This window comes from Pinus tabuliformis, chromosome 9 (genome assembly GCF_031772625.1).
Source record: "Pinus tabuliformis cultivar Carrire ecotype Pingquan chromosome 9, CPIR1, whole genome shotgun sequence".
NCBI lineage: Eukaryota > Viridiplantae > Streptophyta > Pinopsida > Pinales > Pinaceae > Pinus > Pinus tabuliformis.
The window spans coordinates 1,337,343,195-1,337,858,788 of record NC_142307.1 but is presented as its reverse complement, the minus strand read 5'-3'; the positions used below and the strand labels follow the sequence as shown (position 1 = coordinate 1,337,858,788).

Below are 515,594 nucleotides of genomic sequence, written 5' to 3'. Positions count from 1 at the left end.
AAAAACAGAGATCAAGTCAAAAAAAATCTGAGCCTTGTAAGGGAGTTTAATCTAGGTATTGGTTATCCAAAGGGAAGATATAAGAAGGGGGCTTGTGGGTCATTTGGAAAACACACCATGCAAATACTCAGTTGCCCAAGTAAATTGATTTTCTCACTGGTTCGAAGTTCGGCAACAGAAAATCGATTCAAAGGGAGAGTTGCAGGTGGAGGAGAGACAGAGAGGGTCCAGCATCAGTGAGAGAGAGGGACAAAGATGCAGAGACTAAAAGGACAGAGCTGGCAGATTGACTCTGATAAAGGTAGCACTGGCTTGGGTGAAGCAGGCACTGTGCAGGCCAGTCCAAGGGGCCAGAGAGAGTGATGTTGGCAAGCTAGAGAGATGTAGAGGGTGGAGGAACTTCTCTCTCGAGTTAAATACTTGTTTAGGAATGTCTGTAAATTTTTCTCAGAAAGCCTTGTTATAAACTGCTGGGTGTAATTTGTACATGAAGATTTTTGCTGAAGAATAATAAAAACCCTCATCTGCTACACGATTTTCCCACATTGGGTTTTTTTGGGTACAATTGTCAAAAAATAATTGTGTCATTGTGATTGTATTTGTGCCAGCATTTTACTTACATTTACTTTCTGCAATGTTTTAATTGTGAAGGTGGCAATAGAATATATTTCGATATTTGTTATAAGAATACAGTAGATAAATTATTTATGAGGTAATAAGTAGAAGAAATAATATTAATCACTGCAGTAGGATTTATATTTAGAAATTCTCACATGGTATCAAAGCTACAAGGAAACAGTAGAGAGAAGCTGGAGGATCCAACGTTGAGAAGAGAAGGGAATTCGAAATACCTGCAGGGGCAGAAATTCGAATCTCCCAGAGGATTGCGTAGTTCAAACCAAGGAGATTGGATTTCGTGGGAAAACTCTCTCTGAGAGAGTCGACAAAGAGGTAAGTCATTTCCAATCGAAATTTGTCAGTGGTAGAAGGAGAAACGCAGCAAAAGATTCAACAAGAAGGATTATCTTAGGTGGGAGGCAGTTTTTCCTATAGTAGTTGTTGGGATACGTTAGCGTCAGAAATTGACACAATATGGATACTCAAAGTGTCTCAGATTTATCTACCAGATTAGATGAAGAATTTGCATGCCTAGCTAATTCAGCATCAGCGGATGTTTGGTACATTGATAGTGGGGCTTCAACTCATATGACTGGAGTATGAGAACATTTCTCGAGCTATCAAGAAGAACAAATGGACTTCCAAATAACTATGGGAAACAGAACGAAATGTACTCCAGTAAGGAGAGGCACCATAGCTTTTCAAACGGAAGCAGGGACCAACATCCGAGCCACCAATGTTCTGCATGTGCTAGGATTAGGAATGAATTTAATTTCAGTGTCCTAGTTACAAGACAAGGGATATGATGTGGTGAGGGCGTTGGTGCAGTATTGCCTCAAGATGGGCACCCCATCGCTTTTGAGAGTTGAAGCTCCTTCCGCATGAGAGGTTGTATTCTATTTACAACAAGGAGATGTTGGCCATCATGCATGCATTGGCCAAATTCTGGCAGTATCTGGTGGGCAACAAATTTCGGGTGAAAACTGATCACAATAGTCTTCGCCATTTTATGGGGCAGCAAGGCCTCAGTGACAAGCAGCAAAGGTGGGTCAACAAGGTGTAGGCCTACAAACTTTGATATTGAGTATGTCAAGGGCAAGCACAATGTGGTAGCAGATGCATTATCCAGGAGGCCTGCAACACTTTCACTCATGAGCATTTGCCATGATTGGAAGGCGTAGTTGTTGGTGGAGTACTCCAAGGATCGGCGGGCATGTGAGATTTTGGAGGGTATTCACACTGATGAGCGTTATAGGGTGATGGCTGACGTCATATACTACAAGGGGCGCATATTTTTGGTGTCGGGTTCACAATTGAGGGAGAGGATTCTCCATGCAGCTCATGACTCTCCACTATCAGGGCACTAGGGGTTTCGGAAGACATATATGATAGTTAGAGAGTGATTCACATGGAAGGCCTCAAGGGGGACGTACTGAGATATGTGCAGGAGTGTGAGGCTTGCCAGAGGAATAAGGGGAATTTTATCACGGGGTTCCCTACGGTATAGGTTAGAGATTGTATTTATGTGGTGGTGAATCAGTTGACCAAATATGCTCACTTCTTTGCCATTCCGACACGGTCAGAATCAGAAGTAGTCAAGTTGTTCTTCAGGAGGTCTTTCGCTTGCATGGACTCCCTAAGACCATAGTCAGTGACAAAGACAACCGTTCATGGGGGCATTCTGGCAGGAGCTTTTCAGATTAGTGGGCACTGAACTTACCCCCAACACTAGTTACCACCTGCAGACCGATGGTCAAACTGAGAGGGTCAACAAATGGTTGGAGGGCTATCTTCAGAACTAAGTGACCGGGCAACAGAGAGCATGGATTTGGTGGTTACATTTGGGCGAGTACTGCTACAACACCACCCATCACATGTCCATTGGTATGTCACCTTTCCGTGCCTTGTATGGTTATGATGCTTTGTCTTTTGCTGACATTGTTTTTGGAGACAGTCGAGCCCCAAAGGCCAAAGATTGGATCCAAGAGAGCCAAGATATCCTCAAGGCTCTCAAGGATAACTATTGACAACAGAATCAATAGAAGATATAAATATGGAACAAGAGATTGAGAGGCAGTTTGAGGAGGGGGACTTGGTTTTTCTACGGCTACAGCCATATCGCCAGTCTACATTGAAGCAGAAGGGGGTCGAGAAGCTACAACCACGTTTCTATGGGTCGTACAAGGTGACTAAGAGAGTTGGGGGGTGGCCTATGAGTTAGAGCTTCCACCAGGGAGCAAGATTCACAATGTATTTCATGTCTCATGCCTCAAGAAGGTGTTGGGGCAACAGGTGACAACAGCTATGGAGTTGCCTCCACTTGATGATGAGGGGCATCTATTCTGGAACCAGAAGCCATTTTGGAGACTAGGGAGAGGAAGTTGAGGAGCAGAACTATCAGGGAGTACTTAGTATGCTGGAGGAGCTTGTCGGATGAGGATGCCACTTGGGAAGGTGAACACATACTTGAGCATCCAGCGCTGAAGTTGCTTGGGGACAAGCAACATTTGGGAGGGGAGGATTGTAATGTCCCTTCCTAAATTAATTTGTCTCAAGTTTATTTCCACAATTTTGGCATTTTTGGTGACCATGGGACCCACGAATTTTTGGAGAAAGACTTAGGAGAAAAGGGAGGCCGAAATATTTTGCTAGTGGAGCGTGGGGCCACACACAGGGGAAAATGCACTTGCCAAGGAAGGAATTTGAATAGCCAAGGAAAGGGAGTCGAAGAGCTTGTTGGAGGGGCCCACGTGGGAAAAAGGAACTCACAAATTATAAATAGGAGGAGCTCAGCCTCATTTGGCAGTCTTTTATCAATCGAACTTTCTATCATTGCTCGAGCTGCTTAGCCGGGTCACATTGTTGTTCAGCATCAAGTTTTCCAAGTGGAGAGCTCACCCTTGCTTCGGGGAACTTCAAGTGCCACCCTAGGGAGATCAAATCGTATTACTTTGGAGAGGAGTTTGGAGGGATTCAGAACTAAAAACTCAACCACTCACTCAGCTAGTGCGTAATCGAGGAGGATGTAGGAGGGGATAACGCTTGGTGCATTTTAGCTGTCTTCCGGTAGTGTTTTCCGGGAGAAATTCGTTATAGGAACTTCAAGGAGACATCAGCCTAATTGAGGAGTTTTGGAGCAAGAGATTGTTGATTGAAGGCAACATGAATTGGTGCATCCAGGGCCAACGTAGAAGTTTTTTGGGCACACGTGGGAGTTTGTGGGAAGAGTTTTGGAGTTGGGTTTTGCCAGGAGAAAGGAGGAGAACTTTGGGGCAATGAGACTCAGCATTTTGAGCGTGATTTCAGGGCCTTCTCTGGGAGTTTGCAGGCAGGCCGTATTTCCCAGTTGTTGGAGGAGGACGTGGTAATTGGAGCTGAATCTCGAGGGTCAGAACCAGACCAAATCCTTTCTAGGTTTTGGTGGGTTATTTGCAAGGAGCTTGGAGCTAATTTTATAGAATTTTATGAGCATGGGAAGTGGGGTTTTCAGCAAACAGTGTAGTTTTCTGGGGCAGTGCAGAGCATCATTGGAGCAGCTTTTTCTTTCATCTAGGCTTGCTATTTTATAACCTAGGTCTTGTCAAGCTTGCCATTGAGGCAAGCCCGAGTGCACTCCTTCCATACCATTGTACTATTGCTCCAATCACTTAATAAAAGGGCTCACCTAGTTGATATTTCTGGACTTTTAATGGGTGTTCACTGAATGTTTTGAAATTTTTTGTTGCATGTATTGTTTTTATTTGCATATCACTATTTTTCCAAATTAGGATCATTACATCTTCCCACGATTTTTCTATCCCTTAAACTTCTTATTTCCTCCTTTCTTCTTGACATGAGCAGAGTAGGCATTTGCAACATTTTCTTCATTTTATTGTTTACCTTCTACCAAGGAAAGACAAGCTTCTTCTTGTATACATGCAAACCACATTTCTTCGAAGGATGGAGAATTCTTCCAACTGCTAATTCCAGCTGCAAAGGCATTCCAAGGCTTTGATAGTCTTAGGAGAGAAACAATCACAAGTTCTTTTCCAAGGTCTATCTCATCAATTGCTTGTAACTCATCTTTTATACGGGAAATTCTTACAAAATAGGAAGACACTGTATCATCCTTTGTCATTTTGACTATTCGAAGTTCATTCTTTAGACTTGCTACTTGTCCAATATTCTTGATTGTAAATAACTTGGAGAGAGCCTCATACATTTTTATTGAAGAATCTAGCATGGATATGTAGGGAATCAAGTTATCTTTAACTCCATCCACAATTAAGTTCATGGCAATAATGTCAGTTTCTTTGTACTTCTCCTTTCCAACATCATCTGTAGGTTCCTTGACTTTTCCTTGTACAAATTCCAATACCTTATTCTTTGCAAGATGAGGTCCATCCTTGTTTTCCATGCTCTAAAATTAGAGGCTCCTTGAAGTTTGTTCTCAGACTTCATTGATGAGACCATAGATAAACTTGTCAATGTTACCCTTGATATAGGTTTTTGTAATGTTCCAAATGCAGAAAATTTGGAACAGGCCTTTCACATAAAACTAATCATGCATTTAACAGAAGATTGCCATGTAAAATTAAGCAAAGAAAGCACTGCAATCCATAACACCATGAATAGAAAAATACTCAGCTTTATTATATTAGATAAACCAGTGTTTTACATGCACATACAACCCACATAGCTGAGATGAAAAGCTGGCCTCGGATAAATCTACAATAATGCCGCAAATCGATCTCCAAACCATAACTTAAAAACAATACACTGCAACCTGTGAACCCTAGATGGATTCACCAAGGGAAGAGATGGGTGCTCGCCCACTCTCACTGAATCACCCGAGGGTTTCTGTCCTGGGGCTACTATTGGAGTAGAGAACTGGGTTCTCAACCTCACATACAAGAAATAATATTGAAACCAAGTTGTCCTCCAATGATCTCCTCCTCCTCTTTTATAGATTTGATGGACGACTCTAGAACCTTTTGTTTTATTATTATTTTAATCATGGAGCACTTTTCCCTCTTTTATTTCAATTAAAATATTCTTTTTAATGCGGGAAAAGGGTAAATTGGCCACCATGTCTCCTCAGGTCACTGAAACTCACATCTAACCATCCCATCCTGTAGATCTTCCTATTCCGGTTCCAACGAGCTATTACACTAAGGTGTCCACCAATTAATCTCCTCGGAATGCCACCTCGAGCATAATTAATTAAGTTATGCCCAATAATAATGTTGATTTCTGAAAGTTGTCAGAATGCGACGGAACAAAAGGCAAATTGTGCGGATGATGGAATATGCCAAGCGAATGCCATCAAATCCCATAAAAACTCCTCAAAACTCCATCAGAACCCCTGATGACATAAACCTGCTCCACTGACCTAGCCATCTCCTGCCCTGGAAATCCACCCTGGCTGCACTATGAAGAAGAATAAAAATGGGGACATGACAGTCCTCCCGCCCCAAGATTGCTTGCCCTCAAGCAATCCAAATATGTGGACCAATCTGGTGGTCCAACGCAACTGAGACCCAATGCCAAGATCCCATACGAACCATTGGGTGATGCTCTGCTCCTGTGTCAACCCACCATGAATGGACTCCTCGATGCCTGGATCCCAGATCAATCTCTGACCCTGTCACCAACAAATCCTCCTGGATCCCAATGCCACCAAGAAGGAGCATCAAGGCTCCACGGCTCCTGCTGAGCTATAACTCCGGCTGTGAATGTTGCTCTACCCGCCGCGTACCAACTCATCACCTCTCTCCAATCCAACCCTTGGCATAGACCAAGGTCAATCTCATCATGTTGAAGCCGTGCTGAAATACTGATGAGTGGCCAGCCTACATCCTGCTGCCAACTGAAGCATGTGATATCCCTCACCTTGGAGGGCTCCTGCAATACAATGCTCCTGACTAAAAATGACACTCCATCAAAAGGATACCAGCTCATGATCTCTCGCCAATCCAATGCATGGACACCTGTGCAAGGGATATGTCTGCTATGCTGAAACTGGTCCATGCTCAGTTGCTGATGCTCTACCTGGACAATCCAAGCATGTCCAAGAAATCCTGCCTCTCTCCCTCTAATGGGAAAAAGTGGGCAAACCGTGCTGCAAGCCCCATCTATGTACTCCTGGAGAGGGTTGTTGCCTGAAAATGTTGCAGCTCGTCTAGCTGCCACTACATCTGTTTGCACCTCATCAATGGGTAGTCCCAAAGATGGATGCATTGCCATCCCCCTCGCCTGGTAGGAAACTCCACGCTCCTCCAGTCCACCAATCTCCTGCCAAACTGTCCTATCATACTCCAGCATCTCCTGAGGACAAGAGTCAGCAAATAATGTCACCTTGCTAGCTGTCTATACATTTGTCCGCTCGTCATCAGCAGCTAACCCCAAGGGTGGTTGCTCATCCTCCACCATCACAAGTTCAATATGAACCTCCAACTGGCTCTCCCAAGAAGGCTCACCATGCATACTGTGCACCTCATCCTCCTCAGCCGACTCACACTCCCTCATATGCTGCCCATGCTGACTCATCACTGGTAACACGCTATCCTAAATGTCTCTCCTAGGAGCCACGGATTGCTCATCATATGAATCTGACCTGGTGTCAATGACTCAACATGACTCAAGCTCCTCTATGTGCTCTCTATGCTGAGTCATCCGCCGCTCATTTGCTCTTTGATCTCTTTCCCACATGGGAACCATCAGCTGCTCCACATACCCCTCTACTATACATCGAGGCATATCTCCAAGGCTACTGTCATCAACTCCACATGACTGCTCGTGCTCCTCTAAGGTATCATCGTATGAACCCATGGACTCATCCAGCGAAGAGTCCTCATACTAACAGACATAACGAATATCTCCCTGCTCTACCGTTGTCATCTCCTCAGTGTCATTCAAGCATGAGTGGTCAGGTTCTTTGTAGATAAAGCAAAGTCCCTTCCTCCTCATTTCATTCTTGTTGCATGAGCCCTCAAACCTGAGCTACTCCTCCCTGTTAAAATTGGCAACTAGGGCCAAACTCCATGTGGGTGATCTTATTGATGGTAGCTAATATTTTTCCTTGATTCCTCTCGTCGGGAGGTGTAGGATTGATCTAACGATCATCCAATTCCAACAAGTATTTATGGAGATATGAATTTATTTGTAATTACTTAACAAATTGTCAAGGTCAGCCAGCAGCTAAGTGTGTGGCACACATGCCCAGCATTTCATATAAATATAAGTGAGGTTGAGTCATTATCTCATCTCATCTCATCTTGTCTTCTTCTCTCTCACTCTCCTTACTTGATTGGGTTAACAAGGAGCAGCTAACGTGGGAGAAGAAGGATGCAGCAAGGAGGCAAGGAAGACGCAGCAACAAGGAGGACGCAGGTCTGTTCTGCGTTGACTTTTGTTGACCTGGGTGCAGCAAGCAAGAGAGGACTGCGTTGACCAGCGAGGGAGCCATTTTGACTGCGGCCTAGTGTGGGGAGTCTCCCTCAAGCAAGCCGCAATCCTGATCTGTTGTCCATGCACCTGATTTGACTCACAAAGTGACCAACGCTGACTGGTTAGGGCTGACCGCAGGGCTGCCTAGACGTTGACCAGTTTTGACCATTTCTTTTGGGCTGTTTCGGGTTGTCCTTCATTGTTGTTGAAGGCTGAGTTGACTAAGGTTGACTCTAGGCTATTTGTGAACCATTTGATCCACTTTGCAAGTGTTGGTTAGGGCTTCTACTACTGTTGTCATAAAAATTACAGATTTGTACTATTGTACTATTTCTCTCTCTACTGAACTATTGAAGATTAAAGAAGAATTGATCAAAGGGTTTCCCCGCATTGGGGTTTGTCCCTGGCTAGCCACCACATCTGGTGTCTCTTGTCTTGGCTTGTTTTTTGTCGATCTATTAATGTTCTATCTGCACTTTACTTTATGTTTATGTGATTGCTAAACAGTGGCTAATAAGAAGAATTGAAGTAAATTGCTCTAAGCATAGAACATACCATAAATTAACATGGTATCAGAGCTGACGTGAAGACAAAACCCAAGCAAGAGCAAGAGAGCAAGAGCAATCACCGAAGGCTATTGAAGCAATCTCAAAGACTTCATGGGTTCCTCATCACACTTCCCCGTTGAAGACAAGCTCCATGAGAAGTCTGACTATCACGGATGGAAGATGTCTCTCGATCTGACATTAGAAGAGTAGGAAGTGTTGGACCATGTGAGAGGCAGAATCGTTGAGCCTCCATCAAATGCATTTGTTGCTGCTAGGAACAAGTGGACCAAGGGAGAAGTCAAAGCAAAGAAGATCATCTGAGACTCTATCGACAAGCGCCTGGTGGCCTATGTTTCCGAGCTGACCACCTCCAAGGAAATCTACGATAGACTGGTAAGCTTATTTAAAGTTAATGATGCAAATCAAGTTTTGTTCCTTAAGAATAAGCTGAAGGAAATTAAGAAGGGCAAAGATGAGAGTATGCAAGCATACTTCTTAAGGATCACCGAGATCAAGAATGATCTCCTATCAATTGGGGAAGTCATTCCTGACAGGGAACTGACCATCACAACTCTCGGAGGGCTCCCATCTGAATGGTATATATTCAGAACCACTCTTCTCAACAATAATGTAATTCCTGGATTTGAGGAATTGATGGCAAGATGCATTCAAGAAGAGACAAGGATGGAAGAGCAGGAAATGCCTGCACTTAGAGGCAATCCCACTGCTTTCTCCTCTCATGCTAAAAGGAGAAACAATTCCGGGTCTAAATCTAAAGGAAAGGTCGGACCGAAGGGTGGAAGAAAAGGAAGATGTTACATTTGCAACAAAATTGGCCACTATGCGAGGGAGTGCCCTGATAGAAAGGACACACATCATGACGACGATCAAAATCACTCCCAAGGCAATCAAAGGAATGGCAGGTTCAATGGCAAAGGAAAGAGGAATGCCAAAATCAAGGAAGTGGTCAACCCTCCAATAAGGCAAGAAACTCCAGGTATGAATCTAACGTTGTTAACAATAAGAAAGATGAATATTATCTACCAGCGGCCTTCTCTATCCCCGGACTTGCTAGGAAATTGGCTTATTGATAGTGGTGCCTCAAGGCTCTTCACTGGTTACAAAGAAGCTCTCTCTAATCTGATAGAGAAGGAGACCAACCTGGAAATTGTTCTTGGGGACAACTCCAAATATCCAGTGAAAGGCGTAGGAAATGTTACTCTACAATTGAATCAGGGCAACACAATTCATTTGCAAGAAGTCGTATCTGTACCTGATATAAAAAAGAACCTGGTATCCATTTTAGCAATGGAAGACAAAGGCTACAAGGTGGCCTTCATCGATGGAAAGTTACGTGTATGGATAAAAAAAAATTAAAGATGCTTTCACTCTTGGGTTTCGAGTTGATTCACTATATCAGGTCGAAGGAAATCCGCTGGGTGTCATGTCTTGTGACACATCTCTTCAGTACGAACTATGGCATGTCTTGTGACCTTCATTACAAAGCTCTACCCGATGTGAGACAAATGGTACACAGGGATGCCCGAGTTCAAGTAGAGCAAGAAGGTGCAATGTTCGGGATGTGCCGAAGGAAAGCTCAAAAAAAAACCATCCATCAAGCATATATCCAAGACTTCGCAAATATCCAGTTGGTTCACTCGACATATCTGTATTGAGTCTGTGAATTTGGGGAGGATTTATATTATATTATTTTACATAGATACTTTCACAAGACTTGGATAAACTTCTTGAAAAAAGAAGATGAAGTGTTCTCCTTTCGTCACTTCAAAAATCAAGAATCAAAAAAAAAAAATCAAGATTAAGATCTTAAGGATTGAAAAGGAACAATGATGAATCCAAAGTTTGACTTTTGCAAAAAGAGGTTAGCAAAGAGAGAGACTACAACACCAATATACTAAGCAGAATGGTGTGGCGGAAAGGAAGAATCGTACGATTGTGGAAGTTGTCCGTGCTATGCTCCATGATCAAAGGCTTCCGAAGTTTCTATGGGTCGAAGCTGCGAATACCGCCATATATGTTCAAAACTGATGCCCTCATCAAGCATTGGGTTCCAAAACTCCCAAAGAGATGTTCACTGGTAAGAAACCTGACGTATCTCATTTTAGAATTTTTGGAAGTCCTATATATTTTCATGTGCCGAAAGAGAAAATGAATAAATTGGGTGCATCTGGAAAGAAAGGAATCTTTGTGGGCTATAGCGAAAATACTAAGGGCTATAGAATCTATGTGGCTGGTCAAAGGGAAGTCGAGATTAGCCATGATGTCACCTTTGATGAAGATATGGCTCTTAGCAAAGTTGACAATCTTCCTATACTAATGAAATCTGGAGAAGCTGACACTAGGAAACTAGAGGAAAAGGAAGATGAGACAATGCTCGATGTAGAAGAACCTATGGATCCTATTGATCCCCCTTCCGCAAGAGCCTTCCTCTTCTAGGAAGAGGCCTTCATGGCTTAGGGGGACACTTGATGATGCTGAAGGACACATTGCACCCAGAGGGACTTTCCGAGAAAGCAAGAAGCCGACCAGGTATCAGGGATACTTGACCCTCATGAGCACGATCATTCAAAATGAGCCTTCATCATTCGCCAAAGCTGTCAAGCATCAAGTATGGAAGGATGTTGTGACTGAGGAATACGAGTCCATCATGAAGAACGATGTCTGGGATGTGGTTCCCATACCCCAAGACAGAGCAGTTGTAACTTTGAAATGGCTTTACAAGATACAACATGGAGCTGATGGAAGTGTTGAAAAGTATAAAGCTCGTTCTGTCGCTCGTGGCTTCTCTCAGAAGGAAGGAATAGACTATGACGAGATATTTGCACCTGTTGCCCGATATACCACCATCTGCTCGATCATAGCCCTTGCTGCTTCACAAGGATGGAACCTACATCAGATGGATGTCAAGACCGCGTTCTTGCATGGTTCGATCAAAGAGGAAGTCTATGTGGAACAACTCGAAGGATTTGAGATTCATGATCGAGAATCTCACGTGTGCAAGTTGAAGAAAGCCCTCTATGGGCTAAAGCAAGCACCTCGAGCATGGTATGAAAGGATCGATAACTACTTGATGAAGTTGGGATTCACTAAGAGTGAAGTCGACCCTAACCTTTACTTTAAGGTTGAAGATGACAAACCTCTCATACTGGTGTTGTACGTTGACGACCTCTTTCTGACATGTGCAGACCCTCTCATTCACAAATGCAAGAGGGAGTTGGCTTCTGAGTTTGAGATGAAGGACCTAGGACTGATGCACTATTTCCTAGGACTAGAAATCTGGCAGAAGCCAAGGGAGATTTTCCTATCTCAAGGAAAATATGTGATGAAGATATTGGAGAGATTCAGTATGGTGGACTGCAAGCCCGTGTCTACCCTGATGGAGCTTGACTTCAACAAGTTAAGAGGTAGTGTTGCCGAACCTGTTTTACAAAATGCTACCGAGTATCGTCAACTCATCGGAGCATTAATGTTCTTGGTGAACTCCCGTTCAGATATATGTTTTGCAGTCAACACGTTGAGTCAAGATATGGTTGAGCCTCACCACACACATTGGATTGGTGCCAAGAATCTGTTGAGATATCTTCGTGGCACAATCACTCATGGGTTGAGATACACTGCTGAAGATGTGTGACTACATAGATATATCGATGTTGATTAGGCAGGCAGTGTGGTGGATCGAAAGAGCACTTCCAGTTGTTGTTTCTCTTTGGGATCTGCCTCGATATCCTGGATGAGCAGGAAGCAGAAGTCGGTGGTTTTGAGCACTATTGAGGCAGAGTACATTGCTGCGAGTATGGCCTCTTGTGAGGCGGTTTGGTTGCGGAAGCTCTTCAGTTAGATGTTTGGATTTACATTGGATACTACCGTGATCCTATGTGACAACCAGAGCAGGATTCGTTTATCAGAGAATCTCGTATTTCATGATTGCTCCAAGCATATCAATATCAGGTACCACTATATCTAGGATATGGTGAAGCGGGGAGCAATTAGGCTCCAACATATGGTACAGATGATCAGGTCACCGACATCTTGACGAAGCCCCTGGGAAAGGTCAAATTCTTGACTTTCTGAGAACGACTTGGTGTCGTTGAGAGACCCTCTTATGAGGGTCGTGTCTGATGCATACACTGAGCTCTGGGAGCTCCGGGGGGCTTGGGGTACTTCTTGGAGCGACATGTGACCATAGGGCGACTCACCCTCCCCTAGTGGTGCACTATGTACAGGGTGAAAGGTTCAACCTTCCCCTGTGATACCCCGTGGCGACTTTGGGACAGGATGATTAGTTCTCCTGTCGAGGCATCCTGCCCATGCAGTCTGGGACTCATGGGAAGTACCTCTCATATGATCAATGAGCAGGGAAATGGGGTTAGGGACCATAGTAGTATTATTGATGGATGCATCATTATATCTACCATACTCCCTATGCTAGGATGACCTCCATTGATCTGGGATCAATGAAACTGATGTGGGATCAATGAGACTGATCTGGGATCAGTGAGAGTGGTATGACACACTCTCTAAGACTGATTTTGAGTAAGTGGAGGATGGTATGATACATCCTCGATCATTTCTTCTTCTTCATAGTTGAGCAGAGCAGAGCTGAGCAGTGCAGGGCAGTGCATCTGATGGCAAAGATAGTACCGATAGTCAGACGGATTAGCAGATGGAGTTCTCCCTAGTTGAGAGGGAGTGTTAAAATTGGAAACTAGGGCCAAACTCCATGTGGGTCATCTTATTTATGGCAGCTGATATTTTTCCTTGATTCCTCTTGTCGAGAGGTGTAGGATTGATCTAACGATCATCCAATTCCGACAAGTATTTATGGAGATATGAATTTATTTGTAATTACTTGACAAATTGTCAAGGTCGGCCAGCAGCTAAGTGTGTGGCACACATGCCCAGCGTTTCATATAAATATAAGAGAGGTTGAGTCATTATCTCATCTCATCTCATCTTGTCTTCTCTCTCACTCTCCTTACTTGATTGGGTTAACAAGGAGCAGCTAACGTGGGAGAAGAAGGACGCAGCAAGAAGGAGGACGCGGGTCTATTCTGCATTGAATTTTGTTGACCTGCGTGCAGCAAGCAAGAGAGGACTGCGTTGACCAACAAGGGAGCCATTTTGACTGCGGCCTAGTGTGGGGAGTCTCCCTCAAGCAAGCCGCAATCCTAATTTGTTGTCCATGCACCTGATTTGACTCACAAAGTGACTAGCACTGACTGGTTAGGGCTGACCGCAGGGCTGCCTAGACGTTGACTAGTTTTGACCATTTCTTTTGGTCGATTTTGGGCTGTCCTTCATTGTTGTTGAAGGTTGAGTTGACTAAGGTTGACTCTAGGCTATTTGTGATTCATTTGATCCACTTTGCAAGTGTTGGTTAGGGCTTCTACTACTGCTGTCATAAAAATTACAGATCTGTACTATTGTACTATTTCTCTCTCTGCTGAACTATTGAAGATTAAAGAAGAATTGATCAAAGGGTTTCCCCACATTGGGGTTTGTCCCTGGCTAGCCGCCACATCTGGTGTCTCTTGTCTTGGCTTGTTTTCTGTTGATCTATTAATATTCTATCTGCACTTTACTTTATGTTTATGTGATTGCTAAACAGTGGCTAATAAGAAGAATTGAAGTAAACTGCTCTAAGCATAGAACATACCATAAATTAACACTCCCTATTCAACTGTCTCCTGAACAGCCCAATGTTCTGCTCAACCACCCTCTAAGCTAGATCATAAGCAGCAGGTGAGACCAACTGCTCTCTCCTCCAAACAGACAGCAATTGGGACTGCAACTCCCGATAAATGGCATCATGGCCTCTCATACATGAGGACAAGATGGACTGCATGTGTACTATGACTTTGTCGGGATGATGTTTCCTAATGCAGAAAAAGCATTGGAACATCTGTAAGATCAAATTGTTACACTCCAAATCAAACAGGATCTCATAAGTCCTCGTCATGGCCATGCCTCCTAGAATATCAAGCTTCTTCCCAAAGGTAGAGCCTGCACTGTTGTCCAAGTCTCGGAAAGTTTCTATCATTAGTCTGAAAACTCTCCTCATAACATCATCATTGTAAGGAGCTATAGGGGTGGTTAGTCTCATGATGTCACTGAAACAAGATGCAACTGGAAGCCTAACCCCTTCACAAGGTTCCTCCAAGAACTTGGGATGTATTAAAGCTAGCATGGCTGGTTTCAAAGCCCACATCAACTTCTTCCCCTCTAATTAACTGACTTTGGAGAGGAGGGCATCTAGTTCATCAAGCTTGGAAAGAACTTTCCATGTGACCTTCATGTGCCTCAAATCCGTTCCGAGTGCAAATATTTTGTGCCCAATCTCCGGCTTCTTTTGAGAATCATTTGGTTGTTTTTTCTAAAGGATGGCATGAATCCCTCTTGAAAAAGGTCTGTTGTTCAATTTTGTTTTCTGGTCTATACGGCAGTCCATGGATGTATTGTTGTGTGGATTTAAGAGGTGTTTTAAAAACTCCATTATTCAGTGGCAAAAACACAACTATGGTGTAAATACAATAGTGTTGTCATATGCAGCAGTTATGGATCCAACGACAATTTTTCTCACATAGCAATAACATATATATACATCGCTCATTCAACTAAATCTAGTTTTCAAGGGACAACTAATACTCTTCAACTTTCAAAGCTTAGCAACAACAATATAATTAATTCCTTCAACAATAGCACTGCAAACAACCTCCAAACAAAGAACTTGACAGCAAAATAGTGAATCGATGCACAATTTTAATTGCAATTGTAATCTCAATTTTGTTTAAGAGGAACCTGATTTATGCCGAATGTGTGGTCTCCAGCCAGTACTCCATATGATACCTCCATCCGCTAAGGACTCATTCCTTCCTTTTGCCGTGATATCTCCATCTCTATGCACAATGGATTGGAATGATATATCGGGCCCAAAACTTGTACTCACATTGACTATTCAGATGATCAGCTCCTAGGAAGGAAGCCCAGCACTTTCGTACAAACTTGAAGTGACCTTCACGTACTTTGATCTTGCTCCTCTGTAATTATAAGGAAACTTTGCCTTCTTTAGAAGTACTTCAACAATGTATGATATAGGCTTACTGGATCTGCTTGGTTTTCCTCACTAGATCCCTTGTGTTTGTAAGAGATTTGTGTCACCATGTATTATGCCAAGCGTTGTAGATGATGTTCATCAAATACAGTGCTCAAGAAGCAATGCACAACAGTAATGAGTGGTCCAGAATGAGAGAAATGACCATGCCTTTCCAGCGATCGAATCAGGCCTCCCACGAAGAGAAAATGTTGATATGTCTGAGGCTCAACCACATGAAGGAAGCAACAGTAGATTTACCCAGTCTCACTATTTGGTTGAACCCAGCAACACATTTGCCTCATTCGAATTTCTTGGCAACCCACAATACCAGTTCATTGCTTCACCCATCATAATGCTACAGAAGTCCACTCAGCACAAGGAAAAATTTGTGGTCTGCCTGAAGGCTAAACAAGCCCAGCGAAGATTTGTTCTTCTGCCCCTTTTTCTGCTATTGTTCACTCTTTATACGTCCAACTAGAAAAAGGAACTAGTCACAACCCGGATCGGGCTCACAACCGCAGGTTTGGTTGTTTCACGCAATCACAATGGTGATACGTGTATGCACAATGCCTGCAAATGTATGGATTGTTTGCATGTAGTTAGCGCGACTGTGAATAGCGTATGGTCTTCATTTCCCTTACGTTGATCATTTGCACAACACTATTCCATCACAGTTCCACGTGCAGACTTGACAGCTTGACGCCAAGTTTAGCGCAGTCTCCGTGTTTTCTTTGAGTTGCCCATTCAGATCAGGTCAAAGTCAACAATTTTTTATCCATCATGCATCAATTGATTGTATTATTGCGCATAGGTTGAAGATCGTCGCCCTATGCTCATCGCATTCCCTGCACAAGCATCATACAGGATGACTTCCATTATTGTTGTTCTGCAGTTCCAGCGCCCTTTTTCTCCAAGTCCACAACACTACTTTAACTAATAATCCGCTCTCGGTCCCAACACAATTTGATAACTAAATATGGGCTCCAACTCAGTTACTCTACGTGGCCTGCATTCTGACCAAGCACTAAAGTGGGATGCTCAGCCTCCTTTTAAGAATCTTCTCGTCCCCTGCCTGGGCTTTGAAATTTACTCCATGACCTTTCCAAATGAGTCGGTCAGAGAAATGCAGCTTCACTTAGCGTGTGATGGCAAACCAATTCCGCATTTCTCTAATTTGGGTGCCCACGTCAATTTCACAAAATGAGTCGGTCAGAGAAATGCGGCTTCATTTAGCGTGCGCTGGCAAAACCAACTTCGGCTTTCTCTAAATATGGGTGCCCACGTCAATTTCACAGGATGCGTTTGGCTCCTTTGATAATCATATTCATATAGATGCTTGCTTTGAATCAAACAAAATTGTTTTCATCAATGCAATCACCCTACAAAAGATAACCCTCATTCAACTTTGCAGAATAAACATTGCCCATAAAAAATGCTACGGCCCACAAAAGTTTGATATAACTTGACCAACGAATTCTACAATAATCGGCCTTTCAATCCTTCGCCAAATAAAAATAAAAAATTGTTGAATACTTAAGGGATAGTTTCAAGAAAATATCTTCAGAAATTCGACCTCGAATTTCCTTCTAAATTGATCTGTAATAACCCTCAGGCTGAACCAAGAACAAGGCTCTGATACCACTGTAATGTCCCAGATGCAGAAAATTTGGAACAGGACTTTCACATAAAACTAATCATGCATTTAACAGAAGATTGCCATGTAAAATTAAACATAGAAAGCACTACAATCCCATAACACCATGAACAGAAAAATACTCAGCTTTATTATATTAGATAAACTAGGGTTTTACGTGCACATACAACCCACACAGCTGGATGAAACGCTGGCCTCAGATAAATCTACAATAATGCCGCAAATTGGCCTTGAAAACATAACTGAAAAACAATACACTGCAACCTGTGAACCTTGGATGGATTCACCAAGGGAAGAGATGGGTGCTCGCCCACTCTCACTGAATCACCTAAGGGTTTCCATCCTGGGGCTACTACTAGAGTAGAGAACCGGGTTCTCAACCTCACATACAATGTAATATTCCTAACCCAAAATATTCCCCAAACCCCAGCAAAAACTCCAACCCAATATGTGCAAATGATATAATAACCCAGAAATGATAAAATAACAGTGGGACAGCATATAATAATGTAAACCAAAAATATAACCAGATACACAAGAAATGCAAAGCCATTTTATTATACTGAGCAATAAAATGAGTATAAGAGGTGATTAGACAGATGGCACCTCGACTTGCACAAGGCAAGTGAAGAAATACTCTCATAATGATAAGAATGGCCTCTCTGCGTGGATGTTGCTGCTGTGTTGTTGCTGCTGCTAGAAAACAAATGATGATTTGGGGTTGCTCCCCTCCTCAGAAAAAGCTGAAACTTTGGATTTGGGCTCTACTCAAGAAACCCAGAAAAACCCAGAAAGCTCTCCTGAAATAGCCAACCCCCGAAATCACCCCCTTGGGGTTCTACACAGTTCCTCACTGCTCTGCGCTGCCACTAGAGGAAACCCCTCTAAACTCGGCATGAAACTCTGCCTGAAACTCTGCCAAAAATCCTCCAATAGGCAAGGGCTAGTCCCCTGCTCAATCACCCAGCACAAATCCTCCTGCAAAACCCCAATCCAACACTACTGCCAGAAAGAACTGCGTCCCTCTCAGTGCTGCGCAGTCCTCCAGAAAGCTGATGAAACTGCTGCTGAAAATGCTGATAAACTACTGTTGAAATGCCAATGGAAATACCTTGCCCGAGCAGGCACTCGAAGTCCCCCAGGGCTAAGGGTGAGATCTCCGAACGGAGACACTCAATGCACTAAACAGTGTTGCAGACTAGCTAAACAGCCAGCATGCTCAAAGTTGAAACGACTAACTCAAAATGCACATAACTGAATGATCCAAAACGAGGGGCTCCTCTCTATTTTATAGCCTCTGCCTCTCACAATCCCTAGGCTCACCTCCTCTGCGTGCTTCCCCTCTTGCCATGTGTTCTTCCCTCCTGCACAGTCTCTCCATGTGTCTGCGTGGGCTCCATTTCTGCGTCCCCCTTTGGCCCCCTTGGCTCCCCTTTAAGTCACAACGTTGTGCTACCTAGGAAGTGACTTTTTATTCTAAAGTGAGTTATGTCCCCCTTCCTCACTTTTTATTTACAAATAACTATAGAAGGCAAAAATTGAACAAAATCGAATATTCCAATTAGCCATGGCTAATTAGGAATATTACAGTCTCCCCCGGCAAAATGTTGCTTGTCCTCAAGCAACTGAAGTGATGGATGCTGCAAGATCTTCTCACTCTCCCAAGTGGCATCCTCATCCAACAAATTCTTCCACCTCACCAAGAATTCCCGGACCGTCATGCTCCACAGCTGCCTCTCCTTGGTATCAATGATAGCCTCCGGCTGCAATACCAAATGCCCCTCGTCATCCATGGGTGGTAGCTCATCTATCACTGTCACCTGCTGCCCCAATGCCTTCTTTCGGCATGATACATGAAAAATGTTATGAATTTTGCTGCCTTGGGGCAGTTCCAACTCATATGCAACCTATCCAATCCTGCGTATCACCTTGTATGGCCTATAAAAGCAGGGCTTGAGATTCTCAGCCCCCTTCTGCTTCAGTGACGACTGTCTGTATGGCTGTAATTGTAGGTAGACCATGTCCCCTACCTCAAACTACCTCTCCACCCGACCCCTGTCGGCATACAGCTTTTGCTGGTTCTGTGCTGTAGCCATGTTATCCTTGAGAGCTCGGAGGATATCCTGACTCTCTTGGATCCAAATCTTGGCTCTAGGAGCCCTGCTATCACCAAACATCATGTCAACAAAAGATAACGGATGATACCCATGTAAGGCATAAAATGGTGACATACCAATGGACATGTGATGTGAAGTATTGTAGCAATACTCCCCCAGATGCAACCACCTCAACCATGCTCGCTGCTGTCCACTGACATAGTTACGCAAGTAGCCCTCTAGCCACTTGTTAACTATCTCTGTCTGTCCATCCGTCTGTGGGTGATAACTGGTACTCGGTGTCAACTCCGTCCCCACCAACCGGAAAAGCTCTGCCAAAACCCGCCCATGAAACGACTGTCCCTATCATTGACGATGGTCTTAGGAAGACCATGTAGCCTGAAGATCTCTCTAAAGAACAACTCGGCCACTTGTGTTGTTATATAGTGTACGGATATGGCAAAAAAATGTGCGTACTTTGTCAGTTGATCAACGACGACAAAGATACAATCCTTGCCCTGTACCATGGGCAACCATGTGATGAAGTCCATCGAAATACTCTCTCATTTCCCTTCCAGAATGGGAAGAGGCTGCAATAATCCCGCGGGATGGCTCATCTCTCCCTTGTTTCTCTAGCAAACATCGCACTCCCGGATGTGCTGGAGTACATCCTCCTTGAGGCCCTTCCATGAGAACCTCTCCCTAATGGCCTTGTAGGTTTTGGTAAACCCCTGATGTCCTGCCAATGGTGAATCATGAGATGCCTAGAGTATCTTCTTTTTGAGCTGAGACCCCTCAGTCAAGAAGATCCGGTCCCTGTAATAGATGATCTCATCGACCACCTTGTACCTGTCATCTGCCACCTGCCCATCCAGAACCTCACATGCAAACCTGTCCTTGGAGTACTCTACTAAGAGTCAAGCCCTCCAGTTTGTATCCAAGCTCATAAGAGACAACGTGGCTGGTCTACGTGAAAGGGCATCTGCTACCACGTTGTTCTTACCCTTGACATACTCAATGTCAAAGTCATATGCTTGGATCTTGCTGATCCACTTTTGTTGCCTCTCCTGTAGCTGCTTCTACTCCAAAAAGAACTTGAGGCTGTTGTGATCAGTCCTCCCCCTGAACCTGTTACCCACCAAATACTGTCGGTACTTAGCCAATGCATGCATGATGGCCAGCATCTCCTTGTCGTATATGGAATACAACCTCTCACGCAAAAGGAGCTTCTGGCTCTCAAAGGCTATATGGTGACCTCCCTGCATCAATACTGCGTCGATCCCCTCTCCCGACGCATCACACTCCAAAACAAATGGTTGCGCTAAATCTGGCAACGCAAGCACTGGGCAGCGGCTCATAACCTCCTTGAGCCTATCAAAGGCTCGCTGCGTTGTATCTAACCAACTGAATGCCCCCTTCCTCGTCAAATCTGTCAGGGGTGAAGCAAGTTGTGAGAAACCCTTGACGAACTTCCAGTAGTAAGTACAAATGCCAATGAATCCTCGAAGTTCCGTCACGTTTCTTGGCTCCGGCCATTCTCTGATGGCCCTGATCTTCTCCTCGTGGACCCTCACTCCGTCCACTCCTATGATGTGTCCCAGATACAACATCTCCGTCAACCCAAACTCACACTTGGAGAGTTTGGCATAAAACTGCTGCTCCTATAAGATACGCAATACCGTCTCAATGTACTGGAGATGCTCCTCCCAAGTCTTGTTGTAAATGAGAATGTCATTGAAGAATACCAACACAAACTTCCTCAACTGACTACGAAAGATGTGATTCATGCAGGACTGAAATGTAGCGGGGGTGTTGGTTAGCCCAAAAGGCATCACCAAGAACTCAAAGTGCCCATAGTGACACGGTGACACCTGAAGGCGGTCTTGGGAATGTCCTGCTCCCTCACGCGAATCTGATGGTACCCAAATCTCAAATCAATCTTTGAGAAGAATCGTGCTCCCCTCAACTCGTCCATCAACTCATTGATCCTCGGTATGGGGTACCTGTTCTTCAGGGTCTTCTTGTTCAGGGCCCTATAGTCAATGCACATCCTCAATGTACCATCCTTCTTCTTCACCAACACTACAGAAGAAGCAAAAGGACTCATGCTCGGTCGAATGTGCCCAAGAGCCAGCAACTCCTGGATAGCCCGCTCAATCTCATCCCGATAGGCTTTAGTGTGCCTATAGGGGGTGGTGATCACTGCCTGTATGCCCTGCTCAAGCTCGATGGTGTGATCAAACCCCCGATCCGGTCGCTGTCCTAATGGAATCTCCCCAAACACTATGGCATACCGATCAAGGATGGACTATATCTCTGGATGTACCGTCGGTCCTGTAGTCCCTGCCTCTAATGCCCGCAGCTCCACTGCCCAATCTATGTCTCCCTTCCAGAAGACTACCTTCATCCGATGAGCCGAAATAGTCTGAGGGGGATATGTGTGCTGTCCCCGTATCTTCTCATCATCCCACTCCATCTCTAGGGTCTTCCAATCCGTCGTGACCTTCCTTAGAGTAATAAGCCACTGAACACCCAATATCATGTTGGTGTCCAGAATATCAACCACGAAAAAGTGGTCAGTCAATGTGTAGGTGCCCATTGTCACTGAAAGCTCTGGAACATAGCGAGCACACGTCATGGTCTGATCTCCTGGAACCAATACTGGAAACCCATCAAAGCTCTCTGTCTGAATACCTCTCCGCTCAACCATCTGGGCATCAATGAAGTTGTGGGTCGCCCCACTGTCCACCAAAACTGATACTCGCTGGCCACGTACTGTCCTCTGTACGCGTAGCGTCAGATACTTGGGAACTCCTCTCAATGTTGCAAGGGCCCCTCCGGTAGGTGCAAAAGATGTACCACCTACTGCTGGCGGTGGAGGTGGCAAAGGTCCCTGTATGGCATGGCTATCTCCTGCCTCCACATCATCCTCGTCATCCTCTTCTCCACTGCTCTCGGAGAAGACCTCAATAAAATGTGCTTTTCCAGCAGCACATCTATGTCCCGGTGCACAACCGCTTCTTCTTCAGCTCCCTCCTGGCATCGTCATCAAGTTGTACTCGTCTTGGATTCCCCTTTGGGGGAGGAATCCTCACATCCTTCCCCTTAGACTGAAAAGTCTGTCTCTAGGGGTAAGGTGTCTGGGTCCTGGGTAAAACATCCTATAAGTCCCGGGTCCTGCTGATAGCGTCCTGGAGTGTGGCCGGTTTAGTGGATCGGACTAAACCCCAAAGTGGCTCTGCTAACCCCTCAACATACATATAGACCCTCCATGCCGTGGATAGGTCTGGCACCATCACGGAGACCCTCAAGAAATCTACAATGTAGGTCTCTGGGCTCCCTGTCTGTTTGAGCCTCGTCAGCTCCACAAAATGCTGCTCTGGATCCCTCCGATCAAATCGCTCCATCAATCTCCTGGTAAACTCGGCATATGTCGTCACTGTGGAGTGCCCCAGTGTAACCATCCCATGAAACCACCAATCCTGAGCCTCGCCATCCAAATGCAATGTTGCCACCTTGATGGCCTCTGCCTCCGACATCTGGTTAAGCTAGAAATAAATGTCCAGCTTCTCCACCCAAGACTTTGTCGAACTGTTTGATGAACCATCAAACGTAGGCAAGTGGAATCTACTTGTTGCACGGTGGGTGTCACCATCATGGTAATGCCGGTACACTCTGTGATGGTCGCGGGGTCTACTATCCCGCTGGAGCTGAAAAAAATCTCTAAATGAGAGGGCTTCCCTGAACTCCTGCCCATAGGCCTAGTACTCTACAAAATAATCGCCCATATGTCCGGGCTCTGCCTCCTGCTGGACTACGGCCCCTGTGTCGGCTCCTAAGAAAGTGGGCATGGTAGAGCGTGTAGGAGCATGTGAGGCCACCTACTATGCAGTATCACGCTGCTCTGGCAAATGGTGGGACGCACCTGATCCCTCACCAACCTGGAAAACCTGTGGGCTCTCACGCTGTCTAGCCTCTACTGCCGTGAATCTCTGCCCCATCACCTCAATCTGTCTCGATAGATCCTGCACTGATTTGAGGAGCATATCTGCAAATCTCTGCCCGTCCTCGTCTGCCATCTGATCCTTCTGCTCTGCATCCACCACAAGCTCCTCCTGTTCTGCGTCCACCACCGGAACACAGTCTCCCTCTCCGTAGGTATTCTCCAACCTACGCTCATTGTCTCTGTATTTCCTACCTCTGTAACAGATGGAGGGTTTTTCCCCTGGTGTCATAGATTGCTAGCTCCACAGGCTGAGCCAGATCTATGCTCTGATACCACTGTAATATTCCTAACCCAGAATATTCCCCAAACCCCAGCAAAAACTCCAACCCAATATGTGCAAATGATATAATAACCCAGAAATGATAAAATAACAGTGGGACAGCATATAATAATGTAAACCAGAAATATAAGCAGATACACAAGAAATGCAACGAGAAATGCTAAGCCATTTTATTATACTGAGCAATAAAATGAGTACAAAAGGTGATTAGATAGATGGCACCTCGACTTGCTAAAGGCAAGTGAAGAAATACTCTCAGAATGACAAGAATGGCCTCTCTGCGTGGATGTTGCTGCTGTGTTGCTGTTGCTGCTAGAAAACAAATGATGATTTGGGGCTGCTCCTCCCCTCGGAGAAAGCTGAAACTCTGGATTTGGGCTCTACTCAAGAAACCCAGAATAACCCAGAAAGCTCTCCTGAAATAGCCGACCCCCGAAAATCACCCCCTTAGGGTTCTGCGCAGTTCCTCACTACTCTGCACAGTTCCTCACTGCTCTGCGCTGCCACTAAAGGAAACCCCTCTAAACTCTGCCTGAAACTCTGCCAAAAATCCTCCAATAGGCAAGGGCTGGTCCCCTACTCAATCACCCAGCATAAATCCTCCTGCAAAACCCCAATCCAACACTATTTCCAGAAAGAACTGCGTCCCTCTCCTAGTGCTGCGCAGTCCTCCAGAAAGCTGATGAAACTGCTGCTGAAAATGCTGATAAACTACTGTTGAAACGCCAATGGAAATACCTTGCCCGAGCAGGCACTCGAAGTCCCCCGGGGCTAAGGGTGAGATCTCCGAATGGAGACACTCAATGCACTAAACAGTGCTGCAGACTAGCTAAAGAGCCAGCGTGCTCAGAAGTCGAAACGACTAACTCAAAATGCACATAACTGAATGATCCAAAATGAGGGGCTCCTCTCTATTTTATAGCCTCTGCCTCTCACAATCCCTAGCCTCACCTCCTCCTGCGTGCTTCCCCTCTTGCCACGTGTTCTTCCCTCCTGCGCAGCCTCTCCATGTGTCTGCGTGGGCTCCATTTCTGCGTCCCCCTTTGGCCCCCTTAGCTCCCCTTTAAGTCACAACGTTGTGCTACCTAAGAAGTGACTTTTTATTCTAAAGTGAGTTATGTCCCCCTTTCTCACTTTTTATTTACAAATAACTATAGAAGGCAAAAATTGAAAAAAATCAAATATTCCAATTAGCCATGGCTAATTAAGAATATTACATACAAGAAATAGCATCAAAACCAAGTTTTCCTCCAATGGTCTCCTCCTCCTCTTTTGTAGATTTGATGGACTCCTCTAGAACCTTTTGTTTTATTATTATTTTAATTATGGAGTACTTTTCCCTCTTTTATTTCAATTAAAATATTCTTTTTAATATGGGAAAAGTGTAAATTGGCCACTATGTCCCCTCAGGTCACTGAAACTCACATCTAACCATCCCATCCTGTAGATCTTCCCGTTCTGGTTCCAATGAGTTATTACACTGAGGTGTTCCACCAATTAATCTCCTCAGAATGCCACCTCGAGAATAATTAATTAAGTTATACCCAATAATAATGTTGATTTCTGAAAGTTTTCAAAATGCAACTGAATGAAAGGCAAACTGTGCAGATGATGGAATATGCCAAGTGAATGCCATCAAATCCCATAAATACTCCTCAAAACTCCATCAGAACCCTTGATGACATAAACCTGCTCCACTAACTTGGTCATCTCCTGCCCTAGAAATCCATTTGGCTACACTATGAAGAAGAATAAAAGTGGGGACATGATAGTTTTCTCTTTCCGGGTAGCTTATGACTTCCTTCCTTCTAGTAATGAAATCGTTCAATATATCTTCAAAAGTTAAATAATGAGAGTCCTCTTCTTTTTATGACCTACCTTGAAAACTTTTCTTGAATCCTTTCTTAAGATGATGGGAGCTATTGATCTTCAAGTTGCCTTTTCCTTCTTCTTCACCTTAACTTTGATACCATTTTAGAAAATCATAAAGGCAAAAAGATTTCCTTATCTTGAAATTACTTGTGATCTTATTTTCTTTTTCTATGTCTTCTTTTATCTTCTTATCATCAAGCAACTATCAAAACAAATGCAAGAAGATCAAAACAATAATTGACACAGTATGTAGGCTCTCAGCCAGGGATAAAACCCCTCTTCTAGGGGGAAAACAAAAGCTTATCTTATCTACTTTTAGAATAAATTCAAATGAGGCAACCAAGACCTTTTGACCAAAACAAAGGCCTCCTCCAATCCACCAAATCAACCTCCCAAGATGATTAGCCAAACTCCAAGAGTCAACTCAAGTCAAGCTGCTTCAATCATGCATCAAACTTAGATTTCGGCCCTACTGCAGACCTACAACTTCAGTCCTCATTCCTGCAACCAAGAAACTCGCATGTGTGGCAGAAAAGTGAGATTTTCGGCTTCTTATTGCTTGACAAGTGTCTCCTTCCTCTTCGTTATGATTTTTCTTCTCCTTCCAGGTATTTCTCACTTTTTTTTCTCCTCAAATTGTAGATCGAACTTCTCGGATGAGTGAGTGATCAAATGTGGTCGAGTAGCACATCTATATATAGCCTTTTGTGTGGTCGAATTCCCTTAATGAGACTAACTTGACTGGAGGGAAGACCGACTGGTGGAGGGTTTACATGACAAATTACATAAAAATAAATTTTCTTTCTAGACACAAGTAACCCAAGAAGGGCCTATTACTGGATGACAAGGACTAAGACTCATGACACAAACCCTAGAAGCACAAAATGGGCACTTTGACCTAGAAACAAAACAAATAAAGCATGAAACCCATGCTTATAAATAATTTTTCTTTTACAATAAAAATTATTTTCTTTCTTTTGACAAATACATTACACCATAACTCATACAATTATGAAGATTGTAGTTACATTTCTCGACAGCCATAAAGGGCCAAAAATGTGAGAAAAGAGATATATTTTTGAAAAAGTTTTTCTATGGTGTGATCACCTACATGGAAGGTCAGTGCTTAATCCTTGGGTGATGGAGTCTAAAAGGAGACCTACTAATGGAAGAATCAAACCCTAGTATGGAGTAAGGGCAAGAAAAACCCTAGTTTTCAAAACCCTAGCTATCATTTTATGAGGGGATAAAGTCATTGAAGAGAGCTTAACATGAAGATTCATTCAAGGGATTGTCACACATTCTTTTAGGGTAATGCATACAATACTTTGCCAAGATTTCATAGAAAAATATTCAACAAAACTAGCACATAGAAACCCTAACAATAACCATTCCATGCAATAGCCATAAAAAGATATTCAACAATATAGAATACTTACAAGAAATGCATGAACCAATCCTTTATTATCCCAAAATGATGTCTCCACAACAAGAGAATGTCTCCAAAATCAAAATATCCACAAAAGATCACATTTCCACAAGTATACAAGACCATTTCAACTAGGCTGAAATCCTCTAAGGACGACAATTTCTCCACCAATGATGATTAAAATACAAATGAGGTGACCTCTATTTATATGAGGTCTACCTCAATTAATTTTTGACTAATGAAGCCCCTACGCCAAGTTTGGCATAAGATAAGCTTGGGTTACAAGCCCACCCACTAGCTAAATGACAAAATAAGCCATAGATACCCACGTGTGAGTTGTAGCCTCTAAATTTGTTGACGTCATGCCCTTTTAGGGATTCAAATGCCATGACATGGTGAAGTGAGGTCTGAAAACATGTCATAATGCCAATATCATCCAAAATTTGAGTGTCGCTCAAATCCACGTCAAATCATCCTCCGCAGTCCAAATCCAACGGGGGTGTCACCACGTCATCTCTATGGGTCCCCAACTGTCAAAATAGGGCCTCCTCTCTCCATTGTTATGGCTTCTCGAGGTGCACCAAGCCCTCCCTAATCTCTCAATGGAAGACCATCCTCATTTGGGCTCTGAATCAAGTCTTGCCCATTAGGTTTTGTTAAGGCCAACATGGGGAGCATACTAGGTCCACTAGTGCAATCATCAAAAATCCTCTAAGTTGGGTCAAAGTAGACCATCGTCCTCAGTCCTGAGGATCTTATTGGACATGTAACATCTCCTCAAGCCATCAGGAGGGCCAACTCTCTCAATGTTGCATCTATAAATCCATCTCTCTCTCTCTAAGAAGGCTTAGGTTCCTGTGGAGTGGGTTCCCTCAAGGCCTAGGTTGTTGTGTGTTGAAAGAGATGTAACTAGGTTTGGTCTTCATAAATGTACTTTTGATATTTGTATTTATTCAAGAAAAGAAATATTATTTTTATAATATATGTCAACGAGTTTCTTGCTCATTGAAATAGGTCTAGCACATGTTAAAGTGCTATAGGTGAGTCAAATAGTCAAAAGAAAATGTTTGAAGACCTTACGGGCATGTTGCACCATGTATATGTTTGTATAAAAGTCAAAGAATACTCTTCCAAGCAAAGGCACCATCAAAGAGTATCCTCCAAGCATGTGACACCACCAAAGAAGCCATCCAAAGCAAACATAACAAGTTGGCCTGCAAACAGTCTTCAAGTCAGCCTTCTAGTTGGCCTAAAAGGAGGGACAATCCTCTATATATAGAGGTTGTCCACTCCATTACAACGTCAAGCCATGACCTCTGAAATCAGCAAGCAAGGAAGACCAAAAAAGGGTAAGGAAAGTCGAAGAAGAAGGAGCCTCTAGTGCAACGTAGAAGGAGAGACCTAAATCGAAGTTGAAGGGACTGTTTTCAGGGTGAAAACCAGTCACACGTGCAAGAAATAGACGACAAACTGTGGTCATTACAGCAACAAGATAACAGCCATATATATCTCATTGTTTGGGCTAGTAACCTAGGCCTATAAGGCCTCCTACTCGAGCAAAGAAGAGAGTTTCTCAAGCGACGAAGAAAGGAACCAAAGTATAGGGGAAACCTCCCACACGTGCGAGAAATTAGGGCTGCAGTGCAACCCTATCAAGTCTGCAACTACACCTCAAGAAGAAGCTACTTTGGATCAAGGGAAGGAAGGTATCCTCATTGGTGAAGGATCTCACCAAGGACCAAAGATTGAAGTCTCTTCTAGAGCTCACATAAACAAGGTCCATCACCAATTGTCGAGAGTAGGAGGACAAAGTGTTGGGGAACGAAGTGCCAAAAGAAGGAAGACTAAGTGTCGGGGAACAAAGTGCAGAAAGGAGAAAGGACTTGACTTGTGCTTGGAGGATATTCTAGTCAAGGGTCTAGGGTTTGGCATTGATCAAGAAAGAAGCTTCAATAAGAGAAAACTTACTGAAGGGTTTTCCTCTCAAGAGAAGAGAGGTTTTGGCCCTGGCAGAGAGCCAATATCTTGTGTTCTTGTTTTATGTTTTGATAGAAGTTTGATGAAGTACACACACATGCATTATTAAGAGAAGAAGAAGATTAAGCTAACAAAGACAAATTGTAAAAAGACTTCACAAATTGTTATCTAGTCCTGAAGAATCTCTCTATATCTCATTGCCCTAGATTCTTCAACATGGTATCAGAGCTTAGGTGACACATCAAGGAAAGAGCATCAAGGACACTCATAAGGTGACTCATCAAGGAAGGACATCCACAAAGTTGAAGCATCAAGCCAGAAGTCTCATCACTTCAACCTAAGAAGGCCTATTCATAATCATAGCACTAATAGCAAGAAAAGCCTAACAAAGGCACCAGGCACCTACAAAGAACCTAACCAACCAAAAAGGACCTACATCATCTCAATCTCCCAGCAAATCCTTCTCACAACATCTCCCCATCAAGCAAGGCAAACTTGAATACAACATCAACAACATAAAAATCATCCCTCAATTAAACATTTACACAAAAATCACTATCATCAAAAATCTTCATCAATAAACTACAACCCTTCAAAAAACAACAACAAAAAATCAATACCACCAATAACTAATCCCCAATAACCATCAATACACAAGAGGATCAATGAAACTTCAACTAAAGAATATCAACATATCAAAAATACAATATCCTAACTAACACTAACCCAAGCCTTAGACAACAACAATAATATAGACAGAGCTCAAAAGAAACCAAATAGAATCACATCAAGGAATCTCCATTCTTTATCACTCCAAAATGAAATCATCAAAAGAATATCAATATTAAAAATAACTCCACCTCTATTCTTACAGTATACAACTAAGAAATGAATTGTACAAGATGAATTTACCAGAGAAAATCATAAGGAATAACTCTGAAGATCTTCATGAAATCTACCAATGAGATCAACTCCAGAGACAAGAAATCAAATCCACAGAGAAATACAATTGTATCTACACCAATGCACACCTGAGGATATGGGACAAGGAACACACATCACATCTGCCAAGAAGAAAACTACCACACTAATGAAATCCCTCTCAAGCAAAAACAGAAATACTACACTCAAGAAGAATGTTATCCAAGGCCAAGAATTTCTACCTGGCCAAGAGAAAAAGGAAATTGCCAAGATAGAAAATAAAGAAAATTTGCTTAAAAATTATCCAAAATCAAAGAATCTATAGGATACCAAGAAATGGAACACTACAAAAGGAATTGTCCTCAAGTTGCTTAAGACTCACAACAACAGAAAAGAAAGAGAAGAGAGAACATCACATTAGATTGAGAGAAAAAAGAAACAAAAGAAGAAAATCTCCATGACTCAAGAGGTAAAAAGAAGAAGAAACACAAAAGAAGAAGATCCTTCGATTATCTACTAAATGCTAAGTCAAAAACTCTTTCTATAAAGTCTTCTTTAAATCTTAGTAGTCTAAGGAATAGAATAATGTAAAAATGCATTTTAGAATATCTAGAATATAGGACATGAACATAGCTCATGTCTCTTAAGAGACATTCAAAAATTCCTCATCATCCACAATTGATCAAAAATGAATTCTTCAAATCATTGATCAGACTCTATCATCAAAAGGAAAGAAACATCTAGTAAGAAGGGTCTTTAGATCCAAATGAAGGTTAAAAACAAAGGTTCATATCTAAGCAAGTAACTCATAGGGAATCTCAAATATACCATTCAGATAAGGATCTAGTACACAGGTCACTCTCAGCTGAAGAAGCCAAGCAAGGACATCAAATGAAGTAGATGATCAAAGAAATCTATTATGTCATCATTATAAATATCAGATTTCATAGTTCATAAAATGATCAAGTAGGAAAGAACTCTTTCACCAATGATATGCTCGAAGGCATGGACTACAATACAATGAAGGTCAACAAAAAGAAATATTATAAGAAGTATAAGATTGTTGACTAAGAAGCAAGGAAGAAATGCTAACTAGTCCTAGAAGAAGCAAATGAAGAAAGAGATGAAGCATGTGAAGGGTGTTGTCGCGCGGATTGGCACGACAACGCTCGGACCGGGGGCTGTCACTCTGATCCCCGATCCCTCCGTTTGAGCCTGTCTCCCGCGGCTAAGGGGGGTAGACCCTGTGAGATGATGTGACCAACTGTCGACCAGTTGGTTGGGAGACACGAGACACGATGTAAAAAAGCACGCGATGATTTGGTTAATTTAGCAGACCAGTGCCTTGTGGAGTTAATGTTTAAATGATTACTTTTTAAATGACTACAATGAAATGCGAACCCATATCATGCATCATATGACCATAAACGATCAGCTGACCAACCCGAAACTGTTGAAAAGATGAATGCTTTTAATCACCACGAGAATCATAAACCATTAACCAGATATCAATTTCGCATCTCGGCTTGAAAACTTTAGATCTCAGCAATAAAGATAACGTGAAAGTAACTGAAATCTGGCAAAAAAAAAATTTTAAATCTTTTTTTTTTTTTTCAAAATTTTTTTATTTTTTTTTATATTTTTCAGAATTAAAAAAAATCCTAAAAATTAAAACTTTAAAACTAAATTATAAAACCAAATTAAGAAAGGGAAAAAAATCTAAAAAAACTAATTCATTAAAAATAAAACTAAAAAATATATTTTCATTTTTTTTTTTTATATTGTCATGAAAATCTATAAAACATAAATTAAAATCTACCAAAGGCTAAATCTAAACATTAATCAAAATATAAAAATCAACTTAACAAAGCCTAAGTCTTTTTATAAATGAATCCTTTTTTAATTTTTAATTTTTCATGTTATAAAAATTTAAAAGAGAAACGAATTAAAAAATGAAACGCTACCAAAATTTTAATCCTAACTTAAGACTAAAATCGAAACTCTAAAATAATTAAAATCTAATTATATCATAACGAAAACCTAAATCTAAAAAAATACCTACGCATACGCTTCAACTAAACCAAACACATCGAATTTAAAAGGGAAAACGCATAAAACCTAAATCGAAAGTTTGCAGGCATATGTATATCCAAATGAAAGAATGCTGAATGAATGAAGACGTAACCCCTGCGTAACCAGAACGCAATCAAGTGATCATAAACGTGCTATAGCTCACTAAGGCAGAAGACTGAAAACGAACGCATGCCCAGGACAACCTGCAACTATACACAGTCGAAAAGCGGCTTGAGGGTTACCTGACTGATCCTGGCGAGGAATGCGGTGATGGATCGATTCCTTGACTCAACGAAAGCTACCGAAATCTCGTCAGGGACAGTATGCCGCAGACAGAGAATCGGTTTGGAAACTTACCTGGCCCGAAAAGACTGTGCATACGCAGAGAAACGTATTGATGAAGAATGGCAGAAATAAACAATGAGAATCGATTTTACCTGAAGAAATCGAAACATTCTCTCGCTCGCTGAGCCTGGCCTTTGCCACCTTGCGGATGCGTGTGGTAGTTCTTTGAAACTTCTCACCCTGATCGTTGAACCGATACGTGATTATTCTCTTCAAGCCGTTCTCATCAGCGTTGATTACCTTGGGAAGCTGAAACTGTAAAGTGCACGGAGGACGGTACGATATCACATGGGCGACTGGCCTCAGATTTTGAGAGTTTGGATGGCGGCATAAAAGATTTCGACATGCATATCAGCGTGTTTCCGAAAAATAAGAAATTTGCGTTTTTTCTTTGCCTCTATTTGCAGACACGATGATTTTTTGACAGTCACGCGGAGCCGGCAGAGCGTTACAGGAGCAATGTAATAGATAAGAGGCCAGCGCTGCTGGATGATCTGCGGTTTGACAAAAATAGATGAACGCTGGCTGTTAGATTTGCAGGCTTGCTGCTCCAAACTTTAATGATAAGACCCCAAAAATTCTTCAAATACCAGCACCTGCAAAAGAAAAACAAAACCCTAATGAAGTATGCCAGAAAACAAAAAATATGAAACCCTAGAAAAAAATAAATTTGAAACCCTGAAACAGCTGATTAATTTACAGATGTGGCCCCTTAACAGCCAGATTCATCAATAGGCACAGTAATATTTTCGAAATATCAGAAAACTTTGAACTTCACTGTGAACAGAAAGAAAAAATCTCTCTATGTAAAACACGAAATAAAACTTAAAAATTAACCCAGGGCACAATCAGCTGGGCTCTGCACAGAACAGCCTGTGGGAGTCGGCTGGTTCAGCCCAGAACTTCCCCAAACGCCCACAAATACCCTTCACCTCAATGTTTTCCTGCACACCTCAAGCAAACATCAGCAAAAAGGGCAAGAAATGCTGCTAGATTTCAAGAGAAAATGGAGATACCTGCCATTTTCCAGAAACCCTACAACATTCAGACCCTAGCACGTGAGCAAGATACCTGTACTCACAATGCTCTGAAAACCAGCAATTATTTACTGCTGAAAACTGAAATATGCAGAAAAAATGAAAACCTCACAGCAATTCCGGAGAGTAACACCAGCCAGTTTGAACCCCAAGTCTTTTTATTAATCAGAAATCAGTTTACAAGAGAGCTTTCAGTACAGACTCACAGATCAGATGATCTCAAATGACTCCCTAAGACCCTATATAAAGGAAATGATCCTAACGGCTAGTTCAAGTAATCCATGTAGAAATGATCTCGACCGTTGATGAGGATCAAGACATCTCTTGATCTCATCCGTCGATTTATTAACTTAAAATATTATTATTTTATTAGTTAGGGTTTTTGCTTGATTTTTTTTAATTTTTTATTATTTTTCATTATTTTATTATTTTTATTCATTTTTTAATTTTTTAATTCATTTTAAAATGGATCACTGAACTAAACCTTCGGAAACATCACCTAGGACCTAGGACTTAGGACTCATGAGGAGATTTAAAACATTTCTCGACCCTCAGGACACATTACATCATGACTTTTACAAAATTACATCTTAAGGGACAAACCCATTTAATACAAAACACCCAGCTCTGCGACACAACGATAATCTAGCAGATCAACACACTAGGATTCTCCTAAAGTTCTAATGACAAAATCAATCCCGGCTTTGGGGTCAGGTTTGAAGGAAAACTCTGCCGATCCATGGATCGGTGAGACAAAAAACCTTCCGGGACGTAGATTATCATCAGAAAGTTAGGTCCACCTAGGCAAATTACATACATGACTTCATGTCTGCTAAGATTATTTACAGTTAATACATGCAGACTGGGTTTACAATCAAAAAGATCAAACTACTGATGATGGGAGGATGGCACGGACATGCTGATCAGGTGCTGCTTCTTTCTGTCAAGAAAATGAGGTGCACTGCATGGGTAGTTGACCAGTAGGGGTCAACAAGGGTACCAAAATGCAATGATGGAAGTGCAAAGACAATATAACTTGAGAAACAAGAAGGCTACAATGAATCCTCCAAAGAAAGGCCAAGTTGATGTACCTGCTCCTAGCTAGAAGAAAGTTGATCCTGCAAAGGAGACTTCAGAAAAGAAAGACACATCCATTAAAGAGGTAGATAAAACTCAATCTTCTTTCAGTTTAGAAAATGAAATATCCAAGATCAAAATATCTATTCCATTTAATGAATTGATCAAGAATGAGAAGTACAAAAGTCAGATTTTCAAAGCATTAAAGATAGGGGATACTTCAGATTCTGTTAATTTGAATGATGACCATCCTGCAATCCTATTTGGTCTGAAAGTTGAAGAAGATGTTCCAGATGGAGATGTCCCACCTTTCTATGTTAGCTTGAATGTACATGATCTGATTTTACATAATGCAATGTTAGACTCAAGTGCATCACATAACCTAATGTGAAAGGTTATCATGGAGAAACTTGGTTTGGACATAACTAGGCCATATAAAGACCTATTTTCCTTAGATTCAAGTAAAGTGAAGTGTTTGGGTTTAATTAAGGATTTGGTTGTCTCTCTCACTCAAATTCTAGCAAAGAGTGTAGTGATGGATATAGTTGTTGCTGATATTCCTCTGAAGTTTGGTATGCTTTTATCAAGGTCGTGAGCTGCAAAATTGAAAGGCACTTTCCAGAATCCAGATGGATATGTCATATGCCACCATTCCTGTTTTTGGGTAGCCAAGGAGATTGTACAGAGAAACCTTGATGACATACATGGCAAGTAGCAAGGAAAGGCCTACTAATCATCCTATTTACTCAGTTCATTCTGATATGGATTCTTTCATATTGTATAATGACTTGTGTTTGGAGGAAGAAAGTCAAAACAGGGTCAACCTATTAGAGGAGAAAGAAGGTGAATTGTAGGAAAATAAATCAGAGCACAAAGATGAAGACGATGGCCTTTCGAACATGGATTTTGATGGAGAAGTGAGCAAAGAAGAGGTTGGAGCTGGTGTGATGATAGTCAGCCCAAATATGGACAAGTCAAAACTATGTTCTTTCAAGCTAGCCTTTGATTGTACAAAGAATGTGGCCGAGTATGAAGCACTGATTTTGGGATTGCATGTTTTGAAAGATTTGGAGGCAAAAAGGATTTCAGTGCATGGGGATTCGAGCTGATTATCAATCAAATCAAAGGTGTGTATCAGACTAAACACCCAAGGATGAGGTCCTATAGGAATGTTGTCCTAGAATTGCTGCAACTTTTCTCAAAATATAATTTATCTTTAATTCCTAGAGGATAGAATATGATAGTTGATGCATTGGCCACTTCAGCTAGTGTGTTTAAGATTCCTATCTATCCTAATAGGATGTATGAAATAGAAGTCAAACATAGACCAGCAATCCCTGACAATGTAAAATATTAGTAAGTGTTTGAAGATGACAAGCAGCTTAATAGTTTTTTGCAAATGTCTGAGGAATTTTCCAACTTGCACACAATGAAGAAAATTGCTTTGATGAGGATGAACAGCGGGTGCTTGGTTCATATTCAAATGGTTTTGAAAATCAAGTAGAAGTTCTTGAGGTCATACAATTGAAGAATAATGTAATACCAAAAGGTTTGGTCCCTCTTGAGAAGTTATTTGATCAAAATGATGTAGCTAATAACCCCAAAGTAATTCCCACTCAATGTTGAATTTTCTAAGTCTATCCGTTAGAAAATTAATCTGTATTCTGTTGGTTTATTTCTTCTACTTGTTAAATTCGAACAAGTTATTTAATACATTTAAATACTGAAATAAACACAATACAGTCACAACATTTACAGATCATCAACTAAAAGAAAACAAGCACACAAGTGACACCGTTATTTTTAATATAAATGTCCCTGAAAAAACCCAATGCGGGAAAATCGGTGCAGCTATTCAGAGGGTTATATTATTATGCAGTCTATCTGAGTACAACTGGGTGCCTAACCGGCTCACCCGACAAGAAAAATACATGGCAACAATACCTCTATATTCGGAAACAGGTATTCAAAAAACCTGTCCCACAAAACCCTCTCCGGCATAATTAAAGCTCAGTGCTAGCCCTTCTGGCCACTGCGTCAGCCTCTTGCTGACCTGCGTCACCCCCAGGACCCTCTACGTTAGCCCTCTGAGGCACTGCGTAGCCTCTGGTACCCTTTGCGTCCCTCTACCCTCTGTGTGGATGACGTAGTCCCACTGGGCTCTACGCTACCTCTATTAGGCTCTGTGTAGCCTGGACTGACTGTTGCTCTCGCTCTCTCACTTCTGCGCTGGTCTCCTAGTATTGTCTCTTCCTCTCTGCCTTGTACTCACTGCCCCTCATTGCTGATCACTGATTCAACTTTTCTTAGCAACCTCGCTCTAGAAAAATGAATGACTGATCACTCTAGTGTATTCTCCAACTGACCCTCAAGCCTCTTCTTATACTTTTCGCGTTGGTCCTTCAACGGCCGAGATTAAATCCCTAATCAACAGCTAAGATTAGATTTGGCTTGATCCATGACTTTTGGAACCTTCTAACCCAATTTTATATCAATACCCATTAATATTTTACTTTTCCTAAGTTCAGACTTAGAAACTCTATTAAAAATATTAATTATTTTAATATCTCCCAAACTGGGTACAATCTGTCCAAACCATTTATGGGTCTTGGAGATCTCATGTGCTTTAACTTCTCCACCAATTTTCATGGCTAGAGCACATCCGATGCTACCCTAAATCAACACTCCCTCTTAGCGAGGACTGTGCTCTAGTAATACTCCTCACTGAGCATCACTCTAATTATCTGGTACCGGTACCTGTGCTAATGCTAGGCCTCCCTGCCCAACATCCTCTGCACTGCTGCATCTTGTACTGTTGCCCATGCCTCTCCCACTACCACTACTGCATCTGTACGGCAGCTCCCTCTGCATCTGTGTTGTTGCTGGTCCATCCTCCCAACACTGCATCCCCCTCTCATCATGCGACAGCACTACAACTCAGTTATTGAGAAATAGTAAGTAACTAATCCACCCAACTTCTGACATCCTTGTCAGGCTAGAAACACTCCTAATGCTGAAGCTCCCTCTGCCACTCACAAGTGCTCCCTCTACTGACCTCTATGCTACTGCAACAACTCCCTGTATCTCACACTGTTGCATACCTCTCTGTGTCATCCTGCACTAGTACAACACTCCCGTGCCTCTCGCACTATTTGCAGCCTGCTAGCCTCGCACTGCCCGGGGACTCCTGCACTGTAGCACTCTCTGCCACTTCATCTGCATCCGTCTCTACCGACATCCGCCAGTCTTGCTACTCCTCTTCGGGGCTCCCGTAGCAAGGTATAATCCAAGAGGTTGGGTACCTCAAGGATCCTACCCCTCATCACCTATAGTCCTCTTGACTACAGCTCGATGTCTCCCCACTTCTTCTCAAGTGGCACATGAGCACTCATGCCACAATCGTCATCCTCCTCGACTTATTTCTCCGCCCTCGCTGGCGCTACCTTCGAGTCAAAAGCCTCTCCCTTACTCTTCTTCCTCGGACACTAGTTCGCATAGTGACCCAATTCCCGACAATGGAAGCACTTGATCTTGGAGAGGTCCTTCTTCTTCCTCTTCCATTGCTTTCTCGCAGATCCTAGAGCCGCATCCTCTTCCTCTTCCTTCTTGGTCCTGACCCCTTTGCCGCTACTCCCCACCTTGGTCGGCCGTTTGATCTCTTCTTGGCAAAGAGCCACCCACAATTCTTTCCAATTTGGAAGACTCGTCCTACCAAGTATGCTTTGGACAAATATCTCCCAATCCTCGAAGACTGCATTAAGTGCGGTCCTCACCATCAATTCCTCATCCAGCGTGGCCCCTATGGAAGTTAGTTGGTCACGGATCTCCTTCAACCGAGTGAGGAAGACATCTATCTGCTCTCCCTTCTGCATCTGATATGACCTTAGCTGACTCTCCAGGAGCATCTTCCTCTACACGAAAGTATGCTGGTACAATGTCTTCAAAGCGTCCCACATCTCCTTTGTCGTTTCCTTCTCGGCAATATGTGGTACCACATGATCCTTGACCCCATCAAGGATGATGCGCTTTGCCTTAGCCATTGCCTCATACCTATCATTTGCTACTGGGTCAATTGGGATAGCCATAGTTCTCAAGGCAAAGCCCTTGATGCGATGTCTGTCTAGAATGGACAAGATCTTGGCCTTCCAGACCACAAAGTTGGACACTCCATCTAGCCTATCCTGATCTCTCAGACCATTCATGGCCATCTCTCTGCTCTTTTCTATTGAATCCTCCCTACTTCCCGCTCGGAAGTTCTCGCTTCGACTCCTGCTAAGTCTCTCTACTTCCCGTCTGGAAGTTCTCGGTTCGACTCCTCCGAGTCCCTCTACTTCCCGTCCGGAAGTTCTCTTTTGGACTCCCTCTGCATCCCGATTTCCCTCCTCGAAATCCTTCTGCCAACGTCAAGTTGCCCCTCTCCGATCATCTTTGCAACTGCAACACTGATCCGGATTCCATGGCTAGAAATCTGCCTTGGCAGCAACTTCCTCTACCTTGGTCTTGCCCTGTTAGGTATTGTTCTAACCACAGTACCCGACCAGCTTCGCTCCGCAAACTACCCACAGCCTCCTATGCCCCAACAACTAAAGGATTGAGCCTCTTGGCTCTACGCAATCCCGACACCAGCAAAACAACTCCCTCAGCCAATTGCGTCAGCCCACATGGCCTCTGCGTGGCTCTGCGTGACCCTGTTTCTACCCTCCTCAGCCTCTGCACTGCCTCTCTCTGGCCCAGATTGATGACACAGTCCCTCTGCGTCACTCCTTCCTCTGTCGCTTTCTGCAAGGATCAGCTCTGTCACTCGGGACAGTTGAATCTGCTGCAAATGCTCTACTAAGCTGATGCCTTCAGTTTTCCTGTGATTTGCAACCACCCTCTGATACCATGTTGAATTTTCTAAGTCTATCCGTTAGAAAATTAATCTGTATTTTGTTGGTTTATTTCTTCTACTTGTTTAAATTCGAACAAGTTATTTAATACATTTAAATACCGAAATAAACACAATACAGTCACAACATCTACAGATCATCAATTGAAAGAAAACAAGCACACAAGTGACACCATTATTTTTGGACAAATGTCCCCGGAAAAACCCAATGCAAGAAAACCGGTGCAACTATTCAAAGGGTTATATTATTATGCAATCTATCTGAGTACAACTGGGTGCCTAACTGGCTCACCTGACAGAGAAAAATACAGGACAACAATACCTCTATATTTGGAAACAGGTATTCAGAAACCCTGTCCCACGAAACCCTCTCTAGCACAACTGAAGCTCAGCGCTGGCCCTTCTGGCCACTGCGTCAGCGTCCTGCTAACCTGCGTCAACCCCAAGATCCTCTGCATCAGCCCTCTGAGGCACTACGCAGCCTCTGGGACCCTTTGCGTCACTCCCTCTACCCTCTGCATGGATGACGCAATCCCACTGGGCTCTATGCTACCTCTGTTGGGCTCTGCATAGCCTAGACTGACTGTTTCTCTCCTTCTCTCGGCTCCTGAGCTGGTCTCCCAGTATTTTCTCTTCCTCTCTGCCTCGTACTCACTGCCCCTCGCTGTTGATCATTGATTCATTTTTGCTTAGAATCCCCGCTCTAGCAAAATGAATGATTGATCACTCTGGTGTATTCGCCAATTAACCCTCAAGCCTCTTCTTATACTTTTCTTGTTGGTCCTTCAACGACCGAGATTAAATCTCTAATCAACGACTAAGATTAAATTTGGCTTGATCCATGACTTTTGGAACCTTTTAACCCAGTTTTATATTAATACCCATTAATATTTTATTTTTCCTAAGTTTAGAATTAGGAACTCCATTAAAAATATTAATTATTTTACCATCTCCCAAACTAGGTACAATTTTTCCAAACCATTTATGGGTCTTGGAGATCTCATGTGCTTTAGCCTCTCCACCAATTTTCATGGCTAGAGCACATTCGATGCTACCCTAAATCAACACTGAAGCTGAAGTAGAGGACTGCCATTTAGGAACAGAACATAAGCCTAAAATTGTCAAGCCTTCCAAATCTTTGACCTATGAAGATAAATAGAAGTACCTTGATCTTATGAAGCAATATTCAGATAGTTTTGCTTGGGGATATGAAGACATCAAAGTGTATGATAAGAGCATTATCCAACATACAATTCCAATTAAGCAGGATCAGAAGCCTTTTAAGAAAAAACTAAGAAGAATCAATCCCTTGTTGCTTCCTCTTATTGAAAAAGAAGTGAGAAAATTGTTTAATGCCAAAATTATTGTTCCTTTAAGATTTTCAAAATGGCTTGCTAATTTGGTCCTTGTGAGAAAAAATACTAGCAAATTAAGACTTCATGTTGAATTCAAAAACCTCAACAAAGTATCTCTTAAAGATAACTATCCTTTACCCAAGATGGACCATATACTGCAAAAGGTGGTTGGATCTCAGAGGATGTTTACGCTTGATGGTTTCTCGAGTTACAATCAGATCTTGGTGCACCCTGATGACCAGGAAAAAACAACTTTTATTACACCATGGGGAACTTTTATGTATGCAAAAATGCCCTTTGGGTTGATGAATGCAGGGGCTACCTTTCAAAGGGCCATGGATATTGCATTTGCTGATGAAAAGGATAAGTTCATTGTAGTTTACCTTGATGATATCACTGTATTTTCAAAATCTGATTCTGATCATTTGCAACATCTAAAACAGGTTTTTGACAAGTGCAGAAAATTTGGTATATCTTTAAATCCAAAGAAGTCAAATTTTGCAATGGAGGAAGGCAAATTACTGGGGCATATAATCTCAAAGGATGGAATTAAAATTGATCCTAACAAGGTTGCTGCAATCCAGAAAATTGACATTCCAAGGAATAAGAAAGAAGTTCAGTCATTTTTGGGAAGAGTTAATTTTTTGAGAAGGTTCATTCCAAACCTAGCAAAAATTATAAGGTTCTTGACCAATATGTTGAAAAAGGAAAGTGAAATCAGGTGGACAATTGAAACAAAGAAGTCTTTTGATGAGGTAAAACTAGCCTTGGCTAATGCTCCTATCTTAACTAGTCCAAATTATACTAAAGACTTTATCATATTCTCTTTTGCATCAGAACATACAATTGCAGCAGTCTTAATGCAGAAAAATCAGCAAGGTAATGAACAACCAATAGCTTTCTTTAGCAGGGTTTGAGAGATTCTTCTCTTAAGTACAATATTATGGAAAAGCAAGCTTATGCATTGGTTAAAGCCTTGAAATATTTTAGAGTCTATGTACTTCATTCACATGTGATTGCTTATGTCCCAAATGTTGTTGTGAAAGATATTCTAACCCAACCTGATCCTGAAGGTAGAAGAGGCAGATGGATAGCAACTATTCTTGAGTATGATGTGGAGATCAAGCCTACCAAGTTGGTAAAGGGTCAAGGATTGGCAAAATTGATGGCTGATTCAAATATGAATGTATTAGACATTAATCTCATGGCTGGTTTGTTAGATGACAATAATTCAGAAGCTTCTCAACAGGTATCTGAAAATTTTCTTTCCTCTCCATGGTATGTTGATATAGTTTATGTCTTACAACACTTACAAGCTCCTCTAGAAATGACAAAAACAAAGGCAAGATTTCTGAAACTAAAGGCTGTGAAATTTTGCATTTTAAATCAATTCTTGTATTGGAAAGACTCAGGAGGTGTCTTGTTGAATTGCTTATTGGAGGATGAAGCACAAAAGGTCATGGAAGAATTTCACAAGGGGGATTGTGGAGGCCATCATTTTTGGAAAGCTACAGCTAACAAAATTTTGAGGGCTGGTTTTTATTGGCCAACCTTGTTTGTTGATGTTTATAAAAAAGTCTCAAGTTGTCATGAATGTCAAATTTTTGAAGGTAAAAAAAAGCTTTTGCCCCTACCCCTGAAACCAATTACAGTTGAAGCACCATTCCAGCAGTGGGGTCTGGATTTCATTGGGGAAATCCATCCATCATCTTCAGCTCAGCATAAATGGATTCTGACAGCCATGAACTACTTTACAAAGTGGATAGAAGAAATACCAACCAACCAAGCAACAGATTAGATCATCATTCAGTTTCTGGAAGGTAATATTCTCTCAAGATTTGGTTGTCCTTGTAGAATAATAACTGACAATGTTGTTGCTTTCAAGTCCAAAAAGATGATTGAATTTTGTCATAAATATCATATTGTACTCAATCACTCCACTGCATATTACCCATAGGGTAATGGTTTAGTTCAGTCTTCAAATAAGAGTTTCATGAACATTATAAAGAAGTTGATCTATGCACTATGGGTTGATAGCAATGTTTTTAAAACCAGAACCGGTGACCGGACCGGTCCACCTAATGAACTGGTTTACCAACCGGAACTGGTCTAACCGGGACTGGTTAGGTCTAAACGAACCGGTTTTAGAAAAATACATTAAATAATTAATTTTTAATGAAACAAAACTATTTTTAAGATTTAAAACCGTGATTCCGAGCCAATAGAGACAAAATATGCAAAGTTTGCTCATTTATATACCACGTAAAGGTGAATATATCAAAATGGCACTGAGTGCAATACATATCATCGACAAAATAGTAAAATACATAAGCAATGAGGCTCTAAATGGCCTATAAAGTCCAAAAACAATGCTGCAAGCTATGAGGCCATTGGCCTACTACAAGTCTACAGTGTACACATGATCAATCATCAAGTTCATCACCACTACTAGACACAGGATCATCATTAGGAGCTACATAGACATCATCTGGTTCAGAGTCTGAGGATGCCTCAACCTGATCTGCAACTTGTGATGTGGCGCATCGCTATTGATCCGTCTTATGTGTGTTGTTGTGTGAGTTGAATCTTTCAGTCGTTCTTATGTGTCTTGTTGCGTGAGTTGAATCTTTCAGTCATTATGATGTTTGCGACATGTCACTTTCATTTACAACTTATCATGATAAGCCCTTTTCCTTGTTGCAATTTACTTGATATTGAAGTTTTACTTTCTTGTGAGGTTGAGATTTTTTGAAAGTTTAAGTAGCTTGCAAAATGCAACATTTGCAAATTCTTTTCCTTTTGCTCCCTATCATAAGGATTGGAGTTTTCAATCTTTCATTTACATGTGATCTAATGCACATTATTGAAAGTTCCAAACTTGTTTCTTTTGCTTTGTGGCTCTTATGGTCTTATTGCACCTTTATTGATACCCAAAGGTACATCATTGTGCAACGTGTTGTGGTAACTTTGAACTTCAAAACTTGCAAACTTTGTGCCATAGGTTGATACAAAAAATCAAAAGATAGAGGCAGTTGATCAAATGACACAGGCTTAAAAGGTTCAAAGTCTAGGAGATTTTCACCTTGTCATAAGTATTAAAAGGTTAAAAGCTTTGATGATGCATGCCATATTACAAAGATGGAAGCTTGCCAAAAATTAGTGAATGTTGTTGCGACTAGAAAGTTCTAAGTTTAAGTGACATGAAAAGTGTCACAATGAGAGTAACTTTCGAGGAGGTGTGTCAAAACTTGAAAACTTCAACAAAAGACTTGAGGTGAAGATAAAAGAGGGACTAGTAGATGGAAAATTAAGGCTTAGCAACACTCCACAAATTTCACAAGTCATAAACTCAATGCCAAAAAGGCTTTAAACAACACAAGCTAAAGATCTAATGTGAAACAAGGAGCTTGTAGGTAAAATGTAGTTATTTCAAGATGTAGGTGGACTTTAAGTGGCAATGGATGTTGATTCCAACTCAAGCTTGTTTCATTTGAGTCACAACCTCTACTAGCTGCACATCTAGAAAGTTTGATGTTAGTTGAACAAACCTAGCTCATTCCCATAAACATTATATAGTAACCGGTTGCTTTAGGACTGGTTAGGGCCAAAAGTCTACCACATTGCCTTCCTAACCGGGTTTTTCAGCCGGTTCCAACTGGTGGCCTTGCTGACCGGCCGGTTTGTAGTTCCGTCCTAAACCGAGTGGTTAGGACCGGTTAGGGCCAAAAATCTACCACATTGCCTTCCTAACTAGGTTTTTCAGTCGGTTCCAACTGGTGGCCTTGTTGACCGACCGGTTTGACCGGTTATCGGTTAGGAAGGCCGATCTAAAATACACTGGTTGATAGAGTAAACACTAAGAAGTCAATCAGTATGTCACCATTTCAATTGGTATATGGGACAGATGTTATTTTTCCTACTTCCTTGGGAATTCCAGTGATGAAGTTGTTGCAGGAAGTAGATGTAGAGCCAAATGACTTGCAAAGAAGAATAAATCAGATGATTCAATTGCAGCAAACAAGAGAGGAAGTATATAACAATACCCAAGCAATCCAGGATAAAATTAAGAAGATTTTTTATCGAAGAACAAAGGCTAAAGATTTTCAGGTTGGTGACTTGGTTCTGAAGTGGGATGCTCGGAATGAAGACAAAGGAAAACATGGGAAATTTGAAAATCTTTGGAAGGGACCATTCAAGATTGCAGCTTTCCATGGGAATAATGCATATTTGTTGCAGGATTTGACAGGAGAATTTCTTGCTGGAGGGCCTGTAAATGGAAGGTTTCTCAAACATTATTTTGCCTAAAATCAGTTGGTTTTGATCACTCCATTGTATATAGCCATTCAAATTTCTAGTATTGCAGGTGTGGGTAGCTGTCACCCGAATTTGAAGCCCGAGGAGAAAGCCCTAAGATTTTGATGAACTACTACCAATTTTCAGAATGTAAAAACTCATGGTCAGTTCTAGTTAATCATGAGTCAAGTATAGAGTCAATAAAGCCCAATGGATTAAGCTACTAGTCTATGGTGTTCTTTGGCACCTCACAGGGAGGATGTCATCCCTATTGGAGCCAATGTTAGTGTCTTATTTTATAGTAATCAGAGTCAAGTTTTGTCTTTTTATTATTCTGGTCAATTTGTAAAGTGTTGCTATGATCTCATAGAGATCAAGTCTTGGTGTCAGTTTAGGATAGGATATACTAAAGTTTTGAGTGGTGAAAGAAATCAAGTTATTAATTTCTTAAAAGGTCTAGGTTTAGTAAGTCTAGGGTTAATGTGTCATCTAATCATGGATAAAGGTAAATAATGGATTTGGTTTCTCATCATTGGGACAAGTTAGTGGTGTCTTTTCAATTAGTTGCATGGTTAAATCAGATAGTATGTCATATCCTTGTAATCATGAGTGGTTGTTGCACTTCTCTTTTGTGTTGCGCTTGAATAATTTGATTTGAAAAGTCAACATTGAAGTTAAAGGGAGTAGTGCACCGCATGGAGGATTATAAAGACATGTTCTAGCCTTCAAAAATCCATCGAGCATGATACTTATCCTCCTCAGTTGCCCTGGAGATCAAACGAGAGTTGTTGCGTTTTCATTGTAAGGGATCCGCTGCGCTGCTGCAAATCGAGGGTTTTCTTGCTATCACAACCGCATTCAGGTTTCAAGTCTCTCTTTTCTGCAATAATTCATGTTGTATGTGGTCTAATTCACCTTTAACAGTCGGGGAGAGCACCTAAGTGGCCTTTCAACCCTCAGAATCTTCCACTTGTTGTGCTTTCCTCATTGTGCTTGTGTTTTTGTAATTTGTTGCGCACAAAAACAAATTGTTGTTGCGTTTTTGCTTATGACTTAAATTTGTGTAGTTTGAGCTTTTAAACACAAGAGTTTACCATTCAAAATCTTGCCAAAAACCATCACCTAAACCCTAATTCTACTGTTGTTGCATTCTTGTTGCGCTAAGATGTTGAGCATTGTCATTGCATTTTGAAACCCTAGAAGTTTTTCATTGTGAGTCATGACAACACCAGACAAGAAGAAGAGGTACAGAGGGGGTGACATAGTCTAATTTGAGCCTCAAGACCTTACCATGGTGAATTCAAATCCAACTATTAGGGTTTCATTTGAGCAGACTGGTTGCATCAAGTTTTGTGAAAAGATACAAGGTTACAATGTTCAGGTTACCAAAGAATTTGCCTTAAACTTCACTGGTGTGGAAGCCAAGGTTGGAGAATTGAGTTTCCCAGTTTTAGAGGTTACTATCTCAGCTGCTACAGAGATCCCTTTGCATGGAGAACAATGGTTCAAGGGCATGCCTTTAGATATGGTCAATTACAAATATTTTCTGAAGCCAAAGTATAAAAACAAAGAATATGGGGCTATTGTGCCAAGAGAATATCTTCTTGAACCTTACAGCAAATTACTCAAGGTGATTCAAAGATACTTCACTTGTGAAGGCAGATTTGGGAGGGTTTATCAGTACCAATTCAGAATGTTGATGCATTTTACAGGTAAAAGCCCTTTAAATCTATCTTTTTACTTGTTTAAGAGCATTGGTAAAATGGCAGATAAGGTTCAAGGTAAGAAGAGTCAACTGGAGCCCAGTCTCTTTCATTTTTCCTTCATCAAATTGTTATTGATGGAAGAACTGAGAAAGAGAAAATAGTCATGGCAAGCATTTTTGGATTCATCCAAGTTGACAGCTGAACTTTCAGATAGTCCTTGGAGCAAAAATGATACACCCTCATCAGTGGCAAAGGATGTTCAACCAGTAGTAGAAAGCTCAATCAAAAGGCCATAGACCTCAGTTGACCAATCTGGCAGGAAAACAGGCAAAAAAGCTTCATTTTTCCCTTGAGGTGGTGGAAGTTTCCAAGAAACCACACACAAGAGCTACTGCAAAAAGGTTATCCATGGAGCAAATACCTAAACAACCTACTGAATTTCAAGGCACCATATCAGAAAACATTGATGACAGGGATAAAGAGATTATGGAACTACAAGAACAGTTAAAAAGGGCTCATTTAGTCATTGCTCAGCTCAACATGATAATAGGGAGTTGAAGAAGAATATTTTGGAAAAGGCATCTAAAGTTAATGAAGCAGAACCAGTGACTAAAACCACTTCACTTGCCACCAGATCCAAAGGTAAAGGAAAAGCATAAACAAAGGACATCCAAGAGCTAGAGACCTCACAATCAAGAATCCCTGTAACTAGATCTTCAGCTAGGAAATTGGAGCTACAGAAAGAAAGTCTGATGAAAGGAAAGTCAATGCAAGAGAAGAAGAAGACTGAGTTGGATGAAGGACAACACACTTTCCATAGGCTAAGGAAGTAGCTAAGGAAAGCTCAAGATGAAATCATCAGGCTTAGAGAACAAGATGAAAGGGCTAAACAGAAGATACATGATCACCTGAATAGTTGTGGGCCAGCATTGTATAAAGCTAAATATATGTTGAAGAGAACTTTGCCCTTACATAGACAGCTCAAGAACATGTATAGGCAACATCTCACCTTGAAAAAGGAGGTGAAGGCTGCAAAACATAAATTATAGGAGGCATTGCAAGGAAAGCAGGAGGAAAGAAGAGGGACACTAGATCTATGTGTGAGTGCTTTTCTTCTATTGTTCCTTTATGTTCCGCTGCATTGATGATGATGATATTGTTCTTTCTACATAGTTTCATATGATGATGAATAATGATGTAAATCAGAATAATGTTATGATGTTTTGGGGTGAACTTAATGTGTTAATCAGAAATGCAATTATCAAAGAAAAGAACAATATAGACCTATGAAAAATTAACATGGTTTCAGAGTTAGCCTGCAGAAAAGTCATGGAGATCACCCCCATGGAGACACATTTAATGCAAGCAAAAGAAGATGGAGGAGACCTAAAGAATTCTAGGGTTTGAAGATAACTTTAGGAAATTTGTGTATTAGGGTTTGATAGAAACCCTAGTTTATGGAAAGGATATGAGATATGAAATCTAGCATGGTCAATGTGAAGATGCTCAAGCACTTGTGATAGATTTGATGAAGCCCTAGATGGGATAGTCTTTAGTAGGCCTAGTTGATAAAGTTGGTTGAAATATTGAAGGCAACATTGTTATATGGACAATGGACAATGATGGCTCTTGAAGGTTGGTTCAAGAGGGAGAGGATCACCTCTCATTGAAGATAAGTATCTCTTGACTTATGATGCTCCTTTATGTCTTTACTTTTGTTTAGACTTATAGATTTGATTATTGTTTTGATCATTACTTATACTTCCTGCATGTATATTTGAGTATTTGGATGTTTCTAACCTCCTTGATGAGATGTAATAAGAGGATCCTTCTTGAGGATCATTTGAGATGCAAGAAAGAAAAGCTAGAGCTGGAAAAGGTAAGGAGGCACTTGATGAAAAGATGACTAAGTGCTACATGTTGCCTATGTCAAATAAAAGGATGCACAGGTATTTGAATACTACAAGGTATGCATGGTATATTGTTTCAATGTTATGTTTCAGCTATAATGGCAAGGTAAGCCCTAAGGTATGATGAGAATGTCTCCTTCTCAAATGGTTCATGCATGCATATGAAAGTGATTTGAATTCATGATTCTTATGATGAAATGGTGCACTTGATGTTGAACAAGTATCTTACATAATGAACTTCTTGATTCTATGAGGCTACTTAATATTGATCTTTGATATATTGGTATACTTTATCATCTATCATTTTTGGATATCTTGATTCCATAAAAGGCTAGCACCTTGATTCTAGTAGATGGTAACTTGGTACTATTGATATTGTTTGTGAAATGCATGGTAACCATGATGATAGAAGTGTAACAATGAGATTGATATTCAAGATCTTTTTGTTGACCATGGTTATGCTTTGATGTGCTTAGTAATTATGGCATATGGTAAAATTGAATGCCCTGACTTGATGGATTGAGTTACGTGACAAAGAAGTAATGTTGTGATCATGACTCTTGAAGTATGCTCCTATTAGCTATTTGACACTAACCCTTGATGAAAGATTGATGTCATGATGTAATGGTGAAGTAGCTAATGCTAACATATATGACCATGATGAATGTGTCTGAATTTATGATCTAACAGATCTGCTGATGTATGACAGTATTATAGACAGGTTGATGGCATGAATGAAGATGACTGAAGTGGATTCCCATTTAGAGGGAGAATCTCTCCATAAGATCTCTTCTCCTATTGTCATTTACATTATATGTATATTCTTTATTGTTGAAGTATGATTTATGGGCATGAATAGACAAATATCTGACATTGTTGATCTGCAGCAAAGTTTTGATCTGAGAAGAAAGAGTTTTCCCTTACCCTAAACCTCAGTTGCATGGAATCAGGTTCATAGGTGCGACTGTAGCCTTTCAACCGCATGAAAGTAAGGTCAAGGGTGCGACTGTAGTCTCCCAACCGCTTGCAGGGGAGACATATGGGTGTGACTATGCCTGTTGGACACAAAAATGAAGTTTTGTGCATGAAATCAGATGTTCACCTAAAGGATGTCAATCCTACAAATGTGGAGCAGACATCAAGAAGATCTGTGAGCTGGAAATTTTGAATGTTTGCTATAATAAGAATATATATATTGAAATTGTGTTTGGAAGTGACCAGGACATGCATACAAATATGTCATTATGTTTAAAGTTTGTGCTACAAGAGTTTGACATGATTTTCCCGATTGATATAGATGAGCAGTGTTTGGAGTTTTGACATGATGCTTGATAATGACTTAGAACTTTGACTTGATGTTGAGATATGTTCTGGACTATAGATCTCTCTATGATAGCAAATTTGGGATTTGACCTGATGACTAATGATTTGATTTGACGACTGATGATTTGCCTTGATGAGAATGATATATGAACTTCCAATGACTAATATTGGTATTCGATAATGGTTTTGTATTGGCCTCCTTGTTCTTAGCACATTGGTTGAAGTATTGACAGTTGTGATTCAACATGAAGCTATCTCCATGAATGGTTGGAACCTGCATGACTTATCCTTGGTGTATGCATTTGCATCTAGTGACTTATATTATGATCATGAGGATGACTTGATGAAATTTGGATTGATATTTCTTATGACAACTTGTTGGCATGATAATAGATGAAGTCATGACTTGATGAGAGCTCTATCTGTCACCTGGTCTAAATAATTTGATACAGTGATATCATGATGATCTTGATATTGGTTCTGATCTTGCATCTAAACTTCCATAAGCTGACTTAGTTGATTGTACAATATTGTGAGTCTGAGCATATTAGTTTATGAAGCGAGCTCCTCGATCCAAATACGTCCGCATTGACAGTTATCTCGTGAAGCCAAGATGATGTGTTGATCCAAACCTCTACTTCAGAAGTGTTCCAAGGTACGACTTTGATTTTGGTTTTATATACTGATGGTCTACTCTTGACAGGAAATAAACCTCTGATGATCTAAGTAAGAGGGAGATGGCTTCTGAAGCTCGAAATACTAAATCATGGCATGATGAATCGATTTCTGAAGTTTGGAAAAGAAAATCTATATTGCGAAGCTATTGAAGAAGTATTGGAAAGTGGAAATGCAAATCCTTGGACACTCTGATTGAATTTCAAGAAGTTGTGAAGAGATATTGTTGAACTTGACTTGGCAACTGACAATTGATTGAAGCATTGATGTTCCATTTTGAACATCCATCTGTATATATACATGATGTGCATAGAACCTAAGTCGATTCATGATTGAGCCGCTTCATTCACATTGAGTTGTTTCCTAGCATCCTTAAAAATTACTTGCATGGGACGATCCTCCTGTGATATGTGACTACTTGAGTGTATTGATGATGATTAGGATTGTTATTGATGAGATGAGCACATTTGGATGTTGCCTTAGTATGAGATCTGTCATGATATCTTGGATGAGAGGTCCATAGCACGATCGAGGTTGAGTACGATGTTACTAGCATGACTAGCCATGTGACAGGATGAAGAAGCTCCTTGGAGAGTCATCTGAGCAAGATCTGGATATGACATGGATACATTATGATGACAAAAAGTGGGAATCGATTGGCAAAGAATCCCACATATAGCTAGGAATGAGATACCTTCATATATTGAGACAGTGTTGTTGTATGAGACAATCTCAGGCTTGTGATTAGCACCTCCTTGAGAGGGAGGACGAATATGGTATCCTTTTTGTGATATATATAATTATTTATGTTCTAATATGATATTTGATTTGATGTCCTGTATGAACAGGAGACAGTTGCTATTGAGATATGATGATTACCAGATATGAGCACAATGATATGTTTCTGATCTATAGAGAGCAGGACTGATCGAGAACACTAAGCCAGCTCTTCCTCCCCTGTTTGAGCTCCCAGGGTGTGGAATTGAGATAGAGGGCTCCTGGGGTTGAGGGAACTCTGGACAATAGGGTATCACCCCTATCTGTTACCCATAGGGTTGGAGTAGTAGCTCACCCTATCTTGGTCTTTGCAGAGTATACCCCAGTTGGCATCATACCCACAAGCAGGGCTTATTGGGATTGTCCCTCCCCATCTGGCCAACAGGTTGAGGAGGCTTGGAGGCATGTGATCCTTACCTCTTGGTAAGTCAGGTATCTTATCCAAGCTCGTATTATGATGCAGGTGTTCTACCACATGACTATTGAGGGTCATTGTTGGGAAGATCAGTAGGCAATAGGATGGGTTGAGTAGTAGCTCCCCTATATCACCTATTGCTCGATATGGGGTCGTAGTAGTAGCTCCCCCATGAGATTTTGGGTTGAGATTGAGCTCCCCGATGTGGTTCCAGGTTGAGATGTGCTCCCTGATGATATGCTCTTTAATGATGATGCGGGTCGTAGATCTGACTTCCCGTCAATATTTTTGGGTAGTAGCGCGCTGACAGAGATTTCGGGTAGTAGCCTGATGAATAGAGGGTGGTAGCTTAGGCTCCCCTCCAATGACAAATTCTTCTTCTAGATTCGAGAATATTCAGCATATGAGCAGGGACAATCAAGAGATAAGAAGGAATGAGCAAGAGATGAATTGAGATGAACATTGATGATTCGAGATTATGGGATACTTGAGATAGGACATATGATGTCAGGATGAGATATTGAGCTATGTACAGATATTGATAGGAGGAATTCTCCATAGTTGAGAGGGAGTGTTAAAAATATGCAACTGCAGTCAAATTCCACTTTGGATAGCTCATATGATGGAGATAATAATTGCATTAAATTCCTCTTTTCGAAAGGACCAAAATCAACCTAAAGATCACTCAAATCAGATAAGGAAAAGTGTATTTATGAATAAAAACCCAAATGTTCATATTTGATAAGGTCGGCCCTAAAGCAAAGTGGACCCTCTTGGAAGGCTATATAAATACAAGTGACCTCTACCTCATTTGGACACAATCATGAAACACTCTTCTATCTTCGTTTTTGGCTTGGCTAAGGCTCGTCCATGAATTGCAAGGTCCGAAGCTCACATCTCTGATTTAGGGTTTTGGGCCCCAGTCGCAGGCATAGAACAAGAAGGATTCGACTGTAGTCACACACACAGAAGCTCATCCGTGTGACTGGAGCCTTCCAGACACACGGAAAAACTCTTCATCCATGTGACTAGGGGTTTAGGGTTTCCACAGTCCAGATCTAATCCCAGTTGCTCGCATGCCAGGCTTAAGGGAGCGACTAGGAAAGTTATAGTCGCTCGCATGACACCTCCTTTGTGCGACCAGGATCTAAAAGATGAAATCTCAGTCTTCCGAAGATTTCGCTCAGTGATCGCAGGGTTTAGTAGTTGACTGCAGACAGTGACAGTTCATTACAGTCTTCAGAATTAGAGTTTTGAGCATATACATTGTTGGGTTCATTTCATGGATGTTGTAGTTGTTTTGTTGGTTAGTTGCATAGATGAAGATATGGATCATTGTACTCTCTTTTGCTGAATTATTTGATGACAATCTAAGAAGAAGAATTTGCAAGGGTTTCCCCATAGTGGGTTTTTCCCTGGTCTCTGACCAATCCTGGTGTCTCTATGTGTGAATGCTTTTCTTCTATTGTTCCTTTATGTTCCATTGCATCGATGATGATGATATTGTTCTTTCTACATAGTCGCATATGATAATGAATAATGATGTAAATCTGAATAATGTTATGATGTTTTAGGGTGAACTTAATGTGTTAATGAAGAAATACAATTATCAAAGAAAAGAACAATATAGCCCTATGAAAAATTAACATTTCTTTCTTGTACTCATACTTTCTCTCATCACATATCTACAAAAGTTTCTTCAGGTCTTTGTTTTCATTCTTCAATCTATCTATTTCAATCGGGATTGAGTCAAGAATAACTTGATGTTCAGTTAACTTTTCATTTGTGTTTTCCGAATGGAAATCAAATACACTAACACTAGCAGAAGTCTCATCAGACTGGATGCTTTCCTTTGGAGAACCCTTTTTCTTCTTCTTCTTTTTCTTCTCCTTTTCTGTACTGTTGCTACTTGTACTTCCTTCATGCATAAGTTGCAACCTATCCCAAATTTATTTTGCAGATATTAAGTCTATAACAATATCAAGATATTGATTGTGAAGATTGTTATACATTACACATTTTTCCTTAGCATTCCACTGTTGTTCTTGCACAAAGGAAGAGTCTTTATAGTAACCATCACATACTAGCTTCCATATACCAAGACCACAAGCTATCAGTTCAAATTTTACCTTATCTTTCCATTCATGAAAGTTTGTTGCACTTAGCATAAATACACTTTGATAGTCCATGACTCAATTAGGTCTACCTTCAAGCTATTAGGCTTACACCAAAGAACCGGCTCTAATACCAATTGATGAAAACTTGACTAAACTAAGAGGGGGGGTGAATCAGTTTAGTACATTCATTGACATTAATTTGATTTTCTTTAAACTCATTAACTAAACCATTAAATGAGCAGATTGACATATAATGACTAGCAGATTTAATATGCAAACAAAAAGTAATAAGTAAACCAAAAACATCACATCAACACATAATAGCTACACACATGGACACCAAATATAAGTGGAAACCCATAAAGGGAGAAAACCACAATTTTGTTATTGTTGTGATGCAAAGGCAAGCTCCTGCTCCCTTCTTAGATCTGATTTTTTGTAGGCTCCAACCTACAGGAGGCTACTACCTCAATTTTTTTGCAAGCTACAACATGCAAGTAAGCTCCAACTCCTATTTGTTTTCTGTAGGCTACAATCCATAGGAGGATCCTACCTCAATCAGCTCCAACTGGATATTTATCGAGCCACAACTTGAAAGGAGACCACAATTCCCTCATACAAAATGAAAACAACATGTTGGTTCACCTGGTCATCAATTTTGCATACCTCCATCTTTATCTGTGCCTCTTCTTCCCTTCAAATCTGGTTCACATCAGCTTTATGTGTGCCAGGTAATTCACAAACAATCAGCCCTCACATGCTCTCTAACTCTCTAACACACAAAACTGCCCTCCAAAATCACATCTTTTATAAAGATAGATTGTTGGTTGTTTGTATTCCACATAAGAATATGAAGTCAACAAGCTTGACTCTTTTCCTTCCACTCATTCGTTTCAACCTCTTCATATTGTGAATATTAGAACATAGATAAGTACTCCACCACATATTATTTCATCCATCTATAATGATTAGGTTCACCAATATCAACCTAATTCCAAAAGCAACATTATCACATCACAACATATGCACATAGTGCAAACACTCTCCAATGTAAACAATATGCACACAACATATGAAAGCAATGCAAGCATATGTATGCACCATTCACTCTCCAAAGCCATCTATATGATCAAAGCCATATTTTCTTCATGCCATTGCCTCAACATCCTTGACTCTTGTCCTTTTTTTGCTTTCATGGAGTTTTTCCTTTGCTATCATGGAGTCTTTCCTTTGCCTTGCATCACAACATCTCACTTCATTAGTTCATCAACATCACCTTGTTGCTTCTTTGTTGCTCCTTTTCCATCTGCTCTTTTGCCATCACACCATTACTGCTTCTTTGCATTGATCACAAACATACATGCTTGTTGCTGCTCCTTTGTTGTTCCTTGCTTCTTCTCCTTTGTCGTTGCTGGTCTTTTGCCTTCCTTGCCTTACTACTGCTCTTTTGCCATCAATGGCAATAATGCCAACAACCTCTACCTGATTTAGACATCATCATGGATCATTCTTCTATTATTTTTCTTGTTTTGGCTCGCACAGGTTTGAGGCATGTTCACGGAGAAATGGGTGTGAAAATTCCTAAACCCGGAATCCCTACTACAGCAACTGATGATATTTCTCCTATTTGTTAAACTCCTTTAAACAAATTACTTGCAGTTTCCTATGGAAAATATCGAAATACATGTTGAGTCTTGAAACTGTCATTCATTTCCATTACACTTTCACTATTATGTCCATTATATCACCTCCATTTCACTACTATGTCACCACATTCATCCCACTTTCATCATCATTGGGCCACCTTTATGTTTTTCCAATCTTTATTATTTCTAAGCCTTTTAAGTGAATTTGTGGTTAAACATTAGAAAATAATGTGCATATGCTTATACCTAACAAATGGGTTGAGATTGTTGACATGTGTAGGTTGAAAGGAGGCTTCTAGAAGACCCTTATGTGGCACCCCAAGGCCAAATTCGAATTTGAGTGGAAAGAATCACGGGTTCATGAGGATATGTGTCACATCTCCTAATTGTATTGTAACTCTAAGAAGACGTGTCTTATCAGTTCCTATTTTGATTAGGACTCTAGAGGTAGAGGGAGAGATTTATGGATTCTCATTAATGAGATGGCTCTCATCTTTTTGTATAAATAGGAGATCTATCTCCTTCATTTGTTAGTCCTCTTTAGCTTAGAGTTTGGAGTTCTTAAGTCTTTTTAGCTTGTGAGTTTGTAGTTCTTCCTTGATGGCTTTTGAAAGCTTTGGAGAGCTTTGTTGTACTTTGTAATTTTGAAGAATTTGAATAAAGCTTTGATGTTCTCAACATGGAAGGAGATGTGAAGTAGATGTCATGGAGCATATTAGAATGTAAGGTAGAGTAGATTTCATTTTGTAAATATTGCTTTGATTTCATTATGTTATTTGATTGCTTTCAAGTTTGATAGATTAGATTTTTCATTCATGCAATTTTAATTCATGCAAGTGTGTTCAATTTTGCTTTGATTTCATTATGTTATTTGATTGCTTTCAAGTTTGATAGATTAGATTTTTCATTCATGCAATTTTAATTCATGCAAGTGTGTTCAACCGGTTGATTGTAGATTAGTGATGCACATAGCCTTTTAATGACTAATGACATGATAGAATCATCTTGTCCTTCTGCTGAAGCAGCAAGGATACTGGGTCTCATAGTCACTAGCTCATTGTTTGGTTGTTGCATTCTATTTTGATTGTAGATTAGTGATGCACATAGCCTTTTAATGACTAATGACATGATAGAATCATCTTGTCTTTCTGCTGAAGCAACAAGGATACTGGGTCTCATAGTCACTAGCTCATTGTTTGGTTGTTGCATTCTATTTTGATTGTATATTAGTGATGCACATAGCCTTTTAATGACTAATGACATGATAGAATCATCTTGTCCTTCTGCTGAAGCAGCAAGGACACTGGGTCTCATAGTCACTAGCTCATTGTTTGGTTATTGCATTTTATTTTGATTGAACTAGCTGTATATTTACACTTTTGTTTAAATACTAATTCCATCAATAACATGTTTTAAGTTCTTTTGAAGTGCTAAGTTTTGGAAGTTACCATTAGGGACATAGGCCTTGTCTTGAAATCTTTATCCATACTTGTTCTTTAAAAGTATTCTTAAGACCTTAGAATAGGATTTCCATTTGCATTAAACACTTTAGAAAACCAACAAGAACAAAACCCCAAAAACAACATAAACTATAAAACAACGAAGTAAGAGAAAGGTTAACTAAGCACATATGGTGCACCACACTTCATCAGTTTACGATACCCGGATTGATAATTTATGTAGAGCAATTTAAGACATTAAATTGACTAGACATTTTGGCGCCGTTGCCGGGGAAGTGTAATTAGGAGACCTTATTTCTTACATCTGAAAAAAAAATTAACAATTCTTGAGTATGCTCTCCTCCTGCACTTTGTGTGATCTGGAGGATCAGAAAAATGATTGTTATGTAAAAAAAAAAAAGTTAATAATTCTTGAGTATGCTCTCCTCTTGCACTTTGTGTGATCTGGAGGATCAGAAAAAGAATTATTATGTAAAAAAAGAAAAAAAAGGAGACAAAATAAACTTCAACATTTCAATTGATTCAATAAAAAAAAAATGATGAAAAAATGAAACTCAACTGCTTTGATAGGTTCAAATTGTCCAAAATTGTCTGGTTATGCTTTGTAGTGGTCTTCAAAACACTGTATCCTGTTTTAATAAGGTTTTGCAACTTAGCTGCGGAAACTGCCCTGATTCCGCAGCTAGCTGAGAATTCCGCAGCTGTTTCATGGTTTAGCAGGTTACAAGCATTCAATGAAAAAACCGACCACATGGGCATCTTCAAAATTGTCCCGACATGGATCCTATCCTAGTCACCCAGCTCAGATCGATGAAAAACCAGCCTAGGACCTCAGTCAAAGTCCTGTTTTTAGCATGTTTTTCTTGAAGTATTTGCTGCTTGAAATTGAAAATCATTAATCCTTTTTATAAAATTTTACAATTTCAGAGAAGAAAAAAAAGAGAAAAGCAATCTATGGCTATCTCCATTCCTAGTTTTCACTGTGGCTTCAATAAAAATCCGCCTCCCTGACCAAGCATTGGCCCTGAAACAAACCTGCAAGAACATTTGTTAAAAAAAAATAAAAAAATAGAAGCAGCAGTTGGAATTTAAAACAGAGGATGGGGAAATTATTGAAAGGACCGAAATACTTGGAGGGTTATCCTCAAACTAAGGAATTGCTGAAGAAAGCCAGGTGGCTACGATTTATCCAAAAGTTTAAAGGCCATAACAAGGAAGTGACTAAAGCCTTTGCACGGTCTTTTGATGGACAAACAGTAGAGATTGGAGACTTGAAGTTTACAGTGACTGAGGCCACAATAGCAGCTGCCACAAGCCTACCTCAACAAGGTGAAAGGTGGTTTAAAAATAGAAGTGTGGACGATCAAATATGGAGAATCATGCTACAAAACCAAGGTATGGATACCACCGTATTTACAAGAGGCATCCCTGTTCATGCAACAAAAGCTCGATCACTGAATAAGCGTCATGCTTCAAAGGGGTATTAAGTGCCTCTGCCGTGTCTTCCAAAGAATGCGATGTGGTGTATGAGAATGCATCCGACCACTAAATTGAAAAATTTGCAGGCCGAATGCAGAACAGTGAACATAATAACTCAGAAAAACGTAAACACAGAAAAACGTCATATTTTAAACGTTCGATTTGCCCAAATGGAGACGAATTTTAAAAAACTAAAACATGGGTTTTTTTGCTAGGTGGGTTAGTTAGATAACCCAGAAACCGTTTGAAGAAATTTGTGGCGGTCTGGGAGAAATCCTCGGTTCTTTGGAGCCTCTTTTTTGCCGCCGCGTGAAGAAAAACGGAATTTGAGTTAATTAACTGATAGTTTGATGTGTGGTTGAATTCAGCGTGCCTGAGGAAGGGAATTCTAATTGGGAATCAATTGTATGCTGGCATCTAAAACCTGATTACACACCTTCCATCTTAGTAAACTCACACCTGTTTAGAGACGTATTCCAATTGAACACGACTCTCTGTCATTAAACCCCATGAAGTCACTGCCACCCATCTGTACCTGTTCCATTACATCCGGTTAAATGTTGGGAGAAAATGGAATAGGGAAGCCAATGTTTATACGCGTGCTGAAACCAGTTCTTGTAGACAATGCAGATGTGGAGAATCTTGAAACCAATGTGTCATACAAACCGTAGAAAATCAATGGAAGTTCTAGTCAACTGTTAGGCATTTATTGCACAAAAAAAAAAAAAAAACCGTGATTCATATACGCACACTCAATTCACATCTGATGTCATGAAACCACTTCAAATTGAAAAATTAATATAGTAAATCTTTTCTGGTGGAAAATTACAGCGAGTTACAATTGCATACTTTGGTTCAAAACAACGTATTGTTACAGCATAAAGCTGCACAAATAGTCCAGTCCCTGCTCAGGCCAAACAATTATGTTATTATTGAGCACGACCTTAGTATCATTGACTATTTATCAGATTTTATCTGTTGTCTGTATGGGAAGCCTGGGGCTTATTGTGTAGTAACACTGGCATTTTCAATTAGAGAAGGGATCAATATCTTTTTGATTGGTTTTGTTTCAACTAAAAACCTCTGTTTTAAAGATGAATCACTCGCTTTTAAGGTTACAGAAACTCCACAGGAAAGTGCGGAAGAGAAAAAAAAAGCTATGCTTGAAAAAAAATCCAAAATATGCGTAAAACTGATGGTTGACTGTTTCAGTTAGCTTAACTTTCCGCAGCTGGCTCAACTTTCTGCAGCTAGCTCAACTTTCCGCAGCTGGCCCAACTTTCCGCAGCTGTTTTGTTAAACTCTAGGTTGCAGGTGTCATCAAGCAAAACAAGTCACATGGGTAGCTGGGGGAATGTTGGTACATGGATGGTGTCCTATTCATTCGATCAAATTTGATGAAAAAGACCCCGGTCAAAGGGAAGTCAAATTGTGTGTTATCACTAAGTCGCCACACTGAGTCGCCACACGCTGAGTCACTGCATGTCAAGAAAAAATAATAATTTTGAATCAATGAAATGAATAAGCTATTTTGCTCACTTTTCTGAAGGTATTGATTAATTTTGGATTGATAATGAAAAATGAATGGCTAACTTTGTATCCAAGATTGTAGCTACAGAACCGTGCACATTCCGCAGCTAAAGTCTAATTCCGTAGCCAGAAAAACCTCATTGTTCAAATCAGCCTATCTTTCTCATGCAAAATCAGATTTTGATGATTTAAGTAGCGTTGGAAAGATCTCAACAAGATCTACACAATGAGAAATCCATCATTAGAGTTTGAAATGGCAAATAATGAAATAAATTGCTGAAAAGAAGCAACATTCAACTTGGGCACCAATTTCAAAGCAGGTATAAATTCTTTTGATTTTTCCTTTGAGAACTTGTTTCATTAATACAAATTCTTAGTTTTGTGTGTAAATATCATAACTAGAGAGATTGATCACCTCTCTCCTTTGATAATCTTACATTCTATTGCAGAAGAAGTATTAGTTTTTTTTGCAGGTTTCAGGAGGAAGGACAAATGACTACAAGAGAATGGTGTCTCTCTAACAGACCAATTTGTTTCATAAGAGGATGATCAACAACAAAGAGGAAATATGCTGATGCAAAATCAGATCCAAACACTTGAAAAACTTTCAGATACTATTGTCTCCATCACATCCATCCATCACATCCATACTTCATAATAAACCATTCACCTCATTCCACTCCATACTTTCCACTTACATTCACATACACTTTCCATCTCTTTTTGTCCATTCATAACCCACAAATAAAAGCAAGAGGCTCATTCATATGCTTATTGCCCATTACCATTTCTACTCTCCATTGCCATCTTCCATTTTCATCTTCCATTTCTTGTCATTTTCATTCCGCAAATAAGCCCTGCTTCAATGCAAATTATTGAGTCCATAGTCCTTTGAGTCTAAGTTCTTTGTAAAAACACCTTGAGGCTTGCATGCCTTAATGGCAAGTCCTCATGCTGACAAACAATGGGAATACATTAATGTCCCTTGTTCGTTAGATCTTCTAGGTGACTCGACATCAGCAAATTCATTCGTACCTAGCAAGATGTGTTTGGGCATCTTGACTCTCATTGTAATCAATGGTGAGAGTTCTCGTGTTGACTAGTGGCATCCATTAATGGCCACTAAGCCAACAATTTCCTACTATGTTCGACATCAGAACATCTTTTCACATAGTAGGAATTGTGCCAATGAGTTTTGAAGACATGAAGACTATTATTTTCAGCATTTTGGAGCAGATTCAGCAAGTTTTAGTAGAAGCAATAAAAAGTCATCTTATCTCTCTATCCATGACTCCTCTTGTTCAGCCACTTGAAGAAGAATATGATCAGAAATTTTCAGCCACTACACATACAACTCATCCATTCCAAAGGATAAGTGAAGGTACGGCATTTTCTAACTTTTGACCATAGAATTCCATAAAAAGCTAGAATGATAATTGTTGGAAAAACATTTCTCTTCCTCATTTCATAAAATTACCAATACCATCAGTTGGGGGGGGGGGGGAATACATTCATATTCATATCTTGCCATGTCCATATCATATTCAGGAGCTCACATACTTCCAACATATATTAATTATTACATTGCTATTATGAGCATACAATGGCTTTTGAAAAAGTGCTTAAAGGATAAATTGGATACAAACAAAATCATGGTTGTCACACAAGAACCAACCATCATGCAATCCAATAAAGATATACTTTGCAACAATATTCAAAATATCATTATGCAAAGTTCAAAGATCAAAATAGAAGGCAAAAAAAAAAAAAAATGGTTGTAACACAAGAACCAACCATGTTGCAATTCAAGTGAAACACTTTGCAGAAATATGAAGTTATCAAATGATATCATGCAAAGTTAAGCCAAAGCTCAAGGATCAAAAGAGTTAATGTAATATATATTGCATGAGGACATGCAATAGCTTCAGTTGGGGGGTATGTTGAGTCTTGAAAATGTCATTCATTTCCATTACACTTTCACTATTATGTCCATTATATCACCTCCATTTCACCTCCATTTCACTACTATGTCACCACATTCATCCCACTTTCATCATCATTGGGCCACCTTGATGTTTTTCCAATCTTTATTATTTCTAAGCCTTTTAAGTGAATTTGTGGTTAAACATTAGAAAATAATGTGCATATGCTTATACCTAACAAATGGGTTGAGATTGTTGACATGTGTAGGTTGAAAGGAGGCTTCTAGAAGACCCTTATGTGGCACCCCAAGGCCAAATTCGAATTTGAGTGGAAAGAATCATGGGTTCATGAGGATATGTGTCACATCTCCTAATTGTATTGTAACTCTAAGAAGACATGTGTCTTGTCAGTTCCTATTTTGATTAGGACTCTAGAGGTAGAGAGAGAGATTCATGGATTCTCATTAATGAGATGGCTCTCATCTTTTTGTATAAATAGGAGATCTATCTCCTTCATTTGTTAGTCCTCTTTAGCGTAGAGTTTGGAGTTCTTAAGTCTTTTTAGCTTGTGAGTTTGTAGTTCTTCCTTGATGGCTTTTGAAAGCTTTGGAGAGCTTTGTTGTACTTTGTAATTTTGAAGAATTTGAATAAAGCTTTGATGTTCTCAACATGGAAGGAGATGTGAAGTAGACGTCATGGAGCATATTAGAATGTAAGGTAGAGTAGATTTCATTTTGTAAATATTGCTTTGTAGAATGTAAGGTAGAGTAGATTTCATTTTGTAAATATTGCTTTGATTTCATTATGTTATTTGATTGCTTTCAAGTTTGATAGATTAGATTTTTCATTCATGCAATTTTAATTCATGCAAGTGTGTTCAATTTTGCTTTGATTTCATTATGTTATTTGATTGCTTTCAATTTTGATAGATTAGATTTTTCATTCATGCAATTTTAATTCATGCAAGTGTGTTCAACCAGTTGATTGTAGATTAGTGATGCACATAGCCTTTTAATGACTAATGACATGATAGAATCATCTTGTCCTTCTGCTGAAGCAGCAAGGATACTGGGTCTCATAGTCACTAGCTCATTGTTTGGTTGTTGCATTCTATTTTGATTGTAGATTAGTGTGCACATAGCCTTTTAATGACTAATGACATGATAGAATCATCTTGTCCTTCTGCTGAAGCAGCAAGGATACTGGGTCTCATAGTCACTAGCTCATTGTTTGGTTGTTGCATTCTATTTTGATTGTATATTAGTGATGCACATAGCCTTTTAACGACTAATGACATGATAGAATCATCTTGTCCTTCTGCTGAAGCAGCGAGGACACTGGGTCTCATAGTCACTAGCTCATTGTTTGGTTATTGCATTTTATTTTGATTGAACTAGCTGTATATTTACACTTTTGTTTAAATACTAATTCCATCAATAACATGTTTTAAGTTCTTTTGAAGTGCTAAGTTTTGGAAGTTACCATTAGGGACATAGGCCTTGTCTTGAAATCTTTATCCATACTTGTCCTTTAAAAGTATTCTTAAGACCTTAGAATAGGATTTCCATTTGCATTAAACACTTTAGAAAACCAACAAGAACAAAACCCCAAAAACAACATAAACTATAAAACAACGAAGTAAGAGAAAGGTTAACTAAACACATATGGTGCACCACACTTCATCAGTTTACGATACCCGGATTGATAATTTATGTAGAGCAATTTAAGACATTAAATTGACTAGACAATACACACACTGCAACCTTCACTTAATTAAATATATGCGAAAACAAGAAACTGAGCAAGAAAGAAAATACAACACAATAACACCGTTAATTTTGGACAAATGTCCCCAGAAAAAACTAATGCGGGAAAACCGGTGCAGCAACTCTGAGGGTTTTATTATTATGCAATAGTAAATCTGAATACAACTTCTGGTTGCCTTCCTAGCAATCCAGTTACAGAGAATATCACTGACAGAGAGACCTGTGAGATTACCTCACACTATCACTAGAAATCTTGGCTGATCCAGCTCCTGAATGACTACCCCTGGCTACTTCTGGCTGCTCTCCATAGTGTCTGTGTTAACCCAGCGTCAACCCTTCTAGGAACAACGCCACTCCTCCAGTTGATCAATCTATTGCCCAGGAACTTCGATTTCTGCTTCCCGGTCTCACACCCCAGCTTCCAGTTCAAAAATCGATCTCCCAACCAAATTTGCAAACTTCCTTTCAGCTTTTGCGTTGCCTCTGCGTTAGCCTACGCTACCTCTGCATGAGCCTTGGTCAGCCCCTCTAGCTCTGCGCTGCCATTGTTGGATCTCCCTCTGCCTTCTCTACTGAGTATTTGCCGACCGGGAAATATTTCCCTTCAGATACTATCCCTGCCCTTCACTGCAAAAGCTCATTTTGAATTTCGCTACGGCAATTACTCTGCTTCAGAAATTCGATCTTCTGAACTCCCTCGGTGTGTTTTCCAAATGACCCTTAAGCCTCCTTAAATAATCTTCTCGTTGACATTCAACGGCCCAGATTAGAAGCTAATCAATGGCTAAAATCATTTATGCTTGATCCTCGTATTCTTCTAGAAGTTACACCCACAATTAGATTAATACCCATTAATTATTTTAATTTCCTAAGTTTAGACTTAGGGTCCCATTAAAAATAATTGACTATTTTAATAAAACTGTCTCCGGGTGGAATTTCCCAAAACGTTTTTTGGGTTCTCTGGAATACATGTGCCCAAGCCTCCCTGCAAAATTTGAAACTTAGAGCACATCCAATGCTACCAGAAATCAACACTCCCTCTTAGCGAGGAATGTGCTCTAGCAGTGCCTCCCACTGAAGCATTACCCTGACTTCATAACATCGTCCTCTGCATTGCTGATGTCTGACATGCTGTCCACCAACTACTGCATTGTCGCTGCAACTGTACTGCTGCTAACACTGCATCCGTACTATAGCTCCCTCTGAATTTCTGCATCCGTGCTGCTACTGGCACTACCACTGCCAACTGCCCCTGCACAGCAAATTGTTGCTGTTACTGCCTTAGCAACGGAAAAACATCCCAAATTACTGAATAAGTGTTCAGCATAGATGCATCTCGATTTTGAAGATCTGACTACTGTTAGTCCCACGCTATCCCTCTGAAGCCACTACGCTACTACTGCTACTACATTGTGCCTCCCTGTACTGCTGCAACTCTGCACTACGTTGCTCAAACTTGGCATTCTAGCCACTGCATCTGTCACTCCAACACTCCTCTACACTACCTGACACTTGGTCCATCCTGCTATTACTGATCTGGGCTCCCGTAGAAAGGTATTGATCTGAGAGGTGGACTCCTCAAGGATCCTGCCCATTTGCAGCTCTTTCGAACTACAGCTCCAAATCAGCCCACCTCCCTCCTGGAGGTATCTCGGCTTTCATGGCAAACTCCTCCTCGATCTTCGCAAGTGCAGCCTTCGAATTGTACTTCTCATCTTTGTCCTTCTTCCTGAGAGGACACTGTGTTGCGTAGTGACCCATTTCACCACACCTAAAGCATTTGATCTTTAAGACATCCTTCTTCCACCTTCATTGCTCCTGCTGCCCCTTGGATGCAAGGGCTGCATTATCTTCCTCCTCCTTGGGCTTCATGCCACTACTGTTGCTTCGGTCAAGTTTACACTTGACTAGATCTCTCCTCAGCTCTTCCTGCTTGAGAGCTACCCACATACTATCCCAGTCTGGAAAAGCTGCCTTGCCCAAGATGCTTTGGACAAAGACTTGCCACTCTTTTGACACTGAGTTTAGGGTGAGTCTCACCATCTTAGAACCTTGAGGCGTACACCCCACAGCTGCTAACTAGTCTCAGGTCTCCTGAAGCTTCGTGAGGAACGGACCAATGCGCTCCACCTTCTACATCTGTGCAGATTTCAATTTCTGCTCTAAGTACATCTTCCGCTGCTCGGAAGATCCTTGATACAACGTTGCCAAGGCATCCCACATCTCCTTAGCAATCCCTCTGCTAGCAATGTGACATAACACATGATCCTTTACTCCATCAACGATCATCCTCTTGGCCTTCGCTATTTCACCCTTGTACTTCTTCAACTGATCTGGATCCGCAGGCTTAGCCGCCACGCTGTCGACATAGACCTTGAGAAAATGTTCATCTAGAAGGCACGACATCCTTGCCTTCCAGATCACATAGTTGGATGCCCCATCCAACCTATCCTGATCTCTCAGTCCACTCGCTGCCATCTCTGCCACAAAAATGTCGAACTGCTCCTCTCTGTTTGTTATTGTTGCTGCTCAAGCAATAAGAAAACGAACTTCTTGGCGGGAAGTCTACTGAGGAAAAATTCCCTCACTGTGGTTCTCCTCTCTCTTCTGACGTCTTTCAGTCCAACAATTTGTTTGCTGAAAATTGCGTCCCACCAACTCTTTCCTCACGCTAAGGCTTTGCATTGCTCCCTCTGTCACGGAAGAATTTCGATCTGGAAGCCCTTCCTCTCTGTCGACTCACTTACTGAGAGACTTTCCTCGAAAATTCATCCCTCCTGGCTTGGACTGTGCAATCCCTCTAGGGATTCGAATTACTATCTCCTGTAGCTATTCAACCTCCTTCGATGCTCAGCGCTGGGTTCTTTGGCACTGCTCTCCTTGCTTCACCTACAGCTCTAATACCATGTGAAAATTCCTAGACCCAGAATCCCTACTACAGCAACTGATGATATTTCTCCTATTTGTTAAATTCCTTTAAACAAATTACTTGCAGTTTCCTACGGTAAATATCGAAATACATACACTGCAGCCTTCACTTAATTAAATATATGTGGAAACAAGAAATTGAGCAAGAAAGAAAATACAACACAATAACACCGTTATTTTTGGACAAATGTCGCCGAAAAAACCAATGCGGGAAAACCGGTGCAGCAGCTCTAAGGGTTTTATTATTATGCAGTAGTAAATCTGAATACAACTTCGGATGCCTTCACGACAATCTAGTTACAGAGAATAACAGTAACAAAGAGATCTGTGAGATCACCTCACACTATCACTGGAAATCTTGGTTGATCTAGCTCCTAAATGATTGCCCCTAGCTACTTCTGGTTGCCTCTGCGCAGTGTTTGCGTCAGCCCAGCGTCAACCCTTCTGGGAACAGCGTCACTGCTCCAGTTGATCAATATGTTGCCCAAGAACTTCGATTTCTGCCTCCCAGTCTCACATCCCGGCTTCCAACTTAGAAATCGATCTCCCCAGCAAATTTTCAGACTTCCTTTCAACTTCTGCTTCAGCCTATGCTGCCTCTGCGTGGGGCTGCGTAGCTCTGCGTCAGTGCCTCTGGCTCTGCGCTGCCATTGCTGGATCTCCCTCTGCCTTCTTTGTTGAATATTCTCCGACTGGGAAAGATTTCCCTTCAGATACTATCCCTGCCCCTCACTACAAAAGCTCACTTCGAATTTCTCTCCGGCAGCTGCTCTGCTTCAGAAATTCAATCTTCTGAACTCTCTCAGTGTGTTTTCCAAATGACCCTCAAGCCTCCATAAATAATATTCTCGTTGACATTCAACGGCTCAAATTAGAAGCTAATCAATGGCTAAGATAATTTCTACTTGTTCTTCATCTTCTTCTAGAAGTTACACCCACAGTTAGATTAATACCCATTAATTATTTTAATTTCCTAAGTTTAGACTTAGGTTCCCATTAAAAATAATTAATTATTTTAATAAAACTATCTCCGAGTGGAATTTCCCAAAACGTTTTTTGGGTTCTTTGAAATACATGTGTCCAAGCCTCCCTGCAAAATTTGAGACTTAGAGCACATTTGATGCTACCAAAAATCAACAATAGGTTCGCTCGAAGGTGAAATTACAGGGTCCGAAGATCACACGTATTTTTCTAGGGTTTTGTTTCTCAGTCGTGAACTTACCAAAGGACAAATTTCGACTAGTCATTGGCTTGCAAGCTCAAGGGAGTGACTGAAAGTTCCCAGTCGCTTGCATGCCCACTTCCTCCCTGCAATTGGGACCTAGAGTTGCATGTTTTTGTTGATCGAAGTTTTCACTCGTTGACTATAGTGTTCGGCAGTTGACTACAAACAGTGGCAGTTGATTACAAGCTTCTGAATCAAGGTTTTTGAGTATGAGCATGGTTGGGTTCATCTCATGGACACTGTTTAGTTGATTTTTGTTGGATAGTTGTATGGATGAATATATGGATAATTGTACTCTCTTTTGTTGAATCATTCAATGACAATCTAATAAGAAGAAGAATTTGAAAGGGTTTTCCCCATAGTGGATTTTTCCCTTGTCTCCAACCAATCTTGGTGTCTCTATGTGTGAATGTTTTTCTTCTATTGTTCCTTTATGTTTCGCTGCATTGATGATGATGATATTGTTCTCTCTACATAGTTGCATGTGTTGCTGAATAATGATGTAAATCCGAATAATGTTATGATGTTATGGGGTGAATTTAATGTGTAAATGAAGAAATGCAATTATGAAAGCAAAGAACAATATAGCCCTAAGAAAAATTAACATGGTATCAGAGTTGGGTTGAAGAAAAGTCATTGAAGATCACCCCTATCATGACACCATTGACAGAAGCAAGAGAGGATGGAGGAGACCTAAAAGAATTCTAGGGTTTGAAGGAAACCCTAGGCAACTTGGTTATTAGGGTTTGATGGATGGTATGAGGTTAAGGTTTGAGAGAAACCCTGGATTATAGCAAAGATAGATATGAAATTTAGAAACCCTAGCATGGTTAATGTGAAGATGACAGATTTGATGAAGCCCTAGATGGGATAGTCTCTATTAGGCCTAGTTGCTGATGAAGTTGGTAAATATATTGAAGCCAACAATGTTATATGTTCAATGGACAATCATGGCTCTTGAAGGTTGGTTCAAGAGGGAGATGATCACCTCTCATGAAAGATGAGTTTTTTTTAATTTATGGTGCTCCTTCATTTCTTTACTTTTATTTAGACTTATTGATTTGATTATTGTTTTGATTATTACTTATACTTCCTGCATGTATATGTGAGTATTTGGATACCTCTAACTTCTTGATGAGATGTGATAAGTGGATCCTTCTTGAGGATCATCTAAGATGCAGGAAAAGATGTCTAGTGTAGGAAGAGAAGAGCTACAGTTGTCCATGACAAAGAAGTTGACAAAGTGCTCTCGCTGCCAATGTCAAATAAGAAGGTGCACAGGTATTTGAATACTTCAAGGTATGTATGGTGTATTGTTTCAATGTTATGTCTCGACTCTCAACTGCAATATTGGATGATAAGGTAAGCCCTAAGATATGATGAGTATATCACCTTCACAAATGGTTCATACATACATATGAAAGTGATTTGGATTCATGGTTCTTATGATGAAATGGTGCACTTGGTATTGAACAAGTATCTTACTTCTTAGACATGATGAATTTCTTGATTCTATGAAGCTACTTAGAAATATTGATTTTTGATATATTGATATACTTGATGTTTGGCTAACATCTATTATTTTGGATATCTTGATCTCATAAAGAAGGCTTGCACATTGATCCTTATATATGGTAGCTTGACACTATTGATATTCAAGATATTTTGTTGACCATGGTTAAGTTTTGATGAGCTTAGTAATTATGACATATCGTAAAATTGAATGCCATGACTTGATGGATTCAGTTATGTGATAAAGAAGTAATGTTGTGATCATGATTCCTGAAGTATACTCCTATTAGTTATTTGACACTGACCCTTCATGAAATATTGATGTAATGATGTAATGATGAAGTCGCTGATGCTAACGTGTTATGACCATAATGAATGTATGTGTTAGAACCAGATATAGTTTGATTTTATGATCTAACAATTTTGTTGATTCTCCTTGAATATTAATGGCTGAAGGGGTTGCTCATTAAGAGGGAGAAACTCTCCATAAGATCCTATTATCATTTTCATTATATGTATAGAAGATTCTTTATTGTTGAAGTAAGATTTATGGACATGAATAGACAAATATCTAATATTGTTGGTCTGCAACAAAGTTCTGGTCTAAGAAAAAAGAGTTTTCCTTACTCTAACCTCAACCACACAAAAGGAACCCTAAGGTTGCAACTATAACCTCTCAACTGCACGGAAGAAGGCAAATGGGTGCGGTTATGCCTATAGGACACAAAAGTGAAGCTTTGTGCATGAAATCAGAAGTTCACCTGAAAGATGACAGTCCTACAGACATGGAGCTGTCAACTGAAAGTTCTATGAGCAGGGAAGTTTGAATATTTGACTTACTATAGAGAATGTGAATGTGTTAACTAAACTTGTGTTTGCAGGGGACCAGAATATGTGTATCAATATTTTATTATTGAGGCTTGTGTATGACAGTATTTGATAACAGTTGCAAGGGTTTGACTAGATTTGGCTTATTGATATAGATGAGCAATGTTTAGAGTTTTTACATCTTGCTTGATAATGATTTAGAATTTTGACTTGATGTTGAGATATGTTTTGGGCTATAGATCTCACTGTGATAGCAAATTTGGGTTTTGACCTAATGACTAATGATTTGATTTGATGACTGATGATTTGCCTTGATAACAATGCAATATGGGCATAGTGACTTTTAGTGACTTATATTGATAGATATTTTGTGTTGACATCATTAGCTTTGACACATTGATTGAAGTATAAACAATCATGATTCAGTATGGAACAATCTCACTATGAATAGATGAAACTTGTCCTCGATGTATCTATTCATATTTAGTAGCAGAAATAATTCATGTTATGATCATGAGTATGGCTTGATAAAGTTTGATTGGATAGTGCTTGGTAAATAAAAAGGTGTTGTAACTTGACATTTGGATATGAGCTCTATCGATCCCCTGGTCCAAAGAATTTGTTAAAGTGATATTGATGAGTTTGATATTAGTTTTGATCTGGCATCTAAACTTTGATAAGTTGACTTAGTTGATTTGATTGCACAGTATTGATTTATGTAAGGCTAAACATATTGTTTTGGTCAAGTGTTATGTTTGCAGAAAGCATTATATGAAGCAAGCTCCCTGATCCTTATATGTCCACATTGACAGTTATTTGGTGAAGCCAGCACGATCAGTGGATCCAAACCTCTACTTCAAAAGTGGTCCAAGGTATGGCTTTGATTTTGGTTTTAAATACTGATGGTCTATTCTTGACAAGAAATGAGCCTCCGATAATCAAAGTAAGAGGGAGATGGCCTCAAAGTTCGAAATGAAGAATCATGGCATGATGTATTACGTTTTGAAGTTGGTAAAATAAAATTTAAACAGTGAAGCTTGTTATCACCCCAAGAAACTCTCCTAGGTTGCATCTCAGAGATGCTCAAGAACAATACAAACTCAACAAAAATGTTCGAAATTGGTGGATGAATGGAAGGAATGATGCATATTCAAGCCAGATAACCACTTCTACTATGCTTAATCCCAGACATGGGTGAACACCCCCAGACTACAAGGCTTTAGACCACCAATTACTCACAGTTTGAGGATTAAGTGGAAATGGAGAATATTGACCACACCAGCAGATGCACAAGACCATGTGATGGCGGGCTGCAACCAGTAAAGAGGTCTGCAAATCTATTTCCTAATGTACAGACAGGATGACAGCTCTCTGGCATTAAAATAACAGAACCCTGCATAACACATTCAATGATACATACTAGATTCTAACACAGAGGTGGGATGACAGCCCCTCAAATGCTAAAAATCAAGAGCACATGAATAAATGCATAACAGGCACAGTCTAGAACAGAGAGAAGTGGAAAGTGAGCAATTAACAGCAAAAGAAGCTTGTATTAGCTGAAAATGAAGACCAGACGCTGTAGGTATCACAGTAGTTACAGTCTCCAGAAGTTGAACCTTACATCAAAACTACAACCATCAACCCTTATTACATCTGTGGTCTGGCTATTTATAGAGTTTGTTTACAAAGATATGTTGTTGTGCTATGCGTGGAGGGGTCATAATGGACCACCAACCACCTTAACTCTTTGATGGAGTCTCTACTACAATCTGCTGGCTTTAATGAACATAATGACCTTTTCTGTTGTTCAGCGGTCCTTCTCTGAGCAGGTGGAGTGTTAACTGAAAGAAGCTCCATAACTAATAAATGTGTTTATCTGCTCGAGATCTGTACTGTCCTTCCTCGACCATTCTTCCTGTTAAATGCATTCGTTGGGGAGTAACTGCGCCAGGTACATAAATGCAGGCCACCTTCTTCCTTTGGAAGCACAGAACAATCAAGGGACACGGACAGTAAGGCGGGAGGCGTGAATATGATGGGAACAATTATTGGCCGTCGGATTGCGCGAATGAACGGCTGAGATTGAATCGGAGGGAGCTATCGGGAGGAAAACGGGAACAACAAATGTGAGCAGTCGGCTCGCGATCAGGTAGATCCAACGGTGATCGGTGGTTGAAAGTACGCGGAAGATAACGAGCGGGGGAAGGTACGAATGGCGGTAAGCGGTATTCCCTGCACCGCTATCGGGGGATGGTGGTATTCGTACAAAGGGGTCGCGTGCAGGTTTCGGCGGCGGGGGAAGCGAATAACATCGGATCACCCAACAGGGATGATTGGATGGTGGAAAGAGATAACGGGTTAACGAGAGGGAAAAGCAACGGAGACCGTTAGATCAAGTGATGTGCGATCGACGGTGGGGATTAAGGCGAAGGGTTATATGGGCGATTTGCGATAGCGATTGAGGGAAAAGGGCTTATAGCGCTTTTTTGCGAAGGCGCGCGGTTATGTGGGTTTAAACTTTGCACCCAGGGACCCGAGGGGAATATAGGTTTACAAAGGACTTTGAAGGAAAACAGGGACAGCGGGAGTCAAGAGAGCATAAGGAAAATGAAAGAGGAAGGACGAAAAGACTGCTGCAAGCTTTCTTTAAGCACAAACAACACGTCCAAGCTGTCTTTGACCCAACAAATACCGAATTATGTAGTAGAGTTAACAAAGCTATTAAAGAAAGTGGAAATTCAAATCCTTAGACACTCCAATCACATTTCAAGAAGTTATGAAAAGATATTGTTGATCCTAACTTGGCAACCAATAGTTGATTGAAACGTTGATGTTCCATGTGAACACCCGTCCATATATTCTGATTCAATGCATGATTGAGCCGCTTCATACACATTGAGTTACCGCCAAGCTCACTTCGAGATATTTGCATGGGATGATCTATTTTTGGTCTGAGACATTCTTCCTGTGATATGTGACTACATGGATGTATTGATGTTGTTTGGGATCTTTGTTGATGAGATAAGCACATTTGGGTGTTGCCTTAGTATGAGATTTTCCATGATGTTTTGGATGAAAAGTTTGTAGCTTTAAGCACAATCGAGGTTGAGTACAATGTTTCTAGCATGGCTAGTTGTGAGGCAAGATGAAGAAGCTCTTTGGAGAGATGTTTGAGCAGGTTCTGGATATGACATGGATATATTGCAATGACAAATAATGGGAACTGATTGGCAAAGATTCTCATATATAGCTGGGACTAAGATGCCTTCATATATTGAGACATTGTTGCTCTATGAGACAAGCTTAGGCTTATGGTTGTTGCCTCCATGAGAGGGATGATGAATATGATATGAGCGCGATGATATATTTTTTATCTATAGAGAGCATCGTTCATCAAGGACACTGAGCCAACTCTTCCCCCCTGTTTGAGCTCCCAAGGTATGGAATTGAGATGGAGGGATCCTAGGGTTGAGGGATTGTTACCCACCACTTCGTGGGTGATATCCCCGGGAGAATTTTTTCTCCATGATGAGCCTTAGCCAACAGCCAGCAGCCCCTTGATGCCTCCTACTAGCTCGTTGTGCCATTTCTCTTCCACCTGAACCAGCCATGTGGTCCCTCACCCACATGTATTGATCGTATGTTTGAAGGTGGGCATCCTGAATTTAAAGGTATGTCTTGTCATTTGGTAATTGAGTATTCGGTTTACTTATCATGGATACTTCTGGGTATTGATTGATGGGGGGATTTGGGCGAAAGAGTGGGCTTAGTCTGTGCTACTGTCCCCTTGATCTCTTTTGGTTGTTACCCTTGGATCTTAGTCTCATGGGATCTCCTTTATTGACCATTTGGTTCTAGGGCAGTACTACTTGGGAAACCCTGATTTTGGGTGCGTGGTCCGGCTCCTTTATTTGCACATATCACTCCCTTTCCACTCACTATACCCCCCCATTCATCATTTCTCCCACTTGGATCCACATTCCCATTCTGGATCCACATAGGGCTAACCCCCCTATCCCCTTTGCCCCCACCTTGGGTCAGGCCTAGAATGATGCCTCGGAGATTGAAGCAGCTAAAAAGAAGAAGAAAAAGCATAATTGGCCACATTTAACAGGGAATTGTGCCACAAAATGCAAAAACTGGTTGGGACAAAATTAATTAGCACGTGGGCAAAAGCCATTACATGAGCTCTACCCCAATCATTGGCCATCACCCTGGTTCTATAGGCCTTAAATGAACCTCCTCTATCATTCAAGAACCCATGATTGTCCCAATCCCTGGAGGGCAATATACCGCCCTACCTAAAAGGGGGTAATCACTGTTATGTCTTGCACATTATGCTCTTGTCCTTTGAGCCCCGAGCAGTTAATTAAACAAAATTCATAAAAGGCAAAAGGTATATGAAAAAGAGTGGAAAAATCAAGGTCGGGGCACCTCATGTACCACAACTGCTCCCTTGTATACATTACATACCCAGGTGTGGGCTTCCCCTTATCTAAATACCCCTATGCCCCATTGTGTGGCCCTGGACTGCCCCTCTCATTCCCTATTCCATCTCACTTATTTGTCACTTGCCACCCCCATTACAGAGATGTACCTTGGACATACTATCCCCTCCAAGGGTTGAAACCACCTAATAAGGTACTTGGCTAAGCCCCTTTAGCGCTTGGAGACACTGGCACATGCCAAAGCCCACTATGGAAGGGCATGCCATTATGAAATGCCCACGTTGTAAGCTTTTTACCTGATTATTTTAATGATTGGTTGTACTTGAAACCTAGGGGACACATTGGATCTTATGCAGGATTACAGGTGGTTTCCATTTGGGTTTGGTTTCCCTATATGGGATCCTAACCCCAGAGATCTACATTGGCACATGTAGGGTGTGCATAGAGAGCCATTGGCCTCCAGAGCAGCAGACATCACCCCACAGATCTTCATGGATGCTCAAAGATTACTAGCGATCCACTTTTGGGATGATGGTGATATGCTTGGTACATTATGCCCAGTCGGCCCCCACAGGAGCCCCACACTCTTGACAGGTGTCCTAGGACTTGCACGATGCCATGGAAGCATTCTTTCGACCACTTGGACCCTTGCAAAGGATCTACAGGCATCTTTGATTCATATGGAGACCCATGAGGTTATTTATGTGCCCTCATACCCACTAGGAGCACCACAGGTCTACTACTTGGAGAACAAGGGAACACCCCTTTGTCCATCATATTCCGAGCAATTTATTCCTCAATATGGCACTTCAAAATATTATTGAGCCTTTGGAGGGCCCTACGACATGCACATATTATTATTTGGCCCCTTGTGAGGCTCATTTTTACATTTGTGAGCTAGTTTGGTGGGCTTGTCACCAATAGGGGTTTTATTTGCACATTATTTTATCATTAGGGGCCAATGTAGGCCCATAAGCTAATTCGAACTCCTTAGGAGGCTATATATTGATGTTAGATACACTCATTTGTATCATCACTTGACTTGGGATCTCTCTAGTCTTAGATAATTTTCGCACCTTTTCCTTGGAGGATATTTTTGGAGATGGATGAATTTTGATGTATGGGTTTGAGCTGTTTCTCTTCTCTTGGAGCTTTGTTATGCAAATGAATTGCTAGTTGGATATACTCTATAATGTTGTAAGTGATTTTTATCATGGTTATTCTTGTTGCTGCATACTACTAAAATTAGGGCTAGTTGTTGCATTATTGTAATGTGGAATTGAGCAATGTTTTAGTTATTAAATGTATGGGCCAATGTTATATGAATGAAATGTCCTAGAGATTATTTATCTTGAGAAGCTTGCATCATTTGCTTTAAAGTATAAATGCTTGAAAGTCGCTTTTCTTTTCTTACTATCTACATTGGATGAAGTTGACTTTCTAGGCCTCCTTGATCAAGAATCCAAGTTCTTACTCATTACCATCCTTGACTCCATATCCCCAAGTGAATTAGGCACTGGTTCCATAAAAGGGTGATCATATTAACCTTCTTTTTTACCATTTTTCCCCTTTTTCCCAAGTCTAGCCCCATTGGGTCACCTAGGGCATCAATTTCCCGACAATTGGCCCAAGGAAAAAATTCGATCTCCTCTAGGCTACTGCGCTGGTGGGTCCCCTCCCTCTCCTCCAAATTTTAGGCCATTCTGATAGTGGAATCTTTGGGAATCCCAAGCCCTATCTCTAGGACCGAATCTTACATAGGCATCCCCAAGGCTAGACCCTAAAAGGATCAATTCAACCCTTTAAAGTAAATATTTTTGTTTGGTCCTTTCCCTTCACCCTGTCCAAGATAGGAACATCATTGGTTGTTACATTCCATCCCCGAACCTGAGTTGGGTCCACTTGGCCCCGTGTGGTCCCACTTCTCAATAAAGACTATTTATCAAAGACCATTTGGGAGTCCAAGTTTCCAAGGATTATAGGGATTGAGAAACTCCTTTATAATCCTATTCTTTCTCCCTCAACCCTCCAATCCTCACCCCTTACCCTCAGTGGATTAAGTCCCTTGCTTAAAGAGCAAGCAAGTTCCATTCGTCACTCCATCCTCGAGAAAGGGTTTTCATGGTCACTCCTCACTTCTCCATTGACATCTAACTTATCAAAGTGATCCCTACACTACCAAGACTCCTCCCATCGATGAAAGTCCATAAAGAGCAGGGAGACTTAGCTGTGGCGACAATGGGCTAAGCCTCCACTGTTGCCCTTGACCTAGCAGTTACCCTCTTAGGAACCCCTTTTAGGTCCGCTGCTGGTTTAAGTGGTAACATGGATATTTGGACAATAAGGTATCACTCTTATCTGTTACCCATAGGGTTGGAGACTAGGTTGCACGAAACAAGGAAATGGGTACGAGTTTCCGAAACGGGAAGCGATACGAAACACGACCTCCCCAAATTTTGGAAACGGGGAAACACGAATATATATATATATATATTGAAAATATTTAAATATATATATATATATGTGCAATCATAAAGCATAAATGATACATTATAATTTATTACACTTAAACATTAAGATTTAATTTACATCACATTTACTCATGAATGATCACATAATGAAAATAAAAATTTCAGAATATCCAAAAGCAACCTTTATTATATATCCAAATCTCAAAATCGGCCTTTATTTATATTAATATATGAGGCTGCAAGTACAATAAAGACTATAAGGCTGCAAGAGAGAGATCCAAATCAGGATTTTCCGCATCCACATCCCATTCTTTAGAAGGACCACTGTTGTATTGGGAGTCTCCTCCTACATAGTCGAACGACTTTAGTGCTCTTGATTAAATACAAGTTTCATACCCTAGTACCCTACATGATCTTGATTATTGGGAGTTTCCCCTACATAGAGGGCTTGGTTCTCTTGATTAAATACAAGTTCCATACCCTAGTACATGACAAAATACAATGGAAACATTGCAATCCCCCAATCCTGAAATCCTGAAAAATAGATAAGTCTGCTGGATTTTGAGTGAGATCTAAAATTCTACTTTCTCCATATGAAATCCAATGAGGGCGAAACCACTCTCAAACATCCTGAATCATTTCATGGTAATGTTAAAAATTTAAGTAAAATGATGAAAATGAAAAATAAAGGAGAATATCACTTTTACTTTAAGAATTTAGCATTACCATGAATTGCATATGCCTCAAACTTCCTGATGAATTGCATATCAACACTAGGGAAAAAATTCACTTTTATAACTTTAGACACGCATCTACAAGCAACTAGAAGTCACTAACATACCCTAACAATAAATTAAAAAACAAATTAAAAAAAAAAACACAAGTTAATGAGGAAACGTGGGTCGTACGACCGTGAAACGCGTTTCTGGCCGTACTGGCTACGTTTCTGTTTAGGGAAACGTGGCAGTACGGCCGGAAATGCGTTTCACGGCCGTACGACCCACGTTTCCACATTTCGTACTAGTTTCCGTACAGAAACGGACCTCTGTACCACGTTTCCTACAACATAGGTTGGAGATGTTTCTCCCCTATCTTGGTCTTTACAGAGAATACCTCAGTTGGCATCATACCCACAAGTCAGGGTTTTAGGATTGTCCCTCACCGTCTGGCCAACGGGTTGAGGAGGCTTGGGGCATGTGATCCTTACTTTTTGATAAGTCAAGTATCTAGCCCAAGCTCGGATTATGATGCAGGTGTTCTACCACATGACTCTTGAGGGTCATTATTGGGAAGATCGGTAGGCAATAGGATGGATTGAGTTGTGCTCCCCTATATCACCTATTGCTCAATATGGGATTGTAGATGTTTAGCTCCCCCATGAGATTCTGGGTAGAGATTAAGCTCCCCAATGTTGTTCCAGATTGAGTTAATCTCTCCAATGTTGATGTGAGTCGTAGATTTGGCTCCCTGCTGATGTTTCCCGGGTGGTAGCATTAAACTCCCCGCTGGCAGAGATTTTGGGTGGTAGCAGTGGCTCCCCGATGGATAGAGGGTGGTATTTTGAGCTCCCCTCAATGTCAAATTCTTCTTTTAGATTCAAGAATGTTCAACATATGAGTAGGGACAATCAAGAGATAAGCAGGAATAAGCAAGAGGTGAATTGAGATGAACAGTGACAACAAGTGATGATGAAATACTTGAGATCGGATATGATTTGAAGATAGGATACACATGACATGATCCAGGTTGAATTCTCCCTAGTTGAGAGAGAGTGTTAAAATTGGCAACTAGAGCCAAATTCCAGCATGGACAACTCATTTGATGGAGATGATGATTGCAATGAATTCCTCTTTTCGAGAGGACCAAAATTGACCTAAAGACAATCTAATTTAGACAAGGGAAAGTATATTTTTGAATTATGAACCCACATGTGCATATTTGATCAGGTCGACCCTAAAGTAAATTGGACACCCTTGGAAGGCTATAAATACAAGTGACCTCTACCTCATATGGAAATCATCATGGATAATTCTTAGATTCTCTTTCTTGTTTTTGCCTCGCACAGGTCTGAGGCAAGTTCGCGGAAAAATTGGTTCGCTCGAAGGTGAAATTGTGGGTCTGAAGCTCGCGCGTATTTTTCTAGGGTTTTGTTTCTCAGTCACAAGTTTACCAAAGGACAGATTCGACTGGTCGCTGGCTTGTAGGCTTGTTGCACACATTTTTTCAAAGTTCCAAGGAAGCAGAACTGCCAAATTTTTTCAACAAGATCGAGTCATCTATCAGCAGTCTACATGTCATTACAAACCCATTCTGCAAGTTATGTAATGTAAATGATCCTAGTAAGACCTTGAGTATATGTAACAACCTAGGTAAATCTATGATTTTAAGGACGAATTTCATCCTAGGAGGTTTTTTTAATGTCGCTGATTACCTGCGATTTTAGACACAGCTAATCAGAGGAGATTTTTCCCTCCAGCCTAAACCCCAAAGCTAGGGTGAAATTTATTGTTGGAATCTTAGGTGAGTCCTACTGTTTTTAGTCGAGACTAAATAAAAGTGATTTGGGAATAATTTAAGCTAGTTTTCTAAATTATTTTATTACAAATCACTTGGTCTACTAGATCGTATTGTGTTGCAAATGGGTTGTCTCTTGAGGGTCTAAGCCAAATGTGTATTCCCACTTTGAAAGTTGTAAATGTAAAATCTTATGTATTAGAGGGTGGAAAAATAATTGAATCCTTTCATGTGTAAATTAATTAATTTTTCTACCAAAATAAAATTAAATCCTAAGCCATAAAATTAATTAATAGAGTCAAAATTAAATTGTCTTAGGGAAAATAATTCTCCAAGTTGAAAAATTCGTGGGTCCTAAAAGAATCAATTTTTAAAGGTTCTTCACCAAGGGAATATTGTATATTTCAAGAAAATTTGGACCCTTGGACCTTGGTGGTTAAGTCAAAATCAAATTTTTGAGGAAATTAGCTCAAAATAATTAATTTTGAAGTAATAAAAATGGGATTAAATGATAAAATTGAAAATTCCTCAAAAAAAGATAAGGGCCAAGATTAAAATATCTTGAAGTGTTTATCAATGGCCAAGATTATTTTGACAAGGATCAAAGAAACTAGCCGTTATTTTTCCACTTGGAGGATAAATCTATAAATTAGAGAGTCATTTGAGTCTCTAGCATCTTGATCTCTAGCTAGAAAATTGTTGCTGAAGCAACTTTGTAACTATTGTCCCGCTGGGAACTATTTTTCAATCATAATAAAGACTTTGGGGTGCAATTCAAAGTGTTATTGCTTATTGATTTGTGGTATGTGCTCACTACAGGCATCTCTATGTTGTGTTGAATATTAGTAAGATTTGATTTTTCATTAGATGGAGATAAAACCATACTATTGATAGTTTTGGGCTAATCTTAGGTGGTTCAATTTCCCATGTGATCTAACAAATTATTTTTGAGATAAATTCATAGTGTTTGCAAGTACTTCAGTCCTTGGCCTCCAAGCTCACAAACTTGGGCAAGAATCATTGTTGCTTGGATTTCAATTATTTATATGGTGGATTAATTCTTCGCTAAGGCCATTGGGGTTTCTAAGTATAAATATTTCAAATATAGTATACATTGAGGTTTCTAAAGTATATTTAGCCATTCTTAAAAGGAAAAAACTCCATAAAAATATTTTTCTCAAAATTTAAAAAATTTCAAAACCCTAGTATATTTGTAAATCTTGTAAATAATTTTGTAGATATAATTTGTAAATTATTTTTTCTAACTTGGGTTTCGGGGATTTTTAACTTTTTTGTATAGATTTGGGGTTTGGGTGTTTTATTTTCATTTTTGCAGGTTGGAACAAGGGATCAAGTGGAAGAAGAGCTAGATCTAGGCCCTTGAGGGTAAGATATAGTCTCTAGACAATTTTGTAGGGCTATTCACTAAAGATTTTGCGGCAAAATTCAGATCTGAAGAAGAAAAAAATTGAGACAAGGGTTTCAGTTTTTTGGCCTCCCTGGGACCAAATCCAGCCCCTCCAAACCTAGCGTCAGCCTTATCTTAGTCTACGTCACCCCTAGAGCCCCCGACGTCATAATTTTAGGCCCTTTTAGGGCTGGTCGTAGCCTTTAGGGGCCTCAACCTTCCCTATTTGGCCCTGCGTCAAGGGTATTAGGCCTTTTTAGGCCTAGTCATGGGCCTAAGAGGCCTTGACCTGCCTCCTTCACCCTAGACGACAGCCTTCTAGGCTTGTGGTGGGCTTTTTGGCCCTTAAACCCTAGCTTTTCAGCCCTTTTTGGCCTGCATCCAGCCTTGAGGCCTTTTCCTCCTCTAGTGTTAGCCCTTTTGAGCCTCTACTTGTCATTTCAACCCCGATCTGCCTTCCTGGCCTCTTTATCCCCCAACACTAGCCTTCCTTGGCCTAGCGTTGCCCTTCCTTGGTCATTTTCTATGCTAATCTACCCTAAACCCTCATCTAAATTTTTAAAGACTGATTCCTTGGTGGTTTTGTAGGTTTAAGGTCTCCAAAATTCTAATTTTCAAGTGGCATCTTCATCCAAAATTTTTGGGCCACTTGGGCAAGTGCTTCTACAAGGCTTGAGGCCTAGGGTTTGACCTCTAAACCCTAGTTTTATCTCTATTTTTATTACAGAAGTTAGATCAGTGATAATTAAGCCCTAAAATCACATGCTACATGGTCAAAATTGTTTAAAATTGCAAAATATTGATTTCCCTAAATTTTGGCCACTTGGGCACCCTAGATCTAGCCTAGATCTAACTTTTATGCTTGCTGGAATTTACTGCATAACTGAAAATTTCAGGTCTGAAAATTTCTGAAGCATACACCTAAATTGGATCAAAAAACTAAAAAAATTCAGTTTCAGTAAATTCTTGCTATTTTTGGGCATTTTGGGCACTGATTATAGTTTCATTAGCTTGTTGATCTGTCAATTATTCATTGTTGTAGTAAATAGATTAGATCTGAAATTTTCTAAATAACACCCTATAAAAACCCTAAAAATTGATTTTTTTTCAAGCTGGGTGAATTTTACTATTTTTGGCTCTATTGGGCATTGTTAATGACATCATTAGCTTGTTGTTTTGTGGGTCAATCTATCGCTGCAATAGCTTATTACAGATCTGATATATTATTGAATACATCATCATCGATTAAGTTACACACATAAATTTACTTCTGCTGGTCATTGGAAAGTTTTGTACTTCATATGTTGGGCAAATTTCATAATTTAGAGTGATTTTTCTACGGCTGTCAAACATTAATAAGCACTGAAATTTTCTGAAGTACTATTGTTGATTCGATTGTTGAGATCTAACACTTGTGTGGCTTACTCTAAGTTTGTAAAATTTCCGGAATTTGGCACCTAAAGCACTCCTACTCTAGATCTAATCTTGTGAAAATTGAAATCTAGTTGGCACCTTTGTATTTGGTAATCACTCTAAGTCTTGGCATCTAAGTTTCCATTTGGCTATCTTGAATTGGCATTTTACATCTTGTGGGAATTTGGAGTTTTGCACTTGTATCTCTAAAGCAATTTATCTTGTTCAAGATTGTCGTCTCATCATTGTTAAGTACTCTCGCTATAAGCTAATTCACACCAAGTACTTAAGTAACAAAAACTAATCTTAACTCAAGATAATATCACTCATAATCTTTTGCATAAGCATCCTAGATCTAGCTTGCATTAAAACTTACCACCTAGCATAAGCTAGGTTGATAGAAATCTAGGGAAACCCTTCTCACCTAGTTTGAGGGGCTTGGCAACTCTTCTGTGGTTAACACAGTGACCTTGCAATCGTTAGAGCCACAGTCTCTGCAGCACTGGAGGCATCAGGTGATAGGAGGACAACAGAAGGTATCGTTAATCAGGCCTTAGCCTGCTTCTTGTTGGCCTCCTTCCCACAACCTACCTTGGAGCCCACCTTCAAAATAGTTAAGTGAAGGTCATACTTAGACTGGGCATATAATTAAAATCAACCAAGATCACTGCACCTCACATAGGTCTTCGAACTTGCATATCATATAGGTTAGTTATTGATTCGAGCAGCAGGTGTCCATCCGGTCACTTGGTCTTAAATTTATCATAAGCAAGAATTATGACTCCATTAAGGCACTGGTCTCATACTCAAAATTTAATCTAATCACTAATCTTGCTAAAATTAACCAAGTAACTAGGCCACTCATCCGTGTCTCCCAAATAAGTTGGTTTCCAACTTGTTTTCCTTCACCTCATTCCATAGGGACTATCCCCCATAGCATGTTGTTGGGAGACAACTAGAATGAAGTGGGCAGAGATCAGAGTGACAGCCCCTGCCCTGAGCGGTTGTCGCGATGCTTCTACTATCTAGGCAACAACATTTATGGAGTCGTTGTCGGGGACCATTTATTGGACCATGGCGTTGACGACATTCTCAATATAATCTTCATAATCTTCTAATCCATTTTCATCTTCTTAATCTGTCAAGCACCACATTTGTTGGCACTTTGATATCTCACTAATCTTCTTACCACCTTGTTCACTTCTCTATTTGCACCTTAGCACCTGGACATTTGGGTTAGTTTCATGTTTGGGTGGCACTCCACTTATTCATCCATTATTTTTCAAACAAGAAGCCCTCTCTGATATCCATTTGCTTCTCCCTGACTAACTTTTTGGTTTTTGCCTTTTAGATCTTGGATTTAGATTCATGTTCAGTTGGCAACTCCACTTCTTTCATTACTTGCAAGAATTTATGCTAGAATCTCGCTTCTTGTGGATCTCTTGTTTTTCTTGAACAAGGATCTCTCTCTTTGGCACCCATTAGTTCCTTTCCACTTAAGCAAATCATCATGGATGACTTGTTCGCCCCTTTGCATTTTACTAACATTCCTCATGATATTCCAGAAATGGCTATTAATAAATTACCTTCTTTCATGGGTAATGATGCAATCACTACTACAAATCACATCCAAAGGTTCAGATCTTGTTTGGAAAGATATGCTCATTCGACTGCATACAATCATGAAGATGTCAAGATGCAGCTCTTTGTCCTTTCCTTGGAAGGTGATGCTAGAAATTGGTTTTGTGATTTTCTTGACGATTCTTTTGACTCCTTACAAGCCATCATCAATGCTTTTAAAAATAGATATGAAAATCAAGGGGGCTCACCTTGTGCCTCTAATACTATGAAGAAGGATGAAAGTGATCCTGCAAAAGACCCAAATATCATAGAAAGGTGTCATGAGAATGTGTTGTTGATTTCTGTAGCATCGGATGTGCTCTAACCTCGAGATTTTGCGGACAAGCTAAGACACATGCATTCTCGAATACCAAGAAATCGTTTGAGAAAATTCCACCTAGAGATGGTTTAGTTAAAATAATTAATCATTTTTAATGTATTCCTAAGTCTAAACATAGGAAATGTGATTAATTAAAGGGTATTAATTAAATCTGGTGTGAATCTTCTAGAAGATGACGAGGATCAACTCCCAGTTAATCTCAACATTTGATTATGTTTTAATCTTGCCCGTTGGTGCTCCAACGAAAGATTATAAGAAGGAGCTTAATGGGCACTTAGAGAACACACTTGGAGCCACCAGGAATTCGATATCGCTGGGAAATCGAACTCTAGAGTAGCAGTTGTGAGTTGCTGGAGGTGATTCAGTAATTTCGAAGCAGTGAGAGATGGGCAGGGATAGTAAGGTCGGAAGGAAGGTTTTCCAGTCCGGTGAGTGAATCGTAGAGAGACAACGTACTCCATAGAGAGGCTGACGCAGTGCAGAGAGGCAACGCAGAGCTTCAGACGGAGATTTGTATTCGTTGAGGAGAAGTCGAGTTTCAAAGGCAGGAGCCAGAGTGGGAGACCGGAGAGCCAGAAAATTGAGTTTCCAGAGCAGCAGTTGATCAACAGAGAGAGAGGTAATCTCACTTAGGTTTCTGCCAGTATATTTTATCTCTATAACTGGATTGCTGAGAGGGCATCCAGAGTTGTATTCAGAACTAATGCTTAATAATAGAAAACCCTCAAAGCTGCTGCACCAGTTTTCTCGCATTGGGTTTTTCCGAGGACGTATTGTCCAAAAATAATGGTGTCCCTTGTGTCTTTGTCTCGTATCTATTTTAGTTTATGATCTGTATGTCAGTGTAGTCTGCAGTAGTGTTTTTCATCATTGTTTAAATAATTAAATAACTTGTTGAATGTAAAAACAAGTAGGAGATGATAAACCAGTGTTTGCAGTAGGATTTATGATGTGTAGATTAAAAAAATTTCACATTTATTTCTTCTGCAATATTTATTTTGTGAAGGCTGCAATGTATGTATTTCGATATTTGTTGTAGAAAACTGCAAGTCTTTTGTTTAAAGTAAATTAACACATAGAAGAAATATCATCATCTTGCTGCAGTAGGATTCGGGTCGCCGATTTTTCACATGGTATCAGAGCACAGATCGTAAGTCGGAGAGCTCAGAGCAGAAGAGGAGAAGGAGGTTCGAATTTCTGCGTAGGTAGCAATTCGAAACCCTAGGGGCAGCGTATTTCCTTGGCCAGAAGGGTCAGTTTTTTGTGGAAATTTTACTTCTCTAAGTGAGTCGACAGAGAATAAAATTTTCCAAATCGAAGAGTACCAGAGGCAGAGGGAGTAGCAGCAGTTTCCTTGCAGAGTAGATCTTCAGCTGGGACGCAGATTTTGCAGCAGTTTGCTAGTGCAAATAGCGTCAGGAGGAAGGAAGAGCACACACTGAGGGAATTCTTTCCTCAGGGGCTTCTAGCCAAGAAGTTCGAATTTTCCTAGTAGAGCAGCAATAGTTGTGTGTGGGATTTCTCACTCCAGAAGGGAGTGCAAATAGTTGGGCAGTAGTTGCACAGAGGAGAACAGGAGGAATTCGACATTTGCAGAGATGACCACGGACGGGCAGGATCCATGGAAAAGCAGCAAATTAGATCTAGTTGTTGCATATTTCTCACATGGATCAGTATCCTTGCTACAGGAGCACAACAAAATCAGTAGCAAGAGGATGAGAGTGTCAACAGACGCAACTAGTCATTCAAATGACAGTTGCATAGCTAGTTGCAGTCAGTTTCCGAAAGACAGTTGTAGAACTAGTTGCAGTGACACACGGAGTGTGAATTGCCTAGTTGCAGTATGCAGATGCAGCTCCAGCCAGGAGATTCCCAGCACAAAGCTTCGCAGTCCAATTTCCAATGTAGGAGGACTATGTGAGATGTCAGGAGGGAGTAGAGAGATTTCACATAGGGTGATTGAGGTTCAAAGGCAATCTAGTTTCAAAGGAAGAAGCCCTATGGAAGCTAGTACTTCAGGATTTGGGGAGACCAGATTCATTATTGTTGTAGTTGCAACAACACTGCAGAAGCATCCGAGGAGCGGTAACAACAGCAGTATGAGTAGATCAAATTTCGCAATGATGAACCCCATACCTCCAAGAGTGAGGTCGGGTGGTTTGGTTTTGTAGCCCTAGAGAGCAACAAGATGGGCAGGATTCTTGAAGAGATCCACCTCATGAATCAAAACCTTGCTACGGAAGCCCAAGACATGCAGTAACAAGATGGACCAATGGCATTTGGTGCAGTCAAGTGCCAGAGTGAAAGATGCAGAAGCTAGTAGCAGGTCAAAGAATGAGCAACGCAAAGCAGAGTTAGCAGTAGTGCAATTGGCATAGAGTAGAGTTAGCAGCAGCGCAGAGGCTTTAGTGGCAGCGTAGAGGCTTCAGTTGCAGTGCAGAGTCTAGCAGCAATCACGACTCAGGTGACAGATGCATCATATTGACCACAGTTAGTTCAGTATTTTGGATATTTTTTTCTATTACAGTTGCTAAAGTTGCAGCAGCATCACATGGAGAGGGAGTTGTAGTGCAGATGCAGTGTTGGCAATGTTGAAGAAAGGGTAACTAGGTTCGGTCTTCATAAAGACATTGTAATTATGATTTTTTGAAAACAAGAAAATGAATTTATTATTATGCTTGCTTCATGGGTTTCATCAACAAGAATTTTTATGTATAGATGGCTCCTATTATTATCTTTAAATGTCAAAAAGTCAATGTCATGAAGAACCCTTCTTGGGCATGTATCAAATGTATTTGAGTCATAAACAATGTCAAGAAGCCCTTCAAATGACAAGCACAATCCTCTTCATCATGTCGGCTTGCAAAATCGAATTAAAAGCAGTCATAAGGAGACACATTGGTTCACTTTGTCATGTCGGCTAAAATGTAGACGCAGACCGCTATGTATATGCAGCTAGGGTCACCACAGAAAGGACAGTAACTCGAATTCCTCTGATTTTCGATGGGTACAGGATCTCGGATACCTCTGAAATCTCGGTGGTGATTACAGTAAGTAATTACAGTGTAACCTTCTCGGTTGTAACAGTCTTGGCATAGTTGTGACAATGAAGCTCTCGGTGCAAGGAGAACAGAGTCACAGTCTCGGTGAAGATCTCAGTGTAGGAAGAAAACACAATCATAGTCTCGGTGATGAAGATGATCTCAGGGATACCACAATAGCACACACAGTCACATTATTGGCATAATTATGATTATGAGGATCTCAGTGATACACTCTCGGCATGCTCTCTTGACAATCACAGTCTAAGCATTGTTATGGTGAGAAGGATCTTGGTGATCCTATAGTAACTCACTCTGTCTTGGCATACTTCTAGATGTTGTTATAAGTCTCGATATATTTGTGATGAGGATATCTCTGTCTTGGCATACTTTTAGATATAGTCATGATCTTGATGGAAGGTTATGATCTCGGTGAAGGTACAACTATGATGAGACAATCATGATCTCGGTGGATCTAAGTGCAGCTCTCATATACATATCTCAATATGGAGATCTCGTTGATGAAGACCTCGGTGAAGGTGCAGCAATGATGTTGTAGCAGTAATGAAGATCTCAGTGATGCAGTAGTGATGGCCTCAGTGGTGCAGCAATGATGATGATCTCAGTAGTGACAAAGAAGAGGATTGGTGTCTTGGTCTTGGAGTGGCATAATAGGTCAAGGGTCATGGTCTTGGTATTCATCAATTGGAATCTCTATAAGAAGAATTTTGTGCAGGTTTTTCTCTCAAAGAGTGAGAGGTTTTGGCCCTGGCAGAAAGCCAACATCTTGTGTTCTTGTCTCTTTTGTTTTGGTAGCTATTTGATGAACTAACAAGACACACTTTAATAATAACAAGTGAAGATTGTGCTAAGAAGAAAAAGTTAAAATACTTCACAAATAGTTATCATGGCAAGAAGAATCTCATTAACTTAATTTTCCCTAGATTCTTCAACATGGTATCAAAGCTAAGGTGTTGAAGTCAAAGGAGGGGCAGCAGAAAGAGACATTCAAGGATCAAATTTCAAGAAGGGCATCAAAACAAGTTCAATGATATCAAAGAAAAGTATCAAACCCTAGATCAAAGAAGCAGCCTTGATCTACACTACAAAAGAAGGCAAAGCATATTGAAGGCGACAAGGCATTGTCATCTTCAAGGTTATAAAAACAAGCAAGGATCATCTCCTTGCCCTAGAAGAAGATCATCCGAAGAAGCAGCAAATCATCCTCATCAAAAGGAGCAACCTTTTCTATTGAGGAAAGGCTCTCTTATTTGAAAGAAGATCATCCAAGAAGAAGCCCTAATACATCTCCTTCAACCATCATCAAAGTGATCAAGTGGAAGAGTTCATCTTCACTTGTCAAGTAAGTATCTTTCATTTTATAATCAAGTTTGGTTAAATGACTTCGTGTTTGCAAGGAGATCTATAAATCGGTTGGGTCATCGAAATTCCTTGCATAAGAAAGGAGGATAGATATAGTCCCCGGAAGAGAAGTCATTGGTATCTATGGAAAAGTCTCTGAACGTCAAGCATTGTTTGAATGCATCAAAAGGCTCATAGGATTCTTATGAAATTAGCCAAAGGTCCTCTCATCCCTATGTAGCAAAAGAGAAGACATAAAAGAGATTTATGAAATACTAGAAGATATACTCTCTAAAATGTAGTGAAGAAAGCTCATATCACTTAGACCTGATTGAAGGTATCAAAGAATGAAGGAATATCTTCATAAGATCTCAATTGGGAGATCTAGGAGAGATGATAAGAAGATGATCATCATTGTTCTGAAATACACTAACTGATAAGAAAGGTAACAAATGACAAGAAAGTTACCTCATTCAACAACTTGTGGTCTCTATGTTGGATAGAAAAGACAAGTTGAGGGCAAAAGTGTTGAAGGTTAAAGGACTCAAATATGTGCAGAAAGAAAAGGAAAGTTTAGTCCTCAAACAAGACAGAATAATATAGCTAAGATTCAATGATATGGAGAGATTATAGAAAGAAGTTCATATCACCGAAAAGATGGAGGAAGCTGAAGAAAAGGGCCAAGGAAAGAGGGAGTAACAGATCTATACTATGATCGAGATGGTATCCCTCACAAAAGGGTCCTATCATAAGCTCCTAAATCTTGTGTCATAGATATGACCATGATAATAAGATGCATCGTGGCATCATGGAAGCATTAGAAACAAGAGCTCGTGGCATCACCATGGGAATCATGAAGGGCATAATCTATGGCAGTCAAACATGAAGGATATAGCTCTTGGGAACCTCATTGGACATTGCAGGAAAGGAAGAAGTCATCCAGGACAAGGCTCATCATAGGGAAAACATCTGCCAGATGGGGATATGCAAGATCCTCAAGATTCTCTGATGGAATCCTCATCGGAGGGTTCACTAATCTAGAGAGGAAGCAAGTGTTTCATCAGGAACTCCAACTTATGGAATTCATGGGATAATGGTATGATGAAGCAGATCAAGGATTGAAGATATTTTCAATCAAGGAAGCTGTTGGAAGAAGCCTAGACGCCCTAAAGGTAAAATGAGGTATGTCTGCTTGTGTTTAATATTATAATGTCATGTTGTATGGTTGCAAGTAACATGGATCATTACTTCTATCTTAAGAAGCATGATCAAGAGAAAAAGGATCTCCTCCTCTGAAAGGATACAGGAAGGCATAAAAGTCACGCTAGATGAAATCAACATAATATGTCCTCATATGAAGTATGAGGAGGTTGACTACAATTAAGAAACTTTGATTGAAAGCTCTTGGGAATGGAATGTGTGAGGAAGGAAGAGATCGTGAGATATGCAACCATGATGAAGGCAATCAACATCCAAAAGACCAAGAAGATTTGACTAGGAAATCTCCCAGAATGATATGAAGACTCTGATGAAAGTCTGAAAAATATGAAGACCCTTGACAATGGATATCCTCGAGAAATGTGTCAACATGTATGCAGGATGTTGATACCTACAAGAAGATGTCATGATGAAGAGCCATCTCAAAAGGTACTATTTGATGTAATGTTATGATTTCTTGAATAATATCTGGATAAGTTCATGCAGGGCTATTGGAACAAGAGTTGTAAGTACAAGTACAACTAACATTCGTGTGGTAGATGGAAATTCCTGAAAGAAACATGATGAGAAAGAAGTAGCCATATGACGAAGGTTCCAGATATGTATCAAGAAGGCCACTTTCCATGAAGAAAGGAATGACATGACGAACTAAGAAGGAAAGTGATCAATGGTTGTTGCCCTACAAGAAAGAAGCTCAACTGAATTTCATGACATCAAGGAAAGAAGTTGATCAAGCAACTGAACAACCCACAAAGAAGAAGTTGATCATGAAAAGGAGAGTCCCTAGTTAAGAGGGAGCTCCAACAAGTCCCTAATTGAGAGGGAGAGATAGACACAACATTCTTGTCTTCACTAGGGAAGAAAGAATGAAGGAATAATCATCTGGCATCTAATGCTCTTTGAGGATGTGTAGGGCATCCAAGATAAGAGTAGGCAAGAGGACCGATATTCTTTGAGGGTTGGGAACCCAAGATAAGAATAGTCCTAGAAGTTCATACTCAGTGAACACCCGGGTGAGTATGTACCTTGAGAGACAATAATGAAGGTGTCTATAAAAATTGGTCTTGCAAACATTGTGCTCTACTCTGATGAGAGATAGTGTTGTCAGTCAAGGCCTTGTTATGAAAACAATGTTGGTTACTATGATGCTATACAGATGGGATTACCAATCTGATTCTTCTTATAAGAAATTCTTCAGATTGACAATGACCAAGTACCATTATGAATACCTCCATAGTTAAGAGGGAGTGTTGAAGAAAGGGTAACTAGGTTCAGTCTTCATAAAGACATTGTAATTATGATTTTTTGTAAACAAGAAAATGAATTTATTTTATGTTTGCTTCATGGGTTTCATGAGCAAGATTTTTTATGTATAGATGGCTCCTATTGAGAGCCTTAGGATTTATCTTTAAAGGTCAAAAAGTCAATGTCATGAAGAACCCTTCTTGGGCATGTATCAAATGTATTTGAGTCATAAACAATGTCAAGAAGCCCTCCAAATGACAAGCACAATCCTCTTCGTCATGTCGGCCTACAAAATCGAATTAAAAGCAGTCATAAGGAGACACATCAGTTCACTCTATCATGTCAGCTCAAATGTAGAGGCAAACCACTATATATATGCGGCTAGGGTCACCACAGAAAGGACAGTAACTCGGATTCCTCTGTAATTTTCGATGGGTACAATGGAGTACAAGATCTCAAATACCTATGAAATCTCGGTGGTGATTACAGTAAGTAATTACAGTGTAACCTTCTCGGTGGTAATAGTCTCGGCATCGCTGTGACAATGAAGCTCTCGATGCAAGCAGAATAGAGTCACAGTCTCGATGAAGATCTCAGTGTAGGAAGAAAACACAATCATAGTCTCAGTGATGAAGATGATCTCAGGGATCCCATAGTAGCACACACAGTCACGTTCTTGGCATAATTATGATGATGAGGATCTCAGTGATACACTCTCGACATGCTCTCTAGACAATCACAGTCTAAGCATCGTTGTGGTGAGAAGGATCTTGGTGATCCTATAGTAACTCACTCTGTCTCGGCATACTTCTAGATGTTGTCATAAGTCTCAGGTATATTTGTGATGAGGATATCTTTGTCTCAGCATACTTCAAGATATAGTCATGATCTTGATGGAAGGTTATGATCTCAGTGAAGGTACAGCTATGATGAGACAGTCATGATCTCGATGGATCTAAGTGGAGCTCTCATATACATATCTCAATATGGAGATCTCATTGATGAAGACCTCAGTGAAGGTGTAGCAATGATGTTGCAGCAGTAATGAAGATTTCGGTGATATAGTAGTGATGACCTCAGTGGTTTAGCAATGATGATGATCTCAGCAGTGACAAAGAAGAGGATTGGTGTCTTGGTCTTGGAGTGGCATAATAGGTCAAGGGTCATGGTCTTGGTATTTGTCAAATGGAATCTCTATAAGAAGAATTTTGTGTGGGTTTTCCTCTAAAATAGTGAGAGGTTTTGGCCCTGATAGAAAGCCAACATCTTGTGTTCTTGTCTCTTTTTTTTTGGTAGCTATCTGATGAACTAAGAAGACACACTTTAATAATAACAAGTGAAGATTGTGCTAAGAAGAAAAAGTTAAAATACTTCACAAATAGTTATCATGGCAAGAAGAATCTCATTAACTTAATTTACCCTAGATTCTTCAACAGGCAGCAGTGCTAGTGGCAGCAGCAAGGATGCAGCATTTATCAGAGTTGCGCAGTAGTTGGTGGGCAGCGGCAACAAGACATCAGTAGCATAACAGGAGATGGTGCAGATATAGAGTGATGCTTCAGTGGATTGCAGTATTATAGCACATTCCTCGCTAAGAGGGAGTGTTGATTTTTGTAGCATCGGATGTGCTCTAGCCTCGAGATTTTGCAGAGAGGCTAAGACACATGCATTCTCCAATACCCAGAAATCATTTGAGAAAATTTCACCTAGAGATGGTTTAATTAAAATAAATAATCATTTTTAATGTATTCCTAAGTCTAAACTTAGGAAATGTGATTAATTAAAGGGTATTAATTAAATCTGGTGTGAATCTTCTAGAAGAAGACGAAGGTCAACCAGATGTTTGTCAGTTATTTTCTCTGTATGAAAAGCTAGACGTTTGTCAGTTATTTTCTCTTTATCGAAAGCTGGATTTGAGCTTCCACAGATTTGTACTCATATTTTCTACTGCATAATAATCAAACCCTCAATTGTTGCACTAGTTTTCCCAATTTGGGTTTTCTCGGGGACTTTTGTCCAAAAATAACTGTGTATATGTGTGTGTGCATCTATTCTTCTAGCATTTTTATTTCTTCCACAGCATTTATTTTGTGAAGGTTGTAGTGTATATATTTCGATATTTGTCGTAGAAAACTACAAGTAATTTGTTTAAAGTAATTTAACAAATAGGAGAAATATCATCAGTTGTTGCAGTAGGAAATGGGCCACCGATTTTTCACATGTGCTACATCAATATTTGCCATATTGCAGGCCTTGTTACCGTTCTCGTGATGAATCCACTTGTGTCATTGCAAGAAGAATCCTTGATAGTGGAAAGGTAGGGACGAAGGATCAAATTAATATTGATGATGAAAAAGAAAATGATAAGCATCTTATCAATGAGTTAACTCAAATGATGGAAACCATGAGACTTAATCAAGAGAAATTGATAGCTGATCACTCTAGCAAAATGAGATCCATGCACATCAGGTGGATGGCTATTGAAGAAAAGCATGTTGAAGAGCTAAGCTCCATAAAGGAAAATCATAAAGAAGAAATGAGCTCTATTCAGAACAGGTTATTAGCCATAGAAGAACAGCATGTTGAGGAACTAAAAACCATGGAGATTAATCATTCTAATCAGATGGCCACCATGCAAAATTGTTTGATCACCATGAAAGCAAATCATAAGGAAGAAATAAGTTTATTCAAGTAAATCATGATAAAGTAATTAAGGATATGGAAGCTGGTCATATATGCCTTCAGAATAAGTTGTTGACCATGGAAAATAACCATGCCAAAGAAATCAATGCTATAAAGGATGAACATTCTAAGCAGATGAATGCCACAAGAATTAAAAACATCACTCTTCGGAATAAGCTGCAAATAATGGAAAAGATACTGTAATATCCCTTACCAGGAATATTCCTCAAACACAAGCAAAACTCCAACCAGAGATGGACTGGGAGGGCATTTACCAGATATGTCGCCTCTAAAAAGAGGACAAGATCCGGAGGCTATCTGACCCTTTCCAGACTCTGTCTAAGAGTATATGAGAAACACACAAGTGGTGGAATAGCCGAGAATGCTCAAAGAGATACAAATAACAATGATGCAATATATAACAATATAACCATAAGCAGATACTCAAGAAATGCAGAGAGAATGCTGAGCCATTTTATTATACTGAGTAATAGAATGAGTACAGGAGGTGATCAGGAAGATGGCACCTCGACTTGCACCAGGCAAGTGAAGAAATACACTCAGAATAGCAAAGGAATGGCCCCTCTCTGAACTGCGTCCAAGCTGCTAGAGAACTGCCGTGCTGCTGCTGCTGCTAGAAATCAAATGAGGATTTGGGGCTGCTCCCCTCCTCAAGAAAGGCTGAAACTCTGGAATCAGACTCTACTCAAGAAACCTAGAAAATCCCAGAAAGCTTTTCTAAAATGGTCGACCCCCGAAAATCACCCCCTTGGGGTTCTGCGCAGCCCCTCAATGCTCTGCGCTACCACTGAATGAAACCCTCCAAAAAACTGCCTAAAACCCCTGCCAAAACTCTCCAATATGCAAGCGCTGATCCCCTGCTCTACCTCTTAGTACAAATCCTCCTGCAAACCCTCAACCTAGACTCCTGCTAGAAAGAACTGCGTCCTCCTCTCAGTGTTGCGCTGTCCTCGAAAACGCTGATGAAACTACTGCCGAAATGCTAATGAAACTACTGTTGGAATGCCAATGGAAATACCTTGCCCAAGTAGGCACTCGAAGTCCCTCGGGGCTAAGGGCGAGATCTCCGAACGGAGACACTCAATGCACTAAACAGTGTTGTAGACTAGCTAAACAGTAAGCGTGCTCTAAGTCAAAATGACTATCACAAATGCTCATAACCGGAATGATCAAAATGAGGGGGTTCCTCTCTCTTAAATAGCCTTTGCCTCTCTCAATCCCAAGGCTCACCTCCTCCTGCGTGATTCCCCTCTTGCCACATGTTTCTTCCCTCCTGCGCAGTTCCTCCGTGTGTCTGCGTGGGCTCCATTTCTGCGTTCCCCTTTGGCCCCCTTGGCTCCCCTTTAAGTCACAACGTTGTGCTACTAGGAAGTGACTTTTATTCTAAAAGTGAGTTATGTCCCCCTTCCTCACTTTTTTATTTACAAATAACTATAGAAGGCAAAAATTGAACAAAATCGAATATTTCAATTAGCCATGGCTAATTAGGAATATTACAGTCTCCCCCGGCAAAATGTTGCTTGTCCTCAAGTAACTGAAGTGATGGATGCTGTAAGATCTTCTCACTCTCCCAAGTGGCATCCTCATCCAGCAAATTCTTCCACCTCACCAAGAATTCCCGAACCGTCCTGCTCCGTAGCTGCCTCTCCCTGGTATCAATGATAGCCTCCGGCTGCAATACCAAATGCCATTCATCATCCATGGGTGGTAGCTCATCTGTCACTGTCACCTGCTGCCCCAATGCCTTCTTCAGGCATGATACATGAAAAATGTTATGAATCTTGCTGCCTTGGAGCAGCTCCAACTCATATGCAACCTGTCCAATCCTGCGTATCACCCTGTATGGCCTATAAAAGCGGGGCTTGAGCTTCTCAGCCCCCTTCTGCTTCAATGATGACTGTCGGTATGGTTGTAATCGTAGGTAGACCATGTCCCCTACCTCGAACTGTCTCTCCACCCGACCCCTGTCGGCATATAGCTTCTGCTGGTTATGCGGTGTAGCCATGTTATACTTGAGAGCTCAGAGGATATCCTGACTCTCTTGGATCCAAATCTTGGCTCTAGGAGCTCTACTATCACCAAACATCACATCAACAAAAGATAAAGGATGATACCCATATAAGGCATAGAATGGTGACATACCAATGGACATGTGATGTGAAGTATTGTAGCAGTACTCCCCCAGATGCAACCACTTCAGCCATGCTCGCTGCTGCCCACTGACATAGTTACGCAAGTAGCCCTCTAGCCACTTGTTAACTATCTCTGTCTGCCCATCTGTCTATGGGTGATAACTAGTACTCGGTGTCAACCTCGTCCCCACCAACCGGAAAAGCTCCTGCCAAAACCCACCCATGAAACGGCTATCCCTATCACTGATGATGGTCTTAGGAAGACCATGTAGCCTGAAGATCTCCCTGAAGAACAGCTCGGCCACCTGTGCTGCTGTATAGTGTGCGGATATGGCAAAAAAATGTGCGTACTTCGTCAGTCGATCAACGACGACAAAGATACAATCCTTGCCCTATACCATGGGCAACCCTATGATGAAGTCCATCGAAATACTCTCCCATTTCCCCTCCGGAATGGGAAGAGGTTGCAATAAACCTGCGGGATGGCTCATCTCTCCCTTGTTCCTCTGGCAAACATCGCACTCCCAGATGTGCTGGAGCACGTCCTCCTTGAGGCCCTTCCATGAGAACCTCTCTCTAATGGCCCTGTAGGTTTTGGTAAACCCCTAATGTCCTACCAAAGGTGAATCATGTGATGCCTGGAGTATCTTCTTCTTGAGTTGAGACCCCTCAGTCAAGAAGATCCGGTCCCTATAATAGATGATCTCATCGACCACCCTGTACCTGTCATCTGCCACCTGCTCATCCAGAACCTCACATGCAAACCTGTCCTTGGAGTACTCTACTAAGAGTCGAGCCCTCTAGTTTGTATCCAAGCTCATAAGAGACAACGTGGCTGGTCTACGTGAAAGGGCATCTGCTACCATGTTGTTCTTACCCTTGACATACTCAATGTCAAAGTCATATGCTTGGATCTTACTAATCCACTTCTGCTGCCTCTCCTATAGCTACTTCTGCGCCAAAAAGAACTTGAGGCTGTAGTGATCAGTCCTCACCCTGAACCTGTTACCCACCAAATATTGTCGATACTTAGCCAATGCATGCATGATGGCCAGCATCTCCTTGTCGTATATAGAATACAACCTCTCGTGCGGAAGGAGCTTCTGGCTCTCAAAGGCTATAGGGTGACCTCCCTACATCAATACTGTGCCGATCCCCTCTCCTGACGCATCACACTCCAAAACAAATGGCTGCGTAAAATCTGGCAACGCAAGCACTGGGCAGCTGCTCATAACCTCCTTGAGCCTGTCAAAGGCTTGCTGCGCTGTATCCGACCAACTGAATGACCCCTTCCTCGTCAAATCTGTCAGGGATGTAGCAAGCTGCGAGAAAACTTTGACGAACTTCCGGTAGTAAGTACAAATACCAATGAATCCTCAAAGTTCCGTCACGTTTCTCGGCTCCGGCCATTCTGTGATGGCCCTGATCTTCTCCTCATGGACCCTCACTCCGTCCACCCCTATGATGTGTCCCAGATACAGCATCTCCGTCAACCCAAACTCACACTTGGAGAGTTTGGCATAGAACTGTTGTTCCTGTAAGATACACAATACTGTCTCAATGTGCTGGAGATGCTCCTCCCAAGTCTTGTTGTAAATGAGAAAATCATCGAAGAATACCAACATAAACTTCCTCAAGTGACTACGGAAGATGTCATTCATGCAGGACTGAAATGTAGCTGGGGCGTTGGTTAGCCCAAAAGGCATCACCAAGAACTCAAAGTGCCCATAGTGACACCTGAAGGTGGTCTTGGGAATGTCCTGCTCCCTCACGTGAATCTGATGGTACCTAGATCTCAAATCAATCTTTGAGAAGAAACGTGCCCCTCTCAACTCGTCCATCAACTCATCGATCTTGGGTATGGGGTACCTGTTCTTCATGGTCTTCTTGTTCAGGGCCCTGTAGTCAATGCATATCCTCAATGTACCGTCCTTCTTCTTCACCAACACCATAGAAGAAGCAAAAGGACTTGTGCTTGGTCGAATGTGCCCAAGAGCCAGCAACTCCTGGATAGCCCGCTCAATCTCATCCAGATAGGCCTTGGGGTGCCTATAGGGGGTGGTTATCACGGCCTGTATGCCCTGCTCAAGCTCGATGGTGTGCTCAAATCCCCAATTCGGTGGTTGTCCTGGTGGAATCTCCCCAAACACTATGGCATACTGGTCAAGGATAGACTGTATCTCTGGATGTACCATTTGCCCTATAATCCCTGCCTCTGATGCACGCAGCTCCACATCCCACTCTATGTCTCCCTTTCAGAACACTGCCTCCATCTGATGAGCCGAAACAGTCTGAGGCGGATATGTGTGTTGTCCCCGTATCTTCTCATGCCTCCTTGTCTTCTCATCATCCCACTCCATCTCTAGGGTCTTCCAATCTGTTGGGACCTTCCCTAGAGTGATAAGCCACTGAACACCCAGTATCATGTTGGTGTCCGGAATATCGACCACGAAAAAGTGGTCAGTCAGTGTGTAAGTGCCCATCATCACTGAAAGCTCTGGAACATAACAAGCAAACGTCATGGTCTGATCTCCTAGGACCAAAACTGAAAACCCATCGAAGCTCTCTGTCTATATACCTCTCCGCTCAACCATCTGTGCATCGATGAAGTTGTGGGTCGCCCCACTGTCAACCACAACTGATACTCGCTAGCCACGTACTGACCCTCGTACGCGTAGCGTCAGATACTTGGGAACTCCTCGCAATGCTACAAGGGCCCCTCCGGTGGGTGCAAAAGATGCACCACCTTCTGCTGGCGATGGAGGTGGCAAAGGTCTCTGTATGGCATGGCTATCTCCTGCCTCCACATCATCCTCGTCATCCTCTTCTCCGCTGCTCTCGGAGAAGACCTCAATAAAATGTGCTTTGCCAGCAACACATCTATGTTCCGGTGCCCACGGCTCCTAACATGTGAAGCACAACCGCTTCTTCTTCAGCTCCCCCTGACATCGTGATCAATCTATACTCGTCCTGGATTCCCCTTTGGAGGTGGAATCCTCACATCCTTCCCCTTAGACTGGAAAGTCTGTCTCTAGGGGTAAGGTGTCCGGGTCCTGGGTAAGACATCTTGTAAGTCCCGGGTCCTGCTAATAGCGTCCTGGAGTGTCGCTGGTCTAGTGGATCAGACTAGACCCCGAAGTGGCTCTGCTAATCCCTCAACATACATATAGACCCTCCGTGTCGTGGATAGGTCTGCCACCATCACGGAGACCCTCAAGAAATCTGCAATGTAGGTCTCTAGGCTCCTTGTCTGTTTGAGCCTCGTCAACTCAACAAAATGCTGCTCTAGATCCCTCCGATCAAATCGCTCCATCAATCTCCTGGTAAACTCAGCATATGTCGTCACTGTGGAGTGCCCGAGTGTAACCATCCCATGAAACCACCAATCCTAGGCCTCACCATCCAAGTGCAATGTTGCCACCTTGATGGCCTCTGTCTCCGACATCTGGTTAAGCTGAAAATAAATGTCCAGCTTCTCCACCCAAGACTTTGTCGAATTGTTTGATGACCCATCAAACGTAGGCAAGTGGAATCTACTCGCTGCACGATGGGTGTCACCATCATGGTAATGCCGGTACCCTCTGTGATGGTCGCGGGGTCTACTATCTCGCTGGAGCTGAACAAAATCTCTAAATGAGAGGGCTTCCCTAAACTCCTGCCCATAGGCCTGGTACTCTACAAAATAATCGCCCATATGTCCGGGCTCTGCCTCCTGCTAGGCTACGGCCCCACATGTCTGCTCCTAAGAAAGTGGGCATGGTAGAGTGCGTAGGGGCATGTGAGGCTACCTACTGCGCAGTATCACGTTGCTCTGGCAAATGGTGGGATGCACCCGATCCCTCACCAACTGGAAAACCCATGGGCTCTCACGCTGTCTAGCCTCTACTGCCGTGAATCTCTGCCCCATCACCTCAATCTGCCTCGACAGATCCTGTACTGATTTGAGGAGCATATCCACAAATCTCTTCCCGTCATCATCTGCCATCGGAGCCTCCCGCTCTGCGTCCACCACAGGCTCCTTATGTTCTGCCTCTACCACATGCTGCTCCTATTCTACATCCACCACCGGAACACAGTCTCCCTCTCCGTAAGTATTCTCCAACCTATGCCTAGTGTCTCTGTACCTCTAACCTCTGTAACAGATATAGGGTATTTCCCCCGGTGTCATAGATTGCTAGCTCCACAGGCTAAGCCAGATCTATGCTCTGATACCATTGCAATATCCCTTACCAGGAATATTCCTCAAATACAAGCAAAACTCCAACCAGAGATGGACTGGGAGGGCATTTACCAGAGATGTCGCCTCTAAAAAGAGGACGAGATCCGGAGGCTACCTGGCCCTTTCCAGACTCTGTCTAAGAGTATACGAGAAACACACAAGTGGTATAATAGTCGAGAATGCTCAAAGAGATACAAATAACAATGATGCAATATATAACAATATAACCATAAGCAGATACTCAAGAAATGCAAAGAGAACGCTGAGCCATTTTATTATACTGAGTAATAGAATGAGTACAGGAGGTGATCAGGTAGATGGCACCTCGACTTGCAACAAGCAAGTGAAGAAATACACTCAGAATAGCAAAGGAATGGCCCCTCTCTGAACTACGTCCAAACTGCTGGAGAATTGTCGTGCTATTGTTGCTGCTAGAAATCAAATGAGGATTTGGGGTTGCTCCCCTCAGGAAAGGGTGAAACTCTAGAATCGGACTCTACTCAAAAAAACCCAGAAAAGCCCAAAAATCTTTTCTAAAATGGCCGACCCCCGAAAATCACCCCCTTGGGGTTCTGCGCAGTCCCTCAATGCTCTGCGCTGCCACTAAATGAAACCCTCCAGAAAACTGCCTAAAACCCCTGCCAAAACTCTCCAATATGCAAGAGCTGATCCCCCTACTCTACCTCTCAGCACAAATCCTCCTGCAAATCCTCAACCCAGACTCCTGCCAGAAAGAACTACGTCCTCCTCTCAGTGCTGCGCAGTCCTCCAAAACGCTGATGAAACTGTTGCTGAAATGCTGATGAAACTACTGCTGGAATGCCAATGGAAATACCTTGCCCGAGTAGGCACTGAAGTCCCCCGGGGCTAAGGGCGAGATCTCTGAACGGAGACACTCAATGCACTAAACAGTGTTGCAGACTAGCTAAATAGCTAGCGTGCTCTAAGTCAAAATGACTATCACAAATGCTCATAACCGGAATGATCAAAATGAGGGGGTTCCTCTCTCTTTTATAGCCTTTGCCTCTCTCAATCCCAAGGCTCACCTCCTCCTGCGTGATTCCCCTCTTGCCACGTGTTTCTTCCCTCTTGCGCAATTCCTCCATGTGTCTGCGTGGGCTCCATTTCTGCATCCCCTTTTGGCCCCCTTGGCTCCCCTTTAAGTCACAACGTTGTGCTACTAGGAAGTGACTTTTAATTCTAAAAGTGAGTTATGTCCCCCTTCCTCACTTTTTTATTTACAAATAACAATAAAAGACAAAAACTGAACAAAATCGAATATTCCAATTAGCCATGGCTAATTAAGAATATTAAAGATACAGGTATAGGAATTTCAGCATAAATCAAAGGATGAAAGAAACAAGGAGCTTTCGACAAATCACAAGCCTCCCAGTCTACCAGAACGATTCTCATCCCATTGTGAGAAGATCACTTGTCCCATTAAAGATAGGTTAACTAGAAGTGATCAAGCTTATGTCTCTCCTTTAACAGAGTATATTCAGAATAAGGTTGAGCATACTCCAGGTTCTTCAGATCTTTCGACCGAGCATCTTCAAGATCAAGACAAGAAATCTACAGTGGTCTCATTAATGACGTCGCAGCCCACCGAGAAGAAAAGCAAAAAGCTGAAAAGAAGAAAGAAGAGGTTTGGTGAATCTGATGGCAAAGAACAGCTCGATATTCGGATGAGTCAAAGTCCTAGCATTGTCAGAATTCAGCATGGCACATCCGAGAAGCAGCCCACACACTTGTCGGAGAGTCGACAAATGCTCAATATGCACTATGTTGAAGACATCTGATGCCATAGGGCATCTTTGTATAGTATCTCTAACCCTACTCCCTTTTATTTCATGACATTAGATAGTTTTATTTCACGCATTTATGTAATGTCTTTCATATTTCAGTTTGTTAGAGTAGACTTTTCTATTCCAGCAGGATTGATTATGTATACATGATGATTTTGATGTTGAATGGATATCTATTTGATGGACATTTTTTTTCTTGGATGCAGGATTCTGGAGTTCTCACATTACTTCACAAAAGCAACATGTCCCCATATGAAGCCAAATGTTGCACACATTTTGTCAAAAATCCAAGGAAGCGCAAGTGCCAAATTTTTTGAACAAGATCGAGTCATCTATCAGCAATCTACATGTCATTATAAGCCCATTCTGCAAGTTATGTAATGTAAATGATCCTAGTAAGACCTTGAGCATGTGTAACAACCTAGGTAAATCTATGATTTTGATGACGAATTTCATCCTAGGAGGTTTTTTTAACCTCACTGATTACCTGCGTTTCTAGACACGGCTAATCAGAGGAGTTTTTTCCCTCCAGCTTAAACCCCAAAGCTAGGGTGCAATTCACTGTTGGAATCTTAGGTGAGTCCTAGTGTTTTTAGTTAAGTCTAATGTAAAAGTGATTTCGGAATAATTTAAGCTAGTTGGCTTAATTATTTTATCACAAATCACTTGGTTTGCTAGATCATATTGTGTTGCGGATGGGTAATGTGTCTTGAGGGTCTAAGCCAAATGTGTATTCCCCTTTGAAGGTTGTAAATGTAAAATTTTATGTATTAGAGGGGGACAAATAATTAGATACCCTCATGTGTAAATTAATTAATTTTTTGGCCAAATAAAATTAAATCCTAAGCCAGAAAATTAATTATTAGAGTCAAAATAAATTGTCTTAGGAAAAATAACTCTCCAAGCGGAAACATTCATAGGTCCTAAAGAAATCAATTTTAAAGATCCTCCACCAAGGGAATATTGTATATTTCAATAAAATTTGGACACTTGGACCTTGGTGGTTAAGTCAAAGTCAAATTTTTTAGGAAATTAGCTCAAAATAATTAATTTTGAGCTAATAAAAATGGAACTAAATGATAAATTCGAAAATTCCTCAAAAATAAAAAATCAAGGGCCAAGAATAAAAGATCTTGAAGTGTTTATCAACAGCTAAGCTTATTTTGACAAGGATCAAAGAAACTAGCCATTATTTTTCCACTTGGAGGATAAATCTATAAATTAGAGTCATTCGAGACTATAGCATCTTGACCTCTGGCTAGAAAATTGTTATTCAAGCAATTTTGTAACTATTGTCCCGCTGGGAACTATTTTTTCACTCATAATAAAGACTTTGGGGTGCAATTCAAAGTGTTCTTGCTTATTGATTTGTGGTTTGTGCTAACTACGGGCATCTCTATGTTGTGTTGAATATTGATAAGATTTGTTTTTTCATAAGATGGAGATCAAAGCATACTATTGATAGTTTTGGAATAATCTTAGGTGGTTTGATTTCCCATGTGATCTAACAAATTAATTTTGAAATAAATTCATAGTGCTTGCAGGTAATTTAGTCCTTGGCCTCCAAGTTCACAAAGTTGGGCAAGAAACATTGTTGCTTGGATTTCAAATATTTATATGGTGGATTACATCTTCACTAAGGCTATAGTATACACTGAGGTTTCTAAAGTATTTTAAACCATTCTTCAAAAGAAAACTCCATAAAAATATTTTTCTCAAAATTTAAAAATTTTCAAAACTCTCGTATATTTGTAAATCTTGTAAATAATTTTGTAGATATAGTTTGTAAATTATTTTTTCCAACTTGGGTTTCAGGGATTTCTAGTTTTTTTGTATATATTTGTCGTTTGGGTGTTTTATTTTCATTCTTGCAGGTTGGATCAAGGGATCAAGTGGAAGAAGAGTTAGATATAGGCCCTTGAGGGTAAGATCTAGTCTCTAGACAATTTGCAGGGCTATACATTAAAGATTTTCCAGCAAAATTCAGGTTCAAAGAAGCAAAAAAAATTGAGACAAGGGTTTCAGTTTTTTTCCCTCCCTGGGACCAGATCTAGCCCCTCCAAACCCAGCGTTAGCCTTCTCTTGGCCTGCATCACCCCTAGAGCCCCTAGCATCATATTTTTAGGCCCTCTTAGCGCTGGACATAGCCTTTAAGGGCCTCAGACTTCCGTATTTGGCCCTGCATCAAGGGTACTAAGCCTTTTTACACCTAGTCGTGGGCCTAAGAGCCGTCGATCTGCCTCCTTCACCCTATATGACAACCTTTTAGGCTTGTCGTGGGATTTTTGGCCCTTAAACCCTAGCTTTTCAGCCCTTTTTGGCCAACGTCCAACCTTAGACGCCTTTTCCTCCTCCAGTGTTAGCCCTTTTGAGCCTCCTCTTGCCATTTCAGCCCCCGATCTGCCTTCCTAGCCTCTTTATCCCCCAATGTTGGTCTTCCTTGGCTTGGCGTTGCCCTTCCTTGGTCAGTTTCTACCCTAATCTGCACTAAACCCTCATCTGAATTTTTAAAGAGTGATTCCTTGGTGGTTTTGGTGGTCCAAAATTCTAATTTTCAAGTGGCATCTTCATCCAAAATTTTTGGGTCACTTGAGCAAGTGCTTCTACAAGGCTTAAGGCCTAGGGTTTGACCTCTAAACCCTAGTTTTATCTCTATTTTATGACAGCAGTTAGATCAGTAATAATTAAGCCCTAAAATCACATGCCACAGTCAAAATTGTTTAAAATTGCAAAATATTGATTTCCCTAAATTTTGGCCACTTGGACACCCTAGATCTAGCCTAGATCTAACTTTTATGCTTGCTGGAGTTTACTCCATAACTAATTTCAGGTCTAAAAATTTTTTAAGCATACACCTAAATTGAATCAAAAAACTAAAAAAATTCAGTTTCAGTAAATCCTTGCTATTTTTGGGCAGTTTGGGAACTGATTAGTGATTATAGTTTTATTACCTTGTTGATCTGTCAATTATTCACTGTTGTATTAAATAGATCAGATCTGAAATTTTCTTAATCACACCCTCTAAAAACCCTAAAAAATGATTTTTTTTCAAATTGGGTGAATTTTACAATTTTTTGCTATATTCGGCATTGTTTCTAACATCATTAGCTTGTTGATCTGTGGATCAATTTACTGCTGCAATAACTTATTACAGATCTGAAATACTATTGAATACATCATCATAAAGTAAGCCAAACACATAAATTTACTTCCGCTGGTCATTGGAAAGTTTTGCACTTCACATGTTGGGCAAATCTCATAATTTAGAGTGATTTTTCTACTGTTGTCATAACATTAATAAGTGTTGAAATTTTCTAAAGTACCACTGTTGATTAGACTGTTGAGATCTAACACTTGTGTGGTTTACTCTAAGTTTGTAAAATTTCCAGAATTTGGCACCTAAAGCACTCCTACTCTAGATCTGACCTTGTGAAAATTGGAATCTAATTGGCACCATTGTATTTGGTAATCACTCTATGCCTTGGCATCTAAGTTTTCATTTGGCTGTCTTCAATGGTGATTGGTTTATCTTGAAGTGGTATACAACACTATTGAAAAATTGGCATTTTACATCTTGTGAGAATTTGTTGGAGTTTTGCACTTGTGTCTCTAAAGCAATTTATCTTGTTCAAGATTGTCGTCTCATCATTGTTAAGTACTCTCACTATAAGATAATTTACACCAAGTACTTAAGAAACAAAAAACAATCTTAAATCAAGATAATGTCACTCATAATCTCTTCCATACGCATACTATATCTAGCTTGCATTAAAACTTACCTCCTAGCTTAAGCTAGGTTTATAGAAATTTAGGGCAACCCTTCTCACCTAGCTTGAGGGGCTTGGCAACTCTTCGGTGGTTAACACAGTGACCTTGCAATCATCAAAGCCATAGTCTCTACAACCCCAGAGGCATCGGGTGATAGGAGCACAACATAAGGTATCGTTAATCAGGACCTAGCCTGCTTCCTGTTGGCCTCCTTCCCACAACCTATTTTGGCGCCCAACTTCAAAATAGTTAAGGGAAGGTCATACTTAGACTAGGCATATAATTAAAATCAACCAAGATCACTGCACCTCACATAGGTCCTAGGACTTGCATATCATATAGGTTAGTTAATCATTCAAGCAGCGGTGTCCATCCGGTCACTTGGTCTTAAATTTATCATAAAAAAGAATTGTGACTCCATTAAGGCACTGGTCTCATACTCAAAATCTAATCTAATCATTAATCTTGCTAAAATTAACCAAGAAACTAGGTCACTCATCTGTGTCTCCCAAATAAGTTGATTTCCAACTTGTTTTCCTTCACCTCATTCCATAGGGACTACCCCCCATAGCCTATTGTTGGAAGATAGCTAGAACGGAGTGGGCAGGGATTAGAGTGACAGCCCTCGCCCTGAGCGGTTGTCGCAGTGCTTGTACAATCCAGGCGACAACAAGGATCAAGTAAGCGACTGAAAGCTCCCCGTCGCTCGCATGCCCACTTACTCCCTGCCACTGGACCTAAAGTTGCATTTTTATGTTGACCGAAGTTTTCGCTCATTGACCACAGTGTTCGGCAGTTGACAGCAAAAAGTGACAATTCATTACAGGCTAAGTCACCTGACACGGGGACACGACGGACACGAGGATTCGAGTGTCGCAAACGGACACGTTGACCCACCGGAGCAGGTCGTGTTTGGATACGTTATATATTATTTTATTATATATATATATATATATTAAAAATTAGATATTTCTTACACAAATTCTCATTCATGATACAAATTCATTGATTCAAACATAGATCTTCATCTAGATGTAAGTTTTACAAAGTAACATTATGCATACAAATACAATTGTGACATAAATGATAAATCATAATACATATTCAATTCATCAATGATCCAATAGGAGAAAGACAAGATAGTAGATACTGTAGTTTTCTCATTAAGTCATCAAAATCAAAATGTGTTACATAGGTAGTGCAATGCCAATGGCAAATAGAAATAGAAAATACAAAACAACTACAAGTATACAAGCCTCAAGGCAGTAGGTAGCTCATGAGTCATCAATCCTCATCATCAAAATCAACATCATTGTACTCATCATCATGGTCACCACTGCTCTCCTCTGTTGCATCCTCCTCCCCTGTATCCAAAGTCATCTCTACATCTGTTGGTGTGGAGGATGACCCCTCTACAGTATCACCATCATCAAATGTGACAGGCTCTAGCACTGGATCATTGAGATCCAAGTTGGCCAATGCCAACTCAACACTGTTGTCCAAACCCATATCATCAGGAAAGACATCCCACATCTTTGTCTTTCCCTTCAACCACTCATCCCTCTGCATGTAAATAAGACGAAGGTTGGTGTGCACATACAGCACTGTCTCTGCCCTGGACTGTTCAAGCCTGCTCTTCATGACACTATACAAATTCCCATATGTGCTCCAATTCCTCTCGCAACAAGAGGATGAAAATTTGGTTACCCGAATTCTACTGCAGCAACTGATAATGCTTCTTCTATTTTTGAGTTCAAGTTTTTGTGATCCATAACTTGTTAATTCATGAGAATTTTCGGAAAAAATCACATAGAGAGTATTTAGTTGGTTTTCATTAATATTTTCCCTCCCCAGTCCAATATAGCCGTTTTTTCTTATGACCGTTAGGTTGACCTAGCTCCTTATTTAACCTTCCTCTGAGATCTGTCTCTTCATCTTGTCCTGAAGATGAACCACAATGGCTGGTTCGAAATGCGTCGACCAAATACTCTCGATGTGATTTTTTCCGAAGTTTCTTCTATTTGTTAAATTAATCAAGCAAATTATTTGCAATTTCCTATGGAAAATATTGAAACATATACACTTCAACCTTCACAAAATAAATACTACAAAATAAATATATACTACACAAGTGAGAAATAAACACACACAAGTGCACCGTTGTTTTTGGACCAATATCCCCGGAAAATCCCAACTTGGGAAAACCGGTGCAGTAGTTGAGGATTTTATTATTATGCAGTAGTAATCTGAGTACAAATCATTAGATGCCCAAACTGGCAATCTGATACAAATAATAAATTGGCAAAGAGGTAGTGAGAAAAATCTCACATTGTCACTAGCGATCCAAATCTGATCCAGGCTCTGGATGGCTAGCCCCACACTGCCTTTGTGCAATCTATGCGTCAGCCTACACAAATCTGTGTCACATCCTCGAACTGCGTCACCTCCTCCTCTGATCTTCTGTTGACTGGAACTTCGACCCTCTAGCCCTCCAGCCTCACACCCTAACTTCTGGCTCTAGATCTTGATTGCTCCCAACAAAAATACGGACTCCCTCTGAAGCTCTGTGCTACCTCTCTGAACCTCTCGTTGCCTTCTCTGCCTTGCACTCTCCGAAACTGGAAAATGCTCCTCTGGTCTACTATCCCTGCCCCTCACTGTAAGAAGTTCACTCGATCTCTCTCTGACAACTCAGCGCTGCTACTCTTGAGAAATTCGATCTCTAGATCTCACTATCTCAGTGTGTTCTCCAAGTGCCCATTAAACTCCTTATAATCTCTCATTGGAGCACCAACAGCCAAGATTAAAACATAATCAAAGGCTAAGATTAACTAGGAGTTGATCCTCGTCTTCTTCTAGAAGATTCACACCAAATTTAATCAATGCCCTTTAATTAATCACATTTCCTAAGTTTCGACTTAGGAATACATTAAAAATGATTAATTATTTTAATTAAGCCATCTCTAGGTGGAATTTTCCCAAACGATTTATGGGTTATGGAGAATGCATGTGTCTTAGCCTCTCATCAAAATTTCGAGGCTAGAGCACATCCGATGCTACAGAAATCAACAGAAGTCACCTGAGAGAAGAGCCTCATGGCTAACTATCATAGAGAGGGTTTGTTGCCCCATGATATGCCCACCAAGAATAGGGCTTCTTAGCCCCCTGTCTCTAATCAAACCATATCCTACAAATCGACCAATACCAGTGGAAAACTCTACAAAGGCATCCTCCACCTCATCAAGGGATGCTCTTTCCTGAAAAACCCACCTGAATGCATCTTTCCTCCCTGTGAGATTTCACCATCCATGTGAGGAGGGAATCTGCGGGAAGGTCCACCATTCAACCACTCATGGTTGTAGTATTTTGGGTTCAATGAGTGAGCCAAACAATGTAAAGGTGTGCAATTCTTGTCCCATCTGCTGACAAGAATATCTTGTATGGTTGTGAAGGCCTATGATGATGTCTCATACTCGGGGCACTCACTCTGTAAAATAATGCTCCTCACAGACTCAATCATGGAATCCCATCCCTCATAAACCTCTCCTAGGATGGGTTGGTCTATATCTGCAAATTGAAGCAAAGAAATGATAGGGTCCATGATATGAATAAGTAGATCTACCCTCTCCCACCAAGCATCATCTAACACTATGTCCTTCACTCTTTTAGAGGCTGCTCGATCTTTCTCCAAAAAGACCAAATCTCTTAAATAACCATGGCCCCAAGAACAGTCTTGAGCTCCCTCAACCTCTTCAACATGATGAATGAAGAGGAAAACCATGTATCCGCAATCTTCAACAATGATAGATTCATTGTTATGAAACCAGCTCACAAAAAGATAGAAAAGAGAGATCCACGCCTTAGAATTCAGCCTCTTCGAGGGGGCAACCTCCTTTACATTACATAAATGAACAATTCTTGGATGATACAAATGACAAAACCTCCTTTCTATATATAGGAGTCTAAGGAGTCACAATATAATCCAGCCGACCTAACAATAATAATATAAAGCCACAAAAATAACAATAGAGGGATTCTATGGGGCACAGAAATAACAATATGGGGGTAATAGGGGCACAACAATATAAATAGGGGGTATAACTACAATAGTAATGGGGTAATCACTAGTATTATAGGGACCCAACATGCCCCTCTCCTTCAAAAAAGTGTTGTCCTCAACGCTTGAGTAGTTCTGGATACTTCTGCATAAAATTCTCATCCTCCCATGTGGAATCTTCAGCGGATAAGTTCTTCCACTTGATAAGATACTCTGAAATTGATCGATTTCGTAGCTGTCGAGTTCTTGTTTCTGTGACTGCTTCCGGTTCCAATATAATTTTTCCTTCCTCGTCAAGTTCTGGCAATATTGTTTGAATTGGGAGCTTGTCACCTATAACCTTCTTTAAACATGAAACATGGAAAACTGGGTGCAATCGAGAAGCTGCAGGAAGCTCCAATTTGTATGCCATAGTACCAATCTTTTGCAACACCTTGTACGGACCATAATACTTTGGTGATAATTTATTATCCTTCTTAGCTTGCTTTAGGGACATTTGCTTATATGGTTGTAGCCGTAGGAATACCCAATCACCTACATCAAAACTTCTTTCACTGCGATGTTGATCTGCCTGTTGTTTCATTCTATTTTGTGCCAACACGAGGTTATCCTTTAAGAGTTGGAGGACTTGTTGTTGATGTTCGATGTGATGTTCCACTGCCTGAACCTTAGAATTTTCTCTTAAATATGATGTGATGGATGGTGGTTGATACCCATAAAGTGCCATAAATGGGGTCATTTTTGTTGCTGTATGGAAGGAAGTGTTATACCACCATTCAGCCAGAGGCAACCATTTGACCCATTGTGTCTGTTTATCAGATACAAAGCAACGAAGATATCCTTCCAAACATTTGTTTACTATCTCAGTTTGCCCATCAGATTGAGGATGATAAGATGAGCTATGAGCTAACTGAGTACCAAGACAAGAAAATAATTCTGTCCAAAAATTTCCAGTGAAAATGGGATCTCTGTCACTTACAATAATCTTTGGGTTTCCATGTAGCTTTTGAACTGTTTCCATAAATGCAGTAGAAACTGTACTGGCTTTAAATGGATGTGATAATGCACAAAAGTGTGCATACTTGGTAAGTCTGTCAACTACCACCATGATGACACTCTTTCCCTCAGACTTGGGTAAACCTGTGATAAAATCCATTGAAACCTCCTCCCAACGTTGGCTTGGAATGGATAAAGGTTGTAATAGACCTGGTGTCTTAATTGTTTCAACTTTATTTTGTTGGCAAACCAAACATTCCGCCACAAACTTTTGAATATCTGATTTAAGGCCATCCCAAAAAAATTCCTTCTTAACCCTGTGGTAAGTTTTTAAAAATCCTGAGTGCCCTCCTAAGGGAGAAGTGTGCAATTCCATAAGAATCTTTTGTTTTAGCTGGGAATTCTTACAGAGGTATAAGCGATCTTTGTACCATAACGAATCATTTTGCCAGCTAAATGTATCAGAAGTACTGGAATCTTGTTGTAGCTTTCGAATAAGTGCCCACACTTCTTCGTCATTCTTCCATTCCTCCCTTGCTTCGTTTATCCAATCTGGTTGGATAATAGAAATGGCACACAACAATGCTTCCACATCCTCATCCTTTCTTGAGAGTGCATCTGCCACCACATTTTGCTTCCCTTTTTTGTAGATGATTTCAAAGTCATAACCCAACATCTTTGTGACCCACTTTTGTTGCTCTTCAGAGGATAATCTTTGTTCTAAAAAGTATTTAAGGCTATCATGATCCGTTTTTACCTTGAAGTGTCTTCCCATTAGGTAGGGTCGCCATTTCTTAAGTGCATGGAGTATTGCCAACATTTCCTTCTCATAAATAGCTTTGCTTAAAAACTTTCCCTTGATTGGACGACTTTCAAAAGCAATGGGTCTTTCATCTTGCATTAGAACAGCACCAATTCCATTTCCTGAAGCATCACATTCCACAATAAAGGTTTTTGTGAAGTCCGGTGTAGCTAAGACCGGTGCTTGGCACATTGCCTCTTTAAGATGTTCAAAGGCCTTTGTTGCTTCCGAAGTCCATGAAAATGAATCTTTCTTCAATAATGTTGTTAGAGGTGCTGCTATTCTCCCATAATTCTTAACAAACTTGCGATAATACCCTGTCAACCCAAGAAATCCTCGCAGATGCTTTATGGATGTGGGGATTTTCCATTCCTTAATGGCTTTAATTTTGCTAGGGTCTACCTTAACTCCTTCATGAGATACAATATGACCCAAATATTCCACCTCCTGGACTCCAAAGAAACATTTGGATCTTTTTGCATATAATTGTTTCTCCTCCAATAGTTGTAGCACCCTGTCAACATGTTCAACATGATCCTTCCAAGACTTGCTGTAGATTAGTATATCATCAAAAAATACTAACACAAATTTTCTAAGGAATGGTTTGAAAATTGAATTCATCAAACCTTGAAATGTTGAAGGTGCATTGGTAAGGCCAAAAGGCATGACCAAAAATTCATAATGACCCTCATGAGTTCTAAATGCCGTTTTCGGAATGTCTTCAATCTTCATTCTGATTTGATGATATCCCGAACGAAGATCCAACTTGGTGAAGTAAATTGATCCATGCAATTCATCCAGTAATTCATCAATAACAGGAATGGGGAACTTATCTTTAATAGTGAGCTTGTTGAGCTCCCTATAATCTGGACACATGCGCCATGATCCATCCTTCTTGTGCACCAATACTACTGGAGCTGAGAAAGAACTTTGACTCGGTTGAATTATACCAGCCTCTAGCATTTCTGCAACCATACGTTCAATTTCACTTTTTTGGACATAGGGATATCTGTACGGCCTGATGTTTGGAGGAACACTTCCTGGAATCAGATGAATAGCATGATCATGATCACGCATAGGTGGGAGACCTTTGGGAGTCTCAAATACCTTGGAATGATTGTCCAGGACTTTTTGGAGATCTGGAGAAATAGATGATTCCAATGTGGAAACATCTAGCGAACATAATTGTGCAATTACACCTCTTTGCTCCTTTTTTAGAAGCTTTGTCATGCCATTAGAGCTGATTATCTTTCCTGGTTTCCCTGCAATACCCCTTAATTCAACTTCCTTTCCTTCCACAGAAAATTTCATGAAAAGTTCTTGAAAATTAAAAGCTATTGTACCCAAGGATTGTAGCCATTGGACTCCTAGTACAACATCAGCACCTCCCATTGGAATGGAAAGCATTGGGCTAGTCAATACATATTCTCCCATGGATAGCTTGATATTATGGCACTTTCCAGAACAATTTATTGTTCCTCCATTTGCAATCATCACTTGACACTCTGGTGCTGGATATAGGAAGCAATTCAATTCTTTTGCTACCCTACAATGAATAAAATTGTGGGTGCTTCCTGAATCAATCAACACTATTACCTTTTTCTTCTTGATTTGTCCTTCTATCTTGATGGTTTGAGGAGTGGTAATTCCCGCCAATGCATTACAAGATATGGTCGGATTTATTTGTTCTTCATCTAGGCTTTGTTCCTGGAATATATCCTCTTCTTTTGACCTTTCTTGCTCCTTTTCTTCTTCCTCTTCACAATCTATGTAGAATAATTTCTTCTCAGCACACTTATGACCTTTTGTGTATTTGCTATCACAATTGTAACAAAGCCCTTTTGCTCTTTTTTCTTCCAATTGTTGTGGTGTCAACCTTATAGGTTGTGGAAGACTATGGGCAACAACACTTCCGTCTTTATAGTTGTGAATGGTATGCTTCCTAGTTGCCATAATTTTGCTTTCCATTTTTCTTGCTAACCTGAATGCCTTCTCTAATGAATCAGGTTCCCAAAGGCGCACATCATGTTGGATATTATCCTTTAAAGACCCTATGAACACATCAATCCTATGCTCCTCTGGAATATCTTTTACCCTTATGTTCAATTTTTGGAACTCCTCAATGTGCTCCATTATTGAACCCTTTTGTTTGAGACTTAATTGGCTAAAAAAAGTGTTGCTTTTTGTATCCTCATAATGTGCTATCAATTCTTCCGTAAAAATTGCCCAAGTGATAAATTGTTTACGAGAACAAAGCCATTGATACCATACAAACTGATTTGGTTCCAAATATAAAGTTGCCATACGTACCTTTTGTGTGTTTTGCACATTATTGAGATCGAAGAATTGCTCCATCTGTAATATCCATGTGGCGGGATCCTTGCCATCAAACTTCCTCATATCGATTTTTGGAACATGGTGAGTCTTCGATCCAACATTAGAGTCTATGGAATCATGATTAACATTTCTTTTGTTCTCATCATGAGTTTCCTTTACTACCTTTTCACCATTAGTGACCCTTTCTTGTAGCAACTTCTTCAATTCATCCATGTCTGTCTTCAAATCTATCTTCAAATTTGCCATCGAATCCTCCATCTTAGCTTCCATGCCCTTTATCTTAGATTCCACGCCATTTATCTTAGCTTCTGTTAGCTTTTGTGAGCGTGACATTTGTTGCACTTGTTCTTGTAATTTTGATATATCATGTAGCATTTCTTCCTCTTCTTCATGAGTCATGCTAGAGCTTTCAGGTTCCTTACTAGGTGTTTGCATTTTCTTTCCTCGGGGCATCAGTTACCGATAATAATGCTTTACTATGCCCTTTGAATTCCGTTAAACCAAGCTTACACAAAAATAAAAAAAAAAACTACACACCTTTTTTCACTTTATAGAAGCCTGATATTGAATCTGATGTATCTCTGTAATTTCGGATCATCCAATTCTGAAATTGCTACTTGTAGTAGCCTTCTGCGTCCTCTTTCCAATGCCACAAGTCTGAGCCAAATTGGATTCTCCAAGGAAGAGTTATGTGAAATCTCCCACAGTGACTTGCTTTTAGACTGGTTCAGTAGAGCGAACTTGTACGACGTGCCACGAGTCACTGTTTCAACCTTTGAATCTGAAACACACATACAAGAAACTACAGTCCGTCCTCTTTCTGTACCTTCTTACGAAATTTCAATCCGATCCCCAGAGAGAAAGTTATGACGATTTTCCCCAGGTCACCTGTTTTGAATGTAATTCAGGAGTCTGCAAAAAGACCAACTTCCTCAGATCATATCTCCGCAAATATCGCGCGAAAAGCTCTGAAATTCGGACCCAAGGTTCAGCGCGATTTCTTCTCAAATGGGTTTTTTTTGCGACTTCTGAAACGTCACAGAAAAAAAGTTATAGCGAAAATGCCACGATGACCTGTTTGGAGCAGCGAAACCCTAGAATCCAAAGCTCTGATACCAAATGTTATGAAACCAGCTCACAAAAAGATAGAAAAGACAGATCCACGCCTTAGAATTCAGCCTCTTCGAGGGGGCAACCTCCTTTACATTACATAAATGAACAATTCTTGGATGATACAAATGACAAAACCTCCTTTCTATATATAGGAGTCTAAGGAGTCACAATATAATCCAGCCGACCTAACAATAATAATATAAAGCCACAAAAATAACAATAGAGGGATTCTATGGGGCACAGAAATAACAATATGGGGGTAATAGGGGCACAACAATATAAATAGGGGGTATAACTACAATAGTAATGGGGTAATCACTAGCATTATAGGGACCCAACATTCATGTACTCCTTGTAGATAGTGAGGGCATTTGTATGATTTTGTACAAAGTTGTGGATATGACGTGCATCCTCAATAATGTTTCCAATCCAAAGCACATCATAAGCAATAGATTTAAGTGCTAAGTTCAATGAATGGAGAATGCAAGGTGTCGAAAACAATTGTGGATATTTAGCTTCCACAATCATGCCAGTAGCCTTGCAAACAGGTGCATTATCTGTAATGATTTGCACACAAGAATCAACACCTACATCTTCAATAACTTTAATAAAAACTCACCCATATATTGTGCTCCTTGTATTGTCCAAGTGCATCTGCTGATTTCAAGAAAACTGGACCATTCAAGGAAGACACCAGAAGTTGATGAGTGGGTATCATGTTGGATCTGTCCATCCATCAGAAACAATGCTAACCTCAGATGTTGGCCATGCTAATTTAATAGGCTCAAGCATTTTTTCCATCTCTTTTTTTGCCTTTGTCAACTATGTGGTTCTAAGCTTCTCTGACCTAAGAGGCACATACCCTAACGGAGCCCCTTGAGTTAGAGCTCGGCACATCTCAATAAATAGAGGTGAGTGTACAACATTAAAGGATATGAAGTTTTGATAGAAAAAAATGCAATGGTGAGATCAAGCTCTTCCCGTTTCTCTTTCTGAAAAATATTGTCCATTGGACCAAGTGAAATTGCCTTTATTTTTGCTGCTTGTCCCCCACCAGAATTCTCAAATGGGAATTTGTTGTTACTTTTCCTAAAGAATGGAAGGGGGTCATCATTCTTGTTTTTTTTAGATTTTGCAGCCACATTTGCCATACCAACATTGGACTCTGTTAAATTTGGACAACTAGGTCCAAACTCCATGTTCTGATGCTCAGATTAAGAGGCTAATATTTTTGTTGGATTCCTCTTTCTGAGAGGTGTAAAATCCATATAAAAATAGTCTTAATCCGATGAGCAGAACTTATATTGTGAATTTATTATTCTTAATAAATTATATGTGCAAGGTCAGCCAGTTTTGTAATGTAGGCTCACATGCCCAACAGATGTGTCACACACCCTCATTGATGGATATATATACAGGAAAAGTTGGAGAGAATTTTAACACAACTCAACTCACATCTTCCTCTCTCATCTTAGAGGGTACGCTACCTGGAGAACGAATTTCAGCCTCACGTGGGAAGGACGAAGAGGACAGACCGTACGGATTTTCTGCTGCTAGGGTTTCGCAGAAAGTTTGACCAGCGTTGACTTTGGTCAACGCTTGGTCCAATCAAGCTGAAAATTGGTGGAAAGTTCGATTTTTGAAGACCGTACTATCTGGCACAAAAATCGAGGTCAAAGGATTGACCGTTTTGCTGCTGCGTTGAATTTTAGCTTGCTGCCCCTGCGTTGACTTTTCAGGACAGCATTGACTTTTTGTAGTATTGACTTGGGTTGACTCATCTACTAGTTGGAGGGATCTTGTGACACATCTGGGCTCGCTGACCAAAGGAGACTTTGCTGGTTGAAGCATCCTGTTGACCGCCGAAACGAACACACACATTTTTCTTGTTTCTGATTTGTCTTCTGTAAGATCTGCTTATATGTTCTATCTGCATTTTGCTTAACTACTTGTATGATTGCTGTGAGAAAAGTGAAATTGCTCTTAGCATAGAACATCTACAAAACTTTACATGGTATCAGAGCTGAGGTGAAGACAAACTCTATCTATAGCAATCATCATCGAAATAATCATGCCCTAATCGAAGTCAATGGATGCCTTTGTGTCGCTGTACATAGAGGATTATATACGCTATCAATGATATACGTTGTAACGGAAAGATATACAGCGCAGCTGTAGAGGATATGTTTAGGCAGTAAAGGAAGCCGCAGTCATAAGGACATGAGGCTGCAGTCATGAAGAGTCAAGTCGTAGTGATGAAGAGGTATCTGCAGGCTTAAGGCTCTGGCCAAAGTGCGAAGAGGAGTATTTCTGTGTCTTTTGTTTATGATCTGATTGGCCAAGTAAGGAAGGAGGCTAGCTGAGCTTGTAAAGAGGAGTTCTGAGCATGAATGCAAGGGTTATTCTCTATGCACAGGCCGTTGAGTGATTTTGAGTTTTACAATGGGACAAAAGTCTGTTTTGAGAGGGCCGAGAGGCCCAGCAAGGAGCAGGAAGAAGGCCGCAGTACCCTTGACCATCAACGTAGGAATTAAAGAGGTTTGAAGGCTGTATAGTGGGCTGTCGTAGAAGCCACAGAAAGCCCTAACCAAGGCCGAAATTTCAGGGTCCTGTGCATTGGTCAAAATGTAGTTGTGGACAGAAATATGACGTCTATCACAGGTATGTGCTTGTCTTTTATAATGATGAATTTGCCAGATACTATGGTCCAGATTAGACAGTTTGCAATTCTGGTATAATGGGCTGTAAGAAGATGCTTGGTAAAGCTCCAAGTATAGTCCCTTGAGAAGGACAACAAGGGCTGTTAGAAGGTAGATGATTCGGAGTCTTAAAAATGGATATATGGAAGAGCTTAAGGGTAGTCAAGTGGGCTTATTATCAGACCCCATCTTCTGTACGTATGACAGTGAAATATGACAATATGACAGAGTTTTTGACAGTGATCTTCTGCACTCATTGTAGTGTCACTTACTCTTACAACAGTTATGCATAGCAGTGATATTGTTCTCTTGACAAATGGAGATGATGTATGGAAGTGATTCTTGTATGACAGTGATTTATATGGCTGTGATGTGACAATGATATATAGGACAGCATGATGATGATGCATAGGCAGCATTATAAGATCATGAACATGAAGGGCTGCCTGATTTTGAAAATAATCATAAAGTGTATGTAAGGGCTGAAGGAAAACATACAAGGGGACCTTTCCCCTCAAGTGTCACAAAGACATCTGAGATATTGCAACTGGTCCATTCTGATCTTTCTGGTATGTTGCCTGTAACATCCCTGGGGGGATGTTCTTACTATATGACATTTACTGATGACTTCTCTCGCAAAACCTGGATATACTTCTTGAAAAAGAAGGATGAGGCTTTCATGTGGTTCCGTACCTTCAAAGCCTTGGTGGAAAATATGACCGGAAAGAAGATCAAGATTTTGAGGACTGACAATGGCACTGAATATGAGTCAAATGAGTTCAAAGACTTCTGCAGAGAAGCTGGCATTAAGAGGGAGACTACCACTGCACTCTCTCCACGTGTTTGGGTTTTGTGGACAGAAAGATCTAGAGGAGAATCCGCAGTTCTAAAGAGCCCTCATACGCTGTCCCAAGAGGCCCTTACACGCTAAGAATAGGAGCCCTAAATCTGCAGTATATTGGGCCCTAGATCTCTGTTTTATTGGGTGCAGGTAAGGGCATTTCCAGTGAAGGAAGAGGGGACGTTTAGGTCACTCCTATGACTGTTTTGGAGTGAAAATTAACCAGCAGAAAGGCCTCAATAAAGGAGACAAAATTCTGGGTTGATTTGAATATTATGTGCGGGCTGGAAACTCTGTTTCAGCAGGCCGTGGGTACAGGAGCCACCTGTGGTAGGCCGCAGGCCCTTACCCCACTGAAAAGGCATTGCGTGGGACTGTTTTGGGGCTAGATTGAGCCCTAATCAACAGCGTGGATGCAGAGGACTTATACAAGGGTAGCACGTAGTTTTTGAAGACTGTTTGGTGACTTGGTTAAGCGCTGTTACAGCATATGGATGCCCTAACCAGTCACAATTAGGAGCAGCAGCGAAAACAGATTGGAACAACAATTTATGCCTTGTGTTGGGTCAAGGAATTTGATCAGTTTTGGATCAGATGGTTGGGCAACCTGTGGGAGCTAATTTGGAGGCTTGATTGGGTGATCGTAAGCCTCAATTAGTGCAGATCTGACTGTGTTGTAGTGTTACAGCGTGATGATGCATAGACAGCAAAGAAGATATGAATCTCCACTAGGAGTATATTACAATGAAAAGACCAGATCTGTCATTCTTGTTGATTTGGGGTAGCAATGTGATGCTGTATAATGAGAGCAACATTACAGTCATTAAGGTGCAGATCCATGATGATTGAGAATTGACTATGACGATATATTTGCACCTGTGGCTCAATATACCACCATCCGATCCATCATAACCCTTGCTGTTACGCAAGGATGGAGTCTTCATCAGATGGATGTCAAGACCGCTTTTCTGCTTGGTGCTATAAAGGAAGAGGTGTATGTAGAACAACCTCTGGGATTTGAAGTTCAAGATCGAGACACTTATGTCTGCAGGTTAAAGAAAGCCCTCTATGGGTTAAAGCAAGCACCCAGAGCTTGGTATGAGAGGATGGATAGTTACTTGATGAAGCTGGGCTTCACTCGAAGCAATGCTGATCCAAACCTTTACTTTAAGGTTGTGGAAGGAAAGCCTCTCATTCTAGTGCTGTATGTGGACGACCTCTTCCTGACAGGTGGTGACCCTCTCATTCATCAATGTAAGAGGGAGCTTGCTGCTGAGTTCGAGATGAAAGACCTAGGACTGATGCACTATTTCCTAGGCCTAGAGGTCTGGCAGAGACCTGGAGAGATTTTCCTTTCTCAAGGAAAGTATATTGTGAAGCTTCTAGAAAGATTTGGGATGGTGGACTGTAAGTCCGTGTCGACACCAATGGAACTCAACTTTAAGAAGTTGAGTGGCAGTACTGCAGGGCCTATCTTGGCCAATCCTACTGAGTATCGTCAACTCATAGGAGCTTTGATGTTCTTAGTGAACACCCGTCCGGACATATGTTTTGCAGTGAATACTTTGAGCCAACAGATGGTTGAGCCTCATCATTTTCACTGGGTTGGTGCCAAGAATCTTTTGAGATATCTTCAGGGCACGATAAACCATGGGCTGAGATACACTGCCGGGAGTGTGATACTCCGGGATATACTGATGCCGATTGGGCTGGCAGTGTGGTGGATCGTAAGAGCACATCTGGATGCTGTTTCAATCTTGGTTCTGCTTCGATCTCATGGATGAGCAGGAAGCAGAAGTCGGTGGCTTTGAGCACCGCGGAGGCCGAATACATTGCTGCTAGTATGGCCTGTTGTGAAGCAGTTTGGTTGAGGAAGCTCTTTAGTGAGCTGTTCCAACATGTGCTAGATACCTCTGTAATACTCTGTGATAATCAGAGTGGGATTCGTATGACTGAGAATCCTGTGTTCCACGACCGATCCAAGCATATTGATATCAGGTACCACTTTATCCGGGATATGGTACAGCGAGGCGCCGTAAGGCTCGATCATATAGGAACTGATGAGCAGGTCGCGGATATTCTCACTAAGCCCCTGGGGAAGGTCAAGTTCCTAACCTTCCGTGAGAGTCTTGGTGTCGTGGAAAGACCCTATGATGTGGGTCCTGTTGGACGATGAGCTCTGGGAGCTCTGGGGGGCTTTGGGGATAGCTTCTCGAAGCTATAAGCACTCATAATGCTTCGACCCCACCCTTGTGATTATTGAGTTGGTTCGCCACTCATTTAATCTGTGCCCCGTATGCATCCTACCCATTGAGTTCAGGGCTCATGGGAAGTACCTCTCATTTGGCCAATGAGGTGTGGAAAAGCTAGAGACTATTAGCAAAGACTGATGGACGCATCGGAGATTGCCGTACTCTCTATCTAGGATGGCATGGTCCAACCTCTTGATCTGGGATCAAGATTTGTGAGGTCTGGGACCTCTGGACTGATTATGTCAGTCGGGGAATGATGTCTTTGTGACTGACCCACTTCTGTTCTGAAATAAAGAAGCCAGCAAAGCAAGTTTCGGCGGGATGACTCACGATGTTGATTGCACTAATAAATGGAGTTCTCCCTAGTTGAGAGGGAGTGTTAAATTTGGACAACTAGGTCCAAACTCCATGTTCTGATGCTCAGATTAAGAGGCTAATATTTTTATTGGATTCCTCTTTCTGAGAGGTGTAAAATCCATATAAAAATAGTCTTAATCCGATGAGCAGAACTTATATTGTGAATTTATTATTCTTAATAAATTATATGTGCAAGGTCAGCCAGTTTTGTAATGTAGGCTCACATGCCCAACAGATGTGTCACACACCCTCATTGATGGATATATATATACAGGAAAAGTTGGAGAGAATTTTAACACAACTCAACTCACATCTTCCTCTCTCATCTTAGAGGGTACGCTACCTGGAGAACGAATTTCAGCCTCACGTGGGAAGGACGAAGAGGACAGACCGTACGGATTTTCTGCTGCTAGGGTTTCGCAGAAAGTTTGACCAGCGTTGACTTTGGTCAACGCTTGGTCCAATCAAGCTGAAAATTGGTGGAAAGTTCGATTTTTGAAGACCGTACTATCTGGCACAAAAATCGAGGTCAAAGGGTTGACCGTTTTGCTGCTGCGTTGACTTTTAGCTTGCTGCCCCTGCGTTGACTTTTCAGGACAGCGTTGACTTTTTGTAGTATTGACTTGGGTTGACTCATCTACTAGTTGGAGGGATCTTGTGACACATCTGGGCTGGCTGACCAAAGGAGACTTTGCTGGTTGAAGCATCCTGTTGACCGCCGAAACGAACACATACATTTTTCTTGTTTCTGATTTGTCTTCTGTAAGATCTGCTTATATGTTCTATCTGCATTTTGCTTAACTACTTGTATGATTGCTATGAGAAAAGTGAAATTGCTCTTAGCATAGAACATCTACAAAACTTTACAGACTCTCTTTCCATTTCTTTCCTCTTTGGTAAAGGCACCTTTATACAAGTTGCCAACAAATGAGCTTTCACACAGTAATATGTGCTCGTGAAATTAGTGTTGCAATAGCTACATTTCCAACTCATGTTGCCTCCTCCCTTCATCTTGTTGCTTGGCCCTTGCTCCCTTGTGACATATTTCCACAAAGGATATTGGTTATCTTGAGGAGGATGTCTTCCCTCAACATTTGAAGTTGTTGTTGCAACCCCACTTGCAGCAGGCCCTGATGAAATTGGGAGAGGAGGGGCATCTCCAATGGGAACATTTTTCCCCTTCCTTTGCCTCTTACCTGCTGCCCTTGATTGAGCCATGAATGATGTAAAAAAAAAACAAAAAATGCACAAATTTGTAAAATAAATGCACATGCAAACTGTTGTAATAAAAATGCAAAAAATAGAGAGAAAATGCACTTACATGTTGCTTGAATCTCCTTGAAAATTCTCCCACACCCTTTGCTCTTTGCTCCCAAACACCCACAACAAACAAAAGAAGTGAATGTGAAAAAAGAATGGGCAAAACGACCTTTTAACGCCCCACGGAGAGCCCAAATTTGGAATTCGTGTACCAGAATTGGGACACGATCATGTCCGATCGAGACACGATCCGGACATGATCGTGTCCCGATCAGACACGAATCTAATCAAATTGTGTCTGATTCGCCTGAATCAGAACATGATCGTGTCCCAATCGGACACGAATCCGACCGAATCGTGTCTAATTCACCTTATTCAGGACACAACAGGCAAGGGGGGCGAATCTGGTTTCATAGATTACAGGCTTTTGAATCAGGGTTTTTGGGTATGAGCATGGTTGGGTTCATCTCATGGATATTGTTTAGCTAATTTTTGTTGGATAGTTGTACAGATGAAGATATGGATCATTGTACTCTCTTTTGCTTAATCATTCAATGACAATCTAATAAGAAGAAGAATTTGAAAGGGTTTTCCCCATAGTGGGTTTTGCCCTGGTCTCCGACCAATCTTGGTGTCTTTATGTGTGAATGTTTTTCTTCTATTGTTCCTTTATGTTTCACTGCATTGATAATGATGATATTGTTCTTTCTACATAGTTGCATATGTTGTTGAATAATGATGTAAATCTGAATAATGTTATGATGTTATGGGGTGAATTTAATGTGTAAATGAAGAAATGCAATTATCAAAGCAAAGAACAATATAGCCCTAAGAAAAACTAACAATCACTCAATAATCTGTGCCTAATATGACCAAGGGAAAACAAGCATAAGCACCTGATTCCAGAATGAAAAACATACCTTTAGTATTGGATTACCCAGCTTCAAAGATATGCTCTCGATAGATGGGCGAGGGGACATATGACTGGTTCAAGGAGCAGATATAAAATGGCACAATATATCGGCTACACTAGTGGTTGTCAGGGGTTGTTGGCTACCAGCTGAAGACAACTCTAGGAGAAAAGTTCTCCTATGGGGTCACCCACTTTTGGTGGGTAACATCTGGCTCCAACTAGGACTCACTGTAGAGAGCACGAACCATGTACTCAAACAGGAAGTCATGAGAACACCAACAATCCTCTGGGACTACAAACCTGTATCCTGCACATCATGACAATGTTAGAAGCATCTATCCTGAGCGTACTTTTATCATTCATGTTTTCATCAAATAATAAAACCATACAGAAAAGTAAATCTATTCTAAGATGCAAGTCTAATCTAAATGCACCTACTCTAACATGAAAACATGAGATGATGATAGTAGCTTTGCAAAATCAATATGCAATTTATCCTACTCTAACATGCATAATATACAATGCAAGTGCTAAGTATAGTCATATAGCCAATGTTACAACATATCACTAAATCCAGGTCATGTTTTCTACCTCTATGATCATTTATGATATACATTTGAAAACAAACATGATAATCATGACACTCATATGCTAGTTCACAAGGGAGGGAGGTGGGAGAATAAGACAACCATCAATCATGCAAAAGGGCCATGGGAAAAGGGGAAGAACACGAGTCATGTCGGACCCATCGGGTCATTCCCTCAACCCTAAATATGGAAAAGTCAATAATCAAACTCAACAATCTTATCTTAAAATATTCCTTGGGTATGGAGCCCTTCTTGATGTCCCTAGGCTTATGTTGAAAAGGATGGGGGAAAGAAGAATCGCAGCAACAAGGTGCATTCCTGCTAGAATCATACTGAAAAAGGGCTAATATGCCTTTCATCCTCTTTCCCATTAGCAGCTACATCATATCTTGGGAAAAACCACAATTCCCCTCCTTTGAGTGGAGGAACCAACTCTTCCTTCAAACTAGGGAAACGAGCCTCAGGGCATGCATCCATTTCTCGGCTATCATCATCAATGACATAATGAGGGCTATGTTGTTCAAACATGAAGAAAAACCCCTTTTCAATGACATTATGGGGAGAAGGATCTTCCTCAATCCTCTCCAGACTAGGGCTATTGAACTCTTCTTCAACAATGGCATCATCCTTTTTGGCAAGATTGGCATTATTTTGAAACATAAAGAAGAAACCTTTCCATTCATCAGGATGGGCTTCATAACTTGGTGTCTCTGGAGATGCCTCATATTGATCCACATTATTTGCCAAAAGGGGCACAACATTCTCTTTTTCTTGATCATCATGTTCAACCCCCAACCTGCAGCCCAAAATTCATCCATATATTCCTCATCAGCTTCACTATCATGATCCTTTGCATTCATGGTTTCCTCAAAATCATTCCACTCCTTCTATGCTGTCTTTTATGTGTGATGATTTTCTAGGCATAATCTCACCCCTTCAACATTGCACACCTTGTTTCTTTGGGCATGAATTTCCACTTCAAATCCATTTACTCCTTTCAATTTTGTGAAGCTCTGTTTTCTTTGGCTTTCCATCATTTTGCATAAATTATTTTAAACATTTCCAAAACCTTCAAAAAATTTATAACATTTCATAATGTTATAGACTCCAATTTGAAATAGACTTTCTTTTACTTGTATCTTCTTTCTCCTTCGTTACACCATATGAATTCTTTCTTTCTTGATAGCTGATGCTAACTCTTCACAGATAATCGACTCCATTCACAGGCTTCCGATCTTAAAGCTCTACCATATTAAATTTCAGGGGATGCACACACAGAGGAAATGGAATATGATAATAAAAAGACGTTATTATTTGGAAGGCACACTCATCCCCACAGGGGTACATATTCTTTTGAAGGTGGAAATGATCAGACATTTTAACTAACTTGACCTTTCTACTTCCTAGCTCGACTTCCCAACTTCCTAGCTTGATGCTTCATATGCCTACCCATCAAGCCACTACTACATTACATTTATTTATATATTATAAAACATATCCTATATTTTACCATTATATCCAAGCAACTTTAATGATGAAACAATATCAGAACACAGAAAAAGGACGACTCTTTCATTATTGAAATCAATCACCACGTAATGGTAGTGATCAATTACTCTATGCCGTTAAATTATTGACTGGTGCCAAAAGGTCACAGCTTCTTGAAAAGTACAGCCATTTTATATGGCAGTCCAAATTATCATCCAATAAAAGTGAAATTGGTTAACCTCTACACTGCAACCGTTATCATTGTAGTTCGTGCAAATTTAAAAACCATATCGATTAGAAATGTAGCATTGAATATTAACATAGCCACCATCATTGAAAACAGTAAAAACAAATTTATCAATGACATAATAGTATAACTAACAGTGAAAGTTGACATCTTTCCGAACTAAATTCATGACCATCCAACACTCAAAATTGCAGCCTTTGGAAAGTGAACATTACCATGAATCCTGCATGGTGCTCTAAATATACCATCCTCTTTTAATGAAATCAATGACCATTGGTGAACTGATCGTCATGCAACATGATATCATCTAATTCTTCAAGCAACTTAGGGAAATAATGCAAACAGCCAACATTGAAAAGCAATCACACCTCAATAATGCAACATAAATTATTTGAAATCAGATCGCTTTTCAAGATTGGAACTCCGCTACCCTTCGTAACGAAATTATTTCATCAATTAGAGGCGCAGATTGTAAGGGCCATTAAAGCAGATTAATGAACCTGTAACTAATTTCTTGAATTTGTTTTTTTACAGAATTAACTAACAGAATTAATGAAGGTACTTACCTGTGCACTTGCGGTTGCTGATGTCTCCAGCTGCTCTGCTACGGTTACCAAAAGACCGAATCCACCTAGCCAAACTGAGCAGAACCTGGCTACTCAGTCCAGTAAGCTTCCGAGTCGAAGCAGACTGTTCCCCTGTGCCCAGAACCTCAAAACAATCCGCGCTCTTCCTTCCTGTGGATAATTTCAGTTTATGATCCTCCTCCTCCTTTAGTTCTTCCGTTCTTTACCTTCCTCCCCGGCCCCCTTCTAAACTTCTGTTTGGTGGTTTTATCTAATTTCCTGGCGGTGGCCGCTCTTCCACTAGCAGACCACCGCTCAACCTTCTCGTGACACCTCCCATGTCACGTATCACATATCTCTGTTATGGTCATGTAAATGTTTATTTCATTTATAGTTTGATTAATTATTTTTCTTTATGATTAAAGTACTTTTAATATTAAGATTATAACATTATACTAAGTACCCCTTTAATTAATTTCTTTTATATATATATATATATATATATATATATATATATATATATATATTTAATCATTTTATTAATTTATTAATATAATTTTTATTAATAATCTAAAATATATAATTTATATAGCCCTCTTTTAGTTTTTACCCATTAATCATGATACATTAAGCAATATGGGTGTTGATGGATAAGTAGAACCTCTATTCGAAGAAGTGTCATGATATTTGCTACTTATAGTTAATTTAGTATATAAATACTAGTGCGGGGTATGCGACACATGCATATGTAGCTATCATATGCATGCATCGTATGCCTGCTATTATTCTTGCGTTTTTTATATTTATAAATAGGTCGTTACACAGATTCGTTTCCCTCTAGAATGGAAATTTGGTGCTGTTGAAGAAGTGGAAATCAATGATCCTCTTCAATTATCTCCTTCTATGAAAGAAGTATATTTGCTATCAATAGTAAATTGCAATCTTACAAAAAGGACATATCAGTCCTAACATAAGGCAGATTGTCCATCCACCACTAATTTCATATAACTGGAAGATTTCCAGTACTTGCTATCATTGACTTTAGCAAGCTATACAAAGAGTGCTACAACATTGTCATAAAAAAATCTGTCCTTAGACCTCAAAACTCCAACTATTCTGGTCAACGATAAAAAGAAAACAATTCTGAACAAGGATTTTAAGCACGGCAATCAGATGGAAAAAGGCTTGATATCTCCAATAAAACTGGTCAAATTTGGCTCATGCAAGATAACTAAAGTCATAACAAGCCTTCAAACACTTCTGACTTAGTATCCTATTAAATTCTTTTCTTGAATATACAAGTAGTCCTATATAGCAGCTTCTCAAGCATTTTCCGTTTTCAAACTCAACTTCAGCACATTTTCAGTTAACAGCTAATCTTTAATAGCGATGCATTCAATGAGTAGAAGGTCCAATAATCAATCGTTTTCCAAGTACTCACATTTATGGACGTAGATTTGACAAGCCACTGCTGAAATCATGAGGCATGAATATTTGACCTTTATAGAAACAACTCCGAAAATAAATCTATATGTTATTCACAAACTGTGCAATACAAGAGTACACTTAATGAAATTTGCAATACAAGAGTACTCTTGACCAAAAAAAGGTCACACTTTAAAAATCAATGTTGCATGCTACAAGACGTAGCCAGGCAGATAATTTCAAAATATCTTAGATATTTACCTTCATTGCTCGAATAGACACTCCCAGCAAGGAAAGAGGGTAGCTGACAATTTTAAATCCAATCTCCTCAAGCTCCATTGGACTCAATATAGGTGTTTTACCACCACCTTCAAGCATATTTGCCTACAAAGAAAAGTTCATTTTTCAAGTGCAAAGTAAACAGGAACAAGCATCAAGCATCCAAAAGCCATCTCACAATAAAATCAAATAAACTTAAATGAACATCCATCCTATTGAAGCTCTTTTACTAATTGCTTTGAAAAGGAGATGTTCTTCAAAAATTTTAGTTTTTGTACTCGAGGAACAAGAAAATACATATGCACAAAAAATATCATGTCAGTCAATATTTTTAGTCATATAAATTCAGCTTAAATGTTTGCACATTTGTTGGAGCAAACATTGACCTCTGATTTACATTAGTGAACATTTCATACTGGCATAGATTGATCATAACTTTGAATCTATTTAAGTGTTGGTTAATGTAGCTCGAACAGGTTTTCTAGCATCAAGTGGTGTCAATGAGGGCTAGGAACACAAGAGCAGAAAATATCTCCAAGCGTAGTTTATTTTATAAAGTGAAAATGTCTTAATTAAATTAATTAATTAGTTTTTAATTATCTTCCTAAGTTTAAGTTAGGGAAACAGATTAATTAATCAGTAATAATCGGGACATGGTCGATTTTCCTCTAGAGACTTTCAGTAAAGTTTCTAAGTGATCTTAACCATCGTTTAGATTATTTCAGATCTAGATCTCGGTCGTTGATTTCTCAACAATAGATTATAAAGGAAATCGATAGGCGGTCTTGGAGATCAATTCATCGCAGTGAAGAGGGGGCAATAATAGTGTGAGGATTGACATCAGTGACAGTAGTTGAAGTAGTAAATATTTCCAGAGTTTCTTTCATCAATATTCTTCCAATTTCTGAGATCCAGAGGAATTATCCAGAGTTATTCTACAGACATAGAAAGGTCGAAATTGCCAGGAGAGGTCATACAAGATTGCCAGAGAGAGGTTGTATGATTTTCCAGTGTAGCAGATCAAGATTTCTAGTTGCAAAGCGAATTCCAGGAAATCAGTTCAATAGCAGAAAAGGTGGATTGAAGGAATTTTGTAGGAATAGCAATGCAAAATGCAAGAAAGGTCGTTTCGGGGCTTTTCCAGGGACGTTTTATCCAAAAATATTGTGTCCATTTTGTGATTGGCTTTCTTATCATAGTTTCCGCAGTTTATTTAACTGTTGAAATTTGCAATTGTGTTTTATTCGTTATTTGCAGTAAATAATTTGTTGGGGCAAATACTCTGTGTAAAGATAGGTGAATAATAACCAAATTAACAACAAATAGAATTTTCACATGGTATCAGAGCAGATCTAAAGTGCAAGGGTTTACCAGAGTAGACCAACTCAAGGGTTTGGAAGAGGAAGCCTAGGGTTTAATACCCAGATCGATTTCCAGAATCACTTGGAGGAATTTTACCAATGTTATTTTCTGCAAGAAGGCAGGCCGAGTTCAGCAGTGCAAATTGCCAGAGTGCATTTTTAGCAGTGTTGTTAAAATCGCGATTTTATTGTTTTATCGCGAGTTTTTCATCAGAACGAGAATATCGCGAGTAGTACTCTCATTTTTTTATACGCAATTTTTTCGAAAAAATCGCGATTTTTTTGGTAATTATCGTGGAGGGTCAAGGCAGCGCGGTTTTATAAGGAAAAAGTTAAAAATGAAAAAAAAATGAATATTTTTGTACCAAACGATTTTTTCCCGATTATTTCCGATTTTTTCCCGATAATTACGATTTTTTCCTTACGCCGATATTATCCCGATAACTATTAATGCAACATTGATTTTTAGAGGCGGTACGAATAGTCAAGATCGAGTTTCCAGTTGCAAGTGCGAATTGCGAGAAATTCGTGTGATTATGGAAAGTGTGAATTCATGTAGGTGGATTACAAGAAAAGCGAATTGCAGGGAAAGGTCAAATTCCTGTAATTATAGGAAGTGCGAATTGTAGGGAAAGCAATTTGCAGGATAGCCAAGCGAATTGCAGGAAAAGCAATTTGCAGGATAGCCAAGCGAATTGCAGGAAAGCGCAGAGACCACTTGCAGAGGGAAACTATGAGGTTTTCCAAGTACTTTTGTTAGTTGGTAGAAGAGATTATTTTTATTTTCTCTAGAGGGCTTAAGCAATGGCTTCAGCGAGATTGAGGGATCAAGATAGGTTGGATGGTGCATCTAACTTTGGTCCTGGAGAATCTGATGCCTTCTTATTTTAGAAGAGCATTGACTGAAGGAGTTCGCTACAACACATATTGTTGTACCAACAAATCCTATCATGATGCATGAGTACCAGAAAGATGATACCAAGGCCAAGCATATTATTCTAGATGGGGTCAAGGACCACATGTGAAAATTCCTAGATCTAACAATCTCAAGAATCTTACTGCAACCAGCTAAATCTACTTCACCTAGATTGTAAATTATCTTACAAATTTATTTCAGATTTCTTCTTGAAATATTGAAGTAAATTACTGAAGCAGCCTACACCAAATTAAATATGACTCTGAAACATAGAAACTAAGCAAGGAAAACAGAAACATATAGGACACCATTATTTTTTGACAATAGTCCCTAGAAAAACCCAATGCAGGGAAATCGGGCCAGCAGCTCTGAGGGTTTTATTATTATGCAGGAGAAAATTCGAGTACAATTCTAGTATGCTCAATTAGCAATTTGATATAGAGAGAATATTGAACAAAACACTGGTGAAATGATCTCACCCTATCACTGGGAGAATCAATCACTGATCCTACTGAACTGGAGGCTCTGCGTCACCCTCTGTGTGGTTTCTACGCAGAACTACGTCACTCCTAACAGCTTTTGCGTCACCCCTATTGGGTATTACGCTGCCCCTCTTCCAGATCCTCTATTGGCTAAGAAAATCAATCTTCTACCTCCTAGACTCACACCCTGGCTTCTGGCAACTGAAACTCGACTTCCCATAGCAAGAAACTCGACTTCCCCTCAAGGAGTGTGCTGCCTCTGTGTCAACACTGCATGGGCCAGCATCAGCCTTCCTCTGGACGTCTTTCTGTCCTCCCTCTGCCTTGTACTCTCCGGAAATTACTTCTTCCGGATTCTCACTGCCCCTCTGCTGTAAGAAATCTCCTCAATCAATTTTTCTTCCTGAGAACATCTCACTTCAGAAAATCGATTCCCTTGATCTCTCGGTGTGTTTTCCAAATGACCCTCAAGCCCCTTCTTATATCTTCTTGTTGGACAAACAATGACCTAGATTAAATCTTAATCAAAGACTCACATTGTTTTGGCTTGATCTGTGTCTTTTTCTCGGAGTTTCACCCCTGATTAGATTAATACCCATTAATATTTTAATTTTTTTAAGTTTAGACTTAGGAACCCCATGAAAAATATTAATTATTTTAATAAAATCACTTCTGAGTGGAATTTCCCAAAACGCTTTCTGGGTTCTTTGGAATACATGTGCCCAAGCCTCCCTACAAAATTTGAGGCTTAGAGCACATCCGATGCTACCCCAAATAAACACTCCCTCTTAGCGAGGAATGTGCTCTAGCAATACATTGCTACTACATACTACTCTGACTCTGAAGCATCGTCCTTTGCACTGCTGATGTTTGACATGTTGTCCACCAACTATTGCGCTATTGTTGCTGCTATACTGCTGCCTTTGACACTGCCACTGCCAACACTACATTTGTATTATAGCTCCCTCTCAAATGTTGCATCTGCTATGTTGCTAGCACTGCCATTGCTAACACTGCATCCGTACTGCAACTCAGTTGCTGAGAGAAGCAACTGAAAACACCCAAAACTAGTTAAGTATCCAGTGGATACACCTCGGTGTAGAAATCCTAATTGTTGCCAGTCCTACGTTGTCCTCTGAAGCCACTGCACTGTTGAAGCTCTGCACTATGACTTCATGCATTGTTGCCTCTCTGCTCTGCGCTGCTCACATTTTGGTGCTACTAACTACTGCTTTTATCGAATCAACATTTCATGGCACCAACTGAAAACTCCTCCATCCCACTACTACTGATCATGGGCTCCCGTAGCAAGGTGATGATCCAAGAGGTGGGCTCCTCAAGGATCCTACCCATCTGTAGCTCTATCGAACTACAGTTCTATATCAGCCCACCTCCCTCTTGGAGGTATCTTGGCGTCATGGCAAACTCCTCCTCTTATTCAATCTTTGTGACTGCAACCTTAGGATCATGCTTCTCATCCCTATCCTTTTTCTTCAAAGGACACTGGAATATAATGGCCCATCTCGCCACATCTGAAACATTTCACCTTGGAGACGTTCTTCTTTTGTCTCTTTTGCCCTTGTTGTCCCTTCGACGCAAGGGCTGCATTATCCTCCTCCTCTACTTTGGGCTTCGACCTACTGTTGTTTCTTCCATCAAGTTTGACCTTGAGCAGGTCTCTCCTCAACTCTTCTTATTTCAGAGTTGCCCACATCTCATCCTAATTTGGCAATGTTGCTCTGCCCAGGATACTCTAGACAAAGACTTGCCATTCATCCGAGATGAAATTTGGAGCCAGTCTCACTAAAACTCTAAATCCTGAGGTGTGTGCCCTGCAACCGACAACTCATCACGGGTCTCCTTCAGTTTCGTGAGGAATGGATCCACACATTCTCCCTTCAAAATCTAAGCAGATCTCAGCTTCTGCTCTAAGTACATCCTTCGCTACTCGGAAGATCCCTGATACAATGTGACCAAGGCATCCCACATCTCCTTAGTAGTCCCTTTGCTAGCAACGTAGCACACCACATAATCCTTGACTCCATCCAGGATCATCATCTTTGCCTTTGCCATCTCAGCTCTGTACTTCTTCAGCGGATTTGCATTCGTAGGGACAGCTACCACACTATCAACATACGTCTTAAGGGCATGCTCATCTAGAAGGAAAGACATTCTAGCCTTCCAGATGACGTAGTTGGAAGCTCCGTCCAACCTGTCCTGATCCCTCAAACCATTGGTTGCCATATCCTCCGAAAACTATCGAACATCTCCCTCTTTCTCCCTACTGCGTAGCTTCTAGGCTGGCTTACGCACTCCCTGATGGAGCTGGTAAGTCTGTTGCTCCTCTACTGCTCAGCAAATGAGAAATACTAATTTCCTTGGCAAGAAATCACTGAGGAAGTATTCCCTCACTATGCGATCTACTTCCTCCTTCTTAAGGCTTTTCTGCCCAACACTCAGCTTGCAAAAAACTGCGTGCCTCTAGCTTTGCGCTGAAGCTCTACATGGTTCCCTTTGCCTCGGCAAATTTTCGATCCGACAGTCTTATTTCTCTATCGGCTCACTCAGAGAGAGACACCTGTTGACCCTGCCACCTACACCTACCTACAAGTCAGTGAGAAAAGCCTTCAACCCCACAAGGTGTGGTTGGTGGCAGGGAACTCAGAGAAGGGGCTGTCACACTAAATCCCAACTCTCTCCGTTTGAGCTATCCCCTAGGTTAGCTAAGGGGGGTGGTCCCTAATGAAAAGTTAAGTTAAAAAAAGATGTGAGATTCTAGGAGAATTGTTAGAGTTAAATAGATTATTTATTTAAGATTTATAAGCAAACCTGATATGAGCAATAACCATAAACACATAAGATAAGCATGAAATACATAAACAACCAGTGCCTTCAAAGTATTGCTCTTTAAGAAATGAAATTGTTTTTTTTGCTTAGAATGAAGTGAAATGCTTTCAAATGAAAGCCCAAATAACCTTGGACTTGGGTTTCCAAATGGAAAAGGGTTACTTAGCTTATGCTTTAGCTTTCTTTCTTCAAACTTGAATTGCCTCCAAGAACACTCTTAAATAAATCTCTTGATGTCTTATGAGATTGTTGGCTTGAACAACTTGTGGGATCTTTGATATCCTTGGAGGTGACTATTCCAACCGAAGAAGTCCTCACACTCCAATAGAGTTGGCAACCTATCCTTTGAACACAAAAATGCCTGCAAACCAATTGTTAGTGCAAAAGAGACTTGGCATATAGAGACCAAGTTGAGCTTGTCATTCAACCGAAAATAACAAGCTACAACAAGAGCACAAAATATACCAAGCCCAAAGGAGATTTGAGATAGTTGCAAATCTCTCCTCCCTAGACAATAATGCCTTCAGGCAAATGCACAAAAAAAACAACTAGATAGCAATGTAAAATCAAATGAATAATAACATCAAATGACACAGGTATACCTCATCAACCAAAGAATGCACCACAAGAGAAGCTAGTAACCCCAAAGACTTTCATTTATTTATATGAAAGATGAATACAAAATCCAGTAGAGTCTCCGCAAGCCCAACAGCTCGTTCTATCCTCTAAAGATGACAGCCAAAGATCATTTAAATAGGCAAATGGGAGCCAATCCCAATGTGAGTGCAAGTGACAAGTGGAAGGGTGAAGATCCCAAAGCAAAAACGAATTTGCAAGTGGTTGCAAGAATTGTCCAAGTGCTGGAGATCACTGTTGTAAACTGCTCCCTAACTGGCTGTGTATATCTCCCTTGAGAATCAGCGTTCATCCAACTGTTGGTGCACATTCTTTATGGCTGCCAAGTGCATATATAATTGAAGTAGATGGGAGACAAACTCCCACCCAAATCTCCAACTAAAACCTGTGATTTGACACATCTGCAACCAAATACCAATGCTGCCAATCAAATCTGTGTATAGCAACCAACGTAGAGGTTGATCTGCTGTGCGTGTTTCTCTTGAAGATTAATGTGCCATATTTTTGCTGCCAGGTGTGAGTATGAGTGGAGATAAAGAGGAGTTTAACTCCCATCAATTTGCTGTCGTATACTGCCACCAAACCAAAGTTTTGATTGTTGTGATAAATCCTCATTTAAATGACCATTGCATATTTTCTCTTGCTGGTCTGCGTTAACTGCTATAGGTACCTTTTAGCTCGCAGCGTGGAGGATAAGTGGAGTTTAATGCGTAGACAGTTCTCACAAAAACTTGCGTTAACCGTACTTAACATTCCATCAAAGTCTATGCTGATTTTCTTTTGCTGCGTGGAGATATCTTTGACTAACGTGGATATTCCTTTGCTGTAGCTGTACGTGGAAGCTTCTTTTATCGTGTGCCTTTTATCAAACTAATGCGTAGGCTATAGTTATGTAGGGTCCCTCCAACTTCTTTTAACTTTTTCACCTTAGACTTTAATTAACATTTGATTTAAATTAAATCAAAGTCACTTCATACATTTGCTTGTACGTACTTCTCATGAGCTCATTGTGGGCCCCTTTGACTTTGACTTGAAACTTTTGACTTGAGCCTGTTGTACCTTATGAGGTGGGTCCCACATGCTTGCCACATCACCCTTGACTCTCCACATAATTTCCATGTCAAAATTTGACTTATTTTGACTTTGGAAAAATTTATAAATTTTTTCAATTATTCAATTTTTTGAATTTTTTCTTCATTTTTGCTACTATCACTTGAAAAATCGGCTTTTGAGGGACTCAAGTCATTTTTTGACCCCCAAAGTGGGTCCTAGGATAATGTTGGGCCTCTGAGGATGAATTTCGAGCAGTCATATGCCCCAGAAATTTCCTAAGGCCACTTATTTACACCATTACATAGAAAATAATTAAAAAATCCTATTTTGCGGGAAATTTTTAATTATTAAAAAATCATACTTAAACCTAGCCAAATTCCACGAAACTTTTTGTGTGATCTAGTATGGTAATATACATTGACTCTAGACACTAAGATGTGTCAAGGGCTCAATCTTCAAACCGTCACCCTGGTTTTGGGGTAAAACGTGAGTGAAAAAACCCAGAAAATTATCCGCCTCTGAAAAAGAAGGGATAATTAACCGGATTAAAAAAAACTCTAAGGTGTACTCATTTGCTGATTGAGTCCCAACATCCTAGGCCTGTTACAGACTCAAAAACTCATCATTACTAGTATCACTTATTACAATTCCCCGCAGGGTGTGGAATCTGGGTATAAGAAAGATGATAAGAAGATACAAGTAAAGTTAAAAAACTCTATTGACTGATGATATCTAATGGTACAAATGTCCTCTGGATCATCTTTAGGCATGGAGTCTTCATATAATCATCATGTGCCACTCTAGTGGTCAACATTTGGCTCCATATGGGGATGCATGCTAGATATGAAGTGATAGTGTGCAAGAACTTGGAATCTGCATCCACCGACAAAAGACATATATCAGCAGTATCCATTCAAAATATCATCAAATGAAATAAAGTACAAAAGCGAAGAAATGGAAATTTATTCTAAGAGCATAAATGACAATTTATTCATTAAATAAAACTACTTAAACAAAAATGACACGAGATAAGGTTAGAAATATGATACAAAAAGATGCCCCATGGCATTAGATGTCTTCGATAAAATCCATCTTGAGAACCTGCCTACTCACAGGCAAGTCCATAGGTTCTTTCTTTGATGTGCCTTGCCCAATTCTGACTATCTTGGGATTATGAATTGCCCCAATTTTAACATGTTTGTGGCCATCAGATATACCAAACCTCTTCCTTTTCCTTTTCCGACTATTGATGCGTTGAGGCTTGATCCTGCTCAAAACTGGTGGTTCATTTTTTATATCTTTTTCCTTTTTTCGCTTTTTTCTTTTCTTCTTGGTTAGTTGCAATGGTGATGATGATGCATTTATTGCCAATCCTACTGCTTTGTCTTGAAAATGCTCTGATGGAAAATTTGAAGTACCCAATCTTTTTGAGCTATGCCTAATCTCTTCGTTTTGAATCTATTCTGTTAAGGGGGGAAGGAAATTTGTCAACACTACATCACTCCCTGTCTGGCATGATCTATAGATAATCTCATTGTTGGGTTTCCTTGGATCTTCAACATGATATCTTTTCTCTAACTCTCGATCAAGTTTGACAAAGGTATTATCAGGCATGGGGATGGTGGCATATGATAAGTCCATTTGAAGGTTGCCACCTAGATCTAATGCCCATTTTCTTGATAGGAGCATTCCCCATGAATCTGGAACATCTATCACAACAATATCTATAGTCATTATTCTATCTGTGTATGCAGCTAGGAAAACCTGTAAATCTTTAATTATCCCACACACTTCAATTCTTTTAGAATCCATTGAACATATGTTGTGATAGGGCCTAGAAACCCTTAAATTCAGTTGCTCCATGACTTTCTTGGTCATGACATTTGATGAAGCCCCTGAATCAAGCATGCAGTTGTGTAAAAGACGATCATTCACTATCAAAGAAACATAAAATGGTAGATGATCTTCATTCCCCACATAACAGTTCATACTTTTCAATACAATTTCTTCATCTTCTAGTTCGTCACTAGGCTTTTCTTCCCTTTGAGTAACTTCAATGGCACTTAGTAACTTGGCCCTTTGAGATGGTATCTTTAAAAGTTCTGTCACTGGAATAGAAACCTTTGCATTATTCAACCAATTGCCTAAGTCAAAATTCAATTCTGAAGTAGGAGGAGAAAAATTTCTGTGATTATTCTGGTCTTGGATATCCCTTCTCTGATAAGTCATCCCTTTGTGTTTTGCCATAGCAAGAATCTGTCCAGATGTAGGTTTTTCCCCAAAAATCTTAGTGACCTCGTCAAAATTTGCAATCATACTGTAAACCCCAAGATTATTAGGCCTATGGTCAATCTCTTGATTTCTCTCAAAGGTGTATATCTGATCTTCCATGGAGAACATATTGATTTGACCACTTGTCCCTCCTAACATGCCATTTTCTATGATTCTCTTCACATATGGGCATGTGGCTTCTTCATGCAACTCATTACATGGCCTACAAAAAGGGGAATCTGATCTACCATTTTGGTGGATTCCAATGGATTGGAGGCCTATGCTCCTGTTGAGGGCCTTTATTATTTTGCCATCTATCATTTGGCCTAGTTTGGAATCTTTGCACTTGTGATCTCTCCATGGCCACCAACCTATTTTGCATGTTTTGCATTTCTTTGATGTGATTTGCTTCCATGCTCTTGATGAGTTGAGTTAATTCTTTAATAGGATCATGTGTAGTCTCTTCCTTGGCATTGCCTTTGTAATCATTTGATTTTGATGGCCCTCTATTGAAACCAGGAATTTTAGATTTTCCTAATTGCTTTCTAGCCCTTTCTATCTTCAAGGCTTCAGATTGAGCTACACTTAGATTCGTAGGCTCCTTCCTCCTCAACTCATAGGCAGTGTCAACCCCAAAAGCATCTAGATATGAGCATAAAAGAAATTCATCAGGAGGTTTAACAGTAGCAGGCATGCTTTTTACTAATTCATTGAATCTCTTGTTAAACTCCTCCATGGTCTCATTCTCATTTTTCTTCATGTTGCTAATGGCATTGATCAAATGCCTATTTTCCTTCTTCTCTCCAAACTTATCTAAAAATGCAGTCAGAATGGCTTGTAAAGAGTTATATGAGTTAGCAGGTTTCTCAGTGAGCCAATCAAGAGCATCCTCTTCTAAAGATAAAACAAAAAGCCTCATCTTCACATCCTCATAATTAGTAGTGTTACACCATTTAAAGATATAGGCATGAAAGTTTTTCACATGTGATGTAGCACTAATGGCATTGTTACCTTGAAAGGAAGGCAACTTTTCAATAGCCTTGTCAGGGATATTGTGAGGATAGCCATTTATGTTAGTGAAGTCACAAGGAGCAAAAAGATCATTCATGATGCTAGGCTCTACTTGTTCTTGAAAAAGCAAATGACTATCAGAAATAGCCTCTTGCTCAAGACTAACAAGAGCTCTACTACGAGAAAGTCTATTCAACCTCTCTCTAAAAACCCTTTCAGGATCAGAAGAGAGGATAACTAGACCACTTGAATTTCTCCTAGCAGAAACTCTTGCAAAATTTGGATTGAGTGGACTCGCCACTTGAGCAAGAATCTAAATCTAAAGTTCAAAAAATGATAAAACCGAAAGGTTAGTTGATTTCCCAGGTACAAGAAAGCTTGTCCCCGGCAACGGCGCCAAAGATGTTGACCCTGCCGCCTACACCTACCTACAAGTCAGTGAGAAAAGCCTTCAACCCCACAAGGTGTGGTTGGTGGCAGGGAACTCAGAAAAGGGGTTGTCACACTATTCCCAATTCTCTCCATTTGAGCTATCTCCTAGGTTAGCTAAGGGGGGTGGTCCCTAATGAAAAGTTAAGTTAAAAAAGGATGTGAGATTCTAGGAGAATTGTTAGAGTTAAATAGATGATTTATTTAAGATTTATAAGCGAACCTGATATGAGCAATAACCATAAACACATAAGATAAACATGAAATACATAAACAACCAGTGCCTTCAAAGTATTGCTCTTTAAGAAATGAAATTGTTTTTTTTGCTTAGAATGAAGTGAAATGCTTTCAAATGAAAGCCCAAATAACCTTAGACTTGGGTTTCCAAATGGAAAAGGGTTACTTAGCTTATGCTTTAGCTTTCTTTCTTCAAACTTGAATTGCCTCCAAGAACACTCTTAAATAAATCTCTTGACGTCTTATGAGATTGTTGGCTTGAACAACTTGTGGGATCTTTCATATCCTTGGAGGTGACTATTCCAACCGAAGAAGTCTTCACACTCCAATAGAGTTGGCAACCTATCCTTTGAACACAAAAATGCCTGCAAACCAATTGTTAGTGCAAAAGAGACTTGGCATATAGAGACCAAGTTGAGCTTGTCATTCAACCGAAAATAACACGCTACAATAAGAGCTCAAAATATACCAAGCCCAAAGGATATTTGAGATAGCTGCAAATCTCTCCTCCCTAGACAATAATGCCTTCAGGCAAATGCACAAAAAAAACAACTAGATAGCAATGTAAAATCAAATGAATAATAACATCAAATGACACAGGTATACCTCATCAACCAAAAAATGCACCACAAGAGAAACTAGTAATCCCAAAGACTTTTATTTATTTATATGAAAGATGAATACAAAATCCAGTAGAGTCTCCGCAAGCCCAACAGCTCGTTTTATCCTCTAAAGACGAGAGCCAAAGCTCATTTAAATAGGCAAATGGGAGCCAATCCCAATGTGAGTGCAAGTGACAAGTGGAAGGGTGAAGATCCCAAAGCAAAAACGAATTTGCAAGTGGTTGCAAGAACTGTTCAAGTGCTGGAAATCACTGTTGTAAACTACTCCCTAACTGGCTGTGTATATCTCCCTTGAGAATCAGCGTTCATCCAACTGTTGGTGCACATTCTTTATGGCTGCCAAGTGCATATATAACTGAAGTAGATGGCAGACAAACTCCCACCCAAATCTCCAACTAAAACCTGTGATTTGACACATCTGCAACCAAATACCAATGCTGCCGATCAAATCTGTGTATAGCAGACAGCGTAGAGGTTGATCTGTTGTGCGTGTTTCTCTTGAAGATTAACGTGCCATATTTTTGCTGCCAGGTGTGAGTATGAGTGGAGATAAAGAGGAGTTTAACTCCCATCAATTTGCTGTCGTAAACTGCCACCAAACCAAAGTTTTGATTGCTGTGATAAATCCTCATTTAAATGACCACTGCGTATTGTCTCTTGCTGGTCTGCGTTGACTGCTGTAGGTACCTTTTAGCTGGCAGCGTGGAGGATAAGTGGAGTTTAATGCATAGACAGTTCTCACAAAAACTTGCATTAACCGTACTTAACATTCCATCAAAGTCTATGCTGATTTTCTTTTGTTGCGTGGAGATATCTTTGACTAACGTGGATATTCCTTTGTTGTAGCTGTACGTGGAAGCTTCTTTTATCATGTGCCTTTTATCAAACTAATGCGTAGGCTATAGTTATGTAGGGTCCCTCCAACTTCTTTTAACTTTTTCACCTTAGACTTTAATTAACATTTGATTTAAATTAAATCAAAGTCACTTCATACATTTCCTTGTACGTTCTTCTCATAAGGTCATTGTGGGCCCCTCTGACTTTGACTTGAAACTTTTGACTTGAGCCTGTTGTACCTTATGAGGTGGGTCCCACATGATTGCCACATCACCCTTGACTCTCCACATAATTTCCATGTCAAAATTTGACTTATTTTGACATTGGAAAAATTTATAAATTTTTTCAATTATTCATTTTTTTGAATATTTTCTTCATTTTTGCTACTATCACTTGAAAAATCAGCTTTTGAGGGACTCTAAGTCATTTTTTGACCCCCAAAGTGGGTCCTAAGATAATGCTGAGCCTCTGAGGATGAATTTCGAGTAGTCATACGCCCCAGACATTTCCTAAGGCCACTTATTTACACCATTACATAGAAAATAATTAAAAAATCCCGTTTTGTGGGTAATTTTTAATTATTAAAAAATCATACTTAGACCTAGCCAAATTCCACGAAACTTTTTGTGTGATCTAGTATGGTAATATACATCGAATCTAGACACTAAAATGTGTCAGGGGCTCAATCTTCAAACCGTCACCCCGGCTTTGGGGTAAAACGTGAGTGAAAAAACCCATAAAATTATTTGCCTCTGAAAAAGAAGGGATAATTAACCGGATAAAAAAAAACTCCAAGGTGTACGCGTTTGCTGATTGAGTTCCAACATCCAAGGCCTGTTACAGACTCAAAAACTCATCATTACTAGTATCACTTATTACAATTCCCCGCAGGGTGTGGAATCTGGGTATAAGAAAGATGATGAGAAGATAGAAGTAAAGTTAAAAAACTCTATTGACTGATGATATCTAATGGTACAAATGTCCTCTGAATCATCTTTGGGCATGGAGTCTTCATATAATTCATATAATCATCATGTGCCACTCCAGTGGTCAACAACACCCACGACAATATAGCCCTCATGGCTAGAACTGCGCAATCCCTCAGGGGATTCGAACCGCTGCTTGCTGCAACAAGTTGGCCCTTGCTTTAGTGCTAGATTTGCTCTTCCTGTTTCACATCAACAACTCTGATACCATGTGAAAATTCATAGATCTAACAATCTCAAGAATCCTACTGCAACTAGTTGAATCTACTTCACCTAAATTGTAAATTATGTTACAAACTTCTTTCAGATTTCTTCTTGAAATATTGAAGTAAATTACTGAAGCAACATGCACCAAATTAAATATGATTCTGAAACATAGAAACTAGGCAAGGAAAATAGAAACACATAGGACAACGATATTTTTGGACAATAGTCCCTAGAAAAACCCAATGTTGGAAAACCAGTGCAGCAGCTCTGAGGGTTTTATTATTATGCAAGAGAAAATATGAGTGCAATTCTAAAATGCTCAACTAACAATCCGACACAGAGAGAATACTGAATAAAAGACAGGTGAAATGATCTCACCTTGTCACGGGAGAATCAGTGACTGATCCTGCTGAACTGGAGGCTCTGCGTCACCCTCTGCGTTGTTTCTGCGCAAAACTGCGTCGCTCCTGGCAGTTTCTGTGTCACCCCTGCTGGGTATTACGCTGCCTCTCTTCCGGATCCTCTGTTGACTAAGAAAATCGATCTTCTGCCTCCCGAACTCACACCCCAGCTTCTAGCAATTAAAACTTGACTTCCGTTAGAAGGAAACTCGACATCCCCTCAAGGAGTGTGCTGCCTCTGTGTCAACACTACGTGGGCCAGCGTCAGCCTTCCTCTAGACGCTTTTCTGTCCTCACTCTGCCTTGTACTGCCCGGAAGTTCCTTCTTTCGGATTCTCACTGCCCCTCTGTTGCAAGAAATCTCCTCAATCGATTTTTCTTCCTGAGAACTTCTCACTTCAAAAAATTGATTTTCTTGATCTCTCAGTGTGTTTTCCAAATGACCCTCAAGCCCCTTCTTATATCTTCCTGTTGGACAACCAACGACCTAGATTAAATCTTAATCAAAAGCTCAAATCGTTTTGGCTTGATCCGTGTCTTTTTCTAGAAGTTTCACCCCTGATTAGATTAATACCTATTAATATTTTAATTTTCCTAAGTTTAGACTTAGGAACCCCATTAAAAATATTAATTATTTTAATAAAATCACTTCTAGGTGGAATTTCCTAAAACACTTTTTGGGTTCTTTGGAATACATGTGCCCAAACCTCCCTGCAAAATTTAAGGCTTAGAGCACATCTGATGCTACCCCAAATCAACACCACATATTTGACATTTAGCAGAAGATGTGGGATGCAATCAACAAACTTTTCCATGATAAAAATATGAATCGGAAAATGATCCTAAAAGAGAAGCTCAAAAGCACCAGACAAAATAAGGGAGAAAACATTATCATTTATCTCACCTGCATAAGGACAGTCAAAGATGAGCTAGCAGCCATTAAAGAGAAGGTCAAGGACAAAGAGCTTGTGAGAATAACCCTAAATGGGTTTCAGAAGCAGTGGAATTTTTTTGTGCAAGTGGTTAGTGGAAGATTTGATTTTCCTAGATGGGAACACTTGTGGAACGACTTCACACAAGAGGAGCTTTGACTGAGCATTATGAAAGGAAACAATCACACTAGCAGTAGTTCCTGTTGATTTTTGCTAGCATCGAATGTGCTCTAGCCTTGAAATCTGGAGGAGAGGCTAAGGCACATGAGATCTCCAGGACCCAGAAATCGTTTTGAGAAATTCCACTTGGATAAGGAGATATTAGTATAATTAATATTTTTAATGGGTTCCTAAGTCTAAACTTACGAAAATAAAAATATTAATGGGTATTAATAAAGATAAGGGTGAGAAGCTTCTAAGAGACAAGGATCAAGTCTGTTTTAATCTTAGCCGTTGATTAGGGACTTAATCTCGGTCGTTGATTCGTCAACAGAAAAAGTATAAGAGAAGGCTTGAGGATCATTTGGAGGCACACTAGCAAATACTCAGTATCTCAAGGAAAATCGATTCTCAAGTGGAGGAGATCAATTTTAGAGGGAGAGTTGCAGGGTGGAGGAAGAGGAGGGCATCAGCAGCAGACAGTGACTGAGGAGGAAGTGATGCAGGGATAGTGGAAGACAGCACACACATAGAGACGCAGTGCAGAGGAGAGACGCAGAGCTTACGCAGGCTGATGTAGAGGGACACGGAGCCACTAACATCCACATTGGGTCTATCAAAGTGACGCAAGGGTGATGCAGAAGTGGGAGCAGGGTCTCCAAAGTGTCAGAAGGTCTCAGAGGGAAAGTCTCATGTCTTTTCTTTCAGTTTCTCTGTAAAATCATTCCTTGTAAAAGCAATTGTTGTTGAAGATTAATAAAGCCCTCATCTGCTGCACTAGTTTTCCCACATTGGATTTTTCCGGGGACAATTGTCTAAAAATAACTGTGTTGATGTGATTGGTTCTCGCGCATGTATTTTTCTCTAGGTAATTGTGTGATAACTGCAGTAGAATTTATTTTAATATTTGTTGAAGGGATTTTCCTAAATAATTTATTGTGAAAAATAAGTAGGTGAAATAAATCAGTTGTTGCAGTATTAGAATTTCAGTTTAGAAATTTTCACATGGTATCAGAGGAGAGATCAGACAACAGGGAAGGAAAATCGATTATGGGTCAAGAGCATGATGCAGAGGCATCCACTCAAGGGGACTCGTGCAGATTTCCAGAAGAATGCATAAGGGACATAAATTACGATTATTCTATGTTAGCTTCCAGATTGGAAGAAGAAGTCATTTGCTTAGAAAGCTTTGCCTCTTCGGAGGTTTGGTATATAGACAGTGGAGCTTCCTAGCATATGACAGGAATCCGAGAATGTTTTTCAGATTATCAGGAAGAAAGAATGAATTTTCAGATCACCATGGGGAATAAGGCAAAGTGTACTCCAATAGGAAGAGGTAGTATAGTTTTTCAAACCAAAGCAGGAGAGCGACTTTGGGCAACCAATGTGCTGCATGTGCCAGGATTGGGGATGAACTTACTTTCTGTATCTCAACTTCAAAACAAGGGCTATGACATTTTCTTCATTAAGGAGAAAGTATATGTCAAACACCTGAGTTGGAAAAAGAAGGCTCAGATTGGAATCAGAAGTAACAGGTTGTACAGGTTGTAGCTAGAATCACCAATGGCACTGATAGGCAATAATGGAGACAAAGATTTGAATGAGCTATGGCACAGGAGGATGGGACACTTACACCATGGGGCTCTGAGAATTCTCAGGAAAACAGTATCAGGAGTTCCAGAAATAAGTACTGAATGGGATGATGTATGCAGAGGTTGCGCTCTGGGCAAGTATGCCAAAGCAGCGTTTTCCAGAGGTAACAATAGGGCTAAGAGTGTGCTAGGATTGATACACTCAGACATCTGCGGACCAATGTCCACAAAATCTCTTAGTGGTGCCAAATATTTTGTCACCTTCATCGATGACCATTCCAGGAAGACTTCGATCTACTTTCTGAAAACCAAGGATGAGGTTTCAGTCAATTAAAAGAGTTCAAGGCTCTAGCGGAGAATCTGACAGGAAAGAAGATAAAAGTGTTGCTCTCATACAATGGTGGAGAATATGTTGACAAGGACTTCACTGATTTTTGCGCTAAAGAAGGCATCAGAAGAGAGTGGACAGCTCCCTACAATCCGAAGCATAATGTAGTAGAAAGGAAAAACAGGACTATTGTGGAAGCAGCTAGGGCAATGTTGTATGATCAGGATATGCCTAAATTCATATGGGCAAAAGCATGCAGCACGACAGTTTATGTCCAGAACAAGACTCCTCACAGGGCATTGGGAAAAATCACTCTGGTGAAGGTCTTCACTGGGAAGACACCTAAAGTCAGTCATTTCAAGATATTTGGTAGTTTAGCGTATTGTCGTATACCCGAAGAGAAGAGAAAGAAATTAGATCAAACTGCTAAGAAAGGATATCTTGTGGGATATAGCAAGAATGCTAAGGTATATAGAGTCTATCTTCCAGGGAGTAGGAAGGTAATAGTTCGGTGGGATGTAAAGTTCATGAAGGATAAAGCTTTCAGGAAATCCCGAGAAATGCCTTCTGAGGAGCAGTCGAAAGACGAGCTGTTGGTCAAACCACTTCAACCAGTACCAAAAATTCTCCTGAAAACAAAGCTTCAAAACAGGAGGAATCTCAAGAAGAGGAAGAGTTGATAGATGTGCCTACTACCAATGGAAGAATGAGTCGGGAATTCCGACAGATTCTACGGGATGCAGAAGACTTCATTGGTGCACCCAGGAATAGTAAAAGGGAACAAAGACAACTAGACAGATACCAGGCCTTAGTAGCTCATGTTGGGGAACCTTCTATTTTTCAAGAGGTCGTTCAGCATCAAGTATGGGTGGATGCTATGGTGGAGGAATACAGCTCTACAACGGTCAATGATGTCTGGGAAGTAGTACCTAAGCCTCAGGACAGATCAATGGTAGGTTCGAGATGGATCTACAAGGTCAAATACGCTGCAGACGGCAATGTGGAGAAATACAAAGTCAGGTTTGTGGTTAAGGGGTATGCTCAGAAGGAAGGGATAGACTACGAAGAAACCTTCGCCCCAGTAGCCAGGTATACTTCTATTAGAACCATGATATCTCTTACAGTGCAGAGGGGGTGGGAGATTCATCAGATGGATGTCAAGGCGACATTCTTGAATGGAGTAATAGAAGAGGAAGTATACATTGAATAGCCAGAAGCTTTTGAGACACATGAGAAGAAATCTCATGTATGCAGATTAAAGAAAGCCTTGTATGGGCTTAAACAGGCACCTAGGGCATGGTACAGTCGAATTGATGGCTACTTGCAAAAGATGGGGTTCGTCAAGAGTGACGTTGACCCTAATCTCTACTATCTGGTCATAGAAAATGAGCCTCTAATCCTAGAGTTATATGTGGATGATCTCTTCTTGATAGGATCATCCAGGCTCATCAAATACTGCAAGAAGAACCTAGCCACAAAATTCGACATGAAGTATTTGGGACAGATGCATTATTTCCTGGGGTTGGAAGTTTGGTAGCAGAAGGGTGAGATCTTCCTGGGACAAGGGAGATATGCTACAGAAATCTTGAAGAGATTTAGGATGTAGGACTGTAGACCTATGGCTACTCCAATGATCATCAACTGGAAGAACATTGATGCATCAGAAGATAAAGACGTTGATCCCACCTTATACAAGTAGCTTATAGGGTCCCTGATGTATTTGGTCAATACCAGGCCAGACATTTGTTACACTATCAACACCCTCAGTCAGTTCATGGTGGAACCTATGAGGGCGCACTGGGTAGCAGCGAAACATGTTCTCAGGTATATACAAGGAACAGTCGAGCATGGACTATTGTACACCAAAGGCAATGACATCAGGCTGAATGGGTTCACTGACACAGATTGGGCTGGAAGTTCAGTAGATCGAAAAAGTACAACTGGGTACTGTTTCAACATTGGATCAGGAATGACCTCCTGGTGCAGTGGGAAACAGAAATCGATGGCTCTGAGCTCAGCTAAAGCAGAATATATGGCAGCTAGCACAGCTTCATGCGAAGCCATATGGCTTAGGAAATTGCTTATGAATCTATTCAGGAAAAGGATGGAAGCGACCAGGATCATGTGTGATAATCAGAGTTGTATCAAGCTCTCTGAGAATCCAATATTTCATGATTGGTCGAAGAACATTGATATCAGGTGTCACTTTGTTAGACACTCTGTCCAACGAGGGGCAATACAGTTGAGGTACACTCCTACAAGAGAACAGGGGGCAGACATCCTCACCAAGGCTCTAGGAAGAACAAAGTTTGTTTATTTCAGGGAGAAGATGGGGATGGTAAAGAATCCATTTTAGTAGAAGAAATGGATAAGTGTCAGAAGTTGCAGTGCAGCAGTTAGAAGTAGCAATGTTATGGGCAGCATGATGCGGCATGTTGAGAGGGAGATGCAATACAGGTGCAGCAGTGGCAGTGGTAGTGTCATGGGCAGCAGTACAAGAAGCAACAGTGCAGGGGATGTGAGGCAATAGGCCAAGCATGAGCACAGGTACCGATGCGGAAGATCAGTGTGATGTTTCTATAGTGAAACATTGCTAGAGCACATTCCTCGGTAAGAGGGAGTGTTGATTTTTGGTAGCATCAGATGTGCTCTAGCCTTGAAATCTGTAGGAGAGGCTAAGGCACATGAGATCTCCAAGACCCAGTTTTCGTTTTGAGAAATTCCACCCGAATGAGGAGTTATTAAAATAATTAATATTTTTAATGGGTTCCTAAGTCTAAACTTAGAAAAATAAAAATATTGATGGGTATTAATAAAGATAAGGGTGAGAAGCTTCTAAGAGACGAGGATTAAGTCTGTTTTAATCTTAGCCGTTTATTAGAGACTTAATCTCGGTCGTTGTTTCATCAACAAGAAAAGTATAAGAGAAGACTTGAGGATCATTTGGAGACACACTGGCAGATACTCTGTATCTCAAGGAAAATCGATGCTCAAGTGGAGGATATCGATTTCAGAGGGAGAGTTGCAGGGTGGAGGAAGAGGAGGGCATCAGCAGTAGGCAGTGACTGAGGAGGAGGTGACGCAGGGACAGTGGAAGACAGCGCAGAGAGAGAGACGCAGTCCAGAGGAGAGATGCAAAGCTTACGCAAGCTGACGCAGAGGGACGTAGAGCCACACTAGGTCTATCAGAGTGACGCAGGGGTGATGCAGAAGTGGGAGCAAGGTCTCCAAAGTGTCAGAAGGTCTCAAAGGGAAAGTCTCAGGAGTTTTCTTTCAGTTTCTCTATAAAATCATTCCTTGTAAAAGCAATTGGTGTTGATGATTAATAAAGCCCTCATCTGCTGAACCGATTTTCCCACATTGGGTTTTTCCAGGGACAATTGTCCAAAAGTAATTGTCTTGATGTGATTGGTTCTTGTGCATGTATTTTTCTCTGGGTAATTGTGTGATAACTGTAGTAGAATTTATTTTAATATTTGCGGAAGGGATTTTCGTAAATAACTTATTGTGAGTAATAAGTAGATGAAATAAATCAGTTGCTGCAGTAGTAGAATTGCAGTTTAGAAATTTTCACAGTTCCGAGCAGAAGGGAGATGACAACGAGAGTGATGCTCTTGTGAATAAGGGAAAAGCAAAGAAGGGATCCAGTAAAGGGTCCAACTCCAAAGAGAAAAGGAGGAGGACATTTTGAAGATCAAGTGCTATGGCTGTCATGAGTTTGGCCATTACCACAACAATTTCCCGCACAGGAAGAAAGGTGACAAGTAGGGCAAGAGGTAGACAGCAGCAGCCGTAGATGAGCTTTATAGTCGATTGGAGGATGAGTTTGCACTCATTCCTTGCCGTAGCAGTCTGGGAGAGTTGTGGCATAGTGAAATGGGCCATGAAGTGACAGGTGTTCTAGTTGCAAGCATGGAGCACAGTGGTGTCAAGTGTAGAACACCTTCCTCGCTTAGAGGGAGTGTTGGTTGATGTAGCTCGGACAAGTGTTCTAACCTCAGGCGGTGTCAATGAGGCTAGGAACACAAGAGCGGAAAATATCTCCAAGCCTAGTTTATTTTATAAAGTTAAAATGTCTTAATTAAATTAATTAATCAATTCTTAATTATTTTCCTAAGTTTAACTTAGGGAAATAGATTAATTAATTAGTAATAATTGAAACATAGTTGATTTACCTCTAGAGACTTCTAGTAAAGTTTCTAAGTGATTTTATTGTAGGAATTTATAGGATAAATTCCTTAGATAGAACACCAAAGGACACCGCTCACAAACAGATCACAGATCAGTACACCAATATTCTTGACGTGATTAAATCCCTCAAAGAGGGAAACAGTCCACGGACTGAGCCAACGCGATCACTTCAGGCAATTTATTAATGTAAAAGAAAGAAAATTTACATAAGCTTCTCTCATGAATGGTCACCTAACAAATGACCCTCCAATAGAGATGATGGACCAATCGGGTGTTAAGCCACGAATCAAGTGTCAGTAATACTGAGGAAAGAATGCACCGTCGAATCACTTCATGTCTAGAACATATTGTGACTGTCGGGTTGTAAGTTACAAAAAGTACATACTAAAGAAACACACTTTACCTAACTATACACTAGACCAAGTTATACTTTATTATTTCCTATGTGTCGGAATATCCTAACATCCCCCCTTAAGAACAACTTGGGATAGGATTGAAGGATGTACAAAGATGACAAAATAGGAGAAGGAAGGAGGCATTACAGCCTATCCCCCCTTAGTGACAACTTCCTGAACTCCAACCATATATCGAAGTTTAGTAAACTTCGCCTCTGTGAGAGCCTTTGTAAAGATGTCTGCAACTTGATCAGCGGTTGAACAATATTGCACTTCAAGAACATGGTCATGAATGAGCTTTCTGATGAAGTGCATGTGTAGTTCAATGTGTTTGCTCCGTTGATGTTGGATTGGATCCTTGCATAGTTGAATGGCACTTTGATTATCACACCAAAGTGTAGTCGGATGCTGCTGCTGAAAACCAAACTCTGACAAGATCTAACAAAGCAACAGGGCTTCCTTACTAGATTCAACGGTGCCACGATACTCTGCTTCTGCTGAAGAAAGAGAAATGAAACTTTGTTTCTTGCAAGCCCATGTAATAGGTCAATAACCAAGAGTGAAGACATAACCTGCAGTAGACTTCCGATCATCAGGGTCTCCAACCCAATCAGAATCAGTGAAACCAACCAATAGAAGAGATGCTTCTTCACTGTAATGAATCCCAAACTGAACTGTACGTCAAACATAACGAAGTATTCTTTTAGCTTCTTTCCAATGACTTTCATGTGCGTTTTGCATAAACCGTGCAACAAGGCCAACAACAAAGGAAAGGTCAGGATGGGTATGGGTCAAATACAAAAGTTTTCCAACAAGTTGACTGTATAAGGTAGCATCAACTTCAAGTGAAGTACAAGTGACTGAAATTTTGGCTCCAAACTGAAAGGGAGAAGGGGTTGGCTTACAGTCTTCCATGTGAAAGTGGCGTAGAAGATCACAGGCATACTTGGACTGGGAAAGGGAAATACCTTCTTTGGATTGCAAGACTTGAAGACCAAGAAAATAATGCAAGTGTCCTAAGTTTGTCATTTTAAATTGCTTTTTAAGGTTGGACTTCACATGGTTTATAAGGTTGGGATCACTACTATTAAGGATAAGACCATCAACATAAAGAACAAGAATGATATGAGACTTACCCACTTTCTTGGTATAGACAGTATTGTCAGAATGACACCTAGAAAAGCCAGTATCTAAAATAAAGTTATCCATTTTGGCATACCAAGCCCAAGGGGCTTGCTTGAGACCATAAAGGATTTCTTAAACCGACATAGAAGGCTGGACTCTATTTGTATAAAGCTAGGAGGTTGTTCCATATAAATTTCTTCATGCAAGTCCCCATGCAAGAAGGCGGATTTAACATCCATCTGATGGACTTCCCATTTGAAAGAGGCAACAAGGAAAGAACAAGGCAGACAGAGTTCATTTTGGCAACAAGGGAGAAGGTTTCAGTATAGTCAATGCCTTCAACTTGTGAAAAAACCTTAGCAACAAGACGAGGTTTATGTTTATCAACTTGTCCATCTGGTCCAAATTTGGTTCTATAAACTCATTTGCATCTACCAAGTTTTCGTCCCTTTGGAAGAGGAACAAGGTCCCATGTATCATTTGCCAATAATGAACGATATTCTTCATTCATAGCTGCATCCCAATATGGATGGCTTGAAGCTTCTGCAAAGGTGTCAAGATCATAATTCACTGAAGCTTGAGCCAGTAAAGAAGAGGCTCTATCAAACTGAGAACGCATACGACGTTGATCTATAAGATCACCTACAAGAGCACCTGCTGCATCCCGAGTAGCACGGACCCATTTTGGAAGCTGAAGAGCTGAAGGAGGATCCCGAGAAGGTGGGGGAGGATTGTCATCCTTGTTGTCATCATCTGAAGAAGGAATATTTTCAGAAGTAGAAGGGATAGAGAGAGGTAGCACATCTGTCGAACTAAGCTCGTAGGCCGATATATTTTCAGCAAACTTTACATCTCTTCTAATGATAACATTTTTGGATTTATGTTGAAGAAATCTACATCCTTTGACATCTTTAGAATATCCAACAAAAATACATTTTTCACTCTTAGGTTCTAAGGATTTATGTTTCTAATCTGGAATATGGGTCCATGCTTCACTTCCAAAAACACGAAAGCGACTTACATCTGGTTTAATTAAGCTCCATGCTTCTTCTGGAGTGATATTCTTTAAAACCTTAGTAGGAGTGTAATTTACTATGTAATTCGCACAGTTAATTGCTTCTACCCAAAAATTAAGACTAAGTCCTTTAGATTGAAGCATAAAATTAGCCATTTCCTTTAAGGTGCAATTCTTCCTTTCAGCTACACCATTTTGCTATGGAGTATATGGAACAGTTTGTTGCAATTGAATTCTATTCTTAGTGCAAAAGTTGATGAATTTGTTGTTAACATATTCTCCGCCATTATCAGATCTTAGCTTAAGAATTTGATGTCCAGATTGTTTCTCAACAAAGGCCTTAAAGGCCAAGAACATGTTAAAGACTTCACTCTTGAGTTTTAAGAAGTATACCCAAGTGCGTCTAGAGAAATCATCAATGAAAGTTAAGAAATACTTGTAGCTAAAGAATGAAACAACTGGAATTGGACTACATAAACCACTATGCACAAGCTGTAAAGGGGTTGAGGCATGCCAAGAGGCACATTTTTCAAAACTATCCGGATGATGTTTTATGAGTACACATCCGAAACAAGCACCATCTCTGCAAGATACCATAGGAAGACCTGTCACCATATTTTCTTTACATAGATTTTGAAGGGAGCGATAGTTTAAGTGACCAAATCACTCATGCCAAAGTTTGCTCACTTCATCATTATGAGCAACAAATACCGAGGGAAGAGTTGATGACCCAAAGTTGTTAAACTTATACAACCTTGTAGAATCATCAGCAATGCCAGTAGCTAAAATCTGTCTAGGATCTCTTAGGTCCTTAATTACAACACCATGAGGTGAAAATTCAACAGTTTTACCTTCACCTGAATGAGTTATCTGATATACAGATAGAAGGTTGCAGGATAAGGTAGGAACACATAATACATCATTAAATTTACCATTGTCTAGATGAATAGTTCCAGTCCCTACAATGATAAGCGATCTATCATCACCAACATATATATTTTTGGTGTTACAATCATTTAAAGAAGAAAACATGGCTTTGTTTTTGGCCATGTGATAAGAAGCTCCAGAATCAATGAGCCACTCATGAGAATGAGAAGAAGAAGATACATTTAGTGCATAACTAGACCGAGATGCTTGACAACCACATGCAGAAAGTGTTATTCCTGAAGATGAAGTTGAAGTTGAAGAGTGCTCCAAATGGATGTTATGCTTCTTCATTGTTGCTTCCAAGGCTTCCATCTTCTTAAAGCATTTGGATTCTAAGTGGCCATCACAATTACAAAAGTTGCAATGTCTATTAGTCTTCTTCCCTTTGTTTTTAGTTGCCTTATCATTTTGTTGAGTTGATTTTTCATTGTGAGATTGAAATTTCTTAGGACCCTTGTTTGGTTTAGGACCATTCTTTTTAAGATGTTGCTTCTTAGGATTCTTTGAACTTGGTTGTTGTTGGGTTGCTAAGGCTTTCTTAGAAGAGTTTTCAATATTAAGAAGACCAAGATGTAAGAGTTTTTCTTGCTCTCTTATTAAAGAATCACAAAAGGCATCAAAAGAGGGGGGCTCGTAGTCTTGTCCTTGAGAAATAAAGGCTTCTCTAGTAGAATGGAAGGTGGAAACAAACACAAAGTAGGCTGGTCCTAACTTAGTAATGATGGAATAGATCAGGCTATCATCTTCTTTCTTAACCTTAACACCTTCCAAGAGAAGTCTAAGGGTCTTGAACTTTGACAAAAAATCTTCAATGGAAGAAAAAATATTGGGGTCCAACGTAAACAACTCATTTTCAAGTTGATGGGCTCTAATTTCATTTTTAATTCAAAAAAATTTATTGAGCTTTTTCATTGCTTCATCGGGTGTATCAATTTTTGCGATATGGAATCTAAGATCTTGAGAAATAGACATCCCTATCAACCTACGTGCTTGATCTTGTTTATTTTCCCATTTGGCTTACTTATTTTCATCTTGAGGTTTAGACTCTTGGCCTAAAGCTATTTTATAAAGACCTTTATTTCTAAGTAAATCCACAATGTAGGATAGTCATTGCAAGTAGTTGGTGTTGTCAAGAATAACTAGGCATGGACTTTCCATTTTAAATGAAATTGACGCTGTATATGCTGAAACTAAGTGTTCAAATGGAAAGATCTCGAAAAATTAGGCCGATTCAAAAAAGACGGCTCTGAAAACAGCTTCCGGATGAAGAAGTTATGGTTTTTGAAGAAAAGTTGTTGAAGATGCCAACAAACCACGTGAATGTTTGGAAGTGGATGATAATGTTATATTTAAAAAAAAAAATCTCCCCATTTCCAAACTTAATCTAATTAGCTCACTTTTAAAAAAAGATTACTTTATGTGACCCACTTTTATAAATAAGTAAAAGTCACTTTTACAATGATATTTTATGAACTATCCACTAAATTGTAACTTAACTAAAAAATAAAGTGACTTTAAAATTATAAGTGACTCACTTTTTATAATGGGTGAGAACACTTTTACATAAAGTAACTTTAAAACATAAGTTACATGTGCTTTTTGAAAAAGTAATTCAACAAAAAAAAAGACTTGAACCCAAGACCTCTATTCTCATAAAGTAACTTTAGACCAAGTGAGCTAGTTTAAAAGGTTAATAATTTTTGAAAAGGGGTAAGGGTTTTTTTTTTTTTTTTTGCTCACTGAAGCTTTGGGGTGCGTGCTTACTTGAAAACCCCCTTTTTGCTTGCAAAACAAAAAAACAACCACACAAACCAAACGAACAAGCAAAAGTATCCAAGCCTTACGACTTAAAATTAGATTTGGCCGGAAACTAGATATTTTCCTCAATGTTTCTGATTTTCCAAGATCACACTAAGGCGCAGCAGAAAAGAGCATATGCATGGAAAAATCATTTCATTATGTTTCTGGTTTGCTCAGATCACATAGAGTCACGGGGCAAAGAGCATACGCAAAAATGAAAGGTATAAATCTGGTAATCAAAAAACAATTATAAAGGACTATAAACTGAAATAAACAGAGAGATAAATAACTATAACTGCAAATGAAGATTGTATACCTCCGATCTTAAAAATGACATAGCTAGGGCTACCAGAAACCTTTTCGCGTGAAACGAAAGGGGTTCCTCACTAAAACAGATGCTCCTAAAACAATAGAGAAGTCCTCTTGGCCCGAAAATGGTCAGAAACAGTAGATCTAGGAAATGACAGTCGAATGCAGTTGTACCAGCTTCAGATTTGGATCACCAACGGATGCGGCCCTCGAATAGCTCTAATACCATGTAGGAATTTACAGGGTAAGTTCCTTAGATAGAACACCAAAGGACACCGCTCACAAACAGATCACAGATCAGTACACCAGTATTCTTGACATGGTTAAAACCCTTAAAGAGGGAAACAGTCCATGACCTGAGCCAACGCAGCCACTTCAGGCAAGTTATTATATAAAAGAAAGAAAATTTACATAAGCTTCTCTCATGAACGGTCGCCTAACAAATGACCCTCCATGCTCTTTAAATAGAGATCATGGACCAATCGGATGTTAAGCCACGGATCAAGTGTCGGTAATACCGAGGAGAGAATGAACCGTCGGATCACTTCATGTCTAGAACATATTGTGACCGTCGGATTGTAAGTTACAAAAAGTACATACTAAAGAAACACACTTTACCTAACTATACACTAGACCAAGTTATATTTAATTATTTCCTATGCATCGTAATATCCTAACACTTATCCATAGATTAGATCATTCCAAATCTAGATCTTGGTCGTTGATTTCTCAACGAGAGATTATAAAGGAAATCGATGGGCAGTCTTTGAGATCAATTTATTGCAGTGAAGAGGGTACAGTGATAACGTGAGGGTTGACACCAATGAGGGTTTCAGCAACAGTTGAAGTAGTAAATATTTCTGAAGTTTCTTTCATTAGTAGTCTTCCAATTTCTGAGATTTGGAGGAGGAATTCTTCTCGAGTTATTCTGCAGACATAGGGAGGCCTAGATTACCAAGAGAGGCCATATGAGATTGCCAGAGAGAGGTCATACGAATTGCCAGTTTAGCAGATCGATATTTCTAGTTTCAAAGCCAATTGCAGGAAATCAATTCGATAGCAGAAAATGTGGATTGCGGGAATTTTGCAAGAATATCAGTGTGAATTGCAGGAAAGGTCATGTGAGGGTGTAGAGGGAGGTCATGAGCCTTCTAGTAGTCCGATCGACCTGTGGAGGTGAAGAAATATTTTCATGGTTTGGCACGCAGTTCTAATATTTATCAATTGCAGAATTCGTTGAAGATAATATTAAAACCCTCAAGTCTAAAGAATTGGTTTTCCCTTCGGAGTTTTTCCAGGGACATTTTGTCCAAAAATATTGTGTCTATTTTGTGATTGACTTTCTTATTAGAGTTTCCGCAGTTTATTTAATTGGTAAAATTTGCAATAGCGTTTTATTCGTTATTTGCAGTAAATAATTTGCTGGGACAATTAATATGTTTAAAGATAGGAGAATAATAACTAGACTAACTGCAAATAGAATTTTCACATTAAGAGGGTTAAAAAAACACCCATATGCAAACTACTAAAAATATTTTTCACATTAAAGGTAAACTAATAAAAAGAAACACATGGTTGACTTTTTCTTTTCTTTTTCTATTTTGACATTAAAGGCTACCTCATGCTCTTGTATATGTAATCACTACAACATGTCATTAACGTATGTGACATTTATTATTCTTCACAATATATCTTTGTATCATTGTATTATGTGTGCATCTAAATAAATTCCTACATGGTATCGAAGTAGATACCTATTTTGGTGAGGACTTAAGAGTAGTTAAAACCTAAGTCACATGGTTCATGTTCACTTTTGTATTTGACAACAACAAAATTGAAAAAAAAAATGCTCAACAGGGAATTAGCCAAATGCTCAATAAAATTAGGAACGATCAATTGAATTAATCCCTTGAACTACATAAAATAAATAGCATTGTTCCAGTTTTTAAAACTATGGTATGTACACCTCTGTAAACTTTGGCAGTCAAATCAACTCAGGAAGGCATGAAGCCATTACAATAAAGTTCATCATATCACTTGCTAGAATTGAACTTGGGTGGGAAGGATAACAATCATTCCTCCCAACCACTCAAGATAAACCCAATTGACAAAATCTAATATGTGTGGGTGTATGTGTGAAGGATAACAATCATTCTTCCCAACCAACCAAGATAAACACAAATGGAAAAATCTCTTTATATATATATATATATATATATATATATGATTTTAAATTTTATAATATAAGAAATATACCAATTTGTGAGCCACAACCATTGATAGTAGACCACCATGACTTGTCAAACAAGGGCATGGGTTCTCCATCAAATGCCCTTCTAGCATCAATCCTTCACACAAATGCTCATTGGCATCTACCCATATATAGATAGATATAGGAAGGATAACAATCATTTCTCCTAACCACTCAAGATAAATCCAATTGACAATATATATATATATATATATATAAATATATTATAAAACGCACGTGATGAAGAAAGACAAGCAGAGCTCTCTGCAACACAACAGGAAGAGAAGACGACAACATGCCCACGTAGAGGACTTACCAACCGACGAAGTCAAAAAATCTGACTCACACCAAAGAGAACTGAACATGAAGGAAAACGTACGTTTTATAGAGAAAGAAAAGCGGATCTCTGGCCCAAACCATGACAAATGTGGCACGCCCATGAGAAGAAATAACCAACCTAATGTAGGCATGACAAAAGAGAAGATACATATAAAATGGAAAGCAAAGTCGCATGAGGATCACCCTTCACTGTAGTACAGTCTCTATGTTGGCAATACATGCGTAGGGTAGTTAATGAAGCTCCCAAGGGTAACAAGCGGCCAAACTTTGAGAAATTGCATTTCCCTTCTACAAAAAGAAGGTTTCAATGTGGACAGTGTTGGAACCCATTCATGATATTTGGAATCATAATGTTATCTCCTCCCATTTTTTATCATTGGAGTGAGACAACTCCACAATTGTATAAACATCAAAAGATCTTCAATGTAAGACAAAACCAACGAAACTATTCTTCTTTATTCCATCCACAACCATTACCAATGTTGCACGACTCGTACTCATATAAGACTCGTCTCGCTATTAACTCGTCGACTCGTATAAGACTCGGAACGACCCGTATAAGACTCGTCAAAATACAAAAAAACGTTAAAATATGGAAAATTTTAAGCACAAAAAAGAAACTAATGACAATTCCAATCGTTACAAGTTATAAAAACAACAATATATGCAATAATTCATAACATCATCTCATATCTATAAAAGTACAACATAACATATTTGATTTTTGTAAGCAAAACATTTAGATACTGAACAAGAAAAGGACTCTGATTCCATAATTAAAATAAAAAATGTCAGCAAATTCAAAATTCAAATACATATGTCATAAATGATAAATGATTGTCTCATAACAATCTTGAGTCTCATCACTCGTGGACAACTACGCCTACAATAAGCGCTCATGGAGCTAGTGCTAACATCGGAAGGTTGAAGCAACTATGAGGCAGGTGTATTTGGGGTCTCCATTCGAGATGGCAAACTAGAGAGATCCTCAGTCTCTTCATCAAGCCAACTCAAATTAGGGGACTCCTCCTCCACAAGCCAAAAAAAAATTGAAAACAAAATAAAAAAAATTGAATACAAAAAATTTAAATGGAAAACATTCAAACAAGGTTCATGAAGCCTACCTAAAGTTGTATCTGATCTGATGAAGCCTCCTTTAGCCTCCTTTAGCCTCCTCCAAGAGCTCCTTCATTGTGCAATGGAGTCACTCAACACTCATAGAAATTAGCCAAACACTCAAATGACAATTGGATGACAAATGGAAGGGAGAGAGGTGCTTATAAAGCATTTTCTTGCCTCCAATTTCCCTTTCCCTCCGCCTCATTTCCAAAAAAGAAAAGAAACATAAAATCAAAAACAAAAACAAAAAAAATGCCTTTTGAGGGTCGACGGGTCTTATAAGGGTCCGATGCGGGTCTTTTGGCAAACTCGCGAGTCTTATACGAGTAGTCAGGTTTAATAAAATACCCATCGAGTCAGAGTCTTAAGCGCGGGTTCTATGCGAGTGACCCGGCTCGCTATAGAACCCGCCAAGACCCGCAGGTACTTGCAAGTCTTATTTGGATGGTGCTTCACTGACCATTACAATAGGACAAGCTCATCTTATATAAATAGAGAGCTCAAAACCTACTCCACTAAAATAATAACATCCAATGCTAGATCCAAGATCTATCCCAAAGAGGAGTAAACAAACAATATCTCCAACTAATAACTGACAAGGCTAAAATCCTAACAATAAAGTAACCAAGTAAGAAGGACTAGATAGTGGGGTTGCCACATGTCCTCCCTAGTGCAAAATACCACTTGTCCTTGGTGGGTCATCCCATGTAATCCTTCAACAACCTCCTCCAATAGAATATTAATACTTGCCCAGTCAAGGGGATGAGGGTGCTTTTCAAGAAGGGCTTTCAACTACCAAAATAATATATATATAATAATCAAAGGGAGAGGTGGCCTTGTAAAATGTGCAAAATACCACATTTCCCAAGCAAGATAACAATAAAATAATCCTTGAAGAGGTGCGCACTAGGAATATGTTCAAGGTGGTTATGCCTCCTCATCAATGTGTACCAAACTCGTGTCACAAATAACAAGGTTCATAGGTAGGACTTGATGAAGTTTCTAAGTTTACTTAGTTTAGAAACCCTTCATGCACTTCTTCTGATTTATTCCTAGCTACTTGTTATTTTTCTTTAACAAGTTATTTACAAAGTAAATACTTAAAATAAACACCAGTACATGCTCAACACATTACAGATCAGCAACTAAAAGAAACAAGAACAAACACACCACATGACACCATTATTTTTGGACCAATGTCCCCGGAAAAACCCAATGTGGGAAAACCAATGCAGCTATCTGAGGGTTTTCTTATTAAGCAATATCAGAGTACAATCTGGGTGTTGAAACTGGCCTACCCAACAGAGAATTTCCTTAGTAGCTATACCTCACAGTTTGAGAGAAATCTCCTTGTTGAAACCCCGGAAAACCCTTCTGACAGCTCCTCAACACAAAACTGCTCCTACAACCCCAGCGTCTGCCCAATCTGGACTACATTAGCCCCTCTCTAGCTCATGCTGGCCTTGCGTCAGCCCCAGGAGGCCCTGCGTCAGCTCTAGGAGCCTTTGTGTCAGCTACGCTGGCCCCTTTGGTGCTCTGTGCAACACTTGGCTGCCTCTGCGTGGCCCTGCGTCAGCCCTTGCTGGCTCTGTGTCACCCTCCTTAGCTGCTGCGCTACTCTCCCGGCACAATCTCTGCCTACTCTGTTTCTATATACTCAATGCCCCTCAGTTGCTCTCCCGATCATTGATTCTATCTCTCTTAGCAAACCCCGCTCTAGAGAATAGAATGACTGATCATCTGGTGAACTTCTCCAAGTGACCCTCAAGCCTCCTCTTATACTTTTCCTGTTGACATCTCAACGGCCGAGATTAAGTCCCTAATCAACGGCTAATATTAGATCTAGCTTGATCCATGTCTTTTGGACCACTCTAACACAGATTCATATTAATACACATTAATATTTTATTTTCCCTAAGTTTAGACTTAGGGACTCCATTAAAAATATTAATTATTTTAATATCTCCTGATCTGTTTAGAATCTACCCAAACCCTTTCTGGGTATTGGAGATCTCATGTGCCCCAACCTCTCCACCAAATTTCGTGGCTAGAGAACATCCGATGCTACCCCAAATCAACACTCCCTCTTAGCAGGGACTGTGTTCTAGTAATACTCCTCACTGAGTATTACTCTGATCATCCGGCATCAGTACCTGTGCTGATGCTAGGCCTTCCTGCCCAACATCCTCTGCACTGTTGCATCCTATACTGCTGCCCATGGTTCTGCCACTACCACTACTGCATCTGTATGACAGCTCCCTCTACAACTGTGTTGCTGCTGGTCCTTCCTCCCAACACTGCATCTACACTGCACCTCCTCTCATCATGTTGCATCATGTTGCCCACTGCTGCACTGCAACTCAGTTACTGAGAAGTAAGTAACTAATCTCCCAACTAACCTCCTTATTGGGCTAGAAACACCCACTGATGCTGAAGCTCCCTCTACCACTGACAAGTGCTCCCTCTCTCTAACCTCTGCGCTGCTACAACAACTCCTTGCATCTCGCACCGTTGCACACCTCGCTATGCTTCCTGCACTGGTGCAACACTCCTGTGCCTTTCGCACTGTTGCAACCTGCTAGCTCTGCGTTGTCTCGTGACTTCTGCACTGTAGCTCTCTCTATGCTCCATCTGCATCCGTCTCTACCCACTCAGCCAGTCCTGCTACTCCTCGTCGGGGCTCCCGTAGAAAGGTCTAATCCAAGAGGCTAGGTACCTTGAGGATCTTGCCCCTCACCGCCTGTAGTCCTCCTAACTACAGCTCGATGTCTCCCCACTTCCGCTCAAGTGGTGCGTGTGCACTCATGGCACAATCATCGTCTGTCAAAACTTCCTTCTCTGCCCATGCTGGCACTACCTTAGTCTCGGAAGACTCTCCCTTACTCTTCTTCCTTGGGCACTGGGTCGCACAATGACCCATCTCCCCACAGTGGAAGCACTTGATCTTGGACAGATCTTTCTTCTTCCGCTTCTCCTGCTTTGCCTCAGATGCTAGGGCCACATCTTCCTCCTCCTGCTAAACTTTGATCCCTTTGTTGCTGCTACCTGTCTTTGACTGTCGTCTGATCTCTTCCTGGCAAAGCACTGCCCACATCTCATCCCAAGGTAGGAGAGTCCCTCTGCCCAGGATACTCTGGACAAACACTTCCCAATCTTCTGAGATAGCATTCAGGGTTGTTTTCACCATAAGCTCCTGACCCAGTGTCGCTCCTATAGTAGTCAACTAGTCTCAGATCTCATTCAGTCCTCCGAGGAAGGTGTTAATCGATTAACCCTTCTTCATCTGATACGACCTCATATGGTTCTCGAGCAGCATTCTTCTCTGCACAGAAGTATGCTGGTACAGGTTCTTGAGAGCCTCCCACATCTCAACTGTCGTTTTCTTCTCGGCTATATGTGGTACCACATGATCCTTGACCCCGTCAAGGATAATGCACTTGGCCCTCGCCATCGCCTCTTCGTACTTGTCATTATCATTTGGGTCGACTGGGATAGCTATCATCTTCAAGACAAATTTCTTGACACGATTCCTGTCTAGCACTGATAAGATTTTGGCCTTCCAAACTGCGAAGTTCGATGCTCCATCTAGTCTATCCTGGTCTCTCACCCCGTGAAGTGCCATGACGCTCCTCAACTTCCCTCCTGGAAGTTCTCTGTTCGACTCCTCTGAGTCTCTACTTCTCGTCTGGAAGTTCTCTTCTGGACTCCCTCTGAGTCCTGATTTCCCTCCTGGAAATCCTTCTGCCGCTTATCGAGATGTCGCCAACCCTGATCATCTTATGCAACTGCACTGCTGATCCAGGTTCCTCGACTAGAAACCCTCGGTAACAACTCCTTTGGCCATGCTCTATCAGGTACCGTTCTGACTACAGTGCCTCACCAGCTCCACTCTGCAATATTATTGCATCCTTCTAGACCCCAGCAACTGCCTCTTTGTGAACTGCATCAGCCCCTCTCTGCCTCACGTTGGCTCTGCGTCAGCCCTGGGATGACCTATGTCAGCCCTCTAGCCCTATGTGTTAGCAACGCTGGCCTCTCAAAGGCTCTGCGCAGCTCCTGGCTTCTTCTGCGTGGCTCTAGCTGGCTCTGTGTCACACTTCTTGGCTTCTGCGCTGCTAGAAACAGCTTTTGTCACCTTAGGACAGTTGTTTTCTGTTGCTATTGCTCCGCTCGGCTGATGTCTTTTAGTCCTCATGTGATCTGCAATCACGCTTTGATACCATGTTGAAGTTTCTAAGTTTACTTAGTTTAGAAACCCTTCATCCACTTTTCTGATTTATTCCTACCTACTTGTTATTTTTCTTTAACAAGTTATTTACAAAGTAAATACTGAAAATAAACACCAGTCCATGCTCAACATATTACAAGTCAACAACTAAAAGAAACAAGAACAAACAAACCACATGACACCATTATTTTTTTACCAATGTCCCCGGAAAAACCCAATGTGGGAAAACTGGTGCAGCTATCTGAGGGTTTTCTTATTACGCAATATCAGAGTACAATCTGGGTGTCGAAACTGGCCTACCCAACAAGGAATTTCCTTAGCAGCTATACCTCACAATTTGAGAGAAATCTCTTGGTTGAAACCCCGGAAAACCCTTCCAGCAGCTCCTCAACACAAAACTGCTCCTACAACCCCAGCGTCTGCCCAATATGTATTGCGTCAGCCCCTCTCTGTCTCACGCTAGCCATGAATTAGCCTTTCTATGCCTGCGTCAGCCCCAAGAGGCTCGCATCAACTCTGGGAGCCTCTGTGTCAGCTACGCTGGCCCCTCTGGTGCTCTGTGCAGCACTTGGCTGCCTCTGCGTGGCCTTGCATGAGCCCTTGTTGGCTCTGCGTCACCCTCCTTAGCTGTTGCGCTACTCTCCCAGCACAATCTCTGCCTTCTCTGTTTCTTTGTACTCAATGCCCCTCAGCTGCTCTACCGATCACTGATTCTATCTCTCTTAGCAAACTCTGCTCTAGAGAATAGAATGACTGATCATCTGGTGTACTTTTCCAAGTGACCCTCAAGCCTCCTTTTATACTTTTCCTGTTGACATCTAAACGGCCGAGATTAAGTCCCTAATCAACAACTAATATTAGATCTGGCTTGATCCATGTCTTTTGGACCACTCTAACACAGATTCATATTAATACACATTAATATTTTATTTTCCATTAAAATATTAATTATTTTAATATCTCCTGACCTGTTTAGAATCTGCCCAAACACTTTCTGGGTATTGGAGATCTCATGTGCCCAAACCTCTCCACCAAATTTCGTGGCTAAATCACATCCGATGCTACCCCAAATCAACAGGACTGCCTTTCCAATATATCAACCAACTCCTCCATAAATGACATAAATAGTGTGCCCTTGAAGAATGTGCCAAGATAACAACCCTTGCCTCATCTAATGTGCCAAAACAAGAAAATAATGGAACACTATATTAGGATAATTGGTCAACACCCTAGATAAACCCAAAGATGCCCAGAATAGTATGAAAAGGTGCCATATCTCCAAGACTCAACACTGAAGCATAATTTAAACTAAGTCAATAAGTGATCCAGGTGGATGGTGGTAGCCACCCACCTATCCCACTTGGACCCCCACAACTGTCTCGTTCCGTTTTTCAGTTTCTGTAATTGTAGCACAGTTTACTATTTTTAGCAGTTTTTCGAATCCTGGACTTCCGAAGCCATTTTGAGGCCCTAAATGATGTTTTTTGGGAAATCTAGGAACAACATGGGCCATGGACTAGTGTTTCTCTTCCCAAAGTTGTAGTGCTTAGATAGATCTTTCTAACGAGCTATTGTACGCGTCAAACGAAGATCGAGTTCCAAAGTTACGACCCCGGGAAGTTGATGTACCATCTTACCCAAAATGGGGCCCACAATTTGGCGTTTCATCTTCTAGGGTTAGATTTTGGGATGTTAAGGGTTTTCCATTGTTTCTCAACAATAAATAGGCCTTTGAGCCTCATTGTAACACAGTTCAGAGGCATGTAGCTACCACATCTCTTCTCAGCGATAAGCTACCATCGCCCTAGCTGGTTTATTTCCATTTCTATTTGTAAGCATATTTCAGTATTTTACATTAATGAAATGAAGCATTATTTCCACTGCATCATGTGTTTATGGTTATCTCTGTAATTTGTTGCATTCCTGCATAAATCTGGATCAGTGGTATCAAAGCGGTCTGCTTTTTCTCTGTTTTTCTTTGCATGTCCCCAACGAGGTTGGAATATAGGAGTTAGGGCTTGATCTGGTCGAACTTTTGTAAGACTAGCCTCGCAAATCCCGACGGTCTCCCATGGCGGATGAAAAGAAAGACGAGGGGGCAGGAGATCCTATCAAAATCTTGCTCGAAGAAGCCCTCAAGCGACAAAGGAACGCGATGATGGACAGCTTTGCGCAGATCCTTTAGCAGCTACCCAGGGGCGACGAATCGGCTTCCAACAGCTATTATGGAAATGCCACACCGTTTAAGGTACAAGTTAATTTTGAAATCCCCATATTCAAGGGTCAGATAGACGCAGAAGTCACAGATAAATGGTTAAATCTGCTAGAGGGTTATTTTTCTGTTCATGATTTTTCCAGTCGAGAAAAGATTATTTTCGCTCTTCTCAAAGCATCCCCCCACATCAAGGACTAGTGGGAAACCTACTGCGAGCAAAAGGATGATAGTACGGGCTCACTATTTTCAGCCGCACACACTTGGAATTCATTCCGAGATGCCATCAAGAAGCAATACTACCCTGTCAAAAGCTACGAGGACAAATACATAAAGTGGACCACGTTGTGGCAGGGAAGGGACCAAGATGTGCCAGAGTTCACAAACATTTTTCATACCCTTCGCACACAGTTGGGTATCAAGGATTCTGAGTTGCATTTGGTACTCAAATACCGCGACTGCCTACACAGATACATCCAGGAAGAGATGGAGTTCCTGAACATCTCCTCACTCGGCACGGCATACTGATACGTTGTCAAAATCGACCAGAAGTTTAAATAGAAAAAGGACTTTGGATATGCGAATCCGAAGACCAAAGGACAAAGCCAAGGTGAGGTGACCCAAGACAACCCGTCGAAGCTGTAAGAAAAGAACAACACCACGAAGTCGAAGAAGGACACAAGAAAGTGGTGTGAGTTCCACAAGAGCCCCACTCACAACACAAGTGAGTGTCAGACCAAACAGTCGCCGGTGGCCGAGTCAGATGCATGTTCCGACCCCGAGTCAAAACCCGACAAGGGGAATGGCAAAGGGAAGCAGATCATTGATGCGGAGCCCAGCATCACTGTTGCCACCGCCAAGATCCAGAAGAATGAGCTCGAAGACCTAGAGGAGGGCGAGCGTCTTTTCCACTCACAAATGTGGGTGAAGGGTTCACTACTGCAAGTCATTGTTGACAATGGGAGCCAGAAGAACCTCATTTCAGCAGAGGTCGTGAAGCAGTTGGGCCTACCGACTACACCACACCCACAGCCGTACAGTATCGGGTGGCTTCACCAAGGACGAGATCTTCGAGTTCGCCAGTAGTGTCGCCTTCCCTATAGCATCAAGCGCTTCACCGACGAGTTATTGTGTGATGTTGCACCTCTGGATGTTTGTGATGTACTATTTGGCCAGCCATACTTGTGGAGGCGACATGTTGTGTATGAATCAAGGCCTCGCACTGTTATTATTACTTTGGGTAATTCATTATACGGGATATCGGAGGTAGCCCCACCTACCACCACTTCTTTGATCTCTGCTAAGAAATGCAGCAAGATTGTCTCCCAGACTAGGAAATTCATTTTCTGTCTGGTTCGCTCCCAAAGTAAGGGGAAGATCGTAGCCACATCGATGACCCCCGCGAAGGGTTCTTCCATGCAGCAGCAGCAGCAAAGGGATACGGTCATGACAGAACACAAGAACAACTTCTCCTCACCCACAGGGGTACCACACAAGTTTCGGGTGGGCAACAAAGTCTGGTTTCATCTGCAGAAAGAACGCTTGACAAGAGCTCATCAGAAGCTCAGACCACTCCAACATGGTCCTTACAGCATTACCAAGGTTGTGGGAAACAATGCTTTGGAGCACAGCATTCCTCCATTCCTTCGCTTGCACCAAGTGTTCAGTGTGGAACGCCCTCGACCATGCTTCCCACCATTACTGGACACATCAAAGATTGCAGAACACCGCACCAAGGACCAAGCTCAGCAGATGGAGGAACTCAACGCAATGGGGACCATTGCTTCCTAAGGGGGGAGAAATGATCCAAGTGGATGTTGGTGGCCACCCACCTATCCCACTTGGACCCCCACAACTGTCTCTTTCCATTTTTTAGTTTCTGTAATTGTAGCACAGTTTACTATTTTTAGCAGTTTTTCGGGTCCTGAACTTCCAGGGCCGTTTTGAGGCCCTAAACGACGTTTTTTGGAAAATTTGGGAGCAACATGGGTCCATGGATTGGCGTTGCTCTTCCCAAAGTTGTAGTGCTTGGATATATCTTTCTAACGAGCTATTGTACGTGTCAAACGAAGATCGGGTGCCAAAGTTACGACCCCGGGAAGTTGATGTACCAACTTACTCAAAATGAGACCCACAATTTGGCGTTTTGTCTTCTAGGGTTAGGTTTTGGGATGTTAGGGGTTTTCCGCTGTTTCTCAACAATAAATAGGCCTTCGAGCTTCATTGTAACACAGTTCAGAGGCATGTAGCCACCACATCTCTTCTCAGAGATGAGCTACCATTGCCCTAGCCGGTTTATTTCCATTTTTGTTTGTAAGCATATTTTAGTATTTTACATTAATGAAATAAAGCATTATTTCCACTGCATCTCTGTGTTTATAGTTATCTCTGTAATTTGTTGTGTTCCTGCATAAATCCAGATCAATAAGTGACTTTAATACTATGCATAAGTCTATAGTCTAGACGACCATCACTATATAAGCTCTGTTTTTTGTTATTTTTCAATTTATCATTCACATTTTCACTTATTAGTGTATGGGCTCCATTAATGAATCTGCTATAAATCTAAGATGCTTTTTTTAATTTTGACATATCTAATTTTGTTGATACTTCACAAATTTTCTGAAGTGAAAAATCTAACATCTGAAATTTTGCTTATGCAAGTATCTAAAACTTTGTTTACAGTTTAATAGTCTGTTGTTTATGAAATAGACAATAGAAACTCGAATCTCAAATTCAGAATTTTGTTTATATAAGAATGTTATATATAAATCCCAAATATGAATCTATATATAAACTTTGTGTAGTACTAGTATGAATGATGAATATGATTTTGGAGTTATTAACTCATACTTGTTTTATTACTTAATGTGGGACTTTGTGATGTTCCCATTTTGTGCATGCAACAACCACTTGGGAATTTTGCAAAAAATTTGGCTAATATTAAAAAGCGGAAAATATTATTTTGTGATAGAAGGGAGAAATTATTATTTTAGTGAGATGGCCGCAAAATAATATTTTATTGAAGGAGAAAGGCAAATCATTATTTTAATGGAATGGCGGCAAAATAATATTTTATTGGATAAGGGAGGCAATTATTATTTTATTGGAATGGTGGCAAATTATTATTTTATTCAAATGGCAGCGAAAGTGGAAAATGGCCCCACCAATAAAATAATAAGGAAAATGGGAGAATCTAGAAGCTAAGGGGAGGCTCCATGAATAATTATAAAAGGAGGAAGAGCTCAATGGCAATTCCATTCTATTCCTATCTATCTCTTGACATAGGAAAGAAGCTCAAGTGAATTTCAAGAGTTTCAAGCGAAACTCAAAGCTAATTAAGGTGGACTTCGTGTGTGTAAGGCTCATTTTAATTAATTTAGCCAGAAGAGCTGGAACTATTCCTTAAATTGTGCTAATCCAAACGGTAAAAAATTGATACTGAATTTAAATAGACTGCAAAAGAATACCTAGAACCAGTTGAAAGGGTTTTGGACTGTGGTTGTTCCCATTGTTGCAGTTACCAAACGCCTTTTACCTTCCAACCTATCTAGGGTTTACCTATACGGTCCCTAGATCCAGAAAACAAATCTTCTAGCCTCCTTGCCCAAAATTCCAAGAACAATCAAGCTCAATCTCTATAATTCTGTTAGAAATTCCCGTCTCTTCCCCAAAATCTCCTCTGGTTTCACAGAATTCTCTCTAACTCCCAAAATGAACTCTCTGTATTTCCTCCTCCTTGCACTACACTCCAAAGACAAAGACCCCCTTCTAAGTCGCATCCCTTCTCCTTATATTTTCAGAACCACCGTCTTTCTTCCCTTTCACCGTCTCAGTGTCTCTGTGTCCTGTTACGTGGAACTCAGCATGCTTTTCTATCCACTTTAACCTTATTTGATTTGGTAAGATTTGATTGAGTAGGTTATTCACCTTTAGATAATATGCTTAGTCGATAGGTTTAATTCGTAGGTTTTAGTTAAAAGGTCATAGTTTATTTAAACTTTTATGTTCTATGTCCCTTGATTATATTTATTTGGTTAAATTTTTGATATTATAATTAACACAAAAATATATAATTTCATTTTTATACTTAGTAATTAACAATTATTAATATAATATTATGTTATAGTTCTTATTTAGTTAATATAATTATAATATATATTCCCTTTTATTTTGTGCAATACATTGTCTTTCCCTTTTATCTTGTATAGTTATATATTATAGTGGTGGTGCATACATTAAGTACCTCACTCAATATATTTAATATTTATGTGAGTTGGTATTCACTTAGAACTTGCAATAATTAATTCGTTTATCTTTTCTTAACAATTTTCATAATAGGTTAATATGTATACTAGCGCAATGCATGCATATGTAGCGATCATATGCGTGCCTCGTATACATGCTAATATTCCTATGCTGCCTATAATTTGAGATGGCCATTACAGTGTGCCACCCTAGTTAGCTCATTGGGAAGATTATTTCGAATCTTCCATTGTGCCTATTGTAGAGATCCAATTACTATTGTTTTGCAGGAGGCCCTAGTATTGTGTGGTTTGCAGGATTGTATAAATCTCCAAGAAGGTCGAGTGTCCAATATCAAGAAAGAGTCTGAATTATTCTCTATAGTGGGCTAATCCTAGAGGCCAAGCCAATATCCCATTTGCATCAGATTTAAGGGACGGATCTTACACTGCCATTTCTAGATCAAGTTTCCCCTATGATTTTGGTTAAGGGGAGAGCTCTGCGCAGTTTATAGGAGGTCTGAATTAAGAATCAAATTCTGGGGATAGCTCTTATTCCAAGCACCAAGGTCGAGATCTACCTTGAGGAGGGTCGAAGTCATCACCAACAAAGGGACAAGTGCAAGTGTAATTGGGAGGGCGTGAGCTTTTCTTGGACCCAAAGGAGAAATAAGTACAAGTGGCCAAATAACCATTCTTCCCTCAGCCCTGAAGGCCGAATTATTGCACCATTGAGGAAGGGGTCAGATACCTTGTATGATTGGTAAATTTGCTCCAGAATTAGGCCGCTTAATTTCTGCTCTAGCAGACCAATTATTCTTAGGATATATTGAGCTGTCCATTGTTCTCTGTTGCTGTCCATAAGGAGAACTGAAAATTCAGAATTCTGGGCATTACTTTTGAAGGAGCAGCATGGTATTTGCTGGGGAAAACAATGGTGTAAATCTCCTCTAAAGAAGAGATCGAATTGCTGAAGCTGAGGTCACTGATTGCTTGTTCTAGATCTGAAGTTTCTCATGGTATCACATCACATATGCCTGTAGCAGCTTAACTAGAGAGGATCTTCACATTAAATTCAGTTAACTGAGGTATGTTCCAGGTGTGGACACTACAGTGGCATTGTAATCTTATCCTCTGCTTCCATTTCAGACTCGGAAAACTCCATTGGGCTGAAGTTATTCCTATAGTAGCTGAACATTTTAAAGGGCTGAGTTCTTCAATATAAATGCTCATATTCAGCTTCAGATTTGAAGGCACTTTCAGGTGTTTCTCTCCAATTGTACCCTCTGGAAATTGCTTCAATAAATATCAGAATTTGACCCATCAGCTTTCTGTGCCAAATTGTTTGATAAATTCGTGTGAGTTTTTTTGAAGTGCATTTTCCAGATTTTGCTTACTAACTGTTTGTAAAAAAAAAGAGTCAAAGAAATTTACTGATATTTTTGGAAACATTTGCTTAAAGGGGTTATTAGTGTGCCCTAAATTCCCTGGAAGAATTGCTTGGTTGAAAATATGATCACTGTAGCCTAGTACATGTTTCGCATTCACTGTAAATTTTCTAGTTGGAATATTACAGACTCTTCATAAGATTGTAATTTGTTAATGTATTGATTCATGAGATGTAGAAACAATCTCTACACGAGTTATTTTTAAGATTTAGGTCTTCTTAGATCTAGTTAGGTATGAGAGATTCTCTCCAATGAGTTAGCTCCTATTTTGGTCTTGTTGACGCTCAGATTGTACGGTACCAAGACAACTGCTCAGGGTGGGGGTTGTCACTCTGATCCCCGCCCACCTTGATCTAGCTGTCTCCCAACAGCAGGCTATGGGGAGTAGTCCCGATAGAAATGAGGTGGAGGAAAACAAGTTGAGAACCAACTTGTTTGGGAAACACAGTTGAGTGGCCTAGCTACTCGGTAGAATTTAGCAAGATTAAGGATTTGATTAGATTTAATATTGAGACCAGTTCCTGATGGAGTCAAAACTTCTTGCTTATTAAAAATTATAGCCAAGTAACCGGATGAACAATTGTCCTTAAATGATGAACTAACCTATATGAAGATGCAACTACTAAGAACTAGGTGTGATGAAAGGATCTTGGTTAATTTGTAATATTCCTAATGGAAATATACAATGTTTAACAAAGCAAGCATAGCAGAAACAAATGCAAAAATTTACAGCACATTTAACAACTGGAAATCTCCATGAACTACGTTGATCTAAGCCATTTTATTAATAAATAAGAGGCTACAATGTGGTGCTGGAAAGAGTGCACCTGGGCATGCTCAAAGCAAGCTAGCTAAGCCCAAATGAACAATAAGAAATCCTTCTCAAATCTGTTGTAGTTCTCTCCTCGCTCTGCGCTGAAACTACGCAAAAAATATGTTGTTGGCTGCAAAGAACTGCTGCTAGGGCCTCCTCAGATGCTCAAAAAAGTCCGCGAAATTAACCTTGGGCTCTCCACCAATAACCCACGAAGGAATTAGCCAAATGTTGACATTGGAATTTCAACCCAATTTTCCCCTAGCTCCTCTAGCTGCAGGCTGAGTTGGGGCCACAGTTTGGCCCCTCAAATCTGCCTAGAAAATTTTGCCCAAGTAGCCTTGGTCTCTCTTCACTAAACCTAGAAAAACACATAAACGTTTTGTCCTAGTTTTGATGTTCCAAAATTGACCCCCAAATGTTTGGCCCTCCTCCACAAGCAGAAGATGTAACCTGTAGCAAATGTTGTGTTTTTTGCTCTGCCAAAATGCTGGAAAAGCCCCCACAACACTTTCCCGGACTCTGCCTCAAGTTTCAGCACCTAACTCCCTTAACTCCACAACCTCCAAGCATGCCTCCTCCAAGAGTTGCATAGTCCCTGTACTGTTGCTGCTAATCCTCTCCACAAACTCACACTCCCTGTTGCTGGTACGAACTGGTATAGGTAGGACTCCCTCCTAGGGTTGGCACTCGAAGTCCACCATGTTGATTTGGGGTAGCATCGGATGTGCTCTAGGCCTCAAATTTTGTAGGGAGGCTTGGGCACATGTATTCCAAAGAACCCAGAAAGCGCTTTGGGAAATTCCACCCAGAAACGATTTTATTAAAATAATTAATATTTTTTAATGGGACCCTAACTCTAAACTTACGAAATTAAAAATATTAATGGGTATTAATCTAATTGTGGGTGTAACTTCTAGAAGAAGACGGAGATCAAGCCAAAATGATCTGCGTCTTTGATTAAGAGTTAATCTAGGCCGTTGGTTGACCAACAGAAAGATATATGGGGTTTGAGGGTCATTTGGAAAACACACCGAAAGATCAAGAGATCGAATTTTTGAAGTGAGAAGTTCTCAGGAGGGAATTCGATTAAGGAGATTTCTTGCAGTTGAGGGGCAGGGATAGCATCCGGAGAGAGATTTTTTCAGTTGAAGAATCATCAGCAGAGAGAGGCAGAGAGTAATCCAGTAGCCTAAATGCAGAGGCTAACACAGGGCCATGAAGGGCCACGCAGAGGCAACGCAGAGGATGAGAGAGAGTCTGAGATTTTGCTAGGGAGAGTCAGTTTCAGAAGCCGGGAGTTGAGGTGTGAGACAAGGACGCTAAGAGCAGAGACTCTGGGCAGCAGAGCAATCAGCAGACTGAGTGATGCAAAGCCTAGAGAGGTTGACGCAGAGACTGCGTGAGGGTGACGCAAAGTAGCGTAGGGCCTGCCAGAGGCACTTCATTTAGTGTCCATATCAGCTGGGATTTTCTCAGTGATTGTGTGAGGTAATCTCACAAATATTTCTGCCATTATTTCTCTCTGTAAATGAATAACCTGAGAGGTATTCAGAGATGTATTCAGAATTTGCCACTACTTAATAATAATAAACCCTCAAAATTGTTACACCGATTTTCCCACATTGAGCTTTTCAGGGGACATTTGTCCAAAAATAACTGTGTCTATTGTGTTGTATTTTTTTCTTACTCAATCTATTGTTTCCGCATAATATTTAATCAAGTGAAGGCAGCAGTGTATGTATTACGATATTTGCCATAGGAAACTACATGTAATTTGTTTAAAGGAATTTAACAAATAGTAATATCATCAGCTGTTGCAGTAGGGATTCCTGTTGTGGAATTTTCACATGGTATTAGAGCTGCAGGTGAAGCAAGAAGAGTAGAGTTGGTAGATCCAGTGTTGAGCAAAAGCGGGAGTTCGAAAAAGTTGCAGGAGGTAGCAGTTCGAAAACCCTAGAGGGTTGACGCAGTTCCAAGCCAGGAGGGCAGATTTTCGAGGCAGTCTCTCTCTGAGTGAGTCGACAGAGAGAAGGTCTTCCAGTTCAAATTTTTGTCGGGGCAGAGGGAGCAGCACTAAAGCCTCAGCATGAGAGAGCTAGTGGGACGCAGATCTTCAGCAGGCAGATTGTTGGGCTGAAAAAAAATTAGAAGAGAGAAGAGAAGCACTCCGAGGGAAATTTTCCTCAGCAGACTTCCTGCCGAGAAGTTCATTTTTCTCATTGACTGAGAACCAGCAGTGAGAAGCAAAGGAGATTTTTTACATTTTTGGCAAATATGGCAACTAGTGGCTTGAGGGATCAGGACAAGTTCGACGAAGCATCCAACTATGTCATCTGAAAGGCTAGAATGTCATTCCTTCCAGATGAGCATGCCCTCAAGACATACGTCAACAGCGTGGTGGTTGTCCCTGCAGATGCAAATCTGTTGAAGAAGTACAGATCTGAGATGGTGAAGGCTAAGAGGATGATCCTAGATGGAATTAAGGATCACGTGGTGTGTCACGCTGCTAGCAGAGGGATTGCTAAGGAGATGTGGGATGCCTTGGCCACGTTATGTCAGGGATCTTCTGAGCAGCGGAAGATATACTTGGAGCAGAAGTTGAGATCTGCTCAAATGCAAAAGGGAGAGCCTGTGGATCCATTCCTCACGAAGTTGAAAGAAACCCATGATGAGTTGTCTGTTGCGAGGCATACACCTCAAGATTCCGAGTTGGTTAGACTGGCCCTCAATTCTATCTCAGATGAGTGGCAAGTCTTTGTCCAGAGTATCCTGGGCAGAGCAACATTGCCTAATTGGGATGAGATGTGGGTAGCTCTAAAACAAGAAGAGTTGAGGAGAGACTTAGTCAAGGTCAAACCTGATGGAAGCAGCAGCAGCAAAGGATCAAAGCTGGAGGAAGAGGAGGATAATGCAGCCCTTGCATCGAAGGGACAACAGGAGCAATGGAGACGTAAGAAGGACGTCTCGAAGGTCAAGTGTTTCAGGTGTGGTGATATGGGTCACTACGCTACTCAGTGTCCTCTCAAGAAGGACAAGGATGAGAAACACGATCCGAGGGCTACGCCTACAAAGATCGAAGAGGAGGAGTTCGCCATGACAACGAAGATACCTCCACGAGGGAGGTGGGTTGATTTGGAGTTGTAGTTCGAAAGAGCTACAGATGGGTAGGATCCTTGAGGAGTCCACCTCTTACTTCAATACCTTGCTACGGGAGCCCAGATCAGTAGTAGCAGGATGGACTAGTGTCAGATGATGCCGAGGAGTGTCAAAGAGATAGTTCCAGTGGCTAGGAGCAGTAAAGTCTGAGCAGCGCAGAGAAAAGTTGGCAGCAATGCAAATAGCACAGAGAAGAGGTCAGCAGCAGCGCAGTAGATTCAAAGGGTCAGCGCAAAGACTAGCAGCAGTCAGGCTCCAGCATTCACGTGGTATCATACTGAACACAGTTAGTTCAATAATGTTGGATGTTTTTCCGTTGCTAGCAGTGGCAGTTGGCAGTGGCAGTGCTAGCAGCAGCACAGATGCAGCACTTGAGAGGGAGCTGTAGTACGGATGCAATGTTGACAGTGGTAGTGTCAGCAACAGTGCAGTTACAACAACAACATAGTAGTTGGTGGACAACATGTCAGACATCAGCAGCGCAGAGGACGATGCTTCAGAGTCAGAGCAGTATGCAATAGCGCATATTGTTGAGCACATTCCTCGCTAAGAGAGAGTGTTGATTTGGGATAGCATCGAATGTGCTCTAGGCCTCAATTTTTGCAGGGAGGCTTGGGCACATGTATTCCAAAGAACCCAGAAAGCGTTTTGGGAAATTCCACCCAGAAACGATTTTATTAAAATAATTAATATATTTTAATGGGACCCTAAGTCTAAACTTAGGAAATTAAAATTATTAATGGGTATTAATCTAATTGTGGGTGTAACTTCTAGAAGAAGACAGAGATCAAGCAAAAATGATCTGAGCCTTTGATTAGGAGCTAATATAGGCCATTGGTTGTCCAACAAAAAGATATAAGAAGGGGCTTGAGGGTGATTTGGAAAACACACTGAGAGATCAAGAGATCGACTTTCTGAAGTGAGAAGTTCTCAAGAGGAAATTCAACTCAGGAGATTTCTTGCAGTTGTGGGGCAAAGATAGCATCCGGAGAGAGAGAGATTTTCTCAGCAGGAGAATCATCAACAAAGAGAGGTAGAGAGTGATCTAGTAGCCTTGATGCAGAGGCTAACGCAGGGCCACGAAGGGCCACGCAGAGGCAACATAGAGGGTGAAAGAGAGTTTGAGATTTTGCTGGGGAGAGTCAGTTTCAAAAGCCGGGAGCCAAGGTGTCATACCGGGAGGTTGAGAGCAGAGATTCTGGGCAGCAGATCGATCAGTAGACTGGGTGACACAGAGCCTAGAGAGGTTGACGCAGAGACTGCATGAGGGTGACGCAGAGCAGTGTAGGGCCTGTCGAGGAACTTCATTCAATATCCGGATCAGCCGGGATTTTCTCAGTGATTGTGTGAGGTAATCTCACAAATCTTTCTGCCAGTATTTCTCTCTATAACTGAATAACCTGAGAGGTATTCAGAGATGTATTCAGAATTTGCTACTGCTTAATAATAATAAACCCTCAGAACTGTTGCACCGGTTTTCCGCATTGGGTTTTTTCGAGGACATTTGTCCAAAAATAATGGTGTCTATTGTGTTGTATTTTCTTTCTTGCTCAGTCTCTTGTTTCCGCATAATATTTAATTAAGTGAAGGTTGCAGTGTATGTATTACGATATTTGTCGTAGGAAACTGCAAGTAATTTGTTTAAAGGAATTTAACAAATAGGAGTAATATCATCAGTTGTTGCAGTAGGGGTTCCTGTTGTGGAATTTTCACACACAGAAACAAGGGTTGAGATCTCCGCTCGGAGACACTCGTGTGCTAAATAACACTTCAGACTTGGATTCATCTCAAACATGCTATGTCAAAGACACAATTTCTGAATGGATGAATGAATGACCAAAATGAGTGCCTCTTGTTCTATTTATCAAAGAGCCTCCAAAATCCCATGTAGGCCTAGCTTGACTTTCCCCCACGAACTTCGCTCCAATGAGAGTATCTTCCACATGTGGGTCGTAATTCTCCATGGGGTGGCCCCCATGCTCCACTAGAGTCGCAATATTTCCCTTCCTTCCTAATGTTTGGGCCCCCACTTAATCCCAAAATTCATGTGGGACCTATAAACCCACATCTCCTAAGTGCAAACATGAAACAAGACAAAATTGGGAAAGATTGATATTTCTCTTAGCAATATCGCTAAGTGGGAATATCACATAATTTTAGATTAAATGTCTAATCTAAGTTGAGCCTTTCCCTTAGTTGTTTTGAGAAACAGTCTTCAAAGTAAGTTGTGAGATGGAAGCAAACTGGAAGCATACAGTGGCTTGATTAACGATACCTCTCCCTATGTTCCAACCACCCAGTGCCCCTGACACTACAGAGACTGTGGCTGTGACGACTACAAGGTCACTGTGTTAACCACTAATAAGGGTTGAATCCCTCAAGCTAGATGAAAGCTATGTCACACGGTTCGAGTTCGAATTTGAGTTCGACAACAATTAAGTTCGATTCGAATTCGAATTTTCCGATCAGGTTCGAATGAGGTTCGGCATTAGGTTCGACTATACATATTTTTCAATATATATATATATATATATATATATATATATATATATATATATATATATATATATATATATATATATATATATTTATATATATATATCTATATATGACAAAATAATAGGAAATTCAAAATCGATCCATAAACACATGAATACAAATTCTTATTAGTAAACATACATGAATAATGTAATCATTCTAACATTTAGTTAAATGTAAACATACACAATAGTAGTTTGCAAAAAGAAATGACAAGGCAATTGTTTGGTATCTTTTGTGAAAAAGGCTAAGAAGGCTCTTGTGGACAAAGCTGAGAAGTCTTCATTTTAATTATGTTCATCATCTGACATCATCTGGTAACTTGTAAGCTCAAACTTGCACTATTTCAAGCCTTGTATTGTCTGAGAATTATGGTCTCTAGAATACCCATAAATTATAATATGCTAAGAAAAAATGAAGCAACTTGTTAAAATTGGCAACCAGGGCAAAACTTCATGTGGGTCATCTTATTCATGGCTAATAATATGTTTATTAGATTCCTCTCGTCAAGAGGTGTAGGATTGATATAAAGATCATCCAATTCCGATAAGTATTCATGGAGATATGAATTTATTTTGATTATGGAATTATTATCAAGCCGACCTACAACTCATGTAGGCTCAGAAGCCCAACAGTCGCATCTATTCACCCACCAACGTTGTGTATAAATATAAGAGGACTTTTTCTCATTTGGACTCACTCATCTCATCACATCTCTCTCTCTCTACTGCGCAGATATGAGTCTCTTCTCTACTGCGCTGAAATGGGTCTCTCTCTCTCACACATGTGAAGTCGGAAGCTATTGAATTTGAAGCTGCAACTGCAGAAGTAAAGATTGACTTGCGTGGCCTAGAAGATCTCCTCTTTGGAACTACGTTGTAGGTTCATCTGAACCTTCTTTGAAAGCCGCAACTTTTGGTGGTGGAATGAAGTCAATCCGACGAACGGTTTGCAAGATATCGACTGCCCTAGTTTGAAGCCGGAAACTGCTGAAACTGAAGCTGCAACTGCAGAAGTAAAGATTGACTTGCGTGGCCTAGAAGATCTCCTCTTTGGAACTACGTTGTAGGTTCATCTGAACCTTCTTTAAAAGCCGCAACTTTTGGTGGTGGAATGAAGTCAATCCGACGAACGGTTTGCAAGATATCGACTGCCCTAGTTTGAAGCCGGAAACTGCTGAAACTGAAGCTGCAACTGCAGAAGTAAAGATTGACTTGCGTGGCCTAGAAGATCTCCTCATCTGAACTGCGCTGTAGGTTCATCTGAACCTCCTCTGGAAGCCGAAACTTTTGGTGGTGGAATGAAGTCAATCCGACTGTCGGTTTGTGAGATATGGTCTGCCCTAGTTTGATAATGAAGCCGCTAATGCTGATGCTACTGATCTAGGGTTTTCTACTGCTGATATGAATCAGATTTATTGTACTATTTCTCTCTGCTGAATTATTGAAGATAAAAGAAGATTTGATCAAAGGGTTTCCCCACACATTGTGGGGTTTGTCCCTGGCTAGCCGCCACATCTTGTGTCTCTTGTCTTGGCTTGTTTTCTATCGATCGTTTAATGTTCTATCTGCACTTTACTTTATGTACATGTGATTGCTAATCGGTGGAATATAATAAGAAAAAGAAGTAAACTGTTATAAGCGTAGAACATACCATAACTTAACATGGTATCAGAGCTGAGGTGAAGACAAAGCCCGAGCAAGAGCAAGAGCAATCATCGAAGAGAATATTGCAAGGCTATCCTAAAAGAACTATGGGGTCCTCAAAACTCTTTCCTGCTGAAGACAAGCTCCGTGAGAAAGCTGACTATCACGGATGGAAGATGTCTATCGATCTAACCCTTGAGAATCAAGGAGTGTTGGATCATGTGAGAGGCAATATTGTTGAGCCTCCATCAAATGCATCCACTGCTGCCTGGAACAAATGAAAAAAAATGGAGAAGTCAAAACAATAGAAGATCATCCGGGACTCTATCGACAAGCACTTGGTGGCCTACATCTCTGAACTGGACACCTCCAGCGAAATCTACGATAGACTGGTGAGTTTATTTAAAGTTAATGATGCAAATCAAGTTTTGTTTCTTAGAAATAAGCTGAGGGAAATCAAGAAGGGTAAAGATGAAAGTATGCAAGCATACTTCTTAAGAATCACCGAGATCAAGAAAGATCTCCTATCTATTGGGGAAACTATTACTGACAGAAAAATGGCACTCACAACTCTTGGAGGATTGCCATTTGAATGGTATGTGTTCAGGACTACTCTTTTGAACTATAATGTAATTCCTGGTTTCGAGGAATTAATGGCTAGATGCATTCAAGAAGAAACAAGGGAAGAAGTGCAAGAAATGCCCATGCCTAAAGGTCCTCCTGCTGCCTTTTCTTCTCATGCAAAGAAAAGAAATAATTCCGGGACTGAATCAAAAGGAAAGGCTGGACCTAAGGCTAGAAGAAAATGACGATGTTACATTTGCGATAAAGAAAGTCACTATATATGAGATCATGAGCATCATGATGAATGAGATCATGGACATAAAGGGCAACATGAGATCATGGACATATAGGATAGCATGATGATGATGCACACTAGTTTGAGCAGCATTATGATGGATAAAATCATGGACATGGGCAGCATGATGATAATCATGATCAGAGAAGCAGGGTACAGTATGCAGTTGTGCAACTCGAAATCCCTCTGATGGCAATCAAAGGAATGACAAATTCAACAGCAAAGGTAAGAGGAGAGTTGGGAATCAAGGAAGAGGACAAGCATTCAAGAAGGCTAGAAATTCTAGGATGTATTAAATGCACCTGACCTCAAAAGGAACCTAGTGTCCATCTTGGCAATGGAAGACAGAGGCTACAAGGTAACCTTCAGCAATGGCAAGGTATGTATATGGAAAAATAATGTTAAAGATGCCTTTACTCTTGGGTTTAGTGTTGATTCATTATATCAGGTCGATGGAAGTCCACTAGGTGTCATGTCTTGTGACACAACTCTTTAGTCCGAACTTTGGCATCGGAGGTTTGCCCACCTTCATTACAAAGCTCTACCCGATGTAAGACAGATGGTAACAGGGATGCCCGAATTCCAAGTAGAGAAAGAAGGTGTATGTCCAGGATGTGCCAAAGGAAAGCTCAAAAGGGGACCATTCCCCTCAAGCCAAAGCAAGACCTCCGATATATTACAATTGGTTTACTCAGGCATACCTGAGGTTGGCATTAAGAGGGAGACTACTACACCACATACTCCTGAGCAGAATGGTGTGGTGGGAAGGAAGAACCACACGATGATGGAAGCTGTCCGGGCCATGCTACATGATCAAAGACTTCCAAAGTTTCTATGGGCTGAAACTACAATCACCACCGTATATGTACAAAATCGATGCCCTCATCAAGCATTGGGTTCCTAAACTCCTGAAGAAATGTTCACCACCGGTCAAAGGGAAGTCGTGATTAGTCATGATGTCACCTTTGACAAAGATATGGCTCTCAGCAAGGTGGACAATTTGCTGACTTTGAGTAGCTCTCAAGAAGCCGACACCAGGGAAACGAAAGAAAAGGATGATGAATCAATGCCTGATCCGATTGATCCTCATCCACTTGAGCCTTCCTCTTCTAGGAAGAGGCCTTCATACTTGATGATGCTGAAGGACATGCTGCACCCTGAGGAACCTTCCATCAAAGTAAGAAACTTAACAGGTATCAGGGATACCTGACCATCATGAGCACGATCATACAAAATGAACCTTCATCATTCTCAGATGTCATCAAGCATTAACTATGGAAGGATGCTATGACCATAGAATATGAGTCTATTATGGAGAATGATGTCTGGGAAGTAGTTCCCAGACCCTGGACAAGACAATTGTCACTTCAAAATGGCTTTACAAGATAAAGCATGCAGCAAATGGAAGTATGGAAAAGTATAAGGTTCATTTTGTTGCTCGTGGTTTATCCCAGAAGGGAGGTATAGACTATGATATTTGCACCTATTGCCAGATATACGACCATCCGCTTGATCATAGCCCTTGTGGCTTCACAAGGATGAAACCTACATCAGATGGATGTTAAGACCGTGTTCTTGCATGGTTCTATCAAAGAAGAGGTCTATGTGGAGCAACCTGAAGGATTTGAGATTTATGATTGAAAATCTCATGTATGCAGGTTGAAGAAGGCTCTCTATGGGCTGAAGCAAGCACCCCGAGCATGGTATGAGAGGATCGATAGCTACTTGATGAAGCTGGGATTCACTAGGAGTGAAGCTGATCCTAACCTTTACTTTAAGGTTGAAGATGACAAGCCTCTCATACTGGTGTTGTATGTGGATGACCTCTTTCTAACAGGTGCAAACCCTCTCATTCACAAATGTAAGAGGGAGATGGCTTCTGAATTTGAAATGAAGGACCAAGGACTTGAAGTGTGGCAGAAGCTAAGGGAAATTTTCCTATCTCAAGGAAAATATGTGGTAAATATATTGGAAAGATTCGGTATGATGGACTGCAAGCCTGTGACTACCTCGAGGATCTTAACTTTTAGAAGTTATATGGTAGTGATGTCGGACCAGACTTGGGAAATGCCTCTGAGTTTCAAAAACTCATTCGCATTGATGTTCTTGGTGAACCTTCGTCCGAACATATGTTTTGCAGTTAGCATTGTGAGCTCATATTTGGTTGAGCCTCACTGGATTGATGCCAGGAATCTTCTGAGATGTCTTCAGGACACAATCTCTCATGGATTAAGATACACTGCCGGAGATGTGAGACTACTTGGATATACTGATGTTGATTGGGCAGGCAGTGTGGTGGACCGTAAGAGCACTTCTGTGTACTGTTTCACCTTGGGATCTGCTTCGATATCCTGGATGAGCAGGAAGCAGACGTCGGTGGCTTTGAGCACCGCCGAAGCAGGATATATTGTTGCTAGCATAACCTCGTGTGAGGCAGTCTGGTTGCGAAAGCTCTTCAGTGAGCTGTTTGGATTTACATTAGATACCACTGTGATTCTATGTAACAACCAGAGATGGGATTCGATTATTGAGGAATCCCGTATTCGTCAATTGCTCCAGCAAATAGACATCATCTGGGATATGGTCAGTCGATGAGCAAGGAAGCTCCATCACATTAAGATGATGTACAGGATGATACACCTTGTGAAAGCCCCGAGGAAAGATCTAATTTGTGATTTTCCCAAATGACTTGGAGTCGGCAAGAAACCCTTGTACAAGGGTCCTGCATGTTGCATACATTGAGCTCTGGGAGCTCTGAGGGCTTGCGGTTCCTACTGGAGCAACATATGACCACAGGGTGACTCGCCCTCCCCTGGTGGTGCACACTGGAACAAGATGATTCGCTCTCTTGTGGGACAAGATGATTCGCTCTCTTGTGGAACAAGATGATTCGCTCTGCTGTGTAGTAGGATGATTAGTTCTCCAGTGAGGCCTGGATTGATGTGTTCTCCATGGCAGCTTGGATTGATGTGTTCTCCATGGCAATTGTAGCAGGATTGATGTGTTCTCCTATGAGGACAGGATTGATTAGTTCTCCTGTCGAGGCATCCTACCCATGCAGTCTGGGACTCATGGGAAGTACCTCTCATCTGATCAATGAGCAGGGAAATGAAGTTAGGGACCATAGTAGTATCGATGGACGCATCGTTGTAACTACCGTACTCCCTACGCTAGGATGACCTCCATTGATCTGGGATCAATGATACTGGTCTGGGACCAGTGGTAGGAGTTGTACCATACTATGATGCTGACTTCGGGTCGGTTGAGACTGGTCTGGGATCAGTGGTACATACTCTGAGACTGACTTTGAGTCAGTGGAGGATGATATTGGTCTGGGACCATTGGAGTTGTACTCACTATGACGCTGACTTCGGGTTGGTTGAGACTGGTCTGGGACCAGTGGTACATACTCTGAGACTGACTTTGAGTCAGTATGATACATCCTCGATCATTTCTTCTTCTTCATAATTCGGACAAAAGCAGAGCAGAACAGAACAATGCAAGAGCAGAGCAAAACAAAGCAAAACAGTACAAATCAGTGCAGGGCAGAACAAGACAAAGTAGAACAGGCAGAATAGAGCAAAGCAGGGCATGGGTCAGGCTTTACAGGGCAGTGCATTTGATGGATGAATAGTAACGACCGATAGACAGATTGCAGATGAAGTTCTCCATGGTTGAGAGGGAGTGTTAAAATTGGCAACCAGGGCAAAACTTCATGTGGGTCATCTTATCCATGGCTAATAATATGTTTATTAGATTCCTCTCGTCGAGAGGTGTAGGATTGATATAAAGATCATCCAATTCCGATAAGTATTCATGGAGATATGAATTTATTTTGATTATGGAATTATTATCAAGCCGACCTACAACTCATGTAGGCTCAGAAGCCCAACAGTCGCATCTATTCACCCACCAACGTTGTGTATAAATATAAGAGGACTTTTCCTCATTTGGACTCACTCATCTCATCACATCTCTCTCTCTCTACTGCGCAGATATGAGTCTCTTCTCTACTGCGCTGAAATGGGTCTCTCTCTCTCTCACACATGTGAAGTCGGAAGCTGTTGAATTTGAAGCTGCAACTGCAGAAGTAAAGATTGACTTGCGTGGCCTAGAAGATCTCCTCTTTGGAACTACGTTGTAGGTTCATCTGAACCTTCTTTGAAAGCCGCAACTTTTGGTGGTGGAATGAAGTCAATCTGACGAACGGTTTGCAAGATATCGACTACCCTAGTTTGAAGCCGGAAACTGCTGAAACTGACGCTGCAACTGCAGAAGTAAAGATTGACTTGCGTGGCCTAGAAGATCTCCTCTTTGGAACTACGCTGTAGGTTCATCTGAACCTTCTTTGAAAGCCACAACTTTTGGTGGTGGAATGAAGTCAATCCGACGAACGGTTTGCAAGATATCGACTGCCCTAGTTTGAAGCCGGAAACTGCTGAAACTGAAGCTGCAACTGCAGAAGTAAAGATTGACTTGCGTGGCCTAGAAGATCTCCTCATCTGAACTGCGTTGTAGGTTCATCTGAACCTCCTCTGGAAGCCGAAACTTTTGGTGGTGGAATGAAGTCAATCCGACTGTCGGTTTGTGAGATATGGTCTGCCCTAGTTTGATAATGAAGCCGCTAATGCTGATGCTACTGATCTAGGGTTTTCTACTGCTTATATGAATCAGATTTATTGTACTATTTCTCTCTACTGAATTATTGAAGATAAAAGAAGATTTGATCAAAGGGTTTCCCCACACATTGTGGGGTTTGTCCCTGGCTAGCCGCCACATCTTGTGTCTCTTGTCTTGGCTTGTTTTCTGTCGATCGTTTAATGTTCTATCTGCACTTTACTTTATGTACATGTGATTGCTAATCGGTGGAATATAATAAGAAAAAGAAGTAAATTGTTATAAGCATAGAACATACCATAACTTAACACAACTCCTTCGAATGGGGTGCCTATGGTGCATGACTCATTCACTCACCTTCATGCTAACAAAGTGTTTCCAGGAAATAAGGTGAAAGTGCTGCCCACAAAAGGATGAAAGGTGACCCTTTATTGCTGCCTAGAAAAAGTAGAGTAACTTGTCTAATAACTCACTAACTGGAGTCTGGCAGAGTGCTGTCATAAATTACATGTAAAGTGGAAATCTTATGGTGGCCATTTGTTTTTCATGTTTTTTTAAGGTTGGTTATATTTTTAATTTTTAATTTTTAATCTTTTGATCTTTTGAGAAATAGGTTATTTGTTTGATGTTTCTTATATTTTATATTTATTTATGTTTTGAGAAGTAGGTTATTCGTGTTAGATAGACTCAATTCGACTACCTTGATTTCATGAGCATTCTAGAGGGATTTATATTTATTAGTTTATTAAATTTATTTATTATTTATTATTTTATATGTATTTATGATTTAAATTTTTGTTATATTTTTAAATATAAAATTTTTATTTATAAATCTAGTTTTATAATAAGAAAAAGAATATTTAAATATAAGTGAACTTAAAAAGTTATGGCATCTTAGAAACCAGGCTCAAATGAGAACATTCTTTAAATTAGGGAAATATAACACAAAGATATGAAGAATGTTTTTTTTTTTCATTTAAAACTATAAAATAATATGGTGTATAAGTTAACTTGAAATTATTATTAAAGTTTATCTATAAAAACTGTGAATTATTAAGAAGTTATGATTAAAAAAAAATGTAATTATAAGAATAATTTTTGTATATGATCAAAAAATATGTTAGTTATCTATAGTTGTTTATTTCTCATACAAAAATCTTAATGTTAAAATGAAAAATATAATTTCTAAATTTTAAATAATGCAATAATAAGAATGATTCTTAGCATATTAAAATTTAGTTATTTATATAATTAACAAAATAGAAAACAATACAAATATTCTATTTAATTATTTATATAATTAATCAAATAAAAAACAATACAGATATTCTATTTATTCTATTCGATAATAATGAATTCTAAAATTTTCATATTATTAAATCACCTTTTAAATAATATTCTATTCTCACTAGATTAAATAACCTTTTAAATAGTATTCTCTTTTCTCACTTGATTAAATAGACGGATGAAATGATAACAAAAATGAATATCGTAACCAAGTATATGATAAATGTCTAACTCTATCTTTGTATGTAAACTAGCGACTCTAATTTATGTTGAGTAACTTAAATATTCGGATATCAAATCTATAATTTTGAATTTCAAATCACGGTTTCAAGTTTCTTTGTTTCAGAATTTTACTCACCATCAAATATTTTTAAAAGGCCAAGTTTCCTTATTTTTTACTGACCATCGAATACTTTAAAAAAGCCAAAAGTTAAGAACGTTATGCCAGGAACAGGATTTTCTAAATCGGGAGGATCCCACAAATATCTTCATCGTACACGCTATTGTCAATTCGAGGATGCCAACATTTTCTGGTTCATAAAAGCATTAGACGAGATGGAAGAAGCTGTTACATTTGGCACATGGTGTGGTTGATGTATAATATGCAGACCCTGGTTTTTCGTCTAAACAACCAAATAAAACCGTCAAGAAAACAGGTTCGATTAGGTTCGATGAGGTTCGATTAAGTTCGATTAGGTTCGATGAAGTTCGATGAGGTTCGGGTTCAACTTGAGGTTCGAATTTCAGGTTCGCCGAACCTGAACGAATTTCAATTTTTTTTTCAGGTTCGCCGAACCCTGTGACATAGGATGAAAGAGGGTTGTCCTATGAGTCTATCAACCAAGTTTATGCTTGAAGGTTAGTTATTAAGTGAAAAGTTAAGACTAGAATGCTTATGCAATGATTATGAGTGAAGTTACTTGAGTTAGGATTGTAAGTGTTTAAGTACTTAAATTATGATTACTCTTTATGACAATAGTACTTAACAACAATTAGAAGACAATCTTAAAACAAGACAAGTGCTTAAGGATACAAGTGCTAATGAATCAGTCCACAAGATACCTAGGACAAATTATCCAATTGTCAATCAGCCAATGACCACAAGATGCCAATCACAATTATGCAAGATTTTCTTATCACAAGCACAATTAGATTTCAAATGCCAAAGTAGTTCATATCATAAACAAGATCAGCAATTTAGAGCTTAAGTGTATGAGTGTTTTAAGTGTAAAATTGGGAAATTCTTGTAACTTAAAACAAGACAAGCAAATGTTAGATCTCAAATATCCCAAATCAGCGATAACACTTTAGAAATTTCAGCACTTATTAGTCTTATGACAACAGTAAGGAAATCACTTTAAACCCAAGAGATGACAAGCCCATAGCAACTAGATTTGATTAGTAAAATGCCCAACAACTTGCCAAACTAAAACAGTGAATTTTTGCTTACTTGAAATGCGATTTTCAGAATTAGATCAGATCTTATATATCTTGTTACAAGAGTAAATTAATCAGCAAATCAGTGAGTTAGTGATGCTACAAGAAGTGCCAAATATGCCCAAAACTAGAAAAATTTTGCCAAAACTGAAAAATTTAGTTTTTGAGCCCTTTTATGTGAATTACTCGGAAATTTGCAGATCTGATTCAGAGATTTATGCAGACAATTCTAGCAAGCAAATTTTTAGATCTAGGCTAAATCCTTGATGCCCAAGTGGCCAAAATTTAGGAAATTCAAATTTTGCAATTTTAAAGTATTTTGACCAACTTAATGTGATTTTAGAGCCTATGTATCACTGTTATAAAATGAAAATTACAACAGTAGCAAAACATTAAAAAATTAAGGTTTAGAGAGCAAACCCTAGGCTCATTGCCTTGAAGATCACTTTGCCCAAACTTGCCAAAATTTTAGGACGAAGTTGCCACCTGAAAATCAAAGTTTTTGAGGCCAAATTCCTACAAAACCACCAAGTATTCAGTCCCAAAAAATTTCGAAAATGGACAAGGATCAAACTAGGGCTAGATGAGAGCTAAAGGTTAAAGAAAAATGTTGAGGACCACGGAAAAGGCAGAGAGGCCAAGAAGAGCTAGCGGCTCAAGGAGGAGGCCTAAGAAGGCCTACAGTAAGCCCTATAGGGTTGTCGATTGGCTTAAGGGAGGGTCTAGAGGCCGTTAGGGGCTACAGCGGTTTTTAGGCCCTTGAGGCCTACAGCACCCTAAAGGGAGCCTCAAAAGGCAGCCACAATTCCTTAAGGGTTAGGAAAAGCAAGGGGAGAAGAGGGACCGAAGGCCCTAGGCCTCATGGCTAGGGTTAAAATCCCCTGAAACTCAAACGCAGAGGGAAAAAGGGCTGACAAAAGTGGCTTAGAGGCAAACATTGGCCTTGGAGAGGTCGGATCCAAGCCCGAAAGGGCTAAACCTTGAAACCCCTGCCTCGAAAAAAAAAAAATCATTTCAGGTCTTCAATTTGCTACAAATTTTCCAATGGCTAGCCCTGTAAAAATTCTAGAGACTAGACCTTACCCTTAAGGGCCTAGGTCTAACTCTATTCCAACCTCTTCTCTTGATTTCACTTGCAAAAAATGGAAATAAAATACCAAAAACCCCAAATATATACAAAATTCAAAACCCCAATTAACAAAAAAATATTTACAAAAAATATTTTACAAATACACAAAGGTTTTAAAACAAATTTTGGCAAAAAAAATTATGGAACTTTTTCGTTGATAAATTGCTAAAAATAATTTAGAAACTCAATGCACACTATAGCCTTAGTGAAGTTTAAATCAACCATATAAATATTTGGGATCCAAACAAAGTCGGTTCATGCCCAGAGTATGTGAACTTGGAAACTAAGGACTGAGGTACCTGCAAACACTATGTATATATCTCAAGAAAATATGTTAATCATATGGCAAATGAAATCATCTAAGATTAGCCCAAACTATCAATGGAATGACTATATCTCCATCTAATGAAAAACATTTTATATCATTTACCGGCACAACATCGGAAAGCTCATAGCCAGCACATACCACAAATCAACAAACACTGAACACCTTCAACTGCACCACAAAGTCTTTATTATGATAGAAATAAAAGTTCCAGTGGGACAACAGTGTTACATCAATGCTTCAGCAGCAATTTCTTAACCAGAAATCAGATGGCTAAAGACTCAAATGACTCTCTAATTTATAGATAAATCCTCCAAGTGGAAAAATAACGACTAGTTTGTTTGATCCTTGTCAAAATAATCTCGACCGTCGAAAAATAATTGATCATATTTTAATCTTAGCCGTTGAATTTTTATTTTTGAGGAATTTTCGAATTTATAATTCAATTCCATTTTTATTAGCTCAAAATTAATTATTTTGAGCTAATTTCCTCAAAAATTTGACTTTTACTTAACCATTAAGGAACAAGGGTCCAATTTTTCTTGAAATATCCAATATTCCCTTAGTGGAAGACCTCCAAAAATTAATTCTTTGAAAACCCACGAATTTTTCCACTTGGAGAATTTAATTTCTCTATAAATTTAATTTTGACTCTAATTAATTAAATCTCTGGCTTATGATTGTAATATATTCTTGCCAGAAAAATTAATTAATTGACACTTGGAGGGATTTAATGTTTTTTTCATCCCCTAATATTTTAACCATGGTATCTAAGTACGAGGGACCATGCATTAAAATATTTTTTACAATTCAACCCTCAAAGGGGGAATACCCATTTGGCTTAGACCCTCAAAAAACATACCCAAACTGCGACACAACATGATCTAGTAGACCAAGTGACCAAGTGATTCGTAATAAAATAATTTAGCCGATTAGCTTAAAGTATTCCCAAATCATTTTTACATAAGACTCGACTAGAACGCTAGGAATTACCTAAGACTTTGACAAAGAATTCCACCATAGATTTGGGGTGAGGTTGGAGGGAAAACTTTTCCGACCATCCGAGTTTAGAAACACAAATGAGTCAGTGAGACGAAAAACCTTATAGGCTGAAACTCTCGCCAAAGTAATAGTGTTACTAGGATTTTACATACATTCACGGTCTTATTAGCATCATTTACATTACATAACTTGCAGAATGGGTTTATAATGACACATAAACTGTTGATAGATGATCTAATCCTGTTGAAAAAATTGGTACTTCCGCTTCCTTGGAACTTTGACAAAAACTATGCAACAAGTTTGTGGTTGAGATATTATCTCAAATAGTTGTTAGTATGGTTAAGACAGCATGATTATCATAAGCCAAAGCTTCTAGCATTTATATGTAACAATGTTGATTAAATAGTATCACTTGTTGAAAATTGGCAGCTCGGGGATGAATTTATAAAAATAGAAAGTCTCAAGTATGACTTTCCAAATATAGTAAATCACCTTGCATTAATTGGTAATCAAGCATTGTTGATGGAAAAACCCTTTTGATCATCAATCAATCCTAATAGTTCAATTTCAACTTAATCATTAACATTATTATTATTAAAAAGGAATTCAAGTCTCTCAAACATGAGACTCAATCATGTCATATGTAACTCCCCTCAATTAATGCATATGTTACTCTCTCTTAATGGATTCGTTCCTCTCTCTCTTTAATGATTTTACACATCTCTTACACACTTTAATGACTCGTCATAAAAAGATTCCTCTTACACCTCTTTAATGCATAAGTTACACCTCTCTCTTGAATGCATAAGTTACACTCCTCTCCTTTATGGCATAAGTAACTCTTCCTCAAGGCATGTGTATTGCTCCTCCTTTATGTCAATAATTCATTGCCCCTCCTATATATATGTGTCTCATATCATCTCACCTCACTTACTTGTGCATTGTGAATTCGAACTTGAGAGAGAGTTGGAGAGACTTGAAGGAGATTGTGAGAGAGAGAGACTTGGAGAGTAAGAGCAGATCTTGGAGAGCTAAAGTGATTCAGTGTTTGCATTAGCTATTGCTATCAAATATATTCTTCAGATTTGGGTGAACTTCTTCATTCTTTCTGTGTACTTTGTATCTCTGTTGAACAATTGATTTCTAATAGAAGAAGAATTTGGTTGGGTTTTCCCCTTGTGGGTTTTGCCTTGGTCATTGACCTAACTTCTCTGTATCTCATTGAGTTCTTGGTTGTCTTTCATTGTGCATATGGTTTATATGGTTTATGTTCTATCTACAATTACTTAACTTATTTTGCAGCATAAAGAAGTTTTAGATATAAGTGATTGTAACAGCATAGAACATCAAAATTTCAACATAACTCAGAACATTTTTGGTGTATGATAGAAAACCTGTCTACTCTTCCATTTTGTATCATGGTATCAAGGTTGGTCTAGACATAACTCTCTGATGGGAGGACCCAAGAAAATGAGAGAGATGTGAGTTCTAATCCTTGTAAATATGTAGGATTGGATTAGGTGAGAGTAGATTGTTAATGTGAGTTGTTGCTACAGTTTTTTCTGCATTTGACATTTTAATTAGTTTTGTTGTGCACAGAGCATTGTGAAGGAGACTACAATCTGATTATAGTTGGGTTTTTTTAGCTATGGTTGGTCTTCATGATAAATACAAATGTATACTTCAAGTCGGCTTCAAAAGAAGGAAAATTTGAATTTTGAATTATAAATTTTGCCTCTAAAATTGGCTCTAAATGATCAAATTGAACCAGCATGGAGTGACACCTATTCGAACTCATTAAGATCACTATTTAAAGGCCATTCAACCTCCTCCTCTTGGCATAATTTGGATGACCATCTTCTATTGACTTTATTCACACGTGGGAGACTAAAGAGGATGAATTTGAGGCGGAATAGAAGGACGAATCTGAGGCATGAAGAAGGATGATTTCTGAGGCAGCAAACCGAAATCCCAGGAGGTCGAATTTGTCTCTGTTTGACCAAGTTTGACCTGGGTTTGGTTACTAGTCAGTTTGACTTGGTTTTTGACTGGGAAATCAGATTGTATCTCTTGTTGAATTGGATAATTTCTCTAAGAAAAGGTTGTTGGATTTTTCACTGGTTAGAGTTTTCCTAGAATAAATTTTGTGTCTCTTGTTTGGCTGTCTCTTTATGATCCTACTGGCTTTATTGTTTATATTGTTAAGATTATCTATGTGTAATTGATTAACAATGAATGTGACACAAGACAAATTAATGAAGTAATCATTGGAAGTAATTATCAGTCTAGAAAATCTTAAAAAATCAACATGGTATAAGAGCTTGGTTTGAAAGGGCATTCTAGAATTTTCATTGTAGCTCTCCCATAAAAATCCATTTTTTATTGGGTGGGTAAATGCTTGAAGTTTGCTTGCCAAGGCATCAAATTTTGGCCTCCTTGAAAACAAGTTTAGCTAACCTAAATCATCCTAGACTCCATTCTCCCAAGGAACAAGAAACTAATCCAACTTTTTGGTGATCAATCTCACATTTTATCCATCTTTTCTCCCTTAAATTCAGTCCTTTCAAGGCTAGAGAAGACTCAGAAGAGATCTAGGGCTTGGTGCAAATTTCAAGGGACGGAGAATTTTAGTGGTTGGAGAGCCTAAACATCAAGTAGGTAGGGTTTGCCCCAAAACTTGTCAATTTGTTGGGCATCCACTTCAATTTCATCCATAAATTCTCTTGCCCTAGGTGTTTTCCCTAAGAGGGAAGCCCTAGTTTTTCTTTCTTCAACTTAAGGACTTTATTGAAGGTTTCATGAGCCCTGGCTTAGCTAAAATATATTGTAAGAAACCCTTTCTCCTTGCCTTGAGCATGAGCTACTCCAACACTCGTCAAATCAATCAAAACCCTAGGTCTTGAGCCCTTGTTTATAGGATTCTTCATAGAAAGCGAATTGCATCTTTGTGAAGCCTTGGACCAAGAATTGTGTCCTTCTTGAAGACCTCCTAGCGAGATCATTCCACACCTTAACCCTAGAATATCTATTATAAGTGATCTCTTTCCTACTGGGAGTCCTCCCATCGGTGAATGTTCATAAAGAGCAGGGGGTGTTGGTTGTGGTGATAGTGGACCATGACCCCTTTGTTGCTTGTAGGTCTAGTTTATTCCTTGTAGGTTTTCCCTCTCAAAGGCCTACTAGATTTTGTGGCAACATGAACCACAAGCTTCTCCAGGGTAGGGAAAACCTAATCTTCGGACACATCTTCTTAATGCATTAAGATTATCTTTGTAGTATCTAGATGCCTCATAATGATCATCTGATGAGATAGATTTATTTTGTTTTAATGTAATTTTTCATTATGTTGTTAGGACTTAGGATATCATATTTTAGTATCAATGTGTGATGTATCACTTGACCTCTTCTATATCAATTTTATTTTCATATTTATGTCACAACATGTTTGTTTGATGTTGTTGTTTCTTTAGATGTTTAAAATTTTGAAAAAAAATTATTATTTTTTATTTTCTAAGTGTTTTGATAGTTTCTTATATTTGCCCTAATATTGCCAATAAGTTATATTTTGGACCCTCAGCAATAAATTCACCAAAACGATAGATGTAACATTTTGTTTTTGGAATGTTTTCAAAAGCTATGAATGGATTTGATTCTAGAAATACAAATATTATATGTTTGCATTCAAGTCTTTTTTTTGACAATACGTATAGAAATATATATGCCATTCTCCCATATCTGGATGCTAACTTTTCCAAAAAACTAGAGGATCTATATCCATTTCCACAGAACTTAACCAATAAGGAATACTAACTAGTGGTCCAAAATATAAGCTTCCACTGATTTTTGAACAATATATAAGCAACAAGATCTACAATAATACAAGGCTGTCCTCTTCTTTGTAACAAAGGTGAACCAGTGTAGAATATAGAATAAATGGACATACCATTTTGGGAACCTGAGGAAAAATATTACAGAAAGCTTGCATTTCTTTTTTAGAAGCTAGTGCATCTATGAAAAGTACATCCGCCCCTGCGTCAGCAAATGCCTGTACCCTCCAAAGTGATTCCTCCAAGGAAACAGCTTGGCGTGCATCTGTACGTGCTATAATAATAATGTCTGCAGAGCTTTCTTTCCGAGCATCTACAGCTGCTTTTATGCGCATCACTGCTTCCTCCCGTGAAACCACCTTTCTTCCACGAGTATGGCCACAAGCTTTGGGAGACACCTTCACAACAGCAAAGAGTCAGGTAGCTGTTATATACAAGCTCACACAATGAAAAATTCCATTCTTCAAAAAGCAGTACAGCATTCTTACCAATTAGTCCTACCAAATAATACAGACATATATGTTATAAAAAGTTATACTATAGATAACAATTTCATGAACACACACAAACATAGTATAAAAGAAATACATATTGTTCTAAATAGTCTTTCTGTAACAAGTATGTGTTACGAATATGTGATATATTAATAATGTCATGCAACACTAGGGAGAAGCATGCATCCAGTGCTTCAGTACAAATCCCTGAGTGAAACTGGATTGGTGGTCATGGAGTGCAACTGCTACTTGTTTCTGGAATCAAATTATATCTATAAAAAGAGCTAACAAAGACAGACTTACAGTAAAATCAGCATGTAATTGAAAGCTTTCAATACAACTACTGGTAAAAATTCCTAATTAAATTGAAACAGAGTACCTATTGTGTCCTCCACCTAGCAACTACTTCAACTACTTCATCTGTGTCTAATAAATGCAAAGGATGCATCTGAGGCAATGAAAATGTTCCAAATAAAGATAAAACAAAGGCATCCGATTATAGGTCCGTGTTTGGAGGTGAGGGGAAGGAAAATAATTAGACATGAGTTTATGTAAAAGCAGATCACATAACATTTCATGTCACCAGCTCCAGTATCTTTTGCTATTATCAAATCTTCGACTCCTGGTACACGAGGTAGAACGGCACTCCTCCCAAATCCCAATCCACTGAGAGTTTAGAGTCTAGACTCCCCATAAAACTCCTAGCAATACTCACAGGTGAACCATTCCCATACAGCATTATCTCTTCCTTTTTTGTACAGATGCACTAGTAGTATTATCTCTTCTGCTTCTTTGGTGGGGTAAAGGAGCCTGGGCAATCTGCACACATGAGGATTCTCCCTCAGGGCCAATGTATCAGTACAAGTCAGAAAGAAGCTAGTATGTGGCTACCTTGTAATATATGGACAGGCCATTTGCACTACCTCCCAGTTAAGCTAGTTGGAACCATTTTAAAGATTTCTTTGGAGCTCTAGACATGTGATGGACGAAATAGTGCCATATGTGGAGTTTTTATGACCTAGGAAGGATGTGGAGGCACCCTTAAATTTAAAAATCAGATTGAATTTGAATTGAGGGAAACATAGGGCACTTAACGTGAAGTACCATCAGTGTAGACTGTTCCTCTAGGTTGCCTAAAACAAGGAAATGGCAAAAGTCTGCTAACACAAATTCTACTGAAAACGAGCCTTCCCAAAAATATGGAAATGTGAAATAACACATATATGTATCTGGCTACATAGGTTTTCTTGAATCTAAGACTGCTTGTCTCCAGGTAACGGATTCACTCTCCTTATCATAGCATGTATCTAATCTGGCTAAATGGGTACTTGATATCATTCTTATCCCATTCCCACCCAGAAAATATGACAAGCTTCAAAGGGTCAACTCCATTGTAAAACACAACCAATGGTTCATGGTGATTCATCATTGCCCAAATATTGGCCTATACATATCTTCACTATCATTGCAGTTTTCATCAGTTGCATCTAGCCCTACATGTCAAGCACATGTTAGTCATGTAGCATGCATTAATACTACTGAGAAGGTCACACATGCTAACACTGTAGATTGAGACCTCTTAGTTATAGAGTATCATTTTGATGTGAATTTATCAAATGACAAAAAACTATTCATGTGTTTTGTGATGACCCTTAAGGTCTATGGGTAGCTGGTTACATTTTTTAATAAATTGACGACAGATGGATGTGTTGACCATTTAGTTAAGAATCAGTTATTAATTAGTATTTTTATCAGCCCATGATAACCCAACATTTTCTGAAATGTGTCTTAAATGTACAGTACAAATTTACATAGAAAAAGCAAAAAGCAAGAACGGCATATAAAACGAAATTCACATTCTCTTCCTCAAAGTTACTAGTGCAGAAATAAAATCAGAATACATTACTGCATCTAGGGATTTGGAATCTCTTATCAGCAAGGCCCCTTTGGCCAACAATTGCATATGTACCTCATCCCTCCACATGGAACAAAGAACTAGCCTCGTGATTGAAAACAGTCCTACATCAGATATTCCAAAGGATATAGAAAGCCAAGATCCTCAAGCAATGCCAAATACCAATGAAAAATGTATGTACCAAATAACTGCAATCACCCAAATGGGCCACCCTCCAATTAATAATCCCATGGAGTAGAACTAAGTCCTAATCCTAGACACACTACCAAGCTTTCACCACAAACTAACAATCCGAAAACATATGTTTTGTTGTCTTGGAGCACTAGCAGGCTAGGCAAAGACCATTAGAAAGCCCACTCTTGGCCAACCTCACCTTGGATGGAAGACCCTAATATATGACCAACCAAGCAAAATCTCTTGATTTATAGGAAAGATAAATAGCCATGCACAATGACATCGATGAACACACTTGTCCTTTGAATCAATACAAACCCAACAAGCATCGATGACTAGAGGAAGAGCATGTCTCTAATGCAAAATGTGGTAAAGGCTCCTAGAATCATACTATTGAATAGGGAAACCAAATTTCCAACCACAATCACTCAAAAGGGACCTATCACAACAACATTCATCTTTGTCATGTCCCTTCTCAAACACATTTGTAACAGGGTGCTGCTACACAATTTTGCACAATTTTGGCTAAGGAAGAGAACCCATAATTTTTTACTTAGGGACTTAAGAGGCAATTCGACTTTATTTGGTTGCTAGTGGAATGTGGGGGCCACCCACATGGGAGTTCGAATTGGCCCATTCAAGTAGCTTGGAGGGAAAGTTGAATAGGTGGATGGAGGGGGCCACATAAGGCTAGGGAGGCCCAAGGAGTTATAAGGAGGGAGCAGCTCTCATTTTGGATTCATTCTTACACTTTGCAATCAAAATTACTTGACTATTCGCTCTATTGTTTAGCTGAGTCAACCAGTTGTTTAGCCACGAATCTCTCAAGTGGGAGATTCAACCTCTACTTCGGGGGACCATCCGTGCCCACCCTAGAGAGGCAGTTTCATAAGTATTTTAGGAGTTCCGGGAGTGTGTTACAGCACTACCATTCAGCCACAACAGGGAGTGTGTATTTCCAGCTAGCTGGAGAATACGCAGGGGGAGTTTGGAGCTATCAGTGACCAAGCATTTGCCGGGAGAGTTAGAGGATTGGGAGAGCAACAAAGGGCCAGCCTTTCTTGTGAGTTTTGGAGCCAGCAGAGCCAGCATCCCAGCAGTTCGATTTACAGTTACCCGGGGCCTGCGCAGAGAGCCATCACTAGGCTCACGTGGGAGTTGGAGGGAGGAATTGTAGAGCTGGAGCTGGCCGAGAGAAGTAGGAGATCACTTGGAGGGCCATTTGAGGAGGATTGCTAGAGTTGGGAGAGCAGAGATTGACAGGATCAGTCACAGCAACAAAATTCGAAATTGGAGGAGGGCCAAGCTGTGAAAGGTCAATTTTTGAAGGTTGGAACCAAGGGAAACCCTTTCTGGGTTTTCTGGGTTTTGGGCAAGGATCACACTCCTAATTTTATAGAATTTTCTGGGTAGATCTAAGGGGTCAAACAAGGGTGCCAACTCAGCCAATAACTAGAGGAGCTAAGGGGAATTTGGGCCAAAATTCTGAGGTCAACATTTGGCCAATTCCTCCATGGGTTTTTTTGGGTTTAGGCCAAGGAGCAAGGAGTTGAAATCTCATACTTTTCTGAGCATGAGAAACAGTGATTCTAGCCCTTCGAAGTCAGCAGACAGAGCAGTTTTCTGGGACAGCGCAGTTCAGTTTGGTGCAGCAGTTGTAGCAGCCTTCAGTTCAACATTTTCTCACCTGGGTTTTGTCATGCTTTTCCATTGAGACAAGCCCAAGTGCACCATTCTATTTTACTATTGCATTTGCTCCTGAAGAAGTAATAAAATGGCTTAGCAGTTCTCTATTTCCTGTGTTTCCATGGGTGCTTAATGTATATTTCGTTTTTCTGATTGCTGGATTGTTTGAATGCTTTGTATATCACCTACATTCTTGTTTAGGAACATTACAATCTTATACAAGTCCTCCGGAGGGATAATCGCAACCAACACTATGATGGATGGATGATCCAAGAGGAGTAAAGAGAACTCATGAGACAAAGGATGTTGATCCTTATAAGGACATAAAACTAAATCCCAAGTCCTACAAAAATAGGGCACCCTTTTTGCTGAACTAACAAGCCTAGAAGTGAGGCATTTCTACAATATAACTAACCTGTGTCCTCAAACTCTAAATAGGATGTCTTAGAAAATCCCATCCTACTCTACTACCCTCATGTTCCATCAAGCCAAACCAATACTGTACTGAAATCCGTCTAGATACTCCTAAAAATAAAAAAAAAATGGAGACCTAGAATAGGTGGGGGGGTGGCGGGGGGAATAACGTCACATAAATCAAAGACCCCCCACACCCTGCCAACTTGCTATCATTGCTATGCAAAAGAAAACTTGTCACACACCTACCAAGGGGGAATGCCCTCCAAATAGTGAACCACACTTTTGGTAGCAAGGATGCACCCCTAAGTAGACACATTAATCAAACAAAGCTCTCCCTCATCCTTGGCCATGATACAAACATCCCAACAGACCAATAGGAGACCCATGTCTCTACCATACTTGAGCATAAATACGAACAGAGGATCTATTCCAACCACCAAAGCTACACCTAACTAGGCAACCAGCAATAAACATAATACATTTGTGAGGTCTAAAGAATCCTCCCAACCACTATCAATTTACCAACAAATGATAGGTCCCTATGTTACCAGATATGAAGCTTGGTATGAAGTTGTTATCAACGCCAATCCCACATGACAATGGGCAACATTCCCACTCCAAATTTTATGCCAAGATACCATCCAATGCCCTCGACCTAATATTAGTCCAAGTTGTAGGAAGTTACCTCATTGGATAAACCAACCAAGCAATAGTCCATCGTATGATCACTCACCACTAGCCCCGAAGCCACATACAAAACGTTAAGGGATACACATGCACCATCTACAAAACCCTAGTCTACTCACACAAAAATGAGAGTAATTAGAAAAATGATCGTTAACCATCATTAACCCATTAAAGAGTGAGATGCCAAACATTTGGTTGTGCATTCAAACAACTTCCAAAAGATATCCGAAAGCATCAATTGATAAATTGTATAGGTAAGAGGCCAAGGGACACCATTAGCAAATGGATTGATGAGTAAAATTTGAAGGGACAGAGAATTATTGATAGAGACAGACAAAACACCATGATCCAAACCCCAAACAACACAATGTCCTCATAATGAAGGACCAATCCACCCAATCATAAGCACTATCAAAGTTTGTTTTTAGAAAAAAAACTCTTGACCAAACTCATGGGACCACTCCATGGCCTACCAAATGAAATCACCATGTCCAAGATAAAATGCCCCTAATATACAAATCATATCTACTCTTTTCAAACAATCTTTCCATCCATGTTACCTCAAAATATAGCAACTTAGTGCAAAGTCTCACTAAATACACTAGATTAAGAGCAATAATGCGATCAGTCATGACTGTCACCTTAGTAATTGTTCCCCCACTATTTTGTAGTTGGATACTATCACTATAAGAGAAGCTTCCATAGTAGATCTTAGGGATTGGATAACCCAATTACTCTTAATCTAAATACCCCCTAAGGTTTCTACTACTACAATCACCCAAGGATAAAGTTCAATAAGTAAGGTTCTCGATTAGATAAGATGTAATTTCAAGACAACAAGTTCAAAGGACCCTATGGCTAAATCTAGAGGGTTTAGTAAGTCTTAGAGAGGCTCAAATAGGTTCCCAAACACATGTTATATTTCAAATACAAATTTTTGTTATATAACGATAACAAAATATCCTAAATTTTCTAATAAACAAGTGAGAAACAAAGGTTATTTAATGGATAAACAAAGAAATAGATTACAACAAATTTCAATGGCTAAAAACACTTAACGACAAGAAAAATTGTACACGTCAACCCTAATTAATGGCTGAAAAATGTATCAAAAATAATATTTACTCTCTTCCAATTTAACACATGCAATACCTAACCCTAGGACTAAGCTCCAAGGTAATTAATGCCATAAAAACCATATTTTTCCATAACCTAACCCTAATTTACACTAGAAAACATAAAAAAAAAAAAAAAAATTAAGGTTTTAATTATGCTATTTAAAGGGATTGACACAATAGTGAACTGGTACCTTTTCAATCAAGGGGGACTAATGGAGTGTAAGGCAATGTCTATGGAAGAGGACCAATGGGAGTGATTCATCAGAGAGAAAAAAGCTACAAATAGGTTTCTCTACTCCACAAACCCTAGTGATTTTCAATCAAATTGGAGATAAAATGCAAGGAAGCTATACTAAGGTTCCTTGATGGAAACTTGATGATAATCTTGCAAAGGAGATGTTAGAGCCATAAAAGATTCAACACATTTGGTGAAAATTTCAATGAAACCCTAATTCTACAACAAATACAAGATGGAAGAAGATACTTATAATAAATTTGCACAAAATCACCATAGAATCACCATTTATCATCCAAGAGAAAATCCATCCAATCACAATATCCTCCCCAAGACAATTTTCTCATTCAATGCTCCATAACAACCAAGAGAAAAGAGAAAACTAGTGTGCACTCTCTCAAGTGTGAGTGTGACAATGATTCAACACTAAATAAACTTCCCTCTACTTATATGAAGGCAACCAAGTCGATTTAGGATAAACTTAGAATAAAATCCCTACAAATATTAAAATATGTGACTACAAGCTAAGTAGGTCACAAGCCAACCCCAAAGAGAACTATATCAATAGACCCCAGGGAGCAGCTTAATTGGCGATTGTCGTGATAATGAAGTGTTATGTACCAAGAGATTTGAGGTTCAAATTCTCCCGATTTACCTGTCTCCAAAAGGGGTGTATATAAGCACCTAAAGGTTATAGTGCCAGCAATCGAAATCAACCCCATGTCACGCGAGTACGAAACCAGTGTAGTTGTTGATTCCTTAGTCATAACAAAAAAAGAAAAAAAAGAAAAAAGATAATTATATCAATGATAAAACATAAAAACAAACCTCAACTAGTCCACATGTGTTGGCCAAAATTGCTTCCAAGGGTAACGTCATCCTCTGAAAGTGTATTTCTCATCAAAATATGTCATGGATGACTCACAAAGGCACTCCTCACTCCAAAAGCCACATCTCCTCATCAAAAGGTGTCCAATCATCAAGCAAAATCTCCCTCCAAAGGGTTGTTGATTTGGGGTATCATCGGATGTCCTTTAGGCCTCAAATTTTGCAGGGAGGTTGGGGCACATGTATTCCAAAGAACCCAAAAAGCGTTTTGGCAAATTCCACCTAAAGACAATTTTATTAAAATAATTAATATTTTTTAATGGGACCCTAAGTCTAAACTTAGGAAATTAAAAATATTAATGGGTATTAATCTAATTATGGGTGTAACTTCTAGAAGAAGACGGAGATCAAGCCAAAATGATATGAGCCTTTGATTAGGATTTAGTCTAGGTCGTTGGTTGTCCAACAAAAAGATATAAATAAGAGGATTGAGGGTCATTTGGAAAACACACCGAGAGATCAAGAGATCGAATTTTTGAAGTGAGAAGTTCTCGGGAGGAAGTTTTGATCGACTAGATTACTTGCAGTTGAAGGGCAGGGATAGCATCCGGAAAGAGAGAGATTTTCTCAGTCGGAGAATCATCAGCAAAGAGAGGCAGAGAGTGATCCAGCAGCCCAGACGCAGACGCTGATGCAGGGCCATGAAGGACCACGCAAAGGCTGTGCAGAGGGTGACAGAGAGTATGATATTTTGCTAAGGATAGTCAGTTTCAAAAGCCAGGAGTCGGGGTGTGAGACCGAGAGGCTAAGCGCAGAGACTCCAAACAGCAAATCGATCAAGAGACTGGGTGATGCAGTGCCTAGAGAGGTTGATGCATGGACTGCGTGAGGACTACGCAGAGGCAAAGTAGGGCCTACCAGAGGCACTTCATTCAGTATCAGAATCAGGGAGGATTTTCTCAATGATTGTGTGAGGTAATCTCACAAATCTTTCTGTCAGTATTTCTTTCTCTGTAACTGAATAACCCGAGAGGTATTCAAAGATGTATTCAGAATTTGTTATTGCTTAATAATAATAAACCCTCAAAGCTGTTGCACCAATTTTCCCACATTGGGTTTTTCCGGGGACATTTGTCCAAAAATAACGGTGTCAATTGTGTTGTATTTTCTTTCTTGCTCAGTCTCTTATTTCCGCATATAGATTAATTAAGTGAAGGTTGCAGTGTATGTATTTCAATATTTGTTGTAGGAAACTGCAAATAACTTGTTCATGTAAATCTAACAAGTAGGAGAAATATCATCCATTGCTGCAATAGGGATTTTGGTTAAGGAATTTTCACATGGTATCAAAGTTGCAGGTGAAGCAAGAAGAGCAGAGCCGGTTGATCCAGCGTTGAGCAGAAGAGGGAGTTCAAAAAAGTTGCAAGAGGCAGTTGTTCGAAACCCCTGAGGGTTTGCACAATTCTTAGTCGGAGGGCTGAAAGTTCGAGGCAGTCTCTCTTTGAGTGAGTCGACGGAGAGGACTTCCAGTTCAATTTTTTGTCGGGGCAAAGGGAGTAGCGCTGAAGCCTCAGTGTGAGGAGAGCTAGTGGGACACAAATTTTTCTGCAGGCAGTTTGTTGGGCAGAAAATCGTTAGAAGAAAGAGGAGAACCACAGCTACGGGAATTTCTTCCTCAGAGAATTCCTAGCCAAGGAATTTGAATTCTCTAGCACTGAGCAGCAGCAAGGGGCAGAAGTTTTACTAGCTCCAGCAGGGAGTGCATAGGCTAGCCCAACAGTAGCATAGAGGAGAGAGGAGGACATTCGACTTTCTATTTTTTGGCAGAAATAACAACCAGTGGCTTGAGGGATCAGGATAGGTTGGACGGAGCATCCAACTATGTCATCTAGAAGGCTAGAATGTCATTCCTTCTAGATGAGCATGACCTCAAGACATACGTCAACAGTGTGGTGGTTGTACTTACAGATCTAGATCCGTTGCAGAAATACCGAGCTGAAATGGCAAAGGCCATGATCTGAATTTGAAACTACTTGAAATTTTTTTGCAAGGTATTCAATTCAGAATTAAACATGTTTAAAAGATTTCCATGTCTTGCAGAAAGAAAACACATGAAATTTTCAGCTGTTCATGACTCATTTAAGCATAGCAGAGTTAATTCCTTTTACTGTTTAACACATTAAAACGAATTTGTTCTGCAAAATAAATCAACCACAAATGCAAAAGAAGTTGATAAAGCAGTTCACCCCCTCCAGGGCTACGTCTGCTGGGTCCAAAGCTCCCAACCGGGCTTGTCCTTGTTTTTATTAAATGCTCAAATTGAAAATACAGCTGAATAGAAGCATCTACAAGAGAAATAGATGGTAGAAATGGATTCAGAACACTTGAATCCTTCAGGATTGACTGTTGGATCACCTCCAATGGGTACCTGCAACCCTATACAGTCTTCACAAAACTAGGCCCTGGTGGCTCCTAGAACTTCCACGGCTTCAAAACGTCTGCAAATGACCTCTGATGGCTGTAAGACCTGCACCAATGGCTTCAAAAGGTCGAAAATACCCAAAATCAAAAAAAATTCGTCCAAAACCGACTTTCCTAGCCAAAGTTATGGCCATTTAATGATCCCCTCCAGTTTAGCCTAAAAACACTCCAGCTAACTGTAGTGGAGGCCAGTTAGCCCCGCCAAATATGGCGGGACCGCCAAATTTGGCGCTCCGCCAATTCCGCCGCCAACTTAACTGCAGTCATATTAAATGCTTGCCTCGGATTGCGTGCCCGGCGGTTAGTGTGCTGGCGGTTAAATGGTTGGCCCACGGTTTTGGGGCTGTGGTCACATGGTGTGCGGGGGCTGGCCCTTAGGGGCTGGCCCCCTTGGTTTCCCGCCCAGCACAATTTTTAACCTTTTAAATAATTACCGCCGCTTCTCATTCAACAACCGACCATGTGGTGCAATGGTAAGTTAGTTCGCTTGTAATATGGAGGTCGTGGGTTCGATCCCCCATCCGACCAAACTTTTAAACGCACCCAACAACCTTTGCTGACGTCATCATGGGCCACGTGGCGCCCTCCGGGCCTGCCACGTGGCAGCTTCTGATTGGTTGCTGTAGAGGGAATATTCCCTAGAATATTCCAAGGAATATTCTGCAGAATATTCTTTTTTTAATTTATTTTTTTTTTAAAATAAATTTTCTAATGTTTTGGACAAATTATTCTTTTTGCCATATCTTCCTCATACGGCGACCATTTTTCGAACCATTTGTGGCGCCGGAATCGGGAGGACGAGCACTTTCCAGTCGTTCAACTTTGAACCAGTTCTGAGCACTTTAAATTTTGAGCATTTTTACGACACTTAGGACATGAGCACCTGATCACGCCTCCCCATTGGGAAGCTTTTGGACCCCAAAAGCCTTCAACTACCTGTTAAAGAGGTGAGGGTACAGCTCCCTCACTCTGTCCACCTCCATCCACTTTGCCTTGTTCGGTTTGCTGCCTTTGAAACCAACCCGAACATAATCTACACTGCCCCTTCTTGAAGTGCGTGTCCTTCTGTCAAGGATTGTATCTTCTTTCAGCTCATCTAAGAATTCTGGTGAGAAATCTTCTATAGATGGCAGCTGAACAGCACTTTCATGATCAGCAATCAAAGGAGGCTCATACAAACGTAAGTTCTCCACATTGACAACAGAATACATTTGCATGTAGGAAGGCAAATCTAATTGAAAAGCATTATTTCCAACCTTCTTGAGGATTTTGAATGGACCATAACGAATAGGCTTCAGCTTTTTACCTTCTCCTTGCAGCCTTTCCTTACTAATGTACAGCCATACCTCATCCCCTTCTTGAAACTTGTGATCGACTCTATGCTTGTCGTGTCTTTCCTTGTACTTGCCTTGACTCTTCTCAAGCTGTTCTTGAATTTGCTGATGTATTTGCTGAATTCTCTCAATGAATGAACGAGCTTTGTCAATATCACTATGTCCCTCAATGGCAACATCTTTCTCAAGAATGAAATCAAGAGGTGATTTTGGCAACCAAAACAAGCTTCAAACGGTGAGGTGTTTGTGGAAGAGTGCTTGGCACGGTTGTAAGCATGATGTATGTAGTGCAAATGTTCATCCCAAAGCTTGGGATGCTTGCTGCAATAACCTCTCAAGAGGTGCACAATGGTTCTGTTCACAACTTCGGTTTGTCCATCTGTTTGCGGATGGAAAGCAGTACTTTTCTTCAACTTTGTGTCCATCATCTCCCATAGGTTGGACCAGAAATTCCCCACAAATCTGGAATCCCTGTCACTAATAATGGAAGTAGGCAAACCAAAGTGAATCCATACATGATGAAAAAATAATTCAGCAGTTTGTTCAACAGTTATAGTTTTCTTACAAGGCATAAGTATACACATTTTGCTGAAACGATCAACTACTACATATAAATAATCATGCTGCTTTCTAGATTTTGGAAAACCTCCTACAAAATCCATAGAGATGCTCTCCCATGGTCTAGAAGGTACCGGCAAAGGAGTATACAAACCAAGCTTCCTATTGCTAGGCTTGCTTGTAGCACATAATGAACAACCTCTTATGAACCTTGAAACAGAATCTACCATGCGAGGCCAATAGCAATACCTCTGTAGATATGCAACTGTTTTGCTACACTAAAATGGCCAGCAATAAGAGAAGAATGAGCTTCTCTTATGACATTTATCCTCTCCCCCTGTGGTATACGCAACTTGCCCAAATGAAACAGCAAATTGTTATGCATGTGATAATCATTTTCCTCTACATGATTCCCTTTACTCAAGATAGCATACACATATTTAAAGTCATCATCAGATGCATATTGTTCTATGTAACTATCATGTACAATGGAATCATTCTTAAGTAAAGTAACAGCACCAATAATAGGCCTTGAAAGCATATCAGCAACCTTATTCAAAGTACCTTTCTTGTACCTTATTACCAAATGGAACTGTTGCAAGAAGCCCATCCATCTGAAGTGTCGTGACTGTTGTAACTTGCTTTGTGATTGCAAGTACTGTAAGGGCTGATGGTCGGTATGTATAACAGTTTCTTTGCCCATCAAATAGTGTTTCCACTTTTTGACGCTTTGTACCAATGCATACAACTCCTTATCATATGTAGGATAATTTACAACAGCACCATTAAAAGTTTCAGAATGAAAAGCAATAGGCTTACCATGCTGTAGAAGAACTGCACCCATAGCATAATCACTAGCATCAGTTTGTATCTCAAATGGCTGTCTCAAATCCGGTAATGCAAGGACTGGAGCTGAACTAATCTTCTCTTTCAAAGATTCGAAAGCTTTTTGCTGCTTGCCTCCCCATTGGAAAGCATGCTTCACACTTGTCACTGCATGCATAGGAGCTGCTATAGAAGAGAAGTTAGAGATGAACTTCTTCCAATATTGAGCTGCACCCAAAAAACTTCTTACCTCTGTTATGGATTTGGGAGTAGGCCAATTCACAATAGCCTCAATCTTAGCAGGATCAATTCTCAAAGCACCTCCTCCTACTATGTGTCCCAAATAAACCAAAGAAGTCTTTCCAAATTCACACTTTGACATTTTAAGAAATAACTGATTCTTCTTCAAGACATCAAGTACTTTTCTAACATGCATGACATGATCTTTTCTAGACTTGCTGAAAATTAAGATGTCATCTAAGTAGACAATAACGAAATCATCAAGAAAAGGACGCAAGACATCATCCATTACCCGCATGAAAGTTGCAGGTGCATTGCACAAACCAAACGGCATCACAAGCCACTCAAAGTCTCCTTGTTTGGTTTTAAAGGTTGTCTTCCAAATGTCACTTTCTTCAATTCTTACTTGATGATATCCACTGCGCAAGTCTAGCTTAGTGAAATATCGAGCATCTTTCAGCTGGTCTAGCAAATCATCTATCCTTGGGAGTGGGTAACGATTCTTTACCGTTATCTTGTTCAAGGCCCTGAAATCAACACACATACGCCAAGTGCCATCTTTCTTTCGAATCAATACAATCGGTGACCCACATGGCGAAGTACTTGGCCTTATGAAACCCTTGTCCAACAAGTCCTTGATTTGCTTCTTTATTTCAGCATTCTCCATAATAGACATGCGGTACATGCCTATGTTTGGAAGAGGACAATCTGGATGCAAATGGATTTCATGCTCAATCTCCCTCTTAGGAGGCAAACCTGTTGGCTCCTGAAACATCTCATGATATGCATCAACTACATCATATAGATCTGATTTAAGTTTTGGATCACAATTTTCAAATGACTCATGATTCACATCAACCTTGGGCTTAATCATAAGAAGAACAAAATTCTTACTTGAATTGACCAGTCTTTTTACCTGTCCTGCATTCACCATCGCTATATTTGTCTTCTTGCGATGAGCTCTAACAATAAACTCCTTGCCATCTTTGAACAGATGATATTTGTTTTCATGGCGATGAAAGATAGCTTTCCTGTCAAACAAGTAAGGACTTCCCAAAACAATTCCTGCTATATCAAAAGGTACCACATCAAGTTCAACTGTATCAATAAAATGTGCAGTAATTGCAAAGCGCAATGTGCACTTTCTTGAAACTTGTAAATTTGCATCCTTGCAAATCCATCCAAGTGGATATGGCTTTGGATGTGGAACGGTCTCAAGTTTAAGCTGCTTGACCAAGTCCTCTGATATAAGGTTTGCTTGTGACCCACTATCAAAAAGTGTGTCAATTTTAGTATGTTTTGAAATCACCCTCACATGAAACAGTTCAATTCTTTCTTCCTCATTAGGAGCTTGTACATGGCAGTTTGAGGTACTAGTGCTGGCTTGAGTTTCAATTTCTTTTCCCTTCAAGTTTTTCAAACCCATGGCTGCAATTTTGGTTTCATCACCTGAATCTTCCCCTAAATCTTGTGGTGTAGATGTAGTAGCAGCAGTTTTCTGTTTCCCTTTGGATTTGTTAAATTGAGGTCTTTTTTCAGGATATAATTTCCAACAGTTTTTCTCCTCATGGCCTGGTTTAGAACAGTGTTTACAGATCACTTTCTCACTCTCCTGCTTGACAGATGCATTCTTTTTTCCTTTTCCCTTGGAGGTTTTCTCTTTGCTTTTCCCCTTGGGGGGCTTGTTTCTACCCTCTTCAAATGTGTTTTTTCCCCTTGCCTCTAAATGGGTAGCTTGGACACAAACCTCGTCCAAGCTAGTAGGATTAAACATCAAGATGGTGTGTCTAAGGTAGCTATGCAAGCCACCAATGTATTTCAGCAAGGTTTCTTGGGTCTGTAAATCTACCCCTAACAAGAGAGCTCTTCTCCTGAATTCTTGGGTGTAGTCTTGGACACTCTGACCCTTAAGTTGTCTGAAATTTTGCCAATTCATAATGGCTTTCTACATGTGAGCAAGAGGATAAAACTGTTTTTTAATGGCTAACAGAAATTCAGGCCATGTTAAGGTAACCTTACCAAATTTCTTGATCTCCTCTTTAGTCTTGGCCTCCCACCAGACCAATGCTGCTCCATCCATTCTCAAAGAAGCCAACTGAATCTTTGTGGCATCATCATGCATATTTTGGATCCTCAATTAAACTTCCAACTGCCTAATCCAGTTGTCAAGCTTTTCTGCATTCACTTCACCATTAAACATAGGTAATTCGAATTTTACATCAAGCTTCAAAAAAGGACTTTTTCCAGAGGATCTATGCTTATGAACAGAAGAAGACGAGGATGAAGAGGAAGAAGGTGAAGATGGGGGTGGTGGATCACCATTTCCTCCATGTCCTTTGTTGGAATGATCATCATCCTTCTTACCTCCTGAAGAGCCCTCTCCTTCATGTGGATGTTTGGACCCTTCTCCAGCCAATTTCTCATTTCTTTCTTGGTACAATATCCTCACCATTTCAGTGAGGTCCAAGAAAGCCTTTCTGAAGACTCTTTCTTCTTCTTTTGGATCTGTCTCTATAGGAATTTCTCCTTCATGTTCAGACATCCTTGAAGCTTATGCTGAGACTCTTGAGGGTGAAATTGAAGGTGGAGGCGATGGCTCTCTGGCCTTCCTTGACTGAGGATTCTCTCGTTCTCTAGTCAACTGTCCTTCCCCTCTTTTGAGTTTCAACCTGGTAAGCATCAATACTTTGCAAGACAGTTAGAAGATCTTTGCACAAAACCTGGCTCTGATACCAACTTGATCTGAATTTGAAACTACTTGAAATTTTTTTGCAAGGTATTCAATTTAGAATTAAACATGTTTAAAAGATTTCCATGTCTTGCAGAAAGAAAACACATGAAATTTTCAGTTGTTCATGACTCATTTAAGCATAGCAGAGTTAATTCATTTTACTGTTTAACACATTAAAACGAATTTGTTCTACAAAATAAATCAACCACAAATGCAAAAGAAGTTGATAAAGCAGTTCACCCCCTCCAGGGCTACGTCTGTTGGGTCCAAAGCTCCCAACCGGGCTTGTCCTTGTTTTTATTAAATGCTCAAATTGAAAATACAGCTGAATAGAAGCATCTACAGGAGAAATAGATGGTAGAAATGGATTCAGAACACTTGAATCCTTCAGGATTGACTGTTGGATCACCTCCAATGGGTACCTGCAACCCTATACAGTCTTCACAAAACTGGGCCCTGGTGACTCCTAGAACTTCCACGGCTTCAAAACGTCTGCAAATGACCTCTGATGGCTGTAAGACCTGCACCAATGGCTTCAGAAGGTCGAAAATACCCAAAATCAAAAAAAAATTCGTCCAAAACCGACTTTCCTAGCCAAAGTTATGGCCATTTAATGATCCCCTCCAGTTTAGCCTAAAAACACTCCAGCTAACTGTAGTGGAGGCCAGTTAGCCCCACCAAATATGGCGGGACCGCCAAATTTGGCGCTCCGCCAATTCCGCCGCCAACTTAACTGCAGTCATATTAAATGCTTGCCTCGGATTGCGTGCTCGGCGGTTAGTGTGCTGGCGGTTAAATGGTTGGCCCACGGTTTTGGGGCTGTGGTCACATGGTGTGCGGGGGCTAGCCCTTAGGGGCTGGCTCCCTTGGTTTCCCGCCCAGCACAATTTTTAACCTTTTAAATAATTACCGCCGCTTCCCATTCAACAACCGACCATGTGGTGCAATGGTAAGTTAGTTCGCTTGTAATATGGAGGTCGTGGGTTCGATCCCCCATCCGACCAAACTTTTAAACACACCCAACAACCTTTGCTGATGTCATCATGGGCCACGTGGCGCCCTCCGGGCCTGCCACGTGGCCGCTTCTGATTGGTTGCTGCAGAGGGAATATTCTCTAGAATATTCCAAGGAATATTCTGCGGAATATTCCTTTTCTAATTTTTTTTTTTTAAATTAAATTTTCTAATGTTTTGGACAAATTATTCTTTTTGCCATATCTTCCTCATACGGCGACCGTTTTTCGAACCGTTTGCGGCGCCGGAATCGGGAAGACGAGCACTTTCTAGTCGTTCAACTTTGAACCAGTTCTGAGCACTTTAAATTTTGAGCTTTTTTACGACACTTAGGACATGAGCACTTGATCAGGCCAAGAGGATGATCCTTGACGGAGTAAAGGATCACGTGGTTTGTCACGCCGCTAGCAGAGGAACTGCTAAGGAGATGTGGAGTACCTTGGCTATGTTATATCAGGGATCTTCCGAGTAGCGGAAGATGTACTTAGTGCAGACGCTGGGATCTGCTCAGATGCAGAAGGAAGAGCGTGTGGATCCATTCCTCATGAACCTGAAGGAAACTCGTGATGAGTTGTCTGTTGCGGGGCATACACCTTAAGATTTAGAGTTGGTTAGCCTGGCCCTCAATTCTGTCTCAGATGAGTGGCAAGTCTTTGTTCAGAGTATCCTAGGCAGAGCAGCCTTGTCAAATTGGGATGAGATGTGGGTAGCTCTAAAACAAGAGGAGTTGAGGAGAGACTTAGTCAAGGTCAAACTTGATGAAAGCAGCAACAGTGGGTCGAAGCCTAAGGAGGAGGAGGATAATGCAGCCTTTGCATCGAAGGGACAGCAGGAGTAGCGGAGACTTAAGGACGTCTCGAAGATCAAGTGTTTCAAGTGTGGTGAGATGGGTCACTACGCTACTCAGTGTCCTCTCAAGAAGAAGGACAAAGATGAGAAACACAATCCGAAGGTTGCACCCGCAAAGATTGAAGTGGAGGAATTCGCCATGACAGCCAAGATACCTCCACGAGGGAGGTGGGTTGATTTGGAGCTGTAGTTCAAAAGAGCTATAGATGGGCAGGATCCTTGAGGAGTCCACCTCTAGGATCATTTCCTTACTACGGGAGCCCAGATATGGAGTAGCAGGATGGACTAATGTCAAACGGTGACAAGGAGTGTCGGGGAGACAGTGGTAGTGACTAGGAGCGCCAGAGTCTGAGCAACGCAGAGCAGAGTTGACAACAGTGCAAATGGCACAAAGCAGAAGTCAGCAGCAATGCAGTATATTCAGAGGGTCAGTGCAGAGACTAGCAGCAGTCAAGCTCCAACATTCACGTGGTATCATACTGAACACAGTTAGTTCAGTGATTTTGGATGTTTTTCCGTTGCTGATGGAGTAGCAGCAACAGTTTGCAGTGCAGTAGCAGTTGACAGTGGCAGTGCTAGCAACAACACAGATGCAGCACTTGAGAGGGAGTTGTAGTACGGATGCAGTGTTGGTAGGGGCAGTGTCAGCAGCAGTACAGTGACAGCAGCAACATCACAGTATTTGGTGGACAGCGTGTGAGACATCAGCAATGCAAAGGACAATGCTTCAAAGTCAGAGCAATATGCCGCAACATTATATTGCTAGAGCACATTCCTCGCTAGGAGGGAGTGTTGATTTGGGGTATCATCGAATGTGCTCTAGGCCTCAAATTTTGCAGGGAGGCTTGAGCACATGTATTCCAAAGAACCCAGAAAGCGTTTTAGGAAATTCCACCCAGAGACAATTTTATTAAAATAATTAATATTTTTTAATGGGATCCTAAGTCTAAACTTAGGAAATTAAAAATATTAATGGGTATTAATCTAATTGTGGGTGTAACTTCTAGAAGAAGACGAAGATCAAGCCAAAATGATCTGAGCCTTTGATTAGGAGTTAATCTAGGTCGTTGGTTGTCCAACAGAAAGATATAAGAAGAGGCTTGAGGGTCATTTGGAAAACACACCGAGAGATCAAGAGATCGAATTTCTGAAGTGAGAAGTTCTCAGGAGGAAGTTCTGATCGAGGAGATTTCTTGCAGTTGAGGGGCAGAGATAGCATCCGGAGAGAGAGATTTTCTCAGACAAAGAATCATCAGCAGAGACAGGCAAACAGTGATTTAGCAGACCAAACGCAGAGGCTGATGCAGGGCCAAGAAGGGCCACGCAGAGGCTGATGCAGGGCCAAGAAGGGCCACGCAGAGGCTGACGCAGGTCTAGGAGAGAGTCCAAGATTTTACTGAGGAGAGTTAGTTTCAAAAGCCGGGGGCTGGGGTGTGAGATTGGGAGGCTGAAAGCAGAGACTCCGGACATCAAATCGATCAGAAGACTCGGTGACGCAGTGCCTAGAGAGGTTGATGCAGGGACTACATGAGGACTACGCAAAGGCAGCATAGGGCCTGCCAGAGGCACTTCATTCAGTATTCGGATCAGCTAGGATTTTCTCAATGATTGTGTTAGGTAATCTCACAAATCTTTCTACCAGTATTTCTCTCTCTGTAACTGAATAACTCGAGAGGTATTCAAAGATGTTCAGAATTTGCTATTGCTTAATAATAATAAACCCTCAGAGTTGCTGCACTGGTTTTCCCGCATTGGGTTTTTCCGGGGACATTTGTCCAAAAATAACAGTGTCAACTATGTTGTATTTTCTTTCTTGCTCAGTCTCTTGTTTCCGCATATAAATTAATTAAGTGAAGACTACAGTGTATGTATTTCAATATTTGTCGTAGGAAACTGCAAATAACTTGTCCATGTAAATCTAACATGTAGGAGAAATATCATCAATTGCTGCAGTAGGGATTCCGGTTGAGAAATTTTCACAAGGGCGTCATCATCAAACAAGCCCATGTCATCACTCCAAGCCACATAAAGGGAATGTCATGAAGCTAAGGTATGACATCATCATCTAGAGTTGTGTAGCATCCCCTCCAAAGGAGTCTCAAGTCATCATCATCATCATCAAATCATCCAAGAAACATGGAAACATCCATCAAGAAGGAGCAATGCCAGCTTCGGAGCGTCCTACCATCTCTGGGGTACATCAAATCTCTAAGAAAAGTCTTGGTTTAGATGTGCAACATTCCAGGCCCTAGAAGGAGGGAAGAGTGTCATTAATTGTGTTGGATACATCCCAAGGTAAAAATTCCTAAACAAGCAATCAACACCCCGGCTATGGTGCCCAGCATAGTCATCAAATTGGGATAGACATCCTCTCTGATGTATGAAGCATCATGTTATCCCTTAAAGGATGGTTGTTGTACCTGGGACAAAGCATTTCAAACATACTCATGGAATCAAGTGAGACCAACATCAAAGGTGCAAGAACCATAAGAGTATCAAAGTGGACCATACTTAATGTAAAAGGCATCAAAGTATTTTACACAAGAATCATCTTCAAGTATTTTACTAGTTTATGATTTGTATTTCTAAATGTTACCCTTTAGAAATCCCTATTGCAGTATCTGGTTTATTTCACCTACTTGTTTATTCCTTAACAAGTTATTTATTCATATAAATATTGAAAATAAACACAAATGCAGCCTCAACTCATATACAGATCATCAACTAAAATAATAGACAAACACACAAGGGACACCATTATTTTTGGACAATCGTCCCCGAAAAAACCCAATGCGGGAAAACCGGTGCAACAGTTCTGAGGGTTTTATTATTATGCAGATTTCTTGAGTACAACTAGGGTGCCAAACTGGCTCACCCAACAGAGATTTCTACACGGCAGTAATACCTCTTCTCGGAAGCAGATATTCAGCTTCTCAACACTAGTCTACCCCACGAAAATCCTTCCTACGCTTCTCCAAGGCTCTGCGTCATCCCTGCTAGCCTCTGCATAGCTCTGGAACCCCCTACATTTGCCTCTCTACGTCAACTCTCTGGCCTTCTGCATCACCCACGCAGGCCCCTCAGCCTCTGTGCAGTCTCTAGCTGCCTCTGTGTAGCTCCCATCGCCTCTGCATAGCCTCCTCAGTCACTGCGCTGGCCCTCTGGCACTATCTCTGCCTCTCCGCTATGTACTCATTGCCCCTTGTTACAACTCAGATCACTTGTTCGAATTTTCTCAGCAAACCCCGCTCCAGAAAATCGAACTGACTGATCAACTTGGTGTGTCTCCAACTGACCCTCAAGCCTCCTCTTATACTTTTCTTGTTGAGTCTTCAATGACCGAGATTAAGTCTCTTTAGAACCTTCTATCCCAGTCGACCCAGTTGATAATGAAAGGTATGAGGATGCAATGGCCAAGGCAAAGTGCATAATCCTTTATGGGATCAAGGATCATGTAGTTCAGCATATTGCCAAGAAGAACATGGCAAAGGATATGTGGGATACCTTGACGACATTGTATCAGGGCACTTCTGTCCAGATTAAGATGCTATTGGAGAATCAGTTGCGGTCATATCAGCTGCAGAAGGGGGAGCAGATAGATCTATTCCTCAGCAGGTTACAGGGGATTCGGGACCAACTTACTTCCATAGGGGCCACGCCAAATTAGGAGTTCATGGTGAGAACTGCCCTGAACGCAGTCTCTGAGGAGTGGGAGACATTCGTCCAAAGCATTTAAGGCAGAGTGAATCTCCCAGGTTGGGAAGAGATATGGGTATCTCTTCGCCAAGAAGAGATCAGACAGTTGACTATGACGGGAAGTAGCAGCAAAGGAGGTCAGATCAAGAAAGAGGAGGAAGAGGATGCGGCACTGGCATCTACAGGACAACAAGGGAAGAGGAAGAAGGACATCTCCAAGATAAAGTGCTTCCATTGTGGGGAGCTGGGTCATTATGCAACCCAGTGTCCCAGGAAGAAAAATAAGGGAGAGGCTTTTGACTCCAAGGCAGCGCCGGCTAAGGCAGAGAAGGAAGTAAAGACTGATGACGATTGTGCCATGAGTGCTCATGCACCTCTAGAGAAGAGGTGGGGTGACATCGAGCTGTAGTCAGGAGAACTACAAAAGATGTGGGGCAAGATCCTTGAGGTATCCAAACTCTTGGATCATATCTAGCTACGAGAGCCCCAAGTGACAGTAGCAGGATGATAGATGTCGGTAGAAGAAAGATGTGGATGGAGCAGCAAAGCAGTGCTAGACTGCAGGGATCTGTAGCAGCACAGTGAGGGTTGCAGCAATGCGCAGAGGCAACGGAAGGAGCACAGGATAGCAGCAGAGGGAGCTTCAGCATCAGGAGGGCTTCTAGCCTGACAAGGATGTTAGTAGTTGGGTAGATCAGTTACTTCTCAGTAACTGAGTTGCAGTGCAACAGTAGCAGTGGTAGTGCTATGGGCAGCACAATGCAACATGATGAGAGAGAGTTGCAGTGCAGATGCAGTGTTGGGAGGAAGGAACAACAGCAGCACATATGCAGAGGGAGTTGCAGTACAGATGTAGCAGTGGCAGTGGCAGAGCCATGGGCAGCAGTACAGGAGGCAACAGTGCAGAGGATGTTGGGCAGCAGGCCAAACATCAACACAGGTACCAGTGCCGAATGATCAGGGTGATGTTCAGTGGTGGAGCATTACTAGAGCACATTCCTCGCTAAGAGGGAGTGTTGATTTGGGGTAGCATCGGATGTGCTCTAGCCATGAAAATTGGTGGAGAGGCTAAAGCACATGAGATCTCCAAGACCCAAAAATAGTTTTGGGAAATTCCACCCAGTTAGAGAGATATTAAAATAATTAATATTTTTAATGGGTTCCTAAGTCTAAACTTAGGAAAATAAAAATATTAATGGGTATTAATATAAAACTGGGTGGGAAGGTTCTAAATGACATGGATCAAGCCAAATATAATCTTAGTCATTGATTAGAGATTTAATCTCAGCCGTTGAAGACTCAACAGAAGAAGTATAAGAGGAGGCTTGAGGGTCAGTTGGAGATACACCAAGATTGATCAGTCAGTTCGATTTTCTGGAGCGGGGTTTGCTGAGAAAATTCGAACAAGTGATTTGAGTTGTAGCTGCAGAAATTTGAATAATATAACACTTATTCACAGAGATTATCCTGATTATACACTATTTGCGGAATGCATGCATAATACATAACCTCCTCTACCATTGATCATCAATTTGCGGAATTAAAAAACAATTGCATGCGCACATTGAAACATCAATCGCACATATCAACACAGTGTGTAATGGGGAAAGCATACAGCTGAAAACCCCCAACTATCTGTATATTATAATGATAGAGAACATGTAACAATACATAGTACAATACTCCTCACAAGTACTCAGTACTATCTCCACATGCTACACACAAACTAGCTCAGATCTGAACAAGTCACGGGTTCAAATCTCCTCCACTGTTTGCCTGCCTCCACTGCGCAATCCAAGTTGAGAATAGATCAGATCCAAGTTCGAATTCCCTTGGCATGTACTGCACAATCCTCATTGGCAATCTCAATCAATGATTGTGCAAATCTCATGCACAGCTATAGTCAAAATTGATAGTAGTCTCACCCTTTCCCCACCTCTAACACTTGTCTCCACTGAACTGTCCATGCACTGAGTTAACTGATGTATTATTTAGTTGATTTATGAGTTAATAATTAGTGAATTAATTAATAATTAATTCACATCACTCATCACTAGTGTATTTGGCAGTTAGACTAAATACAACTAGTTCAACTAAGTCAAACTAAACACAACTCCATCAACTCCACCAAACTCAATCACTTGAGTTCTAACTGAAGTCCATCATGCAATAGCTCAACTAACCCATAGGAAAAGCGTATTTCCTTCTGGCAGTTGCATGTGCCACATCCGTAGCTCGAACTGAAGTGCTGCAAGAGGATAAGATAATGTTTATAGTCCAAATATTATTAAGAGCTAATAATATTCGACTGTTCTATTTTTTGACTGGCAGTCTAAAAATAGACTCCGCCCATATGTCTAAATATAGAGGTCCATCTATTTTTACCAACATGACCAATCATCCATAAATAGCATCCTGCAACTCATAGACCATGATCCATATGTCTAAAAATAGACTTTGCACCAAAAATAGCTTGTGGGCCCACTTACTGAAGGCGACTTCTTTTCACTAAGCTCCATCATCTTGTTGCATTTTCAACAGTAGCGAGGGGCAGTGAGTACATAGCAAAGAGGCAGACATAGTGCCGAAGGGCCAGCGCAGAGGCAAAAGAGGCTACGCAAAGCCAGCAGGAGCCATGCAGAGGGCCAGAGTGACTGCGCAAAGGCTAGCAGGGCCTGCATGGGTGACGCAGAAGGCCAGAGAGCCAGCGCAGAGCAGCGAAAGCCTGACGTAGGGGGCTTCAGAGTGAAACATAGGCTAGGAGGGCAGACGCAGAGCCTCAGAGGAGCGTTTGAGAGATTTTCGTGGAGCAGACTTGTTGAATATCTGCTTCCGAAGAGAGGTATTACTGCCAGATAGATATCTCTGTTGGGTGAGCCAGTTTGGCACCCTAGTTGTACTCAAGAAAGCTGCTTAATAATAAAACCCTCAGAACTGCTACACCGGTTTTCCCAAGTTGGGTTTTTCTGGGGACGATAGTCCAAAAATAATGGTGTCCCTTGTGTGTTTGTCTATTCTTTCAATTGATGATCCGTAGATCGTTGAGACTACATTTGTGTTTATTTTCAGTATTTATATGGTTAAATAAATTGTTAAGAAATTAAACAAGTAGGTGAAATAAACCAGATAGTGCAAGAAGAATTTCTGAAGGGTTAGACTTAGAAATTACAACAAAGGGGAGGAACAATTCCTAAGCCAATCCCTCAATCAACAAATTCAAATGGTTAGTGACATGGTAGGAGTTTACTTCATGGAGAATGCCATAGTATTTGAAATAGTTATGAAATTTCAACATCCTTAAGTGTTATGATGAGAAGAGGGTGTTGAATATGCAGCAAGAAAGTCTCAATTTTGATTTTTGCCTTAATAAAATTGAGGAAATTCAAAATTTCACATCGGCAGACAACTTGGAGGAGTTAACTGAGGTGACATGGCTCTTGTCACTCAGTTAAGAACACCCAATTCGAGTTAATGAGTTGAATTTCAATTTACTTGACTTGATTCCTAAAAAATAGGAGTCTAGATCAGTTAATTCGAGTTAGGGGCATGAAGTTCAGTTGTGTGCAATGATTCCTAAATTTTAGGAGCCTAGGTTGAGTTAATTTCAGTTGTAGCAATTTAATTCAGTTAAATTGAGTTATGGTCAGTTAAAATAGTTCTAACTATTGGAAGGTCAAGTTGTGGAAGTCGAACTTCAACCACACTCAGTGATCAACCAGTGAACCGATCAATCATCCTAAATTAGCTCATGCATGTAGAGAATTCAAGTTACCCCGTTGAGATGGAGATTCCAAGGCAGTGTACTATCAGTTGTAGACTATTCCAATGTGTACAGGTGTTGCATCCAGTCAAAGGAAGAGCCTAGAGGAATTGCGCAATTCAATTGAGGGAATTTCCTAATAAATAGGGGCCTAATTCCTCAAGGAACAACGCAAGGAAATAGGAGCTTCGAGGGCTTGAAAATTGGCTAAGTGTTGGTCAGAGTCAGTCGGTCATGTAGAGTGATAGACTATACACTTACAGGGTGTGCTCAGGCTTGCGCAAGCATATGTATTTCTTCTCTATTCTCTGATTAATGCAAAACAAATAGGAAGGGGTTTTGAGCAGTTGCTTTCCCCTAGATAAATCTCTGTGCATGTGTGATGTTTCCTTTTGCATGTCTATGATTTGTGTTCTATATGGTGAATTAACTTCCACAGATCAGTAGAGTAGCTTCGAGTCTTGTGATTTAGTAAATTTCATGAGCAGTTTCGAATCTACACATTAATTTCTACATGGTATCATAGTTGGATTCATTGTAGAGTAGAGATTTCGAAGTTGTTATTGCAAGAGGATCAAATTTGCAAGATCAATTCTTCAGAGCTAGAACGATGGCTTTTAATGGACTAGGGCTCGAGTATGCCCTTGAGGGTAGCTCAAATTATGTTGCTTGGAAGGACCACATGGAGGCAGTGTTGGAAGATAATGACCTAAAGGAATTCATTGATAATGATATTCCGAAACCAGTAGCATCTGATGCTCAAGACCTAGCAAAATGGAAGAAGTGTGTAGCCAAGGCGAGGAGAATCATATTGGAGGAAGTACGAGAACATATTGTCTCAAATCTCCACGGGAAAGAAACTATGTATGTAATGTGGCAAGCATTCACAGATTTGTTCTAGAATAGTAGTGACCATAGGAAGTTGGCGCTCAAGGACAAACTTCGAAATATCAAGATGCAGAAGAACGAGACTATTTTGCAGTACCTGAGCAGGTTCACACAATGTCGTGATGAACTTGGTCAAGTTGGTGTTACTATCGCAAAAGATGATTTGGTAAGCCTAGCCCTTCTAGGCCTTCCCAAGAGCTAGCACAACTACCAAGATTCGGTGAATGGGAGGGAGAAACTACCAAATTGGGAGCGCTTATGGTCCGACTTGGTGCAGGAGGAAATAAGGCGGAATACCAGAGATGGGACCTCATCCAAAGAAGAGGAAGAGGACTTTGCATTAGTCAGCAAAGGAATGAAGGCCAAGGGGAAGAAGTCCCAAGGTGAGGCTAATTCCAGCCAAGAGGGCAAGAAGAAAGACTTGTCTAGAATCAAGTGCTTTCACTGTCATGAATTTGGGCATTATGCCACGAAGTGTCCACATAAGAAGGCAAGCAAGAAGGAGCCTGCAGTAGCAGCAGCAGGTGAAGCTTTAGCTTGACAGTTCGAGCTTGAATTTACTCTCATTACATGCATGGCCAGCACAGTGACGGGGAGCGTGTGGTACCTAAACAATGAAGCCTCGTTTTGTATGATTGGGAATGGAGATTTTTTCAATGATTTGGAGGAGAAAGATCTCTAGATGCACATCAAGATGGGAGATGATGGAAGGTACAACACGATCGGGATTGGTACGGTCACCTTTCAAAGGGAGTCGGGCTCCCCTCTCAGACTCAAGGATGTGATATTTGTTCCGGGTCTAAAGAAGAATCTTGTCTCTGTTCTAGTTTTCGAAGACTGTGGTTATGATGTGATCTTCAGCAAAGGGAAAGATTCCTAAGACACAGCCACGGGGCAGGGGAAAAGGATCAGTGCTCGAGTCAAGAACCTATTTGTACTTGAAGTAGAAGATGCATGCAAAGCCTTGGGGAGCAAGGCAAGGGTCAGAGACATGGTGGTTGAGAGGGAGCATGATTTACCTCTCAAAATGGAGCCTCAGAAGCAGCTTCAAGAAGCTGTGGAGCAGCCACAAGTGGAGAAGCAGACAAGAGGCGGAGTGGAGACATCCACTCAAGCAGAGATCTCTAGCAAGGGGAGAGTTCGAGGCAAGTGGGCAGAGGGAGCACATGCAGCTATACCTCCAGGAGTGAGGTGGAGCGATGTAGATCCTTAGTCCAAGAGTTGCAAAAATTTGGGCAGGGTCCATTGAGGTGTTCTCCTCATGGATCATTACCATGCTACGAGGACCCACAGTATTCAGTAGCAGGAGGATCAGCGTCAGTCAGATACCGAGGAGTACAGAGGAGTGTTGACAGCATAGCAAGAGGCTCAGTAGCAGAGTCAGCAGCAGCATAGTTTTCCGAGTAGATAGTTGCAGACACAGTTGATTCAATTTGTTTTTTTTTTTTATGTTTCTCAGTTACAGATGTTGCAGTTGCAGCAGCAACAGAGAGAGGTGTTACATGCAGTATATTCCATGGGTGTAGGATAGGGGTGGTTAATAATCCCTTTCTTGCAAAGAGGGAGTGTTGAACATACAGCAAGAAAGTCTCAATTTTAATTTTTTCCTTAATCAAATTGAGGAAATTCAAAAATCCACATCAACAAACAACTTGGAGGAGTTAACTGAGGTGACATGGTTCTTGTCACTCAATTAAGAACACTCAATTCGACTTAATGAGTTGAAGTTCAACTTACTTAAGCTAATTCCTAAAAATTAGAAGTCTAGCTCAGTTAATAAGAGTTTGGGGCATGCAGTTCAGTTGTGTGCAGTGATTCCTAAATTTTAGGAGACTAAGTTGAGTTAATTTCAGTGGTAGCAATTTAATTCAGTTAAATTGAGTTATGGTTAGCTAAACTAGTTCTAATTGTTGGAGGAACTAGTGGAAGGTCAAGTTGTGGAAGTGGAACTTCAACCACACACAGTGATCAATCAATCAAAATTAGCTCATGCATGCAGAGAATTCGAGTTACCTAGTTGAGATGGAGATTCCAAGGCAGTGTACTATCAGTTGTAGACTATTCCAATGTGTACAGTGTTGATTTTTGTAGCATCGAATGTGTTCTAGCCACGAAATTTGGTGTAGATGATAGAATACAAATATTCTCCAAAACCCAGAAATCGTTTCTGGAAATTCCACCTAAAGACGACTTAATTTAAATAATTAATCTATTTTAAATGGTGCCTAAATCTAAACTTAGGAACACTGATTAATTTAAAGGGTATTAATTAAGTCACAGTGAGAATCTTCTAGAAGAAGACATGGATCGAGTTCTAGTTAATCTTAGCCATCGATTATGTTTTAATCTTGGTTTTTGATGTCTCAACAAGAGATTATAAGAAGAAATTTGATGGGGGCTGGGGAACACACTTGGAGCCACCAGAAATTCAATTTTGCTGGGAAATAGATTTCCAGAGTAGCAGCTGTGAGTTGTTGGAGGTGATTCAGTAAAATCGAAGCAGTGAGAGAGGGGCAGGGATAGTAAGACCGAAAGGAAGTTTCTTCAGTACGGTGAGTGCATAGCAGAGAGGCAGTGAGTGCCACTGAGAGGCAGCGCAGAGCTTTAGAGGGAGATCCGTATTTTACTGAGTAGAAGTCGAAATTCAGTGCCAGAAGCCAGAGTGGGAGCCCAAAGACTAGGAGGATCGATTTTCTAGATAGCAGCTGATCAATTAATGAGAGAGACGTTGGTCCGAGTTGTGGGATGCCGATCTGCATAGGCTGACGTAGAGGCAACTCATCTTGAGCCAAGGTCAGTGTCGAATCACTGGTGGGAGTGAGAATTTTCTCGCTAGATCTCCTATCAATTGTTTCTCTGTATGGAAAGCTAGATTTGACCTTCCATAGATTTGTAGTCAAATTTACTACTGCATAATAATAAAACCCCCAGTTGTTGCATCGGTTTTCCCAAGTTGGGTTTTTCTGGGGACATTGGTCCAAAAATAACAGTGTTATTTATGTGTGTGTGATTCTATTCTTCCAGCATTATTTTTCTTCTGCAGTATTGTATTTGTGAAGGCTGCAGTGTATTAGTTTCGATATTTACCATAGAATGTAGTGAATAATTTGTTCAAGTTATTTAACAAATAGAAGAAACTTAATCAGTTGTTGCAGTAGGATTTGGGGTTTCTGAATTTTCACATGGTATCAGAGCACAGATTGTAAGCCAGAGAGCTCAGTAGCAGAAGGGAGGAGGAATTTCGAATCTCTGCAAAGGCAGCAGTTTGAAACCCTCACAGGCAACGCATTCCCTTGGGCCAAGGGGGTCAGTTTTTGAGGAAAATTTATTTCTCTGAGAGAGTAGACAGAGAAATTAGATTTTCCAGACCAAAGCTTACCAAAGGTAGAGGGAGGCGCAGTATTTTCCTTGCAGAGCAGATCTTCAGCTAGGATGCAGTTATTTTGCAACAATTTGCTAGTGCCAAATAACATCATGAGGAAAGAAGAGCACACACTGAGGGAATTCTTTTCTTAGGCGACTTCTAGCCCAAAAGTTCGAATTTTCCTAACAGAGCAGCAGTAGTAGTGAGCAAATTTGTCCACTCCAACAGGGAGTGTGAAAAGCCAGTCAACAGTTGTGCAGAGGAGAAGAGGAGGAGTTTGACATTTTTGCAAAGATGGCTTCAGCAAGGCTGAGAGATCAGGATCAGTTGGACGAAGCCTCCAACTACGTGATCTGGAAGGCAAGAATTTCTTATCTTCTAGATGAGTACGATCTCAAAGCTTATATCAATGGTGTGGTAGCTGTACCCGCAGATGCAGATCCGCTTAAGGCCTACAAGAAGGAGATGGCGAAGGCAAAGAGGTTGATTCTCGATGGAGTTCGAGATCACGTGGTGTCTCACATAGCTGGCAAAGATATTGCCCGGCAGATGTGGGAGGCACTTGCTACGCTATACGAGGGATCTTCCGAGTAGTGGAAGATGTATCTTGAGGAGAAGCTAAGATGCACGAGGATGCAGAAAGGGGAGCGCATAGACCCATTCCTTACTAGGCTTCAGGATATCCGAGATCAGTTGTCTGCAGTAGGGTTAGCACCTCAGCCTACTGAGTTGGTGCGGTTTGCTCTAAACAGTGTTTCCGAAGAGTGGCAAGTCTTCGTCCAGAGTATTCTGGGTAGAGAAAAGTTGTAAGACTAGGATCGTATGTGGGCTGACCTACAGCAGGAGGAGATGAGGTGAGATTTGGTGAAGACCACCATCACTGGTAGCAGCAGCAACAATGGGATGAAGCAAGTAAAGGAAGAGGAGGATGTGACCCTCGCATCAAAGGGGAAGCAAGAGCAGTGCAGGAGGAAGAAGGACATTTCCAAGGTGAAATGCTTCAAACATGGTGAGCTTGGACACTACAACACTCAATGTCCTCTCAGAAAGAAGGACAAGGAGGAGAAGTAGGATCAGCAGGCTGCATCCGCGGAGATTGACACACTGTCCTCCAAATTGGAGGAAGAGTTTGCCATGATCACCGATAAACCTCCAAGAGTGAGGTGAGGTGATTTGGTTTTGTAGCCCCAAAGAGCTACAGGATGGGCAGGATTCTTGAGGTCCACCTCATGAATCAATACCTTGCTACGGGAGCCCATAACATGCAATAGCAGGATGGATCAATGGGAGTTAGTGCAATCAAGTGCCAGAGTGACGGATGCAGTAGCTAGTAGCAGGTCAGATGCTAGGTAGCGCAGTGCAAAATTGGCAATAGTGTAGTTGGCACAAAGCAGAGTTAGCAGCAGTGCAGAGGCTTCAGTGACAGCACAAAGTCTAGTAACAGTCAGGACTCAAATGACAGATGCATCATACTGACCACAGTTGGTTCAATATTTTGGATGCTTTTTCGTTGCAGTTGTTGCAGTTGCGGCAGCAGCAGATGGAGAGGGAGTTGTAGTGTAGATGCAGTGTTGGCAGTAGTAGAGCAAGGCCAGCAGCAGCACAGATGCAGTGTTTATCGGAGTTGTTCAGTGGTTGGTGGGCAGCAGCAGCCAAACATCAGCAATGTAACAGGAGGTGGTACAAAGACAGGGTGTTGCTTCAGTGGGTTGTAACGCTACACCACATTCCTCGCTAAGAGGGAGTGTTTATTTTTGTAGCATCGGATGTGTTCTAGCCATGAAATTTGGTGGAGAGGCTAGAATACATGTATTCTCCAAAACCCATAAATCGTTTCTGGAAATTCCACCTAGAGACGACTTAATTAAAATAATTAATATTTTCTTAATGGTGCCTAAGTCTAAACTTAGGAAACTTGATTAATTAAAGGGTATTAATTAAGTCATGGTGAGAATCTTCTAGAAGAAGACATGGATCGAGTTCTAGTTAATCTTAGCCATTGATTATGTTTTAATCTTGGTCGTTGATGTCTCAATGAGAGATTATAAGAAGAAATTCGATGGGGGTTGGAGAACACACTTGGAGCCACTAGAAATTTGATTTTGCTGGGAAATCAATTTCCAGAGTAGCAGTTGTGAGTTTTCGAAGGTGATTCAATAAAGTCGAAGCAGTGACAGAGCGGTAGGGATATTAAGACCGGAAGGAAGTTTCTCCAGTCCGGTGAGTGCATAGCAGAGAGGCAGCGAGTACCACAGAGAGGTGATGCAAAGCTTCAAAGGGAGATCCATATTTTGTTGAGGAGAAGTCGAAATTCAATGCCAGAAGCCGGAGTGGGAGCCCAGAGGCCAGGAGGATCAATTTTCCAGATAGCAACTGATCAGTTAACGCGAGAGACGCTGGTCCGAGTTGTGGGACACAAATCTGCGTAGGATGACGCAGAAACAGTGCATAGGTAGCAAGGGGCAGCTCATCTTGAGCCAAGGTCAGTGTCGGATCATCAGTGGGAGTGAGATTTTTCTCACTAGATCTCTTGTCTGTTATTTCTATGTATGGAAAGCTAGATTTGAGCTTCCATAGATTTGTACTCAGATTTACTACTGCATAATAATAAAACCCTTAGTTGTTGCACCGGTTTTCCCAAGTTGGGTTTTTTCGGGACATTGATCCAAAAATAAAAGTGTTATTTATGTGTATATGATTCTATTCTTCTAGCGTTATTTTTCTTCCGCATTATTGTATTTGTGAAGACTACAATGTATTAGTTTCGATATTTACCATAGAATGCAGTAAATAATTTGTTCAAGTTATTTAACAAATAGAAGAAACTTAATCAATTGTTGCAATAGGATTCAAGGTCTCTAAATTTTCACATACAGGTGGTGCATGCAGTCAGAGGAAGAGCCTAGAGGAATTGCGCAATCCAATTGAAGGAATTTCCTAATTAATAGGGGCCTAATTCCTCACAGAACAACGCAAGGAAATAAGAGCTTGGAGGGCTTGAAAATTGGCTAAGTGTTGGCTAGAGTCAGTCAATCAGGCAGAGAGATAGACTATACACTTGCAGGGTGTGCTCAGGCTTGAGCAAGCATATGTATTTCTTCTTTATTCTCTGATTAATGCAATACAGATAGGAAGGGGTTTTGAGCAGTTGCTTTCCCCTAGATAAATCTTTGTGCATGTGTGATGTTTCATTTTGCATGTCTATGATTTGTGTTCTATATGGTGAATTAACTTTTGCAGATCAGTAGAGTAGCTTCGAGTCTTGTGATTTAGTAAATTTCATGAGTAGTTTCAAATGTACACATCAATATCTACAGAGGGAGCGCTCATGGCACCTGATTTACCCCTTTCCTTAGCCTATTTTTAACACCCCTCTTGTGCATTTGTTTCTTCATTGATTCTCTTTTTTTCTGTAGATGTACCTTGGTTACAAGATTTTAAGATTCATCACTAACCCCTTAAAGATGAAGTGTTTCATTGCTCATCGAGGTCGGGATATCAAAGTTCCTTTTATTTAGATAGCTCATGCATTAATCAGGAACTGGATGAGGGCTAATGTCCACACACGTTTTATTTATCGCTGCAATCTTTTGCATTTTAACATTTATGGCAGATGCTTTTACTTTATTTTTGTTGCATCACCCTCTTAGGGAAATGTTTTTGGGCCCTGTTGTCGCGCGGATTGACATGACAACGCTCAGACCGGGGGCTGTCACTCTGATCCCCGATCCCTCTGTTTAAGCCTGTCTCCCGCGGCTAAGGGGGGTAGACCCTTCGAAATGATGAAGACCAACTGCCAAACAGTTGGTTGGGAGACACGAGACACGATGTGATAAGCACTAGATGGATTTAGAAATTTAAAAGACCAGTGCCTTGTGGAGTTAATTTTTAATCGATTAATTATCAGATGCTGAGGAATATAAACCATGCAGAGCAAGCATTTATCATCAAAGCTCGAACGATGCAAGATATCAGTTAAAACGACGACGTTCTTATAATGACAAAGGGCTCAATAACGATATTCAGTAATTAAAAGAGATGAATGCTTTCAAATAACCACGAGAATCATAAATCATTAACCAGATACCAGCTAACCTTTAAGATGATCATTCATGTACAGATTCGTCTAAAACATTTATCCCACATCAGAAAATTTCCCGAGAACAACAGCATCTGACAAACAAGAAAATTTCCACAATTTTTTTTTTTTTTGGTACATTTTTCAAATTTTTTTTTTTTTTTATAAAATTAAAATTAAACTCTAAACTAAACCCTAAATTCCCTTAAAAATATTTTTTTTATTTTTTTATATTATAAAAATGAAAATTAAAAAAAAATATAAAACTTAAATCTTAAAATCCATTCGAACTAAAATCTAAAACACTAACTATACAAAAATATAAACCTAAACTAAACTAAGGAAATAAAATCCACGCTAACTCTTTTTTTTTTTAAATAAAAAAATTTATGAAACAAATCTAATAAAAACAAATTAAAATCTAATTAAAACAAATCAACAAAAACAAAATCTAACTAAATACTAACGCTAACCTAAACGTAAAATTAATCTAACAAAGCCTGAGATATGAATCAAAAAAAAAAAAGGAGAAAATTACAATATCGAATTTTTATATTTGTTTCCTCATAAAGCAATCCAACACCAAAACGAAAAAAATAAATCTAAAAAAAAATTAACATCCTAACTAAAATGAAACGTAAGTCAGCTTTCAAAACTATCTACGCATACAAATATCGCAGTCAAACAACGGGTTTATCGAATCAACCTGAGACTGAAATCGCATGGTATACAACCCTAGCCGCAGAGAAATTTCCAAAAAAAAATGGCAGAAAGGAGCGACTTCATTTGAGGTCAGATCTTCTCACCTGGCATCCGCTGAATGCGAAGATTAACCTGGCGCTTGATGCGAATGAGTTTGATGCGTATCACCTGTCAGAACCCAAAACTCACTCACGCGCGTTAGAAACCTTGCCCTGCGTGAAGGATTGATTCAGGACGTGTGCAGATCCACAGGGTTTCGATGGAGAAATGACGGCGGCAAGGTGAGACTGTGCGTAAGGCAGCAAAGATTTGATCACGTATGAATCAAGCAAATTTCCCTGAGCGCTGCATTCAATGAACCTAAATCGTCCACGCAAGTTTGTTTTGTACGCAGGTCGAAGATTTCAGGTTCATCTCAAGAATTACCTAACGCCCCAAAATAAAATTTTATATCATTTACACAAGTTCGCAGGTGCTGAGGACGAAATTACATGAGACTACAAGGACGGTGAGAAAAATGCAGATGGAGACTACTATGATGGCAGATTTCGCAATAAATGAATCGATGTGGAGATTTTTTTTTTAGACCTGTAACCTGCCAGATGCAAAATTTTAAAGTAAAACCCCTTCAAACCTTCAGAAAACACCCTAATGAAAACTGCAAAAAAATTGAAACCCTAGAATAGCTGATTAATGTACAGATTTGGCCCCTTAACAGCCAGATTCAGCAATGAGAACATAAATATTTAAAGAGCAGAAATTTCAGATTTTCACTGTGAAGAACTTCAGAAAATCTCTCATGCAAATTAGAAAAATAAACCGAATGATAGACCCAGGATCAAATCCAACTGGGCTCAGCAAAAAATGCTTGCGGGAGTTGGCTGGTTCAGCCGAGAACTTCCCCGAACGCCTACTATTTTTCTTCAGAAAGGGTTTTCTGCACAGCTCAAAACAACCATCAGTAAAGAGGGCAAAAATGTTGCTAGATCTCAGAAAGTAATGGAGATACCTGCCATTACTTCAGAAACCCTAACAACACTCAAACCCTAGCAAGTGAGCAAGATACCTGTGCTCACAATACTCTACAATTAGCTATTATTAATGGCTGAAAATAAAATATGCAGAAAATTAAACAATCTCACAGCATTTCAAGAGAGTAACACCAGCAAGATATGGACCCCAAAGTCTTCTTTTATTAACCAGAAACAGATTTACAAAAGAGCTTCTTCAGTACCAGACTCACAGATCTTATTTCCTATCTGAAATGACCCCTAGCACCCTATATAAAGGAAATGACTCCAACGGCTAGTTCGAGTGATCCATGCTGAAATGATCTCGACCGTCGATGGAGATCAAGACATCTCTTAATCTCATCCGTCGAATTATTAAATAATATTATTTTGCATGCATTCACTTAAAATATTATTATTTTATTATTTAGGGTTTTTGCTCTATTTTTTAATTTTTTATTATTTTTTATTTATTTTAATTTTTTTAATTTTTTAATTATTTTATTAATTTTTTATCTATTTTATTATTTTAATTCATTTTTTAATTTCTTAATTCATTTTAAAATGGATCATCGAACTAAGCCTTCGGAGACATCACCTAGGACCTAGGACTTAGGACTCATGAGGGGATTTAAAATCTTTTTCAACCCTCCAGACACATTTCATGATGACTTTTACAATTTACATCTCAAGGGGACAAGCCCACTTAATATAGACCCTCACAAATCACCCAGTTCTGCGACACAACTATAATTTAGCAGATTAACACACTAGGATTCTCCTAAAGTTCTAATGACAAAATCCATCCCGGCTTTGGGGTCAGGTTTGAAGGAAAACTCTGCCGATCATGGATCGGTGAGACGAAAAACCTTCCGGGACGTAGATTACCACTAGAAAGTTAGGTCCACCTAGGCAATTTACATACACGACTCATATCTGCTAAGATTATTTACAATTAATACATGCAGACTGGGTTTACAATCAAAATGATGAAACTGCTGATGACTGCAGGATGGCTCGGACACATAGATCAGGTGCTGCCCCTTTCTGCCAAGAAAAAGGGGGGGTACTGCATGGGTAGTTGATTAGTAGTGGTCAACAGGCCCGCACTCAAAGATGAGGAAAATAGGGAACCAATGCTAGTGACGGATAGCAATCAACCCAAAGGTGGGATTTCATTAGGGGAATATTGAGGTCAAAAATGGGCTTCAAAACAAAAAATGTACTAACAAATTTAACTTTAAAAGAACCAATAAGATTCAAGATGATGATGTCATCCCCAGGGGTAAATATTTTGGAGGGTAAACAAGAAAAAGAGATGAATTTTAATGAAAAAGAAAGGAAACTACTTTTTTTTATTGTATTTTCGGATTATCACCTTATAGGTTTACTCAAATGCCAAGTGTAGACACCCGTTGGATGCGGAATTAAATTCCACATCCAATGAGTACCCATTCAGCGTACTTCACGTTTTTTCCATGTATTTTCAATTTTTTTTCGATGTGGCTCTACTCAAAAGTACCCAGAATGGCTACTCATTGGATGTGGAATTTAATTTTGCAGCCAACAAGTATCTACACTTGGCATTTGAGTAAACCTATAAGGCGAAACGCTGAAAATACGATAATAATTAAAAAAAGTAGTTTCAATTTTATTTCTTTAAAATTCATCTCTTATTTTATTATTTTAACTATTATTTTATTGTTTTCCTTAGAAGGCCCATTTGAGACCTCAAAATTCCCCTAATGGGATACAATGGAGAGATGGAAAATGTTAAGTATGGGTTACCATGGACATGCTACATCAGTTAAAACCTCTTATTTGTGCCCATCCTAGACAGTGGAAAGAAAAGCCTTAAGAAGGGTTGCACTAGACTAGGGGCAAGTGATAACCACCAAGGTGAAGCATAAGAACAAAAATACAACCAAAAGCAGTCAATCATCCAATTCAATTTATGATCAATACTAGAATGACCTTAAACTTTAAACGAAATCATTTGATTACAAAAATGGTTAATGTACCTCTATTTGATGACCCACCTTCATTAGATGAGCAGGCTATACAGGAATAAAGCCATGATTGGAGCATGGATGGAGGCATCTAAGGCTAGCTATATGTGGTTCATCATAGGGCTATTGGCTGGTAAGCTAAAACAGTAGTAGAAAAAATTTCTCCTTGGGGTTTCCCACTAGGGTGGGTAATAGGCCACATCCTAGATACAAAGAGACATTATTTTAGTTAAGATCTAGTAAGCAACAGTAAGTAAGGTAATAAGCCTCTAGCCCCCAATAGTGTCCCTAGCTGAATTCTTTAGAATGAACTTAATAAGGCCCTAATTACGTGACTCAAGCAAACAAAAGAAAAGCTTCCAACTACAAACAAACAAAAATGATCCCCATCTGTATCCCACATGGCCTTCCAAAACTCACAAGGAAGCCCATCTAAACCCAAGTACTTGCCATTTTACATGGAATTAAGGCCCACCAAAATCTCCTCTTCAAGAAGTCACTGTCCAATCTGTCCTGGTCCTCAACAAAGACCTTATGTGGAATAACTTTGTAGCATAAGTTCCGAGCATCTAACACTCAATTTGTGAATATATTGTTGGTCCTTAGTTTTGTCACCAAAAGACCACCTTAGTAAAAGTCATTTCAGCCATATTTACCCTATTTGTCTTCACTTTTGCTTCATTTTGCTTACATTTTTTTTCTAATAAAGCCAAATAAATCCATAAAAAGGTATTTAAAATATTTTATTTTTATTTTTATTATTTGGCAATTTTTAAGTGTTGAAAAGTCAATTTTACCAATTTTTTCAGGAAGTAATTTGATCTGGTTGTTTGTTGAGATATTTGCAGGTGGTTTGGAGAAAATCAAGAACATGGGTTTTGCTCCTAGTGTTCTTGAGATGGATAGTTTCCTCTTGGATCTGCGAAAATCCACACGTAGATGCCCAGTCAACACTGCCACGCAGAAGAAAATAATGTTGTTCAGCAAGCAAATCTGCCCCTATTTCAACAATATGCGATTTGGCACAATTTTGACTGCCATAGAGGATGAAACTGATGGAGATGAATGTTAAATTAGTCATTTAGTTAGCTCATGAAGGATTATTATCATTTTAGTTTCATTTTTACTTTGTATAAAATTATAGATACTCATATAGGTGAAGGCATGGGGATTAAGTTCCTTCATACAATCAAACTTTTAAGTAAGTGTTGTACCTGTCTTTTTCACTATATATAGTATATACAACATCTTTGAGGTTCTACAGTCCATAATTTGTTTGGTGTGTGCAAATCAAAGCTTGGAGGACCCTCAATCTCTTGGCATGTGTACCTTCTCATCTTGTGTACATAGTCTAATTTCCCATCTATTGTGTTGCTGGTAAATAACTCTTTAGGTTCTCTTGAATTTTCTGTTACATATATGAAAATTAGCTTTTGTATATGTGCAGCAAACTATTTCTTATGTTTATTGAAGAATTTGATTTTAAAACAAATCTAAATCTTGTTTTTTGTGTAATGATTGGAATGGTGCAGAGTATTGTTGTAAGCTTCTTTCACCCTTGGGAGAATAATAGAAACACTACAACCTGATTTTCCGCCCATTGAGACCCCAATGTATGCTTAATTAGTTAGCTAAACTTGAGTCCATTGCTTTCCTTTGATTTGATCTAGAATAGCCTTTCAATTCAATGCCTAAGTGAACAGAATTTCTTTCCCAATCAATAATCTCCACAAGTGAAGAGAGTATTGTTGTGTGAGACCTTTTGAGGTGTGATATTCCACAACTTGGATTTCTACCTACGGAAGCTTTGGTAGCCTGGATTGGAAAATATTAGTTCCATTTTGTCTTGAAAGTTATATTGGTAGCCTATAATCTTGTTTTGTTTTGAAATAGTTCAAGTAGAGTTAATCTTGATATCAAGAACTTTCATTGTTTCCACTGCAGTGACTTAATGTATTTATACATTTTTGAATCATAGATGTTAAGTTTGAATTCCATTCTTAGTCAACCGACTCAAAACTTGAATTTCATTCCTAGATGTTAAGCTTCAATTTCATTCTTAGCTAAAGTTTGAACTTCATTTTTATTCAAAGTTGTTTAGTTACATACTAGCTTTTATGTGCTTTTGATTTTAAATTGAATTTCATTCTTTACTTAAGCCTTTAATTAACATTCTTTGTTATTCTTCTAAAACCTCATAGTTCATTTGAAATTCATTCTTAGTTGAGCTTACTATTTGTTAGTGTAATACATTAGGAAACAAAACTAATTCTTTCACATATAGTGAGTGTGCCTCATTAATTTACAAATCCCGGATTGATATTTTAAATGTCTTAATATATGTCGGTAAATTAACGCTGACATTTGTGGCGCCATTGTCGGGGACGCACAACTAGAATTATTTTTTAGTTTTATATAGTTTACTTTGTTTTTGCATTGTTTTGTTATAAACATTTGAGACAAGGAGAAGTGAAAGTTGTAAGACGAGAGGTAAAAACCGAGGCATTCACTTTAGTGAGTTTTCACAAATCCTTGTCATGTTTATATGAATAGATTAATTAGGCCTAGGAATAATAAAGATCGATTTATTAAAGTTAGAAAAGATATTGTACTTGAAGAAACAAACCCCCATCCTTCCCCCCCGCCCCTCCTACTACTAATTTAACTTTAAGAACTCAAGTAGTGCAAGAACAATTGACAATTGTGAAAGAATCAAGAGAAGGAAAATTACAACCAAGAACATCCACTAAAGAAACATAATTGGTTGTAGAAACATCAAGGGAAGGACAAATTCAAATAAACTCATCTAGTGGAACATCAGAAGCAAACCCTCAAGATTGGACCAAGAAACTTTGGGTCCTTTGGGAAGAAGATATGGCAAGACATGAGAGTCATAACTCAATATAGATGTTGCAATTGCACGAGAAAGAGAGGGAGCAACAAGAGAAAGAGCAATAATAGCAGAAAGAGAAAGAGCAGCCTTGGAAAAGAGAGAAAGAAAAGCAAAGGTAGATTATGATGAAAGAGGATCCAACAAATGAGCAAAAAGAAGAGTCAACAAAGGAGAAGAATCTAGGGAACAAAAATCAGAAAAATCACCTTTGGATTTCCTTATCTTAGATGCACCAACAGTCTTTGGTATTGTTACCGCTCAAACTAGCAGAGGCCTTAGGAGGGGATCCAAAAAAGGCAACCACTAGGTCAAGGGCAACAATGGAGCGATATCCCACTGTCACCTCAGCTAAGGCTCCTTGCTTTTTACGGACTTTCACCAATGCAAGGAGACCTGGTATAAAGGGAATCACTAGATGGATGGATCAATGAATAGATAAGGAGTGATTCCTAAGGCCTATTCACAAGAGAGACTCAATCGTATGGTTTGCTTGCTTGAGAAGCAAGGTGTAAGGCTCTCTAAGAAGGGCCATGGGGATTTCAAGGGCTAGGGTTTGCAAATTAGGCTTGTAAAGGAGGTGAAAAATTGGTTTCCCAATGGTCTTTATGAAATTATCTTCAATAAATTATGGGACCACACGGGACCAAGTGGACCCAAAATTAGGTCAAGGGGGTGGAATTGATCAATCAAGGGTGTGTTTGACCTAATTCAGGGAGAGAAGAGGATCAGAAGGGAAATTTTCACTAGTTTTGATGCAATGATCCAATGACGACACTAACCAAGGGAAACCAAGGGCAAGAATCGATCTCGGAGCTAGGGCTTGGAATATCTCAAGATCCCACTGTCGAAAATGCTTCAAATTTGGAGGGCCTCTAGAAGACACAACAATGCAGTAGAGGGCAAGAGATCGAAGTTTTTGGATGGGTGAATCGTGAGAAAAATGATGCCCGAGGTCATCTATGGAGGCTAGGCCTAGAAAGAAAGAGAGAAAGGTGATAAAATATGCTTTTGAGTGATCACCAAAGGAGGATAAGTGCCTAATCCTTTGGGGAATATGGAGTCAAGGAGAATTTGCAGTTTGGAATAGATTCACTTGGCCAAGGAGGCCTTGAAAACAACTTTGCATGGCATTAGGGCATGAGAGAAGCAGCTCCAAGGTCTTTACAATTCAATTTGCAATATTTTATGACTTATCAAGATAAATTTTGACACAAATTATCTCTAGGAACATTCATACATGGCCCATGACATGATGCAACACTATAAAAGATCAAATTCCTACAATTTCGCATAAGAAAAGCAGTAAATTTCAGCCCATTATAGCGAAAATCCCAGCAACATGCATGTGACAAAAGTAAATAACAAGGATAGCATTAAAAGAGCACTTCATGTAAGAAAGAGTGTATCCAATGATCAAGATATGCCAATAGAGAAGCTCCAAGACAAAATGAAAGATATCCAAACATCAAAATTCATCCATTCATCCAAACTCGTCCTCCAAGAAGGATAGCAAAATTCTCACAAGAGGAGATAACCCAATCCAAGTGATGACAATCAAAACAATTCATCTCACTTCTATTTATACACTCTAATGAATTTGATTTAGCTAATTTGGCCTAATTTAGCCCCTAAAATAAAATAATGTGCATAATAACAAAACTTTTGGTGACGAACCCACAAAACAGCTCATAATGTAAAGATAAGCCTCTTAAGAGGATCGAATGATCAATAAAGTGAGTCGATGGGCCTTTGAGGAGGCCTAATGAAGTCGAAGAGGCGCCATGATGTAGAAATGGACTCCAAACATAGTGGACAAGGGGTTGGCCCCTTGTTTTCCAATTAAGAAATTGTGGTGCGCCCAAGTGGGTGTGGGGGCACAAGGACATCCTCATGGGTCTCCAAATGGATCAAATATGCTTGAAGACCATCTGTAAGGGTTGGAGTAATGACATTACTCTTGACGCTGCCTTGACTTGGCGTTGTCTTGACTTGGGGATTTCTTGAAGGTTCATGCTTAACTACTTGTTGAAGTACATCATACAAAGCCTTTTCTCTTAAATACCCAAACCTTCAATGAACCCATACTTTGGCAGATATGTCAACCCTAGGTCTCACGTAGCTATCTATTACAAGGGGTTTTTTGTGGAAAGCCTTTCTAGCTTCTCCCAAAGCTTGCATCTTTATTGAGTTTTTCCATTGAATGAGCCATCTTGCCTCACTTCAAACTTATCCTAGGAATATTTATCACAAGTGAGGGATACTGGGACTCCTCCCATCGGTGAAAATCCGAGAAGAGAAGGGGGTATAGGCTGTGGTGACAGTGGACCTTTGTCCCAAATTGTTGTTGTGCCCCAGTAGTTGTCCCTTTAGTTTCCCCTTTAGGATCCCTGCTAGTTTGTGCGGTAACGGGATGTATATATGAAATCATGTCTACACATTGTGCATACAAAATAGAATTATTCACGAGCATTCAGTTGAAAAAGAACATATCCTGAAGTACAATGGATGAACTGTTTAGAAGATTAAATAGAAAAGCATACCTGATCTTCTAGCAGAATTCCTGCAAAGCCTGCTCTTATATACCCTCTTACAGTTCTCTTAACATTCAAAGCATTTCCATAACCGTTATCTCCATCTCCAATCACAGGAATAGAAACGGCTCCTGTAATCTGGGACCCTTGATCTACCATTTCTCCATATGAAATGAGGCCAACATCAGGGAGGGCTAATCGAACAGCAGACACAGAAAAGCCTGCAAAAGCATTCAACTAAATCTCCATTTATAAAAGGCAAGAGAGGTCAGAAAATTAAATTGTTATTCATTTTGTTAATGATTCTACTTATCGAAAGTCAATATGCCAGACTAGACAATGAACACAATGTGATAGACTAGCATTGACAATAATAAGATGTAGCAAGTAGTATAATCATTGTCGTCTAGGAAGCCAAACAAAAACATATGCAATAGATCAAAGGGAGTGCATAAGAGTCTAAGACATCTCCAAGTTAAATATAAAAGCAATATAGCAAAATGTAGTACAGCTATGACGAGAAAAAGCAGCATTCCAGTGGTGGGAGAACTGGGTGTAGTGCAGCCATATGTGATCCAGATAACTTGTTTTCAGAGCCTATTGTAAAGCCTCTGAAAACCTGCCTGCGGAAGTCTTCTGCAGTAGAACTTATTGAATGGAAATCCATTGTGCAATCCTCATTGGAAGTCGTGTCTCTTGAACTAAGTGAGGATAGATTAACTAAACAAAATCATGGAGGAACTGTGAAATGTTTCATTCAACTTCATCTAACTCTTAACTAATAGATGCTTAACCCTTGAACAAAGATTCAACACCCAATCCAACCTAAATGAGCTAAAACAAAAGAACTTGATTTGAGCAACAAATTCTCTTGATAGTCCTATAATGTATAAACATTATCCTCAAAAAGGATGATACACATAAACACAGGAGTTAACAATACTGGAATTGGTACAGACTCTGGAGAAAACTAATCTCCATTTACTTGGGTTCAAGGCAGGCTTTCCAAACTTAATGTATCCATGTTATTTTCCTGTAAATAGTACTTTACGTTAGTCTATCTCCTAAGGTTAATCAAGCATTACATCAGAGAAATCCCCCATTCCTCAATGACCATTTGCAAATGTCTTTCAAAGCAACTACCAGTAATATTTCACAAATTACCATTATGTTTTGTGGTTCCTTCATAACATATCAAAACTACTGCAATGGCATGACATAACTGAAGAAAAAGGGTAGTTGAATCATTGAAAAAACCACTTGTATTAGTTAAAATAATTTGTAGAATGAAATTCCATTAAGATCATCTCAATAAGATGTAAACAGCATCCATACGTAATTTCTAACACGAAGTGCAGAGGAATTCTTTTTTCAAAATGAGGAGCCCTTCTTACTAAAATAAAAATAACTTTTAACTACGCAAATGCAAAGAATGTAACACTAGCATAGATCCATCTTAACCTTGGATCTATTAAGCACCAAGAGCGATCAAATCCCTCATTATGCAAACCTCAATGTTTTACACCCTCAATGTTTTACACCCTCAAAGACTTCTAATACATTTTGGTTTGCACTTCAAGGGATTTGATCCCTCTCAGCAGTTGATAGATACAGGGTTGAGATGGATCTATGCTAGTTCCAGTCATGCACAATCTGTAGCTACTTAAAATTGACAATATATATCAATTTCTCATATTATTGCAATTTTGAACTGCTGCTATTTCTTGTATTTCTGTGCATTCTATCGACAGTCTATTTCACATATTTCTTATTTGCATTCTAGTTCTTGTGTTTCTGTGCATTCTGTTCACATTCTCTTTCTAGAATTTCCAGGCATTCTATTCGTATCCTATTTCTTGTCATTCTATTTGCATTCTAATCGCATACACTGTGTCATTCTATTGGTATAAGTAATGCAATTCACCATTCCCTTGAGCTTTCATGTTCTTGCATCATTTATCAACCTTTTCCTTCCAGGAAGATAGAAAGAATCCCCAGGAAATTCACTTCATTTGCTCCATCAAAGAAAAGAGAATCCTGTGAACCCATGAACATGTATATTGATATAAGCGTCCACAATTGAACTCAAAGTGCGGTTGCAATAATGCTGAAAACAATGCATGATGATCTTGAAAACATTACATATGCATGTAATCATGCTTAATACAGAAACTTATTGGAGGCCATTCCCAATATATGGGTGTACAGAAATGCACATAAATATGCTTAACAGAAAAGTTAAACAATGTTGCTGAAAACAATGCACAATGATTGTAGAAGCAATAATGCATCTGCATGTGACCGTGCTTATTACAGCAACATGTTGGAGATGACTTTCAGCATATTGGTGACATGTTTAGTATCTTATTGTAGAAATTCTAAGCATGTTTGTGATGATGCTGAAAAGAATGCACAGTTACCTTGAAAACAATTCATATGCACTTAGGATTTGTCTTATTCTGTGCACTCTCTACACATTCCATTTCTAAGATTTCTATTTGCATTCTATTGCATCCTGTTTGTTCTCATTCGATTTATATATGTAATTAATTACATTCTATCTATTATATCATTAGCATGCAATGACATTATTACTCACAAAAAATGAGAAATAGCAGATTATATAATTTTGAACTGTTGATATTTCTCGTGTTTCAGTGCATTCTATTCGCGTTCTATTTCTTGTATTTATGTGCATTCTATTCACACAATATTTCTTATATTTCTGTGAATTTTTATTCACATTCTATATCTCGTATTTCTGGGCATTATATTCGCATTCTATCTCTCATATTTCTATTTGCATGCTCTCTATTCTCATTTTATTGGCATACGTAAAGAAATCCACTTTTACCTTTATTTTTCATGTTCTTGCACCACATTCTTGACCTTTTTTAAATTTTCGGCAATGGAAGTATAAAGAACTCCCAGGTAATTCCCTTCATTCACTCCATTAGAGAAGAGAAATCCCATAATCCACCACCTCTCAATTAAGAGACACAGTTAGTTAGAAATTGTTAATCAATGGCCAAACCAGTTGATTCATCATGCATGTAATTTCTCCACCTCAAAGAAAACCCACTTTCAGGTGCCATCACAAGTTTTCTATCTCTTTCAGCCTGCAGTCATTCTCTCCCAATAGCTACTCTATCTCAATTATGAGGATGCCAAATTTAGAGGAAGAATTAATTAGAGATGGTCTCCACGTAATGTCATGATAGACTTACGGCAATCATATATCACACAAATTTAGTAAAAAGAAATAATGTCAATAGTATGCCATATTGCTCCCTCATTTAATGTGAGGAAACTGGATGGGCAACTAATACATGAGCCACCATTCCAATGATATGATGTTCCAGTTCACTGTTCACATGAGCACTCTTGCTCATCTCATCTAGACTCGAGGCTCATTTTTTCCAACGCCCTTCAGTTATATGATGATCTCACCTCATAGTGGGCATTCCTTAGTTGCTTTCAGATGCATCATACATGGTATATCAACTCCTATCTCATTACCCTCAAATGAAACATGCACTTACAAATGGTACAATATACTTTCAGAAATATGGTGCTAAGTTCTCTTGGCTTAGTTTGTTCACTTCAGTTTCTCTACTATGGTTTCATGTAGGGGTTTCCTGCTTATACACGGTGTTTAATGTTTCTTATCCTTGTCATAAATGTGGTGGAGATCGATGTAATCTAATAATGCATCATAACACACCAAATTTTTACCCTTTTCTTAGGGGGTACTAAGGTGGGTCATAATTTTTTTGTGTAACTGTCCTAATCCCTTGAGTCAAGTTGTACTACTAGAGAACTAGTTGGAAAGTGGTGTATTTCACATCCCAGTCATACTTAACACTTTCCATTTTTCTCATTCACTTCCATACCATCCATCATATTTGGGTCATGTTTAGCTTATCATAAGTCATTCATCAAGGCCCTAAGGAAAGCAAAGCAAAGAATACCCATGTGAAAGAGCCTTCAAAATCAAAAGGGTGAAAGTGCTCAAGATAGTTGCGGCCATAAAAAAAGTCAAAAGCCAAAGAATAATAATGTTGAGCTATGCCACATCACTAAAAGGCCCTTACCTATAGTCATGTGCTTAATAATGCACATCCAAAGAAAAAGACTAAGAAATAAACAAAGGAAACACAAAAGAAAAAGACAAAGAAAGAAGGGGTAGTAAAAAACAGTGCTAAGGTGGTAACTGAAAGCCTAGCACACACTCATGAAGAGCCATCATCGAAGAAGCGAAGGCTTCTAGCTCTTGAAAGCTAGCAAAAGAAGACATACATGACTATGAAGGTTAATTCATGAAGTTTCCCCTTTCCCCTTCCACAAATTATCCATCATATTAAATACTTCTAACTTAGCAATCTAGAACATGCTTCTTGGTATTAGGAGTCTCACATGTAATAGAGACTATCATTGTCCCTACTGCTATCACAAAATCTAGCACTTTAATGCAAAGCCTCACTAAGCACTCTAGATTAAGGGCAACAATGAGATCAGCTATCATTGTCACCTTAGTAACTATTACTTTATTGGTCAATGGATAGATAGTATCCCCACAAGAGAGAATTCCCTGGGAGATCTACAAAATTAGACAACCCAATAACTCCCAAGCTAAATACCCTCCTAAGGTTTTGCTAAATAAAAAAACCCAAAGATGATATTCAATAAAGAAGGGCTTTGGGTGAGGTAAAAGATAATTCAAGGTAATGAGTTCAAAGGACCTATGGCTAAATCTAGAGGGCTTGAACAGTGCTACAGAGGTTCAAATAGATCCCAAATACATGCTATCATTAAATTATCAATTGTTGTTACAAATTAGGGTTTTTAATTAATACAAATATAGCATGCAAAATTTATGACAGCAATAACAAAATAGCCTTGTTACCACAAAATTTAGCAAGCCTTGGAGAGTGAAACCCTACAAAACAAGAGCTAGACAAAGTGCTAAAAATGGGGTAGAGACCCAATGTCACCTCAGCCAAAACCCCTTGCTCTTTACGGACTTTCACCGATGGGAGGAGTCCTGGTAGGAAGGAATCACATAAAATGGATATGTTAATGATTAGGTATGAAGTGACCCTACTAAAGCTCATTCAAAGAGAGACACATTAAAGGTACAAGTCTTCAAAAAAGCAAAATGCTCTCAAAGAAAAGCCCTAGAAACCTAGGGTTTTGAGAATTTTCAAATGGTGATAGGTATTCACAAGGTCACGGCCCGAGGGAAAGGGTTTCTTACAATGATATTCAAGTTTTCAACTAACCCAAGGCTCATGAAACCCTCAAGAAAGTCCTCAAGTTGAGGGGAAAAGATACTAGGGTTTCCCTCTTAGAGCAACATCTAAGGCAAGAGATTTTATGGATGAATTTGAGTGGATGCCCACCAAATTGATAGGTTAGGTAGCCTAGACCTATCTCTTGATGTTTAGGCTCTCAAATCACCAAAAAGACTCCTCCCTAAAATTTTGCTACAAGCCCTAGATTTTTGCCCTAGCCTTAAAAGGATTGATTTTAAGGAGAGAAAATTATGGAGAAAATGTTGAGATGATCACCAAAGACTTGGACTAGTGCCTTGTCTTTTGGGCATATGGAGTCTAGGATGCTCTAGATAAGCCTAATTTGTTGTTAAGGAGGCCGAAATTGGATGCCTTAGGTATCAATATTCCATCATTTACCCACTCAATGATAAATGGAGTTTGATGGAAAGTTCTAAAAATTCCTCCACTAATAACATTCATTACATGTTATACAATTAGTAACATATGCGATTCTTAACTAGATAGCCTTTCAAAAATTAATTTTCAACAATTAGGGCACAAATAAGCATAATCTAGAAGCAGCAATTCCATACATTTGACAATTTCAAGATAAAATTAATGAACAATAAGCACTTACAAGATAACATGTATATCCATCCATTCACCAAAGAAACAGCTCCAAAGACAATCCAAAATAGCTTCCAAACATCGAAATGCATCCAATAAATCTCCAATAGCCAAGAAGGAAAAATTTGTGAATTCCCTTATGAGGTCTGAATTCTCCAAGTGATGATCACGAGAGATTGAAAAGGTCTCTCTTCAATTTATACATGACTAATGATGTCTAATTTAGCCTAAAAGCCCCTCAAGTTGTAAAATAATGGGCAAAACTAGGTGAGGTTACAAGCCAACCTCATAGCCAATGTAAAAGATAAGAAATAACCCACAAAAAGAGTCAAAATGATGACGTCATGCACACGTAGGCCCTTCTAGGGCATGTGTTGGCCTCCTCCAATGCCAAGTTGAATGTAGACGGCTCCAAAAATCCAGATCTAGGGGTTGGTGCCCAAATCTCCATGAAAATCATCTTGTGGAACCCAGTTTTGTGTTTGGAGCATAAAATGGGTCTCATGGGTCTCCTGATGATAGAATAAGTTGGTTTTGCTCCAACATTGAGGGCTTAGAGGATGGCGTTGTCCCTCCTGTTCACCACTACGTGTCAACGACCCATAGCAGTACACCCCCTTTTTTCGCAAAAGGGATAGCGCCTGATCGATGTGTCCATGTCATCCAGCTTTCATCATCAACCTGATCATCATGTTATAATGTAAACCCATTCTGCATGTATATGATGTAAATAATCTCAGGAGATCCGTGTCATGTATGTAATTGCCTAGGTAAACCTACTTTTTTGGTGACGATCTACATTCCGGGAGGTTTTTTGTCTCACCGATCCATTCTCGGATGGTCGACAGAGTTTTCCTTCAGTCTTACCCCAAAGCTGGAATGGATTTTGTCGCTGGGATCTTAGGCGAGTCCTAGTGTTCTAGATTGAGTCTATGTAAAAGTAATTTGGGAATAATCCTGACTATTTGGTTAGGTTATTTTATTACAAATTGCTTAGTCTGCTGGATTATATTTCTGTCGTAGAAATGAGTAGTCTGTGAGAGTCTTTTACAAACGGGTTTTCCCCCTTGAGATGTAAAATGTGTTGAGGGTTGGAAAAATATTTTATCCCCTCATAGCTTAATTAATTAAATTTTCTGGCCAAAAATTAATTAAAATCATAAGCCAGAAATTTAATTAATTATAGGTCCTAGGTAAATTTAAATTCTCCAAAGGCAAAATTTGTCGGTTCTTAAAAATCAAATTTAAAAGGTCTCGAGACTAAGGTAAATTAATTATTTTTCTAAATTTTAAGCCTTTGGTCCTTGGGGGTTAAGTCAGTCAAATTTTTGAGGAAATTAACTCAAAATTTTTATTTTTGAGTTAATTAAAATGCATTTAATTGAAAAATTCGAATTTCCTCAAAAATTTAATATTTCGACGAATCAGATTAAAAGAAATTTTAATCCTAATCAACGATCGAGATTGTTTTGACGAGGATCACTTGAACTAGTCGTTGGAGAATTTATCTTTAAATAGGAAGTCATTTGTCAGTTGATCCATCTGATCTTTGAGTTGTGTGCTAAGCGAAAAGCTCTTGTGTAATCTTTTTGAATAATAAAGAAAGACTATGGGGTTAATTTTTGTCATTGTTACTCTTCATGGAAATACTATAAGATGTGTTGTTTTCATGCATAAACATTTTTTTAGCCATTGATAATAGCTTTTGAAAAAGTGATTTGAGTACAGGTATCTTGCTCAGTCACTGGGGTTTAAATGATAATTTAAATTTTGAATGTAATAGCAGGTATCTCTATTTATCTGAATTTTATTATTATTTTCTCGCTTTATTTTGATGGTTGAATTGAGTTTTGCAGGAAAGTCTTGATTTTTAAATCCTCAGGCGCTAAGGGAAGTTTTTAGTTGGACCAGCCAACTCCCGATCCGTGTTTTCTGAAGAGCCCAGCTTAATTTAATCCTGGGCTTATCATAAGATATTTATTGGTGATGCATGAAGGGTTTTGAGCTAAGCACCTCCTTTAAAATTTAAAAATTTAACTTTTTATGTGCAAAGTTGATGAATCTGGTTGTTGAGAGCCTTAGATTATCAGATCCGAGAGCGGAGTTGGACTCACACTCCTCAGATCTAATAGATCTGTCATTCCTGTGCATAGATCGATAAAAAAAATTGGGTTTTTAACTTGGATTTTTAGGGTTTTATTTATTTTTTGCATATATGGGTTCTGAGTGTTTTTGTTTTCAGGTACAGGTTGCAGATCTGAAGGTGAAGTTTGATTTGAAGCCAGATCTAGGCCCTGGAGGGTAAGCCTCAAAATCATTTTTGCGGGAATATTATCTAGCCTTTTGCAGCCCAAGGGTTTGAAATTTTTATTTTAAATCTGGAAAAAAAAAATTAAGGGTTTCACTGATAAATCTGAAGCAGAAGTATAATATTTTAATCAAGGTTTTCTGGAAAATTTTTGGGTTCTTCGGCTACCATTTTTTGTTGTGTTTTTTGTTGGGTTTCTCCTCATCTTTGCGTCCTTCCATTGTTGCCATCACCTGCAAATCCGCAGCCAAACCCTCCTCCCTTTCCACAGCAAATCTGTCCCTGTCCTCCACTGCATCTCCATAAACCGTCCTCTTGATGACCAGTGGATCCGAGACTCCATCCTCTCGACCTGCAGTCGTCTTCTTTCCTCCAAACCACAACATCATTCCTAACCAGCAGCTTCATCGCTCCATCAACCTATAAAAACCTTTGCGACTATCCTTCACGCGTCTCCCTTCTCGCCTTTCATCGTTGCCTGCAAATCTGTTGTCCACGCCTCTCCTACCCGCAGCCTTCCATATCTCCATTCCCTCGCTGTCGTCAAACCCATGGCTCCCTTCATCGCTTTCCTCTGCGCCCATCGTTGCAGCTCCTTCCTCCCCATGCCCTCTGACCTGCAAACAAGCTCTGGCAACTCTCTCCATCTCCATTATCTCTCTGCCGCCTGACCTGCATTCACAAACAAACAAAAAACATTTAATTTTTATGTTTTATGTATGCGTTAGGTTAGGTCTTATTTCTATTTAGTTTAAGTTAGTCCGATTTCATTTCTTTTGAAACGTTGGTTAGATTCATTTTTTTTAATTTCGATTTTTTGTTTTGACTTTTATTTTTTAATCTTTGGTTTTAATTTGATTTTTTGTTTTTACTTTCATTTCGTTTGATTTATTTTTTTTATTTCATTTAAAAGAAAATCTAAAGCATTTAGAAAAAATTAAAAAAGCTTTTTTTTCTTTGTGACATTTGATTTTTTTATATATATTTTGATTTTTTTTATTTTTTACAAAATTAAAAATCATAAAAATTTCTAAAAACTAAAAAATCTAAAAATCTAAAAAAAATTGAAAAAAAAAATTGTGACTTTGGGATTGAGAATAAAATAAACTAAAAAGGGATTTGCGCTTTCACATTTAATATTTTAATGTGGCCTATGGCCCATTAAAATTTTAATTTTTAACCCTTTGATTCATTTTAATTCCGTCACATTAAAAGATTTTGATTTCTTCATTCAACTAATTGCCTAAGGAATAATTAAAATTCTAATTTAAAGTTCCTTGGTGTTATTTGGTGATTAAATACAATTTTCATGATTTTTCTATGGTCAAGGTGCAATAAATGTTTTAAATCATATTGACTGTTGGAGAAAGATAATTTTGCTAGATTATCCTGCATGTTAAAATTTTGAGCATTTTTCATTTAATTGTTCATGATCGTCGCTTTGCCACATTATAAATTGCTCTAGGTGACTTGTCATTTATTTAGTCTTTGGTTAATTCAAATTAAAGGCACTGGTTTGTAGTCATTTTTATCTTGTGATTGTGTCTATCTATCTCAATTGACCGAGACTTATTCTAAATTCATCAAGTTGTTCATCCTTAAAATCTCCTAGAGCCCGTGTTCCATAGGCTACCCTCATCCATTCACCTTAGGGACTACCCCCCTTGACTTATCTAGGAAAGAGTCTAAACGGAGTGAGTAAGGATTAGAGTGACAGCCTTTACTCTGAGCGTTGTCGCGGTGCCTAGACATTTTGTGCAACAACATTTTTTGGCGCCGTTGCCGGGGATAGAGTTTTTTTGTCCTTGGTTTCATGGACATCATTTTAATCATCTCATCTTTATTCTTCCTGTCATCCGGCTCAACAATTTTTGCTGTCGTTGTCGGGGATAGAGTTTTTTCTGTCCTTGGTCCTCACGACATTTTTCTAATCATCTAATCTTTCATCATTTCTTATCGCATCAGCACAACGTTTCCAAGCATCATTTGATATTTTCATCGTTTTATCTTTTGTCATCTCATTAATTGTTTCATCTACACTTTTAGCACATGGACATTTCGGTTTGTTTCTTGTTTGGGTGGCGACTCCACTTATTCATCCATTATTTCTCAGACAAGAAGCCCTCCCTTATATCTAGTTGTTTTTGCCTTTTGAATCCTAGAGCTAGATTCATGTTCAAGTGGTGACTCCACTTCTTTCATTTCTTACAAGAATTTCTACTAGAAGCTCGCTTCTTGTGGATCTCTTGATTTTCTTGAGCAGGGGTCTCTCTTTAGCATCCATTTGGTCCCTCCTTATCCCTTTAAGCAAGTCATCATGGATGACTTGTTTGCCCTGTGTCATTTTACTAACTTTCTCCATGATATGCCGAAAGAGGCCATTCATAAATTACCTTTGTTCTCGAGTGGTGATTTAGCCGCTGCTAGAAAGCATTTATCTAGGGTTACTCATATAATAATCAGATATTGTCGTTCTTCCTGTTGACCACTAGAGTAGCACCTGATGATTATATGAAGACTCCATGCCCAAGGATGATCCAGAGGACACTTGTACCATCCAATGTTTTAAGACTCCGACTCCGACTCCGACTCGGCCGAGGATCGACTCCGACTCTGACTCCGAAACGGTAATGACTCGGCCGGCTCGATTTCAATGACTTGGTCGTTGTAAAAAACACATTAAATATTTATTTTTTTTATAAAAAAACATAATTTTAAAGATTTTAAACATAATTTTAGAGATTTTCATTCATGTTTCCAAACACACCTACAACTGGAGTCCTTGCTGGCTGTGAGACTGAGGATGGTGGATTGGGATCTGCATTCAACTGAACAACATGTTCAAGTTCAATTGATGTCTCGATATCTAAATCTAAATCAAGATCCTCATCAAGATCAAACTCTGCTAGACGACTCTCCACTACCCAATCTCATGTTGGATCAATGTCTTCCAACACAATGGGATCTGAATCAGGGCTTTTGTTCAACAAATGGTTTCGTCTGAGCCGGAGGTTGTATTGGACATAAACTAGATCATTTAACCGTTTTTGATCCAAACGGTTTCTCTTCTTTGTGTTACTTGGGAGCAGGAGCGAAAATGGGAGTGGGAGTGACATTTTTAGAAGCTCCTGGTTTGGGAGCGAATCCCAGAGGAGTTCGACAACCAATGTCACTAACATCAAGGTACATAGAGGGATTGGTGCTCTTGATTAAATAAGAGTTCCATACCCTAATACATGACAAAATTCAATGGAAACATTGCAATCCTCCAATCCTGAAATCCTGAAAAACTGATAAGTCTGCTGGATTTTGAATGAAATCTAAAATTCTACTTTCTCCATATGAAATCCAATGAGGCCGAAACCACTCTCAAACATCCTGAGTCATTTCATGGTAATGTTAAAAATTTAAGTAAAAGGATGAAAATGAAGATTAAGGAGAATGTCACTTTTACTTTAAGAATTTAACATTAACATGAAATTTGAATAGCATATCAATAGTAGAAAGCATTTGAATGTGTTAAATAGGGTTTGGGAGGGGGAATGGACCCCAAATGACATTTAGCAAATTCATATAACACCTTGGAGTTCAAACCAATCAGAAATCACCTTAAAAATCCATTAAACAAATATTAAATTGTTGTTTAACGTGTTCTGGGCCGGCTTTTTGTGACTCGGCCGAGTCATAACAAAAATGGCCGAGTTGGCAGAGTCAGCGATGACTCAAAGGCCGAGTCATGGCTGAGGGTATCGGCTCGGATCAACTCGGCCGTTTCGGTATCGAAAAGGCCGTTTTTTAAAACAATGGTACCATCACATATCGTCAGTCAACAGAGTTTTTTAACTCTACTTCTATCTTCTCATCATCTTTCTTGTACCCAGATTCCACACCCTACGGGGAATTGTAATAAGTGATACTAGTAATGATGAGTTTTGAGTCTGTAACAGGCCTAGGATGTTGTGAGTCGTGACTCGATCAGCAAATGAGTACACTTTGGAGTGTTTTTTTTATCTGGTTAATTATCCCTTCTTTTTCAGAGGCGGATAATTTTTTAGGTTTTTTCACTCACGTTTTACCCCAAAGCCGGGGTGACGGTTTGAAGGTTGAGCCCCTGACACATCTTAGTGTCTAGAGTCGATGTATATTACCATACTATATCACACAAAAAGTTTCGTGAAATTTGGTTGAGTCTAGGTAGTCATTTTTTAATTTTTTAGATTTCCCACAGGTCAAAAATTGCAAATAAAATTGTATTTAAATTGTAATAAGTGTAGTCTAGAGAAGTTGTATGGGGTATGAGTAATCAAAATTACACCTCTCACCCTCAACTTTTTACTATGACACACTTTGAGGGGTTAATAATGTGTTTTGGACCCTCAAAATCCATTTTTCCTAAGTTTAGTGCGAAATTTGGCAATTAATTAAGCCATAAATTAAATAAATAGAAAAAAATAAATATCCACACATGCTAAATGTTGTGGAAATGAGGTGGAAAATTATGGGGGAGTTAAAGTGAAGTCCCAAGGTGATGTGGACTCCTAAAATCAAGGAAAGAACATGTGCTCAAATAAAATCGAATTTCTGGCATTAAATGAAAAAGTTGCTTGGAAATTCGAATTTGTGAAGTTAATGCACATTTGGGAGGATTTGGGAGAATATTTGGTGGAGATTTTTGTGGGAAATTGTCCCCACATGGATTACCACCCATATACACTTGTCATTCCACCATAAAATTCGAATTTGGCACATAAGGGAAGAAGAAAATGATGTCCACTTGCCAGAATTCGATTTTTACACTTGGCATTGGAGCTCCATTCAACAAATTCAAATTTCTCTTTGAGATTGTCACCTCATGCCACTTGTTTAATCACTTCTACGTTGGGATTGGCTCCAATGCCATTGTGTTTGCGGAAACGCTACTGCCTTGTACACTGTAAGAAATATCAATAAAGACTTTGGGGTTTCATTCATGAGGTGTTCCTCCTTTTCGAGTGTGATGAATTGTTGAGCATTGGTATAATTCCTTTTACTCATGCTTTGATCTAATTTGCTTCCATCTGCTCTTGTAGATTTGTTAATGTAGAGCTATCTTGCATTGACATTTGGTTTAGAAGTATGCTCTAGATATAGAATGCTCTAGTTGGTTTTAAATAAATCTCTAGAGTTTCTTATCATTGTTTATTGCTAAATCTATATGGAACTAATTCTTGATTGAAGTTTTGTAAAGGGAACATCTTGTTGGGATTACAGAATCAAGCGTGAGGGGAAGTCTTTGGAGAGACCAACCCACTCTTGATACATTCTTAAAGGAGCTCTCATTTGTTCTTTGAACCTTCATAGACTTATTTTACAAAGTGGTTTTGCAGGGATTTCGGCAGATATCTTGTACACAAGCCGATAACTTCTAAATATAAATCTCTTTTAAAAAAAACATTGTACTTCATTTCTTTCATTTTCGATCTAAGAGCTTAAAGATGGCTAAGCAAAGACGAGAGTTTACTCTCACTCTTTATCTTAGCCTTTTGTAAATTATAATTGTACATATAAATTTTATCTTGCTAATTTTTCCATTAATACTTAACTTATTTTGTAGCCATTGTTTGGATTGTTTGCTAACTCTTGTGTGGCAGATTTTGAAGAGCAACTTCTCACAACATCTAACAAGTGTTTGCAGGACCTTTGGCAAGTGTTGGGGGTTCGATTTCCAAGGATGTCGTGAGCCCTTTTGACACTTATTTTGGCCAAGTCGAGTTCACTAGAGGGCTGCCCATTTTCCTCTTTAAGTCGTGGGCATTTGGAGGAAACTCACACCTTGTTTCCCTTGCATAAGTTTTGTGAGATCTTGTCACTACTTTCTCAAGAAAGGAGGTCTAGTGTCCAAGTTTCAAGAAATTATTGTGAGGACTCTCCTTGAAGTATAGTTGAGAACTTTGAAGGGCCCTCTTCTCATTGTAATATTAATAAAATATCTAACTTGCTTGTGGGAGCTTGGGATTTCTCCCATGGTATCCTATCTCCCCAACTAGAGGGAGGCTTCTCTTGGGTGGACTGACATTTGCATGGTTTAAGCTTTCATACTTCATTCACTTACATGCATGCTTTAATTGGGAATTAACACAACCTCACTATCACATTTCATTAAGTTAAAGTTTGTTACAATTTCATTTGAGCTTTGCATTTTCTTTCTCATTGTTACTGGGAGCTACAAGCTTACACTTTACTTTGGGCAATTCAACCTTTACATGCAAGCATTTTATATTCGTAACAAACTTTGATTCGTTTCCATTTACCTTGGTAAATTGTTTCATGAGCACTTGAATACATGCTTCAATTTTATGTTACATTGTTATCTTGAATATTGGAGCAATTTATTGTCATTGTCTATTTGAAACAAATTTTACTTTCAAACAAATTACTTGTATCATTTTAATTCATTGATGAAACACATGCAACACTTGTAAGCTAATTTTATTCCTCCAATTGAAGTTATAATTGCAACTTATGTTCAACACTATTTCATTTTCATGCATTGCAAATCAATCTCTTTGAAGCATTTGCATGTATCATTATTTTAATTTGGGGAATTAACACAATTTGCATTTTATCTAGGCATTTTAGTGTAGGAAGGCCCCAAGCCTCATTAAAATTTTACTTCCAACATAAGTTGGTTGAAGTAGACATCTTAGGGATTCTCTACTCCTCTATTGACTCCTCACTGTGAGATCCATATCATTGGGCAAGGGTGAGGTCTGAGGATTGAAAAGTTAAATTGTAATCTTGTTATAGAGCTAATTAATAAAATTAACCAAGAGCACTTTCCATTACATTTACTTTACTTGTCTCTTGATGGTTTGAGTTTTCATATGCAATGTCTATTCCAAAAGCAAGTATTGTAATCATTTCAAACAAATGTTTTCTTTTCATGTTTCAAGTCTAATTGCATATTGATGTCTTGGTTTAGCACTTCCTTTCTTTTAAATTTCCAAGTTAATTACTAATTTTTGAGTTTTGTCAAGATATGTTTCACATCTTTTGATTTATAAAGTTGATTATCTCAAAAGCATTTTGTATCTTACATATCTTGTGCTAACAATTTTTATTTACATTTCAAGGTGACTTTGTTTTCTCTTTTGAAAGCATTGCATTTTACTTTGAGCAAATATATCTGTAAAATTGTTGAACAAATTCCTTATAAGGCACTGGTTTTATGGTTTTTAATCATATTAATGATTGGCATTGTTATTTCAAGTTGCTCACGTCATATTTGCTCATAAATCCTTAAAAGTAATGCATTTCCACTATAACACTCTCCTAGAAACTCACATCTTTTAACTTGACTTTTCATTAGGGACCACCCCCCTTAGCTAACCTAGGAGATAGTTCAAACGAAGAGAGTCGGGATTAGTGTGACAGCCCCTTCTTTGAGTTCCCTGCCACCAACCACACCTTGTGGGGTTGAAGGCTTTTCTCACTGACTTGTAGGTACGTGTAGGCGACAAGGTCAACACTTCCCAATATAAACATGAAGATGTCAAGATGCGTCTATTTGCCTTTTCTTTAGAGGGTGATGCTTTGAATTGGTTTCATAATTGTCCTGAAGATTCTTTCGCTTCTTTACAAGGCATCATCAATGCTTTTAAAGATAGAAATGGAAATCAAGGTGGCTCGCCTTGTGCCCTTAATACTATGCAACAGGATGAAAGTGATCTTGTAAAGGATCCATGAAATATTTCAAGACAGTTCTCCATATCAAAATGTGCCATCCACTTGTACCGTTGCAAGACGAATCCATGATAGTGGAAAAACAGGAACAAGTTGTCAAATCAATGTTGACAATGAAAAGGAAAATGATAAGCATCTTATAGAAGAACTAAAGTAGTTGGTTAAAGACATGCAGTTCAGTCAAACGCAGCTGATAAAAATTATGGAGCTTAATCAAGAAAAATTGATAGCTGATTACGCCAAAGATACGAGAACTTTGTACACTCAGCTGGAAAAACGTGATGAGGAGATGGAAATCATGAATATTAAACACTCCGATCACGTAGCCACCGTAGTAGAAAAGTGTGCTCAGAGTATGAAGGCTATGAGGACCGACATGCAAAGTCATCATGAGAAAGAAATGAATCTATCAAATAAATCATAACACAATGATGGAGGTCATGGAAGCAGGTCATGTCAAAGAAAGGACTTCCATGAAAACTATTTACTTGTCATGAGAGAAAAACATGCTAAGGAAATGGAAACCATGAAAGCTAATCATGACAGAGAAATGAGCTCTATGCAAAATTGTTTGATGACCATAAAAGCAGATAATGACAAAGTAATAAAAGATATGTAACAACCCATCTATAAATACAAAAAACGCAAGCATAATAGCAGGTATACGGTACATGCATATGATAGCTACATATGCATGTGTCGCATACACCGCACTAGTATTTTATACTAAATTGATTATAAGTGCTAAATACCATGACACTTCTTGGAATAGAAGTTCTACTCATTCATCAATATTGCGTAATGCATGGTTAGATCTTAAAAGAGGACTATACATATTATATGTTCCAGATTATTGATAAAATTATATTAATAAATTAATAAAATAAAGGTTAATTATTAATATAAATAATTAATTAAAAAGGGTCCAAGTATAAAGTTTATAAATGTTATATTAAAACAAATATAAATAAAACAAAGTGTTATGTTAAAAATATATATAACGTTATAAATGTTCTAATGGTACGTGTATATCCAAATGTGATGGTCATATTAAAAGAATTTAATATGAACCTAAGGCATTTAAATTAAACTAAACCCTAAATATAAGATAAATACACCTGTAAAGAATTATGACTCACGTTCATAAAGGAAAAGCTGTCACTACGATGGAAAACGGTGGGATCGCTGGTGAAGAGGGCGGTCACCGCCAAGGAAAGCTACATATAGAGGTAGACGGAGTTTTTAGAAGGGGGGCTGAAACGGGAAAAACCAGGAGGAAGAATTCGGAAGGCAAGGGAATCAGCCATTGGAAGAGCTTGAGCGTTCTGAGGTTCTGGGCACGGGGGACAGTCAGCTTCTGTTGAGAAGCTTACTGGATTGAGCAGCGAGGCTCTGCTCAGTCTGGCTGGGTGGATTCGGTCTCTCGGTAACTGGAGCAGCATAGCCAGAGGCATCTTCAACTGCAGCAGTTCAGGTAGGTACCTCAACAGTCCCATTAATTGATTTTGTCAGGTCCAATGAAAATGTTATAGGTTCATGCTTTAGATTCCTTACTGTTTTGAAAAACCAGGAGGAAGAATTTGGAAGGCAAGGGAATCAGCCATTGGAAGAGCTTGAGCGTTCTAAGGTTCTGGGCACAGGAGACAATCAGCTTCTGTTGAGAAGCTCACTGGATTGAGCAGCGAGGCTCTACTTAGTCTGGCTGGGTGGATTCGGTCTCTCGGTAACTGGAGCAGCATAGCAAGAGGCATCTTCAATTGCAGCAGTTCAGGTAGGTACCTCAACAGTCCCATTAATTGATTTTGTCAGGTCCAATGAAAATGTTATAGGTTCATGTTTTAAATTTCTTATTGTTTTCTGTACATCTGTTTATTGGTTCTTACAAGAAATGGAAGCTAGTCAGATGTGTCTTCAGAATAGGCTATTGACCATGGAGGAAAACCATGCCAAGGAAGTTGGTGCTATGAAGGTTGAACACTCTAACCAAATGGATGCCATAACAATACAGGTACAGAAATTTCAGCATCAGTTAGAGGATGAAAGAAACAAGGAAACGTCAACAAATCATAAGCCTCCCTATCTGCTGCTGCAAGCTCCATCTTATTATGAGGAGGTCATTTGTTCCATTGAAAAGTGGCTAATAGAAGTCATATGCACCCCACTTTAGATGACCATTGGAAGAAAAAATTGAGGGAGACTGCTTGTGATTACATAGCTAGATGGTGGTATGATGTTGATATCCCCTTCAATGCTTCCTGTTCACCATATTATGAGCCTATGTTTGATGCCATACATGCTGCTGGAAAAGGCTTCAAAGGCCCTACTATGCATGAGCTAAGGGAGTATTGTTTGCAGAAAGAAATTTTCTCCATTAATGAGTATTTGAAAGATTTCAAGGACTCATGGGCAAAAACAGGAAGTACCATCATGTCAGATGGATGGACTGATCAAAGAAACCGTACCATCATAAACTTTCTTATCCTCTGCCCACAGGGAACCATGTTTCTAAAATCAGTTGATGCATCTGATAAGGTAAAAGATGGGCAATTGTTGTTTCAGCTATTGGATGAGGTTGTTGAGAAGATGGGGGTGGCTAATGTTGTTCAAGTCATCACAGATAATGCCTCTAACTATGTTCTTGCTGGTAAATTGTTAGAAGAAAAACACATGACCATCTTTTGGACCCCATGTGCTGCATATTGCATAGACCTCATGCTTGAGGATATTGGCAAATTAAATTGGATCAAAAACACTGTAGATCATGCCAAAAGCATAACAAAATTTATCTACAATCATTCATGGATTTTGAGCCTGATGAGGAAACACATGGGGGGCAGGGATATTATTAGGCCTGCCATCACTAGATTTGCTACTCATTTTTTGAAATTGCAATCTATGCTTTCACAACATAGAAACTTGCAAAAGATTTTTTCCAGTGAAGAATGGAGTCAAAGCCAGTGGTCCCACAAACTGGAAGACAAAGAATTGAAAAAGAAAGTTAATGAAGAAATATTTTGGAAAAAGGCAGCAGAGATTGTGAAGCTTGCTGAGCCACTGGTTAAGGTGTTGCGGTCGGTGGATGGGGAAAGATTGGCTATGGGCTTCATTTATGAGGCTATGGATCAAGCAAAGGAGCAAATAAAGAGGGCATACCAGGATAAAGTGGCTAAGTATGGGCCCATTTGGGCAATCATTGGTGAAAGATGGAATAATCAACTCCATCGCCCTATACATGCAGCTGGGTATTTTTTGAACCCACGGTATCATTATAAAGCTAAGGCGACAGGAGCTTTGAGGGGGGAGGTTAGAGATGGATTGATTGACTGCATTGATCACATGATCCCATTGGAGTGTGATCAGCTGGAGATACACCGACAGGTCACAACCTTCAGCACTGCCTCAGGTACCTTTGGGAAGAACCTAGCAAAGATTGCAAGGGAAGCAGATGAGCCAGGTAAACAAAAATTTCAATTTTCAAATTCTTAATACTTATTTTGTTAAATCATTTATAATTTGAAAGTTGGATATAATTTGTAATTTTATTGAGCTAACTCATTACACTCCTATGTTTTTTGCAGCACAATGGTGGGAGGTTTTTGGTAGCCATTGTCCTGAATTGCAGAAGTTTGCAATTCGTATTTTGAGTCAAACTTGCAATGCTACTGGGTGTGAGCACAGTTGGTCTGTCTTTGAGAGGATTCACACAAAGAAGAGAAATCGTTTGGATCGAAAACGGTTAAATGATCTAGTATATCTCCAATACAACCTCTAACTCAGGCGCAACCAATTGTTGAACAAAAGCCTTGATTCAGATCCCGTTGTGTTGGAAGACATTGATCCAACATCAGATTGGGTGGTGGAGAGTCATCCAGCAAAGTTTTCTTCTGATGAGGATATTGATTATGATTTACAGACGATAGCATCACTCGAACATAATGTTCAGTTGAATGCAGATCCTGATCCACTTGTACCAGCCTCAGCCTCAGAGCCAGCAAGTCCTCCAGTTGCAGGCACTTCCTCTGCTCAGCCACGACAGAAGCGCATATCTCGTCTATCTCAGCTTGCAGCTACTGCACAGCCTGCTAGTGCTACCACTTCTACAGTTGCAGTTGGAGATGATGATGAGGAGGAGCCATGGGGCCCCCTGTCTGACTTTGATGATGATCCACAGATTGATCCACATGATCTCAGCTCCTCTGGCAATAGCCAGTAGTACTGGTCTCAGTTTACTTTTGTTGTAGAGGCCATTTCTAGCCTCCTTGGTTATGTGTTTTTGTTTGATCTCTATATCATGATCATGTATGTATTGGACACTGGCAGTGCACTGGGTGCCATTTTGATATAATGGATATATTCATGAGCCTACTTTGATCATATGTTGTTTTCTATCTATATTCTAATGCTATGTGTTTGGAAACATGACTGAAAATCTTTACAATTATGTTTTTTTATAAATAAATAAATAAATAAATAAAATATTTAATGTATTTTTTACAATGACCGAGTCATTGAAATCGAGCCGACCGAGTCGATACCGAGTCAAAGTCGGAGTCAGAGTCGACCCTCAGCCGAGTCGAAGTTTTAAAACATTGCAAAATGGAGATGAAGGGGTCCAGGGCCAAATGTCGTGGGAAAATGGGTAGGAATAATGAGGAAGTCCACATATTAAGTGTACAAATGTGAGGAGGGAGCAATCGTCATTGTATGAGTTACCCAGCCTTTGTTTTTCCACCCCTCTGTATTTGTCTTTTCTTTTCTTGATTTTTCTTTGTATTACTACTCAAAGCTCTAGGAAATGAGAGCATATTGTGAATGATGTATCGCAGTTATTACCCTCTTAAAGGAGGGGCAGTTCATCGCCCACCAGGGGTTGGGACGTACATGGGTTCTTTTAATAATGTGATGGGGCAACTATATGCTTGAGGAACCAAGGCGATGGCCATAATGATAAGGGGTAGAGCTCAAGCTTGGCTTTTGCCCACATGCTATTATTAATGTCCCGTCCATCTTTAGCATTTTATGATTTTCTTTTTCTCTTTTGTTTCTTACTTGTGGCCACGATATGCTTTTAACTTTCTTTTAGTTGCATCGAGCTCCAGGGCAACATTTCTAGGCTCGACCCAGATATGTGGACAACGGGAAGGGATGTGCTAGACCCTTTGGACCCTAAGAAGGGAAATAGTGAATAGGGCTCGTAATGTGCAGAGGGAAGTGATAAATATGGAATGGGAAAATGGGACCACGCTACCAAAATCAGGGTTTCCCAAGTAGTGCCCTTCCTAAAGCCATAGGCCAATAGGGGAGATCCCACAGGACTAGGATTGAAGATTAACCCCCCATTTAAGGTGAGGGAACAAAACCACGATCAAAGCCCTTCCTTCTTCCAAGTCACCCAATAATCCATGCCAAAATGAAAAACAAGCATAAGCACCTGATTGCACAATGAAAAACATACCTTTTGGGTCAATTGCCCACCTTCTAACATGTGCTCTTGACAAATGGGTGAAGACACACACAACTAATGTAGGTCGTGGAGATAAAGTGGCACATCACATCGGCTACAAGGTGGTTGTCAGGTGCTACTGGTTGTCGGCTGGAAGAAGAAGAATATGATAAAAACTCTCCTAGCAGTACCCACTTTTTGTGGGTAACGAGCCTAAAATTAATAATAAGCAAGAAATAAGCAAAGGTTATTAATAAGTAAACTAGAGAAAAGGTTGCAACAATCTTTCAATGGCTGAGAATGCATAAAACAACTGTGAAACCTTAGATGCAAGCTCTAAAAAGGTGGCTGAAAAATGCATTAAAAATGATACTTTGTGTTTTCAAATTAGTGAATGCAAAGCCTAACCCTAGGACTATGAAGTCCAAAAAAAAAAAAATTTACACTAGTAAACATTAAAACAATTAGGGTTTTGAATTTTATTAGGATTGACACATTGAAAGACTAGTGCCTTTTCTCTATCTTAGTCTAATGGAGTCAAAGGGAGAGCTCTATGGAAGAAGGCTGATTGGAATGAGGTATGAGAGAGAAATGTTGAAATATGTAACTAAGTTCGGTCTTCATAAATGTATTTGAGTCAAAATGAAATGTACTTATCAAAAGAATGAAAAAAATATCTTTATTATTATTAATATGACTTAATAAAGCATGGGTTTCATTCTTGAGTCATCTTGTTTTAGGTCAAATTCCCCATTGAGGACTTGCAGGGTTTATTTTGAGTCATTAGAGTCATTGTCCATTAAAAGAGACCCTTCCTGGGCTTTTGAATCATGTAAAAAGAATTATATTTGAGTCAAAAAAGAATTTAGTCTCCTCCACACCAAGTCGGCCTTAAGAAGGGTAATTGGACCTCACTGGAAGGCTATATATACAAGGCATTTCGAACTCATTTGTTGGGTCTCTATAATACTAGTGATTACCCCATTACTATTGTAGTCGTATCCCTTATTAATATTGTTGTGCCCCTCTTGTCCCCATATTGTTATTATTGTGCCCCATAGAATCCCTCTATTGTTATTTTTGTGGCTTTATATTATTATTGTTAGGTCAGCTGGGTTATATTGTGACTCCTTAGACTCCTATATATAGAAAGGAGGTTTTGTCATTTGAATCATCCAAGAATTATTCATTTATGGAATGTAAAGGAGGTTGCCCCCTAGGCTGAATTCTAAGGCGTTGATCTATCTTTTCTATCTTTTTCTTGAGCTGCTCTCATAACATTTGGTATCAGAGCTTTGGATTCTAGGGTTTCGCTGCTCCAATCAGGTCATCGTGGCATTTTTGCTATAGCTTTTTTCTGCGACATTTCAGAAGCTAAAAAAAAACCCCATTTGAGAAGAATTCGCGCTGAATCTCAGGTCCGAATTTCAGAGCTTTTCGCACTATATTTGCGGAGATATGATCTGAGAAACTTGGTCCTTTTGCAGACTCCTGAATTATATTCCAAACAGGTGACCTGGGGAAAATCGTCATAACTTTCTCTTTGAGCATCAGATTGAAATTTCGTAAGAAGATACAGAAAGAGGATGGACTGTAGTTTCTTGTATATATTTTTCAGAGCCAAAGGTTGAAACAGTGACTCGCGGCATGTCGTACAAGTTCACTCTACTGAACTAATCTATAATCAGGTCACTGTGGGAGATTTCGCATAACTCTTCCTTGGATAATCCAATTTGGATTACACTAGTGGCATTAGAAAGAGGACACAGAGGGCTACTGCAAATCTCAATTTCAGAACTGGATGATCCGAAAGTACAGAGATATATCATAGGCAATATCGAGCTCCTACAAAGTGAAAAAAGGTGTGTAGATTTTTTTAAATTTTGCTTAAGCTTGGTTTGAAAATTTATTTTGAAGGAATTCAAAGGGAATAGTAGAGCATTATTATCGGTAACTGATACCCCGAGGAAAGAAAATGCAAACACCTAGTAAGCAACCTGAAAGCTCTAGCATGACTCATGAAGAAAAGGAAGAAATGCTACATGATATATCAAAATTACAAGACCAAGTGCAACGTCACTCTCACAAAAGCTAATAGAAGCTAAAATAAAGGGTGTGGAAGCTAAGATGGACGATTTGAAGATAGATTTGAAGACAGATTTGAAGAGAGACATGGCAGATTTGAAGACAGATGTGACAAATTTTCTACAAGAAATCCTTACTAATGGTGAAAAGGTAGTAAAGGAAACTCATGATGCGAACAAAAGAAATGTTAATCATGATTTTTTAGACTCTAATGTGGGATCAAAAACCCGCCATATTCCAAAAATCGATATGAGGAAGTTTGATGGCAAGGATCCCGCAACATGGATATTACAGATGGAGCAATTTTTCGATCTCAATAATGTGCAAAACACACAAAAGGTACGTATTGCAACTTTATATTTGGAACCAAATCAGTTTGTATGGTATCAATGGCTTTGCTCTCGTAAACAAATTATCACTTGGGCAATTTTTACAGAAGAATTAACAGCACATTATGAGGATACAAAAAGCAACACTTTTTTTAGCCAATTGATAAGTCTCAAACAAAAGGGTTCAATAATGGAGCACATTGAGGAGTTCCAAAAATTGAACATAAGGGCAAAAATATTCCAGAGGAGCATAGGATTGATGTGTTCATAGGGACTTTAAAGGATAATATCCAACATGATGTTCGCCTTTGGGAACCTGATTCATTAAAGAAGGCATTCAGGTTAGCAAGAAAAATGGAAAGCAAAATTATGGCAACCAGGAAGCATACCAGTGACAACTATAAAAATGGAAATGTTGTTGCCCCTAGTCTTCCACCAGCTATAAGGTTGACACCACAACAATTGGAAGAAAAAAGAGCAAAAGGGCTTTGTTACAATTGTAATAGCAAATACACTAAAGGTCATAAGTGTGCTGAGAAGAAATTATTCTACATAGATTGTGAAGAGGAAGAAGAAAAAGAGCAAGAAAGGTCAAAAGAAGAGGATATACTCCAGGAACAAACCCTAGATAAAGAATAAATGAATCCGGCCATATCTTGTAATGCATTGGCGGGAATTACCACTCCTCAAATCATCAAAATAAAAGGACAAATCAAGAAGAAAAAGGTAATAGTGTTGATTGATTCAGGAAGTACCCACAATTTTATTCATTGTAAGGTAGCAAAAGAATTGAATTGCTTCTTATATCCAGCACCAGAGTGTCAAGTGATGGTTGCAAATGGAGGAACAATAAATTGCTCTGGAAAGTGCCATAATATCAAGCTATCCATGGGAGAATATGTATTGACTAGCCCAATGCTTTCCATTCCAATGGGAGGTGCTAATGTTGTACTAGGAGTCCAATGGCTACAATCCTTGGGTACAATAGCTTTTAATTTTCAAGAACTTTTCATGAAATTTTCTGTGGAAGGAAAGGAAGTTGAATTAAGGGGTATTGCAGGGAAACCAGGAAAGATAATCAACTCTAACGGTATGACAAAGCTTCTAAAAAAGGAACAAAGAGGTGTAATTGCACAATTATGTTCACTAGATGTTTTCTTATTGGAATCATCTATTTCTCCAGATCTCCAAAAAGTCTTGGACAATAATTCCAAGGTATTTGAGACTCCCAAAGGTCTCCCACATATTCGTGATCATGATCATGCTATTCATCTGATTCTAGGAAGTGTTCCTCCAAACATCAGGCCGTACAGATATCCCTATGCCCAAAAGAGTGAAATTGAACGTATGGTTGCAGAAATGCTAGAGGCTGGTATAATTCAACCGAGTCAAAGTTCTTTCTCTGCTCCAGTAGTATTGGTGCACAAGAATGATGGATCATGGCGCATGTGTCCGGATTATAGGGAGCTCAACAAGCTCACTATTAAAGGTAAGTTTCCCATTCCTGTCATTGATGAATTACTGGATGAATTGCATGGATCAATTTACTTCACCAAGTTGGATCTTCGTTCAGGATATCATCAAATCATAATGAAAACTGAAGACATTCCAAAAACAGCATTTAGAACTCATGAGGGTCATTATGAATTTTTGGCAATGTTCCACCAAGGTTCCGGGACGAGGGGGCGAGGGAGCAAGGGGGCGCGGGAGCGGCCTATGCAAAAGCTCCCTACCATTTTTTAGGAAACGTGGGGGAGCGTCAGGGTCTTAAAAATTTATAAATATAAAATATAATTTATTAATTGAGTCCACTATGACAATTTGGTTTGAATTGAAAAGCTGCAAAGCATGATCATTGATATGAATATCATTTGACATTATCCAAATTTATAATATCATATAAAATAATAAATTTAAAATTCTAATTCAGCTTGGTCAAATTCTAATTTAGATTTTGGTCAGACAGAGGGAGAGCTTCAGCTTGATAAGGTAGCCACTGAATTCTGTGAAAAGGTAAATGAACAGATCAGGAACACTGCATTGGCAGTAGAAGGGGCAACTACAATGGGTTGTCCAGCTGTATTGGATCCAACAGCTAGAAAGTTTGTTATATTATATATAATATAGACAGTACACCATATGCTGAAAGAAGAGTTTTAGTTCCAGGAGAGATGAGAAGATCACATGAAAGAGTTTCTGACAGTTTACTATCAAATGACATTGACTGCAGGATGACCATCTACAAACCAACTTGGGTGACCAACGATGGCATGGATAATTTGTCTACCTTATTAGAGCAATGCCATGCAGTTCAAACTTCAAACTAGCAGTGTATTTCAGGGGTGAAAATAATTTTCAGACCTGAGAATTCAAGCTGAGCAACTGTGCTCTGTGTAAATTTTGTAACTGTATAAATTCATATATAACGACAGTTCTTGAGATTTCTTGCTGCCCATAGTATTTTGTCATGCTTGCAGTGAACGCATGTTAGTCTATAGTCCACCCAATTATTTCCCACATGACATAGGTGTTGCTTCCATAGTTTGTATGTCAAATGTCATGCAAATTAAAAACACAAACGGAATGTCTCATATTCTTTGCCCGTCACTCCAGTTATCTCCCCACTGTAATCCAGCCATCACTTGAGAAAAAAATGAGAAGTTTTAAAAGGGAAAATTCATGTATGTGCTATATGGTACAGCAAATTTCCATGATACTGACCCTCTAAAATAACGCTTGTTGAAACCAAAAGACAGCACAAGACGTTATCCCCATACAGAACATGAGTAGCTTTGTACCACTTTAGGTCTATTAAATCATAAACTATAAGCAAGGCCATTTTTTTGGGAGCGTGGGGAAACGTCCCCTCAGGGAAGGGAAACGTTTCCCTGGCACGTCCCCCTGAGTTTCCTCCATTTTGGGAGCGTGGGGAAACGTCCCCTACTCGTCCCCAAGTCCCCGGAGCGCAGGGGAGCGAGGAAACTAGACCCCTAGGGGAGGGGGCGAGTCCCCGTGGAACACTGATTTTTGGTCATGCCTTTTGGCCTTACCAATGCACCTTCAACATTTCAAAGTTTGATGAATTCCATTTTCAAACCATTCCTTAGAAAATTTGTGTTAGTATTTTTTGATGATATAGTAATCTACAGCAAGTCTTGGAAGGATCATGTTAAACATGTTGACAAGGTGCTACAACTATTGGAGGAGAAACAATTATATGCAAAAAGATCCAAATGTTTCTTTGGAGTTCAAGAGGTGGAATATCTAGGTCATATTGTATCTCATGAAGGAGTTAAGGTAGACCCTAGCAAAATTAAAGCCATTAACGAATGGAAAATCCCCACATCCATAAAGCATCTGCGAGGATTTCTCAGGTTGACAGAGTATTATCGCAAGTTTGTTAAGAATTATGGGAGAATAGCAGCACCTCTAACAACATTATTGAAGAAAGATGCATTTTCATGGACTTTAGAAGCAACAAAGGCCTTCGAACATCTTAAAAAGGCAATGTGCCAAGCACTAGTCTTAGCTACACTAAACTTCACAAAAACCTTTATTGTGGAATGTGATGCTTCAGGAAATGGAATTGGTGTTGTTTTAATGCAAGATGAAAGACCCATTGCTTTTGAAAGTCGTCCAATCAAGGGAAAGTTTTCACACAAAGCTATTTATGAGAAGGAAATGTTCGCAATACTCCATGCACTTAAGAAATGGCGACCCTACCTAATGGGAAGACACTTCAAGGTAAAAACGGATCATGATAGCCTTAAATACTTTTTAGAACAAAGATTATCCTCTGAAGAGCAACAAAAGTGGGTCACAAAGATGTTGGGTTATGACTTTGAAATCATCTACAAAAAAGGGAAGCAAAATGTGGTGGCAGATGCACTCTCAAGAAAGGATGAGGATGTGGAAGCATTGTTGTGTGTCATTTCTATTATCCAACCAGATTGGATAAATGAAGCAAGGGAGAAATGGAAGAATAACGAAGAAGTGTGGCCACTTATTCGAAAGTTACAACAAGATTCCAGTGCGTCTGATACATTTAGTTGGCAAAATGATTCGTTATGGTACAAAGATCGCTTATACCTCTGTAAGAATTCCCAGCTAAAACAAAATATTCTTATGGAATTGCACACTTCTCCCTTAGGAGGGCACTCAGGATTTTTAAAAACTTACCACAGGGTTAAGAAGGAATTTTTTTGGGATGGCCTTAAATCAGATATTCAAAAGTTTGTGGCGGAATGTTTGGTTTGCCAACAAAATAAAGTTGAAACAATTAAGACACCGAGTCTATTACAACCTTTATCCATTCCAAGCCAACGTTGGGAGGAGGTTTCAATGGATTTTATCACAGGTTTACCCAAGTCTGAGGGAAAGAGTGTCATCATGGTGGTAGTTGACAGACTTACCAAGTATGCACACTTTTGTGCATTATCACATCCATTTAAAACCAGTACAGTTTCTATTGCATTTATGGAAACAATTCAAAAGCTACACGGAAACCCAAGGATTATTATAAGTGACAGAGATCCCATTTTCACTAGAAATTTTTGGACAGAATTATTTTCTTGTCTTGGTACTCAATTAGCTCATAGCTCATCTTATCATCCTCAATCTGATGGGCAAACTGAGATAGTAAACAAATGTTTGGAAGGATATCTTCGCTGCTTCGTATCTGATAAACAGACACAATGGGTCAAATGGTTGCCTCTGGCTGAATGGTGGTATAACACTTTCTTCCATACAGCAACAAAAATGACCCCACTTATGGCACTTTATGGATATCAGCCACCATCCATCACATCATATTTAAGAGAAAATTCTAAGGTTCAAGCAGTGGAACATCACATCGAACATCAACAAGAAGTCCTCCAACTCTTAAAGGATAACCTCGTGTTGGCACAGAATAGAATGAAACAACAGGCAGATCAACATCGCAGCGAAAGAAGTTTTGATGTAGGTGATTGGGTATTCCTACGGCTACAACCATATAAGCAAATGTCCCTCAAGCAAGCTAAGAAGGATAATAAATTATCACCAAAGTATTATGGTTTGTACAAGGTGTTTCAAAAGATTGGTACTATGGCATACAAATTGGAGCTTCCTGCAGCTTCTCGATTGCACCCAGTTTTCCATGTTTCATGTTTAAAGAAGGTTATAGGCGACAAGCTCCCAGTTCAAACAATATTGCCAGAACTTAACGAGGAAGGAAAAATTATATTGGAACCAAAAGCAGTCACAGAAACAAGAACTCGACAGCTATGAAATCGATCAATTTCGGAGTATCTTATCAAGTGGAAGAACTTATCCGCTGAAGATTCCACATGAGAGGATGAGAATTTTATACAGAAGCATCCAGAACTACTCAAGCGTTGAGGACAACACTTTTTTGAAGGAGAAGAGCATGTTGGGTCCCTATAATACTAGTGATTACCCCATTACTATTGTAGTTGTATCCCTTATTAATATTGTTGTGCCCCTATTGTCCCCATATTGTTATTATTGTGCCCCATAGAATCCCTCTATTGTTATTTTTGTGGCTTTATATTATTATTGTTAGATCGGCTGGGTTATATTGTGACTCCGTAGACTCCTATATATAGAAAGGAGGTTTTGTCATTTGAATCATCCAAGAATTGTTCATTTATGTAATGTAAAGGAGGTTGCCCCCTCAAAGAGGCTGAATTCTAAGGCGTTGATCTATCTTTTCTATCTTTTTCTTGAGCTGGTATGAGAGAGAAATGTTGAAATATGTAACTAAGTTCGGTCTTCATAAATGTATTTGAGTCAAAATGAAATGTACTTATCAAAAGAATGAAAAAAATATTTTTATTATTATTAATATGACTTAATAAAGCATGGCTTTCATGCTTGAGTCAACTTGTTTTCGGTCAAATTCCCCATTGAGGACTTGCAGGGTTTATTCTGAGTCATTAGAGTCATTGTCCATTAAAAGAGACCCTTCTTGGGCTTTTGAATCATGTAAAAAGAATTATATTTGAGTCAAAAAAGAATTTAGTCTCCTCCACACCAAGTCGGCCTTAAGAAAGGTAATTGGACCTCATTGGAAGGCTATATATACAAGGCATTTCGAATTCATTTGGAAGAATTCACTCTCACACACATTGTTCGATATCTAAAGCTGGAAGCTGGGAAGTGCTAAGTTGGAAAAGGGTTGGAAAGGAGTGCGAGTTTTTGGAGGAAGATAAAAGACACCAAGTTCGAAATTTTGGGCCAACTCTCTCTCACTTCTAAGGTGTATCAAGGGAGATCAAAGTTTTCCTAGTCAAGTCGAAGTTGCTGTTACTTCTGCTACTGGGTCAAAGCTGCTACTACATATTGATGTTGTTAGGTCGAAGTTGTTTTTGAAGGGTTATCATCTGCAAGAAGGATTGAGGGTTCACTTGATGTGGAGGAAATTTTTGTCTAGGTCAAAGAGTATTGGATCATTTTGAGAAACTATTGAAGGAAGAATTGTTGACTGGGTTTTCCCCTAGATAGGGGTATTGCCCTAGTTGTTTGCCTACATCTATTTTCCTTCTTGTTATTGTTTTGGTAATTGCTTGATGAATTAAAAGATAAAAGAAATACAAGTAATTATCTATATAAGAAAATCTTTCTGCCTTTCTGAATTTCTAACATGTAATCAAAGCTAAGGTGAAGGAGGAAAAAGGCATTTTTTGAGTATCTACTAGAAGGAATCTAAAGGATTGATCAAGGGATCATATAAGGAGTTCTTATAAGAGAAGAAGCTCACTATCTTCAAGGACAATGTCTAACACAATAAAGAGTGAGAACAAATTGGAAGGAGCATCAAACTACAGATCTTGGAAGAAGAAAATTAACCTCATTCTTGAAAAGAACAAGGTTGTTGAAATTTGGTACCGGATGACAGGTGGTTCCCTTAGGCTTTGATCTTTGGCCTAGGGAAAAGTGTCCAAAAGAATTTAATTTTTCTCCTAAAGTGACTTTATAATTTTATAAAGTTAAATCTAATTTAAAAGTGACTTTAAGTGATAAAGTTACTAAGTCTAATTTTAAAGTGACTTTTATAAAGTCAATGAAAAATTAGAAAGGAAAAGTGACTTTGGAAATAAATGACTAAGTGGGTCTTTATTAAAGTAAGGTGAATTAAAAAATAAAAAGTGAGATTTAAATGAGCATTTAATCTCAGCCTTAGATCTCAATCTATTTCAGCCATTGGATTTAGGGATCACCCAAAAGTCACTTGGGGTTAGATTAAAGGAGGAAAAGGTCATTCAATTCTTTCATGAGCAGATTGAGAGAAGGAGAGCAAGAGAGCAAGGGAGATTTCTGGACAGTGAGCTGCGAAGTTTCAGCAGCGGAGTTTCAGCAAGTCTGTACAGCGGAGTTTCAGCAGGGCGGAGTTTCAGCAAGGCGGAGATAAGTTGTAAAAGTTTGCTTGCTGATTTTTGCTGAATATTTCTCTTACTGTAAAAAGGCATTTTCCAAAAATAAAGAAGAGCTCTCAAACTGGTTTACCCCAAGAGTTGTAGGGGGTTTTTCCATGGTCACATTGACCAAAAATCTCAGTGTTTAAATGTGTTTTAATGGCTGTTTATTACTGCTGATTTTTATTTCTGCAATTTCTAGCATTCTGTAAAATTTCTAGAATTTGTGTTTTCAGCAAATTTATTTTTTGCAGCTTGTTAAATGTATGGTTATGGGAAAGGGCATTTAACTATATGGGAGAAATAAGGAAAAACTAAAAACCGGGGTGGGAAATGAGAAATTTCTACATGGTATCGGAGCTTGAGTGCTGAAGGACAGTTTGGGACAGCAAAAGGAAAAATTACAGCTGCTGATTTTTCACTCAGAAAATTCCAGCAAGCTGATTTTTTTCATAAACAGCAGTTTTATCTTTACTACAGCAGTGTTATTTTTCAGTTTTAGGACAGCAGGATGTCATTGGGATTGAGGGTGGAGGATAGGCTGGATGGGCATACAAATTACAGCGTTTGGAAGGAGAGAATGCAGAGTATCTTTGAGGAGGCAGAAGTCTGGGATATCATGGTGCATACCACACAGAACCCTGTTGTTGTGCCTACTGATGCTCCTCAGTTGACAACTTATAATAAAAAGAACAACAAGGGTAAGAGACTGATTCTAGACGGAATCAAAGACCATTGCATTCCTCATGTGAGAGGAAAGAGCAATGCCCATGAGATGTGGACAGCATTGTCCAATCTCTACCAGAGTACCAATGAAAACCGGAAGATGGTCCTGAAGGAGAAGCTGAAGAACATTAAAATGGGTAATGATAGTGCAACTGGATATCTCACAAAGATTACTAATGTGAGAGATGAGTTGGCAGCGATTGGAGAAGCCATTCCACCCACTGAGTTGGTGCGGATTGTATTGAATGGCCTCCCCCGTTCATGGTTGAACTTTGCTGATGGGGCTTGTGCACGTGAGACCCTTCCCACATGGGAGAGGTTTTGGGATGATTGCATTCAGACGGAGATCACGAAAGGTCAGCTTGGGGCAGCCAAGCCAGTTGAGCAGGATGAGGATGTAGCACTGGTGGCAGGAGGCAAGAAAGGCAAAGGGAAGAAGCAGGCTTCCACAAGCAGTGGTGGGGGCAAAGGCAAAGGTAAAGGTAAACAGGGGAACACAAAAGGACTATTCCAAGGTGAAGTGTTGGAATTGTCAAAAGATGGGACACTATGCAGTTGTGTGTCCGGAGAAGAAAAAGAAGAAGGGGAAGAACCAGGACGTGGCAGCTTCAGCAGAGATTGAGGACTTTGTAGATCGTTTTGACTGGGAGTTTGCGTTCACTACGTGTGAGTCCTCTAGTGCAGGATCACCTGCCACACAGGTTCAAAGGGAGCATCTTTAGGTATCTGGTATGTGGACAGTGGGGCTTCATGTCACATGACAGGAGTCTGTGAGTACTTCTCAGAGCTTTCAGAGAGTGGCACTGATATAGAGGTAGTACTCGGTGATGACAGAGTTGTTAGAGCAGTCGGGGTGGGGACATTGACATTTCAGAGGGAGTCCAAACCTCCCTCTAAAGTGTCAGATGTTCTTTATGTGCCAGGGATGAGGAAGAACCGCATATCCGTCTCAGCTTTGGAGGACAGAGGATATGAGGTACTGTTCAGGGGAGGACAGGTGTTGATGTATCCCAGGGGCACTCCAGCTGATTCAGCTAGAGTGATAGGTGTACGCCATACAAAGGTGTACAAGTTTGCATTCCAGCCCCTTTTGGCATTGAGCAGTAGTACCGACAGCAGAGCTAGCAGTTCTGAGCTGTGTGAGATTTGGCACCGCAGGATGGGACATATGTATCATGGAGCCTTGAGGACATTGCGGGAGATCACTACAGGTGTGCCAGATTTCAGTACTGATCACTTTGATACTTGCAGAAGTTGTGCGATGGGCAAGTTTGCCAAATCCCCTTTTCCCAGCAATGACAGCAGAGCGACTGGGATACTTGATTTGATTCATTCCGATGTGAGCGGTCGGATGTCTCATGTTTCCTTGAGTGGATATGAGTACTATGTTTTATTCATTGATGATCACTCCAAGAGGACCTGGATTTATTTTTTGAAGACCAAGAGTGAGGTCTTCAAGCGATTTCAGGAGTTCAGAGCTCTTGTGGAGACACAGACAGGTCGAAAGATCAAGTCCCTGAGGTTGGACAATGGAGGAGAGTACACCCTTGGAGAGTTTGTTGACTATTGTGCGGAGGCAGGCATTAAGAGGGAGTTCAATGTTCCTTACAACCCCCAGCAGAACGGGGTTGCAGAGAGGAAGAACAGATCCATCATAGGGGCTACCAAAGCCATGTTACATGATCAGGGGTTGCCATTGTTCTTGTGGGCAGAGGCCTGCAACACAGCTGTTTACTTGCAGAACAGGAGTCCGCATCGTACCTTGGGGCACATGACTCCGGAGGAGGCTTTCTCTGGGAAGAAGCCTGATATTGGTCATCTTCATATCTTTGGATGCATTACATACTCCTATATACCCAAGGAGAAGAGGACCAAACTAGAGCCCACCGCAGAGAAGGGTATCTTTGTGGGCTACAGTGAGACCTCAAAGGCCTTTCGGATTTACATTCCTGCACAGAGGAGAGTTGTTGTCAAACAGGATGTGAAGTTCGAGGAGGACAGGGCCTTTAGGAGGTCATGGGAGTTAGAGTATCTGGATCAGCCAAACCCTCAGCAGCAGTTGAGTCAGTCGCAGGGATCCAGTGGGCAGGGATTAGGAGGATCAGGAGGTACATCTATGAGGATGCCAGGTCCGTCAGTGAGCAGTGGCTCACCGAGCCAGAGGGGTGGTGCTCCGAGCAACATGCAGAGTTCACAGAGCAGTTCACTAGGGAGTCCACTGATGGACAGTTCACACGGTACCTCAGCTTCTACAGGTTCAGGTGCAGGCAGGAGGACAGCAGACAGACAGTCAAGAGTTCAAGCTCCTGATGATGATGAGGAGGAGGAGTTTCATTCTCCGGTGGGAGAAGTGCGCTCAGGGTGGCTTCAGGACACCTTGAGAGATGCCTCATCTGTTGCTAAGCCGAAGAGGCCGGTCAGAGAGAGTAGACCACCTGAGAGGTTTTGTAGCTATATGGCGATGGTTACCAGCATCCTTGACTCTGAGCCTTCTAGCTATGAGGAGGCAACTAGCCAGCAGGTCTGGAGAGAGGCCATGCAGGAGGAGTATTCTTCTATCATGAAGAATGATTTTTGGGAGGTGGTGCCGAGGCCTGAGGGCAAATCCGTGGTTACTTCCAGATGGCTTTACAAGGTAAAGCATGCTGCAGATGGCAGCATTGAGAAATTCAAAGCGAGGTTTGTGGCTAGAGGGTTCTCCCAGGTAGAGGGAGTTGATTATGAGGAGACCTTCGCTCCCGTGGCTCGATATACTTCGATCCGCTCCATTATATCGATAACAGCAGAGATGGGTTGGAAGATCCACCAGATGGATGTGAAGATTGCATTTCTCAATGGCTTCATACAGGAGGAGGTGTACATTGAGCAGCCACAGGGCTTTGAGGTGCATGGGAAGGAGTCCCATGTGTGCAGACTGAAGAAGGCCCTTTATGGCCTGAAGCAAGCTCCCAGAGCTTGGTACTCCAGGATAGATACATACTTGCAGGGGATGGGTTTCACAAAGAGTGAGGCAGATCCGAACCTTTACCATATTGTGATAGGTGAGGAGCCTCTCATTCTGGTGCTCTATGTGGATGACTTGGTCATTACAGGTGCAGAGAGACTCATAGAGCACTGCAAGAGAGATCTTGCGACGGAGTTTGAGATGAAGGACATCGGCTTGATGCATTACTTTTTGGGCTTGGAGGTGTGGCAGGAGGAGGGGCATTTCTTCCTGGGGCAGGGGAAGTATATTGTGGACATCCTTAGCAGATTCCACCTGGAGGATTGTAGACCCATGTCGACACCAATGATCACCAACTGGAAGAAGCTTCATGCTTCGGATTCCGAGTTGGTGGATCCCACATTGTACAGGCAGCTGATTGGTTCCTTGATGTATTTGGTCAACACTAAACTAGATATCTGTTTTGCAGTCAACACGATGAGTCAGTTTATGTGTGAGCCTAGGAAGGTTCACTGGGTGGCTGCAAAACACATTGTGCGGTACTTGCAGGGGACAGTGGATTATGGTCTGGACTACAGGCAGGGAGATGGAGTGAGATCGGCAGGATACACTGATTCTGATTGGGCAGGTTGTGCTTCTGATAGGAAGAGCACTTCAGGGTGCTGTTTTGGGTTGGGTTCAGCAGTAATGTCATGGTTCAGCCGGAAGCAGCAGTCAGTAACACTGAGTTCAGTGGAAGCAGAGTATATGGCAGCCAATCTAGCTAGTTGTGAGGCTATCTGGCTTCGCAAGATGTTGTTTGGCTTATTTGGTCAGCTGTTGAGACCTTCAGTGATTTACTGTGATAATCAGAGTTGCATTAAACTCACGAAGAATGCAGTATTTCATGACAGGTCAAAGCATATCGGGATCAGATATCATTTCATCAGAGACTATGTTCAGAAGGGAGCTGTGAAGCTTGAGTATATTTCCACTGATGAGCATGTTGCAGATATTCTTACCAAAGCCTTACCACGGGGCAAGCATGTCTACTTCAGAGACAAGATGGGTGTGGTGAGGAACACCTTCCTCGGTAAGAGGGAGTGTTGAAATTTGGTACCGGAGGACAGGTGGTTCCCTTAGGCTTTGATCTTTGGCCTAGGGAAAAGTGTCCAAAAGAATTTAATTTTTCTCCTAAAGTGACTTTATAATTTTATAAAGTTAAATCTAATTTAAAAGTGACTTTAAGTGATAAAGTTACTAAGTCTAATTTTAAAGTGACTTTTATAAAGTCAATGAAAAATTAGAAAGGAAAAGTGACTTTGGAAATAAATGACTAAGTGGGTCTTTATTAAAGTGGGTGAATTAAAAAATAAAAAGTGAGATTTAAATGAGCATTTAATCTCAGCCTTAGATCTCAATCTATTTCAGCCATTGGATTTAGGGATCACCCAAAAATCACTTGAATCACCCAAAAGTCACTTGGGGTTAGATTAAAGGAGGAAAAGGTGGAAAAGGTCATTCATTCTTTCATGAGCAGATTGAGAGAAGGAGAGCAATAGAGCAAGGGAGATTTCTGGACAGTGAGCGGAGTTTCAGCAGAGCGGAGTTTCAGCAGAGCAGAGTTTCAGCAGCAGAGTTTCAGCAAGTCTGTGCGGCGGAGTTTCAGTAGGGCGAAGTTTCAGCAAGGCGAAGTTTCAGCAAGGCTGAGATAAGTTGTAAAAGTTTGCTTGCTGATTTTTGTTGAATATTTCTCTTACTGTAAAAAGGCATTTTCCAGAAATAAAGAAGAGCTCTCAAACTGGTTTTCCCCAAGAGTTGTAGGGGGTTTTTCCAAGGTCACATTGACCAAAAATCTCAGTGTTTAAATGTGTTTTAATGGCTGTTTATTACTGCTGATTTTTATTTCTGCAATTTCCAGCATTTTGTAAAATTTCCAGAATTTGTGTTTTCAGCGAATTTATTTTTTCCAGCTTGTTAAATGTATGGTTATGGGAAAGGGCATTTAACTATATGGGAGAAATAAGGAGAAACTGAAAACCGGAGTGGGAAATGAGAAATTTCTACAAAGGTCTTGGATTTGGTCAAAGGAAAGGTGAAGAAACCTACTGAAGAATCCAGTGATGCAGACAAGGTGAAGTATAGAGAATCAGAGATATTGGCTATGACACTGATGGTAGAAAGCATAAAAGGCAATCTTGTCCCATACATTTCCAATATTGACCATGCTCAAGAAATGTATGAAGCATTGTTAAAATTATTCACTATCAAGAACATCGGTCAAGTAGCAAGTTTGAAGAATGAGTTAAGAACTACAAAAATGACAAAGGATGATATTGTGGCTTCCTTCTTTGTAAGGATATCTAGAATTAGAGATAAACTTCAAGCCATAGATGAAATTGTACCGGAAAAGGAGCTAGTAATCACTGCATTATTGGGATTACCACCTGCTTGGAGTTTTTTTGCTTCAGGTCTCAACAATTGGAAAGAAGCTCCTACCTTCGAGCAATTATGGAATGCTTGCACCCAAGAAGAAATGAGAAACCTACTGAAGAATCCAGTGATGCAGACAAGGTGAAGTATAGAGAATCAGAGATATTGGCTATGACACTGATGGTAGAAAGCATAAAAGGCAATCTTGTCCCATACATTTCCAATATAGACCATGCTCAAGAAATGTACGAAGCATTGTTAAAATTATTCACTATCAAGAACATCGGTCAAGTAGCAAGTTTGAAGAATGAGTTAAGGACTACAAAAATGACAAAGGATGATATTGTGGCTTCCTTCTTTGTAAGGATATCTAGAATTAGAGATGAACTTCAAGCCATAGATGAAATTGTACCGGAAAAGGAGCTAGTAATCACTACATTATTGGGATTACCACCTACTTGGAGTTCTTTTGCTTCAGGTCTCAACAGTTGGAAAGAAGCTCCTACCTTCAAGCAATTATGGAATGCTTGCACCCAAGAAGAAATGAGAATCTCATTAGTATCCAACAATGAAAAAGAAAAGGTTTCAAATGCATACTCTGCTTCTCGCAAGAAAGGAAACTCCAGGAAGTCAAGAAGGCCAAGAAGGAAGGTCGACATGTCCAAGATAGAATGCTACCAATGCCACAAAATGCGTCACTATAGAAGTGATTGTCCTAACAATCCAAAAAACAAGAAAAGAAGCAGAGACCAAGCCAATGTTGCTGGAAAAGGATCTCCAAAGAAGAATAAGCCCGAAGAACTGGATTTAAGGGATTGACACTACTAAGTCCTTTGATATAAGTTTTAGTTATTTCATTTTGATTTCTAGTGTTTGTAGGTTTAACATATTTTGGAAAAACATTTTTATTTGTTACTAAGGCTATAGGTATCCCTTAAGCTTGGAGGGAGTCGTCACCAACCTCCAAATATAAGTATCTTATTACCTTTTCCATTTTTAGTTTTCCTTACTTATCTAGTTTTGTTTGCATTAAATACTAATCACATTTCTGCTCATATTTTCCTTGTTTAGGAAAGGTAGCTGAATACTCAAAGATTATGAAAAAAGGCCTCACAAGACAAAGCATTGGGATTACAAGGTTTGTTAAGAAACAAAGGTATGCCTTATACCATAAGCTTTGTTCTCTTCATGATAAAGGTATATTCATTCTTTTTGGTAATCTATTCTACATTACTAACATTGTTCTGTCTAGAACTCTTGAATCGTAAAGATTCTTGATTGGGTGATTCATCAGTAGATAAATCTACCCTACAGCTGTACTGTTCAACAACCCGCATTTTAATATATTATAAATTTCCTATGAAAACTATTATATTAAAATAGGGACCCTTCAATTTTAGAAAATAAACATAAAAATTGTTTAAAAAATAACTATAACCAAAGTTTAATACTTAGGCTTTTTAATTAAAACCCAAGTATTAAACCTTGATTATCCCAAAAAAACAAATTAAATAGCCCCCGAAACCCAGACTTATACTTAGGCTTTAAAAGACCTTAAGTAATAAATAATATGGGTTATTTAATTAAAAAACAAAATAAACCAGAGATTTTAATCCCCAAAGATTAAAATCTTTATAAACAAAAGTTAACTCTTTACAAACTCCGACTCTCCGCCATAACCTGCATCACACATCCCATAATAAAAAATCCAAAGGCAAAGACTTCCCGCTAACACCGAATTGCAAATTGCGATTAGACCAGACCCGACGGGAAAATACATGCAAATCCATAAAATCCCGCGTCCCCAGGCTATCGCAAAAGTTCCAAAGTCCATACTCTGTTCCCTTTCCTGATTGTGATATGCGATAAGGCCCGAATCCGACGAGATTATACACTGTAATTCCATAAATCTCTCGTGTCTAGAGCTATCGCAGTTACCAAAGAGTCTTGCCTCCTGCCTATTGCGATAGCAATTAGATCGCACCCAACGGGGTTATTAACTGCATTTCTAAAAAACCCCGCGTCCGTGACTATTGCAAAGAGTTTCAAAGGCTTAAGTCCTGCCTCACGCTGATTGCGATTGCGATAGCCGGACCCGATGGGATTATTCACTCCAACACATAAATCCCCCGCGTCCCCGCAATCGCAAGAATCATAGTCTCAATCCTTCCGCACCGCCGATTACGATTTGCGATAAGCACTGGACCCAATAAGAATTACATGTCAATTCATAAAAATCTCGCATTCGCGACTATCGCAGTTCTATTAGCCATGCCGCCTGTTCCAAAGACTCCTGCCAAACGCAATTGCGGTATGTGATAAAACCCAAGCCATCTGCCACATCATCCATGTCGTCATCCGTGACATCATTCTCCACGTCAGCTGCCACGTCACCCTCCATATCATCTGCCACGTCACATCATGACATCATTCGTGACGTCACTGCCATGTCACCCCGGGGCTTTGCAATCGCAAGTTTCAAAGGAACACAACTTATAACAAATCCTCCACACCACCAATTGCGATTGCAATCAAATCATGTCATATCCACGACACATGTGATGTCATCCGCCATGTCACCCCACCCGTCGCAAATCGCAAGTCTTTCGAGACTTAAAACATATGTCATGTGTACCTCCGCTTTGAACGCCGATTGCGATATAACCAAAGCCAGACTTATCTACTAAAATGAATGGCCCAGATCTATCTACTCAGATCAACGGCAGATAATGGTTTCGGACCCCCCTGCGCTCAATTTTAAGTTTCTCACAGGAGGGGTCCGAAAAGTGGTTTTCCCGTCTAAGCCCTATCTCTACGTATCACTCCTTCGTTCTTTCGAACTCCCCCCTTCACAAACTACTTACCACTTCGAACCCCCTCCAAAAAAAAACCACTAAGCCTCTCGCTTGTTTCGCGATCTGCGATAACACATCATTCTGCCACGTCACCATGATGTCATACCGCACTTCACAATCGCAACTTTAAAAAAGACAGTTTATAACATCACATCCACCTTTCCGACCACAGATTTTTTTTTTTTAAGAAAGCACCTTCTGATTTTTTTTAAGAATACTCCAGACTTTAAAGCGATTGCAATTATTCTAAGTTCTACCTCCGGTCTAAAAGCGATTGCGATTATTCTAATTTCTATCCCCGGTCTAAAAGCAATTGCGATTCACGTTAAAATAGTCAAGTCTAGCTCGTCTTATCACAGGCATCACTATGCATTCCTCTCCATGGTGGTTGTATTCGAAATTTATTGCAACTCTACGTTTTTCCTAATTTCCTGCAAAAGTGATTTATTTCAAATAAAACTCGCTTATCAATTTCATTTATTTCCAACTTATCAATTCATGTTTTTCTTGTTCAGGTTCATGACAGAAGAGGGCAGTTAAGATGACAAGCAACATTTCAGTTCAAAACAAACAAACAAGCATCCAGATAATTCGATGGAACAAACAAAGCTGATGAAGACAGCAAATCACATTCAGAAATTTCCACCAAAAAAAAAAATTATTTTCCTTTAAACGTTGTTGAAGGGATCTATTTAAAGGCCCTCAATGCTCTGCACAATAGATTCAGTTGCTTTCTGCTATTTAAGCTTACTTGTTATATGAAATATAGGTCTGGAATTTTATGAAGAAAGGCTTACGAAAGCTCGCACTATTGTACTTTCAGTTGCTTTCTACTATTTAAGCTTACTTGTTATATAAAATATAGGTTTGGAATTTTATGAAGAAAGGCTTACGAAAGCTCGCACTATTGTACTTTCACACTTTTCTCAATAGAACGACTGGAACATTGTTTTAGGAATTTTCATAAAGAATTTTGAGAAGTTGCACTACTGTACTCCTAGAATCATCTTTGTGAGAAAGACTAAATTGTTGCTATTTCTTTTGTGAGCTAAGCAACGTTCATCTCGTATTTCTATCTTTGTGCCTCTGTTTTGTTCATAAATAAATAGTGAATTTATCTTTTCAGATTGCTTATTACATGGTATTTCTATTCTTCTCTGCAATTCACGAATTCTTGAAGGTACTATTGTATAAAGGATTTAGAGTTGTAAGATAGAGGAGAAAACTCAGATCTGAAGGATTATTGAGGATTTTTCTTTTGCACTCTGAATTATGTTTTGATGGGCAGAGTTCGTACTATTACAGCTCTAGTTTTAAAAGCAGAAGTTCAAGCATTGTAAAACACTGTTGTAGACCAAAGCCAGAGAAATGCATTTAATAAATTGGTATTTTTAATACTATTGCTTTAAATATTAGTTTCATTTTATAATGGCAGGAATGCATCATTTTATTCATATTTGTGCACTATTGTCGGTATGAGTAATTTGTCTCAATCATATGTTATTATTTATCTCTGCTCTTATGTGTTGAATTCTGATTTCTGAGTAACTATTTACTCAGAAATCTGTCTTTTAATATCGATTTAACAAATAATGATATGATGTGAACTATTTCCTCATATTCTTGTTTAATTATTTGAATTATTGATTTAACAATCAATATCATTTTTTGAACTACTTCCTAAATGTTATTGGTTGATTATTTCAATTAAGAGGTCTCTAAATAGAATATGTTTTGGTATTCATAATGTCAGTTAATTGAACTATTTCGTTAGCTTGATATTCATTATAAGCCAAACATATTTAAATCCCAAATCATTTAAATATTTTGCTCTCAGTTGGGTTAGATCTATATCTGCCTAATTGAGATAGGATTAGGATTTAATTCCTTTTTCTTGCATTTTAGAATTAGTTTGCATTTAGATTAATTCTACATTTCTAGAAGTCCTCTTTTGAGGCAAAACTTTAGATTGGTTTGGTTGTTCCATAAAAACAACTTAAGGATCATTCTTCTTACCTGATCAGCTCAAAGAATTGATCTGATGGCCCTGGCTATTAGCAATTAGAGATATATTTAAAGTTGATAGCGATTGGGAGAGGGCAACTGGACCTAATTGAACTAGTTGGAGCCACTATCCCAAACGGAAAGAGAGTTGTTTTAAGGTTCGGACTGGGTGGTTATCCCCAATGTTGTGGCAGCGATTTTCAAGGCCTCAACATTTTTGCGCTAGAAGGAGGGCCCTGAATTAGTTATTTGTTTAAATTTTGTTATATCATTTTTAACTAATCATGACTCCCATATGCATTCCTACACTTGGTCATGCATTCAGTTCACCTAAGCCTACACGAGGCATGCCCAAGAAGCAGATCGAGTCTTTGTCACAGTTAAAGTTCGATGGTGACAGTAATATTTCTGCATTAAATCTTATTGTTTGTTTTTTCAATAGATGTAAATCTTTTAATATAATCATTGATAATGAGATCTGCAGGCTTTTCACTCTCACATTCAGAGGACGGATCCGCAAATGGTTCTTGGTGCTTCCCGAGAAGTCGATTCATTCATGGAAACATTTTTGCCAGGTATTTCTCAAAGCACATCAAAATTACAATTACAATAGTTTGTGTTTAGAATTAGATAATCTTTACATGTATGATAATGAATCTTTAGATGATTTTTATAATAGATTTTGGTCATTTTGTTACAGATTTCATCTAGATGATTTTCCTTCAACTGAAGATTTAATTGAATGTTTCACTTCTCTTATTTCTTCCCATATTGAAAATGATGAATCAATTAATGAAGAACAAAACACATCTAATTCATTAACTAGTCTCGAATCACTAAATGGTTTTATGGAACCCGAACCTAAAACTGTAATTAAATCACAACGTTCTTCTTTAGAAAATTCCAATTCTCATTTTCTTTTTGAAGATGCAATTGAAACAAATTTTAATAACGCATGTGATCAATCACTAAGTCCAATAAAATCCAATCTACAAGGCTTGAAAAATTAACACATCAGTTTATCTTCTTTGAAGGCAACTTTAGAAAATTCAGAACATGTAACTACAATTGAAAGAATTTCCTCAAACCTAGATTATAATACGGCAAGTTCTATAAACGATTCATTTCAGTCGTCATTATATTCTGGAATGCATTATTTTCTTTATCCTGATGTCTTTTCAAATCAGAGTATAGTTAATGATGATCACGCTAATCTTTCAGTTGATAATTTTCCTAGTTCTTGTTCTGAAAATTCTACATCTAGCAATCATTTGAATGATAATCCTTTAATTGCAAAATCTTCTTCTTTTGTATTTTCTGATTCTGTTATTTCAGATCAATCATTTGATTTTCATAAGAAGAAGGTAATTTATGATGATTATCATGATGATGATGACAAAGAATCACATCTTGTACAAACTGCACCAATTTTGAAAATTGATTTATTTCGTGAAGATTCACATGCTTTAATTTTGTCTCCTGAACACAAACTTAGTTTTGAGAATTTTGATGAGTTAATTTTGCGAGTTTCTAATGTATTTCATTCTGATTCTCTTTTAGAAATTCACATTTTTTAATTTTTCAGGGAATGTCCTTTTAGTGGCAATTCATTGACTGAAATCCACGATAGGTTCCAGAATTGCCTTGTAAAATTATTTTGTAATTTTAGCTTTCATAACAATTTAATTGTTTTTCCATCCTTTTATTTTCTTTTCTTTTCTTTTTGCAAGCATGTTAAATCTCTCAATATTGAATATCATCGAGATTTATTAAATAAAAATGATGAATTGGTTTCTCATGATCCTGAATATCAAAGATTATTTCGTTTCCAATTTAATTCGACATTCAGAAATTCATTCCAATCATTTTATCATTAATGAAATTTAAATCTTGAGAGTGTTCTTTTTTCACAACATGCTATGCCATCATCTTCTTTAGAAAGTTTTCATTCTCTAACAAATATTCATCCATTCTTTGATGATCCCATTGATATTTGCTTAAAGAATGCTTTCCAAAAGAGATGGTTTAATAACAGGTTAGTTTTAAATAAATTTATTTTTGTACATAATTTTAAATTAGATGTAAATAATAAATTTTGTTTTATTTTGGTTATTCTTATCATATTTTACTAACGCTTGACTTGTACGTATAGGTAGATAATAAAACAAGAGAATGGTTAAATTGGAAGTATGATTATACATAGTCATGTTTTCTTCATTAAGTTAGAATTAGGAGTAGATTAGTTTAGATAAGATTTAATAAATAATGATTTTGAGTTAATTGCCTTGCATTGGAGAAAGTCATATCTTTCTAGTAAGATTAAATGAAATTCTTCAATGCTCTTCACAAGCATTTTCACACCTTCACCAGATCAAATTGCGAGCTCAAAGAAGCAATAACGATTTTCATCGAATCAGCCAAAATGGGGAAGTTCTAAACCTTAATCTTTTTCTTCAAAAGTATTACTCTGATTAGAAAATGGTTAAAACGTTTTTTTCAAAGTTCTTCTTTTAAAAAGGATAAATAAATAGCAAATTTCCTCATTCAAACTGAATTATTACTAAATGCTTTTAACTTTGCAAATTCGATTTATCTAGATTTCGACATAAGAAGGAATGTTTATTCATTATCTTTTTCCTCTTTTGTTAAGAAATTTGCATAAACAATTTTGTAAAGTTTTCCTTTTAGATTTGGTTTTGAGTGATTTTATCATCATACTTGTGAATGGTTATATCTTGAGAATTCAGTTATCATATCACATTTATTTTTCCTTTTAGATAATAATGTTAAATGACATACTCTTGGCCTTTCATTAACATCTCTTGAAAACCATTTTATGATTTTTCAATTTGGAAGTATGAATTTTTCAATAAGTGGTTATAAAAATTGAAAATTAAATAAAAATTATTAACTCTGAAATTTTTCCATTAAGTTGTAAAATCTTTAAAAACCTCAAAAATTATATCATTTTATTCTAGTTTCAGCCAAAAAAGGTTATCCTTAAAAAGTAAAGACCGTCTTACGACTAAAACACTTTCAACTCAGATTTGTCATCCAAAACCCTTAAGGAGTCAATGATCCTCTTCATCCATTAAAAAGGAAATTTTTAGAGTGTAATTCTTAAAAAAAAAAAAAATCTAAACAGATAAGAGATCTCATCACAAGCCTGCTTACCATGTTCATAGGGAACCAATTAAACTGACATTACCACAGTGAACACCAAATCAAGGTAATGGCTTATGATTTAATTTGGGGTCTCATCATGAACTAGCTTGTTCAGTTTGATTGTTACCAGTGAATGGCATTGTCATTATCTAGCCACCAAACCAAGACAACGGCATTTTAGCATCAAAAAAAGAAAATAAAAGAAAAATAAAATTGACCTCTAATTATTGCACTATTAAATGGATGGGATACTGGATTTTTGTTGGTTAAAAGGTAACCTTGTTGGGGCTATGAACGCTTGCTGGCAGCAGTGGCTCTACCTGTGACGAACGAGTACATTATAAGCTAGATCGTAAAAGGCCCCCTACTTTATTTTCACAACTGATTAATGACTGATACAAGTAAATAGGAGTTTTTCATTCACAAAAGGTTCTTAAAAGAAATTGCAATTTAATGAGTTTTATAGCCAGAGTAATTTGTATTTATCAAGATATTTCGAAAAATAGTTTTCACTTCTTAGATTATTTTGCTTGAATTTTTGGAAATTTTCGTTTATCAGATATCACTGGTTCTTCCAATGAATCACCATTTGTTACACTGTTCAACAACCCCCATTTTAATATATTATAAATTTCCTATGAAATTTATTATATTAAAATAGGGACCCTTTAGTTTTAGAAAATCAACATAAAAATTGTTAAAAAAAAGAACTATAAGCAAAGTTTAATACTTAAGATTTTTAATTAAAACCCAAGTATTAAACCTTGATTATCCCAAAAAAACAAATTAAATAGCCCCCGGAACCAAGACTTATACTTAGGCTTTAAAAAACCTTAAGTAATAAATAATATGGGTTATTTAATTAAAAAACAAAATAAATCAAAGTTTTTAATCCCCAAAGGTTAAAATCTTTATAAACAAAAGTTAACTCTTTACAAACTCCGACTCTCCACCATACCCTGCATTACACATCCCATAATAAAAAAATCCAAAGGCAAAGAGTCCCCGCTAACACCAAATTGGAAATTGTGATTAGACCAGACTCGACGGGATTATTAACTGCATTTCTAAAAAGAACCGTGCGTCCATCGCAATCGCATGATCCACTATTATATAAGTCCATGCCTCCTACCTTAGTCGATTGCGATATGCGATAAAGCCCAGACCCGACGGGAAAATACATGCAAATCCATAAAATCCTGCATCTGCAGGCTATCGCAAAAGTTCCAAAGTCCATACTCTGCTCCCTTTCCCGATTGCGATAAGGTCCGGACCCGATGGTATTATACACTGTAATTCCATAAATCTCCCGTGTCAAGAGCTATCGTAGTTACCAAAAAGTCTTGCCTCCTGCCTATTGCAATTAGACCGGACCCGACGGGGTTATTAACTACATTTCTAAAAAACCCCGCATGCGTGACTATTGCAAAGAGTTTCAAAGGCTTAAGTCCTGCCTCATGCTAATTGCGATTGCGATAGCCGGACCCGACGGGATTATTCACTCCAACTCATAAATCCCCGAGTCTGCGCAATCGCAAGAATCACAGTCTCAATCCTTTTGCACCGCCGATTGCGATTTGTGATAAGCACCGAACCCGATAAGAATTACATGGCAATTCATAAAAATCTCACATCTGCGGCTATCACAGTTCTATTAGCCATGCCGCCTGTTCCAAAGACCGCTGCCAAATGTGATTGTGGTATGCGATCAAGCCCAAGCCATCTGCCACATCATCCATGTCGTCATTCTAAACGTCATTGCCATATCATCTACCACGTTAGATCATGATGCCATTCGTAATGTCACTGCCACATCACCCCGGGACTTTGCAATCGCAAGTTTCAAAGGAACACAGCATATAACAAATCCTCCACACCACCAATTGTGATTGCGATCAAATCACGTCATATCCACGACAGATGTGATGTCATCCGCCACGTCACCCCGCCCATCACAAATCGCAAGTCTTTCAGGACTTAAAACATATGTCATGTGTACCTCCACTCCGAACGTTGATTGCGATATAACCAAAGCCAGACTTATCTACTAAAATGAAGGGCCCAGATCTATCTGCTCAAACCAACGGCAGATAATGGTTTTAGACCCCCCCGCGCTCAATTTTAAGTTTCTCACAGGGGGGTTCGAAAAGTGGTTTTTCCGTCCAAGCCCGATCTCTACATGTCACTCCTTCGTTCTTTCAGACTCCCCGCTTCACAAACCACTTACCACTTCGAACCCCCTCCAAAAAAAAACCACTATGCCTCCCACTTGTTTTGCAATCTGCGATAACACATCATTCTGTCACGTCAACATGATGTCATCCCGCACTTCGCAATCACAAGTTTTAAAAAACACGGTTTATAACATCACATCCACCTTTCCGAACGCCGATTGAGATATGTTTTAAGAAAGTCCCTTTTTATTTTGTTTAGGAATACTACAGGCTTTAAAACGATTGTGATTATTCTGAGTTCTACCCCCGATCTAAAAGCGATTGTGATTTACGTTAAAACAGTAACGTTTGACTTGTCTTATCACAAGCATCATTCCGCATTCCTCTCCATGATGGTTGTATTAGGAATTTATTACAACTCTACGTTTTTCCTAATTTCCTACAAAAGTGATTTCTTTCAAATAAAACTCGCTTATCAGTTTCATTTATTTCCAGCTTATCGATTCTTGTTTTTCTTATTCGGGTTCATGACAGAAGAGGACAGTTGTCCTGACAAGCAACAGTTCAGTTCAAAACAAACAAACAAGCATCCAGATAATTCGATGGAACAAACAAAGCTGATGAAGACAGCAAATCACATTCAGAAATTTCCACCAAAAAAAAAAAATCCTTTAAGCGTTGTTGAAAGGATCTATTTAAAGGTCCTCAACGCTATGCACAATAGATTCAATTGCTTTTTGCTATTTAAGCTTACTTGTTATATGAAATATAGGTCCGGAATTTTATGATGAAAGGCTTACGAAAGCTCGCACCATTGTACTTTCACACTTTTCTCAATAGAACGACTAGAACATTGTTTTAGGAATTTTCATAAAGAATTTTGAGAAGTTGCACTATTATACTCCTGGAATCATCTTTGTGAGAAAGACTAAACTGCTGCTATTTCTTTTATGAGCTGAGCAATGTGCATCTGGTATTTCTATCTTTGTGCCTCTGTTTTGTTCATAAATAAATATTGAATTATCTTTTCAGATTGCTTATTACATGGTATTTCTACTCTTCTCTGCAATTCACGAATTCTTGAAGGCACTATTGTATAAAGGATTTAGAGTTGTAGGATAGAGGAGAAAACTCAGATCTGAAGGATTATTGAGGATTTTTCTTTTGCACTCTGAATTATGTTTTGATGGGCAAAGTTTGTACTATTACAGCTCTAGTTTTAAAAGCAGAAGTTCAAGCATTGTAAAAGACTATTGGAGACTAAAGCCAGAGAAATGCATTTAATAAATTGGTATTTTTAATACTATTGTTTTAAATACTAGTTTCATTTTATAATGGCAGGAATGTGTCATTTTATTCATATTTGTGCACTATTGTCGATATGAGTAATTTGTCTCAATCATATGTTATTATTTATCTCTGCTCTTATGTGTTGAATTCTGATTTCTGAGTAACTATTTACTCAGAAATCTGTCTTTTAATATCGATTTAACAAATAATGATATGTTGTGAACTATTTCCTCATATTCTTGTTTAATTATTTGAATTATTGATTTAACAATCAATATCATTTTGTGAACTACTTCCTAAATGTTATCGGTTGATTATTTCAATTAAGAGGTCTCTAAATAGAATATGTTTTGGTATTCATAATGTCAGTTAATTGAACTATTTCGTTAGCTTGATATTCATTATAAGCCAAACATATTTAAATCCCAAATCATTTAAATATCTTGCTCTCGGTTGGGTTAGATCTATATCTGCCTAATTGAGATAGGATTAGGATTTAGTTCCTTTTTCTTGCATTTTAGAATTAGTTTGCATTTAGATTAATTCTACATTTCTAGAAGTCCTCTTTTGAGGCAAAACTTTAGATTGGTTTGGTTGTTCCATAAAAACAACTTAAGGATCATTCTTCTTACCTGATCAACTCGAAGAATTGATCTGATGGCCCTAGCTATTAGCAATTAGAGATATATTTAAAGCTGATAGTGGTTGGGAGAAGGTAACTAGACCTAATTGAACCAGTTGGAGCCACTATCCCAAACGGAAAAGGAGTTGTTTTAAGGTCCGGACCAGGTGGTTTGTTGTGGCAGCGATGTTCGAGGCCTCAACACCTACTCACATATTTGATTATTCTTGTGGAACACTAAAGGGGTTCTTTGTAAAACCCTAACTTAAGGGTATGTCAATGATAATGTGTGAAACCCTAGCCTACTTAGGGTTATTGATGAAGTCTAAAGAAAATGTTTGATGCTTTGACAATGTCATGTTTGGGGTTTTGGTATGGTTATGAAAACCCTAACTTTTTGGGGTTGAAAGGTGATATCTGAAATCCTAGACCTTTGAAGTTTTGGTAATTTTGGGTTTGTTATGTTATGTATTGAAACCCTAGATCTTTAGGGTTTATTAGCAAGACCCTTATGACCTAGGAATGAATCCCTAGGTATATGTTTGTTCGTTTGATCAAGTTTGTTATATGTCTGACTTTAATATATTTGTGTCATTGGGTTTGCCTGACATATGTTGTTATGATATGCTCATACATGATGATGAAATCCTAGATATGCATATGTGTTGACCTAATTGTTGGTGGTCATAAGTCCTATCGTTTGGAATTAATCCCTAGTCGAAGTTTGATATTCTAGGATGATATTGTTTGTGAATTCTAGGATTGTAGCTAAACCTTAATGGAAGTTAAAATCTCTGATATATGATGACAGTGTGATATTGTAGGATTTATGAAAAGCTGATAAAATCTGAAATTGTATTGTGATTGTTGAGATTTAGTAAAACTCTAGGGTTTACAACAAACTCTAGTGGAAGCTAGTCATGTTGTTACTTTGAATTGAGTTGTGATTGGTTTTTATTGTTAAAAGCTCATCTATGAAGTCTATGGTTTCGCACTAAATCATAATAGGAAGTCTAACATATGAATTCTAAAGTTGTTAGATACGTTGTAGATCTATGTTTGTCTGAATTGCTTCTAGGGTTTGCAATATGATGTAGTAAGGTATGTCATACCTCTGAAAGAAACATTGAAACCCTAGATGTAATGAATGTTGTTCTGAAATGTTCAAAGTCTTGATGATATAGTCTAGGGTTTATGACAAAACCCCTAGAAAGAAGTTGAAGAGTATGTGTCTCTTGTTTGTAACTAAGTTTGAGTATTTAATGTCCGGAATTGAATGCTTCCATGTTTTTGATATGGTTAAATTCATGCTTCTATAGAATTGGTTGTACATGCTATCTAAGTTGTGCAGGTACAAAATCTTCAAGATGGCGAAGATGTTTGTAAAGTAAAGGTGATATGATAAGCATGATGTGACTGATGGTGGTCATGATAACTCTAATAAAGAAGGATGGAAGCCATAAAAGATTCTTCGATGTCATAGAAAATAAGTTGAGCCCCCTAAGTTAAGAGGGAGCTTGAATGAAAGAAATTTCCCTAAGTTAAGAAGGAGCTTGGATGAAAGGAATCTCCCTAGTTAAGAGGGAGGCCATATTATAATCATGATAGACACCTTGAAAGAAGAAAAGAGGAGAATGTATTTTGAGGGGCTGCTGAAATGAGAAAATACAGATCTATCTAGAATATGTTGCTACATGTAAAGTAGGAAAAGAAAATGTATGACTGAAGAAGCTTCTGTCAAGATTCATTTGAAGTCCTACTGTGATAAATTGAGAAGCAACATCAGTTTTCTGGAAGACCCCAGAGGTTTGTGTTTATTTATGTATATTTGAAAGTTTGTTACTAATTGGGGTTGTGTTTGTACAGGTAAATCTCTCAGAGGTTTGATAGCATGTTTTACATACATAATGTTATCAATCAGTGTGATTGAGAGAGATTTGTTGTTATCGATCTGTTTGATTGGGGAGGATCTGTTACCAATTGTAATAATCGGGATAGTTTAGGCTTTTGTGTAAGACACATTGCCTGGGAGGACATCTGGTCAGCACTCTTTGTTGATGTCTAGTTCCCGAAGTAGGGAGGGTGGCGTTGGTCATGAAGCTCTAACCTCGGATACACACCTAGATCCCTGGGTTGATGGTTAGTATGTAAGCCTGATGGTATCTAGGGAGGTTGAAAGCTTTAGTCCATCTTAGTCCCACCTGGATAGACTGCTCTGGTCAAAAATCTAGTCCATGGCATTGCAGTGCCTAAATTGTTGGAGGACCTTGGATAGATTGCCCTGGTCAAGAATCTTGTCCATGGCATTCTAGTGCCTAAATTCTTCATGGTTTATGTGTTCTGAGATCTTCCTTGTACTCGTGAATACCTCCCTAGTTAAGAGGGAGTGTTGAAATATGTAACTAGGTTCGGTCTTCATAAATATATTTGAGTCACAATGAAATGACTTATCAAAAGAATGAAGAAAATATTTTTATTATTATTAATATGACTTATTAAAGCATGGTTTTCATGCTTGGGTCATCTTGTTTAGGTCAAAGTCCCCATTGAGGACTTCTAGGATTTATTCTGAGTCATTAGAGTCATTGTCAATTAAAAAAGACCCTTCTTGGGCTTTTGAATCATGTAAAAAGAATTATTTTTTAGTCAAAAAAGAATTTAGTCGCCTCCACACCAAGTCGGCCTCAAGAAGGGTAATTTGACCTCACTGGAAGGTTATATATACAAGGCAATTCAAATTCATTTGGAGGAATTCACTCTCACACACATAGTTCGATATCTGAAGCTGGAAGCTAGGAAGTGCGAAGTTGGAAAAGGGTTGGAAGGAGAGCTGGAAAGGAGTGCGAGTTTTTGGAGGAAGATAGAAGACACCAAGATCGAAATTTTGGGCCAACTCTCTCTCACTTCTGAGGTGTATCAAGGGAGATCGAAGTTTTCCTAGTATAGTCGAAGTTGTTGCTGCTACTACCACTGGGTCAAAGTTGCTACTACATATTGATGTTGCTAGGTCAAAGTTGTTTTTGAAGGGTTATCATCTGCAAGAAGGATTGAGGGTTGACTTGGTGTGGAGGAAATCTTTGTCTAGGTCTAAGAGTCTTGGATCATCTCAAGAAACTATTGAAGGAAGAATTGTTGACTAGGTTTTCCCCTAGATAGGGGTTTTGCCCTGGCTTTTCATGCTTGGGTCATCTTGTTTAGGTCAAAGTCCCCATTGAGGACTTCTAGGATTTATTCTGAGTCATTAGAGTCATTGTCAATTAAAAAAGACCCTTCTTGGGCTTTTGAATCATGTAAAAAGAATATTTTTAGTCAAAAAAGAATTTAGTCGCCTCCACACCAAGTCGGCCTCAAGAAGGGTAATTTGACCTCACTGGAAGGTTATATATACAAGGCAATTCAAACTCATTTGGAAGAATTCACTCTCACACACATAGTTCGATATCTGAAGCTGGAAGCCAGGAAGTGCGAAGTTGGAAAAGGGTTGGAAGGAGAACTGGAAATGAGTGCGAGTTTTTGGAGGAAGATAGAAGACACCAAGATCGAAATTTTGGGCCAACTCTCTCTCACTTCTGAGGTGTATCAAGGGAGATCGAAGTTTTCCTAGTAAAGTCGAAGTTGTTGTTGCTACTACCACTAGGTCAAAGTTGCTACTACATATTGATGTTGCTAGGTCAAAGTTGTTTTTGAAGGGTTATCATCTGCAAGAAGGATTGAGGGTTGACTTGGTGTGGAGGAAATCTTTGTCTAGGTCTAAGAGTCTTGGATCATATCAAGAAACTATTGAAGGAAGAATTGTTGACTAGGTTTTCCCCTAGATAGGGGTTTTGCCCTGGCTATCCGCCTACATCTGTTATCCATGTGTTATTGTTTTGGTAATTGCTTGATGAACATAAAGATAAAAGAATTGCAAGTAAGTATCTATATAAGAAAATATTTTTGCCTTTCTGATTTTCTAACATGAAAATGCTACAAAGAGTTTTCTCTTCATCAAACCCTAGCGACTTTCAATCAATTAGAGATAGAAAAAGTCAAGGAAGCTATATCAAGATTCCTTGATTAAAACTAAATTATAATTTGCAATAAGAGATGTTAGAGCCATAAAAGATTCAACACATATGATGAAAAATTCAATGAAACCCTAATTCTACAACAATTACAAAATGGAAGAAGATACAATAAAATTGCACAAAATCACCATAGAATCACTTCATCATCCAAGAGAAAATTCCCTCCAATCGCAATATCCTCCCCAAGACAATTCACTACATCAATGCTACATTGCGTCCAAGAGGAAAATAGGCTACTAGTGCACACTCTAATTCATGAGTGAGTGTGTTACAATGAATCTCTCTGAATCAACTTACCTCTATTTATAATAGAGCAGCCAAGTCAATTTAGGAGTAAAATTAATTAAAAGTCATAAAAATAATAAAATATTTGATTACAAGTTAAATACATCACAAGCCGACCTAAAAGACAGTTATCTCAATGATAAAACATAATAATAAGCTTGTTTTTAACCCAGGAGTGAGTGAAAACAAGGACTCCAAGGGTGACATCATTCTCTAGAAGTGGATATCTCCATCAAAATATGACATGGATGGATCTAAAAAGTGCTCCTCACTCAAAAGGCCATCTGATCAACAAAGTGTCCAATCATCAAGCAAAACCCTCCTCATTGACACCTCATCATCAACTAATCCCACATCATCACTCCAAATCACATGAGGGGAGCATCACAAGGCTAGGGCATGTTGTCATCATCTAGGGAAGTGTACCATCCCCTCCAAAGGGGTCTCAAGTCATCATCCTTATTAAATCAGCTCAACAACAAGGCAACATCCATTAACAAGGTACAATGTTAGCTTGGAGTGTCCTACTGTCTCTCGGATACATCATCTCTCTAGGCAATGTCATGATTCAAATACACAACGTTTCAAGCTCTAGAGGGAGAGAAGAAAGTATCATCAGTGCCGAATACATGCCAAGGTCAACACTCCTCAAAAGGTGGTCAATTTCCTAGCTCTAGTGCCCAGAATTGGTCATCAAATGGGGCTAGACATCCTCTCTGAAGTGCTAAAGAAGTCTCATGCAATCTCTCAACAAATTGTAGCTCTACCTAGAAGTAAGCATCAGAAACGTACCCTTAAAATCAATTAAGATCAGCATTGTAGGTAAAATAACCATAAGAGTACCACAATGGGACATATCTATTAATTTTTCCCATACCAAATCTGATTTAAATTCCTAGTAGCTTATTTTATGCATAAAAAATGTATTCACCCAATAATTTTTTATTTTTTTTCTGAAAAACTGCTAAATAAAAATACACGGGTATTTTAACTTCAATAATTTGTAGTGGAAATTTAAATAGAAAATTAGCCACAAACACAACAAAAATTTTCTCCCTCTAAATTCTCCTTCACTTTTATTACTCAGGAAAATTAAGGGCTCTATTAACAAGGAAAATGACCCTTAGAGAATACACAAAAAATACAACAAAATAGAACCTGGAACTATCATCTCCCTAGAATTTTCGGCCTCCTGAAAAATTCGACCCTTATAAGCTCAACTTCTCCAACTTGTAAATTGGCCTCCTTTCTAGATAGCCATGTATGGCCCCCTACGTATTGGAAGAAACTCACCCTTCACCTAGGCGATATGGCCCCCCTGCACAAGCCTCAAGCTAGAAGTCAGCCTCCTCACAAATATCGCCCTCCTCGCTTCAAGATCTTGGCCCCTTAGAATTCTTCTAACTGGAATCACCTTCCTGAACACTTTTCTTTCTCTTCAATTTTGAGTCTCTTACTCATTTTTGTTGGAGAACGTAACTAGATTCAATCTTCATAATGACCTTTGTAAACATGACATTGTATATTTCGTATATAAAAAGAGAAAAAAATATATATTTATCAAAGCATGGGTTTCATGCCCTAGTCTAGGTCAAACCATGTTCTTCATGCTTCTAGGGCTCTCTAGGTCAATGAAGAATTTTTGTCATGTATTGTAGTCCCATTTGGACTCATTGTAACAAAAGAAAATAATTATTTTTGAGTCAAGAAAGATAATTTATCCTCCAAGACAAAGTCAGCCCAAAGACAGGCTATTCGACCTCACCAGAGGGCTATAAATAAGGACTTCAACTCATTTGAAGCACTCAGTCACAAAAAGCCTCATCTACAATTGACAAAGAAGAAAAGGAAGTGTGAAGGGCAAGAAAGAAAGTAGAATCACCTAGTGAAGGAAGGAACGAAGAATTATTTTTGTCCACACATGCGAAGTCTAAGGTTTTTAGGCTTATTACAGGGTCAAGAATCGCAGGTCGAAGGTACAGATCTGAATTTGGAGCAAACTTGAAGAAGGTTCAATCTTTGTTGACCTTGGAAGAATTTGTCTTGCTTGAAGAAGATGTTGTTGAGGGGTTGGCTTGGTACTTGGGAAGAATTGTTGGCTTTGGTCTTTGGGTCTTGGAAGTCTCATTTTGAAGTGATTCTATAAGAAGAGAAGTATTATTTCTAGGTTTTCCCCTTGGAGGGGTTTTGCGTTGGCTTGGGGCCTATATCTTATGTACTTTGTCTCTTTGTGATCTTCATTATTTTGGTGATTGCTTGAAGAACAAGAAATAAAAATTAATAAAAGCCCAACTAACATCACAAGTAATTATCAAGGGAAGTCAATCATAATATACAAGAACCTTGATTTTCCAACATGGAATCAGAGCTAAGGTGCAAGGAGATTGAAGATCACATCTTAGTTGGCACTTTCTTCTCAATGGCAAGGTTTATGAAGAAGGGTTTCAAGTTTCTTAGGAGCCTTGTTACAACTATCAAAGAAGGCATCTTGAAGAACATCTCCAAGCTAGCAAAAGAAGTGATGGATGGAAGTTTCTTCTCTGCTCTCTCTGGCACTTTCAAGGATGATAATGTATGGGTTATTGACAGTGGAGCTTCCAGACATATGACAGGCGAATGTAGTCAACTCCAGACTTTGTCAAAAGGAATCTCTTCTCATTCAGTCGAACTTGGAGACAAGAAGAGCTATCCAGTGAAAGGAATTGGATCTACTTCGTTGGAGCTAGAGACCGATGGGAGCATTCATCTCAATAATATACTCTATGTTCCAAGTTTGAAGAAAAAATTACTTTCTATTTCTTGTCTAGAAGATAAAGGTGATAGGATTGCTTTTGTTGATGGCAAAGTTTTGGTTTGGGGTAAGGGCTCTAGTATTGAACATGCTATGATAATCGGGCTTCGTGAGGGGACACTATATAGACTTCTTACAACCCTCCTTCAAGCCCTAATACACTTGGATGTTAGCCCTCTTGAACTATCACATAGAAGGTATGGGCACCTTAACTACAAGATATTGCAATCTCTGAATCAAATGGTCACTGGCATCCCTGAATTAAAGGAAGATCATGAAGGAATTTGTAAGGGATGTGCTCTAGGCAAGAATGTGAAGAAACCCTTTACAAGAAGTGATACCAAATCAAAGGAAATCTTAGATCTCATACACTCTGATGTGTGTGGACCTATGGTAGTAAAATCTCTTGGAGGCCATCAATATTATGTGACATTCATTGATGATTTCTCTAGGAAAACATGGTTATACCTCCTCAAGAACAAAGATGAGGTATTCGAGAAGTTTCAAGAATTCAAGAATGAAGTAGAGAATCTGACAGAAAGGAAGATCAAGACTCTAAGGTCTGATAATGGTGGAGAATATACCTCCAAAGAGCTTATAGCATTTTGCAAGGAAGCAGGGATTAAGAGGGAGCTAATTGTTCCTTATAATCCTGAACAGAATGGTGTGGCTGAAAGAAAGAACAGAACTATTGAAGAATGTGTAAGAGCCATGCTACATGATCAAGATCTCCCTCAATTCTTATGGGGAGAAGCATCTGTAACAGTTGTCTACTTGCAAAATCGAAGTCCTCATAAGATTCTCAATAATATGACTCCAAAAGAAGCATTTACAGGAAGGAAGCCTAGTGTGGATCATCTTCGAATATTTGGATGTCCAGTTTACATACACATTCCAAAAGATAAAGAGGAAGAAGTTGGATCCTACCAGTACAAAAGGCATCTTTGTTGGTTATAGTGCTTCATCAAAGGCGTACAAAATCTACATTAAAGAGGATCGTCGTATTGAAGTAAGCAAGGATGTCATCTTTGATGAAAATATAGCTTACAAGAGATCCAAAGATATTCCAGTGGATTCTGATGAAGAAGAGATACCCATCTTTGAAGAAATCTCTAAGGATGACAATGTTCAAGATCCTACATCAATTCAAGAAGATGTTGAAGGACCTGTTACCCACCATTTTGTGGGTTATATCCCTAGGAGAAAATTTTCTCCAAGATGGTCCTCAACCGGCAGTCAGCAGCTCGTTGCAGCCACCAACTAGCTCGTTGTGCCATTTCTCCACCTCCTGAGCTAGCCACGTGGTCCCTCGCCCATCTGTCATGATCATATGTTTGAAGGTGGTCCTCCCAAACCTAAAGGTATGCCTTGCCATTTGGTAATCGAGTATTGTAGTTTACTTATCATGGAAACTTCTAGGCATGGATTAAAGGGGGGATTCGGCGGAAAGAGTGGGCTAGGTCTGTGCTCTTGTCCCCTAGACCTCTTTTGGACGTTACCCTTGGATCTTAGTCCCATCGGATCTTTTTTACTGACCTTTGAGTTTTGGGAATGGTACTACATGGGAAGCCCTAATTTTGGTTGCGTGGTCCCGCTTCCTCATCCACATATATCACTCCCCTTCCGTTCATTATAACCCCATTCATCATTTTTCCTACCTAGGTCCACATTCCTCCACTGGGTCCACATAGGGTTAGCCTCCCCTTCCCCTTGCCCACACCTTGGGTCGAGCTTGAAGCGATGCCCCGGAGGTTGATGCAACTAAAAAGAAAGGTAAAAGCATAATTGGCCACATTCAACAAGAAAATGTACCACAAAATGCAAAAGATGGCTGGACAAACACATTTAGCACATGGCCAGAATCCAATGAATGAGCTCTACCCCATTCCCATGGCCATAACCCTGGTTCCTCTAGGCCCTAGATGAGCCTCCTTTATCATTCAGGAACCCATGATTGTCCCAACCCCTGGTGGGAAATGAACCACCCTACCTTAAAAGAGTATCCACTACTATACCTTACACATCATGCTCTTATCCCTTGAGCCCCAAGCAGTGAATCAAAGAAAAATCATAAAAGGCAAAAGGCATATGAAGAAGGATAGAAAAATCAAGGTCAGGGTAACTCATGTACCACGATTGCTCCCTCCTATACATTATATACCCAAGTGTGGGGTTCCCTTTATTAGCTACCCTTGTACCTCGACATGTGACCCAGGATTGCCCCTTTCATCCCCTATTATGTCCCATCACTTTATCACATGCCACCACCATTTGAAGGATGTACCTTGGGCATAATGTCCCCTTTAAAAGTAGAAACCACCTAATAGCATACTTGGTTAACCCCCCTTGGAGCTTGGAGACATTAGCACATGCCAAAGCCCACTATGGAAGGGCATGCCATTATGAAGTGTCTGCCTTTTTTCCAATTTCTTTAATGACTTGTTGTACTGGCAGCCAAGGGGGCGCTTGGATCTTATGAAGGATCGCAGATGAGCTCCATTTTGGGTTTGGTCTCCCTATACAGGGTCGTAACCCTCCAAAGGGATACATTGGCACATGTAGGGTGTGTGTAGAGAGCCATGGGCATCCACAGCAGTAGACAACATTCCATGGATCTTCAAAGACGTTGAGAGATTGCTCGAGATTCACCTATTGGACAAGGAAGATGCACCTGGTTCACCATGCCGAATCGGCCCCACAATTATACCATGCACTTGGCAGATGACCCAGACCTATATGATGATGTGGCTGTGAAAATTCTATCACTGCAGTAACTGATTTACTTTTCCTACTTATTCCACCATAAGTTATTCATGAAATCACTTCAATAAACATTAAATAAATATTGTTGCAGATATCACACCGTAATACAGAAACAAACATATGCACAAGAATTAACACATTGACATAGATATTTTGGACTAATGTCCCCGGAAAAAACCAAATGTGGGAAAACCGGTGTAGCAAGGGAGGATTTTATTATTCAGCAATTTTCTAGTACAACAAGGTGTCAAACTGGCTTACCCACAAATAGACAAATTCTTCAACACTTCTTTTGAACCCAACGTCAGCCCTACTGACCTCTGTGTGGCATGAAACCCTCTGCGTCAGCCTGTTGAGACTTTGCACAGCCTCTCTGGCCTTTTGCTTTACTCTTGCAGCCTCTGCGTGGATGACACAGGCCCTGTTGGCTCTGCACAATCTTTGTTTCCTCTGCGTGGCTCCCTTTGGCCCTGCGTCTGTCTTTTCTGCCTCTGCACTGATCTCCCATCTCTCTGTTCCGTACTTGCGGCCTCCTGACTGCTCACCAGACCACTGGTTCAATTTCTCAGTTAAGCCCGCTCCAGAAATTGAACTGATTGGTCTCCCTCAATGTGTTCTCCAAGTGACCCTCAAGCCTCCTCTTATACTTTTCTTGTTGACAAATCAACGGCCGAGATTAAGTCCCTAATCAACGACTAAGATTAGATTTGGCTTGATCCATGACTTTTAGACCATTCTAACACAGTTTCATATTAATTCACATCAATATTTTATTTTCCCTAAGTTTAGACTTAAGGATTACATTAAAAATATTAATTATTTTAATATCTCCCAAACTGTTTAGAATCTACCCAAACCCTTTCTGGGTATTGGAGATCTCATGTGCCTTAGCCTCTCTACCAATTTTCGTAGCTAGAGAACCACTAATGCTACCCCAAATCAACACTCCCTCTTAGCGAGGACTATGCTCTGGCAATACTCCTCACTGAGCATCATCCTGATCATCCGGCATCGATTCCTATGTTGATGCTAAGCCTTCCTGCCCAACATCCTCTACACTGCTATATCCTGTACTGCTGCCCATGGCTCTGCCACTGCTGCATCTGTACGACAACTCCCTCTGCATCTGTGTTGCTGCTGGTCTTTTCTCCCAACACTGCATCTGCACTGCAACTCCCTCTTCATTCATGCTGCGAACACACTCATTTCTACTTCTGAAAGGAGCTCTTTACCATCCCCATCTTTTCCCTGAAGTAGTCAAATTTTGACTTTCCAAGGGCCTTGGTGAGAATATCTGCCACCTATTCTCTTGTAGGAGTGTAGCTTAGCTGTACAACTCCTCGTTGGACACAGTCTCTAACAAAGTGACACTGGATATCAATATGCTTCGACCTATCATGAAACACTAGTTTCTCAGAGAGTTTGATGCAACTCTGATTATCGCACATGATCCTGGTCACCTCCATATTTCTTCTGAATAGGTTCACCAGCAGTTTTCTAAGCCATATGGCCTCACACGAAGCTGTGCTTGCTGCCATATATTCTGCCTCAGATGAGCTTAGAGCCACGGACTTCTGTTTCCTACTGCACCAAGAGGTCATTCCTGATCGAATGTTGAAACAGTACCCAGAGGTACTTTTTCGATCCACTGAACTTCCTGCCCAATCTGCATCAGTAAATCCACTCAACCTGATACACTTCCCCTTGGTGTATAAGAGCCCATAATTAATTGTTCCCTGCAAATACTTGAGAATGTGTTTGGTCACTGCCCAATGTGCCCTCTTTGGTTCCACCATGAACTGACTGAGGGTGTTGACACGTGGCAAATATCTAGAGGGTATTGACCAAATACATCAGGGACCCTATGAGCTGCCGATATAGGGTGGGATCGACATCCTTGTCTTCTGATGCATCAATCTTCTTCCAATTGGTGATCATTGGCGTAGCCATAGGTCTACAATCTCCCACCCCGAATCTTTTCAGGATTCATGTAGCATACCTCCCTTGCCCAAGGAAGATTTCTCCTTTCTACTGCCAAATTTCCAACCCTAGGAAGTAGTGCATTTGTCCCAAATCCTTCATATCGAACTCTGTGGCTAAATTTTTCTTGCAGTCCTCAATGAGTCTGGATAATCCTGCCAGAAAGAGATCATCCACATATAATACTAAGATAAGTGGCTCATTCTCTACGACTAGATAGTAGAGATTCGGATTCGCATCACTCTTGACAAACCCCATTTTCTGCAAGTAGCCATCTATTCGACCATACCATGCTCTCGGTGCCTACTTCAGCGCATACAAGGCTTTCTTCAGTCTGCATACATGAGACTTCTTCTCATGAGTTTCAAAGCCCTCTGGTTGTTCAATGTATACCTCTTCTTCTATTACCCCATTCAGAAATGTCGTCTTGACATCCATCTGATGGATCTCCCATCCCATCTGGGCTACAAGAGATATCACGGTCCTAATAGATGTATACCTAGCTACTGGGCCGAAAGTTTCCTCATAGTCAATCCCTTCCTTTTGAGCATACCCCTTAGCCACAAACCTGACCTTGTATTTCTCAACACTATCATCTGCAGCATATTTGATCTTGTAGATCCATATCGAACCTACCACAGATCTGTCTTGAGGTCTTGACACCATCTCCTAGACATTGTTCACCATTATGGAGTTATACTCCTCTACCATCACATCTAGCCAGACCTGATGTTGAGCTGCCTCCTTGAAGCTGGCAGGCTCTCCATCCTAAGCTACTAATGATATCTGTCTGGCTGTTTTCGCTCCCTCTTACTGTTCCTTGGCTCATCGATGAAGTTCTCTACATCACGCAGAATCTAACAAAGTTCCCTACTAGTTCTTTCTCTGCCAGCAGGTGCTTCTATTCGCTCCTCCTCCTCATCCAGATAATCTTCCTGACCTGAGGAAGAATTCTTCACTTCTGTTGGTTGAAGAGGTGTGACCAACGGATCCTCTTTCGACTGCTCCTCGAAAGGCATTTCGCGAGATCTTCTGAAAGCTCTGTCCTCCATGAACTTTACATCTCGTCGTACTACTACCTTCCTGCTCCCTGGAAGATAGATTCTATATGCCTTAGCGTTCTCGCTATATCCCACCAAATATCCCTTTTTCGCAGTCTGATCTAGCTTCTTCCTCTTTTCTTCGGTTATGCGGCAATATGCCAAACTCCAAATATCCTGAAATGACTGACTTCAGGCGTCTTCCCAATGAGGACTTTCTCTGGAGTAATCTTGCCCAATGCCCGATGAGGAGTCCTATTCTGAACATAGACAGTTGTGTTGCATGCTTCCGGCCACAGGAATTTTGGCATATCCTGATCGTACAGCATGGCCCTAGCTGCTTCTACAATAGTCTTGTTCTTTCTTTCTGCTACCCCATTCTGCTCTGGATTGTAGGGAGTTGTTCACTCTCTTCTGATGCCCTCCTTAGCACAATAATCAGTGAAGTCCTTATTTACACACTCTCCACCATTATCTGAGCGCAAAACTTTTATTTTCTTCCCACTCAGATTCTCCGCCAGAGCCTTGAACTCCTTGAATCGACAGAAAACCTCATCCTTGGTTTTCAAAAAATAAATCCAAGTTTTTCTCGAGTGGTCATTGATGAAGGTAAGGAAATACACGGCACCACTGAGAACGTTGACGGACATAGGTCCACAGATATCTGAGTGTATCAATCCTAGTACACTTTTGGCCCTATGTTTGCTCCTAGGAAATGTCACCTTGGCATACTTTCCTAGAGCGCATCCCCTGCATACATCATCTCGTTCCATACTTAGATCCGGAACTCTTGTTACAGTGCTCCTAAGAATTCTCAGAGCTTCATGGTGCAAGTGACCCATCCTTCTGTGCCATAGTTCGTGTTCAAGTCCTTGTCCCTATGACTGCCTATTAGTGCCATTGGTGATTCTAGTTGTAATCTATACAACCAATTACTTTGGATCCCGATCTGCACTTTCTTTTTCTAGCTCAGGTGTTTGACATATACCTTTTCCTTGATGAAGTAGATGTCATAGCCCTTGCCTTGTAATTGTGACACGGAAAGTAAGTTCATCCCCAATCCTGTTACATGCAGCACATTTGTGGCACGGAACCACTATCCCGATTCTGTCTGAAAACCTATGGTACCCTTCCCTACTAGAGTACACTCTGCCTTGTTCCCCATGGTGATCTGAAAGTTCATCTTCTCTTCTCAATATTCTGAGAAACACTCCCTGATTCCTGTCATATGCCACGAGGCCCCATTGTCTGTATACCATACTTCTGATGATGCAGCACTAGTCATGCACGCCACTTCTTCTTCCAGCCTGGAAGCCAACATAGAGAAATCGAAATCTCTTTCTCTTGTGCAATCTTCTGAAAATTTGCGTGAGTCCCCTAAGGTGGATGCCTCTGCATCATCGTGGTCTCGACCCATCACTGATTTTCCCTTTCTGTCTCTGATTACTTGCTCTGATACCATGTGAAAATTCTATCACTGCAGTAACTGATTTACTTTTCCTACTTATTCCACCATAAGTTATTCATGAAATCACTTCAATAAACATTAAAATAAATACTGTTGCAGATATCACACTGTAATACAGAAACAAACATATGCACAAGAATCAACACATTGACACAGATATTTTGGACTAATGTCCCCGAAAAAACCCAATGTGGGAAAACCGGTGCAGCAAGGGAGGATTTTATTATTCAGCAATTTTCTAGTACAACAGGGTGCCAAACTGGCTTACCCACAGATAGACAAATTCTTCAACACTTCTTCTGAACCCAACATTAGCCCTGTTGACCTCTGCGTGGCCTGAAACCCTCTGCGTCAGCTTGTTGAGACTCTGCACAGCCTCTCTAGCCTTCTGCGTCACTCCTACAGCCTCTGCGTGGATGACACAGGCCCTGCTGGCTCTGCGCAATCTCTGCTGCCTCTGCATGGCTCCCTCTGGCCTTGCATCTGCCTTTTCTACCTCTGCACTGATCTCTCGTCTCTCTGTTCCGTACTTGCTACCTCCTGACAGCTCACCAAACCACTAGTTCAATTTCTCAACTAACCCCGCTCCAGAAATTGAACTGACTGGTCTCCCTCAGTGTGTTCTCCAAGTGACCCTCAAGTCTCCTCTTATACTTTTCTTGTTGACAAATCAACGGCCGAGATTAAGTCCCTAATCAAAGGTTAAGATTAGATCTGGCTTGATCCATGACTTTTGGACCATTCTAACACAATTTCATATTAATTCACATTAATATTTTATTTTCCTTAAGTTTAGACTTAGGGATTACATTAAAAATATTAATTATTTTAATATCTCCCAAATTGTTTAGAATCTGCCCAAACCCTTTCTAGGTATTGGAGATCTCATGTGCCTTAGCCTCTCTACCAAGTTTTGTGGCTAGAGCACATCCGATGCTACCCCAAATCAATAGTGGCATCACTTAAACCATCATCTGAGCCCTTGTAGATGGTCTACAGACATCTTTGATCTATTTGGAGACCCGTGAGGACACTTGTGTGCCCCCACACTCATTGAGAGCACCACAGGTTTACTATTTGGAGAACAAGGGTCCAACCCCTTGTCCACTACTTTTGGAAGCCCTACTTCGCATCATGGCACCTATGGACTTCATCAGGCCTCCTCTAAGGCCCAACGACATGTATTATTGATCATTCGACCTCTTGAGAGACTTATTCTTTTGTTTATGAGCTATTTTGGTGGGCTTGTCACCAAAAGTTAGTTATCTTGTGCATTATTTTATTCTAGGGGCTAAATTAGGCCTAATTAGCTAAATCAAACTCATTAGAAGTGTATAAATACAAGTGATGTGATTTCATTTTAGAATCATCACTTAGATTGGACTTGTATCTCTTTAGAGAACTTCGCTATCCTTCTTGGAGGACGAATTTTTGGAGCATGGAATGAATTTTGATGATTGGATCATTTCTCTTGTCTTGGAGCTTCTTGATTGGCAAAATTTTGATGGTTGGATATACTCTAATACATGTAAGTGCAATTTAATGCTACATTTTCTTTCTATTTTTGTCACATACATTGTTGTTGGGATTTCACTATACTAGAACTAATTTACTACATCCATTATTGCTAAGTTGTGGAAATTTTGTTTCCAGATAGTGATGCTTCATGTATGGGCCATGTATAATGAATGAATATTCCTAGAGATGCTTCATCTTTGAAATTAATCTTGATAAGCCATCTATTTTGCAAAACAAAGTATAAAGTCTTTGAAGCTGCTTTTGATATTGCCTTACTGCTATGTGAAGTTGTCTTTGAGGCATCCTTCACATAGAAAATCCAATATCCATAGTCATAATTACTCTTGACTCTAATCTCCCCAAAGGATTAGGCACTGGTCATCCATAAGTGATCACCTTAAAGCATATTTTTCTCACCTTCTCTCTTTCTTTCTAGGCTTAGCTTACATAGTTCACCTAGGGCACCACTTATATCGCAATCTAGCCAACCAAATACTTCGATTTTTTGTCAATAACTACACTAGCGGTTGTTCTAGAGGCCCTCCAAATTTCAAACAAATCCGAATGTGGGATCTCAAGATATTGCAAGCCCTAGCTCGAGGACTGTGCCTTGCCCTAGGTTTCCCTTGGCTAGAAACCTCACTAGGATCATTGCATTACCATTCATTGAAAATTCCTTCCTTGGTCCCCTTCTCCTCCCTGACTAAGTCAAGCACATCATTGGTTGCTCAACCCCATTCCCTTGACCTAACCTCGGGTCCACTTGGTCCCGTGTGGTCCCACAACTTATTGAAGCCAATTTCACAAAGACTACCTGAAGCCAAGTTTCCATAAGGATTTTAGGAGCTAAGAATCTTCTTCACAAGTCATATACTCAAACCCTAGCTCCTAGAATTCCCCTAAGCCCTTCCTAGAGAGTCTTTCATCTTGCTTTCAAAGCAACCAAGTCATACATCTGAGCCTCTCTTGTGAATAGGCTTTTAGGATCACCTCTCACCCTATCATTGATCCATTCAATTTCGTGATCCTTATTATAATGGGTCTCCTCCCATCAGTGAAAGTCCGTAAAGAGTAGGGAGCCTTAGCCGAGGTGACAATGGGCTATTGCTCCATTATTGCCCTTGATCTAGTGGTAGCCCTTCAAGGATCCCCTTTTAGGACACCTGCTAGTTTGAGCGATAACATTTTGGCATTGTTGTCAGGGGCACGAAACGTGTGTTTATTCCCCATACGACATATTGATATATCATTATTGGCGACTCCATTGGAAGAACGAAGCCCTAGTTCTTCATTGCACTCTAAAGTTAATGCTTGTAGGGTGAAGCAAGCATCTATCAAGGCACTTCATTTCACCCTGGTGACTCCATTTTAATCCTAATATGCAAAATCATAAAAAATGGACTATCGGAAAAGGGAGATTTATCTTGGTCCTACATTTGCAAAACTCAATGACCAAGACATTCAAGAACTGCAAAAGAATGTGGATAAATATGCAAAGTCTTATCAAAATATATTGGAAGGTATGGATATGGAATTCATGCTCAGGTTTTATAGGTTGCAACAAGCGCAACTCGACACAGTGAGGTGTTCCTATGAGGAGGATCCTAGTCGCCTCCTTGACTTTGCTCGCATAACCTGTGCTTTGAATATTCTAGATAACCTGATCAAAGACAAATACTATAACCAAGTACAAAGTCCCACAAAGGGTAATCAATTGGATGGTCAGGGTGGCATTGAAGAAAGCTCAAATGTAAGCAAGGATGATGAGCAAATAGAATTGGAAGACAATGGTAATGAGAAGGGGAACATCTCCTCTGATGATGACGAAGAGTTGGATCCTGTGAGCCTCCAAATCACGCAAGAAAGAATGGATGAATATAGTAGGTCATGCAGGGGGTTAGTAAGGGAATGTAATTCTAATGAAGTATTCTTTCATTTGCACGAAGAAGAGGTGAAGCTTCATAAGATGAAATGTGAGTATAAAGAGAACCCCACTAATGCTCTCCTCCTAGAAGCATATTACCAAAATCATGTAACAAATACCTTAGCTATTGTTCTTCAAGAGAAGAGGGAAGAAGAGTCGTCCCGCTTGTCAACTAACCAAGATGAAGATACCCTTGAGGATCTAGCTGATGGGCAGGAAGATGATTCCTTGTTGGGTCCACATGATGAACGGGATGATTTTGAGAACACGTGTATTGAGGATGACGAGGCTATGGAAAGTAAATTTGAGGTTGACCTTACCTTTCTCAAGGGTATCACTCCTGATAACTCTCCTTTTGAGAACCTTGAGGAAGGTGATCTCATGAGCTCCTTAGAAGATGAAATTGAAGATTATTTCTACATCGAAAGGAGAAATGGAAAATTGTTGGGCCTCAATTTGATTGTGCTCCCATTTATGATACCGACAAAGAGGATGAGGCTGAGATTAGTTTTCCCTTTCTCTCGGGCATTTCTTATGATGACATATCCATCGATACCCTTAGGAAGGAGAATTATTATTTTCCCTGGCATGAAAAGGGGCAGTTGGAAGTAATTGATTCTACTTTTAGGCAAAACCAAATTTTAAATGCCAATAGTAAGGAAATTGATAAGGCTCCCACCTGTTCTATATTCAAATCACCTGAGCCTTTAGATTAAAATTTTGGGGAAGAGAAACCTACTGGATATAACACTCCACCCTCCCCTTTTCCTTCTTCTCTTGTTCATCATCTTGAGAGTGATTCCCACACCTGTTGTCATATGATCTCAAGTGACCCCAATCCCTTTCCACTTTTTGAGTATAGTGTCGAGGAAGAACCCCTCATTGAGTATTCTTTATCTGCTTGGGCACCCCCTCAAGATCATGATCAATCTATAATCTTCCCTTTCAAGTGTGATAATCATGGGCAACCTACTTGTGTTTCTCCATTTCATCAATCTCCCCTTCCTACTAATCATAACCCTGTAGAGGTCATAAAATATGACATAAATGATAAGGGCCATAATGGAAATAATATGCCCGAGGTTGCCATCCATCAAGGGTTTATGAGCCTAATCATTGACATCTCTATATTTTAGTTAGAAGAGAGGATCTCATGGACTAGATTACATCCTTTTCTTACCTCTTCTCACGTGATCATCCATGTGTGGGCATTCTATTTTCCTACCTCCCATCGGCCTTATCATCCATGTGATTCTGTCCACATTCGCTTTGACATTTACTACATGAGTAATCATATAGGCCGACATAATTATATTGATTTGATGATATGATATGATGATTTGTACCATATGCATGTTAGAGTAGGATGCATCGCATGCTGACTTTCGCATTAGAACTAATGTAATATGATATTTCTCATGGTATATTAAGTTGCATTTAGATTAAAACTTGCATATTTTATTTTGTTGATTTTACGGCCTAACATCAAGCATGGGTGATCATAAGACACCATACAAACATGTTTCCCCATGGGTTTAGTCTTTAATGTGTGCAGGTAACAGGTCTACGGTAACCAAGAGATTGTTGGTGTTCTCATGAACGCCCGTTCAAGTAGCTTCGCCCACTTTTCGAGAGATCACGTCCCAGTTGGAGCCAAATGTTACCTGCCATTTTGTGGGTGATATCCCTAGGATAAAATTTTCTCCAAGATAGTCTTCAGCCGACAGCCCCTTGCAGCCACCAACTAGCTCATTGTGGCATTACTCCACCACCTAATCCAGCCATGTCGTCCCTTGCCCATCTGTCATGATCGTAAGTTTGAAGGTGGACCTCCCAAACCTAAAGGTATGCCTTGTCGTTTGGTAATTGAGTATTGTAGTTTACTTATAATGGAAACTTCTAGGTTTGATTAATGGGGGCGTTCAGCAAAAAGAGTGGGATAGGTCTGTGCTCTTGTCCCCTAGACCTCTTTTGGATGTTACCCTTGGATCCTAGTCCCCTAGACCTCTTTTGGATGTTACCCTTGGATCCTAGTCCCGTGGGATCTCTTTTACTGACCTTTGGGTCTTAGGGATGGTACTACATAGGAAGCCCTAATTTTGGTTGCGTGGTCCCGCTCCCTCATCCACATATATCACTCCCCTTCCATTCATTATAACCCCATTCATAATTTTTCCCACCTAGGACCACATTCCTCCACTAGGTCCACATAGGGTTAGCCTCCCCTTCCCCTTGCCCACACCTTGGGTCGAGCCTAGAGCGATGCCCTGGAGGTTGATGCAGCTAAAAAGAAAAGGTAAAAGCATAATTGGCCACATTCAACAAGAAAATGTACCACAAATGCAAAAGATGGTCGGGACAAACACATTTAACACGTGGGCAAAAGCCAATGCATGAGCTCTACCCCATTCCCATGGCCATAACCCTGGTTCCTATAGGCCCTAGATGAGCCTCCTTTATCATTCAGGAACCCATGATTGTCCCAACCCCTGGTGGGCAATGAACTGCTCTATCTTAGAGGGTATCCACTACTATACCTTACACATCATGCTCTTATCCCTTGAGCCCCAAGCAGTTAATTAAAAAAAAATCATAAAAGGCAAAAGGCATACGAAGGGTGGAAAAATCAAGGTCAGGGTAACTCATGTACCATGATTGCTCCCTCCTATATATTATATACCCAAGTGTGGGCTTCCCTTTATTAGCTACCCTTGTACCTCGACATGTGACCCATCATTGCCCCTTTCAACCCTTATTTTGTTCCATCACTCTATCACATGCCACCACTGTTTGAAGGATGTACCTTGGACATACTATCCCCTTTAAAAGTAGAAACCACTTAATAGGGTACTTGGTTAACCCCCTTTGGAGCTTGGAGACATTAGCACATGCCAAAGCCCATTATGGAAGGGCATGCCATTATGAAGTGTCTGCCTATTGTCCATGGTTTGTAAACTCTTTAACTTGATTTCTTTAATGACCTGTTATACTGGAAGGCAAGGGGACGCATTGGATCTTATGCAAGATTGCAGATGGTCTCCATTTTGGGTTTGGTCTCCCTATACGGGGTCCTAACCCTCCAAAGGGATACATTGGCACATGTAGGGTGTGTGTAGAGAGCCATGGGCCTCCATAGCAGTAGACAACACTCCATGGATCCCCAGAGACGTTCAAAGATTGCTCGAGATTCACCTATTGGACGAGGAAGATGCACCTGGTTCACCATGCCCAATCGGCCCAACAGTTATACCATGCACTTGGTAGATGACCCAGGACTTGTATGATCATGTGGCATCACTTATACCATCATGTGAGCCCTTGCAAATGGTCTACAGGCATCTTCGATCTGTTTGGATACCCATGAGGACACTTGTGTGAGCCCACACCCATTGAGAGCACCACAGGCTTACTATTTGGAGAACAAGGGTCCAACCCCTTGTCCACTACTTTTGGGAGTCTTACTTTGCATCATGACACCTATGGACTTCATCAGGCCTCCTCTAAGGCCCAACGACATGTATTATTGATCATTCGACTTTTTGAGAGGCTTATTCCTTTGTTTATGAGCTAGTTTGGTGGGTCTGTCACCAAAAGTTAGTTATCTTGTACATCATTTTATTCTAGGGGCTAAATTAGGCCTAATTAGCTAAATCGAACTCATTAGAAGTGTATAAATACAAGTGATGTGATTTCATTTCAACATCATCACTTGGATTGGACATGTATCTCTTTAGAGAACTTCACTGTCATTCTTGGAGTACAAATTTTTGGAGCATGGAATGAATTTTGATGTTTGGATCATTTTCTCTTGTCTTGGTGCATCTTGATTGGCAAAATTTTGATGGTTGGATATACTCTTATACATCTAAGTGCAATTTAATGCTACTCTTTCTTTCTATTCTTGTCACATACATTGTTGTTGGGATTTCACTATACTAGGAGTAATTTATTGCATCCATTATTGCGAAGTTGTGGAAATTTTTTTTCTAGATAGTGATGCTTCATATATGGGCCATGTATAATGAATGAATATTCTTAGAGATGCTTCATCGTTAGAATTCATCTTGATAAGCCATATATTTTGCAAAACAAAGTAGAAAGTCTTTGAAGTTTCTTTTGTTGTTGCCTTAATGCTATGCGAAGTTGTCTTTGAGGCCTCCTTGACATAGAAAATCCAATATCCATAGTAAGAATTACTCTTGACTCCAATCTCCCCAAAGGATTAGGCACCGGTCCTCCATAGGTGATCACCTTAAAGCATAGTTTTCTCACCTTCTTTCTTTCTAAGTCTAGCTTGCATAGGTCACCTAGGGAATCACTTATCTCACAATCTAGCCATCCAAATACTTCAATTTTTGGTCGATAGTTGGTGTTTGCTCTAGAGGCCCTCCAAATTTCAAGCAAATCCGACGGTGGGATCTCAAGATATTGCAAGCCCTAGCTCGGGGACAGTTCCTTGCAATAAGTTTCCCTTGGCTAGAAACCTCACTAGGATCATTGCATTACCCTTCATTGAAAATTCCTTCCTTGACCCCCTTCTCCTCCCTGATTAGGTCAAGCACATCATTGGTTGCTCAACCCCAGATCCCTTGACCTAACCTCAGGTCCACAATGTCCCGTGTAGTTCCACAAATTATTGAAGCCAATTTCACATAGACCACCTAGAAGCCAAGTTTCCATAAGGATTTTAGGAGATAAGAATCTTCTTGACAAGTCATATACTCAAACCCTAGCTCCTAGAATTCCCTTAAGCCCTTCCTAGAGAGCCTTTCATCTTGCTTTCAAAGCAAGCAAGCCATACAATTGAGCCTCTTTTGTGAATAGGCTTTTAGAATCACCTCTCACTCTATCATTAATCCATTCAATTTCGTGATCCTTCTTATAATGGGTCTCCTCCCATTGGTGAAAGTCCATAAAGAGTAGGGAGCCTTAGCCGAGGTGACAGTGGGCTATTTCTCCATTATTGCTCTTTATCTAGTGCTAGCCCTTCAAGGATCCTTTTTTTGCTCCATTATTGCCCTTTATCTAGTGCTAGCCCTTCAAGGATCCTTTTTTAGGACCCCTACTAGTTTGAGCGATAACATGACCTAGTGAACCTATGCAACATGTTATTATTCCAGAGACTCATAAGAGACCTGCTTAGCTGAGAACAACTCTACAAGAGGCAGAGGGACATGTAGCAGCAAAGCAGACCTTTAGAGAGAGTAAAAGACCTAAAGGGATTTTGGTTATGCATCTTATATGACTAAGCTCATTGAAGTTGAACCATCCTCCTATGAAGATGGAGCTAAACATCAAGAATGGAGGAATGCAATGCAGGAAGAACACCACTCTATTATGAAGAATGATGTCTGGGAGATTGTTCCTAGACCAAGTGACAAATCTTGTTGAAAAATGTAACTAGTGTTGATCTTCATAAGTGTACTTGAGTCATGATGTAATATATATCTTTTATTATTATTTAAATTGACTTATTAAAGCATGGATTTCATGCTTGGGTCAATAGGTCATAGCACCCATTGAGTGCTCTAGGATTTTTCTTTAGTCAAAGTCAAAATAATTTGTATAAGAGACCCTTCTTGGGTTCCTCAATGTCAAGAAAGAAAATTTATTTTGTGTCTATCCTCCACCAAGTTAGCCTCCTCTCAAGTCGGCCTCAATCTCATCAAGTCCACCTCTTCAACGAATCTAAAAGTCGGCCTCTTCATCAATCTACAAGTCGGCTTATTATTGGATGCTCCAACAACTATATAAAGGATCTAACTCGAATTATTGAAGCACACTCATTACATATATTGGATCTGCAGATTTTGGATGGTGCGAAGATATAGAAAAGGAGAATAGAGTCAAGAAGTTAACGTTCCTTGTGTGATCTTGAAGTTGGATACAGGGGTTGCAGGAAAGAAGAAGACGAGAATCTAAATAACTACATGTGTTAAGGGTTGACTTGGTGGATGGCATGTCTATGTTTGTGGTCAAAGGTCAGGTATCTCTCACTTTGATTTGAATCTACTAAAGGAAGAGTTCTTGACTGGGTTTTCCCCTATCTAGGAGTTTTTCCCTAGTTGTGAGCCTACATCTTGTGTTTTTGTGTTTTTGCCAATTGTCTTGATGATAATAATAACAATAAGTAAGAAGAAGAAATAATTAATCACAAGTAATTGTGAAGTAATAGAGAAATCAAATTGGACAAGAAGCCCTTTTAATGCTGCTCTAGATTTCACTTCTAGATGGATATATAAGATAAAGCATGTTGTGGATGGGAGCATTGACAAGTATAAAGCAAGACTTGTGGCCAAAGGCTTTTCACAAAAGCAAGGTATCGATTATGAAGAAAACTCTGCTCCCACAACTAGATATACAACAATTAGATCACTTGTCTCTTTGGTTGCCACAATGGGATGGGACATTCATCAAATGGATGTTAAAACAGCTTTTCTAAATGGGACCATTGATGACGAGGTTTACAATGAGCAGCCTCAAGGATTTGAAATCCATAAGAGGGAGACACATGTTTGTGAAAATTCGAGAATCTCGCTTGAATCTACTACTGCAGCAACTGATTAAACTTCTCCTATTTGTTAATTACTGAAACAAATTATTTACTACTTCCTACAGCAAATATCGAAGCTAATACAACTGCAGCCTTCACTTAATTAATTAATTTGCCCAAAACAAGAACAGAACAATAGAGAAAGATACACACAAGTGACACAGTATTTTTTGGACAAATGTCCCCAGAAAAACCCAATGTAGGAAAACCGGTGCAGTAGCTTTGAGGGTTTTTATTATTATGCAATAATTTTCTGAATACAACTCTGGATGCCCTCCCGACAATCCAGTTACAGAGAAATAAATTGGTATAAGAAATCTGTGAGATTACATCACTCTACCCGGCAAGTCCCGGATGATCCGGCAGTTGAACCGTGTCCTCGACTATCTCTGCGCTGCCCCTGCGTGGGCCCTGCATCAACCTCCAGGCTCTGCGCTGGGTCTATTTTCTCTCTCAAAGCTCTGACGTCAACCCTCCCGGCTCAGACGTCAAACCCTCCAGCAAATTTAAGTCTTCTACTGGGAGGACTGCACTACCTCTGCGTGAGCCCTTCTGGCTCAACGTCAACCCCTCTTGGGTCCTGCACTGCCTCCTCCTGGTGTCTCTCTGCCTCTCTGCTGCGTATTTTGGCTCAAGAGAAGATTCTCCAACCAAATTATCCCTGCCCCTCACTGCACAAGCTCACTATCGAAATTCTCCCGGCAGTTGCTCTACTTCAGAAAATCGAACTTCTGAACTCTCTGTGTCTTTTCCAAGTGACCCTCAAGCTTCCTTAAATAATCTCTTGTTGACATTAATGGCCCAGATTAGATGCTAATCAATGGCTAAGATCATTTCTACTTGATCCTCGTCTTCTTCTAGAAGTTACACCCACAATTTATATTAATACCCTTTAATTATTTTATTTTCCTATGTTTAGACTTAGGGTCCCATTAAAAATAATTAATTATTTTAATAAAACTGTTTCTGGATGAAATTTCTGAAAACGCTTTCTGGGTTCTTCGGAATACATGTGCCCAAGCCTCCTTACAAAATTTGACTCTTAGAGCACATTCGATGTTACTAGAAATCAACACTCCCTCTTAGCGACGAATGTGCTAGAGCAATGCAACCTACTAAAGCATCACTCTATTCTGTAACATCTCCCTCTACGCTGCTGATGTCTAACATGTTGTCCACCAACAACTGCGCAAATGTTGCATCTGTACTGTTGCTGATCCTACCACTGTCAACACTGCATCCGTATTGCAACTCCCTCTAAATTTATACTTTCGTGTTGCTGCTGGCACTGCCACTGCCAACTACCTCTGCACTACAAATTGTTGCTGCTACTGCATCAGCAACGAAAAAACATCCCAAATTACTGAACTGTGTTCAATATGATACCATGTGAACGATGGACCCTGACTGCTACTAGTCTCTACGCTGACCCTCTAAATCTACTGCATTGTTGCTGACCTCTACTCTGTGCCATTTGCATTGCTACCAACTCTGTTTTGCGTTGTTCAGTCTTTGGCGCTCCTAACCACTGTAATTGTCTCTTCGACACTTCTCAGCACCATCCAATATTAGTTCATCCTGCTACCACAAAACTGGTCTCCCATAGCAAGGTATTGATCCAAGAGGTGGGCTCCTCAAGGATCCTACCCAATTGTAGCTCTTTCAAACTACAGCTCTAAATCTCCCCACCTCCCTCCCGGAGATGTGGCTACCATCTTTGCCAAATAGAAATGTCGAATAGCCTCCTCTATCCTTTGCGCAGCACTGAACTGGCCTACACACTCCCTTCTGGAGCTTGTAGATTTGCCCCTCTTCGTTGTTGCTCAACAAGTGAGAATTCGGACTCCTTGGCTAAAAGTTCTCTAAGGAAGCAATTCCCTCAACCGTGCTTCTTCCTTCTCTTCTAACTTCTTTCTGCCCAACAAAACGGCCTACAGAAAAGACTACGTCCCACCAGCTTCTCCTCACGCTGAGGCTTCAGCGCTGCTCCCTCTGCCACGAAAAGATCTCAATCTAGTAGCCCTTCTCTCCGTCGACTCACTCAAAGAGAGACTACCTTGAAATTCAGCCCTCTGGCTAGGACTGCACAAATCCTCTGGGGTTTCGAACTGCTACCTCCTGCAGCTTTTTCAATCTCCCTCATCTACTCAGCGCTGGGTTCTCTCACATTGTTCTTCTTGCTTCACCTGCACTGCTCTGATACCATGCGAAAATTCGAGAATCCCGCCCAAATCTACTACTACAGAAACTGATTAAACTTCTCCTATTTGTTAATTACTGAAACAAATTATTTATTGCTTCCTACAGCAAATATCGAAGCTAATACAACTGCAGCCTTCACTTAATTAATTAATTTGCCCAAAACAAGAACAGAACAATAGAGAAAGATACACACAAGTGACACAGTATTTTTTGAACAAATGTCCCCAGAAAAACCCAATGCAGGAAAATCGGTGCAACAGTGCTGAGGGTTTTTATTATTATGCAGTAATTTTCAAAATATAACTCTAGATGCCATCCCGGCAATCTAGTTACAGAGAAATAAACTGGCAGAAGAAATCTGTGAGATTACCTCACTCTACGCGGCAAGTCCCAACTGATCCAGCAGCTGAACCAACGTGTTGCCGCTATCTCTGCGCTGCCCCTGCATGGGCCCTGCGTCAACCTCTAGGCTCTGTGTCAGCGCTACGCTGGGTCTATTTGCTCTCTCGGAGCTCTGACGTCAACCCTCTCGGCTCAGATGTCAAACCCTCCAACAAATTTCGGACTTCTCCTGGGAGGATTGCGCTACCTCTGCATGAGCCCTTCTAGGTCATGCACTGCCTCCTCTTAGGTCCTGCGCTGCCTCCTCCTGGTCTCTTTGCCTCTTTGTTGTGTATTCTGGCTCAGGAGAAGATTCTCCAACCAAACCATCCCTACCCCTCACTGCACAAGTTTTCCAATTCCGAAGAGTCAGAAAGAGGAGGCCGAAAATATCCTCCAGAAGGCTATGGAAAGGCAGCGCGAAGCCTCAAGTGAGCAGTTTGATTCAGCTAAAGGGGAGGACGTATTTAGTTCCCGAGGATGGGAAGATTTTCCAGAGGGTCAGAGAAGCATTTTCCCAACCAGCAGCAGGAAGGACGACTAGATTGACAGTTGATCAAACAGAGCGTTTGGCAGGCTGCGCAGAGGTGAGATAGAGTCTACACAGACCAGTTTGGATGGCTAGCTTTTCAGAGGTCAGACAGTGTCGAGATTGCTCGGAGAGAGGGTAAAATCCCTCAATATATTTTTGCCAGTATTTCTCTTTGGTAGATTCGCCAATTTGGCAACATTTATTGTACTTAGAATTTCTCACTATTGCTTAATAATATAAACCCTCAGTTGTTGCACAGGTTTTCCCACATTGAGTTTTTCCAGGGACATTTGTCCAAAAATAACTATGTTAACAGTGTTTTCTCAGTTTCCAGTTTATCTTCCGCAATATTTATTTTGGTGAAAATTGCAGCTGTGAATTATTCATTGTTTGTCGTAGCAAATAAACTACTAAATAATTTACAGTTAGAAGAATAATTTCCAGTTGCTGCAATAGTTGAAAATTTCACAGACACAACGCTCATTATGACCCCTTTTCACATATCTCACATCAAGGTCCAAATTTGTCCATTGGGTCCACAATGAGTTAGGCTCCCCCTCCCCTTGTCCACACTTTGGGTCGAGCCTGGAACGATGCCTCAAAGGTTGATGCAGCTAAAAAGAAAGTAAAAAGAATAATTTGGCCACTCTCAATAGGAAATGTACCACAAAATGCAAAAGATGGTCAGGACATACAAATGGCAAAAGCCAACATGAGCTCCACCCCCTATCGTTATGGCCATCACCCAAGTGCCTAGGGCCCCTATATTGGCCCCCCTGCATCATTAAAGAACCCATGATTGTCCCAACCCTTGGTGGGCGATGAACTGCCCAACCTTAAGGCAATATTCATTGCTATATCGTTCACATCATGCTCTCATCCCCTAAAGCCCTAAGCAGTTATAAAGAAAAACCAATAAAAGGCAAAAGGCATATGAAGAAGGGTGGAAAAACAAAGGTCGAGGTAACTCATGTACGACGATTGCTCCCTCCTACATCTATACACCCAAGTGTGGGCTTTCCTCATGATAACTACCCTTGTAACATGGCATGTGGCTTGGAGCCTTCCCATGATGCCCCACTTCGTTCAACCATTATATCACAATATACCTACCTCATGACGGATGTACCATGGACATGTCACTCCATTAGAGGATGAAACCACCTAATAAGGTCTTTAATTAACCTCCTTCTTGAACCTGTACACTCTAAATCCCATTATGAAATGCCCACTTGGTTCCATGATTTGTAAGCTCATTTGCTCAATTACATTAATGATTTGTTGTATAAGAAGGTGAGGAGGCGCATTGGATCTTATACAGGATTGCAGGTGGGTCTTCATCTTGGGTTTTGGTCTCCCTATACGGGATCCAAGCCCTCCAAAGGGTCATATTAGCATTTGTAGGATGTGTGTTGAGAGCCATGGGCCTCCACAATAGCTAAAGAGCCGATAGCCATGCCATGGGGCCCTTTAGTACCATTCATCGTTCGTTCGTGTTCCACTTCTTTGATAATGATGATGCACCTAGACCACCTTGCCCAGCCCGCTACACACTTTGTAGTTGATCCAGGTACCAGATGAGGTTGTGTCTCACCATGGGAGACAAAGGGAGGGTTTGCATCATTGTTCCGGCCATTGCAAATGGGATACAGGCTTGTTCAATCCACTTAGAGACCCATGAGGATGATTTTGTGACCCCACAGCCACTTGGGAGCACCACAGATCATTTGCTTGGAGATCAAGGCGTTATCCCCTTCAACACTAGTTATGGAGCCCTTCCACTCATTTTGGCACATGAAGGACTTCGCTAGGCCTTTCAAATGGCCCTCCTAGCTATTGTATTACCATTTCGGCCCTCTTGAGAGGTTTATTTTTCATCTCATAGAGTTATTTGGTGGGCTTTCACCAAAGGATGTTATTTTGCGCATTATTTTATTATTAGGGGCATCATTGGGCCTAATTAGGCAAATCGAACCCGTAGAGAATCATATATATTGAAGAGGGGATCATTTCATTCCTCATCATGACTTGGATTTGTATCTTTTTGGAGAAAAAGATTTCGGAGCTACTAATGATGGATGAATTGGAGATTAAATGATGCATTTTGATGTTTGGATACATGCTTTCTTATCTTGGAGCTTCATTCTTGCAATTCTAATGGATGGATATAATCTTCTTGTCTTGTAAGTACTCTTTTCATGCGAAATTTTACATGTTTATTGTCTATTGCATGGAACGTTATTGCTATGGTTATTTTTTTACCCTCATTGTGATGTGAAATTCTTAAACACTTTGTAATCTTGGCTCGTTTCATATGTTATTCACCTTGGCAAGAAGATCAAATCATTCCTAGGGGTGGGTTAACTCTTTACACCTTGACACTCTATTAAATGACAAGTCGAAATAGAAATCCTTGGGATCTTGTAGTTGCTTCTCTAAGGCATGTGAAGTTGCAACTAGGCTCCTTGAAAAAGCGTAATTCCTAAATCAAAATTGCTTTGACTCCATTCTACACAATTGGCCAGCCACTGGTCTTAATCCTTGATGTTCACCCTAAATTTCTCCCTTACAACCTTTTTGCCCTAACCCTAGACAACCTAGCTAGAGCATCCAACGAATTCCATTTGAGCCATCAATTCGCAGAGCAAGTTGGCAAGGAACTGCATTGGGGTGTCTCCCACTGGCCCTCCAAGTTTGAAGCAAATCCCATGGTCGGTTTGTGAGAAACACCAAGCCCTACCTCCAAAATCATTTGGATTTAGGTTCTTCTAGGTTAGCGACATTCTAAGGGACCTCCTATGCTTGAAAACTCAAAGGAAGTTCATCTATCACTGATCCCTTATTCCCCCTTACTTGACCTAGGCTCTTTGTTTGAATATTTGCCCGAAACCCTAGGTCTTGCTTGGGTGTCCTTGGGCTTCCTTGTGGTCCCATATCTCCATCATTACTTATCTCACAAGGCCACTTGGAAACCTTTTCTCTAAAAGAGTCTTAGGTCTAGGGCATCCCTCATTAAGGAATGATGCCAGCCTAAGCTGCAAACACCATAATGATGCAGCCTAAGCCGCATATACCCACAATATGCAATTAAGATTGCATGTCACACTGTGTGTCCCAAGAATTCTGAAAATTCCATACTTAGGAAAAATTCTCTTTGTGGAGCTGTAACAAGGGTCTTTTTCACCTCTAGTTATCTCACATTACAAGTCAATCCGGGAGCGTTTTGTTATTGTAAAGGATATCTCAATTTGAGGCTATTTGTCAGGATAATGATTCGTAGTATAGATCTAAAGAATACAAGAGTAAACGGATGCTAAGCTACGCTAAATTACTTTTGCATAAAGAAATCACACACGCAGCAACTTCGTCGGTCGAGGGTATGGAATTAGTAACCTATCCCCCTAGAAACTGATGAAGGAGTATGGATCATGATCTGGGAGCATTATAGCGTCTGCTGTATCTCACAACAGCCTTGACCCTCCTCTCATGCCACTTCAATAAATGCAAGCGAAAGGAACAGCAAGAAAACAGAATGGAACAGCAACTTCAGAAATGGAACAGCAATAAAAGGAACGGCAGTAAATGGAACGGCAGTAAAGAAACTAAGTCTCGCGAGGTCAACACTTCCAATCCTTGGCACACACTTACATACAAAGGGAAAGCAATCGTTTATACAAGTTTGCAGCTTAATCAAATGGAACAGCAAATTATTAAAGACAGGAAACGTCAATCATATATATATCAAATGGAACAGCAAATCATTAAAGACAGGAAACGTCAATCATATATACACGATCTGCAATAATCACCAATAGTCCATTACTCCAATCACCTGTAGCTGAAATATTCTACTTATGAATTATGTAATTGATGCAAACAACTCAGAACAACAGTATGCGAAGAATCCTGAAAGTATGATATGAACTTGTTACAGAGATTTATAACAGGAAAGCTACAGATGAATAAGTATGAGACGACATGCAATCATAACAGATTATAAGAAACAAACCACACAAAGCAGAGTTGTAATGGTACAATCAGCCAGTGTCCGTTGGAGCCGGGCCCGAAGCTTCCAATGGCGCACTGACGTAAACTACTTCAGACGCAGGGAGAAATTAACACCAAAGATATTATATTAACTCATCAATGAGAGTACTAAGTTTCAGATAGACTCAATAGTCTGAGTTCAACTGACAGTAAAATCCGTGAACAGAAAGTTAAAGATACAAAAAAATATATATATCTCCTTAATTTCCAATGCTGCCCCCCTTTTATACAATCAACGGCGGAGTTCTCCAGACGACAAAACGATTGAACGTAGCGATCCCTCAGGATCAAAGATCCTGAGTGATCCGCTAAACTGTTAACGCCTTCCTTTACTCGGCCTGTATTTCCGAACTGGCAGTCCTTCGTCTCGTTCCGGACTGATCTTCCTTGATTTACTCGACCTGGTCTGAACCTTATTTAGAATTGGAGGGACAGTCGTTATCTTCTCATCAAATTCTCGTTTTGCGCTACGCTTTCCTGCTTTTACCTTTCCCTGCGTAGAGAAGACAACTATTAGTGATTGGATCATTTTGGACTCGTTCTTATTGCGTTTTCCCTACTTTATAATAAAGAAAAGATTACAACTATTGCTTAAAACATCACTAAATTATTTATTAAAACATACCTTCCCAATGCTCTACACACCCCCCGACTTACTCTGTTTCATGGCCTCATGAAAACGTTATAATTAACATGGAGAGCAGTAAGAGAATAGGCTGGAGAGGGTACTTCATGAGGGGGTCTGCAACCATGATAGGCAACCAGATTATCAAAGAAGTAATGCAACTGATCTGCAGGCATATTATACAAGGCCTGGTACCCCGGTGCAGGGTGCCAGATAATTGGGCTGCGGAACCGATATCCTAACCATGATGGTCCAGCTTGCAGAATGCACTGGCCATAAAAGGGCAATCGTTCAGCAGCCAGCTCAAAGTTCTCGTATTTGAGGGGCTCCCTGAGCTGGACGCTTGGGGTGGAAATCCGATAACGGAATTTGGCAGCCTCCAAGGCGGAATCTTTAATAACCAGGAAGTATTCTAAGCTATTTCGGATCAACTCCTCATGCATGGGTCCTAGTAGTTCTATAACGCCAGGGTTTCTCATAAGGCTTTTGTGTGATTGCCATAGGCGAACTGGATCTTGAGGCTCAGCCCTGACCCATAGATCTAGGCTGTGCTCCTGCCTCTGAAAGGCATTGTAAGCCCTGAGCCACTTTAACTGATTGACCCCGAATGAAACAAAGGCTTGCAGCTGTATATCCCCCACAAAGGGACCAGGGTTTAGGTCAGTTTCCTGCTCAAGCACCATATTGTGCAAATAAAATTCGCATAATAATCGTTGGACCTTAACCCCATAATGTTTGCAACAATCAATGAAATCATTAACAGTATTAATCTGAATGGGGGCACCTGCCCTGACAGCTTTTATTTTCAATCTTAAGTATCTTTCAAGGAGGAATAAAGCATAATTCTTCGCGGGGGCCCTGCAAGTCAAAACATCATCATACAACGAACATACAGTGTCCAATTGTTTAATAACAGCATCTAGTCGACGTGTTACCTTAGCAACCTTTTCCTGTTCCTTCTGCCATCCTTCAAAAGCCTGACTCTCCGATTGACTCATGTTTCTCAGCTGCTGTTGCAGTTCTTCATGTTTTTCCAGAGGGATCCTTTGTTCCTCTAACTGCTCAGCCCTCTGCTGCAATTCTTCGTATTTTTCTCGAGGAATCCTCTGCTCAACTTCCTGTTGCAGCTCCTCATATTTCTCTCGAGGGATCATTTGTTCCCGTAGCTGTTCAGCCTCCTGTTGGGCCTGTCTTATCTCGCGGCGCAAGGCCTTGGTTTTTGGATCCCTTTCCCATGATTCCTTGGAGGCAGGAAATTTCGCCTGGACCTTCACATTTCGTCGCTTAATTTTCCCTGAAGGTGGTGTCTCAGTGTGAACTGCTCTATTTTCCCCTTCCTTCTTGACATGTATAAAGGGGTACGGTGGTCCCTCTGTAAATGGGATGTCATCTTGTGGCTCCGTTTTAATTGGAACGGCCGTTGGTTCTAATGGGCTGTTTGAAATATCAGCCTGCTCCTCTATGTCAATAGGAACGGCATTCTGGTGTTCTATTCCAGATGGAACAGCATTTTGTTCCTTAGTATTAATTGGAACAGCTGCAGGTTCGCTGGCAGAGTATCGACCTACTAGATGCCTATAGGTGCTCTGCCTTCTCCTCTGACAGGACCCAGCTGTATTTGTCCTTCTTTTTCTTCTTACAGTCCTCCTTATTCTCAAACTGGCTTTCAGACTTCGAATTTTCTGCCGAAGCTGGCCTATAATATTCAGCAATTTCTGTTGTTTTCTTCTCAACTTCGTAATTTCTCTTGCCTCGGCTGTGGCCACATGGGCGGCCCTCAGTTCTGCTCCGCTTTCATCGAGGGTTTCTTCTGTCATTCGGGGAACGTCCTGTTCCCGACAAACATTTTCATCCTCCATGGCATCAGCAGGTGGATCTCCTCCTGGAGTTTTGGGAACGGCTTGTTCCTGATTGGTATTCACATTTTCTTTGTCAACGACAGGGGGGTTTTCTTCCCCTGCCATTCCATCATGCAATTCTTCACGCGTCTCTTCCTCAGAGGGTCCTTCGGGAGGCTCTGCCAGACTGGAGGGTGAAGGATAACCTCTAAGGCTGGCCAAGATGGTGGCCAGCTCTTCTTCCTCCACAGGGGTTTGCGGATGGCTACCCCCCAATTGTTCCATCTCCTTCTCCTGAATTGGCTGCTCAGTAGCTGCCTCTGGATAGCTGGTCTCGGCCGCAGAGTCATCATTCTTATTTCCTTCTTCAGCTTCGTTCTCTGTTTGTCCCACGTTTTCCTTTTAACACAGCTAAGAGCTTAAGGTGACGCGGCCTTACCACATCTTTTCGTCCTTCGCAGGTGATGTAGCTCTGTACTACCTTTGCCAGTTCGCTCCAAGGTTCTTCCAGTGTTGCCGGCAGCACTCCTTTTCCCTTCACTGTCAGCTTCTGCCCTTCATCTTGGAAGATTTCTACGATCTTCTGCAGTCTTTCTTTCTTTGTCGTCCATATTGGACCTGAGTCTGGTAATCCGGTTACTTCCGCGATTATTTCCTTCGTGACTGCTATCTGCTTCCCATCTACCACTGAGTGTTCTTCCTGCAAATTCTGCAGGAATTCCATGGCCACTATTTCGTTTGATTTGCGCAGGCGGCCAAAATAAGTTAACCACCCTGCCTTTTCTAAGATCTTCCGAGCGGCTTCGGAGACTACGAGCTCGCTCGGCTCGCTTCTGATAGACTTTCCCCCCATGGTTTTGTTTCAGGGTCTAGATGGAACAGCAATGCAAAGAACGTAATTGCGGCAAAAAAAGAAAAGACACAGAGCATGCATGAATAATTGATCATAAATAACAACTTTTGCAAAAAATAGCATTGTCATGCCGTTAACGCATATCGTACCTTCGTATCATATCATTTCCGAATGATGTGTTAACACGTGGCCGGCGGAGTAATGAAGTCACCTCCCCCCCGCGCGAAATGATAGGCTGCCTCAGCCGTCAAATAGAAGAAGGCGGTCATCCCATCACCGAGTCATAATGGAACAGCTTATAAAGTTTTGCCATGTTTCAGATTAGACAAAGAAATACCGAGATCGATGCGACAGATAGATCGCGTTTAACATAAGCCTTCGTGATGTGATGCAGAACATAAGGATAGGACGTCTAGCACTCATGGAAAGTCTGAGATAGTCATAGTCAATACCTTTGCCATAATTGGTAATGATAGATGTTCATGTGACGTATCCATTAAGGTGTAAGATATAATTATTACGAGGATAGAAAGAAATATTTAATAAGATCCAAATTGGTGTATATGTTTTGACTCCAATACCATTAACAGAGCTCTGCTGCCGACCGGTGTTTATAACCGTGGCAGAGTTGTTTATTTCACCCCGGAACCATAGTCCTTTGTGTAGTTTTGAAGAGCAATTCTTGTCAACATGCAGGCCATCATGCTGGCTTGGTAACCAGATAACCATGACGCCATTCACCAGAGAGGCGCGAAACGTGGGCAGGCTGGCTCGTGATGAGACCCCCTGTTCCAAGGTTTGTTTATATAATGAACCTGTTGGACCATATCCCTGGTGTGGTGGCCATGATGGGAATGCCACTTCGCTTCCAATCTTATGATCATAGTAGGCTGGTTCTTTAATGAAACCCCCTATCCTGCATTTGACAAATAATTTCTTTTGATTTTGCTTTTGCTTTTTTTTTCTTTTGAGATGGACTTTTGCTCTTGTATAGTTACACATAAGGGTGGTTCAGCCCTCCTTAAGAGTGGGAATGGCGGAAGAAGTCTTGTTATCCCAATAGGAAGATATAAATTTTCTATTGTTATTTCCAAGTAATAATAAAGAAAATTGTAGGAACGTAACATGATGAAGTTTTCCAACAGGGCAGAGGAGGTGAGACTTATGGCTGAAAAAATGATGAGTGTATGGATCCTTCCTTTGTTGCATCAATACTAGGGCTGTTATAGATAGCGATTTATGATGTGTTGATCTCGATATATCATGCCTTTTATATTTGTTGCATATATAGCTGCTACTTATGGCCTCAGGAAAAGGATGGACAACGCTTTCTTCTTATAGAAAGGACGAGGGCATACTATTTCTTTCTTACAAGGGAAGGTGGGAGGGTTCTTTTGATGCAATGTCCTAAGATAACAAAAGCACTCAAATGCTGCTTGCTAAAAAAAAGAACTGAAAAAAACACACAAATGTTGCTCCTTCTAAAAAGGAATAAAATTCAAAAGTGCTGTTCCTTTTGAAAAGGAACAGCAAAAATTCAAAAGTGTTGTTCCTTAAGGGTGCCGTTCCTTTTGAAAAAGGAACAGCAAAACATGCAGGTGTTGTTCCTTTTGAAAAGGAACAGCAAAACACACTAGTGCTGTTCCTTTTGAAAAGGAACAGCAAAAAGTGCTGTTCCTTTTGAAAAGGAACAGCAAAAAAATTCAAGAGTGCTGTTCCTTTTGAAAAGGAACAGCAAAACACGCAAGTGCTGTTCCTTTTGAAAAGGAACAGCAAAACACACAAGTGCTGTTCCTTTTGAAAAGGAACAGCAAAACACACCAGTGCTGTTCCTTTTGAAAAAGGAACAGCAAAAAGTGCTGTTCCTTTTGAAAAGGAACAGCAAAAAAATTCAAGAGTGCTGTTCCTTTTGAAAAGGAACAGCAAAACACGCAAGTGCTGTTCCTTTTGAAAAGGAACAGCAAAACACACAAGTGCTGTTCCTTTTCAAAAGGAACAGCAAAACACACCAGTGCTGTTCCTTTTGAAAAAGGAACAGCGAAAAGTGCTGTTCCTTTTGAAAAGGAACAGCAAAAATTCGAGAGTGCTGTTCCTTTTGAAAAGGAACAGCAAAACACGCAAGTGCTGTTCCTTTTGAAAAGGAACAGCGAAAACACGCACTCGAAACATATATACAAAATTTACAATCTTATATACAAAATGTGGTAATAAATAATGAACTGCTTACCAATCTATAGGGGGGGAAGTTTTTGCTTCCTCTCCCATCATCTTGATGTTAGTATCTTGGCGTAGCTGCTGGCAAAATGATTCCCGAGTGAGCGGTTTGCGATACAGACGAACTCGGTGGCCGTTTACCTTAAATGTATATCCAGATCCATCGATTGTAATCAAAGTAAGGGTCCCATTGTCATGGACTTTTTGAATCTCGTATGGTCCCAACCATCGAGTCTGAAGCTTCCCCGGGAAATCCTGAAATCTAGAATCATATAACAGAGCCCAGTCTCCTTCGTGAAATATCTTGTTTTTGATGAGCGCATCATGCCACTTGGCTCGCTGTTGCTGGATGAGTGCTGTATTCTGTAATGCAGCGAGCCTTGTTTCGTCCAACTCATTAATTTGCTGTAATCGATTTTTCTGTGCTTCACTTAAATCCAATCCGACTTCTTGGGCAGTTCGCAGGGTTTGGATCTCAAATTCTATAGGAAAAATGGGTTGCTTTCCAAACACTAAGTGATATGGTGAATAGCCGGTGGTACTTCTCCATGTGGTTCGATAAGCCCACAGTGCCTCCGGTAGTCGGGCGGCCCAATCGCGGCGGTGTGAGGCAACAGTTTTTGTCAAAATTGACTCTATTATCTTATTACTGTTCTCGACTTGCCCATTTGCCTGCGGATGGTATGGGGTAGTAATTTTGTGGTGGATGTGATGGTTATTGAGTGTTGCAGCTAATTTATGTCCCACAAATTGTGGTCCTCCATCTGTAACCACTTCCCTTGGAAGACCATAACGTACAAACAAATGGAACAAGAACTGTATTACCGACTCCTCTGTAGCTCTGGGTAATGCCTCCGCCTCAACCCATTTGGTAACATATTCAGTTGCCACCAAAATGTAGGTTTTTTGGTTTGATGGGGGGTTGATGGGTCCGACAAAGTCCAGAGCCCAGCGTTCGAAAGGTTCGATCACTAATTGAGGCCGCAAAGGCATTTCGTCTGCTGGGCCAGGTCGTCCTACACGCTGACAACTATCACAGGCCTGGACAAATTTTTTGGCATCTTTGAAAATTGTAGGCCAGTAATATCCCGTTTGTAATACTTTGTGTGCTGTTCTGCGTTCAGCGAAATGTCCTCCACATGGCCCGTCATGGCAGGCTTTCAAGATATCAAAGATTTCGTCTTCTCGAATACATCTTCTGATTTCCATATCTGCGCCTGTGTGAAACAGATAGCCCCCAACCCACGAAAATCGATTGCTTTTCTGGACGATCTGTTTCCGTTCATTGGGAGTTAAATGTTTTGGAAGCTTACCTACTGCGAGATAATTAGCCACATCAGCGTACCAGGGAGTCTGGACAGCGACAGCAAATAAGTGTTCATCTGGGAATTGGTCCTCAACTGCTGCTGTTTCAACTGATTTTGGTATTCGTGAAAGAAAATCAGCTACAGGGTTCTCCTTCCCTGGTCGGTCTCTGATTGTAATGTCGAATTCCTGCAACAAGATCAACCACCTGGTTATTCTTCCATTTGTAACAGGTTTGTTTGCTAAATACCTAATAGCAGAATGGTCTGTATACAAAATAACGGGATAGCCTGTAATATAGTGTCTAAACTTATTAATAGCATGTATCACAGCTAAAAATTCTTTTTCGGTGACAGTGTAATTTAATTCAGCCGGAGCCAAATTTTTGCTGATGTAATAGATAGCGTATGGTCTTTTCTCTTCTTCTTGGCCCAGAACTGCACCGATTGCTGTGTCTGAGGCGTCGGTTGAAATTTGGAATGGTAAGTTCCAATTAGGTCCTCTGAGAACTGGAGCTGTAGATAGCAACCTCTTTAATTCTGTGAAGGCTCGATCACATTTTTCTGTCCATAAGAAATCAACATTTCCAGTTAATGCATGTAGAGGTGCGGCAATATGTGAGTAATGTTGTATAAATCGTCTATAATACCCAGAAAAACCAAGAAAACTGCGTACCTCTGTTTGATTAGTGGGGGTTGGGATAAGCATGAGTATTTGAATTTTAGCCGGGTCTACCTGAATGCCAGCTGCTGAGATGTAATGTCCCAGAATGAGTCCTTCTGTCATCATCATGTAACATTTTTCGTGACTCAAGCAAAGCCTGGTAGCGATGCAGCGCTCTAGAACTTTTTCGAGAGTGTCCAGGGCTGGATCAAAGTCATCTCCATATGGTGTGAAATCATCCATATAGACTTCCAATCCATCATTAATTAAATCTGCGAAAATGCTAAGAACAGCCCGTTGGAATGTGGCCGGAGCATTACATAATCCAAAGGGTAAGACTCGGTAGGCGAATGTTCCCCAGGGGCAAGTAAAGGTAGTCTTGTCCTGGTCTTCAGGGGCAATCTGAATCTGGTTATATCCGCTGAAGCCATCCAAAAAAGAAAAAAATTTCTTGCCTGCTAAGGTGTCCAATACCTGGTCTATGAAAGGGAGAGGGAAGTGATCTTTTTGTGTAGCTTTGTTTAATTCTCTGTAATCGACACAGATCCTCCATTTCCCGTTCTTTTTAGGTACTACCACAAGTGGGGAGACCCATTTGCTGTCAGAAATAGGATAAATAAAATTAACGTCTAATAATTTCTGCAGCTCATCTTTTACAACATCTTTTAAATGGGGATTGAGTCTTCTCTGTGGTTGGCGAACAGGTCTTGCATCTTTCTCGATATAGATACGATGTGTACATAGCTGGGGATCAATCCCTTTCATATCGGGATAGTCCCAAGCAAATGCCTCCTGATACTTTCGTAGGAGCTGGATGAGTTTGGTCTCTTGCTCTGGTGTCAGATTAGCGTTAATATTTAAAGTTTTGCCCGGTTCAATTTGTATTACTTTGCTGTTAGCAACAGAGGTTACAGGTATATTTGGGTCATGGTCATCTTTTAGAGGATCTTCCTCTAATTCGTTATCAAATGCCGCTTTTATCATAAAGCATTGTGTATACGATGTGGATTCTGTTTGATTAATGAATTTATTGATGGCATCGTCTTCCGTTTGATCTTTAAAATCTAGCGCTTCCTGGACTGTTAATGGTGGTCTAATATTATCAGTAATATATGAGGCAGGGCGCAGATTGGTCAGTGATATATGAGGTGTGATGCTTGGCTGGGCTGGCGGGTACAAGATTAAATTTTTGATATCCGGCCCTCTGGTTATGGTCATGTTTCCCTGCCGGCATCCAATGTAGGCGTCAGCAGTAGCGAGCCATGGTCTACCTAGAATTAGCGGATGTCCATCTAGTCGGGTTTTTGGATTAATCACCAGAAAATCGGTCGGGTATTCCCAAGAGTCCACTGAAACCATGACATCATACAAGGTGCCTTCTGGTCTTATTACTGATCGGTCAGCTAGCTCTAGTAAAGTGGAAGTAGGTTCTACCGATGTGATTCCAAGCTTCTGGCAGGTTGATGTTGTCAGGATATTAATTGCAGCCCCTAGATCTACTAAAACGTTGGTCAGGGTCTGCCCACGGACTTGAACAGTGACAATTGGGTTTCCAGGATCCTCATATTTAATTGGTGTTTCTTTCCCTGATAAGAGGTCGGATAAGGTGCCGACTACCTGGACTCTAGGGTTAGGGGTTATATTTCTTTTTGATTTTCTGCTACACAGGTCTTTTATAGTTTTTGCATATATGGGAATATCCTGTATAGCCTGAAGGAATGGAATTCTTATATACAAGTTTTGGAGTTCTCCCAGAATATCAAAATCCGGATATTGCATTTGTCTCGGAATGTCCAGTCGTTCTGGGAAAGGTGGAGAAGATGTAATTACTTGCTGATGAACCTGGTCTTTACTTACATCTTCTTGTTGTGACGGCTGTTCTATCGGTAACTGGTTTTCAATATGAGCGGTTCTATGTCCCTCAGTTTCTATTATTCGCCCAGATCTCAACTGAAGATCATTGCACTCCTGCAGAGCAGATTGAATCTCGGAAGATTCTATAATTTGAAGAGATTGAACTGGTCGATTGTTTGGGTTAGGGTTGGGTTGGGCTGGGAGCTGCGGTCTTAGGTTGGGCTGGGGATTTTGTTGCAAGGCTGGCAGAGTTGGTTGAGGGAGCGGAATTGATCCTGGTGTTTGATATGTCGATCTTGGCCAGTTGCTCTGCCAGGGTGAACTTTGCGAAGTGGAAGGGGTCCACTGCGGAGGATATGAATTATTTGGCCAATATGGCGGAGGATAAGGAAAGTTTGGCCAACCAGCTTGGTTCATCCAAGGGTTCGGAGTAGGAAACATTTGAGGCGACCAATTTGAAAACGGGTGCTGAGACTGATTTTGCCACATATTCTGTTGCTGAGCATTAAATTGCGGAGATTGAAAAGAAGAGGAGGGATCTTGAAACATACCAGATTGCCTAGGCTGCCATTGACGACGCTGGTTAATAAAATATGCTGATTCTGGTTCCTCTTCTGCTTCTTTGTACACCGCCTTCAAACCAGGAAGCGAGGGACAGCTTTCAGTCGGATGGTCCTTGGTGCAAATAGCACATATTTGAACTGTATCGAGCGGGCATTCTTTCTGGCTATGTTTCTTTCTGCACCGAGGGCAGAAAATTGCCAGATTCTGTTCCGCCTCTGCTTGCTTCTGTTTAGCCTGCACAATATCAAGCTGTGTAGTTAATGTCCCCATGATATCAGTTTTAAAATTCTCTAGCAGATTTCCAAGTTCCACTCGTGATACTCCTTCTATTGATGTTCTATTGTCTCTAGTGAAGCGATCATATTCTGCTGGTTTTATCCTTGTGCTGCCTCTTGAGCTCCTGATACACAGATTAATGATGTCAGCAAAATTTTCCTGATAAATGTCTCCTTTTCCCATAATATTCAACGTTTCAATCCATTGCTCTTTCATACCTCTAATCAATGCAGTTTTCAACACGTTATCGGGCAGAGGTAACGATGCATAGGGAGATCATTGCAAGTTATATTGGAAACGTTCTACATATTCTTCTAAAGTTTCATTTGGTCTGGCTGACATTTGAAAGATTTCATCCTTTAGCTCTCTTGATCTACAGTAATCCTGATATTTTTTTAAGAAGGCCCCTTTCATTTCTTCCCAATTGTTTATGACTCCACCACCTAAACCCATGAACCATCTCAGAGCTGCTCCCTTCAAAGTAGAGGGAAACAGCTTTAACTTCTGGGGGTCAGTGGTGTAATCGTATCCCCTGCATAACACATCAAATTCGAATAAAAACGCATCAGGGTCTTCTGATGTGAGTCCATGAAACGTCGGGATATGTTGAAGCGGAATTGCCTTCATCGGTGCATTCACAACGGAATCTACTATGGGATATTGCAAAGTAGAGGTTTGGGTATTTGGCTGATTCTGCGCCATGGAATCAAATATATGCCAGTAATCTTCAGGAATTTCTAAGAGAGTATCCCTTGGTTGAGGAGGGGTAATCTTAGCGGGAACTGTTTTTACAGCACTCCCTTTATCAGGGATAATGATGGCCCCTACTGTCTGAGGTGAATGAATTCCTTCAACGAGGATTTTTGCAGCGCTTCCTTTATCCGGACTGTTTAAAGGCTGGTTTGGTTCAATAGGAGATCTAGGTTCCTCGATTTCCCCTGTTTCTCCTTCTCCTTCGCAAAGATTGCTAAAATTTCCTTCGTGCACTGGTCCAAGAGTCGAATTGTCAGGTTCTTGAAAGTCCTGCTCCTCTGTCTGACTGTGCACCTCAGCAAAGGCTTCAGATGGTGATTCTGAGGCCTGAAGGGAACTAGCAGGTTGTTTAGAGTTTACTTTCCTATAACCTACTGATTGCTGAGATTCGGCTTTCTTATAAATTTCATCTATAAAGGTCTTTCGTCCAAGGGTCGCCGATCCCTTGGCTTTTTCGGTTTTGGATGGAGGCTTTTGATTCTTTTCTGGCTTTTTCTGCTTAGTCATGCACTCCAATTAAATTACTAAATCAATTCTGCTAGGAAAGCGGACGGTGGAGCAGGGCTTTTACATGCTCCGCACGCAGGTTCTTACCTTCCGTTTTTAGAATCCAGTTCTCCCCTAACAGATTCGCACACTACCCTGTTAAAAGACAAATGGCTATACCCTTCCCCGGCAACGGCGCCAAAATGTGGAGCTGTAACAAGGGTCTTTTTCACCTCTAGTTATCTCACATTACAAGTCAATCCGGGAGCGTTTTGTTATTGTAAAGGATATCTCAATTTGAGGCTATTTGTCAGGATAATGATTCGTAGTATAGATCTAAAGAATACAAGAGTAAACGGATGCTAAGCTACGCTAAATTACTTTTGCATAAAGAAATCACACACGCAGCAACTTCGTCGGTCGAGGGTATGGAATTAGTAACCTATCCCCCTAGAAACTGATGAAGGAGTATGGATCATGATCTGGGAGCATTATAGCGTCTGCTGTATCTCACAACAGCCTTGACCCTCCTCTCATGCCACTTCAATAAATGCAAGCAAAAGGAACAGCAAGAAAACAGAATGGAACAGCAACTTCAGAAATGGAACAGCAATAAAAGGAACGGCAGTAAAGAAACTAAGTCTCGCGAGGTCAACACTTCCAATCCTTGGCACACACTTACATACAAAGGGAAAGCAATCGTTTATACAAGTTTGCAGCTTAATCAAATGGAACAGCAAATTATTAAAGACAGGAAACGTCAATCATATATATATCAAATGGAACAGCAAATCATTAAAGACAGGAAACGTCAATCATATATACACGATCTGCAATAATCACCAATAGTCCATTACTCCAATCACCTGTAGCTGAAATATTCTACTTATGAATTCTGTAATTGATGCAAACAACTCAGATCAACAGTATGCGAAGAATCCTGAAAGTATGATATGAACTTGTTACAGAGATTTATAACAGGAAAGCTACAGATGAATAAGTATGAGACGACATGCAATCATAACAGATTATAAGAAACAAACCACACAAAGCAGAGTTGTAATGGTACAATCAGCCAGTGTCCGTTGGAGCCGGGCCCGAAGCTTCCAATGGCGCACTGCCGTAAACTACTTCAGACGCAGGGAGAAATTAACACCAAAGATATTATATTAACTCATCAATGAGAGTACTAAGTTTCAGATAGACTCAATAGTCTGAGTTCAACTGACAGTAAAATCCGTGAACAGAAAGTTAAAGATACAAAAAAATATATATATCTCCTTAATTTCCAATGCTGCCCCCCTTTTATACAATCAACGGCGGAGTTCTCCAGACGACAAAACGATTGAACGTAGCGATCCCTCAGGATCAAAGATCCTGAGTGATCCGCTAAACTGTTAACGCCTTCCTTTACTCGGCCTGTATTTCCGAACTGGCAGTCCTTCGTCTCGTTCCGGACTGATCTTCCTTGATTTACTCGACCTGGTCTGAACCTTATTTAGAATTGGAGGGACAGCCGTTATCTTCTCATCAAATTCTCGTTTTGCGCTACGCTTTCCTGCTTTTACCTTTCCCTGCGTAGAGAAGACAACTATTAGTGATTGGATCATTTTGGACTCGTTCTTATTGCGTTTTCCCTACTTTATAATAAAGAAAAGATTACAACTATTGCTTAAAACATCACTAAATTATTTATTAAAACATACCTTCCCAATGCTCTACACTCTTAACCTAAAGTTTTAACCAGCGGAAATATAACATCTGATGAAAACCCACTTTATCATAGTTTAATTCCTTAAGCGGAAATATTTCGTCTAACTATCCCAAGTTTAGACTTTAATAAACCTTTTAAGCGGAACCTTACACAACCCTTCATAACCTTTGGTTAATTCTTATTACCCGTGCATGTCAACCATACCATGGTCTTCAGACTTTGGTTAAAACCCAAACTTAACCCATAAAACATTAACTCCACTCATTTCTATTATAATTCTCGTATAATAGAAATATTTCATAAACACACTTAATCCTTACCTTTCCACCTTTCTTCAAACCTTTTGCACATATATCGATGCTTTCCTTAGCGCGTTCAATCTCCGTCGTCGATCTCGTTCCTCGATCCGATGGTTATCACGTCACCCAATCATTAACTATCCCGGACGATCTCCACCATTGATCTACTCCGCCCAATCCAACAACTGTCGCGTCACCCGATCACCAACCAGCTTGGCTGATCTCCACCGTTGATCAATCCCACTTGATCCAACGGTTATCGCGCAATCTCGCGCAGATATTTGCACGACCGTTATCCAATTGAGAGCACGCGAGAAAAGTGGTTTTCTCTCTCCACCGTTTGCTACGTGTCAGCCGCTAAAGGTAATCGCGTGAAATTTTTCAAGACCGCTTACCACCTTTAGGGCGTGCGAGAAACTACTTCCCGTCTTTGGAAACTACCCACGTGCTTAATTCGAAACTTAAAGAACTCGGCTTAATCTCTGTCGTTCATCTTCTTCACTTTATTTTACGTGACTTAATCCTAGCCGCCTATCGCACACAACCTCGTTCGTTGATCTGATTGATCCAACGACTGTGCTCCGCTGCTACATTCTTTTGTCTCTTACTGTGTAATAGCTCATTCGTTCGCTTTTTGCCTGTGTATTTGTCTTCGCCTCATGATCTTCACTTCTTCTGATCTCGATCTCTGCTCGCGCCTTTATGCTTCCTTCACCTTCGCTGTGAAGGTTCTCTCCACTACTGTGTGTGCGCAACCACGTAACACACTCCTCTCTGCACCTCTTCTCTGGTTCTGCACACCTGCAACCTATGTTACGCAGAATTACTCTAGATCACACACAACTTATAATTCAATTACTCAACACATCACACGAACTCAGAATCGAGTTATCTGTATTAAATAACAAACATTTACATAGGAATTTCTTCCTCAGCCTGATCTTCTATATTAGTGGCCTTTCCTTCCCTTGCCCGTAGGCTTAACTGACTGACTGACTCTGACTGACTGACTGCTGACTCTCTACCTCTACCTCTCTACTATGCCTTTTAGGCTTACATTTATACAAAAGGTTCTGTTTAACCAATTCTGGTTCAGATCCTTAATCTGTTGAACTAAATCCTAAATATCCTCTAAGTCCACTTTTAACTCTAGTAATCCCTAAGAATCCTCTCTAGTTCCACGAATCATGACACCACTTTCTAGTCTAAGACTTATAATTGATTTCCAACTCTCTCGTCATCACTCATCATCACTCATGTTCTCCTACATTCGAGAGCATTTACAAATATCCTCACAATATCTAATTAATTCCTATTCTAATCACTCAAAACATTAATAATTACATACATAGGAATCCAACTTCCTTGAAAACACAAGACCCCCTAAGTTAACTAAAATGTAATGAAATTGCTGAGCTGAATGCTCCTGCATCAAGGAATGCCCCTAATCCCTAGGTCTAAGCCTCCCTTGGGCATTTCTTAGAGAGCCCTTCACATTGCTTCTAAAGCAAGCAAGCCCCATTATTTGAGTCTCTCTTGTGAATGGGCGCTCGAAATTACTACCTATCCTATCATTGATTCATCATTCCTAATGATTTCCTTATACTAGAACTCCTCCCATCGGTGAAAGTCTGTAAGAGCAGGGAACATCAACTGAGGTGACAGTGGGTCCTTATCCCATTGTTACCACTTGTCGTAGTAGTTGCCCCTTTAGAACCCCTCCTAAGACCCCTGCTAGATTGAGCGGTATCATTTTTGGTGTCGTTGACGAGGAGGTGAGACATGTGTCTTGTTCCCCATAGGACAATATAGACAAATCATTATTGGCGACTCCATTGGAAGAACGAAGCTCTAGTTCTTCACTGAACCTCAAGGTTAGTTCTTGTAGGGTGAAGCAAGCATCTATCAAAGGCATTTAGATTCAACCTGGCAACTCCATTCTAGTATTATATGCAAAATTATGAAAAATGGCTTATTTTCAAGAAGAGAATACGGTTGGTTCTCCTTTGATAAAACTCAATTTTCAAGACTTTCAAGAACTGCAAAGCACTATGGATCAATGTGTTGAGTTTTATGAATATTTGATGGAGAACATGGATAGAGATTTTATACTCAAATATTGTAGTAGGCAAAGCAAGGAGCTCTACTTAGTTAAATGAGCTTTACTTAGTAAAATGAGCTTATGAGAAAGATCCTAATCGTCTTCTTGAATTTGCTCACTATGCCTGTGCTTTCAATATCCTGATTGAGCTTGTCAACGAAAGATATTACAATTCACAACAAGATCATCCCATAAGAGCCAATGAATTTGATGATTGGGATAATCCTAAAGAAAACTCAAAAGTGGAAGACCCTCATGAGAATAAGGGGTATGTAGAAGAATGGAATGATTCCGAGGAAAATCATGATGACCAAGAAAATGAAGAACCCATGGAGGATCTTCGGGTCGTAGATTTGGGAATCAAGGATAAACATAGCATAGATGAAATCCCCACTCAAGCCCGTAAGGATAGGCACCATGAAATAGAACTTCTTACTCAAGAGAGGGTGTTAGAAGCTGTGGATATTGTAGCTCCATGTGAGGTTACTATTTCTGATTTCTTATGCATCACTGAGGGTAAATGGGAAGTTGGTAACCATCGTTTTAGAAGTGACCCTATCCATGAAATTGACAACGAGGTTGAAATCAATTGTCCCTTTCTTCATAACACTACTCACATTAATGTACTTATTCACACCTCTGAGAGGGAAGGTCATTATCTTCCCATGCATGAAGAGGGTCTGATGGAAATGATTGACCCCATTTATGATACCTATAATAATACTGACAAGGGCCCTTCTTTCCCTTGCCTTCTCCAAGATCCTAAAAAACATAGCTACATTATCCATGAGCCCTTGCTTCGCCCTTTCTCGTGTCACCTCTAATATTGATAAACCCCTTCCCCCTCTTGAGTATGGTATTGAGGAAGAGCCACTTGTTAGATGTATCCCTTCTTCCCAATCATACCCTCAAGATTATAAGCACACAATCATTGCCCCTTTCCAACATGACAATAAAATCAAGAAATGTGTTTGGTGTGCCCCTCCATCTCCTAGGTCCCATTTTCCATCCCGTCATGATTTTGTGGTGACCATAAAGCATAATGTTAGAAACAATGATCGTGATGGGAAATTCTAGAGTTTGGTCATTCATTCTTCCATTCTGTGTTTGCAGGAAAGGCTCTGAGCCTCCAAGTTGGTGTCTTTCCCCTCATCTAGGACTCCTTTCCAACTCATATGGGTGTCTTATTTTCCCGCCTCCCACCCACATCATCCTCCATGTCATTGTTTCTATGTTGGCTTTTGAATTTATTGCATGAGTAATCATATAAACAGGCACATTTATATTGATCTAATGATATGTCGGTTGCACTGGCTCTATGGTCACATTTAATCTTTGCCTGAAATAATGTGCATGTTAGGGTAGGATGCATTGCATATCGACCTTTGCATTAGAACTAACATCATACTCTTTTATCATGTTAGATTAGATGCATTTATATTAAAACTGCATTTAGAATAAATCTTACTTCCTATTGATTTTTATGGCCTAACATAAGCATGGGTGATCATGGGACACCACCAAAAACACGTTTCCCCGTGTGCTTAGTCTTTGATGTGCAGGTAACAGGTCTATGGTCCCAAGAGATTGTTGGTGTTCTCATGACCTCTCCGTTCGAGTACGTTCGTGCACTCTACTGAGAGATCATGTCCCAGTTGAGCCGGATGTTACCCACCACTTGTGGGTGACACCCATAGGAGAATTGTTTTCTCCTAGATGGTCCTTAGCCGACAGCCAACAACCACTTGTAGCCACCAGATAGTTCAATGTGCCACCATCTCCGTCACTCGAGTCGGCCATTATGCACCCTCGCCCATCTATCATGATGATATGTTTGAAGGTGGGCCTTCCAACCCCGAAGGTATGGCTTTCATTATGTAGTAGGGTATTTTTGCTTACTTATCACGGAAACTTATGGGCATGGATTATAAAAATTTCAACTATTGCAGCAACTAGAAATTATTCTTCTAACTGTAAATTAATCAACGGTTTATTTGCTATGGCAAACAGCGAATAATTCACAACTGCAATTTTCACCAAAATAAACATTGCGGAAGATAAATTGGAAACTAAGAAAATATTGGCGCACACACACAAAATATAACACCATTGTTTTTGGACAAAAGTCCCCAGAAAAACCTAATGTGGGAAAACCAATGCAGTAGTTGAGGGTTTTTATTATTAATCAGCAGTGAGAAAATTTTGAGTACAACTGGATGCCCAAACTGGCAATCCTCTATAGAAGAAACTGGCCACAAAAATTAGTGAGACAAATTTTGTCTCACCCGGCACTAATCTAGCTCCAAAACTGGCAAATATTGGGCTCCATGAAACCCTTATGTCAGTGTTTCCATCACTTCTGCACAAGAACTCGTATGCTCTGCCTAGAAATTGTCACTGATCAAGTTGTCTACCCAACTCGACCTCTAAGAATGACTCGTTGGCCCTCTCCGGAAATTCTCCTGATCTCCAGCAACTAAATCGACCCTCTGACTGGCCAAATCGAACTCTACCTCTGAAGCTTTTGTGCCAGCACTACGCAGCTTCAATGAGGAAACTCGGCCCTCCTATAGCTAACTCTCTGAAACTGGAAGACTTCCTTCGAACTCATTGTCTCTACCCCTCTGTCTTTGCATCTCCTCTTTGGCTCGAACTCTTCCGGCAGAATGTTGCTCTCTGGAAAATCGAACTACCCAAGGAAATCGATCTCAAGTGTGTTCCTTCATCTACACATTGACTTTTTCTTATAACCTCTAGTTGGGACTCCAAAGGCCAAGATTAAAACTTAATCAATGGTTGAGATCATTTCCTAGTTGATCTGTGTGAGTTTCTAGAGAAATCTCACCTTCTCAAATAATTGTTGTTAATTAATCATTTTCCCTAAGTTAGACTTAGGAAAAATTTAATTACTGATTAGTTAACTTAATTAAGGCATTTATAGGTGGATTTTCCTTAAACCTTTTATGGGTTACGGAGTCCTAGTGTTTCTTAGCCTCTCTGACAACTGTCGAGACTAGAACACCATCCGATACTACAAAAACTAACATGGATTAGTGGTGGGATTCGACATAATGAATTGGCTTGGTTTGTACTCTTGTCCCCTCTGTCCAACTAGGTGGTTAACCTTGTATCCTAGTCCCGTGGGATCTCCTTTATTGGCTATTAGCTTTAGGAGTGCCACTACATGGGAAATCCCTATTTTGGTTGTGTGGTCTCGCTTCCCAACACTACATACATCACTCCCCTTAAGCTCATTATAACCCCTTTTCACATATTTCCTATTCGGGTCCACATTTGTCCATTGGGTCCACAAGGAGTTAGCCTCCCCCCCTCCCCTTGTTCACACTTTGGGTCGGGTCTGGAACGATGCCCCAGAGGTTGATGAAGCTAAAAACAAAGTAAAAAGCACAATTTAGCCACTCTCAACAGGAAATGTACCATAAAATGCAAAAGATGGTCGAGACATACAAATTTAGCACGTGGGCAAAAGCCAAACATGAGCTCTACCCCTGTCATTATGGCAATCACCCTAGTTCTTATGGACCTCTAAATTGGCCCCGTGCATCATTAAAGAACCCATGATTGTCCCAACCCTCGGTGGAAGATGAACTGCCCAACCTTAAGGGGGTATTCACTACTATATCATTCACATCATGTGTTGGGAAAAATACTGAGAGGGGGGGTGAATCATTATTTTTAAACTCACTTAAACCTTTCAATTTCTTATTCAAATTTCTGTATGCTACTGTCATTAAGTAAACCAGCATATGTACGCGAATATGATGAAGACAAACAACGTATACCCAGTTAACTAACTTTTCATTTATTTGAACCAGTGCATCATTACTTCATTAAACATTAATTAAGCATTATCCATGAGCAGTAAGAGTAGAATAAACCATCACACATAAGAAACACAACAACACATGAGGACACCAATATTTTAGGTGGAAACCCAATGTGGGAGAAAACCATCGTTGTCGTCGTCTTTGCCTTCATCTTTTATTATAAAGGGAAAACATCTTACAATCTTGTATGGCGCAAACTCATACCAGCGCGCAAGCACCCACCCACAAAAGGTTATAACCTTCTCTCGTTCTCCAGCGCCCACTGGAAGGGAGCTCCAACCCCCTGATCTTGTTACCGGCACCCACCAAAAGGGAGCTCCAACCCCCTAATCATATTTATCAACTACCACTGGATGGAAGCTTTGACTCCCTCACTGAAGGCTCCAACCCTCAGCGCCTCTGTGGACCACGTTTCATAATATTTCATACTGGATCTACCTAACTCATAACATCAAACCTGTAGGCCACTTTTCATCATATTTTCAGACTGGAATCACTTCCATCATTTAAGCCCAATATCAAATAATAATTATAAAACCAATCACTGTATCAAATCACTCAATCACTAAACTAACTAAAACAACAAATCAATTTTAATCAACCAATGCAGATAGATCAAATTGTGAAAGTTTGGAAGTCCAAATTTCTACTGCATCAATTGATTAAGTTTCTTCTATTTGTTAATTGTTGAACAAATTATTTACTACATCCTACAGCAAATACCCAAACTAATACACTGCAGCCTTCACCAATTAAAATTATATGTGGAAACAAGAAACTGAGCAAGAAAGAAATACACAACACATTACACCGTTATTTTTGGACAAATTTCCCCGGAAAAACCCATTGTGGGAAAACCGGTGCAGCAACTGAAGGTTTGTATTATTAAGCAGTAGTAAATCTTAGTACAATTCATTGGATGCCCAACTGGCTATCTGATACAGAGAGAAACTGGGCAAAAATAATAGTGAGATGATCTCACCCTGTCACTGGAAGAACCGGCACTGATCTGCACTGGAGATGAGCCTCTTCGCAGTTCTACATCACTGTAGTTGGGACTGCACTGCACCTCTTTCTGATCCTCTGTTGGCTGGAAGCTTCAACTCTCAGGCCTCCTGATCTCAAACCCCGACTTTTGGCTCTATAACTCGACTTCCTCAGCAGAATTTCGATCTCCCTCTGAAGCTCTGTGTTGCCATAGCATAGCTCTGCGTGGCCCTGTGTCAGCCTCTCTGGACGTCTCTCTGCCCTCTCTGCCTTGTACTCTCTGGTCCAGGAAAACTTCCCTCCGGATACTATCCCTGCCCCTCACTACAAGAAATCACTTTGAATCTCTCTCTGGCAATTGTTGTGCTGCTCTCTTTAGAAATTTGATCTCTGATCTCTTGCTCAATGTGTTTTCCAAATGCCCATCGAAATCCTTCTTTCCTCCAGTTGAGTAATCAATGGCTTACATTATTTGGACTCGATCTTGTCTTTTTCTAGAAGTTTCACCCTCAGTTTGATTAATACCCTTTAATTATTTTAATTTCTTAAGTTTAGACTTAGGCACCCATTAAAAATAATTAATTATTTTAATAAAACCTTCTCCGGGTGGAATTTCCCAAAACGATTTTTGGGTATTGTGGAATACATGTGTCTTAACCTCCCTACAAATTTTGAGGCTTAGAGCACATCTGATGCTACTAGAAATCAACACAAATCACTCCATATCAGATCATATCAATGCACATCCATACATAAGAATACCAGACCATATACTGTTCATCACAAAAATCAAACCCTGTCACTACAAACCCTGATCAATCATATGTCAGAAGGTATATGCTAGTGTTCTAAATCATACCCACGTATGTACGCACTTCCCTTGAACACTACCTACGTATAGATCTCAAAATACTAATAACTTAATTTGAATCACTGTCACAATGAATAAATCACTAAATCGCATACTGAAACCATAACAAATCACTGAACCAAATACGAATCACCATGTAGCAATATCATCACAAGTCAACATTCCATACCATAATCAGTTCAACCCAACCAGTACTATCAAACACAAATTATCATAAGAGAGACTTCATCGACAGACAGCAGCAAACATAACAGAACTGATCAAACATCATCAACAGTTCATACTGCAAAACCCTAGCAGATATACGCACCTTTTACAAAACACATCCACATATGTCCACGCTTCTCATGTTTGACACCTGCATACAGATTCTGAACTTTCGCAAAATGTATACACAACTACCCATAAGCAAATCCGTGTATGTACACGACATCTCAAAGACAAACCCACGTATAGATCCATATTCACTAAATCTTTCCTTCGCTGCAACCACAACACACACTCCACAAACCTTACTGTCAAACATTCGTATCAGAGTATCATTACCACCACAAATCTATCATTATTAGTCATAATCATAAAAGATCAAGCAAGCATATTCATTAGTCTCTATTATACTTTTAGATCTATCAGATCTGAGACTCCTCCAAGCTCCTTGGTGCCCAATTATTTCAGATCAAATCATTCATCAATAACCCATTGCACACTAAACACTTTGATCTCCATCTCCTTGTATAGTTTAAGCCTTAGCCAATACCTTAGGCCAATCCCTTAGTAATGTCGATGGTATTCTTTGACAGGATCAAATATTCGTTGTCGTGCTCATTACTATGGGCCAATACCATGGTAAAGACCCCTGTTATTCCAATTACCATGGTGCAAATATGTACGCGACTTTGCTTCACCATACCTGCATATGTACACGATCTTTCTTCACAAGACCCACGTATACTTTCCCAAACTTCACGTTTATCATTCTTTTGTCTCTGAACTGGTATTCCTTTGTTCATTTTCTCTGTCACATTTGTACCAGCCTGTATAATCATCCTACTACCATAATGTTGACATCTTTATCAAGTAGGTTGCCATCAAGGACAACACATTAGTCATAATGCCAACAATCTCCCCCTTTGGACTTGATGGCAACCACTTTGGTGTTTGGTCACCATCACCTGTAAATACCTGCAAAGACATTTGTAAGCACACCAAGCTTCTCTCCAAGCATTCTTCTCCAAACACCAAGCTACTCTCCCCCTTTGACATCAAGGGCAAAGGGTTGACCAATGTTGAATGAAGACTTCTCTCTCTCTTTGTAGAGATGAGCACTGTAGATCTGATCTACTAAATATGAACATTGTATACTGACCATGCTCCCTGTTGTCCTTTGAGATAACTCTAGGTCAATTAGTTATGCCAAAGCATCTATAATGTTTTGTTGTTTTTAATGATTGGATGACCAGTGAACAATTTTATAAACAGGTGCTTCAAAACTTAGATAGATTTCCAAGTAAAATAAAAGGTTGTTCTTTAACTACACATAGTTAATTTGATTTTAATGTGATGGAAAAGTTGAGCATGGAGAAGTATAATTGATTTTATATTCAAACTGAATACTTAACTAGTTATAAGAAGAAATTAAGAAAACAATGTTTACTTAATTAACAAAATATAATTAAACTATTACAGAGATTTGATGTAATTTATTTATAAAGAGGAACTTACAATAACAAACAGTTCTGTAAATTATTCTCTTATTTAAATCACAACTTCACAGAGGATCCAAAATGAGACTGAAACTCAGTTAAATTTTGAATCAGATAACTGCAAAAGACTTAATTTATATGAAGAAAACATAATGAATAAACAATATGAAACACAACTCACTGAGAAACAGACCATATGAGGTAAATCCAAAATCTTTTATTATTCCAAAAAATGCTCCAGCTTAGTACAAATCTGCTTGATAGCTTGTTCAAGGGTTCAACCCATAATAACTCAAAGGAGGAGTTATTTATACAAAATTTGCAAAAGATCTACAATCTGTTTGGAATGGCATACCAAAATAGTACAAAATTACAAAAATAGATCAATATAATAGGAACCGAGAAACTGCTGAAGAGGTGGCTCTATCCTTTGGGAATCTGTTGATGATCTGGCCTGAAAATACTGATGAGTTGTCATGCTGTTAGAATGAGAAATTACTAAATTGTTTCACACAATTGATCCCATCTTTCTTCACTTGGGATTTGCACATTCACCATCTTTCTAAATGTTTCATCCACCTTTGTGTACCTCTCGAAATTGGGCTTGGTGAGAAATAAATGTTTAATTTCATGCATGATGGTTAAATCAAACTCCAAGGCTTCCAGAAAAGCCTTCCCTGTTATCTGTCCTTTGACTCCTGCAAATTTGGTTCTGTCCACTGCAATAGTATACAATTCCTTGCAATAATCTTCTAATTTAATCAATTTATCATTCAAACCTACCAATCCTGGCAGTCCTTTCTGATTTAAGACATTAAACTTTGAATGAAATATTTTGACAGAAATATCCAAGGTTTGACATTTAGTTTCTAATTGATTGATCAAATTCCTTTTTTGTAATACCTTCTTAATTTCTAAGATGGTAGTTGTTCTGTCAGAAATGTTTATTTCTTCTAGTTCTTCTCTGCTTTTTGAATTTAATACTTTGATCATATTTGTGGCTTCTATTGGCTTGGTCTTCAAGGCTTCTTTCTGTTCTTCTATCACTGCTCTGCATCTAGTGATGAGTTCTTGCTGCTCAAAAATAATCTGTATGGATGGCCATACCTCTGTCATGGATTGGCTGATTTTTGTCTAGATATTTTCCTTGGCATGGGCCAAAGTATCTTCCATTAGGGACTCACTCTCCAACTTCTGGATTTTAAGTTCCAATTTGTGGGTCTTTTGCATTTCCTGCACATACAAAGTATCATTTTTTACTTTTTGCAACTCTAGATTTTGGAATTTCTGCAGTAATTTCTCGTTTTCCTGTTTTTGTATGGCCAATTCATGTGATAATCTGGTTGGATCAGCTGCTGTTGATGTAGACTCAATGGTTGTTGATGATGAACTAGGCTCTGTGCCTGCAACTACTATTGGGATTGTTGTGATTGGAACCATGGCAAGTTGTGCTGCTTCCTTCTCTTTTAATAACTCTTTAATCTGCTCTTCCATTTTCTTCAACTGTATATTTTGCTCAATGATAAGCTTGAGCGTATCCTCTTTTTGCTGTTCATTTTCTACTATATCCTTTGTTAAAGGATCCTCTGTTGAAGGCAGCTTCAACTGTTTCTTCAATGCAGCAATGTCTGCATCTTTCTTTTTTAGGAGTAGCTCTGCAGCTTTTACATCTTTGGGATCATATCCCACTTTAATTACAAAATCCTCCAATGATTTTATTCTGTTGTCTTTGGCTAAAGAAGAAATCTTTTCTAACTTAAGCTGAGACTGAACATTAGATAGGGTAGTCCTAAGTTTAGAAAGAGACATAGTTGTAGTTGTCATAGTAGAAAACAACATCTCACCAGTCTGTCTATGCATATCCATCTGGTCAATTGGATGAATTTGACTGGTATCAAATGAAAACACAGTCTTTTTATAATCTGATGGTGATTTAGGAAATGGAATCTGGGCTTGTAAGAATGCCATTTGCATTCTGCCTTTCTCACTATCAAAAGCAGAAAGAAGCCTATGCTGGGAAGTTGAAGTTTGTTTCCAGAATTGGTTGTACACATTGGACTTTAAAGTCTCATTTTTCTATTTGATCTCAAGGAACCTTGAAAATATATTATGATCATCTGAAGAACTAGTTCCTATGGACTGAATAATTTCTAGAGGCTCTCTAGAAGGTGAAGTTGTAGGAGGAGTGGTTGAAACACTAGTTGTGGGAGGAGTGGTTGAAGCACTAACTCCTGCTGATGTAGACACTTCTGGATCTCCAAGATCAATTATCACTGGTTGAGTTTCTTCTGCTGATGTGACCAGACCAACCTTTGGCTTCTTTTGTTGAAAAATGAATCCTTTCATGATATCTTCAGTAGATGAAGTCTCCTCTCTTAGCCTTTTCTGTTGCTTGCTCTGAGCAACTGGAGTTTGTTCAGTGGAGTTAGAAACGACCTGTTCATCTGCCTCTTGAAGGGTCCCATCAACCCATTGTTCTTGATTCATGAATTTTTCTATTTCTGGCCTTGGAGTATGATTATAAGGAGTCATCTTGAAATTAACTCTCAAAGCAGAAATAATGCCAAAAGGATCATAGGACCAAGTGAAACTGGGCTAGAAATTCATCTTCCTTAACAATGTATCTACCTCAACACCAACTGATCTGGTGTTGCAAATAAATGATCCAATCTGTGCTTTAATCTTGAATTGAGACTTCCTTTTGCCTGACACAAAGTGTAGGTCATCCATGTGGATCATCTGCCTAATATATTCCAGAGAAAAGATTCTCATAGGAACATATTTGGGCAGCTTATATGGTGCAAGCTCAGAACCATATACTCTTATCTCAGTGTAGTTCTGGTATAAATAACAGTCATCAATTTTGGTCTGCTCACTTAAGTGTAAAATCCTTTTAATTTCATCTCCAATCCTTGGCTCTGTCTGATTGTTGAGGAGCTGTGCCACTGGATGTATGAATGTATCTACAAATTTTGAAAATGAGGAGGTGGTAGAAGTTGTCCTGACTATTTATGTCCAATGAATCACTGATTGATTCACTCCTTGTTCATCCTGCTTGCTGAGTTTGATAGGCAAAAGATCACCCTGCTGAAAAAGAAACATGTGGACAATTACAGAACTGTAACTGAACACTCCTTGTACAGTAAAGTTCATGAATTGTTCATGTATATTATCAGCCAAGAATTGGTTGTAATTATACATGAATGTTGGTTGCTGATCTTTGTTAAAAATGGAAAGGAAACCAAGGATAGTCTCATCAACAGACTGGTCATATGGATACCCTAATAAGTAGGAAATCAGAGAAATGCAATGTCTGGAGGCTTCAGGAAACATGGAAGATGAGTAGGGTGGATTTCTTTTAGGTAATTTTGCATCCTCGGGTAAAAAGATTTCAAAAATTTGGGCTCTCTGTGGAAAGGTTAACTTATGGTACAGATCCATAAGTGTTGCTAGTGAAAAATGAGTGAGGGAGTCAAATTGGGGGATTAGGAGCATCTGATTTATGGTTTCAGCAGAGATGGTTATCAGAATGTCTCCATTCTGAGCCATGACTGCTCTTTTCACAGGGTCATATTTGGCTTGACACTAGGTAATAAGGTCAGGGAACTCATGTGTTTTTGGGAAACTAAAGAAAGGTAATAGGGATTCCCAAAACCTAATTGGATCTTGCTTGTCAAGGTAATTCTGTTTGAGCCACAAGTGCAGTTCATAGAAATCGAACTCACATTTGGCTTCTGCAATTTTGAATAGTGAGTCTACAAGAGGAACATGGTCAAGGTCGAGCTGAGTTGGAGTGACAGTGCTTTCCTCTGCACTCTTCTTTTTAGCTTTCCCTTTTGGGGCCATGCTGGCAAACAGAAGGAAAAGCAATTCTGGTAACAGACTGAGCGAATAAGAAAAAGTCCTGCAGAAACTGTTTACCTGCAAATAATAGAAAAGAGTTAGAGGAAAGTGACAAAGAGGTGGGTATAGGTTTATTTATAACATGCCGGGAAGGGTTAACGGTCTTATTCATGACCATAGCGGTTTAATGCATAGGAGCGGAGCTATAATGGGTGATTATAACAGGCATGACAGCAGGGCAGCGAGCACATGAGGTGGCAACGGATATGATGAATAGGCAACGGGTATGTGAGGTGGCGGCTTGGGATTGGTTGAAGGATAACGGTTAAGGCGCGGGATGGAAGAGTCGTTGGCGGAGGGAAACCACGAGCGGTTTGCGCGGGGGGGGTAGTGAGTGGTTTATGGTTTTGAGTGGGGGGGTGCGGAGTAATATGGTGGCGACACGTAGGGTTGGGGTGTCCGCCATGGAAACTGCTTTGCAGACCCCCCCCCCTCCCCCCATCGTGTTAACAAGAAATAGTGGAGGGGGGTGCGAAGTCTCTCCCCACCGTTGATCCGGGCAGGGAGTAGATTAGTCATTAAATGATGCGCTCCATTTATTGAAAGCTAACAAGACATTTTGTCGGTTAGCGACTTTGGCCTATACAATGTATATGCGCCATATATCATAAGATTCAATGTTAAAGGTTTATAACAAAAATTAATCCCTATTAAGGGAATTAATGATTAATTAATAAAAATCTAACATTTCTAATGTGGCGCATTTAAACTAGCAGCCTTTGCATTTTTTCTTTTTATTTGAAACTAAAGCCTTTATTTCTTTTTGCTTCCCTAACATTTTATTTTCTTTTGCCTTCTTTCTTTAGGGAAACTAACTCCTAACATTTTATTGATATGGATGCATATAAAAATATGAAATTGTCCTAACATTTTTATTTTTCTTTCTTTTTCATCCATATCCTAACTTAACATTTTGAAATTATTTTTGACTAATATACTAACTTATCAAAACCAGATAATGTTACAACACTCCCCCTTAGCATATGCTAAATCTTTTGGAAGATATACAAAGAAGTACATGACTCTATGACTCAACCAAATATGGCCTTTCCTATCACCAAGGACTCATGCTTACATCAATCACCCAACACAGTGGGGTTACATATTTGACTCAACATTACATCAAATGCCCAAAATAATGGGATTACATACATAATTGACTTGACCCCAATAGTCTAAACATGATTGAATATTACAATTATTACATCATGGATCTTTACATGACCTTTACATCAAGAGACAGTTATGACATTTATAACGAAAACCATAGACCTCAATGATAGTCATCAGCGATCATTATACACCATATAGGATCCTGCAACATGAACATCATCATCATTAAGTAAAATAGGACAATGTAGCATCAATCTTCATCAGCATCAACATTGTTGATTTGGGGTAACATCGGATGCACTCTAGCCATGAAAATTGGTGGAGAAGCTAAAGCACATGAGATCTCCAAGACCCAGAAATGGTTTGGACAGATTGTACCCGGTTTGGGAGATATTAAAATAATTAATATTTTTAATGGAGTTCCTATGTCTAAACTTAGGAAAAATAAAATATTAATGGGTATTAATATAAAACTGGGTTAGAAGATTCCAAAAGTCATGGATCAAACCAAATCTAATCTTAGACGTTGATTAGAGATTTAATCTCGGTCGTTGAAAGACCAACAGGAAAAGTATAAGAGGAGGCTTGAAGGTCAGTTGGAGAATACACCAGAGTGATCAGTCATTCATTTTGCTAAAGCGGAGTTGCCAAGCAAAGTTGAATCAGTGATCAACAACGAGGGGCAGTGAGTACGACGCAGAGAGGCAAAGACAGAACTGAGAGACTAGCGCAGAAGCAGAGAGAGCGAGAGCAGTAGCCAGTCCAGGCTACGCAGAGCCCAGTAGAGTCAGTGCAGAGACCAGAGGGACTGCATCATCCACACAGAGGTTGCTGAAGTGACGCAGAGGGTCCCAGAGGTTGCGCAGTGCCTGAGAGGGCTGACGCAAAGGGTCCTGGAGCTGACGCAAAGGGTCCTGGAGCTGACGCAGATCAGCAAGAGGCTGATGCAGAGGCCAAAAGGGCCAACGCTGAGCTTCAGTTGTGCCGGAGAGGGTTTCGTGGGACAGGTTTTCTGAATACCTGTTTCCGGATATAGAGGTATTGTTGTCGTGTATTTTTCTCTATCGAGTAAGCCAGTTGGGCACCCAGTTGTACTCAGAAAGACTACATAATAATATAACCCTCTGAATCAGTGATGATAATATCGGCGATATATCGCCGAATATCGGAAATATCGCAATATTTTTGGCGAGCCGAAATATCGCCGAGAAAATATCGTGATATTTTGGCTCCCGAAAATATCGCAATATTTCCGAGATATCGCCGATATCTCGGCAAAATATCGCGAGACGACAGAAAATATCGCCGGGCGTGTTATGCCGCGGCTAGAAAAAGGGAAAATCGTTTTTTTCTTCATTTTTGTTTCTGAGTGTTGGAGAAGGAAGGGGAAGAGTTTTGTGGTGGTTGTCAAGGAGGGTTTGAGGATCAAACAACGATTATCACCACCAACTAAGATTTTTTTGTGGATCAAAGATTGAAGAACAGTGAGACAAACTTCATTTCTTCCATTAACAGGTATGTTCTTAAAAACCCCTATGTTAATGATTTTTTCATAGATTTAAGGTTATGCTTGCTTGCCTCTTTGCCTACCAACATTTTGTTTCTTTGTTTTTTTTTTCCATTTGCTATGATTTTCATGCCCATGAGCCAATGCAAGGGTTTTCTCCATATTTGGACAACAAGCTTCATTTTTTTTTCAACTTTCTTATGCACCCTCTTATTGCCATTTTTCATTCACATTGCAAAATGCAAATAATGTAGTAATTTTTTTTAAATGAGGTGGTTATTACTTATTATTTTTTGTGTTGGGGGGTTTAATGCCAATTTTTTGTTTTTTTTGTGCCCTAGGTTTGAATTAGTTCACTACAAATGTCAAGTATGCCAAAAGCCTTGGACCCATTTTGGGAGTATGGGGCAAATCGGGCATATATATCATGCAAATTGTGTGGGACCAAGATGTCAGGAGGGGTTACACGATTAAAATACCATCTGGCTAGACTCCCTGCACATGATGCAGATGTAATGCCTTGTATGGTTTCTAGTGCGGAGGTTATACAAAAATCTCTTGAAGCAATTGCTGAACAAGACAGAAAGAAAGTTGCTAGGGAGAGGCCAATGGTCTTAGATAGATAGTTGCTAGTTTTATTTGTTTTGCAACTTTTGCTACATATAAGTTTATAACTCATGATGATGAAATACTTTTAAAGTTTTATATATGTGATGTTATTTTATTTCAGTCCTTGATTGAACAATTCTCAAGGATCAATAGGATATGTGATGTTATTTTGTTTGAGTCCTTCATTGAACAATTATCAGTGATCAGCAAGATTTGGTATCGCCTTTGAAGTTTGATGTATCATTTCTATTTGACATCATATATATATCAGTGCTTTCTTCATATTTATGTGCCAATGTGTTTAGTTCATGTTGTTATTGCTTTATATGTTTAAAAATCTGAAAAAAAAAATGAATATATTATGCATTTTTTATGCTTGTCGTTATTTGTCGATATTTTCGCCGATATTGCCGATAAGATGTTTTATGGACCCTCGCCAATATTTTTCCGATACCGATATTTTCAACACTGCTCTAAATAGCTGCACCGGTTTTCCCGCATCAGGTTTTTCTTTCAGTTGATGATCTGTAGATGTTGTGACTCAATTGTGTTTATTTCTTATTTAATGTATTAAATAACTTGTTCGAATTTAAACAAGTCGAAGAAATAAACCAGCATAATACAGATTAACTTTCTAACGGATAGACTTATAAAATTCAACATGGTATCGGAGCGTCGTTGCAAATCACAGGAGAGTTGCAGGCATCAGCTGAGCAGAGCATTTGCAACAGAATCAGCTGTCCCGAGTGACAGTAACTAATCCTTGCAGAAGTGACAGAGGAAGGGTTGATGTAGAGGGACTACGTCATCAGTCTGGGCCAGAGAGAGAACAGCGCAGAGGCTAAGGAGGGCAGAGAGAGGCTCACGTAGAGCCACGCAGAGGCTAAGAGGGTTGACGCAGTTGACTGAGGGAGTTGTTTTGCCGGTGTCGGGATTGCGCAAAGCCAAGAGGCTCAATCCTTTAGTTGTTGGGGCGAAGGAAGCTGTAGGCAGTTTGCGGGAGCGAAGCTGGTGGGGTACTATGGTTAGAACAGTACCTAACGGGGCAAGACCAAGGTAGAGGGAGTTGCTGCCGAGGCAGATTTCTAGCCAAGGAATCTGGATCAGTGTTGCAGATGCACAAAAGATCAGAGAGGAGCAACTTGACGATTGGCAGAAGGATTTCCAGGAGGGAAATCGGGACTCAAAGGGAGACCAAAAGAGAACTTCCAGACGGGAAGTAGAGAGACTCAATAGGAGTCGAACCGAGAACTTCCAGGCAAGAAGTAGAGAGACTAAGAGGAGTCAACAGAAGAGCAGCAAGATGGTCATGAATGGGCTAAGAGATCAGGACAGGCTAGACGGAGCGTCCAACTTTATGGTCTGGAAGGCCAAGATCTTGTCCATTCTAGACAGACATCGTATCAAAGGCTTCGCCTTGAAAGTGATGGCTATCCCAGTTGACCCGATAGCTAATGAAAGGTACGAGGAGGAAATGAACAACGTAAACTTTGAAACGGGAACCGACACTGTTACCCGTTTCGTAGAAATAGCAAAAAAGTGACCCGATTTTGAAAAGGGGCGATGCAGAACACATAGTTTTTTGCACTTTAAATAACCGATACGATTACCCATTTTGTAGTGGTAGTAAAAAAGTGACTCGATTTTGAAAAGTGGTGATACAGAATACACTTCTTTTTTTTCGGAGTATATGTTTGACACTTTAAATTTTCTTATCTATCAAATATAAATATTTGTTTTTAAATGTTAGTGATTTTCATGCTGATTTTGAAACGTGTTGATGCAGCATACCTTTTTTTAGAGGATTTATTTTTCACACTTAAAATTTATTATGTCCATTTTTTTTTGAAATTATGATTACTTAACGAATTTTCAAATTGTTTTATTTTTCTTTTTTTTTAAATGTTGATTACTTGAAAAAAAACAAATATAAAAATATATATAAAAAAGACCAAAAAAAAAAAAATCTCATAAACCATGGGAAAAAAAAAAACAAAAACAAAAACAAAAAAATTTAAAAAAAAATATATATATATATATATATATATAAAATTAAGTAAAAATAGAAAAATTTAAGAAAACATTAACAAAAACTAGTAAAAAATAAAAAATAAAAAATAAATTAATTAATTAATTAAAAACAAACTAGATTAAAAAAAATAGAAAATATCTCATAAACCATAAAAAAATTTGGAAAAAAAAAAACAAAAAACAAAAACAAAAACAAAACAAAACAAACAAACAAACAAAACAAAAACAAAATTTTAAAAAAATATATATATAAAATTAAGTAAGTAAAAATAGAAAAATTTAAAAAAACATTAACAAAAACTAGTAAAAAATAAAAAAAAATTAATTAATTAACTAAAAACAAACTAGATTAAAAAATTTAAAAACTAGTAAAATTAATATTAAAAACATTTAAAAATAAACTAAAAAAACAAAAATAAACTAAAATTACAAAAAAAAAACCAAAAAAATATGAAAAATTTAAAAATATATATATCTTTTCAAATTAAGAAAGAAGACAAAAAAAAAAAAAAACAAACAAACAAACATTTAAAGTTTTCAAAAAAATATGTATTTTTGATTTTTTTTAATTATTTTTTATGAAGCCCTAGATTTTTTATTTAAACACAAAAAAATAAACTTTTTTTAAAGATTTTTTTTTATTTAAAGGTAAATTAAAAAAAAAAAAAAATTGATCCCCGTTGCCGCGGCCCTAAGCAGAGGGTCTACATGCAAAACCCTCCGCCTAGGGCCGTGCCACGACGGGTAGGGAATCGCCTCTCCGTTGCCTGGCCACCCTTGGTGGCACGGCCCTGGGCAGAGGGGTCTACATGCAAATTAATTTTTAATTTTTTTGTTTTTAAATATGCTTAATAATTTATTTATTTTGTTTTTAAATCAAAAAGGTTAAAAATTTAATTAAAAAAATTAGGGTTAATAGTTTATTTATTTTGTTTTAAATAAAAAATATTGCTTTTTAAATTGTTTTTTTTTTTAAATAAAAAATTTAAATGATTTTTTTTAATTAAAAAAAAAGTATATTTTGTTTTAAATTTAAATGTTCGTTTTGTTTTTTTTTTTTTTTGAAAATACATATATATTTTTTCCTTTTTAATTGATTTTTGGTTTTTTTTTTTTTTTTTAAGTTGAGTATATTATTGTTTTTTAGGTTTTTTTTAATTTTTTTAGTCTTAATTTTAGTAGTTTTTTATTTTTTTTTGTTAATTTTCTATTTTTTTAAATCTAATTTGTTTTTAATTTTCTTTTTTTTTTAGTTTTTTTGTTAATATTTTTTTAAATTTTTCTATTTTTACCTACTTAATTTTATAGTTTATTTTAATTTTTTTTCTTTTCCATATTTTTTTTTTTTTTTTTACTTTTTCCAAAAAAAAATTATGGTTTACAAGATTAAAAAAAATATATATATATATATATATATGTTTTTCTTATTAGTTATTTGTTTATAATTTTTAAGTTTTTTTTTAGTCTTTTAATTCTTATCTTTTATGGGTTAATTTTGTTTTTTCTTTAACATTTTTATGATTGTTTTTTTTTTTTTGTTAATTTTTTTTTTTATGTTTGATTTTTTTTTGTCTTTTTTTATATATTTAATATTTTTTCTGTTTTTTATTTTTATTTTATGTTTTGTTTGTAGTATATATTTTAATTTATGTTTTGTTATTTTTTTTAACTTTTTTTTGTATTGTGTTTTTTCATTTTTTTATTTTTTATTTTATTTTATGTTTTCATTATTCTTTTGAAATTTTAATGTTTTTCGAGGCCATAATAAAATCTTTTACACCATTATTTCAAAATGTTGAAATTTTACCCTTATAAAAAAAAAGTGTTATTCCAGCGTCAACATTTGTCATTTTGAGGGAGTTTTTTGCACAAAATTTACCATTGAAAAAAAAAAAAGTGTTATTCGAACATCAACACTTTTCGTTTTGAGGGTGTTTTTTGGACAATTTTTTCACAAAAAATTGGTTTTCACCGCCATTTTTAAAACATGTTGAAAATTTACCCTAGAAAAAAAACAAGGTGTTATTCCAGCATCAACACTTTTCGTTTTTAGCACTGTTTTTAATGTTTTTACGGGTTTTTTGGCCAAAGTTCCCATTTTGAGTTTAAAGTTTATGTTTCAAAGTTTACATTGTTAATGGCTAAGGCAAAGTGTATCATCCTTGATGGGGTCAAGGATCATGTAGTCCCACATATTGCCAAAAAAGAAATGGCAAAGGAGATGTGGAACACTTTGAAGACATCATACCAGCATACTTTCGTGCAAAGGAAGACATTCCTGGAGAATCAGCTAAGGTCATACCAGACGTAGAAGGGAGAGCAAATAGATGTCTTCCTCGGTCGGTTGAAGGAGATCTGTGATGAGCTAACTTCCATAGGAGCCACGCCAGATCAGGAGTTGATGGTAAAGACTGCACTTAATGCAGTATCTGAGGATTGGGAGACATTTGTCCAGAGCATACTGGGCAGGATGAGTCTTCCGGATTGGGAAGAACTGTGGGCAGCTCTTCGTCAAGAAGAAATCAGACGGCTGACCAAGGCGGGGAGTAGCAGCAAAGGGGTCAAGATCAAGAAGGAAGAGGAAGAGGATGTGGCTCTAGCATCTGCGGGAAAGTAGGAGAAGAGGAAGAAGAAAGACCTCTCCAAGGTCAAGTGCATCCATTGTGGGGAACTAGGTCACTATGCGAACCAGTGTCCGCGGAAGAAGAGTAAGGGAGAGGCTTCTGACTCTAAGGCAGCGCCAGCGAAGGCGGAGAAAGAAGTCAAGAGGATGACGATTGTGCCATGAGTGTTCATGTACCACTTGAGAAGAAGTAGGGAGACATCGAGTTGTAGTCAAGAGGACTACAGGCGATGAGGGGCAAGATCCTTGAGGTACCCAACCTCTTGGATTATACATTGCTATGGGAGCTCCGAAGAGGAGTAGCAACACTGGTGGATGTAGGTAGAGAAAGATGCAGATGAAGCGGCAAAGAATGCTACAGTGCAGGAGTCCCTGGGCAGCGCGAGGCTAGCAGGTTGCAACAGTGCGAGAGGCACAGGAGTGTTGCACTAGTGTAGGATGGCACAAGAGAGGTGTGCAACGGTGCGAGATGCAGAGAGTTGTTGCAGCAGTGCAGAGGTCAGTAGAGGGAGCACTTGTTAGCGCCAGAGGGAGCTTCAGCATTGGGAGTGTTTCTAGCCTGATAGGGATGTCAGTAATTGGGTGGATCAGTTAATTACTTCTCAGTAACTGAGTTGAGTGCAGTAGCAGTATGCAGTAGCACGATGCAGCATGATGAGAGAGGATGCAGTGCAGATATAGTGTTGGGAGGATGGACCAGCAGCAACACAGATGCAGAGGGAGTTGTCGTACGGATGCAGCAGTGGCAATGGCAGGGCCATGGGCAGTAGTACAGGATGCAGCAGTGCAGAGGATGTTGGGCGGGGAGACCTAGCATCAACATAGGGACTGGTGCCGAATAATCAGAGTAATGCTCAATGAAGAGTATTACTAGAGCACAGTCCTCGCTAAGAGGGAGTGTTGATTTGGGGTAGCATCAAATGTGCTCTACCCATGAAAATTGGTGGAGAGGCTAAAGCACATGAGATCTTCAAGACCCAGAAATGGTTTGAACAGATTGTACCCAGTTTGGGAGATATTAAAATAATTAATATTTTTAATGGAGTTCCTAAGTCTAAACTTAAGAAAAATAAAATATTAATGGGTATTAATATAAAACTGGGTTAGAAGGTTCCAAAAGTCATGGATCAAGCCAAATCTAATCTTAGCCGTTGATTAGAGATTTAGTCTCGGTCGTTGAAGGACCAACAGGAAAAGTATAAGAGGAGGCTTGAGGGTCAGTTGGAAAATACACCAGAGTGATCAGTGATTCATTTTGCTAGAGCGACGTTGCTAAGCAAAGTTGAATCAGTGATCAGCAGCGAGAGGCAATGAGTACGAGGCAAAGAGGCAAAGACAATACTGAGAGACTAGCGCAGAAGCAGAGAGAGCGAGAGCAGCAGCCAGTCCAAGCTACACAGAGTCCAGCAGAGTCAACGCAGAGGCCAGAGGGACTACGTCATCCACACAGAGGTTGTTGGAGTGACGCAAAGTGTCTCAAAGGTTGTGCAGTGCCTCAGAGAGCTGACGCAGAGGGTCCTGGGGCTGACGCAAGTCAGTAGGAGGCTGACGTAGAAGCCAGAAGGGCTAGCGCTGAGCTTCAGTTGTGTCGGAGAGGGTTTCATGGGACAAGTTTTTTGAATACATGTTTTCGGATATAAAGGTATTGTTGTCGTGTATTTTTCTCTGTCGAGTGAGCCGGTTAGGCACCCAGTTGTACTCAGAAAGACTACATAATAATATAACCCTCTGAATAGCTACATTGGTTTTCCCGCATTGGGTTTTTCCAAGGACATTTGTCCAAAAATTACGATGTCACTTGTGTGCTTGTTTTCTTTCAGTTGATGATCTGTAGATGTTGTGATTGTCTTGTGTTTATTTCGGTATTTAATGTATTAAATAACTTGTTCGAATTTAAACAAGTAGAAGAAATAAACCAACAAAATACAAATTAATTTTCTAACGGATAGACTTAGAAAATTCAACAAACGTGTGACCAAATATGTAATGCTTTCAAGCATCACCAAGCAGTTGTAGCAGTAGTATATCAATAACCATCCTCTTGTCTTCATGTAACCTGCCTTTTCCTCATATATGAAGAGTTATAATTCATAGGCAACAATATCATCTTCATGGAAGAAGAATTATCACACCATAAACAACTTCACCAATATGCAACTCAAGTAATCATCCATAAGATTCATGCATCATCACCATGTATCACCAACATATGTGAGAACCAAGAACAACATCATAGCAACTTTTCACATGTAGCTCAAGCAATATATATATAGGCATCATCCATAATTGTACCATATGCAACTCAAGCATCATAGAAGACATAATGATGGCAGCATAGCATAATCAGCTTTACTAAATGCAACTTAAGGAATATATCCAAAACTTCAGCAACATATGTGTCTCTAGCAACATCACCAATGATATATACTTTTCATGAACACCATTATGCAACAAGAAATGCTCAAGAAATCATAATGCCAACAATGCACTATTAGAAGAATAGCAAATGCTCCCCTCGAACCTATGCCAACTATTCACTGTCGGGTCTGATCATATCCAACTTCATCGATCAGTAAAGCCATCAAAAAGAACCAAAGAAGCAATGACATATTGAAGCAATTCATAAACCATCATAATCCAATACCACTTCTAAGTAGTATCTGAGCATCAACAGACTGTAACCAACCAATGTCAAAACTAGAAAGCCAAATAATAATTGACTGAAGCATATCAGAACCTCTCCCTGAGTCTGTCCCACTGTTTCTTCATCTCAGAGAAACATACGCGATTGTCTAGATCAAAACTCACGTATATACGTGACTATCCTTCATAAGATCCGCGTACATAATGTAAAATGTTGAATTTTCATAACCACAACTCCCCCTGAGCCTATATTATATATTCTTGTTCACTGTTACTACATCAGATGCATTGTCAGTAATATAAGCAACATGGGAATCATCATTAGGATATACATATGTATAGCTCCCCCTGAGATCATACATCACTGAACCTGATAAATTTCCCCTGCTTTTCATGAGGTCATGTACCTCATATCACTTCTGCAGCCACTATGGGAAGTGTTCTTTTAAGAACAATGTACTGCAGTAGAGGACATCTTTTATTCTGAATCTGAAGAAGAAGAGGAACTATACCTCTTATTTCTACCTGAATTCTTCTCTACTAGCACATATAATTTTTCTTGATTTTTGTATCCTCTTGCTATAACCTTTCCAATTTCTTCGTCTAAAATTTTGCATTTAGTTGATGTAAACACTGTTGACCACTGGAGTGGCACCTGATGATTACATGAAGACTCCATGCCTAAGGATGATCCAGAGGATACTTGTACCATCAAATATCGTCAATCAACAGAGTTTTTTAACTCTACTTCTATCTTTTCATCATCTTTCTTGTACCCAGATTCCACACCCTACGAGGAATTGTAATAAGATTGTTACTAGCTATTGTGCTTGTGGAAGTGCTCCTGCGTTGTACACTTTCAGAAATATCAATAAAGACTTTGGGGTTTCATTCATGAGGTGTTCTTATTTTTCGAGTGCAATGAATTGTTGAGCATTGGTATAATTCCTTTTACTCATGCTTTAATCTAATTTGCTTCCATATGCTCTTGTAGATTTGTTAATGTAGAGCTATCTTGCATTGGCATTTGATTTAAAAGTATGCTTTACGTATAGAATACTCTAGTTGGTTTTAAATAAATCTCTAGAGTTTCTTATCATTATTTATTGCTAAATCTATATGGAACTAATTCTTGATTGAAGTTTTGTAGAGGGCACATCTTGTTGGGATTACAGAATCAAGCATGAGGGGAAGTCTTTGGAGAGACCAACCCACTCTTGATACATTCTTAAAGGAGCTCTCATTTGTTCTTTGAACCTTCATAGTCTTATCTTACAAAGTGGTTTTGCAGGGATTTCGGCACATAGCTTGTACACAATCCGAAAACTTCTAAATTTTAATCTCTTTTAGAAAACATTGTACTTGATTTCTTTAATTTGCTATCTAAGAGCTTGAAGATGGCTAAGCAAAAACAAGAGTTTACTCTCACTCTTTAGCTTAGCCTTTTGTAAATTATAATTGTACATATACATTTTATCTTGCTGATTTTTCCATTAATACTTAACTTATTTTGCAGCCATTGTTTGGATTGTTTGCTAACTCTTGTGTGGCAAATTTTGAAGAGCAACTTCCTGCAACATCTAACAAGTGTTTGCAGGACCTTTGGCAAGTGTTGGGGGTTCGATTTCCAAGGATGTCGTGAGCCCTTTTGAGGTTTATTTTGGCCAAGTCAAGTTCACTAGAGGGCTGCCCATTTTCCTCTCTAAGTTGTGGGCATTTAAAGGAAACTCACACCTTGTTTCCCTTGCATAAGTTTTGTGAGATCTTGTCACTACTTTCTCAAGAAAAGAGATCTAGTGTCCAAGTTTCAAGCAATTATCGTGAGGGCTCTCCTTGAAGTATAGTTGAGAACTTTGAAGGGCCCTCTTCTCATTGTAATATTAATAAAAACTCTAGCTTGCTTGTGGGAGCATGGGATTTCTCCCATGGTATCCTATCTCCCCATTTGGAGGGAGGCTTCTCTTACGTGGATTGACATTTGCATGGTTTAAGCTTTCATACTTCATTCACTTACATGCATGCTTTAATTAGGAATTAACACAACTTCACTATCACACAGAGTTGCGGGGGAGCGCTCCCCCCCCCCCCGAACCCACTCCCAATCCACACTCCGGGCGGGAGCGCGCTCCCAATAAAAAAATTTACGCTCCCTGCCAAAATTGGGAGCGAGTTCGAAAGCGTCGCTCCCGGAGCGAAAATTACAGCTCGGGAGTGATCAGGGAGCGATCGCTCCCGAGCGTTAATTTTCACTCTGGGAGCGACGCACGCGACGCCGGGAGCGATTCGCGCAAAAAAAATCCACAAACGCGAAAAAAAAAAAAAATCATTTAACAAAAAAATAGTTTTAAAATGACTTGGGGGCAAAAAAAAAATTCATTGTCACTTGAATGAGTTGAGGAGAAGCTGGAGAGCAAGAGCAAAGGAGTGAGGAGAAGCGAGGAGCAAGCGCCGAGGAGCAAGGAGCAAGCCTGCAAAGAGGTTAGTTACGTTAGTAACTTAGTAATTTAGTATTGTAAACCTTAGTTAGGTAGTAATTTAGTATAGTTTAGTTAGTTTAGTTAGTTTAATTTAGTTTAGTTTAATTTATTTAGTAAAAAAATCATGAATCTAAATAAAATTAATATTTCAAATTAATTAATCTAAATAAATTAAATTAATTTTCTCATTCATATTCCCATTCCCATTAAATTTTGAAAATTCAAAAGCCTACAAATATCAAACATCATGGACCTAGCTATATTTCTTGGCATTTTCCTCTTCTTGGTCCCTTTTCTAGTTATTATGGTGCTGGAGAGTAGGAAACAGAGGGGCCAAAATGAAGAGGGGGATGAAGAAGTTGGAGAAAGTGGATTTGATGAAAACCCCAGTGAGGAGGAGCTAGAGGAGGGTGAACATGACTCTCAAAAAACTAAACAAAACCAAACCCCATTGTGGAAATATGTTAACAGGCCTGAAGCAGGGAAAGGGGGTGGAACCACTAAATTTCATTGCCCCCATTGCAACAATAATTACACAGCTTCATACACCCGTGCCAGAAAACACCTCTGCGGGAAAAGGCCATGGGATGGAGATAAACAAATAGGAATCAAAACTTGTGCAGTTGTGTCAGCAGCAGATAGAGCCAAATACATAAGGGAAGAGGAGGAAGCCCAATACAAATCTACAAAATCAAGGGGTTTCTTTGAACCAAGCTCACAATCACAAGCACAAAGAACTCCTTCAGCATCCTCCCAAGGCAGTGGATATGGAGGCACAAGGTCATCAGCTTTAAGGCGTAAAACCATATCAGATTTCCTTCATGAGGGGTGTAGGAATGATGTGGATTCAAAGGTTTACAGGTTTCTCTATGCATGTGGGATACCATTCAATGTTCTTCGCACAAAATGGTTTCTGCCATAAATGATGCCCCTAAAGGATACAAGAGCCCTAGGTATGACAAGGCAAGAACCATTGGACTTGATCATGAAAAAGCAAAAATATCACATTCTTTGAATAGAATGACAAGTTCTTGGACTGACCATGGTGTGTCCACTGTATAATTGGATGGACAAATATAAAAGGCAAGCCATTGATAAGTGTTCTTGTTGTGTCTGTTAGTGGTGCCATCTTTTTAACTGCATATGATTACTTAGACAAGTTCAAGGCCGCCATCAACATTGCAGAAGCATTACTTGAAATAATTGACCGTATTGGACCATACAATGTCATCCAAGTCATCACTGATAATGCTCCTAATTGTAAGGCAGCGGGAGCAATTATTGAGGATAAATACCCCAACATATTTTGGTCTAGATGTTTGGTTCACACATTGAACCTTCTGATGCATGATGTTGTCAAGAACAAAAATGCACAATACAAATGGATTGGTGATTTGTACAAGAAAGGCAAACAAATGATAAAATTTATTACAAATCATAGCAATACCCATGGCCTTTTTTGCAGTCACTCAAGATTGGAGTTGTTGAAGATTGCGAAGACCAGATTTGGTAGCTATTAACTCACCTTCAGGCGCCTTTTGAAGTTAAGAGATTCATTGGCTAGCATGGTATCAAGTCCACATTGGCAAGTATTAAAGGAAAGGGCTATAAATGCAGCTGACAGGCGAGGTTTTGAAATGGTGGAGGAGGCCGCTCTTGATGGTCAGTTTTGGTCAAGTGTGAGGCAAGTATTGAATTTCACGAAGCCCATTTATCACATGATTCGGTTTGTAGATATAGATAAACCAGTGATTGGCGAGGTGTATGAGCAGATGGATACCATGTTGGGGCAAATAAAAGATATTGTTCATAATAGAAATCCCGACTTGTACAAACTGATTCACAATTTTGTGTGTGTACGGTGGAATAAACTTAATCTTCCACTACATTGCTTGGCGTATATCCTTACGCCAAAATACTACTCTACATCTTGGTTGGACCAACCTGCACCAGGGGGTGGGATTAGGACCAAACCCCATTTAGATGCAGAGGTAACTAGAGGATATTTGCAAGCATTAGAAAAGTTGATACCTGACAGGGGGGAATGTGCAACTGTGCGCCTTGAAATAGGCAAATACTTCAGTGGCACTGGTTTGTTTGGTAACTTCCATGCAATGGAAGACAGAGACAGATTTGATTCTCTCACATGGTGGGAAACATATGGTAGCCAGGGACTTTTGCCAAAATTAGCAAAAAAAGTTCTATCACAGGTTGTAAATACTTCTTCTGCAGAGAGGTGTTGGAGCACCTACAGCTTCATACATAATGTGAAAAAAAACAGACTCAATGAAAACCGGGAAGAAAGCTTGGTTTATGTGCACTACAACTTGAGGTTGTTGAGTCATTACTATGATCGGGCTTATGAGGATCCCACATATAAAATTTGGGACAACCACCCAGAGGAAGACAATTTGGAGGATGGCACTATACATCTTGAAGAACTGGAAGAGGAACTTATAAGGGATGAAGATGAAGCAGCTGCAGCAGCCATGCCACCTCCACCATCCAGTAGCAGTGCTCGAGTTCCGAGTCTTGTTCCTTTGTTGTCGCCACCTCCATCTACACCCTCACATGGAGGGCATGTGCCTTCTAGTTCTGGTCGTCGGTCTGTGCGGGAGACTCCTAGAAGACCACCATAACTTGCTTATACTCCTAGAGACTCTCGTGGCAAGGGCCACATGTAGATTTACAGTTTACTTGTCTTTTCTAGTTTCTATTAGTTTTCATAACTGTTGAGTCTTGAGTCCTTGACTTTTGACTCTTGACTCTTTCATATCATAATGATATTTTTTGTAAACAATAGATGACTGTGACAATGAAAATTTGAAGTTTGAAGTTGGCAATTATAACTCATTGGTAATGATTGTGAATTATGAATATGATGCTTCGTGAAAGACTAAAGTTGTTTCATTTCATTTCATTATTCATGTTTCATTTTATAACATTTCATTTCATGTTAACAGTTAGAACTTAGAACTTAGAAATATCTAAGATATTATTTCTTGTAATGGTTAAACTTAGCTTACAAGTACAACTTTGGTAATCAATGATGATAAATGTTATATATTGAATTTTCAATTTTGAAAGCTTGAAGTTGAAACTTTAAGATTGAATTTGATGAATCATGATTCACGAGACTCAATATGTTGCAATTGTAATATGTATGTTACTAACTTGTGGACATGGTTGATGAAGATTATAACTTCTAGATGATTGATGTGATATGGTTCAATGATCAATCTATGTTTTTTTATGTTTTTTATATCTAATTCATCATTCTACATGTTTTTGTTGACATATATGTATCAAAAATTAAAAAATATAAAAAATATATATTTTTAAAAAATCGCTCTGGGATTCGCTCACAAACCGGGAGCTTCTGAAAATGTCGCTCTCGCTCCCGTTTTCGCTCCTGCTCCCCGCTTTCGCTCCCGCTCCCAAGTAACATTGCTATCACATTTCATTAAGTTAAAGTTTGTTACAATTTCATTTGAGCTTTGCATTTTCTTTCTCATTGTTGCTTGGAGCTACAAGCTTACACTTTACTTTGGGCAATTCATCCTTTACATGCAAGCATTTTATATTCTTAACAAACTTTGATTCGTTTCCATTTACCTTGGTAAATTGTTTCATGAGCACTTGAATACATGCTTCAATTGTATGCTACATTGTTATCTTGAATATTGGAGCAATTTATTGCCATTGTCTATTTGAAAAAAAATCTACTTTCAAGCAAATTACTTGTATCATTTTAATTCATTGATGAAACACATGCAACACTTGTAAGCTAATTTTATTCCTCCAATTGAAGTTATAATTGCAACTTATGTTGAACACTATTTCATTTTCAAGCATTGCAAATCAATCTCTTTGAAGCATTTGCATGTATCATTACTTTAATTTGGGGAATTAACACAATTTGCATTTCATATAGGCATTTTAGTGTAGGAAGGCCCCAAGCCTCGTTAAAATCTTACCTCCAACATAAGTTGGTTGAAGTAGACATCTAGGGATCCTCTACTTCTATATTGACTCTTCACTGTGAAATCCATATCATTGGGCAAGGGTGAGGTCTGAGAATTGAAGAGTTAAATTGTAATCTTGTTGTAGAGCTAATTAATAAAATTAACCAAGAGCACTTTCCATTACATTTACTTTACTTGTCTCTTGATGGTTTGAGTTTTCATATGCAAAGTCTATTCCAAAAGCAAGTATTGTAATCATTTCAAACAAGTGTTTTCTTTTCATGTTTCAAGTCTAATTGCTTATTGATGTCTTGGTTTAGCACTTCCTTTCTTTTACATTTCCAAGTTAACTACTAATTTTTGGGTTTTGGCAAGATATGTTTCACGTGTTTTGATTTATAAAGTTGATTATCTCAAAAGCATTTTGTATTTTACATATCTTGTGCTAACAATTCTTATTTACATTTCAGGGTTACTTTGTTTTCTCTTTTGAGAGCATTGCATTTTACTTTGAGCAAATATATCTTTAAATTGTTGAGAAAATTCCTTATAAGGCACTAGTTTTATGGTTTTTAATCATATTAATGATTGACATTGTTATTTCAAGTTGTTCACTTCATATTTGCTCATAAATCCTTAAAAGTAATCCATTTTCACTATAACACTCTCCTAGAAACTCACATCTTTTAACTTAACTTTTTATTAGGGACCACCCCCCTAGCTAACCTAGGAGATAGCTCAAATGGAGAGAATCGGGATTAGTGTGACAGCCCCTTCTCTGAGTTCCCTGCCACCAACCACACCTTGTGGGATTGAAGGCTTTTCTCACTGACTTGTAGGTAGGTGTAGGTGGCAAGGTCAACAAACACAATTATACGTCCTTTGTCAGCGATTTGACCTACACTTAGAATACTTTGTTTTAGCCCTTGAACTAATAATGCATCAACTGCTTTTGCATGCTTCTCAAGTTTGATTCTACCTTTTCTCATAACTTTTGTTGAAGCACTATTTGCAAGAATCAACTTACAATTTTTGTTTTTCTTAAGAGACTCAAACTTTTCTTTATCTCCAGTCATGTGATGAGAGCATCCACTATCTATGTACCATTCTTCTTCATCTTCAAATGAGCAAAGAGCAAGGCCACACCTTGTTTGTTCTTCTTCTTTCTGCTTATTATGAGAAGTGTTGGTGGATCCATCTTTCTCAAGTATTTTGGTAACAATATTCTTATCTGATTGTTTTCCATGTTGTCTGTGGAGGTTCATTGACTTGTTCCTGCATTCTTTTGCTACATGCCCAAACTTGTTACAAGCATAACATCTTATATGACCAGAAAATGGAGTTGACGAATCATTATATGTCTGTTTCATATTCCTTCTATTGTAATCAATAGCTTTGTGACCAAATATGTTGCAAGCAAAACAATATCCCTTAAAGAAACCTGAGTACCTAGGAGTTGATGATCTTCCTATGAAGTGGCTATTTGCTTGAGATCGAAACAATTTGCTTCTACAATTGGTTGCAACATGTCCATAATTATGACATATAAAGCATTCAACATTATTGATCAAAGGAGAGAATCGATTAATGTTTCTATTATTGGGAGCAAATGATTTCTTTTGAAAATTCATCTTTCTTGGATGTTGATCTGGTTGACTTCTTATCTCTTTAACAAGAATTTCAGATTTCATATTGTTATCCTTCAAGATCCTTGTACAAGCCCCGTGAACTAGATTCTCCTTTTACAGTTTCATGAAAACCAAGACCGGATTTAATGGCGGGAGACCTTTGACTACTAAGAATGTTATCCAAAATCTTAATACTATCTTGAAATCTCAAGTGTTTATCCTTTTCTTCTAATTTACCTTTTAGAATGTTTACCTCAACCTCCATTCTTTGGTATTGTTCTTCCTTTACCTGATATTGCTTCCTCATTCCTTCTTCAACCTTTCTTCCTTCTTCCAATTGCTCCTTTAATTCAATGATCTCTTTCTTCAGCCCATTCTCTTGTTCTTCAAATACTTGAAGTAGCTCTTCTTTTTGTTTGTTTGAATTTTCTAGATCTGCTCTTAGAGAGACGATCTCAGCTTCAAGTCCTTCACAATATTGTTTAGATTCTACTGCAACATGATCCCTGTTATCATATGCCTACAACTTATCCTTAAGATTAATAATCCTTTTCAAAGCAAGATTGAGTTTTCTTCTAAGATTAAGAACTTCCTCTAACATGTCTTCTTCTGAATCAATAACTCCATCTGACATAACATACTTATCTTTTGATACATCATTATTTTCTTTAGAAATAAGGTTACATGTTGGTTCTTCTAATGAACAATCTTCCTTTGTTCTTCCTTCATGAATTTCCTGAAGATTATCCCATACTTCCTTTGCAGTTTCATAGTGCATAATCTTTCCTAATGTTGAATCAGGTATGTTACCAAAGATCTCATTTAATGCTACATTATTCTTTCGTAATTCTTCACCTGATGGAGGAGTTTTAGTGCAACCATTACATACTAAATTCCAAACATCAGATCCTAGGTTCATTAACTTAGACTTCATTTCTTCTTTCCATTCTTGATAGTTATCATTACTTAGCATAAACGTACCTTTATTGTCCATTGTTTATGACTTGCCTTGTTCCTCTGCTTCTAGGGCCATCCTTTTTTAATCTGCTATCTCTTTAGAAGGCTTACTTTCACTTTTACCCATGAGAGCATGTTCAATTGATTCGTTGTTATCTTCACTATCATCATTATTACATAGACAAGGAAATGGACCACAATTAGAACAAAAACCCATACCTAATAATTCTTTGTTATTGTTATTAGTGGGGGGATTCGGTGGACTGAATGGGCTTGGTTTTTACTCTTGTCCCCTCTATCCGACTTGGTGGTTAACTCTGTATCGTAGTCCCATGGGATCTCCTTTATTGGCTATTTGCTTTAGGAGTGCCAATACATGGGAAATATCGATTTTGGTTGCGTGGTCCCACTTCCTGACACCACATACATCACTCCCCTCTGCAACCCCTTTTCACATATTTCCCATCAAGGTCCACATTTGTCCATTAGGTCCACAAGGAGTTAGCCTACCCCCCTCCCTTGTCCACACTTTGGGTCGGGCCTAGAACGATGCCTCAAAGGTTGATACAGCTAAAAAGGATGTAAAAAGCACAATTTGGCCACTCTCAACGGGAAATATACCATAAAATGCAAAAGATGGCCGGGACATACAAATTTAGCATGTGGGCAAAAGCCAAACATGAGTTATACCCCCATCACTATGACTATCATCCCAGTTCCTAGGGCCCCCTATATTGGCCCCCTGCATCATCAAGGAACCCATGATTGTCCCAACCCCTGGTGGGCGATGAACTGCCCAACCTTAAGCGGGGATTCACTGCTATATCATTCACATCATTCTCTCATCCCCTGGAGCCCCGAGCAGTTTTAAAAGAAAAATCAATAAAAGGCAAAAGGCATATAAAGAAGGGTGGAAAAACAAAGGTCGAGGTAACCGATGTACCACGATTGCTCCCTCCTACATTCATACACCCAAGTGTGGGCTTCCCTTATCTTAGCTACCCTTGTACTATGGCATGTGGCTTGGAGCTTTCCCCTGATGCCCCACTATGTTCCATCATCATATCACATGACACCTGCCACTTGATGGATGTACCATGGACCTGTCACTCCCTTAGAGGTTGAAACCACCTAATAGGGTCCTTGGTTAACCCCCTTCTTGAACTTGAAGACACCAGTACATTCTAAAACCCATTATGGAAAGGCATGCCACTATGAAGTGTCCACTTGGTCCCATGGTTTTTAAGCTCATTTACTCAATTATACTAATGATTTTATTACACTGGAAGGTGAGGAGATGCATTGGATCATATACAGGATTGCAAGTGGTCCTTCATCTTAGGGTTTCGTCTCCCTATACAAAGTACAAGCCCTCTAGAGGGTCAAATTGGCATTTATAGGGTGTGCGTTGAGAGCCATGGGCTTCCACTATAGCAGAGAGCAAATAGCCATGCCATGGGATCCTTCAATACCATCCATTGCTCGCTTGCATTCCACCTATTTTATGAAGATGATGCACCTGGACCACCTTTCCCAGTCGGCTACACACTTGCATCATACACTTCGCAGTTGACCCGGGTCCCAAATGTGGTTGTGTCTACCATGCCCAGGTCCCAAATGTGGTTGTATCTCACCATGGTAGACATTGCATCATTGTTCCAGCCCTTACAGATGGGATACAGGCTTGATCAATCTACTTGGAGACCCGTGAGGATGTTTTTGTGCCCCCACAGCCACTTGGCAGCATCATAGGTCATTTGCTTGGAGATCAAGGTGCCACCCCCTTTATCATTATATTTGGAGCCCTTCCACTCTTTTTGGCACATATTGGAATCCACTAGACCTTCCAATGGCCCTCCAAGCTAGTTATCTATCATTTTGGCCCCCTCTTAAGAGGCTTATTTTTCATGTTATGGAGTTATCTTGGTGGGTTTGTCACCAAGGAATGTTATTTTGCACATTATTTTATTATTAGGGACATCATTAGGCCTAATTAGGCAAATCGAACCCTTAGAGGATCATATATATTATTGAGAGGATTGATTCATTCCTCATCATCACTTGGATTGTATCTCTCTTCTTGAGAATTTTGCTATAGATATTGATGGATGAATTGGAGAAATATTGATGCATTTCAATGTTTGGATATCTTTTCTTGGTCTTAGAGCTTCAATTTGGTCTCTCTTTGATGTTTGGATATATTCGCTATACTTGTAAGCACTCCTTCATGGTTCATCTTTTTCTATTGTATACATGACTAATGTATGGAATTTTCGCTCATGAAATCTAAAATTCTACCCTAATTGAATGTGAAATAGTGGAAATTTTGATTTGCATATGTTACATGTTTGGGTATGTTGAATGAATGTTCCTAGGGTTAAATTATCTCCATAATTACCTTGAAAAGTCATCAAATTGTTGCAATAAGAAGTATAAATTCTTTTGGTAACCTAGTAGCTTCCTCTAAGGCCATGCGAAGTTGCCATAAGACTCCTTGATTGGGTAGAGGTGTTCCAAAAAAATGGAAGCACATTAACTCCATTCTCCCAACCGGCTAGGCATTGATCTTATCTTTGATTATCACCTTGAATATCTTTCCTCACTTCCTCTTCTTCTTTCTAAGCCCTAACCCTAGAGGTCTCCTAGGGCATCAAGCGAAATCTTTTTGAGCCATCCATTTGGAGAGCGAGTTGGACTACAACTGCGTTAGGGTTTTCCCTAGGCCCTCACAAAGTTTGAAGATTTTCCACAGCTAGATTTGGAATTATCCCAAGCCCTGGCTCCTAATTCGTTCTTTTCCCTAGGTTTCCTTGGCTAGTGGCTTCCTTAAGGGTCACTGCACTAAAAACGCAAGTCAATTTCAATTTCATTGACCCTCTTCTTCTCCCTTGTTTGATCTAGATCATTTGTTTGAAGTTTCACCTGAAACCCTAGGCCCTACTTAGGTCCACTTGGGCTTCTTTGTGATCTTGCACCTTCATCATTCCTATTTCACAAGACCACTTTAGAAACCCTTTTCCCTCAAGAATCTTAGGTCTAAGGCATCGCTTATGAAGAATTTCTAATCCCTGGGTCATAGGCCTCCTTTGAGCCTTTCTTGGAGAGCCCCACACCTTACTTCTAAAGCAAGCAAACCTTATCATTTGAGTCTCTCCTAGGAATGTGCTCTTGAAATCACTATCAATTCCATCATTGACTTATCATTCATAGTTATTTCCCTTATACCAGGACTCCTCCCACTAGTGAAAGTCCGTAAAGAGCAGGGGACATCGACTGAGGTGACAGTGGGTCCTTGTCCCATTGTTGCCACTTGGTCAAGTAGTTGCCCCTTTGGAACCCCTCCTAGGACCCCCGCTAGATTGAGCAGTAACAGTTCCACTATTGGGGATAGTGTTTCACCATTGTAATTGTGTGCTTGGAACCTTCACTTAATCATCAGAAGCTCTTAGAGTCAGCACACTTTCATGCATGTATCATGAATTTTGTAAAACTATTCTTTTAATGTTTGCAGTGTATGTTTGTGTTCATACATACTAAAGAAATTGAATTATTTAGTTGCCTTTTGTATACATCTTGTTGAATGTGTGTTGTTATTTGCTTTCATGATCGTTATTATCTTGTGAACTATTTTGCAGGTTAACTAACAAATCTTTCTTTTCTCCCATGTGTCTCCTTTAGGATAGTACTATTACTTTTCTTCTAGAGGCTCACTCTTTCTTCCCCTTCCATGGAAGTCTCTTTTATACAATGCAATTGTGTGCTTCACGGTGTCAACTTACTTGTTTCAAAGGTTATGTGCATACTCTCTTATGTTATTAATTGCAGCAAAGGCAAATCTCTAAGAATAATGGTGGTCGGGCCTATTATCCGAATGCGGCTCCTACTCCAAATGGTGTGAGGTCTAGTTGGAACTTCATACTGGGGAGACCCCCTTTGTTGGCGGTTTTCCAATACCGTCAACGGGATCATACTTCCTTCATTCGCATAGAACAGGGGATTTTGCATACACAAATAATAGTGCCATAGAACAGCTCTGCATGAATGTATGGTCCTCTGCCACAGCTTGTTAACCATAGGTTCGAATCTTTCTCAAAGAAATCACCACAGGATTGGACCTCGGATTTAAAGGGTTATTCCAAGATCATCCTTTTAGCTTTGTCAACAAAAATGCTAAAAGATATCATAAGGCTTGCATGATTGGAGACAAGAACCTTGCCACATATATAATTTCGCACCTGGTCTCAAAGACAACTCGCATTACAGGGGCTCGAACTGCCTAGGAAGCTTTGGCTCGGCCTTAACCAATAGACAGACTTTTAGGTCATAGAAATTTGACTCTCTCTCTTGCATATTTTGGCAAAGATACTTGACGTCAGAGGAGCTCGTATACTAGAGATAAGATAACAAGATAACAACTCCAAGGGCTTGGTTTAGAATTTTGGATCTCCTCACAATACTTCTCTATAGACCTTTGATGGTTAGAATTATAGACATTTTCCATAGTCCTTTGATTCGGATAATGGTACAGGGATGACATAGAGTTAAGCCTTCCAAAAGAGATCGATCAAGCCACAAAAAGAGAACAAAGGCCTTAGAGAAGATCTGGAAGTGAAGCCATTTTATCAACTACTCATCGAACCATCACTCTAATACCATGTTGATATTTCTAGGGGGAACAACATAGAATAAATTTTCTTCCACGTATAACTACTTCCAATGATTCAGTTAGCATTACTTTCACATATCATTCATCCAATATCATCAAGCAATTATAAAGAAGAATATTCAACCATTAAACATGAAAGAGTAGTAGAAAATAACCATAAAACCATGAGACGAGACACAAAAATTAGGCCTAAGGCCAGGGCAAAACCCAAAAGGGGAAAACCCTAAAAAGTCTTTCCTTATGAGAAAGAGAGTGTTCATAGTTCACCTATAGATCAGAAACAATATCAATATAATAGCCAAACCATTAACCAAGTATAAGATAAATGCCAAGCAAAGTCCCATATAGCCCTCCTTCAGATTTTTGGCCCCCTCCTGCTCCCAACTTCACTGGATCAGAGATAATCGGGACAAAATTGATGTACCAAAATGTGGAGGAGAGATCTCCGTTATATAGATTTCAAAGGGGGGATGAATGGGTGCCTTTTGGGGGCCTAGCCAACCTAAATTTAATAGGAGGCCGACTTGAATTATTTAGAGGCAAAGAATTTAAATTCAAAATTTACATTTTTCCACATGATGAAAATACCAACCATGGCTACCATATTTCCAACATGTGGCATGTAGCTGAAGACTTGGGAGTCGATCACTACCAATTCTACCACAGGCCATTTATGGACAAGATACAAAATGAAGATCATGTTTAATTTTTGAAACTTTCACTTATCAGTTTTTGTGATGCTTCATAGCATATTATGTTAGTATATATGTTTGTTTACAGGTTGCTGGCTTTGGCAGCACTATACTAGTATTTCTTTGTGATGTTCAGAAAAATGTAAGAAATATATGATGACAGGACAATATATGATACTTTTTTGATGTAATGCAATATAGCCACTACAGGAACTGGGTAGTTTCCTAACGAATACACATGCTAGTTTGTATATACAAAATGTAATTCTTTGCACTCATAAGAATGAAATTACAGTTTTTTTTTCCGAGGACCAAAAGAAGAAAATGCTACAAGCACAATATGGGAAAGTCATGCCATGAAGACACCTTATCAGCATCCTAATCATAAGAGCGGATACTTTAACCAATTGATGTATCAACATCCCTCAGAAAAGAAACAATTAACCTATCTTCTGAAGAATATTGATACTAATAAATATTGGGAATCCTATAAGCATAATGTTCCACAAACGACCAAATTAGGATGGTCAAATCATGTTATAGCTCAACAATTTTGCTTAGTGGTTAGAAATTTGTACCGTCTCATATCATCAACCATGACAACATCAAAAACAAAGAATCCAGAGAAAATATTACAAGCATAAGTAAAGGATGTAAAGCCTTTTTATTATATGCTTTGAGGGCAAAGCATTTCTAAGGGGAAGGTAATGTTATAAACATAAATAATAATAATTAATTAATGAAAAAACATTATAATGAAAAGATGTGACTTATCAAAATGCATGACTGTTAATGAAAGGGCACTCCTGCCTAGGTATATATAATGGGGCCTTCATTTGTAATATCATATCATATCATTTACTCATACACACACACAATTTATTTGTAATTTTATCCTAAATGGATATCTTTATATACAAAATAGTTTGAATATCTAATTCATGAGCCAAGTTTGGTTGTCACATCCAACCAATAATGATAATGTTGCTTCAAGTGGATGGACTAAAACTCCATTACCTTTAAATATCAATCCTAGTCCCCCCTCAACCCAAAGGAATCATGAAGTTGTTTTAAATGTTGATTAGGGTAATGTGCTTGGTAAAGTGAATGTATATGTGCCTATCCTTGAATTAATTAGAATTAATTAGGTTCAAGGTGCCAGCAAAGATTACAACTAGAAATGCCCAAGTTTTTAGTTCGGCAGACTTGTCAGCATTTTGCTTCGAGTATGCAATGTCCTATCCCACTCTTCAAACTATTACCACCAAGGGAATGGTTTGGCTGAGTCTAGCAACAAAAATCGCATAAACATCATCAAGAAGACGATTGGAGATAATAAAAGGAGTTGGGATGGCAAGATTAAGTATATTATTTGAGCTGACAGAATAATCAAGAAGGATTCTACAAGCAAAATCCCATTTGAGTTGCTGTATAGGATGGAAGTAACAATGCCAATTCACTTGAAGATCCTGGATTACAAATTTATGCAACAATATTGTTCAGATTCAAATACCCTGCAAAATAAAATCAACTAGTTTGTACAGTTTGATGAGAGCAGAAGATTTTCCTATGATAGCATGTGGCAGAGTCGAGAAAAAATCAAGAAGAAGTTGGAAAGAAAACTCACTAGTGAAACTTCCAGAAAGGTGACCTTATTCTACTTTGGAACAAGAGAGGTGAAAAATTAGGTAAAGCTTCAAAGCTTATGGTTAGGCCCTTACATGATTGATGAATTTGCAGGAAACAATGCTTTCCATCTAAGTCATCTAGATGGAGAAAGATTGCCCTTACCCATGAATGGGAAAGCTTTAAAGTTAATATATGATGCCTAAGGGGCATCCTTGTACTATAGTAAGTTTTCTCTTAGCCTGCATTGTGTGATTTAATTTCATTGTGTATTTCATTTCACTTCATAGATTAGAGGTTGTTTCCTTTTGGTTTATTTGTGTTAAGAAGGGGTAAGGTCCTTATACCTTGTTTCCTCACTAGCATCTAATGTTGGTCTTGTGAGATTGATGCAGGTCACAGGTTGAAGGAGATTTTGAGGTTCTCAAGCACTCTCAAGAAGAGCACTTCTCCCGCAATTGGATGGGTTGTGGAATGAATTCATCCAAAACGAGATTCAAGAGGAGTCTTTACATGGTAGCCAGCAGAAATGTGATGACGAGAACCTTACCCTTGTGAATTAGAAAAGAAAAGGGCAAGGGGAAGCCCAAGAAGAAAATGAGTGGGGAAGCTAATTCACAGGATGGGATAAAGGACATGAGCAAAGTTAAGTGCTTTGCATGTCACAAGTTTGACCACTATGCAAGTCAATGTCCGAACAAAAAGAAGGGCAAGGGGAAGGCACAAGTTGGAGATTCACAAATCATTGAGTTCGCCACCAAGTTTGAGAAAGAATTCTCATAGGTGCCAACATAGCCAAGGGTGCATGGTTCGTGGACAGTGATGCTTCTTGTCATATGACAAGATCATAAGATTTTTTCATCGGCATTTCAGAGGGAGACTCAGAGCTACATGTGGAGCTTCACAACAATGCTAGGTGTGCAGTATATGGGGTTGGGACTATCCAGTTTCAACTAGAGTCAAGAGAGCCTTTGGAGGTGACAGAGGTATTGTATGTTCCAGGGTTGACTAAGAACCTTCCAGCAGTCTCAACCATGGAGGATAAGGGGTACAAGGTTTTCTTTCGAGATGGACAGATACTTGTGAAGCCAATATCTTCCAATTTGAGCACAGTTCGAGTGATTGGGAGGAGAGAATGGAACTTGTACAAGTTGAGTGGTCAACTCATACAAGCCCTAGTTCATGACAAAGAATGTTTGTGTGAGTTATGGAAAAGGAGGATGGGTCACTTGCACCACATAGCCTTACCTATATTGAGGGTGATCTTCACTGGTCTTTCAGAGTTTAGTGTAGAGCAACAAGGTGTGTGCAAGGGTTGCACACTTGGAAAGTATGCCAAGACAACCTTTCCTAGCAATGACAGCAGATCCAAGGTCATATTGGATCTGGTACATGCAAATGTGTGTGGTCCTATGTCAGTTTCGTCTTTCAGTGGTTATAGTTACTATGTAATCTTCATAGATGACTTCTCCAGAAGGACTTGGATCTACTTCATGAAGGCCAAGGATGGCCTTCAGTCAGTTTCGAGAGTTTAAAACTCTCATGGAGAACCAGACAAGGAGGAAGATCAGAGTTTTGAGGTCACACAATGGAGGTGAGTATACCTCCAATGACTTCAATAATTTTTGCAAGGAGGCAAGAATCAAAAAAGAGTTGGTAGTGCCCTACAACCCATAATAGAATGGGGTTGTAGAGAGGAAGAACAGAGACATCATTGGAGCTATCAAAGCAATGATCCATAATCAAGATCTACCCATGTTTCTTTGGGCATAGGCTTACAACATGGTAATGTGCATTCAAAACAAGAGTCTTCGCAAAGTCTTGGAGGACAAGAATCCTGAGGCGGCATTCATAGGCCGAAGGTTGGTCATTGCCATATCTTCGAGTGTTTGGAATATATCCATGTACCTTTAGAGAAGAGGATGAAGTTAGAGCCCTTGGCAAAGGAGGGCATGGGTTACAATGAGACTTCAAAGGCACACAAGGTGTACATTCCATTGCTGGGGAAGATTGTGATGAGCAAGGATGTCAGGTTCAAGGAGAGTCGAGCCTTTAGGAAGTCACATGAACCCTTTCCAGCCGTGGCAGAGGATAGGGAGCGAGAGGCTCCAAAGGTTGTTGAGAGACCAGCAACATGGACTTAGTTTTTAGATGGGGAGGAGGAGATGGAGGCCCCTTCTACTTTTGTTAGGAGGAGGGCAAGATGCTTGAACAGACACTAAGAAATGCTCATGAGCTAGTGGAGGCTCCTAGGAGTACTTTTAGGGAGACCATACCATCGAGACAATTTCCTAGTTATATGGAACTCATGAGTGACATTGTTAACTCTAAGACTAGCAATTATGAGGTGGCAGCAAACCAGCACGTTTGGAGGGGGATGCCATAGTGGAGGACTATGCCTCCGTTATGAAGAATGATGTCTAGAATATTTTGTTGAGGCAAGAGGGGAAATCAACAGTTAGCTCTACTTGGCTCTACAATATCAAGCATGATGTGGATGGTTGTATTGAGAAGCATAAGAGGTTCATGGCAAGACGATTCTCCCAAAAGGAGGGAGTGGACCACGAGGAGACATTTGCTCCAATCACCAAGTATATTTCTATCGGGGTTATTATATCTATTGCTTAGGATAAGGGTTGGAGGATACATTGGATAGATGTGAAGACAACGTTCCTCAATGTGGTAAATGAAGAGAAGGTGTAAAATGAGCAACCGCAAGGTTTTGTGGTGCATGGGAGAGAGTCTCATGTATGCAAGTTGAAGAAGGTTGGCTCTATACAGACTCAAGCTAGCACCGACAGCATGGTACTTGAGGATTAGTGGGTATTTGTTAGGTATGGGCTTTGTTGATTTGTATAGCTTGGGAGGTACTCCCACAACCCCTCGGGTACTGGGTTTGTGAGGAGTTGACCCACAAAAGTGGTTTGTGGGAAGTTGATGCAGGAGCATGAGGCTTGAAGACAAAAGACTTCGAATTTTATTCCAAAAATACAAAAAAAAATTACAAGCAAAGGAGTGGGATCCTTTAGTTGTCACTTTACAAAGCTTTCTAGATAGGATTTGAGCTAGAATTCAGGGATTTGAATTATCTTGTAATTAATTCAAGTATTTAGGTTTAGTTGAGATTCTTGAGGAGAATATCATGCAGATTAGATATTATATAGGATTAAGTAAATTTGATCCATTGATTTAGGCTTTGATTGTTGTATGTACAGGTATTTATGTAAGTTTTGAATTAGTAGAATGGGATTTTGGCTTAAGAGGATTGGAATGTAAAATTTGGAATTTCTTTGTATCTCTGTGAATACTGTGCATGAATGGTCAAATCCCGGAGGTTTTAATTTCCTTCGAAATATTTCTAAGTTTTGTTGATTTCCAGTTTGAGCCCTTTAGAATTAGATTTTATATAATCTTGTGTTGTCGCATCTAAATCTTCACTCACTGTGCATTGAAATAACCTGGATGTATTCGAAATCACAGAATATAATTTAGAGACAGACTAAACTTGGCGGAAGTGCTAGTCTTGGCGGAACGAGGAAACCCTGACAAATTCGTGAGAAACCCAGGAGAAGATCTGAATCGTCCGATCAACAGATCCAATAGATCTAATGGTCATCGCGTGCCAACAAGCACAGACGTTAATCAGAATAGAAGAGCGGTCTTCGTAGGTGTAAGCAGTATCTCGCGCGGTCTCAAAGTGGTAAGTGGTATTTTGCAAATTCACGCGATTAACCTTAGTGATTGACACATAGTACAGGGAAACCATTTTTCTCGCGCGCTCTCGACTTGTTATGCATTGTGCAAGAATTCACGCGAGATTACGCAATAGCCGTTGGATCAAGCAAGGTTGACCGACAATGGAGATCGGCCAAGCTAGTTAGCAAGCGAGTGACGCGATAGCTGTTCAATTAGACGGGTCAGATCTGACGGTGATCGCGTCGGAAGATGCAGGTGAGTTAATTTAAATTTCAGACGCGATAAGGTTACGAACTGGGGTTTTAATTCCTTTTGGTTCCGGGGTAAATTTGAAGGTTTGCCATATACCGGGTAAATTAAATAGTTCTGCTATTTTAGCAGAATAACTAAAATTGGAGGTTGATGACTGATACTCCAAAGGAAAACCGAGAAGAAGTTCCACCCAAACTTGAAGGAATAGTTTCTCATTTTGAACGATTATCGTTAACACCTGCAACCAGCCCACCATTAGTGGTATCAGAGCAGCCTATTGACACTGAACAGGATCTCAAAGATCAGAAAAAGAAATCCAACATGGCTTTCAGAGTTGGAGGAAGACGTGGTGGTGGTCAAAGAAGAGGAAGACCAGTTGCAAATGCTGAAGTGTTGGAAGCTATGCAACAGATGCAAGCTAGATTAGAAGCAATGGAAATGGGAAATCAAAGAGATGCAGGTGCTGGAGATGTCAATGAGCTTGAAGTTGAAGCTGCAGAAGAAGAGGAACCTGCAGAAGTTACTCTTGAAATGAGATTCTTTAAATCAGTGTTGGGATCCACATCTAAACCCAGACTTGAGGTTTCAGTTTATATAGGAGGTTTAAACCCTGAGGAGTTGATAGACTGGATTAATGACATGGATAAATTCTTTGATTATGAAGAAATGGAAGAAGGAAAGAGAGTGAAATTTGTTGTCACAAAATTGAAAGGACATGCAACACTTTGGTGGGATGGAGTGCAGGCAGAAAGAAGGAGACTTGGTAAGCAGCCAATTAAAAATTGGAACAGGATGGTGGCAAAGTTGAGAGGTAAGTTTTTGCCAAGTGATTATCAACAATCATTATTTAGATAGATGCAAAATCTTAGATAGAGGTCTTTGACAGTGAAAGAATACACAGAGGAATTTTACAAAGTGAGCATAAGAGCTGGACAAATTCAAGATACAAATGAGAAGGTTGCAAGATATATAAATGGTCTCAGAATGGAGATCCAAGATGAGATAAGTGTGTTGTTCCCTAAAACAGTAGAAGAGGCTTATCAGATGGTATTGAAGGCTGAAGAAAAACTCATGAGGAAGCAATCTGCCAGAAGTAGAGGTACTTTCCGAGGAAGAGGAAGTCAAGGTGGTAGAGGAAGATTTACAGCACCTAGAGATGGAGCTAGCAGTAGCTCGAATCAGCATACACCCACAGAAGGTGATGCAAGTGGCAGAAGGAGTTTTTCCAGAGGAAGAGGAGGCAGAGGCAGAGGAAGAGAAATCAGATGTTACAAATGTAACAAGCTGGGACACAAAGCCTATGAGTGCCCAGAAAACACAGGGACAAATCAGAGAAATGTAATTGTTGCTCAGACTAAAGAGGAAGCAGCAAAGGTGCCAAAAGAAGAAAATGTACCAGAGAAAGGGGAATCTTTGGTAGTTAACAAAGTTTTGTTAAAGCCAGCAAAGGAAGTTGTTGAACCAGCGCAGAGAAAGACTTTGTTCAAGACTGTGTGCAAGGTTCAAGGAAAATGCTGTCAAATGGTAATTGATAGTGGCAGCACCGATAATTTGGTCTCTACAGAAGTGGTGGAAAAGTTGAAATTAAAGACAAAGAAACATCCAACACCTTACAAGGTGTCATGGCTTCAAAAAGGACATCAGTTGTTAGTGAAAGAACAGTGTGAAGTGGAGTTGCAGTTGGGCAGCTACAAAGACAAAATTCTGTGTGATGTGATGCCTATGGATGTGTGTCACATATTGCTGGGAAGACCTTGGCAGTATGACAGAGGAGCTATGCATGATGGGAAAAAGAACACATACAAATTTGGTAAAGATGGTATTAATCATACATTGCTGCCTATGGAAGAAGAGGATGCATCAAGAAAATCTGATCCAAAGACTCTATCACTGAGTGGAAAAGAATACTTGCAGCAAATTGAAGAAGATGAGGTAAAGTTTGCATTGATTTGCAAACCCAAGGTAATAACTACTTCTACCAAAATTTCTAATTTGCCAATTGAAATTCAAGAGATACTGGAAAATTATTGTGATATCATTGTAGATGATTTGCCTAATGAAGTACCACCCATTAGAAAAATCAGTCATCATATTGATTTGATTCCAGGGGCAAATCTACCAAATAAAGCAGCGTACAGGATGACTCCCACAGAAAATGAAGAAATCAGAAAACAGGTTCAAGAATTGTTAGATAAAGCACTAATTAGAGAGACTTTGAGTCCTTGGGCAGTGCCAACAGTGTTGAGTCCAAAGAAAGATGGAGGCTGGAGAATGTGCACTGGTTCAAGAGAAATCAACAAAATAACAATCAGGTACAGATTTCCTTTACCTGGAATTGAAGATTTGATGGATTGTTTAAGTGGAGCAAGATATTTTACAAAGCTGGATTTAAAAAGTGGTTATCATCAAATAAGGATTAGAGAAGGAGATGAATGGAAAACTGCTTTTAAAACAAATGAAGGACTGTATGAATGGATGGTAATGCCTTTTGGATTATCAAATGCTCCTAGTACATTTATGAGGCTTATGAATGAAGTGCTGAAAGAATTTATTGGTAAATTTGTAATAGTATATCTGGATGATATATTAGTTTACAGCAGATCTAAAGAGGAATATATGAGACATCTGAATTATGTCTTACAGAAGCTGGAACAAGAAAAGTTACTACTAAATTTAAAGAGATGTTCATTCATGAAGGAAGAGTTGGTATATTTGGGCTTTGTTGTTTCTGCTAATGGATTAAAGATGGATCCAGAGAAGATAAAGGCAATCATAGAGTGGCCTTCACCGAAAAGTGTTTTTGAGGTAAGAAGTTTTCATGGTCTTGTTAGTTTTTATAGAAAATTCATAAGGAATTTTAGTAAGATCAATGCTTCTATTATTGACACTATAAAGAAGGATAAACAACCATTTAAATGGACTATAGACGCAGAAAAGAACTTCCAGCTGTTAAAAAGAAAGATCACTAAAAAACCTATTTTAATTTTGCCTGATTTTAATAAACCTTTTCAAGTGAAATGTGATGCTAGTGGAGAAGCCATTGGCGCTATTTTAAGTCAGGAGGACAGACCTGTAGCTTATTTCAGTGAAAAACTAAATGAATCGAAGAAGAAATATTCTTCTTATGATAAGGAATTTTATGCAATTGTGTAGTCATTGAAAAAGTGGAGACATTACTTGATGTCTAGGGAGTTTATACTTTATTCAGACAATCATGCATTACAGTACATTATGCAATAGCCAAAACTTAGTCAGAAACATGCAAAATGGGTAGAATATCTTCAAAGTTTTAATTTTGTATTAAAACATAAATGACCAATCAAACAAAGGAGTAGATGCCTTGAGCAGAAAAAGTATCTTAGTTCAAGAAAGTCAAATTCAAGTGTTGGGTTTTGATTTTCTTGAATTATATGAAAAAGATTTAGATTTTAAAGAAGCATATGAAGCTTGTAAAAATCTTGTTTTGTTAGACAGAAGTAAGTGGTTGGATTTTTCCTTGCAAGAAGGATTGTTGTTTAAAAGAAATCAGTTGTGCATACCAAATTGCTCTGTGAGAGAAAATTTAATCAAGGAGAAACATAGTGGTGGACTTGGATGACATCTTGGTGAAGACAAAACTTATGAACAGTTGAATCGGTTTTGTTTCTGGCCGAAGATGAGATCTGAAGTGGAAAAGTATGTAAAAAATTGTAAAGTTTGTCAGTATGCAAAAGGAAGGAGCCAAAACACAGGTTTGTATGTTCCATTACCTATTCCGGATAGACCTTGGGATATGGTAAGTATGGATTTTGTTTTGGGTTTACCAAAAACTCAAAGAAGAAATGATTCAATTTATGTTGTGGTTGATAGATTTTCTAAAATGGCACATTTATTCCATGTTATAAAACCAGTGATGCTACTCACGTTGCTAATCCGTTTTTTAAGGAGATAGTAAGGTTGCATGGGTTACCTAAGAGCATTGTTTCAGACAGAGACACCAGATTTGTTGGTCATTTTTGGAGGACCTTATGGAAGAAACTTGATACTAAACTGAGTTTCAGTTCAGCTTATCATCCTCAGACTGGTGGACAGACTGAAGTTGTAAACAGAAGCTTGGGTAATCTTCTGAGGAGTCTTGCAGGTGAACATCCAAAACAGTGGGATCAAATTTTGGCACAGGCTAAATATGCTTATAATGATTCTCCTAACAGGAGTACAGGGCAGAGTCCATTCCATATAGTTTATGGAATGCACCCAAGAGGAGTGTCTGAATTAAGAGACTTGGGAAAAATTGAAATGAGAAGTGCTAAAGGAGAAGATTTTGCTTTAGAGATTCAAGCAATACATGAACAGGTAAAACAGTAGTTACAGGACAGCAACATAAAGTACAAGAGCAAAGCAGATTTGAAAAAGAGAGAAGTTAATTTTGAGGTTGGAGATTTGGTTTTGGCACACCTAAGGAAGGAAAGATTTCCAAAAAGGGAGTATAACAAGTTAAAATTTAAGAAAATTGGACCATGCAGAGTCTTGAGGATATTTTCTGCAAATGCATATGAAATTGAATTACCCCCTGACATTGGAATATCTTCAATTTTCAATGTTGCTGATTTGTACAGGTATGAAAATAGAAATGTAGATGATACAGCAGAAGATAAAGAAGAACAAGAGGTTGACTGGGTAAAACAGCTACCTACAGCAAAGGCATTGTAGCCAGAAAAGATTTTAGATAAAAGATTGTTTAAAAAGATAAGAGGACAGGAGTATTTTCAGTATTTGATCAAGTGGAAGGATCAACCAATTGGTTATGCTACATGGATGACAGATGCCATGCTACAGAAGTTGGGCAGTTCTATATAAGAGCTCATGGACAAGAGCCCATGAAGAATTTTGTCCTCAGGAGCATGAGGCTTGAAGACAAAAGACTTCGAATTTCATTCGAAAAATACAAAAAAAGTTTACAAGCAAAGGAGTGGGATCCTTTAGCTGTCACTTTACAAAGCTTTCTAGATAGGATTTGAGCTAGAATTCAGGGATTTGAATTATCTTGTAACTAATTCAAGTATTTAGGTTTAGTTGAGATTCTTGAGGAGAATATCACGCATATTAGATATTATCTAGGATTAAGTAGATTTGATCCATTGATTTAGGATCTGATTGTTGTATGTACAGGTATTTATGTAAGTTTTGAATTAGTAGAATGGGATTTTGGCTGAAGAGGATTGGAATGTAAAATTTGAAATTTCTTTGTATCTCTGTGACTAATGTGCATGAATGGTCAAATCCCGGAGGTTTTAATTTCCTTCAAAATATTTCTGAGTTTTGTTGATTACCAGTTTGAGCCCTTTAGAATTAGATTTTATATAATCTTGTGTTGTCGCATCTAAATCTTCACTCACTGTGCATTGAAATAACCTGGGTGTATTCGAAATCATAGAATATAATTTAGAGACAGACTAAACTTGGCAGAAGTGCTAGTCTTGGCGGAACGAGGAAACCCTGACAAATTCGTGAGAAACCCAGGAGAAGATCTGAATCGTCCGATCAACAGATCCAGTAGATCTAATTGTCATCGAGTGCCAACAAGTGCAGATGTTAATCATAATAGAAGAGCGGTCTTCATAGGTGTAAGCAGTATCTCGCGCGGTCTCAAAGTGGTAAGTGGTATTTTGCAAATTCACGCGATTAACCTTAGCGGTTGACACGTAGCACGGGAAAACCACTTTTCTCGCGCACTCTCGACTTGTTATGCATCATGCAAGAATTCACGCGAGATTACGCGATAGCCGTTGGATCAAGCAACGTTGATCGACGGTGGAGATTGTCCAAGCTAGTTGGTGAGCGGGTGACACGATAGTCGTTCGATTAGACGGGTCAGATCTGACGGTGATCGCGTCGAAAGATGTGGATGAGTTAATTTAAATTTTAGACGCGATAAGGTTACGAACTAGGGTTTTAATTCCTTTTGGTTCCGAGGTAAATTTGAAAGTTTGCCATATACTGGGTAAATTAAATAGTTTTGCTATTTTAGCAGAATAACTAAAATTGAAGGTTGATGACTGATACTCCAAAGAAAAACCGAGAAGAAGTTCCACCCGAACTTGAAGGAATAGTTTCTCGTTTTGAACGATTATCCTTAACACCTGCAACCAGCCCACCAGAAGTGTACCCAAGCAATGGGTTTTGTACCTGTTGACCACTCCATGTCAACTACCCCATAGCTATACATCTTTTCGCGCATGAATTTCCATCATGTCCGAGCACTTGGATGATCCACAGATTCATCATTATCAATTATATGTACATTGGAGTTTTGTAAACCCATTTTGCATTTTGTAATGTAAATGATCCTAGTAAGACAAATGTATGTAACAACCTAGGTAAATTTATTTTTCTGATGATGATTTCTATCCTAAGAAGTTTTTAGTCTCACTGATTCATGTGTGTTTCTAAACACGGATGATCAACAGAGTTTTCCCTCCAGCCTCACCCCAAAGCCAGGGTGGATTTTGTCTGTCAGAATTTTAAATGAGTCCTAATGTTATTTATCGAGTCTTTGTAAAAGTGATTTGGGAATAATTTTAACTATTTGGTTAGATTATTTTATTACAAGTCACTTAGTCTACTAGATCATATTTTGTGTCGCAGAAATGGGTAATTATTGAGGGTCTATAATGAATGGGTGTTCCCCCTTCATGGGTTAAAAATGTAATATTTCATGTAAAAAACATTTAGTGCATGGTCCCTCATAGTTAAACACCATGGCTAAATATTAGAACGTTGGAAAAATTAATAATCCCCTCATAAATCAATTAATTAAAATTTCTGGCTAAAATAAATTAAAATGCTAAAGCCAAAAATTTAATTAATTTATGTCTTAGGAAAAAATAAATTCTCCAACATTTAAAATTCGTGGGTTTTAAAGTTTTTAATTTTTGGAGGTCCCCGACCAAGGGAATATTGAAAATTTCAAGATATTTTGAACCCTTGGGCCATAGTAGTTAAGTCAAAGTCAACTTTTTGCGGCAATTAACTCAAAATAATCATTTTTGAGTTAATTAAAAGTGAAATTCAAATTTCCTCAAAAAGTAACTTTATTTCAACGGTGATGATTAAAAGATCATTTGATCTTCATCAACGGTTGAGATTGCTTTGACGAGGATCAAGCCAACTAGCCGTTGGAGAATTTTTCTATAAATGAGAGGTCTCTCTCCATTATTTGGATCCGATTTTTGAATCGTGTACTTGCTCTAAGAAAGCTCTTGTAACTTTTTTTTATTAATAAAACACAAAGACTTTGGGATTTCAAATCGTGGTGTTCCTCTTTCAGATTTATGTGGTAATATTGTTCTTAATACTTTGTTGTTTTTATTTGCATTTGTTGGTTAATAGTCTTTGAGAATTGATCTGTGTACAGGTATCTTACATAGATTTCTGGGTTTTTTAGAATATCATTTTAATTTGATAGAAGTAGCAGATATCTCTATGTCTTGATAATTTTACAATCATTTTTTAAATCTCTATTAATCTAACAAACAGATTTAAGTGTGTAGAAGTTATCATTTAGAATTTGAGCGTTTGGGGAAGTCCTAAGTTGGACCAACTGACTCTCAGTTTACAAAATCTAAAAGAGCCCACTATCTTTTTAATCTTTGAAGTCATTTTATAGAATATTTTACTTGCAGGGTTTTTCTTGGGCTTGTGTCTCTTTGAAATTTCAAGTTTATTTCTAAATAGTGTAAAAATTTGTTTAAATATGGCTAATAGAGGGCTTTGATCTGCAGATCTGTTGAATATTATTGTAGATTTGTAAATATCAAAAAAAAAAAAATTCATTGGGGTTTTAGGTATTTCATATTTTTGTATATACATGCTTTGGGGTTTTTTCTATCTTTTGTTTGTGTAGGAACAGATTTGAAAATTGCAGGTGATTTTTGTGGATTTCGGAGAGAGATCTAAGCTCTGGAGGGCATCTCTATTTTGTTTGCAGGTTGAAGATAAATTTCAAGAAGATCGTGGGCAAATTTTTTTAGGGCCTTGAGGCCCTGCGCTCGCCCTCTCCAACCTCTTTCTTGGCCTCCCTTTCAGCCTTATGGCCTCCCCTCTTTCACCAAAATTCTCTCACTAATTTTTCTTAAATTTTTTCCTAAAAATTTTTAACAAAGTTTTTCACAAAAAACAGTCTGAGTTGAGGATTTTCAGTGATTCGAGCAGTATATCTTCAGGTCTCTTCAAGCCCCTAGGGGCTGATTGGTGCACATCCTCTAAACCCTTACCTCTTTCATTGATCTAATTGAAAGCAAGATTAATACTGACATAAAATTTTAGTTATCTGAAATTTAGCAGCAAATTAATTTGCATCTTTCACTGCATTACATTTCAGAAATATAATTACTTTCAGAAACTTTTGCATGCTATTTTTTGAATATTATTTCATTGTTTTTTTAGTAATTTTCTGAGTTTTTAAATCAAATACATCAATAGATCAGAAAAAATTAAACTCAGAAATTTTCTAAATTTAGCAGCAGATTTAATTTACATTTTTACTGTTGTATAATTGCAGAAATAAAAGTTAGCTTCAGTAACTTTTGCAAACAAATTTCTGAAAATTGTTTTACTGCAATTTAGTAGTTTATTTCTGAGTTTTTTAAATCAAATACATCAATAGATCATAAAGAATTGAACTCGGAAATTTTCTGAATTGTAATTATCAATTTGTCATTTAAAATTTTCTGCTGTTATACATAGAAATTTTTGAATATTGCATGGTTACAGAACTGTTGTTTTAGAATATATTGTTGGTTTTAACATTTGATGTAAGAGCAGATTATTAGACTGATGTTTTATTAATGTGATCTGAATTTAAAACATTTAGTTTAATTTATAAAGTTCATTTTTTTTTACATGCTTATGCAAATAGGACTAATCTAGTTTTACTTATGCAGCTAATGATCTTGATTGAGTATTTCATACAAATGATTTTTAGAATTTAAAGGTGTTTTATTCCAGCACTTTATATTTCATTCCATTGTGCATTTCAGTGATTATTTGTGCAGATTTTACATCTTGTAGAGCTGGTATAAGTACCTGCTTTCACATTTAAATCACCACCTTTCTAAGTTTTAAGTTAAGTAACATTTAAGACATATTTCAGAAATAATTTTAGGCCCTCATTTAACTAAAATTAACCAAGTCCCTGCATTTCACATAGTTCTAAATTTTGCATTTGCATGAGACAGTCGAGTCTTTTCAACAGTAGTTTCCCATCCTTTACTTGAATCTTATTTTCTTCGCAAGATAGTTGACTCCACAAGGCACTAGTATCACTTTCTTCAAATCATTTTGAATCCTTAAAATATTGCGTAATCTAAAACAAGTATTAGTTGCTTCGTTGTGTCTCCCAGGTTGGTTGGTTCCCAACTAATCTTTCATTTTTCCATTTCCATAGGGTCTACCCCCCTTAGTCTGCTATTGGGAGACAACTCAAACGGAGTGATCGGGGATCAGTGCGACAACCACCGATCTAAGTCGTTGTCGTGGCGCCTACACATTCTGTGCGGCAACAGTACCCAAAGTTGTGGGCGCGTGGAGAAAATGATGGTTTGATCATTAGGAGCATGTGGGGTACCCTTAAAGGGCTAAGGGGCACCTAAGGCATCAATGATGTGGCATTGGATGAATGAAAAAAAAATTTGTCTTATGATTTTATGGTGTTCACCGATCTGAGTCGTTGTCGTGGCGCCTACACATTCTGTGCGGCAACAGTACCCAAAGTTGTGGGCGCGTGGAGAAAATGATGGTTTGATCATTAGGAGCATGTGGGGTACCCTTAAAGGGCTAAGGGGCACCTAAGGCATCAATGATGTGGCGTTGGATGAATGAAAAAAAATTTTGTCTTATGATTTTATGGTGTTTAAGCAAATTACTTAGGTCAGCTTGAGCACATGGGATGACCCTTAGTGGCTAATGAAAACCCACCATGAACACTATAAATAGAAGACAAAGGTTGAGCTCATTCTCACATCACAAGTGCACCATCTAAAGAGCATTTCAAGTCAAGGAAGAGATCCAATTACCTCAGGAAGAGGCTAAACTTGAAGAGGAGTAGAGGTTTGATTTTCTAGCAAGGAGAAAAGGACGAGTTGAGCTCAGCAAGGGAGGACGAGGTTTGAGGTAAGTCTCTGTGTTTATTTGTTTGTTTCAAGCCAGCGTTGAAGGGTTAAGGAGGACCAAAAATCAGCCCTATGTAAGGGTTTATGTTCTGCATAGTTTAAGAGAAGGTCGAGCCAAGAAGGAGGCTATTACAAGCCTTGGATGTCCTACTAAGAGAGGTTGCAATGTTTCTGGGTCAGTGCAAAGGATTCTAGGGAGGCTGTGACCTAAAAGGAGGTCTAATCTGACCTCAAATTCTAAACAGAACCAGCGTCATCCTTCTGAATATGAGAGAGGTCTGAAATAGAGTATGTGGATGTGTTTTGCATAGAGAAGAAGTGCTAGGGGATGGTTTGTCCCACATGGAAGTTGTGGACAGCAGTTTGGTAGCCTACGTGGGGCGATTTGTGGAGTCAAATCACAATTGAGAAGGTTGCCTATGGAAATCCCTAAGTTCTTTATAACTTGAGGAGGGAAATTGCAAAAGTGTGGGATGTGTATGAAGCCCTAGACCAACCAGAGTTGTGGATTGTGTGAGGGAAAAATTGTGAGCCCTAGTTCAAAGGTTCCATGGTTGAGAAACCAATAATAAGAGGGTTGGTTGCTGTGCCCTAGTTCAGTGGTTTGCAAGTGGGCAATATCAGTGATAAGAGGACAAATTGTTGAGCCCTAAGTCTAGTCATATTTGGAGTAGCAGAGAGACAAGAAGAGGGCAAAGTTGAAGACCCTATGAGTTGACTATCTTGGAGGAGCAGGAGAGCAGCTAGAGGGCAGTTTGTGTGAGCCTAAGATCAGTCACTCTTGGAGCAGTAGGAGGTTGATGTAGAAAATCCACGATATTCTGATCTGCTAATATGAGCAATCTAAAATAAAAATTTCTTCTCACATAAAGACAGAATTTCCCTACTAGATGCAGTGGAATAAGAACAGAAATAAAAGCACAATCACACAATTCAAAAACACAGAATTGTCTAAGGAACCCAACTGCGAAAAACCTATGCTTGTTATTGAGAATTCTATTGAAGAAGGTTGAACAAAGGATCTTTTACAATACAATAAAGTTTCATTAGAGAACAGCCACGTTCTCTCTATTTACACTAAACTGAAACACCCTTGCTTGCACATTGATCCCTACATCCTAACCCAAGGAACTCGTCCTTCTTCAAACTCCCACAAGCCTCACCTAGGCTCATTCTCTTTCTCTCACAAGCTCCACGCACAAACTCATGCTTCCTATTGCTTGATCTCACCAACTCGTGCTCACCAAAACAATGATCAATAATGTACCTTCGCTCCTTCTTTATTAGCAACTCGGATGGCTAAAATTAGTGAATTTCTAATTAAGGAATGATTTTGTGATTGATTGAGTTAGCATGAATTAACTGCTCATGCAACTCGTCCTATTTCAAGTCAACCACTTGAAACTCAATCACTTATGTTTTCCTCAATCAACTCACACTAGAAAAACAAGAACTTGACTTTCAATTCCAACATACAATTAACTACAACCTAAATCGTCCTAATTTTTAGGGACTGATTCCTAAATTATAGGAACCTGTCCTAATTTATAAAAAATCTCCTAATTTTTAGGAACTCGAGTCATGCAAAAGAAGAAACTCGTTATGGCTCCTATGATTAAAGCACAAATCAAGGAATCATTTTCTCGCTAATATTTTCAATACTCCCTTTTAGCGAGGAAGGTGTTCTTGGATGAACCTTATCCACCTGGATTTGTCTTCAACTCTACCAAGTTCTTCGTTGTTGCAGCTGCTCTCTCTGAATTGTTGAGAAAACTAGGGGCAGCAAATGTAAATGATTTCACTTGCTTGATAATTGTTTTTGATGTGATTTTACATCTTTAGATTAGCTTCTTCTTTTCACTTGATTATTATTAGTGTTTTCTTCATCAAACAGCTACCAAATCATAAAGAACAATGAGACAAAGGACACATGATATAGGCAATCAGCCAAGGCCAAAACCTCTCCAAGCTTGAGAGGCCTACCCACAAAATTCTTCTTCTTATAGAATCTTCAATTAACCAATTCCAAGACCTAGTCCCTTGACCAACAGCTCCTCCAAGACCAAGTCAACCTTGTTACTTTTGTCAATTCAAAGATGGCTACTTCTTCCTTGTCTTCAATTTCGTCCCTTTAACACTTGGACTATACCTTCGACCTACCTTGCTGCAACTTCGGCTCACCTGCAACTTTTGCAACTTCCTAGCTTCAGAAAACTTAGACGACATGTGAGAGGGGAAATGGAGAGATTTTTTTTGTTCTTTTCTCCTCGCTGGGTCTACGTCTTCTTTTTAGTGAATTTGATCCTCAAACAGTCTTTCTTGGCACCAGAACTTGACTCCTTTGATAGCACTGCAACTTGGCTTTCCTGCAATAGATGAGAACCATGATTTTCTTCGCATGTGTGAGTGTAGGAGGCCCAAAACAGTGCTAAGCTTCTTGATTTTCCTTCACATCCTTCTTCGTTGTTCAATAACCTTTTTATCTTCCTTTTTTGCTTTTTTTACTTGATCTTCAGCGTATTCGAATGCACCTCTAAGCGAGGTTGAGTCCTCGACTCCTCCCTTTTATTTACCCATGTAATTAGGCTGACATATCCTCTTGTGTAGGCCGATAGCTCCTTTTCAAGGTCAACTTGCTAGTAGCACTCAAACTTGGTCTTGGAGGGTCTTTTGACTCTATCATTGACTCAAAATAAATTTCTTTACAATATGTAACATGCCCCAAATGGGTCTTTCATACATGACAATGACCTAGAAGCTCTCAATGGGAGCTTGACCTACAAAATAAAATTCCTTGAGCATGAAACCCATGCCTCAAGCATAACAAAACAATTTTATTTTTCTTCTTTACATCAATTACATAATGATTACATATGTCATTATGAAGACCGAACCTAGTTACATATTTCAACACTCCCTCTTAACTAGGGAGGTATTCATAATCCATACAAGGTACTTGGACATTCTCAATCTGAAGAATTCTCATAAGAAGAGTCGGATTGGTAACCCATTTGTATAGCATCATATCATTCAACATTGTCACATAGCAAGGCCTTGACTAACAACTCTATCTCTCCACAAGATCAGAGCACAATGCTGGCGAGACCAATGATTTATAGACACCTTCATCATTGTCTCTCAAGGAACATACCCCACCCGGGTGTTCACAGGGTATGTCCTTCCAGGACTATTCTTATCTTGGATTCCCAATCCTTAAAGAATATCGATCATTTACGACTACTCTTATCTTGGATGCCCTACCACATCCTCAAAGAATATCGGATGCCAAAGCTTACCCAATCCTCATTCTTTCTTCCCAAGTGAAAATAAGAATGATGTGTCTATCTCTCCCTTTCAACTAGGGAGGATATACCAATTCCTATTAAGGAATGTACCTAAGCTCCCTCTTAACCAGGGACTTGTTCAAGCTCCCTTTTAGCTTAGGGACTTGCTTCCAAGTTTTCTTCTTAATAAAAAACTTGCTTCCAAGCTCCCTCTTAACTAGGGACCTATTTCCAGCAGCTATTTCTTCATTGGTGGAGATCATGAGACCTTCAGTTGCTTGTAGCACTCCTCCATTCAATGTCATGAATTTCACTTTTAACATTACGGAGCCTTCATCTTTGGGACTTCTTTGTAGGGCATCAGTCATTCATCACTTTTCTTCTCGAATCAGGGCAGTCATGTCATCCTTCCTTTCATCAGAGAGTGATCCATTAGACCATATCTAGCTTTTTCCCATACAGCTCCCTTTTCCACATCATGATTCCTTCAGGAACTTCCATCCTTCCACATGAGTATTAGTTGTAGATGACATCCACACCTCTCTTTTGTGATGGCCCTTCAACATGGCATTTGCTTGTTGCAACATCCTACATTCATATTGACACATATCCAAGATATTCATTTATCAAGGGTCTTCTTTCTTTCTCAAGGCCTTCATGTTAGTTTTTTTTAGCATCGAATGTGTTCTAGCCACGGAATTTGGTGGAGAGGCTAGAATACATGTATTCTCCAAAACCCAGAAATCGTTTCTGGAAATTCCACCTAAAAACGACTTAATTAAAATAATTAATCTTTTTTTTTAATGTTTCCTAAATCTAAACTTAGGAAACCTGATTAATTAAAGGGTATTAATTAAGTCATTGTGAGAATCTTCTAGAGGAAGACATGGATTGAGTTCTAATTAATCTTAGCCATCGATTATGTTTTAATCTTGGTCGTTGATGTCTCAACGAAAGATTATAAGAAGAAATTTGATGGGGATTGGAGAAAACACTTGAGCCACTAGCAGTTCGAATTTACTGGCAGATCGAACTCCAGAGTAGCAGCGCTGAGTTGCCGGAGAGAGAGCTAGTGAGCTCAAAGCAGTGAGAGAGGGGCAAGGATAGTAAGGCCGGAGGAAGATTTTCCAACTATAGTGAGTGCATTGGAGGGAGGCAGTGAGTGCCACAGAGAGGCAGCGCAGAGGCAGTGCAGAGCCACGCAAAGGCAGCGCAGTGCTTCAGAGGGGAATCTGTATTTTGCTAGGGAGAAGCAGTGATTCAGTGCCAGAAGCCGAAGAGAGAGTCCGGAGGCCAGAAGGATCCATCTTCCAAACAGCAGTTGATCAGATAGTGAGAGAGTAGCAATTCCGAGTTGTGGGACGCAGTACTGCATAGCCTGACACAGGGACTGCGCAGAAGCAGCAAAGAGCAACTCATCTTGAGCCAAAATCAGTGTCGGATCGCCAGTGGGAGTGAGATTTTTCTCACTAGACTTATTGTCAGTCATTTCTCTGTATGGACTACTTGATTTGAGCATCCATAGTTTTGTACTCAGATTTACTACTACATAATAATAAAACCCTTAGCTGTTTCACCAGTTTTCCTAAGTTGGGTTTTTCCGGGGACATTGGTGTGGAAATTTTTAACTCTGACACATTAGAAATCCGTACTACATTATCTAGTTTATTATCTCCTACTTGTTCTTTCAATTAACAAGTTATTTATCAATATAAATACCGAAATAAACACAAATGTAGCCTTCACACATATACAGATCAGCAATTGAAATAACTGAGACAATCACACAAGGGACACTGTTATTTTTGGACAATTGTCCCCTGAAAAACCCAATGCGGGAAAACCGGTGCAACAGATATGAGGGTTTTCTTTTATTATTATGTAGTTTCTTAATACAACTAGGGTGCCAAAAATGGCTCACACTTCAGAGATTTTCCTTGGCAGAAGTACCTCTCTTCGGAAACAGATATTCCGGCTGATCAGCAACCGGATGATTGATCCCACAGCAACTTCGACATTCCTTAGCGGGACAGCGAAAGCTGCTACAAGCTTCCTTCTGGAACTGCATCACCCTCTACGGCTCTGCGTCTGCCTCTCAGCTCCCAGTCTGCCCCACGAAAATTCCTCAGCGCTGCCTCTTTAGCCCAGCGTCAACTCTATAGCCCTCAGCGCTGCCTGCGTTAGCTTCTACTGCCTCTACGTCAGCCTCTTGGCCCTCTACGTCACCTGCGCTGGCCTCCTCAACCTCTGCGTCAGTCCTGGTTGCCTTTGCGTCAGCCTTCCAAGGCTCTGCGCTGTCTCTCCGGCACTTTCTCTGCCTCTCTAATATGTATTCTCGGCCTTCTACCGAACTGCCCCTCGCTGCAACAGATCACTAACTCAATTTCTCAGCAAACCCTGCCCCAGAAAATCGAATTCTTGATCAACTTAGTGTGTCTCCAACTGACCCTCAAGCCTCCTCTTATACTTTTCCTATTGACAATTCAACGACTGAGATTAAGTCCCTAATCAACGGTTAAGATTAGATTTGGCTTGATCCTCGTTATTTAGAACTTTCTCACCCATATTATATTAATACACATTAATATTTTAATTTTCCTAAGTTTAGACTTAGGGTCTCATTAAAAATATTAATTATTTTAATATCTCTCCATCCAGGTTGAATTTCCCCGAACGATTTCTGAGTCTTGAAGATCTCATGTGCCTTAGCCTCTCCACCAATTTTCATGGCTAGAGCACATCTTATGCTACCAAAAATCAACACTCCCTCTTAGCGAGGAATGTGCTCTAGTAATGCTTCACCACAGAAACATCACACTGATCCTTCACATCGGTACGTATGTTGATGCTTGGCCTGCTACCTCACATCTCCTGCACTGTTGCTTCTTGTACTGTTGCCCATGATACTGCCACTGCCACTGCTACATCTATACTATAGCTTCCTCTCAACATGTTGCATCATGTTGCCCATAGCACTGCCACTGCTAACTGTTGCAGTGCAACTCAGTTACCGAGAAGTAAGTAACTGACTTCACCCAAACACTGACATCTTGGTCAGTCTGGAAGCCTCGTGATGCTGAAGCTACCTCTTCTGCTATCATGTGCTCCCTCTATTGCCACTGCGCTACTGCAACCTCTTTTGTACCTCTCGCACAGTTGCAACCTCCAATGTGCTGCTACAGACTTCTGCACTCTAGCACTGCCTTGTCACTCCATCATACCTTGCTCCACCCGACACCTGTCATCATGCTACTGTCGTTAAGGACTCCCGTAGCCATATGTGATCCAAGAGTTTGGGCACGTCAAGGATCCTTTCCCTAGTATGTAGTCCTCCTGACTACAATTCGATGCCTCCCCACCTCTTCTCTAGAGGTGCATGAGCACTCATGGCACAATCGTCATTAGTCTCGACCTCTTTCTTAGCCTTAGCTAGAGCTTCCTTTGAATCAGAAGCCTCTCCCTTGTTTTTCTTCCTGGGACACTGGGATGCATAATGTCTCAGCTCCCCACAATGGAAGCACTTAACCTTGGAGATGTCCTTCTTCTTCCTCTTCCCTTGTTGTCTCGCAGATGCTAGAGCCGCATCCTCCTCCTCCTCTTTCTTGATTCGACCTCCCTTGCCACTACTCCCTGCCTTGGTCATCCTCCTGATCTCCTCCTGGTAAAGAGCTGCCCACATCTCCTCCCAACCGGGAAGAGCATCCCTGCCCAAAATACTTTGGACAAATGTCTCCCACTCCTTAGAGACTACATTCAGGGCCTGACCATAAATTCTGGATCCAGTGTAGAACCCACGGAAGTAAGTTGGTCGTGAATCTCCTCCAACCTGAGAAGGAATGGATTTATCTGCTCTCCCTTCTGCCTCTGATATGACCGCAGTTGATTCTCCAATAGCATCTTCCGCTACACGGAAGATCCCTGGTATAAGCTGGTCAGGGCGTCCCACGTCTCCTTGCTGTGTTTTTCTCAACAATATGTGGTATGACATGATCTTTGACCCCGTCTAGGATCATGCACTTCGCCCTTGCCATTGCATCCTCATATTTCTCGTTCTCAGCGAGGTCAACTGGGATAGCCACGGTTTTCAAGGCATAGTCCTTGATGCGATGTCGATCCAGGACTACCAGGATCAGTGTTGCAAGGGAGCGCCCCCCTCCCCCTCGATCCCGCTCCCAATCCACGCTCCGGGGGGGGAGCGACTCGGGAGCGGGTCAGGAGCGCGCTCCCGAAATCGCTCCCGAAAAGGGAGCAATTTCGGGAGTGCACTCCCTAAAAAAAAATTCGCTCCCTGCCTTTTCGAGAGCGTTTTGCCTTTTTTGCAATTTGTTTTTTGTAGTAATGTTCGAAATGCAATTTTTTTTGAAAGAAACAAATAATTTTTTAGTGGGGCAGCTTAATGATCAAGTGTAGGCCCTAGTATTGATATGCTATTCATGGTAATGTTAAATTCTTAAAGTAAAAGTGACATTCTCCTTAATCTTCATTTTCATTTTTTTACTTAAATTTTTAACATTACCATGAAATGACTCAGGATGTTTGAGAGTGGTTCCGACCTCATTGGATTTCATATGGAGAAAGTAGAATTTTAGATTTCATTCAAAATCCAACAGACTTATCAATTTTTCAGGATTTCAGGACTGGGGGATTGTAATGTTTCCATTGAATTTTGTCATGTATAAGGGTATGGAACTCGTATTTAATCAAGAGCACCAATCCCTCTATGTACCTTGATGTTAGTGACATTGGTTGTCAAATTCCTCTATCATGACCCTCCTAAAAATGTATGCATCACTCAAACAAAATCTTGACTTGACATGCTATGCTTGTTCTATCTTATGTTAATGCTTCGAGGGTGATATTAATGACAAAGATCCCTATACAAATACAGAGGTAATGACAAAGATACCTCTGGATATTAATGCTTAGAGGGTGATATTAATGACAAAGATCCTAATTTTCCAACAAGACTAAAAAATTAGACATTTCTCGTGGTGGCAAGAGGCCCAAGCATAAGAAATAGATAATAGATTTACTTCTCTTTTCCAGTTTCTAGTAGCTTTTATAACTATTGACTCTTTCATATTTATTATGATATTTTTTAAAACAATATATGACAATTTAAGTTTGAAGTTGGCAATTATAACTCATTAGTAATGAATTATGAATATGATGCTTCATGAAAGTTGAAAGTCGTTTCATTTCATTTCATTTCATGTTAGATATTATTTGTTGTAATGGTTACCCTTAGCTTACAAGTACAACTTTGGGGATCAATGATGATAAATGTTATATATTGAATTTTGAAAGCTTGAAACTTTAAGATTGATGAATCATGAGACTCAATATGTTGTATGTTACTATGTTACTAACTTGTGGACGTGGTTGATGAAGATTATAACTTCTAGATGATTGTTGTTATATGGTTCAAAACATCAATCTATGTTTTTTTATACTTTTTATATCTAATTCATTATTCTACATGTTTTTGTTGACATATATGCATCAAAATATAAAAAAATATATATATTATATAAAAAACGCTCCTGGATTCGCTCCCAAACCGGGAGCTTCTGAAAATGTCACTCCCGCTCCCGCTCCCAAGTAACACTGGCCAAGATCCTGGCCTTCCAGATGACAAAGTTGGAAGCCTTGTCCAACCTATCCTGATCCCTTAGTCCGTTCACTACCATTTCATCTCCTCTTCTGGACTCCCTCTGAGTCTCGACTCCCCTCCTGGAAATCTCCCTCTAAGTGTTGATTTCCCTTCTGGAAAACCTCTAGCCAACTGTCGAACCGCTCCTCTCCAATCCTCCTTGCAACTTTAAATTGGATCTGGATTTCTTGGCTAGAAATTCGTCGAGGTAGTGACTCCCTCTACCTTTGTCCCGCCTCCTTAGACACTGCTCTGCTTCGACAAAAAACAGCGTCCCACCAGCTCCTCAAATCACAATCTGCCCACAGTTCCCCAAGCCCCGGCAACCAAAGAAACTGAGCCTTTCAGGCTTTACGTAATCCCAGCAAAGGCTAAATCTGCTCCTCCTAGCCACAGCGTTGATCCTTCCTAGCTGAGAAAGATGACCGGGCACTGTGTAGGTCGGATCTGCCCCTCTCTACCTCTGCGCTGACCCTCCTCCCAGCTCGAAATGATGACGTAGGCTCTGCATCACTTCCCCTCTTGCTGCTTCTACTCTGGAACAGGGCTGTCTCTCGGGACAGTTGCTTCTGTTGCAAATTCTTTAGATTTCTCCTACTGGCGTCTTCAGTTCCACTATGATCTACAATGCTCTGATACCATGTGGAAATTTCTAACTCTGACACATTAGAAATCCCTACTACATTATCTGGTTTATTATATCCTACTTGTTCTTTCAATTAACAAGTTATTTATCAATATAAATACCGAAATAAACACAAATGCAGCCTTCACACATATATAGATCAGCAACTGAAATAACTGAGACAATCACACAAGGGACACCGTTATTTTTGGACAATCATCCTCAGAAAAACCCAATGCGAGAAAACCGATGCAGCAAATATCAGGGTTTTATTATTATGCAGTTTCTGAATACAACTAGGGTGCCAGAAATGGCTCACCCTTCAGAGATTTTCCTTGGCAAAAGTACCTCTCTTCAGAGACAGATATTCCTACTGATCAGCAACTGGATGATTGATCCCACAGCAACTTCGACAGTTCCTTAGCTGGACAACGAAAGTTGCTCCAAGCTTCCTTCCAGAACTGTGTCACCATCCAGGGACTGCGTCACCCTCTACGGCTCTGTGTCTGCCTCTTAGCTCCCAATCTGCCCCACGAAAATTCCTCAACGCTGCCTCTTCAGCTCAGCGTCAGCTCTACAGCCCTCAGCGTTGCCTGCGTTAGCCTCTGCTGCCTCTAAGTCATCCTCTTCGCCCTCTGTGTCACCTGCGCTGGCCTCCTCAGCCTCTGTGTCACCTGCGCTGGCCTCCTCAGCCTCTGTGTCACCTGCGCTGGCCTTCTCAGCCTCTGCGTCAGTCTTGGCTGCCCCTGCGTCAACCTTACAAGGCTCTACGTTGTCTCTCCAACACTTTCTCTGCCTCTCTGATATGTATTCTCGGCCTTCTGTCGAACTACCCCTCGCTGCAACAGATCACTAACTCGATTTCTCAGCAAACCCTGCCCCAAAAAATCGAATTCTTGATCAACTTGGTGTGTCTCCAATTGACCCTCAATCCTCCTCTTATACTTTTCCTGTTGACGATTCAGCAGCCGAGATTAAGTCCCTAATCAACAACTAGATTAGATTTGGTTTGATCCTCGTTATTTAGAACTTTCTCACCCATATTATATTAATACACATTAATATTTTAATTTTCCTAAGTTTAGACTTAGGGTCTCATTAAAAATATTAATTATTTTAATATCTCTCCATCCGGGTGGAATTTTCCTGAACGATTTCTAGGTCTTGAAGATCTCATGTGCCTTAGCCTCTCCACCAATTTTCATGGCTAGAGCACATCCGATGCTACCAAAAGTCAACAATTGGTCCAAAAATAACTATGTATTTGTGTGTGTGTGCAATTATTCTTCCAGTATTATTTTTCTTCCGCAGTATTTTATTTGTGAAGGCTGCAGTGTATTAGCTTCGATATTTACTGTAGAATACAATAAATAATTTGTTCAGTTCATTTAACAAATAGAAGAAACTTAATCAATTGTTGCAGTAGGATTCGGGGTTTTCCGAATTTTCACATGGTATCAGAGCACAGATGAGCAGTCGGAGTGCTCAATAACAAAGGAGTTTCATTATTCATTGAGGGGCAGTAGTTCGAAACCCCAGAGGCAGCGCAGTCACCTTGGCCAAGAGGACGAATTCTTGAGGAGAAATTGATTTTTTCGAGTATGGGACAAAAAAATCCAATCTCTCTAGATCAAGGGATTCCAAAGGCAAAGGGAGTAGTGCAGTATTTTCGCAGAGCAGATCTCTAGCTAGACGTAGTAGTTTTGCAGTAGTTTGCTAGAGCAGAGCTAGCGTCGAGTGGAAGAAGAGCACACACTGAGGGAAAATTTTCTCTCATGGAACTTTGAGTTTCAGAAGTTCAACTTTCCATTGCAAATTGGCAGTTGCTGTGAGCAGATTTTCTCACTCCAGAAGGGAGTGTGAGTTGCAAATTCAACAGCCGAGCAGAGGGAAACAAGGAAATTTTCAAGGTTTATTTTTGAGTTTCGTAGATTTTGTAGCTTTGTAGAGATGGTCGTACGAGATTGCCAGAGGTGGTCGTGCGAGTTAGCTAGAATGCAGATATGAGCAGCAAATCGACTTCTAGTTGCCGGAGACAAGTACCAGAGGAAGTACGAGTTGTCTAGTGCGGGTTACAAAGCGAAGAAAGGTCCCAGTAAGGGACAAGGCTCAAAAGGAAATAATGGGGCACTAGATCTAGGAAGAGGAGTATGAGACTCCAATGTGCCAGATGGGCAGGATTCTTGAGGAGGTCCACCTCATGAATCAATTCCTTGCTATGAGAGCCCATAGCATGCAGTAGCAGGATGGATCTATGGCAGATGGTGCAGTCAGATGCCAGAGTGACCAATGTAGTAGCTAGTAACGGTCAGATACTGGACAACGCAGTGCAAAGTTGGCAGCAGTGTAGTTGGCATAGAGTAGAGTCAGTAGCAGTGCAGAGGCTTCAGTGACAGCGCAGGGTCTAGCAACAATCAGGACTCGGATGACAAATGCATCATACTGATCACAGTTGATTCAGTATTTTGGATGCTTTTCAGTTGTAGATGTTGCAATTGCAACAGCAATAGATGGAGAGGGAGTTGCAATGCAAAGGCAGTGGTGGCTGCAGTTCAATAGAGCCAGCAACAACACAGATGCAGGGTATATCAGAGTTGCACAGTAGTTGGTGGGCAGCAGCAGCCATACATCAACAACGTGACAGGGGATGGTGCAGAGACAGGGTGTTGCTTTAGCGGGTAGCAGCGCTAGAACACATTCCTCGCTAAGAGGGAGTGTTAGTTTTTTGTAGCATCGAATGTGTTCTAGCCACAAAATTTGGTGGAGAGGTTAAAATACATGTATTCTCCAAAACCCAGAAATCATTTCTAGAAATTCCACCTAGAAACGACTTAGTTAAAATAATTAATCGTTTTTTTAATGTTTCCTAAGTCTAAACTTAGGAAATTTGATTAATTAAAGGGTATTAATTAAGTCATGTTGAGAATCTCCTAGAAGAAGACATGGTTCAAGTTCTAGTTAGTCTTAGCCATCTATTATGTTTTAATCTTGGTCGTTGATGTCTCAACGAGAGATTATAAGAAGAAATTCGATGGGGGTTGGAGAAAACACTTGAGCCACCAGCAGTTTGAATTTACTAGCAGATCGAACTCCAAAGTAGCAGTGTTGAGTTGCTAGAGAGAGAGCTAGTGAGCTCGAAGCAGTGAGAGAGGGGCAGGGATAGTAAGGTCGGAGGAAGATTTTCCAGCTCCGATGAGTGCATTGCAGAGAGGCAGTGAGTGCCACAGAGAGGCAACACAGAGCCACGCAGAGGCAGCGCAATGCTTCAGAGGGGAATCTTTATTTTGCTGGGGAGAAGTAGTGATTCAGTGCCAGAAGCCGGAGAGAGAGTCCGGATGCCAGAAGGGTCCATCTTCCAACCAGCAGTTGATCAAATAGCGAGAGAGCAGCAGTTCCAAGTTGTGGGACGCAGTACTGCGTAGGCTGACGCAGGAGTGCGAAGGCAACAGAGAGCAGCTCATCTTGAGCCAAGGTCAGTGTCGGATCGCCAATGGGAGTGATATTTTTCTCACTAGACTTATTGTCAGTCATTTCTCTATATGGACTGCTAGATTTGAGCATCCATAGTTTTGTACTCAAATTTACTACTGCATAGTAATAAAACCCTCAGTTGTTGCACTGGTTTTCCCAAGTTGGGTTTTCCCAGGAACATTGGTCCAAAAATAACTGTGTATTTGTGTGTGTGCATCTATTCTTCCAGTATTATTTTTCTTATGCAGTATTTTATTTGCGAATGTTGCAGTGTATTAGTTTCAATATTTACCGTAAAATAGAGTAAATAATTTGTTCAAAACTTCAACTCATTTAACAAATAGAAGAAACTTAATCAGTTGTTGCAGTAGGATTTGGGGTTTTTCGAAATTTCACACTTCATATCTTTCCCATGGAGATATCATAGTCAAATATTCTAGTAATTGGATGTTGATTTCCTAGTTGCATCTCTCACGATCCCTTCTTTTCCTTATTCACATATTATTTTCCAGGAACTTCCAATCATAGTTCCTTTATCTTTGTCAACCACCTCATATTTTATATGAGGACATATTATGTTGATTTTATCTAGACAATATGTGACCCATGCCTTCATGTATTCTTCCAACGAAAGATATCTCTTACTCATGAGGTGGAGTATCTATCCTTGTTAGCTACGACTATATGATAACATGACCTATCTTATTAGACATATGCATACATACCTATTTTCTTCTTTTGGTCATCTAGACTTCCTTCGGCAACTTCCCTTTCCATGATTGAAAGTACTTCAATCATCTTGATTTGCTGCATTCCTTTGTCATCATACCATCATTCTTCCAAATAATGAATCCCATCCAGAGTGGAATTCTTTAGCGAGACACTTGCTTCTTCTAAGAGATGAACATTCAAATGAAGATTCCAACGGAGGATCTTGATTATCCTCATCTACAAATGCTCCATTCCAATGATGTATGATGAGTTTTATACTAGATGACTTTCTTCTACTCATAAGTATTACTTATGATTTCAATGAGGTTTGCAAGAGCTACTTCCTTTTAATGATGACTATCATAGACTTCTACTTCAGCTATCTTCCAAACTTCTTATGTTGATGTTATGAGCTCTAGCTTCAATGGTATGTAGTAATGATGTCATTTCTTAAACGATGCATCCTGTCATGATGTTTTTCTTCTTGACTGTCATGGTGGAGGCCTTTTTCACCCTTCCCTCCATGTTGCTGAGATCTAGTCATCCATGGTTTTACAAATTCCTTCTTCCATCATGTTTCTTAGAAAAAAGGCTCAGCCCATCCATCTTTACTTCTTGTACCTGCAATATTTATTGACAAGCACCCCAAGCATGATATATGATACTATTCCCTCTTAATGTCATGCTAGGGTTCATCCCTTCCTTGAATTTCTAACAAACCCTAGAATCATATTTTTAACTCTAAAGCATAAAATGCAGTGTTGTGAAAAGCGCGATCGGGATTAAATCGGTGCGGGGAACAAATCGGAAAAAATCGTTTGGTACAAAAATATTCATTTTTTTTCAAGTTTTTTAATATCTAAACCATCTACAACATAAAATAAATACATTGACACATAAATATGATAAAAAAACTAATATATAAGATGTTTAATATCATTTCTAGCGCTAAAATCACACATAACATTGAATCATGTCCTGAATAGTAAGTCCTGACTCCTGAGTCCCAACTCAGCCTCAAAATATCAACAAAAAATATGATAATGTATCTCATCATGTCATAATGTCATATACAATAAAATGAAAGTCTAATCCTATTGATTTCCTCTGCCCCTCTTGCGAGAAAATGCCACAGCTTTCCCTTTCCGCGCACGCCACTGTCCAAATGAGCAACTGAAAAACCAAAAAAAAGTTTATAAAATCGTGTTGCCCTGACCCCGCACGATTTTTTCAGTAAAAATCAGCAAAAAAAAAAGTAGGCGATTTTTTCGTATAAAAATCGCGATTTGATTGGCAAGCTGAAAAAATCGCGATTTAATCGCGATTTTCATAACACTAATAAAATGTACCATACATACCTTATGGTTACTTACCTTCAACGAAATGACTTGCAATTTTGGATGCCATTTTATGTTTTCGGGTGTGTGAGATTTGTTCCTTCATTCAATTATATGATTGCCACAGAACCCTTGTTCACTGACCTTGAATTGATGTCCTTACAGTTTAACAAAACTGATAGCTTACAAGTATAACAGTGTTTCTAGTGATGGTACAGTTCCAGCATTTGCTTGATGACTTAGACTGCTTCCTTAGTTCTTTCAAGCTTCTTCACAGTGAAAATATACATGAGATTGGTGACTGTATCTTTTGTGCCACATGAACTTGGTCACCACAAGATTTGAACTTTGTAAGTAGAGTAGAGTAGTAGTGTCACAAGGATACATCTTTGAAGATGAGATCTATGTTATCACAGAGATAGAGAGATCTATGATTCAAGCTTTCAGTAAGATTGAATTCTTTATAGAGATCAACCTTATGTATGACTGAAGGGAGATATGATCTACGAATCTGAATTTTCTGAGATGAGTATCATGTTTACGTATGCCCAGAAGAGGATCAGGTTTTGGGATCCTTAATGAGTTTGGATTGATGCTTCCTTTTGGAGTTTCCTTTACCAACATTTTTGCAAAAATCTCAGCTTTTGAATGAAGACCTCAAAATAATTATATTTGCCTCGAAATCTCGGGTCTATAGGTTTAACTTCATGTAATGGTGCAAATAATCCAGACTTCCTTTCTTCAAGATCTCGGCCTGCAACTTAATTTATTATGATTCAAAATTTTGGCTCTAGAGCTTGACTGTAAGTTGGTGCTACTTTTGTGCTCGATGCCCTAGATTCTCCACGAGAGAGGAATTATAGCCCAGAAAACTAAACCTGATCTTTTCGGTCTCCCTTCTTTTTGAGATGATGGAGTGAGGTTGCTAATAAGTGCTTCAAGTGTAGAATCCTTCAAGATGATGATGTGATCCTTGTCCTTATATTGCTTTTAGAGATGAGAGATCCTTTTTTATGATTGATGTCCTTGATGATCTTTTAGTGCTTTGATCCTTGAGTGTCCTTCTTCAAGCTGCCCTGCCTTGACTCATTACCTTAGCTTTGATACCATGTTGAGAAATCTAGGGGCAATAAGTGTAAATGATTTCTCTTGCTTGATAATTGTTTGTGATGTGATTTTATTGCTTTAGATTAGCTTCTTCTTTTCAATTGATTATTATTAGTGTTTTCTTCATTAAAGAACTACCAAATCATAAAGAACAATGAGACAAACGACACAAGATATAGGCAATCAGCCATGGCCAAAACCTCTCCAAGCTTGAGAGGAAAACCCACGAGATTCTTCTTCTTATAGAATCTTCAATTGACCAATTCCAAGACCTAGACCCTTGACCAACAGCTCCTCCCAAACCAAGTCAACCTTGCTACTTTTGTCAGGTCAAAGATGGCTACTTCTTCCTTGTCTTCAATTTCGTCCCTTTAACACTTGGGAGTGTACCTTCGACCTTCCTTGTTGCAACTTCGGCTCACCTGCAACTTTTCAGCCCTAGCTTCAAAAACCTAGACCACACGTGAGAGAGGAAATGAAGAGATTTTCTTTTCTTTTTTCTCTTCACTGTGAAAATTCCTACCCCGAAGGAACCCCTACTGCAGCAAATCTGAATCTACTTCACCTACTTGATTGTTTTTAAATTACATTCATCAAGTTATTCTTCTAAATATTGAAGCAAATTACTTCTGCAGCCTACACTAATTAAATATTTGATCTCATGAAACAGAAAACAAAGCAAAGAACAAGATACATAGGACACACTTATTTTTGGACACAATAGTCCCCAGAAAAACCCAATGCCGAAAAACCAGTGTAGCAGTTCTAAAGGTTATTATTATGCGGGAGAAATAATTGAATACAAATCTAGGATGTTCATCTAGCAATCCTTTACAGAGAAAAATATTGGCGGAAAAATCTGAGTGAGTTTTACCTCACTTCATCCGACAGAATTTCGACTGATCCAACCAAAGACTGGCTAACCCCGGCTATTTCTGCGTTGGTCGTGCGTAGGCTCTGCGTCAGCCTTGTGTCACCTATTCTGCCCTCTGCGTCAGCTATCCCAGTTGTTCCGGTTGTTCCCAACAGTTCTAGATTCTGCGTGACAGACAACTTTTCTACTCTGCGCTGGCCCTTCTGGCTCTGTGTCAGGACTGCGTGGGCCCAGACTGGCCCAGTGTCAGCTCTCCCGGCTACTGCGTTGCCTCTCTGCAAGCTCTCTTCGCCTCTCTGTCAGTATTCTCTAGAAAGTCCTTCTCCCAGATTCTCACTGCCCCTCTATTGTTGAATGATCACTTAGTTTGAATTTCTCAGCTTCCTAGCCCCAGAAATCGAACTCTAGATCAATTCTCTCTCTCTGTGTGTGTTTCCAAATGAACCCCAAGCCTCCATTTTATACTTTTCCTGTTGAGTCTTCAACGGTCGAGATTAAGTCTCTAATCAACGGCTAAGATTAAAACATGACTTGATCTGCCTTCTAGATCATTCTCACCCATATTTTGATTAATACCCATTAATATTTTAATTTCCCTAAGTTTAGACTTATGAACTCCATTAAAAATATTAGTTATTTTAATAAAATACAATTCGTGTGGAATTTCACCAAACGGTTTCTGGGTTTTTTAGAACTCATATGCCTTAGCCTCTCCACCAATTTTCAAGGCTAGATCACTTCTGATGCTACCAAAAACTAACACTCCCTCTTAGTGAGGAAAGTGCTCTAGCAACAATGTCCACCTGCATGCTGATCTGTTTCTGAAGCACCTCCTTTCTGCATTGTTGTTGCCACCAACACTATGTTGTTGTTACTGTACCGCTACCCATGACACTGCCATTGCCATTGTTGCATTTGTACTACATCTCCCTCTCAAACGCTGCATCTACTATCTTGCTAGCATTGTCACTACTAACACTGCATCCGTACTCAGTTGCTAAGAAAAGCAACTGAAAAACATCCAAAATTAGCTAAACTTAACTGTGTTCAGCATAATACAATGAAAGTTGGAATTTGACTGCTATTGATTTTGACCCTCTGAATCTTTTGCGCTGCTGCTGACTCCTACACTGTGCCAACTGCACTGCTGTCAACCTTGCTCTGCGCTGATCAGTCTCTGGTCCCCAGCTACTACATCTGTCCTCCAAACACTCCATTACATCATCTGACACTAAGTTCATCTTGCTATTGCTGAATCTTGGGCTCTCGTAGCAAGGAATTGATCCAAGAGGTGGACTCCTCAAGGATCCTACCCACATGTAGTCCTCCCAACTACAGCTGCCCCATCTCCCTCCTAGAGATGCATGGGCATTCATGGCAAACTCATCCTCATCAATCTTTGTTGAAGCAGCCTTAGGATCATGTTTCTCATCCTTGTCCTTTTTCTTCAAAGGACACTAGGATGCATAGTGGCCCATCTCGCCACAATTGAAACATTTCACCTTCGAAATGTCCTCCTTTCGCTTTGGCTTCTATTGTCCCTTCGATGCTAGAGTTGCGTTCTCCTCCTCCTCCTTCGTCTTTGTGCCACTCCCACTGCTGCCACTGAGGTTGACCTTCACTAGGTCCCTCCTTAACTCCTCCTGTTGAAGAGTCGCCCACATCTCCTCCCATGAAGGTAGTTTTTCTCTGCCCAATATGCTTTGGACAAAAACTTGCCATTCATCTGAGACTCCATTCAAGGCTATCCTCACCATCGTGGTTGGCTGAGGAGTGGACCCCACTGCAGCAAGCTGGTCTCTAGTGTCCTGAAGACGCTGAAGATAGAGGTTCACCCCTTCTCCTTTTGCATCAAAGTCCGCTGCAACTTCTGCTCCAATACATCTTTCGTTGTTCAGAAGAGCCTTCATACAGAGAAGACAAGGCTTCCCACATCTCTCGGGCTGTATCCTTGCCCTGCAAGTGTGAGACCACATGATCTCGAACTCCATCAAGAATGAGCCTCTTCGCCTTCCCCTGCTCGGTTTTGTACTTCTTTTGATCGTTGTCAATAAGAACAACTACAACACTATTGACGTAGGTCTCGAGATCATATTCCTCCAGAGCAGCTAAGATTTTGGTCTTCCATATGACATAGTTGGAAGCACCTTCCAACCTGTCCTGATCTCTGAGCCCATGCAATGCCATCTAACCCAACTGTCGCACTGACTCCTCTAGTCACTGCTCAGCAGGTGAGAAATTCGACTTTTTGGCGGAAGATTCTCTGAGGAGAAAATTCCCCTTCTACATGTCTTTGTTCTTTTCCAGTGAATTTCTGCCCAGTAGAAACTGCGCTGAGGCTCTGCGTCACTCCCTCTACCTCTGCAAGCTCACAATTCGGAAATCGTACCTCTCTGTCGACTCTCACAGAGAGAGATTTCCTCGGAATCTCTGCTTTCCAGGCAAGGACTGCGCAATCCCTTCAAGGGGATTCGAATTGCTACCAAATGCCTCTCTGCTCAGTGCTCGATCTGCCCTTCCTGTTTCAAAATCAATGCTCTGATGCCATGTGAAAATTCCTACCTCGAAGGAACCCCTACTACAACAAATCTAAATCTACTTCACCTACTTGATTTTTTTAAATTACATTCATCAAGTTATTCTTCTGAATATTAAAGCAAATTACTTTTGCAACCTACACTAATTAAATATTTGATCTCATGAAACATAAAACAGAGCAAAGAACAAGATACATATGACACCCTTATTTTTGGACACAATAATCCCCAGAAAAACCCAATGCGGGAAAACCAGTGCAACGATTCTGAGGGTTTATTATTATGCAGGAGAAATATTTGAATACAAATCTATGATGCTCATCTAGCAATCCTTTACAAAGAAAAATACTGGCGGAAAATCTGAGTGAGTTTTACCTCACTTCACCCGACAGAATTCCAGCTGATCCGACACAAGATTGGCTAATCCATGCTATTTATGCTTGGCCCTGCGTAGGCCTTGTGTCACCTCTTTTTCCCTCTGCGTCAGCTATCCTGGTTGTTCCGGCAGTTTTGGCTATTCTCGACAGTTCTGGATTCTACGTGACAAGCAGCTTTTCTGCTCTGCATTGGCCCTTCTGACTCTGCGTCAGGACTGCATGGCCCAAACTGGCCAAGCGTCAGCTCTCCCAGCTACTGCGCTGCCTCTCTACAAGCTCTCTCCGCATCTCTGTCAGTGTTCTCCAGAAAGTCCTTCTCCCGGATTCTCACTGCCCCTCTGCTATTGAATGATCACTTAGTTCGAATTTCTCAACTTCCTAGCCCCAAAAATCAAACTCTAAATCAATTCTCCCTCTCTGTGTGTGTTTCCAAATGAACCCCAAGCCTCCATTTTATACTTTTCATGTTGAGTCTTCAACGGCTAAGATTAAGTCTCTAATCAACGGCTAAGATTAAGACATGATTTGATCCGCCTTCTAGATAATTCTCACCCATATTTTGATTAATACCCATTAATATTTTAATTTCCCTAAGTTTAGACTTAGGAACTCCATTAAAAATATTAATTATTTTAATAAAATACAATCCGGGTGGAATTTCACCAAACGTTTTCTGGGTTCTTTAGAACTCATGTGCCTTAGCCTCTCCACCCATTTTCAAGGCTAGAGCACTTCCGATGCTACCAAAAACTAACATTCACTGGGTTTGCTTCTTCTTTTTAATGAATTCAATCCTCAAACAGTCTTTCTTGGCACCAGAACTTGACTCCTTTGATAACACTACAACTCAGCTTTCCTACAATAGATAAGAACCCTGATTTTCTTCACACGTGTGAGTGTAGGAGGCCCAAAACAGTCCTAAGCTTCTTGATTTTCCTTCACATCCTTCGTTGTTCAAGAGCCTTTTTATCTCCCTTTTTCGCTCTTTTTACTTGATCTTCATTGCTTGATCGAATGCAACTCTAAGTGAGGCTGAGTCCTCCCTTTTATAGGCTTATTACCCATGTAATTACGCCAACATGTCCTCTTGTGTAGGCCGACAGCTCCTTTTGAAGGCCGACTTGCTAGTAGCACTTGGACTTGGTCGTGGAGGGTCTTTTAACTCTATCATTGACTCAAAATAAATTTCTTTACATTATGTAACATGCCCCAAATGGGTCTTTCATACATGACAATTACCTAGAAGCTCTTAATTGGAGCTTGACCTACAAAATAAAATTCCTTGAGCATGAAATCCATGCCTCAAGCATAACAAAATAATTTTATTCTTCTTCTTTACATCAATTACATCATGATTACATATGTCATTATGAAGACCGAACCTAGTTACATATTTCAACATGAATTAGAAGACTTCCCTGCTTTCTTCTACGGAACCTGCTTTGAAGACATGTTCTTTCCCACCATGCTCTGCGAGTCCACCACTTAAGTCATAAGTTCCATGTACCTTGTGTACTTGGATGTCTGCTTCTTGATGCTGGGAGACTCAACTTTCTTTGATCTCCATTAACCAAATCCTTTGCCCACTTGGCTCAAACTTTCCCTATACTAGAAGTCTCAGACTAAGTGGCTACCTCCAATCGCCCTGGGCTATGGTTCTCATCATCATCATCCTACTTATCATCCCAACTGCCAACTAGCTTAGACTAAAATTGTGATACTGGTTGAGGCTCCATCTTGAGATCTCTATCCTACTCTCACTCAACCACTTCTTCTCTACTCTAAGCACCCCCTGCTTTGTTGCTCAAGGTTGCACCTGTCTCTACCTGCAACTTGTAGAGATTCTTCACCCTCACACCTATCTGCTTCTTACATCTAGAAGCTAAGTGTTGGAGGTATGCCTTACCTCTGCTGAAGATGATATCATATCCCTTGTCCTCAAGGGTAGCTACCGAAACAAGATTCTGCCTCAATCCTGGAACATAGAGAACATCTCTGAGATGAAGAGGATTACATAACTCTCTCTAAAAACTAAGTACCAACTCCTCTAGCTGCATATTGACCATCATCTCCTAGCTCAATCTAAAATTACATGTCCATCTCCTTCAGGTGGCTAAAACTCTTTTGGTTGTCGATCATGTGGAAGGATGATCTTGAACACATCTGCCAGGGATTTTGCCTCCTCTTCTGTTGATCGCTGCAACTTCTACTCCCTCATAAAGTGTGCATCTCCAGCTCCACAATATGCCACTATCAATGATCGCAGCTCCTTGTGTCTCACTAAACTTTGGCTCAATGATCTACCCCACTAGCAGCCCTCTGGCTCCACTAAGAAGTCTACTCATTAGGTCTTCTGGATCTGCCCTTTTATCAATGGTTTGGTCACCTACAACCCACTGAATTAGGGCTCCACAATTCTGCATCCTAACAGCTCATTAATCCTTTAATGATCACTGTACATGAGGAATTCAAGGACTACCCACTTGTCAATATTTTGGCTACTCCAGAATGTTGATCTTAATTTTGTCCCATGCTCTGATACCATGTCGAAAATCCACGAAATTTTGATCTACTAATATGAGCAATCGAAATAAAATTCCTTCTCACATAAACACAAAATTTCTCTACTAGATGCAACATAATAGGAACAAAAATAAAAGCACAATCACACAATTCAAAAACAGAATTGTCTAGGGAACCCAACTGGGAAAACCCTCTGCTTGTTATTGAGAATTCTATTGAAGAAGGTTGAACAACGAATCTTTTACAATACAATAAAGTTTCATTAGAGAACAACCATGTTCTCTTTGTTTACACTAAATTGGAACACCCTTGCTTGCACCTTGATCCCTACTTCCTAACCCAAGGAACTTGTCCTTCTTCAAACTCCCACAAACCTCACCTAGGCTCGTTCTCGTTCTCTCACAAGCTCCACGCATAAACTCATGCTTCCTATTGCTTGGTCTCACCAACTCGTGCTCACCAAAACAATGATCAATGATGTGCCTTTGCTCCTTCTTTATAGCAATTTGAATGGCTAAAATTAGTGAATTTCTAATTAAGGAATGATTTTGTGATTGATTGAGTTAGCATGAGTTAACTACTCATGCAACTCGTCCTATTTCAAGTCAACCACTTGAAACTCAATCACTTATGTTTTCCTTAATCAACTCCCACTAGAAAATCAAAAACTCGGCTTTCAATTCCAACACATCAGTTAATTGCAACCTAACTTGTCCTAATTTTTAGGGACTGGATCCTAAATTATAGGAACTTGTCCTAATTTATAGGGCATCTCCTAATTTTTAGGAATTCGAGTCATGCAGAAGAAGGGACATGTTCTGGCTCCTTGATTAAGACATAAATCAAGGAACCCTTTTCTCGTTAATATTTTCAATAGTTGATAGTGGCAGATTGAGTGGCTAAAGATGCAAGCATTCTGAAGTTGCAGAAGTCTTGTGAGTAGCAGAAGAGGAGGCAAAGGACCTACCAGATGTGTTCAAGGTACGTGGACTGAAAGGGCTATGGAGCGCTACATCAGCAAGTAAGTCAAGTGTACTTTGTTCAGGGACAGATTGGTAGTCATAGGTTGTTGACTCCAAGCCCTAGTTTTCCTTGTATCAAGGCTAATTGTAAGGGCCATGATCCCTAATATGGGAGCCCTGCGTTTATTGTATTAAGATTTGTAATATAACAAGTTTTGGGTTGAAAAATTGTCTTGTTCACTAGATTGATTCACTACTGTATATTTTCCGTTGTGCAAAATGCTTTTGTTGTGGCATTTGAGTGTGTTTGTGATCTTGATCTTAGACATAAACCTGATTCTGAAGTGCCGTGGAAAAATCAACAGGCTTCACCAAGAGTGAGGCAGATCCCAACTTGTATTACACACTTGTTGGAGATGATCCACTGATCTTTATGTTGTATGTTGATGATCTATTTGTCACAGGGTCAAAGAAGCTCATAGAGATGTGCAAGTGAGATCTTGCAATATAGGTCAAGTTGAAGGACATCAACATGATGCACTATTTTTTGGGGTTGGAGGTGTGGCAGCAAACAAGTGAGATTTTCCTGGGACATGGAAAATACGCAGATGATATCTTAAGGAGATTTGGGATGGTGGATAGGAGACCTATGTCTACACCTATGATCACCAATTTAAGGGAGTTTAATGCTTCAAAGTCAAAGTTGGTGGATCCCACTTTGTACAGGCAACTAATAGGTTCCTAGATGTATTTGGTAAATATTAGACCAGACATATGCTTTGTTGTGAATACCCTAAGGTAGTTTATGGTGGAGCCAAGGAGGGGGCATTGGGTGGCAGCAAAGCATGTGCTAAGGTACTTGCGAGGTACAGTGGAGTATGAGCTGAGATATGCTAGGAGTGGTGGACTGCAATTGCAGGGCTACACGAACTGAAATTGGGTTGGGAGTGCAGTGGACAGAAAAAAGCACCTCAAGGTGCCACTTCAACTTGGGATCAACAGTGATTTCATGGTTTAACATGAAGCAAAGTTCAGTGGCACTTAGTTAAACAAAGGTCAAGTACATGGTAGCAAATTTGGCAAGTTGTGGGGCTATTTGGCTTCACAAGATACTCACAAGATTATTGGTCTAGAGTTGAATCCCATTGTGATTCACTGTGATAATCAGAGTTGCATCAAACTCAAGGAGAATCCAGTGTTTCTTGACAAGTCCAAAAGCATAGAGATCAGGTACCACTTCATCATAGATGGTCCAGAGGGGAGCTCTAAAGCTCTAGTATAACTCCACAAAAGAGCAGGTTGCAGATATTCTCACCAAGACCCTTGTGAAGGTAAAGTTTGTCTTCTACGAAGATAAGCTAGGGGTGGTGGAAAATACCTTCCTCGCTAGGAGGGACTGTTGATGTTGATAGCTCGGACACACGCTTCTGCATAGGCTAGGTGTCATGCATGCAAAAGATGTCCAAAAGCCTCTTTAGGTACTTGCATATGTTGAACAAATGACTTCTATGATTTCTTTCATAAGTTTAACTTAGGAAAAGCATATTAATTAAGTAATTAATTAATGCCTGCTATTAAGCTAAGATTTCTAATGAAAACTTAATTTAATTCATTTTAGTGAATTAGATCTAATCTCCATTGTTGATCTAGGTGGGTTAAGATTTAATTCTAGCCATCCATCACTTTGGATATTAAGGATTAGCGATTTGGCTTAATGAAAATTATAAAAGACGCCTATGCATGGGAGAAAGATTTTCTCAATAGAGACTAAAGAGAAGAGAAAGGTGTGCAGCAAGGTGATTTCGGGAAAAGGATTTGACGAGGCCGAGTTTGTGGAGAGAGGAGGCCGACATTTGGAGAGGCCAAGACTTGTGAGGGGCCAAGTTTTTTCTAGCCAGGTTTACACAAGGGAAAGAGGATGAATTTACCTAGCACACAAAGGGCCATACAGGTTGAGGAAAAGGACGTCGAATTTGCAGGAGGAGGCAGAGCTATTTCCAGAGCCACAATTTCTAGTGGCCCAAATTCTTCAGGGGGGCGAAAATCCAGGTTATATTGTGATGGACTTTCTGTGTATTCTCTGAGGGTCATTTTCCCTATTAGGGGAGCCCTAATTTTCTTGAGTAATAGAAAAGTGAAGGAGAATTTGTTGGGAAAATTTCTGCAGTGTTTTGTGACTGATTTTATATTAAATTTCCATTGTGAATTATTTAAGTTAAATGCTACTTTATTTTCTATTCAACAATTTTTCAGAAAAATTAATTTGTTGGGGTGAATTTAATTTCTGGCTATAAATTGCTGAAAATATTAAATCAGATCTAGTATTGAAAAATTAACATGTCCAAACATACAGTGAGTTTTGAAAGTGGTTCTTAAGGTTTTATTAGAGGCTCAACAGACTGATCCCAAAAGTCGTAATTGTCATGGGCTCATCCATCACAGAATTATGATCTCCATTCCAGAAAACAATGGCACAAGCAAGAACTAACAGTTTCGCCAGTCACAAACTGAACTCACATTTGTAAAAGAATTGGTAAAAAAATTGTTTTAAAATGTGGAAATGTGACAATGGAGAGAACAACCTAAGTAATAATAAGTTACCTGTGTGTCAATGGCCTGAATATAGTAGTTAGTAATGTCGACCCATTTGCAAATTACTCTAACCGCTTGGAGAAAGCTCAAAGGAGGATTCCGAGAAGAAGAAAATCCCAAAGGAGGCCAGAATTGTGAAGCTCTTGAAAAGCCTTATCGGCTTTGATACCAAATGATATATTTTCAATCATAGCAATGCCAAAGATACTCACATACAAGTAAACCAAGGCACAAGTATGCAATCATAAGAAGGATTATTGACGCTATAAACGTTGTACACTTATGTGTAACAGATAAACATGATTACAAATTGCAAGAGAAATCATGTTTTAGGAAGTCTCAAACAAAATATAATAAATAAGGTGACCGGTCATTTTGTACCATGTCACCCAAAAGGATAAACTACAAAAATGTACTAAAGAACAAATATAATACATACTAGACCAAGCTTCATCACAGTTACATTACATGGGTGTATTGTGGGCTGTGAGTGTACACACACTGTGGTGTTCTTCCTATATTCTAAAGTATAGAATCTTACCACTCATGAAACAGAATTGGAAACCCGCTTTCTCCACCAGCTTTGCACTGAGAGCATCAAAACAAGCGGGGCCTTGGTGTAGTCCTGGAGTCTCTAAAATCCTTCTCAACGCCTTCGCAGGAGAGTCTTTAGGAAACCCGTCATTGCTACCCAATGCTGAAGTTACTGACAGAGTCCTACCCACAATGCCAATAAAATGAGTGACGGGATATTCTTATTTTTAAACTTCCTTGACTTTTCGTCCTCTAAATTAACTACCAGCATTCAGTCCTGATTTATTTTAAAAAAAAAATCTTTTGTTTATAAAATCTAGCCAAATTTGTTGAGTGCAGTGAGGCATATTACCTTTTTGCGCATTTTCGCCAGGTTTTCAAAGGAGTTCTTAGACCTGTACTCGTATTCCAAGACCCACATGAGAAATCCCTGATGCTATATTTTGAGGCTCCGTGATGGATTGAACTGAAGGGGATAACTGCAGAAAGTACATTGAAATTCCTGCAGATTTCATGTTTGGAGGGCGAGGGCCAGGAAATTTGCATAGAGTCGCAAGTATAATTTAGGACAAAAGCAATGGAATCTCTGCTACAAAATGCGTGAGCTGACAGCATGTTTGTTGTTGTGAAAATAGCGTACCTGCTATTTACCCAATTTCAAAACAGAAAATGAACTGAGACATATACAGCCCCGCATGGTTACTCCGCTTCCACGAAAGAGTTGACCAATGGTGAGGATACCACATCATTTTTCTTCGTAACTTTCATTTTCCAACCTTCTCATGAATATCCATTAGCTTTGGAAAAAAAGACAGCAAGTAAAAGGTAGATATTACTAGAAAATATATGATTGATACTATTCGAAAATATAAAACTTATTATAACCTGGTTGTCAAACCAACAGTGAGGATAGCCATCTCTGGTTGTTATCTGCTAATGCAGGCTGACTCATCACCATTATAACCTGGTTGTCAAACCAACAATGAGGATAGCCATCTCTGGTTGTTATCTACTAATGCAGGCTGACTCATCACCATTATTCAAGGAAAACCACGCCACTTGGAATAACTGGTTGGTGGCCCATAAGGGGCAGGCTTGAATGTAGATGAGCTCTTAGTCAAGCAAAAACAGTTTTAGGGCGCCCAGTTCGACAATATATGATATTCATGATATCATGAAAGAAAACTTATATTAAAAATATTTTCACATAATTGTATAATGGTGAATAAATTTATATTAAAAATATTTTCACATAATTGTATAAGGAGTTGTCTACCGAGGTGGAGGAATTGCCCGGATGGCGAAAAGTGGCCGGAATCCAGGCAAAAAAAATTCAAAAAATCTTGTAGAGGCAGAGTTTGAATCGTGTTTTTGATGGTGGAAATAGATTCAACACCATCAAAAACGTCTAGGACACCTAAAATTTTGAAGTTTAACAACTATAACTTGGACTTGCAAAAATCCTTGCCGGATTTTCTCTAAATATGACCGAAATTTCCATAACTTTTTGGGCAACTCCTCCGACTCATTAGACTATGGCATTGTATAATGGTGAATAACGATGATGAGTCACTCTACGTTCATGGATAGCAGCTACATTGGTTATATTTATTGTTGATTAGTTATCCTCATTATTGATTTGACAACTGAGTTATGATAAGTTTTCCTATTGTTAAAAAAATATTGTATAGAAGGGAGTTTTTATAATGAAAATAAGGAATATTAACTTTTTTTATAAATATATTGAAACTAACTCTATCTTTTGATTAAGCTCACGGGGTAGCTCAACTAGCAATCACCCTCATAATGAAATGGCTATGTTCCATGAGATTCTAGGTTCAAACCATCCCGTGTATCAGCGAATTGAAAAAAAAAAAATAATATATATATATATATATAATCTTTTGATTATAGAGTACATGTCACATGAAGGAGGAGCGCGAGGATGGCAACCATGCCAGGGTTTAGGGCTTTTGTCTATGGGTTTGGTTTGTACGAATATGGATTTCATGTTGGCAATAACATTTTTATGTAATCATTTTTGGACTTTTCTTTTGAACAAGATTCAATGCCATATAAGGATGCTCTAACATGGGAACAAGAGGACGAGACTTAGGCTAGGGCTAGTCTTAATTAGTCAGATGATGACCTAGAAATATGAACTTTTTTTATTTGGTTTGTGGCTCTTGAGATATTGGTCTCGGTGGTAGACCCTTTACTTTCCCCATGTAAATTGAAGGGTTCCCAAGGGTGGCAGGAACTCTTATTGCAGAGCTAACACATGGCTAACATGTTGGTAAAGGTGGGATCAACTAGGGCATTATCTTTGACAAAAAAAATGGTGGTTTCCTCCCCTGATAAATCTCTAAAAATTGCTTTGAATAGACTACACTTTTTGTGATAAAAGAAGAGAGGGTTTCAAGCTTATGAGCGCAGAGCACAAAAGACATATTCCATGAGGGCAGAGAAGCTCTCATTAGTGTTGAGGAAGGATGTCAATATGGACAGGATGGAGAGCTTGTCCTCTAGAGCTCTCATAGTTTGGCTTAATTTCAAGGTTCTTAACTGGGTAGAATGGGTGGAATGGATCTATGTAATAGAAACCCATTTTTCCCTAGAGTTAACTTGTTAGTCAACCCTTTGTTATGCTTCTAGTTCCTAGATACAGAAGACATGGAAAAGATCATGTCTAAGCCCTGGAATCTTGACTATGGCTCTCTCTTTTTGTGTAAGTGGCATATGGTCTTTAATCCTCTAAAGGAAAAGGGATTTGTGTGTCACCTGTGGCTCTTGCTTCCTAGGTTCCCTGTAGAACTGTGGTATCACAAAAATTTTGTGGACAATGTTAACAAGGTGGGTAAATTTGTGCATTTTGACAATAAAAGTCTCTTGTCGACAGACAAAACAATGGCGTGGGTGTTAGTAGAGTTTGACATGGCCCTTAGTTTGCCTGGCGAACTGGATATTTGCCAGGATGACAGATTTTTACTTAGCAATTGGATTATTGGAGAATCCCCTTTTGCTTCACACAGTGTTAAGCAATGGGTCATCTAAAGGACCATTGCTTTAATGTTTCAAGGTAGCCATGGAGGAATTCTCTTGAGATTCCTTAGAAACCCTCCCATGTTATTTCTATGAATCCTTTGAACGTTTTTCCTATTGAGGATGAGGATTATAATGTTTGGAAGGAGGGAAAGCTGATCACTTCTTTACAACAACATCAAGCAATGAAGACAACTCATATACAATAGAGACATGATGATTACTTCACAGGTAAGTTAAAATTTATATTCCCCTATTTCTATAATTGTCTATCTTTTGAAGAATTAAAATTCCTTATAGATGTTGAAGCAAGATATGTTTCTTTTCTATCGAAGAAGGCTTTTCGTCGAGGGATGAATGACGAGTCTTGGATTTTAGAAAAGGAAAACTTGGCAACTCTTGGTGATAATGTGGGGTCTAATGTTAGGGATTCTGATTTTACCCCTCTGTCATCACCTGCTTGTCTAGGTCTATTTCCTCCCAATAAATTAGGCTTAACCTCTATGGATGATCCCGAAACTTTTTCTCATTTAAAGGACAATGTAAAGGTTGGTTCGGGTGGTGACAGATTCCTCTTGAAACCCTTTTTGTTCCCTCATGTGGAGTTGGGTTCTAGGGGTGATTTACTCACCCCTATTTGTGGTGAAGGTGTTGAGTTGTCAAACTCGGTTTTGATAATGGATTCTTTGTTACCTTCCTTTAAATATTTCATGAATAAGTCCCCTCTTCTTGTTTATTCCTCAAGAATCCTTGGAAATCCCTACGAGACCTCTACTCCCTCAAAGGGGAATGACAATTTGGAAACTTCTTGATAAAATGTTACCATCCAGAAATATTGTATGGGTAAGGGATGAAAACTTAAAGATAATGTTGGTATGGCTATCGCTAGGTGTTCACCAGATGACTTTACTCTTTTTGTTTCCTTTGATGAAGAAAGGGTCCTTAGAGTTGGATCGTTTTCTGGAACCTTGTCTGAATGATTGTTTTATCCTTCAATTTAAGAGGGATTGGGTGTGCTCCAAAAATTATATCCTAAAGAGATTATTCAGTATTGTCAAAGCAAATGTCATTCTTATATAAGAAACAATGGTGGATGGTCATAAAGCTAGGGAGGTTCCTCTAAAGTTGCTTCCTAGATGGGATTGTTGTTTTGTACACTTAGTGGGCCTCTCTAGAGGTTTATTATCTGCTTGGAATCCTAAGATTGTCTCTTTCTCCCCATTCATTACCTATGTAGAGATCCTTCTAGAGGGACATTTCAGAGGAGTGGACCAGATGTTTAAAGTGACAAACTGTTATGGGCCATATGCTAGAAGACAACAATTATGGGAGGATTTTTATGGGTTAGGGCTCTTAAAAGAGAAGTGTTTGATTTTGGAAGGGAATCTAAATCTTAATTTATCTATCAGTGAGGTTTAGTGGACGTGCCTTAGGTTAGACCCTTTATCATATTATTTCTCCCATATTTTCCAAGAGGTTGCGTTGATTTATGTAGTGTTATTCCCCTTAGTTCCTACTTGGAGGAATGGTACAATTGGAGTGGCAAAGGGAATTAACATATTTCTTGCTATTGAAGAATCTTGTTGCGTCTATGAATAGATACAAATCTTCGGTAATAAATGTGGGTATCTTTGTTCATATGCCTATATGCCTTTAGATGGATCTTGTTATGAAACTAGCTCACAAAAAGATAGAAAAGATAGATCAATGCCTTAGAAATAAGCCTCTTCGAGGGGGCAACCTCCTTTGCATTACACAAATGAACAATTCTTAGATGATACAAATGACAAGACCTCCTTTCTATATATAGGAGTCTAAGGGGTCATAATATAATCAGAGCCGACATAACAATAATAATGTAAGGGCACAATAATAACAATAGCGGGCTTCTATGGGGCACAATAATAACAATATGGGGACTACATGGGCACAACAATATAATAAGGGGGTTGTACTAATAACAATAAGGGGTTACACTAGTAGTATAGGGACCTAACATGCCCCTCTCCTTCAAAAAGTGTTGTCCTCAACGCTTGAGTAGTTCTTGACGCTTCTGTACAAAATTCTTGTCCTCCCATGTGGAATCTTCAGCGGGTAAGTTCTTCCACTTGATGAGATACTCTGAAATTGATCAATTTCGTAGCTGTCGGGTTCTTGTTTCTGTGAATGCTCCAGATTCCAATATGATTTTTCCTTCCTCGTAAATTTCTGGCAATATTGTTTGAACAGAGATCTTCTGCAACTTTTGAATGAGTGGCCACACTTCTTTGTCCTTTTTCCATTCATCCCTTGCTTCGTGTATCCAATCTGGTTGGATAATAGAAATAATACAAAACAATGCTTCCACATCCTGATCCTTTCTTGAGAATGCATCTGCAACAACATTTTGCTTCCCTTTTTTGTAGATGATTTCAAAGTCATAACCCAACATATTTGTGACCCATTTTTTCTATTCTTTTAAAGATAATCTTCGTTCTAAAAAGTATTTAAGACTATCATGATCCATTTTTACCTTGAAGTGTCTTCCCATTAGGTAAGGTCGCCATTTCTTAAGTGCATGTAACATTGCCAACATTTCCTTCTCATAAATTGCTTGCTTGAGATGTAGCTATAAAAATACCCAATCGCCTACATCAAAACCTCTTTCATTGTGATGTTAATCTGCCTGTTGTTTCATTCGATTCTGCACCAAAGTGGCGTTATCCTTTAAAAGTTGGAGAACTTGTTATTGATGCTCGATGTGATGTTTCACTGCTTGAATATTTTTCTTCTTGATATGTCCTTCTATCTTGAGAGTTTGAGGAGTGGTAATTTCTTTGAATGTATTACAAGATATGGTCAGATTCATTTCTTGATGCTCGATGTGATCTTTCACTTCTTGAACATTTTTCTTCTTGATATGTCCTTCTATCTTGATAGTTTGAGGAGTGGTAATTTCAACCAATGCATTACAAGATATGGTTAGATTCATTTCTTCTTTCTCGATGTGATCTTTCACTTCTTGAACCTTTTTCTTCTTGATGTGTCCTTCTATCTTGAGAGTTTGAGGAGTGGTAATTCTTGCCAATGCTTTACAAGATATGGTCAGATTCATTTCTTCTTTCTCTAGGGTTGGTTCCTGGTGTATATCCTCTTCTTTTGATGTTTCTTGATCCTTTTCTTCCTCCTCTTCATAATCTATGTAAAATAATTTCTTCTCAGCACACTTATGACCTTTAGTGTATTTTTTATCACAATTGTAACAAAGCCCTTTTGCTCTTTTTTCTTCCAATTGTTGTGGTGTCAACCTTGTAGGTTGTGGAAGGATAGGAGAAACAATACTTCCATCTTTATAGTTGTGAGGGGTAGACTTCCTTGTTGCCATAATTTTGCTTTGCACTTTTCTTGCCCTCTCCAATGAATCAGGTTCCCAATGACGAACCTCATGTTGAATGTTATCCTTTAAAGTCCCTATGGAGACATCAATCCTCTGCTTCTCTGGAATATCATTTTCCCTTATATTCAATTTTTGAAAGTCCTCAATGTTCTCTGCCATTGAACACTTTTGTTTGAGATTTATCAATAGGCTAAAGAAGTTGTTGTTGTTTATATCCTCATAATGTGTTATCATTTCCTCCATGAAAATTGACCACGTAACAAGTGGTTTACAAGAACAAAGCCCTTTATACCATAAAAATTGATCCGGTTCTAAATAATTATATGCAATACGTACCTTTTGTAACATTGATACGCCATGTAGATCAAAATATTTCTCCATCTGTAGTATCCAATTTACCATATCCTTGCCATCAAACTTCCTCATCTCGCTTTTTCTTGATTTTAGGAGCTCGATCTTGAAATGATTGTAACTCTATAATTTCAAATCTCCAAGTTCTGAAATTTCGCCCTTTAGTAGGCCTCTAAGTCCTCTTTCCCGAAATTCTGATCAAGCATGGATTCTATAAGGAAGCGTTATGTCAAATCTCCCATGATGACCCGATTATTGACTGGTTCAGTAGAGAAAACTTGTACAAAGTGCCACATGTCACTGTTACAACCTTAGGACCTGAAACTGATGCAAAGAAAACTACAGTCCGTCATCTTTCTACAACTTCTTACGAAATTTCAATTTGATGCTCAGAGAGAAAGTTATGACGATTTTCCCAAGGTCACCTGTTTAGGATGTAATTTGGGAGCCTACAGAAACCCTAGATGTCTCATATTATATCTCTGAAAATATAGCGAGACCATATCTGAAATTCGGACCCAAGTTTCATCAAGATTTCATTTTAAATGGGTTTTAATTTCAGAGTATGAACCTTCGTAGAACAAATATTATAGCAAAAATTCCACGATGACCTGTTTGAGATGAAATTCTAGAGCTTGCAAAAACCCTAACTTCCTCAGATCATATCTCCGAAAATATAGCGAGACAAGATCTCAAATTTGGATGCAAGGTTCAAACCAATTTCTTCTCAAATGGGCTTTTTTTTAGCTTCTGAAACTTCGTAGCGAAAAAGTTATAGCGAAAATGTCACAATGACCTGTTTGGAGCAGCAAAAACCTAGAATCCACAGCTCTGATACCAAATGTTATGAAACCAGCTCACAAAAAAATAGAAAAGATAGATCAACACCTTAGAAATAAGCCTCTTCGAGGGGGAAACCTCCTTTACATTACACAAATGAACAATTCTTAGATGATACAAATGACAAGACCTCCTTTCTATATATAGGAGTCTAAGGGGTCATAATATAATCAGAGCCGACATAACAATAATAATGTAAGGGCACAATAATAACAATAGTGGGCTTCTATGGGGCACAATAATAACAATATGGGGACTACATGGGCACAACAATATAATAAGGGGGTTGTACTAATAACAATAAGGGGTTACACTAGTAGTATAGGGACCTAACAGATCTAGATGGAACTAGGCAAAACTTCCTCTTTAAGTTTGACCACTCTTGGTTAGAAGAAGAAGACTTCTTAGTATTGATTAGAGAAAAATGGTCAAATTTGAATCAATTTGAGGGGACTATCATCCATGGACAAGCTAGTAGTTAAGCTAAAAAAATTAAAAGGGGAAGTGATTAGGTGGGAGAAAAACAAAAAATTGATCCTAAAACATGACTTATTATCTATTGAAGAGTTGATTGATATAAAGTTTTCTAAGAGTGTGGGTGGGGTTTTATTAGAAGAAGTTAAAGTTGAGGTAAAATGTTTGGAGGAAAGGAAAACAAGAATCTTAAAAGTATAAGAAGAAACTTGGAGATTTAAAAGTCAGGTTATTTGGGTTGCTCAAGGAGACAATAATACCTTATTTTTCCATAAGTTTACAAGACATAGAAGGAACATTAATTCTATTTGGGAGATAAAATATGGTTTGGGTGGTGTTATCTCTTCACAAAAGAATCCAGGGAAGACTATGGTGGACCACTTCTCTATCCTTTTTAAGGCCTCTAGTTCGAACAACATTGTGGCTCCATTGAAGGTTATACAGAACTATCCTTATGTCTTCTCAATGAAAGACTCTTAGAGTATTGGAAGGCCCGTGCCCTTGACAAAAATTGAGGACATCTTAAAAGACTTTGCTAAATATAAGATTTCAGGTTTGGATGGATGGACTATAGAATTCTCTCTAAGGTTTTTTGATATCTTTGATCCATAGTTGTTGGATGTTATAAAGGAGTCTAATGCTCTTGGGAAAGTGTCTAAGGCCCTCAATGCAACTTTTATGACACTAATACCCAAATTCTCTAATCCCTTCTCTTTCAATGATTTTAGACCAATTTCTTTGTGTAATTTGGTCTACAAAATCATTGCCAAAGTGATTGATAATTGAAACAAAAGTCAGCTAGCCGTGTGCATTACGAAGGAACAATTTAGTTTTCTGGCAAATTGTCAAATTTTGGATGTTGTGGTATTTTCAAAGGAATGTGTACATATGGTCAAAATTAATAAGTTAGAAGCTTTAGCTCTGAAAGTGGACCTAGTAAAAACCTACAACAAAGTGGATTGGGTGTTCTTGAGACTTGTACTTTTATAAATTGCCCTAGGCATTGAAGTAAAAGACTAGATAATGGGGTGTATATCTTCAACTAATCTTGTTATTCTTATCAATGGATTTCCTTCCATTTTTGGGTGTTCTTGAGACTTGTACTTTTATAAATTGCCCTAGGCATTGAAGTAAAAGACTAGATAATGGGGTGTATATCTTCAACTAATCTTGTTATTCTTATCAATGGATTTCCTTCCATTTTTTTCAAAAGCTACAGGGGTTTAAGACAACAATGTCCTTTACCACCTATGTTGTTTTTATTAGTCGTGGAAGGCTTGAGTAGATTGATTGGCAAGGCTCAGAGGGGTGGCAGGCTCAAAGGGGAAAAGGTGTCTGCTAGGAATTTTATAAGTCATTTGTTATTTATGGACGATGTGTTGCTATTTGGGACAACATCCGTGGAAGAATGGTAAACCTTTAAAGAAGTTATTTTGGCTTTTGTGAGGCATCTTGAATATAAATCAGTGGTCAAAAATCCTGCTTCTTAACTCATTTGTTAGAAGAACAAACCTTATCCTAGATAGTATCCTTGCTACCTTTCCAACATGGCTCTATTTATTTGAGTTTTAAGTATTTGGATTACTTTCTAAAGCCAAATAATTATTTGAAGGAAGATTGGTTTTGGCTTCTAAAAAAGGTGGAAAAGAAAGTGGAAAATTGGTGTTTCAAATGGCTATCTCTTAGTGGCAGGATGACACTTATCAAATCTATCCTGGAAAATATACTTGTTTATTGGCTCTCTCTGTCCAAGATTCCCAAGTACATCTTAAACTCAATCAGAGAAAGAATGTTCAACTTCTTATGGTCTGGTAATAAAGCTAAGGAAGGAGTCCATTTAGCTAGTTGGGAGAGTTTATCACTTCCAAAAAATCTAGGGGGTTAGGGCTTTGAAAATATCTTCTGGTTTGGGAAAGCTCTATGTATGAAGAGTTTGTGGAGAGTGGTGACTGGGGGTGGTCTTTGGAGTGATGTTATATATCTAGGGGGGATAATATGGGGTACCAAGGGAGATACCCAAGGTAATAATGTAATAATGGGATGGGCCATAGTAATAAATAAGGTGGTTAACCCATGTCATGTAAGGGACCACAAGTAGTTAATAATAATGTAAAGGGCCCATGGTATTAGTTGATGGTATGAGGAAACCATGGTAATGACCCATGGTATTGTATGTATGAGGCTTATATAGAGGCTAGAGACTCCATGTGGAGATATAGAGAAGTATTATTGTATGAACAGGCATATGGCTTGTGGAGTGTTCTCCTTCCTTAAGGAGTGAATGTATGGTGTTGCCCTACCATAAGGGTTTGATCAATAAAGAAGCATTTCTACCTATTTCTATCTTGTTCTTTCTTGGGTTTATTTCTATTATCATATGTTTCGGATCAGATCTATAACAAGTGGTATCAGAGCACTTTCTTGGGCAAACCGTGGAGAATTTTATTTATTTATTTATTTTTATTTTTTATTTTTTGCAGGGATTTTTGGGTGGCAAAATTGCAGATCAGATCTGTACGTTTTGGCGCAAGATCTGCAAAATATAATTGCAGATCTGTATTCCTGGTAAAAAAAAGCCGATTTCAAAAAAAAAATCGGTTGAATCGGAGTCCGGATGAAGAAGATATCGCTGATTTAAAAATCAGTAGGGTTGTAGACAATTTTTCGGGGCAGCGAATTGCGACGCAGATCTAGACCTCTTGGCACCAGATCTGCAAAATCTAATTGTAGATCTAGAATCTTTGTGAAAAACACCTAATTTCAAAAAAAAATCAGTTGAATCGGAGTCCGGATGAGGGAGATATCGTTGATTTAAAATCAGCATTTTTTTCAGAAATTTTGGGTGACGGCGGGAGAGTAGCAGCACAGATCTGAAATTCCAGTGTCTGAATCAGGATTTCTATCACATGGGCAGATGCAGAATGGTTGTTCCATTTCCAAAAACAGGTTATAATAGAGATTCTGAGCAATATTGATGAAACTGTGACATTTTCAAATTTTCGCCAAGTAAGTGAATTTTTTTCCAAACCATTCATGGCTTCTAGCAAGGTTCTATATTTTACAGGAAAAGATGATGGTCCTACTATTGAAGAATTCATACAAAGATACAAGTCCACATATGGGACAACATGTGGGACATTTTGGAAGTTTCAAATGCTGTCTAATATGAGAGGTGAGGCTCAAAAATGGAATTTATTACTTAACTACGACTGGTTGAACAAAATTTCAGATGCCGAATTTGAAAAAGTCTTTTTGGACAAATGGTCTCGGGCTAGGAAAAAGGAGAATGAGACACATAAGGGGTTAATTCCTACTGGTATATCCTTATTGCAGATTCATGGATTGCTTCAGAAAGAGAAGATCATTGTTTCTATCAATCCTAGTTGTAAACATAATTTTATCAGTGTTAATTTGGCAAAAAAATTGCAAGTCCCAGCAAAACAAATTGAACATACACAGGTTGATAATGAGGATGTTCAAGTGTACAAGGATTTGAAGATTTCTATGGATAAATATGTGTTGCATGGTGATTTTTATGCTTCAGAGATGGATAATATGGATGTTGTTTTGGGATATCCTTGGATGGAATCCGTAGGTACTATCAATATTAATGTGCAGAAGAAATTCCTGAAGCTATGGTATAAAAAGAAGAAAATTACATTATAGGATATTTCCATCCATAAACAGGTAGAGCACATGGAGGCTGAAGCAGAAGATGTTCAAGGGACTGACATATCAGATGATGAGCCTTTGATGATTGACAATCAAACACAAACAGAGGCTGCAAAAGAAAAGGTTACAGGCGATGATACATCAGAGGAGGGCTCAGTGGTTGAAGTCATATTGAAAAAGAAGACACCACAATAGGCACCACAGCAGGGTGAAGTCAAGCAAAAGCCATCGTGGGTTAAAACTTCAACATATCATCACCCACATCACCCCGCAAGACAACCATCAAGATGGAAACCAAGTAGTCACATGACGGATAGAAAGGAGAGACGATCCACCTACTACACATCAACACAGAAGAGCTGCCACGGTCAACTTCCATCTCAAGCGAGCGAGGCACCAGCGAGATCGAGGGTTCACCTTTCTCTTGGATGGCTAGATGCACGTGCATGGTATCAGTGGACTACTCTTTTGAGTAGATCTTATTATTTGTGTTCTTCCCATGTTTCGGGGACGAAACATGCTTAGGGGGGTGGAATGTTATATACCTAGGGGGGATAATATGGGGTACCAAGGGAGGTACCCAAGGTAATAATGTAATAATGGGATGGGCCATATTAATAAATAAGGTGGTTAACCCATGTCATGTAAGGGACCACAAGTAGTTAATAATAATGTAAAGGGCCCATGGTATTAGTTGATGGTATGAGGAAACCATGGTAATGACCCATGGTATTGTATGTATGAGGCCTATATAGAGGCTAGAGACTCCATGTGGAGATATAGTGAAGAATTATTGTATGAACATGCATATTGCTTGTGGAGTGTTCTCCTTCCTTAAGGAGTGAATGTATGGTGTTGCCCTACCTTAAGGGTCTTGATATCAATAAAGAATCATTTCAAAATATTTCTGGGTTTATTTGCATTATCTTATATTTTCATATCTGATCTATAATATTCTTGGGTTAGATCTATAACAAGTGATGTCATGATATCCAAATACTTTAAGAATTTATCTCTTATTGAGTCGATTAGGAGACCTTATAAACTTAAGTCACATGTTTCAAACATTTGGAGAGCTTTAGTAGACTCTTTTACTTTGATTGGAGAATTGTTAGCATGGAAGTTTGGAGATGGAAATAAGATATTTATGGGTTTGTATCCATTTATTGGAGGAGATGAATTCTACAGGTTACCCCTAGATCTTGTTCTTCTTTTAAACATAAATGGTTTTAGATTTTTGTCTCAAATAAAAAAAACTTACAACAGACGGAACAATCAGTGGCTAGTTACAAGCTAGTGATTTGGGACTTCAAGGAATCTTTGTAGAGGACTGGAATAGATATATAAATGGGTTGTCACATTGTGGTATTTATTTTATAGAAAGAAAATATGAAATTGTATGGAGTTGGAATGTATCCAGTGGTCAAGTAACAACTAAAGAAGCATATGAAGCAATTCTTTATTGCTCAATGGTTGTTCAAGAATAATGGTGGCGTGGGTGTATTTGGAAATGGCCTGCCCCCTTAAAGCTCAAGTACTTTGGTTGGCTAGTCCTTGAAAACAAGATATTGACTTGGGACAACTATGTTAAGTGGTGAGGTTGTGGTCCTAGCTTATTTTTCCTTTGCAGTAAACAAACATAATCTATTAATCACTTACTTGTTTCTTATGAGTTCTCCAAACTTGTGTGGAAGGATATATTATAGATCTTAAAAGTCTCCTTTGTATGCAAAGCTTCCACCTTTCAAAAGAGTCCGACGAAATGGTATTTCTTAATTAAAAATTTAGAGCTCTTCCTATTTTTGTGATATGATGCAGCTAGAGACAAATGAATTGTTCTTTGTTTGAAAAATCACACATATATGCATCAATTGTTAGCTTGAAAATTGTTGGTTACTTTAAGGAATTTCATATATAATATAGGCTCAATGCAGTCAGATACTCTTTCCCTCCTAAACTTTCAGACTGGGTTCTTGTTGGTTTTTTTTATGGTGCAACTCAGTTGGATTTATGTGGAGTAGGCATGTAGATAGTTGTGAGCAACAATGATAGATAGTCACTTTTAATGGGAGGAGGCTCTTGTACAAATGCTATAACAAAAATGGTGACTTTATGGGGTTTAATGAACTTTGCACTCAAAAAAGTATTTTCATTATTATATGTTGGGTCCCTATAATACTAGTGATTACCCCATTACTATTGTAGTTATACCCCTTATTAATATTGTTGTGCCCCTATTGCCCCCATATTGTTATTACTGTGCCCCATAGAATCCCTCTATTGTTATTTTTGTGGCTTTATATTATTATTGTTAGGTCGGCTAGATTATATTGTGACTCCTTAGACTCCTATATATAGAAAGGAGGTTTTGTCATTTGAATCATCCAAGAATTGTTCATTTATGTAATGTAAAGGAGGTTGACCCCTTGAAGAGGCTGAATTCTAAGGCGTTGATCTATCTTTTCTATCTTTTCTTGAGTTGGTTTCATAACATTTGGTATCAGAGCCAGGTTTCTAGGGTTTCGCTGCTCCAAACAGGTCATCGTGGCATTTTCGCTATAACTTTTTTTTTTGTGACGTTTCAGAAGTCACAAAAAAAACCCATTTGAGAAGAAATCGCGCTGAACCTTGGGTCCGAATTTCAGATCTTTTCGCACGATATTTGCGGAGATATGATCTGAGGAAGTTGGTCTTTTTGCAGACTCCTGAATTACATTCAAAACAGGTGACCTGGGGAAAATCGTCATAACTTTCTCTCTGGGGATCGGATTGAAATTTTGTAAGAAGGTACAGAAAGAGGATGGACTGTAGCTTCTTGTATGCATGTTTCAGATCCAAAGGTTGAAACAGTGACTCGTGGCACGTTGTACAAGTTCGCTCTACTGAACTAGTCTATAAGCAAGTCACTGTGGGAGATTTCACATAACTCTTCCTTGGAGAATCCAATTTGGGTCAGACTTGTGGCATTGGAAAGAGGACATAGAGGGCTACTACAGCTCACAAATTTAGAACTAGATGATTGGAAAGTACAGAGATACATCAGAGGCAATATTGAGCTCCTACAAAGTGAAAAAAGGTGTGTAGATTTTCTTAAATTTTTGCTTAAGCTTGGTTTGAAAATTTATTTTGAAGGAATTCAAAGGGCATAGTAGAGCATTATTATCGGTAACTGATGCCCCGAGGAAAGAAAATGCAAACACCTAGTAAGGAACTTGAAAGCTCTAGCATGACTCATGAAGAAGAGGAAGAAATGCAACATGATATATCAAAATTACAAGACCAAGTGCAACAACTGTCCCTTGCACAAAAAGGAACAGAATCTAAGATGGATGGTTTAAAGAAAGATGTAGAAGCTAAGATGGATGGTTTAAAGAAAGGTGTAGAAGCTAAGATGGACTGTTTAAAGAAAGGCGTAAAAGCTAAGATGATTGACGTGGAAGCTAAGATGGATGATTTGAAGATAGATTTGAAGACAGACATGGACGAATTGAAGATAAATATGAATAAGTTGCTACAAGAAATGGTCCCTAAGGGTGAAAGGGTACTAAAGGAAACTCATGATGAGAACAAAAGAAATGTTAATCATGATTCCATAGACGCTAATGTTGGATCGAAGACTCACCATATTCCAAAAATCGATATGAGGAAGTTTGATGGCAAGGATCCTGCCACATGGATATTACAGATGGAGCAATTCTTCGATCTCAATAATGTGAAAAACACACAAAAGGTACATATGGAAAGTTTATATTTGGAACCAAATCAGTTTGTATGGTATCAATGGCTTTGCTCTCGTAAACAATTTATCACTTGGGCAATTTTTACGGAAGAATTGATAGCACATTATGAGGATACAAAAAGCAACACTTTTTTTAGCCAATTGATAAGTCTCAAACAAAAGGGTTCAATAATGGAGCACATTGAGGAGTTCCAAAAATTGAACATAAGGGTAAAAGATATTCCAGAGGAGCATAGGATTGATGTGTTCATAGGGTATTTAAAGGATAATATCCAACATGATGTTCGCCTTTGGGAACCTGATTCATTAGAGAAGGCATTCAGGTTAGCAAGAAAAATGGAAAGCAAAATTATGGCAACCAGGAAGCATACCACTCACAACTATAAAGACGGAAGTGTTGTTGCCCCTAGTCTTCCACAACCTATAAGGTTGACACCACAACAATTGGAAGAAAAAAGAGCAAAAGGGCTTTGTTACAGTTGTGATAGCAAATACACTAAAGGTCATAAGTGTGCTGAGAAGAAATTATTCTACATAGATTGTGAAGAGGAAGAAGAAAAGGAGCAAGAAAGGTCAAAAGAAGAGGATATACTCCAAGAACAAAGCCTAGATGAAGAACAAATAAATCCGACCATATCTTGTAATGCATTGGCGGGAATTACCACTCCTCAAACCATCAAGATAGAAGGACAAATCAAGAAGAAAAAGGTAATAGTGTTGATTGATTCAGGAAGCACCCACAATTTTATTCATTGTAAGGTAGCAAAAGAATTGAATTGCTTCCTATATCCAGCACCAGAGTGTCAAGTGATGATTGCAAATGGAGGAACAATAAATTGCTCTGGAAAGTGCCATAATATCAAGCTATCCATGGGAGAATATGTATTGACTAGCCCAATGCTTTCCATTCCAATGGGAGGTGCTGATGTTGTACTAGGAGTCCAATGGCTACAATCCTTGGGTACAATAGCTTTTAATTTTCAAGAACTTTTCATCAAATTTTCTACGGAAGGAAAGGAAGTTGAATTAAGGGGTATTGCAGGGAAACCAGGAAAGATAATCAGCTCTAATGGTATGACAAAGCTTCTAAAAAAGGAGCAAAGAGGTGTAATTGCACAATTATGTTCGCTAGATGTTTCCACATCGGAATCATCTATTTCTCCAGATCTCCAAAAAGTCCTGGACAATCATTCCAAGGTATTTGAGACTCCCAAAGGTCTCCCACCTATGCGTGATCATGATCATGCTATTCATCTGATTCCAGGAAGTGTTCCTCCAAACATCAGGCCGTACAGATATCCCTATGTCCAAAAGAGTGAAATTGAACGTATGGTTGCAGAAATGCTAGAGGCTGGTATAATTCAACCGAGTCAAAGTTCTTTCTCTGCTCCAGTAGTATTGGTGCACAAGAAGGATGGATCATGGCGCATGTGTCCGGATTATAGGGAGCTCAACAAGCTCACTATTAAAGATAAGTTCCCCATTCCTGTCATTGATGAATTACTGGATGAATTGCATGGATCAATTTACTTCACCAAGTTGGATCTTCGTTCAGGATATCATCAAATCAGAATGAAGACTGAAGACATTCCGAAAACAACATTTAGAACTCATGAGGGTCATTATGAATTTTTGGTCATGCCTTTTGGCCTTACCAATGCACCTTCAACATTTCAAGGTTTGATGAATTCAATTTTCAAACCATTCCTTAGAAAATTTGTGTTAGTATTTTTTGATGATATACTAATCTACAGCAAGTCTTGGAAGGATCATGTTGAACATGTTGACAAGGTGCTACAACTATTGAAGGAGAAACAATTATATGCAAAAAGATCCAAATGTTTCTTTGGAGTCCAGGAGGTGGAATATTTGGGTCATATTGTATCTCATGAAGGAGTTAAGGTAGACCCTAGCAAAATTAAAGCCATTAAGGAATGGAAAATCCCCACATCCATAAAGCATCTGCGAGGATTTCTCGGGTTGACAGGGTATTATCGCAAGTTTGTTAAGAATTATGGGAGAATAGCAGCACCTCTAACAACATTATTGAAGAAAGATGCATTTTCATGGACTCCGGAAGCAACAAAGGCCTTTGAACATCTTAAAGAGGCAATGTGCCAAGCACCGGTCTTAGCTACACCGGACTTCACAAAAACCTTTATTGTGGAATGTGATGCTTCAGGAAATGGAATTGGTGCTGTTCTAATGCAAGATGAAAGACCCATTGCTTTTGAAAGTCGTCCAATCAAGGGAAAGTTTTTAAGCAAAGCTATTTATGAGAAGGAAATGTTGGCAATACTCCATGCACTTAAGAAATGGCGACCCTACCTAATGGGAAGACACTTCAAGGTAAAAACGGATCATGATAGCCTTAAATACTTTTTAGAACAAAGATTATCCTCTGAAGAGCAACAAAAGTGGGTCACAAAGATGTTGGGTTATGACTTTGAAATCATCTACAAAAAAGGGAAGCAAAATGTGGTGGCAGATGCACTCTCAAGAAAGGATGAGGATGTGGAAGCATTGTTGTGCGCCATTTCTATTATCCAACCAGATTGGATAAATGAAGCAAGGGAGGAATGGAAGAATGACGAAGAAGTGTGGGCACTTATTCGAAAGTTACAACAAGATTCCAGTACGTCTGATACATTTAGCTGGCAAAATGATTCGTTATGGTACAAAGATCGCTTATACCTCTGTAAGAATTCCCAGCTAAAACAAAAGATTCTTATGGAATTGCACACTTCTCCCTTAGGAGGGCACTCAGGATTTTTAAAAACTTACCACAGGGTTAAGAAGGAATTTTTTTGGGATGGCCTTAAATCAGATATTCAAAAGTTTGTGGCGGAATGTTTGGTTTGCCAACAAAATAAAGTTGAAACAATTAAGACACCGGGTCTATTACAACCTTTATCCATTCCAAGCCAACGTTGGGAGGAGGTTTCAATGGATTTTATCACAGGTTTACCCAAGTCTGAGGGAAAGAGTGTCATCATGGTGGTAGTTGACAGACTTACCAAGTATGCACACTTTTGTGCATTATCACATCCATTTAAAGCCAGTACAGTTTCTACTGCATTTATGGAAACAATTCAAAAGCTACATGGAAACCCAAAGATTATTGTAAGTGACAGAGATCCCATTTTCACTGGAAATTTTTGGACAGAATTATTTTCTTGTCTTGGTACTCAGTTAGCTCATAGCTCATCTTATCATCCTCAATCTGATGGGCAAACTGAGATAGTAAACAAATGTTTGGAAGGATATCTTCGTTGCTTTGTATCTGATAAACAGACACAATGGGTCAAATGGTTGCCTCTGGCTGAATGGTGGTATAACACTTCCTTCCATACAGCAACAAAAATGACCCCATTTATGGCACTTTATGGGTATCAACCACCATCCATCACATCATATTTAAGAGAAAATTCTAAGGTTCAGGCAGTGGAACATCACATCGAACATCAACAACAAGTCCTCCAACTCTTAAAGGATAACCTCGTGTTGGCACAGAATAGAATGAAACAACAGGCAGATCAACATCGCAGTGAAAGAAGTTTTGATGTAGGTGATTGGGTATTCCTACGGCTACAACCATATAAGCAAATGTCCCTCAAGCAAGCTAAGAAGGATAATAAATTATCACCAAAGTATTATGGTCCGTACAAGGTGTTGCAAAAGATTGGTACTATGGCATACAAATTGGAGCTTCCTGCAGCTTCTCGATTGCACCCAGTTTTCCATGTTTCATGTTTAAAGAAGGTTATAGGCGACAAGCTCCCAGTTCAAACAATATTGCCAGAACTTGACGAGGAAGGAAAAATTATATTGGAACCGGAAGCAGTCACAGAAACAAGAACTCGACAGCTACGAAATCGATCAATTTCAGAGTATCTTATCAAGTGGAAGAACTTATCCGCTGAAGATTCCACATGGGAGGATGAGAATTTTATGCAGAAGTATCCAGAACTACTCAAGCGTTGAGGACAACACTTTTTTGAAGGAGAGGGGCATGTTGGGTCCCTATAATACTAGTGATTACCCCATTACTATTGTAGTTATACCCCTTATTAATATTGTTGTGCCCCTATTGCCCCCATATTGTTATTACTGTGCCCCATAGAATCCCTCTATTGTTATTTTTGTGGCTTTATATTATTATTGTTAGGTCGGCTGGATTATATTGTGACTCCTTAGACTCCTATATATAGAAAGGAGGTTTTGTCATTTGAATCATCCAAGAATTGTTCATTTATGTAATGTAAAGGAGGTTGCCCCCTCGAAGAGGCTGAATTCTAAGGCGTTGATCTATCTTTTCTATCTTTTCTTGAGCTGGTTTCATAACATTATAGGTCTTTGTTGATTCCAAGGTAATTATTTATTGGGTAAAATGACATGCTCAACTCTAGGTTCTTTCATTATCTTTTCGGCAAGACAAGATTCAAGAGCTAAAAGTAAAGTTTTAGCCCATCTCCTTCAGACATATTGATGTTGAGGCATCCCACTTTCTTCGTGCATGGTGGCCCAAATCAAAAGTTCCCTTTTAACCCCTTAGATCAACTTCGATCTCGTAGTGAAGGAATTCCATATCCCTAATTAAATTGATACAATGGATTAGTTTTCAAAGTTAAATAACGCCCTCAACAATTTCCCAACTCTACAATGCAACCACCATCAATAAACACATAATTGCGTGTGATCCCAGTCCTTAACACCAAGGCTTAACAACATTTAAACATGTGACCATGGGCAAGAACCAAGGGTTGAAGCCAAAAGGCACTAGTATCGTTGGGCATCGAATCAACGGACAATACCCTTGTATTACTATTCACCGAGAACATCTCTCGATCTGATGGTGCTTGTTTTGACAACCGTCGACACCTTCCTAGTTAGGCGATGATGATAGACAAAGTTTCAACTATCATGCAATATCTCATCCATCGGGTTTGTTTGCTAACAGAACCACCTCGTTAGTCATTACCTTTGGCACTTTCGCGATAGACTGATAGTAGTGGACAAAAATTTAATTGCTATGAAATAGTCCATTTTCGCGCTCATTAATTGACGAGACTACCCAAGGCTTGTCAAATTGGCTAGTGAAGGTGTTATCGTCCAAATTGATGTTGTCTCCAATCATTGAGGGTCGATGGATGGAAAACGTTGACATAAAAGAGTTTGTTAGTTGACGAGACCGCCCAATGGTTGTCAAATTGATGACACAAAGGTTATATCAACTACGTATGTGGTAATCTATGATTATCGATGGTTGATAGATGGAAACTTCTCAATAGGTAAAACGACATTGTTAACTGATAGAACTTCAAAAATAAGTTGGATTTGGTTAAGTGTTTGGCTTATAACTCTTCTTGTCGATAAGACCAAAAACCTCAAACATGCTATGTTAACAAAGAGTCTATATGATTCCTGACTCTGCATGTTGCACTAATGGACTTCAATACCGATCTACAACACTATGAAAACTAGTTTGTCTACTTTGATATGGAGTCTCCCACTTAAACAAAAACTCAATTATATTCAAACCAGGTCCTATACATAAACACCCAATTGGAACCATACATGGAACCATGACTAGTTAAGACAATCAATGTGTATTCCTTCTATATTTAGGGGAATTCGATCTAGCTCACTCTACTAATCAAAATTCCATTTTATATAACCCAATCATCCACATAGTATATGTTAATGGTGTTGGATACCGCCGACATACAGGGGGTCTCCCCGATGTGAAGTCCCAATTAGACCTCACACCATTTGGAGTAGGAGCCCATCCAGAGTATCAACCCAACCACCATAACTCAAAGGATTTCCTTAGCTGTAATGAATAACATAAGAGAGTGTGCACATAACCTTTGAAATCAGGAAGTAAGTTGACATTATGAAACACCAATTGCAACGTGTAAAAGGAGGCCTTCACAAGAGGGGAGACAAGAGTGAGTCCCTAGTAGGAAAATATAGTATTATCCAAAGAGAGGCACACGAGAGCAAGGAAATATTCATTAGTTATCTAGCAAAGTAGTTCACATAGACATAATGACCATTAAAGCAAATACAACACACATTCAACAAGACGAGCACCAAAGCCAATGAAGTAGTTCGATTTCTTTAATACATATGAACATAACATATACCACAAACATTTAAAGAATAATCTTACAATATTCACGATAAATGCATGAAAATGTGTCGACTCAATGAAATTATAATGATTAAGTGAAAGATCAAAGCACACAGTTACAATGGTGAGACACTAGCTCCAATAATGGAACATTAAGTCACTTCCTGCTTCTCCAAAAGAATGATCTTCTCTCCTATGCCAATGCTAACTCTCCAAAGTTTAAGACTCCAAAAGCACTTTGCTTGAGTTATGAGGGTGTATTTATAACAAGAGGAATGACCTTTCATATCCCCATGACTCTTGAGCTACCCTCATGACTCTTGGACTCCTAAGTGACCTTTGAACTTCTATTGACTCTTTGGTCCACATGTGACTTTTCATATTCCACATGTGACTCTTGGACTTCCACACATTTACATTTTGTCATTTTCTTGAAAATACATAATTACATTCCACATCATGTGGCAAGACACATTGACACATATGACATTGTGATGACACTTGTACAAGCCATGACTTGGCAATGATGACATGGAACTTCATGATGATGTGGCAATTGCAAGCTCTTTTCTTCATAGCTATGACTTTAACTTCTTCATGATGGATCTTCTCTTGTTCTCCATTTTCACCCTCAAAAGGGCCTGGATTATATAACCCAATCATCCACATAGTATATGTTAATGGTGTTGGATACCAACAACATACAGGGGGTCTCCCCGATGTGAAGTCTCAATTAGACCTCACACCATTTGGAGTAGGAGCCCCATCCAGAGTATCGACCCGACTGCCATAACTCAAAGGTTTTCCTTAGCTGCAATGAATAACATAAGAGAGTGTGCACATAACCTTTGAAATCAGGAAGTAAGTTGACATTATGAAACACCAATTGCAACGTGTAAAAGGAGGCCTTCACAAGAGGGGAGACAAGAGTGAGTCCCTAGTAAGAAAATAATAGTACTATCCAAAGAGAGGCACACGAGAGCAAGGAAAGATTCGTTAGTTATCTAGAAAAGTAGTTCACATCGACATAATGATCATTAAAGCAAATACAACACACATTCAACAAGATGAGCACCAAAGCCAATGAAGTAGTTTGATTTCTTTAGTACATATGAACATAACATATACCACAAACAATTAAATAATAATCTTACAATATTCACAATAAATGCATGAAAATGTGTCAGCTCAATGAAATTCTAATGATTAAGTGAAATATCCAAGCACATAGTTACAATGTTGAGACACTAGCTCCAATAATGGAACATTAAGTCACTTCCTGCTTCTCCAAAAGAATGATCTTCTCTCCTTTGCCAAGCTAGAGAAGCCAATGCTAGCTCTCCAAAGTTTAAGACTCCAAAAGCACTTTGCTTGAGTTATGAGGGTGTATTTATAACAAGAGGAATGACCTTTCACATCCCCATGACTCTTGAGATACCCTCATGACTCTTGGACTCCCAAGTGACCTTTGAACTTCTATTGACTATTTGTTCCACATGTGACTTTTCATATTCCACATGTCACTCTTGGACTTCCACACATTTACATTTTGTTATTTTCTTGAAAATACATAATTACATTCCACATCATGTGGCAAGACACATTGACACATATGACATTGTGATGACACTTGTACAAGCCATGACTTGGCAATGATGACATGGAACTTCATGTTAATGTGGCAATTGCAAGCTCTTCTCTTCGTTGCTATGACTTTAACTTCTTCATATGGATCTTCTCTTGTTTACCATTTTCACCCTCGAAAGGGCCTAGATTATAGTTGGAACCTTCCAAGGGAACATGAGATGTCATCACTTTGTCATGGTCCAAGATCTCTTCATGTCTTAATGAAGGTTCTTCTTTGTGCTTCTTCTCTGCAAGTGCTTCCTTGTATCCTCTCATTGACATCTTTGTTGAGTATCACCTTGCCATGTTGAGATGGTATAGTTGTAGATGAAGTTCACTCATGAAAAGGCAAGATCAGTCCATAAAAATTATATTCTACCTTTACGTTTCTCATGGAAGAGATTGACTGTGATGAATATGTGCAAGGGTTGAGAAAGGAAGGCTTGATGAGAATTGCGCAGTTGAGCTTAGCATTGGCTGAGGGAGGACACCACTACTCACTAGGAAATCACAATTCACTATAAGGAGGGGTTTTTTAGGGTCCAACCTAGTAAGTGTAAGAGGCAAGGGTGATGAGCTTGCTGACTAAAATTGCATAGTGCTTAGGGCTCAAGGGAGAAGGAGACAGTGATAACACAGTTGAGCATCACAGTGACTATGGGAGGACCTCACTATGCACTAGAAATATGCAATGTGCTAGGTCAAGATAAAGAGTCAAACATGTGTATGCAGTGACTAGGGGCCTAGGGATTGCAACTACCCAAGAGAGAAGGAGGGAAATCATAGCGTAATTATGAGTTACAGTGGTCCATGGGTGTCTCACTACTAACTAGATGTGTGCACTGCATAGTGGAGGAGTGATCTAAGCAAGTGTCTTGTGCAGTGGGAAAGTTTAGCAGCTAAGGGTTGAGACATTGATGACTAAGACTGAACAATGCGCAGTGAAGGAAGGGCAGGATTAGTGTACTGCACAATTCTCTTTAGTAGTGATCCATGATAGGTTGCACTGTCCACTAGAACTGCAACATGTGTTATGGAGGTAAGCAAGGCTTAGGCTTGGGCGCGGTTTTCAAGAATAAGCAGGGAGAGACTAAGAGATTGTAATTCAAGATTGTGCAATGTTTTTGTGGAAGAGGTTGCCCTTAGGATGGTGCAGTGCACATTTTCAGAAGGTAAGGGATGCACCACTATTGACTAGAAATGCGATATGTGCTCATCCACTAATTGGGAAAGGTGTGAGGACAGTGGGAAGCTCAGAAATGGCTAAGTGTGGGAACAATGGAACAAGAGGGAACAAGACATGCAAACAAGTTCCAAAATAGGACCACACACATGTATACCATCAAACACAAGCCAAGAAGATGCACAATACTCAAAATCATCATGTGTACCTTGAAACGACAACGAAGAGACATTTATTTCTAAGTGCAACAGTTAAAACATAGCTTTGCGACACTTAGAATATAAGTTATAAAACAAGTGTCAATTACAGCTAGAAAATGCACTAAGTTGTAAGAGAGTGTTTAGAACATATTCTTATGATATATAATATCAACGAATGCATAAGAGTGTGCTAGAGCTGCCTTTGGTATTATGCCAAATTGCGACACATGTAGGAGTTGAAATAGTTAAAAGCGACACTTGTGATAGTAAAAAAAAGTGAAAACGACACATGCCAGAACGAATATAAAGTGAAAATGACGCTTTTTAAAGTGAAAGCAAGTAAAAACGAGGGTTGTGAAAGTGACACTTGCAAAAACAAAGGCGTGCAAAAGCAACAACTAAGAAAAATCACTGGAATAGTAGTACAATTGCAACCAAAGTGAGAGAGACTGTCAATGGAGATTGTGCACTGACTGTCAGCATATGCTGCGCAATGTACTATACTGAACTTTGTGAAAGCATTATTCTTAGAGATTGTATAAGCCTTACTTTCTGGAGCTGCACAATTCCTATCTAAGCTTGCATAGAAATAATTGCATGTATGAATTTATCAAGGATTGAGCATGTGTGAGAAAGTGACTATGGCAATTAGAATTTGGGAACAAGACTAAAACATCAATTGACCTTGAAGGGACCATGCAACGACAAATCACAAGATTCTCAGTAGGCTCCAAAATTCAAGTATAGGCAAAATTTTGAAAGGTGTTGATCGTAGCGTCAACAATATAAAAATATGAGTTCCAAATATAGATAATTTAAACATGCATGATGAAGGGTATGCACACAATCTTCAATTGTAAAATTTGTACACAAATAAATTGGCGCTTTCCTCTCTCTCAAACCTCTCTCGATCCTTAGCCTCTCTTGGCTATCTCATATTTTTTTTTCCCTCTTCTCTATTTTATTTAGAAATATCAATTATATAACAAGGATGGTTTGTTAGGACCCACTAGATATGGATCTAATCATCCATACATGGAAAATATCAAATATATCCTAAAACCTCTAACTCCTTTCAATAACTCTCCTCAAATGGTGTATTACATGTCGATGAGAAAATAATCCCTCATTTCTTAAATAAATCTCTATTTCAAATAGAAAATCAAATCCCTATCTTTAATTATATTAAGTTAAGTTAAATTAAATTAAATGAAGGGAACCCACTTCGTTTAGTAAACGTTGTAAGGCCTCCTAAGTCATATTGACTTGAAGAAATGCTTGTGCATCACATATTTTTTGCCAACATAATTGATAAGCTAACATGTTCTCCAAGCTAGCATTAAATAAGCCAAAAGTTATAATCATGTTTAAAGAAGTAAGGACGGTTATGTCATAGATAGAGGCTTCTTACAAGCTTTCTAATCTATCTATTTTTGAAAATGAACTATTTTCTACAGGAGTTTTACTTCTTACAAGTTGTTTTATTGATATGTAAGTGGATTAGTGTCTCAACAAACATTACTTTTTAATGTAAAAGTTTTATAGCTAGAAGGACATAACTATTTTTTACATCTATTGTAGGGGTTTTTTTAATTAGAAATTGATCTAAATTAGTTAGATTATGTGTGAAAGAACTGAAAGCTATTTCAATCTAGTGGTATATGTATTGGTTCTTTTTTATTCACCTTGTGGATAAAAAGAGGGTTGTTTATTTTATTTTTTTCAAAAAAAAAGTAAGACTTTGAATTATTTTTAATTTTTTAGAAATTCATTTTCCTCTAATGTAATCAAACATTTAAAGACATCTTTGAAGTAATAAAAGTCTAACTCCTTATATCATTGCATCATTTTAAATGGCCATATTTTCCTTGAATAATAGTGATGACATATTATTGAGATTGAAACCATTTTTTGATAACAAAACAAGATTTAAAAGTACTTTTATTTGGCTAAAATCTTATCTTCCTCTAATGCAACTCAAGACCCAAAATCATCTTGGAGTAATGACTATCCACCTCCTTACATAACATATTTTTTTGGATGGTATGGTTTATTTGAATAATGTTGATGAGTCAATGCATATTTATTAATGACAATCAATTATGATTGTCCTCGCCATAGATGAACAAGTGAGTTATAATAGGTTTGACAAGTGAATTATAATAGGTTTGGAAACCTTCGTAAGGTAGAGGTAAAACTAAGAAAATAACAATACTAATAATAATAAAGATTTAAAAAATTTGACAAATTTAAAATTTTGGGTGGTGAAAATTATTTCCTAAATATAGTATAAATTTTGTTGAAATAAATAATTATATTTAAGTGAGAATTTTTTTATAATGGAACTTTATCTTTAAAGATTTTGGCTCATTTTAAGATGACTCAATTAATAAAAAAATGAATAGATCATGGCTAAACTTTAGTTTAAGGGAAAAAACAATAGACTCATCCCAAAAAAATTGTCCACTTATTAACACACTCTAGAATAAATTAACTCTTATGCTTAAAAAAGTGCAAAGCATTGAAACAAATAAAAAAGTTAGTGGAATGCAAAATAATGACAATGAGCGTCTTTTCATGTGTAGGTATGATTTTAGTCAATTGGGTAATTGCGTTTAGTCCAGGGTAAGTTACCTATGAAGAAAACAATCTATATTTTTTAAGTTTATTCAACAAAGTTCAGATGCTAAGGAAAACAAGTCTAGCTTCCTCATTTTTATCATGTTCAGTGGTTTTATTTTTTATAGTTACTCTTTTGAGGAAGACTATTTGATGTGCCATATAACATAAACATGCATAAAGGTTTATAGGATTCTAAAGAGAATAGAGTTGAGTGAGTGGTGCATCGATGATATGTGTTTGTGAACTATAGAGACCAATCTATTAGAGTCAAATTTGTGTATGATGGAGTTAATTCAGTAACAAAGGTATGGGAGCTGTAAGTATGGGTCAAATTCAACTTATAATAATGCATATGGATTCCAACATTATCTTAAATCCTTGCAAACACACTTCATTATTATATTTTCACCCTTATTGACACACCATACTCTTTTGAAGGGCCTCCCTATTAAAGTTGTTTCATTTACTCCTTTAAATTAGTCAGTACATGTATAAGGAACAATATTAGCATTCACTTGATATATGCTGAAAGAAATACCTATGGATAAATGGAAGGTCTCACCAAAACTCCACATTATAGTGAATAGACCTTTAGAAAAAATTAAAAGTTAGCCTACATACATAGAAATTTGTTGTTGCATCACCTATTGATGATGAGCTTTCACATAATTTAAATCGTTATAATTGTACGTCATAGTGATGAAACTCAGTGATCTAGAATAGATAATTTGATAATTTGTCGCCTAACTTGGTACTTTATGCGTGGAAAAATTAGAGAAAATGTCTTGTGTTGAGAAATCTAGGGCAAAGGGATGAGATGGTTTCTCTTTAAATGATAACTGCTTGTGATGAAACTTTGCTTAGTATTTTATTAGCTTCCTTCTTCTGCTTGATTATTTTAATGTTTTCTATCATCAAACAACTACCAAATCATAAATAGACATGAGACAAGGGACACAAAATGTAGGCGATTAGTCGGGGCCAAAACCTCTCCAACTTGAGAGGAAAACCCATACGAATTCTTATTCTTATAGAATCTTCAATTGACAAACTTAAATACCTAGACCCTTGACCTACTAACCTCTCCAAGACCAAGTCACAATGGTTCTTTGAACAAATTCTTCTTCCTTGAGTCAACACCAGACAAATTGCCTGCTTCACCTTAGATCTTAGCTACCCTTCCTTGATTTTGACCTATTGGCTTAGACCTGCAACTCTCGACCTCTTGAGAAACCCTAGTTGCAGCATGTGTGAGGGATCAACACTAATTTTATCCCTTGATTCCCTTCTCTTGGATAGTATGACCTTCTCATGTAACTCGACTTGATGGATGTATTGTTTTCTTCCATGATTCAGCCTCTAAGATCACTGTGATAACCTCGACTTCTTTTGCAATTGATTACACTAGTCTTCCTTACACGTGTGAAAGGTATTTACCCCAAAAACATATGTAAATTACTTTGGATTATTCTCCTCCTTTCTTCACTTGATTGTAGGCTATTTCTCTAGTGTTTCTCACACTTTATCTCTTGTTTCATATGCTTGATCGAATGATACTCAAGTGAGGTCGAGTCCTCTCTCTATATATAAGTCTGCCCATGAAATAGGTCGACTTGAGCAAGTGTGTAGGCCAACATCCTCTTCTCGAATGATATTCATATTCTTTTGAAGGTTGAGTTGATGGAGTGCTTGTGACAAGGTCTTGGAGGGTTCTTGACTTTTCTAATGACTCAAATGAATTCTCTTTTACAATGGGTAACATGCCCAAATGGGTATTCAATACATGACATTAAATCAATAGAATTTATGACTTGATGACCTAACCTAATAACTCATAATGGGAGCTTCATCTATAAAATACAATTCCTTGAGCACGAAGCCCATGACTCAAGCATAACATAAATAATTTTATTTTTCTTCTTTACATCAAGTACATAAAAATCATGATTACACATGGCATTATGAAGACCGAACCTAGTTACATATTTCAACATCTTGTAATGACCATTTATGTGGTAGGTCCCAATTTAGAAATTTGGGATATGAAAACTTCCAGAGCCATTTTGAGGCATCAAATAGAACTTTTTAGAGTGAAAACATTGTAAGCATAGCTCCTAGCCCTCCACGTTGTTCTACAAGCTAAGACATTTCCAATAATGGAAATTCATCTTAGTTGGAACTCATATATGAAAGTTATGTCTCCCACATGTTGACTTACTTGGTTGAACACAATAATATCGAGTGGATGTCATGTCAACACCTATTATTCACACATGTGAGGCTAGACAACTTTAGATGTTCATGAAGATTCTATAAGGTCCAAAACCTAACATTAATTGAGGTTTGAGACATGTAAAATCCCCAACTATAGATGGCTATCATGTTATGTTAAACACTGGGATACTAAGAAGAGAGGGGATTCTACTGATTTAGTATTGTACTTGTTCTATTGTTAAATAAAGCATCTAGGAGTGAGATTTCAAAGTATAAAAGGACAGGAAGAAGATTATGTAGTAGTTATTCAAGCCATAGCGTCGAAGGAAAATCCACAGTGAATGCCCTTTTCTTTGTATATACATCTTCAAAATTGAAGAAAAAATAATAGAGCATATGCCTCACCTTCTAAGTAGGTTTCTCATGTTCAAATTTCCTAGGATACATTGTTTCATTCCTGTGGATGGTGTGTTCATTTGCATTTTCTTTCATTTCCATGCTTCATTTATTTTCATAAATTCAAGCATTAAGGTCTAAGGAAATAAATTTGTATAATAAAATATTTCAACATAACACTAGATCTTTCATGACAAATCATTCCAAAGGAATATCTATGACCATTTACATATAATTAAGAGACCTGAAATCTTCCATAACTCACTAGCTAGCCTACAAGCTATCAATCAACTTATATTTATATTCCAATGAAATGACCCTTAATTTTCTACTATGACACTTCAATTACATTTGTGAATGAAATTCAATTAGCCACTCATTTAATGTTGGATTCACACTTATACTGAGAGGAGGGGGCGTAAATCAATATAAGACATTTTCTTACTTATTTAAATATTCATGAATCATAACCAAACAATATTACATATGGAACACAAGATATAAATAAAAACCTCTTTAAACAAATCTTTGTAGGAACCAGCTTACTCTTACAAAGTATATAGGCACCAACCTACTAGAGACACCAATCTCCCATGTTACAAGATTTGTAGGCACCAACCTACATGAGACACCAATCCCCTCTATTGCAATATTGTAGGCACCTACCTATAGGAAACACCAATCCCCTCTGCTACAAGATTTGTAGGCACTAACCTATAGGAGACACCAATACCCTCTACTAAAATATTTGTAGGCACCGACCTACATGAGACTATAATAATAGTAGAAATGTCATAGCTCAAAACTTTATAGTCTACCAAAAATGATACGAAGAGTGACTATAGAAATTAGAATCACTACCAAATGAAGTTTCGAACACTTGCTTATGACATCTCCCTTTGTTTGAATGTGAATGTCATAAATACACTCTACTATCTACGATGTATATGAAAGAATTATATGCAAAATCCATGTAATTTACAAAAATTACAATTTCTCAGTAATAATATTCATTAAATGGCAACAACATGTTATGCCCAACAAGCCGAGTAAGATAGAGAGAGATCATGGTGCCTCCAGAGAAGTTGTAAATTGGACATGAGAATAAGTTACAAGTCAGACCTGAGAGCAATTTGAATTAAAAAAAACATTAAATAAACATACAGAGTAGTGAGAATGGTGCCTCCAAGCAGGAGGATTCACATGAAGAACAACCAAAGAAGAGATGTTTCCTCCACATGAAATGAGAATATGCAAAAGAAAATGAGAAATTGAATGAGCAATTGATGTTTAAAGGGAGATTGAGTGTATGTCAGCCTAGAAAGCTCCATTACATAGTCTGGCACCCATCGTGGCACTAACCATCACAATGTTATGATAGGGATACCTGAGCGATAACGTTATGACCGTGGCAACATTACAATGGACCATAGTGTTAAAGTTATGGTAATGGTAGCATTAGAGTTATGACAGTGGCACGTTACATAGCTTGCATTACATAATTTAGAGTAGCTACAAGTCTGATCCCTTGCCAATTCATAGGATGCCAAAGTTGTGTATCTAGTGTCTATTGTGCATGGATGCCAAACCTGAGATAGAGTGATTTTAGAGGCTAGAACTTTTACATTCCAGAGAAGCTACAATTCCATACCTCTTACATGTGAAAACGCATTATAGTGTCAGACCTTCGAGCAATTAGAATATGCCAAATCAGAGGATGCTAAAGGATGTCAAAGGAAATGAGTTAGAGGATAATAGACCATTCATCATTTCACAATAATGACCTTTTGTTATTATTATCTCTGGAAAAACATATGCAAGATTGGAGAAGAAAGGCATGTTTGTATGAGAATAAGATTGTAGAGTTGCAATCATAGGCTATTCAGTATAGAAACAAAATTGAACTAGTGAGGCAGAGACATGTTATTGAGCATACTAGATGGCTTGATGACTGCAACAAACACACAAGAGATATGTCATCTTCAAATTCAGTAAGGATCTCAATACAACTTATAAGAAATACAAACCTGGAGAGTTTGAATCATCGCGAGGTTAAGAATACTAGGAGAAAGATCGAAGACTTGTGCTCAAATTCAAAGGTCTTGTAACACATTTCAAAGATCCAAAAATCATAAGGTTTTGTGCAATTATGTGAAGGTGATCAAGTTACTAGTTAAACTCATATTTTATGGACTAGAGTTAGTCTTAATAGGCAACAAGGAAACTACTTTTAAGAAGGAATAGGACCAAACTGTATAGAGGCATTGTAGGGTCATTTGGAAGGTCTGATCCAAAGCTTAGTCACCCTAAAGGACCACAATTATCTTCAAATTTTTTGATATTTATACAAGTCTTTCCAAATAGAAACCTCTCACTCCATCGAGTTGTGAAACTTTGAAGGAAGATCAATTTCAAATCCTTTTGAGACTATTGAAATCCCTAAAGGGAAAAAAATTTCAATAGAATGCTACAAATATCTCAAGGGACTAGACCTATTGTTAAAGGTAGCAAAAAGAAGAAATTATATGTAAGTGTTGAGCAACTACAAAACTCTGATCTGAACTCAAGAAGAGGACCAATCTATCACCTTGAGTAGAGTCTCTTGACTTATCACCTTGGAAGATTCTATTTCAGACAATATTATAGGAAGTATCAAGCTTGTGAAAGAAGATATCATAATCATCAGAAGGGAAATAGTAGTCCATCATAAGGCCCTGCTCGAATGCCTTACCCTCATGCCCACTTAAAAAATTACCTCGGCCTTGCTCAAATGCCCTGCTCGCTTTGTGTTAACTCGACGTTTTTGGTTCCTAATGTTATAATATTACTCCACCACTGCATTATATAACCTATTATATAATATATAATATATATTATATAATATATAATATATAATATATATTATATATATAATATATATTATATATATAATATATATTCATATATTATATATATTAATATATAATATATATTATATGATTAGGTGATTAGGTGATACTGTTATAGGGTTATAGGATAGTGTGAGGAGTTGCACCACCAGGTTGGGGATGATGAAGGTGAGTAAATCTATCAAGCATCCCTAAAGATAAGGAAATGCAATATGGTACTACAGAGAAGCCCAACATAGTGTCAATGGGAGATTACTAGGATGTGAATATCATTTCATAAGTTGGAACCTTGCTTAGAGAATATGAGGATTTTTCCATGGATTTTATAGAGATGAATGGAATCAAAAGAGAGTTAGGGGAGAGGAAAATAAAGTTGAACCAAATGTCAAACTTATCAAGAAGTGGTCCTACAAGATGTATTCTTAAGTGAGGAAGAACTTAAAGGATTAAATAGACAAGATGTTATTTATGGAAATATTTTTTTTCTAGAATATTAAGAGTGGATTACCCTGATTGTAATTATGGATAAGAAAATAAGAGAAATGACATGCGTTTATGTGGATGTTAAGGGATTAAATGGTTCTTGTGTCCATGCCACTTTCTTGATCACATTCAATGTTTAGGTGCTTGACCATGTTGCAGGAAGGAAACAAAGACAACTTTTGCTACAAAATGGGGTTTAGACAATGTCATGCATTTTGGACTTAAGTATGCCCCTACAATGTTTTCTAAGATGGTCATTGTAGCATTCAAATAATACATTCACAAGTTTTTGGAGGTCTATCTAGAAGCTTGGACAATGTACAACATACTCAAAGACCATGTAGCCATTGGGGCTTATGTTTGAGCAATATTCATTGTCACATATTTCTTTCAATTTGAGTGCATTTTTTGGATTCCTTTTAGCACATTATTAGGGTATATTGTATGTAGAGATGGTGATCTCATTTCTTCTACTAAAATTGTTGTTTTTGTGAACCTATTAGCTTCTACTAACATGCTTACAATGTGGTCCACACTAGGCCATATATACTGAGTGTTGGGTATATAAAACCCACCTTACTTTAAATGAATGTAACTTTGGTTAAATTAACATAGAAAGAGGGATCGTGATTGACTATGTCTAGTAGTTCCTCATCTAATGATCGAGGTTCATTTTATCAACCTATCCTTTTCCTATAAGTAAGGATTATGCATTAGTGAAATACATTCATTTATTCATTCATCATCATTATCTATATATCATTTGTAAATAAGGAACATGAATTTGTGATAAAAGAACAGAGCACCATGGATTGAAAAAGATTTTGTGATTAATAAGATAAGTCTTATAGTGTTTCTATGGTGAGTTTTCCTCCCAAATTGATGTGTTCATTATTTATGGCTATTTAATTGATTATATTTATGCTTACATTTGTTTATGAATTATAAGGGTATATTAATAATTTATGTTTGTGAATGGATATGAGTTGTTAAATCAGTTATATTAGGCTTGGAATAAATCACGTCCGCCTGACCACCAAGTTGCCTGGTTCACCCGTCGCCCAACTTGTTAGGTACAAAGATGATGGTGATGATGACAATGTTGATGATGATGATGATGAAAAAGATGATGATGAAGGGTAAGAAGTTTTCTCAAATGGAAGGGTAATGATTTTTTTCAACCTCTGGACTATGAAGTACATTATAAGCCCGCAACTGGTAAATAGTAATAAATAATTTCATCTCCTTGACATTTATATATGTTATAATTTTGTCATTTGATTATTGAATTATTTCTATGAGTCATATTTGATCTTAAAACCATTCCATATCGTCAATGCATGCATCTACTATAACCATGACAAGTTTCAATGGGTACGAGCACAAACTGAAAAAATTCCAATGTTGGCCCCATCCTCAAGTCACAGGAAGTCATGGGCTAATATTACTTCTTTTGTGCGGGCGCCCCATGCCAAGTCAGGATGACCCACGAAATCATCACATGGGTGACCTGGCATGCCCAACACGTGATGTCCCCATGGGGCCCGGGTGCCCCGCCTTCGTGTGGGTCCACCCAGGGCGCGACCGTTCGCCTTGCTATGCAAATTAGTGAACACAAATCATTAGATCATAAATGAAAACAAAATATTATCATTTGTTATTTCCATGCTGCATGATCAATATTTAATTATAAATTGGCTTTTAACACCTAATAATTTAGGTAATTCTCTAAAAATCATTATGAGACCCTATTATGCGGGATTTACGATTGCAGACAAAAGTATCTCCTCTAGGGTTGGTGGCTAACCTAGAACAACAGAAAGATAAAGGACCCAATTTTTTCCTTAAAGTAAGTAGATGAAGGGATTAAACCTACTTGGAATATGTCATATGTTTCCCTCCGTGTTTGGCTTGAATGCTCCAATCATAACTCTAGCTGCCAAAATTAGAACCTGCACAACCAGACAACACAAGCCAAGAAATTACGAGGTCTATGTAACATCATCTATATAATTCATTCAATAGATCAACATGGTATTGTAGTATATGAAATAACATCACATATAGGAAAATAAAGAACTCTTTGTATTGATATAAATGGAGTGAGTTGCAACCATAAATAGATGTTGATCTTGTAGAAGAGCTCCTCCAAGTTGTTGGCTTGTCCTTCCTTTGTCATAAAGTGTACCTCCAATCACCCTAAATGCATGAAAAGATAACTTTCACAACAACAACATAAGGGTAAAATCACTCTCCAAAATCCAACCCCTTACATATGGAAGGTTGTAAATATATAGAGGAGTGAGGTAAGTTAGGAGTTCTTATCCTTTTACCAATCTTGGGATTGAGATCCACTTTTGATGGAAGGATGAGATCTAAGGATAAGGGATGGAAACTCCAAGGTAGAATAGGATAGGATTCAATTTTTTTATCTGAGGTAAATGGTTACAACAGATCCAGGAAGCTTATGGAAATGGAGGCTTCATGATTATCTCTCTTTTTCCCGAATTTCTAGAAATAATGCAGGGGCAAAGGGGAGAAACTTGTAGGTGATCAATGCAAGCCACAGTGGAGCAACCTGTAGGTGAATGTAGTCGAGCAAGAGGCCAGGGAGTGTTGGTCCTAAAACTGGCTCAGATAATGTAGCTCCGGGAAAAAACTCTGGGGATTGAGAGAGTCATGCATAGGGATTTGTGCAATGATGATGTGAAGGCGGAATATGATGTGAATGATCCAGTTCAGAGGCTGATTGATCATATGAGAAAAAATAGCCTATAAAAGAGTTCCCCCTAAAGTGCAAAGTCAGAGATGATGACTAATGATTGAAGTGCTTTACCTTGTGACAAGTTGGGATCAAGAACAACCATAGAGATCATCTTTTGTTACAATACATTTACATCATGACATCATTTTGATGAGGGAGGCATACCCATACTCAACACATAAGATAACATAACATGTACAATGATCAAAATACATGTCCACTAATGACTGATGGTGGACCCATGTGTGGATGACTGTTAGTATGATCATACCCATCATACATAGTGATCTCTGTATAATCCTGAAATCCTTGCTTGGATGGTGGAAACTAGATCCGGGGTCTTCTATCTCATTCACATGACCAACCAATGTACGAGTCTAGCCATGTGAATCAATGAGTTGAAGTCGAACATGATAGACACCATTTTATTACCAGCCAATGATGTGTCATTAATAGATGCGAGATAAACCAACGATGATGTTAATGGATCTCAAGGTACTCAAGAACAATCTGTATGGTCTCAATAAATGAATTGATGTCGAACATGATAAAAAATCTTTTGGTCGAAGGCTAATGAAGTAAACTTGTCGCCGAGAGCGAGGACACTTGCCATTGATGTATGCAAGCACCAAGGTATCGATGGGTGTTTCTAATTCAACTTCCTAGATAATGTGCTGATGTCAACAACAAGCGACCCATCGTAGGAGGGCTTTGATGTATCCCCCATCAACGACACGAAACAGGTATCATGATTGAGACAAATGATGTTGATATGGAACTAGATCAGGAAAGGAAAACATGGAATGAAGGCTTAAGAGTATTGTAACAGATATAAGTTGAATGAATTGTATTGAACACATTGGCGACACTGAATGGAGTTGGTAACATTGACCCAAAACCGAAATGGAGGTTCTGAAAATGGTATGAAATCCAAAAGACAAGAAGATTACCCAAGCCAACATCCATGGAGATGAAGTGGAAGAGTGTCGTGTTCAAGAGTGACTCATGACCATTAACAAATGGAGTACCCTATTTTCCCAATTTCCCCAACCATACTGGTTAGTACCTCTTTATTTTTTAACAAGCTTGAGGAGGATAACATATGCTTGATCTGTAAGTCCATCCTTCGAATGAATCCCTCTAAGAATATTTAATGAACCTAGAGAAGGAGTGGTTCGATCCCATCATGATCGATGAGTCCATCGTTGTTTGATGTTTTTACGAGTCCAGCAAGGGTGAAAAATCGATTTGTTTTTCATATTTAGAGAGTTTCAAAAAGAGGCGAAAAAGAAAACTCATGATGTTCCTTTTTATATGTAGTCCCTTAGGTCTGAAAAGGCAGAAAATAATACCCAAGAGAACCTCTTAGCCATGTTTGACTAAGGTATTCATTTTTCGTAGCTAGTTTATCTTAGTCCAGAAAAGGGGTAAAATTATACTAAGTAGACGTCTTTTCATTTACTTTTACAAGTTCAAAAATACAAGTGCTCGACAATCTCTTCGTGTTTTAGGAGTTTGAAAAGAGCTAAAAGATGACTCCAAGGGGTTCCTTTTTCATAGGTTTAAAGAGCTTGAAAAAGAGAAAAAAGTATACTCTTCGGTCAAAATAACTTATTTAAAGCATAAACAAATCCATTAACAACTGTCAACCTGATCAAAACAACACAGAAAGGATTAAACATACCTGTTTCATAGGAAACATGAAACACAACTAGGTCAAAACATTAAATATGAATAAAATAATGAAAAATATGACCATATATACTAAAAATCACTGTTCATATTTACCGTTTCACATTTACCTTCAACAGTGAGAGTTCTAAGTACTTTTTCCATTGATCTTCTATAGTTGATTGTGGCCAATACAATGGATGATTTCGAGTACCATCGCTTCTAGGTAGGAGCTAAAACCTTTCTCTTTATTTCTGTGATTCAATTTTGTGATTTCTTGCAAAATTTATGAGTTTTTGAGGGCCTTGGGGTTCCAAAATTTCTCCCTAAGACCAACTCAGGCCCAAATGGTCAAAAATTACATTGTGCCTAAGTAGTCATACACTATAGGCGGGGGTGCAATGCTCTAGTTTTCTCTTCTGGGGTGCGTTGGGTGTAAATCTAAAGTTTGTTCAACAGTTTTTCCTCAAAATTTGTCAAGTTTTTTGCATGAAAAGGATCCTAATGAATCTCTTGTTGATGTTTTAGGGGTTCATAGCATAAAATTGCTTTCATATGGAGAGAAAGAGAACATGAGGAACATGATTTAAATGCAGCAAATGATCCTGCTACCATCTAGGCATTAAGAAAATGTGGGTTACTAAAATTCTTCTGGCTTCCTCGTATGAGGCAACAAATGGAGTTGTTAAAATACCTTGTTCGTTCATGGGATGTTCAAGCACAATAATTCAGGTTTGGGGAACATCTGATCGAGATAAAGGTACAAGATATCTACTTTCTGACAGGTTTTTCCATGAGCCCCCATCTCTCTCCTAGGTGGGAGAAGGGGTGGAGAAACTCTAAAAGATTACATAACTACATATTGCAGACCTCGAGCCCAACCAACAAGGGATGGAAAATTAGTATAAAAGATGTGACCCAGTTACCTTTGAGAACGATCATATTCATTATCGCAAGATTGGCAAGTAGCTCAACATTACATGTAGCAAGAAGATCGTACATGTAGTATGGGTTGGAGTGTTTAGAGCCAAAACTCTTCAACTAGAGCGAGGGAGTTTTGGTCAATATGAAAGAACAATTGTCTAAAGAAAAAGAGGGATAAATAAAGAACTTTGGATATGGTGTAGTCTAAGTTTCCTTTGCATTAGAGTGGGTTCCATTACCTCAACCTCAGCAGATTACACTCGAGCTTATTGATATGAGGGTGCCATGGATGAGGAGATGGATAGATCACATGTCCCGACATGCAGGGACGTTGGTGATTAACTTCTCATCAACCTTCTTTGGATGGATGTGTAGATAGTTTGTTATGATCAATGACTATCCTTACATAGGCATGGATTTCTGTGATGATACTGAGCTCGTGCTTCATGAGGGTTAGGAATGGGTTGCTTCAGGTAAGAAATTTTGAACTTTTAAGTTTTGGAAGTTTTATATATATATATATATATATATATATATATATATATATATGTTTCTGAGACTAAACTATTGATGTTTCATGCAGATGTAGGACCAGTTCGACCTATTGGTGCTTCATATCTCTGTTGTGCAGAGGAATGACAATAGAAGCAGGCAGTAGAACCAGCACGAGTTGCTGCGGTAGGACATGATATACTATGGGATCCTGATGTAGCAGAGGTCCTATCAGAGGTAGAGCTCCACATAGAGGGGTTGACACACAGATTGATGAGACCGCAATTGACCAGATTCTGTTGCAACTTGAGCAATACACTATAGGAGTGCCTAGTCGTATTGGTCGACTACTGCGCAAGATGGCTCGTATAGTGTCATTCTATCATGATCACCTTTGATTTGCCTACTTAGATATTTTCATGTAGTTTTTTATATGGCCGATGTATGCCATATGTGTTCCAACACAAGTTTTGTAAAACTATATATATATATATATATATATATATATATATATATATATATGGTATTTTTGGGTTCTATTGTACTTTCAATATGATGTGATGTGAATTGAAAATTAATTACATTCGTTGTAAATGTCTCTCTAAAACATTATTAGCTAGGGAATCTGTTAATGTGTTTAGATTTCTAGAAATGTTTTCATATTGTATGAAATCGAAATGCATTTCTAGAAGGTGAACTCTTAAAACCATGCATAAGATGGTGGAACTTCTAACTGAATAGACACTAGCAAGTTGTAGTACTACGAGTTGTGAGTCAAGTATGACTATTGAATGACATATACCATGTGCAATATCATCAGACAATAGCTCAACCAATGCGCTATACTCAACGATGTTATTGGTGGAGCGACCAATACAAATCCCTTGCAGACTCACTAACTCGCTATTCAGAGCAAAGATAGCACATGTTGCAGAAGATAAGTTCCGAGTATTATGAATATCACTGTCAACATAACTGATAAAAGTTTCAAGAGATACCGACATTTGCAAACCAAACGTAAAAGGGAATCAACAGAAACCGTGTGAAACTCTGAAAAGAAACACTGCAAACACACTCAACACACCTATGGACAATATGTACACCGTGGAACTACGCTTGAGATCAAGCATAATATTTTTTGAGGTACAACCCATTTCTAAGCTACGACAAGGGAATTCCATCAAAATTTACTAACTTGTAGGCCCCTTTTGCAAGGACTCGCTTGATAATATATGAACCTAAACACATGGGTTAAAACTTTCCTGAGCCTAATTTATCAAACTCCTGGTCATATAAAAGAACAAGTTCTCCCTCCGAGAAGACACAAGGCTTGACACTTTTGTCATATTGTGCCTTGATGCGTCTTTTATGAGCTTCATTAGCTATAGTAGCATCACGCCGAGTTTCATCCAAATGAGTTAGATGTAAAAGATGATCCTCCTCTATGGAGGTGGCACGAAGAAGCTCGATAGCTAGTTTCAATGATGGAATTTCGTATTCAATTTGGAGGATAACTTCTACCAACTTAAAGAGTGTAAATCCGGTAGAAGTCCTGACTGAGGTTCGGTATGCCCATAGAGCAACGTAAAGAAGCAAATGTCAGTCTGATTTGTGGACCCCTACCATGCATTGAAACATCATCTTAAGAACTTTTTTTATGGCCTCAACCTGTCCATTAGCCTAAGGATAGTAGGGAGTGGAACTTTCATGGGAAAGTCCTCGCTTAGCAATTAGTTCGGTCATCATATGATTCCAGAAATTATTTCCGTGATCTGTAACTATTGCTTGTGGAATACCAAACTGTGCGATGGCGTGGTTGAAAAATAAGTATGCATCCGTTTCGCCAGTGTTGTTAAATGTAGGCATTGCCTCGACCCATTTACTAAAGTAATAAACTGCGAAAATAATATAATGCCCCTGGCCGAGTGAGGCTTACATGTCATAAAGTTGATACCCCATTTTGAAAAAGGACCAACAAAGATAACAAGATGATACAAGGCTCGACAAAATTAGGTAAATATACATCACTGAGATTATCCTCAATGGCATCAGGTAAGGAGGAATGATGGTGATGTTTGTCGCATGACGCATCGTCTATAGTGATTTGTCTACCCAATTAATAAAATAAAAGGAATAAACAGCACAAGACGAATACATGGCTTCGTAATCTAACTCAATGGGGCTTAGCGACATTCGCTTGCCAAAAATTTAGATGTTAGTTTCATCTGGTACAATCCATGGATCGACCAAGATAGTAGAAGATGATATCATGTTGATATAGGCTACCAAAGATGAGCTGTTGGGAAGGAGAGGAGGAGGGAGTGAAAAGGTTCCCATAAGTGAAGAATCCTTCAACAATCCAACTCCGACATGTTGATATGACTGTAGGGTTTCCCCTACAAGAGGGACACTTCCAGTAACATGTGAATCAGAGGCGAAAAAGGTGAGTTAGTCTATGGATACAATCCTACCTTTATGAGGAAAGGTGATCATATGAAAGTAAGTCGAAACGACAACAACCATGGCATAAACCCACATATGTCCCAATAGAAGATTATAATCGAGAGGTCCATTAATAAATTTGACTTCTATGGACATAGTTTTTCCTCCTAATTCAAATTGCAGGGAGTTCAAAATCCCAAAAGGTTTGTATGTTCTCCCATCAAAGGATTTCAATGTGGTAGGAGACTGACTCAATTGAGGAGAACCAATCGCATTCTGGTAAGACATCGACATAATGAAAGTCAAGGATCCCTCATCCACGATAGAATGATGAATATTCTTACCATGAATGAGTACTTGGATTATAAATGCTAATTGCGCTGGAAGCCGAGTGGTATAGTTTCCATGAGAGAAAACAACAAGGTTGGAATCTGATGGATCCACACATCCGATAGCTAAAAGTAAATCCTTCTTTTGGGAGGGGTAGTTTTTCAACACCTCAAGAGTCGACATAGCTGATGGAGACTAATCCAAGTCTTCAACTATGTTATAATTATGAGTGGCTCTTGCACATACCACCCTTTGGACGTTTAATAGTCAATTTGGTAGGAATCAATGACAGAGTGGGATCTGATGAGGATGGTGTCGAAATGGAAAGTTGATCAATAGCCTGACCATTCGTTGGATTCACATTACCATGATCCTTGTTCCAATTAGCTACCAGAAGATAAGATATCGGATTTGAGGAGGAAAGCATCAAAACCGTGTTAGAGGAAGATGGGTCCCAAGCAACCATATGAGTCTCTTGATTAGGAAACGGGTTGGTCAACACTGTGGGAGAAGTGGAGGACTTAAGAAATTGATTCACTTTGGTGCAGTGAGGACAATCACATGTAAAGTTTTCCTCGTTGCAAATCAAGCAAGGATATCGAGGCTTCCATTTCTCATCAGAAGACTGATTTGTTTATTTATCCTGTGGAGAGGGATCTTTCTTTTTCTTACCTTTTCCTTTCTTCTTTCTTCCAGGTTGCTGTTGAGACTTTCCTTTATCAGATGAAACGACATTTATCTCGGAAGTAGAAGCTGCAGGAGGATGGGATTGAGGGTTTTGAGAATATGAGGGTGGAGAAATACCATATGGTTTACTCGCCATCTGCAAGCTGGTAGAACCAATAATTCCATCAACAACATGTGATTCTTTACCAGGTGGAGGAGGAATAATATTGAAGGTCTCAGAGCATTTGATATCTTATCATAAAGCGTGCCGGATTGGGTATAAACCAAATCCAAATATTGTGCATGATCAATCACTTTCTCTTCAGTCACGATTCCACCTTTGTCCACATCTTCTGTTGTCAGCTCCAATAGAGATTTGGTAAACGATTTTGCCAACAATGGATCAGGAACATAGGTTTTGACCAACCGGTGACGATGTCTCCACTCATGAATGTGATCTAAAATGTGAGTGGAATCAGATTGTTTGAAGTTAGTTAACAATTCCATTCCAGTTTCATATATGATAGGAAACTGGAAGTGCATGAGGAAGGTTGTGTCTAAGGAGCTGAAATCATGGAATGAAGCTCTATGTAAATCAATATACCATTGAGCAGCGGTACCCGTAAGCATTCTTTGGAAAATAATAAGTTGAATAGAATCAACGTTGAGGGAGTTTGATGAACACCATAGATGATACGCCATGACATGATTCGAGGCGTCTTCTCCTGGATTCCCATTGAATTTAGGTATATTATAAAAAAATTTGGTAGGAATAATCGACCACCAAAGTGAATGATTGATGGGGTTGTTGGTGAGCCGAGTCAAATATGGAAACTTGAGAGTGTCCACAAAAGGAAATTTCCAATTAAGGTGCGACAGAGGATGACCTTGATATGAAGGAATAGCTTGGGAAACATGCATTTGCAATCCTGGATAAGGAGGGTTCTAGTAACAAGGAACATGGGTACCAGAATAGGGAGAATTCTAATAACCAGAATACAAGTGACCTTGTTGACGAACCCTAGGGTAACCATGGATTTGTTGTCTTTGAAAAGGAACCTGAGCAATACCTTGATAAGCTCTATACTGTTGCCTAATGGGATTTTGCATTGTCCCATGGTAAAGAGGGTTCGATTGAGACTGTGCCATTCCTTACACAGTCTGCCCTATTCGAATTTGAGGAATACCTTGTGCAAACGATTGAGATTGAAAAGGAGCTTGTAAAGGCTGAGTAAGTGGGACCTGAGAGGTACTAGATACTGAAGGAACAGGTTGAGATGCGATCACAGCTTGTACAAGTTGAGTTAGATGAATTTGAGCTTGTTGAGGTATAGATTGAGGAATAGGAACTTGAGATGAATATGAAATAGGGTAGGAAACAAATAATGAACCCAAGATTGAATTAGGTTGAATGGGAAAAGTAGGTTGCCAAACACTAGAAGCCATCCCAGGATAAGGAGGACTATAATAAGGCTGGTTACCAATTTGAGGTATACCAACAACAGGTTGTCCCTTGCCAAATGGGGAGGGGATGATGGTGGAAATTTCCCCCATGTAGGGGGTACCCAACATAAGGGTAGTTAGGCTGTTGAAGAGGACCTTTCCCACTAACATAAGGGCTAGCCTGTTGTTCACCTATTAATGTAGGAGGAGGAGAAGGAGCAGGTTGAGCAACACTCATAAGAGCATCACCAGATGTAATTCTTGAAGTGGAAGTCATGGGGGATGCCCATAAACTAGAAGATGCATTAGAGAAGGTACCAGATAAGGACTGATGACCTGGTGGGACGAATACACCACCATACATATGTTCTTCTGGTGATGTCGAAAACATAGATGTGGAAGTGACATTTGGTGTTTCAACCATAGTGGTAGACATAGGCTGGGAAGCCATATCGGTTCTAGTCATGGTCAATAATCCTGATGTATATTGTCGTGTGAAATTTGCGAGTGAGCCAAAAGAACCAGGCAAAGGAGTTTGTACAAGAGGTGGAGGAGGAAGAAGAGGATGGGTTGGATAAAGAAAAAGTTCCTCCAAATGAGTAGAAGGATGAGGCTCTTCTTGTGGGATCTCCTCAATACTCACAAGTTCAGGTGGAAGAGGTTCACCATCAAGGCCAATATATATAGTAGGCAGATCTATTTGAGACAAAGGAAGAGAATATGGAATATCTGAATTAATAGGTAAAGATGATTGAGGCTCATCAGGTTCGATGACCTCATGAAATAAAGTTTCTGACTTAGGAAGGCCAGGTTCTATAACCTGAGGCAACAAAGTTTCAGGTAATTCAGTATCGTTTGTGTCAGTTTCACCGAAAAGTGTAGATGTAACCTTGGATTCAGTACTCAAGGGGACAAATGAATATATCTGATTAGATTCAGGAGGAGGACTTGGAGTAGTTCCTGAGTTTCCTGATTTGGTAGTTTGTGTTCTTTTATGCTTCTGATGATGACCAAGAGTAGCCTCTGGTGGAAGAGGATGCTTATTTTGCATTCTATGCAAAAGATGAAGTGGGGGATCTTGTTGTTCCACGTTAGATAGTAAATTTTTTTAACACAAAAAGAAATAAATAAAAAAGAGGGTAATCCAGGAATAAATGATTACCAAGCAACCATTAACTACAATATACACATTGGAGAACAAAGGACTTAAAGCGTGGCAGCCAATCTCCCCAAATGTTGTGTTCAATGCATCATAGTATACAAGGCGATAGACTCGGTTACCTATGGATGGATAGAAACCTATTAGGGACTCCCAAAATATACTCAATGGTACGTGGGAGTGTAGTCCATAGTAGTGTTGTCTAATGCATAACTGTTTGATGAGAGCGTTCGCATATAATATATGTGCGTGGAGCACCACCAATATACCTAAAGGTCTATGGAGAACGATCCTATACACTCACATACGTGGAATGAGATTTCACCCCTGGGATGAAACGTTGGAAAACAACGACAACTCCAATGTTTAATGACGTTGGAACATGTCTCTAGCCTAGACCTCTATGTATTTGCTTTAATGTTATAAATGCTCCTTAGGTTGATTCAATGAATTTTAACTTGATCTTGAATTAAGTTTCAATTTTATGGCTCACCATGAATTCACCTGAATTACATAGAATGAAAATCTAGCATGAGGAAATGGAAGGCTTTCTCTTCAATGAAAATCTAGCCAAGGAAGGGAAGAGACAAACAATATGCAACATAGAAAATGTAGAAAAAAAGATGCACAATATAATTCCCTTTTCATACAACTGTTCGAAAATCAATGTAAATGTAAAAAACCCTAAACGCCCATGCAATATTTTTTCTTTTCACCACACTTAATTTTGAAAATGAGGAATACTAAGATGTAAAGTCTAATCAATGATTCAAATTCACTTTTCAGAATGAGGACTAGAACAACAATTCATCCATGTGATCAATCATCAAACGAAACAATTTTGCAAGTGACCTAATGAAAAGAACAAATAAAAATCAAAACCAATTCTTACTAAAGGAAATCGCACACAAATTAAAACCAAATGGAAGCTTCAGAGAGACCATAAGACACTCAAGGCTGAGGAAAGGTCAGTTGGAAGTAGGATGATCAAAGCAACACTGAGAAAACAAGGTAAATTGTGTGCAACAATAGGGATCAACGCAGGTGCAGAAGAGGCACCAGTGCTTTGCGACGCAGGCATAAAGAGGGCCCAAGTGGGGTGCAATGCTTTGTCAGCAGACCAAAGGATGCGTTGGTCCTAGGAAAGAGGGTTACAACACAAAAATGTTAAACAGGACTTAATGAAATCACTTCCTAGGTCTTTTCTTGGTTGGTTAAAGTAGCAAAGGTCTATGAAAGAGGTCAAGAAAACAAAATGGACAAAGAAATCACTAAGGGAATACACCATTCCCCAGTGGAGATGCCAATTTGTTATGCAAGATTTATGATTACGGACAAAAGTATCTCCCCAAGGTTTGGTGGATAATCTAGAACAACAGAAAGACAAAGGACCAAATGTTTCCCTTAGAATAAGTAGATGAAGGGATGAAACCTACTTGGAATATGTCATATGTTTCGCTCCTTCTTTGGCTTGAATGCTCTAATCCTAGCTTTAGCTACCAAAATTAGAACCAACACAACTGGACAACACAAGCCAAGAAACTACGAGATCTTTGTAGCATCATCTATCTACTTCATTCAACAGATCAACATGGTATTGAAATATATGAAATAACGAAATCACCTATAGGAAAAAAAAGAACTCTTTGTATTGATATAAATGGAGTGAGTTACAACCAAAAATAGATGTTGATTTTGTTGAAGAGCTCCTCCAAGTTGTTGACTTGTCCTTCATTTGTCACAAAGTGTACCTCCGATCACCCTAAATGCATGAAAAAATAACTTTCACAACAACAACACAAGGATAGAATCACTCTCCAAAAGACAACCCCTTACATATGGAAGGCTATAAATATATAGAGGAGTGAGGTAAGTTGGGATTTCTTATCCTTTTACCAATCTTGGGATTGAGATCCACTCTTGATGGGAGGATGAGATCTAAGGAGAAGGGATGGAAAATCCAAGGTATGATAGGATATGATTCAAAAGTTTTATTTCAGGTAAATAGTTCTAGCAGATCCTGGAAGCTTCTGGAAATGGAGGCTTTAGGATTCTCTCTCTTTTTCCTGAATTTCTAGAACCAATGCAGGTGCAAAGGGGAGCAACCTTTAGGTAATCAATGCAGGCCATAGTGGCGAAACCAATAGGTGAAGGCAGTCCAACAAGAGGCCAGGGAGAACTGACTCAGATGATGAAATTCAAAGTAGAAACTAAGGGGAATGAGAGAGTCATGCATAGGGATTTGTGCAATGATGATGTAAAAGGGGAATATGATGTGAATGATCCAACTCAGAGGTTGATTGATCAGATGAGACAAAATAGCCTATAATAGACCCCCTTGTTAGAACTCCGTTAATGGGAATTCATGGGCTGACATTAATTCTTTTGTGGGGCACCCCTTACCAAGTCGGGTTGAACGACCAACTCGTCGCATGAGTGCCCTGGCGTGCCCAACACGCGACGCCCCCATGGACGATGAGCTCCTTGTCGTGCCTAGCACGTGACACACCCATGAGCACCCCGCCCCACCTTCGTTTGCTCATTAGTGACAACAAAATATTATAATTTGTTAGTACCATGTTGCATAATCAATCAATTATAAACTAACTTTTAACACCCAAATATTACTTTAGTCAAATTTTTAAAAATCATTATGAGACCCCTTGGTGGGAACTTTGTTCATGGGTAGTCATGGGTCAAACTTACTTCTTTTATGTGGGCGCCCCTTGCCAAGTCTAGATAACCCACTAACTCGTCGCATGGGAACCCTGGCGTTCCTAGCATGCGACGACCCCATGGGTGCCGAGCACCTCGCCTTTGTGCGGGCACACCCAAGGCGTCGACATTCGCCCTACTATGAAAATCAGTGAACACAAATCATTAGCTCATAAATGACAACAAAATATTATCATTTGTTATTTCCATGCTACATGATAAATCAATTATAAACTAACTTTTAACACATAAACATTAATTTATTTAATTTTCTAAAAATGATTATGAGACCCCTTTGTGGGAACTCTGTTCATGGGAAGTCATGGGCCGACATTACTTCTTTTGTGTGGGCACCCCTTGCCAAGTCGGGCTGACCCACCAACTCATCGCACGGGTGCCCCTATCGGGCAGGAACCTTAGCGTGCCCAGCATGCGACGCCCCCATGGGCGTTGGGCACCCTGGCATGCCCAACACGTGATGCCCCCATGGGCACTGGGCACTGTGGCATGTCCAAAACGTGACTCCCCCATTGGTGTTGAGCGCCCTAGCATGCCCAACACACGATGCCCCAATGGGCATGCAGGTGCCCCACCTTTTTTCGCTCGTCAATGCCAACAAAATACTATAATTTGTTAGTACCATGTTGCATAATCAATTAATTATAAACCGACTTTTAACACCCAAACATTAATTTAGTCAATTTTCTAAGAATCATTATGGGATCCCTTGGTGGGAACTATGTTCATGGGAAGTCATGGACCGACCTTACTTATTTTATGTAGGCACCCCTTGCCAAGTTGGGTCTCCTCACCAACTTGTCACACGAGCACCCCTACTGGGCAGACGTCCTCGCATTCCTAGCTCGTGATGCCCCTAGGGCACCTGGGCACTTCGCCTTTGTGTGGGTGTGTCTAGGGTGTTGTAACTTATTTTCACCATGTAAATATTTTCCATTTCCTTTATGTTGAAAAAATAGAAAAAAAAATACAGAATATATATATATATATATATATATATATGTATATATATATATATGTATGTATATATATATATATATATATGTATATATATATATATATATGTATATATATATATATACATACATATATATATATGTATGTATATATATATATATACATATATATATATACATACATATATACATATATATATATACATACATATATATATATATATATATATATATATATATATGTATATATATATATATATGTATGTATATATATACATATATATATATATATATATATATATATATATGTATATACATATATATATATATATGTATATATATGTATATATATGTATATATACATATATATGTATATATATATATATCTATATATATATATGTATATATATATATATATATGTATATATAGTTTATATATGTATATATATATATATATATATATATATGTATATATATATATATATATATATATGTATATATATATATATATATATATATAGTTTATATAATAATAATAATAATAAAATATGGAATCCCAAAGTATGGGTGTGCTTGTTTAAATGCCGCCGTGGTTAATTTTATTTTAAAATAATGTTAATCCTTTTTAGTTTAATTAATCAAGGATGAATTAGTTGTATTGTTAATCAGGTTTGTTGATTTGACGTTTTTTCCTCTTGTAATAAACATTGTGCAACAATCAATGACACAGATCACCCCCTCCCCGATCAACGGCGGGGGATGCATTTCAGACATCCCCGTGTTATCGACATTTAACCTAGGGGGGGGTACGAAAAGTTGTTTTTTTTTTATACCACCCAGGGTAAGTGTCCTCTCCATATCATTTCAGACCCCCCCCCCCCCCCCCAAAAAAAAAAAAAAACCACCTTTCCTCCACTCCACTTCCGTACAGATCGGACACTTTTTTTAAGTAAAAATAAGTCCTAGTTCAAATTAAAAGCACAAACAGGACCATTCATTCTCAACACCAGAGAAACAACAAAGGAGGAAAATTATCTGTTAAAGCAAATGGAATTCATATTGAGCTTCACCTGGTCTTATGATCCTTTGGGGATTATTTCTAAGTTAAGAGTCGAACATAAGACTACACCTTATGCACATACACCAAGGCCATAAATAGAACAATATGAAAATCAAGAGGAGTGGCAGGAGAACACATTGCAGGAGGCAGAGGAACAAATTGATATTCAAACAGTTTCACAAACTCCAATTCCTCAAGAGAAAGAGACTAAGAGGCCAAGAGAAAGTTTGTCTCCTTTAGTTTTAGAAATTCAAGAGACAGACTTCCAAGTGTTTAAAAGAGGAAAGAAAACTAATACTCAGGGGGAGCCCTTTCAAGTATAAATTTCACAGGAGCAGAAAACAATGATATTGACAGGTTCTCATACTTCTACCTATCCAAGGATTTAGGAGATTTCCACAAATTCTCCTATGTCATCTGTTTCCTAAGGTACAAAGAAACAATGCATTTTTGCTAGGTATAAAGAGATCAAAAGAAAGAATGAAGCACTAAAGGCCATGACATATTCCAAATTTTGGAAACAAACTTCCACTACCCAGCACAAACTTCTTTCTGCACTTGACACAAAGAAGGGATGGTTTTATCTACCCTTTTTAGAACCCAAAGTTCTAGTCCCTAGAGGTGCAGAAGATTATAATACATTAATTTTTGATTTTGACACCAAATAGATCCATGCCATTGATCAGATTGACCTACATAAGAAGGCTAGAGAAATGATATATTCTACGTTGACCAGTTCAGCCATGGCAGCCTCCAAACTTCAATTTGCATTGAATAACATTCATTCACAACTAAAGATGGAGAATATGTCATCACTAGCCAAAAATACTAGAATTAAGTCATTAGAAGAGTTGGTAATAAAATTGGGATATGATCCTAATGATGTTAAAGAAGCTAAAGAAATGATAAAGAGAAAGAATGCTGATATCAGGCATTAAGGAAACAACTGAAGCTTCCTACTATATAACACCCACAGGCCAAAGAAGTTAGTCAATTGGAGGTAGAAAAAGAGAATATGTTCAAAATGATAATTGAAAAAAATTTCCAGATACAAAAGATGGAGGCCGAAATGGAGGCACTGTTAAAGGAAAAAGAACAACAACTGGATGTTTCAGAAGCTATCCCCATAGCAACATCTATTGTAGGTACTTCAACAATAGGGACATCTACAACAACAATTGTTCTAGTAGACACACAGTCTAGTGATACAACAATAGATTTATCAAAGGCCATGGGATACTTGACACTTAAAGGTCAAGAGATCAAAAAAATCAATTTACAATTACATAGGCTACAAGAATAAAAACATAAAACCGACAATGCTTATGTAGTTGAAATTCAAAAGAATTTCAAGTTTAAAAAACAAATAGAAACCTATGAAAGTGAATCTGTAATGGATCAGACCATTGCTCAAGCAAAGGAAAGCATTTGGCTTGATATTAATGAATCTATGACTGAGTTGTGGCCTTCCATTGAGATTATTTTTGAACAAGAAGAATTATTGCAGAAATCAAAGGAAGCAGTGGCAGAAGTAAAGAAAGACCTGGACCACAAACCAGGAGATGCTACCAGGATAATCAAAGTTCTAAATTCTAAAACAAAGGAAGAGCTCGAATAATGTGCAATTGAAGACAAAACTGAAACTATCTTGGAGGTGAGAAAGGTCCTTACTAAAAGGAATTTAATGTTACAATTGGAGAATAAGTGTCATAATCTAGAAGTTCAAATTAAAAAGTTTCATAGGAAATTTAATGTTTTACATCAGAAAGGACTTCCAGGCCTCCAAGGTATAGGTGATAAATTAATCCCTCTGGAAGAATATCAACATAGATTGCATGATATAGCCATAGACAAAGCTAAATTTTCCAAGATCAAAGGATCTATCACTGGGAAGGCTTTCATGGAAGGTTTAAGTTATGATTTGTTAATCCAACATGAAGTCAAACATTTATTCATAACTAAACCTACTTTTGAGAAATACACTGAAGTCGATGAAGCATACAAAAAGTTGGTAAAGTTTTCTATTCCTAATGAGGAAATATGGGACAAACTGTGTGAGCTATCGATTGAGAAGACAACAGATGTTTCAGCAACATGATGCAAGTTTTCAGGAGTAGTGAACAATTTTCTGGGAACAAACACATAAAAACAACTTTATAGCGCTAGTCACCATCAACAGTCCTTGAATTCTGTGCCAGATGTCAAAACAATTCAAATTTCTATTTTCGAGTTCTAGTTTGTAATAAATCCTAATTAGTTTGGAAAATATATTTTGTAATAAATTTTATCTTTAACTCCAGATATTTTGATTAGAAACTGTATAAATACTTTGTAATACGAAGTAGGATGGGTTGAACCCTTGTGATAAGCCATTTAGCATGATTTTAATTCTCTGAACTATTTCTAAGATTAATAGAAGGATTCTAGACTCATTTTGAAGCAGCTTGTGTTCTATTGTGAGTTTTTCTGGTTTCTTACTATGTTTTCATCTTCATTTATTCCTACACATCTTTAAAGTTAATAGGAAATCTGGGTAACATAATATTGAATATCAATCTTTCTGAAATCCCTTACGAAGTTATATTCAATTACAAAGATTAATTAACTCAAACTATCTGTTTTAGTTAATTCCTCTACATAATTTAATTATTGCTCCCGTTATCTTTAAATATGCTTTATTTGGCTGTAAATATGCCAAGTTAAATAATCTATTTGAATGTTTAAGGAATCATATATATCATCTTAAATTTCTACCTTTCATAAACATTTAAAAGCTTAATTCTCTTAAAAGTGAAGAATCAACCCTTTTATTATATCAGAAATAATTTGGATTTGCATTTGTTTAACAATTTAAAGAATTGGTCATCCAAACCCAAATTAAAACAATATTTTATATGCTTTGACATAGTTCCTTAGCCTAGAACTATCTACAAAGGAAAACATCATATTGGCACCGTTTCCGGGGAACGAAAATTTGAAGTTTATTTTCCCTTGGACAACGATAAAAATTTCTTCTAAAAGGTGAATAAGAAGTTAGCTGGCTAAAATCATTCCCCTGGCAACTCCATTAAGTAAAATTGGCTTCATGCAAGCACACTAGGTCTCATTCTAACTGTGAACTTCAATATCCATTATCAGATCCTGAAAGGTTAGTAAGAATTGCCTCTGCTAGACGCAGATTAGAAGTATCTTCTTCTACTCCTGCATCACTTCCACCAGAAATTATTTCACAACCTGATCCTTTTCAACCTATCACAATTGCTACAGAATTATCATATCTACCACCAAAAGTGTTAGAACTATTATCTAAAGGATTTGACCTTCAATCAGCTTTATGTTGGATGATGTTGTCATTGATGTCAACCCATGGAGTTGACTGGGTTTGACTTTGACCAAAACACCAGTCATTGATGTCAAATGGTTAATGAAAGCTTCTTAGTAATTGTCAGATTACATCAACATGGAAGCTATACTGTTGGATGGTTAAAAGCCCAAGTCCTAGGGTTTGGGTTCCCTGGACCAAGGATGTGACTTGACTTTGTCAAAGGTTTTTGGTAGGTAAAATCATTGAGTTTAGGTTAGATATTTATGTCATTAGATTCTCCTCAAAAATATGCTTCTATTGATATGTGGTATGCCCTGAGAGGCCTCCTAGTTTGAGAGATATTCACAATTGAAGTTAGTAACCCAGTTTCTGGGCTAAAACCCCAAGGGGTAGTGACATGACACCTCCTCCTACAGTTCTCATCATATGACATTGTTTATCACTGTAATATCACCCCATATAAGTTACATAACCTCAAAACCAAATACAATAAATCAATCATTGACTTAATACACTCATGTGTCACCTACAAACACACCAAAGAGGGTTAGTGTACAAATTTATTAGGGAATAAAGAAACAAATTTATAGTAATTATAAAATAAAATTAACCATACCTTAAGGAATATTAGGAAGAGTATTAAATTATTTTCTTTCATAAAAGGTATTCCTCATATTGTAAAGGCTAATGTCTTTTACTCATAAGACTCATGACCTTTATCGCTCATAAGGTTCATGGATTTCCTTACTTAACACACAACACATGGAATAATTAATTTCTAATAATTTAATTCCTTATGGAATCTCTCTCAGTCACCAACGTTCATTTCAATGAAGCCCTTCTTAGCCCACACCTACCTATATAAAAAGGAGACATTATACCTTACCTCACATATCATAGTTCAACATATCTTATGCCTTTATGTTCTGAAATAGTTCAAATACCTGAGGTAGAATAACGAATTTCAGAAGATGACTAGGGCTTGTTTCTCTTTCCTTTAACTTAATTTGGATTTTCTGGGCAAGGTGTTTTGCAGGTGCACTCTCCCTTTTAAGCTTTAAATCACTCCTCCAAAAATAATAACTTCAACGCATGATATTTAGACCCCCAAGGAAACCAACAAAGAAATTTTAGCGAGTTTGGTTTGTTTGTCACATGTTTGGGTGGTGTTTTTTGAAGGTTTGTTCTTATTAAAGAGTATTGAAAAAAGAGCGAAGGTTTAAGAGTGAAATGTCTCCAAAACAACAACGAAATCTTTTAATGATTAAGTGAAGTCTTGTTACAGGTCAGTGAATTACATATTCTTCTGTTTTGGATTTACTCGAGTTAGTTTTTTATTACAGTTGGAGATGCAGCCCTTAAATGGAATAACTGTGACACAAATACCACTCAAATTCTGAAATTTAAGGTCAAAATTGTAGAACAACGAAGGTTGATTTAGAGTAGGGTTTTGCATTGTAATTTTTTTTATTTCTTGTGATGGTTTCACTTATCCTTGAAGGAGTATCCATATCATTTCTGTTTTTGAAATTTAGTGATTCGCCCAGGCATTAAGAGTAGGTCTCACTAGGGTACACAACTATTTTAGTGCATTCATCACATGTTTTCCTTTTGGCTTTTTGGGTTCGCTTGGGTAAACCATTTTTGCACATGGATGACAACCCTTACATGACACAACTGTGACATGATTATGCAATGAAATTACAAACCAACAAAAGGTCATAGGTCTGTAGTAAAAGACATGAAGTTTGGAATAAGTGTTCATTTACACATCAGCCAATCTCCCTTTCTTTTTGGACCTTTGGATGTATGTTAGTATTGCATTGGAACCTACTTCATCGTTGAAAAAAAATACAAAATGTAAAGATGCCTTAGTCAGAGGTCCTCTTGTCAATATATGACATTGAATTTCACCTTAAGGCAGTGGCAGTAATATCTTTGTATATCAATGAGTAACCTTAGGAATCAAATGCACTAATCCAATGATTGATTTAGCATCTTGTTGACAAACATCTCATTGCAATTATGAGACAAAGTAAAGTAACAAATAATCATTCTGCCATAACAGTTACCTCGTGTGACCTTGCGACAATACAAAACAATGAGACTGTAAAGATGATAATGAATTTTGATGACTAGACTTTATTGACATATAGACATCTCTATGACAATCCTAGTGTAATAGTGAAAATAATGACATGACATGACATAACCCTTTGACTTGACTTGATGTGATGGCAATAGTGCTATTGTTCATATGATTTAGTAATGGAACTATGCCATTCATTATGATGAATTAAGGATTGTAACAATAATACAGTAACCTAATTTTATTGTCGGTGATAATGTGTACTTACAATGACCTCAATGATTTAATTGGATATCCAAGATATATGTATAGATAACTGATGCTTGCCATAAAGACATGACATGTTGGCTTGACGTATAAGTATACACAACTTGACAATGGGTTGACACATAGATTTTGCATTGATATCTTGAAAATGACATTGTGATGGTAGGAGTACATATATATTGTTTCACATTTATTTCACAGTGGCTAGATAAAAACCATTGACTTGATAATTCCTATGTGACATTGATCTACTTGATATGATAGCAATAAATGTTGATGGCACATTGATTATTTGAGCAGCAAAAATATGATATATGTTGGTAGCCCTCCTTGGGCAAAGTTTGAGAGCATTGCGAGTAGGTCATAGGGATGACTCAAGGCACCTTGGTTTGAGCCATCATCAAACTTTAGTGGATGGTATAGGAAATTCGGTATAGTGATGTGGGTTGCCTGCATATGAGCATTGATGCTTATTCATTCATAAGAAATGCAGTGTAGTGACATGCAGTTGGTAGCCAGTTTGTGAGCTCATGAGTGCTCATCTATTAATGTGCAGTTGAGTAGTGACAATGATGTGTAGTTGAGCAGTGGCAATGATCAATGATGATACGTTGTATAGTGGTCAGCTTGTGCAGTGGTTAGTTGACTTGGTAGCATTAGCAGTGAGGCCTTGATGTGTAGTATTGTGTAGTGGTTAGCTTGAGCAGGATTGTACAGTAGTCAGTGGATACCGAGATTTGACATGATACACATTATCTTCATTATAAAATTCTTATATTGATTCAGAGCGCAGAGGGATCCAATGTGAAAATTGTGAAACGTGGTCTTCTGGCTCATAAGGGTGGCAGGGTGATGCAAGGTAGGTGATTGGAGTCACCTTCAGGTTGTGGCCTGAGAACACTTCAAGGCAGCAAGGTGGTGCTAGGGCAAGTTGTGGTTTACATAGGGCATTGTGGCGTCTATTCAGTTGTGGCTGATAAAATAACAGGGCAACAAAGCATCCTTTTCGACATTCGCTGGTAAACAGAGTGTTGGGGCACTCATCAGGCTATGGCCTGATCTACAGGGCATTGGGGCATCCTTATGGTTGCAAAAGGATATTAAGGTCTAGTAATGTCCTATAGGTTGTAGCCTGTGAATTAGTGGGTTGACGCCTCCCTCAGTTGTAGCTAAAATCTTGATGTAATCAATTTTCTTTTAATAGGGAGAAGACAATTACGAAAGAATCATTCAGTGGTTTTTGACTCAGAGGGGGTTTCCCACCTAAAAATCTTTGTGTCCTCTGTTTTGTTTTTCTGCATTGTTGTATGGTGTTGTCTAGTGTTGATTATTTTTTATGATCATCTGAAGAAGAACCATAATAATAACTGAAGATTAACTAATGCTATGAAAAAATATAAAAAAGTGATAATTGCTAAGAAATATTAATTCACCCCCCTCTCAGTATTTCCAACAATTGGAATCAGAGCTTGGTTCCTTTAGTAACAACTTAACTACTGGAAGGCAGTTTTTAGAGCATAGAGATGGGAAAGTCAAAGAAGCAGCTTGCAAGGATTTCAAAGGAAGGTACAACAAAATCTAAAGGAAGTGAGTATTGTGTACCAACCCCTGATTTTGATGTAGATAATTACTGGATATGGGAATCCAGGATGTAAGTACATTTGCAGGCATATGGAGTATGGGAATCAATTGTCTCTAGAGACACATGTACCGATGAAGCTAAAAGGTACAATTCAAAGGCCATGAATGTATTTTTTCAATGTTTTGCCAAATTTTGTGAAAACAAAAGTTGGTCAATGTTCAACAGCTAAAACTCTTTGGGAAACGATTCATAATCTCTATTCAACAAAGTAATCAGGTCAAGATGTTATTGAAAATTTGGATCGTTCTGATTATGATGAAGAAATTGGAGAAATGAGTAAGACATAGTTTCAAAATCAAGTGATCAAGGTGATAAAGGAACTCAAAAGTCAAAAGGAAAAGACAAGAATTTTGGAAGTAGAATTGAAGACAACAAAATAACTCATCAAGGAAAATGAAGATTCTGAGAAGATGATTAGCAATCTTAGAACTCAATTGGAAGAAGTCAAGAATACAGAGACACGAGAACTCAAGAGACAAATCCAACAAAAGCAACAAGAACTCGACACAACCTTTGCAGAGATTAGCAGGCTCAAACAACAGATGCAGGAAGTGGAATTTGAATGGAAGGAATATGATCAAAGATACATATATGCATTTGACCAAAATCAAAAGGAATTGGAAACCTATTCAACTAAACTAAGCAGGCTCAGGATTAAAAATGAGGAGCAGAAGGAGCATATACATGTTCTCAACAGAGAAGTAGAGAAGGCCACTATTCTCAAGCTACAGGTTGAGGAGGCAAAAAAAAAGGGAGATCTTGAAAAGATTGTTTCAAGAATATCTTTCTCAAAAGCAAGAAAAACTTGATGCAACCCATGATGAGATCAAAAAACTCAAGGGATCACAAAAATAACACTTGCAAGATAAGATAGATGAAGCAAAAATGATGGCAATTAAAGCTCGTAAAGCTCCAGTTGATGAAGGTACAACCTCCACACCATTTTAGGATGATTCTAAGAAGGAAGTTGATTTAAGTGAAAAGCCAAAGAAGAATGTTGCAACTCCAAAGAACAAGACCAACACAGTGAAGAGCAAAGGACGACAACAGACTACAACATCACCTCCAAAGAAGTATGATATATCTTCTAGGTATGTTTGTTTATTTAATGGTTATTTCTTTTCGTGTGCTAACTATGGACATATGGCCAGGGATTGTAAAGTTGTTGACAAGTACAATTATCAAGGGCCATTGCATTCAAGTGACCCATTCAGGTACACACATTTATTTAATGGTTATTTCTTTTTATGTGCTAACTATGGACATATGGCTAGGGATTGTGAAGTTTTTGACAGGTACAATCATTATCTGCAAAACCCTAGAAGCAACTTTGCAAGATCACAAGATAGGTTCCACTATGATTTTGACAGAAGTGAATACGTGCTAGATGGGCCAAACATTGAATGTTTCAAATGCCATAACTATGACCATAGCACTCGTGATTGCAAATATCAGATGGAGTCACTTATGGACAACGTTGAATGCTTCAAGTGTCATAACTATGGGCACGTGGCTCGAGATTGCAAGAACAAGAAGGCGTGGAAAAGGAAACAGGCACAGGAAGACCAAGCATATAATAAGGTTTCAACATATATGCTTTCAGGATTCGTAAAAGCAAAATGGCATGAGGAATTAGCAGTTGCTTCAGATAATGACTCAAGTCAAGATGGCTCATTAGGTGACTCACTATTTTTAACAGTCTAGCTTGTTGACTCCTTGAAGTTTGTAGAGGGGGAGTCTATGCAGTAGTATATGGCACAAGTCTGTGATTGTCAGACATGTAGTTTGAACAAAATGGCAGTTCCATAACAAGTTCAGGGGGAGCAGAACAATTGAAGGATTACAGGTCAACAAAGGAAATCTTCTCTTCAGGGCACAGGTCCACAGGGGTCGTCAATGATAGAATATTACAAGAGGCTTCTCGTCAAGGGAGCATAGGCAGATAATAGGTCCACATAAAGCAAGCAAATTATCAGGGGGAGTAACCCTTTTCCATTGATGTCAAAGGGAGAGAGAAAAACCTAAGAAGGAGATTGAAATCTCATGAAGGAGGTGAAGCATGAAGGCAGGGTGAGTTGTACTCACAAGAGGAGTACGTGTGATGCCATCAATGACAAAGGGGGAGATTGTTGGATGGTGTTGCCATTGATGTCAACCCATGAAGTTGAATGGGTTTGACTTTGACCAAAAAACTCAGTCATTGATGTCAAATGGTTAATGAACTATTCTTAGTAACTATCAGATTACATCAAGATGGCAGCTATACTGTTGGATGGTTAAAAACCCAAGTCCCTTGATTTGGGTTCGTTGGACTAAGGATGTTCCCTAACTTTGTTGAGGGTTTTTGGTAGGTCAAATAATTGAGTTTGGGTAAGAGATCTATGTCATTATATTCTCCCTAAAAAGATTTTTCTATTGATATGTGGTACGCCCCAAGAGGCCTTCTGGTTTGAGAGATATTCACAATAAAAGTTAGTAACCCCAATTTCTTGGCTAAAACCCCAAGGGGTAGTGACATGAAACCTCCTCCTATATTTCTCACTATAATCTCACCCCATATAAGCTACATAACTTCAAAAAAAAATACAATAAATCAATCATTGACTTAATACACTCATGTGTCACCTACAAAACACACCAAAGAGGGTTTGTGTACAAATTTATTAGGGATTAAACAAACAAATTTATAGTAATTATAAAATAAATTAACCATTTATTAAGGAATCTTAGGAAGAGTATTAAATTATTTTCTTTCATAAAAGGTATCCTTCATAATGTAAAGGCTAATGTCTTTTACTTATAAGACTCACGACCTTTATCGCTCATAAGGTTCACGACTTTCCTTACTTAGCACACAACACATGAAATAATTAATTTCTAATAATTTAATTCATCATGGAACCTCTCTCAGTCACCAACATTCATTTCAATGAAGCCCTTCTTAGCCCACACTTACGTCTATAAAAAGGAGACATTACACCTTACCTCACATATCATAGTTCAACATATCTTATGCCTTTATGCTATGAAATAGTTCAAATTCCTGAGATAGAATAACGAATTTCAGAAGACGGCTAGGGCTTGTTTCTCTTGTCTTTTACTTAATTTGGATTTTCTGGGCAAGGTTTTTCGCAGGTATTCTCTCCCTTTTAAGCTTTAAATCACTCCTCCAAAAGCAATAACTTCAATGCATGATATTTAGACCCCTGAGGAAACCAACGAAAAAATCTCAGTGAGTTTGGTTTGTTTGTCACATGTTTGGGTGGTGTTTTTTGAAGAAGAAATCTCAGTGAGTTTGGATTTTTTGTCACATGTTTGGGTGGTGTTTTTTGAAGGTTTGTTCTTGTTAAAGGGTATTGCAAAAATAGCAAAGTTTTAAGAGTGAAATATCTCCAAAACAACAACGAAATATTTTAATGATTAAGTGCAGTATTGTTACAGGTCAATGAATTTCATATTTTCTGCTTTGGATTTACTTGAGTTATTTTTTTATTAAAGTTGGAGGTGTGGTCCTTAAATGACATAACCATGACACAAATACCACTCAAATTCTAAAATTTAAGGTCAAAATTGCAGACCAACGAAGGTTGATTTAGAGTAGGGTTTTGCATTGCAAAATTTTTGTATCTTGTGATGGTTTCACTTATCCTTGAAGGAGTATCCATATCATTTTTGTTTTTGAAATTCAGTGATTTGAGTGGGCATTAAGAGTAGGTCTCAGTAGGGCACAAAACCGTTTTAGTGCATTCATCACAAGTTTTCCTTTTGGATTTTTGGATTTGCTTGGGTAAATTTCTTTTCAAGGTGGATGACGACCATTACATGACACAACTGTGACATGATTATGAACTGAAATTACAAACCAACGAAACATCATAGGTCTGTAGTAAAATACGTGAAGTTTGGAATAGGTTTTCATTTGCACATCAACCAATCTTCCTTTCTTTTTGGACCTTTAGATTATGTTAGTATTGCATTGGCACCTACTTCATCGTTGATAAAAATTAAAATGTAAAACCTCTCATTGCAATTCTAAAACAAAGTAAAGTAACAAATAATCATTATGCCATAACACTTACCTCATGTGACCCTGCGACAATACAAAACAGTGAGACTGTAAAGATGATAATGACTTTTGATGACTAGACTTTGTTGACATATAGACATCTCTGTGACAATCCTAGTGTAATAGTGAAAACATTGACATGACTTGACATAACTCTTTGACTTGACTTGATGTGATGGCAACAATGCTATTGTTCATATGATTTAGTAGTGGAACTATGTCATTCATTATGATGAATTAAGGATTGTAACAATAATACAGTAACCTGATTGTATTGTTTGTGATAATGTGTACTTACAATGACCTAAGTGATTTAATTGGCTATCCAAGATATATGTATAATTAACTGTCACTTGCAATAAAGACATGACATGTTGACTTGAAATATAAGTATACAAGACTTGACAATGAGTTGACACATAGATTTGGCATTGATACCTTGAAAATGAGATTGTGTTAGTAGGAGTACATATATATTGTTTCACTTTTAGTTCACAACAACTAGATAAAAACCATTGACATGAAAATTCCTAGGTGATAGTGATCAACTTGATATGATAGCAATAAATGATGATGACACATTGAATATCTGAGCAACGACAATAAGACATATGTGGATAGCCCTCCTTGGGCAAAGTTTGAGCATTTCGAGTAGGTCATAGAGATGACCCAAGGCACCGTGGTTTGAGCCATCATCACACTGTAGTGGCCGGTACAGGCACTTTGGTATAGTGATGTGGGTTTCCTATATATGAGCTTTGATGCTTATTCATTCGTAAGTAGTGAAGTGCAGTGACGTGCAGTTGGTAGCCAGTTTGTGAGCTCATGAATTCTCATCTATTTAGGTGCAGTTGAGTAGTGACAGTGATGTGCAATTGAGCAGTGACAATGATTAGTGATGAAAAGTTGTATAGTGGTAAGCTTATGCAGTGGTTAGTTGGCTTGGCAACATTAGCAGTGAGGTCTTGATGTGTAGTGGTTAGCTTGAGCAGGATTGTATAATGGTCAGTGGCTACCAGGATTTGGAAAGATATTTATTATCTTCATTACAACAATCTTATATTGATTCAGAGCATAGGGGGATCCATTGTGAAAATTGTGAAACATGGTCTTCTGGCTCATTAGGGTGGCAGGGTGGTGCAAGGCAGATGATTGGAGTCACCTTTAGGTTGTGGCCTAAGAACACTTAAGGGTGATAAGGTGGTGCTAGGGCAAGTTGTGTCTTACACAGGGCATTGTGGCATCCATTCAGTTGTGGCTGATAAACTAACAGGGCAGTGAAGCATCCTTTCCGACAACAGCTGGTAAACAGAGTGTTGGGGCACTCATCAGGTTGTGGTATGATCTACAGGGCGTTGGGGCAATATCCTTCTAGTTGCAACAAGATATTAGGGTCTTTTAGCTTTATACAGGTTGTAACTTGTGAATTATGGGGTTGACGACTCCCTGGGTTGTAGTGGAAATATTGATGTAATCAATTTTCTTTTAACAGGGAGAAGACAATTGCTAAATAAACATTCAATGGTTTTTGACCTGAATGGGGTTTTCCACCTAAAAATATTTGTGTCCTCTGTTTTATTTTTCTGCATTGTTGTATGGTGTTGTCTACTGTTGATTATTGTTTATGATCATTTGAAGAAGAACCATAATAATAACTGAATATTAACTAATGCTCTGAAAAATATTAAAAAGTGCTAATTGCTAAGAAATACTAATTCATCCCCCTCTCAGTATTTATGACACTTTAATGGTTCATAAATTTGAATCAATTCACCTTTCCATTCCTACTTCACACACAACTGATACATAAGGTCAATCAGGGTTTGAATTGCCTGATTTCAAACCAGCTAATTTTATTTCTTCTGTGATACAAACCTACCCATCTACTCTTATCAAACTTGAGGAAGGTGTTACCATTTATACCCGTCCTTTGTATTTTGAAGAAGAAGACAAATATATTCGATAAGTTCAAAAATTAGTTATCCCTTCTCAATTCATGCAACCTCCCATCTCTTACCATCCATCTTCATCTTAAGTAATTTCTTCCCAACATCCTTCTTCATCTTCTCCTTCTTCTTCCTCATCTTCATATTCATCTCCACCTACATCACCACATTCAATGGATGATTTTCAACCAATCATAGCAGCTCATTATGCAACACTAGTCCTTCCTCCTGCAACTCAACTGCGCCTTTTCCTGATGGATATTTGAAACTATTACCCAGATTCAATGGAGAAATAGGTCCATCTGTTGAAGATCATCTAGCTTCATTTTTAGATTTTGTTGATAATTTAAATATCGAACATGAAGATGTTTACACTAGACTCTTTATCCAATCATTAGAAGGAAATGTTTGAATTTGGTTTAGACAATTACAACCAAATACTATAAATTCCTGGGATGAACTAATATTTTTTTTTAGAATCAATGGGGAATTAAGAAAGATGTTGTTTACTATTTAACTGAATTTAAATATTTGAAAAGAAACCCAAATGAACCTATTGCCACTTTTATCAAGAGATTTAACAAATTGTATAACAAAATTCCCCCGGACTGTAAACCTCCAGTAAATGCTGCCAAAGTTAGATTTTCTAAGGCATTTGAGGATGGCTTTGCTGTTATGCTTAGGGAGAGGAAGTCTGAAACGTTAGCAGATATGCAGACCAATGCAATTGAAGTTGAATCTAATAGGTCAACATCTAGTAAACTGAGAGCTAAAGCTGAAAAGGCTGAAAAGAGGATGAAAGCTAGAGAAGAAGGTGCATCATCATAAAAAACTAAAGATGAAGGAACCAAAATTGATGAAATAACTTCTCTCCTTAGAAACATCTCTAATATAATATCTAAGATGGAATCTCAACCTAGAGTTGTTCAACCAGTTGCAAATAGACCACAAGTTCAATATAGAAGACCTTTTCAACCTCAAATTTTGCAAAGGCCAAATAATGACCAACAAATCCAACCTCCCTTATTGATTGATGATCAAGACCCTGAAGAAACTATTCATGTTGTTACAAATGATATCAATTAGTTTGAAGATTCCTCATCCCACAATGCAATTGTTCCAATAAATCAGGATCAGGTCTCTGCCCAAAATCAAGAAAGTTCTCAAATTTCTAAATATCAGGCTTTTTTTGAGTTTCTTATTGCTGAGTTAAATAGAAGATATGACTTAAGGCCTAGACCAGGACCTGGTAGACCAACCAAAAAGGTGACCTTTGATGAACCTCAAGTTAAAACTTCTGAAACTCAAACATCATCAAGTCAAACACATAATCAATTACCATAACAAAATATTCTTGAAAAAACTACTCCAATAATTTTTAATGTTGAAAAAGAACTTGAAAGAGTTAAAATTCCAATTCCATTATCTGAACTCTCTAAAAACCTAGGTTATAAAAATCAAGTTTCAAAATGGATTTAATCTTCAAGTATTGATGCAGAAGAAGATGTCATAAGTTTGCAAGATGAAAAACCTCAAGTAGTTTTTGGCCTTAGCTCTGATATGATAGATAAAACTTTACCTCCCTTCTATATTACCTTGAAAGTTCATGACTACCTTTTATATAATTGCATGTTAGATTTTGGGGCCTCTCATAATCTAATGCCTAAAGTAATCATGGATCAATTTCAATTGCAGATCACCAGACCATACCATGAATTATACACTTTTGACTCAAAGAAAGTACCTTGCCTCAGACTAATCAAATATTTTGTGGTAACACTAGCCGAGATCCCTGTCAAAAGTATAGTCTTAGATATAGTGGTCATAAATATTCCACCCAAGTTTGGAATTTTATTGTCTAGATCTTGTTGTGCAAAATTGGGAGGGAGTTTACAAATGGACATGTCTTTTGCTACAATACCAGTTTATGGAGGTGAACATTTAAGGTTATATAGAGAGGTCATATTTATTAACATTGTTTGTAAAGAAAATCAAGCTATCAATCATCCAATTTATGCTATTGATCAAGATTTTGGGTGTTTTACTCTAGCTGATAATGATCTTTCAAATTCTCAGATAAACATTCAAGAAGTTGTTAATACCCCTCCAATTTTAAATACTGATATTTGGAAAATGTAATTTGATGGAGAATTTTCCAAAGATGGAGCTCGGGTAGGAATTGGACTCATTTCTCCTGATAAGAAAAACATAACTCAATCCTTTGAATTAGACTTTAAGGTTACAAATAACGTAGTAGAATATGAAGCCTTGATTTTAGGATTGTAGTTAGCTAAATCCTAAACATTCAGAATTTGATTCTGTTTGGTGATTCAGAGTTAATTGTAAAACAAATTATAAACCTTTGTTAAACTAAGCACCTAGGCTCAGATCTTACAGGAATGAAGTTTGGGATTGTATTGAAAATTAATTTCAAGATTTTAATATTACATCAATCCCAAGAGAAGAAAACATGCATGTTGATGCCTTGGCGATTTTTGCTAGTTCCTTTAAAATTCTCGATCCTATGCAATTGTATTACCAGATTGAAGTGAAATACATGCCTTCTATTCCAGATAATCTTTAACACTGGCAGGTCTTTGAAGATGATGAAGACTCAAAAAATTTATTACAAGAAATAGATGAATTCTCACCCTTGCATAATGAAGAAGAACAAATTGATGAAAGTAAAGCAAGTGAAGACAATCAGATCTTAAAGCTAGAACAAAAAATAGTAGGTCACAATATCAGTCAATTATCTAATAATTACATTAGAAAGGACTAGTTCCTCTTGGAAAACGTTTTGATCATAATGATGTCTCAAAAACCTCATTATTAAATTCATAACAAGAGGATGTTCGGGATTGTAATATTGGAACTTCTCAAGAAATTAGAAATGTTAAAATTTCAACATCATTTCCTTAGGAAATTAAAGACCAATATGTCAATCTTTTCAAACATTATAAAGACGTATTTGCATGGTCATATGATGAGTTGAAAACCTATGACACAAATATTATTCAACATAAAATTCCTCTCAAACCAAAAGCTAAACCTTTTCAGGAAAAGTTAAGAAGAATAAATCCAGTCTTTCTTCCAATTATTGAAAGAGAAATTAAAAAGATATTGGATGCAAAAATAAAATTTCCCTTAAGATATTCCGAATGGATAGTTAATCTAGTACTTGTGAGGAAGAAAAATGGGGAAATAAGACTGTGTGTGGACTTTAGAAATCTAAAAAAACTGTCTTTAAAAGATAATTATCCATTACCAAAGATGGATCAATTACTTCAAAAAGTCTCAGGTTCAACTAGAATTTCAATGTTAGATGGATTTTCTGGATATAACCAGATTTTGGTTAGTCCAGAAGATAGAGAAAAGACAACATTTACAACTCCTTGGGGTACATTTATGTATGCTAGAATTCCATTTGGTCTAATCAATGCTGGAGAAACATTTCAAAGAGCAATGGATCTTGCATTTATTGGTAAGATAAATAAATTCATTGTCATTTATTTGGATGATTTAACTGTATTTTCTAATTCTGATGAGAAACATTTAAAGCACTTGAGGAAAGTTTTTGAAAGGTGCAGGAAATATGGGATTTCACTTAATCCCAAAAAATCATTGTTTACAATGAAAGAAGGGAAGCTACTGGGACACATAATCTCAAAGGAAGGAGTTGTCATTGATCCAAAAAGAGTCTCAACAATTGAGGTAATTACTTTACCTAGAAATAAAAAGGAAATTCAAGCATTTTTAGGAAAAATAAATTTCTTGAGAAGATTTATACCTAATTATGTTGAGATAGTCAAAGACATTACTAATATGCTTAAAAAGGATCATGAAGTCAAATGGACAATACATGCTAGATATTCCTTTTTACAGATCAAGAAGGCTATTTCTAAAGCCCCAGTACTAGCTAGTCTAGACTACTCAAAACCCTTTAGTATCTTTTCCTTTGCCTCTGACACTACCTTAGCTGTTGTTTTACTACAAAAAAATGATGATGGATATGAGTAGCCCATTTCCTTTTTCAGCAAAGTAATGAGAGATGCTGAGTTAAGATATGATATCATAGAAAATAAAGCATATGCCCTTGTCCAAGCCCTAAAAGAATTCAGAATCTATGTCCTACACTCTCCTATCATTGCTTATGTCCCAGACCATGCTGTAAAGAAAATTTTGACATAGCCTGATACAAATGGAAAAATGGGAAGATGGATTGCAAAAATACTTGAATTTGATCTAGATATCAGACCTACCAAATTGGTAAAAGGACAAGGTTTAGCTAAACTTTTAGCTGAATCAAATTGTAAGGTTCTTGGTATCAATACCATTTTGTAGAGTTCAAGTGAGAAGAATCCACAAGAACCTTCTTCCAGTTCAAGTGAGAAGAATCCACAAGAACCTTCTTCTAGTTCAGATCCTATTCCTCTTCCTTTACACATTGATGAGAAATTCTTACTTTCAGAATGGTATAGAGACATTTTGAATTTTCTTTGAGATTTAAAGTACCCTCCTGAATTTACAATGAATCAATCTATATCTCTTAGACTTAAAGCCATGAAATATTGTATCATCAATGCGAATTTGTATTGGAATGATCCTCTCAATATCCTTTTCTTATGTCTAACTGAAAGTGAAATAGATGGAGTTATTGAACAATTTCATGAAGGCATTTGTGGAGGACATTATGCTTGGAAGGAAACTGCATACAAGATTCTGAGAGCATGCTTATATTGGCCTAAATTATTTGCACATGTTGGAGCTAAAGTAAGAAGTTGTATTCTGTGTCAAATATTTGTTGGTAAGCAGAGATTAGCAACATTACCCCTTGTTCCAGTTTTAGTTCAAGCACCTTTTTTACAATGGGGATTAGATTTCATAGGTGAAATAATTCTAGCATCAAGTAACCAACACAGATGGATTCTAACTGCTACTTACTATTTTACCAAGTGGGTAGAAGCAATTCCTGTAAAGAATGCAACATATACAATAGTCATCAAATTCATTGAAGAGAACATATTGTTTAAATTGGGTTGTCCACAACAAATAGTTACAGATAATGCACAAGATTTTATCTGTATTAAAATGATCGAGTTGCGTTAGAAGTACCATATTTCATCACATCATTCTACAACTTATTACCCTCAAGATAATGTATTATCAAAATCATCAAACAAAAGTTTGGTTAAGGTCATTAAGAAAGTATTGGCAGATCATAAAAGGAGTTGGGATAGTCATCTTAAATATGCAGTTTGGGCAAATAGAGTATCACCCAAAAGATCTACAGGCAAGTCCCCTTTTCAACTTGTCTATGGAACTGAGGCAATTTTTCCCACACAACTAGCATTTCCAGTCATGAAATTTCTGTAGGAATCATATGATGAAGCTGATGATTTTTCAAGAAGAATCAATTAGATCATTGAATTAAATCAAGATAGAGATGAAGTTCAATTCAAACTTCGGCAATATCAAAATAAAATGAAAATTTTATTTGACAGAAAGGCTAGAGAAAGAGACTTCAGACAAGGTGATATAGTTTTAAGATGGGATACCAGAAGAGAGGAAAGAGGCAAGCATGGAAAATTTGACAATTTGTGGTTGGGACCATTCAACATTGCAGAAGTAAAGGGTAACAATACTTTTATTTTGCAGAACCTGGAAGGACAATATTCTTCATTTCTAGTCAATGGGAAATATCTCAAACATTACATTCAGTACTGAAAATGCTTGAAACCATAGTTCATTGTAAATTTATGGTTTTCTTTTAAGTTTCGCTATCAAATGTGATTTTCACAGCAAAGACTCCATAGCTTGAGGAGAAGGCACATGGATATGTAAAGCTATTTGCATCCCACAGGGGGAAGTGGTCCCCAGATGAAGCCAATGTTATAAATTATTTTCACCATGTAAATATTTTCCATTTCCTTTATGTTGAAAAAATAGAAAAAAAAATATAGAAAAGAAAATACAAAAATAAAAGTAAAATAAAATAAAAAAGGAAATAAAATGGGAATATATATATATATATATATATCAAAAAACTAAAAATAGGAAATCCCAAAGTATGGGCATGCTTGTTTAAATGACACTATGATTAACTTTATTTTAAAATAATGTTAATCCTTTTTAGTTTAATTAATCAAGGATTAATTAGTTGTATTGCTAATAAAGTTTGTTGATTTGACATTTTGTTTGCTTGTAATAAAGCCGTGCAACAATCAACAACATAGATCACCCCCGCCTCGATCAACAATGGGGGATGACTTTCAGAACCCCCCCCCTCTCGTTTAATTGGGGGGGTGTCTGAAAAGTTGTTTTATTTTATACCACCTGGGGTACGTGTCCTCTCCATATCATTTTGGACCACACAACCCCCCCACCCACCCCCCCCCCCCCCCCCCCCCTTGAAAACCACCTTTCCTCTGCTCCACTTCCGCCATCGCTCTTCCATGCCTTGCCACTTGTCTATCACTCATTTTCCCACATCACATTACTGTTTTATCAATAAATTTCCCCTCTAATGTCCAATTATTTATTATAATCATTAAACCATCTCGCCAACGTCTAAATACATTTACTAGACGTGCCAAAATAGTTAAATCGTCTGAAACTTATAAAAACATCCCGCTACCCTTCAAACTTCCCTTTCTCTCATTCTCTTGTAGCAACGATCTTCCAGATTCCATCAACTCCCAGTCATTTTCCACATCAACAATTGCTAAATTCCCAGTAATTCGATACACCTCTCTGTAAATACACAATTCAACATGTCGTCGTCTAAAGGGAAATCTAAATTAGTGGTAGAGAGTCCAATTTCCCCCTGTAATGAATTTAGATGAGCTTCCTCTAGTTGACAAATAATATAAGATCTGTGAAACCCAATGTGAGTTTGATCTCTATGAACTTCACAACTGGGCGAATCAGAAATTTCTAGATGCCAGTGATGAATTAAGTATGTGGGACTCCTTCCTGCCTCAATTCACCTTTCCTTAGACCCATTTCTTCCCAGAATTTGTCACCTGGTGTAATTTCAGATATCTCCCAAGTCAGAGGGTTGTGATTGCCCAAAATAATGAAGTTTTATTTATTGTTACTCCTGAGTCAATATGCCAAATCCTTCAAGTCAAACCTACAATCCCTTTGTACCCTTTTTCTATAGATTATCTTATGGAAATCTATCAGAAACTCACATTCCCTTAGAGAGATAAAATATTTGAAGCATTTTTACCTGAAAATTCTGAATTACCAAAAACAAATCCACCCTACTCTTCTTCCATATTTCCAGAGATGTCTAGGCAGGTTATCTCCATGGTTTTGTGTCTGTTAGGCTATCCAAGTGACCAATGGGTTGATGAGGTAATTTTAGGATTTTTATCAGTATTTTTAGCAAGAGAGAAACCATCACATATTTTCAATTATAGTGAATTTCTAGCAGAGAGAATACATGATCAATTCTTGAAGTTTTCTACTGAAAATGCTTTCAAGCACCAATCAGTCCTTGTGTACCTGCTTCTATTTTTCCAGGTAGATAGATTTAAATTTCCATTACAGAAGTTAGATGCACAGGGAAATCCTCAGTCTGTAATTCATTGGACTTCCTTAGTAAGGAAGAACACAGAAGAATACTCATTCTCTGATTATGTAAATCAGTTTCTACATACGATGACCTTGTGTCTTCTCAGCAGTGATGTTATTTCTAGGATTTCACCTAAGATCAAAATAATTCTTCACCTCAGTGAGCAGACAAAAATTGGAAACTGGTATCTTTACTAAAATTACACAGAGATCATAATTTATGGATGTGAGCTACCTCCCTATAGGTTGCCTAAATTTGTGCCAATCAAGATTTTTTCACTAGAATATATAAGACAAATGATGAATATGGATGATCTACACTTTGTTTCTGGTAAAAAGAAGTCCTAGTTCAAATTAAAAGCACATATAGGACCATTCATTGTCAACACTAGAGCAAGAACAAACAAGGCAAATTCTCTGTTAAAGCAAATGGAATTCAAATTGAGCTTCACTTGGTCTTATGATCCTTTGGGGGTTATTTCTAAGTTAAGAGTCGAACAAAAGTCTACACCTTATGCACATACACTAAGGCCAGAAATATAACAATATACAAATCAAGAGGAGTGGTAGGAGAACACATTGCAAGAGGCAGAGGAACAAATTGATATTCAAACAGTTTCACAAACTCCAATTCCTCAAGAGAAAGAGATTAAGAGGCCAAGAGAAAGTTTTTCTCCTTTAGTTTCAGAAATTCAAGAGACAAACTTCCAAGTGTTTAAAAGAAGAAATAAAACTAATACTCAAGGGAGCCCTTTCAAGTAGAAATTTCATAGGAGTAGGAAACCATGATATTGATAGGTTCTCATACTTGTACCTTTCCGAGGAGTGAGGAGATTTCCACAGATTCTCTTATGTCATCGGTTTCCCAAGGTACACAGTAACATGACATTTTTGCTAGGTATAAAGAGATCAAAAGAAAGAATGAAGCACTGAAGGCCATCACATATTTTGAATTCTAGAAACAAACTTCCACTACCCAACACAGACTTCTTTATGCACTTGACACAAAGAAGGGACAATTTAAGCTAGCCTTTTTGGAACCCAAATTTCTAGTCCCTAGAGGTGCAGAAGATTATAAGACATCAATTTTTTCTTTTGACACCAAAGAGGTCCATGCCATTGATCATATTCACCTACATAAGAAGGTTGGCGAAATTATTTATTCTACTTTGATCAGTTCAGCCATGACAACCTCCAAACTTCAAGCTTCAATGAATAACATTCATTCACAACTAAAGATGGAGAAAATGTCATCACTGGCCAAAGATACTAGAATTATGTCATTTGAAGAGCTGGTAATAAAATTGGGATATGATCCTAGTGCTGTTAAAGCAGCTGAAGAAATGATAAAGAGCAAGAATGATGATATCTAGACATTAAGGAAACAATTGAAGCTTCCTACTACAGAACACCCACAAGCCAAAGAAGTTAGTCATTTGGAGGTAGAAAAAAAAGAATATGTTCAAAATGATAATTGAGAAAAATTTACAAATACAAAAAATGGAGGTCGAAATGGAGACACTGTTAAAGGAAAAAGAACAACAACTGGATTTTTCAACTATCCCCATAGCAACATCTATTGCAGGTACTTCAACAACAGGGACATTTACAACAACATATGTTTCAATAGACATATAATCTAGTGATACAACAATAAACTTATGAAAGGCCATGGGATACTTGACACTTAAATGTCAAGAGATCGAAAAGCTCAGTTTACAATTGCAGAGGCTACAAGAACAAAAATTAAAAATCGACAATGCTTATGTAGCTGAAATTTAGAAGAATTTCAAGTTAACAAAACAAAAAAAAAAACTTATGAAAGTGAATCTGTAATGGCTCATACCATTTCTCAAGCAAAGGAAAGCCTTCGCTTGATATTAATGAATTTATGACTGAGTTGTGGCCTTCCATTGAGATTATTTTTGAATAGGAAGAATTATTGCAGAAATCAAAGGAAGCAGTGGAAGAAGTAAAGAAAGACTTGGACCACAAAACATGAGATGCTACCAAGATAATTAGAGTTGTAAATTCTAAAAAAAGGAATAGCTCGAAGAATGTGCAATTGAATACATAACTGAAACTATCTTAGAGGTGTGAAAGGTCCTTACTAAAAGGAATTTAATGTTACAGTTGGACAATAGGTGTCATAATCTAGAAGTTCAAATTAAAAAGTTTCATAGGAAATTTAATGTTTTACATCAGAAAGGACTTCCAGGCCTCCAAGGATCCCCCTGAAAGAATATCAGCATAGATTGCATGATATAGCCATAGAAAAAGCTAAATTTTCCAAGGTCAAAGGACCTATCACTGGGAAGGCTTTCATGGAATATTTAAGTTATGATTTTTTAATCCAACATGAAGTCAAATATTTATTCATAACTAAACCTAGTTTTGAGAAATATACTGAAGTCGTTGAAGCATACATAAAGTTGGTAAAGTTTTCTATTCCTAATGAGGAAAGATGGGACAAACTGTGTGAGCTAATCAATTGAGAAGACAACATATGTTTCAACAACATGATGCAAGTTTTTAGGAGCAGAGAGCAAATTTCCAGGAACAATAATAGAACAACTACTTTATAGCTCTAGTCACCAGCACCAATCCTTGAATTATGTACCATATGTCAAAACAAATCAAATTTCCTCTTTTCCAGTTCTATTTTTGTAATAAATCCAAATCAGTTTGGAAAAGATATTTTGTAATAAATTTTGTCTTTAACTCGAGATATTTTGATTAGAAACTATATAAATACTTTGTAACAAGAAGTAGGACGGGTTGAACCCTTGCGATAATACATTGAGCATGATTGTAATTCTCTGAGATATTTTTGAGATTAATAGAAGGATTATGGACTCATTTTGAAGCAGCTTGTGTTCTAATGTGAGTTTTTCTAGTTTCTTACTATGTTTTCATCTTTTTTTTTTTCTACACATTCTTAAAGTAAATAAGAAATTTGGGTAAGATAAGACTGAATATCAATCTTTTTGAAATCCCCTGTGAAGTTATGATCAATCACAAAGATTAATTAACTCAAACTATTTGTTTGAGTTAATTCCTCTAAATAATTTAATTACTGCTTCCTGTTATCTTTAAATATGCTCTGTTTGGCTATAAAAGGATTTTACATGCATCATCTATATATGACAAGTTAAATACTCTATTTGAATGTTTAAGGAATCATATATATCATCTTAAAATTCTACCTTTCATAAACATTTTAAAGCTTAATTATGTTAAAGGTGAAGAATCCACCCTTTTATTATATGAGAAATAATTAGGATTTGCATTTGTTTAATAGTTTAAAGCATTAGTAATCCAAACCCAAATTAAAATAATATTTTAGATGCTTTGGCACAATTCCTTAGCCCATAACTGTCTACAAAGGAAAACATAGGGCGCGTGTGTTTTTACTACTGTGCAAATCAATCAACAAAAATCATTACCTCATCATTGACAACAAAATATTATCATTTGTTAGTACATCCATGCTACATAATCAATCAATTATAAACCGACTTTTAACGCCTAAAAATTAATTTAGTCAATTTTCTAAAAATCATTATGAAACACCCTGGTGGGAACTCAATTCATGGGAAGTTATGGGAAAAACTTACTTCACATGTCTGCTCGACCACCATGTCGCCTGGTTCACCTGTCACCCAACTCGTCTGGTATGTCTTCTTAATGAATCATCAAAGTGAAGATTGGAAATTATGGTATAAACACAAATGAGCTTCTCTTCGTTTCAAGAATAATATATTCTCTACTTAACAAGGCCAACCACATGAATGTGGATGATTTATGGCCCTTCCCCCCCCTCACATCACTTGCAATTCCCCATACCCAATCTATCTAATATAATATATTTGAAAGAAACACAATAACATTCAAACATAAAAACTAGGAAAATAAAAATTTAAGGTGAACGAAAGAGAACAAACCAATTGAAAACATATAAATACATACCTCATACTTTTCAACATTTTGATATCATTAATATTCTTCCTCATCCATCTCATCATCTGTATCATCCAGTTCATAATTCATGTATAAAGTATTCACCATATCATCATCATCATCATCATCGTCTATATCATCATCTGGAACATTCTCTTCTACATTTGGTTCAACTTCTTCAAGTTCTTCGTCCAACACAATGTCAATATCATATAGTTCATCCAAATTAACATTGTCTCGATTAACATATATTCCTTGAACTTCTTCGACGTCTTCGTCTGACACTGCATGAACCCCCTGCTCCTCTACATCATCTTCTTCTTCAATTTCATCTTCTTCCGCTACATTATACTTTACGGGCCTTCCTCTGGGATCATATCTAACAACATATGACCAACCCACTTTACTTGGAACATCTACATAAAATACTTGTTCACATTGGCTTGGAAGAACATATTGCTCTGATCCTGGCTCAAGATTCCTTGTATCAACTATGGTAAATCTGTTAGCATGCTCAATAATAGTTCTATCAGGGTCACGTTCATGGATTCATAGCCTAAACCATTTGACATCGAACATAACTATTTTGAAGGATTCAAAGTCACACTCAAGTATATCATGCAGATACCCATAGTATCGATTCTCAAAGAGGTTTTGATGTCTATCACATCTAGAGGAAACATTGATAACTGAAACACTGCAGCTATCCCACTATCAATAGTTTTCATCTTTTCATCTAACCTTTTGATGTGAAATTTGCGGCCATTGCACCACATTTTGTTGTGGTGTTTCAACTGTAAAACATAAAACACATAAAAATGCATTGTCAATTGATAAACATGCATATTTATACTTGTAAAATTTGAAAATTAAGAAAAAAACGCCATATGCATCAATGTAATTGAAAAAAACCTAAGTAGTTTGGGTGAATATTCTTGCCTAATAATCTTTTAAACTATGTGCTAAATCAATTTCCCTTTGTGTAATATTGGTAGCTTCTTTGACCAATGAAGAAACACCATACCATGATAACCTAGGATTATTAGATTGTTTGCATAGTTCAATCCATACCTTCATCCAATCTTTATTGTTCGCAATGTATAAATGTATTGCATCCCACTCTCGATCGGCTATATTAAAATAAAACAATTCACATATATATAATTAGTTACCATGTTATACCTTCATAATAATGGATTATGAAGGAAGGCTAAAAATTAAATAAGTACGATATACATAAAAACAAATAAGTCAAATGTGCTATAAATCTCCACTATCTACTTACATCTCACTTTTCTCATTCTACCTTGCCCGAATAGGTGCTCCCCTTCAATATCATCCACATATTTGACATCCCAAACGCGATCCAATACATTAATACTTTTCCTATTTCATCACTATTTTAATGAATATAAGCCATGATTTGATATACCATATATCCCTCTGCCACAGAACCCTCAAGACTTGCTCTTTGTCTGACCAAAGACTTCAGTGATTTCAAGTACCTCTCAACCATCCACATTGATCTTGTGTGTACAGGTTAACACTTTTCAATCTCCTCGACTTGGTGTATGAGGTAGTGTTCTTGTGCATTGAAAAATTCCAGAGGTAGATACTTTTTCATTTCAACAGAAAAAGAATAATATAGTACACGATGACAAGAAAAACACATGCAGTGAAAAATATGCGACGCAACAACTTATTGAACAAATTACACTTTGCACATAAATCTCCACTTACCTCATGTATTTGCCAAGATCATATATAAATTGTTTGACATTGTCAAAGTTTTCTGGGAGGGATAAAGGTAGAACATACAGTAACAAAAATAATGATCGATCATTATTTTTTCCCAAATTAGTACAAAAAAACACTAATTAACTAGATGTTTCACCAAGGCATAAAATATATATACACCAAAATAATTACCTTAATGAACATATGCCAATCATGATTTTTTACCCCACCTAATTCACCTTTCTTTGTTAGGATATTCTTTATGTTTAAAGAAAATCCAGTTGGAAATTTAATTTTTTTCAATAACCTCTTTAACATGCTTGCTTTGTTGCTTTGTCAATAACCATGGAAGGGTGGTTATATTTTGGTCATAATCCATTTCTATTTGAATGAATCACACTTTGAAATGCATGGTTTACTTCCTTAATGTCATTATAAATCTTGACAATTATTTCTATATATATCATTCCATCTAAGATTCACCGTAAGGTCTATGTTACATTCTTCCCTGTAATAGCCTTCTCCCACATTTAACCAAACTAACCAGTCCACCGGGGTAAACATGTGACAAAGAGTTACTATGATGCAGTTTAACTCCCCGTCTACAATTAAGGATGTGGAATCGACGAAACAAGACCAAATTGAACTTCCTCCGGAGCTACAGAACCTTCAGGAGACAACCAACCCTCCCAGGTGCCTAACCCCTAAGGCACCTTTCCATTTTACTAACCTAACACCCTAGTCACTCCCATGATAAACCATAAGTGTGACCGAGACCCTCCATTTGCTCCCAAAACAAGGCATCCAAGCGACTGCAATCTTTTCAGGCAATTTTGTGTTAGCGACCTGACCCCTAATTCTAAGCCACTTTTTTAGGGCTAGGATTCAGGTCTATGCTTAGAACTCCATGAGACTTTCAGAAATTATAAATAACATTGTAAATAAAACTACTAATGTAAGAATTGAACAAGGACTTGACCTGACCCCTACTAGCCATGACAAACATTTCGTCAAACATATCATCAACATGTAATCTACATGTTATAACAATAGATATGAGCATAGGGGTATCATACTTATCTGAGATTCATCAAGAAGGATTGGTGCCTTCTCACAATAGCTACATTATCATCTATTAGGACATACATTCATTATTCATTCATTACTAATCAAAACATGAGAAGATCCATGACTAAGATATGTTATAAAACCATGCTTACAACCAACATATAACCAATAGAATAACAATGATAGAACAACCATTAAAGCCACATAATAACAAGTGCATTTACACATATAACACAAGAGGATAAGAGATCTTATTAACATATATAAAATCCAACCAATCCAGGGACTTCCACATACCACTCGACCGTAGATTGGGCTGAACCAAATATTTCTTTCATCAAATCACCCTCGTGCCATATTCCAAGCATGAATGTGGGACTCAAAAAATAACCAATCAAGGCTTCCTCAGGCTTTACTATATATCCCACCAAGGGATTCCTAGGCCCAAAACCATAATCAATACAACTAGGCTTTAACATAATCCCTCCATATCACTAGGCCGTAAACAAGCATGGATGCCTCCGGATCTCTCCACCTAAACCATGAGGAGTTTTCCATCTTGACCTCTCAGCTTTACCATTTATCCCGCCATTACCGGCCAAGGGATTCCTAAGCCTACGAGGTCACCACCCTCTAAGTTTTACTGTGTATCCCGCCATTACCGTTCAAGGGATTCCTAGGCTCAATCAATGGTATTCACAATCAAGATTTATCTTATATCCCATCCCGGAATTCTTAGGCCATGTGATTAATCCCGAGACTACACCACTCAACTTCGAATCCATATGGAAATCAATCTCAACCAAAACAAGAGAACCCCATCACACCATGGCTATTCAGAAATGGCAAGGCAAGGTTGAGAACCATTGTCACACCTGGCAAAACCCATGCCAATGACAATAAGAGAACCATATGCACAAATGCATGTATCAAGCATGCCAAAAATAGCAAGGAAATCATACATGCAACTTGATACATGAAAGTAATTCCACTATAGCTGCTTAATCCTACTCTTCCTTGCTTTATCTTTGCTTTCCTTTTCTTTATTTTCCTTCCTTTTCCTTCTTTCCTCCAATGCTACAGTGCTCCAAGAATACTCTAACTGTCCAAGAGAATGAGAGAGAGAGAGAATATAGAGAGAGCTCCAAAACTAAACTAAAAAAAGGTTTGTGAAATGATCCTGAGAAGCCTTTTTATCAATGATACCTCTATTTCCTTCATTTTCCGTTATTTTCATAAATAAAATGCCAATTAATGCCACTTTTCCTTTTCAAATCCTTTGCCATTACCTTTGCCAATTTACTTAACCATAATAAAACAAATGAACACCAACACTAGGATGTTTTTCCCAACATTTAGCTTGGAATATGTGTCCCATGACCTTGGTTATTGCTTTTCCTTTATTAACTTTATTATATGGATTTTTAACCAGGGATGTTACAGAACCCTCCCCCTTGGGGGAACACTGTCCTCGGTGTTCAATGACACCTACAACCAGAAATACCGCTGAAAAGAAAAACATACTGCCCATGGAGATTTATAACTTAGCTCGTTGTAGCATTTCAACCTACTGAAAGTAAACTAACATAACCAACATGAAAAACATCACAACATGACAATCATATCGCTTATTGGAGCTTTATAACACAACTCATGGTAGTATTTACATCCATATACATATATACATATACCAAAACATCACGTCAAAACAAATTCCAAAACATTCGCTCAACCAACAAACAGAGAAGGATACATAGCTCGCATATGATCCGCCATCTCCCATGTAGCTTCATCGGGCCCAAAGTGCTTCCACAAAACTTTAACCTGCTCGATTTCTCAATCTGGAGCATGAGCATATTTATCTGAAAAATACAATGAGGTTCTGGCTGGAATTCTCCTTATATCTCCACCTATAATACAGACTAATCAATAACATGATCAACATCTTTAACATACTTCTTAAGCAATGGCACATGGAAAACATCATGGACTTTCACTATCAGAGGTTGTGCCAGTCAATAGGCTATTGGTCTAATCCCTTCAAGAATCTTAAAAGGTCCAAAAAATCGAGGTGTTAGCTTAGCACATGATCCAATCCTCAAGGATCTCTTCTTGGGCTTGATGCAAAAATACACCTATTCCCCAACCTGAAACTCCTTAAACATATTGTTCCGATCTGCATAACTCTTATGTCTATCGTATGCTACCTTTAAATTCTTCCTGATTACCTGCATTTCCTATTCCATCTCTGCCAACATGTCCGATCCTATCAACACCCTGTTCACTGGATCACTCCAGCTAATGGGAGTATTACAACTCTGCCCATATAGTGCCTGGAACAGACTCATCCTCAGTGATTCATGATACCCATTGTTGTAAGTGAATTCAACCATTGGAACATACTCTTCCCACTTTCACTGCTGATGCTTGACATACATTCTCAACATGTCCTCCAATATCCTATTAACCCTCACTTTTTATCCATCTGTCCGCAGATGATAAGCTGTAATGAAGGCCAAATCTATACCCAAACCTACAAATAACTCTTTCCAGAACCTAGAAGTGAACTTAGCATTCGTGTCTGACAAAATATTATTTGGAACACCATGCAACCTCACTACATCTCTAATGAATACCTATGCTACATCATTAGCAGAAAATGTAGACTTCACTTGAATGAAGTGTGCTATCTTTGTCAACCTGTCAACCATAACCATGATAGAATCATGTTGTCTAGATGTCCTCGAAAAACCTGTGATGAATCCATTGAAATGACCTCCCATTTCGATTCTGGAATAAGAATCGACTGTTGTAGTCCACCTAGATGCTTACACATTGCTTTTACCTTTTGAAAATACAAGCATCTAGCCACAAACTCAGCCACTTCCTTCTTCAGATTCGGCCAATAACAGAACTTCTTCACCGTTGTCAATGTTTTTTGATATCATTGGTGACCTGAATATGGTTTTGCATGAAACTACCTTAAGGTAAGCTTTATGAGCTCACTGTTGTTTAGTACATATATCGTGTCCCTAAATATGACCAAACCATTTGTCGTGAGATGATAATCCACATCCTGCTCACCTATAACTTGTTGTAACCTATGCATAAGCTCCCTACACCTATCATCATGCTGTCCTGCCTGCAAGATCCGATCTTGTAAGTTTTTCCCATAAGAACTTATAGTTTCTATATGATTCACCTGTACCCTTTTGCTAAGAGCATTTGCACCCTATTTTCCTTTCCCTTAATGTACCTGATATCGAAGTCGAACTCGTTGATCATGGCCAACCATCTAGCTTGCATGGAATTCAGATTCACTTGGTCAAATAGATACCTTAATCCGCTGTGATCGTTCATCAATACAAACCTCATGCTAAGAATATAATTTCTCCACATCTTCAATGCATGGATGATCACTACCAACTCAAGATCATGCGTCAGATAGTTCTGCTCATGCTCATTCAATTTCTGTGACTCATAACATACCACCTGTCCTTCCTGCATCAGGACTCCACCAAGTCCTCTCTTGCAAGCATCTATACATATCACAAACTATTTTTCCAGATCCACAATATTTAAAACTGGAGCATTTGTGAACAACAACTTCAATTGCTCAAAACTGTTTGCACATTCCTCTGTCCATTCAAATTTCTTACCTTTCCTTTGCAATGATGTAATATGATATGTAATATGAGAGAAGTTGCTAATGAACCTCCTATAATAACCTGCCAACCCCATAAATGATCTTACCTCATCCAAATTTCTGGGAGCTTCCCATTCCATGATAGTCCTGATCTCTTTTAGATCCATTGCTATACCTTCCTTAGAAACCACATGCCCCAGATAATATACCTATGTCTGAAAGAAACCATATTTACTGAGCTTAGCATACAATTGATGCCTTCTCAATAATCTCAAAATTGGTGCTAAATGATCGACATGTTCTTCCTCATTCTTAGAATATATCAATATATCATTAATGAACATAATGACAAACTTGTCCAAATAAGAACACAACACACTATTCATCAAGAACATATAAGTAGCTGGAGCATTAGTCAAACCAAATAGAACTACAAGAAAATAATAGTGCCCATACCTAGTCCTCAAAGCAGTCTTGTAGATGTCCTATTCCCTAATGCGTGCCTGATGATATCCAGAACTCAGATCAATATTCAAGAACATTGTTGCGCCCTTCAACTGATCAAACAAGTCATCAACCCTTAGAAACAAATACCTCTTCTTGATGGTTACCTTATTCAACTACCTATAATCAATGCACTATTGATTTAGGGTAGCATCGAATGTGCTCTAGCCATGAAAATTGGTAAAGAGGCTAAAGCACATGAGATCTCCAAGACCAAGAAATGGTTTGGGAAGATTCTAACCAGTTTGGGAAATATTAAAATAATTAATATTTTTAATGGAGTTCCTAAGTCTAAACTTAGGCAAAAAAAATATTAATGGGTATTAATGTAAAATTGGGTTAGAAGGTTCCAAAAGTCATGGATCAAGCCAAATCTAATCTTAGTCGTTGATTAGAGATTTAATCTCGGCCATTGATGGACCAACGAGCAAAGTATAAGAGGAGGCTTGAGGGTCAGTTGGAGAATACACCAGAGTGATAAGTCATTCTAAATTCTAGAGCAGGGTTTGTTAAGAGAGATAGAATCAGTGATCAGCAACGAGGGGTAGTGAATACATAGCAGAGAGGTAGAGTTGGTACCAGAGAGACAACATAGAGCTCGAAGAGGTTGACGCAGAGGTAGCCAGGAGCTACGTAGAGCTAGGTGAGGCCAATGTGTGAGACATAGAGGGTCTAGGGGATGACGCAAAAGCTCCAGAAGGTGACGCAAAGGCTAGCAGAGCTGATGTAGGGCCAAGAGGTAGCACTAGAAGGATTTCGTGGGACAGACTGTGTGCTAGTGCGCTGGGTAGGGTGACACAGTCCCTATCAAAGTGACACAAAGCACTTGGAGCTAAAATTGTTGCTGTGGGATTGTTCATTTGGTGATTAATCAGCCAGAATATTTGTGTCTGAGGAGAGGTACTACTGCCAAGGGAATTCTCTGTTGGGTGAGCCATTTCTGGCACCCTAGTTGTATTCTAAAAACTGCATAATAATAAAACCCTCTGAATAGCTACACCAGTTTTCTCGCATTGGGTTTTTTCGACGACATTGGTCCAAAAATAACGGTGTCACTTGTGTGCTTGTTTTCTTTCAATTGATGATCTGTAGATGTTGATATTGTACCTGTGTTTATTTTTAGTATTTACATGGTAAATAACTTGTTAAGTAATTAAACAAGTAGGAAGAAATAAACCGGATATTACAGGAAGAATTTCTAATGGGTTAAACTTAGAAATTCCAACATGGTATCAGAGCGTGGTTGGAGATCACAGGATAATGAAGGCATCAACTAGTAGAGCAGTAGCAGTAGATTCAGTTGTCCCGAGTGACAGAGCTGATCCTTGTAGAAGACGATAGAGGAAGGAGTGACGCAGAGGGATTGCATCATCATTCTAGGCTGGAGAGAGGTAGCGCAGAGGCTAAGGGAGGCAGAATTAGGCTCATGTAGCACCACACAGAGGCCAGGAGGGCTGATGCAGTTGGCTAGGGGAAGTGATTTTCCAGTGCCAGGATTGCACAGAGCTAAGTGGCTCAATCCTTCAGTTGCTGGGGTATTCGAGGCTGTGGGTAATTTGTGGAGCGAAGCTGGTGTGGTATTGTGGTTAGAAAAATACCTAACAGGGCAAGACCAAGGAGGAGGGATTTCCAGAATGGAAATCAAGGCTTAGAGGGAGTCAAACCGAGAACTTCCTGACAAGAATTTGAGAGAATCGGAGGAGTCGAATGAAGAGTAGCATAATGGCCGTGAATGGACTGAGAGATCAAGATAGGTTGGACGGAGCATCCAACTTCGTCGTATGGAAGGCCAGGATCTTGTCCATTCTAGACAAATATCGCATCAAGGACTTCGCCTCGAAAACAATAGCAATCCCAGTTGACCCAGCTGAAAATGAGAAGTATGAGTAGGCAATGGCCAGGGTGAAGTGCATCATCCTTGATGGGGTCAAGGATCATGTGGTGTTGCATATTGCCAAAAAGGATACAGTAAATGAGATGTGAGAGGCACTGAAGAAATTGTACCAGCATACTTCAGTGGAGAGGAAGATGTTACTTGAAAATCAGCTGCGGTCATACCAGATGCAGAAGGGAGAACAAATATATGTCTTCCTTGGTTGATTAAAGGAGATCCATGACCAACTAACTTCCATAGCGGCCACGCCAGATCAGGAATTGATGGTGAGGACCGAATTGAACACAGTCTCAGAGGATTGGGAGGTATTTGTCCATAGCATACTAGGTAGGTCGAGCCTTCCAGATTGGGAGGAACTGTGGGCGGCTCTTCGTCAAGAAGAGATCAGACGGGTGACCAAGGCAGGGAGTAGCGATAAAGGGGTTAGATTCAAGAAGAAGGAAGAAGAGGATGCAGCTCAAGCATCTGTGGGGAAGTAGGAGAAGAGAAAGAAGAAGGACCTCTCCAAGGTCAAGTGATTCGATTGTGGGGAACTGGGTCATTTTGCGAACCGGTGTCCTAGGAAGAAGAGCAAGAGAGAGGCTTCTGAGACCAAGGCAGTGCCAGTGAGGGTGGAGAAAGAAGTCTAGGAGGATGACGATTTTTCCATGAGTTCTCATGTGCCACTTGAGAAGAAGTGGGTAGACATTGAGCTATAGTTAGGAGGACTACAGGCGATGAGGGGTAGGATCCTTGAGGTACCCAACCTCTTGGATTATACCTTGCTACGGGAGCCCCGAAGAGGAGTAACAGGACTGGTGGATGTCGGTAGAGACAGATGTAGATGGAGCGGCAGAGAGTGCTAGAGTGCAGGAGTCTCGAGACAACGCAAAGCTAGTAGGCTGCAATAGTGCTAGAGGCACGAGAGTGTTGCACCAGTGCAGGATGGCATAGAAAGGTATGCAACGGTGCGAGATGCAGGGAGTTGTTGCAGCAGCGCAGAGATTAGTAGAGGGATCACTTGTTAGCGGTAGAGGGAGCTTAAACATCGGGAGTGTCTCTAGCCTGATAAGGATGTCAGAGTTGGGTGGATCAGTTACTTACTTCTCAGTAACTGAGTTGCAATGCAACAATTAGAAGTGGAAGTGCTATAGGGAGCACGATGCAACATGATGAGAGGGGATGCAGTGCTGGGAGGATGGACCAATAACGGCACAGGGAGATGTCGTACAAATGTACTAGTGGCAGTGGCAGGTCCATGGGCAGCAGTACAGGATGCAGCAGTGTAGAAGATGTTGGGCGGGGAGGCCTAGCATCAGCACAGGGACCGATGCTGGATAATTAGGGTGATGCTCAGTATGGAGTATTACTAGAGCACAATCCTCATGAAGAGGGATTGTGGATTTGGGGTAGCATCGGATTTGCTCTAGCCATGAAAATTGGTGGAGAGGCTAAAGCACATGAGATCTGCAAGACCTAGAAATGATTTATGCAGATTCTAACCAGTTTGGGAGATATTGAAATAATTAATATTTTTAATGGAGTTCCTAAGTCTAAACTTAGGAAAAATAAAATATTAATGGGTATTAATATAAAACTGGGTTAGCAAGTTCCAAAATTCATGGATCAAGCCAAATATAATCTTAGCCATTGATTAGAGATTTTATCTTGGTCGTTGATGGACCAACGATAAAAGTATAAGAGGAGGCTTGAGGGTTAGTTTGAGAATACACCAAAGTGACCAGTCATTCTATTCTCTGAAGCAGTGTTTGCTCAGAGATATAGAATCAGTGATCAACAGTGAGGGGCAGTGAATACATAGTAGAGAGGCAGAGTTGGTACCAGAGAGACAACACAGAGCCCAGAGAGGTTGACGCAGAGAAAGCTAGGTGCTACGCAGAGGCAGTCAAGAGTTGCGCAGATCCAGGAGAGGCCAGCGTGTGAGATGCAAAGGGTCTAGGGGCTGACGCAGAAGCTCCAGAAGCTGACGCAGAGGCTAGCAAAGCTGACACAGGGCCAATAGGTAACGCTGGAAGGATTTCGTGGGACAGACTAGGTGCTGGTGAGCCGGGTAGGGTGATGTAGTCCCTATCAGAGTGATGCAGAGTAGTGGAAGCTGCAATTGTTGCTGTGGGATTGTTCATCTGGTGATTAATCGGTCAGAATATCTGTCTCTTAGGAGAGGTACTACTGTCGAGGGAATTCTCTGTTGGGTGAGCCATTTCTGGCACTCTAGTTGTATTATGAAAACTGGATAATAATAAAACCCTCTGAATACCTGCATCGATTTTCCCGCATTGGGTTTTTCCGGGGACATTGGTCCAAAAATAACGGTGTCACTTGTGTGCTTGTTTTCTTTCAGTTGATGATATGTAGTTGTTGATATTGTACTTGTGTTTATTTTCAGTATTTACATGATAAATAACTTGTTAAGTAATTAAACAAGTAGGAATAAATAAACCAGATAGTACAAGAAGAATTTCTAACGGGTTAAACTTAGAAATTCCAACATGCACAATATGAGAGTATAATCCTTATTCTTGACAAACAATACAAGTGCACCCCAAGGCGATACACTTGACCTAATGTACCCATTGTCAAGAATTTCCTCCAACTGTAAGTTCAACTCTACTAAATCTAGTGTGCTCATTCTGTATGGTGCCTTTGATGTTGGTGCTTCCCCTGGTACCAACTCAATAGAGAAGTCCACTTCCCTGTGAGGTGGAAACTCTAAAATCTCCATGAGAAATACATCCTAAAAGTGCTGTAAAACCTAGTACCTATTCAATACCTCTGCATCCTCAAAATCCTTACCATTATCAATCGAAATATGCACTTCAAATAATACACACCCTTTTCTGCGACTGCACTTTTCCAGCATAGATGTGACCATTCTGACTAACATTGCTTTTTTCTTACCCTGCAAGATTATTTGTTCTCCATTGTCATTCAAACACTCAATAGCTTTGTCATAACAATCCACCTTAGTATTTTGGAGATACAACCAGTCCATATCCAAAAACATACTATATGATCTCAATGGTAGTACATTCAAATGTGATGAGATAGTCATATGATTCAACTCAAATGCACAAGCTCTTACCTAATGATGAAATCTATTCTTTGTACCTGTAGCCAACTACACTAACCAATATTATGCATTCACTTCTTTATTCAAACCACACTTATCCACCAGGTTAGGATGAACATGGCTATAATTAGATCTAGGGCCAATCAAAATAGAAACAACTTGATCACAAAGCTTACTATCCATCTCGATAATAGACACCTAGTGATCTTCCTGTCTGTTAGCTATGTTGCATAGATCCGTGGAATGATCTGATGCAGAAGCATTTAGCCCAAGGAAAATCAATGTAATTAAGTAGACATAAGGGGTCATGTTTTAGAGAAGTTAGCTTCCTAAGTCTCAAATTAATGTAATATTTAGGCCTTTAAGGAATTAATTAGATAATGAGAGGAAGTTGTAAATTCTCTCAAATAAATGAGAACATGAATGGTGAATAAATGAAAAGAGTTAGAAGTCAATCAGGACTCTTAAAAAAGTTTCATGATTCGAGGGACAAGAGAGAGCTTTTAGGAATTAATTGAAGTAGAAGTGGACAAAGGATTTAGGACTCGAACTCGTATTAGTTCAACAAAACTTTCTGGCATAAATGTAAGCCTACGGGCAGAGCTTAGGGAGGCCACGATATTGAAGAACAGGCCTGTGCGAGACACAGAGTCTCAGATATGTAATTGACTGTTTATATATATATATATATATATATATATAGATATATATAGATGTTTATTCCTGACTGTGTTAGTGTGTTGAAGAGTATTTCATGAATGAATTACTTGTGAATTCATAGGCTCTATAACATGTTGCAGACATAATTCTGAATGAAGCAAAGGAACAGAGTGATTCAGAGGAATCATGAATGGATCCTTGAATCCAATTGAGGAACAGAGGGAAGCTCTGGGGTGAAATAGCGAAGTGAGATTTTGCAGAAGAGTAAAGCTCAGAGGTAGCTGAGCAGTGGAAGCAAAAGGTGGAGTTATGAAGAACTATGCAAGAGAAGAGCGATTCAGAGGACCATAATGGGTCGTTTAATACATTAGAGGGATTAAAGCCAAGCTCAGGAGGAATCGTGTAGTAAAACAACAGAAAGGCCGAAACCTTTGAAGAAGAGAAAAACCATAGAAGAACTGAAGAATTAGAGTAAAAACTAAGTAAAAAGGAGGAGAGAAGGAGTAAAGTGTCAATGTTCAGCAGTTGTTGGATTTGGAAGATCAACGGTCCAGATGATGTCGCTGAGGAGCAAGCGGAATATCGCATCGGCGAAGTTATTTATGTAATTTTGGCTCGCAAGCGAAAACCTCGACTTACACTAAAAACGAGTGCAAAACATAGTTGGATTTGAAATCCGGACTTGAAATCCTATAAAGAGTGGCCTATATCCATATCGGGTTCGTAAGGACATTGGATCAGCATATGGAAGTGGAAAGGGTCTGGCCTTGAGGTTGAGCAAAATGTGATCGTGTGAGTTAATCACAACCATCGGATCACGAACCAGATCGACAGTCACGATTTGATCGCTAATTCGCAATCGAAGGAGTTAAGGGCTAGCGGTTATTGGAATGCTGATGCCCTGATAGCGATAAAGTGCTGATTGGCGATCAAAAGCTCAAATATCGGAGCTGCGAAAAGGGTCGGAGCGAAGAGCGGGCCCGACGGATATATAGATCTGGGTGAATTGTTTTTGAAGTCCAAACAAAGGGTTCAGGCGGGGTTTTCCTTTGTATTTGTGAAAGTGTTGTGCCGAGCCTTTTAAGGCTAGAACATATGTTAACTATTCCGATAGTCGCATATCGGAGTCGGAGAAGTGGTGAGGCATACATGTATGTATGACCCGCGGAAGAGCCAATAGCGATTGCGATAGAGGTAGCCTCGGGAAATGTGCAGAAGCCGTACAGAGGCGGAAAAGGGTATGTTTGCGTAGTTTTCCTTTGTAAAAGGTGTATAAAGGAAAAGAGTGCCGATAGAGTATTTCATGAGATAAAACATATGTAACCAATGCATTAAAGGGGAAGGTTACATATATGTGGGCATTAAAGGGATAATGAAGGTTATGAAGGTTTAAAGGTCCTGATAGGAAGGATTAATGTAAGGCTTTAATCAAAGTCTTATAAGAAGGCTCGAGGGTTGATAAAATTCCGATAGGAGGTTTAGGCAGGGTGATTGAGTTCTGATATAAAGGAACGGATAAAGAGGCCTTAACCATTTATGGTTGAATATTTGACTCCTTTGAGAGTTAAATACCTAGGAAAAAAATGTATTTATGCATTTTTATGCATACTGTGGGTGTAAGTGGGGGTAACCCTGCATCATTTGGTATCAGAGCAGTTTGTAATTAAAACCGTTGGGGTTAAACAAAACAGAGAAATTCTATGTGAAAGAATTAAAAGCAGAGTTATGTGTTAAGGTGTTTATGTAGGAAAGGAAGGATCAGATTCTAATCTAACAGAAGGAAGGCACATAGAGGTGATGTGTAGCAAAACTTGCAGATGCAAGAGACAAAGGAAATCCATTCAAAGTACAGGTGGAATGGTGAAACAAGATCATGCTGAGATCTTGAAAGTGAGGTAATATGTTCTGTTTTAAATTGAGAATGTGTGTTTTTACACTAATGCACAAGTGACAACAAGAGAAGCTGTGAGAGGAGAACCAGATGTGTTCTTGAAGACAGAGTAAGGAAAACACTCTGAAGGAAAAGTGGCAGTGAACCTGAAGAATCCAACAAGAGGTTGGATAGAGAGAGGACAATTGAAGTGTTCTCAAGAGAGAGTGAAAGATTGCAGAAGCCTAGAAGGAGCAAAGGTGTTGCTCAAGAGGAGGTTCCAAACAGAGGACCTGTGCTTACCAAAAGACTGAGTGAGGAGAGCATAGTGAGGTAAGATTGCAGCAAGGAGCACTAGCTATTGTAGAGGCTTGTTGCAGATGAGTAAGGAGCTCATGAAGAAAGAGGAGAAGAAGATGACTACCGATAGTCATAACAGAGGTTCATAGAGAAGCCACAATAGAGGAAAGATGAAGAAATAGGATGCCAAGGTAAATGGCAAGAGGATGAGTCAAGAGGAAATTTACAAAGAGATTGCAGAGTTAAAAGAACAACTCGATGCATTAAGGAGAATACTTGAGGAAAGTCAGAGACTAGGTTGGGTCTTGAGGAAGAAGCCAGTGAAGTGGCATAAATTGCAGAGAAAGCTACAACAGAGACAAGTAAGGTCGCTGATGGAAAAACTCAAGGAAATTGAGTTAGAAATGGAAGAGTCCATTTGTGAACCAGAACATGGAGAAATTCTGGGAGAAAGTGAAGACTACACTGAAGCTAAAAAATGGAGATCAAGTGAAGATCTCATGGACTATTGGGATAGTTCAAAACAGCATGAGGAGATGCTGATTGAAGATTAAGACTTGAAGAATGAAACTTCAAGTGAGGCCAAACAATCACATGGTTTTAAATATGACAATTTGTGTATGTTTGCAGGTGAAACATGTAAAGAAGGACAATTTGTTGATATTGTCATAAAGGAGGAAGATGACAAGCAGAATCTAAATTCTGTTCTGGAAGAAGATGAGATGGATAGGTCTCATATGCAGTTGGGGAAAGATGCAACCAGGTGAAGGGCTTGAGGAGATTGAAGAGGAGACCATCGAAGAATTTTTGAATCATATGAAGGATTTAGAACAACAAGGATATATAATGGCTAAACCATCAAGTGGGACCATAGGGTCTTATGTTTTTAAGACTGATAGTTTTTCTATGGATGCAAAACAAATGCAGGAGAATATTAATGAAAATGATGAGACAAGGATAACTCTGGGAGAAGAGTTATAGAGGGACAACAAGGCAAAATGTACTGAAGAAGAAGGACATCTAATGATAGATGTTAAGAAAGAAGAAGACCATGCAAAAGACTTAGCAAAAGGAAAAATGACATCTGATGATTTATCAATAACAAAGGAAGGTATGGAGAATTGTGTAAAATTTCCAAATTCTACTCTAGTTGAAATTATTGGGTTATGTAGAAAATTATATTTTCAAAGAAGGGAGTTAGAAAAATAGAGGATAGATGTTCAAGATAGATTGCTAAAAAGGGAAGACAAAGGAATTGTCATGAATGATAGTCACAAGAAAAAGGAGATGATAATGGATGTTCAGCAGATTGACACTACAAAAGGAGGAGTTCACTACAGTGGACCAGAGTAGGAAGACATCATTAGGACAGATGGTGTGAAAGAGAGACGAATGGACAGTCTCATGAATTCTTTTGAGAATTCAAATCAGCATCCTGATGTGCTGACAGAGGAGAAAGAAAGAGAGCAGCAAACTGAATTGTTTTCAAAGGAAGATAAGGCACAGAAGCCTTATGTTTTTAACAAGTGTTTTGTGAGTGCAGGTTTAGTTGTAGATGCTGGAGGGAATTTGGCATAGATGAGCAACCAAATAAAGATGAAATAAGAAGATTCTGTGGAAGAATTAAATCCATGGAATAGAGATAGTCAATTGCTAGAGAGAATGATAGAAAGTCATGATTCAGTGCAGACAAAAATAATCATGAAAGAGGGTAAGGATGAAAGGGAGGCAATCAGCATAGGAGTCACAACAAAAGTTGGAACAATAGCAAAAGAAGAAGAAAGAGTAAGGAACTAACAACTACAAACTGAAAGTAACCAACAACAGATTGAAGAGTTAGTGGACCACAATAACAACCTGAAGCAGAGAGAAAGAAATAGCAGTAAATGGCCGAGTATGGACCAGTCCAAGGATGTACTGGAGACAAAGATTGAAGAGATGTGGTAGCTGATGATGAAGCAGTCCAAATGGAGGAAAATGGTAGCAGCAGGAAGCATGATCGATCAGAGTTTGAAACTGATTGACAAGAAGAAGAAGATGGAGCAGAAGACAACAGACATACAACAACAGCAAAGGAACAAGACATTTGGACAGTTACAAAATAAAGTATGGGATCTAGGAAGACAAAGATCAGAGGACACATGATTAGGAGATCATGAATACTTTCTACTTTGGGAGTTTAATGCAGGAGCATTCAGCCCAAGGAAAATCAATGTAATTAAGTAGACATAGGGGGTCATGTTTTAGAGAAGTTAGTTTCCTAAGTCTCAAATTAATGTAATATTTAGGCCTTTAAGGAATTAATTAGATAATGAGAGGAAGTTGTAAATGCTCTCAAATAAATGAGAACATGAGTGGTGAATAAATGACAAGAGTTAGAAGTCAATTAGGACTCTTAAAATAGTTTCATGATTCGAGGGACGAGAGAGAGCTTTTAGGAATTAATTGAAGTAGAAGTGGACAAAGGATTTAGGAGTCAGTTCAGAGGATTTAGGAGTCGAACCAGGATTAGTTCAACAGAACTTTCTGGCATAAATGTAAGCCTACGGGCAGAGCTCAAGGAGGCCACGATATTGAAGAACAGGCCTGTGTGAGACACAGAGTCTCAGATATGTAATTGACTGTTTATATTTATATATATAGATGTTTATTCCTGATTGTGTCAGTGTGTTGAAGAGTATTTCATGAATGAATTACTTGTGAATTTGTAGGCTCTATAACAGGTTGTCGACAGAATTCTGAACGACGCAGAGGAACAGAATGATTCAAAGGAATCATGAATGGATCCTTGAATCGAATTAAGGAACAAAGGGAAGCTCTGGGGTGAAATAACGAAGTGAGATTTCGCAGAAGAGTAAAGCTCAGAGGTAGCTGAGCAGCGGAAGCAGAAGGCAGAGTTCTGAAGAACCAAGCAAGAGAAGAGTGATTCAGAGGACCATAACGGTTCATTGAATCCATTAGAGGGATTAAAGCCAAGCTCAAGAGGAATTGCACAGTAAAATAGCAGAAAGACCGAAACCTTTGAAGAAGAGCAAAACCACAGAAGAGCTGAAGACTTAATGTAAAAACTAAGTAAAAAGGAGGAGCGAAGGAGTAAAGTGTCAGTGTTTAGCAGCCGTTGGATTTGGAAGATCAACAGTCCAGATGATGTCACTGAGGAGCAAGCGAAATATCGCATCGGCGGAGTTATTTATGTAATTTTGGCCCACAAGCGAAAACCTCGACTTATATTAAAAATGAGTCCAAAACATAGTCGGATTTGAAATCCGGACTTGAAATCCTATAAATAGTGGCCTATATCCATATCGAGTTCGTAAGGACATCGGATTGGCGCATGGAAGTGGAAAGGGTCTGGCCTTGAGGTTGAGCGAAATGCGATCGCGCGAGTTAATCACAACCGTTGGATTGTGAACTAGATCGACGGTCGCGATTTGATCACTAATTCGCAATCGGAGGAGTTAAGGGCTAGCAATTACTGGAATGTCGATGCGCCGATAGTGATAAAGCGCTAATCGGTGATCAGAAGGTTCGGAGATCGGAGCTGCGGAAAGGGTCGAAGCGAAGAGCAGACTCGACAGATATATAGATCCAGGTGAATTGTTTTTGAAGTCTGAACAAAGGGTTCGGGTGGGGTTTTCCTTTGTATTCGTGAAAGTGTTGTGCTGATCCTTTTAAGGCTAGAACATATGTTAACTATTTCGATAGTCGCATATCGGAGTCGGAGGAGTGGTGAGGCATACATGTATGTATGACCCACAGAAGAGTCGATAGCGATTGCGATAGAGGTAGCCTCGGGAAATGTTCAGAAGTCGTACAGAGGCAAAAAAGGGTATGTTTGCATAGTTTTCCTTTATAAAAGGTGTATAAAGGAAAAGAGTGTCGATAGAGTATTTCATGCGATAAAACATATGTAACCAATACATTAAAGGGGAAGGTTACATATATGCGGGCATTAAAGGGATAATGAAGGTTATGAAGGTTTAAAGGTCTCGATAGGAAGGATTAATGAAAGGCTTTAATCAAAGTCTTATAAGAAGGCTCGAGGGTTGATAAAGTTCCGATAGGAGGTTTAGGCGGGGTGATTGAGTTTCGATATAAAGGAATGGATAAAGAGGCCTTAACCATTTATGGTTGAAGATTCTTGACTCCTTTGAGAGTTAAATACCTGGGAAAAAAATGTATTTATGCATTTTTATGCATACTGTGGGTGTAAGCGGGGGTAACCCTGCATCATGATCTTCCCAACATCCCCAACTATCTGTACTTCATGTGAATTGTAAATCTGAGGCCTATCACCCCGATTCTACGGAAAATCCCCTTTGAGATGCTCCTTTCCAGATTTCCAACACTGCAACTACCCCTTACCATCACCTTTGTGTTATTGTCCTCTAAAATGTGACCCATGTCTCTGTCCAGCTACATTGAACTTCTTGTAAGGTTTAACATTTTCTTTCTCTTCTGAATTCTGATGTCTTGCTATTTTCAACTTCCATTTACCTTTAGCTTTGTATTTCCATTTCCAACCTTGTTGAGATTCTGTCTTACACTTTGATTGTTCATAAAAATGTTTCAATTTCCCAATGACTTCTTCAAGTGATTGAGGCTCATCATACTCAATATGATCTCTAAATGCTAATGTCAATCCACTGACAAATGTTGAAATATTGGAATTTTCATCCTTAAGATACGGTACATACCTGAATAACTCCAATAACTTAGTCGTATAATCCTCATTTGTTATCGACCCCATCTTTAGCTCATAAAAATCCTTGGCATTACTGTCATAGTACCTATCTAAAGAATATTTCTTCTTGAAGAGTATCTTAAATTCATTCCAACTCAACTCCTTTCTCCTAATGTCTCTGACATGCTTCACATATTCCCACCAGATGTATGCTTTCCCTTTGAGGCCGAAGATAACTACTATGGACTTCATATTATTCGTGTAATCATACAACACAAGGAACTTCTTCATCCCGAGCAACCATGCGTCTGCATCTTGTAGCTTATTCAAATCTCCATCAAAGGTAGGTGGCTTAGATTTCTTGAACTCATTTGGTGAGTATCCCTTGTCAGTCCTCTTGTAAGGATGATAACAATGATGATCATGATACCTGTCAGAACCATAACTAGAATAGAACTTGTGTCCATCACCTCTCCTATCTAGTGTATCTAATAATCTGCCATCTATGACTGTGTCGTCTCTATGCAACCTGTTCCCACCATGAGATGTACTGCCATATGTCCCATTAGTCCTATCCTCCTTCCCATGACTGATTTTAAGCGGTCTCTCTCTCTGCAATTCTGACAAAATCTGAAGGATTACTACATTAACTTCTACTTGTTTCTCCGTGCCTGAATGATTTTGTCATTTCTACTTTGTAACTTCTTATTTCTGTCTTCAAACTTCTCAATGTGTCTGCTAAGTCAGAAGAGTACCCATCACCATGCTGCTCATCTGATCCATAGGGAGAATCTCGTGAACTATAGTCTACCATCTTGCTAGTCATATTTGATCTTCTTCCTGCAAGTATACCATGTCAACTAAACCAAAATATAAACATAATCAACATACCTCAATATATCTCAAGGGAGGATATCTCGTCTACAAAATCAACTAGATTAGCACGATACATGTATAATCATAGTCATATCAATATATCAACATCATCTCAATCATTATCTAGCTACCATGCATGGCAATGCTAACTACATACCATGACCTCATGCATGACAACCATAACCATGACAATGCATGCATAACAACATATAGACATTGACATGAATAATGAATGCAATCTAACATGCACTCATGATGACCACATTCCAATCAATAACACCATCAAATTTCACATGACAATGCAACTGTAACAATGACCACCACCATGCATACACAACAAGCACATAGACCACAAGCATAGAGAACACATATGTAATTGACATGTATGCATGACAAACACATTCCACCCATCTAGTCCAAGGGGTAAACAATGCTCTGATACCACTCTCATCATCCCACATTTACCCAATCTAACTAGTGCACTGGGGTAAACATGTGACAAAGAGTTACTATGACGTGATTCAACTCCCCATGTACAATTAAGGAAGTGGAACCGTTGAAACAAGACCAAATTGACCTCCCTGAGGAGCTACAAAACCTTCAGGAGACAACCAACCCTCCCATGTGCCTAACCCATGAGTAAACTTGTCATTTTACTGACCTAGCACTCTAGTCGTTCCCATGACAAGCCATTAGTGTGATCGTGATCCTCTAGTCGCTCCCACAACAAGGAATCCAAGTGTCTGCAGTCTTTTTTAGGTAGTTTTATGCCAACAACCCTAGATTCTGAGCCACTTTTTCAGGGCTAGGAATCAAGCCTCTGCCCAAAAATCCATGAGTCTTCCAGATATGATAAATAAAATTGTAAACAAGACTGCAAATGCAAAACTTGAACAAGGACTTGACCTTACCCCTACTAGCCATGACAGGAATTTCATCAAACATATCATCAACATGTTATAACAACAGATCTGAGCATAGGGATCTCATACTCATCTGAGATTAATCAAGAAGGATTGATGCCTTCTCACAATAGCTACATTATCATCTATTAGGTTATACATTCATCATTCATTCTTTACTAATCAAAACATGATAAGAGCCATGACTAAGATCCGTCATAAAACAATGCATACAACCAACATATAACCGATGGAATAACAATGATAGAACAACCATTAAATCCACATAATAACAAGTAAATTTACACATAGAACACAAGAGGAAAATAAATCTTATTAACATATGCAAAAGCGAACCAAGCCAGGGACTTCAATGTACCACTCGACCATAGATTGGGTTGAACCAAATCTTTCTTTCATCCAATCACCCCCATGCCATAGTCCAAGCATGAATATGGGACTCAAAACAAAACCAATCAAGGCTTCCTTAGGATTTACCATATATCCCACTAAGGGATTCCTAGGCCTGAAAAACTCATCAATACAACTAGGCTTTACCACAATCCCCTTTGGATCACTAAGCCCTAAAAAAGCATGGATGCCTCTGAATCTCTCCACCTAAATGTGAGGAGTTTGTCGTATTAACCTCTCAAGCCTTACCATATATCCTATCCCTAGATTCCTAGCCCTTGTGATTAATCCTGAGACCACCCCACTCAACTTCGAATCCATCCAGCAATCCAACTCAACCAAAACAAGAGAAACCCATCACACCATGGCTATTCGTAAATGGCAAGGTAAGGACGAAAAACACTATCACACCTGACAAAACCCATGCCATTGACAAGAAGAGAACCATATGCACACATGCATGTACCATGCATGCCAAAACTAGCAAGGAAATAATACATGCAACTTGATACCTGCAAGTAATTCCACTCAAGCTTCTAAATCCTACTCTTCCTTGCTTGATCTTTGCTTTCCTTTTATTTCTTGTCCTTCCTTTGCTTTCTTTCCTCCAATGCTAGAGTTCTTCAAGAATACTCTAATTGTCCAAGAGTATGAGAGAGAGAGAGAATAGAGAGAGAGCTCCAAAACTAAACTGATCCTCAAAATCATTTTTATCAACGAGGTCTCTATTTCCTTCATTTTCCATTATTTTCATAAATAAAATGCTAATTAATGCCACTTTTCCTTTTCAAAGCCTTTTCCATTGTCTTTTCCAATTTCCTTAGTCATAATAAAACAAATGAACACCCACACTAGGATGTTTTTCACAACATTCAGCTTGGAATATGTGTCCCATGACCTTGGTTATTGTTTTTCCTTTATTAACTTTATTACATGGATTTTTGACCAATGTTGTTACATTCTTGATGTGTATTTATCAAGCAAATGAACAATTTCTAGGTGCTCATAGTAGGTGAGTCTATTGAATTGCTCGAGATAAATTTTCATTCCTAGTGGAAGTGCCCTGTTATTAATGCCTTCACGACCTACAATGTGAATCATAGATAAAGATATTATAACAACAATATAACTTTTTTGTTATTTCCAAAATTTCACTGTGTAATATGGTTGATCCGTCCAACGTTTCAGATGGTGACTCCATCCATCATCAGGGGCCAAAGAGAATCTTGTAAGTAAACACGTGCTAGAGAGGATTTTATAAGACCAATTATTGAATTATAAGTCATTTGTTATAACTGTCAATTGTAAATTGAATCACTGTCAATTGTGAATAATAATATATTTGACCAACTATACTTTAAAAATTATATTTGACCAACCATAAATTGATGAGAATGGGATATGATACCGAAAATTAAGAGAAACCATACAAATTTAATGAGATGCAATAACATAAGAAATTTAAGGAAATATGAATTCGAGTGTTGAATTCTTGAACAAAGATGAATCTTAAATGAGATTGAGAATTAGGTGAGAAAGTTGTTATTTGAGATTTAATAATAACAAATTATTTTTTTGCCTTATAATACAATATAATTAATAAAGTGTATTAAATTATTGAGAAGGAATTATATTATAGATAAACTTATTATTGGAGACATATAATGATTTTGAATTAATAAAATGACCATAGATTATATATTTCATCATAAAGTTAAATTTTTAAAAATTGACATATGTAGGGGAATTGGACCCATAAATAAGAGAATTGGGGATTAATAATAAGAGGGGGGAATTAATAAGTCAATAAAAATTTATAGATATAAGCCAAAATAGTAAACTAAAAATAGAGGAACTATTTTAAGAATATTATTATATTAAAGGATAACACAAAATAATAAAAACTAAGATGTAGAAGGGTATTTATAATATTGTTAAGAGGTAATGAATAGGACTTCTATACAAAGACCAAAAGAGGAAAAACTAATAAGGCAATATACGTGAACATAAGAGGGAAAAAAGAGGCACTAAGCAGGAGGAGGCGACAAACAGGGGGAGGGGACAAGGGTCAATGGACGAGATGGTGGATAACGGGCTTCCAGGATTGACTGAGCCTATAACCATCCTCTCTATTAAAGTTATTAGGGTTTTTTCTCGATTTTGAGGGCTTCTCGAATAATGCAAGAGTTGTAGAATGGTGCATAAGCTATGATTTTAGATTGATCGAAGAAAATAAAGTTCTTAGATTTATAGGAGTGTTCAACTATGGTAGACTTAGATAGCTAGTTATGGTTGGTGTTCGCAATGTGCTCATTGTGGCAGGCTTTGAAATGACGACCTGTTTGACCAATATAAGATTTACAGCAAGAACAAGGAATCATATAAACCCCTGATCCTTGCATGGGATCTGATGAGTCTTTGGCTGAATGGAATAATTTATTAATGGTTTTGTGGGGCTTAAATATGGTATTAATGCTCTTCTTAGCCAAAATCTTAGCAATAAGATCATTGGTCCCTTTAATGTAAGGGAGGGTGACTTGGCCAGAAGAGGGAGAGGGGTCTGAATTTTTGGGCTTAGGGTGAGCAACAAACTTGAGAGCTTTAGAGATCTGAGTAGTGGAATAGCCATTGGCTTTGAAAGCCTTGACTAGATGGGATTTTTCTACTGAAAGAAACTAGGGGCATAGATTTTTAAAGATTTCGAGAAGAGGGTTTTTAGGACAATATAATCTGTCAATTAGTACAGTGAAGAAAATGCCATAAAAAGATAAAATAATCCAAACATATAATGTATATTGATACATAGACAATTCGATCCATACCTTGAGAGACTCTATTATATTGCAACTTCCATGCATGAGGTGTCATTCTTTGTGGTCTTACTCTAGTCTCTTCTTTCCCATTTAAAATATGTTTTTTAGTACTTTGGTACCTATGGTTCTTAGAGAGGAAGTGCATATACTCATCAAATACATCTTTTCCTAAGCTTCTTGAATGATGAGATTTAATATTAGGACCAAATGCTAGACGAGAAAATTTACTCTTTGTTTGAAGATGTGGACAAGATGGAATACTTTTTATATCAATTATTTTATGTACAATGAAGTTAGAACTATTTAAAAAACATACTTGAAATGAACTTCATAAAATAAAAATTATTAAAGTGTAGGGTAACATTATAACATACCACATATATGTGTTAGCCCGATGGCATCATGAATTGTCCATATAAGCATTTCATGGAATTCAAATTCCCTTTGTGCAAATACTAGTCTAGAGATATCATACATGGTGACATTGTTCCATAACTCCACTAACTCATCGATAAGAGGCTCGATATATACATTCATATCTTTGACCTAGTACTTACCTAATTAATTGAACATACAATACATCATTAATAAATATATGAGTAAATAATTTTTTTATAGGAAATAATTATAAGGCATAATTGAACATATATGAGTAAATTAAAATTATGAAACAAACAAGACAGATGAGATGTTATTGTGCTAAAACAAAATTATTCTAAACAAATTAATACCTAGAACAATCATTGTCAAAATTATGTTCTCCCTATTTATTGACTTCCATGGAGGAATGTTATTGTTGATAACAAAAATGGGCCACACCGAGTAAGTTGATCTGACCTCTTCAAATGGATTGACACCGTCAACTGCTAATGAAAGCCTAATATTACGAGGTTCTATTTTAAACTATGGCCACTTTTCCTTGATGTTCCTAAATGTAGATCCATCTGCAGGCATTCAAAGAACACCATATTCACTTCTATTCCGTGCATGGTAATCCATATGTTTTGCTATGCTTTTACACTTGAAAAATTGCCGCAGATGTGGAATTATGGGAATATAACGAAGAACCTTGCGAGGCAACTTTTTTGTTATTTTATCGGTTTGATATATACTCTCATCACATTTTGGGCATTTGTCTTTCAACACATGTTCTTTATAATAGAGAATATCATCATTAGGGCATGCATGAATAGATTGATACTCCATTACAATATATTTCATAACGTCATGTAAATCTCGGTACATATGAGGTAAAAAATTTGATGGTGGTAACATAAATTCACCTAATAATTTACAACATAAAAAAATAGTATTGGTTAATGTACTAAATAATATTAATTGTACATATTGCATCCAAGTGTTACAAATTAATGAAATGATGTAGATCAACATACTAACATTAAAACAATGGAAAAAATAATTGCATTATCATGTATATAGTGCTAAATGTCACAAAATATATTACAAACCTTAGGAGTTGTGTCACACATGTGTTTGAAAAACCATTCACCACCTTTAAGTTCACCAACAAAAATAGAGTAGAGAGAAGAGATGTTTTCAAAGAGGTTTAGATGCTATCTCAAGTATAGGTAAATCAAAAACACGATCATCATACTGGTTGTCATCATCATCCATTCCGACATTATTAAATGTCTCCTTGATTAATATATTTGTCCCATCTTCTTCAAATATGTTATCAACATCATTATATTCTTCCATAGGATCATTAGCTTGATCCTCAATATTAATTGGTCCATGTTCTTGAACATGCGCTTGTACTACAACCACCTCTTCCTCGTCGAGCAATGCCCTAAGGAAAGATACTATACATTTGCAATCAATAAAGTAGTATTAGTATATATAGAAAATATTGAAATGTCTATATAACAACAATTTATAAACATAATATATAAGGAAAATTAAGACATCAAATACAAAGAGAAAGACAACTTAGGTGAGACCAAGAAACAAAGGCAACAAATCAATGATGCTTGTGCAATTTATCAAGATATTTAAGATTATGTTGAAAAAATATAAGAAAGATGTTACTTTTCTTGACATGTAGGAAGTGAGACACTGTATGAGATATATAGTCACGACCATAATAAAAAACATATTGATCTTATTTTGTATTCATCATTGTAATGTCATATTCTTTCTTAATGTCACATTTTGCATAATATACTCCAAAAACTTATTAATAATGGTCCATAAGAACCCACAATTAACCTCTAAATCCTCTAGGTCCAAATTAGCCCCTTAAACAATATACATTAACCCCCTAACATCTTAACCTCATTCCCCTAAGCCCTTAAACCCCTAACCCCTAAGTCCTTAACCCCTAACTGCTAAACCCTTAAACAATAACCATTATCCCTAAGCATATAATTAATTAACCCCTAACTTGACCTAACCCTTAAACGACCCTAATGAAAATAATTAAATAATATTTCTAGTCCACATCAAGATGACAACATAGTTCAAACACCTCCCAAAATAATATTATAAAATACATTTACAATAGAAAGATAATACAATTTACAATACAAATATGTTGGCTTAAGGGGGCCTGACCCAGGCTTGGAGTTATTTAGCCAAACAAATCCCTACACTACTGGCCCTTTCGGCATCAGCCCGCGGAGCGCGAACTGAAGTCTCACCTGAAGCAGTATGGGGGGATTTTGAAACCAAGTTTCCACACCCTTGAGATGTCTGTGGTGTCGATTTAGTCCAACTGTGCTTATCTTCGTGTAGGTTACTTCACACACTGTTCTAACCTTCAATACCCTCGCGATCTGTTATAATCACTTTTCGTGTAGCCCTAACCAGGGGTTGAGATGCTTTCGCACTGCTATGGCAATGAACTGCACTATTTCCCCAAACTACACTGCATATCTTACTTATCTTCTTACAGATGTTAGTCAACTTCACGTAAATAGATATTCTATCTTGTATTCACTTAATCAATGCAACCATATATATTCGCGCATCATATAAACAATAGAAGCATAATTTATACCCAATATATTCAATGCATAAAACAGGAAATAAATACACATAATTGATATGAAACTTCTCTTTACTAATGCTTTCAACTTGTTACAGACTCAACTCACCCTGCGCACTCGGCTGCAGGGGTCCGCGCACTCAGATGCAGACTACTAGGCCTTTGTGCACTCAGCTGCAGAGCCTTCTCCTACTCTACGACCCAAACTAGACTTTACACTTCCGTTCTTCTACTATGCTTCTATTCCATGTTTTTTTTAGATCATCTTTCAATATCTTAACTACTTAGAGCCTCGCTCTATTTATACAATCCCATGGTCCGTGGCCCATGGGTAGATATCTATAACCGACATTACATTGTAAAATTGAGGGTGAACAACCCTATGACTCTTTTACAAGCTACGCTCTCTGTGCCCACAAAATGCAGAGTCTTTACATCGAAGTTACAATTTTTGACCAAAATCTAGGCTCTAAGCCCCAAAACTTTCCTTGGGGGATCTCGCACCCAACAGGCCCCCAACACAAACATTGTGACTCGCCCTAGAGTCACTATGTTGGTGCGAAGATATTTGCATGAAGACCTCCCAATTTTGCCTGCATTGCTGCAAGATCGACAGTGCACTGAGTGACTACCTGCTGAACTTCTTCGACGCACTGTTTAGAGACCGCTGTGGCTGAACAGCTGCCCTAAACCTTTTCCTGTGTTGCTTGTAGTTGCGCGAGCTTTGCTTCAATGGAGGCTGTAACGATGTATGCCTCATCAATCCACGACTGTAAGTGCACTTTCAAAACTGATTCCTTATGTCGAGCATCATCCACTTGCTCCTGTGCCTCGTGGCAGTTCTCAAGGAACTCTCCGCATAAGTAGTTTGCCCAGTTGAACTGGACCCCTTCTGCGCATTGCACTACAAGTGCAACCACCGGTGCGGGCACCTCATCCCTGTGACACTTCCACATAACCTTCCCTACCAACATCTGCGTCGCGACTTTGACCACAGGGTTATTGATGGTAGAAATCGCATACCCTCTCTTCTTCTTCTCCAGCTTAAAATTCTTCTTCATGGCCTTCTCGATGGCCAAATCATCACTCTTACCCTACAAGATGTTTGCTGGGTCCTCCCCTTTGCAAGGCAGCCAGGTAATTATGTGAATCAAGTGGTCTGTGATGGGGATGGGCTTCTCTAGCCACAAGCACCCATCATGCACCAAGAAGAGCAGCTGCCTGATGACAAAAATGGTCACTGGGGCGTGATGGTAATGTGGCACCCAGAGCAGGTTTAACAATCCTGCCTTTTCTACACCTCTCAGCCACTTACGTAGCTCCAACTCTATGAATCCAGTCGACGCATCTTTCTTTTGGCGCATTAGTTGCACGGTTGCCAAATGTGGGAACTTATCGTGGTCCGCGAGATCCTAGTCTTCAAATTTTAGCACAGGCACTCGCCCCAAGTGTGCTCCTTCGAAAATGATATCGTCAAGGAGCAGTGGAGTCTACAGAGAGCTCTTTCTCTCATCTATATATTTAGGCACCTTAGCTTTACCCTTTCATGGAGGAACATATGCGGGCAGCCTGGTAAGAGGGTCTGCACCCTGGGTGTCAACCTCCATTTCTACATCCTCCTCCTCCTCTACCAAGATTTCTTCAAATTCTTCCTCCTCATTGGCCTCCAAATTAATAGCCTTCCCCTTTTCTTCCATGGTAAGCTTAGTCCTTAATGAATTTCTAGGGGATACACGCACTGGTACCATAGCCTGCTTGTCTTTCTCGGGTCTCGTCGTGCACGGTGATTTAGGGATTTATGAAACTATCCCAACATTTTCTAGGGCTTCCATTTCCGTCATGGCCTACGCAGCTTCCTCAGTGGTCATTACTTCGGTATCCATGGCTCCCTTAGGTGCTGCCATAGTGCTATTCCACAATTCTCTTAATGGCTCTAGTAATTGCTCAAGCAACGAATTCGCCATCAGAAGATCAAACAAGTCTGGGTTCATTAGTGTCTATGTGCACAACAACTCAGTCCTAAAATTGCCAAGTGTTGTTTGATGGACAACCCTTTGAAATTTATAGTGCCTTTTGAATTTGAATTCGACTGTTCCCCCCACATTCGGTCCATTAATGCTCGATTGGCGGTATATTTTCAAGA

The 515,594-nt window shown here is 39.2% G+C and overlaps 1 protein-coding gene across 2 annotated transcripts; it reads right to left on the bottom strand.

Moving 5' to 3' along the window:
- Positions 1-40,889: 40,889 nt before the first annotated feature.
- On the bottom strand, positions 40,890-412,048 carry LOC149153464 (uncharacterized). 2 transcript variants are annotated; one of them, XM_089440413.1, is made up of 6 exons: positions 411,604-412,048; positions 411,259-411,434; positions 236,236-236,447; positions 193,827-194,108; positions 128,142-128,264; positions 40,890-40,949 (listed from the first exon to the last, which is right to left on the bottom strand). In XM_089440413.1, exons 1-6 carry the CDS (start codon positions 411,864-411,866, stop codon positions 40,905-40,907), a joined length of 1,101 nt encoding a protein of 366 aa, XP_089296539.1. In that variant the 5' UTR covers positions 411,867-412,048; the 3' UTR covers positions 40,890-40,904. The 2 variants fall into 2 exon arrangements, with proteins under 2 accessions (XP_089296539.1, XP_089296538.1); XM_089440412.1 differs by lacking the exon at positions 40,890-40,949 and adding an exon at positions 127,859-127,954.
- Between the last annotated feature and the right edge of the window lie 103,546 nt (positions 412,049-515,594).

What these genes read in the sequence shown, in the direction of transcription:
- LOC149153464 (XM_089440412.1), bottom strand. Translation starts at nt 411,866, where the DNA reads ATGCTGTCAGCTCACGCATTTTGTAGCAGAGATTCCATTGCTTTTGTC. An exon ending in TTCCTCAGGTTCCCAAAATG is followed by an intron (nt 128,265 to 193,826) that starts GTATGTCCATTT and finishes TTTTCTTTGTAG; the next exon opens with GCAAATATGCTTGAAGGTGG. An exon ending in TGTCTATTCGAGCAATGAAG is followed by an intron (nt 127,955 to 128,141) that starts GTAAATATCTAA and finishes GTTTCTATAAAG; the next exon opens with GTCAAATATTCATGCCTCAT.